This window comes from Schistocerca americana, chromosome 6, assembly GCF_021461395.2.
Source record: "Schistocerca americana isolate TAMUIC-IGC-003095 chromosome 6, iqSchAmer2.1, whole genome shotgun sequence".
NCBI classification, from domain to species: domain Eukaryota; kingdom Metazoa; phylum Arthropoda; class Insecta; order Orthoptera; family Acrididae; genus Schistocerca; species Schistocerca americana.
The window spans coordinates 610,059,478-610,576,131 of NC_060124.1; the positions used below are offsets into that span (position 1 = coordinate 610,059,478).

The 516,654-nt window shown below is 41.2% G+C and overlaps 1 protein-coding gene across 6 annotated transcripts; it reads right to left on the bottom strand.

Moving 5' to 3' along the window:
- Positions 1-180,161: 180,161 nt before the first annotated feature.
- LOC124619817 (TRAF3-interacting protein 1) lies at positions 180,162-424,511 on the bottom strand. 6 transcript variants are annotated; one of them, XM_047146415.1, is made up of 14 exons: positions 380,659-381,228; positions 372,651-372,670; positions 352,051-352,168; positions 338,872-338,984; positions 309,654-309,752; positions 277,309-277,487; positions 267,407-267,611; positions 257,837-257,897; positions 243,982-244,147; positions 239,873-240,052; positions 231,366-231,477; positions 213,425-213,571; positions 198,828-199,039; positions 180,162-180,437 (listed from the first exon to the last, which is right to left on the bottom strand). In XM_047146415.1, the coding sequence occupies exons 1-14, from the start codon at positions 380,714-380,716 to the stop codon at positions 180,296-180,298; spliced, it is 1,812 nt and encodes a 603-aa protein (XP_047002371.1). In that variant the 5' UTR covers positions 380,717-381,228; the 3' UTR covers positions 180,162-180,295. The 6 variants fall into 6 exon arrangements, with proteins under 6 accessions (XP_047002371.1, XP_047002372.1, XP_047002373.1 ...); XM_047146416.1 differs by lacking the exons at positions 372,651-372,670; positions 380,659-381,228 and adding an exon at positions 424,475-424,511; XM_047146417.1 differs by lacking the exons at positions 372,651-372,670; positions 380,659-381,228 and adding an exon at positions 424,404-424,507.
- Positions 424,512-516,654: the final 92,143 nt, after the last annotated feature.

The following is a 516,654-nucleotide window of genomic DNA, read 5'->3' on the forward strand; positions in this document are numbered from 1 at the left end:
AGATTCACGAAGATCCAGAATTTGTAAATTTCTATCATCTATCATAGAGACAAAAATAAAAGCAAATCAGTTTGGGATGTTATAAAAAAGGAAACAGGGAAATGCAAACAAACTCATTATAACATACTGCTAAGGGAGGGGAATAAAGTAATAAATGATCCACAGCACTTAGCAAACACCGGCCACAGTGGCCAAGCACTTCTAGGCGCTTCAGTCCGGAACTACGTGGCTGCTACAGTTGCAGGTTCGAATCCTGCCTCGAGCATGGGTGTGTGTGATGTCCTTAGGTTATTTAGGTTTAAGTAGTTCTAAGTTTAGGGGACTGATGACCTCAGATGTTAAGTCCCATAGTACTTAGAGCCATTTGATCCATTTTTTGAACTTAGCAAACTATGTAAACGAGCATTTTTCAAGTATTGCAGAGAAGCTACAGCAAAAATTCCCCCAAACAAATATAATACCTGTAAATAATGTTGCACTAAATACAATGATGCTACTTCCAACCACAGACAGTGAAGTCAGTGAAACAATTCAAAAACTAAAAGATAAAAAGTCAATAGGCCTGGATGAAGTACCAATGTGTATACTGAAACAATGTATAGAGATTATACAAAGCCGATTAACAAATATAATAAGTGAATCCTTCACATCAGGGACATTTCCAGAGCAGTTAAAACAGGCAAGAGTTGTGCCTTTGCTTAAGAAAGGTAATGAAGAAGACATAGAAATTTACCGGCTCACTTCCCTGCTGTCAGAATTCTCCAAAATAATAGAAGCAATTATGAAAGACAGATAAATGAATTACCTGAATAAATACAATCTTTACAATCTTTTAAGTGAATCACAGTTTTGTTTCCAAAGTGGCAAAAACATGGAGTCAGCCATAGTAGAATTTACAAAAGTTGTACTTGATGCTCTTGAGAAAGATGAGTGTGTCACTGGCATATTTTTGGATCTTTCTCTGGCGTTTGATACAGTTGACCACAAGGTTCTATTAAATAAAGTAGAAGCATTAGGAATAAGAGGGGTAGCTAATGACTGGTTTCGATCATACCTAACAGATGGGGTACAAAGAATAGAGATAACACATACTTCAAATAGATCTAAACATTTAGTAAAACACTTATCAGTACAAAAACACATTAAATTGGGGTTCCGCAAGTTCGCATATTAGGACCAATGCTGTTCCTGATATACATCAATGACTTTCCCAGTAGTGTTACTCATGGTGAAAAAAGTCCTCTTCGCTGATGACAGCAATATTATAGTCACCGAGAAAACAAGAGAACTCCTTGCTGAGAGATCAAATGAAACTCTCAAGGAAGTTCATGATTGGTCAATAAGTAATAAAGTGACATTGAACATAAAGAAAACTAATGCCATTAATTTCTGTTTGAAGAGGAAAATGACAATGTTAAATTAAATGTAGATGGCACCTCTATAGACTGTAACAAATGTAAAATTTCTAGGAATGAATATTGATTCTCAGTTGAAGTGGTGTGAACACATAAAGGTACTTGCAAACAATATGTCATCAGCATATTATGCCCTTAGAATCCTAACATCACTGTATAACATGCAGTGTCTTTTAGTTACATATTATTCATACGTACACTCAATTCTTAGCTATGGAATTCTTTTTTGGGGAACAAATGCACAAAATATGAACACAATTTGCAAACTCCAAAAACGATCCATAAGAATAATAATGAAAAATACTAGTCGAGCTCATTGTTAAGATCTGTTCAGAACAATGGGGATTTTAACTGCTCCATGTGAATACATTTACCACTCACTTGTACACATCAAAAATAACATTGGTAATTACTGCACAAACAGCTCTGTCCATGACCATGCAACAAGAGATAGACTCAACTTACATTTACCAAGAAAAACTAAACATAAAACTCAAAACAGCATTTTCTACCATGCAATAAAATTGCACAATAAATTACCATAAGAGATTAAAGAAATTGCTAAAATACACTTATTAGAAAAGGCAGCTAAAAAGTGCCAGTTATGCAATACATTTTATACATTGAAGGATTACTTAGCTAAAACAAAGTAGGGGTTTGATAAAAAAATGTATACAAATAAATAATAATAATGAATATTATAAAATATCGAACATTCTACGTAACACCTTCACTTTATGTTTCTTTCCTTCTTTTTTTCCTTTCTAGAAATACGTACCACCAAGCTATGCATAGCACAATACTAACACCTCTTCCTCTTTCTGAGCTCAACATCTCACTCATTATGGAAGGATGCTGACTTAGTTTTTCAGGATAGCAAATGGAAAGTTGCGGTACAGAAAATGACCCAGAGATCAACAGAGCGTACGCGTGTGTGTATGTGTGTGTATGTGTGTGTGTGTGGATGTGTGTGTGTGTGTGTGTGTGTGTGCATGTGTAGTGAGTGTAGTGCTATGATACAATGTGTGTATAGTGTGTGCAGTGACTGATAGTGAGATATGAGTGAACAATGTTGCATTACAGTAGTTAACAAGTTGTTGTTGTTGTGGTCTTCAGTCCTGAGACTGGTTGATGCAACTCTTCATGCTACTCTATCCTGTGCAAGCTGCTTCATCTCCCAGCACCTACTGCAGCCTACATCCTTCTGAATCTGCTTAGTATATTCATCCCTTGGTCTCCCTCTACGATTTTTACCCTCCACACTGCCCTCCAATACTAAATTCGTGATCCCTTGATGCCTCAGAACATGTCCTAGCAACCGATCCCTTCTTCTAGTCAAGTTGTACCACAAACTCCTCTTCTCCCCAGTTCTATTCAATACCTCCTCATTAGTTATGTGATCTACCCATCTAATCCTCAGCATTCTTCTGTAGCACCACATTACGAAAGCTTCTATTCTCTTCATGTCCAAACTATTTATCATCCATGTTTAACTTCCATACATGGCTACACTCCATACAAATACTTTCTGAAACGACTTCCTGACACTTAAATCTATACTCGATATTAACAAATTCCTCTTCTTCAGAAACGCTTTCCTTGCCATTGCCAGTCTACATATTATATGCTCTCTACATCGACCAGTTACTTTGCTCCCCAAATAGCAAAACTCCTTTACTACTTTAAATGTCTCATTTCCTATTCTAATTCCCTCAGCATCTCCCTAGTTAACTCAACTATATTCCATTATCCTCGTTTTGCTTTTGTTTATGTTCATCTTATATCCTCCTTTCAACACACTGTCCATTCCGTTCAACTGCTCTTCCAAATCCTTTGCTGTCGCTGATAGAATTACTATGTCATCGGCGAACCTTAAAGTTTTTATTTCTTCTGCATGGATTTTGATATCTACTCCGAATTCTTCTTTTATTTCCTTTACTGCTTGCTAAATATACAGATTGAATAACATCGGGAAGAGGCTACACCCCTGTCTCACTCCCTTCCCAACCACTGCTTCTCTTTCATGTCCCTCGACTCTTATAACTGCCGTCTGGTTTCTGTACAAATTGAAAATAGCCTTTCGCTCCCTGTATTTTACGCCTGCCACCTTCAGAATTTGAAAGAGAGTATTCCAGCCGACATTGTCAAAAGCTTTCTCTAAGTCTAAGTAGGTTTGCCTTTTCTTAATCTACCTTCTAAGACAAGCTGTAGGGTCAGTATTCCCTCACATGTTCCAACATCTCTATGGAATCCAATCTGATCTTCCCTGAGGTCGGCTTCTACCAGTTTTTCCATTCGTCTGTAAAGAATTCGCGTTAGTATTTTGCAGCTGTGACTTATTAAACTGATAGTTCGATAATTTTCACATCTTAGAATTTGGTATTACTTTTTGCCTGCTTCATTTACTGCATTTTAATATTTTCTCCTTTCATCAATTAAATTCAATATTTCTTCTGTTATCCAAGGATTTCTACTAGCCCTCGTCTTTTTACCTACTTGATCCTCTGCTGCCTTCACTACCTCATCCCTCAAAACTACCCATTCTTCTTCTACAGTATTTCTCACCCACATTCTTGTCAATTGTGCCCTTATGCTCTCCCTGAAACTCCGTACATCTAGCTTAGTCAGTTTATCCAGGTCCCATCTCCTTAAATTGCCACCTTTTTGCAGTTTCTTCAGTTTTAATCTACAGTTCATAACCAGTAGATTGTGGTCAGAGTCCACATCCGCCCCTGGAAATGTCTTACAATTTAAAACGTGGTTCCTAAATCACTGTCTTACCATTATATAATCTATCTGAAACCTGTCAATATCTAAAGGGTTTCTTCCATGTATACAACCTTCTTTTATAATTCTTGAACCAAGTGTTAGCTATGATTAAGTTATGCTCTGTGCAAAATTCTACTAGGCAGCTTCCTCTTTCATTTCATACCCCCAGTCCATATTAACCTACTACGTTTCCTTCTCTCTCTTTTACTACTACCGAATTCCAGTCAACCATGACTATTAAATTTTCGTCTCCCTTCACTACCTGAATAATTTCTTTTATCTCATCATACATTTCATCAATTTCTTCGTCATCTGCAGAGCTAGTTGGCATGTAAACCTGTACTGCGCTAGTACTCGTGGGCTTCGTGTCTATCTTGGCCACAATAAGGCATTCACCAGCTATTTGTAGTAGCTTACCCCCACTACCATTTTTTTTCATTATTAAACCTACTCCTGCATTACCTTTATTTGATTTTTTATTTATAACCCTATATTCACCTGATCAGAAGTCTTGTTCCTCCTGCCACCGAACTTCGCTAATTCCCACTATATCTAACTTTAACCTATCCATTTCCCTTTTTAAATTTTCTAACCTACCTGCCCGATTAATGAATCTGACATTCCACGGTATGATCCGTAGAACGCCAGTTTTCTTTCTCCTGATAACGACGTCCTCTTGAGTAGTCCCCGCCCGGAGATCTAAATGGGGGACTAATTTACCTCCAGAATATTTTACCCCAGAGGACGCCATCATCATTTAACCATACAGTAAAGCTGCATGCCCTTGGGATAAATTCCGGCCGTAGTCTCCCCTTGCTTTCAGCCATTCACAGTACCAGCACAGGAAGGCCGTTTTGGTTAGTGTTACAAGGCCAGATCAGTCAATCACCCAGACTGTTGCCCCTGCAACTACTGAAAAGGCTGCTGCCCCTCTTCAGGAACCACACGTTTCTCTGGCCTCTCAACAGATAACCCTCCGTTGTGGTTGCACCTATAGTACAGCTATCTGTATCACTGAGGTACGCAAGCCTCCCCACCAATGGCAAGGTCTATGGTTCAGGGGGGGGGATTAATAAGTTAGTTGTAAAAAAAGTATTGTATACCAGGAGTAAATCTAATGATTGTCTCTAACTAGAAGTCTGTAAATATATGTGTATACGAATTACCTTATTTTAAATTGACCTAAATTTGTAATTCTTTGACATGTCCTATATCCTTGTAAAAAGAGATCTACAGATGAATAAAGCTACTACTCCTACAACTACCTCTTATATATTCAACAACACGATACTACTACAGTTTCAGCTTAAAACATTCCATCTCAGTCTACAAAATAATAACCTTACTAGGTTATTTTGTCCCACCAGCAGCGTAAAATGGAGTTCACGTTTAAATAAATGAATAAGACTTGAAAACAAGAAAAATGTTTCATTCTACTGCAAAAAATACATGCAAACATTTAGACATCATTAGGAATATACCAAAGGGCGCCATGAATCTACTTTAAATACCAAAACAAATTTTTAGTAAAGAACCTCATATTTTTTAAAATATTACACTAACACATGCAAAGTTCTCAGTTGTTGTTGTTGTGGTCTTCAGTCCTGAGACTGGTTTGATGCAGCACTCCATGCTACTCTATCCTGTGCAAGCTTCTTCATCTCCCAGTACCTACTGCAACCTACATCCTTCTGAATCTGCTTAGTGTATTCATCTCTTGGTCTCCTTCTATGATTTTTACCCTCCACACTGCCCTCCAATACTAAATGGGTGATCCCTTGATGCCTCAGAACATGTCCTACCAACCGATCCCTTCTTCTAGTCTAGTTGTGCCGCAAACTTCTCTTCTCCCCAATCCTATTCAGTACCTCCTCATTAGTTATGTGATCTACCCATCTCACCTTCAGCATTCTTCTGTAGCACCATATTTCGAAAGCTTCTATTCTCTTCTTGTCCAAACTATTTATCATCCGTGTTTCACATCCATACATGGCTACACTTCATACAAATACTCAGTATTCGATCCTAATAAAAACGCACATACGCACTTGATTAAGAACAGAATACCCGGAGGAATAATTATGTTGTTTTGCTCTATTGGAACATTGCTCATGAGCCCAGCCATATTAAGATAGTGCCCGAAAAGAAGCACCAACACTAATAACACCACATCATAGATAACAGAAAAATGTGTGAGTGTGACAATTTTAGGAAAAGTGTCGTAAAGTAGCAAACCTTTTCCGAGGAACAGCTGTCAGAATTAATTTTTACACAACTAACAAAATAAAAGACAAAATCATCATAGTATTAAAAATAACAGCAAATCGTACAGCCAATCAGGAATATACAAACTTACTGCAATTCATGTTCGAAGATATTGTATAAATTGGCCAAACATGAAGAAATTTTAATATACGTATTCCAGAGCGCGAGGATGCTCTTCAAAACTTTAGCAAATCCACATTTGGCTTACACATAAGTGAAGGAGTATATCAAGTGACAAACATAGCTTACAATCTACAAATACTTCACCTGGCTAATAAAGGAGACAGAATAAACTTATTTGAAGAAACCGAAGTTTCAAAATGGTTCAAATGGCTCTGAGCACTATAGGGCTTAACATCGGAGGTCAGAGCGGTTAAAGGCGCTACAGTCTGGAGCCGCACGACCGCTACGGTCGCAAGTCCGAATCCTGCCTCGGGCATGGATGTTTGTGATGTCCTTAGGTTAGTTAGGTTTAAGTAGTTCTAAGTTCTAGGCGACTGACGACCTCAGCAGTTGAGTCCCATAGTGCTCAGAGCCATTTGAACCATTTGAACCATCGGAGGTCATCAGTTCCCTAGACTTAGAACTACTTAAACTTAACTAAAATAAGGACATCACACACGCCCATGACTGAGGCAGGATTCGAACCTGCGACTGAAGCAGCAGCACGGTTCCAGACTAGAAATGCTCGGCCACAGCGGCCGGCAAACTGAAATTTATTCTCACAAATTTGCATCAGCATATGAATCCTAAAGAACAAATAAGAGTCACCCAACAAAATTTTTCTAAGTACCACACTCTAATAAGCAGTCATGAAAAACCATAATCCAGTGTGATCCTAGCTTTCGTCTGTTGTTGTGTCTTTACTGTTTGTAAATGTCCAACTGTACTAAAGTATGAAATATTTATTCTTTTACATTATTTTTCTGTACTATTTTATAATATTCAGCATAGTCTAATTAATCAATCACTACAGCACTTACTTAGTGACGGTATTGAGTACAAAGCACACTCATGCTACACAATTCCAGCTTTTCTTTTGAGCCATACAGAATCTTAAACTAGAAACAGTACTTTCAGAGCCTGAAAGTAAAATGTGACTTTCACCATAGATATAATTCTCCGATGTTAACAAAGACGTCAGCCGGTAACGCTGTTTTTGAGGAAGATGCGAGCGAAAATGTGTGTCTGTACCACACCTATAAACGTGAAAATCGGAATAACGACAAGCAGAGTGGAAATTAAGTATATCAAACTGGCAATATATCGTAAATATACAACTCACAAAGGGTAGTAGTAGTCAAAATTGTTAATCGTGCACAGACCGGCCACAGCTTAGAAACTGCTGTCGATGTTTTAACGATGCACTTGCTGAAGGTCCAATTGGAGAAAGGTGAAAGCCCGAAACGCTTATTGGCGTAAATAATAAGTAAAAACACAAAAAAAGTGACGGGTTGCTGTATCTCTTAAACGGAAGAGTCTATGTCCAGTGAACATACCTCAGACATGAGGGTGCCGTAGTCAGCCAGCATGAGGAAGTTGACGAGGCTGCAGGTGTAGGGCATGAGCAGAGCCGCCCACATGGCCGGCCAGCTGTCCACGTGCCACATGTGCAGCGCCAGCAGCAGCGACACGCCCCCAGCGCTGGCCCCGAGCTGCACTGCCCACCGCCACCTGGCCAGCAGTGGTCCGTGAGGGCGCCGGCGCTGCACGGCCTCTACACACGTAATGAGTTTCCACGTGCCACGTGTACAGTGCTGACACTCCACTGCAAGCCCCACCGTCACCTGGCCAGCAGGAGTCTGCCGTTCCACCAACAGTGCATGTGCAACACTTGTCCATGTGCCACAAGTGTGCTGCAAGCAACGGTAATGCATAATGCTCACTCCGACTATATTCCACAACTCCAAGTATTGTAGTAGTAATGTGTGTGAATTCCTAGCCGGTCGTGGTGGCCGAGAGGTTCTAGGCGCTACAGTCTGGAACCGAACGACCACTACGGTCGCAGGTTCAAATCCTGCCTCGGGCATGGATGTGTGTGATGTCCTTAGGTTAGTTAGGTTTAAGTAGTTCTGAGTTCTAGGGGACTGATGACCACAGAAGTTAAGTTCCATAGTGCTCAGATCCATTTGAACCAGTTTTTTGAATTCCTAAGGGACCAAACTGCTGAGGTAATCGATCCCTAGGCTCACACACTACTTAAACTAACTCAGACTAATTTATGCTAAGAACAACACACAGCCATGCCCGAGGGAGGACTCGAACCTCCGGTGGGAGAGGCCGCGCAATCTGTGACGTGGCGCCTCAAACTTCGGTCCCCCTCTGCGCGGCCACCACCGAGTCTTCCACTGTTATCCGTTCTCAGAGAGCAGGAAGAAAAGGAAGACTCAACACTACTTTAAAATCAGTTGTCGTCAGTTGATCTATGCTGAGACCTGCTGTTCATCATTCACTACGTAAAGTTACATGTAGATGTTTTAATAGCTAGCTTTGCTGGATTCTAGGTTGGGTGGAAATTACATAGTGGTTAATTTTTCACGCCCGACACCGAACGCCACTTAAGTACTTCCACGACGGCCAATGATCAGATGTATAGAGTTAGGCACAGGTTAAATGGCGTGTTCAAAAAGCAAGGACCAATTTTGGAGCTTCCAACAAAGCTAGTTCACTTTTCCACATAATCGCGATTTTCGTGATGTATTAGCTTCTACAACCGCTGGTACATTGGAAACGTACATAGGAATTGAATAAGTTGAAAATGGCACTTTTGATTGTCATCTGCAGAACATTGATCTCCAAGTCATTGTTTTAAGTGCAAGATGAGGTAACAGTCGCCTGGTGGGACGCAAAGACTCACAGACAGATGAGCGAAATGTTCCCTACAGAAATTCTGGATCTTATCTGTAATTTGGGCAGCAATTTGTGGACGCTCATTTATCACATAGGAGGATTCACCGCGACTACTATTTTCATGTTGTCAATTTTGGATGGTATATAGCAGTGTAATAAGCATTTTACTGTATACATGTGCTGTAATTGTTGAAACAACTCCAAAGAAATCAAGTGTACGGTGTCTGCCATTTCATTGGTCTCTACACTGCGCGTACCAGTTCTCTCTGCATCATTTAAATGGACACGTTAAAAGCATCAACACCAGTGTCTAAGCTTTCCTTCACTCATTACTGTAGGGCCATACACAAGTCACAACTTTGGATGAATTTGAGTATATGCAGAGGAAGACAGAGTTTGGAATAAATCCAGCAAATAATTGAGGATGTAGGTTGCAAATGCTCCTCTGAGATGAAGAGGTGGGCTGCATCAGATCAGTCGAAAGACTGATGACAGAAAAAGATCTATTGCACACAAAAATGTCATTACAGCACCCAGTTAGCAAATGGCAGGAGCAACATGTTTTGAAGCTTTAATTGTTTTCTTTCGCCCACAGTCAAACGGCAGTGGTAGGATAAAGGGAGCGTCATCCCACTCTACACTTTATTCAAGATGGCGGATCTATGATGGTGGCCATAGAGGTGGCAACATCACACTGACATAATGGCAGGATATTCAAATTTTGAGGGGAAAATAGGTCAATCTGGCTACCTCCACTAATGTAACTCCATCCCTCAACCTGGAAAAGGTGAATTAAAAAATAGCATGAAATTCAACTTTATTGGCGGGGATATCAAGTTCTGTGTGCTCACCCTGAGGTCTGGAGACCAACTGACCTACATCATTACACCACCACCACCAGAGTGCGCTGTTGGCCCTTCCGCACACCCTCCCCCCCCCCCCCCCCCCATATGGAAATTGGTGGGAGCTTCGCTCGGACTGTGTTGAGCTGCTGGTCTGGGAGGGCCTCATGGCAGCAGGATAATATAGCGAGCATAAGGAATTGTTTAAGCAATTTGTTTAAGAATATTGTTTAGTTATACCTGAAATCACGACGTACCTCTAAATTGACGCCGGTGTTTAAACAATTTAGACAGTGTTAAAGAATTGCGGTACTTTTTTTATTCCAGTAGCGAAAGGAATCACATAATTACACTGTCACAGATCATGCTAAACTCTGCAAATGTTGCTTCAGAAGATGTTCCGCAGGAAATATTAATAAAACAATTCGCTCCACAAATTGTATAAACATCACAAGAGTACTCGAAATGCTCCTGCAAACAAACAACTGAGAGCCGTAACTGTAATATTTAAACAATTTGCAGTGATACTGATTTAAACAATGTGGGCATTGTGTGGCATATTTCGCAAATTTTATAAATTGAAGATGTCACACTAATTGTAACACTGCTGAAAGAGAGAGAGAGAGAGAGAGCTTTGCGGATGATGCAAGAATATTTAAACAATTAGCACTTTTTACTCAGATGAATACCGCCACATTTGAACACGGACTCTAAAAAGGTCGTGGGGGTGGTGGTGGGGGGTTGGTAGGGGGGTTCTGGCACACTTGTGAAACCTCGTAGTGTTCATCCATTTTTCCACCCTGAGACATCTCGCGCGCTTTTTTGGAAGTAAAACAGCCATCCCTTGTCTTTGAGGACAAGCTGCTTCAGGAGTTATTAAATGCAATAGAAAATGTCTTTACATACACTTTTGGAGAGAAACCTCGTAGTGTTCATCCATTTTTCCACCCTGAGACATCTCGAGCGCTTTTTTGGAAGTAAAACAGCCATCCCTTGTCTTTGAGGACGAGCTGCTTCAGGAGTTATTAAATGCAATAGAAAATGTCTTTAAATACTCTTTTGGAGAGATTGTTGCGCATTAGTTTGCTTCAAGGTGTGTCATAAATAAGTCGGTAAACAATTTTCTGTGATGAATTTCAGAAATTGAACAACCGCAGCTCAGTAGGAAATTTTAATCAAAACTACAGATTGATATCACTTTGGAATATTTACGCTCGTAAATAAATTATGTAAAATGTTTGACACCTCAAAACATATGCAGGTGTTGCTTTAAACAATTTGTTTCAAATACACCCATACACAAAACATTGCTCTGTCTTCCCATGTGCATGTGGAATGGAAATATATCACGTAAAATAAATGAAAGCAAAAACACTCAAAAATACATCCCGCGGACATATTGCTCATAAATTGAAACTAAAATAAATGAGGGGAAATACACCACATCGAAACTCTGAAGACGATCCTACATCACGTAAAAATATTGTTCAATATCCTATCACAGTAGTTTGCTACACGAGGCACGGCTGTAACCCAGGACCTGCGGAGCGGCGCGTCCGTCGGCGGTCACAGCTCGCCACTGTGTCGAACGGCGACTGGAAGCGGGCGCTCCAGCCGGATCCACGAACGTGCGCAGCACAAATGACGGACCAGTGGGACAAGTTTGTATTTCCAGAGTGCCCCAGAACTCACATTCAAAACCGCGCGAAATCCGTGGCCGGCAGACCAGCACCAACTCGACCTATGTGCTCAGCCACAGCTCGTGATCTAGTGGCTAGCGTCGCAATGTATGAATCACAGGGTCCCGGGTTCATTTCGCAAACAGGTTGGGGGTTTTCTCTACCCAGGGACTGGTTGTTTGTATTGTCCTCATCACTTCATCATCATCATAATCATCATCATTCGTGACAGTGGCTAGACTGGACTGTGTAAAAATAGGGACTTTGTACAGGAGCTGATGACTGTGCAGTTGAGCGCCCTACAAACCGAATATCATCATCATCATCAACAGGGGGTGGGAGGAATGCTGCACTCCTATTGGCTCCTGAAAATACTGTTCAGGACTTTCCATCAACCGAACTTCCGGTTGGCTCCCGCCAAATCAGTGTGCCTTTGTAAACCCTCCTTAGTTGTGTGGCTCTGTTTGTCGAAAATAAAGCATTCAGCAGCATCGACTAGCATCAGCGTCAGTGTCGAACGACTTAGAATTGTAGAAGAAGAATACGAAATACTACGTAAGTGAATAATGTATTTTTGTAAATATGTGATTATGGCGGAGAAGTCGGAAAAAAATTTAGCGTGTTAAAAAATTTTCGTCGGGACTTCAGTTTGTTTTCTTTGTTTTCCAGCACTTTATCCTGGGCCGCGGGGGCGAGCGGGAGCAGGCGCAAGACGCCAGACCACAGTGAACGCCCCCTGTCAAGGTCCAGGTTCCTGTGGGAAGCCCACAACTAGGAATGCTGTGTGAATATTAAACAATTTCGTGGTAGTTGTAGGTTAATTTGTTTTTTATCGTTGATTTACTTCTTATTTCATGCTTGTTCTTGTTACAGCTCACATGGTGAAAATGCATCTTGAGCTGGAAGCAATGCTGGAGGCAGAAGAAATACACCAGCCGTACACTCTGGAACCGCCTCCAGCAGCGAATACACGGGGCCAACAGTTGCGTAACTATAGAAAAAAAGAAATATCTACGTAGCAGTAATATGTAATTCCAAACAAAAACAATATGTTTCGCCGTGTTACAGCAACAATTCTAGACCTCATGGACAGCCAGCTGGAGACTATTCACCAAATGCAGCAGTCTCCAGCACCCAGTGAGACGGCAGAGCAGCCCCGAAAGTGGAAAAAAGAATTCTAATTTTTTGTTTGTTTGTTTGTGTCTGTGATATAGGAGGTTTTCTTTCTTCCCTAACAAAACGGTGTACATATCTTTTTGTGGTTGTACGTGAGATGGATCAGAAGCACCGTATCGATACTGACCAGGATGAGGTACTCGAATGGGTCAGGTAAATGGCACTAGACAAAGAGCTACAAAGGAAGTGTGACATGGCCCTTTTAGAGGAGGATGACATTCTTGAAATGTCTGACATTGTTGACGAAATGCTCACGCCACGGTCCCCGCGAGAGGTAATTACTCACTTTGATTATATAACAATATGATCGTTTGTATCATTTCTTTCCTTGCAGCAGCATCAAGCAATACCTGGAACATGGTACTTAATTATTTTTGTTATCCTCTCTGTCTTCTACAGTGGCCACAACACCACAGCCACAGCACATTGTGGGGTGGGTTCCGGTGGCAGCTAAACCTTTCTCGCCAACGTGGGATCTGGTGAGCCGTACTGCACTGGCAAAAGCTGGTGGTGCGAGAGGCCACAGCCGCGGCCGTCGGCGCCGCCGCTGCCGCCTCACCACTGCCCCGGCGTCTGTGCTAGCTGCCACCTCGCAGGCTAGCGGGTCAGCAGCAGCAGCAGCAGCATCAGGAGCTGCCACCACAGCCAGGCTCTTCCCGCCGGCTGCCCCTGCGCCCTCCTCCTCGGCCTCGTCAGAAACATAGCTAGCGACAAGAAGTGTGTGTGTGTGTGTGTGCGTGGGCGCACAGCGCGTGCACACCCCTGTGCAGCCAGCCCACTTCATCGACAGGACGGGCCTCGTCGCCCCCAGTAGCAGCGTTATTCGTGACAGAGGTGACCCTGTGGCTGTCAGCAGTTCTCTCTACCGGCCTTTTAGTGAAGGAGATCAGCTCAGTGACACCATTCTGCAGTTATAATACTCATTGACTGCTGCAGGATCAAGAATCCGGCAGGAGGATACCACGACACTGTCAGGTTTCTGAGGGCAGTCTTCCTGTCATGGAAACGAAGCTCCTCAAAGCAGTCAATGATCCACAGCATCCCACCATTAAACACAGAGTGCTTCTGTGTACTGAAATGTCGTACCCCCCCAAAGTTGCCTCTGGTGTTGAAGAGACAAGTCTTCATTACCGTTGGGGGGCGGGGGGGAGGGGGGGGGGGAATTTTGCGTATAACACAGAGTACATCAATTGCCGAGTGGTTACATGAATCCACTTCGAGAGCTATATTGGCCCGGTTTTCCGAGATAGAAGTTAGATCATCAGCTAAAGCACTCAGCCAAATACTATACCTTGACGTATGTCTATGATCAAGTAAACAGAGAGTCAACCCATATGAAGCTCTGTAAGGATATAGCTAATAAGAGGGCATGTATGAATGTCGAATATAAAGCCGATCAGTATTGTTTGGCATGGTCAATCCTGACTGGTGAGAGAAATTACAATTACAGAGATCATCTTGAGCGTCCTTGTACATACCATGTAGGTGATAATATTCATGTGCGTTATAACTTAGATGTTATCGATTTCCCTGTCAAGATCCGGAGCATACCTAAATTTGAGGTGCAGAATACTGGAATATCAGTCCATGTTTATGGCCTGGAGAAATGCAAGTCAGATGAGCAGGACAAGCATATAGTCGTTGGCCCCTCCATTCCTCAAAATTTGGAGGTGAGCGTAAGATGCACGTAAACATGCTGCTCTTCTCTGAAAGTGATAATCAGCATTACTTATGGATCAAGGACGCGTCCCAACTTCTGTTCTCTCAAATGAATAACCACAAGCATAAAAGTATGCTCGATTAAGGTGCCTCAGTGCGCTTTCCTCAGACAACTTATTAACAGCAAATCTAGTAGATCGCACTTCCAAGAACATGGTGTGTGATATTATGCCTACCGAGGAAAAAAAGTTCATAAAGTTTAAAAATGCTCATTATCAGAAGTAATGGTTGTTTGTAGTGTACACTGGCTTTGAATGCCTCCTTGCTCCTGTGACTCGTTGTGAAGCTGATCCTACGACCTCACATACCATCTTTACAGAGAAACAGATTATATCTGGCAGCATACCAAATTGTACCGTCCTGTGATTCCCGTCTTAACCGCTACAAATCTTATGTTGGGGATAACACTGTGGTTTGGCTGCTCCCTGACCTCGAAAAAGTTTCATGGGAGGTTGGTAAGCTTTACACTGACAACGTTCCCATGACCAGATTGAAGGAGAATGATGATTTGTACAACAACACGGTTGACTGTCATATTTGTGGGCTACTGTTATATATAGAAATGAAACTCTTCGTAGGGACCAAAGTCATCCTACGGGGAAGTACAATTTGAAGTACCAGCTATCAAGTCACATACCCGTTTCTTCCATAATGTAACATGGTATACACACTCACTTTCTGGTTGAACATTTTGGCTAATTTCAGCTGGGAAAAAATCAGATCAGTATCCTGCTTGAGAGTATTGAGAAATATATTTTATTCTGCAGACATGTGACGCCGAGAATAATGCTCCGCTTCCAGAATGAAATTTTCACTCTGCAGCGGAGTGTACGCTGGTTTTGAAATTTGCTGGCGGATTAAAACTGTGTGCGGGACCGAGACTCGAACTCGGGACCTTTGCCTTTCGCGTGCAAGTGCTCCACCAATTGAGCTACCCAAGCACGACTCACGACCCGTCCTCACAATTTTACTTCCGCCGGTACCTCGTCTCCTACCTTCCAAACCTCACAGAAATTCTTCTGTGAAACTTGCAGGACTAGCACTACTGGGAGAAAGGATATTGCGAAAGGCAAAGGTCCCGAGCTCGAGTCTCAGTCCAGCACACAGTTTTAATCTGCCAGGAAGTTTCAATGCTCCGCTCCCTTTACACGCTACGTTTTATGCAGATGCCACTCCAGAAAATCATTGAAGATCTACCTCAGAAGGTACTCGAACTCCATTTCCCGATGAGGAAATATTTCAACTTGTGAATAGGAAGTGTGTTTTTCCATACGAGTATGTGGATAGTATGGCAAAACTCAACGAAACCAGGCTACCCGACATAAATGCATTCTCCAGCAACTTTAAAGGCAATGCCATAACGGATGCAGTGGATGAGCATGCCATGAATGTCTGGTGGGAATTCAACATCTCTAGTTTAGGAGAATACACACGGACAAAGATGTGCATTTGCTTCTGGACGTTGTCGAGCAATTCCGGAGTTTATGCATGACGACATGTTGTTTGGACACCGTCTTTTATTACATGGCACCTGGGTTGTCTTGGGATGCTCAAGAAAACGAAATGCAGCATTGAATTATTGACCGATGCTGACGCTTCTTTCTCTGAGCGAGAGGTCTGTTGGGGATTTGCCAGTGCGTCTATACGCACGCGAAGGGAGGAGATAACCCACGGATGGGTGAAAGGTCCAAGACATCCCTTGATTCGAGTTACATAAATGTAAATAATACAGGCACGCCATCCAACAATCACTACCAGTTGCTGAGTTTCGATGGGTAGCCAAAGACGAATGCATGGGATTATGTGGAAAAATCAAGGGGGGGGGGGGGGGGAGATATGGCGGGCATGATGCACACGCCGATTTTTCCCTGTGTCCAGAGCAATTAGTTCCATGAGGAGGTCCCATCCAAAAACTGATGACAACATTGAGGAAAAAGCAGAGATACATTACTCATTATCCTAATCTCCAGCAGTGTCTCAATTTGAGGATGGAACTGGTTAGAATCACCCAGGCTATCTGCATCAACCAGTCCCCCTGGTTGAAGGAGTATATTGACAATGGAGAATTTGAGGGACCGGCGTGAAATTTTGATCTCATAACATGAAATTCAAATCAATATCAATTGGCATGATAATGTATTGTTCTAGTCAGTTTGCATATTCTTTATTTAATCAGTTTGCAGGAGGCAGACCTCCCCCTCTCCGCTCCCCAATTCCCATGATGTAATAACTGAAAGTACAAAGGAATAGAATGAAGTGCGATATATTAACCGGCGGTTTTGGTTGCTTGCATGTGTGGATGTTGTCCAGGTGTCGCAAGCACCAGGCAGAGTGCTGAGCATGTGCATCTACTTGCCACAGAGTTCTGCCCACTACTGAGACTCTAGTTCCACATGTCTCCACCAGTTGGCAGTAGCATTCCACTTGGTTCCTATCCCTAAATCATGGTCTGCGTTGAGCTGTCAGACAGAAAGAATCTCACTATGAAGTGCTCATGTGATAATGGAAAAAAGAGAGATGTTATGGCATAGTACACATTTTGACGGATATCTTAGCTGTTTGGAACTATGTTACTGCAGTGTTTCTGTATGTAGAGCATTCCTGGGAAAATACTGTCACAATGTGTTCAATTGAGAAGATGTTGAGATAGGACGTTAAGTGTATTACCTGTAAGGGCGCAGTTGAGGATTGGATCCATAGCCTCCTGTATGAGGAATGGCAGGAGGTGATAATAGATGAGCATGGTGTGAATACTTTTCAGTGAACAATGGCAATGCAGTGGGATGGGCTGAAGATGCATTTTGTCTCCTCATAGAGACTACTGCCTGTGCTGGGGCTGTTCATGTTTTTATTATTATTATTATTATTGCTACTCAATGTGCAGTGCAGGAGACAACTTCATCCTGCTCTACTACTACTCCAGACAGAATGAACCAGGGGTGTTCACCTTGATGTATGGGCCTCGACTGAAATAGTTTACAAACCTGCCACAGAGGGCATTTGAAATGGGCTTTCCCCCCATACTTCCCTTGGAAAAGAATAGGAAAACAGATTCACCCCCTCCCCACCTGAAAATTGGCGGGAACCATTAGGAGTGGAGGACCACCACAGCCAGTCAGATGATCATGACGTTAGGCAGATATAAGATGGATATGCTCTCAGTTGCAGTTAGTTTGTAGAAGAACCACAAAGCATCAACAGCAGCTGAGATCCTCATCTGCCTCTTCTCGCAGAAGAAGCATAAAAGTAAGTACACAGTGTTTAGTTTCATGTCCTTGTTCAACTCCATGTCTTTGTTTGGGGATTCTTACTGTTTATTCTTCTTCTCCTTCGTTCAGTGGCCTCCAGCAAATCCAGACCAACAGTGACCTCCAGCATGTTTGAGACAGCAGCAACCACTGTCTCCTTTGGACCTGCAGCAACCTCTGGCCTGTTGGGGCCAGCAATGACAGCAGCACCTCACCAGCATGCCACAGCAGGATTGTGAGCTGCTATTATCCATCTTTCTCACTAACAAAGACACCCAGCCAGTCCCTGACTCCCGGAGCAATTGTGCTGAGGGCCCTAAACTCCACAGTGCTGGTCAGTATGTCTCCAACATGTGCACCATCCCTGAACATTCCAGTGTTACTGCAAGGACAAAGTGTTGATGTGGTGGATGAAAATCTGCCATTTCCTCCCAGTGTTCTATTGCTTTTCAGTTCAACTCATAATTTAAAAGCTAGCAGTTCAGAGTGCTTCTATATTGGTATAGAAGCATCAGTGAACAGTGAATGGCGTGTTATGTTTGAGATTGGAAATGCATCAAGAAGTGTTAAAGTGTGGTTTACCGGGTTGGAATGGGATGAACTGTGTCATGCAGAACCCTACATCAGTTGACAGATGACCTTCGAATATTATCCATCTCATCCACCCCTGGACATTTACTGTGCTGACCTGACACTATCTATAACATCATTGCACAATGGTGTGGCACTCTTGATGAGATCTGGAGGCCATTCCATTTATTTGCAACATTCCACCCTTAAAAAATTTTTCAGCCAATGAATGGCTGTGTTGGAAAGACTGAACAGATGGCTGCCTTGTGTTCAAACTGTGTATAATGACATTTTGAACTACTTCTGTATGTGTAGAGTGCATGCAGATTATTTAGAACATTACATCAATATGATGTTCAGAAGAAGAAGGTCAGGGAACATCCACAAGTTTGAGAGAAATACATGCTGAATTCTGAGCATAAAAAAAGCTTTATTTGCTAAATTCTGTACAGATGTGAAGACAAAGACAGAATGCATTGATTTTTTTGATGTAGTGCACCCAATGTATGGTTGCTGAATAAAAGTATGTATATCACTACAAACTATGTTTTATTTTGTTCATACCTCTCATAATAATGTTACTGCTACCAGCATTTTCACTGCAATCTCTACAATTGCACACCAGCACCAAGCTATCTGAATCACCTTGTCACCAAAGTCAACGTCTTCAGTCATTGTTAAACTGAATGATAGACCAACTTTCATGTGAGTGTATATACTCATTTGGTGAAATGTATGTGTATTCTATAAAAACTATTGCACACCAAAACCGGATGCAGATGGTATTATGGCAGGTGGGTGAAGCATCCTCAACATAAAAACTATGTTGTAAGTGCCTGGTCCTGAGCTGGTGCGGAAGAAGAGCAGAAGAAGAAAAAGAATAAGATATTCCTACCAGATAATATATGAGCGATAATTGTGTGTTCATCCAGCGGCAGCAAGACATATGTTCTCAAGTATGGTAACACACTCAGATGGAGTGCGATTTGAGCATGGATGTTTACTTTCAAAAACGCTGCTTCAGCCCGATTACCAGTTACTGCAAAAGCTACTGCATGGTGTCAATGATGTAACATACATGACATTCAGCCAAAGCAGTCAGATCCATTCACCAGGAAAAGTAAATCCAAACACCGCATTCATATTTAACAGTGTTCCTGTGGAAAACCTGATGAAATTCTTCAATATTGCCATTTTTTTTGTCAGAATGGTGTTGACGTATTTTATTCCAGAATCCCGAAATTGTTGGTGCAGGATAAAGCAAATCTCATAACAGTTTTCAAAGAAGACAATCTGAATTTAAAACACATTGTCTAGGTACATGTAGGAACTGACATGTCTTTCAATGATTTTATAAAGATACGTGCAGATTGGTGGAATGTCACACAGTACAGATTTCTCGTTATTGATAAATCAAGAAAACTGAATGACAATAGGTACAGAATTCTTTATAACAGGTACTAAAAAAGTGACGAGTATGTTAGTTTTCATCACACCAGGACAAGTCTGCATGTATGTCGGCACTCAGCTCAAGAGAATAGGTATGTATAGAAAGAGAATGCGCCTATAAATAGATGGAGAATTTCAACCTCTCGAACGTAAAGTTAAGAACCTAGAGACGTATGCCAGACCCTTCTGAGACTGATCACTGACTCATAAGCCAAGGATAAAGAAATAGGGACATACATTCAGATAATTCTGATAATGAAAGTAGGTCATTTAGCGTAAAATTTGATGGAATTGAAACGAATGTACACGAGGTAACTGTAAAGGTTGAGAGCCCTGGACGGAACGTGTATAAGGTGCACCCAGCGAAGGAGTCCTTATATACTAACAAGATATCGACTAAGCATGAGGTCATCGCAGCACAGCAGGAGAAGTTACTACTGCTAAGGACACCTGGGTTGAGAGCAGACACTGAGAGAAATCTTTAAACCAGGTATTGAATCTCTCAATGAGGTCTCGGCGAAATTACACAACAATGATAATGTTGCTGATTTCATTAAGCATAATAGCACTGCTTCGACAGACAAAACATTTGATGTTAGTGGTGGAAAACCATACATGTTAGGCACACAGTCTGTATGTTTAGAAGAAAAAACAATTTCTTTTTAAGTCGCCAGTCTTCTGAATGGTTTGTTGCGGCCCTCTCTTCATCTCTGAGTGGCACTTACAACATACGTCCTCAATTATTTGCTGGATGTAGTCCGATCTCTGTCTTACTCTACAGTTTTTCCCCTCTGCAGCTCCCTGTAGTACCACGGAAGCCAGTCCCTGATGTCTTAACAGATGTCCTATCATCCTGCCCCTTCTCCTTGACAGTGTTTTTCACATATTCCTGTCCTCTCCGATTCTTTGCAGGGCCTCCTCATTCCTTGCCTTATCAGTCCACTTAATATTCAACATTCGTCTGTTGTACAACATATCAAATGCTTCGATTCTCTTCTGTTCTGGTTTTCCCACCACCCATGTTTCGCTATCATACAATTCTGTACTCCAGACTTACATTGTCAGAAATTTCTTCCTCAAATTAAGGCCTATGTTTGATACTAGCAGACTTCTCTTGGCAAGGAATGACCTTTTTGCCATTGCTAGTCTGCTTTTGATGTCCTCCTTGCTCTATCCGTCTTTGGTTATTTTACTGCCTAGGTAGCAGAATTCCTTAACTTCATTTACTTCGTAACTATCAATCCTGATGTTAGGGTTTCTCGCTGTTTTCATTTCTGCTACTTTCATCACTTTCGTCTTTCCTCGATTTACTTTCAATCCATACTGTGTACTCATTAGACTGTTCATTCCATTCAGAAATCCTGTAATTCTTCACCACTTTCACTGAGGATAGCAATGTCAGCAAATCATATCATTGATATCCTTTCACCTTGAATTTTAATTCCACTCTTGAACCTTTCTACTTCTTTACTGTCGATTCTGATAAGAACGACCCCATCACTGAACTATTCACAGTAACACACTCTCTGTCCTACCTTCCTATTCATAACAAATCGTACTCCTGTTATACAATTTTCTGCTGCTGTTGATATTACCATATACTTATCAGACCAGAAATTCTTGTCTTCTTTCCATTTCACTTCACTGACCCCTACTATATCTAGATTGAGCCTTTTCATTCCGCTTTTCAGATTTTCAAGTTTCCCTACCACGTCCAAGCTTTTGACATTCCACACTCCGACTCGTAAAACGTTATCTTTTCGTTGATTACTCAATGTTTTTCTCCTCATCATCTCCCCCTTGGCAGTCCGCTTCTGGATATCAGAATGGGAGACTATTCTGGAATATTTTGCCAATGTAGAGAGCATCATGATACTTTTTCAATTACAGGCCACATGTCCTGTGGATACATGTTATGTGTCTTTAATGCAGTGGTTTCAATTGCCTTCTACATCCTCATTCCGTTGATCATTGCTGATTCTTCCGCCTTTAGGCGCAGTTTCCCACAGCAACGACTCTTTCTGCGAATGGCGTTGTCAAAGAGGGTGGAGGAGTGGACAGAGAAAAATGCAGTACAGAAAGATGATAGAGAATTTCAAAGAACACCTGGTCTAATGAACCCCATTTTCCTAAATTCTATAGAAACTTTAAAATATCCACCCAAAGGTCTGGAGATGTATGGTGAAATACTGCAGTTGACTGGTGTACTAGGGGAAAGTTGGACACCGGCGCAGTGCAAAATACAGAACCATTATAGAAACTATATTATATGCTCAATATAGCACTGGTGATATATTGACATCCAGCATAAAAGAGTCAGCAATCAACCTCTACAATTCGGGGGAAACCACTACAATGTATATACTGTTGTGGACTGGCAAGACAGCCAATCCACAGTGACGGGTAGCCGAAAGGCACGCGTTTAAGCTCACGCAGGCTGGCGTGAGGTCTGGAACAGTTAAAGGAGTTGAGTCTAGTAAAAAAGGTACATAGTTGCTGGAATACTTAACTTTAATCCATAATTGGTGAACATCGGTCGGACGGTACATGCATCACAAGATAAATAGCAATTGATAATGGCGCCTTGCTAGGTCGTAGCAAATGACGTAGCGGAAGGCTATGCTAACTATCGTCTCGGCAAATGAGAGCGTAATTTGTCAGTGAACCATCTATAGCAAAGTCGGCTGTACAACTGGGGCGAGTGCTAGGAAGTCTCTCTAGACCTGCCGTGTGGCGGCGCTCGGTCTGCAATCACTGACAGTGGCGACACGCGGGTCCGACGTATACTAACGGACCGCGGTCGATTTAAAGGCTACCACCTAGCAAGTGTGGTGTCTGGCGGTGACATCACATATACTACAAAGGTCCAAACAAGGTAATAAATCGACTGAGGCTACTCATTGCATCAGCTGCTGTAGATAATACTGCTTATATGAATGAGGTTGTATCAATAATATCTGAGGTAAGGGAGAGAAGTATAATCGAATAAGTGTGGAGACAGTACTTCGAACAAATGTGCAAACCAGGTCGCAGACCATACCCTTGTAGGCATGTTACGATTAAAAGTTTGCATCACTTCTGGCACCGTGAATTTGTCGATATGTAGGAATATTTGCATGCGAATAATGAATTAAAATATATTTTAATGGTTATTGATACATACTACAAATTTGCCTGGGATTTAAAAGAAGATTTGTGGGGGATGTCGTGGAGGTGTCTTAGAATTAGTTGCTGACGGAAATGAATCGGTACCCAGACAACCTCAAAAACAATATGGAGGAGAGTCTTACAATAGCTATTTCCAGATTGTGATGCAATGGTATGGAATACATCACTAATCAACATTCATCCACCTGAAGGCGAGTATCATGGAACATGTATACAGAATTATAAATGGTCAAATCTGGATGCGTTTTAACCTTCACAGTTTATACAAGTGGATGCATATTCTTCCAAAAATAATCTATGTAAAAAGAAATTTAATATGAGTGATTTGCTACATATCTCAAAACATAAGATAGCATTTGAGAAGTCATACCTCCTAAACTGGTCGAACGAGATATCCACAATTTCCAAAGTGTAAAGAACAAATCCCAGAACTTACATCTCAAAGTATAGCAGGGGCACTGAAATTTTGGGATACTTTTACACAGGTGAATTGCAGAACAGCTCATAATCACATATGTTTCTCATAGAGCATGTCATAAAATGTCGAAGGAATAGAGCACTAGTTAAATGGCTTAGTTTTCCTGCAACACAAAAGAGATGGATTGACGCTGACGGCTTCCTATATAATTGGATGCACAGAGCACAGCCAGCACAATAACATAACATGCATGAGAGGAGACGGGAAACTTCCAGTTGAATTGCACTTTGTGGGGTATAACTACTGCGGATCTGGTATAAAGGTTCAAAAACGTTTGACTCGTGGTGATAAGAGGTTAACCTGTTTGACGAAGCGTGTTTGGAACACGACACTGCATGCGCAAAACGTTTGAATTCCCAGGACGTCACACTGCAGATCAAATGTTAGGTGATAAAGTCAAGGCTGTATGTTCCAGAAAGGATATTGCTATAGGGGACACAATCGCAGCATTAAAGGCACATGTGGTGAAGTTAAGATGGGCTTGGGTGAGAATTCCAAGTTACGAATGCCGCAAGTCATGCACTAAAGAAGAAGACAACGATGATGAAGACAGAGCTGGAGCTCGGGGTGTTTAAAAAACTGTATCCTGAGAGCGATATACATAGCTAGAAGCGACCTGAAGTGTAAAGGGGCGGTTAAATCACCCTGGGTTCTACCAATACCCAAGACATCAGGTGGAATTACCCCCTTCCTCATTCCTGCCTTGCTGCTCTCTCAATGATGGGTCTGTAGGCTCGTAGTGCTGCGGCTATTGCCAGAACAGTCAAGAACACACGGAATTCCTAGGAGCAGCTGGCGGAAGCAAGAAAACATAACTGCATGACTGAAGTAGCAGCCATCGGAATAGGGCTATACTTGAACTCATTCAAGAAAGTACTAGGTGTCTTTGTAAATAAAGACAACCCTGCTAGCTGTCCTACTGGAAAGACACCTTAGAAGAACAGATCTGCTCAAGGAAAAATTCAGTATTCCAAGATTCCATGGTGCGTTTGTCAAGGATACATTACTGAAGACCACGCGGAAATCCAGAGAATGTGGACCTGTAAATTTAGACATTTCTGGAGAACCTGGGGCACACTGAAGGCGTGTGTTAAGAAAAATACAAACAAGTGTACTATTTCGACTCATTTGCAACAGCCACAGCGAAAAGAAGGTATGTATCCTGCAATTTTCATCACTACCAAGACTTCAATACTTACTTGTGTGGGATCTCTGCATCATGTTCATCCTAACATTTACAAAGAAGGATATATAAGGAGGTACATTAAATATCCATTGAAGTTCAGATGCAATGTTGTATACCCTGAAGAATGATCGTCAGTATTATGTGCAAATTGCTTCCCAACGATTGATTTAAATAACATGGAGAGGCAAAGTGCGCTGTTTGTACTGGAGAAATACAATACCATTCCAAATACCAAAGAGGCTACCAATAAACTTCATCTGGAAAGTAATGGTGGAAAAAAAATACTGACGATTCAAACGTTATAAAACGGTCTGGAAAAGGGATTAAACTGCGTGAAAACATCAGTACACTTAAATCTGACATAAAGTCATCGAAAGCAGAGACACACTTTAACCAGAAAGGTTCAATAGGACGACTGAAGAGTTTCACAAAAGGACAAATTTTGAAGAAGGATCCTAAGAAATTTTACAGATCCGACAGCCAATGCATATGATTTCTGTCAGTAAAATCTGTATTGAGTGTAACATTGCAACAAGCTCTTAGTAGTAGGGCAATGAAGGCGTCACCCTGTCCTGCAATGCTGCCGAGCTTATTCAAGATGGCGGATAGAAGATGCGGGCCATAGATGTGGCAACATCACTCTGACGTAATGGGAGAAAATTCAAATTTTGGCGGGAAAACAGGTCAATTGAACTGCCTCCACTAAACTAACTGCACCCACCCCCACCCCTGCAAATGGCAATAAATTCAAAAGATAGTGGGATATTCAAAAAATTGCCGGAATTTCAAACTGGTTGGAATATCAAATTTTGTGTGTTCACCTCGAACTCCGGAAACCAACGCCACTACCAGAGGGTGCTGCGGCCCTCCGCCAGCCCAGTCACCCTCCCCTCCCCCATCTGGAAAATGGCGGGAAATTCGCTCAGTCTGTGTCGAGTGAGCTTCTGGATTGGAAGGACCTCACAACGATAAGGAAATACAGCGTGCATAAGACACTCTTCAAACAATTTGTTTAAGAATATCGTTTGTTACTTCTGAAATCGGAATATATGTCGAAATTGATGCTGGTGTTTAAATAATTTAGACAATGTCCAACAACTGCAGCACTTTTTCTTTTTTATTCTGATATTGAAAGGGACCACGTAACTACACAGTCACAGATCGCGCTAAACATGTTTGAAAAGCTTTCTCGCGCTCGCCCCATCCATCAGAGTGGCCATGCGCTGGGCCGCCCGCCCCTGGCAGCCACAGGACAACGCTGAGCACTCCCTGTTGAGCTGGAGACAGCCTCATCTTTCCTCTTCCTCCGTGGCGCACTTTCTTTCTCTGTGGCACACTGATACCCCTTGTTCTCGAACACAATCTGCATCAGGAGTTATTAAATCTGGTGTTTAAGCGATGTGCGGAATATTGTAACATACATATCATAGCGATGTCATAAAACTCTACAAATGCTGCTAATTCAGAAGATGTGTCACACGAAATGTTAATTACACAATTCGCTTCACGAATTGAGCATGTATCAAAAAACTACAACTCAACACAACACAAGCACCGTGGCAGCTGCAGTTGGAGCTGCGGCCATCTTCACACTCCTGAATTACGGGAACATTTACTTTCTAAGCTATGTCAGTGAGAAATGATTCGTTGATCGTGAATCAATGTACTGATCCTAAACTGATACCACACGCCAAAACTATGATATTTGGAAGTCGAAATAAATATCTCTCCACTTTTCGAGTGTTGTTTGAAGGCACTGCCAGGGAGAGAAAATTTTCTGAGTCCTACAGGTGCTGTGGCGTTCATCACCCTTCTGAAACGCTGAGTTTATATTTGCTGCTGGACTCAGGGTTGTTGTTAAGCTTTCCATTTTTCTATTTTCCCCACTTCACAAAGCACATTGGTGTCTAACCACAGGCTGGAAAATCAGAACAGATTTCGAAGGCCACAACAAATCGTGAAAAAACACACACATACACACACAAACGCGCGCGCGCGCGCGCAAACTCACACACACACAAAGAATTCAAAGCAATATCATACAAACGAGGAAAAGGGAGAAATTTTTGATGAATTTTCAATGTCCTACAACTTCTGGTCTGGAGATGCTCTGGAGCCACAATGGCGGGCAGTGGCAGTAGCCACATTTGCGTACCAGGAGACTGGTCTGCTTGGACTTGTCTCTGAACACTCGAACAAACATCACCATGGGACTCTCAGAGATCACCAATCTTTCCATAGATGCCTTGCCCCTGTCTTGTTCGAAGCAGTCTGCACAGGCTTTTGTGCCCTGCAGAAAGAACATCTTGTGACTCTGATGTCATGGCGATTCCTGTGAATGGAGCATTCTGATTCGTTCTTACTGAATTTGTCCACCAATTTGCTGCTGCCGGAGTGGGTGTACAGTCCACCACTTTATGCAGAAGGACAAATTACTAGAATTTCAGAGGCAAACTATTATGTACAGAACGAAAAACATACATGAGTCATATTGCACTGATAGTTAAATCGTGCACACGTCATCTAGAGATCATGAAATATGGTAAGTACTGCCAAAGACACTTCCTTAATTACACTGTTCTGCTACTGTCATGGGAAGCTTGAATTTTCGGCGTCAAACAGATCTTCAACCACGCTATATCACTACAAATGAAGGCACTACCACACCATATCGATGTAGTAAACACAATTCGTATCCCGCACCATACAAAATCATCACTTATTCACCCTGCACATAGCTATCGACCACAAGGCACTGGTACACATACTGCGAAGTCAGGCATATCCCAAAGAAACATAAGCATGTTTACCATATATAGTCTCACCACTAGATATTTCCTGCAAGTTCAATCGATCATCCACCACGGCCAAAGGTCACAACTCAACTGCCCCCTGCACACTCTGGCCTGATGGGCGACCAGAGCGCCTTCTGTGGACGGCGGTCACTTTTCGAACTAGTGTACAATGGCTCGGCTGGTTCCGCTGGCACAAAAGCGTCCGCTAACGGGAGTTTTTCCTGTCTGCCTGCTTCCTGCTGTGGTTTCTGCAACTAGTTGTGACCATCTGCAGACTCTCAGATTACAACAAGATTTACATTCTGAGCACTGTCGATGAGAAATTCTTTCTCAATCGCGAATTAATTTACCGGCCTCGAAACCTGCTATATCCGATTTTACACACCAGAAAACGACAGTCATGACTATTTTGTGCTGAAATCATCGAGTACCATCTGAAAATTTCTGGAATTTCATGTATTTTCAATTCATTTGCCAAAATATTACGCGATAGTTCTCGATGCCAACCACGTAGCAGTATGCTACTGATCGCTTGCACACTATAATTTCGAAGATAAAGGGCGGAAATTATATCTCTAGAAACCCAAAACATTAGTGAGGTCATTATGTGTGACGTGCTGAAAACCACTGAGTGAGATCTTTACGCGAGAACTCGAAACTAGAGGAAACTGCTAGTACCACTCGTATTTTTTTTATCGAATACCGATCTCAATGTTGTAACAGATTCCAGATCATCCTTACAATTTACAAAGTCAACTAAGGCTTTGATCGTTATAATCGTATGTGTTTCTCATGTCTAGAGAACCAGCAAACGTCCGTTCCACCTGTTTACCATCATCTAGATGCACACAACAAGCATCACAATAGATGGTCTCTCAACGAAATAAATACAGGAAATGTGCAAAATGACGGTACAAGCGGCCAACCAGTCAATTTAGAACCACTCGAACATATAAATCTTCTTCCATGTAGAATACTCGCAGCACACGTGATGTTGAAGGCCTCCCAACACATACTGAGAATTAGTTCGCTATTCACCCACCTAGAGGGCGACACGGTTAGATCAGCTGCATGCTTGATCCCTGCCTGCACAGTTTAGATGACTCAGCGACGGTTCCTGCCATAAACTGGAATGTCAGTTTGTTCTGGTCACCGGCTACCTCTTCCGTGCACCTGCAGGCCGAGGAAACTAACTACATACTTATCAGTGTAATTGCAATTAAATACTAGACGGTAGCGCCAATATGACGACATTTGACAATCAACGAAGTATTGGAAATACCTCTTTCTGACGACTGTGGCTCTGGAAATATTAATTATTGTATCATTCTTATGATTGGACTTCATTGTCTACATAAAATTTTTCGTAGCACTTCTGGCTATTTATGGGCTGAAATCGCAATTCGCCACATGAAATTCATACCTCACTTACAACTGGACAAAGCTATTTTCTTTGCACATGTTGGAACACTGACCACAGTAACTTTACACCCTGACACATTCTTTATAATCCTGCTGATAATAGCGAATCTGTCACATATGAAGGGCTTATTTAAATAGTGGTACAAGTCCATTTTTGTTCATTCTGAGATACAGAGTCCTAAAGTTAAATGAGCGCTGAAAAATCTGCAGTTGAGATACCAGAAATATTCAAGTATGGGACTCTGTATCTCAGAATGAACAAACATGGACTTGTACCACTATTGAAGTAAGTCCTTCATATATCCTCTGTGAGGTACTGGATGGATTAAACAAAAGGATTCGAACGCTAGGCAAATTTTTAGATTTAACTAAGGCATTTGATTGTGTTGATCACAAAATATTGTTCCAGACGTTGGACCATTATGGAATACCGGGAGTAGCCCACAATTGGTTCTCCTATTACTTCAGCAACAGACAGCTAAAGGTCATTATTCACAATGTTGAGAATGGCTGTGATATGGGGTCTGGGTGGGGTACGGTCAAGTGGGGGGGGGGGGGGGGGAGGAGGGGTGCCCCAGGGATCCGTGTTGGGGCCACTCCTGTTCCTTATTTATATAAATGATATGCCCTCTAGTATTACAGGTAACTCTAAAATATTTCTGTTCGCTGATGACACTAGCTTGGTAGTGAAGGATGTTGTGTATAACATTGTCTCAGTTTCAAATAGTGCAGTTCATGGCTTGTAGAAAATAAACTAATGCTAAATCACAGTAAGACTAAGTTGTTACAGTTTCTGACACACAATTCAACAAAACCTGACGTTTTAATTTCACAGAACGGGCATATGATTAGTGAAACTGAACAGTTCAAATTTCTAGGTGTTCAGATAGATAGTAAACTGTCGTGGAAAGCCCAAGTTCATGATCTTGCTCAAAGACTTAATGCTGCCACTTTTACTATTAAAACAGTATCTGAAGTGAGTGTTCGTTTGACACGAAAATTAGTCTGCTTTACTTATTTTCTTTCACTTATGTCGTATGGTGTTATATTGTGGGGTAGCTCTTCCCATTTTGAAAGGATATTTTTGGCTCAGAAACGGGCGGTTCGAGCAATAAGTGGTGTAAGTTCACAAACCTCTTGTCGTCCCCTGTTTACGAGTCTCGGTATTTTGACATTGGCCTCACAGTACATATATTCCTTACTGTCATTTCTTGGTAACACTATTAGCTCATTCCCAAGAATGAGCAGCTTTTGTTCAGTTAATACTCAGCAGAAAGAAAACCTGCATTTGGATCACACTTCCTTAATTCTTGCGCAGAAAGGTGTGCAGTACGCTGCTGCATCGATTTTCAATAAGTTACCTCAAGAATTTAAAAATGTAAGCAGTAATACAAGCGCTTTCAAATCGAAACTGAAGAGTTTCTCATGGTTCACTCCTTCTATTCTGTCGAGGAATTCCTTGAAAAATTAAGCTGATTCGTGTTGTATTGTTGATTGCGCTTACTTAAACTTATAGACTGACTTTTTTCGGGACGATAAACGTTTTATTTTTATCTGTTACCACTTTCATGTTGTAATTTCATGTACTAACACGTTCCATGACCTTGGAGATGTGCTCCTCAATTTGGTACTACGGAACTTGACGTGTAAATAAAATAAATAAATAAACTAAGTATATAATTCTCCAGTAACTGAACAGCGGTGACACCAAAAAATATTGAGCGAAAATCCGCGATGGATGGACATGTTTCACTTGTTTTTCTTACGAATGGTACCAGCGTGTCTTAGGAAGAGCGATATAATCGTCTTGTAAGTAATCCAATAAAAACTCAATTGGAATAACGCTGTCACCCTGCATGAAAAGCGGTCTTGGTTCTACAGGTACACACAAGTATCGTAACGATATCCATGTTAAAAACTATAAAAGCATTATAAGTCTAGATATGGTATTGCTTCCAAATGAGGTGGTCTTCCACACAAATACCGCAACCCTGAATATAGGCAGTGACGCTGGGGTGTGTATTAACAGGCCGAAAGCGTGGATGCACGTGGACGGCGGTGTAAGCTCGTAACAAAAATCACAATTCTCATCGAACTTAGAAAGTGATCCGACTAAGGAACGTGGTATTAAGCCGATATTTGCAACCACCTCATGCCACCCCTAGATATTTCTCACGCTAACACATAGTATTTGTAATGCATTTTATCTAGATGCCACATACACAGTGTAACAGATGTCTTGCGATATGTCCAATGGGTTATAGGCGAGGAAGGATGATGGTTGACAGAGAATGATCACACCCAGTAGATGGTATGCTATGTGAAGAATCACTTAAGAAATGCAACGCTAGATTAATGTCATAAGAAATTTACAAAATCCTATGACCAATACACCGGCTTTTTGAGAACTATAGCATTACGCTTTCTGGGAGATATGCTGTCTGCAATTTGGAATCAAGTCTCTCCATTCAACCACATACTTGTGTTGGATCCTATGGAGATGTCTTTTGATGATTACAGCCAATAGTGAGTCATATTCGTTTCACTCTCATATCTCGAAACGAATCACCTCTTTCGAATCTATCTGCTAAGAACTGTATACAGCAAAACTCCAAAACGGTTTTAGGCAGTCCTTCTGCATCTTGTACCTCAGTCTCTGCCTCGCCCTCTCTGCCACTCTGTCCTTGTGATCGATCTAATTTAAGTCAGAACTGAGCAGAAGTCGGAGAGCACTGTATCTATGAGGGTTTACCAATGAGCTACAGCTTCGAGGGAAGGTGCTAGGCCATATCTGTCAACAGTGATGTGCGCAGTGGTTCCCCCACTCTCGAGCCCGCCCGTCCGCAATTCGCTACGTCGCTCAATGTTGGCTTGTCAGCCGTCAGAGATGGAAGTGTTGATCGCCGATCCCGCCAAGTGCGAGGTTCGAGCAGTAATCCGGTTTCTCCACTCAAGGAAGTTACCGCCCATGGAGATTCATCGCCAACTGACTGTGGTTTATGGTGAACAGTGTATGTCTGTTCAGCACGTCCGCAAATGGTGCAGGGCTTTTGCTGAGGGTCGCACAGAAGTTCACGACGAAGAACGGAGTGGAAAACCGTGAGTTTCGGATTCGATTGTCCAGAAGATCAACATTGAGTTGCTCAAAGATGGGATGGTCACTGTCTGTGAACTTGTTGAACGCATTCCTGAAGCTTTACACAGCACAGTTCAAAGCACTTTAACATAAACGTTGGGTTATCACAAGGTGTGTGCTCGCTTGGTCCCCCAGATGCCGACTGATGGACACAAGGAGCAACACCTTGACTATGCTTGCAAGTTTCTTCAACAATGTGAGGGGGTAGGCAACAAGGAGAACATTTAGGATTCTATCGCCATTGGAGATGAAACATGGGTGTTTCATTACACCCCAAAAACAAAACAATAATCTCGTCAGTGGCGTCACTCCGGTCCACCACTACGGAAGAAATTCAAACAAACGCAGTCGGCGGGAAAGGTAATGGCGACTGTGTTTTGGGATCGGAATGGAGTACTCCTCATCGATTTCAAGCAACCTGGGACGACAATAAACTCAGACAGTTATTGTGAAACATTGACCACACTCCAGCGAGCAATCCAGAATCGCCGGAGAGGACGATTGAAGGGCGGAGCAGTGCTTCTCGCAACAACACTCGACCCCACGTTGCTCGTCAAACACAGGAACTTTTGAAAAAATTTGGGTGGACTGTTATGCCCTATCCCTCGTACAGCCTGAGCCCCCAACGATTATAACCTCTTCCCCAAGCTAAAGGAACACTTAGATGGCGAACACTTCAAAAGCGATGATGAAGTCCGAGCAGAGGTCACACGCTTCCTCAACGGGTTGGCAGGAGACTTCTTCGACACAGGAATACAAAAGCTGGAGCACTGCCTTCAAAAGTGCGTCGAAAAAATGGAGACTACGTTGAAAAATAGGCAAAAGTGTGAGCTTTTAAACGATGTGTAAATTAATGGCAATAAACAATGTTTTCTATTTCTAAAAAATACGGAAACCATACTTTTGGTTCAACCCTTATACCACCATCTGCAACCCGTGGAGAAACAGGATGAGCTGAGTTAATGTGACAGGACTGTGTTTTGATCACTCAGTGGAAACGGGAGCATGTTGTCACAACTCCACCAACCATGTACAATGTGTAAGGCGTGCGACAAATGAGATACTAGAAAAGACAGTACGTGCACTTATAGTTGTGTTTCTTTACAGGAAAATTACGGGAAGACTCGACAACACACGGGGTCTGGAAGAAGGACAAGGATTTTGCTGGCGCATTACACTGCTTATCCAAACTACATACAGGTATAGCAGTCTGCATTCCTCAGGGTGCATTCATGTCAGTCACCCAAACATTCTCTCTACCCTCATTATTTTGTACCATCCAACAGAGAAAAACTATGAACCATAAAAACTCTGCTAACGTCGCCAAGTAGAGAAATTGTTAAGATATTACCACATCTCTCTCGTCTGATACGTATCAGGAAACAAATTCCATCTGCATGTTGACATCCAGCATACATGGCGATCCCACAAAATATACAGATATTGGTCCATTGGAACAAGTGGCCAGTGAGCGGCGTTGCCTCCACAGACCAGTGTAAAGTTTCATTGCCCGTACTCTAGGAGCACCATATCCCACAGCCTATCAGCTGCGAGAGGGGCTTCCTTTGTCGTTGTTTGATACATTGTTTTTATGCTACAACACATCCAAGCACTGTATGACTACCGCTGAGTACACAGCCATACATTTTGTTTCTCTAACAAGACTTTAAGGTCTGTGTTAAGTGCTCAACCGAAGTCAACACGTTTCGATCCATTGGCTCTGAATGAAAGTTGAGCATCACATGGTGTAAATTATGCTGCTGCTGCTCTCACAGCAAATAGGATGGTTGAAATAAAAAACAAAGGCGGTGTTTCTTATTGGCAAAAATGTGGAAGACATCGCAACATATGGAAAATGCAAAAGTTTGCAGCACTGTGGAGCATTTCCAAACATCTAACCTCTACATTTAATCTGACCCACAGAGACGTAGCAGCAGATGTCTCATCGTTCCTCTTCGATTGATTCCTCACATTGCGATTATGTACATGATGACTGAATTGTGTGCTGGTCGTCCCCGTGCCATCTGCGGTGGGCGTCTCTGGAAGGTGTTGGTCGCATCAAGTCTCTCTCCATCTCAAACAAGCGGTGTCAGTCAGCCATTATGTGGTAATCAACAGGGAACCAATAGACGAATGGGATGGAAAAGTCACCGTCGATATGGGTCAAAGTACTGTAATAAGCGCCACAGTTGTGGCGTGATCAATTTGAGCAATTTTACCAGTTTTACTGGCTAGCGAGTATAGATAGATAACTGTGCAGTACGTCCATTCGTGCTTAATTCTTATACCGGAGTACACCAGACAGCGTCCTATACCAATACAGTTAGGTTATCAACACATTTCTAGTACTTCGATCACAGTGTGTAATTTATGATTACGACTAGTCATCTTTCCCTATGTGGATGACAGAACAGAGCCTTGTCGCATTCTTAGAATTAGGTTGGAGATAGAAAGATCGGTCCACATCCTCTTTGATCAGCCCTTCCTGCAACACTGTAACCGATTTAATTTGGACCTGAGTAGGAGCAGGATGCCGCTATACCCGCTGCATTCCACATCTTGTGAAAGAACAGAGCGCGCCAAGTCCGTAGCCGCTCTTCAGCAAAAGACAGTGCTGCACCAGTCGCACTCACGGCACCCCTGCAAGTGCACGAGGTCTCTCCAGGTGCACGCATGTCGTGTGGGTCAGCACCCCTCATCGATACACAGTACATATGAGAGTGTTGTGATTTTATAACAGACAGTTAAGAAGAGACATGTGGTTTATGCATGGTAAAGCTCCAGACAGAAGGAGTTTGAAGCATTTTACATAAATCAAGTGCGATATCATTTCTAAAGTATTGTTCCAGTGTCTGGGGTCAGTACTAAGAAGGTATTGTTAAGAGAGAAATGATCATGCACACCTAAAACTACACAGTTCGCACTTAAACATGCTACAATGTTAAAGGCAGGTGGTTTGTGAAATATTAGTCATGCAGAGTGCAACACTTTTAATACGCTAATGCAGGACATATATTTACAACACCTGACATAGATCCACCCTGTAAGTTTTCTATCCCACTCAACGGTGGCGACAAACTTTAGGATGATAAAACTACTTCCTTCTACACCAAAGAAGAAAAAAAAAAAAAAACATAGGCTTGTGGTACACGCACAATACAATTTTCCATAGGTGTGTAGCACGCGAAGTTCACATCAGATCGTGGTTCAGAAGTTTTGCTATGCTCCCATCAGTCCCATAAAATGATTGTGAGACTTGGAGAATACCTCATATGAGGAAACAGACAAACGTGTAGCAGCAGTGTTTGACATGTGAAATTATACGCCATGTTGCCACTAACTCTGTAAACAGGACATCTGTCAAGCAGCTATACACACAGGGATTGCAGTACCTCACAAACATCTCCCACTGACTCAGAATCTCCATAGCTATGAAATGGAATACTCGATTTATGCCGAAGATACGGCAGGGGCTGGAATACATGGCATAAACCTTCGTGCATCTAGAGGAGGGTGCCGAAACTGGTTTTCCATCAGTGGGCACGTTTCATCACTCGTGAGTTGGAAGTCATATAATAACTGTGGGTTGAAGAGACTTGCTGTTAATGATCTGAGATAGATGGTGCTCTGTATCACACACAGAACACGCAGTTGTATATGAGTCGAATGAGGTTATACCACACAACTGATACACCCCGAGAGAACAACGGGGAAAAATGGTTAAATGCGAGATAAATGACCTGCAGCAACATCTCCCTCTCTCTAAAAGGCATCATCAGTCCACCATTAAATCACAACTCGTTACAACCCCTGTCAGCCTATCGCTCCATCCACTTTCTATCATCCTTTAACGCAGATCCAAGTCAGTTTAGAAGCAGACGGTTCTCTTTTCCAGGAAAGCATCAAAGATAGCAGTCAGCTTGCACGTTTCACTACTACCTCAATAGACATACAGTAGAAAGATGTTACAAAAACCAGACAGCAATTTGTTGTAAGGTATTTGTCAGCTGACACCATACGGTTGTCATTAGTGGAGAGTGCAGAGAAGCACATTGTAAATATGTTTGTTAGGGCTTAAAACACATAAACAGTCACGCACAGGATCAAACACGCATTATACTCTGTAGCTGTACAGTGCAGTCGCACAGCTGGTAGTAGAACACTCTGTAGCTAAGGAAACTTTATAAAAATCTATAAGGTGGTAGCCGATAACTCTGGGCTCGTGATCCCAGCGTACTGATGTGTGGGTGATATCGAGAACTGTCGGGTAATATTCTGGCAAGCCAGGTGAAAATACACGAAATTCGACGATTTCACTATAAATGTGTCACGACTAAGTCGTTTTTTGGCGTGTAAAATTGGATATTGCGGGTGATATCGGTTTAGAGGTCGGTAAATTAATTCGCGATCGAGGAAGAATTTCTCATTGACAGTGCTCAGAAATTAATTTGTGAGCCCAGAGTCTGGAGACGGTTGCAACCCTTTGCAGAAAAAACGGCAGGGAGCGGGCCGGATCGGAGACAGCGGCGTCAGCGGGCGCTTTCCTGCCCAGCCTTTGTGCACCAGGTCAGAGAGTGACTGCCGGCTGCCGGCGGCGGGCCACAGTGTGCACGGCACGGGGCCGTCGGCCTGCGACCACCGGCCGTGGCGGACGACCGACCGGGCTCGCTGGAAATATCTGCTGCTGTGACTGTATACGGTGCACGTGCTTGCGTTCTTTTGAGATACGCCTGTGACCGCGGTCTGTGCAGGAGCGTCCCGTGGTAGGCAGCTGCGTGCAGGGCGGAGTCGGAAAGCAGGCGTCAGAGAAGGCGGTACCTGGCGCGGCGGCGGTGGTCGTGGAGCGCGCGCCGGCCCCCCAGCAGGAGGTGTGCGTGCTCCAGGGCGCGGCCGCCAGCCTCCAGCAGCCGCCGCCGCCGGCCGCAGCCGCTCACCAGCAGGTAGGCCTGCGACGTCGCCAGCACGCACCACACCTGCCGACCAGTCAGCTCGCCAGTACACTGGAGACACTGCTACACGAAACAAGTCCGTGGCGCGTGACGTCACAGCCGCTCAGGGGCAAGGCGTCAAATTACCATTTGTGTGCAATATAGAAATGTTGCAACACGTGAGGCAATACTGACCCTACGACTTATCTTAGAAGAAAGATTAAGGAAAGGTAAACCTACGTTTCTAGCATTTATAGATTCAGAGAAAGCTTTTGACAATGTTGACTGGAACACTCTCTTTCAAATTCTAAAGGTGGCAGGGGTAAAATACAGGGAGCGAAAGGCTATTTACAATTTGTACAGAAACTAGATGGCAGTTGGGAAGGGAATGAGACAGGGTTGTAGCCTCTCCCCGATGCTATCCAATCTGTGTATTGAACAAGCAGTAAAGCAAACGAAAGAAAAATTCGGAGTAGGTATTAAAATCCATGGAGAAGAAATAAAAACTTTGAGGTTCGCCGCCGACATTGTAATTCTGTCAGAAACAGCAAAGGACTTGGAAGAGCAGTTGAACGGAATGGAAAGTGTGTTGAAAGGAGGGTATAAGATGAACATCAATAAAAGCAAAACGAGGATAATGGAATGTAGTCGAATTAAGTCGGGTGATGCTGAGGGAATTAGATTAGGAAATGAGACACTTAAAGTAGTAAAGGAGTTTTGGGGAGAAAATAACTGATGATGGTCGAAGTAGAGAGGATATAAAATGTAGACTGGCAATGGCAAGGAAAGCGTTTCTGAAGAAGAGAAATTTGTTAATATCGAGTATAGATTTAAGTGTCAGGAAGTCGTTTCTGAAAGTATTTGTGTGGAGTGTAGCCATGTATGGAATTGAATCGTGGACGATAAATAGTTTAGACAAGAAGAGAATAGAAGCTTTCGAAATGAGGTGCTACAGAAGAATGCTGAAGATTAGATGGGTAGATCACACAACTAATGAGGAGGTATTGAATAGAATTGGGGAGAAGAGGAGTTTGTGGCACAACTTGACTAGACGAAGGGATCGGTTGGTAGGACATGTTCTGAGGCATCGAGGGATCACCAATTTAGTATTGGAGGGCAGCGTGGAGGGTTAAAATAGTAGAGGCAGTCCAAGAGATGAGTACACTAAACAGATTCAGAAGGATGTAGGCTGCAGTAGGTTGTGGGAGATGAAGAAGCTTGCACACGATAGAGTAGCATGGAGAGCTGCATCAAATCAGTCTCAGGATTGAAGACCACAACAACAACAACATATGACGCTGTGTGTGTTTACCGTACCCTGTTAGCTGTTGCCTTGTACCTTCTAACCTTCCCTGCAAGATCAATTTCGCAATTATTCTGCCGTATTTACGTACGTAATTTCCGTACTGTTGCTAAGGCTTCTGACTAATTATGTTTCTCAAAAATCTACCTCCGTGCAACAGATTTTTTTGCTTTCACTTTTCGCATACTAACACCTCAATGATGGAAGTATATAGCGATATAAAATGACCGAAACGTTGACATTAAAAATTTCCGATTGTAGTTACCTCGTCAGATATGTGGCGATCTTTCACCCAACAACACATTGACGCAAATTCTCTCTACACTTAACAGAGAAAGTTCTGCACCCATCATTAGGCAGCAAAACTGCTAAATCATTGCTTTGCTACTAATTTCAGCTGCTAACAGGGGCGAGATCTTTAACGTTAATATGAATCACTTTACATATCGTTGTGTTAACATTTTACAGGCAAGTATTTCGGAAAGGGAAGGATGTGGTGAAATTAGTAACACGTAAACAATGCCATTTGCCAAATATATTGGCTTGTTCACCAAACAAATAACAAGCCCGTCATAAGATTAGTCTATATCACTAGAGCAGAACGAAAGCTTTTTTCTGAATGCTGCTCTATTTTAAACACTGCTGCAGATGGGTGAAGCAAACCACCTATGTCAGCCTTCACAGCAAAGGCAATTGGCTTTTGCCACAGGAGTCTTGCAGTAAGTTTGATCATTTGGGCACATGTAGGGAACAGTAAAAACTTCTTTGCACTCACCACATGTTAACATGTCTGTGTTTGTGCGTCTGACTGAGAATACGTAAAACTGGAGAAAAAATACCACGAAATAAGTACTGACAGAATCAATAGAATTGCTTGTTCTGGAGGAAACTGGACTGATGCGACATATACACGCCTTAATAATGGAAAGAGGAGGCGCTGTAGAGACATGGTGTCAAAGCAAAACGGCAATATTATCTCGCAAATGAACAATACAGCCAAACATCGGACCATAATCCTGGTTGCAAGAGGAAGGTTACCAAGGGCGGTGGCAAACTGTGATAAGACTACTACATCTCCTCTGGCTACTGATCATGATGTTTATTTCCTCGTAAGATGCCGCTAGTTCTTCGTATGCATTTTCAGTTGCCAACAATCGTTTTATAGCACTGTATCATAATTTTCAAACGGCAACTTCGTAAACAGCAGGCAACATACACCTGTGGAAACCAATGTAGTCTTTGTGTTACAAAGAATCGATGTTTTCTTTTGTGTGCAAGGTAGTTGTTTTATCACCTTACGGTTTGTCACTATAGTTTATCGAAGAGAAACTTGCAGGGAGAATGTATGTCATGCGCTGAAAATATATTTCTTACATCATTGGAATATTAATAGCGTTGCATTCCATATAGGTAATGGGTCTGAAACCTCACAGCTCTAGCTTTACAGCATTTTTTAGTGGAGAACGACGTAGCACTTCGAAAGTGTGCTTATGTTCTAAGATCATTTCTCTCTTTCCAATACCTTCTTGGTACAGACTCCAGACAATAAACAATTCTCGGGAACTGTTTCAACTCCGTCCGTCTGGAGCCCAATCATGCATAAACCACACGTTTCTTCTTCTTCTTAACCGTCAGTTGTATCACCACAACACTGTCCAATGTTTCGGGCTCATGTCTGTCATACAGCAATAAGGAGTGCCAGCCTCCTCAGTAAGCACGCATCTAGAGAGTTCACTTGTACTCTGATGGGAGCAGTGAGTAAGGCCGGTACGGATCAGTCTTCGCTGAATGCCAGTTACAACACTGGGATGAGAACGCCTGTCTGAACCACTGGCGTCGCTCGGTTGTGCCAGTGTGGAGCACGTGTTACGCTCTTTCGAAAGCAGAATATCGGAGTGTACTGATTACGTCTTCCAGTTTCCATATGCTGCAATGTCTTCCACGTTTAGGCAATAAGAAACATCGCCTCTGTCTCATTTTTCTACCACCCTGCGTGTGTTGTGAGAGAAGCTTACCGTACGCTGTGTGCTGTCCAACTTTCTGTGATGGCCCATGGATTAAAATGTGTTAATGTCTGTTTAACACATGACACAGACCTCGAAGTCATGGCAGAAAAGAAAACAAAATGTATGGTGCGGTACACAGCTGTCGCCATACACTACTTGGCTGCATTATAGCGAAAAAACAATATATGATTTGCTTATGAAGCAATAACCCAAGAAAGCTCTGTTGTGAGTGATGACATGTGGTCTTCTTCCAGTACAGGCGACTGGAAGAAAGAGACACAGTAAAATGTTATCGAGTTCTATACCAGGCGACGCCAGAGAAGTGTTTTTAAAGTGCTTGGTATGGAACTTAAAAGTTTGGTTGCATGTACTATGTATTTTTTCTCTGTTGTGTAGTACAAAATAACGAGCAGAGAGAGAGAGATGTTTGGGTGACAGACGTGAACGCGTGCTGAGAGACGCAGATCTCCTTCAGACTGTAGTACCTGAATGTAGTTTGGAAATGTACCGCAGTGCTGTAGCAAAATCCTCGTCCTTCTTCCAGTTCCCATACGATGTTAACTCTTCCTAATTTTCCCAATAAGAAACACCACCATAGCTGCTCGTACTGTCTTTTCTACTGCCTCGTGTTGCAGGAGGAAGCTTCGTTTGGCGCCGACCTTCCACATTGTACACTATTGGTGGCCCTATGACAGTAAATCCCCATTTCCATCAAGTGGTCAAAATATGGCCCTGTCGCATTAACTCAATTCACGCTGTTTCTCCATTGTGTGCAGCAGGTCGTAGATGCAGCACTCTCCGAATTCTGATCTGTTCCGACTTAAATTGGAATGATCACATGGACAAAGCTACAGGGAAGACGGGGCAGAGACTGGGGAACAATTACAAGATACAGAGAGACTCTCCAAAACCTTGATGGAGGTTTCCGCCTTTGGGTTCTTAGCAGACGGGTTCGAAAAAGGTAATCGTTACAAGATATGAGAGCGCCATGAATATGATTCACTACTCGCAGTAATCATAAAACGGCATCTCCAACGCAAGTATGTGCTTGAAGGGAGAGACTTGATTCCAATTCGCAGAAAGTATTTCTGCCAGAAAGCGGTACACAAGAGATCTGGAAAGGCAGTGTATTTACTATAGGAATTTGTACATTTCTTACGACTTCAATCTAGCGTTGCATTTCTTAAGTGATTCCTCACATAGCACGGCGTCTACTGTATGTGATCATTCTCAATAAACCACCATCCTCCCTCGCCTGTAAGCCCGCGGATATATTGCAAAACCTCTTTTACACTGTCTACATAGCATCGCGAATGGGTTACAAATACTGTTTGTTAGCGTGAGAAATACCTAGCAGCGACATGAGGGAGTTGCAAATATCGGCTTAATACCTCGTTTCTGAGCCGAATAACTTTATAAATTTGGCGAGAAGGGTGACTTTATCACGAGCTTACACCAATGGCGATGTGTATCCTCACTTTCGGTCTCTTAATACACACCGTCTATATTCAATTTTGTGGTATTTGTATGGAAGGCCACTTCATTCAGAAGCAATACCACACTTCGATTTATACAGCGTGGATAGTTTTTAACATCGATATCGTTAGCGATACTTGTGTTTGCACATAAAACCAAGACCGCCTTTTACGCAGGGTGACAGTAACATAGTCGTTCCAATCGAGTTTCTAATGGCTGATCACTTATAAGACGATTATGCCTCTCTTCCTAATACACTCTAATACCAATCGCAAGAAAAACAAATGGAGCATGGCCATCCATCCCGGAATTTTCGCTCAATATTGTTCGGTATCACCAGCACTCAGTTACTGGCGAAGTATTTTACTCAGCAGGGGATGTGTGATAGATTCGCTGTGATCAAAAGGCTTGTAAAGTATGTTGAGGTGTAAAGTTACTGTGGTCAGTGTTCTGACATATGCAAACGAAATGACCATGTCCGGTCAAAAAGGAAGTATGAATCTGACGTCGAAAATCGAGTATTTCAGCGCAACAATAGGTGCAAGGGGGAAATGGATCATGTGGAAAGGTATGTCCAGTCATAAGAAGAATACAGACTTACGTGGGTAACTGATATTTCCAGAGCCTGATACTTCGCTTATTGTCGAATCTCACCAGATTCTGGCTGCAATCGCAATATTTAATTGTAATTACAATGATAAATATATGGCCGGTATCCTAGGAGGATTCTGCCGGCCATCCGGGTGCGTGGCAGAGGTAGCCACGAACTGACATTTCCAGCTTAAGGCGTTAGCCGTTGCTGAGTCTCCTGAACTGATCAGGCGGGGAACAGGTACACAGCTGACTTAACTGTGTCACCCTCTGGGCTGGTGAATAGCGAGCTAATACTCTGTATGTGTTGGGCAGACTTTGTGATCGCATATGTTGCGAATATGCACTGATTCTTAAGGGGCTCCGGAACGCCCTATACTTGCAATGTTAAAATAACGCTTATAAATTACATCTTTCCTCACAAAGTATTTGAGGTAGGAAGTTGAACTTTTTACAGATTATTTATTGGAATATGGGCTACAACTTAACACAGGGATTTTACAAAATTTTAGTTCAGTTATTAAAGATGATTTTTTTTCAATTGTAATGAAAATTCACAACATTTTTTTTGCAATTTTTTATTTATATATTCAAAAATATAAAATTTTTTGGAAAAAGGCTGTGTTAAATTATGCAGAAGGTACTGTGTAACATTTACTGAAAGTCTGAAACAAATATGTTTGAAAGATCCTTAGAAAACATGTAATTAGTATGAGAAAATAAAAGTTTTGGGAATCGAGCGACAAAGATTGGATTAACTTTTTAGTGCATTCCAGGTCCATAGGATGGATTATCTTCATCCTCTGCAAACTCCTCCTTCAGCTTCCTCTTGTTCCTCCTCCTGTTTACTCTTGCTTGTACTTCTAGACTCTTTACAGCCCTGTCTGCAGCCCGAAGGCGTTCCTTGTCTAAAGCAAGCATCGCTCGTTGTTGTGTTCGTAGATTTTGCTACCATTTTCTTCCGTTGCAGTTACTGCATCACTGTTCCAAAAGGTGGTCATGTATGAACACTTATCACATTTCAGTTGTATTTCACTAGCAAGTCCTACGTGCTTTATTATGGAGAGTTCCAGACCAACTTCACTACAGTGAATACATCTTACACAGTTTGAAAAAATTCCTTTGAGAACCGACATATCAAATATTTCATTCACATCCGATTCGCCCATAAAACATTCATAGTTTTCATTCATTGAACCAAGATTCTTCTGTGAAGTATTTTCTTTCCCACTTTGACTGCTATGGGCAGGTGTACTTGAGAGGTTAGGTTCACTCACTTGGTTATCGTCTTTATTGTTTACAGTAATAACACATACCTTTGGCTTTCCAACATTTCTCGTTTTCTTAAAAGCCTTCAGAGGATTTCTAATAACTTTACTTTTACTCATTATTATACTTCAACAAAACAGAGACTCAAGAAACAGAATTAATTACGAATATTTTCGAGATAACGACAGAGTAAATAAACATGAAACAATTGACAATCACACCAGCGATATATGTTGAACCATCGCAGGTTATCCACAACACATACTTTATCTCACATCACTAAAATGTACCTGATGAACACGGACGTTAATAATAACACCATTTGACAGCAGTTTAACAGCGCCACAGTGGGTCACGCCCATGTAGAACACATTTTAAAAAAAATTTAAAAATAGTTGTGGTCTTCGGAATTGAATAAATTATATATCTATTAAAAGGTAACAGTCTGCAGATTCAGAAAACGCAAAAAAGTAAAAATTGAACTTTTCATGATTTTGAGCCTTTCCGGAGCCCCTTAAGTGGATATTCGAGAAGATTCAGTATCGATCACTGACTAGTGCTGGCGCTGGACGTGTTTATAATACTCGAATTCCTGCCACTCTTGTTCTACTGGACACCCTCCAACAAAACGGATTTCCTACCAAATGACAAAACTGTGCCAGTATCCACAAATAGAAGGTAACGGGAAAAATCTAGAAGGGTTTGCAATCTGGGTGGTTGCAGGATCGAATCCTGCCAAATATACCAGTCCAAGTATCCACCAACAGGACGCAAGGAAAGCCTGCCCACACACAAATGTTCATTAATTAGTCAATCAGACTGATAGAGTGTGAGAGTATTTCCAGGACTTCCACATCCTTGCATTTTCGGAAGGTCTGGGGGTTCCCAGGCATCTGCTGCTTTGTTCAGGAAAAAGGAGGGGTTAGTGTGGCACATCATATTGTATTGTATCGTATCGTATTAAACCAGGAACCTAGAAACGACGAAGAGGCGTCGTACTGCAGTAGCCCTTGGTGGTACACAACCCCACAACAGGCCACAACAGTCCACCCACCCCACCGCCGCCCCAGGGTTATTGTGTGGTTCGGCACCCCATGCAACCCCCCGAGAACCGAGAACGTCTCATACCAGACGAGTGTGACCCCAAATGTTGCGCGGTAGAGTAATTACGGTGTACATGTACGTGGAAATTGTGTTTGTGCACCAATCGTTGTCACAGTGTAACTGAGGCGGAATGGGGGGAACCAGCCCTCATTCGACGAGGAAGATGGAAAAGCGCCTTAAAAACCATCCACAGGCTGGCCGGCACACCGGACCTCGACACTGATCCGCCCGGCGGATTCGCAGCGCGTTAGAGCGCGCGGCCAGCCGGGCGGGCCTAGTGTGGCACGTGACAGACGCCACCTGCTTCTCCTCGACTGTCTCTATTCCATCTGCTACAGGTCTACATAGCAGTCGAAGTGTGAAAACAATGGAATATATCAACTACCAGCGCCAGGTCTGCATGAGTGGCGAGGGGGAGAGGGGAGGGGGCTGGATGGGGGAGGGGTGCAGAATACATCGTGGTCTGTGTGTGTCGCATACGTTGGTTCGTGCACAAACAGGGAGAAACCACGTGACAGAGAGTGGAAGAAGTTGTTTTCGAGGTATCAAACATAAAAAAAAGTACATTGAGTTAGGTTGACGTCGATTACATCATGGCATTCCTCGCGTGACTGGAAAAAAAGGGATCTATTTACTTACTTCTTTTCGATGTATTTTATAAGACCTACATCTTTCAAAACAGCAGAGAATGAAGAGCTTCTTCCACCAAATAAAAGAGAGATCCAAACCCTGAAAAATGAATTTTATGTATAAACAGTACAGCATTTGCTACGTAACTGACAGTGACTTGAATTTGCTGTCTTGAGGTCCTCCCTGTCCAGCACATACTGAGTCGTTTTGCCGCCAATTTCCACGTGGCGGTGGGGAGCAATACGCTTGGATTTCTGAGAGGGATAGGGGTTGCTTTCCTCGGAAGGGTGGATTATCCCCAGGAGGTCTTAAATCAATTAACAGAACAATAGGTTAAGGAGAGGGGGAGGACTCATAAATCCCTGGATATATACAACCCACACAAACAAACGCCACAGACAGCCCTGTCATAGTACTCAGACTGTAGGGAGTGGAGAGGTATTTACAATTTGTACAGAGTGTTGAAGGATATGAGTGGGAATCAGTAGTTGGCGAGGTACTCAGACAAGGTTTTGGCTATCGCCATTGTTATTCAGTATCTGTAAATTCAGTATGCACAAAAGAAAAAGAAAAAATATCAGCAAGGTGTTTACAGTAAAGGTAGAAAAAGTAATAACTCTGAGTCTGCTAATGACATCGTAATTCTGTGAGAAATGACAATTGCTAGGCTAATGGTAGCGAAAGGAAATGAAGAGGACGAGACGTGTTAACTACACAACGTCTATACACGAATGCTCTGCATGCATTCGACAGTTCATGAAGTACGGTGTCTCACGAAGCTTGTTGTGGAACTGATTAATGCGTCATGTCGTGTAGTACAGCAACATGTGTGCAGGGCATCACTTGAGTGAAACTTCCTGGAAGATTAAAACTGTGTGCCGGACCGAGTTCGAGTCTCGGTCCGGCACTCAGTTTTAATCTGCCAGGAAGTTTCATATCAGCGCACACTCCGCTGCAGAGTGAAAATCTCATTCTGGCATCACTTGAGTGCTTACGATCATGGAGGAACAATTCGACAGCTTGAAGTTGGTCAAAGTGTCACTACTGTGACCATGTAATCGGTGTATCCAAAAACATCATCTCGCGATGTGTTTCCCAAAATTAGCTAGATTTTTCTTGATGTATGTTCCTTCATGTACACTAGTAGTATGTTACTCATGTCAGCTTTCGCTCCTATAGCTTTGAGATTTTGCAGCTTAGTGTTAATGTTGTTCAGCAGCCTGGAATCTCATTGACTGTTGTGCAATTGTCTTCAGCGATGAGTCCTGCTTCGAACAGAGCCCCGATGACCAGCAAAGACGTGGCTGGAGACACCCCAGAAAAGTGCTGGGCTACGAACCTGGCCGTCCGACAACCAGCAGTGACGGCCTGCGATGCCGTTTCGTTTCGTAGCCGGAGCCCTCTTTTGTCAATCGCGGCACCGTCACAGCACACCGGCATCTCCACCATATTTAATGTTCTGTTTTGTTGCCCTTGCCCTGGTCTTACGTTTCAGCAGGATAACGCCCGTCCACACAGACGAGAGTTTCTGCTGCGCGTGGTTGCCAAGCCCTACCTTGGCCATCGAGGTCGACGGATGGAGCATTATGTGCACGGCCCTCCAACCAGCTCGGAATTTTGTCGATCTAAAGTGCCAACTGAACAGAATTTGGCACTGCATGCCTCAGGAGGGCATCCAACACGATCAGTCGGTGCCAAGCCGAATAACTCCTTGCACAAAGGACAAAGACGGACAAACACGTTATTTACTTATTCAGTGTATGAAGCTCTTCCTCCTGAATAAATCATTCGATTTCTTTGAAATTGTAATCATCTGCCTATGTACGTACATCACACCTACCGATCTCCACGCCGTTTGGGAGTTTTTCCCCTTACAGTGTATTTTGGGTAAAGTACAAGACTCTTCAGAAATTCCAATATTTACTTTGCAGAACTGTTGTCCAAATCACAAGTAGAACGAAAATTTTAGAAATTTACAAATTGATTGTTGGCTTCTGTCTCAGACTCTTCAGCCGACGTTTGTGTGACGATTTTTCCGACGTTTCACTGGAACGAGTGGCCGGCATTGTGGAAGCTGCGTCCCCCATCGCTGGTGGCAAATTGGAGCCGAGCATTTACCTGGTCGCTACTACTGCGGTTCTCCGCTTGGTATTTCCCGCACGGGAATCGCGGATCCGTTCAACTTAAAGGGATTCCTCTTTCTTGTTGAAGCTATTGTCACATTTGTGAGTTTCTGTGGCGTCTTCGAGCAGGTGGGTGTGGCAGCTCTTCTCCATAGCAAGAAATTCCACGTCAAAGAGCTTTATTACGTGGTCGCTGCTCCGCCACGGCCGATTTCTCCACTTTTGCACACGTGCAGGAATATGATATATTCCCGACTGTGCAAATGGGTTCCTTTTGTCCTCGACGCTCTCCGGCCTTCTCTGCCGGTTAGTGAGCAGTGGTTGCGCTGTGAGCGTGCAGCGTGCGGCTGCTTCTGCCCCTCACCCAGGGGACGTGTGTCACAAAGGCTCACACAACGTCTCTTCTCCACGTGTGTCACTTCGAAGAGTCATTTCGTGACACTTCGCAACTGATGTAGGATCGTTCGATCTTCGGTATGAGTTCCAGATGTGTCTCGAGTCTGATGTGTTGCGGATCACACATTCGTCATGTGCCCATTACGAGCGTGTTAATCATCCCACTTTTCTGTCTTGATAGTTTGCTCAGGTACGGGTCCGTAAGTACCTGTCATCGATAGACGGTGTATCCTAGGTTGTCAACATCGCTCGTAACCAGCGCATTTAGAAAGGGTAGCTGTTGATCGTTTTAAAAATTAATAAAAAAAGCTGCTTGAGATGTTTCATTTGTAAGAGTATGTAAAGTGAATGCGAATAGAATAAACGTCTTGCAGCAAGAAATTAACTTCTAGCCAACTGAGTTATCGAGAAGAACGACTGCTGATGAAAAAATTGAGAAATTCAGAAAGAAGAAAGCTATTTACTGATCTTAATAAGAAGATGTTAAACTGTTCAAAGTGCCCCTCTCATTCAAATTCAATTATTAAATGCATGACAGTAGGGTCATGTTGCAATGAAACACGAGGAATACAAAGCAGCTAATCAGTAGGGATGGTGAGCAACCGAGTCCATGGGCATTTGCCACGGTCTGTTCTCCAGCTGTCTTTGATTGAATACAGGGAACAGTCCTCATGACGCAAATAACAACAGGGTGCTCGGAGTTTGCAACACAGCAGTCGTAGCGTGGATTGCAGAGGAGTAATTCTTTTCCCCTTGATTAAACGACGTGAGTACCAGTCGCCGTGGGTGATATGGCTGTTCGTTATTATATCACAACTCTTTCTTTGTAGTATACTCCATCTACGTTTGCTGGCCATTGTGCGCTGCAGAAACTTGGCCAGAAAGCAAGTGCCTCGTTTTGACAAGCTGCTGCCTATTGCACATGAGAGGACTCATACAATGACACAGTAATGAAGGAAGTACGACACGCTCGGTTTATGCTGTTTTATAGTGACTGTGTTGCTGCTGTCAGCCCTTCTTAATTTTTCCAGCTCGGCACCTCAGTGCGACCACAAAGTCCTCACTGGTTGTGTCCGGTACAACTGCTCTGACCCATGTGGCTATTCCCCCAGCACTATCCTTTCTGGCTAGCTTAAATCATAGCTCTTTCAACAATTAGGACGATACATACACATTTCTACAATAAAATTATATGCAAATCTACGCAAAACATATAAATTCAGAATTAAACATTTGTAGACGTCCCTTATTACGGTACGGAGCACCATGATCGTATAGACACATTTCCTTGTCGTATGCCTTAATAAGCAAGCTTATACTCTCTTCGTTCCGCTTCATTTCTACAGTAAGAAGCAATCAGTAGATATACCGCTTTTCTTAATGTCAAAACAAAAAAGGGAACTTTCATTTGTTCTATTACGGTATTTGTAAAAAATCACTCACTGAAAAACGTGTAAAGTATCGAGCACAGTACACAAATTGTCCTTAAGAGCTGATTTTTATCTCGTCTGCAACAACAAGCAGAAAGTCCAATCGAAGTGCTGAGTTCTGTGATTCCACGTATACACTTCCTCTGGTGTGCTTGTGCAGATCCAAAGGAGACTACAACGTGTTCCATTTCTCCCCAACAGATAAGCTGTCTGTGCAAATCTGAGCTTCACCCATTGTGGCACTAAGTGGCAGGCTGTTCACACCTGACTTGAGCAACTTAGGTGTGTGATGTTTTGCAGGCTTCAAGGAGCTTCCATGTGCATACGACATTGACTGTCGCTACACTTTTTGGAGGTGGGCTAGTTCCTTTCTTGTTCTTTTGCTTGTTACTATGCTGGGTATTTTACCTCATTTAGAACATGGAAGTGTTTCATTTCAGTTTGCGATTTACAATTTTGGTTTGGAACAGAATACGATGCTAAAAAGTAATTTGGACTGAGAATGTGAAGATACCATCAAAACTTTTATTTGGCATTTAAGAAGCTTTTAAAAGAGAAGACAGAGAAGACATGGAGAAAGAGGAGTACTGTATATTAGGGAGGCAGGTTTTGACACTAGGTATGTATAGTAGGAGAGCAGGAAGTGGTGGTAGGTACTCATAGTAGACAAGCAGGTACTGCCGGTAGGTATGTGTAGTAGGAGAGCAGGTAGTGGCAGTAGGTATGTATAGTAGGAGAGCAAGTATTGCTGGTAGGTATGTATAGTAGGAAAGCAGATAGGTATGTATAGCAGAAGAGCAGCTAGCAGCAGTAGGAATGCACAGCAAGGGAGCAGGTATTGCTCACAGGTATGTATAGTAGGAGAGCAGGTAGCGGCAGTGGGTATGGATAGTAAGGGATCAGGTATTGCCAACAGGTATGTATAGTAGGGTAGCAGGTAGTGGCGGTATGTATAGATACTTGGAGAGCAGTTAGTGACAGTAGGTATGTACAGTAGGAGAGTGGCTAGCAGCAATAGGTATATACAATAAGGGAGCAGTTATTGTCAGTATCTATGAATAGTAGGGGAGCAGGTAGTGATGGTAGGTATGGACAGTGGGGAAGCAGATATTGTCAATAGGTATGTATAGTAGGAGAGCATGTAGTGGTGGAAGGTGTGTACAGTTAGGAAGCAGGTACTGCCGATAGACACGTATAGTAGGAGAACAGGTAGCAGAGATAGGTACATACAGGAGCAGAACAGGTGTTGCTGGGAGTTATGAGTAGTAGGGAAGCAGGTATTGCAGTAAGTATGTATAGTTGGACAGCAGGTACTGGTGGTAGGTATGTGTACTAGGAGAGCAGTTAGTGGCAGAATGTTCGTATAGTAGGAGAGCAGGTAGCGGCAGTGGGAGTGTATGGTATGAGAGCAGGTCGTGGTGGGAGATACACTATCTGATCAAAAGTATCTGGACACCTGGATGAAAATGACTTACAACTTCGTGGGTCCCTCTATCGGTAATGCTGGAATTCAGTACGGTGTTCGCCCACCCTTATCCTTGTGACAGCTTCCACTCTCGCAGGCATACGTTCAATCAGGTGCTGGAAGATTTCTTGGGGAATGGCAGCCCATTCTTCACGAAAGCTGTCAGTCAGTGAGGCCTGGCACGATGCCGGCGTTCCAAAACATCCCAAAGGTGTTCTATAGGATTCAGGTCATGACTCTGTGCAGTCCAGTCCATTACAGGGATGTTATTGTCGTCTAACCACTCCGCCACAGGCCGTGCATTATGAACAAGTTCTCGATCGCTTTGAAAGATGCAATCGCCATCCCGGAATTGCTCTTCAAGAGTGGGAATCACGAAAGTGCTTAAAACATCAATGTAGGCCTGTGCTGTGAAAGTCCCATGCAAAACAATAAGGGTAGCAAGCCCCCTCCATGAAAAATACGACCACACCGTAACACCACCACCTCCGAATTTTACTGTTGGCACTACACACGCTGGCAGATGACATTCACTGGGCATTCGCCACACGCACACCCTGCCATAGAATCGCCACATTGTATACCGTGATTCGTCACTCCACAAAACGTTTTTCCACTGTTGAGTCGTCCAATATTTACGCTCCTTACACCAAGCGAGGCGTCGTTTGGGATTTTCTGGCGTGATGTATGGCTCATGAGCAGCCACTCAACCATGAAATCCAAGTTTTCTCACCTCCTCCCTAACTGTCATAATACTTGCAATGGATCCTGATGCAGCTTGGAATTCCTGTGTTATGGTCTGGATAGATGTCTGCCTATTACACATTACGACCCTCTTCAATTGTCGGCAGTCTCTGTCAGTCAACAGACCAGGTCAGCCTGTATGCTTTTGTGCTGTACGTGTACCTTCAGGTCTCCACTTCACTATCACATCGGAAACAGTGGACCTAGGGATGTTTAGGAGTGTGGAAATCTCGCGTACAGACGTAAGACACAAGAGAAACCCAACTACCTGACCACGTTGGAAGTCCACGAGTTCCACGGAACACCCCATTCTGCTCCCTCACGATGCCTAATAACTACTGAGGTCGCTGATATGAAGTACCTGGTAGTGGCTGGCAGCACACTGCACCTAATATGAAAAACGTATGTTTTTGGGGGTGTCCGGATACTTAGTGTAAGTTTATTAGGTGAGCAGGTAGTGGTGGCAGGATGTATAGTAGGGGAACAGGATTGCCAGTAGTTATGTATAGCAAGAGAGCAGGTAGTGACAATAGGTTTGTATTGTAGGATAGCAGATGACAATGTTAGGTATGTATAGTATGAGGACAGATGCTGGCAGTATAGTAAAAGAGCAGCTATTGCTGGAAGGTACATATAGTGGGAGAACAGGTAGTGGCAGTAGGTATGTATGGCAGGAGAGCATGTAGTGGTGGTAGGTATATACAGTAGGGGAGCAGGTATTGCTGGGAGGTTTCGATAGTAGGAGAGCAGGTACTGGCAGTAGCTATGTATAGTATGGCAGCAGGTATTACAGGTAGATATGTATAGTAGGGGAGCAGGTAGTGGTGGTAGGTATGAATAGTAGGGGAGTAGGTAGCGATGGTGGCCTTGTGTAGTAAAAAAAAAGAGAGCAGCTAGCAGCAATAAGTACATACAGTAAGGGAGGAGCTATTGCCAGTAGATACGAGCGGTAAGAGAGCAGGTAGCGGTGGTAGGTAAGTATAGCAGGAGAGCAGGTACTGCTGGTAGGTATGAATGGTAGCAGACAGGTAGCAATGGTAGGTATATATAGTAGGGTGGCAGGTATTGCCAGTAGGTACGTTTAGCAGGTCAGATGGTGACATCGGGTGTGTGTAGTAGGGGAGGAGGTATTGCCAGTAGGAATGTATAGTAGGAGAGCAGGTACTGGTAGTAGGTATATATAGTAGGACAACAGGTTGCGGTGGTAGGTATGTATAGTAATGGAGCAGGTGTAGTAGGGGATCAGGTATTGCCAATAGGTATGTATAGTAGGAGAGCTGGTAGCAGAGGTAGATACGTGTAGTAGGGGAGTGATAATTCTGGTAGGTAAGTATAGCAGGAGAGCGGGTAGCTGCTGTAGGTAAGTATAGCGCCAGAGCAGGTACGCTACCTCGAGGAAGTGAGCAGCTGCGACGACGGTGGGGTGGCCGCGGTAGAGGCGGGCAGAGGCCCACACCAGCGCCCAGCAGAACCACACAGCCAGCGCCGCCGCCAGGCAGCTGCGCCACACCAGGGGAGCAGCCATGCCGCTCTGCTGCTGCAGAGAGCGGTGCTCAGTGGCCAGCAACAGATAACTCCGTGGGCACTGCTTTTATGTATCACGGGGGGACGACACGGCAATCGGATTTGTTTTATTTTCACACTTGTGGCACATGAGGTGCAGAAATGAAATGTCAATATGCCAAAGCAACTCAATGAGTCTCTGAGATATTCTCGAGAAAATGGACTTTGAATTTTTTCCAGTGTCTTGAATACCCTAAAGCCAAGTCGTGAGACGCTGGAGAGGTCGTGTGGCTCTATACCACAGTCGGAGGAACTAGTCTATGGATTCATATTAGCACTGTGTTCGTAAATGACACGTATGGCATTCTTCGAGAGAGAACAAATTCTGCCAAAAAACTTTGACACGCCAATATAGAAACTCATACGTGTCACCCCCAATGCATGTGTCTATCTCAGAATCCCGCTTTCCATATTCCAGGCAGTATTACATCGATGTCTTTTATATTGGCGAGGACGGCATAAGCCTAATCTCTACAGTACTGCATAGAACAGTCTTTTAATCTCCTCTTGCAAATCCGACACAAATCGTCCATCCTACAATAGTGAATCTGGAGAAAGAATGTCGGGGGCAGAACGAGATGGAAAGACACTCTTTAGTGCAATGGAACGAGCTGGGCCACAAACTATAGTCGCGAACTAATCTTTGAGGAATCCGCCCACAAGAAACGCTGTAGCACGCGCCCCTCTGGAAAGCAGACTCGTTTTTGTTTGGCGGAGTGCTAAGAATGTAGGAGCGGAATTGGAAACTTTCTGAAAATCTTCCGAAAGGAGTACGAACTTCAGGTGACTGGCTGGCAGATTCGTGACCATGCAGTGGGAGGTAATGTTTTTGTAACGGCCGCTAGGATTCGTCGTCTGACTGCAAACACCGACGCTGCGTTCTAGGAGGAAACAGGGTGTGGCGCGGAGAGAAGCACTTCCCTCTGGGGATTGTTCGAGGGCACTTCCCTGCCGCGATCGATCGAAGTCAGTTCTCTCTGGGGATCGACACAGAGACTCCGCTGGCGATAGCCACAGCGGAGGATCTGGCCGTTAAATTTTGCAGTGCTGCTTGTGACACAGGAAGCGTGTGAAGTCGTTTCCATGTGACAGAGTTGTGATTCTGTTACTCGAGTGATGATTCTTTAGTTACGTCTGTGGAGTGTTACAGTCACTGAAGTGCTTGTTTATGGGAGAATACGTGACTCGAATTTCTGCTCCTGGCTAGTGAGCCAACAGAAATCTTGACTCGTATTCGGTCTTTTACGGGGATAGTTTCCGCCGTAGGAGTTTGCGGACGACAACTGTGTCCACTTCGTAGGCAGAGAATTGTCATCTGCACAACAGCCAACGTCTCAGCGAACCAATCGTCGGTGTAATACAACTGCTGTCCATATTTCAATAGGTGATATGCACACTTCAGTTTAAGGCAAAGCTACAACTGTGTGTCCACTGAACGTTTCCTAAAGGTGTACCACTTCTGCTCCTCACAACTAATCTATAGCAGCCAACTTGTGTCCGTCTAACAACGAGGGACAAGAGGGGGGGGGGGGGGGCAGTCTAAAGAAAAGTCAAATATATGTTCTGCCAATCTCTAAATTACACGTAGGGTAGGTTCTGACACTGTGTACTTCGTATTCGAACAAATGTTTGCACTGTACATGTTTTTTGAAAATAAATAATTTATGGTATCCACGTTGTGATTCATTCTAGCCGCATCATGATAGGAATGATTGTTTCATGTGCTAAATTGAAGTGAAGTAACACAATGACATGATACTTCCTTTTATGGAAATCCCTAGGTGCAGGTTGTCAATGGCACAGTCATTTTAATCATTTGTAGACTCACCACTTGCGCGGTTCCACCTGAGAACGAAGATATCGACCTCGCCTCGGCCAACTGCTGCCCGAGTACAATCCTCCAATGAGCGCACGACAACGGGCAGAAGCCTATTCGGTAGACAGAAGACAAGCTCTCGCCCACTTGGTCACAGATCATCGTCCAGGTCTGACTTAGACAGAGAACGTCGTTTAATGAACTCTTAGAATTGAATAGACAGTTGTTGTAATTGCATTTGCTACGTGCTGTGAAGTACATGGTTCAAATGGCTCTGAGCACTATGGGACTTAACTGCTGAGGTCATGAGTCCCCTAGAACTTAGAACTACTTAAACCTAACTAATCTAAGTACATCACACACATCCATGCCCGGGGCAGGATTCGAACCTGCGACCGTAGCGGTCGCGCGGTTCCAGACTGTAGCGCCTAGAACCGCTCGGCCACCCTGGCCGGCCGTTGTGAAGTTTACCTGCGATTATTTGCACTTGGCCATTGAGGGCCATTTTTGTGTTATATTACATGCAGCGTTGCAGACTTAATCATTCAACAAGTCACAAAGATAAGTAAACCTTTTAATTCGTGACTTTGTTACTAATTTGTTGGAGTGTTGTAGAACCTTCGTTCTCCTGCCCTGTTACCTGACCCTGCGGCATAACCGTGTAATAGTGGTAGGGAGAAACTGTCTTATCAGTGCAATGCTCCAGAAGCCGTTTCACGAACTCACTCGGCTTCCACAGCACTAGCGGCGAGGGCTTTACAAAAATGGCGACGAGGGTTTACAAATGTTATAAACGCCGTGGGGGCGTTTTGAATAGGAATGGCAGTGGACGCGTATTTCACTAAGCGTGCTCTGCAAGACAGCCTAGTACGGCGTTTCGTGAACACCGATCACAGCAAAATATGTTCATGGGTTCGTAAAAGACTGGACATTTTACCCATATGGCGCCTTCAGCAATACCCTCAGAAAACGTATTACAACCAGACTGGACCTTGTATCCACGTGAAGAGCAGAACAGCTATCTATGATACGTGGTTCATTTTTGTCTCTTATTTACCCTTGACTTCAACTCAAGAAAGAACGTAAGTTAGAGGTTATTTAATTCAGCAAGACTAGCTATTAAAAACTAACTATAACAGAAATATCAAAAATCCTTTTTCAGTTTTTTCGATGTCTCCCTTAGCCAAGTCTCCTGAAGTTCTCATAAAAGAATTTTTTTTCTTACTGGTTGCGGATAGTTTTATTGTTTCCTCTCAAGAAAAGTTCCACCATTTTCATAAAGTGTCTTTGCGCTATGTGTTTTTCCAGGGTGATTAATTGTTTCTTCAAGAGGAGTGGCTATTTGGTTATTTTTAAAAGAGCTTCCTTTCCTGTGTGTTTCACAGTAATTTCTCATAACATATATGATTCGCACAATGGCTTTTTTTAGTTTTCCAAGAGGAGAGTTATTTATGTATCCTCCCAAGAAGAGGTTATTTTATTTGTGTTCATGAAGAAGTTATTTATACGTTTTTGGTGAAGAAGCACATCCTGTACCGCGATGGGTTTCTTAAGGAGTCTCGAAGACGACTCAGGACAATTTCTCCGAGCAAATATAACTACGAGCTACAAGCTCACTCCGACTGAGGTGTTTCTTGTGACGAGCGTTAATGTGGGGCTAAAGGGGAGGATGGAGGCAAAAAATGTGGTAGAATTGTCGCATTCCATGTGGGTGGCTCTGTTTCGCTTACCAGTTGTGGTATATTTTTAATCAAACATATATCTTCTTTGAACACTTCTGTGAAACGTTAAACGTAAAGATGAAAAAAAATTATTCTGTATTTTTTAAAATTTAAACAATCTTTTGCATAAGATTAGCAATTAAGAATTTATGTTTGCTATGAAAAATGGATATTTGTGTGCAATATGTAATTAGAAATAAGAAGACATGCATTTTCATAAACATTACGATTAGGTAGGTGTTAACACACATATATTTGAAGAATTTTGTATGTAAATGATGCGGTATTCCAGCTAAACAGAAAGCAACATAACGAATGACTCGGGACTCGAACCAGTGATCCAGAAATAGTGTCGAGTGCTACCCATTTTCTCCATTTTTATATATTTTACACTTCAAGGAACGCTAATAGAACAAGCAAATATGTATGAAAATGTGAATCAGTAGGAAACCGACCCCAGGGCTCCCAATCTGGCAGGCGAGCATTCTCGCACATGGCCACACTCTCTGAAAAGTCTACCTAGCCTTACGATATCAAAGATGCTCGTAAGACATCAAAATCGATTTTCTCGAGAATTATTGAGAGTTACTTCGAACTGTTTTTAAAGAGTGATGTTTGAGTTTTGAGCTTTCTGTAGCACAAAAAAAAAAAAAAAAAAAAAAAAAAAAAAAAAAAAAAAAAAAAAAAATTGGAATTTTTAACATCGTGCAGCCCCGTCAGCAACTGTGATAATTAAACATGTAACACGCCAGCCTCAGTTGCAAATAGCAGGCGGCGCCACTTGCCGCTTCCCTTCAGCCAACTAACGTGGACTTATGGCTGGCTACTACGGTGCTACAGTTTTATACTTGACGTGGCCAAACTTTGCCATGAAATACTTCAGTGTCAATAGCTTCTGAAGAAGGCCACATTATTTTGGCTTAAACCAGGTAAAGACTGGTTGCTATTTGCAACCGACGCTGACGTGTTACATGTTTAGAATTAAAATAATTTAAGTAGCAGTGTGAGTGAACTATACTGACTATCAACTAGTAAAGTTAATAGTGGCAGTACCTGCAATACTCCAGCTGATAGTAACAATAACAATAATAATAGTAGTAGCACTAATAATAATAATTATGACATTAATAATAGTAATGATAATGGCATATATAAGAAGAATTTATAGGTGTACAAAATAGATGTTTTCTGATATAGCGATTTCTGGGAAAAGGAGACTACATTGGCTGGCAAATGAGGAGGATCGGGCTGGAGAGAGGGTTGCACTGTGGTAACAACTGCATACAGGGATGGTGGTAGTCCTTGTTGTTGCTTTAGTAGGTATGTCGTTACCTGTAGTCTGAATTTGGAGATGTTATTCAGTTCTCTAACGTAATGTGGGAGGTTCCTATTACTGAGAAGTATTTCAAGAAGGTAGCTGAGTGATGGGGTTGGACAAAAAAGATTTTACTCTGATGAGAATGGGTGTTTCTTCTGTGTTGTTCAGACAAGAGTGTTAAGGTGGAGGAGAGATGCAAGAGACAGTGTTCATTGATAAGACAGTGGAGAAGACAGAGGGTACAAATATATATGTACTTGTCTGCACGCAACCAGCACAGCTGTGAATGTGATAGTGAAATGTAATCGAACCATCAAACATCACAGATATAACGCACATACGCATTCGTAATCAGTTCCAGGTGCTACGAGCTTTCCTGACAAAGGCCTTGCTGGGTAACATCTCTCAAATCAACAATTGGCAGTGTAAGTGTTTTTACAAGTTTCTTTTTCAAGACAAGACGGAAGGACTTTTTATATTTTTGTAGAGAATGGAGAGATTCTGATGCCTTCATTCACACTGCAGTTGTGTGCTCAGTCAGCTTTATATTCACATCTATTCTTACTCCTAGACTTTTTGCTGAAGGAGGGAAGTTGAGATTTGTTCCCATTTAGGCTTAAAGACGGTAGGGATTTTCGACATTTCAGGCTAATGAGCCTACAATGACGAATCAGTACTGCTTGTGTTTCGAATGGTTTGAGCTTTAACCCTATAACCTGCGCCCATTTTGATAACGCACACAGGTTGGTATTGAGATTTTCGATAGCTGTCTTAAACTTTATTGATTTTGCACTTAAGTACAAGTGGAGGGCATCAGTGTTCTTCTGTTATTTCCAGTAGGCCAAAATGTACAATGAGACGAGTACAGAACCTAATGCCGAACCGTGGGGGACGCGTGATACTAGCTGCTTCCATTGTGGCTTTGCGCCGCTGGACATGACGCATTGCTGACGAGACGTCAGGTATGAGCGAAGCCATTGCACTGCACTTGGCGAGAAATTTAGGCTGCTAAGTTTAGCAAGTTAAATGTCATAGTCGACGGTGTCAGAAAAAAAAAAAATGGTTCAAATGGCTCTGAGCACTATGGGACTTAACATCTATGGTCATCAGTCCCCTAGAACTTAGAACTACTTAAACCTAACTAACCTAAGGACAGCACACAACACCCAGCCATCACGAGGCAGAGAAAATCCCTGACCCCGCCGGGAATCGAACCCGGGAACCCGGGCGTGGGAAGCGAGAACGCTACCGCACGACCACGAGATGCGGGCAGACGGTGTCAGAGGCTCTGCTAGTCTGAGATAGTCGCCTCTTGGGCAGGTTACCTGTTACCTTTATAAAAGCAAATGTTCTGCTGTGATGTTTACAGAAGCCTGATTGATGTTCATCTAGAAGGCTGTTCGCAGTTAGGTAGTCTGTAACTCTAGTAGGTTGTTTGTATGTTTGTATTGTTCTCGTGTCTCCAGCCGGGTGCAGTCGTTTTCAAACCACGATATTTCGACAGCGTTCCCTGCCGTCATCTTCAGGTGATACCTGCAGACTGAGGGTCTCCGCTGATCTCCCCCCCTTTATACTCTGATCGCTCCCCACCCCTTCCCCCGCGTTCTGCCACACGCGGCGCCGCGTGGAGCGGTGGCGGGGAGGGGCGGGCTGCTGGCTGCTGAATGCGAACTGTGGGCCATCAGACGTCCTGTCGCCTTCGTCGGGCGCGGAAGTCGCTTTGGGTCGGCGCCGTGCTTTTAGTTGGCTGAGTGCTGGGTCCCAGGCTTTGCTGAGGACGAACGCGGCGTCTCTGTTGATCAGCCCATCAGCTACACGTATTTCATTCGCCTCCTTCAGAACACAGTTTTACGTCAGGCCTCGTCCTTTTGGGACTTTAAACAGAATTTATTGTGGTTGCAGTCATTTACCCCCAGGAAGCAATCAATAACTCTCAGCTTCGTTCGTGGTTTAATTGTCGATGTAGGTACTGTGAAGTGCCAGCTCAGCTCATCAGTTGGGACAATGGGGTCAGCTGCAACGTTTTCTTCACCTATGCCAAGACCACGCGTGTCTCACCACAGTGCAGCTCGTCTATTTCTGCTGTCGGCCAAGTATGGCCATGTCTGAATTTTTGCGTGTCTCACAGCTTGACTTACTTTCTCCCGCTTCTGTTTATAAGCAATACGATTTTCAGGCATAGGGCGCTGTTTCTGTGTCTGGTGTAGACCATCTCTGAGATTCATGAGCTGCTTCAGTTCTTCAGGCTTCCTTCTTACTTTTCTGGTCTATAAGGGGCCATATTTGCCATATAGTTCAGGAAGTAGACTTTTGCCTCTACTGTTCAGTCTGTACACCGAAGAAGCAATGATGGAAATGAAAGAAAGATTCAGGAGTGGAATTAAAATTCAAGGTAAAAGGCTATCAATGATAAGATTTGCTGACGACATTGCTATGCTTAGTGAAAGTGAATGGAATGAACAGGAAGCCGAAAGCAATGACAAGTAGCAGGAATGAAAACAGCGAGAAACTTAACGTCAGGATTGATGGTCACGAAGTAGATGAATTTTAGGAATTATACTAAGTAGGCAGCAAAATAACCAATGACGGATGGGGCAAGGAGAACATCGAAAGCAGACTAGCAATGGCAAAAAGGCCATTCCTGGCCAAGAGAAGTCTACTTGTATCAAACATAGGCCTTAATTTGAGGAAGAAATTTCTGAGAATATACGTCTGGTGTACAGCATTGTAGGGTAGTGAAACATGGATTGTGGGAAAACCGGAACAGAAGAGAATAGAAGGATTTGAGCTGTGGTGCTACAGACGTATGTTGAAAATTAGGTGGACTGATAGAGAAGGAATGAGGAGATTTTGCACAGAACCATAGAGGAAAGGGATATATGGAAAACACTGACAAGGAGATGGGACAGGATGATAGGACATCTGTTAAGACACCAAGAATTGACTTCTATAGTACTAGACAGAGCTGTGGAGGGCAAAAACAGTAGAGGAAGGCAGAGACTGGAATACATCCAGCAAATAATTGAAGTTGTATGTTGCAAGTGGTACTCTGAGGTGAAGAGGTTGGCACAGCAGAGGAATTCGTTGTGGATCACATCAAACAAACTGATGACTCAAAAAAGAAGGGTCCAGATATGCACCTACTGGAGGAAACTTTTACCTCTTCCTTGGCTAAAAGAGATGGTACTACCAGGCTGGAAACTACTAAGAATAGATCGTGCGGTTGATCCCTGTGCAAGACCGTTTAAATATCTGCACGTTACTTCTACCTCTCTTTTCAACTACTCTGCTGTGGAGTATAATTACATTACTATGCAATGTCACAATGCAATGTTACAGTATCACACTTCATAATATTTACAGTTATTTTGTTTCAGCTTTGCTTGTTGGAACTCTGAACATGAGCAATGTAGTTCAGGACTTGATGTTAAGTGTATATATCAGCTATATCAGCATCAAGGGTTGGCAGAATCGCTTAGCAATATTTCTGGTAATGGCCTACTAAATTTTAGAACACAACTAATTCCACACCTACATCTACATATCTATACGTTATAGAGAATGGAATGTTATCCTTCCTTTAATGTTGATTTGAGCTTTACAGCGTTCTTTTTTCTCGTAGTTAACATCAACTACGTCCTAGGCAATTAATGTAAAGATCGCACTTTTCGCATTGCTGACGTATTTTGCAGACATTTTACATTATTGTGACATTATAGGTGTAGGATATATAGTGTATAACGCTTTTAGAGAGCAGTGGCACAATAGTTTTGTTGGAAAACCGCTGTTATTTGCGTAGAGTCCAGTAGGCCTGTGTCATTTGTAGTAGTAGCAATAATTGTCAGTCAGTATCATCGATTACATTTTTTTCTACCGACTATCGTGATTCATTATCTTTCTTCCTCCTAAACAGGTGCTTAAGAACAATTCAAATTCGGAAATGATTAGTTTGAGGGTGTACTGTGACTTACATCTAGAGTAGGCCTAATTACTTACATCCAGAGTGTCAATTTGCTTGTGTTGGTTGGGTTGTTTTGAGGGAGGAGCCCAGACAGCGATGTCATCGGTCTCATCTTATTAGGGAAGGACGGGGAAGGAGGTCGGCCGTGCCCTTTCGAAGGAACCATCCCGGCATATGCCTGGAGCGATTTAGGGAAATCACGGAAAACCTAAATCAGGATGGGCGGACGCGGGATTGAACCGTCGTCCTCCCGAATGCGAGTACAGTGTGCTTACAACTGCGCCGCCTCGCTCGGTACTTGTGTACTTGTCTGATATTTTAGCTAACACGTCTTTTTCTGAAGTTATCTAGTAAGTCTGGTCAGGTCAGATTTACGGTAATGACTCCGTCAAAAGTGTCATCTGTTATTAGACATGGAAACCCAGCATTGGAGTACATACTTTAGAATTTTGGACGCTAATCTGGCATAAATATGTATATGTGGAAATTACCTTGCGCTTTCTTTAACATTGCAGTTGTATGTGACATGACATTAATTGATTTGAACCTTACAGCGTTTCTTTCTTGTAGCATACCTCAACTAGGTCCTGGGCAATCAATGAAAACATTGCACTTTTCGTACTGCCGACGTATGTTGCAGACATTTTAGAATGTGAAAAAGAATTAATATATGGCACTGTTGCGTTTTTTACCCGTGCAGCAATCAACTGGTGGCTGTAAGAAATCCTGCTTCACAGATGAATTTCGCTCGTTTTACAGTGTAGCAATCTGCTTGTGGCGATAAACACTCGTTTTCTACAGTGCAGCCATCTGCTGATAACAGGAGCAAGTAGGATGTGAAACAGTACTTACTTTTATCTCACATTTCAGGGTTTATAGGATAGTACTGAAGGTAAAACTCATTTACAACAAATACGAATTCCTAGGTCGTTGTTTATATTTTATAAGCAAATGTCGATAAATAATTATAGAGAAATATGACGCCTACTCGTTCCAGCATTCCATGGGAATGATATTTAGCTTGAACTGAAATTTACCAATGTGGATAGGGAGCCAGTTCTTAAAGGAAACTTTGGAAGACAGCAACGCCAACGCAAACATAGTTGACAAAACTTTTGTCGTAGTTTAGCTTCCTAGCAGGGATGGAAGGAAGGGGGGGGGGCAGTTCTTTCTGCTCCACTCCCCTTCCCCTACATGCCTTTGGCACATGGCTGGGTGTGCTGCTGCTGAGTCATGATTTGTGGAGTGGCCTTGGCGATGAGGAAGTGCTGATGCTGATATGACATTATTTCTGGTCCCCTTCCCCTCCCCTCCTTGGCCTTTGCACATGGCTGGATGCCAATGATTCTCAGTAGGACTTGGAGATAAGGAAATTCTGATGCTGCTGTCAGCAAAGTATAACATCCGTGATTGTCTCAGCTATAATACAACACCACAGATAAGAAAGACCTGATGAGAACATCAGAGTCAAAGTTGGCTCGCTTGCTACTTGCCCTACTACTATGAAATTACCACTGTGAGAAAAACCAAGCGGTCTAAGGCGCTGCAGTCATGGACTGTGCGGCTGGTCCCGGCGGAGGTTCGAGTCCTCCTTCGGGCATGGGTGTGTGTGTGTGTGTTTGTCCTTAGGATAATTTAGATTAAGTAGTGTGTAAGCTCAGGGACTGATGACCTTAGCAGTTAAGTCCCGTAAGATTTCACACACATTTGAACATTTTTTGAAAAACCAAGCTGTGATAATGAGTTTTGATTACGTTAGTTCTCCTCTGCACAATCGCCTTTGAATACACTTTTTCCTAATAAGAAATGAGTTGTAGCAATCTGCATTTAGGCGTTTGGCAAATGTTCTACCTTGAAAATCACCTCGTTGTCATTTTATAAACGTCTGCAATGGTTTTTTCATGGAAGGAATGAGGAAGAAATTACTGCATGTCATATAGATAGGGCAGGTGAGATAAAATGTGACAGCCCAAAGAATCAGCATGTGTGACTATGACTTGGATGTTGTGGTGGACCGAAAACACACCCTTTGACAGATTCTCCCAATGCTTCATCTTGATACCTTCTTGCTGTCTAGACTGGAGATATAGGCAGAACATTCTTGTGACAGCTTGACATTGCGAGCATAATATGCTAGCACTACATCGTCACAGTCCGAAACAGATCTATACTTTGCCTGATGAGTGTGCATTCTTTGCCTTTTATGACTACTATTTAGTATCTACAGTTCTTTATTGACAACAACATCGCACAAATATACACAACGGTGGTGAGCCGAGCACTGCTATTACGCGAGCATAAGAGAACATTAACTGCAGAATACAAGTCAATGTCGAGTCTGATCACACGCAATGATTGCCCTACTATCACGACTGTCTAAGTCAGTGAGTAGAACCTTCACCTAGCATGACTGATGTACAATAGAGCAAGGCAATGCTGGCAGAGTGCCACCAGTAATGCTCGTCATTGAACGAAGGTGGAGAACCATCTGTGTGAGGTGCTGACGACAAACGGGCATGGCCAAGGAGTCCACAGGGCCCACCAAAGTGACCCAGTGCCAGTGGCTGCGGCCGTGATGGCATGTTGACAGTAGCTGGAGACCAAGGGCATGTGCGTCCATTGGCTCGTCTGATCCCAAATCAGAGTCACTGTCGTGAGGTTGTACAGCCAGCTTTCTGTGGCCTGGCAAGTCTTATGGCCAGAAGAGGCACAGACGTTGGAAAGTCAGGCGTGGTTACCATCCCAAAGGTGGCATGATGCAAAAAACACGCCGTCAGCGGCGGCGGACGGGGGCGTGATGATGGGAAGAGACCACCCTCTACTCCTGTGGAAGTGCAGCGTCTGTGGAGTGCTGCCAGATATTGGCAAAGGGTTGGGAGTGGCTGGCGGCTGCATCTCGACATCACCACCACTCAACATCACATCAGGTAGAGACACACACGTGATGCCAAGCTCCTGCAGTAGGGTGGCACTCACAGGGGGATGGGCGTGGACCATGGAGCGTAAGTCTGTGATGGAGCAGTCAGCTGGTTGGCGCACTGTTCGCACTCACAAACGACCTTCTCAGTTTGTGAATCAGTACCAGGGCAGTAGACAAATCACTGTGCAAGGATCTTTATGCGGGTCATGCCACAATGGCCACAGTGTAGAAGACCAAGCATGTGAGCTCGTATTATCCAAAAGACAATGGCACAGAGTTCATTGGAGTTGGTTCTAAGGAGGAGCATGCCACCGTCAGCCACATGGAGGAGGAAATAGAGCATACCAGACACCTTGGCACGCAAACGCTCAGGCCACCGCTTGCTGAAAACAATCTGAAAACAAATAACCTCATCTTTGTCAAAGGCCAGATCGTGTCCCATGGGCAACTGCGGCAAGGTGCCCACATTTGCATACTGTGCTGTCGATCTGTAGTGAATGTCATAGTCACACACACTCAAAAACAAAGCTCAACGCTGGTGTCATTGGGAAATCCTGTCAGAAAGACGCAAATGGGCGCTGAAAAGTGCCACAAGCGGCCTATGATTGGTGACGAGCTGGAGGTACTTACCAAAGAGGGAGACATGGGATTTCCGAACTGCATACGCAACGGCCAAAGCCTCCTTTTCGATTTGAGAATAACTGCATTGTGCCACTGTCAACAATTCGGAGACATATGCGAGAAGCTGTTTAGAACCATAAGCAGTTTTCTGAGCCATGACGTCCACAGCCCTGTTTTGGGAGACGCCGGTGGCAAGGACAGAATGTACCTGGCGGAAAAGTACTGGGGCACGGTGATGACTGTAGCAGCGATTTGATGCAGGCCAATGCTCTGTCACAGCCCACCGACCAAATAAAAGGAACTCCTTTTTTATGTAAGTTGCTAGGTGGATGAACGATATCCACAGTGTTGGGGAGAAATTTTTTAATAGTAACTGCCTTTACCCTGAAAGTACTAGAGTTCCTTCATATTTATTCCATGGTGGAAGTAGGCTGGATACACTGCCACCACGTGTCCCACAGGTGTGATGTCATCATTCGAACGTAGGTGATCCAGATATTCGATTTCCGTGGTAAAAAACGTAGACCTTTATAAACTGCAACCAAAGCAAGTTTGTGAACTGGGTACGAAGGTTAGTGAGATGATCCCACTGTGAGGCCCCGGTGACAATGATATCGTCAAGATATTTTGCACAGCACAGTACAATTTGCATTAATTGTTCCACAGATCTCTGGAAAATGGCGGAGGCGCTCTCTATGTCCAAAGGCTGTCGCATATATTGGTATTACCCTAAGAGAATGTTAACGATCATAATCTGTGTACAAGTGGAATAGAGGGGAATCTGCGGGTACTCTTCTGCCAAGTCAATTTTCGAAAAACACGCACCTCCCACCAACCGTGTCAGAACTGCATTGATACTTGGAATGGCGTATGGGGCAACAATCGACTATCGATTGGGCATTAATGGTGTACCTAAAATCCACACTTAAATGAAGGGACCCCGCAGGCTTACCAACAACCACCAGAGGCGTAACCCACTTGCTACAATGAACTGGTTCAATGGTGCCCAAGTGTTGTAATCAGACCAATTGTCGAAACTTGAAACTTCCTGGCAGATTAAAACTGTGTGCCGCACCGAGACTCGAACTCGGGACCTTTGCCTTTCGTAGGCAAGTGCTCTACCAACTGAGCTACCCAAGCATGACTCACGCCCCGTCCTCACAGCTTCATATCAGCGCAGTTTCATATCAGCGCACACTCCGCTGCAGAGTGAAAATCTCATTCTAGACCAATTGTCCCTCGACAGCCTGTCGCAGTGCAAAATGGGTAGGATCAGCATGACAAATCTGGGCCCTATTTCTAAGGTGAATGTGAACCTCGTAGTCCTTTGTAGCGCACAGACAAGCCGAAAACATAGGCCCGAACTCGTGGCAGAGCTCGTCCAATGCCTAGAACCGGATGCAGTCAGAAACAAGATGTACAAGGCCCTGAATGTGAAATCAACAAACTGTGAACGGTTCGAGACCAAGAATGTTTTCCGACGTCATATTGTCGACTGCCTAAAAATGTGTTCAGCGAACTGGCCGTGAACAGGGTCGGGCTGCTCGCTATAACTGACCAAGGAGAAAGCGGGGTGGCACAAGCAATGTGAGTTTCAAATTCGCGAGTTATGCAGTGGCCCCGATGTCGACCTGAAAATGGAGTGGCTGTAGCTGCGTAGTACACGAGGGGCGTTCGAAAAGTCTGTGCAAAAATAAAAACTAATTACGCGTTTAGGGTAAACCTTTCTTATTTTTCGACATAGTCTCCTTTTAGACTTATACACTTCATCCAACGCTGTTCTAATTTGTTGATCCCTTCTGAATAACACGAATTGTCCAAGTATGCAAAATAGCTATTAGTTGCTGCAATCACCTCCTCGTTTGAATAAAATCTTTGCCCTGCCCGCTATTTCTTCAAATTGGGGAACAAATAGTAATCCGAGGGAGCCAAGTCTGGAGAACATGAGGGATGTGAAACGAGTTGGAATCCTATTTCCATTAATTTTGCGACCACAACTGCTGAGGCGTGTGCTGGTGCATTGTCGTGATGGGAAAGGACTTTTTTGCGGTCCAATCGCTGCCGTTTTTCTTGCAGCTCGGTTTTCAGACGGTCCAATAACCATGAATAATATGCACCTGTTATAGTTTTACCCTTTACCAGATAGTCGATGAGGATTATCCCTTACGAATTCCAAACGACAGTCGTCATAACCTTTCCGGCCGAAGGAATTGTCTTCGCCTTTTTTGGTGCAGATTCTCCCTTGGTAACCCATTGTTTAGATTGTTCTTTGGTCTCAGGAGTATAGTAATGTAATCATATTTCATCCACAGTGACGAAACGATGCTTACAGTCCTGTGGATTCTTCCTGAACAGCTGCAAACCATCCTTGAAACACTTCACACGATTCCGTTTTTGCTCATGCGTGAGCAATCGCGGAATCCATCTTGCGGATAGCTTTCTCATGTCCAAATGTTTATGCAAAATATTATGTACCCGTTCATTCGAGATGCCCACAGCACTAGCAATCTCACGAACCTTAACTCCTCTGTCATCCTTCACCATATCATGGATTTTATCAATGATTTCTAGAGTCGTAACCTCCATAGGAGGTCCAGAACGCTCAGCTCCACTTGTGCCCATATGGCCACTCTGAAAATTTTGAAACCGCTTATAAACTGTTCTAATCGAAGGTGCAGAGTCACCGTAATGTTTTTCTCTTGAGCCTCCTGAATCGTTTTGCCTTTCATAAAGTAATATTTAATCACCACACAAAATTCTTTTTCGTCCATTTTTTGACAATCACTCGACTTCCTTGATTTACACGAATGCCAAACACAAATAAATAGACCAATGTGGCTGAAACATGGTATGCGTTCTTTCCAAAGATGCTACTAACTAAACATGACCTCGATACGCGCTGGTGGTGCCATCACTCGGACTTTGCACGGACTTTTCAAACGCCCCTCGTAGATCTCTCTGGTAGTGCCGAGCTCCTGGCCAAGCACTGACGTAGCACTACGGACTTCCGCAGATTCGACGTCCGTGACCGACGACTGACCGTGCTGGCAGCTATGGGAAACGGCTACCGCACGGCCTCGTGTGTGACAAGCCACGCCCCACGCCTGCCGGGGCATGAGGGGAATTTGCGTCGGCACCTGATGATCACAATGAGGGTGTCGCTGAACGACGCCTTTGCTGCAGAAACGCACGCACCAACGTGACGTCCATAACGTTCTCATACTGTTCCGTTGCAGTCTGAGACACCTCAAATACCTGAGTGATACCCAGAACCTCCTCTACTGCCGTATCATCTAAACGCAAGGCGCCCGATATGCCTCCCTGTCTGGACTAGAATGGACTGGATAGGACTGTTGACAATGAACACAGGTAAATTTGCCCTTTCTATCTGCAGTCCAAATAGAAAGTGTGAATTTATCTGTGTAACCAACGGACCAAACCGAGCGAGGTGGCGCAGTGGTTAGCACACTGGACTCGCTTTCGGGAGGACGACGGTTCAATCCCGCGTCCGGCCATCCTGATTTAGTTTTTCCGTGATTTCCCTAAATCGCTCCAGGCAAATGCCAGGATGGTTTCTTTGAAAGGGCACAGCCGACTTCCTTCCCCATCCTGTGTCATCCATCTGATGAGACCGATGACCTCGCAGTTTGGTCTCTTACCAGACACAACCCAACCAACCCAACCAACTGACCAAGCAAGTCTACTGTTGTTGTTGTTGTTCAAACTGCCTTTCCAATGCTGCTACTGTTGTTGTTGTAACAACTGAACCGAAGGCGACTCGATCACAGTCGTGGAACATTCACAGAGACAAAACAACCTCATCACCAAAAAGTGTCGTTATTGACAACAACACACAAATGTATACAATAGCGATGAGGTGAGCATTTGAATTACATAATCATTAGAGAACATTACAAAGGTAGCTAAATTACGATGGTAAAGCTGTAGCAGTAATATATGAAGAGTCCAGGGAGTCAAATCTGAAAAGTCAAAACTCTCATTTTTTTGGGGGACGAAATTTAAAGTTTCAAGACTCATAAAATTTTGAATTGACAACTAAATCAAGACCCCAATCTGTAGACCGTTGATATATATCAATGGGGAGAGTTGAAAATGTGTGCCACGACCGGGACTCGAACCCAGGGCTCCTGCTTACATGGCAGACGCTCTACTCTTTTTTTTACTTTGTTCGGTATTGTTCGTTGCGTTTGGCGTGGGAGGACGTCACAAAACATCCGTTCAAGTTGATCGTTGATTCCTTTACTCTGTTTTTTATTACAGAGGGCGAGCATCACGTTGACAGAACACGCTGAGCTACAGTTCCAGCGATCCATCTGAGCCACCAAGGGTACAGAGGATAGTGCGATTGCAACAATCTTACCGGGTCTCGTAAGAGTTTGGGCAATGCGTGTGCATCCAGTACAGAAGAAGAAAGTCAATGGCCGGTTAGCCTTAACTGTATGGAGATGGTTTCCGTTCTTTCGGACATGTCCGAAAGAACAGATACCATCTTCATATCATAAAATTTTGGCTTTTCAAGCTACAATCTTTCTTTTTGTTTAAGGTGATAATATATAGTCCAGAGAAATGGTACTGCTGAAATCATACACATGTGATAAGGTTAACAACTATACGATGCATAGTCCATTAAACCTCAGACATGCAGCTGCAGAAATAAAATTTCCTCGACTGATATTTAGGATGCATATCGTCTGGCCACCCTCAGAGTGAGTCACAAGACTGACAATAAGGTGCCAAGCCTTGTATGCGGGAACAGAAGCTGCAGGCGGCAAACAGATATGCCTACACACGCGCCGCCTGTAACGAAGACGTACAGACATTCGATTCGCTTATCGACGTATGTTCGGCGGTGATGACACCATAACGAGTTCTCTGCAGTTTAATTACCCCAAGAACGGATTCCATGCTTTGTCCAAATTAAAACCATTATCTCTATTTATTAATTATTAGCTAACCTAATCTATATAGCTTTCTTGAAGACAGAATCCGAAAAGGAAGAGGAGGATGATTGACTCTTCACATCACTGTAGTTCATGGAATGCCATGTATCAATATAATGTTCGGCCACAGCTGACTTGTCTGGCTGTGATAAGTGTGTGTATATTTGATGTTCCACACATCTCTCATGAACGGTGCGTATTGTTTGAACTATGTATGACTTTTCACAATATCTGCATGGGTGCATTTTTATCATAAATACAGATTGTACTGAGGAAAATATGTCAAGTCTATAACATATTGCCGGCTGGTGTGGCCGAGCAGTTCTAGGCGCTTCAGTCTGGAACCGCGTGACTGCTACGGTCGCAGGTTCGAATCCTGCCTCGGGCATGGATGTGTGTAATGTCCTTAGGTTAGTTAGGTTTAAGTAGTTCTAAGTTCTAGGGGACTTATGACCTCAGATATTGAGTCCCATATTACTCAGAGAGAGCCTATAACATATTGCATGGCATGTAGTTACAAGTTTTCTAAGACTTTACACGTATTTAAATTCTCATTATAACCAATTATCTAATGTAATATTCTAATATTACACTATGAAATATTCTGTTCTTTTTCAATGGGGGAACTAATGTTGAACACGATCATAATACACTTGCACTTCAGTATGGCAAAACAGTAGGACAAAAAGGCAGGGTCTGGCTTTCTTAGAAAGTAAGCCAGTTACCCAAAACCTGTCTTTTTGTTCTACTTTCCCCTCCTTCATTCAAAGATTCAAGTCTAGCTCACCCCATTTTCATTCATAAGAATATATCTTTTACAAAGGTGCATGTAAGAAAAATGAATTTTAATGTTTTTCTGATAGAAGGTGCACATAAGAAAATAGATGTTTGTTACTTTTTTTGTAAAATCTGAATGTAGGAAAATAATAATGAACAAGAGTAAATGACTCTTTTCCCTAGGTGAACGCTATTATTTGCTTTCTTCTTGAGCACCAATAAGATTTTTATGAGCAGTTGTTTGTAAATGCGTTTTAAGACTATTGTTGGTTACAGTTCTACCAGATATGCATGTAGCTTTAAATTTTTCAAGTCTCAATGTATATTCTTTGCATACATATCTATGTCCAATTGTTCGATATTTATCTTCATGAACTTCTTCAATAGTTTTTTCAATCACACATTCACTACACTGCCTTAACTGTGGCTTGGTGCTGTCCATTAAAGGATTACAAAATGTAATACAAAAAAATTTTCACATCATGAATTCAATATCATGAAATTCATTGACTCTATTTTTAAATTTCTTCATTCCTATATATTTCAGTTTCATTTGTCCTTCTCCAATTATTTCAAAATCCCAATAATTAATTATCTTAGAATATCTTTCTGGCAAAATAACATTATTAAGCTCCATACATATTTTTTCTCCATATCTAGTATTTAGATATTCACAGTCAGTAACATTTTATAAAACATTTGTCTCTAGCCCACTTATTCTTTTAATCTCTTTTGAGCCACTTACATTGTTGAGCTTCTTGATCAGTCTCCATTTAAATAGAAAAAATTTTATTAGATTTTTAATAACTTGTAATGTCCATATGGTAATGTATCTACTCGATTTTCCAGGACATGTCTTTTGTTGTCATGTGGGCTCAGCTCCTTCTTGTTTATTTCAACTGTGCAGATTTCGTGTCTTTCACTTCATATCATATTATCCTATCGTTGAACAGGCAGTCTATAATCTTCCAAGCTGATTCAATTTTTGATCACACAATTCTTAACTGCTTTTGATTTCTTCTCCACCTTGTCGCCAATGTTGTAGGCGTACATATTCGCCCTTTAGGCGCAGAACTCTTCCATAATTCTTCCATTGGACTCATCCTTCATTTTTCCTACAACTTTCTTGTTTACTTGAGGAATGCCATACATGTTGTCCTTTGAATAGCCGCTCACATCACTGCAACCAAGCATCTATTTCATGTCTTCGTAGAAGTCTTCAGTCTGAATGTTGTATATGTAGCTGTCCATATCTTGATAGCACAGCTCAATATTTTCTCCATACTTTGGTTTCATTATTCTGTAGTGAAAATCATACATCAGTTCTTTAGACAGATCGAGTATGCTCATTCCAACATAGATAGGCTTATTAAATGTGATTTTCGTCTTATTCATATGGATAGCAGCAAGATTTTCGTTAAATATAGTTCTACCTTTAAAGTTTGGCTTTGCTATAAATTTATCACATTTTTCTCCATCTGATACTAATTTTATGTCTTGTCTCTTTCTTATGTTTTCCATCAGCTTGCGAAAGACTGAGCTGTTCATCAGCTTGTATAAGTATTTCTCAAAGTCGTTTGTAGCCTTGGTCCTCATCTGTGTGTTCAAGTCTACATATTTCTTCAGCCAGTCAGATTGCTTAAATTTTAGAACTGTGTGTATTTTTGTAAGTTTCATCCTAAGAGAGAGGCACTGTTTGAGATTTCTATAGTGGATTACATATTTATGTTTGTCATTTGGCGTAGTCAACAACTTGCTCTCATTAATGCCAGGCACAGTCTTATTTTCAGTTGCAAGTGGCAAATCTCTATGTAAATCATGCATTTCCTTCAGATATTCAAGATCTACTTCAATATGTATCCCTCTTGAGAAGTGTTTGACATCTCGCTTATTTTAGCAGAATCAAAATTATTTGGTTCATCCCATTCATATCCACTATATGGTAAATATTGACTCATAGCGTAACCATATAAACTGTTTGCATCTAAATAATCTATGTAATTTGATGTCTTATTAGCATCAAAATCGCTCAGATATTTGTTGTTTGCCTTTACATATCTCTTGCTACGTTGTGGTATTCCTCCTCATATACCCTTTTCAACCATTAAAATGATATCAGAATCATGTAGTAAATCAAGCACTTGTTTAGTCATTTTCAACATTGCATCCCAAGATAAACCTGGTGCTGTAAAATACCAAGATGGATCCAAATCATAAGCTTTAATACAAGTTTTTCTAAAGTTTTCAAACACATCAGCCAATAACAAAACAGTTTTCAGATACAGATAATGATATTCACCGGTATTTTTCATATTGAATTTTTCCCAAACTTATTTTGCATGTTTGTAAACTTTGTCACTTATGTTGCAGTCATTCATTTTTTTGTAAAATTCTTCTTTTGCCAGTAACTGTGTCTTCTCACATTTCTTCCAAGAATCCATGCAATCATATGGATATACACCTTTTCTCATCACTACCTCAAACAACTCTGCTGAGAAAAATTTCCTAATGTTTGTCATTTGATTCTTTTTCAAACTTGATGAAAGTTTGTCAAGTGACAAAGCCATAAATTTAAATGTGTCAGTAAATCTCATTTCCAAACTTTCTGTTCTCTTACAAAAACTGATGTATCTATTTTCATTGTGTGGGATTAGGTCTATCTCCTTCTCATCATAGCCAAGTTCTTTCACAATGAGATGAGAATCATATACAGATAAATTATGTAAATAAATAGGTACAAAGTCGGGATGTTCTAGTTTCAAATTACAATTATTGCACAATGGGACAATGTACTTACCAATTATGTGATCATGATGTCAGACCTTATTGTTTCGGGAGTTAATGGTTTAATTTCTTCAATTTGAGAATAAAATCTTCCAATCTCTTCAACCTCTGTTTTCATGCATTCTACGAATTATTTATGGCAATTTGGCCTTCTGTACACGACGGGGTCTTTATCGAGTCCATTCATGTATTTAATATAGTAGCAGAATCCACTTGGCTCATGCTTTTGATATTTCATCATTTATGAGCTTTCAGGATTTGGCTGACAGTTGTCCATCTTTAAAAGTAAACTTTCAAAATCAGCATAAATGACAGATGGAACTTTCTTTGTGTGCTTATAATTTTTAAAATGTATGTATGATCCTTCCTTTGGCATTTCTACATTTAAGGCTTCTTAGTCAAACAAGTTGATGTTTACTCATCCAACCTCTGATTCCTGCTGAAGTGAAGCAGACACATGTCACAAATAAATTTTACAGCTTATAAATTTGACTCGAAACGAGCTTAGATAATTTTTTATGGCGCAATAATGTGAATTACCTTCTTTCTTGAAATAAAGGAGATTTACATGTTTCTCTCTCTTACTTTTCGTAATTTTTAATGGATACACTTGATATTCTGCATCAAATGAATAGGCGTTGATACATACATTAATTCTACTCTCTATTTTTAGAATATGATCAGCCACTACAGGAAACTCAATATTTTCAATTTCCTGATCAAGACCAACATTTTTGTATTTTGTTACTCTTTCAGCATTTTTATCCACTGGATACAAAGCTGATATTATAGCCCACAGGAAACATTTTTGATCATCATTTCTTATGTAGAGGCCAACTTTTTTTGTTTTTATAGCTGCAGGTAACTCAATGTAATATCATTCCCTCAGTGGAACATATCTGTTAGTTGGTAGCCGTAAACCAATAATTCTGTGTAATGTCCATCCTGATCCTTGTGTTTGAAAATTAGATATTTTCGCTAAAATATCTCACTTCCCATGCTCGAATTTTTTACTAAAATCCTTCTGTGTCATAATGGTGTAGTTTTGTGTCTGTTGTCCAAATTCCTGAACTGCAATTTGTACTCACAATATAAAATGAAATTTATCTTCAAACCACGATGTACTCTCAGGTTGTCTTTCACAATTTTCAGAATTTTCGTCTTCACTACAGTCAAGAAATGATCAGGCTGAAGTGAGTCTATACTGTTTTCAAAATCTATAGTTCGTAATCTGTTTGCAAATGCTTTATCAACTATATAATCTCTAACTGTTTTCCTGTCTCTTGTGCTCTCAAGTAAATCAGTGTAACAGGTTCTAGTTTTCCGTTTCACAAATACATCGGTAGAAAATGAAAACATTCTTTTCAATGGTTTATCTTCTTTAGTTTTGGCAAACACATCAGAAGAAAAGGGAAATATTTGTTTCAATAGTTTATCTGTCTTAGTTTCGAAAATCTCGTCATCGCCTACAATTTCAGAATATGGAAATTTGTTCCAAATTAGATCAGCCTTGTTCAATTTGCTGTAGCCACTCAAACCATGTCTCCTGCAACAGTCACAAAGTTGAACAACTCTGAAGTTCTCCATTTGGCCCTTCTATTTAAAGCAAATAAATTTCATTAGATTTGCAAAAAACAGTTTTTCACAAATCGAAGGATTCTCAAATCGATGGAAAGGATTAGTATTTAATAGATAATTAATCATTAATTACTTCTGATTACATTATGGGAGTGACAGTGATCAATATGTTACAAATATTTACTATTAAAAACAGGCTTGATCACAATTTATTTAGTACAGTGACCGGTTTCGACTACTACTGTGGTCATCTCCAGACCAATGAGTAAGAACCTCCTTCTGCTATAGAATCACTACTGATTTAGCAACACTTTTTCCACATACACAAGGAATTCGACTTTCATTTTAATTTTTACAGATATTTAATTATACATAGTCTGCACATTGTTCTGTAACCATCTTTTGTGTATTTCTGTAATGTAAAATCATCAATTGACTTCTCAGTATTGCAATATTTACAAAACCTAGATTTGATGCCTTCTGAAGACTGCTGCGACAGTTCCTATACACTCTCCATTTATATAGGGGAAAAAATTTATTAGATTTGTGAAAAAGTTAAATTCTCTAATTGTTGTACAGTGTCTTTCAATATATTTATTACTTTAGGAACTAATTTAGATGATTTATGACAATCAATACCAAATAAAGATAAATCAGTTATACCAGCTCTAACTACTTTTTTGTAAATTCATTGTATTCATAGAATGTATCAACCTTGAAAAATGCAACAAAGCATTTGTGTATCTAAATGCATAGTTCATTTTTGGGGGCAATCTTGGAAATTAACTAGTTATATTTCCCTGTGATTTGTATGTGAAATTGAATTCATCTAATTCTACATATAAACATTCGTTACAGAATAAAAATGTTCTGCCTGAATAAGTGTTTACTATGCTATTCAGTAAAATTTTTTAAAGTAATCCTATAGTAGTTATTGATTTTGGATACCCCAAAATTAATTGTACTGTGTGTAAATTTACCATATAAAACAAATTGTCAACAAATATTACAATTTCACCACTTGGTCTTTAATATATTCCATCTATTTTTTTGTAAATCTTGTAGTTAGAATGTTAACCAGTTTGTGATCAGTTGTCCTATTTCATTTATCCATACCAACTTCCGATAAAAAATGTATAAATCCTCATTCACAAATAATAAGTGATCATGCCTCACATTCAGTCCTCCAGGACGATTTTGCTTACCAATTTCACATAATGATTTGTTTCCCTTGGTTTAGAAGGAACAGTTGGTAGTGTTACTTTCGGTGTTGTTGGTTTTATTAGTGTTTTACTGTATAAACTCTGCATAGCATCAATGTCATCTTGATCAATATGTTACAAATATTTACTATTAAAAACAGTCTTGAACACAATTTATTTAGTACAGTGACCCGTTTCGACTACTACTGTGGTCATCTCCAAACCAATGAGTAAGAACCTCCTTCTGCTATTGTAATAATAACACATAATTGATCCAAAAACATCTAAGTGCTCTAAACCTAATGTATGACCGATTTCATGAACCAGAACTTCAAATAGATTTTTTTGATATTTCGGTGTATTTTTATCAATTTCCAAGTATCAGTTTTCATCTTTATCCATATGTATTTCTAGTGACATTATTCCTATTTGGAAAAAAGCATGAGCTAACACATCTCCTTTTCCATCTAACTCCTTTGGACATCGTTGACCAGTAAGTTCATTTAAACGTATTTGTCTTTTGCCTGTAATAAAAATATCAGGGTTATTGATATCATGAATAAACTGAATACCACTATATTTCTGCTATAAACTAAAAGCTGCATCTGTTAAGTCCAATACTTTTTATTTGCTCTTTTATAATTTCATTTTATACTCTTTTCATTCCTGTTATACATACTACCTACTGCTGTTTGTGAAAATAGTAGCAGCAGTGCCAGCTGAAACAGCAGCAGCTGAAGCAGCCTTTCTGGCTGTGCCAGGCTTAGGCCTGCAGCCTGATGAAAAGAACACAGCAGCTAAATATTTAATTTATTTTGGTTACTTGGATATTCCATCAACAACTTAAATAACCCAAGTAAGTTGTGAATTATTAAGAGAATCGATAATGTTATTTCAACTAACACACAATCTTGAGGTCACTGGTGAATTAAGTGAAGAAACTTTACGTTTTATGAACAGACCTAGATGTGGTGTAAAAGATTCTTTAAAATAATATAATTACTCTAAATCCATAGTCATTTACAATTTAATCTAATCATCATCAGGCTAATAATCCAATCTGAGTTTCAATAATTATTTTAATATTACTTCTACTCAATGTACAATTATTTCTTACCTTCAGCCAACCATCAATACATTCTTTGTGAAAAATATGATAACTTGTTGTTTTTACAAATCGATGATTTTTATCACTTAAACATATAGAACATAAATATCGACAGGTTGTTCAATTAGTTTATAAGGAAGAAATATTTCTAGCAAGCGTGAGTCTGATATGAATTTATATTGTAAAATGTAGTCCCAATTAACTTTATTTTTAAATTCAATAATGAAATTTTCAGATAAATTTTGTTCAATTGATATTTCATTCCAGTCTCATTTATCCTAAAATTCTCTGATACAATCTTCAGACAATATATGTGCAAATGATATACTTCACCAAATTACTTTATCACGAAACTCTCTAATGAATCCTTCAGACAATACTTGGTTAGATGATATACCATTCCAATCTAATCTATTGAAATTCTCTGATAAAAAGCTTCGTTCAGTTTTTGACAGCATGATATAATATCCCATTCTAATTTGTTTTGAAATTGTCTCATAAAATCTTCAGATTATTTACAATGTATTCCCAATCAATTTCATTATTTTCTTTTGCTCTAACTTCCAACTTGGAGACTTCCAGACTGTTGAGGCTCGCCATTTATAAGAAATAATTTTTTTCAGATTTGTAAAAAATGGTAATTGGGCCCATATTCCAGGGGACAAACATTTGTACCCTGTAAACAAACAAATCAAAATGCAGTATGTGCAATTTCTCAAAGATAACAAACCTTCATCTACTGTTTATTCATTTCAAAACTAAGAAAAAATATTCCTCTTAAGTGGAGTCGATTGTAGATCTAATCAACAAGAAGCAAGTTTTTGTGATTATTGATGAAAAGAATAATCCATGGTTTAAAGCAATAGATGTTACTGAGATTTTAGAATACAAACACAAAAATGATGCAATAATTAAACATGTTGGTTCAGAAGTTAGAGGAAATTTTTCCAATATTTCAGTACTCATGTTTTGCTAAACCCGATCAATAATTGACAAACAGACAATTTTCATCAACGAATCTGGTTTTTATGACTTAGCTACGAGTTCAAAATTACCAGTTGCAAAACAATTTAAAAGATGGGTTATTCATGAACTTTTACCATCCATTCGAAAACATGGAGAATATAAAATTAGAAAAGAAGTAACGATGTTTCATAAAGATCAAATTCAACATAAAAATTATTGCATAGAACAACTAGAAAAAATGAAGAAATTATCAAATTAGAGTAGGAACAACTACAAAAATTTAGGAGGAACAGTTAATATTGCTTCAGAAATAATAAATGAAATGAATGTACAAACAAACACATTATTGCCTCACCATGTTCCCCAAACAGTTGATGACAGTTTAAGACCAAATTTTTGTTCCTCTGAAGTTATTTGATGATGAATGTGATTATACTTACTATGTCATTAGAACACAACGAAAAAATCTGCAGACACAACTGTACAGAATCGAAGATAGTCATCCAAATTGTGAAGAAATGCTAAGACTGAATTATAATCCTAACTCAATAAATCTGTATCAGCGAATGAAAGAAAATTTGAGGATTGTCTGTCATCTGAACTATTTCAATATTTTGAATAACTATATGCAAGAACAATTGATTAATGATAATACTATGCTTCATCAGTCTGAACTTTTATAAAATGATGTTGTCTTTATTCACGCAACTATTATGTGAATTACCAAAGCCCAACCACTAAACATAAACTTTATCACCTTTGTTTCTCAGAATTTTTTCTACGAGATACACATCTGGATATTTCGTTTTCTGTAGCACTTGTTCATAAAAATTTCCTTTCACTTCTTTGCCATCTAGAGCCTTCAACTCAAATCTGATTGGATTAGAATGAAATACATCTAGAATTTCAAAAATTTGTGTTGACCAATTGGCAGTATATCGTTTTTCAAAAAGACCTTAAAGTTTACTAATTCTCACTTTATCTCCTTTCTTAAATTTCGGATTTTCATTAGATACAAAGTTGCCTATTTTAAAATTTTTCTCCCTAACTTCTTTTGGTTTCATTCTTATTGTAGAATGTTTTGTGTTGTTGTATTCATCAAACTAGATAAGTCCAATTATAATTTCCTTGTAAGTCAAATCTGTTCCACATCTTTTCTTTAAGTGTTCTGTTAAATCGTTCAACAACAGATGCTTTTCATTCTGAAAAAGTAGGATAATGATTGATGTTGTATTTCTTCATCAATTCTTGAAATTATTTGTTGTCTGTCTGTAAATATTTTTTAAAAACATCAGTTACATTTTTACATGTTTTATCCAAGAAAATTTCGGAAAGATATCAATAACAGTCAATAAATATTTGTAAAAATTGTTTATTTTTTAAATTCCTTTAAAATTACCGGAGTCCATTTTAACTAGATCAGCTAGCAATAAATCATCTATACCAAGAGATACGACCTGTCTTCTTTTAAAAATTTCTCATCAGTTTATGTAACTCATTAATTATTTCTTCATGAATATTATTCAGACCTTCATTGCCGACTGCTGAAGCTGTATTAGAACGTCGTTCGCCTACAAAATTTTTTTAAACGAATTTACGCTTTTTTGTTTTAGATATTGTACAAAGACCTACAATTCTTTGTCTTCCATTTTTTGTTGTGTGAATTATGTGTCTCAGTAAATTTTTTACACTTCAGGCAATTAATGTGATCGTCCTTAAGGACTAAATGCGAAGAGTGATCATCCATTTAAATAGATCTAAAAAAAATATAATTATATAACTTCAGCAGTCAGACTGTGTCCGCTTCAGCTGCCATGGTCAATTCAGCAAATATGATAAATTCAGCTGAAACATGGACAGTCTTAACAGATTCATTTAGAGATAAAAGTATTTTATCCTTCTTTTTCATTTCAAGTGATGGGTTATTGAAGTGTGTTGGATATAAAATTTGCAGTTCATCAGTGTTGAATCTTGTTCTCTCTATTTTAAAATCAATAGAGGACAGATCACGATTTACATTGGCTCCAAATAAAAAATTCTCTTGATTTTTACATCATACTCAAATGTGTATTTCAATATTTCTGTGACAGTATGAAAGTCAAATTTCAGTCTATGTTTGCCATACATTATTTTCTGGATATCGCTTATTTGACATAGATATGCCGTTAAATCTGCCTTTTGTAAAATAATCTTCAGAAGCTTATTCTACAAACTTTTTTTGTAAGGAAATGCTTTATAGTGTTGTAATTATCTTGATGAATCTGATTAATCTTTTCATTAAGCTGTGTATAGGTGACATAATTATTTAACTTCCTTAGAATACTTGCGTATTCAGGTTTTGTAACATATCCTTTCACTAAGTACTGTTTGGTGACAGCATCATAATCATTTACTGGATCTTTTATGCATACTAATCGTCTACCTCTAAAATCAACAAAAGTTTTACTTAGTTTAAAAATGTCCTGTAATTCTTTTTGGAATTGTTTGGTTAAATTCTCTATTTTTGGCCCTAATTCTCTTTTAATTTTTGATTCCAGTGACCTTAAATCATATGGTGGCTTCTCATCAGCATTGATTTTATTCCCAAAAATGTCCATTTACTAGATTCAAAATATCATTAAACTAATAATTCTCGCATAACAGTTTTAAAACAAATAGACACAAATGACCACATATTACTTCACGGAAGTTTTGTATTCTCTCAGCGTTGTAGTACAGATCAGTTTTTTGTAAATAGTTAAGTAGCTCTTTTGGTATATTACTACCAAATGAACCAAAAACAATTTTTATATCGTTATTCTTATAATAACAAATCCAATGAGTACCGACATGATCAGATGTATCTAAATTAACTATTCCACATTCATATTCTCTTGGATGACTCAGTAATTCATCAATCATGTGTTTCATTTTCAATTGTTCAGCAAGTTTTTCTATATCGAAGTTATTTAATGCATTAGGATATTTATCAATTACTTTTTGGAATTTTTTTTACAACAGTGCCAGCTGAAACAGGCTTAGGACTGCGTCCAGTGCCAGCTTTCTTCTCCATTGCTTGATTATGCCTTTTGTGTTCTTCTAATTCTTTGTCAGCTTTCTTCTTGTTTATGACTGCAGCACGTGAACCAATAGTTGCTAGATATGGTAATGCAACCAGAAGCAGTGGTAAAAATCAACCTTCGTGTTTTGTTAATCCGCCACCTTCTTTCTTTTTTGTTAGATATTCAATAATTTTTTTCACAACAGGAATAGCTAATGTAGCAAGTAAATTTCCTCCAGTTTTGTCTTTCTTGCGTTTTTGTGGTTCAGTCAAAAATGGCTCAATTGCATTTAATTGTTCATTATTCAGCTTTAATTTAATTGATTTTGGTTTAGTCTTGGCACTAGGCAGCAAAGTATAATCGATCACAAAGTTATTCATTAATATAGAATTAAAAAATTTATAAAGATTTTCATAATCTCCAACCATTTTCATAAAGATCTAAGCCCATTTTTGTTTCCCATGCATTATTCCTCAAACTGCTGTTGCTGCAACTTTTTCTCCTAATGAAGCATCACTGGAATGCATCCTTTCTTTAGCAGCTAACTGAAGTCCTTTATCAGCTTGGTGCCTAGATCTTTATGATCACGATAAGCAATATCATGTTTTTTACAAGCCTTGTCTAGTGGATTAATTCCTGGATCACCATGCGTTAGTTGCTCATCCAATTTAGTTCCTGGACCACAGTACAAGTAGCCTGGAAGATGCATTTCCAACGGTAATTTGTTGATCTGTGTGTTAACTAGGCCCTTCCCATGTTTTTCGCTTGTCCAAAACGTGTGTGGAAGATTGTTTAAAAATCTGATTAAGTTCAGAATTCCCTTAGGATTGTTGATGATGAAGTCGCTAAATTTGTTCATCAGCATTTGCGTTATGCCAACTTTTCATTGCGAAAATTTCTGTTTCCTCTTATGAGCTTCAAACTGTCAAAGTCACTGGCTTATCTGACAAGAATAATTTTGAACTCGATCACAAATTATTACAACTCGGTAGAATTCAACATGTCACATTTCAGACAAATCGAAAAAATAATCAGTTGGCTGACTCTTCATTATTCGATCACGTTAAACTATTCTGAAAAATAGTCAAAATGAAGTGTTTCCGCAGGAGATGTGGACCATGAAACCGCCAGATAACTTTCTCAAAGCATACGACGCATTTCTCGATTTAAAACGAGTTACTCTACTAAAATCGTTGGTTTTATAACGAATTATATGACTTATGTAATCAATATGACTCGCAGAAAGAATTTTGTAACTACACAGAAAACGACTATGAACCTTTGTGCCACTTTTAATGAGAAAATTCCTGCACACACTTTAGGATAATCGTTATGTATGGAAAGAAGAATCTTACATACGATGCACAACATAGAATACTTACTGAAAATTTTTAATTATATAAGTGCATAAAAAAGCAGAAAAAGTTACAGAAGTGTTAACTTCAAGTTTAAAATTCATTTTGAAATGTTTTCAGAAAGATAGAGAAAATAAATGAAATGAATTCAGGATAGTTCTTTTTATGTAGATTATTTGAGCATCTTGAATTTTTATAATCGGTTAACATATCGACCGCCGGTGGCTGCGGCGTGCACGAGAAATTGCTAACTCCAATGGCCGCTAGAGGAAAACTGCAGAGTGGCAGTCGCGGCCTTCAGATAACTAGCCCCGCCTCTTATCTCTTTCTCTGTCGCTCTCAATAGATGCCTCTGACTGCAGAAAATTAATGTTGCGATAATTTTGCTGTTTCTGAACCTTTGCTATTTATGATGACTTAAACTTTGAAATGAAGCTAATTCGTATAGCTTCTAAGTGATTAAAATCGATTTTAATGATAGTTATACAGTTCAAAACTTTTTGCTCTCGTACCAACTTTGACACTGAAACAACAACTATATATACAATCTTCGAGCTCTTTTACATCAGCTAAATTTCACACATTCATTGACTGAAGGGAGTCGCCATACTGGAGGTCAGTAAAACGATATGTGTTGGGAGAGCTAGCCATTTGGAAGAGATTTTCTATCCTTGCTTCTGTATGATTGTTTCAGCCTGAAATATGGAGCACTCTGTTAATTCAGAGGTAGGTCTCCATGATACACTGACGTACAGAAGTCAGAGGCCTGAAGCTCAATGAAGCCTGAGTGGAAGGTGTAAGATAAGGAATGTTTTGCACTTTGAAAATTTTGGTAGCACTGAAATGATGCTACCAAAATGTGTAGAGAAAAAAGGATATCAACGAATTTCATAAAGATAAATATCGAACAGGCGGACATAGATATGCATGCAAAGAATGTACATTGAGACTTCAAAAGACGCAAATGTGGTAGAACTGTAAACAAGAATAATCTCAAAAACATTTACAACTGCTCATAAAAATCTTATTGGTGCTCAGGAAGAAAGCAAATACTAACATTCACGTAGGGAAATGAGTCATTTACTCTCGTTCACCGTTATTTTCTTACATTCAACTTTTATAAAAAAAAAGTAATAAACACCTATTTTCTTATGTGCCCCTTTTATCCAAAAAATAAAATAAAATTAATCTTTATTATTTGTAAAAAATATATTCTTATGAATGAAAATGGGGTGAATTAGACTTGAATCTTTGAATGAAGGAGGGGGAAAGTAGAACAAAAAGGCGGGTTTTGGGTAACTGGCTTACTTTCTAAGAAAGTGAGCCAGTGAGCCAGAACCCGCCTTTTTGTTCTACTCAAAATCTTTTCAAGCCCTGCAAATCTCTGTGTTTATCAATAGATATTTTAAGATCACCAGTAAAATAATCAGAACACCTAAATTCTAACTGTCTTCTTTATTCATATGACATTGATAGAGCACAACACTAGGTCGAATTTCCTTCACTGTCTCCACAAAGCTAACAACAGTGATCAAATTACATAAAACAATGGCTGTGACAACAACGATAATATTAGCGGAAACAGAGCTACGCACTGCACTTCTTTTTCTCAATGCGAAACGTTACGTGTGTATTATTTGAAGTCTCCTGACTGAGCGCGCCATGTTTCCGTCACTTCCGACAGATAGTGTAGCTGCAGGACGGTTTCGAAATGGCGTCTGTAGGTGATGTACGTTACAAGCAACGTGCCGTCATTGTCGTCATTTCTTACGGCAGAGAAACAAACTGTGGGGAATATTCACAAACGCTTGTGCAGAGTCTACGGAGCATCTGCTGTCGACAGAAGTACAGTTAGTCGCTGGGCACGGAGGGTGAGGTCATCAGAAGGCGGTTGGGCGGAGCTCCACGATTTGCAGCGGTCGGGGAGACCATCCACGGCTGTCACATCTGACATGCTGCAGCGAGCTGATGTCGTCACTCGCGACAGACAGGACAAGGATTGGTACCAACAGGGCATACACGTCCTTGTTTGGCACTGGAGGAATACCATAGATTGGGATGAAGATTACGTGGAAAAATATGATGTGTAGATAAAACACCATTCTTTCGTCTGTAAAATTCTCATTATGTTGAACAAAGAATTGTTGAAGAAAAAATGCGGTGCATTACTATCTGGGCAACCCTCATACATATGCTAGGAGTCATTACATCACAACATTTCATCATTACATTCCCTGGACTTGTCTAAGTATTCCCCTGTTTTGCATGAACTTGTAAGGTTTTTCCCCTACACACATTTACAAGATATTGAAGTATCCCTCGACTTGTCAGATTTTTGACCAGTTGTGAAAAGCCATCTAAAACTACACTCGCTAAAATATTAAGTTATGAAAAAACCAGAATATTTGGAATTTTGGACTTACCAGGTTTTTTCTCTGGACTCTTCACATGTTTCGAAATTCTGTTTCACATAAGAGGTCAGACAAATCGTTCTGAGGCATATTGGGACTGTTCGGAGATAAATTTCAACATTTTTAGAAAATGTTGAATTCTATAGGTTGACTACAATGACTGGAAGAAATAACAGCTGAAAATCAGATATGTTTTTGCAGTCCTACATACATTATCTAATGAGAATTTTTTGAGTGTTGTGTTGATTGTTGGGAATATTTGTGATCCTCGGTTGTTCAATCAGTGATTGACGACTTCATGAAAGTGTTGTTGATGTTGTTGTGGTCTTCAGTCCTGAGACTGGTTTGATGCAGCTCTCCACGCTACTCTATCCTGTGCAAGCTTCTTCATCTCCCAGTACCTACTGCAACCTAGATCCTTCTGAGTCTGCTTAGTATATTCATCTCTTGGTCTCCCCCTACGATTTTTACCCTCCACACTGCCCTCCAATACTAAATTGGTGATCCCTTGATGCCTCAAAACATGTCCTACCAACCGATCCCTTCTACTGGTCAAGTTGTGCCACAAGCTTCTCTTCTCCCCAATCCTATTCAATACTTCCTCATTAGTTATGTGATCTACCCATCTAATCTTCAGCATTCTTCTGTAGCACCACATTTCGAAAGCTTCTATTCTCTTCTTGTCCAAACTATTTACCGTCCATGTTTCACTTCCATACATGGCTACACTTCATGAAACTACCTGAAATTAATTCTATGTAATAGATCAGTGGGCAAGTGGGTGGTGTAATTCAGTTCATTTCGAGACACGCAATTTGAAGTCATGGGTAATAATAAAGACATTTAACTTACGAAAGTTGCTATTATTAGGACGCTTTTGGCAGAAGGGCGCTGCACACAGCATCAAGTTGCTTCCAGACTCAGGATCTCTCAACAGACAGGCGGTAACCCGGAAAAACGTAGACCCAAAAACTTTGTTGATCAGCAGCAACGCACAGGCAGATGTGAAAGAAAATCAAAATTGAGTCCTAGAGCTCAGTGAAAATGGAAAATATGGTCATTTCCAGTGGTTAAGCTACAATTTCGAAACTTTCTGCGCAGCTGGAGGACTTTGGAGTGTGAGGAGAGTGCTGTGCAACGCAGGTCAGCTGGCGCCTCCACCCCGACCTAAGCTGAACGTCACCCCAGGAGTGGCCTTACAGTGCTTAAACTGGGGAAAATACCTAGAGGATTGGAGTGTTGATGACTAGGAAAAGACATTTACCAACAATTTACTCATTACCGCAAATTTCATTAAATAAACTCACATTTCCAAATGAGGATCTCGAATATTTGTGTGCTGGTCTACATAACTAACAAATGTGCCTGCGAATATTGCAAGTAGACAGTGTTTTGCGTACTAACGATCAGTTCTACCGACGCTTCTCGGCTGACGATCCAGAAAGTGCTGCAGATAGCACCAAAGACCAGCAATTATCTCGGTAAACCAAGTCCGCATAAAGGAAACGCCTGTTATCCTACTAGTTTTAATCGTAGCTGTAATCGCTAGCTCAAGGTGAAGGAATCGGTTGCAATCAATGTGAAAAGGTTCGCCTTACAACTCTAAAATGAGATTCATCTGGAAAGACATAATTTATTCAGTAAGACAATAAGTGAAATGATTTGCCAGCGAAACAAAAATCAATTAATGGTCATCTCCAGAAGAAAACCAGTACATTAAAGTTTATAAATTGAAAATTGCGTAAAAAATAAGAAAAAAAGAGGTCAAAGCCCACAGTTGGGATGGTATGGAAAAGAAGAACACCTACGTTTAACATCAATAACTCCACGGCTGTCCCCATCATTAATTAATAACACGACCCATTACCCTCACAAGAAGACAAATACACTGAAGGGCCAAAGAAACTGCTACAGCCATGAATATTCAAATATAGAGATATGTAAACAGGCAGAATATGGCGCTGCTGCCAGCAACGCCTATATAAGACAACAAGTGTCTGGTGCAGCTGTTAGATCGGTTACTACTGCCACAATCGCAGTTATCAACATTTCAGTGAGTTTGAACGTGGTGTTATAGTCGATGGAACACAGCATCACCGAGGTAGCGATAAAGTGGGGGTTTTCCGGTACGACGATTTGACGAGTGTACCGTGAATATCAGGAATCCGGTAAAACGTCAAATCTCCGACATCGCTGCGGCCAGAAAAAGATCTCGCAAGAACGGGACCAACGACGACTGAAGAGAATCGTTCAGTGCGACAGATGTGCAACCGTTCCGCAAATTGCTGCAGATTCCAATGCTGGGCCGTCAACGAGTGTTAGCGTGGGAGCCATTCAACGAAACGTCATCGATACGGGCTTTCGGAGCCGAAGGCCCACTCGTGTACTTTCGATGACTGCACGACACAAAGCTTTACGCCTCGCCAAGGTGCGTCAACGCCGACACTGGACTGTTGATAACTGGAAACATGTTGCCTGGTCGGATGAGTCTCGTTTCAAATTGTATCGAGCAGATGGACGTGTACGGGTATGGACTCAGAATGCCAGCAAGGGACTGTTCAAGTTTGTGGAGGTCTCTAATGGTGTGAGGCGTGTGCAATTGGAGTGATATGGGACCCCTAATAAGTCTACATTCGACTCTGACATGTGACACGTACGTAAGCATGCTGTCTGATGACCATTTATGTCCATTATGCATCCCGACGAACTTGGGTAATTCCAGCAGGACAATGGACACCTCACACGCCCAGAAATGCTACAGAGCGGCTCCAAGAACACTCTTCTGAGTTTAAACACATCCGCTGGCTACCATACTCCCGAGGTATTAACATTATTGAGCATATCTGGGATGCCTTCCAACGTGCTGTTCAGAAGAGATCTTTACCCCGTCGTACTCTTTGGGATTTTTGGACACCCCTGCAGGATACACGGTGTCACTTCCCTCTAGCGCTACTTCATACATTAGTTGAGACCATGCCAGATCGTTTTGCGGCACTTCTGCGAGCTCGCGGGGGCCCTATTAGGCAGATGTACCAGTTTCTTTGGCTCTTCAGTGTAGAATACGAATGCTTGTGTTGTCGTTCTGAACTTGCACACTGCACAGATACTATGAACCCCTGTGAATGTAGCCGCTCTAACAAAAAGACTGCTGTGCAAACTATTCCTAGCTCCTGCGCCGCCCCCCGCGTTGCAGCGCCGCCTACCACTGTCGGACTGCGGGCGTGGCGGCTCTGAACTCCGCCGGGGCGTCGCCCAAGACGTGGGCGTGGCCAGGGGCCGCGTGCGGCTGTGCCCGCAGAACCCCCGCTGCGCCGCTGCAGGCGCCATCCTGAACGAAAAGATGTGGTTCAAAACACTAGTGGCCGAATCATTATTTGTCGTCCCGGAATCAGACTACCCCATCGTCGCCTCTCTAAACTCTCCCTCCTGCACAATCGCAGGGCAGCCCTGGAATGCTGTTCCGGTTACAGCAGATTATAACGAACTTTCGCGTCCCACCAGAGTGGTAGCTGTGTACCAACCGATCGGCATCTTGCGCGCAGAGTGGCGGCTGCCTGGTCCGAGTCCCCCCACGCCACGCAATGGCAGTCGTTCGCCCTGCTCGTAATATATTTCAAAACAGGGACGGGAAATTTTATGGGCCTACATTTCCACGGAAGACTGTGGGTTGGTTCAAATGGCTCTGAGCACTATGGGACTTAACATCTGTGGTTATCAGTTCCCTAGAACTTAGAACTACTTAAACCTAACTAACCTAATGACATCACACACACCCGTGCCGGAGACAGGATTCGAACCTGCGACCATAGCCGTCACGCGGTTCCAGACTGACGCACCTAGAACCGCACGGCCACACTGGCCGGCCGAAGACTGTGGGGTCTACCTTTCCATAGAAGACACCAAGTTTGTATTCCGCAGGGTATTCTCGAGACTGTATTATTTTGAGTAGCGAGTGGCGTCACATTACCTTCCCGCGGGATATTTGCTGTTCAGTAGTCGGCAGTCACCCACTCCACCTTCGCTCTGGCTAACTGGGATGGCCTACCTCTCCCTAACCTCTTCCTTGTGTTCGCGTACCTATTGTGCGGACTGCGCTTCGTCGAAACTGGGACCTCAGGTCCACTTTTGTAGCTAAACCACAAGCCGGTCAGTGACAGACTGTTTGTGTCTTGCCCGGAGGTCGTCTCCCGAAAAGATGTTGTGAAGGTTAACCTTTGCCATACCTGTGAGAAACACGAGTTTAGAGGCCCGCTCGTGTAGTTACACAAACTGCTCCGATGCGCAGAAATGTTAGACAGAAAAAAATATAGTATTGTAAACAGGTTGCAGAAGGTTGTAATCAGGATAAAACTAACTATAGCACCCAATGAATCTCATAACCACATATGTTTCCTGTTCTCTTTAAAATTTGAGTGTAATATTGAAGTATTTACACGTGATGCGATTCTATGTTGATTAAAAAAGACGTGAGGAAAAGGCTAACATGAGGCTGACGCCTCATGGTATCACAAAACATTTTTAATAATTCAAAGTATGGTAGTAATAAAAGGTTTAATATCTTCTTCGAGGTGTGTTTCAGTGAAGAAGCAATGTTCTTTGTCACAGAGGAAAACAGCCAGTACGTGAGGACGATGGGAACGGAAGAGTTCATTGAGACTGTGTATGCCAAACGGTGAAGCATCCCACTTCAGTTATGTTCAGGTGTGTTTTTTCATGGAGGGATACAGGAAATCCGTACATTTTTAATGGCTCTATGAATCACGGACACTGTCTCAAAGTGTTAAAAGAGGATAGGGAATGGTTTGAGGGTGAAGATTATTTTTTATGTACGATGGAGCTTCATGCCATAAGGCAAACAGTGTAGGAAAGTTTTTGTATAAAAATGGTGCTACTGTGCTCATGTGACTTGGAAATAGCCCAGACATGAACCCAATTGAAAATCTATAGGCAATAGCTAAGAAGAAAATAAGAATACTGAAGGTCACAACAAAGGTTGGTTTGACAGAACTGCTGACAGTACCGTGGGTGGTTACATGACCTAGATATTTAGAAGAGTAGTAAAAAACTAGTAGAATGTACGCCTAATAGAGCAGAGCTACTAATAAAAGCTAAAGCAATGCAAACAAAGTATTAAAATAATTGGGAAGTTACACTGTTTTGCATTTGCCTTAATTTACAATAACAAATTGGGCTTAAAGCAGCTTTACCAAATAATCTGACCATGTCTGTACGTGCACATACAAGTCTAGGTAGAATCTGATCACATGCAATGTTCGTCCAACAATGATCCTTCCCCTTGATCGTGCATATTTAGCGTTATACCACAAATTAAAGTGCATTTGGTAATGGTTTACCTACATATTAGTTTCCAAAACATATTTAGTGTCCTTTTGCATCTGTATTTAATATATTATCGCTATCACTTAGTAAATCTCTTAACTAATTTCCAAACTACCATGGATACTAAGTGTGTGAGCTGTAGTAGGAAAGCTAGTTCAGGGGTTTTGTGCAGCTGTTGTGATAGGTGGTTTCGTTGGGGAAATTGTAGCGGCGTCGGAATTGGGGAAGCAAACGAGACTCTTCCATTCTTTTGCATGGTTTGCTCAAGAGATAGGATTATAGCTGAACAAGAGGAGAAAATTACAGCCCTTCAGGCTGATTTGGACAGAGCGAGAGAGGAACTGAAGAGGTTAAGTCGGAAGGAGAGTAAACTGCGGTGGGAAGTGGTAGCTGGGAACAGGGGCCACAGAAAGAGGACAGTTTCTGACAGTTTCCCAATTGGCACAACCAATAGATTTGCCTTGCTACCACAGTTAAGTAAGGAAGAGGCTCCAGTAGAAGTAGATGTAGTTAAGATGCAACAGAATCTCACTAGGAAACCAACTGTTTCAAAAAAAGTAGAAAGTAAGAAGAAAGTTCTGTTGATAGGTAGCAGCCAAGGAAGAGGTGTGGGCCAGATTTTGCAGGAAAAGTTAGGTGACAGGTACCAGGTTATAAACTTTTTCAAGCCAAGTGCGTGTCTTAGCCAGGTGGTAGAGGATATAGGTTTCTTGTGCAAGGGTTTCTCAAAGCAGGATCAAGTGATGACACTGGGTGGAGTGGGAAACAGTATTGATAGGGATCAGGGCTACAGTATTGAGAGTGACCTGGTGAAAATAGCCTCTGCAACGACTCATACCAATGTTGGGCTGGTGCCTGCTTTCGTGCAGCATGATCAACCCCAGTTGAACCACTTTGTCAGGAGGGTAAATATGGAGTTGGATCAGTTGCATAGGGTGGCCACGCTGTCAGACATTTGATTGGTTCCTGTCGAGGCTATTGATAGGGGGGATTTCACAAGGCATGGGCTACACCTCAATAGGAAAGGGAAGGGTAAACTGGCAGGGTCGTTAGCGAAATCCATAAGGGGGGCACTAGTACTCATGGATGTACCTCTTTCTTAGACTAATATCAGAGTCCAATGAGAAATTCAGACAGACAGGTGCTAAGGAGCTCCAAAACTCACAAGATTCTCACAACAGGAAAGTAAATAATAATGTTACCATATTTAACCAAAATATTGGTGGATTAAAGAAAAAAGTAGATTCTCACAAAAGTAAAGTAAAAAATAATGTTACCATTTTTCACAAAAATATTCCAGGATTCAAGAATAAAATAGAGAGCTCCTGGTTTGTTGAGATGACATTGAATCTGATAATGCAACAGATATACTACGCCTGTCTGAGCATCACATTGTGTCTGATATGGAAAAGGTAAATATCAGTGGTTGTAAACCTGCTGCACATATGAGTAGAGAGAATAAGGTGAAAAAAGGCGTTGCCATATATGTCAAAAGTTATCACTGTGTAGAAAGCTTAGATACAAAAAAGTTTTGTCTAGAGCAACATATAGAAGCATGTGCCGGTCACCTTAAACTGAAGGAGGGCTCTTTTATAATTGTAACAGTATAAAGGTCCCCTTCAGGAAACTTTCATTTATTCCTGGAAAACTTGTATGCCTTGTTGTTCTATCTTTCAGATAGGGGAAAGGAAATTATTATTTGTGGGGACTTCAATGTTGATTCACTGAAAGAGTGTAATAGGAAGAATGACCTGGAAGTGTTGCTCTGTTCTTTCAATTTGACATCTGCCATTAATTTTCCTATCCGGGTAGCAAAATACAGCAGCACTTTGATAGATAACACATTTATAGACCAAGATAGGTTTAAAAACATAAATTCTTGTCCTGTTGAGAATGGCCTTTCTGATCATGATGCTCTGCTAGTTACAATATATGACATAGCTCCATTCAGTAATTCAAAACTATCCTCCAAAGTTGTGCGTTCAATTAATGACTCAACAATTAGAAATTTCAGAGAAAATCTTCAGCAGTTAGACTGGGATGAGGCGTACAAGCAACACGATGCTAATTTAAAGTATAACTTATTTCATGATACACTTGCAAGAGAATTTGAAAACTGTTTCCCCAAGAAAGTAGTTAAATCTAATTATAAGAAACCATACAAAAAACCTAGACTTACTAAAGGAATAAAAATATCTTGTAACCACAAAAGGGAACTGTATCTAACAACAAGAAAGAGTAACGACCCAGAAACAGCCAAATATTATAAAAACTACTGTGCTACATTAAGAAAGGTTATTAAAAATTCCAGAAGCATGTGCGTCATGTCTGAGATTAGTACCTCTGATAACAAAATGAAAACAATTTGGAATATTATTACAAGGGAGAGAGGGCAAACAAGAGTACAGGATGATGGCATTACCATCAAAGCGAATGGAAGATCCTTACCCACACCATTTGATACAACTGAAATTCCACCCACCTCTCCTCCCGAAATTAAGAAGATAATAAACTCTCTCAAGAACAAAAGCTCACATGGATAATAAAAGCTTGATCCCAAGAGATAAGTGGGATTCTTAGACATATATGTAATAGCTCTCTGAAGTAGGGTATTTTCTCAGATAGACTGAAGTATGCCATTGTTAAACCACTGCATAAAAAAGGGGATACGTCTGATGTCAACAATTACCGCCCAATCTCTCTTCTGACTGCCTTATCCAAAATTCTTGAAAAAGTAATGTATTGTAGAGTAGCTTCACACCTTTATAAAAATAAAGTGTTAACAAAATGTCAGTTTGGTTTCCAGAAAGGTTTGGTTCAAATGGCTCTGAGCACTATGGGACTTAACATCTGTGGTCATCAGTCCCCTAGAACTTAGAACTACTTAAACCTAACTAACCTAAGGACATCACACACATCCATGCCCAAGGCAGGATTCGAACCTGCGACCAGAAAGGTTTTTCAACGGAAAATGCTATATATACTTTCGCTAATGAAATATTAAATGCTCTGAGTAACTGGAATTCACCTGTTGGGATTTTTTGTGATCTCTCAAAGGCTTTTGATTGTGTAAATCATGGAATACTTCTAGATAAGCTCAAGTACCGTGGTGTGAATGGGACAGCGCTCAAATGGTTTAAATCACACCTAACTGGAAGAGCGCAGAAAGTTGAAATAAGCAGTTCACATAATATGCAAAAAAACTGGTGATTTCTCAAACTGGGAAATAATCAAGAATGGGGTGCCGTAAGGTTCGGTCTTGGGTCCTCTGCTGTTATTAATACATATTAATGACTTGGCATTCAGTACTCACGAAGAGGCAAAGCTGGTACTTTTTGCTGATAATAAAGTATAGCTATCACACCCAACAGACAAGAATTAACTGGTGAAATTGTAAATGATGTTTTTCAGAAAATCATTAAGTGGTTCTCTGCAAATGGGCTGTCATTAAACTTTGACAAAACACAGTACATACAGTTCCACACAGTAAATGGAATGACAACATTAATAAATACAGACTCTGATCAGAAATCAGTAGCTAAGGCAGAATATTCAAAATTTCTAGGTGTATGTACTGATGAGGGGTTGAACTGGAAAAAACACACTGAAGATCTGCTGAAACAATTGAGTTCAGCTACTTATGCTATTAGGGTCATTGCAAATTTTGGCGATATACATCTCAGTAAATTAGCTTACCACGCCTATTTTCATTCTCTGCTTTCACATGGCATCATTCAAAGAGTGTTCATTGCACAAAAGCGTGTAATAAGAACAATTGCTGCAGGTCATCAAAGATCATCCTGCAGGCACTTATTTAAAGAGCTAGAGATCTTCACTGTAGCCTCACAATATATATATTCACTTATGAAATTTGTTATTAATAATCCGAACGAATTCAAGTGTAACCAATGTACATGGCTACAACACTATGAGAAAGTATGATTTTCACTACTCAAGGTTAAATCTAACATTGGCTCAGAAAGGGGTAAATTATGCTGCCACAAAAGTCTTTGGTCACTTACCTAATAGCATCAAAAGTCTGACAGATAGACGTATAGCATTTAAAAGGAAATTAAAAGAATTTCTTAATGGCAACTCGTTCTACTCATTAGATGAATTTTTTGATGTAGTTAGTGGGTAATTTCCCCAACCCCCACAAAAAAAGATTGAAAATATTAAGTGTCATGTAATATTTTGTGTAAAGTAATATTTTGTATAGACACGTTTTATTAACCTGACACGTTCCACATCATTATGAAGTGTCGTATTCATGATCTATGGAACAAGTACTAACCTAATCTAATCCAGCACAACAGACACACACGAGAGGGAGGCTGCTCTGGCGATGTGCAGAGTACCGTGTGTGCCGGAACACTCGTCCGGTGGCGGCGCTGCCGGCGAGCGAACGAGCGAGGCGGGCGACCCCGTACTGACTTCTCGCAGGCGCAGGCGCCGCACAGAGCGGTGAAAGCTATATGGGGGAAGAGGCAACAAGCCACATAGTTCCTTCCAGAGGCGCTAGGGGCCAAACGAAGCTGGTCCTTATGCGAAATCTGTGTTGCCGGCGGTAGAATCTTTCTGTGGTCAGTTTCAAATGCCGATTCTCAACAGTGTTCCTTCCAGTGATTTCTGTTTGAGCTACCTGCTGAGTGTAATCAGACTGGTGAAAAAAAAATACTCACAATGCAAAGCGACTCTCATGATCGATTTAATTAATTAGAATATCAATTTGATACCAATAGCAGATGTGAGTTTTGACTTGGAGCAGTAATTAGACTTTTTTGGCTGTGGCGGTATCTTTTAGTGAAATTCCTATCTCCCACCTGAACAAGGAGAGATGACTATCGCATAAAATCAGATATTACGGAATTTATAAAGTCGTGCATAGTACAAACCTGATATTTACAACTTGTCTGTGCTGTTACCTTAAGAGACTTCTTATGTGGTAAGGCATTAGATTACTTTAAGGGACTTCGAAAGTGAGATGGCGTCCTGTGACAGAGGTAGATTAGCTCAGCCTGCGACAGTCAGTTACATGCAAAGAATGTGCTAGCCCGTCTGCTCTTGTCTGTGGTAGCGGCGGCTACCGAAGTGACCAATGCGCTGGGTGAGCATGCGTAGAAGTGGATGTGTGTGTTGCATGAGAGGAGATTCAAGATGACAGGTGTTTGTGCTGGATGCATTGATAACATTCGAATATATACCACTTCAGTCACCTCCTGGTGAGGTGGTGTAATAAGTCACACACACACATCCGTGACTGCCACAGTGGTAGTTTTCACCAATCTCTGAGCATTGGCGCCAACAGTGTATGAGGTGAATGGCATGCTGTGTGTGGACATCGAGCCATAGCACATGAGATTTGTGAGTGTTACAATTATCTCTGATATCTAGCCATTACAACTACTGCTACAGACTGACATGTTGTTTACATATGTCATGTTTAGTGAACCTCAATACATTGCAACAGACTCTGTCTTGCATTGGTATTTGCTGATGTCTCTATCCTATCACGCAATAGACCCTTCCTCCATCTCCTCCAACCAAATGTACCAGACAGAACCAATTTAGGAATTCTATAGTGCTTTAAAACCAAACTGCGATGTCAAGTTCCCGACTGATAGCGATCTCTGACGTCTAGCCATGACAAATATTACTACTATTAATTGGATCGTGGCTTAAGTGTATGATGTTTAGTGCTTCTCAGTAAATTGTAGTGGGCTCTGTCTTGCATAGATATTTCTAGCTGTTGTTGCTGTTGTTGTCTAAATGGTTCAAATGACTCTGAGCACTATGGGACTTAACTTCTGTGGTCATCAGTCCCCTAGAACTTAGAACTACTTAAACCTAACTAACCTAAGGACATGACATACATCCATGCCCGAGGCAGGATTCGAACCTGCGACCGTAGCAGTCGCGCGGTTCCGGACTGAGCGCCTTAACCGCGAGACCACCGCGGCCGGCTGTTGTTGTCTCTCTACCCTATCAAGCACTATGCCCTTGCGAGCACACACACCAGTCCAACTCCTCCAAAGATTCTTTAAGGACACAGCATGCAACTGAGCTAAAATTTGAAATTTTCAGGTACCTCCAAAGTAATGGATTTCCTACCAAATGACCTAAGTGTGTCAGTATCCACCGATAGGCGGCAAGGAAAACAAATCCAGGTAACCAAGAGGTTGCAGGATCGAATGTCACCAAATATTCCAATCTTAGTATCTGCCATCAGGAAGTAAGGAGAAACTGTCCCACAGAAAGGGTATCGATTTATTTAATTAGCCAATCAGTCTGAAAGAGTAAGGGAATATTTCTAAAACATCCACAGGTGGGGGTTTAGCAAGTAAACACTGATTTGTGATTCGGTCGGAGCGCGATTGTTGACGTGTGCATGCCCAGCAGTGGCATGTGATACTGCATGTCCACTTGAGAGAGAGAGCATGTGTTTCGACAGAAATTTCGTAGGTATCAATACCAAAGGGTTGCTGCCATGTGACGTCTGGTATGTCAGTCGTGGGGTCCGAGTGGACGGAGTTTGGTCCCTTTGTAACTGGCGTATGGTGCAGCCTAGCGAAGCGGTCGGGCCGGTGCTCAGTGCTCTGCAGTCAGTGTGAAAGATTTTTAACAGTGTAATTACGTGCAGTGATTTATGCTGACAGTATTCCTTGCACGATCGGAATAAAAAAAGCGTCACAATTGTTTAAATGTTCCTTACTGCCTTGGCGCCCTCAAAGTCATTATACACACAGTATTCCATATACTGCAATCAATTTTCCACCAATTTCTTTAAATAAATAAACTATATTGCAAACACTGCCTTGTATCCTATAAATTGTTTAAATAAACAATTATCCACACATTGCCTTGTCTACCAGAAATTGTTTAAACAATATTCCATACAGTGCCATCGATTTCCCGCCAAATGGCCGATCAACTGAGTCTTTCTCCTGACAATTTCCAGGTGGGGGAGGGGAAGGGAAAGGCTGGGGCATCTCCCAGAGTGGGAGGGACTAAATAATTGTTCAATTTAATTAATTAGTCAATGAAATTGATATCAAAAGTGTGCTGTTATCAGCGAGCAGTGTTCCCAGAGGGGTGGGGGAGCAGGAGGGGGAGGGGGAGGAGTAGAGGGAGGGGTGGAGTTTTGTGAAAGGATGGATTGTCCCCAGGTGTTCATAATCCACTTAGCACAACAATATGTTAAGGACCAGTTAATCAAAAGAGGACAATAGGTTTGCCCCTGAATGTATACTTACCCCTGAATGTAGGTAACCTGCTATAACAAACTGGAATGATGCCAGCCTGGCTTTACTACTGTGGTTGAGCATATTTCCACTGTTGTGTTTTCATCAGATTGTGGTTTTGTGGCTGACGTATAAGAGCAGCGTGTCTGTATAAAGTACTGTTTTAAATTTGGGAAAATCATTGCAGAAACGCACCAAACATTGAAGCAAGCTTTTTGAAACAACGCTTGAACATGAGGACTGATGCGAAGCTTGTACCACTACTACTTCTAGGGAAGGAGAACAGGTGCTTCAAGAAGATGCAAACTTACTTGCAAAGGTTCACACTGTCGACGAAAGTTGGGTTTATTGCGATGACCCTGAGACTAAGCACAAATCGATATTTTGGGCACGAAAAGCTTGACAGGTCAAGAGTAACGTTTAGTTCTTACAGGGTGTTTCAAAAATGACCGGTATATTTGAAACGGCAATAAAAACTAAACGAGCAGCGATAGAAATACACCGTTTGTTGCAATATGCTTGGGACAACAGTACATTTTCAGGCAGACAAACTTTCGAAATTACAGTAGTTACAATTTTCAACAACAGATGGCGCTGCGGTCTGGGAAACTCTATAGTACGATATTTTCCACATATCCACCACGCGTAGCAATAATATGGCGTAGTCTCTGAATGAAATTACCCGAAAACTTTGACAACGTGTCTGGCGGAATGGCTTCACATGCAGATGAGATGTACTGCTTCAGCTGTTCAATTGTTTCTGGATTCTGGCGGTACACCTGGTCTTTCAAGTGTCCCCACAAAAAGAAGTCACAGGGGTTCATGTCTGGCGAATAGGGAGGCCAATCCACGCCGCCTCCTGTATGTTTCAGATAGCCCAAAGCAATCACACGATCACCGAAATACTCATTCAGGAAATTAAAGACGTCGGCCGTGCGATGTGGCCGGGCACCATCTTGCATAAACCACGAGGTGTTCGCAGTGTCGTCTAAGGCAGTTTGTACCGTCACAAATTCACGAAGAATGTCCAGATAGCGTGATGCAGTAATCGTTTCGGATCTGAAAAATGGGCCAATGATTCCTTTGGAAGAAATGGCGGCCCAGACCAGTACTTTTTGAGGATGCAGGGACGATGGGACTGCAACATGGGGCTTTTCGGTTCCCCATATGCGCCAGTTCTGTTTATTGACGAAGCCGTCCAGGTAAAAATAAGCTTCGTCAGTAAACCAAATGCTGCCCACATGCATATCGCCGTCATCAATCCTGTGCACTATATCATTAGCGAATGTCTCTCATGCAGCAATGGTAGCGGCGCTGAGGGGTTGCCGCGTTTGAATTTTGTATGGATAGAGGTGTAAACTCTGGCATATGAGACGATACGTGGACGTTTGCGTCATTTGGACCGCAGCTGCAACACGGCGAACGGAAACCCGAGGCCGCTGTTGGATCACCTGCTGCACTAGCTGCGCGTTGCCCTCTGTGGTTGCCGTACGCGGTCGCCCTACCTTTCTAGCGCGTTCATCCGTCACGTTCCCAGTCCGTTGAAATTTTTCAAACAGATCCTTTATTGTATCACTTTTCGGTCCTTTGGTTACATTAAACCTCTGCTGAAAACTTCGTCTTGTTGCAACAACACTGTGTTCTAGGCGGTGGAATTCCAACACCAGAAAAATCCTCTGTTCTAAGGAATAAACCATGTTGTCTACAGCACACTTGCACGTTGTGAACAGCACACGCTTACAGCAGAAAGACTACGTACAGAATGGCGCACCCACAGACTGCGTTGTCCTCTATATCTTTCACATCACTTGCAGCGCCATCTGTTGTTGAAAATTGTAACTACTGTAATTTCGAAAGTTTGTCTGCCTGAAAATGTACTGTTGTCCCAAGCATATTGCAACAAACGGTGTATTTCTATCGCTGCTCGTTTAGTTTTTATTGCCGTTTCAAATATACCGGTCATTTTTGAAACACCCTGTATATATATATATACACACACACACACAGGGATCTTTCTTAGGGGTCTTCAGGCATATTTTCTCTGGCATTTCGGCAGGTATTTTCAATTACATTTTCATTGTGCAGATGGCATCAGCCAAAACGAATTAAGCTTATCACGTCTTTCATGCAATGAACATGTCCACATAAAGCGTCTCTTTGTTTCCCATAGAGAACTAAACTATTTTCAACCGGAATATTACGTGGCCATTCGACGGAGCGATCCTATGGTCAATATGTATTAACAGGAGCAGTAAAACACGAAGAACAATCAGAACTCCATCAGCGGCCAGACAGCGGTGCTGCACGGTGATAGCAGTCAGCGTAGGCCAGGATCTTGCTGTAGCTGGTGTCGCCGAACAGATATCGATAAAGGGAATATCGCACTGGACTAATTTTGGAGCGCTTTATTACACTGGCACGTAAAATTCCGCCTTAAAAATCATTTTGTTCATAATGGAAAACAATCCGACCTTTCCGTCAGCGCTACATGTACAGTGTGCACCAGGAAGAATGGTCAGTATTCTCAGATATGAGATAAACGATCATTTGAAGCAAAAAAGTGTGATAAACATGGTCTCTAAAGTACATACGTTAAGAGCTACGGGCACTTCATCTTCCATAGTGCGAAACAAGTCTTTTCTACTGCACGCTCTTTGCTATCCATATTCTAGGAGGAGGTAGTACGAACCAAAACGAGAAAAAAGTTTTCCAGTAAATATGGGTTCTAAAAATGTATACCTTAAGATATGTTAGCACTTGTTCAGCAGAAGAGATGCATTTGACACTAGCGAAGATGAACAAGTATTCATAGCTCCTTAAGTATGCACTTCAAAGTCCATGTTTACTGGTCATTTTTTCCTTGCTTTGATCCATACTAAAACTTCTCACAGTACGGAAGGCAAAGATCTTGCAGCAGAAGAGATTTGTTCCACAGTATCAGAGATGAACAAGAGCTCATACTTCCTAAGGCGTGCAGTTTAGAGCCCGTGCTTCCTAGGCGGTTTTGTTTGAATGATCGTTTCTGTCGTATCCGTGAATAACGGCCATTCCTCCTGGGGCACCCTGCATATTGACTGGAATTTTCATAAAGAGTTCGATCTATAAGAGTCACATTTTTTTATGAAAACCAAGTTGACAGTTACTCCTCACCCACCATACTCATCAGACGTTGTTCTTTGTGATTTTTTCGTCTTCTCGAAGATCAAAATCAAGTTGAGTGGGTGAAAATTTTATGCAATGGAGGAGATTCAAGCGGAATCACAGAGGGTACTAAACACAAATAAGATTTTCAAGGCGCATTTCAAAGCAGCAGAAACGTTGTACTCGATAGGCTACATTCCCTCTCAAGTGGATTGCTTCAAAGGGGATGGTGCAGAATACGATCTACGTTAAGACGTAATAATGTTCTTTAACAATTTTCTGGAGCCCATGTGGCAGTGCGGCCTCTCGTAGACTACAAGGTGCTGTCGCTGACGTTCAAACCACTGTACAAACATCCAGTGTGAGTCGGCGACATTAGGTGGGCTGTCCAGCCGCCAGGAACCTCAGTAGTTTCGACTTCATAATCAGAACCATTCTCTGTTCAAAGGGCTGATTACCACGACAATTCGCATTTATTTTCCAACAATTTGCAGCAAAAGGCTTGCGAATTCACTTAGCGTGTCAGCTGATTTGACGATCAACTCAACTAACTCGTTAGAAAATATCTTCTGGATTGAATTATGCTTGACGAGCAACTGTACTAATTCACTAGAAAATATACATATTTATGTAAAAATGTGACGCAGATTCACCACTAAAATACCGATATGAAAGTGCGTTGTATGATCGTCCCCAAGTGCAAAGGATTATGACGTTAGAGCTTCTTGACACTGGTGTTTCCATTTCTTGATGACCTTATTACTTTCTTCTGACAAATCACGTAATCTCTGACAAGTTTCGACTTCATAATTAGAACCATTCTCTGTGTCATCTACAGACTCGAGAGCAGATGAAATTTCGATCGTCCGTGTTTACAGTTCTACTATCTTTTGACGTCGACGTAGTTCGAAGCAGTAAATTACAAGTGAAACAAAGGATATCGAGCACCGATGAAGAGGAAATGAGATATCGAAACGTGGCAAGTGCTACGAACAATATATGGTACATTGTCTGAGGTAAAAATGCGTTAAAATGTGTGTCAATTCTTAAGGGACCAAACTGCTGAGATCATCGGTCCTTAGACTTACACTCTACTTAAACTAACCTATGCTAAGAACAGCACACACACCCTTGCCAAGGGAGGACTCGAACCTCCGGCGGGAGCGGCCGCGATATCCCTGATATGACGCCTTTAACCGCGCGGTCACTCGGCGCGGCGTGTCTGAGGTAACAAATGAAATTTAGGCACAACTGTTCTACCAGTATGGTGCAAAAGAACACTTCCGTTAATAAAAGTCGAAACAGTGAACAATAGCGGTGAACACACGACCACAGGCACATACCTGACCCTTACTTTCCAGAAGCAGCACACAACTGAAATCGTGTACCAAGCTGGGATCTCTTACTTAACATTAACAGATGCCTCGTCAGTCGGTACTGCATCCTCGTAAAATAAGTTAAATTTCTGCGCTATGTTAAATGACGTTCAAAAATGGTTCAAATGGCTCTGAGCACTATGGGACTCATCATCTGAGGTCATCAGTCCCCTAGACTTAGAACTACTTAAACCTAAGGGAATCACACACATCCATGCCCGAGGCAGGATTCGAACCTGCGACCGTAGCAGCAGCGCGGTTCCGGACTGGAGCGCCTAGAACCGGTCGGCCACAGCGGCTGGCGTTAAATGATGTCTCGCCTCTTCAGTCTCAGGCAGGCAGTGTATGGCGGACGGTACAACGTGGTTCAAATGGCTCTGAGCACTATGGGACTCAACTTCTGAGGTCGTTAGTCCCCTAGAACTTAGAACTAGTTAAAACTAACTACCCTAAGGACATCACATACATCCATGCCCGAGGCAGGATTCGAACCTGCGACCGTAGCGGTCTCGCGGTTCCAGACTGCAGCGCCTAGAACCGCACGGCCACTTCGGCCGGCCTGACCAGTACAGTCAAGTACGATCTTAAGGATACGATTTAAGCTATGTGACACGTATATAGGCTCAACGATAATGCGGGACAACAGCTTTACCGGTGCATTTAACTTGGACAGCACTGGTCAGCCGGCGGTCCAACTAACCTACAGTGATGTGAGCAGCTGCATTTCAGACGTAAACAGAGACAAACAAATCAACACTATAGCTTTGAATGTCATTTAATTTTTAAAGAGAATGAAATAATATTCGGCAAAACTCTTTCACTACTGCGCGCTTCTGAGGTGACCAGACGGAAAGCATAAAATGCTCTCGTTCTCACCAGACATAGTATTCTATTTACAAACAAAAGTGATGAAAATTCCTAATTTAAACACAGGGTAATTTTCTGGGCAAGGTGTGTGTGATGCAAAAGCGTACTGCAGGGATTTCACCGTACTGTTGAATACTTAAGCCACTGAAGGTGTTAATTACAGTCAATCGTCTGGTAATCTCTTAGCTCCTTCCTTATCCGAATCCGAGAAATACATCTCAGTTCTGGAACTGTCCTCTGCTGTGTTGAAAAACTAGTCGATCAATAACAGAATCTACTAAGCCAACCACGCGCCGTATTTTCTCCTTTTATGACGTGCCGTTCTACTGTATATCTCGCCAGCGTTCGGCAATGACAATGAAATGCTGGGTGCGTTAATTCCAGTACGTCTGGCAGCTTAACAGTCTTGTTATTTCTCGGGCCAAATCCCTTAACTTGGCTCCATATCAGTTCTGTTGAGTCCGTATTGTAAACGACAGTGGCAAACATAAAAATGCAGCACTTGTATGGTGTGCTTGGTGCTGCGAAAATGATTGTTTCTCATGTTTCTACGTCACTTATGTACCTTTGTGGTATAAAACAATGGATGCAGCCCAAATAAAAAGTATTTGGTTTTTCGTTTTTGCCTTAAAAAATTAAATTGTTATGTGTTCTTAATTTAAGCAACCTTTATTAACAGTCTTGCATAAAATATCAACGATGAAGAATTTATAATTGGAATGAAATCAGGAATTTCACGTGCGATATGTAATTAGAAACAAGAATACGTGCTTTATTCATAAGAAATGATAGCGAATTTTACTACTACAGCGTGTATGTATTTCAAATTGAACGAGAAAAAAAAAACTCTGGTGAGACTCGAACAAGTGAACTACGAACTGCAATAATTAATCAACCTTCTACGCTACCGATATCGTTATACATCTCCCGTAAACGTGTATGTCTATTGTATGTGATACAGGCCCTCGGAAAGCTTCAAAGCCGGGCATTTCTGTAAATTTATGAAAAAAAATTAAGAACAACCTATTTCTTGGCACTTTTTAACTGTGCTCTACACGCGTGTTCCACTACGGAACAGGAAGCAGCCTCCGCCATTTACACGCTGCGTATTAACAGCGGGACGATCAGGGCAGAGACTGTGAGTGTACAGGAAATGTAAATGAAAACTACATAGCGGAAGCGTAATTAAGAAAAACGTTGATGGCTGTTAATACTTTTGGATATCTTAAAGTTTCATTTAACATAGCTTAGTAATAATGTACCTAATACATTCGTAGGACTTACTTCCGAGAGCGTAACAACACCAGTGTACGTGTGCTACGGCTTCTGACCAATCATCGCGCTTGTGTTTGTTTACATCGAGTGTATTCTTATAATGAACGGAATATAGCACCAGTTTGTGACAGATACGTTTTAAGTGCAATGAACAGGAAGGTTACTGTGGAAAGTATTTTTATGGAAGTTCCGCTAACGCTCTTCAGAATTGGCGTCCGTAATTCGGAAATGTTGGCCAATGTATATTGATCTGAAAGACTACCATACTATGACAGAGAAAAACAATACCTTTTTACCTAGAAACTAGACATCTTCTGTACCAGACCGAGAAACGTTTTTGCCGTTTTCGTACGCCGTGAGGCAGCAGCTGTTTCCGTTGACAAGAAGCTGCCGCCTCAAGTGTTTGCGAGAGCTGAGCGACGTGTGCGGCCCGGCGCGGCGCGGCGCTGGTCGGATGTGCGGCGACGAATCACGCGTGGCTCGGCCACGTGGTCTGGTCACGTGGTCTAGTGCGTGCCTCGTCAGGCACTCTTCGTGTCAACCGCCCCTCCCGCTGCCGCTGCCGCTGCGCTGCGTGTGACAGGCTGTCACAAACAGCCGACGGCGCGTCAGCAGCAAAGACACGACATTTACAACCTCACACTCGACACTCGCGTTTTACAGTTGATAAACATGTTGTGGCCGAAGGAAGCTACAGGCAGCAGAAAAAAAATTACGGTAACACCACGAAAACATCACATTATCGTGCCTAATACTGTCGCGGTAAACAGTTGGCGTTCAAAGCAACTTCCAGTCGTCTCGGGTCGTATAACTGCAGGACCTGTATAGTTTTCAACGGGATCTTATACCATTCTTCCTCCGAAATAGTGGGGTGGCTATGAGCAGGTGGATAGCGATCGAACCAACTTCTCCTCAAAGTAGACGGCAAAGGCTCAATAATATCGTCATCTGTTGACTGAGGTGGCCAGGGGACGTGCGACAATTCACACTCGTGCCCACAAAACAAGTAGTGGACGGTGTGAGCTGTGTGAACAGAGGTACGCAGCATAACCATTGGGGAACAAACATTGTACCACGGAATGTACCTGATCAGGCAAAATCGTCACATAATGGTCGCTAGCAACGCGACCTTGCAGAGCAACTGTGGGGCCCACGGAATACCACGGTACGGCTGTTCAAATCGTCACCCAACCCCGCCGCGTTTCATTCTCGGTACGTAAACTCGCCCAGAATTTGGAAACTGTGAAATGAGACTCGCCCGCCCGAACGACTCTCTTCCATTGTTCCATAGTCCAGTTTTATGGGTTCACAATGTTCAAATGTGTGTGAAGTCTTATGGGACTTAACTGCTATGGTCATCAGTCCCTAAACTTACACACTACTTAACCTAAATTATCCTAAGGACAAACACACACACCCATGCCCGAGGGAGGACTCGAACCTCCGCCGGGACCAGCCGCACAGTCCACGACTGCAGCGCCCTAGACCGCTCGGCTAATCCCTCGCGGCTTATGGGTTCAGAACCACATTTTCCTGTTATGGGCATCCACACCTCATTGCAAATGATTTCAAGACAGCTGCAGACATACTTACCGTCAAATGATTCGGCACGTCCTCGTGAAGTACCAGCGTAACTACCACGCTCCGGACTAGGGCTGTATTTAGGCAAGTGCAACATCTGCAGCTGCAGAGGGCAGCCAAATTTTGGGGGCGGCAAAATGTTGCCATCGAAGAAGAGTTTTAATCTCAGTTTTAATGTTCATTGAACAGGCATACAGGCCTTCAATAACTTATTGGTAAAGTGTCGACAGATATTTGTGCCTATTACTGAACTCGTATTTTACTATTAGTCCACTCGTACAGCATCGTTCAAGTACAAGCGCATTACGGCCCTGTCAGACACGGAGCAGGCACCCACTGCCGATGCGGCACCCATGTTGCATGCTGGTACGATGGCCGATGCGCAGCGGCCAATTTTCGTCCAAAGCGCTGGGCGAGTTCATTCGTTTCTTCACAAGGGGTGGCCGACAAGTGTTTCCATCTTTCGGTAGTCAGCTTTGACAGAATCGAGGTGCGCGCCCTGCAGTCTTTCTCAAACGATTTTACAGAAACTGTTCGATAAACATATTTCGTTTTTTACTTACAGGTTTATAAGTCATGATGATGTGCCCATCATTTCGTTAATGCTCACAGTTACTGTGGTATTTACGTCAAAGTAAGATACTGCGCAAAATTCGGAAAAGTGTGCAATGAAAAATAGAGATCGCTATGATTTTACGTTTAGTGTATATTACATACTGTCTTGTTGCATATGAAATTTAGCTAACATATTGACTTTTTCGTTAGGCTTGGATAGATGTATCTATGATCTAATGAAGCACACTCATTTTTCGGTCGCGCCGCGCCAGCGATAAAACCAGCCTGAAATATTCACAATATTTCATAAAGTTTCAGATATGGAAGTAAGATTTTGGCAAATGATAGCACACAAAGAGGAGAGTATTACACCATATTGATATTATGTAAAACTTCATTATCTACCGTGTTATTCAAATAATTACAGACTTTTTCCATGAAAGAATGTAATTTTTAAGGACCATCGATAGCTGCTGAAACGAGAAATGCCACGGGTTTTGGGATAACATAAGTGAAGACATTACACGTTTTATGTACTGAGGATGTGCTTTTTCATAAGCTACTGACTTTACTGTTCCTCAGTTCCTCACTTAATAAACTTAACAAACCACTGTTCCAGATTTCTCTCGCAATTGAGTCTGCCCAACATGTTAGTGAGGTGAGACAGCGTAAGCTCTTCTGTGTTTTGGCAATGGAAGTAAATCTTGACATGACAACCAGAGAAATGGGTAGGTTTTACTCAAAATTCGACACTTATGACGCTTTTCTGAAAGATAGAAATGGTTCACAAGCCAGGCGAAAATAAATCGCTTTATTTTCGACAGAATTCTTTCTAAACGAAAACAGAGGTGACAGTAGATCTTTCTGAATGGTCAGCGTGCAAGTGTGGGTGTGGAGAGCCCAACTTAATATTTACAGAGAATGTGAGTGTAGGCTTCAGTTTAGAACGGCACTTTCCCCACCAGTGTTCGGCATTTCCCCTACAGTGCTCTGAACGACCCCTACCACTGCCACTCTTCCCCAGCCGACTGTGCATCTAGCGGCCACGGCATATTGCGCGCTATATGCTCATAAAAAAGGCGCCAACAAGGAAGAAAATTGACACAAGTGTATATCGAACAGGTGTTTTCCTTGTTTATGAATGAATGCGCGGTTGCGTTCGTATAATACGTGTGTCAAGACCTGTATAACGTTTTACAACCACTGTTTTACCTTAACCAGCGGGAGAAATCTGGAAGAAAAATGAGATGGGATTGATGGAACGGTGGCAATTTCCTGACTGCACTAGCAGCATAGAAGGGAAGCATGTCAAAAACGTTGTGTCATAAAAACAGTGGCTCAAACTATTTATAGATTAAGATTAGAAAATATTTGTGAGGTAAGAGTACTCACTTGTTACAGCACATGACAGTACATTGGAATAGCTGAAGCCGAGTGGCTCTTGTCACACATTAAATTGACAAAAAGTCATGACATGGGGTAATTCTTGTTTTTGTCAATTTTATGTATGACAAGAGTCACTCACCTTCAGCTATTCAACTGTATCGTCATGTGATGTAACAAGTGAGTACTCTTACGCCACAAATACAGGGTGTCCCGCTCAAACCTCCCTGACTTCAAAGACCTAGGGAAAAAAAACAGTAGGTATGACAATGAAGAATGCACCACATTGTTTAGCATCTCAAAGAATTTATTTATCAACAATGCACCTCTACATGTGTATCATTTGTAGCATGAAGAATATCGAGTCTATATTCAATTTATTGCCTAGTTCTTTGTAACATTTCCTCTGTTATTGTTGCAATCCCATTAGTGATACGATGTCACGATGTAGGAATATCGTCCACTTTGGTCGCACACACATGGTCCTTCATGAATCCTCACATAAAGAAACAAGTGGCGTAATGTCAGGTGAATGTGGTGGCCAGGCAATGGGTCCTCTGCATCCAATCCAACGATTGGGATATTTCTTATCCAAGAACTTGCAAACAGCCGTTGACCAATGCAGTGGAGCTCCATCTTGTTGAAAAATAATGTGAGGTTGCACGTCTTGTATCTGAGGATACACAGACTGCTCCATCACGTCCAGGCACACTGACCCATTCACTGCGTGTTCCACAAAGAAGAACGGTCCAACAATCCTGTCGTGCATTAGTCCGCACCATATGTTTAGTTTAGGGCTATCAGAAACAGGTTCAATGACAACGAGCGGATTTTGCGTACCCCAAATCCGAACATTAGGCCTATTAACCCATCCTGATAGGTAAAAGGTTGTCTCATCTGTGAACAAACATCTTTCCTGGAAGTTGGCATCCATATCAATACACTGCAGCATATCCATGTTGTCGGCATGGTTTGTCGTTTGGTGTCAGATGTTCCAGAATTTCTCACTACGTGAGCACACACACAAAGATGCTGGTGAACTACATGATGCAATGTTGATCGAGGTTCATCAAGTTGCCTAGATGCTTGACGAATTGATTATGTGGGCTTTTGTGAAACGTTTATCTGATGTCCTCCACTGTCTCTTTTGAAACTCTGTAACGTGCACTTCCAGAATGTTTCAGAACACGTCCTGTTGCCAGAAACTTCCTATACCACTCCTTAATTTTTTCGCATCAGGTGGATCACATTCATACACGCGACGATAATTTCTTTGCGTAGTAGTCGGCTATTTTGTTTCTGCAAAGCACACTACTGCTTGCGTGTGCTGCTGTGAAGTCGCCATTTTCACTTCATGTGACCATGCTGCACTCTGGCGTCGGAACTTGGCACTTCTGACACAGGAATATAAATTCTTTGAAATGTTCTACAAAGTGGTACATTTTTCATTGTTGTATCTACTTGGTTTTTCTCTCCTGGGTCCTTGAAATCAGGGAGGTTTGAATGGGACCCTGTAGTTTTCTATTAATATTTTGTTTGTTTGTAAAAATAATTTTTTAAGCTGATTATATACCTTTTCAAGGCCCACACCTTCTGAAGAAGATATTTTTAGAAATATCGAATCCTAGGTTAAAGGCTAATAAACCTTTGTTTCGCAACTGGTTGACTGATTGTTACAACCTCTTCGTTATTATTTCAACTGAATTGTGCACTACAATACTCATCTGCAATACATATCATGCAACTGCACATTTATTCATAAACAAGAAAAACGCCTGTTTGATATACACTTCTGCCAATTTTCTTCCTTGTTGCAGCCTTCCTCGTAACATTTTTATAATCATAGTGTCGTATATCGCAGAAAACTGCATTTGCATGCACCAACTCAATCAGTCTTTCAGTTTCTGCCGCCATCTTGCACACATTTTCCCGCCAAGGAAGTTATAGAATATCATGACCTCCATAGCTGCAAGCCGCAGGCAAGGGCGGTCTACAAAGGTTTATTAGTCCTTGACTTAGGTTTCGATATTTGTAAAAAATATATTCTTCCTAAGGAGTGGGCCCTAAAAATGTATATAACCAGTCGCAAAAATTATTTTTACAGACGTAACAAAATATTAATAAGAATGTCACCGTGTTTATCGACATGGGCATCAATGGCCGACACTAGCAGCACAAATTTAGAAAACTCTGCAGTTTTCCGCGAATTCATACGAGGAAGAAAGTGAAAATACGAAATTAACGCTAAATAATAAGATGACGGGAAATTTCATCACTTTGCAATTAAGTGTGGTCTTGTGAAGACTGTTTCTTCAACTATTTTCGAATTGGAAGCTTTACACAAGCTCATTTAACCGAAAATCTCAAAAAATGAAACGAACTAGAAAAAACACATAGGTTCGGAGAAAAGACTTGGCAACCCGTTTCAAGCAAGAAAATTGTTTATGATGTTAACTGATTCTTCTGTTGCTGCTCGGTAGTTGAAGCTGAGCGGGTCTTGTCATGCAGAATTAAAAAGCAATGGTGTGGTGTGAATCAGCAGGCACCAACTATCTTGAACAAAATGCTCTACATGTTAGTAGAAAATGCATCATATGAAATAGAATGATTTGCATATGGCTTGACTGACAGGGGAGGCTGTCTGAGCAAAATGGAAGAATCTGCGAGACTCTCACAGCAAACACCTAAAATCTATAAAGCAAGGCACAGCCAAGAAATATCAGAATTGGCCAAGGGCAGGTCATTTATAATTTCTTCCTGATACACTGTCGCAACGTCATACAACATCAAATGTTGAATAGTCAGAAGAATCATTTTCCGACGATGCAGATCGAGAGAAAGAAGCATAATTGGAGCCGTGATTTATCTGGCGAAAAAGCCAAAACGAAAAGAAATGAAGATGCAGTTGCAGTCACAAATGTTAACACGCCAGAGACGGTAACAGGAGAAAGATGTGCCCACTAGACCGTATGGTAACTTATTTTTTAGTTACGCACACTGGTTCAAGACATTCCCAGTCTGAACACAAACTCCTTTAAAAATGCAGCTGGCACAGTATTTGGAAAGACAACTTGCGATAGTAAACGACAAAACACCACCACATTTTTACCCTGCAGTCCTTGCATTACCCAGTTCAGTGTTGTCAGAATATAGTGCTGATACCATATCATAAAACGAAGTCGCCATTGCAATTTTGGAACAAGGGGAATCTTCCAATGACCTTTATAGCGCCAGAGAAATGTATGAGAAGGCAAAAGTTTGCTTCAGTGCACACGATTGAGGATTGAGCTGTAGTTCACACTTCTTTATATACACTGTTGACAATATTTACAGTTAATATTTTATTTATATACTTCTATGTTTCATAATTATTCATATTTTTGAAAATATGTAGTTAAAGTAAATAATAAAATAAAATAAATGTTATCTAACATAAAGAATGTTCTATGAAGCAACGACAGAAGACTCTATTAACATTATAAATAATGTGCATTCGTCAAGCAAAATGCTAAGTCTTGTCTCTGAACCTATGAGCTTTCTCTAGTGAAATTCAATTTTTGAAATTTTCGGTTAAATGAGCTTGTGTGAAGTTTCCAATTCTTCCCAAAACATTCGAAAATAATCGAAGAAACAGTCTTCACAAGACCACATTTCTTTGCAAAGCGATGAAATTTCTCGTCATTTTGTTTAGTGTTAATTTCATATTTCCACTTTCTTCGTTCTCTCGAAGCGAGGGTGGAAATAGAGGCAACAGTTGATCGTCGTGAGAACTGCTGCTCACGGTTACTGGACAACAGCAGCTAACTCGCTGCTAACAAGCACCATTTGACAACTGGAACACCGCATCCTGTTCGGGCTCCATTTGACCACAGCAGACCGCAGGAGACAACGGGGCATCCTGAGCCGACCCACTGACGTAGCCTCACTTTCCACATAATCACGTAGCATACGAGGTCTTGAGTGTGGAGCGTTGTGCATACAATTCTTCATCTATTCATTTTTATGTTGCCATTGTACACAACACAACCTTTCACGTGGTTCTCAACTTAAAAATTAAGGCGCGTAAATCGAGTACCAACTGGTCATATTGAAATTGGTTCTGTTGCATTGGATACAATCAGATGAGAGTGAACTCTCGACTACCAGGCTTGTGACTGTCCAGCCTCCACACTATTCGACCTACTTAATTAATATCGTAATAATAATTCTCGGTAATAAAATGAGGGTTAATTTATTGTACATGATATACTTTCTCAAAGCTTTAGCAAGCAGACACCAGCTACAATACTGCATGCGCTTGCAAAATGATTTATACATCTTTCGTGCTCCTACCTCCTCTGGAGTCACAATTATAATATTTTATAGATTATAGGGAAGAACCACTTTTCAGAAAACGATACATGCAAGAGTATTGGAACAAAGTCTCTACTCGTACATGCTGCATTGTTGCCAGATGTATCCAAGATGGCGGCGATGACATGATCCAAGATGGCAACGTGTAGACTTGGCAACAGTGCATAACATCACGCAAGATGGCGGGCATGACGTCATTCAAGATGGCGGATTTTGGTGGCAAGTTTGAATTTTGGCACGAAGAAGGTCAGTTGGGCTACCTCCACTAACCTAACCCCTCTCTCCGAAAAGTTGCGGGAAGTTCACATCCCAAGAGGATAATGCATCACACCACGGTTATCTCCACTAAGCTAAGAAAATCGCTGGAAGGTAGGCCACTAGCGCTACCCACTCTAACCCAAGTCACGCGACCGCCACTTCCTCCTATGAACTGGGGCCAACTTTGAATTTCAGCGGTAAACAAAGGTCGGTTAACGTATCTCTACTAACTTAAGAAAATGGCGCGAAAGAAAGGAGACTTGGACTAACCCCAGTCACCCAACTGCCACCTCTTCCTAGGAACTGGCGCCAAGTTTGAATTTTGGCAGTAACAAAAGGTCACTTGGGGTATTGATACCAACCTAAGAACATTTCAGGAAGCAAAGATCATCTCCACTAACCTAAGTCACCTGGCCGCCACCTGTTCTTACGGGTTGGTGGGAAAAGGACTCAGTCTGCACTAGGCTGATGGAGAGAGGAAGGAGTGTACTTTATTTATTTTAGAGCAATTTATTTAGGGACGGAGTATATTTATCACAGTGATACAGAACACATGCTCTGACATGCCCCACACCATACAGCATACAGACCTGCAAACTACTCCTACATAACTCGTGTATAATGCACTACACATGCACTTGCTAATTGTAAACTGTCAAAAATAACACATTGCACAACCTACAGACATGCAAACCACTCGTAAATAATACACTATATTTACGACCAGAGAGCCAAACAACTCGTAAATTGTCGAATTAATAAGCCATCTAAAAGACTCTACAAACATGCTTGCTAACCTTCAGCTGTCGAAATCATGCAACAGTCTTTATTTAAACAATTAGAGGCAGCACTACCACTCAGTGTGTTCACCACGAGGTCGGCACTTCAACTGACTTAGTACACAATGCCACCACCAGAGGGCTCCGTCGTCCTAGATGGCGGCCATGGGACCAGGTGATGACGCAAGTACAGTTATCCAAGATGGTGTCAAACAGTGTGTTCACTGCAAGGTCTTTACCTAATACTCAGTACCACCACCCGAGAGCACTGTCGTCCATTTTGGGATGTAACCCAAATTGGTGGGGGTAAATGGCGGAACAATGACTCTGCCTGTGATGAAAACTAGTTTTTATTTTGCAGGCAGTGCCTCCACCACAAGATCTAGACTCCAACTGTCCTAGTACACAATACTGCCACCAGAGGGTGCTGTCATCCCTCCTGTGACATAATCCAAGATGGTGGGGGAAAATGGTGGGAAAACGACTCTGGACATTAGTCATTATTTTGCAGACAGTCTCTCCATCACGAGATGTAGAGTCAAACTGTCCAAGTACACAATACTGCCACCAGAGGGTGCTGTCATCCCTCCTGTGATGTAATCTGTGATGGTAGTCTGTAGGGGGAAAATGACGCGAAAATGACTCATCCTGCATTGGGCTGCTGGGGAGAGTAAGGAAAGAGTGTACTCCATTTATTTTAGAATATTTTATTTATGGATGGAGTGTATTTATCACACTGATAAGCCTGGGGTCACGCCACACAGCCCACAGTACGGTACACTACTCCTAAGTAATGCTCTCCAGACACGCTAACAAATCCTAATTTACCAAAATAATTTCAGTACAGACATGCAGACTCCTCCTAAATAATGCCACACAGTGATGTGTAGACACGCCCAGTACTCATAAACTGTCCAAATAGCACACAATGAAGCTTACAGAAGTGCTCGCAAAATAATGCAACAGACACGCAATCAATGCATGCAGACACCGTCCACAATCCCTATCCAGTAGAGCACACAGGAGGTTACCGGGAACCGCCGCGAAGTGACATGGCCGTCAGCTGTCAAACTACACACATGTGCCCTCAGGCATGAGACGGTGACATCTCTTTCATACTTGACACCACAGTAATTCCTATCCAAATATGTGCTCACCTAGACACAGATTCAGACGTGATCGGGCAGGAGTGCAGCCGTGAGCTGCCGCCGGACACAGGTCAAAGTTGCCTCTATTTGTGAGTATACAGTCACAGTTATGCTGACCTCACAGAACTCCAAGGCGCAACCCCCATATGCGAGATAGCTCTGGGCAGCACTTGTCTTTACCGTTTATGACAGAATAGCACGGGCAGCTTTCCCCCTAATGGAACATATGAGCTGCGTTCAGCCATGCGTACCCGCCCCAGCGTGACTGACACCTTGCCAGAAACTTCCCCGTCGCAACTCGCCATCTAAAAGGTTCTCAATGTTATTCTTATGTCACATGGCTTTGTGAAAAATAACAGCCAAGTCGCCTTCTCAGGAATTGTATATTGTCCCAAAAATAGTTAACGCTCGCTTTCTTGAAGTCTCAGCTCGTATGCATGGGAATTCTTGCCCTAGCAGAACCTGTTTACGATAAATAGCGCAGAATAACATCGAATGCACTCTTCTCAGCGCTCCTAACGTCTGCTCCCAACATATGCAAATGTTCTCATCGCTATGTAGAGGCCCCTATATGCCAACACAAAGGATGTGAATGAATCGAGCATTATGATTGGCTCTTATCGAATTTACCCGCCGAATTACTTATGTCGCCGTTATCAAAGCACCGTCCGTCTTTTTTTCCTTCTGCAGCGAGACTTTCAGCAGTTATTTTACACTGATCCCCATATTACACCGACAATTAAACCTCGCAAAGTGCCATACATGTCGTCAAATACGGAAGACTCTTACTCAATTACACTGCTCTCACACGGAGGACAGGAGCTTGAATACTGAACTACTACGGCTACACAACAGAATGAATTCCAAGTGGTATATTTCAAGGGAAGAGTGTCGCAAACATTAATGTACATAAACGTGTACTAACGTGCACTCCTTCCTTCTCAGCACTAACATGTGACTTCCTTGTTTGCTCGCTTTTCTACGCACATCTCCTGTCTCAGCGATTACAAGAGCACACGTATTTTCTCCATAATATTATACCATCTTCGCGGCACTTCTCGATATCAAGCACTAGGCGGCGTCCTACCGATCGCTAGCGCAACATAATTCCCAAGATAGACACTGGAAATTATTACTCTACAAAATCCAAACTTTAGCGAGGTGCAGCGTGCTGCAAAACACTAAGTAACTAGAAACAAATAGAGTAATCTGATATTTCCACTCTCGAATACCGAAGTCGGTGATGTAACAGATTCCAAATCATCCGTATAATTTACAAGCCAACTAAGCTCTTTCCCATGTCTAGAGAACAGGCAAATGTCTCTTCCACATGCCAGATGCACGCACCACAATCAATCTCCTCTCAACTAAATAAAGGCGCGAAATGTGCAGAAGCAGTCAACCAAACACTTTACATGGGACGGAATAACAGTCCAGCACAAACGCACTTCTGTACACAATCTTCTCAAATTTCCACTTGATCACGAAAGCCGCCGCCCAACACATTCGCTATTCGGTCGAATAGAGGACGACAAAGTTAACTCAGATGCATTTCTACACTCCAACAGGCCTCTGCATTCGGACACCTGCTATCGTTAATAAGAAATGTAAATCATTCCCACCACAGGCCATGCATACACGGAATCATCCCAGAAAACCGGCCACATATATGTTTTATCATTGTACTTACAATTAAATGTTACAATAGTGGTCTCAATTCAACAGCATTTGACAATGTGCGAATTATCGGAAATGCACCGTGTTGTCGGCAGTGGTTCTGGAAATAGAGGTATCACTACCTTTCTTATGACTTGACATACTCTTCCCTTTGATATCACAGTACTCCAAGTCAAATCCATACCCTCCTTATTGGACATAGTCATTTCCTTTCCACAAACACATACTTTATAAACCTGATGCTCAAACGTCAACACATCGCGCACCCATCACTACTACTAAGTATAATACTTCGTCAATAACTGACTGCCTACAATACGAAATAATACTGACCGAAAACACATACTTTATAAACCTGATGCTCAAACGTCAACACACCGCGCACCCATCACTACTACTAAGTATAATACTTCGTCAATAACTGACTGCCTACAATACGAAATAATACTGACCGAAAATCAACGATGGGTCAACCTGTCTCATATGTTTTTCCTGCCAGTGTTACCACTGTGTCTCACAAAGAGAGACGCAATCAGCCAACAACTATTGCATGTTACTGATACAGGCGACCTTAGTTCCACAGGTGCACACAAGTATCCATGTTAAGAGCTATATCCGCTTTACGAATGGAGGTATGACATTACCTCTGAATGAGGTGGTTTTTTCCTGGACAAATGCTGAGATGGTGATCGTAGGAATGTGTATTATGAGCCCGCGATGCGACCTCGTGATGAAATCATTGAACTTTGAAAGTGATTCGGCTAAGGAACGTGGTATGTAAGCGGTATTTGCGATTTCCCTCACACTGCCCCAGGTAGATAATTCTATGGTATTTGTAGTGCATTCTGTCTCGAGACCATATCAGAGGTTCCACGAAATATCCACTGAGTTATAGGCGATGACTGATTGAGAAGGAACGCAAGCAGTAATAGTAGATGATGTGCCGATTGAGTTCATAAGAAAATGTTCACTAGCTTCCCAGATCTCTAGCGTTACGCTATCCGCTAGAAATGATGTCCATGATTTGGAATTGGGTCTTTCCATTCAAGCACATACCTACTGTGGATCCTGTTGACAATTCTCTTAATGATTATAACAACTACTCAATGATATTTCTGGCACTCCTATATCTATAAATAAGTCACCTTTCCAGAACCTAGCTGCTACAGTAAAATTCCAATGTCGTTTTAGACACCCCCTACGCAACTTGCAACTGCTCCCAATTCTACAGCTTTCTGCGTGTGATCCTTGCAATTTAAGTCGGAACTGAACAGAAGTCAGAGAAATATATATCCACAACATTCTGCAACCCACGTAGAAACAGAACGACCTGAGTTAGTGCAATGGACCATGTTTTGACTATTCGGTGGAAATGTGTGCTGTGTGGTACGTCTCCAAACTAGATACAGATACTCCAGTCCGAAGCAGATCTGCATCCGTTCAAATCAATCAGCTCAACATGCTATCGTCATTGTTCTCTACCTCCCCCCCCCCCCCTCCCCCCCAACAGAGAAAAAAAATTACGAACTATAAAAGCTCATCCTATTTAGAAGTCACCTAGGCATCGATGCTGACACAATGACGCACAGCTGCGGTGCGGTCCAGGGTGGAGAAAGAGATTTCACGATGCTCCCCAGAATAGTGCAGCATGCAGCCATCCAAGCATTCCTAAAGGTATACCCAGCCCCTCACCGAATTACATCTCAAACTGCTGCTGCTACTGCCGGCTGTGTGGCACAATCCTATTAAATATACAGTCACCATAGGGGCAACTTTAAAATTTGATCGCCTTTACTGTAGGCCAGGGCTTCCCAACGTGTGGTCTGCGGACCAAATTGTGTAAAATAATGAGTAAAATTATTGAATGAAAATGTGAAAATAAATTCATCACTATTTTCTTTTTTTTTTTTTTTTTCGTGTGAAAAACGTGTACTTTTACTTCAGATCGTATTTTCAAGCAGCTTTTGTGGTTCCTAAATGAGAACTCATACACAGTTTAGTGCCGGAGAATGCCGCTTCTCTGATCGACTGTTTCGCAACAATACGGGGGTCGTTTGTGCGTTGGCTCACGGCGCTAGATGCGCTGAAACCTTTTACGCATGCGCGGAGCGAGCTTTGTCGACCAATCACAGCGCTCGCTGGCACGTATGCGGTCCCAGGCATCATTAAATGTTAAACCTGCTTTCTCAGTGCACTGCCTGATTCATAAGTCGATTTTTGACCAGTTTATTACTTCTAACATGGATCGGTGGCTGAAGTCAGGATCATTGAAGAAGGGTGCTGTTTCTCCATCGCCTTCACAAGAAGGAAAGTTTCTAGTTGGAATGAATGAGGAGGGAGGACGATCAAAGGAAGAACAATTACAAAAAGCTCCACAGTCGGATTTATTATGTGAAAACGCTGCAAGTACTCCATTGGTTGCGATATCCTGTGGAAGTGCAATAACCAAGAAGCGTTAAGTACAACGAGAGCTATTTAGAAATGGGCTTCATGGAGACAAAGGAGGGTAAATCTCAGTGTGTAATTTGTGCACGAGTCCTTCTGAACAGCTCAATGGTTCCAGTTAAATTGCTCCGTCGTTTTGAAGGTACTCACTCGGATTTCCAGGCTAAAGACATTGATTTTTTCAGAAGGAAGAGTGCTGAACTAGCTGCTTCGCAGCAGTACATGAAAACTCATACAAAAAAAAATAAAAATTCATTAGAGCTTCTTTCTTGGCTAGTTATCTAGTGGCAAAAACAGGCAAAGCACACACCATTGCAGAAAATCTCATAAACCCGTGTGTTAATGATATTGTTTCTTGCATGCAAGACGAAAATGCAGTAAAGCTTGTATCATCGGTGCCATTATCAAACAATACTGTCCAGAGACGCATTGTTGACATGTCAAATGATGTGAAAGACACTCTTGTTTCTCGCACCCAACTCAATTCATTTTCTCTGCAGATAGATGAATCCACTGATGTTTCAGGATTAGCGATTTTATTGGCTTTTGTCCGTTATGAATATTCAGGATGTTTTGAGGAGGACCTCTAGTAGAAGCCAACCCTGGGGAAGATCAGTTTGGATTCTGTAGAAATATTGGAACACGTGAGGCAATACTGACCTTATGACTTATCTTAGAAGATAGATTAAGGAAAGGCAAACCTACGTTTCAAGCATTTGTAGACTTAGAGAAAGCTTTTGACAATGTTGACTGGAATACTCTCTTTCAAAATCTAAAGGTGGCAGGGGTAAAAAAATTCCGGGAGCGAAACGCTATTTACAATTTGTACCGAAACCAGATGGCAGTTATAAGAGTCGAGGAACATGAAAGGGAAGCAGTGGTTGGGAAGGGAGTGAGACAGGGTTGTAGATAGTCCCCGATGCTATTCAATCCGTATATTGAGCAAGCAGTAAAGCAAACGAAAGAAAAATTCGGTGTAGGTATTAAAATCCATGGAGAAGAAATAAAAACTTTGAGGTTCCCGGATGACATTGTAATTCTGTCAGAGACATCAAAGGACTTGGAAGAGCAGTTGAATGGATTGGACAGTGTCTTGAAAGGAGGATATAAGATGAACATCAACAAAAGCAAAACGAGGATAATGGAATGTAGTCGAATTAAGTCGGGCGATGCTGAGGGAATTAGATTAGGAAATGAAACACTTAAAGTAGTAAAGGAGTTTTGCTATTTGGGGAGCAAAATAACTGATGATGGTCGAAGTAGAGAGGATATAAAATGTAGACTGGCAATGGCAAGGAAAGCGTTTCTGAAGAAGAGAAATTTGTTAACATCGAGTATAGATTTAAGTGTCAGGAAGTCGTTTCTGAAAGTATTTGTATTGAGTGTAGCCATGTATGGAAGTGGAACATGGACGATAAATAGTTTGGACAAGAAGAGAATAGAAGCTTTTGAAATGTGGCGCTACAGAAGAATACCGAAGATTAGATGGGTAGATCACATAACTAATGAGGGGGTATTGAATAGAATTGGGGAGAAGAGGAGTTTGTGGCACAACTTGACAAGAAGAAGGGACCGGTTGGTAGGACATGTTCTGAGGCATCAAGGGATCACAAATTTAGCATTGGAGGGCAGTGTGGAGGGTAAAAATCGTAGAGGGAGACCAAGAGATGAATACACTAAGCAGATTCAGAAGGATGTAGGTTGCAGTAAGTACCGGGAGATGAAGAAGCTTGCACAGGATAGAGTAGCATGGAGAGCTGCATCAAACCAGTCTCAGGACTGAAGACCACAACAACAACACTACCTGCCAACACAACAGGCGCTGAAACATTCCGTCTGTTGGATAGTTTTTTAAGGTCTAACGAAGTTTCATGGTCTAATTGCATAGATGTGTGCACAGATGGTGCAAAAGCTATGACGGGTTCTACAGTCGGAGCAATATCGAAAATAAAAGGAAGCGCCAAGAATTGCAGCAGTGGTCATTGTGCTCTCCACAGATACGCTTTAGCTACGAAACAAATGCCTGTTTCGTTCAAGAAAGTTTTAGACGAATCCATTCAAATCATTAACTACGTAAAATCAAGGCCGTTGAAGTCAAGACTTTTCACAATCCTCTGTGACGATATGGGAAACCTTCATCGTTCCCTGGTTCTCCACACAGAAGAGAGGCGGCACTCACGTGAGAATGCACTCTCTCGGTCTTAGCGTTCCTTTTGGAGCATAACACCAAATTAGCAGACCTTATTAATGACGAAAATTGGCAGTGTGTAGTTGCCTATTTGTCAGATATTTTATTCGAAATGAACGAAATGAATATTTCACTCCAAGGGCTAAGTGAAACAAAGGTCACTGCTATCGACAAAGTTCGAGCATTCAAGAGGAAAATAAATTTTTGGCCAGAGAGTGTCGAGGAGGGGGACGTCGAACGTTTTCCTCTTCTCAATGAGTTTTTGAAAAACAAAACATTGGCACTTGGGAAGAATTTGTTTCATCAAATCCTGGAACATCTCCAAAGCTTGATGTCATTGTTGGAGCATTATTTCCCAACAGCTGAAGATGAGAAGCTGCAGAAATACGAATGGGTGGTCAACCCATTCATTGTATCCAAAAAGCCGAACATTCTATTATCAAATGAATATGAGTTGTTGATAGAAATTGCCACAGACCCTACCTTGAATTCAAGTCTTGTCATTGACGATTATTCACCCAATTTGGATCCGTTTGGATAACAAGAAAAACTACCCCCTCGTTGAAAAGGCAAAACGTGTACTTCTTCAGTTTGCCACAACATACACTCCTGGAAATTGAAATAAGAACACCGTGAATTCATTGTCCCAGGAAGGGGAAACTTTATTGACACATTCCTGGGGTCAGATACATCACATGATCACACTGACAGAACCACAGGCACATAGACACAGGCAACAGAGCATGCACAATGTCGGCACTAGTACAGTGTATATCCACCTTTCGCAGCAATGCAGGCTGCTATTCTCCCATGGAGACGATCGTAGAGATGCTAGATGTAGTCCTGTGGAACGGCTTGCCATGCCATTTCCACCTGGCGCCTCAGTTGGACCAGCGTTCGTGCTGGACATGCAGACCGCGTGAGACGACGCTTCATCCAGTCCCAAACATGCTCAATGGGGGACAGATCCGGAGATCTTGCTGGCCAGGGTAGTTGACTTACACCTTCTAGAGCATGTTGGGTGGCACAGGATACATGCGGACGTGCATTGTCCTGTTAGAACAGTAAGTTCCCTTGCCGGTCTAGGAATGGTAGAACGATGGGTTCGATGACGGTTTGGATGTACCGTGCACTATTCAGTGTCCCCTCGATGATCACCAGTGTTGTACGGCCAGTGTAGGAGATCGCTCCCCACACCATGATGCCGGGTGTTGGCCCTGTGTGCCTCGGTCGTATGCAGTCCTGATTGTGGCGCTCACCTGCACGGCGCCAAACACGCATACGACCATCATTGGCACCAAGGCAGAAGCGACTCTCATTGCTGAAGACGACACATCTCCATTCGTCCCTCCATTCACGCCTGTCGCGACACCACTGGAGGCGGGCTGCACGATGTTGGGGCGTGAGCGGAAGATGGCCTAACGGTGTGCGGGACCGTAGCCCAGCTTCATGGAGACGGTTGCGAATGGTCCTCGCCGATACCCCAGGAGCAACAGTGTCCCTAATTTGCTGGGAAGTGGCGGTGCGGTCCCCTACGGCACTGCGTAGGATCCTACGGTCTTGGCGTGCATCTGTGCGTCGCTGCGGTCCGGTCCCAGGTCGACGGGCACGTGCACCTTCCGCCGACCACTGGCGACAACATCGATGTACTGTGGAGACCTCACGCCCCACGTGTTGAGCAATTCGGCGGTACTTCCACCCGGCCTCCCGCATGCCCACTATACGCCCTCGCTCAAAGTCCGTCAACTGCACATACGGTTCACGGTCCCAGGTCGACGCGCACGTGCACCTTCCGCCGACCACTGGCGACAACATCGATGTACTGTGGAGACCTCACGCCCCACGTGTTGAGCAATTCGGCGGTACTTCCACCCGGCCTTCCGCATGCCCACTATACGCCCTCGCTCAAAGTCCGTCAACTGCACATACGGTTCACGTCCACGCTGTCGCGGCATGCTACCAGTGTTAAAGACTGCGATGGAGCTCTGTATGCCACGGCAAACTGGCTGACACTGACGGCGGCAGTGCACAAATGCTGCGCAGCTAGCGCCATTCGGCGGCCAACACCGCGGTTCCTGGTGTGTCCGCTGTGCCGTGCGTGTGATCATTGCTTGTACAGCCCTCTCGCAGTGTCCGGAGCAAGTATGGTGGGTCTGACACACCGGTGTCAATGTGTTCTTTTTTCCATTTCCAGGAGTGTACATGTGTGAATTTGGATTCTCGATCTATGCTGCCCACAAAACTAAGCACCAAAGCCGTCTAGATCCAGAACCAGACATCCGTCTCCAGTTGTCAAGAACTGAACCCAACTTTTCAAAATTGTATCAGCAGAAGCACCCTCAACCATCACATTAGGATTCCATTATTATTCCTACAGATTCATCTATAGTAAAGAAGAAAGCATTTTTCTCCATAGATGCTCAGTGAACGTACCTGAACTATAACTCTGCAGGAATATTGTTTCTGTCTTCTATCATTTAAAAAATAATTGTTAATTGAATTCTGTTGGCATTGATATTTTTGTTAGGAAAATTAAAACGAACTCTAAAGCTAATTTCTTTTCTTTATAATATATTCCGTCCTCTCAGTTAAAAATATGGCCTGCCTATACTTCAATTACAATTACTTGCTATTAGTCAGACACTATATTGTGGCAACTGGCTGCGAGCGTAAACAAATGAGGACTTTTCACGTGCCACCTTGCAAAAGGTAAACCTCCTCTGCCAGAATTGTTTCCTTTGAGAAAAAAAAGCCTTACGTTCTGTGAAATGCTTTGTCTTCTTATGTAGAAATAAGAGAGTCTGTTTGTTTTCCTAATTCTTTAACACCCGAGGCTGACTGCCCCGATATAGTGTCCAAGTAGTAGCTGAAGTTGTCAGCTGTGGCTAAACTGTTGCCACGCCGCCTGCCAGTTGCCAGCTACCGACTGACAGTACACTGTTGCAACGCCGCCTGCTAGCTGCCGGCCACAGTCTAACATATCAGTCACGACACTTCACCTCGATTTTGTTGCCTACAGCGCCAGCAGCGCCCCAAGCGGCTGGTAGGTTGAACTGTGAGTTCGGCGCGATCGTGAAAGCGAATAGTGATTGAGTATTTTGATTTATACAATGGTTTATACCATCGGGAGCGTTTGTAGCGCAATAAATTGCAGCGACAACAGGAAGAAGACACCACAGCTGTCTCTTTTTAGGTTTCCTAAGGATCCTGAGACGTATATACCATCATGTTACTAAACTGTATCGTCAGGATTCACTTGCAAACTGTATGTGTATAGATGATGAATGTATCGTTTTAGGAGCAGAAAATGGCTTGTTAATAGCAGACAAGAAGACCTTATGAAGAAAGACCCAGTTTACCCGCATAATAATATTAGGTTTTGTCCGCTACATTTCGAAGAAAACCAGTTCATGAACGCAGACAATAACAAACTCGTGTGGAATGCAGTACCCACACTGTTTGACATCCTAAATAAGCCACCTCAACTGACGATGAAGAGGAAACTGCCACAAAGATTCGACAGTCAATCTAAAGCTGTAAAGCAGTCGTATGACACAGAAGCAGCCAGTTCAGCTCTCCATGTATCAGTGCCAGATTCGTGCGAATCGTCACCACAGACGTGCTTTGACGATAAAGTGGTTAGATTAAGTGCAGCTGGTCATGTCTTACAAAAGCGTGTGAAGTGTCAGAATGTGCAGATCGAGCGAAACTATTACGGGGCAAGGAAAGTGCCAACAGACAGATTGTTTGAAAATTATTCAAATATTTGGTTTTTCGTGAAATGTAATTTAATCAGCTCATTATAATGTTTTCAGCATATTTCTGCCACTATTTGGCAGTTGCTTTACCCACTTTGAATAATATAAAGATTAAGGTCGTACTTGTGGCAACAGGCAACAGTGACACACACAGTAGGCCTACAGAACGATAAACGAGCTGTCGATCGCTTTTGCATGTAGAGGTACATGTCTGTGCTTCTTACATGTGAATCTGTGTGTTTATATTCTTTTGATATCAATGTGGTAAGCTGCAATTCTGTCCAATGTCACAAGTGTTTCTTCACGAATGTGTTGTAGCTTGCCACTCTATTCATGGTTTTTGTCCATACTTGCGCTTATTTTAGAATCATTAATAGAAACATATATGCGTTCCGATACTAAACAAACTCTTGGAGGCAAGAAAATAACTCGAATAATTCGGAAATTACGTAGGAAATGGATGTAAACAAACATTATGCTTACAACGCGTCTGACGTTCACCTTACCTGCCGCTTGGAGCGCTAGTGTCGCTCCATCTGTCAAACGGCAACAACTTTTACAGCAGTGAGTGTCGCGACTGTTATGTTAGACTGTGCTGCCGGCTATGGACTGACAGCTGCCTACGTGAAAATAACTACACTTTCCGATCTATTTACATGGGCACGAAAATCGATTGTGGAACTGGAAAACGGCTTTATAAAATCACATTTCCAGAATCGATTTTGAAGTGTTTACCTGACCAACCAAAAGCGGAACTGGGACATTGGCTTACGAAATCCTGTTTTGGAAACGCATATAAACTGGTTGAATGTATTCCCAAACATTACACAACAAATGTCATAATAGTCCTTTAAAGGCAATTCCTTGGCCTCTTTTCTTTCGTGATGTGTTTTTATCCCGAATCATGGGTCTGCCTCTTTTCTTCACAGCCGCGCGGAATTGCCGCGGTCTAGGGCGCCATGTCGTCGTGGATTGCGCGGCCGCTCCTGCCGGAGGTTCGAGTCCTCCCTCGGGCGTGAGTGTGTGTGTGTGTGTGTGTGTGTGTGTGTGTGTGTGTGTGTGTGTGTGTTTTGTCCTTAGCGGAAGTTAAACTTAGGTTAATAGTATGTATGACAAGGGACTGATGACCTCAACAGTTAAGTCCCATAGTCTTTACATACATTTGAACATTTTTCTTCGGATTTCACGAAAAAAAAAAACCACACACACACACACACACACACACACACACACACACACACACATACGACTGTTACGAAATATGCATGCTCCTTACACAACAGTAGCCAAACAGTGCAAGTGAACAAACCACAAGCTGCAGCTTGTCAACAGCGAACAGTTTGGACATGACGTTGATTGCTCTTGGAGGAAGGCAGCTCCAACGCATGAGATGTCAGTTACCAAGTAAATTTAATCAGGCTATAGTGTGTCGAACAAAGGGAGTAAATCCACTAGTAAGTGTCTGGATACAGTGGGAATTCAAATTGGATCATTAAATTCAAGTTGTTTTCATTCATTTCTAAACCAAAGACTATTGATACTTGGGAGAGGGGGGGGGGGAGTGGGGGGGTTCATTGGGAACATAGCACTTGCATTAAGAAGCTTTCAGTTTCCATGGGTTTCGCTCTGAAATTTAAAGTTACTGTGGTCTTGACTGACTAGGGGTCCACCATGGATTTTCGACTGAAGAACGGGTCTGCCAACTGAAAAGGTTGGGAAGCCCTGCTCTAGGCAAACGATCGTATCCCACAGACTATACTAATTCGTATGAGACGCTCCCTCTGGCCCTGTTTAGTTGTTTCAAACACTGTTTTCTAACAATATTTTGTACAAAGCCAAACATTTCGTTTTTCTGCCACAACTTCAAGGCCTGTATCAGGTTCTAAATTGAAATTAACAAGTTCTTAACCACAGCCTTTCGCAAGAAACTAGACGTTGCATGATGTAGATCATATTCTTACCTTGGATAACGTAACACACCACACATCGGCTGATTTTAAATTAAAAACAGTTACAACGTAAGCAAAGTGGAAGAGTTTTATGCCGTAGGCATAGGTTTCCAAACTACAGTCCGAAGGTGATTCACGAGCTCTACATTTAGACTCGTCTCTCACACTGACGGAATAGCTGCGTTCCCTTTCGACTGTTTCCTCATATTGCACCCATGTACACGATCACTGTTTCGCTGCTGGCAACCCCCAAAAGTTGCCACACACGAACAAAACTCATTCCACAACTCAAATAAGCGTTGTCAGTCAGTCATTATGTGGTAACCAACAGCGCACCATTGCACAGATGGGATGGAAAGTTCAAAAATGGCTCTGAGCACTATGGGACTCAACTGCTGTGGTCATAAGTCCCCTAGAACTTAGAACTACTTAAACCTAACTAACCTAAGGACATCGCACACATCCATGCCCGAGGCAGGATTCGAACCTGCGACCGTAGCGGTCGTGCGGTTCCAGACTGTAGCGCCTTTAACCGCTCGGCCACTCCGGCCGGCCCGGGATGGAAAGGACACCGCCAATGTACTGTAATAATAAGCAACACTGTTGATAGCGCGAATAATTTTAGCAATTTTACAGCAACTCCAACACCGGCCAATGATGTGACAGCATATCTCCCCCAGTGTCAGCATCATAGCTAAACCACCCCTTCTCTACTTTTCCATTAAGAAGCTTTCAGTTCCCATGGATTTCGCTCTGAAATTTAAAGTTACTGTGGTCTTGACTGACTAGGGGTCAGTCTTCAGTGTATTAAAGTGTACTAATGTGCACTAATGAACCTGAAGATATGAAAGTACTTCCTCAATTTCCCTGCATTTCGGTGTATATTCGGTAAATTTATACCTATTCCCTAGTCATTTTTCGCAATTCTATCGATTTTATGTCAGATCTATCCATGCGATCCTGACATAACATTTCGTTCTATGTTCAGGCGAGGTATGCATATACACATACAGAAAACAGAGCAAGCGGTCTTCGAATGTGGAGGTGACTCGATGCAGTGGAGTAGAGTAGTATATTACGCCTCCCAATCAGTGCATTTGGGCTAGGTGTTGGCAGCTGTGGTACATTTACAAGCAATTTTGTAACATAGAACGAGATGTTATGTCATGATAGATCTGACATAAAATCTGCAGAGTTGCGAAAAATGACGAGGGAATAGGCATAAATTGACCGAATACACACAGAAATGCGGGGAAATTGAGGAAGTACTTGCATATCTTCAGGTTCGTTAGTGCACGTTGGTACACGTTAGTACACGTTTATGTACATTAATGTATGTGCCATTTTGTCTCGAGAAATAAAAACACAAACACAAATTTAAAATTGTAAATATATTTATTTATTCAGTGGGAATAGGTATTAATTGACCGAATATACACCCAAAGGGGGAAATTGAGGAAGTACTTGCTTATCTTCTGGTTCGTGCTGATCAATTTGTACATGGGAACAACTATGTCGCAACAAGATAAATCCGGGTAAACGTCGACATCGAAACAAAGGGAATCAGGGAGTTAGTCAATCTTTTTCCGTCGAGGCAGTATTACACTGTATGTCTATTGAGGTACCAGTGATACACGTGAGTTGACTATTGTATTTGATACTTTTCAGGAGGACAGAGAACCATTAACCTCTAAACTTACATACATCTGCGTTAAAGGATAACAGAGAGTGGACGGGGCGTTCAATTGAGATAGAGCTGTAACGAGGTACGATTTAATGGTTGGTTGATTCATTCTAGAGAAGGAGAAGTTCATGGTAGGTCAGTTTTTTTCCAGTGTTCTGTCCGGACGCATCAGTTGCGTGACATGCCCCGTGTTCTACTCGTATACAGCCTCGTGTTCTGTATGTGGTTTAAAGCATGTGTGCTTGCGATCGTTAATGGTAAACCTGTTGGTCATCACAGGACTTCCATCTCATGTATGATGAAATTTGACACATTCCTCTAAACAAACTTTGATTTATGCGACGTACTCCATCCCCCCTGTCGCATGTTGGGTGTAAAATAGAGACTTCCGCGTCATAACTAAGTTAGCGATAGGAGCTTGTGAGTCACTGCAATCCTCGTGTACACAATTGCCCGACAGACGTGCTGTTTACAGAGTTAGTGACGGAATGACTTGCAATTTTCACATGTCGGATGCTGCTGCTGTGCATTTATTTGTTTCCTTGTAGGATGTATCCCCTGCTACTAACGATCATTTTATATAGGCCTGATGCAGGCATCGTATAATTTCTGAACAGTGATCGGATGTGAACAGTGGACACCATACGTCTCTGGAAAGCTATGTTGAGCTCGTATCGCACAGAGCAAGTGTTTTACAGAATTAGTTTTTTTTTTTTTTTTTTTTTACGGTTGACAGCATAGTTTACCGTAGAGAAACCAGGAAGAAGGATGCGTGTCATGCGCTTGAAATTTATTTCTCACAATGGAATATTAACAACGCTACATTCCATACGTCTGATAGGTCGGAAATGCATGCGATCTAAAATTATAGGCCCATTTTAAGTGCAAAACATTGTGGCTTTATGAGTGCATGTGTTATGTTCTCTGTCTTACCAATACGTTCCAGGTACCGATCATAGACTCTAGAACAATACATTAGAGAAGATAATTGCTCCATTTACGCAAAAAATGCGTCTAACTCCAGCTGCCTGCAGCTCCACCACGTATAAAAATCAATCGTTTCGTATTCTTCTTAACTGTCTGCTATTACATCACGGCACTTTGAAATCTGTTACTATACATCGATAAGAGGTGCTATACTCCTCGACATGGTCGCATCTCGAGAAATCTCGTGCACTTGGACGGGTTAGAACACGGAAAGCTCCATTCATTCACGAGACGTGGAGTGTAGCTGTCTTCTTCTGATCGATTGCAGATTAATTCGGTAACGGTGCTGCAGGGCGGGTTGGTCAATGACAGTGTGAGGAGGGTCTTTCACTCTCTAATTTTACCCTAAGACAGCGAGAATGCTCTGTGACTCTCACACACAGAGAGGTAGATCCTAAATTAAGCACTATGCTCGAGGTGTTAGAAATCTGTAGAGCGGTGTCTGGTATTCTCTGATGATTTATGTGTTCTACAATTAACACTGAATGGTCGTACTGAGCAGTCATCTATCTACATTCGCAATGAGAGTCGCAAAGTAGAGAAGGGGTGGTTTAGCTATGATACTGAAACTGGGGTAGACATGCTGTCACATCATTGGCCGTGAATGGCCGTGAATGACAACGCTTGTTTGAGTTGCGGAGTGAGTTTTGTACATGGGTGGCAACTTTTGGGGATTGCTAGCAGCGAAACAGTGATCGTGTGCATGAGTGCAATGTGAGGAAACAGTCGAAAGGGAACGCAGAGTCATCAGCTATTCCGTCAGTGTGAGAGAGGAGTCTAAATGTAGAGCTCGTGAATCACCTTCGGGCTGTAGTTTGGAAACCTATGCCTACGGCATAAAACTATTCCACTTTGCTTATGTTGTAACTGTTTTTCATTTAAAATCAGCCGATGTGTGGTGTGTTACATTATCCACGTTAAGAATATGATTTACACTATGTAACGTCTAGTTTCAGCTTCTTAATGTCAATTTAGAACCTGATACAGGCCTCGAAGTCACGACAGAAAAACGAAATGTTTGGCCTTGTACAAAATCTTGTTAGAAAACTGTGTTTGAAACAACTAAATAGGACCACAGGGAGCGTCTCATGAGAATTAGTATAGTCTGTGGGATACCATCATTTGCCTACAGTAAAGGTGATCAAATTTTAAAGTTGCCCCTATGGTGACTGTATATTTAATAGGATTGTGCCACACAGCCGGCAGTAGCAGCAGCAGTTTGAGATGTAATTCGGTGAGGGGCTGGGTATACCTTTAGGAATGCTTGGATGGCTGCATGCTGCACTATTCTGGGGAGCATTGTGAAATCTCTTTCTCCACCCTGGACCGCACCGCAGCTGTGCGTCATTGTGTCAGCATCGATGCCTAGGTGACTTCTAAATAGGATGAGCTTTTATAGTTCGTAATTTTTTTTCTCTGTTGGGGAGGGGGGGGGGGGGTAGAGAACAATGACGATAGCATGTTGAGCTGATTGATTTGAACGGATGCAGATCTGCTTCGGACTGGAGTATCTGTATCTAGTTTGGAGACGTACCACACAGCACACATTTCCACCGAATAGTCAAAACATGGTCCATTGCACTAACTCAGGTCGTTCTGTTTCTACGTGGGTTGCAGAATGTGGTGGATATGTATTTCTCTGACTTCTGCTCAGTTCCGACTTAAATTGGAAGGATCACACGCAGAAAGCTGTAGAAATGGGAGCAGTTGCAAGTTGCGTAGGGGGTGTCTAAAACGACATTGGAATTTTACTGTAGCAGCTAGGTTCTGGAAAGGTGACTTATTTATAGATATAGGAGTGCCAGAAATATCATTGAGTAGTTGTTATAATCATTAAGAGAATTGTCAACAGGATCCACAGTAGGTATGTGCTTGAATGGAAAGACCCAATTCCAAATCATGGACATCATTTCTAGCGGATAGCGTAACGCTAGAGATCTGGGAAGCTAGTGAACATTTTCTTATGAACTCAATAGGCCCATCATCTACTATTACTGCTTGCGTTCCTTCTCAATCAGTCATCGCCTATAACTCAGTGGATATTTCGTGGAACCTCTGATGTGGTCTCGAGACAGAATGCACTACAAATACCATAGAATTATCTACCTGGGGCAGTGTGAGGGAGTCGCAAATACCGCTTACATACCACGTTCCTTAGCCAAATCACTTTCAAAGTTCAGTGATTTTATCATGAGGTTACATCGCGGGCTCATAATACACATTCCTACGATCACCAATACAGTATTTGTCCAGGATAAAACCACCTCATTCAGAGATAATGTCGTACCCCCATTCGTAAAGCGGGTATACCTTTTAACATGGATACTTGTGTGCACCTGTAGAACTAAGATCGTCTGTGTCAGTAACATGCAATAGTTGTTGAGATCGTTTTTTTTTTTTTTTTTTTTTTTTTTTTTTTTTTTTTTTTTTTTTTTTTTCTCCATCTGGCCGTTTACGTCCCTCTTTCAGACACTTCTCTGCCTCGTGATGACTGGGTGTTAAGTGATGTCCTTAGCTTACTTAGGTTTAAGTAGTTCTAAGTTCTAGGGGACTGATGACCATAGCTGTTAAGTCCCATAGTGCTCAGAGCCATTTGAACCACAGTGAAGACACAGTGCTAGCACTGGCAAGAAAAACATGAGATATGTTCAACCATCGTTGATTTTCGGTCAGTATTATTTCGTATTGTAGGCAGTCAGTTATTGACGAAGTATTATACTTAGTAGTAGTGATGGGTGCGCGATGTGTTGACATTTGAGCATCAGGTTTATAAAGTATGTGTTTGTGGAAAGGAAATGACTATGTCCAGTAAGGAGGGTATGGATTTGACTTGGAGTACTGTGATATCAAAGGGAAGAGTATGTCAAGTCATAAGAAAGGTAGTGATACTTCTATTTCCAGAACCACTGCCGACAACACGGTGCATTTCCGATAATTCGCACATTGTCAAATGCTGTTGAATTGAGACCACTATTGTAACATTTAATTGTAAGTACAATGATAAAACATATATCTGGCCGGTTTTCTGGGATGATTCCGTGTATGCATGGCCTGTGGTGGGAATGATTTACATTTCATATTAACGATAGCAGCTGTCCGAATGCAGAGGCCTGTTGGAGTGTAGGAATGCATCTGAGTTAACTTTGTCGTCCTCTATTCGACCGAATAGCGAATGTGTTGGGCGGCGGCTTTCGTGATCAAGTGGAAATTTGAGAAGATTGTGTACAGAAGTGCGTTTGTGCTGGACTGTTATTCCGTCCCATGTAAAGTGTTTGGTTGACTGCTTCTGCACATTTCGCGCCTTTATTTAGATGAGAGAAGATTGATTGTGGTGTGTGCATCTGGCATGTGGAAGAGACATTTGCCTGTTCTCTAGACATGGGAAAGAGCTTAGTTGGCTTGTAAATTATACGGATGATTTGGAATCTGTTACATCACCGACTTCGGTTTTCGAGAGTGGAAATATCAGATTACTCTATTTGTTTCTAGTTACTTAGTGTTTTGCAGCACGCTGCACCTCGCTAAAGTTTGGATTTTGTAGAGTAATAATTTCCAGTGTCTATCTTGGGAATTATGTTGCGCTAGCGATCGGTAGGACGCCGCCTAGTGCTTGATATCGAGAAGTGCCGCGAAGATGGTATAATATTATGGAGAAAATACGTGTGCTCTTGTAATCGCTGAGACAGGAGATGTGCGTAGAAAAGCGAGCAAACAAGGAAGTCACATGTTAGTGCTGAGAAGGAAGGAGTGCACGTTAGTACACGTTTATGTACATTAATGTTTGCGACACTCTTCCCTTGAAATATACCACTTGGAATTCATTCTGTTGTGTAGCCGTAGTAGTTCAGTATTCAAGCTCCTGTCCTCCGTGTGAGAGCAGTGTAATTGAATAAGAGTCTTCCGTATTTGACGACATGTATGGCACTTTGCGAGGTTTAATTGACGGTGTAATATGGGGATCAGTGTAAAATAACTGCTGAAAGTCTCGCTGCAGAAGGAAAAAAAGACGGACGGTGCTTTGATAACGGCGACATAAGTAATTCGGCGGGTAAATTCGATAAGAGCCAATCATAATGCTCGATTCATTCACATCCTTTGTGTTGGCATATAGGGGCCTCTACATAGCGATGAGAACATTTGCATATGTTGGGAGCAGACGTTAGGAGCGCTGAGAAGAGTGCATTCGATGTTATTCTGCGCTATTTATCGTAAACAGGTTCTGCTAGGGCAAGAATTCCCATGCATACGAGCTGAGACTTCAAGAAAGCGAGCGTTAACTATTTTTGGGACAATATACAATTCCTGAGAAGGCGACTTGGCTGTTATTTTTCACAAAGCCATGTGACATAAGAATAACATTGAGAACCTTTTAGATGGCGAGTTGCGACGGGGAAGTTTCTGGCAAGGTGTCAGTCACGCTGGGGCGGGTACGCATGGCTGAACGCAGCTCATATGTTCCATTAGGGGGAAAGCTGCCCGTGCTATTCTGTCATAAACGGTAAAGACAAGTGCTGCCCAGAGCTATCTCGCATATGGGGGTTGCGCCTTGGAGTTCTGTGAGGTCAGCATAACTGTGACTGTATACTCACAAATAGAGGCAACTTTGACCTGTGTCCAGCGGCAGCTCACGGCTGCACTCCTGCCCGATCACGTCTGAATCTGTGTCTAGGTGAGCACATATTTGGATAGGAATTACTGTGGTGTCAAGTATGAAAGAGATGTCACCGTCTCATGCCTGAGGGCACATGTGTGTAGTTTGACAGCTGACGGCCATGTCACTTCGCGGCGGTTCCCGGTAACCTCCTGTGTGCTCTACTGGATAGGGATTGTGGACGGTGTCTGCATGCATTGATTGCGTGTCTGTTGCATTATTTTGCGAGCACTTCTGTAAGCTTCATTGTGTGCTATTTGGACAGTTTATGAGTACTGGGCGTGTCTACACATCACTGTGTGGCATTATTTAGGAGGAGTCTGCATGTCTGTACTGAAATTATTTTGGTAAATTAGGATTTGTTAGCGTGTCTGGAGAGCATTACTTAGGAGTAGTGTACCGTACTGTGGGCTGTGTGGCGTGACCCCAGGCTTATCAGTGTGATAAATACACTCCATCCATAAATAAAATATTCTAAAATAAATGGAGTACACTCTTTCCTTACTCTCCCCAGCAGCCCAATGCAGAATGAGTCATTTTCGCGCCATTTTCTCCCTACAGACTACCATCACAGATTACATCACAGGAGGGATGACAGCACCCTCTGGTGGCAGTATTGTGTACTAGGACAGTTGGAGTCTAGATCTTGTGGTGGAGGCACTGCCTGCAAAATAAAAACTAGTTTTCATCACAGGCAGAGTCATTGTTTTGCCATTTACCCCCATCAATTTGGGTTACATCCCAAAACGGACGACAGTGCTCTCGGGTGGTGGTACTGAGTATTAGGTCCAGACCTTGTGGTGAACACACTGTTTGACACCATCTTGGATAACTGTACTTGCGTCATCACCTGGTGTCATGGCCGCCACCTTGGACAACAGCACCTCTGGTGGTGGCGCTGCATACTAAGTCACTTGGAGTGCCGACCTTGTGGCAAATACACTGAATGGTGGTGCTGCCTCTAATTGTTTAAATAAAGACTGGTGCATGATTTCGACAGCTGAAGGTTAGCAAGCATGTTTGAAGTCTTTTAGATGGATTATTATTTTGACAATTTACGAGTTGTTTGACTCTCTGGACGTAAATATTTATGTCCAGAGAGTGGTTTGCATGTCCGTAGGCTGTGCAATGCTTTTTTTTTTTTTTACCATTTACAATTGGCAAGCGTGTGTATAGAGCATTATACACGAGTTATGTAGGAGTAGTTTGCATGTCTGTATGCTGTGGGCATATCAGAGCGTGTGTTCTGTATCACTGTGGTAAATATACTCCATCCCTAAATAACTTGCTCCAAAATAAAGAAAGTACACTCCTTCCTCTCTCCATCAGCCTAGGGCAGGCTGATTCCTTTTCCCACCAACCCATAGGAACAGGTGGCGGCCAGGTGACTCAGGTTAGTGGAGGTGATCTTCGTTTCAGGAAATTTTCTTAGGTTGGTATCAATACCCCAAGTGACCTTTCTTTACTGCCAAAATTCAAACTTGGCGCCAGTTCCTAGGAAGAGGTGGCAGTTGGGTGACTGGGGTTAGTCCAAGTGTCCTTTCTTTCGCGCCATTTTCTTAGCTTAGTAGAGATACGCTAAATGACCTTTGTTTACCGCTGACATTTAATCTTGGCGCCAGTTCATAGGAGGAAGTGGTGGTCGCGTGACTTATTTTCTTAGCTTAGTAGAGATAACCGAGGTGTGATGCATTATCTTCTTGGGATTTGAACTTCCCGCCATTTTTCTGGGGGAGAGGGGTTAGGTTAGTGGAGGTAGCCCAACTAACCTTCTTCATGCCAAAATTCAAACTTGCCACCAAAATCCGCCATCTTGAATGACGTCATGGCTGCCATCTTGGGTGACGTCATCTCCGCCATCTTGGATACATCTGTCAACAATGCAGAGTGCACCAGGATAGGCTGTGTTGTAATACTTGCAAGGGCACACAAACAACAATGAGGACACACAGAGAGCCGCTCTTGTTGTTAAATTCTTACTTTGTGCTATTTTTTATATCTTAATTAGTGCCCAAAATGGGTGATAATCAACAAAAACTTGTAGTGATTAGAAATTGAAAGTGAACCATGTGGCTTTGAATATTCAGGTGAAGTTGTGATTCAAAACAGTAGCAATGAACAGTGTAACTCTGTAATGGTTGGTTGGCTGATTGGTGGGGAGTGGATCAAACAGCGAGGTCATCGGTCCTATCAGATTGGGAAAGGATGGGGAAGGAAGTCTGCCGTGCCCTTTTAAAGGATCCATATTGGAATTTGCCTGAAGCGATTTAGGGTAATCACTTAAAATGTACATCAGGATGACCTGACGCGGGTTTGAACTGTCGTCCACTTGAACGCGAGTCCAGTGTGATGCAGTACCTCGCTTGGAGCTCTGTAACATGGACGAAATGAGAGTTCTAAAAGGTAGTGGCTAACTACTGGCATCAAAATATCATGTAACAAAAAGAGAGATCTGTATGTACAGCAGAGGACTAGCACAGACCCAGCTGTAAAACTCTAACAAGTGTAATCAAGAAGGCCAAATAGTTGCACTATGCACAAAAAATTCGCAACTCAAACAATAAAATAAAAACCATATGGCACATCATAAACCATATGGCACACATAGGAACATAAAACCTGAGAATAATAAGCACAAAGTTGCAGCCTCAGATTTCAACAATATTTTTTCTTTCTAGAGCTGAAAAAACAGTGAACCAAAATAAACAGTCTCACACAGACGCTACTGAACTTCTTAACCACATGGAAGTAACATCTAAAGTAGCACTTCATTTCAGAAGTACAACCCCTAAATAAATTGAAAAACCCATAAAATTACTCAAAAACTCAGATTCCTGTGGATACGATGGCATATCAAGTAGGATTTTAAAATCATGTGCAGACTTAATCAGCTATATATTGTGCTATTTGAGTAAGCAATCTATGGAAACTGGTGTGTTGCCAGATAGATTAAAACATGCAGTACTGATGCCAATCCACAAAAGTGGAGCAAGGGATGAAATATCCAATTATCGGCCCATCTCCCTGCTGCCAATATTCTCAAAGATATTTGAGAGAATAGTGTATGATAGGATTTATAGTCACACTACACAAAATGGTTTACTGGCTCCTACACAGTTCGGCTTTTGTAAGGGCTCCTCCACAGACAGAGCTATATTTAACCTAACAGATGAAATTTTAGGTGAACTAAATTACAAAAGGTATCCAATGCGGATATTTTGTAACCTTGCCAAGGCATTTGATTGTGTAGATCACAACACACTCCTAAAAAAGCTTCCACATTATGGCATTAAAAACAAATCTTTGACTTGGTTAGAATCATACTTAGAGAACAGGAAGCAAAGGGTTGTCTTAAGGGGGACAGGTACAGCATTAAAATCAGACTGGGGAAATATAAAGTATGGAGTCCCGCAGGGATCAATTCTTGGGCCATTAATTTTCCTGATCTACATTAATGATCTACCAATCACAATTAACAACAGAGCAAAAACAGTAATGTTTGCCAAAGATACAATTATCCTCATAAAAGGATCCAACTCCACAATGCAGGATACAGCCATGACAGCCTCTACTCAAGCACACAAATGGTTCACTGTGAATAGCCTAACCTTAAATCTTTCAAAAACCAATATTACAGTTTCCGACAAAAAATTAAAAAAAATAAAGCTCCTGAAATACATGTTAACAATCACAAAATTAATGAAACCACACATACAAAATTCCTAGGTGTCCAGATAGACAGTCACCTAAGATGGAAAGAACAAATTGATCAGCTGGTCAAGTAACTTAGCTCATCATGCTTTGCATTAAGAGCTCTCCATCAGTTAGTAGACAGAGAAATAATGTTGTTGTCATATTTTGCATATTTCCATCCTGTTCTCTCCTATGGCATAATCTTCTGGGGAAATGCTGCAGGTGTTGAAAAAGTCTTCAGAATACAAAAACGAGCAGTGAGGCTAATATATGGGGTCTCTAATGGGACATCTTGCAGAGGTCTCTTCAAATCTCTCAGGATACTTACAATCACAGGTCAGTATATATACTCATTGATGTTATTTGTAGCCAACAACAGGGAATTGTTTCAGAAAAATTGTGACATCCACAACCATGATACAAGACAGGTGAAAAATTTTCACCAAGGCTCTGCAACTCTCACTAAAGTACATAGGGTAGTTACTGAGCCAGGTATAAAGATCTTCAATAAGCTCCCCAGCAATATAAAAGAGGAAATAAATAATGTACAGGTTTTAAAAAGGAAACTAAAATTATTCCCCATCGAACAAACTTTCTATAAAATGAATGAATACTTAGAGTTATGATGTACAAGAGTGGGGGAAACTGCCTAAGAAAAGCACTCCCTTAAAGATAAAGTGTGATATTGTTACTTGTAGTTTAACTGAAATTGTGGTGATAAAATGTAAATTTATCTGTTTCATTATGAGAAAATGTGAACTCTCATGCATCCCACTCTCTTGAGCATTCACTTAAACCGCTTCTTAAGGAATGCAGTTAAAATTTGTATTCAATTCAAACCATGACCATGAAGAAAATTTACTTGCTTATATATGTCAGTAGCATAAAAATATGCACTGTCACTTATTCTACTATTTTAAACAATCACTTAAAGTGTTTTTGGCATAATGCAGGCTTTAATACTGCAAGCAAGTAATTGTTCTTGTTAAATAAACCAATGTCTGTGCAATGTGATGTATAAATGTTCATGTACTACTGTAATTGCATCAGTTGACTTGTCCTATATTACTTGTACACTGGCTGTATAAAATGTAATCAACAGGACCAAATAAATAAATAAAATTAAAAAAAAGGTAAACGGACTCCAGGGGTTCTAACTTCAGGAGTACCAGAAGGATGTAAAGAATCAACACACTCCAATGAGGAGGATTTTCCTGTTACCAGTAATGACCAATTGTGTTAAAGAAAATAATGACCAGACATTAGTTTATTTGGTTAAACACAGTATTAACCAAAACAAAATTGCTGCTTTTTCTGTCTTCATGGCGGTATGCCGACGGATCTCAGCGATTTTGTAATAAAAAATTGTTTCAGAGGGTTTTGGTGAATGCGGAAATTATCAACTGTGAATATATTGCATTTTCTGCCAGCCAAGTATCATTGTTCTGAGCATAATTTGCTACATCTTGTTTCAGTAATTCGAGTCATGCTGAAATATGAATATCTGAACATGAAAATTCTAGCTCTCACGGAGACTGCTTGTTAAAATTGAAAAAGAGCGGAAGCAAGATGAATAGAATTGACAAACAGTTGCTCACCCAGCACAAACATAAGCTTACATATTGCAGAAACGTAGTTACATCTACATGATTACCCTGCAATTCACAATGAAATGCTATTTCTGTACAGTTCCACACTCTAAAAGTGTGCAGGAAAAACGAGCTCTTAAATATTTCTATGAGTGCTCTGATTTCTCTTATTTTATCATGATGATGATTTGTCGCGATGTAGGTGGCAGCTAATGGAATATTTTCGCGTTTGGAGGATAAGTTTCTGTAGTTAACACGCTAACTTGCAGGAGATCTCGCATTTCCCTGTAACAAAGAAGTGTTTGGCTCTGTGGAAATTGGTAATTTCATTATTTGTCTAGAATTAATTGCGGAGCATGATTCTTTTTTGTATGACCATATAGTAAAGTTTGGTGACCCTTACCAGCAAATTGTGAAGATTTAATACGTCTTACGTGGAGGTCACTGACCTAAAAACATGCAATGAAGTTATTTCTTCAAAATATTTTTCGGTCATAGTTGATTGTACCCGTGATCAATCCCATAATGACCAGTCAATTACAATAATTAGATATGTAAATGAAGATGGGTTCTCAGTTGAAAAATTCCTGTGTTTTCTAAAAAATGCCAGTCAAACTGGAGAGAAGCTTACTGAAGCAGTTTTGAATTCTTTCGAATTACATGGACTGAAATTTGAAACTCTAGAGGACAGTCACATGATAATGCAACCAACTTGCCTGGTGCATATTCAAGCTTGGAAGCAAGAGTCAAGGATCAAAACTCTCGATTTTCTTCCTTTCATGTTCGGCACATTGGCTGAATCTAGTAGGTTCAGGAGCTGCACAATACCACTGAAATACTTTTTATTTTTTATTTTTTTTAAAGAAGGAACCTTTTGGAAACAATTTTTAATTTTGTGACTATGGCACTGAATGCACTGTCTACAACATGATGGATGGTGTGCGCGTGAGGATGCTTGTAAGAGTTTGAATGCCAAGACTGAAAGGCCGTGTTTTCTGCACTAAGAACGATTTCAGAAAACGAGAGTGGTACAGCAGTTAGATGTAAAATTGAAGGTTGTCTTAGAAAGTTGAGTAGTATTCAGGTAGCTTCCATAACATCAGCGTGAAATTGTATTATGCAACAGCCTGGGGGAAAAAAAAACTACAAGCTGAAGATGCAAACATGTCTGCTTCTCTTGACATGTATGATTCCCATGCAATGTTTGTAGCTGTGTTTCAGACATCTTTTCCAATTCACAGGGATTCAGCAGAAAATAAACTTATGGAGATCAGGAATACAGAACCAGTTCCAACTCATTGAGCTGCTGAGAATCAAAAAAGGAAATTCAGATTAAACACTAGAAATTTTTTGGTTAATTATCTGACTCAGAAGACGAACACATATGTCCTGGAGAAGAAACAGGATCGGATTGGGTTGAGATCTGGAGAAGAATGAAAATGTATTCTCCTATTATACAGGGTGTACATAAAGTGCAGGAACACTTTCAATTATTTATTGCACAAGAACTAAACATTGTACAGATATAATTCATATTGCATTTTGAGAGAAACTCTGAAAGTTGGTTTGTTTATTTTTTATTTTTTAATTATTTATTTATTTTTTTATTTATTTATTTTTTTTTTTTTTTTTCAATATGCAGACCATGAGTGACCCAGCAGACGCCAAAGTTGTTTTTGTTGTTGTTGCCTTCAGTCCTGCAACTGGTTTGATGCAGCTCTCCATGTTACTCTATCCTGTGCAAGCTTCTTCATCTCCCAGTACTTACTGCAACCTACATCCTTCTGAATCTGCTTAGTGTATTCATCTCTTGGTCTCCCTCTACGATTTTTACCCTCCACACTGCCCTCCAATGCTAAATTTGTGATCCCTTGATGCCTCAGAACATGTCCTACCAACTGGTCCCTTCTTCTTGTCAAGTTGTGCCCCAAACTCCTCTTCTCCCCTATTCTATTCAATACCTCCTCATTAGTTATGTGATCTACCCATCTAATCTTCAGCATTCTTCTGTAGCACCACATTTCGAAAGCTTCTATTCTCTTCTTGTCCAAACTATTTATCGTCCATGTTGCACTTCCATACATGGCTACACTCAATACAAATCCTTTCAGAAACGACTTCCTAACACTTAAATCTATACTCGATGTTAGCAAATTTCTCTTCTTCAGAAACGCTTTTTCTTCCCATTGCCAGTCTACATTTTATATCCTCTCGACTCCTCCTTTCAAGACACTGTCCATTCCGTTCAAATGCGCATCCAAGTCCTTTGCTGTCTCTGACAGAAATACAATGTCATCGGCAAACCTCAACGTTTTTATTTCTTCTCCATGGACTTTAATACCTACTCTGAATTTTTCTTTTGTTCCTTTACTGCATGCTCAATATACAGATTGAATAACATTGGGGACAGGCTACAACCCTGTCTCACTCCCTTCCCAACCGCTGCTTCCCTTTCATGCCCCTCGACTTTTATAACTGCCATGTGGTTTCTGTACAAATTGTTAATAGCCTTTCACTCCCTGTATTTTACCCCTGCCACCTTTAGAATTTGAAATAGAGTATTCCAGTCAACATTGTCAAAAGCTTTCTCTAAGTCCACAAATGCTAGTAATGTAGGTTTGCCTTTCCTTAATCTATTTTCTAAGATAAGTCGTAGGGTCAGTATTGCCTCACATGTTCCAACATTTCTGCAGAATCCAAACTGATCTTTGCCGAGGTCGGCTTCTACCAGTTTTTCCATTTGTCTGTAAAGAATTCGCGTTAGTATTTTGCAGCTGTGACTTATTAAACTGATAGTTTGGTAATTTTCACATCTGTCAGCAGCTGCTTTCTTTGGGATTAGAATTATTATATTCTTCTTGAAGTCTGAGGGTATTTCACCTGTCTCATACATCTTTCTCACCAGATGGTAGAGTTTTGTCAGGACTGGCTCTCCCAAGGCCGTCAGTAGTTCCAATGGAATGTTGGAATGTTGTCTACTCACGGGGCCTTGTTTCGACTCAGGTATTTCAGTGCTCTGTCAAACTCTTCACGCAGTATCGTATCTCCATCTTCATCTACATCCTCTTCCACATCCATAATATTGTCCACAAGTACATCACCCTTGTATAGACCCTCTATATACTCCTTCCACCTTTCTGCTTTCCCTTCTTTGCTTAGAACTGGGTTTCCATCTGAGCTCTTGATATTAATACAAGTGGCTCTCTTTTGTCCAAAGGTCTCTTTAATTTTCCTGTAGTCAGTATCTATCTTACCCCTAGTGAGATAAGCCTCTGCATCCTTACGTTTGTCCTCTAGCCATCCCTGCTTAGCCATTTTGCACTTCCTGTCGATCTCATTTTTGAGACGTTTGTATTCCCTTTTGCCTGCTTCATTTACTGCAATTTTATATTTTCTCCTTTCATCAATTAAATTCAATATTTCTTCTGTTATCCAAGGATTTCTACTAGCCCTCGTCTTTTTACCTACTTGATCCTCTGCTGCCTTCACTACTTCATCCCTCAGAGCTACCCATTCTTCTTCTACTGTATTTCTTTCTCCCATTCCTGTCAATTGTTCCCTTATGCTCTCCCTGAAACACTGTACAACCTCTGGTTTAGTCAGTTTATCCAGGTCCCATCTCCTTAAATTCCCACCTTGTTGCAGTTTCTTCAGTTTTAATCTGCAGTTCATAACCAATAAATTGTGGTCAGAGTCCACATCTGCCCCTGGAAATGTCTTACAATTTAAAACCTGGTTCCAAAATCTCTGTATTACCATTATACAGGGTGATTCAAAAAGAATACCACAACTTTAAAAATGTGTATTTAATGAAAGAAACATAATATAACCTTCTGTTATACATCATTACAAAGAGTATTTAAAAAGGTTTTTTTTTCACTCAAAAACAAGTTCAGAGATGTCCAAATGGCCCCCTCCAGACACTCGAGCAATATCAACCCGATACTCCAACTCGTTCCACACTCTCTGTAGCATATCAGGCGTAACAGTTTGGATAGCTGCTGTTATTTCTCGTTTCAAATCATCAATGGTGGCTGGGAGAGGTGGCCGAAACACCATATCCTTAACATACCCCCATAAGAAAAAATCGCAGGGGGTAAGATCAGGGCTTCTTGGAGGCCAGTGATGAAGTGCTCTGTCACGGGCTGCCTGGCGGCCGATCCATCGCCTCGGGTAGTTAACATTCAGGTAGTTACGGACAGATAAGTGCCAATGTGGTGGCGCTCCATCCTGCTGAAATATGAATTGTTGTGCTTCTTGTTCAAGCTGAGGGAACAGCCAATTCTCTAACATCTCCAGAGAGTGTGGAACGAGTTGGAGTATCGGGTTGATATTGCTCGAGTGTCTGGAGGGGGCCATATTGAACATCTCTGAACTTGTTTTTGAGTGAAAAAAACCTTTTTAAATACTCTTTGTAATGATGTATAACAGAAGGTTATATTATGTTTCTTTCATTAAATACACATTTTTAAAGTTGTGGTATTCTTTTTCAATCACCCTGTATAATCTATCTGATACCTTCTAGCATCTCCAGGATTCTTCCATGTATACAACCTTCTCTTATGATTTTTGAACCAAGTGTTAGCTATGATTAAGTTATGCTCTGTGCAAAATTCTACCAGACGGCTTCCTCTTTCATTTCTCTCCCACAATCCATATTCACCCACTATGTTTCCTTCTCTCCCTTTTCCTACTCTCGAATTCCAGTCACCCATCACTATTAAATTTTCATCTCCCTTCACTACCTGAATAATTTCTTTTATCTCATCATACATTTCATCAATTTCTTCATCATCTGCAGAGCTAGTTGGCATATAAACTTGTACTACTGTAGTAGGCATGGGCTTCGTGTCTATCTTGGCCACAATAATGTGTTCACTATGCTGTTGGTAGTAGCTTACCTGCACTCCTATTTTTTTATTCATTATTAAACCTACTCCTGCATTACCCCTATTTGATTTTGTATTTATAACACTGTATTCACCTGACCAAAAGTCTTGTTCCTCCTGCCACCCAACTTCACTAATTCCCACTATATCTATCTTCAACCTATCCATTTCCCTTTTTAGATTTTCTAACCTACCTGCCCGATTAAGGGATCTGACATTCCACCCTCCAATCCGTAGAACGCCAGTTTTCTTTCACCTGATAACGACGTCCTCTTGAGTAGTCCCCGCCCGGAGAGCCAAATGGGGGGACTATTTTACCTCCAGAATATTTTACCCAAGAGGACGTCATCATCATTTAACCATACAGTAAAGCTGCATGCCCTTGGGAAAAATTACGGCTGTAGTTTCCCCTTGCTTTCAGCCGTTCGCAGTACCATCACAGCAAGGCCGTTTTGGTTAGTGTTGCAAGGCCAGATCAGTCAATAATCCAGACTGTTGCCCCTGCAACTACTGAAAAGGCTGCTGCCCCTCTTCAGGGACCACACGTTTGTCTGGCCTCTCAACAGATACGTCTCCATTGTGGTTGCACCTACAGTACGGCCATCTGTATCGCTGAAGCACGCAAGCCTCCCCACCAATGGCAAGGTCCAGGGTCATGGGCGCAGGCAGACGCCAATACGGTAATCAAATTCTTGCCATACCCATCCCAGCATGGCATTGTCGACTGTGGCAACTGTTTCCCGTATTCTCTCCTGGAGAAAAGTCACATGGAGTGAGATCTGGTGGTCAGGGAGTCCATTTCATGAAACAGTTGTCCCCTTCTGTAGCACAGCCGAACCCTCGATGCGGCAGCTCCTTGTTCAGGTACTCATGAACTTCATGATGAAAATGGGGTGGAGCCCCATCCTGCTGGAATATGAACGGAAAGTCAGATTGCATTTGAGTCATCAGCCATTTCTGCAACATGCCCAAGTAGGAATATCCACCGACAGTGCTCATGGCAAAGAAGAATGGTCCATACAGTTTTCAACGTGACAAGGCACAAAAACATTTACCTTTGGAGAATCACGCTCAAATTCAATGCATTCGTTTGGATGCTTTGTACCCCAGATTCGACAATTGTGCCTGTTCACTTTCCCATTAGTGTGAAAAGTGAGTTCGTCACTAAAAATTAAGTGATCATCAATGCCATCCCCATCCCTCATTCAATTGTTGCAACTTCGAATAAAACTCAAAACGCTTGTCTTTGTCATCATCATTGAGCTTCTGCACTAGCTCCAATTTGAATGGTTTCATAGACAGCTTCTGTTGCAGGACTTTCCTCACTGTCAATAGAGCCATTTTGAGGAGTTCATGGAATGTACAACATGCCGGTTTCTTTGGACTCCTTATGAAAGTCTCTCGTACACCTCCACATTCACTTCACTCACACTGGGATGTCCACTTCTCTCTGCCGGGCACAAACAACTCACCCTAACGAATTTGTTGTGCCAGTGGTAAATGGCCTTCCTTGCTGGTGCCTTCTTATCATACTTGGTTCTAAACATCCATTGAACAGCTGTAGCACACTTGTTTTTGACAACTCCAACACACACAAAGCTCGCTCCGCACCTGAACTCACCACGTTTGCAACTAGCGCTGACTATCGGCAAATAACCGAACTATGCTGTGGCAGTATACATGAACAAAAAAAAAACTTTCAGTGTTTCTCTTCAAAATGACATATGTATTATATCTGTACTATGTTTGGGTCTTGTGCTATAAATAATTGAAAGTGTTCCCGGACTTTATGTACACCCTGTACATACTCTTTAGGACAAGTTACAGAAGACAGTTAATGTCTACAGAGAATATAACTTAAGATTTTCATTTCTCTCAATTATCACCAGACTAGAAGCTGTTCAAATTTATGATGCTGGAGAGAAACTTAGAGCCATCCATAATTCTAACAAAGAGAACAACTTTGGTGAAGAATGTATACATTTTAAAGGCTATATATTGTCTATGATGAAAGAAAATAGTGACAAGTTGTCCTCTCTTCCATTTCTCTGTAGAATGGTGCTTTCAAAAAATATTGGTGATGCCTAACCAAGCGCATAGAAAGCACTCAAGATTTACATCTGTACTCCAGCAACAAACTGTTCAGCTTAGAGGTACTTTTCTGTTTTAAAACTGATTAAGAACTGCCGACTGACAACAGAAAGTCAAGAATAACAGGTCAATCGTGGCGTATTAGCCACAGAATCAGGCATGACAGTCAGCCTGATTTTTCAGAAAATGATAAATTCGCAAATACAAAAGTTCTTCATATTTTGGAAAAGGTCTGTTAAATGGTATTGTATCACATATTTGGAACTGACTAAATTTCACATTTAAGTGAAGTGATTTCAGTACAGAGTATTAAACTATAATGATTTCCTTTGTATTTTTAGCATATATTGTGTCTGAGTTCGATGTTTCTATGGTAATTTTTCAGTGAATGGTGCTATTGAAATGTAGTAGCTATTTTATTATTATTTAATATTTAACTTGCATATGTGCTTTGTGTTATATACTATTCAAATACTTCAGTAAAGTTAAGAATTGAAGGTAATGATCACGCAGCTTTATTGTCGGTTGTCCGCAAAAGAACAGTAATGCTGAAGTTTAGGAATGAGGGCGTTAAGTAAATTACTGCACAAGGGCATCACACGTCCTAAGTATGACTCTGCTCAGATCACAAATGTGTATGCTAATCATCATTACTTTCTCTGTCTGTTTTCAGAATGAGCTCCTACCTCAGATAACATTCACAAAACACTGGCAGCACTGTGGCCGAATCTATACAATGCAGCCTCCTGTACCACAAGGTCGCCCACACAACACCCACAAAATTTTTTAAAAAAATGTGTTTTAATACTGTGCCACAAGCCCTGTTATAACTGTACAGGACTTGGACATAATTATTTTGTACGGACTTATTCAGCTGAACTGTGCAGTACACAGCTAATATGAATGAAATCAGCATTTGCTTCTGAAACCTCACTTGAAATAGGCCTACTCAGCAGTGCCCGGTCTAGCGTGCAGCACTTGTGCTGGTAAAAATGAGTGAGACTTTTAAAAAGATGGCTAACAGAAGTGTGTAGCAGTTTTAAGTAAGTTCGTTTACCGACACAACGAACATGGCGACCAATCTTGCAGAGCCGAGTGAGTGGCATAACTTGTCACCTTGGGCACTTACATCCTTTGTGGCTTTCAGTATGGACATTGAATAGTTGATTCTATAACACAGACACTCCAAATACTATTCTGTGCCTAGACAATGCCATGAAAATAACAACGAAAGTCTCTCCCTGTGTGGTAATCACAGCAACTGTGCTAGTGAGGATGTTTACAGACAATAACATACAGGAGTTTGGACCGGTTCCAGAGACACGCCAGTTAGTCTCAGTGGTTGGTGTGACCGCTAATAATAAGTGGTAAATCGGGTTTCAAATCTGTGTCTGCACAAACTTCTTTTTTCACTAATCTATTGTGGAGCTGAAGTTTAATCATATGCGCAGTGGCGAATACATTTAATTCAGTTTCGTTTTCACACAACAGTCGTGGCACCCCGACTAGCAGTATCGTGTGATGATAAACCACAATCTTGATAGGCCACTGTCAGTCCCCCCCCCCCCCCCCCCACTCTTGTCGGCAGAGTTCTCTGTTTATGTTCAGTTCGTCACTAAATGCCACTGTCACGGTCATTTCAATCTTCTCCTCTTCCTTTATTCATTCTGCTTCTGATAATACTTAACATAGCTAAGTTAATGATATCAGTCTAACTACCCTTTATTATTATTATCATTATTTTTATTCATGTTATTTATTTATTTATTTATTTGAATAGCCATTTTGGATGGTACGATAAATCAACCTTGGTTTTGTGTCTTTGTGTTTAATATTCGTTGCTCCAGACTTCCTTCATCCTTCAAGAATGTCATTCCTTTTCTTCCTGGGCCCACTTTCTTCTTTCTGCGGACTTCTTTCTGTCTTTAAATCGTGCCTTTTGTATTCCATAAGGAGTATTTTGTTATCTATTATGCCCATTCTAATTCCTCTGTTTTCAATATCTTTGTCAATTTCAGCTGTTTAGTAAATTGAAGATCAACTTGTTCAGTCCATTATTATCTATTTGGTAGAAGTGACCACCTCATTACATCAGTTAGATTTTTCATTTTCAAATAGAGCTCTCTGTTTGCTCTTAATTTGTATTCACCATTACTATTACTTCTAGGTCCCAGTATTTTGCGAATACGTTTATCGAGTTTGCCGCAGGATCGTATTGTGTAACTCGCACATTATTTCTTCGATCAACTACTTGACATCATCAGGTGGTGATAGCTGCTGCTATCACAGCTGCAAGGTGCGACTTGCGCAGTGACAGCAGCAGCTACCACCACCTGATGACATCGAGCAGTTGCATCCAAGAAAATAATGTGCAAGTCACACAATATGAGCTGGCGGCAAACCCAAGAAGTGTATTTGCAATACAAAGGATGAAAAGTCACTCCCAGTATTTTCCTTACAATTCTTCTTTCAGCTTTTTCCAGTTTCTCAAGATCCCTGCATATTGTTAGTTTAAGTACTTCTGCTGCATTTAGAGGTTCAAGCCTTACTGTTTGATAGTGTCTTACTTTTGTGTCTCAGGACCAAGTTCTTTTGTTATATTTGATTTGGGGTTATTTATTATTTTATTATTATCTTTCCTTTCTCAGACGTTATGTCTGGTTAAAAATGGAAAGTGACGCGGACCTTGATCAAGTGTGACTTCCTTCTAACTGTACGGTATATGTTACATTGCATTTAGGAACTTTCGGGTAATTGAACATGTATCAATAATTACAGATTTCTGTAGTTCTATATATATACGTTTGGGTGTAGCTGTATTGCGTTGATGTACTGGTGGATATTGTGTGGTATGACTCCTGTAGTTGATAGTCCAGTTGGATGTATTTTTCAATTTTTTCTCCTGTTTTCTTCTGTATAATTGTTGTATTGGATATGGATATTTCGATTAGTTGTGTTAATTTCTTCTTTTTATTGGTGAGTATGATGTCAGGTTTGTTATTTGGTGTTGTTTTATCTGTTATAATGGTTCTGTTCCAGTATAATTTGTATTCATCATTCTCCAGTACATTTTGTGGTGCATACTTGTATGTGGGAACATGTTGTTTTATTAGTTTATGTTGTATGGCAAGTTGTTGATGTATTATTTTTGCTACATTGTCACGTTTTCTGAGGTATTCTGTATTTGCTAGTATTGTACATCCGCTTGTGATGTGATCTACTGTTTCTATTTGTTGTTTGCAAAGTCTGCATTTACCTGTTGTCGTATTGGGATCTTTAATAATATGCTTGCTGTAATATCTGGTGTTTATTGTTCGATCCTGTATTGCAATCATGAATCCTTCCATCTCACTGTATATATTGCCTTTTCTTAGCCATGTGTTGGATGCGTCTTGATCGATGTGTGGCTGCGTTAGATGATACGGGTGCTTGACATGTATTGTTTTCTTTTTCCAACCTACTTTCTTCATATCTGTTGATGTTATGTGATCTAAAGGACTGTAGCAGTGGTTATGAAATTGCAATGGCGTAGCCAATGTATTTATATGAGCGATTTCTTTGTGTATTTTGCTAGTTTCTGCTCGTTCTATAAAGAATTTTCTTAAATTGTCTACCTGTCCATAATGTACGATTTTTATGTCGATAAATCCCCTTCCTCCTTCCTTTCTGCTTAATGTGAATCTTTCTGTTGCTGAATGTATGTGATGTATTCTATATTTGTGGCATTGTGATTGTGTAAGTGTATTGAGTGCTTCTAGGTCTGTGTTACTCCATTTCGCTACTCCAAATGAGTAGGTCAATATTGGTATAGCATAAGTATTTATAGCTTTTGTCTTGTTTCTTGCTGTCAGTTCTGTTTTCAGTATTTTTGGTAGTCTTTGTCTATATTTTTCTTTTAGTTCTTCTTTAATATTTGTATTTAAAAAAATGGTTCAAATGGTTCTGAGCACTATGGGACTTAACATCTGCGGTCATCAGTCCCCTAGAACTTAGAACTACTTAAACCTAACTAACCTAAGGACATCACACACATCCATGCCCGAGGCAGGATTCGAACCTGCGACCGTAGCAGTCGCGCGGTTCCGGACTGCGCGCCTAGAACCGCTAGACCACCGCGGCCGGCAATATTTGTATTATCTATTCCTATTTTTTGTCTGTATCCTAGATATTTATAGGCATCTGTTTTTTCCATCGCTTCTATGTAGTCGCTGTGGTTATCCAATGTGTAATCTTTTTGTTTAGTGTGTTTTCCCTTGACTATGCTATTTTTCTTACATTTGTCTGTTCCAAAAGCCATATTTATATCATTGCTGAATACTTCTGTTATCTTTAGTAATTGGTTGAGTTGTTGATTTGTTGCTGCCAGTAGTTTTAGATCATCCATGTATAGCAAATGTGTGATTTTGCATTGGTATGTTCCAGTAATATTGTATCCATAATTTGTATTATTTAGCATGTTGGATAGTGGGTTCAGAGCAAGTCAGAACCAGAAAGGACTTAATGAGTCTCCTTGGTATATTCCATGCTTAATCTGTATTGGCTGTGATGTGATATTATTTGAATTTGTTTGGATTTTAACCCATTAAGTCCCAAATTATTTTTTTTTTTAAATTGAATTTTTTATTCCTTAATTATAATGTAGATAGTGTATGAACCACAATAAGTGCAAAAATAGCCAAAGAATATTTACACATGCTGATATAATGGGCATCCTCAAAATAGGACACTGGGATCTAACAGTCTTGTATAGCATACTAAACTGTATTCTAGTCTCAACTATTTATTTCTTGTGAAATGTTACAATCCACTTCACATACAGTGTTACACGGCATTTAACACAATATGTTTTTGGTTTCCCGTTGCATTTAGCTCTTACACATCTTCTTTGCGTGCTTCTTTTGTCAATCATATGACCAATTCCATCAAACCTGATGTCTGGTATCACTCTCAACTGACTTGATGAGTATTCCATTGGACGTCCAATATTCGGTCTTCCAGTGTCCAATTTCAGGTATGTAACTGTAACAGCTTGTCTGAAATCCAGTAAATCCTGTGTATTTTTCCCATGTACTATTCTGTAGAAGATTCAGGCATTTACGAGGGCCATTTCCAGCAAACGTGTAATAGGACCCAGTACCATTTTTTCCCTCTGATTACCATCGCTTATTTTCCAACACCTCCCATGTACGCATTATACGACTTCTTATTTGCTTGTCTACTGTACCGCGTAGCTGCTCCTAAAGGTTCAACTTGGTCAAAATTTCTATCAATTGTAACGCATCTGTTGTCGTGCCATCGAACAAATAAGACTTCACCATTCCTGTCGAACTGATAGTCATAGTTTCCTCGAACTGTCTTTTTCATTTCGTTGCTGCTCAGTAGTGGACAGTCACCGACTCTATTCTCTCTGACAGTCCCAGTTGCTCAAAAACCCAAATTTCTCAGATGAATCAGAAGATCTCTACTAGTGAAGAAATTGTCAAAGTACACACAATGATTCTCGGGTTTTTCAATGCAGTCCAATATGTTTAGGACTACTCTTGATCCTAATAGTAGGTCATCCCTTGCAGTATCTTCTGGATCCTTTCCACAGTATAAATCAAATTTGAAACAGTAGCCACTTGCTCCACAAAGAGACCACAACTTATAGCCAAGTCTAATAGGCTTGCCTCGGATAAACTGTCCATCTGGAACTGTATTATTTACTAATGGGTAAGATATTCATAAATATAGTTACATAATACACTATAAATTTCAAAGTAACTTCATATCCTGTAATTTACATATAAAAGAGGGGTCGTTACTTACCTCAGCAATAAAATCTGGTAAAATTACCACATTCTAAAAAGAAAATACATCAGCAGTAGCAGAGTTTCATATTGGGACGTGCAGCAATACAAATAACTGAAATGATAACACCAAGTCGCAGTGTCCTATTTCGAGTACACCAAACTGTATAACAATGGAAAACAATGAATATAACTCCAATTGAGCTAACAATGCAAGTAGTTTAAAAGGCACATTGTTGACTATAAATAATCGCAAAAAAATCTTTGCCACATATTTCAAATATTACTAAATTGTCGATAAAGTAAATACCTGTAATAACGAAAAGTGTGCCTCAGTATTCAATAATCAATTAATGGTAGGATTTATAGCTTTTAATTTCCTCTAAGCATACATTTGTTATAAAAAGCATCAACAAATGACATAGAACAGCAATAGATGCAAATTAATAATTTATTGTGTATTTATAAATAAATATGTCCTCTGTCCTCAAATAGAACACTGGTACTTAATGGGTTAAGTGTGGTTTTCCAATTTTTCATTACTATGTTTAGAAACTGTATCAATTTAGGATCTACTTTGTATATTTCCAATATTTGTAGTAACCATGAGTGGGGTACACTATCAAAAGCTTTTTGGTAATCAATGTATGAATACTGCAGCGACCTCTGTTTAGTTTTAGCTTGATATGCCATCCCTGCATCTATTATCAGTTGTTCTTTACATCCTCGTGCTCCTTTGCAACAGCCTTTTTGTTCTTCATTTATAATTTTGTTCTGTGTTGTATGTGTCATTAATTTCTGTGTAATGACTGAAGTTAATATTTTGTATACTGTTGGTAGGCATGTTATGGGGCGATATTTTGCTGGCTTTGCTGCGTCTGCTTGATCTTTAGGTTTCAGATAAGTTATTCCATGTGTAAGTGTATCAGGGAATGTGTATGGGTCTGCAATGTAACTGTTAATAATTTAGTTAGATGTGAATGTGTTGAGGTGAACTTCATTAGCCAGAAATTTGCTATTTTATCTTTTCCAGGGGCTTTCCAATTGTGCGTAGAATTAATTGCTTGGGTGACTTCATGTTGAAAAATTATCACTTCAGGCATTTGTGGTATCATCTTGTATGTGTCTGTTTCTGCTTGTATCCACCATGCATGCCTGTTATGTTGTACCAGGTTTGACCATATGTTGCTCCAGAAGTGTTCCATGTCTGTTATGTTTGGTGGATTATCTATTTTAATGTGTGTGTTATCTATTGTCTGGTAAAATTTCTTTTGGTTTGTGTTGAATGTTTGGTTTTGTTTCCTTCTATTTTCACTTTTTTTGTATCTTCAAAGTCGTTTGGCCAATGCTTATAATTTCTGCTTCTTTTCATCTAATTGCTCTATCGCTTCTTGTTGTGAGATTTTACCTAACCTTTTTCATTTTATGTCTGATATTTCATTTCTTATAAATTGTGTTAGCTGTCCGAAGTCTTTCTCAGTTTTTCTATTCTGATCTGTGGCCTGTGTTGCCATGCTGGTTTTGTGGGTTTATTCCGTGTGTTGGTTGGTTCTGATCTCTGCCTAGTGTGTATATTTAGTGTAGTGAGTGCTCCTATATAAACCAGTAGTTTTAACTCTTCCATAGTTGTATTTTCATTTATTTTGTTGTGTATGATTGTGTTGATAGTTGTTATTGTTGTTTCGACTTGTGGGTTATTTGGTGGTCTATACAAGAATGGTCTAATGTCTGTATTTGTGTCTATGTATTCTATACACGTCAGCTGATATTTTTCTTCTATATCTAACATGTGTGTCACTTCGTGTTCTATTTGTGCTTGTTCTGGTGGCTGTCTTAAGATTTCGTTTCCCTCTGATTGTTTAATTGATGTGTGTTGTTCTTTGTTTGTCTGCTCTGGGATGTTTGAGTTCATTACTGTATTTTCTTCTTCTTCTGATTACACATTATTTTGTTCCAGTATTTGTTGTACTTGTTGTTTGATGTTTTCTAATTCTGACTGGGGTATCCCGTTATTTTTTATTATTACACGGATCTGATCAGCTAGTTGTTGTTCTGTTAAAAATTTTAATTCTGGGTATCTGGTAATAAATGTTGCGTATACTTGTGATCTGTATCCAGTTGTGTTGGTTTCTAAGTTTGTTGCTTGGTAATAACAGAACATGAGGTGTTGGTTAACTTCATCTGACCATCTCATCATCTGTCTTTGTTTTCCTTGTAGGGTGGTTGCAGGAAGGATATCCTGCAAAACACCTCTATTTGGATTTAAATCATTTTCCGTGTGGCTAGCAGTGTCGTTACCATTGTGGATGGGCATAGGGTTCAAGCGCCATCCCCGACCATGACAGCGCTTGTCCGAGGCTTCATTAGTTCTGTCCTGAACCAACTAATCACACTAAAAGGGGGGTTAGCCCTATTAGTGGTCTGTTCTTTTCGTCACCCTTTACGACTGGCAGAACATACCAGAGGCCTATTCTTTTCCCGGGCCTCCAAGGGGGTTATTATTATTATTATTATTATTATTGGAAATGTTTTGTAATATCTTTTGCATGTCTTATTCCTGGTCGGATGTGAGAGAAAGCCTTAAGACCTTAATCTGGTCATGATAAATAAGAAATAAATAAATAATATAAATACAGATAACAAGTTGTTTAAAACAGAAAACAAATAATTATATAATGAGATCTGGCAACAAATTTCAAAAACATTAGATTTATAGGTGAATTCCTCAAGATGAATTCCTCAAGGTCATAATGCCTGACAAAGTTTTAAGTGCTATCACTGCAGTTATGAGCAGAAAGTATCTGACTGAAGCATTAGAGAGGTAAGCAGTGAAACTTCCAGGGTTAAAGTGCTTCAGAAGCTGGAGTGGTGATGGTAGCATACACAGTACCATCAGTTGTCGATGAGCTATAGCTTCATGGATGAATATGGAAATCCAGCCTCCCTACCACTCCAGTCATCACGAATTATGTGGTGTCCACACCTGATTTGACCCATGTCTCCACAATTTCCAGTGTTGACACATGAACAGTACACATCATGTAGAGCAGAGTTTCTACATGAGAGCTCATAAATCATGTGGAGGATTCGAAGTCTGATTCACCAAGTTAAACACATAGATCATTCTGTGTCACCATACATTGTCTTTTGATTGAGTCTAAAGTGAAGACAAAGTAGTGGTCTCCAGTGGAGATGTGTGGTAGCACAACATGTGGATGCAGTTTGTCTGCCATAACCTGTGTTATTTGGAGTCATAGTATTATCTTCAATGAGCTCCAAACTTGACCACAAAGTTTGGGCAGGTTGTGTCATTTCTTATGATATTCATGAATATAGTTTACATCAGACTTTTGCATTGTTGATATAAGTGTTGAGAATAGATGTAGCATCGTTATGGAGATAACTTCTGTGACACTTTATACATGATTTTTCTGTGATGAAATGCTTGCCATTACAGGTAGAATATTTAACAACAGGATTATTACTAGAATGAACTGGACAGTAACTGCTGCATTTACAGCAACTGGTTTGGCTGTTGTGTTGTTTGCTGATTCTGTCCACAGTGGAGACAATTAAAGTACTGGTCTACAGCAGAGATATGGTGACTCCTGTCATTGCATCACATTAATAACACTTGTCTGCATGGTATCAAATGATGGAAAACTAATGTGTGATACTACCTCTACCTTTTATGCTGATTCTAAATCTGTTTTCAGTTTTTTGCTGTCATGTACAGTTTTGACTTCAGAGATATATTGCTGTGTCAATACACTATGTGTATCATTGGCGGGAAATTTCTCAATAAGGCTCTGTATATTTCTAGGTTGTTACACCTGTTGATGCTAGTTGTTATCGTGTGATGCTGAAAGTGTTGCTCATCTCACAGGCTTGGATTAACAGTGCTATATTGTGATTATTCTGTATATTTAAGACAGCACCTACTGTTGATACATAATACAATTACGCAGTGGCTAAGCAGACTTTGTGTAAAAAGCTTACCATGCTTATTTTAAAATAAAACTTGGTACCAGGGCAAGGGATGGGCACCAGAGACAGTTTGCGGCTATTGTGTGGAAAGGTTAAGGTTGTGGACAAAGGGAAAGAAAGCATGCATGCATTTTGTGATTCCAACAGTGTGGAGGGAGCCTAAAAGTCACCTTAATGGATATTACTTCTGCTTAGTTTATGTACAGGGTTGCAGTTTGAAAAATAAGAGACAAATTATGTATCCAAGCATTGATTGGTGGGGACGCTTGTGTACCTCAACGATACAGATAGCCGTACCATAGGTGCAACCACAATGGAGGGATATCTGTTGAGAGGCCAGACAAACGTGTGGTTCCTGAAGAGGGGCAGCAGCCTTTTCAGTAGTTGCAGGGGCAACAGTCTGGATGATTGACTGATCTGGCCTTGTAACACTAACCAAAATGGCCTTGCTGTTCTAGTACTGCGAACCGCTGAAAGCAAGGGGAAACTACAGCTGTAATTTTTCCAGAGGGCATACAGCTTTACTGTATGATTAAATGATGATGGCGTCCTCTTGGGTAAAATATTCTGGAGGTAAAATAGTCTCCCATTCGGATCTCCGGGCGGGGACTACTCCGAAGGAGGTCATTATTAGGAGAAAGAAAACGCGTTCTACGGATCGGAGTGTGGAATGTCAGATCCCTTAATCGGGCAGGTAGGCTAGAAAATTTAAAAAGGGAACTGGATAGGTTAAAGGTAGATATAGTGGGAATTAGTGAAGTTTGGTGGCAGGAGGAACAAGACTTTTGGTCAGGTGAATACAGGGTTATAAATACAAAATCAAATAGGGGTAATGCAAGAGCAGGTTTAATAATGAATAAAAAAATAAGAGTGCGGGTAAGCTACTACCAACAGCACAGTGAACGCATTATTGTGGCCAAGATAGACACAAAGCCCATGCCTACTACAGTAGTACAAGTTTATATGCCAACTAGCTCTGCAGATGATGAAGAAATTGATGAAAAGTATGACGAGATAAAAGATATTATTCAGGTAGTGAAGGGAGACGAAAATTTAATAATCATGGGTGACTGGAATTCGAGAGTTGGAAAAGGGAGAGAAGGAAACATAGTAGGCGAATATGGATTGGGGCTAAGACATGAAAGAGGAAGCCGCCTGTAGCTAACACTTGGTTCAAGAGTCATGAAAGAAGGTTGTATACATGGAAGAACCCTGGAGATACTAAAAATTATCAGATAGATTATATAATGGTAAGACAGAGATTTAGGAACCAGGTTTTAAATTATAGGACATTTCCAGGGGCAGATGTGGACTCTGGCTACAATCTATTGGTTATGAACTGTAGATTAAAACTGAAGAAACTGCAACAAGGTGGGAATTTAAGGAGATGGGACCTGGATAAACAGACTAAACCAGAGGTTGTACACAGTTTCAGGGAGAGCATAAGGGAACAATAGACAGGAATGGGGGAAAGAAATACAGTAGAAGAAGAATGAGTAGCTCTGCGGGATGAAGTAGTGAAGGCAGCAGAGGATCAAGTAGGTAAAACGACGAGGGCTAGTAGAAACCCTTGGGTAACAGAAGAAATATTGAATTTAATTGATGAAATGAGAAAATATAAAAATGCAGTAAATGAAGAAGGCAGAAAGGAATACAAACGCCTCAAAAATGAGATTGACAGGAAGTGCAAAATGGCTAAGCAGGGATGGCTAGAGGACAAATGTAAGGATGTAGAGGCTTATCTCACTAGGTGTAAGATAGATACTGCCTACAAGAAAATTAAAGAGACCTTTGAAGAAAGGAGAACCACTTGCATGAATATCAAGAGCTTTGATGGAAACCCAGTTCTAAGCAAAGAAGGGAAAACAGAAAGGTGGAATGAGTATATAGAGGGTCTATACAAGGGTGATATTCTTGAGGACAATATTTTGGAAATGGATCAGGATATAGATGAAGATGAAATGGGAGATATGATACTGCGTGAAGTTTGACAGAGCACTGAAAGACCCGAGTCGAAACAAGGCCCCCGGAGTAGACAACATTCCATTAGAACTACTGACAGCCTTGGGAGAGCCAGTCCTGACAAAACTCTACCATCTGGTGAGCAAGATGTATGAGACAGGCAAAATACCCTCAGATTTCAAGAGGAATGTAATACTTTCAATCCCAAAGCAGGCGGGTGTTGACAGATGTGAAAATTACCGAACTATCAATTTAATAAGTCACAGTTGCAAAATACTAACGCGTATTCTTTACAGACGAATGGAAAAACTGATAGAAGCCGACCTCGGGGAAGATCAGTTTGGATTCCGTAGAAATGTTGGAACATGTGAGGCAATACTGACCCTACGACTTATCTTAGAAGAAAGATTAAGGAAAGGCAAACCTACATTTCTAGCATTTGTAGACTTAGAGACAGCTTTTGACAATGTTGATTGGAATACACTCTTTCAAATCCTGAAGGTGGCAGGGGTAAAATACAGGGAGCGAAAGGCTATTTACAGTTTGTACAGAAAGCAGATGGTAATTATAAGAGTCAAGGGGTGTGAAAGGGAAGCAATGGTTGGGAAGGGAGTGAGACAGGGTTGTAGCCTATCCCCAATGTTATTGAATCTGTATATTGAGCAAGCAATAAAGGAAACAAAAGAAAAGTTTGGAGTAGGTATCAAAATCCATGGAGAAGAAATAAAAACTTTGAGGTTCGCCGATGACATTGTAATTCTGTCAGAGACTGCAAAGGACTTGGAAAAGCAGTTGAACTGAATGGACAGTGTCTTGAAAGGAGGGTATAAGATGAACATCAACAAAAGCAAAATGAGGATAATGTAATGTAGTCGAATTAAGTCGGATGGTGCCGGGGGAATTGGATTAGGAAATGAGACACTTAAAGTAGTAAAGGAGTTTTGCTATTTGGGGAGCAAAATAATTGATGATGGTTGAAGTAGAGAGGATATAACATGTAGACTTGCAATGGCAAGGAAAGCGTGTCTGAAGAAGAAAAATTTGTTAACATCGAGTATAGATTTAAATGTAAGGAAGTCGTTTCTGAAAGTATTTGTATGAAGTATAGCCATGTATTGAAGTGAAATGTGGACGATAAATAGTTTACATAAGAAGAGAATAGAAGCTTTCGAAATGTGGTGCTACAGAAGAATGCTGAAGATTAGATGGGTAGATCACATAACTAATGAGGAGGTATTGAATAGAATTGGGGAGAAGAGGAGTTTGTGGCACAATTTGACTAGAAGAAGGGACCAGTTGGTAGGACATGTTCTGAGGCATCAAGGGATCACAAATTTAGCATTGGAGGGCAGCGTGGAGGGTAAAAATCATAGAGGGAGACCAAGAGATGAATCCACTAAGCAGATTCAAACCGATGTAGGCTGCAGTAGGTACTGGGAGATGTAGAAGCTAGCACAGGATAGAGTAGCATGGAGAGCTGCATTAAACCAGTCTCAGGACTGAAGACCACAACAACAATAACAACAACAACAGTGCGAAATGGTTTTGGAATATATTTGTGTGGTCATATTTGAAAATTGTCAAAATATTATTTCTTATTTTGTGTACATACCTGATGTGATAGACAAAAATGGCTATTATTTCTAGAATCAGCATAAAAAATTGATTCGAGAAAACGTACTTTCAACAAATCATCTGACAAAAAGTTTTAAAATGCAGCCTAGTGTAATGACATAAGTCGGTAAGTCTTGTGAATCAGATGTCAGCAACTTTCTCAGAAGTACAGTAACACGCGGCATTATCTTGAACTATCTTCATGATAAACCGTCTCATGCTAACAGGTACAGCAGATTGTACCACAGATTTAAATTTTCAAATAGTTATCCTATCGCAGGACTCTTCAGATGAGTCCTTAAGTATGAACCGTGTGTGTTGGAATACATGTAGTTAAATACTTTCTTACCATATGCTTGCATTCATTAAAGTGTAGAACCCTGCAGTTAATTTAGTCCTGTTCCCACAAGATATGAAAATGTTAAAACCATCACCCTTGAATGGTGTCTTCAGCCATAAGGACTTTAAATTGTGATACAGTGATGGCTTCGCATGTGACTAAAGTGATCAGCACAGCAGACAAACATTTACAGTAGTCTGGTGCATTATGCTCCCACTGCCACTGCCACATCAGCGAGGTTTCAATGCCTGACCGTAAATTGTGAGAGATATATGATGTCATGTGTTGAATATATCTCTGATATAGCTGACTGACAAATTGACAGAAATGATCCCCCTGGAACCACTCGATTAATGGAAGATATGAAGAAGATCCGACACAGTACGGTGTCTTTCATTGCAGGATCATTTATTGGCATGAGTATTATGAAGGTGCTTGTCAGACTCTGGTAGCAGATCCTATGAGAGATGCACTGTGCATCATCGAGAATGTTACTTTTGAAATTTTGAGAGTGTATGTTCCGAGAAAAGACATGCAAGTTTTGTCAATGGACACAATATCTTACATCCATTTAAAAGAGCATATCAGTTGATCTGAAGCATTGTACATGGTGCAGAACTGGTAACAGGCACTCATGCGACCATCAACTGGTTACGTCAGTCGTGGCAGCGAAGTCACATATATTTGACAGTCAACTGTATGGATGAGCTGACATGGACATTTGATGGAATGTTAGAACTGCTGCATGTGGAATAATTTATTCTGCTTTATTTCAGAGATTACAAGAAAGCAATGGAGTTGATATTAAGTTAGTGGTAGTAATCAGACACCAGCTTCATCAAATTGTTATCACTCAAAGTATACAAGACAATGTGTCTTCACCGCAGATGAAGAATATGAACTTTAGGATTTGATTACTAAAAATGAAAACAGTGAGCTATGGACTGTCTTACAAACGAATATGACAGCTTGCATAAATAGCTGGAGTTGACTGGGTCAAGGATTTTATGAGACAGTACCAACAGCTGACCTTACAGAAACCTGAAAATACGAGCTCAGCAAGAGCAATTGTGTTCGATGAAATTAATGTCACAGGACATTTTGGCTATTATGAGCCACCCATTCATTCGGAAGATTTCATAGGAACCTGAATACACAACCTGGATGTCATTGCTTCTTTGCATGCTGAAACGAACTACAAAAGTGAGCTGCAGCTGGCACAAGCAAACAAAACCCATTTGTGCTAAGCTGTTGTCCTTGGCCTACAACAGAAAACGGAAAGACTTGTAAGCAAGCACAAGTAAAGGACACCAGGAGATAAAAATGTCTGGCCTTTTGCAAAGACAACAGCAACAAAAAGTAAAACTAGGGGGAGAAAGAGATGAAACTCTTTAATATTAACTGAAGCTAAAAACAAAAACTGATTCACACTTTCAAAAGAATAGAAAAAGTTGAAAGTGAGTTTAAAGAAAATGAAATCTGAAAAACCAGAGAATCTTCTGATAGTGAGGATGTTGAAGCTCTTTTACAATATAACTCTAACTGTGAAGACGATGTTTTGAGGACTAATAAATAATTTTGTATCTGTGGAGTTTACTACTGGAAAGAAAAATGAAGTCCTCTTTGTAGGGCAACCAGAAGCGAAAGGAGACAAAAATTGCAACAAAAAATTTATGTGGTCAATTCTATTTTTATTTTTTGCATTCTCTATCAGTAATTTGGCTGCATTTGCAGCCATTCATATATTTTAGGCCTATTACATCAATAAATATATTTTTCAGTGTATTAACAATGAAAAGAGTTGTTACTTAGATATAGAAAGGTACCTTATCTTCTGTTGAAAAGTGTCCCATCACAGGACTACATTTCAACAACAGTATGTGCAACTGAAATTCAAAATTTGAGATTTTGTGTGTCACCTGGAACTGTGATAAATTTTACAAATTGCCAAACATATTACAGTAAACAACAGTAGTAATTACAAAAAGTTAAAGTTCATATTTCATAAGTAAAAACCGTAATGCAAAACTTGCTGAATTGTGACCCCACTCACTTACCAGTCACATCCACCTTAGTGAAGGCTAGCAGAATCTGTATAATCCTAGGAGGTAGCATGAGTTCAAACAAAATGACGTATCTCAAATAAAATAATGCTGTCCATGCCAATCAGCATGGACTCAGAAGACATTGCTCATCAACACCACACTTTTCTCATGTGGCACCCAGAAAGCCATGTATCAAAAAAATCAGGCAGGTGCAGTATGTCCTCAGTACCATACCAATGTTTATTAATGGAAGTATAATTGAATGATTTATTAAATTGAGGTGGATGTTCAGGTCAGTTACACCAAACAACACCTTATTAACAATAGTTCATTTATTCACCTCTTTACACAAGCAAGGCTTACAAAGAACTAGATATGGTGGAAGAGAGCAAAGATAATCTTAGCTTAGCATCCAAACAATGACAATGCTCAGAGTCTAGAGAAAAACATATATCGATGCTGGTGTCGACCTCGTCGGCGCCACATAGCCCCCCACAGTATGGAGTACTCTTGAGAGGCCGGGGGGGAGGGTGACCGGCAGGGGTGGTCCGCGGAAGCCGAACCAAGATCAGCTCGACAGCGTCCTCAGGGAGCTGCATGGGTAGATGACGTGAAGGAAGGTTCGGCCACCGAACCTGGAAGTCGTTGATGCATGCCGGGCATCGTACTGAGCGTACTGGTTGTGTGGCAACAGGTGGGCCGGCGGTTTGTGAGTCGAACAAAGTGAGAATTAAGATGTCTCCAGTGAGCATGGCCAACACACGAAGCACGTCCAGGTCGACATCGGGCGAGAGAGGAACACATTTCACCAGGTGGCAGGGAATGGCGGAGGTTGTGTCATGAGCACCGGATGAAGGGAAACACACGACGAACAGTGTATCATCGCGTAGTATTACAGAGATGTTGTGGATAATGTCCGGGGGAACAGGCACAAACACCTCAAGCGAGAGCACATTCAAGATGGGGGGGGGGGGGGGGGGGGGGGAGAGGGGGGCGTCAGAAACCTTGACAGGGCGAGGCAGGTGACGGAGGAGAGGTCAAAGGGACCGGCGAATGCGTGAGACCGGAGTAGGGGGCCAGATCGGAGGAGAGCTCGACGATTGGAGCTGGAAGTCACTCGATTGAGTGTGTAAGTCCGACCTGCAGGGAGTGGTCAGAGCGTCGTGAGCCACGAAAGTGAAAGGCGTGGTCGTGGCCTGAAGGAGGGTAGAAGAATGTTTGACATCAGCAGGTTTACGTCTGTTGATAGAGACTGTGACAGCTGAATCTTTCATCTGGATGTCATAGGTGTTGGCTGAGCGCCAGAGAACTCGGTACAGGCCGGTATATGGAGGTTGGAGGGGAGCACAGACAGTGTCATCTCAGAGCACGACGTACTCACAATTGTCCAGAGATTTCGAGACGTGAATCTTACGGTGGGAATGGCTGGTGGGCGGGCGGAGTGATGTGGAGGTTGATGAAGTGGCGTCTGAAACAGTCCATGAAGGAAGGTAAGTCAGACTGAGGGAGAGAAGCAGAAGGGTTCACGAGTTCGCCAGGGAGAGCAATGTTCTGGCCGTATACAAACTCAGCTATCGAGCTTTTGAGGTCTTCCTTATAGACCGCACGAATGCCGAGTAGCACAAGGGGAAGGGCCTCCATCCAAAGAGAGTCGTGGCATCGAAGAGCCGCCTTGAAAGTGCAGTGCCAGCACTCAACTAGCCCGTTACTTTGCGGGTGATATGCTGTGGTACGGATTCGCCGGATGCCGCAAATGTTGCGAATCTCATTGAACAGGGCCGACTCAAATTGTCTGCCCTGGTCAGTCGTGATGATAACTTGACATCCGAAACACGATACCCATGACTCGACGAAAGCTCGAGCAACAGTTTGTGCGGTAATATTAGGGAGGGGGACAGCCTCGACCCAGCGAGTTGTTCGGTCGATAGATGAGAGAACATAAAGATGGCCGTTACAGGGGGCTAGAGGGCCAACAATATCAAAATGAATATGCTGGTAACGCCCAGGAGGGATCGAAAAGGTGCCGAGGGGGGAGTGAAGTGTGCTTGTGTACTTTGCATCATTGGCATGCGATGCAGGAGTGTGGCCATAGCTGGCAATCCTTGTCGACATTTCTCCACACAAAGCGCTCCGCTACGAGGTGGGCGGACACATGAACAGCGGGGTGGGCTAAATTATGGAATGTGTTGAAGAAAGCTCAATGGAGCATGGTTGGGATGAGGGGGCGTAACGTGCCCATACTGTCGTCACACCAGATCTCACCAGAAATGCCAGGGAAGGTGGTGAGGATGAAGTGTAGTGAAGAGGTAGAGTCTGAGATCAAGTTTTGTGTGGCCTCATCGGCGGGTTGGAGGTTAGGCAGTTCAGAGAGGTCTAACAGCAAATGGACGGTGTCGACTCGTGAAAGGAAATTAGCAACTATATTGTCAGCACTTTATGTGTCTGACATCAGTAGTGAACTGAGGTATGAAGTCCATGTATCTGAATCGGCGAGGAGGCGGGTCAGCTGGCGGGTTTGTAATGGCCGCAGCCAAGGGTTTGTGGTCTGTTAAAACATAGAAAGGGCGTCCCTCAACATCAGTCTTAAAATGCTTGATCGCTTCGTAGACCGCGAGCAACTCCCTGTCAAATGCGGAACATTTCCGTTGTGCGTTGGTGAGCTTGTGCGAGAAGAACTGCAGAGGCGAAGTCTGGCCGTCGGATGTCTGGCTAAGGACAGTACCGATGGCAGTATCGCTCGCATCTGTGGTGGTGAAAAGCTGCGCATTAGGATGAGGATGTGCGATGGTGCAGGCCTCAGGAAGAAGACTTTTGAGGGCAGTGAAAGAGACAGTCATAGCAGGGGTCCATGGAACGGGCCAAGATCCAGAAGTGTGGGTCCCTGCCAAGGCGTCCGTCAGAGGAGCCTGAATCTCCGCAGCCCGAGGTAGATGTCGGCAACAATAATTAACCATCTCCAGAAAGTGCCGGAGCTCTTTGAATGACACAGGTCTGGGTAGGTTTAATATTGTTTGTACCTTCTCAGGGGGCAGTGAAATGCCGTCGGCAGAGACCCGAAAACCAAGAAAAGTGACAGCGGGTTGATGTAGCCACAATTTGTGTCCTGGTTGGTCTCGATGCCTGCTGCCGTGAGAGTATTCATAACAGTTTGCACGTGTTGAATGTTGTCCTCAACGGAGGATCTGAACACAAGACTGTCATCAAGATATGCAAAGCAGAATTTTAGGTCAAATAGCACTTTGTTGATGAAGCATTGCCAGGTCTGGGTTGCGTTTTTCAGACCGAAGGGCATGAATCGAAGCTGAAATAACCTGATTGGGGTGGTGATTGCTGTCTTCTCGATGTCTTCAGGTGCTATGGGGATCTGGTGGTACGCCCGTTTGCAATCAATGACAGAGAACGTGGTCGCACCTGGGAGGGAACTGGTAAAGGCGGCAATGTTGGGTATGGGGTAGGTGTCCATAATTGTTCGTGCGTTTAGTCAATGGTAGTCTCCGCACAAGTGCCAGGACCTGTCATTCTTAGGTGTCATATGAACGGGCGTAGACCAGCTACTGGCAGAGGGCTCAATGACGCCGGAGCTTAGAAGTTCAGAAATCTGCTTTTTAAGGTCGGAGAGGGGCTCAGGAAAAAGTTGATGTGGTTTACTGGAGATCAGGGGACCTGGCGTGAGGTGAAGCTTGTCAACCGTGCCGTTGGTGATGACAGAATGTTGCCGGCGGCACGGGAGGCGGTTTGTTTACAGTGTGTGGCGGGCGGGGCAGGCGAGTCATGGTCGTGGTTTTTGGAGCCACTCGGCGGATCCGACAGGAGCCAAGGTGGCGAAGTGTCCCAGGAGTCAACGTGACAAGATGGCCGCCGGTCCGAAGCAGTGGCACCGTGGTCGGGTGAGCTCGTGAAGTGTTAGTGAGTCCACTGTCTGAGGGCACGGCCTGTGGCAGCACGGTCGCGGGCGAAGCGCTAGGCGCGAGTGCACTGTTTGTGTTGTCAGTGGCGCGCAGGAGCCGAAGTTGCATAGTTTGAGGTGCTGTCCATGAGGGGAGGGGTAGGAGCTGTCAGTTCGGGAACACATGATGTTCGTCGCGCATGCGCACTCGTGTCCGGCCGAGTATCAAATGCTGCCATGTTACAGGGGTGTGGTCCTGTGGAACTGTCAGTACACGTTATGGCAGACTTGATAGCACAGTTGCGAGGTGTTACAGAGGTAAGCACACAGAGGCTCGATTGCTGGGACTACAAGTAAATTCGGTGCACTTACTGACCTCGCTTTGTCCTTGCTGCAGTGTCTGTAATTCCTTTGCTGCATCGGAGACCTGGAGCTGAGTTTCGTGGAGCCGGAGGGAGAGCTCAAAGTTTTCCTTGTGTAGGTGAGCGATGTTGTCACGCTCAACACGGCACTTGTGCGTTGTTTCTTGTAACGGTGTCAACAGAGAAGAGCATGTACGGATGAGATGAGCCCAGACTGATGTGTCACAGGGGGGGAGGGGGGGGGGGGTGGTTTGCTCAACGGAGCACAGGGGAAGTGAGTTTTGGATGAGTGATGAAACATGGTGTTTCGCACTAGGTCCAGTGAAAGTTTGTGGTGTTGCAAGAAGTGAATACCTAGTATAGGTTCCTCAATATCGCACACTAAAAAAGTCCACTTGAGTTTGCAGTTTGCGGAGAGTGAGATGACGTGGGACGTTGAACCCAAGCCTTGCAGTTTAGTTGAATGGCTTGCAATGAAGTATGATGAGGGCAGATGTTCAACGACACTAAGGACTTAGGCAGCAGTGAAGCATCGGCGCCTGTGTCCACTTGGAAAAGGTATCTCAATGAAATGTCTTTAATATAAAGTCGTCCATAATTATCCGGTTGTTCCCAGACAGAATGGAGCACTGGGGGTGCCTGCCATGTTGTACGCAGGAGGTGGCACCCGGACCTACCTGTGTCTGGCGTTTGGGAAGCAGCAGGGTGGTCTGTAGTTCTGTGCCGCCTCACCAAACCGTGTGTGGAAGTAACAGTATGGTTAGTGCGGTTGCATTTCCTGCAGAAAGTTCGCTGCCAGTGGCAGTGGCCGAGGTTCAGTGGCTGTAGCAGGTACAGTTGCAGGAGGGGGCGTGACTGTGGGTGGAGCCGGTGACATCCCAGCTGCTTGTTTACTGCTTCCCGGAGCGAGCAGAACAGTCGGTACAGTGCGGCCCCGGCTGCGGGATAAAGAGCCTGAACCTGAGACTTGCCAGGTAGGCAGTGGCTGGCGAAATAGAGCAGTGATGCATCATGTAGTTTGTCAGGAATTGTAATTCGTTGCTCGACAGGTTCGGGAGACCTCTGACCCAGAGCAAAGCGGATGTGAGGAGATAGTTTATCTGACCAGATGGCGAGGAGAGCTGTGTCAGAAAGTAGATTGGCGCTGACCAGGGCACGTAGCCGTCTCCAGAGTTGGGAAGGTTTGCCATTGCCTAGTTGCTCGATGTGGAGCACAAGCCATATTGCTGTCTCAGTAGAGCACGCAAGCCGACGTAGAACTGTCTTTTTGGCTAGAGTGTACCTGGTAGCTGAGTCTGGGGCATCGACCAGGTCAGTAATCAAGTCGTCCTGTTCATGCAGGTGGGTGATAAGGCACAGAAATATGGTTGACTCGTCGAGTTTTGTAATGGTCGAACACTTCGTCCACAATTTTGAACCAGGTTGTTGCCCTGTCGGGATTAAATGGCAGCAGCGTCAGTAAGGGTTGTAGAATGTTCGGAAGAACAGGTTGAGTTGAATTCGTTGGGGCACTGCCTGACACGAGCTGTTGCTGCTGCAGTATTCCAGGAGAGTGTGCCTGCAGAGGATGTGGTGACAAGGGCTGGTTGGGTGACAGCGTGAAGGTGACAAGTTGCGGTTGAGCGCAATCTGTCGCTATGCGGAAGGCCGATGCGGGTGAGGCACCGTAATGTGTTGATTGCGGTTGTGGAAGCTCAACACGTTGCGGGTGTGTTCAGATTGACGCGTCGCGGAAGACCGACGCGGATGAGGCACTGAGATGTGCCGAGAACAGTGGCAGAAGCTTGAATGGAGCCGGCGCGGGGGCGATAGGTGAGAAAAAGTTCAAAGCTTGAAAACACAGGCTAGTCAGCGGAAAGCTCAATGTACGATCAGAGCCGGAACCTCTGAACTTCCATGTTTATGGTTCCACTCATGCCTCCAGCAATGCGTCTGCTCACAGCCAAGTTGCTGCTGTTTTCAACCTCTTCCGCATGATACTATCTTGCCAGATAAGATAGTGTATTGGTGGCAACATACACTACTGGCCATTAAAATTGCTACACCACGAAGATGACGTGCTACAGACGCGAAATTTAACTGACAGAAAGAAGATGCTGTGATATGCAAATGATTAGCTTTTCAGAGCATTCACACAAGGTTGGCGCCGGTGGCGACACCTACAACGTGCTGACATGAGGAAAGTTTCCAGTCAATTTCTCATACACAAACAGCAGTTGACCGGCGTTGCCTGGTGAAACGTTGTTGTGATGCCTCGTGTAAGGAGGAGAAATGCGTACCATCACGTTTCCAACTTTGATAAAGGTTGGATTGCAGCCTATAGCGATTGCGGTTTATCGTATCGCAACATTGCTGCTCGCACTGGTCGAGATCCAATTACTGTTAGCAGAATATGGAATTGGTGGGTTCAGGAGGGTAATACGGAACGCTGTGCTGGATCCCAACGACCTCGTATCACTAGCAATCGAGATGACAGGTATCTTATCCGCACGGCTGTAACGGATCGTGCAGCCACGTCTCGATCCCTGACTCAACAGATGGGGCGTTTGCAAGACAACAACCATCTGCATGAACAGTTCGATGACATTTGCAGCAGCATGGGCTACCAGCTCGGAGACCATGGCAGCAGTTGCCCTTGACGCTGCATCACAGACAGGAGCACCTGCGATGGTATACTCGACGACAAACCTGGGTGCACGAATGGCAAAACGTCATTTTTTTGGATGAATCCAGGTTCTGTTCACAGCATCATGATGGTCGCATCCGTGTTTGGCGACATTGCCATGAACGCACATTGGAAGCATGTATTCGTCATCGCCATCCTGGCGTATCACCCAGCGTGATGGTATGGGGTGCCATAGGTTACACATCTCGGTCACCTCTCGTTCGCATTGACGGCACTTTGAACAGTGGACGTTACATTTCAGATGTGTTATGACCCGTGGCTCTACCCTTCATTCAATCCCTGTGAAACCCTACATTTCAGCAGGATAATGCACGACCGCATGTTGCAGATCCTGTACGGGCCTTTCTGGATACAGAAAATGTTCGACTGCTGCCCTGGCCAGCACATTCTCCAGGTCTCTCACCAATTGAAAACGTCTGGTCAATGGTGGCTGAGCAACTGGCTCGTCATAATACGCCAGTCACTACTCTTGATGAACTGTGGTATCGTGTTGAAGCTGCATGGGCAGCTGTACCTGTACACGCCATCCAAGCTCTGTTTGACTCAATGACCAGGCGTATCAAGACCGTTATTACGGCCAGATGTGGTTGTTCTGGGTGCTGATTTCTCAGGATCTATGCACCCAAATTATGTGAAAATGTAATCACATGTCAGTTCTAGCATAATATATTTGTCCAATGAATACCCGTTTATCATCTGCATTTCTTCTTGGTGTAGCAATTTTAATGGCCAGTAGTGTACATACCTACTGTGTGAACAGTGACAACATGGACCCAAAGTTTCTTACGTTGTGGAAACGGCAAATGGCAATGGAGAATAAACAGGTGCAGCAACAGACACAGTACCACAAGGAGCTGATAAAGCATCACGTGGAGCAACGACAGTGAGTAGCATTGGGAACTCTGTAGCTAGTGCCTTCTGCTACTTTTGAAGAGGCTATGAAATCTTGCAGCACTTACCTACATCGTTTTCCTGTTATATTTCAATGGAATATTCCCATTGCAGCTCAGCAAGGCTGGTGTTTTCAAGCAGGAAACTGTATGAACTTACTTAGAAATTGGGGTCTGGAGCTGATGCCAGCAAATTGTCTTTTCTTGAAGTTTGTAATTTGTTGTCTAAACAACTACAGATAACACACTCACATTATAGAATCTAGACTCATGTTTAAGCAGCTGATAAAACAGCCAGTTTGTCATATGCAGTTGGGTCACAGAACTGCAAGGCTTAACTAGACAGTGTAGCTTTCCATGCGCAGTCTGTACTGTTTCATATGCCCATTTGCTTATCTGTGGCATCATTGTGCACTTAACTAATGATAAGCAAGTTTGATCCAAAGCATTATCTACTTCAGATCCATCATTGAAAGAGGAGTAGTGTAAGCTTTTGAAGTTGCTGCATGTGCGCAGCAGACTTTCTAAACTGACTGCAGTTTGCATAATCTTTTGAGTAGTCAATGATTCTATTCAAATGATGACAAGTAAGACTCATTGTCCTTAATGTCTTCCACAGTTTGTTCATTTATATGATGTATAAACATCTGTCTCTACTTTGGTACAGGCTCAGATACAAGAAAGAGTATATGACTGTCAGGCCTTATCAAATACTGTTTGATGGGAGGTTAAACACTAAACAAGTACTGTCCATCGTAGCTGTCCCTCCACAATGGTGTCTTTGTTACACCCAAAGTTACAGATTATATAAATCATGCTCCAACTGTTTTATCAAGCATGAGTGTAAACATCTACAGTATGACATGGACTGTGGCACCTTTCACAAGCTGATTTGTCTTACCAGTGTTTATATGAGCAAGAGGCTGATAGCTTCATCACAATACAGCAGACAACTCCTTTCCAGACATCCTGATATGCCAATGAATGGGTCATCAACCAGACTGATGATCCAGTTTTGGATTAACCTGCAAGCAAGTGCCAACTGAACACAGGAGTGGTACACTTACCAACTCGATGCTTCCCAATTAGAACAAGCTCAAAAGAAAATTGTATCATACAATGGTCAATGGATTCCAGAAAGGGGCGAAATCAGAGTTAAAGTAATTTACAAGCAACTGTCTCATAGATTAGCACTGTTAGTAGCTAGCTCAGCTGTTGTGTCTAACATATTTGGCTTAGACATGTTCATGTCATTAAACAAGTACCTCTAGTGTCTACTGTCATTCCATTTTGTGATTAAGACATATTGTGCACTGAATATTAGCAATTGTTCGAACCTAGTCTACACTGCAGGCGAAATTTCCAAGCGAATATCTAATTAAGACAATCTGGCTGCACTTCCACTAAGAAGTCCGATACCCAGTCACTATATAGGGCACAGTTAAATTCAAACTCGATAGGCTGCAGGAAATAGTAATAACAAAACTATATCAGGCAGCTGATGGGCCATTTGAGTAGTACAGAAAAAATAATCAAATTGATCCATCGGCATACGTGGCAATCTCAAAGCTGCAATTAATGAAGCAGATATAACATATCTGCTTCCACACACACTCCAGAGATACTGGCCAAATTAGTTTGGGGGCCAGTACTTTTCAAAGATTAATCTTGCTGATGCCTGTCTGTCACTGCCACTTGATGAAGAATCTAAAAAAGTTCGAGTTCATAATGTGCTTTTCAATGTGTTAATATACTGCTGACTGACATCTAGGGTTGCAAGCACCCCAGAAATTTTTCAGCACTATCTTGACCAGGTAATATAGGCTGTGCTATACTCTCCAGATTATATTGATGGTATAGAAGTGTCCAGTGTAACATGCGAACAACATTTAACCAATCTGCAATTGTCATTCACATGACTACAAGAAAAGGGCTTGTGGTGCCATCTTGACAAATGTGAGGTTTCTTAAATCAAGCTTTAAGTATTTGGGTCACATTCTCAGTAAGAAAGTGCTTAAAGTAACAGCAGAATACAGAGCTGCCAGAAATAAAATACCTGCACCTATCGATCAAAACGTACAACAGTGCAAAGACGAAAGTAATGTATTATTTTTAACGGACAGTCACGGCAGAAAAATGACGAGACTATTCAAAGAAAAGACGAAATACGACGCAACAGGTTTTGTGAAGCCAGGAGCAACAGCAAAAAACATTATTGGTGTTGATTTACAAGACAAAATGTCGGGAAAAAATGACTATGTCGTGTGTATAGCGGGCGCAAATGATGTTGCGAAAAACGAAGCAAATAACTGTCTCACTGAACTAAAGAAATTCCTGGAACGCAGTAAACAAAAAAATACGATAGTTGCAACATTACCACACAGATATGATCTAATGTATCACTCGTGTGTAAATAAAGAAATTCGTAAAACTAACATTAAAATAAAACAGATGTGTTCTTTGTTTGGAAAATGTAGCGTCCTTGATATAGGCAAATTGGACAGATGCCAGCATACCAAACACGGAATGCATCTAAATTATGAAGGAAAAAACGTTGTATGTAAAATGATAAAAGAAATCATTGCGAACAGAGAGAGAGCGAACAGAAAAATTCCATGTACCGGTATGGGACCAGTCTCAGCAAAAGAAGAAGAAGCATCCTCAAAAGCAGCAGAATCGTCAGTGGCGGAACCAACAGCTAAAACAACATATTCAGCGGTAACTATTGCCCGTCCTACACGCAACAGAAAACAAACTCAGCGTTTTTTATGGTGAGTAACACGAGAGATGAGGATTCAAAGTTGCGTGAAGCATCTCTCTCGTGTGTTCAATATGAGTTTTCCACACCCCAAGCAATACTATCAACTAATGTACTGAAAAAAGCCATTCCTAGCAAACATCACGCAAATGCAGAGGTGAGGAAAAATCAAACTTTGTCTTTATTCCACCAAAATATATGTAGCCTCAAGAATAAAATAGACCAGTTGCTAATAAATTTAAAAGACGAGTGTGAAAGTGAGCCTGATATACTGTGTTTCTCAGAACATCACGTTAAGAATGGGATCCACATGATACAGATTGAGAACTTTAGTTTAGCTACTCATTACTGTAGATCTGTTATGGAAAAAGGTGGTGTTGCAATATTTATAAAAAATAATATAGTGTATAAATCCCTAGATTTAAGCAAATACTGTGATGAACAACATTTTGAGGTGTGTGGCATTGAGTTAACAGCAGATAGTGCAACTGTTATTGTTCTGGCTGTTTACAGGGCACCTGCTGGAAATCTAAATGTATTTCTAAGACAAACTGAATCACTTCTGGTCCACCTATGTAGGAAAACTAAATCTATCATTGTTATGGGTGACTTCAATGTGGACCTTTTAACAGAAAATAGAAACAAGACAGATTTTGAACATTTAATGTACTGTTACAATTTAGTACCACTTGTGAACACTCCAACTAGAGTAACTGCCAGCTCTAGCACTTTAATAGATAATGTATTTGTAGATAAGGATATTTGCAATAATTTAACCATGAAAAATATTATAAATGGTCTCTCTGATCATGAAGGGCAATTCCTCACTCTAAACCAAATGAATGTACGAAGAAAAGAAAATTTCATTTGGAAAACATTTAGGATTATAAACAGACACACCACTGAAACCTTTAATCAGCAATTACGGCTTGTGGACTGGTCTCCTGTATATGCTACAGTTGGTGTTAATTCAAAATTTAATATATTTATCAATGAAGTTACAAGCCTTTTTGAAGAAGCATTTCCTAAAAAATCAGTGAGAGAAAACCTGTGCAAATCTGGAAACAAGCCTTGGATTACTAAAGGCATCAAAATCTCTTGTAAAACAAGAAGAGAACTATATGCTGCAGCCAGGAGTTCAAATGATAACAGTAGGATTACACACTATAAAATCTACAGTAAAGTTCTGAATAAGACAATTCAGGCAGCAAAGAACATGTGCTTGAAGGCAGAAATTGACAACTCAAGCAATAAAGTAAAAACTATCTGGAAATTTGTAAAGAAGGAAACCGGGAAAAATGCAGTTTGTAGTGAAAATATCCAAATCAAAAGTGAGGGTAATCTTGTTAGCGATCCAAAAACAGTTGCAGACACATTCAACTACAATTTTTTAACAGTAACAGAAAAAATAGGTTTACAAGGGTCCATGAAGCAAGCCATCAATCTTTTGAAAGCTAGAGTACCTGGTTTAGTGCAACACATGAAGGTAAAAACAGTCACTGTTCAAGAAATTGAAAGAGTTATTAAATCCCTGAAAAGTAAAAACTCTGCTGGAATTGACAACATTTCTAACAAATTATTAAAATACTGCTCCAGCCATGTAAGTAAAGTCCTTTGCCACATTTTTGATGCATCACTTAAGCAAGGAATAGTTCCTGAGAGGCTTAAGTATGCAGTTGTAAAACCGCTGTATAAGAAGGGGGATAAGACGGATACTGCTAACTATAGGCCAATATCACTACTGACAAGCTTTTCGAAAGTTTTAGAGAAACTAATGCATGCCAGGATAGTTAAGCATCTCAGTGAACACAATAGCTTCAGCAAAAGTCAATTTGGGTTTCAGAAAGGTTTGTCAACAGAAGATGCAATATTTGCATTTACTGGCAAACTCTTGGAATCTATCAACAAAAAACTGAAAGTGATTGGCATATTTTGTGACCTAACAAAAGCATTTGACTGTGTAAATCACCAAATTCTTTTACAAAAAGCTGCACATCTCGGTATAAGTGGTGCAGCAGGGAAATGGCTCGACTCATATCTGTCAAACAGAAAACAAAAAGTTGTAGTAGATAGTCAAGTTGGTGTCCCTATATCTTCAGAATGGGGTACCATCTCATGTGGAGTGCCGCAGGGCTCAGTTCTGGGCCCCCTACTTTTTATTATATTTATAAATGATCTTCCTCTCTCTACGGAATATTGTAGATTCACCATTTTCGCGGATGACACTACACTACTTATTGATAATTCGGAAGATAAGCTTGAGGTAACGGCAAATAAGATTTTAAATGAAACGGTGAACTGGTTCAACATTAATGGTCTTATTTTAAATTACTGTAAAACAAACTACATTCAGTTCCACAAAACATCCAAAGATGAGGAAATATTTGTAAAGGTAGGTGAGCAGAAAATGAACAGGGTAGATTCCTCAAAATACCTAGGCTTGCATATTGATAGCAAACTGAATTGGTCCAGCCACATCGTGGATCTGTGCAAAAGACTAAGTTCAGCAACATATGCATTGCGCATTGTTTCTTCTTATAGAAATATGGAAACCATGAAGTCAGCATATTATGGTTACTTTCATGCAATTATGGCATTTGGAATTATATTTTGGGGAAATCAGCCACTGGCTAAAAAAGTACTGTGTGTACAAAAAAGAGCCATAAGGATCATGTGTGGAGTCAATCCTAGAGCCACATGCAGGAATCTTTTTAAGAAGCTTGAAATACTTACATCCACTGCGCAATATATATTCTCATTGATGTGCTTCATAAGGAAAGAAAAATCCATCTTTAAGCTGAATAGTGCATATCACAGTCACAATACTAGAAGGAAACATGATATCCACTATGAACAGCCAAATCTAAGTATGGTGCAGAAAGGAGTCCATTTCAGTGGCTGTAAGATTTTTAATGCCCTCCCTTCAAGAATTAAGTGTTTGATAGATGATGATCTCCTGTTCAAAAAAACCTTAAGGCAGTTCCTATTGCAAGGATCATTTTATACATTAGAAGAGTTCCTGAACTACAGTGTTTAACATCTCTTGTATTGTGAAATGCCCAAATTTGTGTTTGTAATACCGAATATTTTTATTGTGAACATATATTTTGCAATATTTATTTCTTTGTAACACTTATTATTTTGTAATCTTTATCTCTCTCTAAAATGTATTTTTGTAGTGGGACCTAAGTTACTGTTCACTGTTTTTTGTTTTGTAATCTCTATCTATATCTAAAATGTATTTTTTTGTAGTGGGACCTAAGTTACTGTTTACTGTTTTTGTTTTGTTTTATGTATTACCATAAATTCTGGCCAAAAGCTTGTAAAATTGACACGTTCCATATCCTGTGATACTGTCACAACATGGATCACCGGAACAAGAGATAAATAAATAAAATAAATAAATAAAAAGAATGACAATCGTTCCTAGGTAAAGTCAATCATTACAGCAAACTCTACTCAAGCAGCTCAAATAACATATGTACTAAATTGGTTATACTGTAATCACTTGAAGTTCATATGATCTGATAAGTGTCACTAAGATTTCATGAAATTAATAACTTACCTGTGATCTGGACCATTCACCCGCACAAGTATTTAACAATAATGAATGACACTTTGCAGTACAGGATTGGAGCCGAGCTCTCACACAAGCACACAAATGGTGTGGAGCAACCAATACCCTTTGTTTATAAAACACTTACAGCAGTGCAAGTAAATTACACTCAGATAAAAAAAATTGACACAAGCCATCATCTAAGGAATGGGGAAATTTCACTTTATCCAATACAGCAAAAAATTTTACCTCGACATGGATCACAAACCTCTGATTGCCCTGTTTGGTTTACATTTCTAAATACCAGACAAAAGAGGTCATTGACTGCATTGGTTGGCCTTATACCTCAACAATATATTTTACTGGTCCACCACTGGGGCAATGTGGCACTGAGCACATTATCTGAGCCTGCAAACCTTGTGACAAGAATAAACTGCCACCAGCACAGTGTCTTTCTCCCTTTCCAAAATATAAGCACCCTTGGGAGTGGGTGTACACTGATTTTGTGGGCCAGTTCCTCGGAGCGATGTGCCTCGTAACAGTGGATGCACTCTCGAACTTGCCTTACACCAAAATATGGCGCCCAGTTTTGCAGCAGCTACAATTGAGGTCCTACCAACAATCTTCACAATCGAGAGCACTCCCTGCATACTAGTTTCCAATAATGATCCCAATTTGTGGCCTCAGTATTTCAGCAATTATATGTCAGTGATAGCATTAACCATCCGATCAGAAGTTCCATTCTGTACAGTGTTTAACTAGCGGATGGAACAAATGGTAACACCTTCTGAGACTGAAATGCAGGATACCATGGTGAAGTCCCAATTCAGTGTGCATCTGACCAGCTCTTAGGAACATACCACTTCATCCCAATCAACAGATGCAGCCCATCCAAAATTCTGCACAGGCAAAGACTGTGAACCCTGTTCAACATTTTATGTCCAAAACAGCAAGCCCAGGACCCACAGCAATATACACCATATTACTGCATAGCCTGCCTAGTCTGGGCTCATTCCTTTGGCATTCACCACAGGAGCACCAGCTTTTCAATGTCGTGAACCCATAAGGGTCCATCACAGGCACCAGCAGAGAAAGCATCTCCATGTGGGCCATCCAGGGACTACAGTGCTGCAGCTCCATGGTAACAAATAGGCACACACCAGACCCACCCAGGTACATCCCGGTGCCCAGGCTGCAAAGGCATGCCAACCTATGAGGCCATGTGGCAGTGGCAGGCAGAGGTTCCAATGGACTTCAATAACTGCCCACCAACTGACTACAAGAACCCACACCAGAAAGTGCTGGTGCAACCAGTGCCACACACAATTCTAGCTAGCAGCTTGAGCAGACACAATTCCAGTGGCTGAGTCAGATGCCAAAATGCAAGAAGTCATCGAGGTGGTTACCAAGATCAACAGTTTCCTCCACCCCTGTCAATTGTGGCACTGTCCTGGCCATTTCTGACCCTTCGAACCATTAAAGGTGGGAGGGATGTAGTATCATGTGATGTAGATGTCAACTCAGATGATATACGAGAGATCTTAGGGGTTTCAGGTCATTAACTTACAATCCTCTCCATGCTTGGTGCTCGCACCACGTCAAATAGTTACATGAAGTCTCTCGGAAACCCCCTCAAGTACCTAAATGTTCCAGCTTGACACTTACTCTCTAGTATCATACACTACTGGAAATTGAAATAAGAACACCGTGAATTCATTGTCCCAGGAAGGGGAAACTTTATTGACACATTCCTGGGGTCAGATACATCACACGATCACACTGACAGGACCACAGGCACATAGACACAGGCAATAAAGCATCCACAATGTCGGCACTAGTACAGTGTATATCCACCTTTTGCAGCAATGCAGGCTGCTATTCTCCCATGGAGACGATCGTAGAGATGCTGGATGTAGTCCTGTGGAACGGCTTGCCATGCCATTTCCACCTGGCGCCTCAGTTGGACCAGCGTTCGTGCTGGACGTGCAGACCGCGTGAGACGACGCTTCATCCAGTCCCAAACATGCTCAATGGGGGACAGATCCGGAGATCTTGCTGGCCAGGGTAGTTGACTTACACCTTCTAGAGCACGTTGGGTGGCACGGGACACATGCGGACGTGCATTGTCCTGTTGGAACAGTAAGTTCCCTTGCCGGCCTAGGAATGGTAGAACGATGGGTTCGATGACGGTTTGGATGTACCGTGCACTATTCAGTGTCCCCTCGACGATCACCAGTGGTGTACGGCCAGTGTAGGAGATCGCTCCCCACACCATGATGCCGGGTGTTGGCCCTGTGTGCCTCGGTCGTATGCAGTCCTGATTGTGGCGCTCACCTGCACGGCGCCAAACACGCATACGACCATCATTGGCACCAAGGCAGAAGCGACTCTCATCGCTGAAGACGACACGTCTCCATTCGTCCCTCCATTCACGCCTGTCGCGACACCACTGGAGGCGGGCTGCACGATGTTGGGGCGTGAGCGGAAGACGGCCTAACGGTGTGCGGGACCGTAGCCCAGCTTCATGGAGACGGTTGCGAATGGTCCTTGCCGATACCCCAGGAGCAACAGTGTCCCTAATTTGCTGGGAAGTGGCGGTGCGGTCCCCTACGGCACTGCGTAGGATCCTACGGTCTTGGCGTGCATCTGTGCGTCGCTGCGGTCCGGTCCCAGGTCGACGGGCACGTGCACCTTCCGGCGACAACATCGATGTACTGTGGAGACCTCACGCCCCACGTGTTGAGCAATTCGGCGGTACGTCCACCCGGCCTCCCGCATGCCCACTATACGCCCTCGCTCAAAGTCCGTCAACTGCACATACGGTTCACGTCCACGCTGTCGCGGCATGCTACCAGTGTTAAAGACTGCGATGGAGCTCCGTATGCCACGGCAAACTGGCTGACACTGACGGCGGCGGTGCACAAATGCTGCGCAGCTAGCGCCATTCGACGGCCAACACCGCGGTTCCTGGTGTGTCCGCTGTGGCGTGCGTGTGATCATTGCTTGTACAGCCCTCTCGCAGTGTCCGGAGCAAGTATGGTGGGTCTGACACACCGGTGTCAATGTGTTCTTTTTTCCATTTCCAGGAGTGTATGAAGCTACATATCATGCACTGCTGACGCCAATTTGTGCTTTGAACTGGTTTGCAATGCCTGCGACCACTGTGAGCTCATTAGTAACCGCATTGCTCTGAATTTTCCCATTTACTGTTCCGGCGCTACCTATGCCTATCTGCGCACAGTCACATTGCTGCTGTTTCTGACCCCTTCCGCATGACACTACCTAACCAAACAAGTAGTTTATATGTTATATATCATTATTATTAAAGTTGGAAATAATTATCTTTTTTTTACTTCCTTCATGATCTAGAGGTTAGCATTATTCCTGACTGCTGATATGGGAACCTTGACAGTGATTCTCAGGGACTAGTTAAAATTTAGTGCTGGTGGGATGGTTGTGAAATAAGGTCCACTCAGCTGTGCAAAGCTAAAGCCAAATAAGAAGCTGATGGACTATATAAGCTGCAATTGGAAAGAATTCTGCAGCCTTAAAGTCACACATTTATTTGTTTTTAGCGTGAAATGTTTTGACACTTAGAACAAAGCTTGGGTACAGACATTTTCATAGCCACAGAATTTAACACAAAGAGCATGTCAGGAAAAAGAAAATCTTTACTAAGTTATTTTTCTAGCTGCAATATACATACATGTTAATGCGTAACAAATTCTTGTGAGAAATTTTCAAGCAGTTTAGATTCTTTCCTCCTCCCCCTCTTTTGCAGTGAGCCTCATGTCACTAGTTTGTGTATATATGCGTCATTTTGAAGTATTTTACTTTTTAAAGCAGTGATTAGCTCTTGCTGGTCTTCAGTAGCTTTTCCCAAGTGTTGCAGTTGTCTTCTCAATGGTTCAATTAGTTGGTATGTCTGGCTGAAATACAGAATGATAAGATTAAATAAGTATTTAATACATAATTAGTCTTCACTGCACTAATGGCTATAATAAATCAACTATCCTTTTATGCATATTCTTTACAGTAATTTTTGTACTCTCACTAATACTGCATGAAAGTTGAGAAGACCACTATTTTCCAATCTGTGAGTGCTATACATAATTAAATTTTGATTTCAGTTCTTTTAAACAGACTGTAGTTTTTAGAATGTACATGTTTAACTAGAAACAGAAGAAAAATATGCAGAGTTTTCAAGTATGGTTAAAAAGAGGTGGTACAGTTTTTAAGATGGTGTACATTGTGAGCAACCAGACTGAGACAGAAATCCGAGCATTGAGGAATTTTCCTTTTAAAATTTTATTGCACTTTATTTTACTATTCCAGTACTGAATTCTACAAAGAGACAGTAGCCGAAACTGCGCGAGTGTGTACTGGATTTTACTCGACGTGCCCCTGCCCACAACCAGCCGAAAGGCTTTGCTAACAGTGGGATACCTTAGTGTATCAGCCTGCCAGCCGATAAGAAGGTCGGAAACCATCGTGTCGGAGAGGTGGAGAGGGCCGGCAAGAAGCGCTTCAGACAGATGGTCGCTCTCTCGCCTACTGGCTTTCTTACCGGTACTGTGCCCTCAGTCTGATTCCAGCGGCCTCCCAGTGCTGTAGCTCAGCTCTTTTCTTATATTCCTTAGTAACAGGGCTTACAGCAATAAACACCAAACATAACACTGAAATTCTCATTACAATTCTCTTTTTGAGAAATTCTGTAGCACAACCAGGCGTCCACATCCCAGCTCTGTGCTAACTCTCTGCCAAAAAGTTATTACAGTTTATAAAATTTTGTTCAACCTGGGTCGACACGTCATTTCGTGGATAGTGGCCTCTTATTTTTGGAAGAGAGAGTTGGTACACTGCACCGTACTCGGTGCTCGACGTGCTCCGTAATGCTGTGCTGCACCTGTGAGCACACGGGTGATGTGAGCCACCAGCACTCCCGAGTGTTCGGCCTCATCGGGCCCTTTCTTGCCACAATGGCAGCTTTTGTGGCCTAGCAGTCACTGCCCGCACAGCACCTGCGGTACATGTTCTACTGCTGTGCCAACCGGCCTAGAACGGCCCTACCCACCTACACCAACATTGGGGGCATGTGCCACATTTCCTCATCACCACGCTGCCTGACGAGGGTCTGTGCTGATGTCGTTGCCACTGTCTCTGACAGTGAGCGTCTTGTTGCTGACCCACACCTGCTGCATCTCTTCACTTGACATTGAAAAGGTATACGTAAGTCCCACTGCTATGCCCACGTACTTCGTATTCATCTTATCGGTGAGCTGCTGCTCTGGATGTCACTCTCATGGGGTGTTTTTGTTAATTAAATGTTGTAGTTAAATGTTGAGACCTTCCTTTCATTTGTAACACCTTTTGTCTCTAGAAATTTGGCCTAAAATCTAGTAACTGTGCCCAACAAGCAGTCTGTGGCAAATTGGTCGAAGGAATGGCAAAAAGTCACTACTGCCGGTAATGCCAAGACTAGATAATGTCACTCTCATCTGAGAGCAGGTTAGTAAGTTGTTATTACAGAAAATACAGTTACAGGAGCAGATTGCTGACTTTTTACATTGACTCGAACGTGAAACTAGACAGACGGCAAGTCCAACTACTGCGAGCACCTCTGGGCTTCTGCAGTGGAAACTGAAACAAATGTACCAATATGGGTTATGCTTCCTGTGGTTTCATTTGTCCCTTCTTTGTTGGGAAAACTCTGTGAGAGTGTTATCACCTTTTTGCAGAATGTCTGTGATGTGGGGCATACTTGCTCCTGGAAGGACAGTTTTCTTCTGAATGTAACCAAGTCGCAATTTTCAGGTGATGCCTGTACTTTTGTGGATTCTGTTGATGCTGTACATGATGCAACAAGTTTGTATGTGCTGGCAAAGAGGTGCGCAGAACACGACTCTGATAAAAGTAGCTTCATCTGTTACTGAGAGCAGTTGTCCGTTTTGTACCACAAAAATGTCTGCAGGATCTCAAAGCTTTTGCAGATAGAATACTAAATGTATCTTGCCACACATATGCATTGGGCATAGATGATACATGAAATGAGGTTCTCATCAAGGAAACTGACCTGAGAGTTACTGATGTGTTTATTCCTGAAATAAAGTTACAATGGTGTCCCCCACCTCATTAGACAAAGCTGGGAGACTGACTCTGCTACATGAGGATGTGGGTCGATTTGTTTGAACTCCCCCGCATAGCAATGAGCCATGTTGTTCTTCTGTGCCGGCCGGGGTGGCCGAGTGGTTCTAGGCGCTACAGTCAGGAACCACGTGACTGCTACGGTTGCAGGTTCGAATCCTGCCTCGGGCATGGATGTGTGTGCTGTCCTTAGGTTAGTTAGGTTTAAGTAGTTCTAAGTTCTAGGGGACTGATGACCTTATAAGCTGAGTCCCATAGTGCTCAGAGCCATTTGAGGCATTTTTGTGCTTCTGTAAATGATACAAATTTTTATAAGCGTGAGGAACGGAACCACATAGCTGAGCACTGCTGCACTCCCTGTTGTACAAAATGTCATATGGTAGTGCATGCAACTGACAGCTGTCTGTAAAATCAGAGGTGGTTTCCCGCAGTGGTCACATCACAAAGTAATATGCAAAATGGGTGGGCACAATGGGGAAACACAAGTGTACTGTGGGAAAATGAGTGTGGAGCAGGTCCACTCGCCCCCTGCAAGAGCAATGAACCATTTGAGAAAGTGAGAAATCAGTAAAGTGGAAAATATAGTGTTAGAAGGCAAGCTCAGAGGAAGAACTGTCAAAATGTTAATAAAAAAAAGGAGGCCAGTTAGTGTTTTATTTGTGTCACAATGTGACAAGTATGTGCTAAAACTGCCATACAACAACATCAGAGGTTTAGGTGATGATAAAATCATTCCTGTAGGCACTGACAAGTAGACTTGCAGATTGATGGGAGAAGGTACAAGTTTGACAAGGAGCTGGTCAGGAAATGCAGATGAGATTTCGGTACTGTTTCTGGGAACGATTTCATGAGCCGTTTTCAGGCACTGATAGATTATAAGATGTGAACTGTTCAATTGAGTGAGGCAACTCACTGTTCTGGCAATAAGCACACCTCAGTCGCGAGGAACCTGTGGTGTGAGGCCTACTCCACGGGCTCCAATAAAACCATGTACATGGGCATCAAAAACGATCACCCCCCTAAGAATCAGCAGAGGAAAGGGAAAAGTTCTCTGAATTGATATCAAAACTCAGATACCACTGAGATTGGACTTTCTGGTTGATCTGTACAGACAGAATGACATTCTCAACTAGGTTCAATCCCATGTCAAAAGGAGCATAAGTAATGCAAAAGCAGTGAAAAAGAAGATATGAGTATCAGTATGTGTTTTGGTCAGAGAGATGTAAAGATTCCACTTGGAACTGTACTGGCCAGTGAAGAGGAAGTAACTGAAGAAGCAGTTCGATATGCAAAACACTTTAAGCAAAGTAGGAAAAAGCAGTTGCCAGAGAGAAAGGTTCATGCAATTATGCCTTTTCTAAGAAATCAGTTACATGAGAAATTGCATGTTTTTCTGATTCAGAGCAAAATCTTTTATGCCCAGTTCTGGAAGAATATGTGTGGCTATTGTAGGAATGGGAGTATTTGCCAGCAACTAACCCCTTACTGCACGAAATTCCCACAGAAGATGCTAGACTTATCACCCTGAAACCATATAGACTGCCATTTCACCTACAATCTGTTGTTGAGAAAACTATTCAGTTGCAGGTGGCTGTAGGGATAATTCAACCCTCTACAAGCCTAGGTCTTTGCCTATTGTCATGGTCTCTAAAAAGGCATTCAATGGAGAAAGTCCTATCGTCTGTGTGTTGATGAGAGAGTGTTACATCAGGTCACAACCCCTAACACATCCTCTACCGCATATTGATGAAACAATGGACAGATTAGGAAATTCGATTGCGCCACAGGATAGACCCAAAACTCTGGTACCGCGTGCCGTGGAATTTGAATCCCCGCCAGACGTCATGGACGTCGAAGACCCCTAGAGGTCTCTGCACCATCGCACCGTAAGCTGTGGTGGCGCACACATCCTGGCCCACATTTAGTGTGAGGGCGCCACAGTGGAACACATGGTTCCAGCGGCCAATAGTGGTGCCCCCGATAAAGTATTTAAGCACCCGCCTCTCGCTCAGCCAGCGAGTCTAATCTTGCGTTGCCATAGATAACCTATTTACTTTCTTGATCTGTGTACGAGTGGACATGGTTGTTAGGTTTTCTTGTGACTCCATTGTTTCAATCTTGTTGTTGTTTGTTCTGTCCTTCGTTGGTTGTGTCTGCCCTCTCCTGTTGTGTTGTTGTTCGCGGGCTGCTCCGCGGGTCCTGCCGCGCTTTCTGTCACTTCAACCTCGCAACTGTTCTGGTCGCCATTACAACAAAAACCACTTCTGGATTATTTGAGTTTCTTTGTATGCCTTTTGGTCTAAGGAATGTGCCTGCTACTTTTCAAATATTCACTGAATTACTATTGAGAGGCTTGAAGCCCACTATGTGTGTCTTATACTTGGATGATATAATAACTTTTTCAAGAACAGTTGAGGAACATGCAGAAAGGTTACAAAGTGTGTTGCCCAAGATGCGAAGTGCTCATTTAAGCTCAAAAATAGAGAAGTGTTTGCTTGCAAAGCCACAGGTCCAGTACCTGAGACATATTATTTGTGCAGACGTAGTTAAGCCACACCCAAGGTTGACAGAAGCAGTTGAGAATTATCCAGTTCCTACTAATTTTAAGAAGCTACAGTCACTCCTTGTTCTAGCTAATTACTGTCTCTGTTTTGTGAAGGATTATGCCATGGTGACTAAACCCTTGACAAAGTTATTGAAGAAAGGTGCTGTATTTGAGTGGACAGAAGAGTGTGAGATAGCCATGAGACAAGAATGCTTTAAGTAGTTCACTTTTGCTGGTCTCCCCAGAGTCTGAAAAACCCTTTATTCTTTCAACAGACACTTTGGATTATGCTCTCGGAGCTGTCTTTAGTCAGGAGTATAATGGAGAAAAAAAAAATCACATAGGTTGTGTTTCTAGACAGGTGTATTCAGAAGAAGTAAACTGTAGTGCTACTGAGAAAGAGTTACTGGCCCTTGTTTTGGGAGTAAACTATTTCAAATGCTATTTGTAGGGGTGGAAGTTCACTGTGATCACTGACCATGCTGGCCTGGTGTGAGCACTGAAACTTTTGTGATAAAATGATGTGCACCATAAAAGGGTTGTTTGTGCAAGGGTAATCCCAAAAGTAAGGTCTCCTACTTTTTATAAGTACATAGAACTTTTTATTTCTAAAATGGTTTACATCAGTTTACAGCTTGAGCATTTAGCTATATTTCGACATAATCACCATTTCTGTCAATGCATTTTTTAGATGCTGTGGCAGTTTTTGTATGCCTATGTCATACCAGCTCGCCGCCATGCTGTTCAGAAAGTTGTGAACTTCTTCTTTCACCTCATCGTCGGAGCTGAATCGCTGGGATCACAATTAATGCTGACAGGTACTGTGAGACTCTGAAAAAACTCAAACGGGCAATTCAGAACTGGAGAAGAGGAATGTTGAGCAAGGGCGTTTACATTCTCCATGACAACGTTCGCCCACACATTGCTTGGCAAACCGTTGCTCTCCTGCAACAGTTTCAGTGGAACATAATCACCAACCCACCCTACAGTCCTGACTTGGCACCCAGTGACTATCACCTGTTCCCTAGGTTAAAAGAACATTTGGCCGGAAAGCGATTCAGCTCTGACAACGAGGCGAAAGAAGAGGTTCATAACTTCCTGAACAGCAAGGCGGCGAGCTGGTATGACGGGCATACAAAAACTGCCACAGCGTCTACAAAAATGCATCAACAGAAATGGTGGTTATGTCAAAAAATAGCTAAATGTTCATTCAGTAAACTGATGTAAACCATTGTAGAAATAAACAGTTCTATGTACTTACAAAAAATAGGAGACCTTACTTTTGGGATTACCCTCGTATCAAAATGATGATGGCTTAAGTTGCAAAGTACAGGTTGTCCAGACTGACAATGTTCTCATAGAAGAGTTGAAATAAGCACAGGAAAGAGATGTAAAATCTTACTGGAATGGTTCTGACACAGATTTTGTCAGAGGGGTTGGTATCTTATACTGTAAGAACCACTTGGGTAACAGGGTAGTAGTGATACACAAAGAGCTGCACATGGCGCAATGTCATGACAGTTTACAGGCATGCCATAAAGGCCAACATGCCACAAATGCTATGATAGCCTTTTGGTGGAAGTATAGACGGATGGATGTTCGGAAATATGTAAAGAACTGACTTTTGCTCTAAGAGCACCTCTGTGTAGTCCTACAATGTCAACTGCACACCACCCAGCAGCTGGAAGGCACTGACTCTGTAAGAGTCACATGACAATACATATCACAGCTGTGGCACTGTCTGTTGGAACATGTGTATTGTGGGAAATTTCACCAAGAATTTTCTGACAAGAGAGAAAAGTGATTAATAAATAAAAATATAAGTGGCAAGAGAAGTTAGCAACAATGAAACACATCTACTTTAAATCCATATCAGGTTTGACTGTGTTTTGAATGATAAGTCAGAAATTGGTATTAAAAACAAAAAATAACATTTGAATAAAGTTGTATCAAAATGGATATTATTGGAAGCTATCAATGCGAGTTCAGACCAGGAAAGTCAACTGTAAGCCAGGTATTTACTCTCCGACAAATAGTAGAAAAAACCAATGAATTCAATGTTGGTGTACACCATCTTTTCATTGACTTTAAATCTACATATGACACAATAAACCAGGCCAAAATTTATGAGGCAATGCGGGAATTTCGAGTGCCTGGAAAATTGGTGCATTTAATAGGGGTCACCCTAAAGTACCCCAGTGTACCATGCAAGTTCAGTCAGGCTATCACCTCAGTTTCCCACTCAAACTGGGCTAAGGCAAGGAGATGGGCTTTCCTGCCTACTCTTCAACCCGGCCCTTGAAAAAGAGGTACGCAAATCAGATATTCATACAAGAGGAACTATCTGCTATAAGTCTGTACAATTGCCGGGATATGTAGAAGACTTATATTTAATGGGCAGTACACTTAGAGATCTACAAAGTGCATTTTCAGCTCTAAAACAGAGTGCAGAGAAGATGGGCCTGAGAATTAAAGAAGGAAAGGAGAAGTATATGTATAATGGCACTAACCAACCTTTACAGCCCACAATAACCCTTGATGGAATGACATTTGAGTGAGTGGAATGTTTCACCTACCTGGGCTCAAAGATAGAAACAAGTGGCACCACCTTTACTGAAATTATGGCTTGCACAAGTGCTTCTAACCGATGCTACTTTGGAATGTTGCGACATTTTAGATCCAAGCTTATATCACGAGGGACTAAGTGCCGACTTTACAAAATGCTGACATGTCCAGTACTTACTTATGGCTCAGAAACATGGAAAATTGTGAAGCAGGGTGAAAACAAACTGAGAGCACATGAAAGAAGTACACTGAGGACGATTTTTGGAGCTGTATACGAAAATGGGACCTGGAGAAGCTGAAGAAATGACAAACTTAATGACTGCTATAAGGAGGATAATGTGGTAAAGTTCATAAAGCTGTGTAGACTGAGACAGGCTGGACTTAATGAGACAGATCCCACAAGGAAAGCCTGCTGCAATGAAACTGGAGGAAGAAGAGCAAGAGGATGACCTAGGTTGAGATGGAGTGACGAGGTTGGAGAGGACGCTGTCAGAGTCAGTTGCTGTAACTGTAGGTCCACGGTGAAGTCCTGAGAGGAATGGCAGAAAATTATTGAGGAAGCCAAGTCCCATTCAGGGATGTAGTGCCAATGGAAGAAGTGTTGAAACGGAAGACATAAATACAGTAAGACAACTGACTAGTGAATGTGGATTCTGGCAATGTAACAGTCTAAGAAAAAAGTGTGGATTTTATAACAATTATGAAATCAAGAACATTTTGAATTTTGTGATAAATAATCTTAATGATAATCATTTAAATGTTAAATGTAAATGACCATTTGCAACCAAGTGTGGTTGGCTGCTGATGGAGTTTTGACTGAGTAGTGGTCTTGCGACTAACGGAGCTGAGAGCATGCAGAATTGTTTTTGGGATCTTTTGCTGCTGGATGTGGATTGGGTAAGATCTTTTATGCAGTGAAGTGCCACTCAAGTGTATGATCTGAGTATGCCATTTTGGAAGTATGTTTTGAATGAGGACTGAAATTTATTTCAGGGCTTCTGAAAAACTAGTAACCGGTTGTCTTATGAGCACTTTGTAACATTCTTTTTGGATTTGTGTACACATAATTGCCTGCAAACTTATTTCCATGCCCTGATAGACATGTGACCAATTCAATTTGTACTGGGCTTAATGTAGTTTGATTCACTCATAGTGGTGAACAAAATGCAATTTTTTGCATTTGCTACTTTTCAAAGCTCTCTTTGTAGGCTTGAAAACACATTTTGATGGGATCTGATTACAGGGGTGTGTAGAGCAGGTCATAAAATACACGATTTTGTATCAACCTCAATTTTGTTCTCCACTACACATTATGAGTTTTGAAAAGTTGCTCCTCATATGCTGTCTTATGTGCCATGTTAATTTGTTTATATTACACCAATGTTGTGTTGTATTGAGGATACCATAGGCTTTGCTCTCTAATGTCAATCCTATGTCTGAATATAGCACAAAAAACATGTCATCAGCATAGGCCATGACCCTGTTGGTGTGCTCGCCTCCTTCTGTGAGAAGCTGGAGGAGTTAAGTTGTGATATCCCAGAAGATGGGTCCACAAATTGAGCTTTGGGGCATCCCTTTGTATTCCTTTTGACTACTCTGTGGCTACCCACCTGCCAGTCTGCTACTTTGTTTTGGTACCAATCCAGGAAAATAATGCACAGGGACCCGGTTACCTGAAGTTCTCGGAATCGAGCAAACAGTGCAGGCAACCAGTGATTATCAAAGATGCCTACAATGTGTATTAAAATCTGAGATGCACATTTTTGAAGGGTGTGTCCTATAATTTGAAAATTTTGTTTCTTGCATTATCAGTTGATTTCCTTGCTCTGAATCCATATTGATGTTGGCAAAGGCTGTAGAGCTCTCTATGTTCCTTTAGGCTATAGCACAGGAGCCATTTCTACACTTTAGCTACAGAATTTAGAAGACTTACAGGTCAATATGATTCCAGTTCTGAAGGGTCTTTATTAGCTACTTTTTAAAATTACTACGGGATTAGCTGTCTTCCACAACTCAGGTATCCTTATGAGAAACAAGTATCATTTAATAAATCCATTAAATATGGTGTTATTTTTGGTGCAACCTGTTGTGTAGTTTCTGAGTGGATTTTGCCTAGGACTGGAACTTTGTTTTTCTTTACTCTCGCTATTGCTAATGTGACCTCCTATTTGAATGGGTCGCTGATGGTTACAGTTGTATCCCCCACTGTCTAGTTTGTTTCTTAGTCAGCATTACATTGCTGCGTCTGTTATAGGGTCATCATCTGGCAAGGGTGTATTCAGCAATAGTTGCACTGTATTCCTCCATCCTTTTGTCATTGTACTGTCATCCTGCTTTAGCACTCCCAGAATCAGAGGTGACTTAATTTTTCTGTATTATTTTGTCGCTGACTCCACATGCTAATTTGCAACTGTGTTGAGCCGTATTCCTCCCAGTGCTGTTTCTCAATCATCTATACTACATTTTTAAACAGAACATTGCATTTCTGTAGTCTTATTTGTCTATTGGTGATTTTTGTAAACAGTTTGGACACAGCAATGATTACAATGAACAGTAATGAAAAATTACACAGAACGGTCTCAATCACACAAAAACACTTTTATTCAAAAGTGGTGACTGGTTTCGCCACGATGTGGATCATCTTCAGACCGTACTCTAGTGGTGATGTGTAGAGGTGATGACAAGGAGCAGGGACTGATGTCAACTGCAGTCTCCACATGTCATCAAAGACATACAGTCCCAAGATGGTCCACATTGGGCCAAAACCAATCAGTACTTGAGAATAAAAGTGTTTTTATGCGATCGAGACTGCTCTATATAATATTTTTTTGTTATTATTTGTCTGTCTCTCGCTGTGACTGTCCTTTGATACAGTTTCCCTTCCTGCCTCATGTCCTGTCCCAATCTAGTTCAGTGCTCCAGGGTGTTTTTGTCCTCAGTCTGTTCGATAGTTGTGGTATAGTGATGCCATGTGCTGTCTGCAATATTTCAGTCAAATTGAGTGTCCTACATTTGATGCTACTGGTTATGTTATTGTCCAGTTCTTGATATTTGTGCATTTTGAGTTTGTTCCATTCAGCTTTGTTTATGATGAGTCAGTTGTCTGTATTATAGTGTGTCATTTTGTCATGAATGTCTATAATGGTGATAATATGGTCAATGGTTACAAAGTGCAGTGTAACTGTTGATATCCACATTTATCTTTATGGCACTGGTTAAAGTAATATTGATACTGTTCATCCCAGCAGCATGTCCCTTATATATGTGTGGTTGATCTTCCCTATTAAATATAAATACATTATTATTCGGTTTTATTTGGTTAACAATTTGTCCCTTATCATCAGTTCTACATGTATTGCAGAGTTTTAACTTACCACTCACGTGTACAGTTATCAGTAACTTTCAATCTCTAGAGAAATGTGCTACATAGTCTACCGTATCTCTGAAGGTATCTTGTGCACGAGAACACATAATGACAATCACCCAGGTTTGTCTGTCACTGTTTACTTCAATTTCTACTAAATTGCTATTGCATTGTTGAGTTATCCTAGTGATACTGAAGTTCCAGCTGAGAACAACAGTTGCCACCGTGGCACTGCTGTCTCCAATGATTTACGTGGCCTGTGGCACGAGGCAGGTTAGTTGTCCATTCCTGACATATAGGGTTCTGTAAACATAAGGTGTCACATTTATATTCATCAATAACCAACGAGAGTTCTGCAGCCACTGAAGTATTCCGCATCATATTTAGCTGCAGGAGCCTCAGAACAATTTTGCACAGACAAAGCACTTTGTACCAATTTGCTGTGGTCAAAAAAATACCATACTGTGGGCTCTGATCATATCTCAAAAACCTTTTTCTCTATCTAGACTTTCTGATCTCCACAAACATGTTTGTTGAAGAAGGTTATAGAGTTTGAGTGACTCTGTTGATAGTTTCCCCTTGTGTACTGTCATCCTATCTGTCTGCTCCATTGTCAGAAAACAAAATTAGCCTCCCTTTGGGTGAGACTGACGGATCAGAGCTGCAGTGCAGTCTGAAGCGTATCTCTATGCTGAAACCTACTTAATTTAAGGCTTGTTTCCAAAGTGTTTAGATCACCATGTTTTAAGTCTTACTTCTTCTGGTCCCTTCAGTGTGTTTTGCACCTTCATAACAGGGACAATTTTCCTCAAGTTCCAGGTCCTTGTTAAATCTGTTTACCCCCACGTTGTTTATCACCACTTTAATCTATGAGTTTGCCAGTATCTACGGAAATTATTTTCTTTCCCTCATTACTCGGTTCTGCCTGTCACTCCCTTGCTTATCATATGCTTGTTTGTCACAAGTTCATTTGCAACATTCTTGGTTGTCACATACATCAATCATTTCTCATTGTTTATCATATCTAGGCTGGTGTTGTCAGCTACCAATGTTTGTTTGACCTCTATGTTAGTAGTTTGGATTTGTGGTTAGATAGTTGTGTTTCGTTGTTCACATATGTTGATTGGACTAGAGCTGCCACCTGTACTTCTCTCTTCCTCACATTTTCAGGGATATTTTCATGTTTGCACTGTTGTTGCTCAAGTTGCTGTATTCTAAGCATAAGTGCGATCTGCACGGTGTCCTACTCGTAGAGGTGGTGTTTCAACTGCTGCACTACTCCTCATTCTGTCAGTCCTGCGCTATTAAGGAGACTAGGTTCAACCACCTTATTGTGGACTAGTGACGAAATTGTGACATTGTAAGCATTCAGTGTTTCCAGAAACAAACCATGCTGATGGCACCAGGAAATGACTCAATGCCAGCTTTTCATTCTAGTGGAAGTCAATTTGTGTGTTTGTATTGTACTTTGTATGAACCTTAGAACTAAGAATGTGGCTTGGGTAGTAATTACCTATTGTTGAATTATTTGCAGATCTAGCAGCTACTGCTATAGTCTATTTTTGTAAGCTGGCTTGCGTAAAGTAATTTGTAGATTTGACAGTCGTCATCATCATTTTTATTTCATGATTTTCCCCTGCCTCTACATGTGCAGCCAATGGCATTTTTCACATTTTGGCATTCTTTTCTTTCCTTCTATTTTATGGTCCTCTCCTCCACAACTGGCACAGACCACTTGCTTTCTTGTGCAGTGTTTGGTTGTATGGTCTAGGTCACAGCACTTAAAGTGGGAAGAACTGAGATCCTTAAAATACCTGGCTTTGACTGACAAGGATATTTCTCACATCAGGTCAGACTACAAGCACACTGGTCAAGAAGCTTTTTGCCTCTGAGACGTCTGTAATAAAAGCACATATTATAAAGTCAACATGACTTTAACACAGAAGAACATAGCATCCAACAAACAAATTTTGAACTCAAGATTTTCATTCTTCAAGACTAGAATATGTGCACTGAAGAGGGTCACACAGTAACTGAAATCATTCGCTGTAATAAATGATTTTAAATCTCCTACGACTGATGCTGCCAGTTTTCTTGTTTACAGTACCCTATATCTTGATTGAGTATTGGCTGTGAACTTATTCAACTCTGTTTAAGTGGCAGTAGATGCTTGCAGCTAGCATAAAATGTTAATTAAGTTAAACTTATGAACAAATAAACTGCTCTTGCAAATTTTCTAAATTTAATCTTTCATAAATAAATTTAATTCTCTCTCATAAATGAAGTTAATGATATTCACTATTGTCATAAGCAAAATTCATTATGCAGGGTATTTCAGCTTAAAGTTACATTTAAATTACGTAATAAAATTGTCAAAAAACAATTCCCCATAGTACCCCCCATATCCATGAGAATTGGATCCTGCATGGCTCTGTACAGAGTGTCCCTCTCTTTTTTAGTGGTCATCAATGGTTGGCAGAAGCTGTGGGGTCTTCAGTATGGCCCTCCTTGTATGTCGACGATTTTTGCTTCTACTATTGCTCCTCTAGTGTGGGTGTTGCTGAACACCGACTACAGGGCACCATTTGGAAAGTGCAGTCACCCACAGCTTTCAGTTTTCCACTGCCAAGACTCACATCCTGCACTTCTGTCACCATCGTACCGTTCAGCCACACCAAGAACTTTCCCTTGAGGTCCAATTACTCAATGTGGTGGAATCTTACTGCTTTTTGGGATGGGTTGCCCAGCTGACAGGGCTTCCCCATCTTCTCCAGCTTAAGCAAGGGTGCTTGCTACAGATTAATACACTCTGCTGCCACAGTAACACCAGCTGGGTTGCAGACTGCACTAACCTTCTGCAGCCTTACAAAGCCCAGATCCTGTCCCATCTTAATTACGGAAATCTCGCATATGGTTCGGCATGATCCTCAGCATTGTGGTCACTGGACCCGATACACCACTGCAGGGTCCGACTTGCAAAGGAGCCTTTCGAACTAACCCTATGAACAGCCTACTCACAAAAGCTGCAATCCTTCACTATAGATCAGGTATCAACAACAGCTACTCAATTATGCTATACATGTTCGCAGCTACCCTAAGCCTCCAAGCTACTGTGTCCTTTTCCCTAGTAGGGAGGTCCACCTCCCACAACAGAGACCCAGAACTGGGGTCACATTTGCAGTCTCTCTGTTCTGAACTGAAACTTCCCCCACTGTCACCTCTAGTCACAGGGAGGAATCACATAGGCCCTGATGACATGTACCCTGACCTTGAGTCTGTCTTGACTTATCCTTTGGACTAAAGGATTCGGTTGACCCCATTGTGTTTCACCAGCTATTCCTGGATGTCCTTGATGCATTTACAGGCTCAGAAATTGTATGCACTGACAATTCAAGGGTCAATGGATGAACCAATTTTGCAGAGAACTGTGCTCCTTGCTGAATGGATGCAGTGTCTTCACTGTTGAATTGGTGACCATTAAACAAGCCCTTAGATACGCTCATTTTTGCACTGGCAGGATGCTTCTAATCTCCAGTGATGCACTGAGCAGCCTTTAGGCGAAAGACCAGTGCTACCCTCATCACCCATTAGTAAGAACTATCCAGGATCTGCTTTCTGACCTCCATCAAGCTGGATGGGCAGTTGTCTTTGTTTGCATCCCTTGACATGTTGGGATCTCAGGGAATGAACATGCCGCCTGCTTGGCAAAGTTGACTACCGGGATGCCGATTTTGTAAATGGGGGTCCCAGAACTGGACCTTTGGTCAACTCTAAACCATCAGTTGTTGGGTGTCTGGAACTCAGAATGGTTTATCCTGGACTCCTCAAACAAACTAAGAGCAATAAAAGAGATCACAACCACGTGGCAGTCTTCCTTCGCACTTCTTGCAGGCAATCCACTACCCCTTATCGGCTATGCATTGGCCACACTTGGCTGACCCACAGCCACAATCTCCAATGTAATAACGCATCTTAGTGCAGCTGTGGTGCCCACCTGACAAGTGGTTCGCATCCTACCACACTGCCCAAATTTGGCTGCTTTGCGGCGATCTCTTAACCTTCCTTACAAGCACCTCTGTTGCTTGCGAATGACACCAAAGCGGCTGACCTGGTTTTATAATGGAAAATTCATCCCTCCCCCTCCCTGCCCCAGCGTTCTCCCTACCCCCACCACAAGGTTGCGTCTCCCATCATGCGCAGCTGCTCACACTGTGTGGCCTCAGCAGCCAGAGACTGCAGTCATGTATGTTTGAGTTTGTTTGTGTGTGTGTGTGTGTGTGTGTGTGTGTGTGTGTGTGTGTGTGTGTGTGTGTGTGTGTGTGTGTTTTTGATCTCCAACGAAGGCCTTGTTGGCCAAGAGTTCATTTTCCGAATGTCTTTTTGTTGTGCCTATCTGCAACTCAGCATCTCAGCTATATGGTGGGAGGGACACCCCTCGCCTGCTCTGGCCCAAGGAGCCCGTGGCAGCCTTTGCTCGGCAGTCTCACTTGGCTCCTACCCTTCACACCTTTTCATTCTCCTTATTCTTTTATGTTTGCCATTTTTAATGTTTTATCTTTCCTAAGCTTTTATCATCTTGTCTGTGGTGTTCATTTCCTTGGGGTAACAGATGGTGAGGTGGTGCTCATGGGATGCAGATGGTGTGGCCACCACTGCATACCTTGTACTGGCGACCTCCAACTACGTTCTGGGCAGAGCTGCTCGCTCACCATACCACTCCAGCCACTGTGTATCATAAACTTTGTGTCTATACCTTGCTGCTTTATGGGCTGTGACCTAGACGAAACAACCAAACACTGCACAAGAAAGCTAGTGGTCTGTGCCAGCTGTGGAGGAGAGGATCATAAAAAAAGAAAAAAAATTGAATGCTAAAATTTGAAAAATGTCACTGGCTGCAAATATAGAAGTAGGGGTAAATCACGAAATAAAAATGATGATGAGGACTGTCAAACCTACAAATTACTTTACACAAGACAGCTTGCAAAAATAACACTATAGCAGTAGCTGCTAAACCTGCAAATAATTCAACAACAGATAATGACTACCCGAGCCACAATCTTAGTTCTAAGGTTTCTCCCAACAAATTGACTTCCACAAAACTGAGAAGCTGGCATTGAGCCATTTCCTGGTACCACCAGCATGGTTTGTTTCTGGAAACACTAAATGCTTACAATGACATAGTTCCCTCACTAGTCCACAATGAGGTAGTTTAATCGAGTCTCCTTAATAGTACAGACTACAGAGAAGATACGTGTTCTGCAGGACCAATAGAGCGAGGAATGATGCAGCAGTTAAAACATCACCTATATAAGCACATATTACAACTTCAACATGGTGTCAGTAGAGAAGAACACAGCAGCTAACGAACAAATTTTCCGAACTGAATTGTGTATTGACGCCATGTTGAAGTTGTAATATGTGCTTTTACTACATGAGTCATCAAGAATATTCACACTAAAGATGGTCACACACTGATTGAAATGGATTTGCTCTAATAAATCATTTCATACCTGTTATGACCAATGCTGCCATTTTTTGTTTATAATACTAATGTTGCAGTTGTTGAACACATGGTTCCCGATGGAATCCAATCTCAAAAAGATAAAGGATAATAACTTGTCAGACTATATTCAACTAATAGCAACCAATAAATTAGTGAATGCTGGACTTATACAAAACCATTATTTGCACAAATTTACTTACATTTTCGTACAACTAAACACTAAAGCTTAGCCTTAATGCAAAATGGTGTTCTGGCACATATCCTCACTGTAACATGTATGGGCTGGTTATAATTAAACTATTTGAGTCAACTTTTCAGTTACATTTCTTGTGAGGACTGAAGTTGATGATATGTGGCCTTGGAACATTTTACCAAGTGAGGTAACACAACGGTTGGCACCTGGACTCACATTCGGAAGGACGACGATTCAAATCCGCATCTGGCCTTCATGATTTAGATTTTTACATGATTTCCCTAAATTGCTTATCACAAATGCTTTTTTTTTTGTTTTTTTGTTTTTTTTTTTTAAAAAAAAAAAAAAAGAAGGTCACAACCGATTTCCTTCCCCATCCTTCCCTAATATGAGCTTGTGCTCCGCCCCTAATGACTTCATTGTTGACGGAATGTTAAATACTAATCTCCTCCTCCTCCTGGAACATTTTGTGGAGTGATGAAACATACTTCATATCTTTATTTCTGTTCTGCATGTCCTCAAACACATTTCCAAAAAATTTCATTGTCCTACGATCAGTCATCTTTCTTGAAGGCCATGTCAAGCAGTGAAAGTTTAATTATAACCATCCTCTATTATCTCCAAAGTACAGATACGCTAATATTATTATAAACATGAATGCACAAAAATTTAACTTCTGTAACTGTGAAATTGTAAGCACCATCATCTAAATTATTGATCTAGCTAATTTGAGCAGTAATTCCATCCTGAAGTGCAACTAGATCCAAATTACTGCCTAATCCCAACATGGTTTCAGATTTCATTATTAACACATAAAATAAAAATTAGATCTTGCCAGTGTAGTACCCACGTCACTGTAATATATATTGACTTACTGTGGTCTAAAATTTTCTCTGGACATCTCAGACAAACATTTCCATCATCTATTGGTTTTATAACATTACTTGTGCCTAAAACACAAACAATGTGACCAGTCATCCCCTGCACATCCTTAGTCACAGCAGCTGGAACAGTGGCCCAACTTACAACAGTCACTTGGAGATAGATCACCAAATTTGTTTTTATCTGTGATTGTGCCTTATTTGTCAGCTCATATGGCCATTCTTGTGATGAAACAATGGAAAATCCAGGACAGAATGATGACAATATTATGAAAAGGATATACTACTACCCCAGCATATAGTGGTAATGTTCAGTTTCAGACAGGAACAACAAAAAAACTGCTAAACAAGTAAGCTTTCAGCCAAAAGGCCTCCTTCTGAATTACACTGCACACACCCACACAGACACACACGCGCACACACACACACACACACACACACACACACACACACACACACACACACACACGCGCGCAAATGACACTGTGTGTGTGTGTGTGTGTGTGTGTGTGTGTGTGTGTGAGAGAGAGAGAGAGAGAGAGAGAGAGAGAGAGAGAGAGATTATTTTCATGAATGTGTGTGTGTGCATATGTTTTCTAACTCAGAAAAAGGCCTTTTGCCCAAAAGCTTACTTGTTTAGCAGTATTTTTACTGTGATTGTCTGTGACTCAATGTCTCCACTATATGCTGTAACTTTTTGCACATGTAAAAGTCAAGCTTATCCTTCCTAATAGTCTAGTATTTCTCAATCACAAAAACAATATGTCTCTGCAATTCATGCACACACCAATGTATGAAGCAGCCATGTGATCCATAAGAATTATCACTCAGGTTGAGCGCACATAATATTTTCTGCAAGTGGCTTTCTTAATACCCATATTCACACTCTATAAACGAAACTAATGCATCAGTCACGCATAGTGCACCCCAACTGCAGTGATCACAGGCCTGTGGTGTGACACTGAGAGTCCAGTACAAACTGAGCACTCATATGCAGTGGTATAAGTAATGCAGTTTATATTCTTACAACTTGCTGATAGGAATCTTACAGGGTCAGTCTGCTATGACAGTTCTTCGATCACACTCATAATCACATACTAAATTTTCTATTATAAATTACATACTTTTGTTCTTGCACAAGCTGTAGCTTCAGTTCTTTGTTGGTTGTCCTCCACATCTCCAGTTCTCGCTGCATTGTGTCAACATCCTCTTGTAGAAAGTCCATCCACTTTCCGAGAGGATTGGCTGCTCGAGTCAGAGTCTGTATCGATGAGCGCAGTCGCTCAACTTCTCTAGTTGCTGAATCTCGCTCTCTTCTGAGTCCGTCCTCCCACTCCTGGATACCAAATAGTTAACATTATTTTTAGATTTTGAATAGAATAGCATTACAATATCTCATGAGAAATTACTGATGCTACTGATATGAAGATCTCAATTAGAGCTAAATATAATTCAGATAGTCTTCATCCAAGCCGATCGTGGGATACATTTTCCAAACAGCTATCATTATCTGATGTTCTGACAACAAGAACACACAGGTAAAGACAGCCACAACACTTCATTACTTCTAGAATACCTGTACAGGAAACCACTTGCCACGAAGTGACTGCACTGCTAGTCCGAAACACATAGGCCGAATGCCAACATATGACTGAAAGTGAGTGAGTGAGCTCGGCTCTGCACGCCCTCGGCCAGTCGGTATACTGCACTGCAGAGGTACTGTGTGCATATCTACAAGTGCAGGCCTCTGCCAGTGCCTGTATCTTCTGACTTTGTGGTGCACCATTGCAGTTGTGCTATGCAGGTCACAATAACCCTTCCCCAGTGTCCACATCTGTGGAGGCCTCGAAGGTGGAAGGGGAGAGCAACTCTCAGTCAGTGGTGACCTCAGAATATGGGCAAGAGTGGTTGGGGTGAGGAATATCCCGTTGAGCCCTGTTGGAGCACGAGATAACAGGACCAGTGATGGGCAGCCTAAGTGGGAATTCCCGGCAATGTCCAGCGGCAGTGTGGAGGTGGAGGTGTCTACGCTGCAGGCTGAGGCCGTGCAAGAGACATCAAACTGGTGAGGGGTATTGTCACCGGCTAGAGGGGCACCGGAGTTGCTGCTGGAGTCTGTGAAATTGTAGGCCCATTGGGCAGTGCTGAAGCAGGTCGAAAATGAGTCTGGAACACTGTCGGATAGGTGGCACCCAGAGGCTGGGGCACCAGCAAACGCAATAGTGTGGCCAAGATGCAGCGAGGGAAGGGGACACCCAGACTCTCAGCCAATTTTGATGGCACCAGACCTCCAGGTCTCCTGTTCAGAGGGTGTAGACAAAGTGACCGTTTTGACGCACGATTCTTGCTGGTAACCAGCAGGGGCACCGACCAAAACCGTACACCCAGACTGCCATCCCTGGCAGGAAATGTGGTACAGTGGAACATGACGGTGGATGAGATCCCTGATGGAGGAGGTGGATCAGCGTCTGCAGCTGACATCCATGGAGAAGCTCAGCAAGACTACAGGAACCAATAGGAGTCATCCACAAGGCAATCAGAAAAAAAAGTAATGCTTCCTTGGTGCGAAAGTCCTGCAGATATATTTTTCATTTGGGTATTAAACATGTAATCCATCTGCACAGCCTCCCTGTTAGATTGGGGAAACAAACATGGTGATGCCTCATCACATACAGAAATCAAGAAATGTCTGGGACAGGAACTGAGGTCCATTGTTAGAAATGAGAGTAACTGGGAGACCCTCTACAGGAAAACATTTTTAGAGACCCTGAACAGTTACTTCGGTAGTGGCCAAGGAGCACTGAATCATATATGAAAAATGCAAAAATGCTTCAATGACAACCAGCCAAAACACATTCAAAAACAGACCAGTAAAATTGACATGGATGTGCTCCGAGAACTTTGTTCCTGGACTTCATGAAGAAGATGAAGCCTTGGGAGCTGCTGGTGACTAGCGCAGTGGGGACACATAATAATCAATCAAATGCTCCAGCTACCGGTCAATGTCAGGCCTGTACATACGTCTGGGAGCTAAGGCTTTGGCTCAGGAAACACCCCGGTGATCCTCATGCAACAGCTGTAACATCTCCCACTGTAAACTTCAAGGGATAACCACCCTGGGGGTTGTGTTGTCCATGGAGAGAATGAGGGCTCCATCTAAGACTAAGACATGATGGTGCAAGACAGTAGAGTTTGAAGCAGATTGGAAGTGCGGCCCGGAGGAAAAGATGATCAACCCAGCTGAAAGAAATTGGGCAACCTGCTTGAGGACTGTGTCAGACACTGTGGCCTTGGAACCCGGGTACTAGTGATTGGAAACATGTCTATCGCTTGGTGGGAGATGATAACCAACTGGAAAAACATGAGCTCCTCTCAATGAAACTTAGGGTCTGCACCAATGGGCAACTGATATAAGATGATCGCATTGGCGTGGTACCCAGTGGGGCAAACATGGATGTCATAGTGGTATTTGGAGAGGAAAAAAGCCCACCGCTGCAACGTGTGGCCCCTCCTTATCATGGACCCAGACGAGTGGACTGAATAACAAATATAACAGCTTGTAGTCCATAATGAGTTGGAATTTGGTGTCATACAAGAACATGTGAAGTCTGGTGGCAGCATACACAACGGCCAAAGCCTCTTTCTCAGCTTGAGAGTAGTGGACAGAGTTTGGGATGGAAACACCAGTGGCTGCCCTGAGTTGTCTGCATTCTGATGGGCGAGGGCTGCCTCCTGCCGCACTGGGAAGCATCCACAGCCAAAACCAGTGGTTTACTGGGATCAAAAATAGCTAGACATGGTCACACGCCAGAGACTACACAAAGGTCGCACCCATGTGGAGAAGAAGACAGAGACTGTGTGCAATGGTGGATGGCCTGGGAATGAACCAGCAGTAATGGGCAATTTTACACAGGAAAGACTGCAGTCCTCGCAACAATGAGGGTTATGGCTGGTCCGTAATGGCCCTGACTAGACTCACGAGGGGTTGGGTGCTCTGTTGTGATACAATGTGGCCCAGATACTCAAGAGAGAGTTGGAAAAATTTGTACTTCTGCAGACTGCAACAGAGACCCATGACCTGGAATTTTTGAAAAAAGGCCCTGAGATTGTGCAGGAGGTTGCTCGTAGTATGTCCAGGTCATCCAGGTAGTTGAAACACTGCAGAATAGTGGACGTGACCTGTTCCAGATAGCACTGAAAAATTGGGGGCGAGAGGGTGGGGGTGGGAACACTTGCCACGACAGATGTCAACCACTAATATCGATACAGGCCAAGAGGTGTATGAAAAACCACAATATGGTTAGACTGGCCATCCAAGGGTAACTGGTGATATAGTTTGGAAAGATCAAGTTTGGAGAATTGATCCACAGTTAAGGATGTGAACAGCTCATTTATGTGTCGACTACAGACTGTGAATTCAAGGTAGCCTTAAAATTGCCACAAAGTCACAAATTACCAGAGGGTTTCATCATCATAACAAAGGGTGTGGCCAATTCCCTAGAGAAAATGGTAACCACAAATCCGAGAGATGCAAGCTGGTTCATTTCCACTTTGACTTGGAAGCATATGCTACAGAGATCTGGCTAGCACGAAACAACGTAGGGCAAGCCAGTTGCTTCAAGGTTACGTGGGGTCGAAAGTCTGTGGCGCATCCTAGGCCTTCCGCAAAGACAGCCTGAAATAATGAGCACAAATATTCCAACGATTGGTAGGGGAATTTGGCAGATACCAACTGTATGGTGTCTGTGACTGAAATGCAAAAGGCCTGGAAGGCGTCAAACCCTAAAAGGTTTACTGACTTAGCATCAAGGATGATAATGAAGGTAATGGGCTGAGTTACTGATCTATAGGTAACATCAGCCATAAATTGGCCAAGCAAGGAGATTTGCTCTTTACCATATCCCATAGGCGCCTGTTTATCAGCAACAGCAGTGAAGAGCCAAGGTCTGAACATTTTTGGGCATTAATCACAAGAGCTGTCATACCAGTACCTATCTGCAAGTATAGCTGTTGCAAGAGAGCCAAAATGTCAATAAAAAGCTTTTTGGAATCCCGATTGGCAGCTGGCCCTGGCAATGATGCTTCCCGTACATCCGTATCTGTTTTCACAGATGTTGCATTCTGTGCAGTCGAGTGGCAGACTATCACAATGTAGACTTATTAATGACACTTACAACAGATGGCCCAACACTGGGGACACAATGATGTATCATGTTGTGAGTAACAAGACACACACAATGGCAACCAGGAATTGCAGCCAGAACTCTGTTTATGTGCTGCACGGAAGTCACCGAAATGGACAGATTTTATTGCCATGACTTCGACCTCTCTAGAAACAGTGGATGTAGTAGGCCATCCTATATCGTCATGACATTGTACCGTGTTTTCAGTTGTCAAACAGCAGAATGTGAGACCTCATAAGACTGGGCAATGAATAAAACCTCTTTCAGGGAGGGGTTTTCTAATTGGAGGGCCTCCTGATCCACTTCCTTATCCAGGGAAGAGTGGATGACAACCTCAGGAACCGTGACATCTTCATATGACTCTTTTGACCTGGCCATAACAAAATGGCTAAGAACAGGGAGTGGCCCAGGCATGATAAGACTGATGGAGCTGATTCTTGCATTGGCAAAATTAAACCCTAGCAGTAACAACATGCATGTGACAGGAATAGTAGGAAGACAAAAAGGAGCATAAATTCTCAAACGACAAAGGGGAATGTTCCTGCAAGGGGGCCAGCTGCCACAATGCCTGATATGACGTGGGAGAAATCCTGTGCAACATACCACTGCATCTGTAACATGGAAGGCACAGAAATGATGTAGTAGGCTATGTTTGTGTGCTACCCAACCTTTCATTGCCTCATCAAATGGCTGGATCATAGGAGAAAACATAGCCAGAGATGAAAGGGGAGTGATTGACACTGGCAGAGTGAGTCACATTACTGTAAGAAGTTCTGTCTGTTGCTGCATCAATATTTGAAGCAGAGATTCCACGTCACAACAATATGCGAAAAGAACCATACAACAAAACACGTGAAAGACATCTCTACTCCTCGCCAGTGTCTTCTGACTACAAGAATACACAGACAATGACAGACACAGTGCTTCATCACTTCCAAAATACTTGTACAGGAAACCACTTGCTATTGAAGGTCTGCACTACTAGTTCAATACAGATTGGCTGAATGTCAATATATGACTGAGAGTGAGGCTGGCTGGGCCCAACTCTGTAAGCCACGATCCAGCCAATAGAGAGCACAGCAGAGGGGCTGCACATGCATCCACGAGTGGATGCCTCTGCTAGTGCTAGTGTCTTCACATCTGTGCTGCGCTTAAAATCTGCGCACCCGGATCGAGGGTGTGGAATCTACACAGGTCACTAAATTCTGTTACTTGCTTCATCCAATGTAAACCCACTGATTTGTACTTCTGGTGCCTGTTCATCAGTTTGTAACTGCATAGTGTGAGTCTTTGTAAGATTAAGGATGAAACTATTTGCTGTGAACTAACATTAATCCTGTTCCATTATTCTCCTTACTGTGGCTGGTATGGCTGTGTTTGGGCGCTTTATCAATATGTTTGTGTCATCTGAAAATATTACACATTTCCAAGAGCCATCCAGTGTCCCGTTCATGCTGATCTGAAACAGGAATGTGCCAAACATTGAACCTTACAGGTCACCAATGTTTCCCTTTTCTGAATTTAATCTTATTCCTATAATACCATGTGTCAATGTGACCCCTCTGTTTTCTATTCCTAACACTTTGCTGTCTGCACATTTCATACAAATTTATTCACTTGCCACTGGCAGCACTGATTTGGATTATTTGGTTTGTCACCGGCCGTTCTTGACATTATCCCCGATTATAAGTTATTACATTTTACTAATCTCATCGTTAGTTCTCATAAGTTGTCAACCCTGTTCCCCTACTTTCATGAAATTTTGAAGATATACATACATAAATAAATACAAAATTTGTTTTGTTTCACGTATTTGTTTATTTTCATTACCTTTGGTACTTAGTACTTCTCTTTCATATGATATGCAGCAAAACAGTCTCCAATATGTAACACAACTCCATAAGACTTGCACATTAAGTTTGTTGTTGTTCTTCTGTTGTTTTTGGAACATACATGGCAGTTTATTCATTTCCATTTATTCGTTTCGGAAATTAGTATTAGTTAACGTTGCTTTATGTGACCGGATTTTTTCGATTTTTTTTTATTGAGTAATTGGTTTTTCCTCATTTTCTTTGAGTGTCAGTCAAAGTGGCATTATATACTGTAGAGATCATTCGTATTGTTTTAGTTTTCGAAGCTCTCCATACCTGTGCAAGTCCTTCACCTTCCCATTGATGACCATCTTCTTCAAACACATTGACTTTTGCATGCTTTAATTTTTCTGGAAATCCTCTATTTTGCTGTATTGTTCCACAAACTCAAATTTTCTTTTCAAGTAATTTCTCTGCAAATTCTACATTGTTATAATAATTATCCATGTAGAGGTGATGCCATTTTCCATAAGACGGTGTCAATAGTTCCATTACTGTTTTTGCTAAAGGTTCTCCAGCGCTGGAATAAATGTATCCCGTACTCTAATCACACAGCATCCAAATGAGTATGCCATATTTCATAATTTTCGACAGATTATAAACTTTAAAATTTCCTTCATCGATTGAGGTGCTTTGACTTAGATGAAATGTTTCTTTAAGCTTTTTGGAAAAATAGCCAGTTATGAATTGCACTTTGAAAAGCCAGTGGGCATTATCCGGTTTATTGTTGTTGTTGGAAAAATGTAAAAATGATAACATTTGTCTGAATCAGTTGTAGGCTATGGTTTTGGGAAATATCAGTGTGTCTATCAATGGATTCGTTGACCAGTAATCATCAATCCTTGCTTCCTTTTTTTTACAATTCCCATAAGGATAACAAGCCCAAACAATTTTCTAAGTTCGGGTCCCATGTTGTTGTTGTTGTTGTTGTGGTCTTCAGTCCTGAGACTGGTTTGATGCAGCTCTCTATGCTACTCTATCCTGTGCAAGCTTCTTCATCTCCCAGTACTTACTGCAACCCACATCCTTCTGAATCTGCTAAGTGTATTCATCTCTTGGACTCCCTCTACGATTTTTACCCTCCACACTGCCCTCCAATGCTAAATTTGTGATCCCCTGATGCCTCAGAACATGTCCTACCAACCGATCCCTTCTTCTAGTCAAGTTGTACCGCAAACTCCTCTTCTCCCCAATTCTGTTCAATACCTCCTCATTAGTTATGTGATCTACCCATCTAATCTTCAGCATTCTTCCGAAAGCTTCTATTCTCTTCTTGTCCAAACTATTTATTGGCCATGTTTCACCTCCATACATGGCTACACTCCATACAAATACTTTCAGAAACGATTTCCTGGCATTTAAATCTATACTCGATGTTAACAATTTTTTCTTCTTAAGAAACGCTTTTCTTGCTATTGCCAGTCTACCTTTTATATCCTCTCTACTTCGACCATCATCAGTTATTTTGCTCCCCAAATAGCAAAACACATTTACTACTTTAAGTGTCTCATTTCCTAATCTAATTCCCTCAGCATCACCTGACTTAATTCGACTACATTCCATTATCCTTGTTTTGCTTTTGTTGATGTTCATCTTATATCCTCCTTTCAAGGCACTGTCCATTCTGTTCAACTGCTCTTCCAAGTCCTTTGCTGTCTCTGACAGAATTACAATGTCATCGGCAAACCTCAAAGTTTTTGTCCCATAACATCGACAAATCTGATTCTTTCTTCTTTTTTTTTTTTTTCCTTTTTTTTTTCCAGTTTCCTTTTATTGCAATTTTGACTGTAATACTTGTTGGTTTCACTAATATATTCAAACAGATCGTTCCCAATATATAATTCTATGATATCCATGACACTCTGTGTATCTTTGGGAAATATGTTTGGATCCATAGATCATTCAGATTTATTATTGGTCCTCGGTAAATCAAAGTTTGACCACTGTGCACTATCTTCTTCGTCTGATTCATCTGAATCATATGGTAACTGTAGCATTCACCGAATTCTTCTTGGACGTATTTCACTATCTTCCAACAATTCTGCTTCACTTTCATTTTTTTGATATCCAATGTCTTCTTCCCAACTGGCCAAGTCGTCCGGAACGTCAGACAAGACGTCCATGCATTCATCATAAATAATCATATTGTCTCCTTCGTCTGCCATGATGAAAGGGCACAAGTACTTATAAAAACAAAAAACTTGTTGGCATGTGTACCTTTTTGGTACCTAAACAAGACACCAACAAAATGTAAAAGATACTAAAGTGCTGTCGCAGGCCAATGCGCGATACTATGCTCATGACACCACTGTGGTGTCCCCGGCCACTGAGAGATACTATGCACATGACACCACTGTGATGACACTGGACATTGATTGCTATTTCACACACGACACCACTTTGGCGTCGGCGGCCATTGACCACTATTTCGTGCATGACACCACTGTGATGTCACCAGGCGTCGACTGCTATTTCACAGCACGACACCACTGTAGTGTCGCTGGATGGCGTAGTGTTAAGATATCACTCCATCCATCCGAGGTCAATTCCTTTAAAAATATACCACTTTAGTTTCCCTAGTTTTTTTTGTATCATCTAAACAACTGAAAGCCTCGGCAAGATGCCAAGAGGATAATTTTTCTTGTTTAATTCTACCAGAATTAAGTTTATGAGATAACATAATGCTTTTTCAACAGACACCAATACATGCTATTTGTAAAATGTTATTGTCAAATACAACGTTCAATATTCTATTTACAGCTAACCTCTCAAAATAAAACAAAAATTGAGACCAAAGAAAGGGAGTGGATGGGTCCATAATTAGAGGCCATGTACTTCTTTCTAATTTTATAAATGTATAGTAGAACCACATAGTTAGTATTTCACAAAATACACCTCAACTGTCGACCAGTTATAGAGGGAGCTCAAGAGGAGAGCAACCAGTCAGCACACAATTTGTACTCTGGTTGAAATACCAAGGTAGTCAGTGGAGTTACTGCTTTCTCAATGACCTAATGATTTGTCTGATATGTTTTACATTTGATCTGGCAAAACTGATACCTGTTGTTGGAGTATTCAATTCCAGTCTCAATAAGGCAAATGAATCTCCTTTAAATGGTTTCATTTTTGTAGCTATTTTTCCAGCTATTGTTGTGAAAAAGTCATTGAATTAAGTTGGCAATGACTTGAATTTATTATATTTTATCTCACGGTTACTATCAACAAAGGCTCTCAAAATAATTTGCCTTACTGAGTTTATTCATTTCATGTTTATAATGCTCAAAATTGTATAAGCACAGCTGCAAGAGCACAAAAGACTAATAGCCACGCCCCATCCAAGTTGCTGTTTGTGGGTAATGTGTGAAGGCTTGTAGTCACAACTGTGAAGGATGCTTAGATATCCACACCAATACTCTACAAATCAGTGTGGAGTTCTTCCCATTGTACCAGTTATTATGGCTTCTTCCCATTCCACTAACTTATGGAACACAGGTAGAATGATGGTTTAGACACACCGGTGCACTCTATAATTAGTCTAATCGTGTCCTCACTAGTATGAAAGGAGATGTCGTCTATTCCTAAATTCATAATTTAAGCCAGTTCTTGGAACTTTGTATGTAGGTTTTCTTGGGATAGTTTGTTTCTATCTTAAAGCAACTGCCAGTTCAGTTTTTTCAGCATCTCAGTGACTCTCTCCCATGGGCCAGATGGCCCGTGTCGGATCCTCTCCTCTGCCACCAGCTTTTCTGAACCGCGTACATGGGAGTTATTCTTACAACATATTCTCCACCGTAATCAGCCTGGCCTCAGCCTATGGTAACTTATTGTCCCTACACCCTCCACTCATCAGTTTCCACCCACTACGTCCTATCATCTCCTGACTATTCACATCCACTCACCTTCGCTAAATGTCACCGTCTGCCAATGCACCTGACCATCTTTCCCCTTCCCTGCTCCTCTCTTCTCCTCCTCTCCCCACCTCCCTGCCCATAGTCTGCCGATGCTGTTCCTGGCAGTCTTGTCGAGTCTCGTCTAGTCACTGCTCACTCCACCAAACAGTGCTCTTCTCTGCCCCACCAGTACCCTGCTATCCCTCCCCATTCCCTGGCCCACACCAGATAGTCACTCAACATTATAGTCACATTCGGTGACGGCAGTCGTGTATGCACAAAGTGTGCTCACTTGTGTGAATTTGTATTTTTGTTTTCTTTTGTGAAGAAAGCTAAATGTCTAAAATTCTTTTCATTGTGCCTGTCTGAAACTCAGTGTCACCTTCGTGGCAAGTAGTAATCTATCCTTTTCCTAGTATTATCAACTTAAAGCAAATTTCATGCTGATTGCAAAACTTATCTTAAATTTTGCAAGTCTAATATTTTCAAACTAATTGGATTATGAGTTATATTTTACTAATATTAATTCAGCTGGTGAATTTTCATTATAGATGTATGTGTAAAACATGATATTTTATTCTCCAGCATCATTTGAAGAAATGCTACTTTTTAAAACAGTCATTGAAATGAATTCTGAAATTACACAACAGCTTCCTTTGTTAACATATGACACAATTTTGGAACTAGGCAAATGAAACCTATTATATTATGATTTTTGTTGTTACAGCTCCTCTCAGTTCATGGTAGCAAAATATGGGGTGATGAATTAAACTGGTTTCAACATCCAAAATATGGATTTCTTACAGGAATCCTAAAATAAAATTTCAGAAGGATTGTATAGTATCTACGGAATAAGCAAACAATCAACAGTGTTGTTCTGTTGTTATCAATATATCTAACGTATTCGCCAGATAATAAATTTAGGTTACAGTTAAAGAATTTGTTCTTGGTGCCACAATTGAATTTTTTGGTAACTGATACTCAATTATGAAATGACATCACACTCTCCAGTCAAGATAACAAGTTGTGTCCTCCCTATGAAGAAATCCTCAATGCAGTCACAAATTTTGCTTGCCATCCCCACACTTTTGATAATAACTGTACATTTGGTACTGAGTAAAATGCTTTTCAGAAATCATGAAATACTGCATCTATTCAACTGCATTGATCCACCACTTTCAGAATTCATGTAGGAAAACTATGAAGTGGGTTTCACATGATCAATGCTTTTTGAACCCATGCTAGTTGGCATGGCAGAGGTAATTCGGCTTGAGATACTTCACTGTGTTTAAGCTCAGAATATGTTCTAAGATTTTTTGTATGACAGAATTTTTGATCACACAGCTATCCCCACTGTCTGAGCATTGTAAGTTATAAGACACTGTTCAAAAGAACAAGGTAAATGTGTATCAAAGTCCTGTATGTTAAATCTATTTTGGGCAGTACCTGCAGTCTTATTGCATGGCTTGAGATCTTTGCTTTCAATATAGGCAACAATTAAAACTATTCACCATCTACTGGCTGTGTTATACGTTACAGTGTCAGGTGACACTTCAGAAGGAAATAAGAAAGTATCAGTGTCCCAGTGTTTTCTTGTGAGGCACAGAGACTGAAATTGTCATTTGCAGACATTGTATTCAATCAAGCTCATTTAATGCAACAGCTTAATGCAGTGCAACTTGCAAGGGCAGTCTGTTTGATCCAAAAAGGATGGACTTTGAGTCTTGTTGCTGCAGACGGCGATGTCTGTCCACAAGTCATCCATAGGCTGTGGACATGCTACAGGGAGACAGGTCAGTACAACATCAGTTGGACAAGATTACTAACACATTACAACCCCACATGAAGACCGTGCATTGCAGTGGATATGAATACAGCCAGAGCACTACAACACAATCTCAGGAGGCCCAGTGGAGCCACTGTGTTTGATCAGACTGTAATGAATGAGTTACTAGACCGAGATATCCTGTTTGAGTAAACTGCTTGATACAACATCTTGCTGCTTGCCTTCAGTTCTATCGTTCCTATGTCAACTGGCAACTTCGTCACTAGCAGAACATGTCATTAGCAAATAAGTCCAGAAATCCTCTGGGGCCAGATGATGGCCATATTCATGTGCATGGAGAGTAGTACCTGTGAAATGTTGTTCTGGAAACTGACAGGTTTCCAATGTCCTGTGATATTTTGGGGAGACTTCAGTGTTGATCTTGTCATCGTACATGGTCGCATTACCACCAGGCAGTACATCAAACATTTCCTGTTGGACATTTGGTGGCTGCCAAATATGGTGGTGGCCCTGAATTCCTTCTAATGCCAAGGCCTATGTGGCAGGTGTCAGCAGGGATGTCTTGAGAAGCCTGGATACTGAAGTAATGGAATGGCTGGCAGTGAGTCCTGACCTAAAATCCATAGCGCATATGCAGGACATGTTTGACAGGTGTGTTCATGGTTGTCCTGTTTCACCACAGACTCTCAAATATCTGTATGGGCTCTCATCAAAGTATGGAAACGGATATCACACGGCGACCTCCGTAGACTTACATGGAGCATGCCACGTTGGCGTCAGGCAGTGATAAATGCTCATGGAGGTAGACAGTGGCTCCACTGGGCCTCCTGAGATTGTGTTGTAGTGCTCTGGCTGTATTCATATGCCACCACAATGCACGATCAGAAAATGAAAGAGATAGAAAACTAAAAGGGAATAGTCACAGTGAAGAAATTTTGAGGCCAAAGAAATTATCATGAATTAAGGCCAGGTGAGTGAACTAAGGTCACATTGTAACACCATTGCCAACTGTGGAGTTCTGAGAAACTGGTGTCTGGAGGAAGAATCCAGATGGTATGTGTGGTGAAACAGGCACCAAGGTCACGACTGTCATGTTGTGCTTCGAAGCCAGCAACTACAGGAGGGCCACAGCAATTGTGTTTACTAATAATGGTAAGAACAAATATTCCAGCAAGAACCTGCAAACAAAGAGAGATTACATCTCTAAACGGATATGCCACTTAATATATGTACAAGACAAATGTTCACAGTACTCCCAGCACTCAGTCACATAAAAAAGGGTTATCATGACAAATCCTGAAGCAAATGGATGTTACAGATATTGGATGGTATTCTTGTGGCTCACTTCTGCTATCTTCTTCATAAACTGGAATGGCCTGTACTTTCTTACAACTACTGGGCACATATTTTTGTTCAAGGACTCTACAATAGATTATAGCTAAAAGAGGGCCTAACATAGCCATAAATATGGTACAGAACCTGGTAGGAATACTGTTGGGCCCAGGAGATTTTTTAGGTTTACTGATTTCAGCTGTTTCTCAACACCACTGACACTAATATGCACATAACTCATTTTTGCAGTGGTGAAAGAATTAAATTAGGGCAGTAATTCTGGATTTTCCTTTGTGAAAAGGAACATTTGAAAACAGAGATCATTATTTCTGCTTTTGCTTTTCTACTCACAATTTCAGTTACTGTATCGTCAGTTAGTCTGGACACACACTTTGGCATCACCAACAGCCTCTACATTATGAACAGAATTTCTTCAGGTTTTGAAAGAGATCTTTTGATAATATTCTGCTACGTAATCATTGGCTGCTATGTAATCATTGAAAGCTTCACACATTGCCTTCTTGACAGCCAAGGGCATTTCATTCATCATCACAGCATCACTCTGTCTATAGTCCTATGCCCTGTTTTGTACCCGTTATGCAGCAGTTTCTGCTTCTTTAGAAGTTTCTATGCAATGACTGTAAGTTATTGAGGGTCATTCTCATTGGTTCATAGTCGTGTCACAGTTCTTTCACACGCTCCTGTCAAGAGCTAAGTGTTTTGATTCTCTTTTTACCTCTTTATCTAGTTTGCTAAACATATAAATTATTCTATTTGTTTTAGTTGCCCTTTGTAGTTTGGCAACAAAACTGCATTATCATCATTAATAGCAGTTTCAGTGCAGACACTCTCAAAGATGTCAGGTCTGTTTGTTGCCATTAGATCCAATCTATTTCCATCATGAGTGGGCTTCCAAACTATTTGTTCAAGGTAATTCTGAAAGAAAGCATTTAACAATGTTTCACAGGATATTTTGTCACATTCATCACTCACAAAACTGAAATTTTCTCCAATTCATTATTAGATGATTAAAATATACCACAATCATGGAAGTATGACTGGGGAACTTCCATACTAATGAACTTTGGTTTTTTCTAAAGATTTTGGTCACACCTGGAGGTGAATCTGGTGTTTGGTAAAAGGATACTATTATAAATATGTACCCATTTGTGACACTGAGTCTTCACAAAACAATCTCACATGCAGCTTCAATTTCTATCTCCCTGTCGGTGGATTTGAGTTTCTTGTCTACTGAAACAAACACATTGCCTCCATTCACCATTAACCTATGCTTTTGATTTTCCCCAAAAATATCACTGCTATCAGTTTCAGGACTCAACAAGCTTTCTGTATGTAGCAGTAAGTCAGCTCCACTGCTTTTGAGGAGCCTTCCAACTCTGGCTCTCGACTGTGAACGCTTTGGCCTACTTTTTAGGAGCGCTTCCAACTCTGGCACATTATTGGAAATGCTTCAGTAGTTAACCACTAGGGTTTTAATTATCTCAGAATACTGACACTTTATATTGACACTTTCAGGTCTCCTACAGCTATCGTTATCAGGAGTGGATGAAGAAAAACTTTTCGTGCATCCCACAAGCAATCAGTTATCTTGGTAGTAGCCTCCACAGTGCTTAATCAACCACTCAGTCATATACTTACAATATCAACTCTCTTCAGGTGTTTGTTGTGGCCATCGGCACTTGGTGGCCTCTTCTCTTCCAGCTCTTTCTGGGTTTCCAATATCTGTGATACGAGATGCCCATGTTGTGCATCAGGAACTGGGCCATCTGCTGGCACTGGAGATTGCTGTCAAAAACAGTGCACCAACTTTATTTTACATCTGACAGTAACATATTTTCTGTGCAATGAAAAAATTAAACATTAAAACGTTATAATGTACACAATTTCAAGGAGAGGGTGTGAAGTTATGCTTATTATTAAACTGAGTACTTAAGTATAATATTTTCAAAGGTCTACTTGAAAAATAATATTTGTGGAATTAATAAACACCTGTGGTTGACATGGACTGCACAGAGCTATGGCCCTTTTTCTAACTTAAGTATACACAACCCTAGAAGCATGAATGACACTGCAATCTCTCTTTGATGTGGTTATGGTAATTCTGATGTGGTTCCTCAAGAAGAGCAGCAATCTTTTCAGTAGTTGCAAGAGGTCAACAGTTTGGATGACTGACAAATCTAGCCTTGTAACATCAACTGTGTTGATACATCTAACAGCTGAAAGCACGGAGAAACTACAGCCCTAATTTTTCCTGAGGGCAGGCAGCTAAATGCAGTTAAATGATGATGGCGTCCTCTTGGGTAAAATATTATGGAGATAAAACAGCCCCGAATTTGGATCTCCAGGCGGAGAAGCATATCATCATTAGGAGGGGGTAAAAAAAAACTGTTACTCTATGAATAGCAGCATGGAATGTTAGACCCCTCAATCGGGCATGTAGGTTAGAAAATTTAAAAAGGGGAAATGGATAGGGTGAAGTTAGATATAGTGGGAATTAGTGAAGTTCAGTGGCAGGAGGAACAGAACTTCTGGTCAGATACATATATGGTTATAAATACAAAGTCAAACAGAGGTAATGCAGGAGTGAGTTTCATAATGAATAAGAAAAAAAGAATGCAGGTAAGCTATTGTGAACAGCATAGTGGACACATTATCATTGGTAAGATAGGCTAGAAGCCCACATCCACCACAGTAGTACAAGTTTATATCCCAGCTAGCTCTACAGATGACGAGTAGACTAAAAGAATGTATGATGAGATAAAATAAATTATTCAAATAGTTAAGGAAGACGAAAATGTAATAGTACTGGGGGACTGGAAGTCAATAGTGGGAAGAGGAAGAGAAGGAAAAAAAGTTGTTAAATATGGACTGGGAGGAGGGGGGGGGGGAGGGGGGGGAGGAATTAAAGAGGAAGCTGCCTGGTAGAATTTTGCACAGAGCATAATTTATCATTGCTAACACTTGGTTTAAGAATTGTGAAGAAGAATCTACGCATGGAAGTGACCTGGAGGTTTCAGACTGATTATACTGTATTATGGTAACACAGAGATTTTAGTACCAGATTTTAAATTGTAAGATATTTCCAGGAGAAGATATGGACTCTGACCACAATTTATTGGTTATGAACTATAGATTAAAACTGAAGAACTTGCAAAAAGGTAAGAAATTAAGGAGGAGGATATTATAATATCCCTTCCCCAGGTTAATTAAAATAATGTACTAATTCTCTCTTGAATGAATGTGTACTGTACTGGGCAACAGTGCATATAAAAAAGTAGAGAGAGAGAGAGAGAGAGAGAGAGAGAGAGAGAGAGAGAGAGAATATTACGAATGTTTGTAAGGTTCATTGCATGACTTTTCCTAACAAAAATCCTGAAGATTCTCTGAAATTATCATTATTATTTCTCTTTCCTGTCTCAGACGTTATGTCTGGTTAAAAATGGAAAGTGACACAGACCTTGAGCAAGCGTGACTTCCTTTTAACTGTACAGTATATGTTACATTGCATTTAGGAACTTTCGGGTAATTGAACATGTATCAATAATTACAGATTTCTGTAGTTGTATATACACGTTTGGATGTAGCTGTATTGCGTTGATGTACTGGTGGATATTGTGTGGTATGACTCCTGTAGTTGATAGTATAATTGTTATGATGTCAACTTTATCCTGATGCCACATGTCTTTGACTTCCTCAGCCAGTTGGACGTATTTTTCAATTTTTTCTCCTGTTTTCTTCTGCATATTTCTTGTATTGGGTATGGATATTTCGATTAGTTGTGTTAATTTCTTCTTTTTATTGGTGAGTATGATGTCAGGTTTGTTATGTGGTGTTGTTTTATCTGTTATAATGGTTCTGTTCCAGTGTAATAATAATAATAATTATTATTATTATCATCCCCCCCATGAACCATGGACCTTGCCGTTGGTGGGGAGGCTTGCGTGCCTCAACGATATAGATAGCCGTACCGTACGTGCAACCACAACGGAGTTGTATCTGTTGAGAGGCCAGACAAATGTGTGGTTCCTGAAGAGGGGCAGCAGCCTTTTCAGTAGTTGCAGGGGGCAACAGTCTGGATGATTGACTGATCTGGCCTTGTAACACTAACCAAAATGGCCTTACTGTTCTGGTACTGCAAGCGGCTGAAAGCAAGGGGAAACTACAGCCGTAATTTTTCCCGAGGGCATGCAGCTTTACTGTATGCTTAAATGATGATGGCGTCCTCTTGGGTAAAATATTCCGGAGATAAAATAGTCCCCCATTCGGATCTCCGGGCGCAGACTACTCAAGAGGACGTTGTTATCAGGAAAAAGAAAACTGGCGTTCTACGGATTGGAGCGTGGAATGTCAGATCCCTTAATCAGGCAGGTAGGTTAGAAAATTTAAAAAGGGAAATGGATAGGTTAAAGTTAGATATAGTGGGAATTAGTGATGTTCGGTGGCAGGAGGAACAAGACTTTTGGTCAGGTGAATACAGGGTTATAAATACAAAATCAAATAGTGGTAATGCAGGAGTAGGTTTAATAATAAATAAAAAAAAATAGGAGTACGGGTAAGCTACTACAAACAGCATAGTGAATGCATTATTGTGGCCAAGATAGACACAAAGCCCACGCCTACTACAGTAGTACAAGTTTATATGCCAACTAGCTCTACAGATGACGAAGAAATTGATGAAATGTATGATGAGATAAAAGAAATTATTCAGGTAGTGAAGGGAGACGAAAATTCAATAGTCATGGGTGACGGGAATTCAAGAGTAGGAAAAGGGAGTGAAGGAAACGTAGTAGGTGAATATGGATTAAGGCTAAGAAATGAAAGAGGAAGCTGCCTGGTAGAATTATGTGCAGAGCATAACTTAATCATAGCTAACACTTGGTTTAAGAATCATAAAAGTAGGTTGTATACATGGAAGAACCCTGGAGATACTAAAAGGTATCAGATACATTATATAATGGTAAGACAGAGATTTAGGAACCAGGTTTAAATTGCAAGACATTTCCAGGGGCAGATGTGGACTCTGACCACAATCTATTTGTTATGAACTGTAGATTAACACTGAAGAAACTGCAAAAAGGTGGGAATTTAAGGAGATGGGACCTGGATAAACTGAAAGAACCAGAGGTTCTACAGAGTTTCAGGGAGAGCATAAGGGAACAATTGACAGGAATGGGGGACAGAAATACAGTAGAAGAAGAATGGGTAGCTTTGAAGGATGAAATAGTGAAGGCAGCAGAGGATCAAATAGGTAAAAAGACGAGGGCTAGTAGAAACCCTTGGGTAACAGAAGAAATATTGAATTTAATTGATGAAAGGAGAAAATATAAAAATGCAGTAAATGAAGCAGGCAAAAAGGAATACAAATGTCTCAAAAATGATATCAACAGGAAGTGAAAAATGGCTAAGCAGGGATGGCTAGAGGACAAATGTAAGGATGTAGAGGCTTATCTCACTAGGGGTAAGATAGATACTGCCTACAGGAAAATTAGAGAGACGTTTCGAGAAAGGAGAACCACTTGCATGAATATCAAGAGCTTTGATGGAAACCCAGTTCTAAGCAAAGAAGGGAAAGCAGAAAGGTGTAAGGAGTATACAGAGGGTCTATACAAGGGCGATGTACTTGAAGACAATACTATGGAAATGGAAGAGAATGTAGATGAAGATGAAATGGCAGATATGACATTGCGTGAAGAGTTTGACAGAGCACTGAAAGACCTGAGTCCAAACAAGGCCCCGGGAGCAGACAACATTCCATTAGAACTACTGACGGCCTTGGGAGAGCCAGTCCTGACAAAACTCTACCATCTAGTGAGCAAGATGTGTGAGACAGGTTAAATACCCTCAGACTTCAAGAAGAATATAATAATTCCAATCCCAAAGAAAGCAGGTGTTGACAGATGTGAAAATTACCAAACTATCAGCTTAATAAGTCACAGCTGCAAAATACTAACACGAATTCTTTACAGACGAATGGAAAAACTAGTAGAAGCCAACCTCGGGGAAGATCAGTTTGGATTCCGTAGAAACACTGGAACACGTGAGGCAATACTGACCTTACGACTTATCTTAGAAGAAAGATTAAGGAAAGACAAACCTACGTTTCTAGCATTTGTAGACTTAGAGAAAGCTTTTGACAATGTTGACTGGAATACTCTCTTTCAAATTCTAAAGGTGGCAGGGGTAAAATACAGGGAGCGAAAGGCTATTTACAATTTGTACAGAAACCAGATGGCAGTTATAAGAGTCGAGGGACATGAAAGGGAAGCAGTGGTTGGGAAAGGATTGAGACAGGGTTGTAGCCTATCCCCCATGTTGTTCAATGTGTATATTGAGCAAGGAGTAAAGGAAACAAAAGAAAAATTCGGAGTAGGTATTAAAATTCATGGAGAAGAAATAAAAACTTTGAGGTTCGCCGATGACATTGTAATTCTGTCAGAGACAGCAAAGGACTTGGAAGAGCAGTTGAATGGAATGGACAGTGTCTTGAAAGGAGGATATAAGATGAACATCAACAAAAGCAAAACAAGGATAATGGAATGTAGTCTAATTAAGTCGGGTGATGCTGAGGGAATTAGATTAGGAAATGAGGCACTTAAAGTAGTAAAGGAGTTTTGCTATTTGTGGAGCAAAATAACTGATGATGGTCGAAGTAGAGAGGATATAAAATGTAGGCTGGCAATGGCAAGGAAAGCGTTTCTGAAGAAGAGGAATTTGTTAACATCCAGTATTGATTTACGTGTCAGGAAGTCATTTCTGAAAGTATTCGTATGGAGTGTAGCCATGTATGGAAGTGAAACATGGACGATAAATAGTTTGGACAAGAAGAAAATAGAAGCTTTCGAAATGTGGTGCTACAGAAGAATGCTGAAGATTAGATGGGTAGATCACATAACTAATGAGGAAGTATTGAATAGGATTGGGGAGAAGAGAAGTTTGTGGCACAACTTGACCAGAAGAAGGGATCGGTTGGTAGGACATGTTCTGAGGCATCAAGGGATCACCAATTTAGTATTGAAGGGCAGCGTGGAGGGTAAAAATCGTAGAGGGAGACCAAGAGATGAATACACTAAGCAGATTCAGAAGGATGTAGGTTGCAGTAGGTACTGGGAGATGAAAAAGCTTGCACAGGATAGAGTAGCATGGAGAGCTGCATCAAACCAGTCTCAGGACTGAAGACCACAACAACAACAACATCAGTTTAATAAGTCACAGCTCAAAATACTAACGCGAATTCTTTACAGACGAATGGAAAAACTGATAGAAGCCGACCTCGGGGAAGATCAGTTTGGATTCCGTAAAAATGTTGGAACACGTGAGGCAATACTGACCCTTAGAATAAAGAGAAGAGGAGCTTGTGGCACAACTTGACTAGAAGATGGGATCGATTGGTAGGACATGTTCTGAGACATCGAGGGATCACCAATTTAGTGTTGGAGGGCAGCGTCGAGGATAAAAATCGTAGAGGGAGACCAAGAGATAAATACACTAAGCAGATTCAGAAGGATGTAGTCTGCAGAGGTACTGGGAGATGAAGAAGCTTGCACAGGATAAAGTAGCATGGAGAGCTGCACCAAACCAGTCTCAGGACTGAAGACCACAACACAACAACAACAACACATTATTATTATTATTATTATTATTTTATTTCCTGTCTCAGACGTTATGTCTGGTTAAAAATGGAAAGTGACGCAGACCTTGAGCAAGCGTGACTTCCTTTTAACTGTACAGTATATGTTACATTGCATTTAGGAACTTTCGGGTAATTGAGGATGTATCAATAATTACAGATTATTGTAGTTGTTTGGATGTAGCTGTACTGCGTTGATGTACTGGTGGATGTTGTGTGGTATGACTTCTGTAGTTGATAGTATAATTGGTATAATGTCAACTTTATCCTGATGCCACATGCCCTTGACTTCCTCAGCCAGTTGGATGTATTTTTCAATTTTTTCTCCTGTTTTCTTCTGTATATTTGTTGTATTGGGTATGGATATTTTGATTAGTTGTGTTAATTTCTTCTTTTTATTGGTGAGTATGATGTCAGGTTTGTTATGTGGTGGTGTTTTATGTGTTATAATGGTTCTGTTCCAGTATAATTTGTATTCATCATTCTCCAGTACATTTTGTGGTGCATACTTGTATGTGGGAACGTGTTGTTTTATTAGTTTATGTTGTATGGCAAGTTGTTGATGTATTATTTTTGCTACATTGTCATGTCTTCTGGGGTATTCTGTATTTGCTAGTATTGTATATCCGCTTGTGATGTGATCTACTGTTTCTATTTGTTGTTTGCAAAGTCTGCATTTATCTGTTGTGGTATTGGGATCTTTAATAATATGCTTGCTGTAATATCTGGTGCTTATTGTTTGATCCTGTATTGCAATCATGAATCCTTCCGTCTCACTGTATATATTGCCTTTTCTTAGCCATGTGTTGGATGCGTCTTGATCGATGTGTGGCTGTGTTAGATGATACGGGTGCTTGCCATGAATTGTTTTCTTTTTCCAATTTACTTTCTTTGTATCTGTTGATGTTATGTGATTAAACGGTTGTAGAAGTGGTTATGAAATTGCAATGGTGTAGCCAATGTATTTATATGAGTGATTGCTTTGTGTATTTTGCTAGTTTCTGCTCGTTGTGTAAAGAATTTTCTTAAATTGTCTACCTGTCCATAACGTAGGTTTTTTATGTTGATAAATCCCCTTCCTCCTTCCTTTCTGCTTAATGTGAATCTTTCTGTTGCTAAATGTATGTGATGTGTTCTATATTTGTGGCATTGTGATCACGTAAGTGCTTCTAGGTCTGTGTTACTCCATTTCACTACTCCAAATGAGTAGGTCAATATTAGTATAGCATAGGTATTTATAGCTTTTGTCTTGTTTCTTGCTGTCAATTCTGTTTTCAGTATTTTTGTTAGTCTTTGTCTATATTTTTCTCATAGTTCTTCTGTAATATTTGTATTGTATATTCCTATTTTTTGTCTGTATCCTACATATTTATAGGCATCTGTTTTTTCCATCGCTTCTATGCCCTCACTGTGGTTATCCAATATGTAATCTTCTTGTTTAGTGTGTTTTCCCTTAACTATGCTATTTTTCTTACATTTGTCTGTTCCAAAAGCCATATTTATATCACTGCTGAATATTCTGTTATCTTTAGTAATTGGTTGAGTTGTTGATTTGTTGCTGTCAGTAGTTTATTATTATTATTATTATTATTATTATTATTATTATTATTATTATTTTCGATTATTCCCATTTAAGAGAGCGTTTGAACTTGAATTCCTTTATGATGATTGTTTATGTTTATTATTATTGTTTATTATTGTTTATTATTATTGTTTATGTTTATTATTATTATTATTATAACTGTTACTACTATTATTTTTGTATCTCCAGCAATGAGAATTCTTCTTCTGAATCTTGGCGATGTCGATCCTGTGACTCCACAGCTGCAGCGATCAACAATCTAGTATTGATGGGTCTGCACAATATCAAAGAAAAATGGGAGGGGAAGCAAAATGGCAGCAGATCCTTAATCATTGAAGCAATAATAAATCCACATCCTGGTTACTGAACATTACTTTTGAGAAACAATGGCAATATCGCTCGTCACTGGTTTTGATCGGTGTTATAAATTTGATGCAGGCTCTTGAAATTATTTTCAGCACAGGATGTAAATCTTGCTGGTAAAACTTTAACATATTTAATGCCCAATGTGAAGTGTCGGGTTTTTAAAAGAATGAATTACCTTTTCCTGTTTTGTTGTCTTTGACGACAATTATATTTGCCGGTTTTTCATCAAGATAAGTTCTTTCGAATTACAATTGTTTTTAATCCTTCCACTTTTTCTATACAGACATCATACATTAAAGTCGCAATTCTGATTGCAATGGCAGACTATCCCTTTCATACAACAATATATATCTCTTTCTCCTACTGCTAGGAAGTCAACACCAAAAACAAAAAAATAGAAATTACATCCAAGTCGGCTAACAAAGCCAGAGATACAATGTACAACAGTCTCATTTTAGCATCGCTGCAGCCACTGTATCTTTGAGTGTCAATATTACCATCGTAGTTTTTAACATATAAAACAATGTATAGCTTTTTTTAGTCTGTCCAGATTGGATGTAAAAAAAATGCATTACATTTCAAAACATATGCAAAGTAGACGTTTTGCCACTACCAGCTTTTAACAAAGATAAAAAAATTCCACCACATTGACACTTTCATCACTTTCGTACTCGCATTGTAAGGGCTGCTTACTGTCACAAAATGTTTCTCTTTTTCCTCTACAAACTGTGCTCTCATATCATATGGTTTCACAGCATCCTGGATCTGACAGAGATAGTAACCATTCTTCCTGAAACCCTCTTGTAGGTGCTGCAGTTCCACTGCTATACTCTCTCAGTTGGAAATTTTGGGATCCATATGCACTAGTGCGGTAAGGTCGCCTACTCATTGCGGGGAGAGTGTCAGGTGAAGTCATTGGAGTATAAATCTGTATGCACTGTTTTACAGTAAACACTGAGTCCTAGTAAGCTGTCCAGTCCTCGCTTGACTAGCACACTGAGGAATGAAAGTCAGTTGTTCTCTTCTATCTACAATGTTAATGTGATTATTTTAACAGCAAGTTGCAAAATGCACACATATGCTGTCATCACTGTGGCCAGATTATGAGACCTCGCCAAGCACACACACCTTCTCCACACCAGCAGTGACCTGGCCACCCTCCGAGACTGGGGGCTACTGCCACTGGTGCCTGCACCCCACACTTTCCCCTTCTCCTCACCAGTGAAACTGCACAATGTATAGGGTCATGTGATTGGCAGCACACAGGACAGGCTATATAACATGGCACTTGGAGCCACACAGTTGGCCACTGTGGCCACTTGAAGATGCTAACAGATTAGCTAGCTGACATATCACACTATTGGGATGATCCCATCTGACTGAATATCTGAGAACATTATAAACCAGATGAGCCTGCTTGGCCCTGGTTAAGGAACAAATATATTACATATGATGTAGGCTCAGCAAGATCACAAGATGACTCTTCTTCTTCAACTGCAGATAACGTCGACACTCTTCCCTGACTCTGTGGTGGATAGACAAAGTCATCTGGTATCAAGCCAATAGATTAGGATAGTCGGCAACATGCAGATAATCTGAAAATACTAACATCTTGTAGCTAAAGGACTGCAAGAACTGTAATCAATTGTACTGAGGAAAAAAGTTGACTATGCAACATTATCTCTACCCAGAAAAGTAGACACAACACCACTGACGCTACCTGTGGCTTATTTTACCAGTGCAGAGGAAAAGGTTGCCCTCATTCCTCCATTGTGTGCAGCAGATGAATTACTGCATGAAACACGCAGTATTACACGCACGAGGCCTCTCCAGGGGACACTGCCTTATCATAGCACAGACTGTGTGGGTTGAGAGGTTTGCATGTTTGTAGGAAGCTTTTTCCATAGTCCTTCCTCCAACCCAATGTGAGATATGATCTGTGTTGAGGGTTACATGGCACATGGGAAAAAGTTTTGTGAATGGATCCTTGGGGATATCGAGAGATCTCCCTCAGTAAGTAGCCCTAAACTGGCATTGGACTCCACTACTGTTTGGTGTTGACCTAATAGATCCCCAATTCTCAGGATGAAAATGGACAATGCAGAAACAAATTTAAAAACATAGGGACTTGATGACACACTGAACACCCAAACGTCAGATGTTCAATTAATAGAAGCTGTTTCCGCAACTTAATCGGGAACAGACAAGTTTGAGAAGTGGAAAATGTCACTGAGAAGTTGGACTGTATGAACATCAAAGACTTGTCTGGAGACCTCCAAGACCTCCAAAAAAAGACTGTCTTGGCGTGAAAGAAGTAAACACGCCTCTCCCACTTCCATGACAAGGAATAAGAGAATGAAAGAGGAGTCACTTACTGCCATTTCCCAACAAGATAACAAGATCCAGTAACAGCTGGGGTTTTTGGGATGGCAGTAATATATGAGGGTTATCCACTTGTTAAATCACTTTGCAGCAGAAGGAGCTAGCTCAAATGGCTCACTTTGAAAAGACTGGGGAAGACTCATGTCAAGAACACAAATTCAGGAGTATTCTGAACAAAGGTGCTCTAATCTTAGGATGGGAACAATAGGTTGGCTGAAGGAGATGGTTCCAAGATATCTCCAGGGAAGGAGGTGAAGTTGCTGGTTAAGACAGCAGAGAAACTCTTCAAGACCACAAAGGGTGCCTAAACAACTTAAGGACGTTGCTCCAAAGACTCTGTCTTAGGAAGTGCAGGTGCTTGACAGATGACTAGACGACAATTAAACAGGAGGTGGCATCTGATGGCCAAACCCTTGTAGCAGGAGTAGGTGAGAAAGTCCTAAAGGCAGTGTGAGAGCAGCACCTATCCTACTGTGAGATAAAAAAACTTCATGGAAAAATATTTGCAGTTGCGTGAAGAACTACAACTGCACCTATGTGTCCACATCTTCATTCAAAGCAAATCAACAGCCACAAATATTTTTCTTCAGGGATCCAAAAATATGGAAATCATGTGGGGTGAGATCGGGACTTTATAGAGGATGTGTAAGGGCTTCCCAGAAAACTTCTTCACTGTAGCTGAAACAGCCTTGGCAACACGTGGGGCTGCTCACATGTTAATAAAGTTGTTTTGAGTACACTACAGATGTTGCACAGGGAAGCCCTTACTTATTACTGTCCGAACCTCTCCCCGTGCAACTTCCATGCATTTGGAGCCCTGAAGGAAAACATTCGTGGCAGTCGACTTGCTTCGAACGAAGGTGTGGACACCTAGGTACAATCATGGTTAAATAGGCAACTGTAAATGTTTTTCCATGAAGGCATTGACCATCTTGTCTCACAGTGGGATAAATGTAGTAACAGTTATGACAATTACTTTGAAGTTGTAAACAGGTTACTTAATTTTTTTCCACCTGTCTCATTTTGATTTGACTGCCTCTTATAAATTAAGTTCAAGGAGGAAACTGGTTTGAAACAGACTATGGCCTATAGAAATCCAAGGAAACTGACTGGGATTCCTATAGCAAAGACCTAAATTCACACTTACCTGAAGTTAGTACTTTGAAATAAATTAAGGAGTTTTAGGGGAAATGGAATATGAAGTGATGTCTTTCATCATGATCTGGTACTTAGAAAACTGTCCAATCAGCAAAATGTACACAAACAGGAATGTACTTTTGTGAACAATAATTCTGAACTGCAATGGAAGCAGGTAAGAAATCTCTTCAACTTTTTAAGAAGAAAAGGACGGTGGGCAAAATATCAGGAAGCATTTGCCAAATACATTCTTTCTATTAAGCAATTAAACAATCACCCTGGAAGGTATTCTATGTCGAAGTGGCAGGTACAGTATCAGGGCTCAACTTCAAAACGTCCTCACAAGAATATAAAAAATATAGGAGGATGGTGAGTATACAAGGGCAGCTAATAACACACTGGATTTGCTCCTCGATACTTACCCTTCCTCAGAGCACTCTGGCATACAGTACTGGCCAGAATTCAGTCCCTGTGAGGTACTGGTTTATTAGTAACCAGTGGGAACACTAGGAATCTGTCACAGAATGTATTGATTTCGAGAAAATACAGTGGGCAGCGGAGACATTTCAATTGCTCAAGCCACCAGACCCAAATGGAGTTCTTCTGGCTCTATTGCAACAAGCAGAAAGATTTATCAGGCTCCTACGTAGAATGTTTTAGAGTCAGTCTACCAGCAGGCATCATTCCTCATGCTTGGAAAACAGTGAAGGTTGCTTTTATTCCAAAGCCAGGGAAGACTGATCATACCAAGGGTAAGGACATGAGACCAACCAAGTCTGTCCTCCTTTCTTTTTTTAAGACATTAGAAAAAATGTACAAGTTAGGGAAACAAGGTTTACCGAGATTCCTCTAAATTAAACCCAACAGGCATATCACAAGATAAATTATGTGAAACAGTACTTCACCAACTTTTTGTGGAGTTAAAAAAAGCTCTAAACTATCAGGAAATTGATTTCTATATCTTCCTGGTTATAGACCAGACTGAACAAGGCAGCATAGTGGTCAGCACACTGGACTCCCATTTGCTTCAGGCAAATGCCAGGATGGTTCCTTTGAAACGGCATGACCAATTTCCTTCCCCATCCTTGCATAATCCGATGGGACCAATTACCTCCATGTTTGGTCCCCTCCCTCAAATCAACCAACCAACCAATATTGAACAGAAGGTGGCTGCTAAGACCCATGGGAAGGTGCAGAGATAAGTTTGCCTAGGCATGACACATGAAATTAGCAGCAGCACATCTCCTCTGGGATGGAGACCATGTTGGACATGCCTCCATTACACCATTGGATTACAATGGAGGCAGCATCGGAGGCATAAAGGTTAAGAATCCGAAACCTACAGGATATCCAGTTCCCACATCAATAAAATGAATGTGATAAATATAGAAATTGTCAGGGAAATGCTGGCTGACTATAGAATAAGTTCCATCTGCTTCAACAAATCTTTCAGTGTAACAATTGGAAGTAGGGAGTAATAGAAGAATGAACCATGATGTTGTTCAGGACACACAGTCTGGTTTACTGATGGGTCAAAAACAGATGAGAACACAATCTCTCTAGGGAAACTGGCTCTGGTATTCCACGCAGAGATATTCATCATCAGAGTGTGTGCAAAGAAGAATCTATGCAGGTGTTACAAGAACTGCAGCAGAATGCCACAAATCCCTAGTGATGCTAGGGGAAGCCAACAAGATAAACCTGCTGTAAGTCCCTGGTAACTCAGGAATTAGGGGTAATAAGTTAGGAGACCACATAGAAAAACAAGGTGGGGTGTTTTTATTTTGGTCAGCTCAATAAAGTTTACAAAAAACATTTCCAGTTCATATTTTCCCTCACACTACTCTTTAGCAGTTCTGTCTGGCTTTACTAAACTGTCAGAGAAAAATAACCACACAATAAACTTAATTTCAATGGGTGCAATGTGGAGGAGGGGTGTGAGGGGTGGGTGACGGGTGGGGGGTGGGGGGAGGAAGGGGGGTAGGGGGGATGGGTAGTTAAGGCTACTGCTGTTTTGTCTTCTTGGTTACACAAACTCAGTTCAAAATGTTCACAAGGGCCATTCCACCAGAGCCAAACCTCTGCAAAGAGGAGAGGGAAGCATTTAAATGTTCCTGAAAAGATTCTGAGTCATCTTTCCAGTAGACAAAAAAAAAAAAGTATAATCCTGTTACTGTTTGAAGTATATAAGCAGAAAATGTACAGTTAGTGATTGTTGCCTACAGGAGAGCAGAAGATGGTCCAACCACCCATGTGAAGAGAAATACCATCGAACTTCTCAGGACACTTTCCAAGAAAGAATGGTGATTAGACTTTGGCATGAGCATATGCACCTCTGAAACTTTAACAATTACCCAATGTCCATAAAGAAGGGGCCTCATTTCATCTCATCATTAGCAACATCAGCACATACGAGAGCTACCAAACAGCTGGCAGTGATGTTCAGCTGTTTTGTTGACAAATACCATCAGCATGTATTGAATTTGGTGCATTTTGTCCAACAGCATCAGAACTTTGAACAAGGCCAGGAAGGCCTCATGGTGAGCTCCAATTTCGTTTCCCTGTTTACTGGGGAATATGTAAGAAACTCTTCTAGTCTCAAGGGGAGAAGATCAGTTGTGCTGACGAAAATCTTTGAATTTATTTTCATGTCGACCTACTTCCTGCTTGATGGAAATTACCATGAAGAGTCCAGTAGAGAGCTGATGGGCTGCCCACTGTCACCAGGGGTAGCTAACTAGTTTATGATGGCATTTCAAGAAGTCTAGAGTCAAAGCAGTCTACAAACACTCATCACTTTTTTATAATATTTAAATGATACATTCATGATACGGGTACATTGACAACCACACATACAAGCATTTTGCAACATCTGAACTTGCTGCAGCAAAACATCAGGTTCATGAAGGAGATGAAGAAAACAATCAACTTCTATTACTGGATGTGCTAACCAAGAGAACACCGGATGCCGTGCTAGCACACAGTATTGACTGTAACCAATGCGTACCTCCAACTCGTGCCCCCTCACAATCAGCAAGCATACTCAGCACACTAGTGTGCAGGGCTTATCTCCAACCAAGAGTGTTTATCATTGGAGTTGACACACAGACAAACTGTTCTCAGGCTGAATGTTTAAAATCACTGCCAGATCCACAATGTCATGAAACCAAAGGGCCGCGTGGTTAGAGGTTTGAGTCCTCCCTTGGGTATGGGTGTGTGTGTTGTTCTTAGCAAAAGTTAGTTTAATAGTGTGCAAGACCAATTTGGTCCCTTAGGAATTCAAACACATTTGAACATCTAAAACCAAAGGATCTGAGGCCACAGCTAGCAGAGGAAGAAGAGAAACTAATTGCAACAACATTTTTCCTTTATGTTGCTAACACATCAGAAAAAATTGGAAGAATATCATAAGTAGTATTTCATGAAAACATCTTAATACAATGACTGCACTAGCAGCTTCAAATGTTGTGCACTTTGGGTGATGTGAGTGACTAGGAAGAGAGAATAATCTAGAAACCAGGATTGAGTGTTATCAATTTTTGCATTTAAAGGTTTCAGCTACATTTTAGATGGAATGTTTCAGTATAGGCATTGAGAATACTAATGACAAGTTCCCAAAACTGACAATACTTGCCATGACTATATCTATGTCCATACTCTGCAAACCACTGTGAAATCCATGGCTGAGGTTACTTTTCATTATATCACATATTTAGAAACTGTCAGTTTCATTCCTGGAGATACACAGTTGCTTATAAATAATAATGAAGTCACCAATAGCAAATTTGCTATCCAAATATATATTTATAGTTGAACGGCATCTCATAAAGCTGACAGTAATGTGAGACATAAATGAGAACTAATGTATAGTAAATTACCTGACAATTTAAAGGCAGCTCAGAAGAGATTGAGAAAGAGACTAAAAACTGCAACAGATTAAATGGAAGCCCAATTAGTCTAACTAGTATAGGACAGTCTGTAAGTCTTTATACTTTCACTGATAAAAGATTATTAGTAATCAGTAAACACAATTTCCCTTGTGGATATTTCCATTTTTATATTTTGTGTGATTTAACACCAATGTATGAAATTAGGGAGTCATCACATTATTCACATACATATATAAAAACAAAGATGAGGTGACTTACCGAACGAAAGTGCTGGCAGGTCGATAGACACACAAACAAACACAAATATACATACTGTATGTGTGGATGGATATGTGCGTGTGTGCGAGTGTATACCTGTCCTTTTTTCCCCCTAAGGTAAGTCTTTCCGCTCCCGGGATTGGAATGACTCCTTACCCTCTCCCTTAAAACCCACTTCCTTTCGTCTTTCCCTCTCCTTCCCTCTTTCCTGATGAGGCAACAGTTTGTTGCGAAAGCTTGAATTTTGTGTGTATGTTTGTGTTTGTTTGTGTGTCTATCGACCTGCCAGCGCTTTCGTTCGGTAAGTCACCTCATCTTTGTTTTTATATATAATTTTTCCCACGTGGAATGTTTCCTTCTATCATATTGATATTCACATACATAGCTTCTTTACCTATTCCATGCATGAAATACAACTTTTCATGCCCTATGTTGGCATGTGGACACACACAGAACCACTTTATGGGACAAATAAATAATAATGCATTTTACTATTCAGTTCCTTATTTGAAATATGTCAGTAATGTACCAAATGTTCAAAAGACTGTAATAATTTATAACTTTTCTTTTGTCTATGATATTTGGCTCTTTATGACTCTGCACATTCAGTGTCATTCAAATATTTCCATAACTGTGTGCCAGGTAGTTGCTGTTATTTGGAGGGGACAGCATTTTCACTGACTTCCCAATAAATCTATTTTGTGTCGGTCCTACACACTTAATATTCTGGAATGACTAACACTGTATTTTCCCAGTACTGTACCAATGAATGGATGTCTGATCCTACATAATCATTCCATCTCTTACCCCCACGCACATTGTTACACCAAGGCATTTGTATGAGTTAGCTGATTCCCACTGTGCCATAATGATATTGTACTCAAAGGATAATGTGTTTTTGCATTCTTCCTTCCCTCTACACTATTTTGTGTGTGTAATCTAGTTCAAAAAAGGATGTGACCAAAATCCAAGGTTTTCATTCTTTTTTTGTGTGCTGTCGATGACTCAATGCTTCTATTATTCGGTGAGCTACTTTCTTTACTCCTTGTGTTGTAATAAAAGTAATAAAACATTATTAAATACATATACATACAAAAAACATTTAAAAGGATAATACAATTGCATTATTAGATATGTTCTGTGCGTGTAGGAATTTTTAGGCTATCGGACTACCTCTCTTACATTTCAATTGCAGATGCAGGCAGCAGACTTCAATTACACTAGTGTGTGACATAAATAAGAAAATTCTCCTTACTTGGTTTCATTTCACTTGTATAAAAAAATACTTTCCTCCTTACTTGGTTTCACTTCACTTGAATAAAAAATACTTAATACTGGTATCAAATTTTTTGTAATTTCGAAACATGTATGATACAAAACACTCGTAGCCTGTCATATTCCAAACGGCACTTCTTAACAGACCTACCACATACGAGAGAGTGTGAGTAACAAAATCATGTACAAAAAAGTGAATTATGGTTTTCTCATCTGTCTGTGCCTTACCGCGCATTCATAATTAACGTCTTTGCAAATGCTTATGGTCGATCGGCGTTTCATTTTTTGTTTTTAATGAATTTTAACTTTACGATATCCTGGGGGGTCTTTCATCATACATTACTTACATTTTCCAGAACTTTCCATACCATGTTATGTTAATACAAGTGTGGAGTGTGATTTTAAACAACTCTGTTAAGTTTTTTTATTCTCTGTTGGTTTGGGAATAAACTACTGAGGAAACTGACCAGTACTAACTGAATGCTTAAATCAGCTATTCAACATTAAATGTAATATCAACATTTGTTTAGAGTAATCCTGAAGGAAGGTATCTTCATCTAATATTTCAGGATAAACAGGGACTATTGTAGTGCATCTGCACTCTCAAAAATAATAAAAGAGCATCAAATGATGCAACTGCAGATTACATTTAGAAATAAGAAGGACTATGAATGACTGGTGGAAAATACTAAACCACGATTAGTATTAGAAATCAAAGACACAGAAGAATACAATACACAAAAATTATGACATAATGAATGTACGAAAGCTATACAGGCACTTGTATCCCAGCAACAGTTATTGCAATATTTTCAAAGTCTTTCCAGTCTCAATCAAAGGACTGTTCTAGGTACCAGAGTGAGGATTGTAGGAGAGTATTTAGTAATGAATGAGCAAATACTGAGTAAATCTGTAACTCAAGACACATAAGTGTACACAGTTAATAAGGTTGTAGTAGTTAATATAAATTAAATGAGAAATAGAATTTTGCAGACAGATATATGTTCTTTGACATCTTAATAGATTTTGATTTGAATCATAAAACTTTATTTTACTATTTACCAATATTTCAATTGCTGGTTGATCCTGGGACTCAACAATGTAATTCTCATTTTCATCTTGCTCTGCCATCTGATCACCTTCTGTTATGATGTTCACTTTGGCAACAACTGGTCTAAAACCAAAAAGAAAAAAGTGACACACTGAAGTAAGGCTTACAGAAGTATCTTTTAGTTGCTGTGCAAAACGCTTTATTTATACATTGCCTTTTGCTTCAGTTTTTCTTTTTGGACTAAAAATGTGTATCGGAATTACTGGTCACTTCATCTGCCTCATGCTTGGAAGGTACACATAGATTACTTAGCAAATAAACTGAACAACTAAGCATTTGCAATGTGTATTTTGTCAGGTGCCACAAACATGGATACTAGAAAGATAGTTTATCACTGCTACTTTGAGTCAGTTATTCGTTATGGCATAATCTTCTGGGGAAATTCAGCAAATGTCACTAGGCCCCTAGTATTACAAAATAAAGTAATTAGAAACATGTGCTGCAAAAAAACAGGAATCTTGTCGATCACTGTTAAAAAAATTTAAAAATACTATCTATCCCCTCACTTTACATATATGAGATGGTGGTGTTCCTATATAAAAATCAACACACACTAGACACTTCCCATTTTGACCACAAATACAGCACTCGCCAAAGATATAACTTCAAACTTCCAACACATCATTTAAAACTTTATGCCCAAATGTCAGAGAATATGGCGTTAAAAATTTTCAATAAAATAAAAGGTGGTAATATATTTAAGATGGAGCTTGGTTCACTGAAAAGATTGCCCTTTACTCTTCTGGTGGAAAAGTGTTGTTATTCTGTCGAATTCATTGAGGACAGCTTCACAGTCTGAACACAGGGATTGTATTACATGTATTATTTTATGTACATGTGTAGCTGTAACTTAGAAATGTAAAATATAATGTAAACTTTTGTATTTCTCTTAAAAAAGTTTCTTTTGTAAACCTTGACATGTCTCCTGTATATCAAATCAAATGATTTGAAAATTGTACGTAATGAGATGAATAAATAACATATCACATATCACGTGCATAGTGAGCAACTAGATTCCAGACAACCGCCAAGCAGGGTGTAGCACTCCCCTTTTGTTGTGAAGTGTCATGGTCTGTCGTGAAAAGCATTCCACAAGATACCATAAGTTTGAGCAGTTGCTCTGATTTACGACTTCACAACAAATGACAACAATTCGAAGAGATTCATTGGAGCTGGGTCCAAGGTCCACATGTCTTTCTCAATGGCAGCCCAAATGTGTTCAGTAAGCCATGAACTCTGAGGTGACAAACAGGCAGACATATATTCTTGTGCTGTTCCTCAAAGCATTATGAAATAGCTTGGGTACAATGGACTGATGAATTGTCTTGCTGAAGATATTAAGATTAGGACAAGATGGCATCTAAGGTAAAGGTTTGAAATGTGTTTCTCATACAAATTTTTCTACAAAAAAGATAAAATTGTGAAAACTGCAATGTTGAAACTACGAAGCTAAATGAATGCATTAGTAGTTTACAGTATGAAATTAGTACCCTGGAAATGAATATCATAAAACTTCAAGAAAGAAAAAGTGAAGTGAACATTTAAAGTTTTCAGCAGAATAATTCAATTATTTCAGAAAAGTGGGAAAAATTGGGGATCAGTTGCAACAAACAGAAAGTGCAAAATCAAGAAAATTGTGACATAAGTGTAAGATCTATGCATACAACAACTCATTTCATGTACTTTCTCAGCAGATGATGGAAATGCAATATGTAGTTATCGTGAGCTGTGTGAGAAGCAAAAGGTAAATGTGAATACAGTAGGACCCAAAACTTTGTTGCTTCAGAAAAATGTGAAATCCAACGTGAATGTGGTAAATACAAATCACCAACTTTTAAGTTGTTCTAATGACTTACTCAACTGTGCAATAAAAACAAGTGATGAAATAAACAACATAAAACAAGATGCTGTGCACAGTAAAGGTAGGCCTAGGTTTTGTAGCTCCAATTCAACTACCAGTATTAAAATTGAAACATATGCAGACAGCCACAAGTGGAACATAGCTAATGATTTTTGCAATAAAAGCAATTGAATCTAACTTCCATAGGGAAACCAGGTGTGAAATTCTGTACAGAAACATTAATAAGTCACAAAAAATCTCCACATTAAGCTACAAAGACTTTTAGTTCTCCTGGCAACAGCAAGTGATGTTGCAAGAAACAATAAAAAAGATTTAGCTCTCTTGCTTAAAAGAGAACTATGTGAACCAAGAAGTACAAATGTCATCATACTTTCATTTCCACGTTGTTTCAACCCAGTGGAATGGTCCTGTGTAAACAAAGAAGTAGAAAGTGCAAATAATGAGATAAAACTGTATAAAGGCATTTGAAAATGCGACTTTTGTAGATATAAGAAAATATGGAAAGAGATAGACACAGCTCCCATCTAAATAGAGAAAAACTTTGTAATAACAAATATTTTAAAAATAGTAGCTACAAAAACAAAAGTCAAGTGTGAAGCTTCAAAGATCATTCCCCTCACAGAAAAGAACTATACATTATAAGGAAAAGCTTGTGTGGAATCCATTGACAATGAACTATTACCACTATAAGATCAATTACATAATGTTGCATCAACAGAAGGAAACACCCCAAATGCTACCAGTTCCCAAGGGAGCACAGCAGTAGCTGCAAAACCAAAACCTGAAGTATTTGAAACAATATCACTATCAACAACAACAACAACAGAAACATTAGCAACAAAAACATTAGCAGTAGCACCAACAGTAACAGAAAGCATCTCACCACAGCCCGGTTAATGACCCATGAAATGCTGAAAACATGTCCTTTTTAAGGATTTTAGGCACCTTGCCAGAACACAGGAAGGAACACAACATCACAAAATGTAAACACAACTGCAAGCAGTTCCCATCCTAATCATCTGCAGATTTCAACACTAAACATTCAGTGCCTTAAAAATAAATCATTAGAATGTGACACAGTAGTGAACATTGAGTGCATGTGCATTATTGAACATAGGCGAAGAAGTTTACAACTAAACAGCACTAACATTAATCTATATAAGATGGCATGCCAATGCTGTAGAAAAAAATGCCAAAAATGAAGTGTATATACATCTTTACCAAATCAAGTACTGGGTATAAAAGAAGGTGTGAAGCTGAATCATTAAGTGTGGAAAATCATTTTGAAGCAGCAGCTGTACAGTTGTATGGAATACAGGGAAAAGTCAATGTCATAGCAATATACAGACAACCTACTGGCGATACAGACATTCTCATTAATCAATTAGAAACATTGCTTAACATTATATTTACTGGAAGAGCCACTGTGATTGTTTGTGACAACTTAAATGCAAGTCGTATGAATGTAAGTAGGTCAAAAGATCAGTTCTTAAACCTATTATGTAATTTCAACCTATTTACATACACACACAAACCAACAGACTAACGTATAATACAAACAGTCTTACAGACAATATATTTTGGAATGTAGGATCTACAGAAGTAGTAGTAACAAATACTGATTTGGGATTATCAGACCACAATGCTCTTGCCCTCAAAATTTCTTCAGTGCCACTGGAAAAAAAAGAATACTTAATGTATAAAATAAATTTTCTACGCAAAATTATGTAAAATTTATAAATATCCTACTAAGGAGTTCCAAGCAGAAGTATTGTCTCTATATCATTGTTACGGTCTCTGATCCAAAGACTGGTTTGATGCAGCTCTCTATGCTAATCTACCCTGTGCAAGCCTTTTCATCTCTCAATTACTACCTATATCCTTCTAAATCTGCTTACTGTATTCCTCTCTTAATCTACCTCCATGATTTTTACCCACACTTGCCTCCAATACTAAATTGGTGATTCCTTGAAGTCACAGAATGTGTCCTACAACCGATCCTTTCTTGTAGTCAGATTGTGTCCCAAATTTCTTTTCTCGTCAATTCTGTTCAGTGCCTCCTCTTTAGATACACAATCTACTTACCTAATATTTCGGCCATTACAAATTATTTTGCTGCCCAAACAACAAACTCATCTACTACTTTTAGTGTTTTGTTTCCTCATCTTAATTCTCTCAGCATCGTCTGATTTAATTTGACTACATTCCATTATCTTCTTCTTCTTCCTCTTCTTTTTTTAATAACCTTCTTTCAAGACACTGCCCACTCCATTCACATGCCCTTCAAAGTCCTTTGCTGTCTCTGACAGAATTACTCTGTCATTGGCAAACCTCGAAGTTTTTATTTCTTCTCCCCAAACATTAAGTCCTACTACACATTTTTATTTGGCTTTCTTTACTGCTTGTTCAAATTGCAGATTGAATAACATCAAGGATAAGCTACAATCCTGTCTCACTCTATTCTCAAATACTGATCCCCTTCTGGCCCATCAACTCTTATAACTGCCATCTGGTTTCCATCAAGTTGCAAATAGCCTTTCACTCTCTCTATTTGACCCCACTATCTCTTGAAAGAAAGTCAACATTGTCAAAAGCTTTCTGTAAGTCTATAAATGCTATAAATGTAGATTGGCCTTTCCTTAAACTTTCTTCTAGGATAAATTGTGGGGCCAGCACCTGCTTTCTTTACAATTGGATTTATTAGACTCTTTTTGAAGTTCAATGATGCACTGCCTGTCTCATATATATTGCACACCAGATGGAATAGTTTTGTCATGGCTGGCTCTCCCAAGCCTATCAGTAGTTCTGACAGAACGTCACCTATTCCTGGGACCTTGCTTTGATTTAAGTCTTTCACTGTTCTGTCACGTTCTTTTCCCAGTATCAGATATTTGTTCAGCTGCATCTCTTGTCTGAGAAGGCCTCTTTAATTTTCCTGTAGGCAGTATCTGTCTTTCTTAGAGGGATATAATCTTCTAAATCCTTACACTGTTCTTCAGCCATTCCTCCTCAGTTATTTTTCACTTCCTATCAATCTCGTTTTTTAGACATTTGCATTCCATTTCACTTACTTCATTTGCTGCATTTTTAGACTCATTTCATCAATCAAATCCTGTATTACTTGTTTTATCAAAGAATTTCCACTACACCATGTCTTTTTACCTATTTGATCACCTGCTGCCTTCACTTTCTCATCTCTCAAAGCTCCCCGTTCATCTTCTATTGTATTCCTTTCTATTGTATTTCTAATAATCCCTCTGAAACTCTTCACAACCTCCGATTCTTTCAGTTTATCCTGGTCCTATCTCCTTAAATTCTTACTTTTTTGCAATTTCTTCAGTTTTAATCTACAGTTCATAAACAACAAATTGTGCTCAGAGTCCACACCTGCAGCTACAGTTCATAACCAACAAATTGTGCTCAGAGTCCACACCTGCCTCTGGAAATGTCAGACAATTTAAAATCTGGTTCCAAAATCTCTACCTTGACATTACACACTGAAGTGCCAAAAAAAATGGTGTAGGCATGCGTATTCGAATACAGAGACATGTGAACAGGCAGAATACAACGCTGCAGTCAGCATCGCCTGTGTAAGACAACAACTGTCTGGCACAGTTGATAGATTGGTTACTGTTGCTACAATGGCAAGTTATCAAGATTTAAGTGAGTCTGAACGTGGTGTTATAGTCGGTGCACGAGTGATAGGACATAGCATCTTCGAGGTAGCGTTGAAGTGGGGATTTTCCCGTACAACCACTTCATGAGTGTACCGTGAATATCAGGAATCCAGTAAAATATCAAATCTATGAAATTTCTGCAGCTAAAAAAAGATCCTGCAAGAACAGGACCAATGACGACTGAAGAGAATCATTCAACGTGACAGAAGTGCAACCACAAATTATTGCACATTTCAATTCTGGGCCATCAGCAAGTGTCAACCTGTGAACTATCCAACAAAACATCATTGATATGGGCTTTCGGAGCCAAAGGACCACTCATATACCCTCGATGACTGCGTAACACAAAGCGTTATAACTTGCATCCAGTCGTTAGCACCAACATTGGACTGTTGATGACTAGAAACATGTTGCCTGTTTGGATCAGTCTAATTTCAAATTGTATTGAGCAGATGGATGTGATAGGTATGGAGACAACGACATGAACCCGTGGACCCTGCATGTCAGCAGGGGACTGTTCAAGCTGGTGGAGGCTCTATAATGGTTTGGGTTGTGTGAGGCAGGAGTGATATGTAACCCCTGATACGTCTAGATATGACTCTGACAGGTATGTAAGCATCCTGTCTGATCACCTGCACCCTTTCATGTCCACTGTGCATTTCGATGGACTTGGGCAATTCCAGCAGGACAACGTGACATCTTAGTTGTCCAGAATTTCTACAGAGTGGCTCCAGTAACACTCTTCTGAGTTTAAGCACTTCAGGTGGCCACCAAACTCCTCATATATGAACATTATTGAGTATATCTGGGATGCCTTGCAATGTGCTGTTAAGAAAAGACCTCCACCCCCTCATACTCTTACAGATTTATGGACAGCATTGCAAGATTCATTATGTCAATTCCCTCAAGCGCTACCTCAGACATTAGTTGAGTCCATTCCACATCATGTAATGGCACTTCTACGTGCTCGCAGGGGCTCTACACGATATTAGGCAGGTGTGCCAGTTTCTTTGGCTCTTCAGTGTATAATCAATCTGAAACTTGCTGGTGTCTCCAGGTCTCTTCCACGAGTACAGCCTTCTTTCATGAGTCTTAAACCACGTGGTAGTGATGATTAAATTATGCTCTGTGCACAATTCTACCAGGCAGCTTTCTCTTTCATACCTTTTCCAGGTCCATATTCATCTACTATTTTTCCTGTTCTTCCTTTTCATACTACTGAATTCCAGTCGCACATCACTATTAAAATTTCATCTCTCTTAACTACCTGAATAATTTTTTTCATCTCATCATAAATTTCTTCTACCTCTTCATCACCTGTGGAGCAAGCTGGCATAAAATCTTGTACTACTGTGGTGGTTGTAGGTTTCATGTCTATCTTGGCTCCAATATGCATTCACTACAGTACTCATAGAAGCTTACTCATATTCCTACTTTCTCACTCATTATTAAACCTATTCCTGCATTATCCCTCTTTCATTTTGTATATATAAGCCTGCATTTACCTAGCCAGAAGTTCTGTTCCTCCTGTCACCAAACTTCACACATTCCCGCTATATCTAACTTGAAATGATCCATTTCCACTTTCTAAATTTTCTAACCTAAATGCTCGATTAAGGTATCTAACAGCCCATGCTCCATAGTGCATAATGGCAGTTCAGTTTTGTTTCTCTTGATGATGACATCCTCCTAAGTAGTTCCTGCTCGGAGATCCAAATAGGGGACCAGTTTACATGCAAAATGTTTTACCCAAAAGGCTGCCATCATATTTAAACACACAGTAGGGCTTCATGCCCATGGGAAAAATTACAGCTGTTGTTTCCCCTAGCTTTCAGTTGTTCACAGTACCAGTACAGCCATACCATTTTGGTTGATGCTACAAGGCCAGATCAGTCAATCAGCCAGACTGTTGCCCCTGCAACTACTCAAAAGGCTGCTGTCTCTCCTTGGGAACAAAATGTTTGCTTGTCTTTATGAGATACAAATGATGCATATAACACAACAACGGAAAATCCAGTATGGAATGTAACACTATTATGAAAATAGTAGTTTATACTCACTATACAGTGGAGATACTTAGTTGCAGATAGGCACAACAAAAAAGATTGTCAGAAAGCGAACTTCTGGCCAACAAGGCCTTCATAAGAGATAGAACACACACACACACACACACACACACACACACACACACACACACACACACACACTCTCTCTCTCTCTCTCTCTCTCTCTGTGGTCTCGTGTGTGTGTGTGTGTGTGTGTGTGTGTGTGTGTGTGTGTGTGTGCGTGTGTGTGTGTTCCATCTCCGATGAAGGCCTTGTTAACAATAAGCTCATTTTCTGACAGCCTTTTTTGTTGTGCCTATCTGCAATTCAGCATCTCCGGTATATGGTGAGTAGCAACTATTCTTTTCATGATGCATGTAACTCATTTCCTCCAGTTTTCGTGGGATATGTTGAAATTTGCTTCCCAAAGAAGCTGTCAAGAACCAGATCACATGGTAATATTTTACAGTGATGGACTAGTTAGAGTTTAGGGTTACAGTTCAAAGAGCTTGCGGGAGTTTGAGGTAAGTTGGTGGTGGTGGTGGTTGTTGGGATGTTTAAGGGGGACTAAACAACGAAGGTCATCAGTCCCCCAGGGTAAGTTGCATATTTTAAAAAAAGTGGGAATACATTTGTGTGCCAAATTTTTGGGAAAATACATAAAGGCGCTGAGGAAGGTAGAATGAGGCAGCTGGTACCCCACTTTTCAGTCAGTCCTTTAAATAAACCGTAACATATTCACATTTTTGTGCCCTGGTAGGAGCATTTTTCCACTGGTTACATTATACTTTTAGAATTGATTATTTTTGTTGATATATTCTCTCTTTAGATTTGAACGGATGAAGTTTTCAATGGGTACTCTTGCAGGTACTCACTGGACTTCTGCAGGCACCACCACCTCGCCACGATCTCTTATCCGTGGAGCAGCTGGCCTGGCACTCATAGGCCTGGCACTTCCCAGACGAGCTGTCTTCGGTCTGATTACATTCACTTTTGGCGCCGCAACACTTCCTTCTCCATTGTGAACATTGTTGTTGGTAATATTATTGCTGCTGCTGTAAGGAGAACAAACATAATATCTGAAAATCATAGTAACCATTCCAAAACACATAATAGTTGTTAGAGAGTAACTGCAAAACAAGAAAAAAGGTGCCTAATAATGTGTCCTGTTCACCAATATCCAGCTTAGGCCAGTGTGCCTTTGCTACTGAGATGGGAGATCACTGACCTGCTGCTTGTGGCATTATAGTGTGCTACTATAATGAAACCTGATGATTGGGAATGTGTGCAATTATTTATTTTCTGCAGGTAAAAAACCAAAAATTGTAGAGATTCACCATAAAATTTGTGCACTTTATGGAGAGAATGTTATGAGTGGTAAATTCTGTTAAGTACAACGTTAAATACATGGTCCACTCACCTAATCTTCAGCATTTATCTGTAGCACCATATTTCAAAAGCTTCTATTCTCTTCTTTTCTAAACTGTTTATCGTCCACGTTTCACTTCCACATGTAGCTATACTCCACAAACACTTTCGGAAAAGACTTCCTGACATCTAAATCTATACTCAATATCAACAAATTTCTCTTCTTCAGAAATGCTTTTCTTGTCATTACTAGTCTATATTTTATATCCTCTCTGCTTCGACCATCACCAGTTACTTTGCTGCCCAAATAGCAAAACTCATATACTACTTTCAGTGTCTCATTTCCTAATCTAATACCATCAGCATCATCTGATTTAATTCGACTACATTCCATTATTCTCATTTAGCTTTTGTTGATGTTCATCTTATAACCTCCTCTCAAGAAACTGTCCATTCTGTTAAACTGCTCTTCCAAGTCCACGGTTGTGTCTGACAGATTACTGTGTCATTGGCAAACCTCAAAGTTTTTATTTCTTTTCCCTGAACATTAAGTCCTACTAAACACTTTTCTTTGAGTTTCTTTACTGTTTGTTCAAATTACAGATTGAATAACATCGAGGACAGGCTACAACCCTGTGTCACTCCCTTCTCTAACACTGCTTCCCATCCAGGCCCATCAACTCTTATAACTGCCGTCTAGTTTCTCTCAAGTAGTAAATAGCCTTTCACTCCCTGTATTTTACCCTGCTACCTTTAGAATTTCAAATAAAATACTCCAGTCAATACTGTCAAAAGCTTTCTGTAAGTCCAAAAATGCTATAAATGTACGTTGGCCTTTCCTTAACCTATTTTCCAGATAAGTTGTAGGGTCAGGATTATCTTTCATGTCCCTACATTTCTCTGTAATCCAAACTCACCTTCAATGATGTTGGCTTCTACCAGTTTTGCCATTCTTTTGTACTGGATTCAAGTTAGCATTTGTCAAACATTACTTATTAAACTGATAGTTTGGTAATATTCACACCTTTCAGCACCTGATTTCTTTGGAATTGGAACTATTACATTCTTTTTGGGGTCTGAGGCTAACTTGCCTGTCTCATACATATTGTATAACTTCTGGCTCAGCTCGCTCTCCCAAGCCTATCAGTAATTCTGGCAGAATGTCTTCTATTCCCGGGGCCTTGTTTTGATTTAGGCTTTTCTCTGTTCTATCAGGTTCTTCTCCCACTATCATATCTCCCATCTCACATTCATCTATGTCTTCTGTGGTGTCACCGCCAGACACCACACTTGCTAGGTGGTAGTTTTAAATCGGCCGCGGTCCATTAGTACATGTCGGACCCGCGTGTCGCCACTGTGTGATCGCAGACCGAGCGCCACCACAAGGCAGGTCTTGAGATACGGACTAGCACTCGCCCCAGTTGTACGGACAACGTAGCTAGCGATGCACACTGACGAAGCCTCGCCCATTTGGAGAGCAGATAGTTAGAATAGCCTTCAGCTAAGTCCATGGCTACCACCTAGCAAGGCGCCATTAGTAACATTGCATGTATCTAAAGAGTCTCACTTGTATTGCCACAATCTCCAGATGTACCAAAAGGATGGATTAAAGTTAAGTATTCCAGAAGCTACGTACTTTTCTTTTTAGCATTCATTACGTATCCTGTTTCAGACCTCTCGCCATCCAGCTTTAGCTTAGCGCGTGCCTTTCGGCTTCCTCTCATTGTGTCTAGGCTGTCTTGTCTAGACACAACATCTTCATCCAGTTCTATAATTTTGCCTCCAAATCCATCTCCCTCGTATAGATGCTCTACATACTCCTTCCACATTTCAGCTTTCCATTCTTTGCTTAGAACTGGTTTTTTATTTGAGCTCTTGATATTTGTATAGCTGCTTCTCTTTTTTGACAAGGCCTCTTCAATTATACTGTATGCAGTATCTGTCTTTCTTATAGGGATATATTCTTCTAAATCCTTACATTTGTCCTCCAGGCATTCCTGCTCAACCATTTTGCACTTCCTATCAATCTCATTTTTAGACATTTGTATTCCATTTCACATGATTCATTTGCTGCATTTTTAGATTCTCATTTCATCAGTTAAATTCGGTATCACTAGTTTTATCCAAGAATTTCCACTATGACATGTCTTTTTACCTATTTGATCCTCCGCTGTCTCCACTTTCTCATCTCCCAATGCTACCCCTTCATCTTCTATTATATCCCTTTCCAATGCTCTACTCAATGATTTACTGAATGTTCTACTCTGAAACCCTCCACACCTCTGATGAAGACATCCTCCTAAGTAGTTTCTGGCCAGACATCCAAATGGGGGACCATTTTACATGTGAAATATTTTACCCAAAAGGATGCCATCGTATTTAATCACACAGTAGGTCTGCATGCACTTGAGAAAATTATGGCTGTAGTTTCCCCTTGGTTTCAGTCATTCACAGTACCACACCATTTTGGTTGATGCTACAAGGCCAGATCAGTCAATCATCCAGACCACTGCCCTGCATCAACTCAGAAGGCTGCTGCCTCTCTTCAGGAACCACACATTTGTCTGGCCTCTCAAAAGATACCCCTCCATTGTGTTTGCACCTACAGTACGGCTACCTGTATCGCTGAGGCAAGCAAGCCTCCCCACCAATGGCAAGATCCACGGTTTCTAAGAGAAAACAGAAAGTGTTACTTGTTTGTGATAATAATATAGAATGTATGATATTCCTCATAACTGTTGGTTGTGTTTCTGGGCTCACCATGTTCTGTTCTGTACCTCGGGAGCTGGGAATGGGCTCTGGATGTTCAGAGTAATTGAAAGATTGGCTATCACAAGGTTTGTGCTCAGTAGGTGCACAAAATTCTTTGAGGTGACCTTAGAACACACAGAATTGGTTTGACTCTCATATTCTTACAACAACAAGTAGTGAAAGATGACTATTTTCTTAGTCGCAATGAACTGCTGATGACACACAGATTCTGTAAGTGAACGCTGTGAGAATGTCAAAGTCTCAAACCAGTTCACCACAAAAATCTGGAAAATGCCACCCGATGTTTTCTCCAAAGAAAGATATGATCATTGTCTTTCAGCACAAGGAAGACATACTGTTAAATCAGATTACTGAATGAAGATTTTCAAGATCTTGTCAAATCATGGTTAATGTTGCTGGCACTTCTGCAATGAAGGTACACAGAAGTTTGTCACACTTTGACAGATCAGTCCACAGAGGTCCTTTATATCTATTGCAAGTAACCTTGTCATGTAAAATATACCTGTAGATGGTTACACGCAGCTGAAACCAGTCACTGTGATCAACATTTTACACTGTGTCATTAACTGTTTTTAAATAAGGAATGTATGGTTGTAGCTTGAGTATTTAATCAATAAAATTTCATTAAATGGATCAGTATTTTATTAATAGTCAGCCAGAAGTTACTTTCCAAGCAGCCATTGCACTCTCCATGTGATTTTAAATACATTGTATAGAAAGATATAGATTCATTATATCTTTCTATACAATGTATTATGTTTATGAGTCTGTTATAATGGCAAGATTGCAAGCACTTCTAAAAGAAAACAGAAAATGTTACTCATTTGTAATAATAATACACTACCTAGTGATATTCTTCATATCTGTTGACTTTGTTTCTGGATTCACTATGTTTTGTTCTGTTCCTTGGGAGCTGGGAACAGGCTCTGGATGTTCATTTTCTTCTTTCATTTTGTCATCATCCGCAGTCAATTTATCCCTTTCACTTATCTGATTTACTAGTGTCTGTCCTGTTTAGCAATAACAATCACAAATTACCAATATGAAAATAGTTTATATTTTGGCACCAGTCAAAGCTCTTTTGTAAATTTCTGTTGGCTCAGTTAGGTACAAGAATATAAAACAAAGTTGTGTGTTTCCAGATTACACCAAATACTTACTTAGCACTGAACCACTGATAGGAAAACACATTTGTGTTTTATCATTCAAGACTGACACATCTGAATATGCAACAGGGATGGCCTCTCAGGTAGTGCCACTGTCCCATGGCACCACTTGTATAAAAAAGAAAGAAAGAGAAATCATTGTGAACTGCACATAAAACATTGTTTCAGAGTATGTATTTTCTGACTTGAAGAGGCGCGTTTCACTGCATGCGCTCTCGCGGTAGTTTTCTGAAGCTTGGAGCCAATTGCAGATTGGCACCGTCTACCCTCATAACCACTGACTGAAAGGCTGAGCCATTGGTTTCTACACGCTTCTTATGGTGGAGGTGGAGCCGCAGGTAGTCTGACTCAGGGCTTTATGTTCCTTCTGCCACAGAGCAGTAAAATGCAGGGCCTATACAAGCACGATCTGCCATCTAGGGATCATGTTAGAATACATCAGACTGCAGATTTCTTGTAATCCAAGTTTACAATCTTCATGCAAGTTAATGCTAATGTATTCCTAAATGCTAGTTAATGCTGAATTAAATTGAACACAGAAATAACACACTTAAATATCATTATAAATAGCTATATATAATTTGAATATATTTATGCCTTTAGATTTTGAAACTAAGAGGCATTATTTCAATATTGGTATGTTTCACAACAGCAGGGATATTGCTACAGAACAAAAAACGAATGTATTCACCATCTGTTGAGCATCTGTTTTCCAAACAAAGGTGTATTATTTCTGTTTATACTCGTTATATTTGTGTGATACAATTCTGTACAAAGACGTATGTTGTAATGGTGACCGGAACACTTGCGGGGTTGTAGTGACTGAAACATGGCAGAACCCGCGGAGTGGCCTGCGAACAACAGCACAATGGGAGAGGACGGACACGACCAATGAAGGACCTTACGACAACAACAACAAGACTTAAACAACAGAGTCAAGAAAACCTACTAGACAACCACATCCACTCACAAAGAAAACACGAAAGTCAATACGCTGTCTAATGCAAAGCGATATGTCTTGAGACGCACGCGAGGTTAGACTGGCAGGCTGAGCGACAGGCAGGTGCTTTAGTACTCGACCGGGGACACTGCTATTGACTGCTGAAACCATGTGTTCCACTGTGGCGCCCTCACTGTAAATGTGGGCCAGGAGGCATGCGCCTCCACAGCTTACGGCGCGATGGTACAGAGACCTCTAGGGGTCTTCGACGTCCATGATGTCTGGCGGGGATTCAAATTCCACAGTGCACGGTACCAGATCCCTCCCCCTCTGAACTTGTGCGTAGGGGCAGAAACACCCCGGACGGTGCCAAGGCGGGCGGCAGTGGGAAGAGGGGCTGGGCTCATCAACCGCTATTGGCGAGGAGGGAGGGATGCCAGAGGTATCCATGACAGCCGATCCAGAGTCCAGGGCGGGGGAGGGAGCCGCCGATCCACCCGGAGCAGAGAGGGCTGGCGGCAGGCCCTCGGGCAGATGGCGACCGGGGGCAGGGATGGTGACTCCAGGACCACTTGACCTGAAGGAGGTAGGGACAGAGGTGGTGGGACGAGTCCCGGTGGCAGCATGCGGGCGGAGCTGATTATGATGACGGCGCCCCAAGCCTTTCGATGTCTGCACCAACGTCACATGCCACCCATGGGCTGCGACGACTGTGGCGGGTGTCCAACCTGCCTTGCACCCGTACTCGCGGGCCCACACGGCCGTGCCAGGGGCCTACTGCTGTGAGGGCCGGGAGTGGAGGCGGGAGGAGGATGGCATCAGCAAATGGAGCAGGGTCCGCGGCAGTCGCCCATGAAGGAGCTCTGCTGGACTGCATCCGTCAATGGACGTAGTGCGATGGGTGCTCAAAAACAGGGTGAGGGCTGATGTGGTTGGAGATGTGTCGACTGCCTTAGTCAACTGTTGTTTAAAAGTGCGGACAAGCCTCTCTGTTGCACCATTGGAAGAAGGGAGGAAAGGTGGGCTACGGATATGTTTGATACCGTTGGCCTGACAAAAGTCGTGGAAGGAGGACGGCGTGAATTGGGGACCATTATCGGAGACCGATGTATGTGGCAGACCCTCGATGGCGAGAACCTGGGCCAGGGCCATAAGTGTAGCCTCTGTGGTGGTGGAATGCATTCGGAGAACATATGGGTATTTGGAGTAGGTGTTAACGATGAGTAACCACATGGACCCAAAAAACGGGCCCGCAAAATCAATATGGATGCGATCCCAGGGCTGGCAAGGCACAGGCCAGGGTGCAAATGACTGAGGGGGACTCGCCTGGTGACACGCACAGACAGCGCACCCACGGACCAGGCGCTCAATATCGCCATCGATGCCTGGCCAATACATATGCCGGCAAGCAAAAACTTTCATACGGGACATACCCCAGTGCCCGCGGGGTAGCAAACTGAGCACACGAAGCTGCAATGCCAGAGGGATGACCACCCGATGGGCATCTGACTCCATGGCCAACAGAAGGACATCATCGACCATGGAGAGCCTGTGGCACAGGTGGCGCCAAGGGCTGAAATTGGACTGCATCCGACGAGTGATGTAGGATGCCACCCGTGGACCACGTAGTTGAGAACCTGCAGCAAGACAGGGTCGTGGAGGGTAGTTGCAGCAATGTGAACAGCCATAGGAGGCAGACTGTCCAGCGCATCCCGGCAGGCATAATCAATGTGAAAGCAGAGGACCTCCTGTTGGTCAAAGGCAGGATCGGGGCCCGCTGCGAAACGTGACAAAGCGTCCGCGTTAGCATGGTGGGCGGTAGGCTTATACCAGATGGTGTAAGCGTTGTTGTTGTTGTTGTCTTCAGTCTTGAGACTGGTTTGATGCAGCTCTCCATGCTACTCTATCCTGTGCAAGCTTCTTCATCTCCCAGTACTTACTGCAACCTACATCCTTCTGAATCTGCTTAGTGTATTCATCTCTTTGGCTCCCTCTACGATTTTTACCCTCCACGCTGCCCTCCAATGCTAAATTTGTGATCCCTTGATGCCTCAGAACATGTCCTACCAACCGGTCCCTTCTTCTTGTCAAGTTGTGCCACAAGCTCCTCTTCTCCCCAATTCTATTCAATACCTCCTCATTAGCTATGTGATCTACCCATCTAATCTTCAGCATTCTTCTGTAGCACCACATTTCGGAAGCTTCTATTCTCTTCTTGTCCAAACTATTTATCGTCCATGTTTCACTTCCATACATGGCTACACTCCATACAAATACTTTCAGAAACGACTTCCTGACACTTAAATCTATACTCGATGTTAACAAATTTCTGTTCTTGAGAAATGCTTTCCTTGCCATTGCCAGTCTACATTTTATATCCTCTCTACTTCGACCATCATCAGTTATTTTGCTCCAGCATCACCCGACTTAATTCGACTACATTCCATTATCCTCGTTTTGCTTTCATTGATGTTCATCTTATATCCTCCTTTCAAAACACTGTCCATTCCGTTCAACTGCTCTTCCAAGTCCTTTGCTGTCTCTGACAGAATTACAAAGTCATCGGTGAACCTCAATGTTTTTATTTCTTCTCCATGGATTGAAATACCTACTCCGAACTTTTCTTTTGTTTCCTTTATTGCTTGCTCAGTATACGGTTTGAATAACATCGGGGACAGGCTACAACCCTGTCTCACTCCCTTCCCAACCGCTGCTTCCCTTTCATGCCCCTCGACTCTTATAACTGCCATCTGGTTTCTGTACAAATTGTAAATAGCCTTTCGCTTCCTGTATTTTACCCCTGCCACCCTCAGAATTTGAGAGAGAGTATTTCAGTCAACATTGTCAAAAGCTTTCTCTAAGTCTAAAAATGCTAGAAATGTAGGTTTGCCTTTCCCTAATCTATTTTCTAAGATAAGTCATAGGGTCAGTATTGCCTCACGTGTTCCAACATTTCTGCGGAATCCAAACTGATCTTCGCCGAGGTCGGCTTCTACCAGTTTTTCCATTCGTCTGTAAAGAATACGCGTTAGTATTTTGCAGCCGTGGCTTATTAAATTGATTGTTCGGTAATTTTCACATCTGTCAACACCTGCTTTCTTTGGGATTGGAATTATTATATTCTTCTTGAAGTCTGAGGGTATTTCACCTGTCTCATACATCTTGCTCACTACATGGTAGAGTTTTGTCAGGACTGGCTCTCCCAAGGCCATCAGTAGTTCCAATGGAATGTTGTCTACTCCCGGGGCCTTGTTTCAACTCAGGTCTTTCACTGCTCTGTCAAACTCTTCACGCAGTATCGTACCTCCCATTTCATCTTCTTCTACATCCTCTTCCATTTCCATAATATTGTCCTCAAGTACATCGCCTTGTATAGACCCTCTATATACTCCTTCCACCTTTCTGCTTTCCCTTCTTTGCTTAGAACTGGGTTTCCATCTGAGCTCTTGATATTCATACAAGTGGCTCTCTTTTCTCCAAAGGTCTCTTTAATTTTCCTGTAGGCAGTATCTATCTTACCCCTAGTGAGATAAGCCTCTACATCCTTACATCCTTAAGCGTAATTATGAAAAAATAATGCCCAGGGCTGGAGACGTTGAGCCGTCCGCTTCAGAAGGTGAGAGTGAGGTCCAAAAAGTGTAACCAAGGGTTTACGGTCTGTCAGAAAGGTGAACTTTGCCCCAAAGAGATAGAAGTGAAATTTTTGGACAGCGAACACGATCACCAGAGCCTCCTTTTCAATCTGTGAGTAGTTCCGTTGTGCTGGGGTCAACGTCTTAGAGGCATAAGCAAAGGGCTGTTCAGAGCCATCGGATTCCCAGTGCACAAGAACGGCCCCAATGCCATACGCCGACGCATCAGCCGCCACAACCAATGGGCGGTCTGGAGAAAAGGGAGTAACATAAGGGGCGGATTTCAGCATTGCCTTTAAATGAAGAAAAGCCAGGTCACAGGCAGGGGTCCACTCAAAAGGTACCCCTTTGCAACACAAGTGATTGAGGGGTTGAGCAATGAAGGCAGAACTTAAAGTAATAAGTAACCTTGCCCAAAAACATGTGGAGTTCAGATAAGTGTTTGGGACGAGGAAGGGCCTCAATGGCCACGACATTACAATCCGCAGGGCTAATGCCATCTTTGCTAAGTCAGTGGTCCAAGTATTCCATTCCGGTTGAAAAAACAACACTTGTCCAGCCTTCAGCGTAAACCAGCAGACTGCAGAGTGTGAAATAAAGCGCTGGGGTTTTGCAAATGTTCCTGGCGGGAATGCCCAGTGACCAAGATGTCATCCAGATAATTCACACAGGCAGGGATAGGCTGTGTGTGCTGCTCCAGGAATCGCTGGAAAATGGCCGGCGCTGAAGAGTCACCAAAGGGAAGGCACTTGTACTTATACAATCCAAAAGGCGTGTTGACAACCATGAATTTCTGAGATTCGGCATCCAAGGGCAATTAGTGTTATGTACCAGCCAGGTTGATCTTGGAAAAATAATTCCGCCTGGAAAGCTTGGCAAAAAGGTCTTTCTGTCAGGGAATGGGGTAAGTCAATGATGGATTGAGCATTGACTGTAGTGCCGAAGTCCCCACACAGCCGATGGGACCCATTGGGTTTCCGTATGACCACCAGTGGTGTCGCCCATACGCTGTAAGTGACAGGCTCCAGCACGCCAGCGGCCTGGAGCCGATCCAAGTTCCTGCTTGACCACGGGCCGCAAGGCCAGCGGAAGGGGCCGGGCCCAGAAAAAAAAAAAGGCTGTGCATCCGGCCGTAGGGTGATGTGCGCCTGAAAGCTGGAAGCACATCCGAGATCCGGTTAAAACAACGGTACAAAAGCGGAGTACAGATCGTCCAAGTCCTAAAAGGGAACAGCCGTCTCAACGACCTTAACTTCATTGGAAATTGAAAAGCCAAACAGTTGAAACACATCCAGGCCAAATATATTCAAAGCCAACGGATTGTTGATGACAAAGAGGGTAACGAGCCGGTGAACACACTTGTACGTCGCCTGGACAACAAACTGCCCACTATGGGGAATGGAACTGTCTCCGTAGGCGACCAAACGGCAAGAGGGAGATGACAATGCAGGAGAGAGGAGAGCCCAGCCAGGAATATGTTGCCATATTAATCAGGGAGACGGTGGCCCCAGTGTCAACCTGAAAACTGACATCCTCAGTGAAAATGCAGAGCATGAGGAAAAGCTTCCGTGCTGATGGGTCATCCTGTGGGACGACCGGGTGCAGAGCGTGGACGGTATCTTGAGGCCCAGGAGGTGCAGGACTGGAGCAAGTTGAGCAACTACGGCAAACCATTCGGATGTGGCCCTCCTTGTTACACAGCATGCACGTTTTCCAGCAGTGGGGACAATCAGCCCGCGAACGGGCAGTAAAGCACTGTGGGCAAGGCAGAAGTGGGCCGTGCGACCGGCGGACAGGGGTGACCGAAGGCGCCGACGCCACAGAGACGTCGGAACACGGGGGAGTCCCGACGGCGCTGGCCCCTGTCGGCCGGGCCACGTCAACGTCGCGAGGGCGGAACCCACCGTGACTCCGCCGCCACCTGCAGTCGCGCCATAAGACGCTCGTTAGTCGCTTGAGCAATTTCAAAGGAGTGGGCAATGTGGAGAATGTCTTACAAGGAGGAGTTGTCGAGTTTCAACGCCGCAGTACGGCCCTCAGGGTCGGGAGCCAGCTGAACCACCACATCCCGGATCAGGGAGTCCGCATACGAAGCCTTACACTGCTGATTGATGCACGCAAAATCGAATCGACGGCTGAGACCCTGCAAGTCCGTGACCCAGGAACGATACGATTGACCAGGCTGTTTATGGTACTGGTGGAACTCCAGCCGTGAGGCGACTACGTGGTAGCGTTGGGAATAATAGTTCGTCAGCAAAAGGCAGATCACCTGGAAAGAGAGAGCCACAGGATCTGACAATGGTGCCAACTTGCGGAGAAGAAAGAACGTGTCTGGAGAGGCCCAAGACAAAAACAACGACCGCTGCAAGGAGTCGTCCGTGACTTGAAAAACCGTGAAATGCTGTTTCAGCCTATGTAAGTAGGTTTCCCAGTCCTCTTTAGCGTCATGAAATGGTGGAAACGACGGCAGACGCGGGAAAGCATCGGACACACGAGGACCCTGAAGCTGGTGCGGTAACGCGTCCCAGGCATCGACTTTGTCCGCTAGCAACTGCAGCGACTTTTGTAAGATGTCTCACTGGAGCTGCTGCTGCTGCTGCTGCATGGGCTGCTGCTGTTGCTCCAGCAGACAGACCAACTTCGCCTCCATACCAAGAACGACCACCGTTTACCTCGTCGCCAAAATGTTGTAACTGTGACCAGGACGGTCGCGGGGTTGTAGTGACAAAAACGCAGCAGGAGCTGCGGAGCGGCCCACAAACATCAACACGACAGGAGAGCATGGACGCAACCAACTAAGGACCTTACGACACAACAAGAACAGACAACAGAGTCACAAACCAAACAAGACAACCACGTCCACTCGTAAAGAAAACACGAAAGTCAATACACTGTCTAATGCGAGGCAATATGTCCTGAGAAACACGCGAGGTTAGATTGGCAGGCTGAGCGACAGGCAGGCACTTAAGTACTCAATCGGAAATGCCGCAATTGGTCGCTGCAACCACATGTTCCACTGTGGCACCCTCACTGTAAATGCGGGCCAGGAGGTGCACACCACCACAGCTTACGGCGCGATAGTACAGAGACCTCTATGGGTCTTCAACATCCATGACGTCTGGCGGGGATTCGAATTCCGCAGCGTGCAGTACCAGATTGTAGTTATTGTGAGGTCAGGTAACTGATCGTCTATTGCTGTCTGCACAGTGTTATCTGTAAGGGAAAATTCAGTTGACTGTGAAGATAGCAAACATGAACAAAGTAAATGAGTTATTAAATATGACATTTAGCAACAGGACTCTCAGATGATAAACACTAGGTAGGCCACTCTGAATCTGAATCTGTAGCAGCAAACAAAAAACCGATGCCATGAGTTCAGTGCAGAAATTAACCAAAAGAAGAACTGGATTTGTGGTTGTGAAGAAAGCAATGCTGTTTTTGTTTCCCTTGTGTGTTATTTTGGGGAGACGTTCATTGACCTAAGTACAGAGTAACTAATATTAGGCATCAATGGTCTAAAATAAAAGTACATGAAATGTCAAAGCAACATATGAATAATGAGCTTAGCCTTTGATTTCTAAGCAAAATCAACATTCAGCAGAAATTAGATTCACAAAATAGACATACAACTGACAGCCATAACAAAAGTGTAGAAAAGAATAGGTATATACCGAATTTTATTGTAACTGTATTTGGTTCTGTGGTGCCTTGAACTGGCTCTCGGGAGCCATGATGAATCTGATGCCTCTCAAAATAAGGGGGGCTTTTCATGAGCTAATTCAGTGCATGTTGCAAGTGTACCATGATGAAGTTCGTAAAGAAATAAAACGTGCTCATTATGTTGCAATAATCGTGGATGAAAGCACACATGCGTGTTGTGAATTTCAACTGGTTATTGTACTGGGTTACATTGTTGAGGGAAAACCTGTTGAAAGATTTTGGAACATTGTTAATCCAGAAAGTCAGAATGCTCATACTATAGCTGAGAGTATTCTGAAAGAAACTGAACCATTAATTGGCGATGACTGAGCAAAACTAACAGCTCACGGTTATGATGGAGCAAACGTTTGTTGTTGTTGTTGTTGTTCTTGTTGTTGTGGTCTTCAGTCCTAAGACTGGTTTGATGCAGCTCTCCATGCTACTCTACCTGTGCAAGCTTCTTCATCTCCCAGTACCTACTGCAACCTACATCCTTCTGAATCTGCTCAGTGTATTCATCTCTTGGTCTCCCTCTACGAATTTTACCCTCCACGCTGCCCTCCAATACTAAATTGGTGATCCCTTGATGCCTCTGAACATGTCCTACCAACCGATCCCTTCTTCTAGTCAAGTTGCACCACAAACTCCTCTTCTCCCCAATCCTATTCAATACCTCCTCATTAGTTATGTGATCTACCCATCTAATCTTCAGCATTCTTCTGTAGCACCACATTTTCTCTTCTTGTCTAAACTATTTATCATCCATGTTTCACTTCCATACATGGCTACACTCCACACAAATACTTTCAGAAACAACTTCCTGACACTTAAATCTATACTCGATGTTAACAAATTTTTCTTCTTCAGAAACGCTTTCCTTGCCATTGACAGTCAACATTTTATATCCTCTCTACTTCGACCATCATCAGTTATTTTGCTCCACAAATAGCAAAACTCCTTTACTACTTTAAGTGTCTCATTTCCTAATGTAATTCCCTCAGCATCACCCGATTTAATTCAACTACATTCCATTATCCTCGTTTTGCTTTTGTTGATGTTCATCTTACGTCCTCCTTTCAAGACACTGTCCATTCCATTCAACTGCTCTTCCAAGTCCTTCTTACAATGTCATCGGCGAACCTCAAAGTTTTTATTTCTTCTCCATGGATTTTAATACCTAATCCGAATTTTTCTTTTGTTTCCTTTACTGCTTGCGCAATATACAGATTGAATAACATTGGGGAGAGGCTACAGACCTATCTCACTCCCTTCCCAACCATGTGCAAACGTGATGAGTTGCAATTCAAACAGGGCCCAGAAATTAATTAAAGACAAATATCCAAATGCAAACTGCATCCATTGTTATGCGCATCAGTTCAACCTTATGTTGGGGAGCCTCTCTTAATTGCAAAATGTTTTGCACACCTTTAGGGTAATTCTTTTTTCTTTTCTAACTAACCACAGAGATCAAAGGTGTTGCATAGCACTATTTAAAAAAGCTTTCCCCATGTGTGTGACGAGATGGAATTACCATTTGCGAATAGTAAAAGAAGTTTTCGAAAACAGCAAAAAATCTTATTACTGGTATGGAAGTCACTGAAACAAGTGAGAGCATAAAACTATCTGCTACTATTGAAAAAGCTGGCTCATTCAAACAAAGACTGCAAGATAACGAATTGATTTTCTGGCTATCATTTTTCTACAATATAATGTCTCATGCAGGCATACTTTTTAATCAGCTTCAGAAGAAGATAACCGAACTGACCACAGCAATGCAAGACAACCAGAACTTTGAAGCAGTAATGCAAAAGATCAGAGATCACAAAACGATGCCTGCTAAGAAGCCATGGATTCTTGATGGCATAAATGCATAGATGATTTGGAAGTGTGTGATGCCATCATTTCTGAAATAAAATTATGTTTTCAGTTCACTGGACACCTCATTCCAGCACACTTATTTGATACAAATCAGTTTGACAAATACATCACTGATTCTCCAGACAAATACCTCGAAATTAAAGACACACATACATTTCTGGAAAAAAAGAAATTTGAAGGGTGAGTTTCAAGTCTTCTAAGCTAGGCCTGAGTTGAGAACAGTTGCTGACGCAGTTTCATTTCTTTTGCTGATTCTAGAAAATGAACTTCATGACACATTTGACGAAACTGTTAAAGTTTTGAAACTGCTAATCACGACGCCTATCTCAACATCAGAAGCTGAGCAGTGCTTTTCAATGCTCAAGAGATTCAAAACGTTTCTACAAAATATTATGAAAGAAGAATGACTGAGTGCCTTAGGGATGCTATCCTGTGAAAAGTCATTTGTGTATAAAATTGAACATTTCAATCTGAGACCACATATTTATTTCCCAAAAAGAAGGAAAGATGAATCATTTTAAAATACCATTCCTACTAATTATTCTGAAAATGTCTTCTCAAAGTCATCGAGTTGCTGCTTTAGGTGAGTACAATGCTTTTAGCTTTAAATGTTGGAAATTTGATTAAATTTGCCTTCTTAAAATCAAGATTTCAAGTGTGAATAATTTATGCACGCTCTATTATTTCTTGTACTGGCACTCACGTTGTAGCACACACTTTTCTGGCAGTTGGCCATGAACATAAAACAAACAAGGAGTTTTGGCTGTTGAGGGGAGAAAAGCGGACTGGGGAGGATGAGTCATGCCTTCCTCTCACAGACCTGACAGCCTACATTTGTGTTCTGTGCTCCTGGGAAGGCAGAACCGGTGTAATAATGTACATATGGATCACTGATTCCATCTGGTGTTATGAAAGTCATATTCAAACTCTTTGACAAAGAAAGATTGCTCTCTGCCTTCATCTCAAAATTAGAAAAGGAAACAACCAGCAAGCACAACTCGAAGCAAGATGGAGCACATAAATCATTTTGTAATGGCTAGAGCAGCTGCCTCTGATATGCAATAAATAGTATTTGCACCAAATAAAACTGAAACAGCAGCAGCTGAGTGGCAGACAAACCAATGAAGAGATTAAATTGGAACTTATAGTATTGCAGTCCCTTCACTGGGAACCAGAGACAAATTACAGAAAGGGACAATATCTGGAAGGATTTAAAAGCAGCAAGGAATGAAAACTCCACAAAATTCTGTATCAAGATACCATAAAAAAGTGGGGAAGTAAGTAACATGTTCAGTTACAACAACTTAAGTCTTTGCACAAATCTCACATATAAACTGGTGGAATGTAAATACTTTAGGAGTAAAGGAGCCCACTCAACAAAAAGCAGAAGTGTTGAGTTACCGACAGAAAAAAACCCTTTTTTGTGTTTCTGTGTCGATGATTCACCCTTCTGTTTTTTACTGACTGGTCTCCTATTCTCCTAAAGTATATAAAACCAGACTGATATTAATATTCATTGATGAGAATAGCTTTGTCTATTATACTGTTAAAATATTTTTACACGGACACATAAGTGATATATATGAAGGAAGGAAAAACTGTCATGGCCTAGCAACAAATAACTGATTTCAGCTCAAAAATGCACTTTATATTTCGGGATTGCAGCCACACAAACTCCATTTCTTGAACTTTTACTTTGGCCACACACCTTTCAGCCATCTCCTGAGTGAGCTGACAAACTGAAGGCAATAGAGAAATTAGTTGAGTCCTTCACAGTAGTAAGAAACTCAGCATTGATGCCAATGTTTTTCAGCCACAGATATCAATATGATCTCTGGTAGCACATGGACATTCTGTGGCTTTGCAATGTGTCCACGGCATAATTTGGCAAACTAAATGAAGTACCTACTGCCCTACTGAAATCTTATGATGATAATGATGATGACGATGAAAGAGGAAACATCAAAAGTTTGAGATTCAATACAAATCTGACAGGGAAAGAACTCCCTGCAGCATTTACCCAATTTAAGTTGTTCATATTTGTAATCCCTTGGATTTAGTTGGCTTGATAACCTCCTTTAAATTTGTATGATTTATTGTGCAACTGAACTTTAGTGGATTTTTTGGAACTCAAGTGAGGGACCTCACATTTTTCAGTGTTTAGGGTTAATTGCCACTTTTTGCACCATACAGATATGTGACCTGTGATCTGATTTTTCTGAAAGTCACACAATTCAGATCTTACTCCATAGGCATGCAACTGAATTAGAAGCCACTTGTGAGTAAAAGTGTTGAAAGCCTTGTGGATTTCTAGATATATTGAGTCAACATGGATCCCCTGTCGACAGTACTCGTTACTCTGTGCAAATAAAAGAGGCAGTTTTGTTTCACAAAAATGATATTTTCTGTATCCGTGCTGCATATGTGTCAATAGATTATTTTCTTCAAGGTTATGCCACTATGTTGAAACATATTATATGTTCCAGAATGTAATACACATTCATGTACAAAATATGGGTCTATAATTCAGTGGTTTACTCTTATTTCGTTTTTGTGAATTGGTGTGACCTGAGCAACTATCCAGTTTCTAAGTGTAGATATGATTGCTACAAATGGAGATATTTCATCGGCATACCTCCAAATGGAAACCTAATTGGTACACACTGTGGACAGGAAGACATGCTTTGTTGCACAAATGGTTTATACTTCTCAATTATTCATGTTGACAGCAGTTGATGATTCAAAATCTGAAATATTTACTGCATCTTTGATGAAGAAATTTCATCAGGAGACAGTGTTTGGAACTCCACTAAAGTGGCATTATCCTCGGTAGCATTACCATCATTACTGCACAGTAAAGGGATTGTGTCTTGCCACTGATATACAATACAAACAACCAGAATCTCTTTGGACATTCTCCCATATTTTGACATTGGATGTCATTGTAGAAACTATTAAAAGCATCTATCAATGAAGTCCGTGCAGAGTTCTGAGTGCCTGTAAAACATCCCAAATTTTGGATTTTTGTGTTCTTTTAAATCTGGTATGCCTTTTTCACTGCTTGCAGCAGTGTACTGAGATGTTTTGTGTACCATGGGGGATCTGTTCCATCTATTAATAATTTATATGGTATAAATCTATCAATTGCCATCAACGCTATTTCTTTGAACTTAAGCCACATCTGGCCAATACTTACACAGTCAGTTTATACCTTATGTTCACAGAGACACAAAAACTAACTACAGCTTGCTTTTGCAATGTCTGCCAATCCTACCAATAATGACATCTACTGACAGTTTTATTTCAGTTTTTGATGTTAACTCAACAACTGTTAACATCAATAGCTCTCGAATCAAACTAATAATCATGTTATGTAATACTTACGAGCAGACCTTTTTCCTTTCTTTGTTGCTGTGTCCAGTTCTGCAGAAAGCTCTTGCTTTTCCTAAGACAAAGACAAAACTATATATCTACTCAGTATCAAACACAATACAGTAAAAGCACATACAATAATGACAATATGATAAAGTCCAGACTGCATAGTACTCCAAAGCACATGCTTAGGTGTGCAAAGAAATGTTATTTCTAATAGCTGTGGACTGTTTCATGCCAAAAAGCTCTTAACACACTGATTTTTTAATAAGCCAAACCCCTACTCTGGGGATACCCTTCACATGATTAGCCTCTCCACTTGTTATGAGCTTAACTATCTGAAGACTAACACAAATAAGACCCAAAGAGTATACATTTCACTTTTGAAGCAAAGGGACATGGGAATGTTTAAATTTTGAACAGAGAATTGCCATTTTAGATGATTGTGACCACCCAAAATACACAGGGCTGAAGTTTGCTCATATTCTAGAAATTAACATGCACTGTGAGGAACTGAAATGGAAATTAAGTGTAAGAAATAGCTACACATGAAAAATGACTGTTTCTAATTGACTTGAGACAGAAAAGTGGGGAGGAGAGCAGGCGGGCAATTGCAGAGTATTATGCTGCTGCACCAGCCAATGAACCAACTACCAACACAAAATAGGATGAAGTGACTCAAATGAATCATCCAGAATCATTACAGAGTCATTAAATTTCACAAGCTTCACCTAACAAGATGCACAGCAGTACCTCCCAACACTAGGTGCCAATAAGCAGCAGAGATTGAGGAAAGAAACTGAATGAGAGTTATTCAGAATCCCAGCCCCAAGACCTAGGCTTCATACAACAAACTATTGCACTCCATACACAGTCAAGATATTGTCTCATCACTCAGCAGATAACTGCAGACTGAACAAACAGTTCATCACAGCTCAACAGCTGCCATTTGGTGCATGGAAAGCCTTGAATTGACTAAGGACAAAAATATCAAGACATAGGAGCAACCCTGTGAAGTGGCACTAAAAAAGTGATGTTAGCCGTGAATGGGAAGAACAATTCAAGTGGACAATGTCATTTAAATTTAGTGTTTCTGAACTCAAAAAGTAAAGCAAGAACAAATTATATCTGCTGTCTGTGGGCACTGCATGTGTAATGGCACAATATTCCTTTTGTGGCGAACAAGAATTTTCATAAACATTAATGGCACTCTTGACATGATGATACTTACTAAGAGTTTGGTACATTACAGAGATCAAATGAACAGACCAGCACTGAAATCTCGATGTGCTGAATCACAAACAAGTGCACAAAGTACAGATGACTGACTGTTTTAGTTAATAATTAGTATTCATTTCCTGAGCTGGAAGATTAAGCATATCAGTGTACACACACTTCTGTGTGATTAATACACAGAACAGAAGAAGCAGCCTTACAGTAAGTGCTGGGAAAAAGAGACTGCATGACTGACTGATGTCACTTTGTAACACGACCATGCTATGCTGCTACTGCATCACGACTGAAAGTAAATGGAAACTACAACTGTTATATTTTCCAGAAACGTGCAAATGTACTATATGGTGCAATGATGATGGTATTCTCCCAGGTAAAATATTTCAAAGGAATATCCCCAATTGGATCTCCAGGTGGGAACAACTCATGGAGATTTTGTCATCAGAAAAAAGAAACGAAAGCCTTGTTCTACAGCTATGCATCTACATCTACATACATATAATGTAAATGACTTTGGGGGCATGGCAGATGACACTTAGCATTCTACCACAAATTAATGTTTCTTTCTATTCCAATTTAATATGGAGTGCAGGAAGAATGATGGCTTCACAAACTGTATTGTAATTCGTCTATCTTGGCTTTGTAGTCCCTATGGGAATGATACATAGGAGGCTGAAGATATTCCTAGATCCTTCACTTAATACTGGTTCTTTAAACTTCATGAACGGCTTTTGTGAGATAGCTGTCACCTGCCAAGTCAACTTTTTCATCTTATCTACGATGGTCTCCCATCAAACCTGTGATCATTCATGCCACTCTTCTCTGTATACATTCAATATCTCCTGTTAATTTGATTTGGTGTGGGTCCTGTACAGTGCAATATTCTAATATGATATGCATAAGTGTTTCATAAGTAGTCTCCTTTGTAGACTGACAGCATTTTCCTAGTGTCCTACCAATGAACCAAAGTTGCCATATGATTCCCCTGTGACTGAGAATAAATGAATATTCCATTTTATATCCACACAAGCTGTTACACCCAGGCATTTATATGAGTAGACAGATTTAAACTGTAATTCTTTGACGATGTAGTCAGAAGATACTACTATTCTGCAGTTTGTAAAATGTACAGTTTTATATTTCTCTTCATTTACAGGAAGCTTTCAATACTAGCACCAGTTTGAAACTACAACCCACTACGTATAGCTCACATAGGGATCATGAGGATAAAATTAGAATAATTACTGCATGCACATAAGCATTCAAACAATCATTCTTCCCACAATCCATATGTAAATAAAACAAGAAGAAACCCTAATAACTGGTACAATTTGTTGTACATACTGCCATGCATCTCATGATGATTTGCAGAGTGAAGCTGTAGACATTTGCACAGCTTTTTCCAGATAATACATTACAAGTAACTGCATCATATGCAAAAGTTTGGGTGTTATTTTAATACTGTCAGCCAAATCATTAGCAGACAACATAAACAACTAGGCTTCCAATGCTATTCCTTGAAGTTACTTCCACTTCTGTTAATGACACTCCAGCCATGATAATATCCCAAGTCTTCCATACCAAGAAATACTCAAACCAGTCACAAATTTTATTTTATATCTCCTACAATCTTACTTTTGTTAATAAACATTTGTGTGGTAGCAGCTCAAACTCTTTTCGAAAGACACGAAATACTGCATCTGCCTGAACCTCAACACATGTTATTCAGAATGTCTTGAGAAAAGCACAAGTTGGGCTTACATGATCAGTGCTTTTGGAATCCATGTTGATTAGCAAGGAGGAGATCATCAAGTTCAAGACATGTCATTATGTGATATCTTAGGTTTCTCTGCAAGATTAGTTAATGGTGTATACCTGGTAGAACAACATTAATATATCATTATGTTTGAGTGCAAAAAATGTTCTAAGATTCTACAACAGATGGAAGTAAATGAGAATGGACATTAGTTTTGTGGATCACTTTTGCTATTCTTCTTGTAGATGGCTATGATTGTGCTTTCTTCCAATGACTGGTCAGAATGTTTTGTTCAAGGGATCCATGGTATATTATGGTTACAATGTGAGTTGCCTCTATTGTAAATTCTGTACAGGATCTATCAGGGAGCCTTGTTTAATTTTAGCAATTTCAGTTGTTTCTCAGTGTCACTGACACCAATATCTATATCACTCATCTTTGTGTAGGTGCAAGAACTAAACTGATGCAAATCTCATTGATTTGCCTTTGTAAAAGAACATTTGAAAAGACTAGTTCATAATTTTTGATTTTGCTTTACTACCCTCAATTTCAGTTACCATGACATCCATGAGTATATACAGACACTAACTTTGGTGCCACTAACAGTCTTTTCTTATGACCAAAATTTCTTTGGATTTTGTGAGAAATCATTCAATAAGGTTTTGCAATGGTATTCATTAATGCCTTCATGCAATGTCCTTTTGACATCAAAAAAATGTTTCATTCAGTATCTCTATTTTTGTTTTTACATCTATTAGTGATTGGTGTTTCTTTAGAAATTTGTTTACAGTGACTGTATAGTTTGTAGGATCTCTTCCATCAGGAAATTTTCATCTGAGTGCTTATCTATCCAGTGCGTAGTGCGTAGTCAACTGCTCTTCTAATCTTCAGCCACAGTTACTCTACATGCTCCTGTACCGATCAGTTCCTCTTCATCTACCTTACTGAATATGTAAATCTTTCTACTTGCTTTACTTGCCACTTATACAATGGTAATCATGGCCTTATGTTCACTGACACATATGGACATCCAGAAAGGTCAGGTCTATTTGTTCCACCACGAGTGGGTCCTCTAACCATCTATTCTGGGTAATTTTCAAAGAAGGCATTTAATAATGTTTCACAGGACATCGTATCACATGCACCTCTTAGAAAACTGTAACCATCTCAACTGACTGCTGGATGATTAAAGTCTCGTCCAATAATGATCGTATGAATGAAGGGTGAGTAGGGGCTGAACATCCTGCTAACAGTACGATTATTTAGGATATAAGATCTGTTGCATCCAATGGAAATCTCAATATAAGGAAATGTGGAAATCTAAATCTGAGTTTAGCCTGCATCCTCCAAGAGTAATCACAGTATCTTACCAATTCATCATTTTGCTCATCTATATGATCTATGTCCATTTCAAATTGTTCTGAAAAATTGACATCTTTTGTGCAAATAACTGCAAAATAAAACATACAGGGTGCATCAAAAAAATGTATACACACTTTGAACTGTCATAGACAATTTATTTCCCATTCTACAAGGTTAAATATCTGTGAGAAAGTGATGTTATGTTTCTTAAACAGGTGGCAGCAATGGCAAGGAAGTAACTGCAACATGAAGGACATGCGTTTGAGCTTTGAAGCGCGGAAGCAGATAATTAGGTGGTACTGGAAGTTTGAGAATATAGCTGTGGTTTGAAGACAGTGGGGAAGTGAGTATGGTACAGAACCACTTTCAAGATTAACAATTACACGTCTATGACACAAATTCGAAATTCATGGAACAGTGTGTGATGTGCATAAAGGTCGATCAGGGTGACCTCGTACAGCTATAAGTGATGATTCCACAACTGCAGTCTTGGAACTGTTTCAGCGTTCCCCTCAAAAATCTTCAAGGCAAGCGGCACGTGAGAGTAATGTGCTAGTAGTGGGCTACGCATTCTGAAGAAAGGCAAGTTTCGTGTGTACATTCCAAGGCTGGTGCAACAGCTAAGTGACGACGATCCAGATCAAAGGTTAGAATTTTGTGAATGGATTCAGGAGATGGTGAGACGTGAACCGGGATTTATGGGTAGCATAATTTGGTCAGATGAAGCCCAATTCATACTCAATGGAACTGTCAATAGGCACTATTGTGTGTACTGGGCTGAAGATAATCCTCACATCACAGTTGAGAAGGCTGTGAAGTTGCCTGGTGTAAATGTGTGGTGTGGTTTGTCTGCAAGGAGACTCATTGGGCCTTTCCGCTTTGAAGGTACTGTTACTGGAGAAACGTACTTAACAATGCTTGCTGACTCCATATTCCCTGCCATTCATGCATTATATGGTAATGATGAGTTTTATTTCCAACAAGATGGTGCCCCGCTGGACTATCATAGGGATGTACGAGCATACCTGGATCACAATGTGCCAGGCCAGTGGATAGGACGCAGGCGACCAATCGAGTTTCCTGCACACTCTCCAGACCTCACGCCGCAGGATATCTTCTTATGGGGCACAGTAAAAGATGAGGTGTACAAATGTAGCCTGGACACACTCTGGAATGAGATTCAGGCGGTGTGCACAGAAATCTCATTGGACACTTTGGTACAATGTACGGAATCAGTGGTGACTCATACTCGGAAATGTATTGATGCTGAAGGCCACATTTGCAAAGTACATTTATTTTTCCAATTGGACTTTAAGGTTTCCATTTCCAGACATTTAACATTGCATTGTAGAGCGAGAAATAAATTTTCTATGATGCTTCAAAGTGTGTATACATTTTTTTGACGCACCCTGTATATGTAACATTGGAAGTCCAGTGTCGAATAACAACAATATGGCCTGGGTTGATTGCTACTCAGCACAAAGAGGCGGCACTGAGTTACAGACAGCCAACAGAAGATGCCCTTGGAAACTGGAAATGTAGCTTATCAATATTATGAAAAGGATAGCTGCTGCTCGTCATATAACAGAGATGTTGAGTCACAGCTAGACACAACAAAAAGATTGTAGGTAAGTGATCTTTTGGCCAACATGACCTTCATTGAAAGAAATTAAGGTCTTGTTGGTCAAAAGCTTACTTTCCGGCAGTCTTTTTGTTGTGCCTATCCGTGACTAAGCATCTCCTCTATATGGTGAGCAGCAGCTACCTTTTTCATAATACTGTTACATTCCATCCTGGATTTTCCATTGTTTGACTCTGGAAACATAGTTTAGGTAGTAATAAAGAGTGTAACATCCCACTGTGCATGCACTGGTTTGCCATATGTGCAGACTGGGAGCAAAATATGTCAGCTCAGAAGAACGAAAAGGCACGACAGTGAGCTCACATCTCCATCTGCCGTGAAGGCCTGTTTATTCTTCAGTGTTGTAGCAAAATCAATACTTGTTGTTATCTATTTTGAGGGATGAGATAAGGGAGAGCTGTGTCATTCACAACTGAATCAATGACTGCAGAAACCACTTCAGTCACAAAAATGTGAAAAATCGTTTTCAATGAAAAGATGCTTAGAAAGGCAAGATGCATGTTGAGTGCAAGAACCATGTTAGTCTGTTGAGTAGATCCGTAGATACACAGTGTCTTTTTCGAACGCTGAGTGCAGAAATAACATGAGTCAGTGACTGACATGGTTTCTGCTCCCACCGCTAGATCGCATGACCAGTCTTGCCCCTTTTACTGAGCATGCACCATGTGTTTACCAGCCTAAACAGCTGCTCTTATCAAAGTCTATGTTTTGTTGATTATTTTCAACGTGCTCCAAGTTCATGCTTAACGTTTCCTGTTCTACGTTCAATATGTCTGTGAGTACCAAAAGCAGTGAAGGCGATCATGAAACAGCTCCTAAGAAGACAAGGAGAAATGAAGAAAAACATTGAAGAAATGTCATTAGAATCTCTAAAGTCCGTGGGGTGGACAGAGTGTCTCATTCCATCTGCAACAACAGGTGCTGCTTGTAATTGTAAATTACAATGCTTTACTAAGTTTAGTGATGATGAAAAATCTGAATTTGTTGCTAATTTGAATCAGTTGAAATCAAAAGACGAGCAAGATATTTTCTTATAACAACTGATTGAAAAACAAACCATTAAGCATTGTAGTCCTCGTTCTGAACAGCCAAGAGAAACAGCAGTCAGTTTCGAATAGTTCTTATCATACAGAGAAGAAAGGAAAAGGGTATGTAAGAAAGTGTCTATTTCATTCTACAGCATTACTGAGGGCAGGGTTCACAGGCTTACTGATCTCCTAATACAGGGTAAATCACCTCAAGATAAACAAGGTAAAAATCTCAAGAAGAACATGATTTCTGCTGAAGTTTGTTCTAAAATACATGAGCATATTTCATCATTCCCCACCAAGATTACCCACTATGGCACCAAAGATGTCAGTTATCTTGAGGCTGTTAAGTATGAGTTTTATCTCGCAAACTTTCATGACAACTTTTCATGACGGTTTGGACATCTGCAGATAGATACCTGCATAACATGTGAAGAACTTGATGTAAAAATCAAGAGCTCCTCTATCAATGATGCAGCTAAAAGGGCTGCTCTTGCTGAACTTACTATCCACAATAGACGAGCCAAGAAATTTTACAATAAACTTCAAAGCGTCACCGAGTTATGTGCGGAATGTGAAGACACAGTCACACTTTCATCTGTTTTTACACAAAATCCGCCCCTTCCAGCGATCCCAGTTCAGGATATATTTTACTTGAGGCAACTCTGCGTGAGTTGTTTTGGGATAAAAAAACCTAAAAACTATGAAATCTAAAATATTCCCATACCATGAAGGAGCAGCCCACAAAGGAGCCAATGAGATATGCAGCATGCTATTGAAATACATTGACACTAATATTCCATCAAATCTGTATTTCTTTTCCGATGGCACCTGCATACAGAACTGGAATCACACCACGATAAGATTCTGCCTTGCTCTTGCAGATACAGGCCGTTTTGAACAAATTTTTCATTACTTTCTGGTTCGAGGGCATTCATATCTCCCAAACGACTGAGATTTTGGTACTATTAAGAGGTTGATACATAATAATGATCAACAACACCTGATGAATATGAAGAGTTGTGTGCTCAGTCGAGTGACAACCTTCCCATCGTCAAGCTACACACCACTGATGTAAAAGATTTTGGTAGTTGGTGAAAGGAATATTACACAAAAAAAAAAACATTATCCAGAGAATGCTGAGGGAGGAGTGTGACAATAGAAGAAAAATTCAAGTTTGCTCCAACCCGATTTACAGAGTTGCCCTATAACTCTAAAGAAAAACGAGTAATCACAGCATACCCTTCCACTGATGGATTACAAAAGCACAGCCATCAGCTGCTGAAACCTGCTTCCCAGAACGTAGACATCAATTTTCCTTCAAGTATTGCAGCCTACCAGTCAGGGAAAGTTCCAATCAACATCAAGAAAATGGAAGACATCAAGAAGATGATAATTCATATTCCTGAAAACTTCTAAGTTTCCTATGATGAAATGTTTACCAGGCCAACTAATGCACATGACAATGATACGATGGTTGAGAATGATCTATTTTAAGAGCGTTTTACTTTGTTATATTCATGTTTTCTGATAACTTTGCAATGCTGTAAATTCATTCTTGATATAATATGGAAAAATATAAACTTTAAATGAATGATTACCTTTTTCCAAGTTTTCAGCTGTCTGTAAAAACCAGTTGAGTGCAGAAACAGGATCAGTCCAGATCAAATTTTAAATTTTCCTGAGCCTGTTGAAATTAGGAAATTTTTGCATGACAGCAACATAAATGCACGTTATGAAAGAGGGAAAAAACGTTAAAATATTTGATAATTTGGAGAGTTATGACTTTTTTCTCTCTCCTGAAAAATTTGTAATTTGTGACTGAAGTGGTTTCTGCACTCACTGATTCAATTGTAAATTAAGTTGTACAGTGGAAACATTGTGCTTATAATACAGTAGAGTCATTGTAAAAGTGATTACATTATTTCAGTAGCTTGAACAGATTGGAGCTCTCTTTCAGCACCCAAATCTGCAGAAGGTGCACAAGTCTACATCTACATCAACATCAAGATGATACGTTATGGTCTAGTGGCACTACACAGCAGGTCCATCACAGCAAATAACTTCAAGAATGACAGCTGCAAGATATTTGCAAGGTAAAAGCCGGCACACATATCATCTGGGTGACACGTCATTGATGGAGTGGAACACATAATACCAAAACCCCATCAATTAAACTCCAGGACAAAGCCCTTCTTTTGCAGTAGAAACCACACACACATTCACAAAACAATAACACACATAAATATGGCCACTGTTTCAATGCACCAAAGGCTGACTTGGCATCCAGAGACAGTGGTCATGCATGTGAGAGTTGTGTGAATGTGTGTGTGTGTGTGTGTGTGTGTGTGTGTGTGTGTGTGTGTGTGTTTTCTACTTCTGGTTGAGAACTCTGTCCAGAAACTGAAATATTTCTAGCATTGTTTTCCACTGTATCTGTCTGTGATTCAGCATCTCATATTTGTGGAAGTAGAAATCTGCCCTTTCTGTATTGTATGTATGTATGTAACAGTTCATGTAATAAAATGGTAAACTGCATGCTAATCAGTAAAAAGTCAAACCTTTTCTGTATTCATGCTGGTTTCTATTATGGAAGATGGTAACTCCAACATTTTAGTTTCATGTTGTTTTGTAGTTGGTTTAACATTTTCTCCCTCTGCTGGTAAAATATTTTCATGCTCCTGTGCTTCTGCAGTGTCAGATCTCACATCCATTTTCTTTTTCTTGTGTACTTCAGTCATGCCTTTCTTATGCTTTGCTTCTGAACTGTAATGAATACATAACAACATGCTTATAAATTCCTTGATTAGGGCATTCACTGTTAATAAAATAATTAGCTGTTTTCTTCACTGCTATATACTGAATAGCAGAAGTGTTGAGTCTATCACCAGGTACACAGAAAATGGAAACTTAGCTAGCTTTCAGACGAATTCCTTAATGAGCTAGGTTACACACACACACACACACACACACACACACACACACACACACACAATCCCGGGACAGCAGTTTAACAGGTAGGCTGCCTCCACAGAGGTTGTGTCAGGTGGTGGTGAGCAGAGGGACGGAAGAGGCAAGAAGTGGGAGGTAGGGTTGGGACATTGACACAAGGACATTGAAGTCAGAGAGATGGTGTAAAGCACGATGACTATGATGTCGTGGAACGGTTTAGGAGTGGTTGACATGACGGAGGAAAAGGGCCAACAGTTGAGCAGCAGATGTGGGTACAGTGTGTTAGCACAAGCTGAGGCCAAGAGAATTAGAGGAACAAAGAATGTGTTGCAAGGACAGGTCCCATCTATTTAGATATAAAAGTCAGTTTTGTGTGAAGGATCCAGATCGGATGGGTCGTGAAGCAGCTGTTGAACTTGAGCAAGTTGTGCTCAGCAGTGTGTTCCACCAAAGGTGATCAATTTACTTCTTAGGAGGGCGGATTCATTCTGCTGAACAGCAGGCTTATGGTTATACTCACATAAAATGCTCTGCAGAAATCACAGCAGAGCGAGTGTATGACATAGCTACTTTCAGAGATGACCCCGCCTTTGATGAGATAAGATAAGCCAGTGACAGGACTAGAGTAATCTGTACTTAGGGTGTGCCTTGCACCTGAGTCTTCCACATGGATATGACTCACATTGTAAGGTGTTGGGAGTGGGAGTGGCATAGGAATGGACCAGGATTTAGTATGGTTGGGAAGTTGGTGGAAACCCAGAGTAAGAGGGGTTGGAAGGATTATAGGTAGGGTGTTCTCCTTTTTTGGATACAATGACAGACAGTTGATGCTCTGGTTTAGTTGCTCCAGCCTGAGATGATGATGGGAGACAAGGGGGGTGCCACCTTAGCTGCTCGTTCCTGTAGACCGTGGGAGCATAAGGGGTGTGTGAGGATATGGTACAGGAAATCTGTTGCAGACTAAATTTGAGGGCTATTGCATGTCTGTGAAGGCCTCAGACACTGGAGAGGGAAATTTTCATCACTGCAGATATGACATCCATGAATGACCATGCTGTATGGGAGAAATTTTTGGACTTGCAAAGGGTGAAGCTGTCAAAATGCAGGAGCTGTCGGTGACTATTGGGCTTGATATAGACAGAGGAATGAATGGAGGCATCAGAGAGGTGGAGGTCAATGTCACAGAAGGTGGCATATTGGGCTGAGGAGGAGCAGGTGAAGTGAATAGGCAGAAGATGTTGAGGCTCTGAGGAATGGGATAGGGTGTCTTGGCTGTGGATCCACATGATGAAGGTATCATCAATGAACATAAACCAAACTGTGGATTTGAGGTTTGTGAGGTTAGAAAGGTTTCCTCTAGATGGCCTATGAACAGACTGGCATGGAAAGGTGCCATGTGGTTCCCCATGGCTGTACCATGAATTTGTTTATATATTTTCCCCTCAAAGGAGCAGTAATTATGTTTGAGGCTGTAATTGGTTAGGTGTATATGGAATGAGGTAATGGATTTGGATTGAGAAGGATGTTGGGAGAGAGTGTGTTTGGTAGCAGCAAGGTCATGGGCACTGGAGACATTAGGTGCAGGGAGATGTGAGAGGCTACACTATGAGTGACTGGTTGGAGATGTTGGATGTTTCCTAGCAACATACCATACCTAATAGACCCCTGCAGCATCTGTCTGCAACAGTTCAAAAAAGTATCCCTATCCCTAGCTAGAATCCAGTCTCTCATCTTGCTCCTTCAGTGCTGCCTAACACACATGGAATACTGTCCAATGGCCTATCCACAAAAATTCCATTCTCCAGACCCCACCCTCCTTTCACAGGATTTTCAAATTCTACTAGTTCCTATCCCTCAAAATCTTTGTATCACAAAAATAAATCTCCACAGCATAGGCAGCCCTGAACCACCTCTGCTCTCTCTGTGAAATACTGTTACTGTGCATCTCCAACTGCCTGATCAGCATAACATTACAGGCTATGAGATTGTGACTGTCATTTTTAGTGATCCTGTAACTTACGTTTTATACACCTATTCACTCTTAATGTTATGTTACGTTTAGAAACTGCCTACAAAGTACACACAAAATTCTACCAAAAAGTACAGAAATGCCATCTGCAGTAACTGTGGATAGTTTTTAGGTAAAAATTCTTTTCCCAGGGTTTTCTTTTCCTTTTACCAGTGGTTTAGTCTGTAATTAATGACAAAGATTTTAAGTTGATTGGAAGATTCTTTGGAAACTGCCATTACCTAGAACACACAGCTATGTGCTTATTTCAGAATAAGCAACCACAACAGAGATTTCTCGATTCATGTTGGTGACATACAGCTGGTACATACAAAAAAAGGTTTGCCGAAGTCTTCAACAGCATTTTTTAGTAAGAGCAGATAATTTCCAGATGAAAAAAATGGGGAAGGTTCTCCCCTTTCCCCCCCCCCCCCCCTCCCCCCAGCGATTTAGTCAGTATTTCATGGCAAAGATTATATGTTTATTGGTACATTATTTGGAAACTCCCATTATCTAGAACTGTATCTCGAACTGAGGCTCCTGGTGAATTTATCCATGTACTGATTCCATTTTAACTTGTTATCCAAGTGGACCCCCACAAATTTTACACATTGTTCTTCATCCTGTGTATGACCATTAAAAAAATGTCTTCATATGGTAATAACAGGTCACTAGGCTTGCTTGAAATTGACTAACATGAGTCTTTGTAAGCTTAAGGATTGAACTCTTAAGTATGAGCTTCTTGTAGGTCTGTTTAGCTATCATCTCAGTTGTGTCTGCTAAGGTTGATTTCGGAACCTGGGTCAATCCATACCAAGTGGTCCAGCACTGGATGCTTGACCATCTCAGAAAAATTTTATATTTGCTGGGTGAATTCCCCAATGTTTAAACGTCACAAAAATATTTTTTTGAAAAAATTATTGTTTATTATTTTGAAATGGTGGCCATATTTCTTCCAGGCCGCATGAGTTTTTTCGTATTTGCAAGCATCTACATTTTTTACAATTATTCAGTAGGGGATTGTCCTAAGTCTTTCAGTTAAAATGCATTTAGTTCAACACACTCTGGGCTGCAAATTAACATCATTATCACTTAGCTGAAGATATTCTTTAATATATTTTCAAAGTTATCAGCCACAAATTAAAAAAACTCAATTTTTGAACAGTAGTTTTCCAAAGAAAGATTAATTCCTCAGCTTTAATATTTTTTCTGCTATTACACTGTATAGTATAGTTACTTTTTCTAGAGAGTGACAATTGGTGACTGTTCCATGCTTTGTCCAAGCTGCAGAAACTTTATTTCAGACTTAGAAATATTCCACTGCTTGCCCAGCAGAATATAACATTGCATTGGATTTCGAAATATTTTGTTGCTTGCTCACCAGGACTGCACTCCATAATCCAAAGGAACTAATATTGCCAAGTTCTGGAATGAAATTTAAAAGTTACTTTTCAGAAGTTTATTTTTTCTTTTTTCAGTTAAGTCAAGTGAAGAAGAAACCTTATGTTGTGTAATTCATTTCTGTGATTCTCCATAGAACTTTTACCATGTTTCTGATGTTATAAAATTACTTCATGTTCATGAGACTGAGAATAAATGTGTTAATGGCTACCTGACTTTCCATGTTGGTTATTTCCACAATACCAGATACAACTGGCAGCACAATGGCAACACCACTCCCCACTACGGTAACCTATCAATCACACACAATGGCAACACCACTCCCCACCATGGTACTCCATCAACCACACACAATGGCAACACCACTCCCCACCACGGTAATCCATCAACCACAAAGTAATTTTGATTGGCATATACTACAGTAGATTACAGACTGTCAGAAATATGCTCGGACTTATTCTTTGGTTAAAAAGATAGTTTATGGATAATTCTATCAAGTCAGCACAAGATTTTAACATTCTGCTAGGAATGTCATCCTAACCAGCAGAATGAATTATTACTTTTTAGTGATCTGATCAGTTCTGTACTAGTCTTTGGGGGTGTAATTTTGAAACTGTCTGTTCATAGCTTCAAAGGAAGGAGAGAGGCAGTGGATAAGGTAAAGCTATGAAGGCAGATCATGCCTTGACAGCTCAGCCGATAAGGGTACTGTTTGCAAAAGGCAAGATTCCGGGTTTGGGTCCTGGTCCAGCACACGATTTTAATCTGTCAGGAAATTCCAAAACAGTGCAAAACCCACTGTAGAGTGAATAACTGATTCTGTTTACAAATAAAGTGAATGAGACTGAACCCATTACAGATCATTTATAATTTTAACCTGAACTGTACAAATTTCAGTAGTTACACACTGTATCTCAGAAATGAGAATCAAAGTACATAAAGTTATCTAAAACTGCTCCATGCATACAAATGCCATATCAGTATTTCCTAGCACTGTGAAAAAGACTATTTGATTAACTGTGTAAAAAATATTGCCAAGGAAAACTCATGACTTGCACAATGAATTCTATTAAACCTTCAGTTACTGTTTCTGTTATTTCTTTTTCAGAATCCACACTGTGCAAGACTAGCTATAATCTAGCAAGCAATTAGTCCATTGAGCACAAGAATTTGTAATGCACCACTGGCCATTAAATTTGCAGCACCATAAAGAATCTTGCAACAAAAGTCAAATCGATGTGCACAACATGCTTGAATATGCATGCAATTAGTATTTCAGCACTATCACACAAAGTAAATAAGAGTAATGCCATTAACATTGTGTGTACAAAGAAAGAGTGCACAATAGTCTTTTCACTGAAACATTGCATTTTAATGCTGTTTGCTTTTGAAAAACTCATGTTATGCCTCACATAAGGAGGAGAAGTGTCTGCTGGCACATTTTGGGATCCAGCAGTGGCACAAGTTTGGCCTACTGAGACTGTTTTTCGTTACACTGTGATATTGCTGCTTGCATTGATTGAGATTTCACAACTCTCATGTGAATATGGAATATGGTTCACAATAGTATAATACTTTTAGAGATAGGGCAGCTCATTATGTTAAGTACCAGTTCCTTCATTTGTCAACCGGGAAGTGGTACCATTCAATACATTTTTGTCCTTTTTATACACAGAGTTCATTTAACAGTGTAACATAACAGACTGAGATTCATGTATTGTAGTACACAATAGTGCAAATGCCCTTGCTGCAATGGTAACACCGGTTCCCACCAGATACCAAAGTTAAGCGCTGTCAGGCTGGGATAGCACTTGGATGGGTGACCATCCAGTCTGTTGAGAGTTGTTAGCAAGCAGTGTGCACTCAGCCCCTGTAAGGCAAAACTGAGGAGCTACTTGATTGAGAAGTAGCGGCTCTGGTCTTGGAAATTGACATATGGCAGGGAGAGCGGTGTGCTGACCACATGCCCTTCCATATCCACATCAAGTGATGCCTATCGGCTGAGGGTGACACAGTGGTTGGTCAGTACCGCTTGGCCTTCATGGCCTGTTTGGGAGGAGTTTTAGTTTTTAGTATACAATAAATATCCTTGATAAAGATCTCAATAAACTGTAATTTTTATGTAAACTCTCATTAGTGTTCAAGTCTGAACTTACACCCATCATTGTATAACTACATTAGAAACAATATTTAACAATGGAAACCACAGGTAGGAGTTAATCTATACAAGAGACTACTTTATGAGGATGCTATAAAATGATGAAATTATGTGATTAAGATTTAAACAGTTCTCACATTATTAGTCTTCAGTATTTTATTTTATTTATTTATTTTTTTATTTTTTTTTTTGCATAAAATAATAAAGTTTTGGGATTTAAGTTAGCATTAATATAGAAATTTGGAACCTCAATATATTTTAGTAAAAATTTACATATTTTAATCTTAATTACTAATGATATTATGAAAAGAATAGTTGCTACTCACCATGTAGTGGAGATGCTGCATTGCAGATAGGCACAACAAAAAGACTGACACAAAATAAACTTTCACCCAACAAGGAGTTTGTCAAAAACAGACAAAAAACACACACAAAGGCACATGTGCACAAACGCAAGTCACACACACATGACCACAGTATCTGTCAGCTGAAGCCAGGCTACGAGCAGCAGCTGTGGGGGAGGCAGCTGTGTGGGGGTAAGTAGAAGACTGGGGCAGGGAGGGGGGGAGGGGATAGTAGGGTAAATGTAGGGGTAAAGTGTTGCTGGGGACCATGCAGGGAGAGAGGGTAGGACACCTAGGTGCAGTTGGCAGGATGCTAGGTTGGGGGCGGGGGAGAGATCAGGACAGCAGGAAAAGAGAGAAGAAAAAGACTGGGTCCATTGATGGAATAGAGGGCTGTGTTGTGCTGGAGTGGAAACAGGGAAGGACTAGATAGACCAGGACAATGACTAACGAAGCTTGAGGCCAGGAGGGTCATGGGAACATAGGATACATTACAGGAAGAGTTCCCACCTGCACAGTTCTGAAAAATTGGTGTTGTTGGGAAGATCTAGACGGCACAGACTGTGAAGCAACCACTGAAATCAAGAAAGTCGTGTTGAGTGGTGTGCTCAGCAACAGGGTGGTCCAGTTGTTTTTTGGCCACAGTTTGGTTGGTCACTATACATGTGGACAGACAGCATGTTGGTTGTAACACCCATGTAGAATGCAGCGCAGTGTTTGCAACTGAGCTTGTAAATCACATGACTGGTTTCACAGGTAGCCCTGCCTTCAATGGGGTAGGTAAGTTCGTGTTCGGACTGGAGTAGGTGGTGGTGGGAGGATGTATGGTACAGGTCTTGCATCTAGGTCTATTACAGGGATCTGATCCATGAGGCAAGGTGTTTGGAGCAGGGGTTGAGTAGGGATGGGCAAGGATATTGTGCAGGTTCGGTGGACAGCAGAATACCACGGTAGGGGATGGGGTGCAGGGGGGAGGGGGGGGGGGGGAGGCTGAGAAGGATAGTGGGCAGGACATTTCTCATTTCAGGACAGGATGAGAGGTAGTCAAAATCCTGGTGGAGAATGTAATTCAGTTGCTCCAATACTGGGTGGTACAGCGTTATAAGGGGAATGCTCTTCTGTGGCTGGACTGAGGAACCTTTGGAGGTGGAGGGTGACTGAGAAGGTAAGGCATGGGAGATTTGTTTTTGTACCAGGTTGGGGGGGGGGGGGGTAATTACTGTTGGTAAAGGCCTCAGTAAGACTTCGGTAAATTTAGAGAGGAACCACTCGTTACTGCAGATACAAAAACCACACTGGGCTGTATGGAAGGGACTTCTTGGTATGGAATGGGTAGCAACTGTTGAAGTGGAGGTATTGCTGGTGGTTGGTATGTTTGATATGGACAGAGGTAATGATGTGGCCATCGTTGAGTTGGAGGTCAACATCTAGGAATGTAGCATGTTGGGCTGAGTAGGACCAGGTGAAGCAAATGAGGGAGAAGCTTTTGAGGTTCTGTAGGAATGTGGATAAGTACCCTAACCCTCAATCCAGATTACGAATATATCATCAATGAATCTACATCAGGTGAGGGATTTAGGATTCTGGGTGTTTTGGAAGGATTCCTTTAGACAACCCATGAACAGGTTGGTATAGGTGGTGCCATTCATGTGGTTATAGCTGTACCCCAGATTTGACTGTAGGTAATGCCTTCCAAGGAGAAGTAGTTGTGGCTGTGGATACAGTTGGTCACGACGACAAGGAAGGACGTTCTTGGTTTGTTCCCTGTCGGGCACTGGGGAAGGTGGTGTTCAATAGCGGTAAGACCATGTGCATTAGGGATGCTAGTGTAAAGCGACGTGGCATCAATAGTGACGAGCAGAACACCATGTGGTAAAGGGACAGGAACTGTGGAGAGTTGGTGGAGGAAATGGTTGGTGTCTTTTATATGGAGGGTAGGTCCTGGGTAATAGGCTGAAGGTGTCGGATATGAGAGCAGAGATTCTCTCAGTGGTGGAACAGTAACCAGCCACAATGGGGCGTCCTGGGTGGTTGGGTTTATGGATTTTACGAGGCTTGCAGAAGGTAGGAGTGTGAGGAGTGGTAGGGGTGAGGAGAGAGATGGACTCTGGGGAGAGGTTTTGGGATGGGACTAAGGATTTGAGGAGAGACTGAAGACCCTGCTGGATTTCTGTTATGGGGTCACTGGGTCAGGGCTTGAAGGTGGATGTATCTAACAGTTGGCAGAGTCCTTCTGCCAGGTAATCCTTGTCCTTCAAAACAACAGTGGTGGAGCCTTCGTTAGCAGGTCGTCAGGATCAGTTTTTAGGTGGTAGACTGTGATTCTCTCTGCGGATGTAAGGTTAGTTTGCATGTTGAGGGATTTGGAGAATGATGGTGAGGGGAGATTCAAGGTTAAGAAATTCTGGAAAGTTAATGGGGTGATTTGGGGGCAGTGAGGTTGGTTCACAGATGGATGGAGGAGTGAACTAAGTCAGCCAGGATCCAACATTGGTCTTTAGTTGAGTCTTATTTTCTTTACTCACTTTCCCCAGTCCTAGTGTATAGCCCTTTTACTCATAACTTTTTGTTATTATGCTTGGTATTGTGTGGATATGAAGTTCTATCTTATATGTGTACATTGATATTGTTGTGTTTATCATTTTAAGCCTAACTACGCTTTTTACAATAAGATGCTTTTGGTCTGCAAGGATGAGTTTATATATAGGTACAAATCCAAGCAATTTGCATCATTCTCCTACAACACCTCACTTCTCATTGTTTTACTGCTCAATTTTTAGATATATTTTCATATATCATCTGTAAACTTTGTTTTAATTGAATTTTTATCTTATGTCTCCTTAGTCTGTCACACTCACTTTTAGGTATTTTTACCAGTTCCCCAGATCTACATGTTATTTTATTACTCTAGTACATATTGATCTTGTGAACCACACTTACATAAGTGGGCAGACCAGTCAACCCTCATTTCCTACTATTTTGCAGCTATTTACTTTGGTCCCCTACCTCACTGGCTCCTACATCAGTTGCTTTCACCATTGTGGTCAGCTGGCTTCTGGGCCACGTGCACTAATCACATCTATGTCGTGCTGTCCAAGTGGGTGCTGTAGTTGCTGGTCCTATGTGTGAGTTTTGTTACTTATTTATTTACAGTATTATTGAGTTCCTTTCTGTCCAGAATCCTCCCCAAAGCTTGTATTTTTGTTCCAGTTCCATGTGTGTGTTTGATATGGGTGTGACCCCTATGACTCACTGGCCTAACCACCACACATCTGCGTCTTCATAATTACTCGTATGTGAGCATACCACTTTCTGCAGCTGTAGCCTTCATTTTTTAGTATATCAAGCGCACAGTACTTGTACGTTAGGTGGCCCCTCCTATTGTTTGCGGTTGTTGGCACCTGAAGATGACACTTTAAGCTTCAAAACCAGTCATGGAAAAATATTTAGAAAATTGCTGGTAACTGAAGTGGATTTTTATTCTATAAATATGTTCCTCAGTTCCAGATGTTCGAATGATTAGATATTCTGATACTAGATATTCTGGTCTGGAAGTGTTAACGTTTTCCACTTACTGGTCAGTGATAAGTTTCAACTTACCTCTCTACTGTGTGACCTTCTGATCTCTTACTCCCACTTGTTTTCGAATGTTTTGATTCTACATTTTGTGAGGATGATTTCTTCATAGAAGGCTCTTTGCTCTCTCGAATCTTGTGTTCCCGGGAAGATGTCTTTGATTGTGTTCCTTTCTTATCACTTGGTTTCTTTTTTCCTTCATCCTGGAAAGATATAAATTGCTGTTAATCTAACGTACTACAGGAACTACAAAGAAACAAATTACCATAAACAAGAATGACAACTTGTGCACAGTACAAACAGGCTATGCAGGCCTCACACACACACACACACACACACACACACACACACACACACACAACTAACCAAAAAAGCAAAAAATATAAAGGTGTACTACCACTTATTGTAGATGAAAGATGCCACACTTCTACACCTTATTCATGACTGCAGGTACTCCATTTGTCCTCTTAAATATGTCCTCCTCATCCCAGGGTCTGGGAGACTGATCCATCTCTAACCTCCCCCAACACACCTCCCTTTCCTACCACATGAAGGCATTAAGAGTTCTGAAAGCTAGGATAGCTTTTTGTACTTTTATACCTGTCTATTGGCACAACTGGGATTTCATCTCCTGAAAGTAAGTACTAGCCAACTTTGCACTTTCAGCTCCCTCAGGTGCAATCTCAGAAATATCAAAAAATCTTTAAAATTTATTTTTTCTCCTTGATTTTCATTTCATGTGAATTAAAGACAAAACACAAATATATGAAATAAACACATGTGGATTTACACATTAAAATTCTGGCTTTTTCTAACCTCTCCTCAGCCTCTCAGTGATAGTTCTAACCAAAGAGCAAATATTTTAGGGCTGGAAGAGCAATGTAAAGGTGAAAATTGCCAACGAAGAATCAATTAGCTGCATTCCTTATTGACTACTATAAAGTACAGATGGCAATAATGTAAATATTGGTTTAGAGGACACGAGTCTCTCATTGACATTAGTCTGAGACAGTTTCAGTGACTTGGTACAACAAAGATTGGCAGAAAAAAACATGCAGGAATGACAAAATAATTTTAGAAACATTGTTCACAAGTCTTTGCTACAATGTTGTTTTTCCAACAAGTATTGTAAGAATTCTTGAGAGGAAAAAATGTGTTTTCAGCATAAGAAGTGAGTTACATGTTTACTTCAAGCAGTGTCTGAGTGTTATTGGTAAATGCTATCTTGTGAATCCCCTACAAAATTAAACATTACGCCATATTGATCAGACGAAAAGGCTGAGTTGTATAAGACCAACTGAAGAAAATATAATAATCACCAGCCTGTATTGGTCGCCAAATGGAGATATAAATGTATTTTTTGAACTTTTTGTATTAGTGGTTATGAAACTTTTGAAGTTTAAAACAAAGTTTATTGCCTGTGGAGATTTTAATACTGCAATGGGAGATTCAAAGCAACAAGACTCCAGAACATTTTTTAATATTTTAAGATCTTTAAACTTAGATTGCACAAACAAGTGTCCTACTTGTAATGATGCATGTCTAGAAACTATTATTGTTAAGTTTCAAAGAGAGGAATATGTAACGATCCTGGCTGATGGAGTAATTTCAGATCATACTCCATTGTTTTCAACACTTTACCATAAGCAACCAACATAGTCAAATGAATCTAGTGTGGCACAGATAAGAGGTCAAAGAGAGGACCACAATGCATTATTTATTGAAAAGTTAAAGAAAAAAAACTGGGACTCTGTTTATCAGTGTCAAACAAACAAAATTGGAGCTGAATATGATTTTTTTTGACTTTTTAAATTAAATAGAGAGACTCGTGGCTTTCATGTTCCTATTAGAAAAATTATCTCCTCAAATAAATGTAAAAATACAAAAATTGACTGGTATACAAGAGAAATGTCAGAAATTAGAGAAAACATACTCATACAGTATTAAATATATAAAAGCAGGAATAACTGGGGGACTGAACAGAGGGATCTGGATTACAGTGCTTACCTTAGAAGTAGAAAGTATTACAAAATTAGGCTCATACAACAACAACAAAATGTGAAAGGTATACAGAAGGTGCTCCAAATAAGTGTAAGGCAATATGAGAAGTTATCAGACAAGATAATTCTTCCAGCCAGAAACCTCAAACTCAACTTCATCCAGGAGAATTGAATGACTGCTCTGTCACATCAGCCAGATAATCAAGAGGCAAGATTAAGGCCACAGAACATTTGCATGGGATATGATTGGTCCCCAGCTGTCTGAAGGGCCTTTGTTTGTAAAATTTAAAATTTTCCCAGCAAATCAACTGTTCAAAAAGATGTCGGGCTTGCAGCTGGTTGTCAACCGGCTGCAAGCCCGAAATCTTTTTGAACGGGCCTTTGTTTCATTGGCATAAAACCACAGCCAAGAAGGTGTGTGAAACTTTTCCACATTACCTAATTCCAAAAGCGTGGAATCTTATTGGATGTCTAATTATGTTATTACATGAGTGGTTCACTTGATAAGTAAGCCACTGAGTTTCATTTTTAATAACTGTTTAGAGTATGGAGTTTTTCCAGATTGACTCAAAACCTCAAAAGTTATCACTATATTCAAAACAGGTGATAAACAACTCCCCACAGAACTACCTGTCAGCTTCTATAGGGCCAATATTTTCCAACATATTTGACTCACTCATGTTCATTCAATTAAGAAATTATTTTGAAAAGCATGTCCATCTTTGCAACCATCAGTGTGGATTTCAGCCAGGGAAAAATACCACTGTAGATGTTCTGGAAATTGTTGATCAGCTTTCGAAAATAAAAAGACAGTGTCACTTGTATAATGTGATCAAATAAAGCAGTTGACTGCATTCCTTTTAACATATAAATAACAAAATTATAATTTATGGTGTACAAAAATCTACAACAGCAGTAATTTCTTCCTATTTGAAGTCTGTCTCAATTAGAAATAGACACTTCCCTCTTAGTAGCAATTGATACACATGTTCTACAAAGATCTGTCATTGGCCACTTCATTTTCACAGTGGCTGTCAATCACACAGGACTCCCAAACTGCATCAGGATCCATTGCAAATACAATGACAGTTCGGTGGGAGGTGAGAAAACTTGAATTTCATGAATGAGCGGCTGCTCATAAGCCACACATCATGCCGGTAAATGCCAAACGACGCCTCGTTTGGTGTAACAAGGCTAAACATTTGATGATTGAATAGTGTAAAAACATTGTGTGGAGTGACAAATCACGATACACAATGTGTTGATCCGATGGCAGCGTGCGGGTATGGCGAATGCCTGGTGAACATCATCTGTCACCGTTTGTAGTGTCAACAGCAAAATTCGGAGGAGGTGGTGATATGGTGTGGTCGTGTTTCTCACGGAGGGGGCTTGCACCCCTTGTTGTTTTGTGTGGCACTATCACAGAACAGGCCTACATTGGTGTTTTAAGCACCTTCTTGCTTCCCACTGTTGAAGAGCAATTCGGGGATGGCGACTGCATCTTTCAACATGATCGAGCACCAATTCATAACACAACAATAATATCGCTATAATGTATCGACCTGCACAGAGTCCTGATCTGAATCCTATAGAACACCTTTGCGGTGTTTTGGAATGCCGATTTCATGCCAGGCCTTACCAACTGACATCAATACCTCTCCTCAGTGCAGCACTCCATGAAGAATGGGCAGCCAGTCCCCAAGAAACCTTCCAGCACCTGACTGAAAGTATGCCTGCGAGAGTGTAAGCTGTCATCAAGGCTAAGGGTGGGCCAACACCATACTGAATTCCAGCATTACTGATGGAGGGCATCACGAACTTGTAAGTCATTTATAGCCAGGTGTTCGGATACTTTTGATCACATAGTGTATTTAAGATTATATATACATATAAGATACTCAATTTGTACACACAATACAAACATTAATTTTAATACTTGGATCGCAACTGAAACTTGCTATGACTGGAGAAGCCTATTCTACCGCATGTGGTCAATGTCAAATAAACAATCTGAATTTATACTGCAAGAACAACTATCAATGACAAGACACATCACCTAGAATTTGTCATTTTCACTGAAAGGAGTCATGACTGTTATGTAATGTATGTAATGAGTTGCAAATACATAGAAAGAAGGACCCTTTATTGTATGATTATATGATAGCGGAACAAACACTGGTAGCAGTTACTTCTGTAAAATATCTGGGAGTATGCGTGCGGAACGATTTGAAGTGGAATGATCATATAAAATTAATTGTTGGTAAGGCGGGTACCAGGTTGAGAGTCATTGGGAGAGTCCTTAGAAAATGTAGTCCATCAACAAAGGAGGTGGCTTACAAAACACTCATTCGACCTATACTTGAGTATTGCTCATCAGTGTGGGATCCATATCAGATCAGGTTGACGGGGGAGATAGAGAAGATCCAAAGAAGAGCAGCGCGTTTCGTCACAGGGTTATTTGGTAACCGTGATAGCGTTACGGAGATGTTTTGCAAACTCAAGTGGCAGGCTCTGCAAGAGAGGCGCTCTGCAACGCGGTGTAGCTTGCTCGCCAGGTTTCGAGAGGGTGCGTTTCTGGATGAGGTATTGAATATATTGCTTCCCCCTACTTATATCTCACGAGGAGATCACAAATGTAAAATTAGAGAGATTCGAGCGCACACAGAGGCTTTCAGACAGTCGTTCTTCACGCGAACCATACGCGACTGGAACAGAAAAGGGAGGTAATGACAGTGGCACATAAAATGCCCTCCGCCACACACCGTTGGGTGGCCTGCGGAGTATAAATGTAGATGTAGATGTAGATTATTATTACTATTATTATTATTATTATTATTATTATTGCTGTCTTGTCTCAGACATTATGTCTGGTTAAAAATGGAAGGTGACGCGGACCTTGATCAAGCGTGACTTCCTTTTAACTGTACGGTATATGTTACATTGCATTTAGGAACTTTCGGGTAATTGAACAAGTGTCAATAATTACAGATTTCTGTAGTTGTATATATAAGTTTGGATGTAGCTGTATTGCATTGATGTACTGGTGGATATTGTGTGGTATGACTCCTGTAGTTGATAGTATAATTGGTATAATGTCAACTTTATCCTGATGCCACATGTGCTTGACTTCCTCAGCCAGTTGGATGTATTTTTCAATTTTTTCTCCTGTTTTCTTTTGTATATTTGTTGTATTGGGTATGGATATTTCGATTAGTTGTGTTAATTTCTTCTTTTTATTGGTGAGTATGATGTCAGGTTTGTTATGTGGTGTTGTTTTATCTGTTATAATGGTTCTGTTCCAGTATAATTTGTATTCATCGTTCTCCAGTACATTTTGTGGTGCATACTTGTATGTGGGAACATGTTGTTTTATAAGTTTATGTTGTAAGGCAAGGTGTTGATGTATTATTTTTGCTACATTTTCATGTCTTCTGGGGTATTCTGTATTTGCTAGTATTGTACATCCACTTGTGATGTGATCTGCTGTTTCTATTTGTTGTTTGCAAAGTCTGCATTTATCTGTTGTGGTATTGGGATCTTTAATAATATGCTTGCTGTAATATCTGGTGTTTACTGTTTGATCCTGTATTGCAATCATGAATCCTTCCGTCTCACTGTATATATTGCCTTTTCTTAGCCATGTGTTGGATGCGTCTTGATCGATGTGTGGCTGTGTTAGATGATACGGGTGCTTGCCATGTAGTGTTTTCTTTTTCCAATTTACTTTCTTCATATCTGTTGATGTTATGTGATTAAACAGTTGTAGAAGTGGTTATGAAATTGCAATGGTGTAGCCAATGTATTTATATGAGTGATTGCATTGTGTATTTTGCTAGTTTCTGCTCGTGGTATAAAGAATTTTCTTAAATTGTCTACCTGTCCATAATGTAGGTTTTTTATGTTGATAAGTCCCCTTCCTCCTTCCTTTCTGCTTAATGTGAATCTTTCTGTTGCTGAATATATGTGATGTAGTCTATATTTGTGGCGTTGTGATCGTGTAAGTGTATTGAGTGCTTCTAGGTCTGTGTTACTCCATTTCACTACTCCAAATGAGTAGGTCAATATTGGTATAGCATAAGTATTTATAGCTTTTCTCTTGTTTCTTGCTGTCAATTCTGTTTTCAGTATTTTTGGTAGTCTTTGTCTATATTTTTCTTTTAGTTCTTTTTTAATATTTGTATTATCTATTCCTATTTTTTGTCTGTATCCTACATATTTATAGGCATCTGTTTTTTCCATCGCTTCTATGCAGTCGCTGTGGTTATCCAATATGTAATCTTCTTGTTTAGTGTGTTTTCCCTTGACTATGTGTAATCTCCCCACGGAAAATTACCCTCTACCACGCAATAATTAATAATGGTCAACCAAATCATCCACATGTATTTACGTTTGAAAAGTATCTGATCAGATTTTCTAGTAATATATGCGCCGACAGCTCGTCCACGCCAAGGTATTTTTCTAGTACGTTTATTCTTTGGAACAACAGAGGTACAGAAATGTATGCTCCATGGTTATTATAGAGAGAGAGAGGAACAGCTTCGGAAGTATCGGTTGGAAGATTGTCGGATTGCTAAAGGAGATTTATTTACTCTTCTTCGCGCTAAAGCGAGCTAGGAAAGTTTGTGCCGCTAGCGTGATAGATAAAGAGAAAGAAAAACCTGTAAAAGAAAATTACATGAGACTTGGAACAAACAGAAAACGGAACATGTACGGAAATGGATCCAATATACAATTTTCCTCAGAAATAAGGTTTGTGACCATTTTATTCTAGAGTGAATGACGAATGAGTTCTCTGTCTGAACCATTGATGATTGTCTGGGCCCTGTAATTCATTGGGAAGTTTCAGCTGTGACGAAGAGAGCCTGCAATCTCCGAGTTTTTTGAAATCGTCCAAAAAGGCTTCGTCCACACCTGAAATTTTAGATCTGTCGTAAACTGAACGAATTGTTCAAATGATCGATTTTCCCAACTGAATGCAGCGCTTAATAATAATAACAAATGTAAAGATCTTTTCTAGCAAGCCAGCCGCTGAATATTAAGACGAAGGGCGCCACCAGAGATTCTACTAGGCTGATTTCACGTAAATAATATATTTAAACTGTACACAGATAAAGGACAGAGAGAGAGAGAGAGAGAGAGAGAGAGAGAGAGAGAATGCTCCATTAGCATAATTGTTTCTCTGTCTTTTCACGGATCAGCCTAACTAGAAAACACGAAGCCCTGACTTTATTGTACCGATTTATGTGTGAGAGGGAAAGAGCGATAAAGGCGACAGATACACTTCTGTACAGACAAAACATTACACAAAGTTAGCGGCAAGCTGCATTCACATAGACTTTCATCATTTACAAAAGCAGAGTAGAATTCATTATAATGGCCAATCCGTGACAGGACACGTTTTTGGACGTTATTAAAATAATTTTGTTCTCTGTTTCATGTGAACTACGACGAGACAACTTAACTTGGAAAAGAGAAGAAATACTCGCAGGCAAATTAAGTGGATCTACAAATAAAAGCAGCACACTGGGCGCAGAAAAAAGGCCAGATCTATAATTTTTTATTAAAGCTTGCTAGTATTGAGGAAGTAGACGTAGATTTTAACATTTACTAATTGTGTTCATGCCAGACGTAGTTTGATTGACCTGCCCTAGTTGCATTTACCTGTATAAGTACTATAAGAAAGTAGCCACAGAAGTATTCTTGTGTGAAGGGAGATATATACATATTAACTGTAGAACATTTATATGGTTTTAACTAGGGCAATGTTTAAGATGAGTCAAACAGAGCAGAGAAACACGCAACAGCCTTCAGCTGTGAGCATGGATAATAGTGATGTAGTAAGAAGTGTTGTAGAACCGATCGCTACAGATAGTGCAATAGAACGCCCGGTAGACACGGCTGGAGATGTAACAGCAAGTATGCAACATGGATTAGATCCATTAGTAATTATCATGAGACAGATGCAGATGATAACCGAGAGCATGAATAATATGAAAACCGACATTAATGCGAAGTTAGCCTCAGTTACTGAGGGGCAAAATGATTTGAATGCGAAATTAGCCTCAGTTACTGAGGGGCAGGAAAATCTGAAAGCTGAGATTAAGCAGCAGTTACATGACAGTTTTTCCGAATTAGAGCAGGGGATAGAGGCGAAGACAAAGGAACTTAAAGATCAGGCCGAAGAGACGGAACGAAAATTAACTGCACAAATAGAATTGGTTAAAGCTCAATGTGAGGAATCTACTCAACGCGTACGTGTAGAAATGAAGGAGTATGTGGCTATTAAGATAGATACCGTACGGGAACAGGTGGAAATGGTTCCGCAATTAGTACAAAAGCAAGATGCCATGTCATGTGCAATTGTGCAACTTCCTGAATTGGCACGTACGCAGACGAACCTAAAGGAAAGTGTTGAACATCTGACCGAATGTCAAGACGTTATAGACCACCAAATTAATGTATTAACGGGTAAATTATCCGAAATCACATTAGAAAACAAAAGGCTAATGTGTGAAAACGTTGAGCAAAATGTTAAAGCAGCATTCCAGAGTCTATGCGGCAAACAGGAAGAGAATTTGTTTGCGAAAGGACTTGAGGAAGTGCGACAGCAGTTAGGTGCTGATTTCGAGCATTGGAAACAAACGATAGAAGAGTCGATACGCGTTCCACAACAAGGCTCAGAACAAATGAATACCGGCCAGCAGCAGAAGTTGGCAGCGTCTGTAGAGCCAGTTACTGCACATTCGCACACGATACCGACTTGTGTGAGTAACTCGAATATTAAATTGCCACGAGCTAGTTGTTCGCGTGAAGTTTTATCTGACGAAGATTACGAAAGCCTTTGCCATGCCGAAGAAAAAATGATAAAGCATTGGCAATTCCAGATTTTTAACACTGACAAAAGGGGGGTCCATCCGATTGTTTTTATCTGAAGTTTTAGAGGAGTGCTACCCAGAAATTGGTCGGGGTGGCAGAAAATCAGTTTCGTGACTGGGTATATACAAGGTTCGGGGGCGATCTGGGCCTCGGACATGACTTCTGTTTGCTCGACATATGACGATTTTGAGAAAGCGTTTTTAGCAAAATTCTGGTCAGAAGGGGTACAGGAACGCCTAAGGCAGGAGGTGCTCTACCCAGAGCCTTTCTCTTTTTCAAAAGGAAGCCTTAGGAAGTATTTTGAAAAATATATAAACAAAACTAGATATTGGGACAGACCTATGCCTTTGCCAGACATAATAAACATACTTAAGGCAAGATTACCAACTAACATCCAGAATCAATTAATTTACAGGAACGATAAAGACTTGGAGTCGTTCCTCACGATGTTAGATCATATAGACATTATAGAAGAGAGCAACCAGAAAGCCCGTAACAACAGATTCCAATATAGGGAGATAGAACCTCCGCCAAATGGTAGGCAAGGGAACGCACAGAGATTGATAAATAGTGGAGAAACCCCTCAAAATCTCAATAATAATACCGGCAATAGTCTTGCGAGGGGCTATCCAAGGAACAACAGGAATGGGAAACGATACAATCCCGTATGGGGGAACGAAAGGAATTTCAGACCGCAAGCCTGGAACAATTACAGTAATAGAAAGTGGAATCAACCGGGGGGAATAGATTCAAATAACCAACATCAGTGGGGACGGACATCTACGAATCAACCGGTAATTACCGAAGTGACGGACGATGTCAACCACCAGGCGAATCAAAATCCAACAAACTTGTAAGGACCCACTCGTGCCTCGGAGGAGCGGTCAACAATTGGTTGAGGGGCAACAGGATATGTGTACCCATGCTAACGTATAATGATGGACGATTACTGGCAGATGAATTGACCGATGACTTAGAACTCCAAGATGAGGATAAGGAACAGGTGGCAGTAGCCGAAGTGCAAGTCATTTTGGAGACTGTACCTATAGTGGCGGTTTTGGACACAGCTGCAACCACGAATGTTATTTCGGAGGCTCTATTCAACAAGATCAGAAATATAAGACGAGTACCAATTTTTCCAGTTCAAAATTGCAGAATAATAGGCGCCGTTGGGGCTAGATCGGCTAATGTAAAAGTGCAGTCACTACTTAGTGTAGAAGTCGGAAATGTAGCAATATTAAGCACATTCCTTGTTGTAAAAAATTTGGTGGTAGACTGCATTATAGGAGTCGACAGACTACGTCAATACGGATGCAGAATAGATTTTAAAACAGGAAAAATTTGGTTAAATGTAAATAAACAAGAAATTGAGTTGGACTTGTTGAAAAAGGAAAGCCTTACCAGAAAATATAATAGTGGGATCAGTGTGCAAGAAATAATGAGTTCCAAGTCAAAGGAGACTTTGGTCAATTAGTGTATGAGAAGTTAAAGGAATCCGACTGCATTATTGAAGAGCAGAAGAAGCAGCTCAAAGAATTATTATTAGTGTATGAAAACGTGTTTGACGAAAGGCCAGGAGTTATTAAGGGATACATATGCCATCTCTACGTTAAGCCACACGAAACGTATTGTAGAACTTTGTATCCTGTTCCCCGGAGGTTAAAGGCTCAAGTTCAAAAAGAAATAGATCGCATGTTGAAATGGGGCTTGATCGAACCCTCTACAAGCCCATACTGCTCCCCATTGTTGGTCGTGCCAATAGCAAATGGAACTGTGAGACTGGTACTCGGATATACAATAACGTGCCCCACTCCTCAACTGGATATACACCTTGTGAATTGATGTTCGGAGCAAAAGAGGAAAACTTCTGGACTGACCATATCCCCAAAACTCAGGAAACTGAGATGCCTTGGGAAGAAAAAATAAGACAAGCTATCATAAATATGATGAAAAAGGCTGATCAAAGAAAACAACGATATGACAAATTAATCAAAAGGATACAGACATACCATGTCGGAGAGAAGGTACTAGTTAAACGACATACCAAATCATCCGTAATAAAGAAAAGTATAAAGAAATGGGAGTTACTATATACTGGACCATACATTATCCTATAAATTCCGAATCCGGGGGCTTATCTGTTAGCATACCCGGGATCGAACAAAATAAAAGGGTTATTTTCTCATAACGACTTAAAAAAGTATAATGAAGATTAGAAGATAGGGAGGAATGGTGTTCCGAGTGACAGAAATGAACGCTCGTAAAAAACATAACAATAAACTGTGTGTGTAGTGATAGAAACCTTTAAATTGAAATAGTTAATCAGTGACATAGAGTATAGAAATAGTGACTAACTGTTATTATCGAGTGTTGTAAAGAAGATAGTGGAGATAGGCTTCACCTGCGGTTTGGGTGAACATAGAACTTTAGCATTGCTAATGTCATCAAGAATGATTAAGGATCTAACTGACCTTCAAGAGAAATGAAATGTTTCCCGCAAATGACGCGGAATAATCAAAAGAGGTTCCGAGTGAATATTCATATATAATCTCATGTGAACGCTTACATGTGTAAACGTGTGAAGGGATGTGTTGTGGCAGTGAATCGTGAGTGACGGTTAACGCCGCAAAGGTAATTTCCCGCACAAAACAGTTGACGTCGGCGCGAGAATTAAAATTGATATAGACGATACAGATATGCTTTGTAAGAGACTCGCACCAAACGCGAGGATAAACTGATTCATGTTGAACTCTAAAAGGAATAGGTGTTATAATTAGAAGTTAAGAGTTTTTAATTTATTAATGAATGATTAAAGAAAGTAATATTCATAGATTCAGTAGTAATTTAATGGTTCGTGTTCGTTTGGGAATTTTGTGTGAAAAATCCATTTCCATATATGAGCATGGATGAACACCGTATGAATCAGAGAGTAATTGAAAGAAGCAAATCCACATTCCTCAATGCTAATAACTTTTACATTTCAGCACTCAAGCGAAGAAATATATGTATTTAGAATAAAAAGTTTTGAGTATAGCTAAATTATATGACTTATCAAGGAAATATGGATGATGTCTTGGTATAAAATGAACTACACTTTCCATTATTCGATGATCTGAATCCAAAATCTATAGTAAGTTACATGAATCCTTTAAATTATGAAGAACAAATCAGTGATAGAAAATGTGTTAGAACTTTTGGACTTATAAGCACAAGTGGGGAGGCAAAGTCAAAAGGAGTATTCAAAAGGGAGTAAATCGGATGATGCTTTTGGCAACATCATTAGTTAATGGTTGAATTCCTTGAAGTACGTCGTAACAAAAAGGATCCATGAAGCCATAAGGATTTTGCTTTCAAAAAGGAGAATCTTGGACGGTGCAACCTAATCAGTTCTCTTACAGGAAGAGTTTTCCTTTTGGTCATTGCTAATTCTTTTGGAATGAATGTTGCATGTGAATTCGAGTATCCCTGTTCCTTCTACTCTTCCCATTGTGGGCCGCGTAGAAGGTCAACTACAGAGGGGGCCGCGTAGAAGACCGACTACAAATGTGGACGTTGGGGACATGCAAGACCCGGGGGAGTTTAGCACCGCAAGATATTGTACCAGGAGCAAGATTGTAAAACGAGAATTCACGTTATTTATTGTAAAACGTTTTTTTTGCTAGAGGCACAAACCACTCTTCTCCAAATCGTGATACAAATTGATCCCTGTCTTTCCTTTAGAGATCTATTTCAAAATTATATTTTTTTTTCTTCTATGGGCTTTCCTATCTTCTATGTACCGTAGGCTGGGGGGTCTAGGCTTAAGAGGTTTTCCAAGGTTTCGTTGCTTAAGAAAGTTCCCGAATGGGTAGACCCTGACATCAGTTCATGAAAGATCATCTTCCTTGGTTGTGCACAGCAAATATAACACCTTGATGCATGTAAAAGCAATACAGCCGCGGTACCGGTCTTTTCATTTCTTCTGTCTTCAACATTTCTTTTCTTCGTCTGTCTCAAATATAATATTCTTTTTCAGTCGGAGGACTGACAATCATCACTTCCGGGTTATCCACGCTAATAGATAGCTCGCGAAGTGTGTTCGGTGAATCAAAATTGAGCTCACAAACTTCGCTCGCTGCGAGGGGCATTGTAATCTCCCCACGGAAAATTACCCTCTACCACGCAATAATTAATAATGGTCAACCAAATCATCCACATGTATTTACGTTTGAAAAGTATCTGATCAGATTTTCTAGTAATATATGCGCCGACAGCTCGTCCACGCCAAGGTATTTTTCTAGTACGTTTATTCTTTGGAACAACAGAGGTACAGAAATGTATGCTCCATGGTTATTATAGAGAGAGAGAGGAACAGCTTCGGAAGTATCGGTTGGAAGATTGTCGGATTGCTAAAGGAGATTTATTTACTCTTCTTCGCGCTAAAGCGAGCTAGGAAAGTTTGTGCCGCTAGCGTGATAGATAAAGAGAAAGAAAAACCTGTAAAAGAAAATTACATGAGACTTGGAACCAACAGAAAACGGAACATGTACGGAAATGGATTCAATATACAATTTTCCTCAGAAATAAGGTTTGTGACCATTTTATTCTAGAGTGAATGACGAATGAGTTCTCTGTCTGAACCATTGATGATTGTCTGGGCCCTGTAATTCATTGGGAAGTTTCAGCTGTGACGAAGAGAGCCTGCAATCTCTGAGTTTTTTGAAATCGTCCAAAAAGGCTTCGTCCACACCTGAAATTTTAGATCTGTCGTAAACTGAACGAATTGTTCAAATGATCGATTTTCCCAACTGAATGCAGCGCTTAATAATAATAACAAATGTAAAGATCTTTTCTAGCAAGCCAGCCGCTGAATATTAAGACGAAGGGCGCCACCAGAGATTCTACTAGGCTGATTTCACGTAAATAATATATTTAAACTGTACACAGATAAAGGACAGAGAGAGAGAGAGAGAGAGTGAGAGAGAGAATGCTCCATTAGCACAATTGTTTCTCTGTCTTTTCACGGATCAGCCTAACTAGAAAACACGAAGCCCTGACTTTATTGTACCGATTTATGTGTGAGAGGGAAAGAGCGAAAAAGGCGACAGATACACTTCTGTACAGACAAAACATTACACCAAGTTAGCGGCAAGCTGCATTCACATAGACTTTCATCATTTACAAAAGCAGAGTAGAATTCATTATATATGCTATTTTTCCTACATTTGTCTTTGATCTTTAGGTTTAAGATAAGTTATTCCATGTGTAAGTGTATCAGGGAATGTGTATGGGTCTGCAATGTAACTGTTAAATAATTTAGTTAGATGTGAATGTGTTGAGGTGAATTTCTTTAGCCAGAAATTTGCTATTTTATCTTTTCCAGGGGCTTTCCAATTGTGAGTAGAATTAATTGCTTGGGTGACTTCATGTTGCAAAATTATCACTTCAGGCATTTGTGGTATCATCTTGTACGTATCTGTTTCTGCTTGTATCCACCGTGCATGCCTGTTATGTTGTACCGGGTTTGACCATATGTTGCTCCAGAAGTGTTCCATGTCTGTTATGTTTGGTGGATTGTCTATTTTAATGTGTGTGTTATCTATTGTCTGGTAAAATTTCTTTTGGTTTGTGTTGAATGTTTGGTTTTGTTTCCTTCTATTTTCACTTTTTTTGTATCTTCTAAGTCGTTTGGCCAATGCTTGTAATTTCTGCTTCTTTTCATCTAATTGCTCTATCACTTCTTGTTGTGAGATTTTACCTAACCTTTTTAGTTTTTTTTCTGACATTTCATTTCTTATAAATTGTGTTAGCTGTCCGATGTCTTTTCTCAGTTTTTCTATTCTGATCTGTAGCCTGTGTTGCCATGCTAGTTTTGTGGGTTTCTTCTGTGTGTTGGTTGGTTCTGATCTCTGCCTAGTGTGTATATTTAGTGTAGTGAGTGCTCCTATATAAACCAGTAGTTGTAACTCTTCCATAGTTGTGTTTTCTTTTATTTTGTTGTATATGATTGTGTTGATAGTTTTATTGTTGTTTCGACTTGTGGGTTATTTGGCGGTCTATGCAAGAATGGTCTAATGTCTGTATTTGTGTCTTTGTATTCTATAAATGTCAGCTGAAAATTTTCTTCTATATCTAACATGTGTGTCACTTCGTGTTCTATTTGTGCTTGTTCTGGTTCTTATTATTATTATTATTATTATTTCTCTTTCTTGTCTCAGACGTTATGTCTGGTTAAAAATGGAAAGTGACGCAGACCTTGAGCAAGTGTGACTTCCTTTTAACTGTACGGTATATGTTACATTGCATTTAGGAACTTTCGGGTAATTGAACATGTATCAATAATTGCAGATTTCTGTAGTTGTATATATAAGTTTGGATGTAGCTGTATTGCATTGATGTACTGGTGGATATTGTGTGGTATGACTCCTGTACTTGATAGTATAATTGGTATAATGTCAACTTTATCCTGATGCCACATGTCCTTGACTTCCTCAGCCAGTTGGATGTATTTTTCAATTTTTTTCTCCTGTTTTCTTCTGTATATTTGTTGTATTGGGTATGGATATTTTGATTAGTTGTGTTAATTTCTTCTTTTTATTGGTGAGTATGATGTCAGGTTTGTTATGTGGTATTGTTTTATCTGTTGTAACAGTTCTGTTCCAGTATAATTTGTATTCATCATTCTCCAGTACATTTTGTGGTGCATACTTGTATGTGGGAATGTGCTGTTTTATTAGTTTATGTTGTATGGCAAGTTGTTGATGTATTATTTTTCCTACATTGTCATGTCTTCTGGGGTATTCTGTATTTGCTAGTATTGTACATCCGCTTGTGATGTGATCTACTGTTTCTATTTGTTGTTTGCAAAGTCTGCATTTATCTGTTGTGGTATGGGGATCTTTAATAATATGCTTGCTGTAATATCTGGTGTTTATTGTTTGATCCTGTATTGCAATCATGAATCCTTCCATCTCACTGTATATGTTGCCTTTTCTTAGCCACGTATTCGATGCGTCTTGATCGATGTGTGGCTGTGTTAGATGATACGGGTGCTTGCCATGTAGTGTTTTCTTTTTCCAATTTACTTTCTTCGTATCTGTTGATATTATGTGATCTAAAGGGTTGTAGAAGTGGTTATGAAATTGCAATGTTGTAGGTGATGTATTTATGTGGGTGATTGCTTTGTGTATTTTGCTAGTTTCTGCTAGTTGTATAAAGAATTTTCTTAAATTGTCTACCTGTCCATAATGTAGGTTTTATATGTTGATAAATCCCCTTCCTCCTTCCTTTCTGCTTAATGTGAATCTTTCTGTTGCTGAATATATGTGATGTATTCTATATTTGTGGCGTTGTGATCATGTAAGTGTATTGAGTGCTTCTAGGTCTGTGTTACTCCATTTCACTACTCCAAATGAGTAGGTCAATATTGGTATAGCATAAGTATTTATAGCTTTTCTCTTGTTTCTTGCTGTCAATTCTGTTTTCAGTATTTTTGGTAGTCTTTGTCTATATTTTTCTTTTAGTTCTTCTTTAATATTTGTATTATCTATTCCTATTTTTTGTCTGTATCCTACATATTTATAGGCATCTGTTTTTTCCATCGCTCCTATGCAGTCACTGTGGTTATCCAATATGTAATCTTCTTGTTTAGTGTGTTTTCCCTTGACTATGCTATTTTTCTTACATTTGTCTGTTCCAAAAGCCATATTTATATCATTGCTGAATACTTCTGTTATCTTTAGTAATTGGGTGAGTTGTTGATTTGTTGCTGCCAGTAGTTTTAGATCATCCATGTATAGCAAATGTGTGATATTGTGTTGGTATGTTCCAGTAATAGTGTATGCATAATTTGTATTATTTAGCATGTTGGACAGTGGGTTCACAGCAAGGCAGAACCAGAAAGGACTTAATGAGTCTCCTTGGTATATTCCATGCTTAATCTGTATTGGCTGTGATGTGATATTATTTGAATTTGTTTGGATATTAAGTGTGGTTTTCCAATTTTTCATTACTATGTTTAGGAACTGCATCAATTTAGGATCTACTTTGTATATTTCCAATATTTGTAGTAACCATGAGTGGGGTACACTATCAAAAGCTTTTCGGTAATCAATGTATGCGTAGTGTAGGGACCTTTGTTTAGTTTTAGCTTTATATGTCACCTCTGCATCTGTTATCAGTTGCTCTTTACATCCTCGTGCTCCTTTGCAACAGCCTTTTTGTTCTTCATTTATAATTTTGTTCTGTGTTGTATGTGTCATTAATTTCTTTGTAATGACTGAAGTTAATATTTTGTATATTGTTGGTAGGCATGTTATGGGGCAATATTTAGCTGGGTTTGCTGTGTCTGCTTGATCTTTAGGTTTCAGATAAGTTATTCCATGTGTAAGTGTATCAGGGAATGTGTATGGGTCTGCAATGTAAATGTTAAATAATTGAGTTAAATGTGAATGTGTTGAGGTGAATTTCTTTAGCCAGAAATTTGCTATTTTATCTTTTCCAGGGGCTTTCCAATTGTGAGTAGAATTAATTGCTTGGGTGACTTCATGTTGCAAAATTATCACTTCAGGCATTTGTGGTATCATCTTGTATGCGTCTGTTTCTGCTTGTATCCACTGTGCATGCCTGTTATGCTGTACCGGGTTTGACCATATGTTGCTCCAGAAGTGTTCCATGTCTGTTATGTTTGGTGGATTGTCTATGTTAATGTGTGTGTTATCTATTGTCTGGTAAAATTTCTTTTGGTTTGTGTTGAATGTTTAGTTTTGTTTCCTTCTGTTTTCAATTTTTTCGTATCTTCTAAGTCATTTGGTCAATGCTTGTAATTTCTGCTTCTTTTCATCTAATTGCTCTATCGCTTCTTGTTGTGAGATTTTACCTAACCTTTTTCGTTTTTTTTTTCTGACATTTCATTTCTTATAAATTGTGTTAGTTGTCCGATGTCTTTTCTCAGTTTTTCTATTCTGGTCTGTAGCCTGTGTTGCCATGCTGGTTTTGTGGGTTTCTTCTGTGTGTTGGTTGGTTCTGATCTCTGCCTAGTGTGTATATTTAGTGTAGTGAGTGCTCCTATACAAACCAGTAGTTGTAACTCTTCCATAGTTGTATTTTCATTTATTTTGTTGTGTATGATTGTGTTGACAGTTGTTATTGTTGTTTCGACTTGTGGGTTATTTTGTGGTCTATGCAAGAATGGTCTACTGTCTGTATTTGTGTCTTTGTATTCTATACACGTCAGCTGATATTTTTCTTCTATATCTAACATGTGTGTCACTTCGTGTTCTATTATAGCTTGTTCTGGTGGCTGTCTTAAAATTTCGTTTTCCTCTGATTGTTTAATTGATGCGTGTTGTTCTTTGTTTGTTTGCTCTGGGATGTTTGAGTCCATTACTGTATTTTCTTCTTCTTCTGATTGCACATTATTTTGTTCCAGTATTTGTTGTACTTGTTTGAGGTTTTCTAATTCTGACTGGGGTATCCTGTTATTTTTTATTATTACACGGATCTGATCAGCGAGTCGTTGTTCTGTCAAAAATTTTAATTTGGGTATCTGGTAATAAATGTTGTGTATACTTGTGATCTGTATCCAGTTGTGTTGGTTTCTAAGTTTGTTGCTTGGTAATAACAGAACATGAGGTGTCGGTTAACTTCATCTGACCATCTCATCCTCTGTCTTTGTTTTCCCTCTAGAGTGGTTGCAGGAAGCATATCCTGCAAAACACCTCTATTTGGATTTAAACCATTTCCAGGTGGCTAGCAGTGTCATTACCATTGTGGACGGGCATAGGGTTCAAGCGTTGTCCCCGACCATGACAGCACTTGTCTGAGGCTTCATTAGTTCTGTCCTGAACCAACTAATCACACTAAAAGGGGGGTTAGCCCTATTAGTGGTTTGTTCTTTTCGTCGCCCTTTACGACTGGCAGAACATATCAGAGGCCTATTCTTTTCCCGGGCCTCCACGGATTTTATTATTATTATTATTATTATTAATATTATTATTATTATTATTGTTTTTGTTGATGTTGTTGTTGTTGTCTTCAGTCTGAAGACTGGTTGATGCAGCTTTCCATGTTACTCTATCCTGTGCAAGCCCTTTCATCTCCGATTAACTTTTGCAACCTGCATCCTTCTGAACCTGCTTACTGTATTCATCTCTTGGTCTCCCTCTATGATTTTTTACCCCCCACCCCACCCCCAACGCAATCCTCCAATACTAAAATGATAATCCTTTGATGTCTCAGAATGCGGCCTACCTCTAATCACGTTGTGCCACATATTTCTTTTCTACTCAATTTGATTGAATGTCTCCTTATTAGTTATGTGATCTACCCATCTAATCTTAAGCATTCTTCTGTAGCACATGTGTTGAATCATTTTTTTTTTCTTTCTTTTCTTTTTATACATGTAAGTTACATGTAAACTGAATGGGATACACACAATGCCAAAGGTAAATTAATGAACTGTTTTGTGTCAGGGATAATGTTTTGATTCACCTGCATGAAACGAAAGAAGAAATATGCTCTTTGATTAATTAATTCCTGTATCTTCACCTATTTGTTTCTATAAGTGGTAACGTGTGGACATATGCTTTGATCCGCCGTACCAGCGTTGTTGAAAAATGTTATCTCAACTGTACATTAAAATTTTTATAAAAAGTTATTAGAAAGGTAAAATTAATTCACATATGTGAGACATACATTCCTGTCTGTTCATCATTTCACCTGCCACCGAGATCTTGCATTAGGAGGTTCAGAGCAGACAAGAGGAATTTGGGTAGGCAGCAGAGGAGCGATCCTGTATTGGCATTGTTATAATCAATACTACGCACAATTTAATTAATTTGAAGCAGGATGTAATGCAGATTATGAATATTGACCTTGAATGTATTGATACTGAAGATCTGTTGATATTGGTATCAGTTAAAGTCACCCAGGATTGTGTATGGATTCATAAATTACATTCCAATCTCTCTCAACTATTCTTTCCAATCAATTTTTTCCAATTATTCAAGCAGCAATTATTAATCAGTTTACATTATCTCCCCCCCACACACATATATGCCACTATTCACACCATATTTCAAAAGCTTCTCTTCTCTTCTTGTCTAAACTGATATCATCCATGTTTCACTTCCATACATGGCTATACAAGCACTTTCAGGAAACAATCTATAGTCAATGTTAACAAACTTCTCTTCTTCAGAAATGCTTTTCTTGCCATTGTCAGGCCATATTTTATATTGTCTCTACTTTTCACCATCATCTGTTATTTTATTGCCCAAATAGCAAAACCCATATATGACTAACTGTCTCATTTCCTAATCTAATTCCCTCAGCATCACCTAATTTATTCAGCTACATTCCATTATCCTTGTTTTGCTTTTGTTGATGTTCATCTTATACCCTCCTTTCAAGACACTGTCCGTTCTGCTCAGCTGCTCTTCCAAGTGATTTAGTATCACATGGGATTTCTTGTGGTCATCACAAGCCGTGCCCAGTTCTTCGAAAAAAAAAGTACAGGTGACTCCTGTCTATCCAAGGGTAGTAGAAGCGATCCACAAAATTGCCATCCTTGACATCAATATGCTGCAGAATCTTAGAACATATTTTGAGCTCAAACATCATGAGGTATCTTGAACAGAATGACCTCCTTAATGCCAACCAGCATGAATTCTGGAAACATCCATCATCTGAAACCCAACTTGCACCACTTTTCTCATATGACATACTGAAAGCTTTAGATCAAGGCAGTCATATAGATGCAGTATTTTTTATTTCTGTATACAATTTGACACAGTACCACATTTATTCTTATTCTCAGAAGTTCAGTCATATGGGAAATTTGTGACTGAATTGAGGAGTGTGTCACAGAGATACTGAAGGAGCTGAACTAAAAGACTCTTGAAGATACGATGTAAACTATCCTGAGAAAGTCTATTAACAAAGTTTCAACAACCGTCTTTAAATTATTACTCTAGGAATATGCTACAACCTCCTACATATTGCCCACACAGGGACTGTGAGGACAAAATCAGAATAATTACTGCATGCACAGAGGCATTGAAACAATCAGTTTTCTTATGCTCAACTGGTACAATGGCACATACCCACTGCCATGCACCTCAGAGTGGTGCAGATTATAGATGTTGATGTACTTGTAGATGTAGACTTTTTGGTACGGAGGACGCAACATGTTATCTTGGATGGAGAGTCATCGTCAGATGTAGAAGTAACTTCAGATGTGTCCCAGGGAGGCGTGTTGCAGCCCTTGGTGTTCATGCTGTATATTAATGACCTTGCAGACAATATTAATAGATGATGCAGTAATCTATGATGTAGTACTGTCTGAAAGAAGCTGCATAAATATTCAGTCAGATCTTGATAAGATTTCAAAGTGGTGCAAACATTGACAACTTGCATTAAATATTCAGAAGTTCAAAACTGTGCACTTTACAAAATGAAAAAGCATAGTATCCTATGACTATAATATCACTGAATCACTGTTGGAACAGGCCAGCTCATACAAATACCTGGGTATAACTCTTTGTAGGGATATGAAATGTAATGATAATATAGGCTCAGCTGTGGATAAAATAGATGATAGACTTCAGTTTATTGGTAGAATACAGGGGAACTGAAATCAGTCTTCAAAGGAGACTGCTTAAAAATCACTCGTGCAACTGATTCTAGAATATTGCTCAAGTGTGTGGGGCCCATACCAAATAGGACGAATGGGGAATGTTGAACATATACAGAGAAGGGTAGCACAAATGGTCACAGGTTTGTTTGTACTGTGGGAGAGTGCCAGAGAGATACTTAAGAAACTGAACTGGAAGACTCTTGAAGATAGACGTAAACAATACCGAGAAAGTCTATTAACAAATTTCAAGAACTGGCTTTAAATGACAACTTCAGGAATATGCTACAACCCCCTACATATCGCTCACACAGAGATCATGAGAATAAGATTAGAATAATTACTGCACACACAAATCCATTCAAACAATCATTCTTTCCATGCTCCATATGTGAATGGAAAGGGAAGAAACCCTAATAACTAGTACAATGGAACGTACCCTCTGCCATACACCTCACGGTAGTTGCAGAGAATGTATGTAGAAGTGGGAGAGATGCTACAAGATGACAACATTGAATCTTCAAGCAGTGTTTGGTCCTCTCCTGTGGTTCTTGTGAAGATGAAGTATGATACATGGCATTGACAGCACATTCTCAATCTGGGCTCCAGCAAAAAGATACATTTTCGCTTAACAAGGCAAAAGTGGCCACCCCCAGCAGGAATTTATGGTATTCAGCTATCTTCCCTAGGAAGGCCTGAAGCTCCATCATGGATGAGGGATGAGGCACTGATGCAAAAGCAAAAAAGGGGTCCGGCAGAAGATGAACCCCATACGCAAGACCTCAAAGCCCAATTAACCAATAGGAGGTCGAAAGTGTCAGATTTTGCAAGGTTACATGATAAGCCTGCACACTGAAAAGCAGAAACAAAGTGCACAATTTTTGTAAGTGATCAGCCGTGGAGCAGCTTGTGACAACAATATCATCCAGATAATTAATGTAACCCTGGACAGGCATAGTCAACTGCTTCAAAAATGTTGGAGTTGCTGGTCATGTGTGTGTGTGTGTGTGTGTGTGTGTGTGTGTGTGTGTGTGTGTGTGTGTGTGTTTACTGATGAAAGGTGTGGCACTGATGCAAAAGCAAAAAAGGGGTCCGGCAGAAGATGAACCCCATACGCAAGACCTCAAAGCCCAATTAACCAATAGGAGGTCGAAAGTGTCAGATTTTGCAAGGTTACATGATAAGCCTGCACACTGAAAAGCAGAAACAAAGTGCACAATTTTTGTAAGTGATCAGCCGTGGAGCAGCTTGTGACAACAATATCATCCAGATAATTAATGTAACCCTGGACAGGCATAGTCAACTGCTTCAAAAATGTTGGAGTTGCTGGTCATGTATGTGTGTGTGTGTGTGTGTGTGTGTGTGTGTGTGTGTGTGTGTGTGTTTACTGATGAAAGGTGTGGCTGAAAGCTACACGTGAGTGTCTTTTAATTGAGCCTGTCTGCAACATGACAAGTCTTCTTCAAAGTGAGTAGCAATCTATCTTTTCCTACACTGTTAGCACAAGTTCAAAAACTTTGAGACAAGCAGATTTTCTTGTGATCAGCACATAGAAGTGTATGCTTGTGAATTAATGCTGAAAAATAGTTCACTTTTAATTGTAACAGTATACAGATCCCCACTGGGAAATTTTGAACTATTTATGAGGAATCTGGATTCCTTATTGTGCTATCTGTCAGACAGCAGCAAACAATTAATAGTCTGTGGTGACTTCAATGTAGATTTTCTAAAGGAGTCTGATAGGAAAAACAAACCTTATTTGGCTCCTACAATTTGATCTCAGTAATTAACTTTCCAACAAGTGTGGATAAAGACAATAGGACCCTAATTGGTAATGCTTTATTTGATGAAGCACGAATTAAGAAAATAACTGTCTACCTAGTAACAAATGCTCTCTCTGATAATGATGCACAGTTAGTTAATACAAATAACACAGTATCTTACAGTATGGATATTCATCATTGGAAATCAGTTAGGATAATTATTGAGTGCAGGGCAAATGTTTTTAAGAATAGTTTACAGAGGATGACATGGGATGTACTTTATAATGAACCAAATACGAACAAGAAATTTAATCTATTCCATGATAAATTTGTATCATTATTTGAAAATAGCTTTCTGCATAAGCTATTCAGAAAGGACACTAAACAGCCAGGTAAGAAACCATGGATCACTAGAGTGATTAAAGTATCTTGTGCAAGGCAAAGGGAAATATATCTTTTGGCAAGAACAAGCAGGGACCCTGCAGTAGTTGCATGCTACAAAAAATTACTAAGAAAGATTACTCCAAAATCGAAGAACATGCACATGTCAGAAATCAGTACTTCTGACAACAGAGTTAAGGCAATACGGAATATGTTGAAGTGAGAGACAGGACACCCAGCCACAGAACAACACAAGTGCACTACTGAACTACATGAAAGGGCTATAAATGATGAGGCACAGGTAGCAAATGCATTTAATAATTATTTTTTAAATGTAGCAGGGCATGGAAACAAAAAGTTCAAAAGCAAAATCACAGCAGTACGTTAAAAATGTAGCTTTCATAAAATTAAATCGTATGAATGGATCACCAACTTCTCCTTCTGAAATTAAGAAAATTATACATTCTCTCAAAAATAAAAGCTCATCTGGTTTCGATGGTGCTTCCAAAAGAGTACTAAAAATATGTTCCCTTGTAATACATCAAGTCCTGTCTGAAATACATAAGGCATCATTAACTCGAGATATTTTTCAGTGTGACTGAAACATGCCATTGTTAAACACTTTAAGAAGGGTGATAAGAGAGATGTGCCCCCCGATAAACCATGGACCTTGCTGTTGGCGGGGAGCCTTGCGTGCCTCAGTGATACAGATAGTCAAACCATAGGTGCAACCACAACAAAGGGGTAACCGTTGGGAGGCCAGACAAACGTGTGGTTCCTAAAAAGGGGCAGCAGCCTTTTCAGTAGTTGCAGGGGCAGCAGTCGGGATGATTGACTGATCTGGCCTTGTAACACTAACCAAAAGCCTTGCTGTGCTGATACTGCATATGGCTGAAAGCAAGGCGAAACTACAGCCTTAATTTCTCCCGAGGGCATGCAGCTTTACTGTATGGTTAAATGATGATGGTGTCCTCTTGGGTAAAATATTCCGGAGGTAAACTAGTGCCCCATTCGGATCTCCGGGCAGGGACTACTCAAGAGGACATCATTATCAGGAGAAAGAAAACTGGTGTCCTACGGATCAGAGCATGGAATGTCAGATCCCTTAATCGGGCAGGTAGGTTAGAAAATTTAAAAAGGGAAATGGATAGGTTAAAGTTAGATATACTGAGAATTAGTGAAGTTCAGTGGCAGGAGGAACAAGACTTCTGGTCATGTGAATACAGGGTTATAAATACAAAATCAAATAGGGGTAATGCAGGAGTAGGTTTAATAATGAATAGGAAAATAGGAATGTGGGTAAGCTACTACAAACAGCATAGTTAACGCATTATTGTGGCCAAGATAGACACAAAGCCCACGCCTACCACAGTAGTACAAGTTTATATGCGAACTAGCTCCACAGATGATGAAGAGATTGATGAAATGTATGATGAGATAAAAGAAATTATTCAGATAGTGAAGGGAGACGAAAATTTAATAGCCATGGGTGACTGGAACTTGATAGTAAGAAAAGGAAGAGAAGGAAACATAGTAGGTGAATATGGAATGGGAGTAAGGAATGAACAGGAAGCCGCCTGGTAGAACTTTGCACAGAGCATATCTTAATCATAGCTAACACTTCGTTCAAGAATCATAAAAGAAGGTTGTATACATGGAAGAAGCCTGGAGATATTGGAAGGTCTCAGACAGATTATATAATGGTAAGACAACAGATTCAGGAACCAGGTTTTAAATTGTAAGACATTCCCAGGGGCAGATGTGGACTCTAACCACAGTCTATTGTTTATGAACTGTACATTAAAACTGAAGAAACAGCAAAAAGGTGGGAATTTGAGGAGATGGGACTTGGATAAACTGAAAGAACCAAAGGTTGTAGAGAGCTTCAGTGAGAGCATTAGGGAACGATTGACAAGAATAGGGGAAACAAATACAGGAGAACAAGAATGGATAGCTTTGAGAGATGAAATAGTGAAGGTAGCAGAGGATCAAGTAGGTAAAAAGACGAGGGCTAATAGAAATCCTTGGGTAACAGAAGAGATATTGACTTTAATTGATGAAAGGAGAAAATATAAAAATGCAGTAAATGAAGCAGACAAAAAGGAATACAAACATCTCAAAAATGAGATCGACAGGAAGTGAAAAATGGCTAAGCAGGGATGGCTAGAGGACAAATATAAGGATGTAGAGGCGCGTATCACTAGGGGTAAAATAGATACTGCTTACAGGAAAATTAAAGAGACCTTTGGAGAAAAGAGAACCATTTGCATGAATATCAAGAGCTCAAATGGAAACCCAGTTCTAAGCAAAGAAGGGAAAGCAGAAAGGTAGGAGTATATAGAGGGTCTATACAAGGCCGATGTTCTTGAGGATAATATTATGGAAATGGAAGAGAATGTAGATGAAGATGAAGTAGGAGATATGATACTGTGTGAAGAGTTTGAGAGAGCACTGAAAGACCTAAGTCAAAACAAGGCCCCGGGAGTGGACAACATTCTATTAGAGCTACTGACAGCCTTGGGAGAGCCAGGTCTAACAAAACTCTACCATCTAGTGAGCAAGATGTATGAGACAGGCAAAATACCCTCAGACTTCAAGAAGAACATAATAATTCCAATCCCAAAGAAAGCAGGTGTTGACAGATGTGAAAATTACCAAACTATCAGTTTAATAAGCCACGGCTGCAAAATACTCACACGAATTCTTTACAGACAAATGGAAAAACTGGTAGAAGCCAACCTCGGGGAAGATCAGTTTGGATTCCGTAGAAATGTTGGAACACATGAGGCAATACTGACCCTAAGTCTTATCTTAGAAAATAGATTAAGGAAAGGCAAACCTACATTTCTAGCATTTGTAGACTCAGAGAAAGCTTTTGACAATGTTGACTGGAATATTCTCTTTCAAATTCTGAAGGTGGCAGCGGTAAAATACAGGGAGCGAATGGCTATTTACAATTTGTACAGAAACCAGATGGCAGTTATAAGAGCCAAGGGGCATGAAAGGGAAGCAATGGTTGGGAAGGGAGTGAGACAGGGTTGTAGCTTATCCCCAATGTTATTCAATCTGTGTAATGAACAAGCAGTAAAGGAAACAAAAGAAAAATTTGGAGTAGGTATTAAAATCCATGGACAAGAAATAAAAACTTTGAGGTTTGCTGATGACATTGTAATTCTGTCAGAGACAGCAAAGGTCCAGGAAGAGCAGCTGAACAGAATGGACAGTGCCTTGAAAGGAGGATATAAGATGAACATCAACAAAAGCAAAATGAGGATAATGGAAAGTAGTCAAATTAAATCGGGTGATGCTGTGGGAATTAGATTAGGAAATAAGACACTTAAAGTAGTAAAGGAGTTTTACTCTGTGGGGAGCAAAATAACTGATGATGGTCAAAGTAGAGAGGTTATAAAATGTAGCTTGGCAATGGCAAGGAAAGTGTTTATGAAGAAGAGAAATTTGTTAACATCAAGTATAGATTTAAGTGACAGGAAGTCGTTTCTGAAAGTATTTGTATGGAGTGTAGCCATGTATGGAAGTGAAACGTGGACGATAAATAGTTTAGACAAGAAGAGAATAGAAGCTTTCAAAATGTCGTGTTACAGAAGAATGCTGAAGATTAGATGGGTAGATCACATAACTAATGAGGAGATATTGAATAGAACTGGAGAGAAGAGAAATTTGTGGCACAACTTGACTAGAAGAAGGGATCGGATGGTAGGGCATATTCTGAGGCATCAATGAATCACCAATTTAGTATTGGAGGGCAGTGTGGAGGGTAAAAATCATAGAGGAAGACCAAGAGATGAATACACTAAGCAGATTCAGAAGGATACCTCCATTAATCGTAAATCTTAGAGGGAGACCAAGAGATGAATACACTAAGCAGATTCAGAAGGATGTAGGTTGCAGTAGGTACTGGGAGATGAAGAAGCTTGCACAGGATAGAGTAGCATGGAAAGCTGCATCAAACCAGTCTCAGAACTGAAGACTACAACAACAACAACCTCCATTAAAAGGGAACATAGGCACACACAGAGTATAATGTGGGGGGGGGGGGGGGGGGGGGACAAATGTAATATCTCTTACTTGTCTTCCTCATTCATAAAATCATCCACACTGTAGTGGCATTTGCTTTTTAAATATTTTTCAGTGTTTGCATCTGTGGGTTCTAGCTTGCAGTCCTTCAACACATTTATGCTAAGCTTCAAAGCCATGTAATATGGAGTATTTTCAAATAATGTTAGTCTGTGGCAAGGTAACATGTAATCTTGATTGTGCCTTGTTTCATAAGCTCTCTAGTCAAGTACAGGAAATAGTGACAAGTGAGAAGTAAGTTCAATTACTTTTGAACACAATGAGGATAGAGTCTCATTTCCAGTACCAGCTCCAAACAGAAATAAAAGATAATGAAGGCACTCCAAAACTCCCTTGGTATGTAAGAAATTACTATCGTGAATCAGATAAGAAAAATGTAAACAAGAATCTTGTGTGTTCTTTTTGTAACGATGATTTATGATGTTCTGTATTAAAGTGTTTATATACATATAATGCACAGAAAAATAAACAGGTGAGTATTATGTGTATATGTACCATAACAAAAAAAGTCTACCTTTATCTTTTATGTATATTATGTACCTGTAACATGAAAAACCAAAGTTATTTAATCAATGATTTAAACAGATTTTTCTATGAAGCTGTAAAGCACAGTGAAAAATGAAACACTTGGTATTCCAGCCCAACATGCAGGAGTCGGCAGTCGCGTGTGTGTGCGAGATGTGCTGGTTTGTGTGTGTGAATGGTGTATGTCTCTCTTTTACTCATGAAGGCTGTGGCTGAAATCTTTATGTAAGTGTCTTTTAATTCTGCCTGTGTGCAACATGACAGGTCTTCCTTACAGTAAGTAGCAATCTATCTTTTCCTACAATGTTAAACACTGTTTTATATTGATGTTTATATGTGTGCAAAAGTGCAGTTAAAAATGAACTTCAGGAAGCAAAATGTAAAACAAACTAAAGTGAATAGTCAAGAATGTATATAATGTCATTTTTAGAACTAAGATGTTTATCACAACAGAAGGCAGGTTACAAATACAAATTTGTCAAGTGACTGACAACAAATTTTTCCCATGGGGCAGGTGTCAAATATTGATGATGCAAGGACTAACACATTGTTAAACTTAGGGCTACTGGAAACCAGCAAGGGCACTCCAAGACAGGAAATCAGACACACAATGAAAACAGCAGGCAAAATTGGTAGCATTTATATTACTGGAAGCCACCAGTAATGCTGGAGCCCTGCGAATCGCAGATGCTCTGGGTGGGTGTCCCACTGGGAAAAGTTTCACTTCAGAGAATTAACGAGTAACTCCATCAACCACCTAGACACTGTTGGAAGGCATCACAGTAGAAAATGGTCACAAAATGGCACATCTTTATCAGATGCAGCAAGCCTCATACTTGCCCCTGAGAAACACAACATCAGTCAGTTTACACTGGTCAGAGTGCTACAAGAAGGTCCCTACTGACAAAAGGCCTCTGGGGGAGGCCAAGTGACATAAAAAACTGTTTTGTTGCTAAGAGGAAGAGCAATGACATTTAGCTTTCAGCTGAATGCTGTTGCTACCAAACCTGGAGTTTGTAAATGTAAAGTCCAGATAACTCCCTACCTATGGAGTAGGAAGAGGGGAGAGATCTGAATGTGGTTGGCCAGAGGTGTCCTGGAGGTGCAGAGCAATTCATCACATTGGTTGAAGCATGTTAAGTGCCAGTGGGTTGGTGGGCTGACTACAGGAAGGAAGAAATAGTGTGCCGCCACAATCCTTTAAAAACCCATGTCTTTGTATTCAGAGGAAGTTCTCAGTCACATCACTGGGATGCCAACTCTACGTCACTCCCTGTTGCCAGCCTCATTAAGCTCTGACAAGTCTGTTTCTCTCACTTTGTATGCTGCTCTCAAAGTTTGTACTTAAAATACTGCTAGTGTTCACTCCTCCTGTTAGTGCTCACTCCACGGGCTCAGTCACTGACCTCTGTTGTGCAATCAACAATAGTGTAAAAGAAGAATATGGAAAGAATAGATTGCTACTGACCATACAGAGGAGGCACTGTGTCACAGGCAGGCAGAATTAGAATGCCTACACATTCACAGAATAACAACACATATACACATGGCCAATGACTCCGCATGATAAGAACTGATTGCGACTGTGTTTGACTTGAGCAGCAATTTAGCTGAGGTGGGGAGTGGGGTTAAGGAGGCAGGGCAGGGATGGGGCAGGAAAGCAAGTCAGGTGTGTGGGAAAATGCTACTGCTGCCTATGGGAGCAGTGTGGAGAGAGATGGGTGTTGGAGCATAAGGCTGCTAAGTGCAGTGTTGGGGGTTGTGGTTGGAGGAGGGAGTAGGGGAGGGGGGGGGGGGGGGGGGGGAGGGGAACAGAGAGGAAATAAGTAGAGAAGAGGAAAGGACTTATAGGTGTGCTGGCAGAATACGAGGCACGTGTTGTAAGGGATCAGTGATCCCACAAACATAGATGCTAGTATCAGACACCCATGTCAATACTAGGCAGGAGTCAATTGTCAAGCGCTGCAGGAGGCAGTGAGATTAGCATTGAGTGAGCAGTAGTACTGGAGAGACAGGACAAGAATGATGATCAAGTGAGTAGTAAATGGTAAATTCACCGGAGTATGACAAATGAGTGCATCCCCCAGATCGTCGTGGGGTTGACCCGCATCGGTACTGATTCGCGAGTGATATAAAACCAAAAGTGACAAGTGCCGAATTACGTGTTTCGCGTCAACCGCGTCGGCCAGCAGCAACTGTGGATTGCAGTGAGGACTGTTGCGAATGTTAACCATCACCATTGCGTGTGACAAAGTACTTAAAATCAGCAATCAATAAAAGATATAACTATAATTAAACGTGTAAGGCGAAGGTAGAACCTGACTCAGAATTTGTGTGTTGGTAGAAAATACATATCAGTTTGTACATCACAACCTTTATGGTCTTTAATAATAGACAAGCTTTCAATCATTAACTATTCCGTCTCAGAACAGCCTCACTCGGTTGAAATACCCCCAAAACCACAGCAGAAAAACTGACAGCCTTTCATCCATTAAGCACACAGTCATATAATTATAATAATTAATTGTTTGGCAGCTTTGGTAATCACACAAATACCAATAAAGGATATAACAGGGGTGTTACAGAGTGTAATGGAATGGGAGCAGCAACATTGACACCAATCCAACTGAAGCTGATGTATCACTTTACATAAAAGCTTTATTTTTCGTGTAATGTTCAGTTCGAACCTGTTTCTCACATGTGTGTGCTTCATTTTCTTTGAATACATGAAGGTTTTGTGTAAATATTCCTACATCAACGGCCATCTAATATAAAAGTAATCTAATGGTATATTCCAGAAAATCAACAATATAAAATCAGCCTGAGACAAACCAAATGTATGTTTTTCTCTTGTCTTTTGGTAAGTGTGTGGCTCTGCATATTTTTCATGTCTTCTTCCTCAGTCTGCTTAGAGAGTAGATACATATTGTAAGTGTATAGATGTTTGCTGGTTTTGTTCTTAGAATTAAATATGAAAGAAATGTAAAAAAATCTACTGTTATTATTCTTATCATAAGTTTTCTTAGTGTGGATACTTACATGATTGTGTATTAACTGACAATTTTTCAGATTGCTTTGGCTGAGACAGCAAAGTCAGTAGATCATCATGAAGAGACATAATGGCGGAACATGCACTACATTCAGTCATTAATTTGTCACTGCTCACAATAAATTGTGGTTCTAAGATTAGATGCTGATCACTTTAATATGTCTAGCACTTATAATGTATAAGAAACTACTGCAAATGATTCAGTCATTCATCTCTGATCAATGATGCTGTCAGGCTTCAATTTTGTAAGATACAGCACCCACTTAATAATATCGATTGAAGGAGGTTGATGTTAGTAAATATCTATACTTTTACCGAGCATACTCTGCGGTCAACCCACACAAAATAGAGGTGCGTTATTAAGACCATATTCCCACCATCTAAATGATACGTCACTCTATCTGATGATGACTGCCTTTTTGCTGAAGAGTTTTAGTGCTGTCAGTTTCCATTAAATTAAACTGATAGCCTCACTTGAGAACTTTACACTAAAGCAAAGCTACTTATCTAGGGAGATACAGGAGTAACAACTCAAGACCTAAGTTATACCCAGGAATTGATAAAAACAATCAGTCAAATTCCATGCCGACCTACCCAGCAGCTTATTCTGAAAGACTTTTCCTCGTGTTTAATTTCATTACTATCTTCTTTTCATCCCAAAGTGTCCACCAACATAAACATTATCAATTAATGACATTTATTGGTATGTAACTCAGTTGTAGTTGAGATCCTAAATAGAGATTATGACCTGATTTCAGAGAAGAAGATAGAGAGATGTTTTAAAAATCTCATAACATGTTATGTAAATCACCTAAATTTGGTTTATGTATGTAAAATAAATTGACAAAGCAGCAGAAGCGTAACATGTCTGTATACCTCTATGAAGCAGTGAAATTCAATAAAAAAAAAAAGTCTGGTTGAAGTTATCTATTTGGAAGCAGGTTAGAACAGCATTATTCATGCAGACAATAAGCAGCAATGCAGAATAAAGGAATAGCATTTCATTACCCTCATCATGAGAATTCATCCCAATAAAATGAGAGAATGAATACTAACATTTTACTTACCACATTCTTGGAAGATGCTTTGCTGTGTGACTCCTTATCCTTCTTTGCAGCCTTCGGAGGGCCAGCATGCTGCTGGGACCCTGTTTCCTCCCCAGAAAACTGTAATGATTGCAATGGAGTTAAAGACAAGCAATTTCTTTCAGCTAGTACAAAGTCCCAATCAGACTTCTAATTCATGGATAAATAAAAATTCCTCTACAGAAATAATCATGAGAAAAGTCAAAAACACACCTACATATCACTGATATGTAGCACACAGTAACAAAGAACAGAAGATAAACTTTTACCAATTTTTCTGCAAATGTTGGGTCTTTTTCCAGTTTATGTAAACTGACAAGCACTCCAGCTAGAAAAATGTGTCGTGTGTGTGTGTGTGTGTGTGGGGGGGGGGGGGGGGGGGGGGGGGGGGGGGGGAGAGAGAGAGAGAGAGAGAGAAAGAGAGAGAGACTCAGTCACAAACAAATGCTGCACAGGACACAGGATTCTAGTTGTCATCGTGTCATCGGTGTGACAGTAGAGTGCAGGAACGGGAAGGCACATTTTAATGGTACATTTGACTGTGGCCCAATTATGGTTTCTATAAACACAGTAAAGTATTGCTGTTTATCAATAACACTATCAGTGCAGTGACTTATGTGGATTAAAAAGATTAACGGGGGTGAGGAACTATTCAGAAAACTATATGACATTATTCTGCCTGTTTGAAATATACGAGTGCATACTGAAAAGTAATGCCTTCGAATTTTTAATTCTGGGAGGAGGAGCAGATTAGTGTTTAACGTCCCGTCGACAACGAGGTCATTAGAGACGGAGCACAAGCTCGGGTGAGGGAAGGATGGGAAAGGAAATCAGCCGTGCCCTTTCAAAGGAACCATCCCGGCATTTGCCTGAAGCGATTTAGGGAAATCACGGAAAACCTAAATCAGGATGGCCGGAGACGGGATTGAACTGTCGTCCTCCCGAATGCGAGTCCAGTGTGCTAACCACTGCGCCACCTCGCTCGGCCTTATAATTCTGTTCTCAATATCAGTTGAGGTATTACATATCATGCATATTACTCAGTCAGCTTTACTACTTCACTGGCACAAGTTGCAATTCTTTATTGCCGGAGCGCTCCAGATTGTAGTTTTTAACATGCCAGTATGTAATGTAACTATGTCAGTGCATGAGAAATAGTTCAGAAAACTGGAAGCACGAATTCGAAGAGTTCATCAACCCGCGGGAGCACCCTCTCCTTCAGCATGACAATGCCAGGCCACCCACAAGTGTTGCAACATCAGCAACAATCCCACGCCCTGGGCTCACTGTCAATGATAGTGCTCCATCCGATTTTCATCTGTTTCCTAAACTTGAGGAACACCTTAAAGGGCTTCATTTTGGTAGTGATGAAGGGTGCATGCTGAGCTGAGGCTGTGGCTCCATCTGGTCTCTCATTGGCAGAAATGTGTTCATCATCAGGGTGACAATGCTGAGGAATGCAAGTTATTTAGAACTAAAGGAGACGACTCACTGAAAACCAGAAATACTGTATCATTGATAGGCACACAAGCAAAAGGTAGGGGTACAGGCTTGTGCATGCAAGAGAGAGAGAGAGAGAGAGAGAGAGAGAGAGAGAGTGTGTGTGTGTGTGTGTGTGTGTGTGTGTGTGTGTGTGGTGTTTTCTTACAGCTCGAAAAAAGCAGTGTGTTCGGAAAACTAGCCAAGTTCCTTACCTTCTGTTTGTGTGCCTGTCTGCCTTTCAGTGAGTCATCTTCTTTATTCCTAAATAATTCATAATTTTCGACCAGACCTTTCCGTACATTATTATGACGATTAGATTAGATTAGATTTACTTTCAATCCAATTCAAATAAATATGAAGACACAAAGAATTAAGATGTAGAGCATTAATAAAGTTTGTTATATTTAAAAAGCTTCAAGAGTTTTCACATAAAATATGCAGAGGCGTTACTTTTTAACATGCCCTCATAATAATGTTAGTGAATAGTACTACCACACTGACAGTGTCAGTCGACTGTCAACATGTAAAAGAGCTACATTACAAAATGTTAAACTGTGAACACAGCAGTTCCAATTATGTACCTTACTCATAGAATATAGAAGCAGTCTTTAACAGAACATGGCAACCTGGTTTAGTAAGACCAGAGAAAACCTTGTAGAACCCAACCAACTTCAGAGGTCAAGGAACATTGTGGACAGCATTGATTTGCATGAAGAATAACTCTGTGACACATCAAATTACGCAATGCACAAGCATGTACTCATCAGGCTTTTTATATATATATATATATATATATATATATATATATAAAAAAAACAAAGATGAGGTGACTTACCGAACAAAAGCCCTGGCAGGTCGATAGACACACAAACAAACACAAACACACACACAAAATTCAAGCTTTCGCAACAAACTGTTGCCTCATCAGGAAAGAGGGAAGGAGAGGGGAAGACGAAAGGAAGTGGGTTTTAAGGGAGAGGGTAAGGAGTCATTCCAATCCCGGGAGCAGGAAGACTTACCTTAGGGGGAAAAAAGGACAGGTATACACTCGCACACACGCACATATCCATCCACACATACAGACACAAGCAGACATATTTAAAGACAAAGAGTTTGGGCAGAGATGTCAGTCGAGGCAGAAGTGTAGAGGCAAAGAAGTTGTTGAAAGACAGGTGAGGTATGAGTGGCGGCAACTTGAAATTAGCGGAGATTGAGGCCTGGCGGATGACGAGAAGAGAGGATATACTGAAGGGCAAGTTCCCATCTCCGGAGTTCGGATAGGTTGGTGTTGGTGGGAAGTATCCAGATAACCCGGACGGTGTAACACTGTGCCAAGATGTGCTGGCTGTGCACCAAGGCATGTTTAGCCACAGGGTGATCCTCATTACCAACAAACACTGTCTGCCTGTGTCCATTCATGCGAATGGACAGTTTGTTGCTGGTCATTCCCACATAGAATGCATCACAGTGTAGGCAGGTCAGTTGGTAAATCACGTGGGTGCTTTCACACGTGGCTCTGCCTCTGATCGCGTACACCTTCCGGGTTACAGGACTGGAGTAGGTGGTGGTGGGAGGGTGCATGGGACAGGTTTTGCATCAGGGGCGGTTACAAGGATAGGAGCCAGAGGGTAGGGAAGGTGGTTTGGGCATTTCATAGGGATGAACTAACAGGTTACGAAGGTTAGGTGGACGGCGGAAAGACACTCTTGGCGGAGTGGGGAGGATTTCATGAAGGATGGATCTCATTTCAGGGCAGGATTTGAGGAAGTCGTATCCCTGCTGGAGAGCCACATTCAGAGTCTGGTCCAGTCCCGGAAAGTATCCTGTCACAAGTGGGGCACTTTTGTGGTTCTTCTGTGGGGGATTCTGGGTTTGAGGGGACGAGGAAGTGGCTCTGGTTATTTGCTTCTGTACCAGGTCGGGAGGGTAGTTGCGGGATGCGAAAGCTGTTTTCAGGTTGTTGGTGTAATGATTCAGGGATACCGGACTGGAGCAGATTCGTTTGCCACGAAGACCCAGGATGTAGGGAAGGGACCGTTTGATGTGGAATGGGTGGCAGCTGTCATAATGGAGGTACTGTTGCTTGTTGGTGGGTTTGATGTGGACGGACGTGTGAAGTTGGCCATTGGACAGGTGGAGGTCAACGTCAAGGAAAGTGGCATGGGATTTGGAGTAGGACCAGGTGAAACTGATGGAACCAAAGGAGTTGAGGTTGGAGAGGAAATTCTGGAGTTCTTCTTCACTGTGAGTCCAGATCATGAAGATGTCATCAATAAATCTGTACCAAACTTTGGGTTGGCAGACTTGGGTAACCAAGAAGGCTTCCTCTAAGCGACCCATGAATAGGTTGGCGTACGAGGGGGCCATCCTGGTGCCCATGGCTGTTCCCTTTAATTGTTGGTATGTCTGGCCCTCAAAAGTGAAGAAGTTGTGGGTCAGGATGAAGCTGGCTAAGGTGATGAAGAAAGAGGTTTTAGGTAGGGTGGCAGGTGATCGGCGTGAAAGGAAATGCTCCATCGCAGCGAGGCCCTGGACGTGCGGAATATTTGTGTATAAGGACGTGGCATCAATGGTTACAAGGATGGTTTCCGGGGGTAACAGATTGGGTAAGGATTCCAGGCGTTCAAGGAAGTGGTTGGTGTCCTTGATGAAGGATGGGAGACTGCATGTAATGGGTTGAAGGTGTTGATCTACGTAGGCGGAGATACGTTCTGTGGGGGCTTGGTAACCAGCTACAATGGGGCGGCCGGGATGATTGGGTTTGTGGATTTTAGGAAGAAGGTAGAAGGTAGGGGTGCGGGGTGTCGGTGGGGTCAGGAGGTTGATGGAGTCAGGTGAAAGGTTTTGCAGGGGGCCTAAGGTTCTGAGAATTCCTTGAAGCTCCGCCTGGACATCGGGAATGGGGTTACCTTGGCAAACTTTGTATGTGGTGTTGTCTGAAAGCTGACGCAGTCCCTCAGCCACATACTCCCGACGATCAAGTACCACGGTCGTGGAACCCTTGTCCGCCGGAAGAATGACGATGGATCGGTCAGCCTTCAGATCACGGATAGCCTGGGCTTCAGCAGTGGTGATGTTGGGTGTAGGATTAAGGTTTTTTAAGAAGGATTGAGATGCAAGGCTGGAAGTCAGAAATTCCTGGAAGGTTTGGAGAGGGTGATTTTGAGGAAGAGGAGGTGGGTCCCGCTGTGACGGAGGACGGAACTGTTCCAGGCAGGGTTCAATTTGGATGGTGTCTTGAGGAGTCGGATCATTAGGAGTAGGATTAGGATCATTTTTCTTCGTGGCAAAGTGATACTTCCAGCAGAGAGTACGGGTGTAGGACAGTAAATCTTTGACGAGGGCTGTTTGGTTGAATCTGGGAGTGGGGCTGAAGGTGAGGCCTTTGGATAGGACAGAGGTTTCGGATTGGGAGAGAGGTTTGGAGGAAAGGTTTCCATTATATTGATATCATTAATTTGAATCCAACAATTACGTTTGTTATTGTCACTGTTCCATTTCGAAATCTTTTCTGTCGTCTTATTTTCCTCTTTCTGTTTTTGCCAGTAGTTTCACTTTGCATTCACCTTCTCCTTTTTACCGTAATCTGCTATACTATTTTATCCCGCCTATATATATACTCAACAATACGTAACCCACTTCCAAACTACAACCAAAAAATTTTTTTGCCGCTTTCAGCACTACCGCCGCTATAATATCCACCGTTTCTAGTTCACAAACAGCTCCTTTCACCTTTTAAACAACCATTTCGGCCAGTTCTAATAACTTTCGCTTTATTTCCATTTCCGTTTTTCCCACATCACCGATCATTTTTAGCCGCTTCCCACAGGTTTTAACGCCATTATTTCTTCGTCAGACAATTGTTAGCCTCATTTTCATAATCTGCCACCACAATACCACTCCTTTTAATATACTACACGCAGTTTTTTCGAAATTTTCCCGAATTTCTCCGTCCTTTAACGTGTTTTGGCAGCAACACAACCACCTAACCTTTATGCACATCGTTGTCTACCAACCCAAGTCCAACATAGCCCAGCTGTAACCAACACCTTTTCGCCTTTTTTCATTCCAGATCTCCAGTTTCTTTCCGTAGTTAACCTTTCCTCCAAACCTCTCTCCCAATCCGAAACCTCTGTCCTATCCAAAGGCCTCACCTTCAGCCCCACTCCCAGATTCAACCAAACAGCCCTCGTCAAAGATTTACTGTCCTACACCCGTACTCTCTGCTGGAAGTATCACTTTGCCACGAAGAAAAATGATCCTAATCCTACTCCTAATGATCCGACTCCTCAAGACACCATCCAAATTGAACCCTGCCTGGAACAGTTCCGTCCTCCGTCACAGCGGGACCCACCTCCTCTTCCTCAAAATCACCCTCTCCAAACCTTCCAGGAATTTCTGACTTCCAGCCTTGCATCTCAATCCTTCTTAAAAAACCTTAATCCTACACCCAACATCACCACTGCTGAAGCCCAGGCTATCCGTGATCTGAAGGCTGACCGATCCATCGTCATTCTTCCGGCGGACAAGGGTTCCACGACCGTGGTACTTGATCGTCGGGAGTATGTGGCTGAGGGACTGCGTCAGCTTTCAGACAACACCACATACAAAGTTTGCCAAGGTAACCCCATTCCCGATGTCCAGGCGGAGCTTCAAGGAATTCTCAGAACCTTAGGCCCCCTGCAAAACCTTTCACCTGACTCCATCAACCTCCTGACCCCACCGACACCCCGCACCCCTACCTTCTACCTTCTTCCTAAAATCCACAAACCCAATCATCCCGGCCGCCCCATTGTAGCTGGTTACCAAGCCCCCACAGAACGTATCTCCGCCTACGTAGATCAACACCTTCAACCCATTACATGCAGTCTCCCATCCTTCATCAAGGACACCAACCACTTCCTTGAACGCCTGGAATCCTTACCCAATCTGTTACCCCCGGAAACCATCCTTGTAACCATTGATGCCACGTCCTTATACACAAATATTCCGCACGTCCAGGGCCTCGCTGCGATGGAGCATTTCCTTTCACGCCGATCACCTGCCACCCTACCTAAAACCTCTTTCTTCATCACCTTAGCCAGCTTCATCCTGACCCACAACTTCTTCACTTTTGAGGGCCAGACATACCAACAATTAAAGGGAACAGCCATGGGCACCAGGATGGCCCCCTCGTAAGCCAACCTATTCATGGGTCGCTTAGAGGAAGCCTTCTTGGTTACCCAAGTCTGCCAACCCAAAGTTTGGTACAGATTTATTGATGACATCTTCATGATCTGGACTCACAGTGAAGAAGAACTCCAGAATTTCCTCTCCAACCTCAACTCCTTTGGTTCCATCAGTTTCACCTGGTCCTACTCCAAATCCCATGCCACTTTCCTTGACGTTGACCTCCACCTGTCCAATGGCCAACTTCACACGTCCGTCCACATCAAACCCACCAACAAGAAACAGTACCTCCATTATGACAGCTGCCACCCATTCCACATCAAACGGTCCCTTCCCTACAGCCTGGGTCTTCGTGGCAAACGAATCTGCTCCAGTCCGGAATCCCTGAATCATTACACCAACAACCTGAAAACAGCTTTCGCATCCCGCAACTACCCTCCCGACCTGGTACAGAAGCAAATAACCAGAGCCACTTCCTCGTCCCCTCAAACCCAGAATCCCCCACAGAAGAACCACAAAAGTGCCCCACTTGTGACAGGATACTTTCCGGGACTGGACCAGACTCTGAATGTGGCTCTCCAGCAGGGATACGACTTCCTCAAATCCTGCCCTGAAATGAGATCCATCCTTCATGAAATCCTCCCCACTCCGCCAAGAGTGTCTTTCCGCCGTCCACCTAACCTTCGTAACCTGTTAGTTCATCCCTATGAAATCCCCAAACCACCTTCCCTACCTTCTGGCTCCTATCCTTGTAACCGCCCCCGATGCAAAACCTGTCCCATGCACCCTCCCACCACCACCTACTCCAGTCCTGTAACCCGGAAGGTGTACACGATCAGAGACAGAGCCACGTGTGAAAGCACCCACGTGATTTACCAACTGACCTGCCTACACTGTGATGCATTCTATGTGGGAATGACCAGCAACAAACTGTCCATTCGCATGAATGGACACAGGCAGACAGTGTTTGTTGGTAATGAGGATCACCCTGTGGCTAAACATGCCTTGGTGCACAGCCAGCACATCTTGCCACAGTGTTACACCGTCCGGGTTATCTGGATACTTCCCACCAACACCAACCTATCCGAACTCCGGAGATGGGAACTTGCCCTTCAGTATATCCTCTCTTCTCGTCATCCGCCAGGCCTCAATCTCCGCTAATTTCAAGTTGCCGCCACTCATACCTCACCTGTCTTTCAACAACTTCTTTGCCTCTACACTTCTGCCTCGACTGACATCTCTGCCCAAACTCTTTGTCTTTAAATATGTCTGCTTGTGTCTGTATGTGTGGATGGATATGTGCATGTGTGCGAGTGTATACCTGTCCTTTTTTCCCCCTAAGGTAAGTCTTTCCGCTCCCGGGATTGGAATGACTCCTTACCCTCTCCCTTAAAACCCACTTCCTTTCGTCTTCCCCTCTCCTTCCCTCTTTCCTGATGAGGCAACAGTTTGTTGCGAAAGCTTGAATTTTGTGTGTGTGTTTGTGTTTGTTTGTGTGTCTATCGACCTGCCAGCACTTTTGTTCGGTAAGTCACCTCATCTTTGTTTTTATATATATTTTTTCCCACGTGGAATGTTTCCTTCCATTATATATATATATATATATATATATATATATATATATATATATATATATATATATATACATAAAAAAAACAAAGATGAGGTGACTTACCGAACAAAAGCGCTGGCAGGTCGATACACACACAAACAAACACAAACATACACACAAAATTCAAGCTTTCGCAACAAACTGTTGCCTCATCAGGAAAGAGGGAAGGAGAGGGGAAGACGAAAGGAAGTGGGTTTTAAGGGAGAGGGTAAGGAGTCATTCCATTCCCGGGAGCGGAAAGACTTACCTTAGGGGGAAAAAAGGACAGGTATACACTCGCACACACGCACATATCCATCCACACATACAGACACAAGCAGACATATTTAAAGACAAAGAGTTTGGGCAGAGATGTCAGTCGAGGCAGAAGTGTAGAGGCAAAGAAGTTGTTGAAAGACAGGTGAGGTATGAGTGGCGGCAACTTGAAATTAGCGGAGATTGAGGCCTGGCGGATGACGAGAAGAGAGGATATACTGAAGGGCAAGTTCCCATCTCCGGAGTTCGGATAGGTTGGTGTTGGTGGGAAGTATCCAGATAACCCGGACGGTGTAACACTGTGGCAAGATGTGCTGGCTGTGCACCAAGGCATGTTTAGCCACAGGGTGATCCTCATTACCAACAAACACTGTCTGCCTGTGTCCATTCATGCGAATGGACAGTTTGTTGCTGGTCATTCCCACATAGAAGGCTTCACAGTGTAGGCAGCTCAGCTGGTAAATCACGTGGGTGCTTTCACACTTGGCTCTGCCTTTGATCACGTAGACCTTCCGGGTTACAGGACTGGAGTAGGTGGTGGTGGGAGGGTGCATGGGACAGGTTTTGCATCGGGGGCGGTTACAAGGATAGGAGCCAGAGGGTAGGGAAGGTGGTTTGGGGATTTCATAGGGATGGACTAACAGGTTACGAAGGTTAGGTGGACGGCGGAAAGACACTCTAGGCGGAGTGGGGAGGATTTCATGAAGGATGGATCTCATTTCAGGGCAGGATTTGAGGAAGTCGTATCCCTGCTGGAGAGCCACATTCAGAGTCTGGTCCAGTCCCGGAAAGTATCCTGTCACAAGTGGGGCACTTTTGTGGTTCTTCTGTGGGGGATTCTGGGTTCGAGGGGACGAGGAAGTGGCCCTGGTTATTTGCTTCTGTACCAGGTCGGGAGGGTAGATGCGGGATGCGAAAGCTGTTTTCAGGTTGTTGGTGTAATGATTCAGGGATTCCGGACTGGAGCAGATTCGTTTGCCACGAAGACCTAGGCTGTAGGGAAGGGACCGTTTGATGTGGAATGGGTGGCAGCTGTCATAATGGAGGTTCTGTTGCTTGTTGGTGGGTTTGATGTGGACAGACGTGTGAAGTTGGCCATTGGACAGGTGGAGGTCAACGTCAAGGAAAGTGGCATGGGATTTGGAGTAGGACCAGGTGAATCTGATGGAACCAAAGGAGTTGAGGTTGGAGAGGAAATTCTGGAGTTCTTCTTCACTGTGAGTCCAGATCATGAAGGTGTCATCAATAAATCTGTACCAAACTTTGGGTTGGCAGACTTGGGTAACCAAGAAGGCTTCCTCTAAGCGACCCATGAATAGGTTGGCGTACGAGGGGGCCATCCTGGTACCCATGGCTGTTCCCTTTAATTGTTGGTATGTCTGGCCTTCAAAAGTGAAGAAGTTGTGGGTCAGGATGAAGCTGGCTAAGGTAATGAGGAAAGAGGTTTTAGGTAGGGTGGCAGGTGATCGGCGTGAAAGGAAATGCTCCATCGCAGCGAGGCCCTGGACGTGCGGAATACTTGTGTATAAGGACGTGGCATCAATGGTTACAAGGATGGTTTCCGGGGGTAACAGATTGGGTAAGGATTCCAGGCGTTCAAGGAAGTGGTTGGTGTCTTTGATGAAGGATGGGAGACTGCATGTAATGGGTTGAAGGTGTTGATCTATGTAGGCAGAGATACGTTCTGTGGGGGCTTGGTAACCAGCTACAATGAGGCGGCCGGGATGATTGGGTTTGTGGATTTTAGGGAGAAGGTAGAAGGTAGGGGTGCGGGGTGTCGGTGGGGTCAGGAGGTTGATGGAGTCAGGTGAAAGGTTTTGCAGGGGGCCTAAGGTTCTAAGGATTCCTTGAAGCTCCGCCTGGACATCGGGAATGGGGTTACCTTGGCAAACTTTGTATGTGGTGTTGTCTGAAAGCTAACGCAGTCCCTCAGCCACATACTCCCGACGATCAAGTACCACGGTCGTGGAACCCTTGTCCACCGGAAGAATGACGATGGATCGGTCAGCCTTCAGATCACGGATAGCCTGGGCTTCAGCAGTGGTGATGTTGGGTGTAGGATTAAGGTTTTTTAAGAAGGATTGAGATGCAAGGCTGGAAGTCAGAAATTCCTGGAAGGTTTGGAGAGGGTGATTTTGAGGAAGAGGAGGTGGGTCCCGCTGTGACGGAGGACGGAACTGTTCCAGGCAGGGTTCAATTTGGATGGTGTCTTGAGGAGTCGGATCATTAGGAGTAGGATTAGGATCATTTTTCTTCGTGGCAAAGTGATACTTCCAGCAGAGAGTACGGGTGTAGGACAGTAAATCTTTGACGAGGGCTGTTTGGTTGAATCTGGGAGTGGGGCTGAAGGTGAGGCCTTTGGATAGGACAGAGGTTTCGGATTGGGAGAGAGGTTTGGAGGAAAGGTTAACTACTGAATTAGGGTGTTGTGGTCCCAGATTGTGTTGCTCGGAATTTTGAGGTTTTGGAGGGAGTGGAGCTGGAAGTGGGAGATTGAGTAGATGGGAGAGACTGGGTTTGTGTGCAATGAGAGGAGGTTGAGGTTTGCTGGAAAGGTTGTGAAGGGTGAGTGAGTTGCCTTTCCGGAGGTGGGAAACCAGGAGATTGGATAGTTTTTTGAGGTGGAGGGTGGCATGCTGTTCTAATTTACGGTTGGCCTGTAGGAGGATGCTCTGAACAGTCAGTGTGGATGTGGGAGAGGAAAGATTAAGGACTTTTATTAAGGATAGGAGTTGACGGGTGTGTTCATTGGCTGAGTTGATGTGTAGGTGAAGGATTAGGTGGGTGAGGGCAATGGATTGTTCAGTTTGGAACTGGTATAGGGACTGATGGAAGGAAGGGTTGCAGCCAGAGATGGGAACTTTAAGTGTGAGGCCTTTGGGGGTGATGCCAAATGTCAGACAAGCCTGAGAAAATAGAATATGGGAGCGTAATCTGGCTAGGGCGAAGGCATGTTTGCGGAGGGAATGTAAATAAAACTTAATGGGGTCGTTGTGGGGGTGTTGTGAGGGTGACATGGTATTAGAAGGTGGAAAGTGTAACATGAGGTGAAATGAAAATGAAAATAAAAATATATGGGGAGAGATAAAGGTGAACCGGAAAGTAACTGGAGATCTGGAATGAAAAAAGGCGAAAGGTGTTGGTTACAGCTGGGCTATGTTGGACTTGGGTTGGTAGACAGCGATGTGCATAAAGGTTAGGTGGTTGTGTTGCCGCCAAAACACGTTAAAGGACGGAGAAATTCGGGAAAATTTCGAAAAAACTGCGTGTAGTATATTAAAAGGAGTGAGATTGTGGTGGCAGATTATGAAAATGTGGCTAACAATTGTCTGACGAAGAAATAATGGCGTTAAAACCTGTGGGAAGCGGCTAAAAATAATCAGTGATGTGGGAAAAACGGAAATGGAAATAAAGCGAAAGTTATTAGAACTGGCCGAAATGGTTGTTTAAAAGGTGAAAGGAGCTGTTTGTGAACTATAAACGGTGGATATTATAGCGGCGGTAGTGCTGAAAGCGGCAAAAAAATTTTTTTGGTTATGGTTTGGAAGTGGGTTACGTATTATTGAGTATATATATAGGCGGGATAAAATAGTATAGCAGATTACGGTAAAAAGGAGAAGGTGAATACAAAGTGAAACTACTGGCAAAAACAGAAAGAGGAAAATAAGACGACAGAAAAGATTTCGAAATGCAACAGTGACAATAACAAACGTAATTGTTGGATTCAAATTAATGATATCAATATAATAGAAGGAAACATTCCACGTGGGAAAAAATTATATATAAAAAACAAAGATGAGGTGACTTACCGAACGAAAGCGCTGGCAGGTCGATACACACACAAACAAACACAAACATACACACAAAATTCAAGCTTTCGCAACACACTGTTGCCTCATCAGGAAAGAGGGAAGGAGAGGGGAAGACGAAAGGAAGTGGGTTTCAAGGGAGAGGGTAAGGAGTCATTCCAATGCCGGGAGCGGAAAGACTTACCTTTGGGGGAAAAAAGGACAGGTATACACTCGCACACACGCACATATCCATCCACACATACAGACACAAGCAGACATATTTAAAGACAAAGAGTTTGGGCAGAGATGTCAGTCGAGGCAGAAGTGTAGAGGCAAAGAAGTTGTTGAAAGACAGGTGAGGTATGAGTGGCGGCAACTTGAAATTAGCGGAGATTGAGGCCTGGCGGATGACGAGAAGAGAGGATATACTGAAGGGCAAGTTCCCATCTCCGGAGTTCGGATAGGTTGGTGTTGGTGTGAAGTATCCAGATAACCCGGACGGTGTAACACTGTGCCAAGATGTGCTGGCTGTGCACCAAGCCATGTTTGGCCACAGGGTGATCCTCATTACCAACAAACACTGTCTGCCTGTGTCCATTCATGCGAATGGACAGTTTGTTGCTGGTCATTCCCACATAGAATGCATCACAGTGTAGGCAGGTCAGTTGGTAAATCACGTGGGTGCTTTCACATGTGGCTCTGCCTTTGATCGCGTACACCTTCCGGGTTACAGGACTGGAGTAGGTGGTGGTGGGAGGGTGCATGGGACAGGTTTTGCATCGGGGGCGGTTACAAGGATAGGAGCCAGAGGGTAGGGAAGGTGGTTTGGGGATTTCATAGGGATGGACTAACAGGTTACGAAGGTTAGGTGGACGGCGGAAAGACACTCTTGGCGGAGTGGGGAGGATTTCATGAAGGATGGATCTCATTTCAGGGCAGGATTTGAGGAAGTCGTATCCCTGCTGGAGAGCCACATTCAGAGTCTGGTCCAGTCCCGGAAAGTATCCTGTCACAAGCGGGGCACTTTTGTGGTTCTTCTGTGGGGGATTCTGGGTTCGAGGGGACGAGGAAGTGGCCCTGGTTATTTGCTTCTGTACCAGGTCGGGAGGGTAGTTGCGGGATGCGAAAGCTGTTTTCAGGTTGTTGGTGTAATGATTCAGGGATTCCGGACTGGAGCAGATTCGTTTGCCACGAAGACCTAGGCTGTAGGGAAGGGACCGTTTGATGTGGAATGGGTGGCAGCTGTCATAATGGAGGTACTGTTGCTTGTTGGTGGGTTTGATGTGGACGGACGTGTGAAGTTGGCCATTGGACAGGTGGAGGTCAACGTCAAGGAAAGTGGCATGGGATTTGGAGTAGGACCAGGTGAATCTGATGGAACCAAAGGAGTTGAGGTTGGAGAGGAAATTCTGGAGTTCTTCTTCACTGTGAGTCCAGATCATGAAGATGTCATCAATAAATCTGTACCAAACTTTGGGTTGGCAGACTTGGGTAACCAAGAAGGCTTCCTCTAAGCGACCCATGAATAGGTTGGCGTACGAGGGGGCCATCCTGGTACCCATGGCTGTTCCCTTTAATTGTTGGTATGTCTGGCCTTCAAAAGTGAAGAAGTTGTGGGTCAGGATGAAGCTGGCTAAGGTAATGAGGAAAGAGGTTTTAGGTAGGGTGGCAGGTGATCGGCGTGAAAGGAAATGCTCCATCGCAGCGAGGCCCTGGACGTGCGGAATATTTGTGTATAAGGACGTGGCATCAATGGTTACAAGGATGGTTTCCGGGGGTAACAGATTGGGTAAGGATTCCAGGCGTTCAAGGAAGTGGTTGGTGTCTTTGATGAAGGATGGGAGACTGCATGTAATGGGTTGAAGGTGTTGATCTATGTAGGCAGAGATACGTTCTGTGGGGGCTTGCTAACCAGCTACAATGGGGCGGCCGGGATGATTGGGTTTGTGGATTTTAGGGCGAAGGTAGAAGGTAGGGGTGCGGGGTGTCGGTGGGGTCAGGAGGTTGATGGAGTCAGGTGAAAGGTTTTGCAGGGGGCCTAAGGTTCTAAGGATTCCTTGAAGCTCCGCCTGGACATCGGGAATGGGGTTACCTTGGCAAACTTTGTATGTGGTGTTGTCTGAAAGCTGACGCAGTCCCTCAGCCACATACTCCCGACGATCAAGTACCACGGTCGTGGAACCCTTGTCCGCCGGAAGAATGACGATGGATCGGTCAGCCTTCAGATCACGGATAGCCTGGGCTTCAGCAGTGGTGATGTTGGGTGTAGGATTAAGGTTTTTTAAGAAGGATTGAGATGCAAGGCTGGAAGTCAGAAATTCCTGGAAGGTTTGGAGAGGGTGATTTTGAGGAAGAGGAGGTGGGTCCCGCTGTGACGGAGGACGGAACTGTTCCAGGCAGGGTTCAATTTGGATGGTGTCTTGAGGAGTCGGATCATTAGGAGTAGGATTAGGATCATTTTTCTTCGTGGCAAAGTGATACTTCCAGCAGAGAGTACGAGTGTAGGACAGTAAATCTTTGACGAGGGCTGTTTGGTTGAATCTGGGAGTGGGGCTGAAGGTGAGGCCTTTGGATAGGACAGAGGTTTCGGATTGGGAGAGAGGTTTGGAGGAAAGGTTAACTACTGAATTAGGGTGTTGTGGTCCCAGATTGTGTTGCTCGGAATTTTGAGGTTTTGGAGGGAGTGGAGCTGGAAGTGGGAGATTGAGTAGATGGGAGAGACTGGGTTTGTGTGCAATGAGAGGAGGTTGAGGTTTGCTGGAAAGGTTGTGAAGGGTGAGTGAGTTGCCTTTCCGGAGGTGGGAAACCAGGAGATTGGATAGTTTTTTGAGGTGGAGGGTGGCATGCTGTTCTAATTTACGGTTGGCCTGTAGGAGGATGCTCTGAACAGTCAGTGTGGATGTGGGAGAGGAAAGATTAAGGACTTTTATTAAGGATAGGAGTTGACGGGTGTGTTCATTGGCTGAGTTGATGTGTAGGTGAAGGATTAGGTGAGTGAGGGCAATGGATTGTTCAGTTTGGAACTGGTATAGGGACTGATGGAAGGAAGGGTTGCAGCCAGAGATGGGAACTTTAAGTGTGAGGCCTTTGGGGGTGATGCCAAATGTCAGACAAGCCTGAGAAAATAGAATATGAGAGCGTAATCTGGCTAGGGCGAAGGCATGTTTGCGGAGGGAATGTAAATAAAACTTAATGGGGTCGTTGTGGGGGTGTTGTGAGGGTGACATGGTATTAGAAGGTGGAAAGTGTAACATGAGGTGAAATGAAAATGAAAATAAAAATATATGGGGAGAGATAAAGGTGAACCGGAAAGTAACTGGAGATCGGGAATGAAAAAAGGCGAAAGGTGTTGGTTACAGCTGGGCTATGTTGGACTTGGGTTGGTAGACAGCGATGTGCATAAAGGTTAGGTGGTTGTGTTGCCGCCAAAACACGTTAAAGGACGGAGAAATTCGGGAAAATTTCGAAAAAACTGCGTGTAGTATATTAAAAGGAGTGGTATTGTGGTGGCAGATTATGAAAATGTGGCTAACAATTGTCTGACGAAGAAATAATGGCGTTAAAACCTGTGGGAAGCGGCTAAAAATAATCAGTGATGTGGGAAAAACGGAAATGGAAATAAAGCGAAAGTTATTAGAACTGGCCGAAATGGTTGTTTAAAAGGTGAAAGGAGCTGTTTGTGAACTATAAACGGTGGATATTATAGCGGCGGTAGTGCTGAAAGCGGCAAAAAAAATTTTTTGGTTATGGTTTGGAAGTGGGTTACGTATTATTGAGTATATATATAGGCGGGATAAAATAGTATAGCAGATTACGGTAAAAAGGAGAAGGTGAATACAAAGTGAAACTACTGGCAAAAACAGAAAGAGGAAAATAAGACGACAGAAAAGATTTCGAAATGCAACAGTGACGATAACAAACGTAATTGTTGGATTCAAATTAATGATATCAATATAATAGAAGGAAACATTCCACGTGGGAAAAAATTATATATAAAAACAAAGATGAGGTGACTTACCGAACGAAAGCGCTGGCAGGTCGATAGACACACAAACAAACACAAACATACACACAAAATTCAAGCTTTCGCAACACACTGTTGCCTCATCAGGAAAGAGGGAAGGAGAGGGGAAGACGAAAGGAAGTGGGTTTCAAGGGAGAGGGTAAGGAGTCATTCCAATCCCGGGAGCGGAAAGACTTACCCTTGGGGGAAAAAAGGACAGGTATACACTCGCACACACGCACATATCCATCGACACATACAGACACAAGCAGACATATTTAAAGACAAAGAGTTTGGGCAGAGATGTCAGTCGAGGCAGAAGTGTAGAGGCAAAGAAGTGCTGGCCGTGCACCAAGGCATGTTTAGCCACAGGGTGATCCTCATTACCAACAAACACTGTCTGCCTGTGTCCATTCATGCAAATGAACAGTTTGTTGCTGGTCATTCCCACATAGAAAGCTTCACAGCGTAGGCAGGTCAGTTGGTAAATCACGTGGGTGCTTTCACACATGGCTCTTTCAACAACATCTTTGCCTCTTTACTTCCGCCTCGACTGACATTTCTGCCCAATCTCTTTGCCTTTACAAATGTCTGCTTGTGTCTGTGTATGTGCGGATGGATATATGTGTGTGTGTGTGTGTGTGTGTGTGTGTGTGTGTGTGTGTGTGCGCGCGAGTGTATACCTGTCCTTTTTTCCCCCTAAGGTAAGTCTTTCCGCTCCCGGGATTGGAATGACTCCTTACCCTCTCCCTTAAAACCCACATCCTTTCGTCTTTGCCTCTTCTTCCCTCTTTCCTGATGAAGCAACCGTTTGTTGCGAAAGCTTGAATTTTGTGTGTACGTTTGTGTTTGTTTGTGTGTCTATCAACCTGCCAGCGCATATGCTCGGGAAATTAAGTTCCATATTTCTAACCACCTATGATGAACTGGTCACCGACAGCCAGAGAAAACCCGTATTGTTCAGACCTGCTACGTCACTGTAAGGCACAGGGTACAACAGGAGGCAAAGCACCAGCCCCCCCCCCCCCCTGCCCCCCCGTGTCACCATGTATCTCTAGTCTCTGTATACTGTAGAGCACAGAGGTGATTGTGAACCTACGAGACTCAGCCACATGGCAAATGTTGTGCTGCATCAGTGACTCAGTGAAACTAGAAGTGTCTGTGCAATGCATACAATGGTGGAAAAGGAGCTACAGGTTACAGAACAAAAGGCATCTGTATTCAATAAAACCATTATAGTGACAGAGACAGAAGTTTATTAGTTGGGTGAAAGGCTGAAATGCCTATTGGCTTTATAATGTTATATAAAATATCGCTGGTTTCTGCATTTTTCAAGTAATTAAACTTCACACAGTATTTCTCTACAACACATAGTCATTATACAGTTTATAACAATAAAATCTCTAAATGTACTTTGAAGTTTTAAGCAGTTAATAAGAAGTTCTTAAATATCTATGAGGGGAATTAATGCACATTGTATAAGTGGTCAATGAAATATGCCTTTGTATTGACTCTGAAACTTGGTAAGATACCTATTAACTTAATTTCATGAAACAAGCAGTTATATTTTTCCCCCCAGAATGTGATGAATGTAAGTGCTGGAGGCTCAGTCACCTCCTCTACATATTAGAAGGGGAGGCACTGAGGCAGGGGAGAGGGAGGAAGAGTGTGAGGTCTGTTGTGCTGGAGACTGACAAATTAAGAGTCTGCTGGCCACAAATTTATTGGCATATTTGGACAGCTCTCGCTTCCCACCGCCCCGGAAATGCACACAGGTGGCAAGACTACAGGGCAGGGACTTTCCGACATGGAGTATGTGACAGCTGTCAACATTGTGGTACTGTTACTGTACTGGTACTGATGTGAACATTTGATTTATGGACCAATAAAATGCAACAAAGGGAGAAATTTAATCCAACAGTATGTTCATTGTAAAATATTGTGTCAATTATATGTGTATTTATTAAAGATATGTTGGTAACTGATGACAAATCTTGTTGCTAACTAAATATGAGTATTTTTGCTGTTTAGTTATATTATCAGTTTTCACGAGTTAAGCTAAATGTATTAATGATTCCCCCCCCCCCAGCCTCACGGTCTGGGGCGTCCTGTCACGGTTTGTGCGACTCCTCCTGTCAAGCATGGGTGTGTGTCTTGTCCCATAGCATAAGTTAGTTTAAGTTAGATTAAGTAGTGTGTAAGCTTACGGACCGATGATCTCAGCAGTTTGGTCCCATAAGATCTTACCACAAATTTCCAAAATAGTTTTTGTTATTCAAAACGAATTTTTACTCTGCATTGGAGTGTGTGCTGATCTGAAACTTTGTGGCAGATTACAATTGCTTGCCAGACCACAACTCCAATCTCAGACCTGGCCAGGTTCTGTACCAAGTAAACTATCTGAACATGATTTGGGACCTGCCTCACAGCTTAACTTCCACCTGTACCTCCCCTCCTACCTTCCAAATTTCACAGAATTTCTCTTGCATACCATGTGGCACTAGTATTCCTGGAGGAAGGGATATTGTGGAGAAATGCCCTCTACAGCTTAGGGGATTGTTTCCAGAATGAATTTTCACTTTGCAGCACAGTGTACACTGATTTGAAATTTCCTGTGCCAGAAAAGGTACGGTGAGCCTTTCACTGTCTATAAACACTGTAAGTAGAATGATACAGCATACGCAGAATAGTGTATTTACCCGAATCTAAGCTGCATGCAAATCTAAGCCACACCTGAAAAATGAGACCCTAAACTCAAGGGGAAAAAAGTTATAAACACACTTCAAAATCAAAACAAAGTTGGTTCATTTTAACATGAGATACAAATTAGGTAGAATGGATGAAGATATGCAGCTACAGTGGTTGGGTTCGAGTCATAAGCTTAGCAGTCAAGCTTAAGCAAGGTTATTTTGTAGATTAATTTACTCTTTCAAACAATTAGAACCACATGACATATCTGGACAGAATTTATAGCTGTAGAAGATTTAAAAATCAATGCTAGAAATCTGTTCTGTGCTTCATTTCTCACTGTATCACTATTCAGCACAACAATTATATGAATATAAACATTACACGATATGTATAATCTTCCGCATATGCCTTTGTCTCACTCGAGTTTGTTTGATGGGTAGGATTTACATGAGGCAGCAGCTAACATGGAAAAATACATGGTGTAATGTTTACATTTGTATTATTATTATGGCAAAGAGAGTATGTAATTCACGCTTCATAGCAACTCTCTCTCATCACTGGTAGGAAAACATCCAGGATGTAGTGTCAGCCATACTGACGTAAATTCTAAACACAGGCTTACTAATCAGCTTTTTATAGTAGATTTTTAGTGAAGTCTTCAAATGTATGAGTAGCAACACTTACAAAATAGAACGAAAATCAGTCAGAAATTAAAAGAAGAAATATAAAACAAAATGTTATTAGATTCATAATACAAATTTTATGAAATGTTTAAAATATCAATTATTTATTTATTTATTTCTTGTTCTGCAGATCCAGTTAGTGAGTCAATCACAAGGATATGGAACGTGTCAAATTGTACAGGTTCCAATTTAAACTTACAATAAATACAAGGGCAATTCAATGGCAAATTGTACGTATTTTAAGTAAGACATACTATAAATACAGTAACAGATACAATGTCAGCTAGATAACATAACAACCATTTAACAGAAAAAGTAGTTTCAAATAAAGGTTAAAGATAAGAGCACAAAGTTAAATCAGATATTAGGCCTACAAGAGTAAATACATGTACAGCCAATCTGTTGTTACAAAAAGTGTGCTAATGCCCAAATGCACAATAAAATCAATTGAAGTACTTCTAGACACAATAAGTTTAGTGATGGTATACATTTTCTTTCAGATATTCATCCACAGTATAATAAGATTTCTCTGTCAGGTAATCTTTGAGAACTTGTTTAAATTTTGGCAGTTCTGTGTGAACACATTTGATATGTAGTGGTAGAGCATTGAACAGCTTAATGCTGGAGTAGTAAACTCCTTTTTGTACCAGAGTGAGACATTTCATTTCAAAATGTAGATTGTCTTTGTTTCTGGTGTTATAACCACAGAATTTACTGTTGTCTTGGTAGATGGAATAATTTTTGCACACAAAGGTCAGCAAGGAAAAAATATACTGTGAGGCAGTTGTTAGGATACCTATCTTCCGAAACAAGTGCCTGCAAGAGTGTCTTTGATGGACCCCACACATTATTCTGATTGCTTTTTTTTGGATGGTGAAAACTTTTTTTGCAAGTGGTTGGTTCCCCTAGAATATGATAGCATATGACATCAATGAGTGGGAGTACCCAAAGTAGGCAACCTTAATAGTGTCAACTTCAGCCACTGAAGAAATTACCCGTAATGCAAAAATTCTGAATCACTATCACTAGATTCCTTGTTGCTCGGTTCTTCATACAGCGCTGCCTGTTGCACAGTCTGATTAGGAACACACTTCCCTGTACCATCAACTCATTGGCACTTGCAGACTTCTGTGTTTTATATGTCATGTTGGTGTCAGCTGTCTGTCAGTTTTTGAAAGCCAGTCTGTATACATGCATTTAAGCTTGACCTTGAATGGTTTATTCAGACAAACATCAAGTGGTTGAAGAATTGATGCCATCCCACCTGGAATTAGTGCCAAGCACATTCCGCTTTCTAATTGTTGTATGACCTGTGTTTTCATCTAACACCAGCAACCTGCGTAAACTGAGCATTGGGCCAGGATGACTATCAAATGCAAGCCTAATCCATTCCAGCATAACTTCCTCTGAAAACCACCCACTTTCATTTGCTCATAAAATTTGGAAACATTTCCGATTCTGATACAGTCTTTCACTTGAAAAATATAAATAGCGTAATTTATGTCCACTTGTATGTAGTGCACGTAAGCATGATGACCACCTGCTGTTCTTCACCCCCTAATGTAAGAATACTTTTATCTTTCTTTCCTTTGGCATCAAGCACATAATTCAATGGCATGTCAAAATATGTGGGTCAGTATTCCCTATCTGGCCAAGAAGGTATTAGTTTTCAGTGTGCCACCTGAAAATGAAGCACTGAAATTTCATAACTTTTTCTTTGTAATTTTTTGTCAGCTTCTGCACAATTGAAGTTCACCTCCGAAGTGAAAAACCTCAGAGCTTCAAAAAAAGAAAAATCCAGTTGTGACTAGCCTTAAAATTTTCAATTTTTTTGCACTTGACCAATTTCGTATAACTTAATTTTTTAAATTTCGCTGCTCTCAGGCTACCATTTCTGATACTGTTCCTTAACAAACAAGTTTAAAATTACTTCAAGATAATGATATTGGCCATATTTTGGCCCACTAAAGGCTTTCCTGCTACTGGAACATTCAAATAATTTGTCTCTTCGCAGTTGCCATAATGTGAATTGCTCTTTTCAATCCCGTATCACAGACCTACAGCAAAAAGAATTAACTTCCTTCCTGATTTGGCACTTAAATGAAAACATTTCATTATGGTACAATTTAAGTGTTCAGGGGAACCTGCATCCTGAGAAAGTTCGGCAGAGTGACATCTATCAGATTCCAAGTTAACTGTTCTGTCATTTATGTTTCTGTTTTCTGTGGAACAATTTCTTCACTCTTTTTTTGTCCTATAATCTTTTGAAAAAATTTCTCTCTCACTATCCTATTCTAGAATTACGTATATGGAACAGCACGTATCATATGAATATACATGTAGTATATGAGAGTACACATAGTTACTCAAATACTGATACGGTGTCTAGAAGTGACTGGCATTTATAATAGTAAAAACATATGACTCATTTTGAATCTATCTTTTGTATATTTTGTATGAATATTGTATTATTTTGGTACTTATGTGCAATATTTTGAATGTATAGGTATGATAATCAGTTATCTTTTAAATGCATGAGAAGAAGAGTGCTAAGCACCTCTTAGCATGTATAGCATGTTGGCTGAGAAGGTGACAGATGAACATGTGCATATCAATTAATTTGGTGTCTGAGAAACAGAATCAATAAAACAGAATGCTCCTGTCATAGAGAGAGTATTCTAATGTGGAAATAAAATCACTAATATGAAAAATTCAACTATATTTATTAGAGTATGAGGTTAAAAATTAAGATACATGAAAACTGATGAGTAATCAAGTAAATATACTTTGTAGTATAAATATTATAAGGATTAGGAGACACTTATAGGTACCACTTAGTATTCATCTTGATAGGTACCTATAAGATGGCCAACAATTTATAGTATATTAAGAATAGGGAGAGGATAAAAAAGAAATTCAATACATTGATCACAGAATAAGCTAAACATACTTATAACAAAGCAGAGCAGGTAGAATAAAGCTGAAATATATGAAAATGATTAATATACACAATTTAGGTGTAATATCGGCACAGAACTGTTAAATAGGTGTAGATACTAATTTAAGACCCGAGGAAGGTGGGAGTATACACAAGGTAATGATCACCAGAGTCAAACATAGAAGACGTAATTCCTTCTACTGATGAGACTATAAGCAAGGTAAGATACTTCATACAGGAATTTTAAAAAACCATGTTGCAGTGTACCGGAAGGCAACATGTTAGGAGGATAAAGAGTAAGCTGACCTGTGGAAGGGATAACTTACACCTTAGGTTGGGTGGATTCTTGAAAGGATGGACCTTTACCACTTTCATGAAGGGAGAGTTGTTAAGGGACACTGGCGTCTCAGCTGGAAATGTAACTGAAAAGTATCTGCTCAGAGAATAATGTGTAAATGTGCACAGGAATTATGTTCACATTAAAGAAGCATTCTCCAGACTAGAATAATGTGGTCTGGATCTGGCTAATTAGGTGTCATAAATTTTGAGTATGCTTCCACCACGGTTTAAGGATGCAAGTATCTGAGATTGGAAATGGGTAAATGGACGGTTGGTTCCAATGTCAGAAGTATCTCCATAGCTAAATGAATTAAGTGAAATAGTTTAATTTGCAAATACACATAACACAGATACCTTCACCAAGACCAGAAGTGAGGAGACAATGATAGTAAACCAAGTCATCTACATGCAGAAAATAAAACAAGATAATTGGTTATGTGTGATATCTCGAGAAACCTACAAAAACGTTTATGCTTATAGGAATACCCAAAGCTAAATGAAGACGAGATCATGTAATCCAGATAATAGGAACAGAAGGAGAATACTGAAGTATAAACTCAAAATTAAAATGTCTGAATTAAGGAGTGAAGTTTAAATCATCCCCATGATAGGCAAAGACTGCAATGAAAGAAACTATATGCGAATACCATATGGGCCTGGACTGTAAATAGATTTTGTGTTTGGTAAACATATGACATGAAGTAGTGGTGAAATATGAACTGAACTGAATGAAACTTTAGTAGCCCCAGAGGGACATGAAGTGCAAACAGCAGAAGTATTTTGTAAAGTAATAACATTGCATAACTAAAAAATGATGTTTATTTTCAATACAGTAAACCTTGTAGAACTAAGTTTATGAGCACAAAATCTCGTCTCAGGTAGAATGAGATGTTTCACTTCATTGATCTTTAGTGGCCAGTGAAAGATGTTTCCAGGTTAAGGTAGTTAGTAAGTAGGAAGCACCCCACTTTCAGGAGGTTTTTGATGCCTTGAGCAGATCCGAGTTGTGCCAATCCCGTGTTATCAGCAAAGAGGGACACAGACAGTTGCTTCTACCTGCTGGGTGGAGTTGTATACTCTATGAGGCCATGAGTGAAGGGCATGGAGCACATGTGACCTCCATGACTTTAAACAAATCATCACCGAAAAGACAACTGATGTTTAGATTTTATTGTAAAAATTTGTTCAGAGTCTCTTGTGAGACGCACTCGTGAAAATATCCAGCCAAAATTTTTCGCCTATGTAGCCTAACAATTAGAAGAGATTAGGATGGTATGTTATAGGAAATAACTATGTAATCAAAAGTATCTGGACACCTGGCTGAAAATGACTCACAAGTATGTGGGACCCTCCATCGGTAATGCTGAAATTCAGTATGGCGTTGGCCCACCCTCAGCCTGAATGACAGCTTCCACTCTCACAGGTATATGTTCAATCAGGTGATGGAAGGTTTCCTGGGGAATGGCAGCCCATTCTTCACAGAGTGCTGCGCTGAGAGGAGGTATGAACGTTGGTCGCTGAGTGCTGGCACGAAGTTGGTGTTCTATAGGATTCAGTTCAAGACTCTGTGCAGGCCAGCCCATTACAGGGATGTTACTGTCATGTAACCACTCCGCCACAAACCATGCATTATGAACAAGTGCTCGATCATGTTAAAAGATGCAACTGCCATTCCTGAATTGCTCTTCAGCAGTGGGAAGCAAGAAGGTGCTTCAAACATCAATGTAGGCCTGTGCTGTGATAGTGCCATGCAAAACAACAAGGGGTGGAAGCACCGTCCATGAAAAACGTGACCACATCACAACACCACCACCACCAAATTTTACTGTTGGCACTACACATGCTGGCAGATGCCATTCACTGGGCATTTGCCTTACCCACACCTTACCATCAGATCATCACTTGCATATCGTGATTCGTCACTCCACACAACATTTTTCCACTGTTCAATTGTCCAATGTTTACATTCCTTACACCAAGCGAGGCATCGTTTGGGATTTACCAGCGTGATGTGTGGCTTATGAGCAGCTGCTCGACCATGAAATCCAAGTTTTCTCACCTCTCATCTAAATGTCATAGTACTTGCAGTGAATCCTGAGGCAGTTTGGAATTCCTGTGTGATGGTCTGGATAAATGTCTGCCTATTACAAATTACAACCCTCGTCAACTGTCGGCGGTTTCTGTCAGTCAACAGACAAGCTCAACCTGTACACTTTTGTGCTGTACGTGTCCCTCCATGTTTCCACTTCACTATCACATCAGAAACAGTCGATATAGGTATGTTTAGGAGTGTGGAAATCTCACATAAAGACATATGACACAAGTGACATCTGACCACATTCGAAGTCCGTGAGTTCCGCAGAGTGCCCCATTCTGCTCTCTCATTATGTCTAGTGACTACTGAGGTTGCTGATATGCAGTACCTGGCAGTCAGTGGCAGCACAATGTACCTAATATGAAAAACATATGTTTCTGAGGGTGTCTGGATACTTTTGATCACACAGTGTACATTGAATTCAACTTCTTTGGGCATGTTATTTGACTAGAAAAAAGAAAAAGTCTTTTTCACCATCATTGATGCTGCAGATCAAAGTCCATGGGGGAGAAGCTACCTCATGGTTCAAAGACACCACATAGCAGGATCCTCGCAGCATTGATATTGTACGGCGACCAGCAGAAAACATAAGAGAATTGGAAACTCCAGTAAAATATGAGAGCTGCAGATCGACTACTGGACTGTTCCAACAACCCTTTCCTATCAACCCTACTACAAAAATAAGCCATGCAACATTCCACAAGGGTTTCAACACACTTCCCTGAGACATGCATGAACTTACTTCCACGTCCATCAATGATTCTCTATCCATGATAACATGTGTCTACTCTAGCAAGAAACACTCAATTATTTCATAAATCTCATTTTTTCCTCCTGCAATCAAATTTTCATAAGTAAGCAAACTGTCTTGATCAAAATCCTTCTGGATGTCCCATGAGCGAAATGCAAGTTAGATTTTTTGTAGGCTAGCTGATATGGATAAAGTCATTCTGCTTGAGATATGTCATTACATTTGAGGTCAGATATTTTCTGACAAGGAGAGGTTCCCAAGGGTGGACTGACTTTTCAAAACCCTCTATATGGTGATGTATGTAAGAGTCCCAGATGTCTCACCCAGCAGCCAATGACTGTAGTAGACTCTCATTTGCGAATCATTGACAAAAAGTAATTTTGTGTGATGTTCTAGAGCTCTAAAAATGACAGTAGTACATATAGCAGAACAGTAGCAAACTGGTTGATGTAGAAGCCTGATGTGCAGAATTTGTGGATTCAAGTCTGGTCATGTGCTTAATTTTTATTTTTTTATTTTTAAAGTTATTGTAAGGACTTTGATCATTATTTTTATTCAGTTAATTGGTGTAAGTGTAATTCATGAAATATCTAGTCCTTTGTTATGTAATGTTAATCATCATATTAACTTTTTCATTTGCCCTTATTTTTTCTTCCTATCATTCTGAATCTTTGTTCATATGATTTTAATCATCTTTATTCATGTATCACAATATTTAAATGTTTATAAATGCCAATCTAGTAGTTAAAAAACAAAAGATAAAATAAAATACAGGGCGATTCAAAAAGAATACCACAACTTTAAAAATGTGTATTTAATGAAAGAAACATAATATAACCTTCTGTTATACATCATTACAAAGAGAATTTAAAAAGGTTTTTTTCACTCAAAAACAAGTTCAGAGCTGTTCAATATGGCCCCCTCCAGACACACAAGCAATATCAACCCGATACTCCAACTCGTTCCACACTCTCTGTAGCATATCAGGCGTAACAGTTTGGATAGCTGCTGTTATTTCTCGTTTCAAATCATCAATGGTGGCTGGGAGAGGTGGCTGAAACACCATATCCTTAACATACCCCCATAAGAAAAAATCGCAGGGGGTAAGATCAGGGCTTCTTGGAGGCCAGTGATGACGTGCTCTGTCACGGACTGCCTGGCGGCCGATCCATCGCCTCGGGTAGTTGACGTTCAGGTAGTTACGGACAGATAAGTGCCAATGTGGTGGCGCTCCATCCTGCTGAAATATGAATTGTTGTGCTTCTTGTTCGAGCTCAGGGAACAGCCAATTCTCTAACATCTCCAGATACTGTAGTCCAGTTACAGTAGCACCTTCGAAGAAAAAGGGACCAAAAACTTTATTAGCTGAAATGGCGAACAAATGTACAACTAAATGAAACTTTATAGCTCCCTTAATTTGCCGACAGATAGTGCTTAGCTCTGCCTTTTGTCATTGCAGAGTTTTAAATTCCTAAAGTTGTGGTATTCTTTTTGAATCACCCTGTATATCTAAACACAAAGATGATGTGACTTAGCAAACAAAAGCGCTGGCACGTCGATAGACACACAAACAAACACAAACATACACACAAAATTCTAGCTTTCACAACCAACGGTTGCCTCGTCAGGAAAGAGGGAAGGAGAGGGAAAGACGAAAGGATTTGGGTTTTAAGGGAGAGGGTAAGGAGTCATTCCAATCCCGGGAGCGGAAAGACTTACCTTAGGAGGAAACAAGGACGGGTATACACTCGCACACACACACATATCTATCCACACATATACAGACACAAGCAGACATGTCTGCTTGTGTCTGCTGTATATGTCTGCTTGTGTCTGTATATGTGTGGATAGATATGTGTGTGTGTGTGCGCGAGTGTATACCCGTCCTTTTTTCCTCCTAAGATAAGTCTTTCCGCTCCCGGGATTGGAATGACTCCTTACCCTCTCCCTTAAAACCCAAATCCTTTCGTCTTTCCCTCTCCTTCCCTCTTTCCTGACGAGGCAACCGTTGGTTGCGAAAGCTAGAATTTTGTGTGTATGTTTGTGTTTGTTTGTGTGTCTATCGACGTGCCAGCGCTTTCGTTTGGTAAGTCACATCATCTTTGTGTTTAGATATATTTTGTTTTTCCCCACGTGGAATGTTTCCTTCTATTATATTCATATCATTAAAAGATAAGATAATCTGTATATACTGGCTGTGTAATGGTATCATAAATGTATTTTTCATTACACGCAAGATGTACATTTTTTGGATGGTAAACATCACATAAACATTTAAAACACAAATTCCCATTGCACTATGGACAACAAAATAGAGATGAAGATTTAAATGAATGAAGAGCTTATAACCAAATACACAAAATATGGAAAAGCATTAATGAGTGCCATAACATGGATGAAAATATAAGATGATCAAGCGGATAAAAAAAAAAAAAAAAAAAAAAAAAAAAAAAAAAAAAAAAAAAAAAAAAAAAAAATAAATGGAAATCACATGCACAAAGATTAAACATGAAACACAGGAAGAAGAAAAAAGAGTAAATGTAAAAGTTAATACATTGATTAAAATGGCGTGACAATGGGCCAGAAATTAAAATAAATAAATCTTAACTAATTTATTGAATTGAAGTTATGACCAAAGTCATTTCAACAATTAATTAAAAAGAGAAAATTGTGACATACCTGGTGAGATTCAAACCAACAGCCTTCTGAATGTCAGGTTCCTATGCTAAACAATAGCTACAGATATCAATTTTCAAGCAAAAGTACGAATTTTTATTTTATTTTATTATTTTATTTTATTTTTGTTGGTCACTCCTTAATGAGGACCCACCTGGATAAATGGCTACAGAGTGAGATACCTGGACCCACAACTTAAATAAACGTACAAACGGTTTCAAAAGCTTGATGCCACCATTGTGGACCTCTCCCTGCAAGATTCTACAGCTGATGGGTGTCAAGGATACTGGATGGTAGTTCTGTGGGCCACTGCTGCTACTCTTCTTGTGCCTAACTCGGAAGAAAATTCTGTATAGAATCTTTTAGTGAATCCACCCTGGGGCCTTGATCAATTTTAGTGATTTTAGCTGTGATTATCACACACTAGATCTAAAATAAAGCACAGGGCTACACTAGACAGGTGCTGAAAGAAACACATTTGGCTGTCAAATGGGAAATGCAGGAAGCATTCAATGACTACCACAGCAGAATCTTATCAAAAGATCTCTCACAAAACCCAAAGAAATTCTGGTCGTATATAAAGTCTATTAGTGGCACCAAATTATGTTTCCAGACACTCAGGGGTAGTGCAGAAACTGAAAGTGAGGGTAACAAAGCAAAAGGAGAAATTCTGAATTCTAAAAGAGAAAGAAAGAAAGAAAAGAAAGATTGATACCTTTTTATCCAATGCCTTTGCAATGCCTTGCAATAGTTCATTTGTCTTTGTAGGTTCATGTCCGGCAACAATCTTCGAAGGTCGAGCTGTTATGTTACTGTCAGATGTTGCCTCTAAATAGAAAAAATGTTTAATAATTTGAAATAAGAAAAGAACTACATTTACTAAAACAATGCAAAAATGGACTCTAACTAGTTTATTACTGAGATAAAACTAGTACACACTAGAAAACTTTTGAATAAAAAAGTGGACCCTTAAATAACAACAAACATTGTGCCTTAATCACATCCTAGCTGTGTTAATCATCAATGCCCAGCATTACCAGCATCAACAGCTATTCTGAGCAGGTCCTACAACACTTATCTCCTCTACATGCTTCTCTGGTTAATGTAAACAGCATCTAGCTTCCATTGTATGCATTACTTTAGTGCTTCTTTTTTTCCTGTTTTAACTTCCTTATTTCTTTCCGAAAGTGATCAATGCATTTAATTTATTTGCTTTTCTCCTGAATAGGATATCAGTAGGGTCCTTCTTATGGACTGTTCCTTGGTTTTGTACAGTTCTTGACTCTTACTACTCAGCTTTAGACCTTTTAATTCTTTTATAAACTTAAAGACATATTTCAGAATGTGAAATGTATTTGTTGGAGGGAGGCCAGATTTCTTAAGGGTGCTATTTAAAAATTTTCAAATATATGAATGGAAATAGCAAAATAAAATAATAAAACTGATAGGATGAAATTGGATGAATAAATATCTGTTTAGTTTTACACTGTATAACTGATACCGAAACATATTAGACTGGAATAGGCAGGAAACAATCTTAAAGGGATCTGGACCTATGACAGGTGGTGAGTAGGATGCAATAGGTTTCTTGCCCTCTAGCACAAGCTTGCATTTCGTTGAGGTGTTGTGGACTTATCATCAACAATATATTTATGGTACTGTGATGCAGATAATTCAAGCCTGTGGATGGCAATGTCACAGCTAACTCTGAACATGTCATACTGATACAAATTGAGTTTCACGAGGCAGGGGCCTACACCTCAAAAGGTATAGATACGGAAGATTGGCTGAACTGATTAGTGAAAGCACAGGGGTGTGCTTTGGGCCACAAATATCTAATGTCATGGGTAGGAGAACAAAGCCTTATTTATGATAAGTCCCTGCATAAGCAATGTCTGCATCACTGTAAGCTGAAAAGCAAGCTTCAATGTGCCTGAAGGCAAAAACAGTCAAAATGACAAGTAACATTGGAATATTATTATGTCTAAATCACAAGCAAGCCCAAATCCAAAGGCAGGGTCATCAACACTTAGTACTGCAAAGAACAGAATTGACCTTTATGGAAAGTGTAGTTATTCATACAAACATGGAATGTTCCAGAATGCTATTATTTATACAGACATCTAATATTACAGACTATACAAACATGGCAAATGTATAATATTTCATGAACTTTCCAGAAACAACAAATTCTAAATAAAAAGCAATTGTTGGTGGCCAGGTCTCAACTAGCGAGTCACAGAATGCCGGCTAGTGATGCTAGCCACTACACCACACTTAATGCACCACAGCTCAGACAATTGTTCTGACTCCTGGAGATAAAGTGACCTGCTGTTCCAGAAGTTGTCACTGATGCCAGCTGCAACACCCTCGATCTAGCTCCCATCAATGGTCTTGCGTATAGCGGCACTGGCAGATCTTCACACTCTGGCCGTGTTGTTATAACCTCTTCAATATGATGATAGTGGAAGGAAGCTCCTCCCACCAAAGCTTTGGGACTGTCAAGTGGGTCTTCTGTTTCATTTAACCTCTCATCATCAATCTGTATCTCTGGACCATAGTAGGGCTCCTTACAGACAATGGGGGTGACATTTCGGTACTTCTGTCTCCTTGATAAAGTATCATAACTCTCAACATCTTAAGTGATGTCTGACAATCAACAAAGGAAACAATACGACACAAAGCTGTACTTCAGTAACATTTCTGGTAGTCACACTTCCTGCACAGGTGTAAAAATACATACCAAGTCTCACCGGTCACTTGGCATTTTAGCACTCTCAGTCTTTCTCCTGTGCATCCACGATCTGAATGTAAGCCAGCTTCCTTACTTCTTCGGTCCTGGTGATGAGGCGTTTCACAGAGTCATCCTGAGTATCTACCTGTGCATCAAGAGCAATGTCTTATTAAAGTGTTCTGTGAGACCATTCATCTGTAGATGACAGGAAGTTGTCATCCTGTGGCGATATCAGAATCTAAAATTATCTTCAGTACCATCCACAATTGAAAACTTTTCAATAATCAGAGATCATCACACTGGGTGCTCTGGGCTTCAAAATGATGTCTTCCACAAGAAACTCTGCATTTTCTGGAGCTTCTGCAGTTAGTACTGACTCGATGACAGCATAATTGCAGAGCTAGTCAGTGTAGAGTGCTATCCATTGAATCTTGTTTGCTGACTTCGGGAACCTCTCCAAAAGGTAGAATTCAAATCAGTGTTTGGCACTGTTGCAGGCAGGACTGGCAATAGATGTCCCAGAGGTAACTGCACCTTGTGCTTCTGTCATCAGTATTCCTTACAGTGGCTCACATGTGTCTTAACAGTAGGGAACTGGTCAAATATCCATTGTATGATTCTCTCTAGAGTCTTCCCGAATCCCAGGTGACCAGATGTTGGAGCACCAGTGAAAACTTAAGGATAGCTGGCCACAGGTAAGCTGAGATGATGAGCAACTATTTCTGCCCCAATGGATCATAGTTCCTCTTATACAATGCTCTGTTAATTAATTGGAATGCTCCTTTGGTCTGTTCCTCCTCCTCCAAGGCTTCTATGGTTTTCAGCAGTGTTGGATTTACCCTGTGTTCAGCAGTAATGTCATTCAGTGCAGCAATCAATGAGATTTCAGGCTTGCTGTTGTGTTCTCCAAGGGTCTCCCTGAAAGGCAGTCTGTGTCCTTGGGTTTTGATCCACTATTGTACACAACTGTTGTCACACTCTTAAAGCCTCAGTTCTCTCGGATTCTTGAGGCTAGTCAAACAGCAGAGGGCATGATGGTCTATCACCACCCGTAAATGGTTTGACAAATAAATACAGCCAGAACTGGTTGGTGACCAAAACAACTGCAAGGCACTCTGTCATCAGAGTAACCTGACATCTTTTCAGCACCTTCCTAAACTTGTATTGGAACCGCCCTTATCCAAAATTGTTAGCATCAATGTGAAATTCCATGTCAGCATTCTCATCATACAATGCTAGAACCAGAGAGGTCAGCATCTGCTTAAGGACAGTGAAAGATCTTTCTTGCACCTTGTTCCGGGAAAATTTGATATCTCCCTGCAATAGTTATTGCAAGGGACACGTCTTGGTACAAAAGTCCTTTATTAATCGCTGTTAGTATGAACACATCCCGAGAAAACCTCTCACATCAGGGATGTGCCAAGGGGTCGGGAAATCTGTGGTTGCTCTTATTTTCTCTGGATTTGGATCAACTCCATCACCATTCACCATGATTCAAAAGATTTTAATTCTTGGGTGACAAAAAAGTCTTGTTCTGGATTCAAGAAGAAACCTCCAGTTTGAACACACTTCAACACATTTGTCAGGCAGATTAGATGTTCTTCAAATGTCTTTTAAAAAATAAAAATGTCATCCAGCCATCAAAGACGTCATTCGTTTAAGGTGTCAAAGCAGATTGTCAATCATATGTTTGAAGGTGGTTGGAGCATTTCACAGCTCAAAACGCATAACTTTAAACACACACAGGCCATCAGGAGTTATGGAGGCAGTCTTTTCCCAATCAGCTTCATCAACCTTGATATACCAATAGCCTGTCCGTAGTTGAGAAATACTCTGCTCCTTTCAAGCAATCTTGGGTGTCGTCCATGCAAATTAATGGATAGACATCTTTCTACATTATTTTTTTGAGTCGTCAGCACCTCACGCAGAAACACCATGTGCCAACCTCCATCTTCGCAAGGACCACAGTAGAGGAGAAAAGGCTCTCTAATGGTTCAATGGTGTCATCTTGCACCATATTCTCCATTTCTGAACAGATCATCTGTTGTTCAGCCAGCAACATCCTATATGAGCCCTAGCTAATTGGTGGATGATCACCACTGTTGATACTGTGTTTTACAATGCACCTTTCACTCTGTCCTTTTGCCAGTCCTGATTTGAAGGCATCCACAAACTGATGTAGAATGGCTATCACTCGCCAACATTGTTCTTTGGTCAGGTCAGATCACATTGGCAGCTAGATAGTAGCTTCTTCCCTTGTATTTTCTATAGTGATAGCAGAGCACAATTCTTCCACAATAATACTAAGTTGCCCCTACACACTTACCTTTAGGGAGGAGCTATAGCTCCTTGTGATGATTAATGATCCAAAGTTCTCCATTACGAACTGCACCCTTTATGATTGTCACTGGTGTGTAGGTTCCTTTTGCAAGCATGAGCAACTTTTAGCAGTTGATAAAATTTTGACAGCTCAATTGAGCTTCTTGACTGACAACTAGAACTTGTCTCATTGGTGATGGTGGGATAGCAATGTTTCAATGGCAACAATTCCCTACAGCAAACTTTGTTATGTGTGCTTGCTGGAATAGTTTCAATTGTCCAGAGTTCTCACCTTCCACAATCTAAAACTGCTTGTGATGCCTGCAAGAAGTCACATCCGAGAATAATGTTATGACTGCATTCTGTTAAAACGGCAAATTCAAATGGCAGAGTTCTGCCATTGATAGATAGTCTTGTAATACATGTTTCTGTTTGCTAGAGATATTTCCCATTTGTGACCTTCAGCAAATCACTTTCATATTGCAAAACATAATCTTTTTAAATTGACGACAATAAACAACCAACAGTATAGAGTAGCAAGTCCTCGAGTTGACTAGCACTGGACAGGTTGGCCAACGACGATGATGTCAATGGGATTTCCTGACATCTTGATGGCTGACACATACATGCAATATTTGCTTCTGTGGAGGCCTTACCTCAATGGATGGTCACCTCACTTCATTTTCCTGAAGCTTGTGGCTAGGTGACTGACTTGTGCCTCTGTAAGGCGATAAGTACTGCGTACGGTGTGTTGGGGAGCAACCCTGTCTAGAGTGCGGCAATCAGCTTCAGCCCACAGGTTGCCTACAATTGTCAGCAGCTGACTGGCATGAACAGTACCGTTGTTATGGTTGAAGTCTTGCAGCACAATAGCCATCAAATATTCATCTTTCTCTGCACTAGCATACAACATGCCCACGGCATCCACAATGGAAACACAACAACAAATTGTCCTCCCAAGGTCCGTCCTTCTCTGAGGCATCTACTTGGCATAGGAGTTGGTTGCACCCACATTGGACAGGTGCTGAGTTGTCATTTGATGGCGGTGGTATAAGTCAGTTGAGTCCATTGTTCTTGACATGTTCAGTTGGTGGTGGAGACTTGTACTAAAGATCAATACACCTCTTCTTCAACATTTGTATTACCTCCTGACATACTGGGTCAACAATGAAGGATGCTATCTTTTGTATACTCAGTACATCTGTGGCTGCCATAAAGTTCTGTATCTCTTCTCTTACTAACTGGCAACCGAGCGAGGTGGCGCAGTGGTTAGCACCCTGGACTCGCATTCGGGAGGACAATGGTTCAATCCCGTGTCCGGCCATCCTGATTTAAGTTTTCTGTGATTTCCCTAAATCGTTCCAGGAAACGCCGGGATGGTTCCTTTGAAAGGGCATGGCCAACTTCCTTCCCTAATCCAATGAGACCGATGACCTCGCTGTCTGTCTCCTCCCACAAAACAACCCAACCAAACTACCTGGCGTACGAGAGAGGTGAGCGTGTGGTGGTCTTCCACAACTGCCATAGGGATCACATTTGGCAGTCGGTCATATATCTTTCATTCGACTCTTTTTTTTTCTGTTAATTTCCTCAATTTGATGGCACCACTTGAAGAATTCCTCTGTTGTGACACCTTTTAGCAGAAGAACTTAGTACATGTCCTGTACGACTCCTTTCATCAAATGTGAGATTTTTTGGCTTCTGTCATGTTAAGATTCATAATGTGGCACACAGCCAAAACATTCTGTATGTTCAAATGTGTCATTTATCCAAGATGCCTGGCCCTGTTCTTCAATTGTTCTACCAGTAAGTGAACTTGCAATTGTCCCCAAATGTTTTCTTCAGTTCAGCCTGGAATTTGTCCCAGTTATTGAGCTTCTCTTCTTTGTACTCAAACCACTGTTGGGTTGTGCCATTCACATAAAAATACACATTTCTTCCAGAAATGATAGTATCTTCCAACACGATATCATTCCACCTCTGCTCACAGCCATTTTATTAGGTCCTGACCAGCTTATCTGGAAAATACTAATTGATGCCTGATGTGCAGCTGATTTACTGATGTTTTGGAATCCAAATGTCTCCTGACTATATGGATCTTAGGAACAGTGTAATGCTTGGGTTCTGGTTCCTGTTCATACAGGAAATTCTTACACTGATGAATTAGAGCCATGGTGATGCAGATGTTTTGAAGTACCCAGCATCTCCACCAAACATCACATATAATCACAATCAAGTATAAATCTGAAGGCAGGGTCATCAATAAATTTCAATACTTAGTACTGGAAGCACGTTTGCTACTGACACCAACGTACACACTTGGGGAATATTTAAATGGTGTACATAACTTCCCATTATTACTGACAATAATATAAAACTATAATGCCAAAATGCAATAACAGATTGTTTTATCTTAACAAAAATGCTACAAATACACTACTGCTGAAATATGGTAATAAATATACGATTAAACATCAATGATTACATATTTAAATGCCGGAATTAGCCACTGGTCCCCCCTTCATTTTTAAACATTGTTAATGCTCTAAAACACTGTTCATATTCTGAAATACTGCAGAACAATTTTTACAGAAAACTTAATTAATTCAATTTTTGAAACTGCATATTTTGCTGTAAATCATACTTTGCATTTAAATGTTTAATAACTGTCTCAGTACGAACAAATCAAATCAATATACACATGCTACTCACCATATAGTGGAGATGCTGAGTGGTAGATAGGCACAATAAAAAGCCTGTCACAAAATAAGCTTTCAGACATTAAGGCTTTCGTCAACTATAGATGACACACACACACACACACACACACACACACACACACACACACACACACACGACTGCAGTCTCAGGCAACTGAAATCACACTGTGAGCAGCACCACCAGTGCATGATGAGAGTGGCGAATGGGTGGGTGTAAGGAGGAGGCTGGGGCAGGTACGGGAAGGGATAGTAGGATAGGGGCAGGGATGAGGTGGAGAGACAGTAGGACAGCTAGGTGCAGTTAGGAGGCTAGACAGAGGGCAGGGGGTGGGGGTGGGGGGGGGGGGGGCTAGCAGAAAAGGAGAGAAGTAAAAAGACTGGTCGAGTAGGTGGAATAGAGGGCTGTATATTGCAGGAATAGGAATAGGGAAGGGGCTATATGGGAGAGGACAATGACTAATGAAGGTTGAGGCCAGGAGAGTTACAGGAATGTAGGATATATTCCAGGGAGAGTGCCCACTTGCGCAGTTCAGAAAAGCTGCTGTTGTTGGGAACGATCCATATGGCGCAGGCTGTGAAGCGGTCACTGAAATGAAGAATGTCATGTTGGGCGGCATGCTCAGCAACAGAATGGTCCCCTTGTTTCTTGGCCACAGTTTGTCGGTGGCCATTCATGTGGACAGACAGCTTTTTGGTTGTCATGTCCACATAGACTGCAGCACAGTGGTTGCAGCGTAGCTTGTAGATAACATGACTGGTTTCACAGGTAGCTCTGCTTCTGATGAGATAGGTGATGTTTGTGGCCAGACTGGAGTAGGCGGTGTTGGGGGGATGTGTGCGACAGGTCTTGTATCTAGGTCTATTACAGCTATATGAACCATGAGGTAAGGGGCTGCATAGACATAGACGAGGAAATTGTGTAGGTTCAGTGGACGGTGGAATACCACTGTAGGACGGGTGGGAAGGATAGTGGGCAGGACAATTTTCATCTCATGGCATGACAAGACGAAACCCTGGTGGAGAATGTATTTCAGTTGCTCCAGTACTCAGTAGTACTAAGTTACGAGTGGAATGCTCCTCTGCGGTTGAACAGTGGGATTTTGGAAGGTGGTGAGTGATTGAAAAATAAGGCACAGGAGATTTGTTTTTGTACAAGGTTGGGGGAATAATTATGGTCTGCAAAAGCCTCAGAGAAGCCCTCGGTGTACTTAAAGAGGGACCGCTCATCACTGCAAATGTAATCACAATGGGTGGCTAGATTGTATGGAAGGGATTTCTTGATATGAAATGGGTGGCAGCTCTTGAAGTGGAGGTATTGCTGGTGGTTAGTCCACTATGTGATCAAAAGTATCCGGACACCCCCAAAAACATACTGATTTCATATTAGGTGCATCATGCTGACACCTACTGCCAGGTACTCCATATCAGTGACCTCAGTAGTCAATAGATATTGTGCGAGAGCAGAATGGGGCACTCCGCAGAACTCACAGACTTCGAACGTGGTCAGATGATTGGGTGTCACTTGTGTCATAGGTCTGTACGCGAGATTTCCACACTCCTAAACATGCCTAGATCCACTGTTTCTGATGTGATAGCGAAGTGAAAACGTGAATGGGCATGTACAGCACAAAAGTGTATAGGCCAACCTTGTCTGTTGACCGACAGAGACCGCCGACAGTTGAAGAGGGTCAAAATGTGTAATAGGCAGACATCTATACAGATAATCACACAAGAATTCCAAACTGCTTCAGGATCCACCCCAAGTACTATGACAGTTAGGCAGGAGGTGAGAAAACTTGGATTTCATGGTCAAGCGGCTGCTCATAAGCTCATCATGCCGGTAAATGCCAAACGATGCCTTGCTTTTATGTAAGGAGCATAAACATTGGACAACTGAACAGTGGAGAAATGTCGTGTGGGGTGACAAATCACAGAAGACAATATGGCGATCTAATGTCAGGTTGTGGGTATGGCGAGTGCCCAGTGAACATGATCTACCAGCGTGTGTAGTGCCAACAGTAAAATTCTGAGACAATGTTGTGTTGTGGTCGTGTTTTTCATGGAGGGGGTTGCACCCCTTGTTTTGCATGGCACTATCACAGCATAGGCCTACATTGATATTTCAAGCACCTTCTTGCTTCCCACTGTTGAAGAGCAATTTGGGGATGGCGATTGGATCTTTCAACACAATCAAGCACCTGTTCGTAATCCACGGTGTGTGGTGAAGTGGTTACACGCCAATGACATCCCTGTAATAGACTGACCTGCACAGAGTCGTGAACTGAATCCTACAGAACACCTTTGTGATGTTTTGGCACATTGACTGCATGCCAGACCTCACTGACTGCCATCGATACCTCTCCTCAGTGCAGCACTCTGTGAAGAATGGGCTGCCATTCCCCAAGAAAGTTTCCGGTACCTGATTGAACGTATGCCTGCAAGAGTGGAAACTGTCATCAAGGCCAAGGGTGGGCCATCACCATACCGAATTCCAGCATTTTCAGCCAGGTGTTCGGATACTTTTGACACACAGTGTAGATTTGATATGGACAGAGATACTGATGTAGCCATCTTTGAGGTGGAGGTCAACATATAGGATTGTGGCTTATTGGCTTGAGCAGTACCAGGTGAAGCAAATGGGGGAGAAGTAGTTGAGGTTCTGGAAGAATGTGGATGGGGTGTCCTGACCCTCGATCCAGATCGCAAAGAAGTTATCAATGAATCTGAACCAGGTGAGGGGTTTAGGAATCTGGGTGTTTAGGAAGGTTTCCTCTAGATGACCCATGAATAGTCTGGCGTACAATGGTGCCAGACAGGTGCCCCTAACTGTACATTGGATTTGTTTGCAGGTAATGCCTTCAAAGGAGAAGTAATTGTGGGTGTAGATATAGTTAATGATGGTGACTAGGAAGAAGGTTGGTGGTTTTGAATCTGTCAGGCATTGGGCAAGGTAGTATCCAATAGTGCTAAGGTCATGGGCATTAGGTTAGAATGAAGGGAGGTGGCTTCAATAGTGATGAGCAAGGCACCATGTGGTAAAGGGACAGGAACTGTGGAGTTTGGTGGAGGAAATAGTTGGTGTCTTTTATATAGGAGGGTAGGTTCCAGGTAATAGGCTGGACATGTTGGTTTATGAGAGCAGACATTCTCTCAGTGGGGGCACAGTAACCGACCAAAATGGGGTATCCTGGGTGGTTGGGTATATGAACTTACAAAGCATGTCAAAGGTAAGAGTGTGGGGAGTGGTAGGTGTGAGGAGATAGAGGACTCTGGGGAGAGGTGTGGGATGGGCCTAAGGATTTGAGGAGAGACTGAAGATCATGCTGGATTTCTGGAATGACATTACTGTGACAAGGTTTGTAGGTAGATGTATCTAACAGCTGGCAGAGTCCTTCTGCCAGGTAATCCATGCGGTTCAAAACAAAAGTGGTGGAGCCTTTGTCTGCAAGTAGAATTATAAGGTCGGGATCAGTTTTTAGAAGATGGATTGCAGTTCTTTCTGTGGATGTAAGGTTAGTTTGCATGTTAAGGGGTTTGGGGAATGATGGTGAGGCAAGAAATTCTGGAAAGTTAACAGGGGCTGATTTGGAGGCAGTGGGGGTGGATCACAGTTGGATGCAGGAGTGAACTGATTCAGGCAGGGTTCAACTTTGGTCTCTGGTTGAGTCTTACGGGTAATGTAGTCGGCAAAAAAGTGTTTCCACTGTATGCACTAGGAGAAGGAGAGAAGGTCTTTAACCAGCCCAGCATGACTGAATTTGGGAGTGGGGCAAAAGGTGATGCCTTTCAAAAGGACAGATGTTACTGCGGGGCTAAGGCTTTTGGAGGAAAGGTTCATGATTTTGTTTTGGGTCTGTTTAGGTTTTGGATTCTGTGTGGTAGTGGGAGTTTTTGAGAGTGGGGTAAATGTAGCAGGTCTGCGAGACAGAGTTTGTCAGTTATGAGGGAACGGGAGGGGGGGGTGGAGGTTGTTGTAGAGGTAGTGGACAATGGTACTCCTTGGCGGGAGTAGGAAGTGAGCAGGGTGTCCCACCATCTCCCAAGGTGTCACAGTCTGGCCACAGAGGAGCATTCCTCTTGTAACTCAGTACCACCTGGATTAGAGCAACTGAATTACATCTTTGCCAGGGTTTCGACTACCTGTCAGCGTGCCATGAGATAAGAAATATCCTGCCCACTAACCTCCCCACCCCTCCGAGAGTGGTATTCCACTGTCCACTGAACATACACAATATATTTTTCTATCCCTACACAATACCTGCACCCAAACCGTTACCTCACGGCTCATATCCCAGTAATAGACCTAAATGTAACACCTGTTTCATACATCCTCCTACCACCACCTACTCAACTCTCGTCAGAAACATCACCTATCCCGTCAAAGGCAGGAATACCTGTGAAACCAGTCATGTGATCTACAAGCTAAGCTGCAACCACTGCGCTGCTTTCTATCTGAGCATGACAACCAACAGTCTGTCCGCATGAATGGCCAACTTTTCTGAACTGTGCAGGTGGGAACTCTCCCTGCAGTATATCCTACATTCCCGTAACCCTCCTGGCCTCAGCCTCCATTAGTCATTGTCCTCACTCATCTTTCCCCTTCCCCCATTCCCATTACAGTGCTACACAGCCCTCTATTCCACCAACGCACCCAGTCTTTTTTACTTATTTTCCGATAGCGGCCCCTCCCCCTCCCCTCTCCCACTTTTCCCCCACCCTACGCCTACCCTCTCAACTGCACCTAGCTGCCCTGCCCTCTCTCTACCTCGTCCTTGCACTCTGCCTGGCAGCACTTAACCACTCCCCCACCCCTACCCTGCAATCCCTCCTCCTCCCTGCCCCAGCCTCCTCCTTACGCCACCCAGTTGCGCTGCTGGTGCTATTTGTAGTGTGGCTTCAGCTGCCGAGAGAGAGAGAGAGAGAGAGAGAGAGAGAGAGAGAGAGAGAGAGAAAGAGAGAGAGTTGTGTGTGTGTGTGTGTGTGTGTGTGTGTGTGTGTGTGTGTGTGACATCTAGTTTTGACAAAGGCCTTGTTGGCCGAAAGCTTCTTTTCTGACAAAACATTCATTTTCTTAAAACGCATTTTTTTGTGTTTCATTGAGTATTTTTTTAAATGGGTGGTCCACTTATTTTTCAAGACTAAACAAATCTCAAATCAGGTACCTCAATGACATTTCATTAACTTAGTCCATCAGTCCAAAAAGTTTCGAGATTGGACTAATAAAAAATTAGAGAAAAGTTAAGGTGGTGGTCTTAACATTTAAGGTGCTCTACTGGCTCCACCTCCCCCCCCCCTCCCTCCCCCTTTTTTGAATACAATGCCCAGAATTTTCATACACTCATGTGCAGCTATAACAAAAGCCCTTCCTTGGGATGTTGTTCAACCTTGTCACATTTGCTTGAACGTCAATTATGTGGTGAAAGTGTTGACCTTTTATGTTGATTTCTGCACTCTGTCATTTAGTGGTAGGTCATATTGATAACAAGAAGTATTGTCAACTGTGATATTTCTCACAGAAGAATTGTTCACATTTTAAATTTCAATCCCATAGCAGTGTGCATCCATATGTCGTCATTTTTGTTTGGGAATCAATGTGTGCGGGCAAACTTCGAACACACTTCTCTAATCTTCAAAAGTCATGTGATTTAGACATGTTGCTCTATTTTGATTTGGAGCACAACATCGACACACTAAGGCCACATGTCCACTACTTAAAACCGGCTGCTCAAAACTTGTTGAACGCACATCTGTTGTTTACAGTTGTTAGTTCAAGTTGCAACTGTAATTACTGCACAGACATTACTTATTCACTGGGAATTAAATCAGCCTTGGAATTTTTTGGATGGACGATGCTTGACTAAATGGTAAGGTGCAAAGTAGGTAATTTTTATCTATGCTACACTATAGTTGATGTTTATGGGCCTAATAGAAAATCAAACATTACTAAAAGTCACTTTTTTGCTAAATGACATATATTAAACTTGAAGGACACACTTTGCTGTTCATTCTATTAGTTCTGGCTTAGGAGTATTAACAACCAAATTGATATCATCTATATAAAGCATGTTGCATGAACAGTGTGTGCAAATAAAACTGATATGAACAGAACCTTCATACTTACTCACTGTCTCAATTAATTTCTGCAAAAAGGCTATTTTGCTTTCCTTGTCCTTTATATTTTCATGATTAAGTTCATCCGGAGAGAAAACTCCATTCATGAACCCAGTTTCTCGAATGACCTTAAACAAAATAGATAACATTTGTAATAGTCTCAGTGAAAACAGCAGTGAACTGTGCTGAGATAGAAAAGAAAAACCAAAGTGCCTCAAGCAGGCTGACAGGAACAAAATTAAAAATTTGCAACAACAGCTTGTTCTACAAGAATATTTATACAAATTATTCATTAGGAGAAATCCAGTTTATATTGAAATATGACCAAAAATTATGATCACAGATGCACCTTCGTAGAGACAAAGTGAAGTGCAAAAAAACTGAGGAATGAAAATACAGGACACACAGCAGCTGAAGAATTGGGGTGATGAGTTCCATGAAGGGGGTTTCTGTACATCCCATTGTAAAGGAGAACATTGAGGGCTGTAAAACTTCAAAATTAATGTCATGGAGAAAAAAGATCAAGAGAAGAAAACAATAAACAGTATGTTTGTTGTGAAAGCTGTAACAGTTTCATACTGAGGGTGGAACTGCAATCGCAATACGTAGTGCCTAAAAATACTACTATGAAGCCAAGAGCGATCAATCCCCAGTCGTGGAGGTTAATGTACCAAAGAAAGAAGTGAAATCATATATTCCATTGAATAACATGTGTTTCTGGTAGTGGAATATCATAGGTTAGAACACAATATTATGGCAATATGGTGCAATATTAATACACAATTTGATGTTCTAAAAGGACCCAAGGCATTCAAAAGCTCTTTGCCAAATTCAAATGGAAATGTAGCGCGGCTGATCTAGCTGAGAATATTGACCCCATGCCAATTGTAGTTACTCCTGAAAATGTTTCTACAGTATCTGGACTTACTCAGCAACATATGAGAAAATCCGTCTGAAGAATTCCGGCAGAGACTGATTTGAAGTGTTCCAGCATACATACAATAGTGAGAAATGGTCTACACATTTCTATTCAAAACCTAATGTCACTATATCATACCTGTAGCTGCTGGGTGACAAAGACCTGACTTTGAAACAACGTTCTCACAATTACAGATAACGAAAAATTTTATGTTGGCCACATCTGGTTCACAAATGAAGCACATGTCCAGTGTATAGGACTACACCAAATTTACAGGCACAGGTGTGAATTGGCTGCCACATTCACATGATCTGACTCCTTGTGGCTACTTTTTGTAGGTTACATTGAAAGACACAATCTACTGGGACCATCCCACCATGCTGGATGAGCTCAAGTCATCGGGATGTGCGGTGACTGAATTCATTTCCACCGAGACACAAGATGTGACATCAAATTTCACTGTTCATTTGCACCGTGCCCCTACTGTGAGTGATGAACATTTTAAAAAAGATTGTGATGTGATTGCAAAGACTGCCTATTTATGCACACTGACATGGTGGACAGAGTACAACACCATCTGTTACCAGCTTTTGTATAAAATTCTTTGTTGCACTCTTCCAATGATCTGTGGATCACTGTTATTTAATTTAAAAATCAGGGAGAATTATTGCCTACCTCAATAGTTGTTTCTATTTTACTTTTGGCCTAAATTTTTGACTCCCAAAAACAAACATTCAATCATAATATTTTTTCTATTAATATTTCCATCAATTTAGCTCATCTTGTTACCGATTCAGTGACTGTTAAGTAGATATTTAAGTTTTGTCATAAACAGTGTTATTACATTACTTTTGTATTCCATTCTCACTAGAAAGTTCATTTTTATGAGGGAGCTGTATGATTCAATAAATGTAATAAATGCATTGACATGTAAAACATTTCTCTACTGGAAACATGGTAGCTTTTTTCATATTATCAGCTTTTTCATACATATAACAAGGTATTTATTTAAAGCCAAAAGTGGCTAAACTGAGTAGCTTCACTAACATCACAAACACAACACTAAGATTACAGGTAATACATAGCAATTCAAGTCAAATAAAGTTAAGAAACTTCTGTGTAGTACAAAGTTTAAGATGTACACATGGGCAGTCCAAAAGTGATACTTATCCTATGTATTCCTTAACATGGCAAAATGAAGAGATCAGAATGAGAAGGAAACCAACAATGAAAATCCCACTGATATATCTCAATACTGATGACATCATCATCATCATCATCCTAACAGCTACATGACAAGTGTATGTCTCTAGAGCAGCCCTCTGACACTTATTTCCATCTGATCAGCCCTGAGATCTGAATAGACAATCCTAAAATACTAGCATTCATTTAAAAGCAAGACATTTGAATCCATAAGACTTCTTATATTGCTTACTCCATGTACCGGGTGATCAAAAAGTCAGTATAAATTTGAAAACTTAATAAACCATGGAATAATGTAGATAGAGAGGTAAAAATTGACACACATGCTTGGAATGACATGGGGTTTTATTAGAACAAAAAAAAAAACAAAGTTCACAAAAGTCCGACAGATGCGCGTCTTTTCCTGATGATCGTGTGCTCAGCCGCCACTTTCATCATGCTTGGCGTCCCAGGTCCCCAGACCTCAGTCCGTGCAATTATTGGCTTTGGGGTTACCTGAAGTCGCAAGTGTATCGTGATCGACCGACATCTCTAGGGATGCTGAAAGACGACATCCGATGCCAATGCCTCACCATAGCTCCGGACATACTTTACAATGCTATTCACAACATTATTCCTCGACTACAGCTATTGTTGAGGAATTATGGTGGACATATTGAGCATTTCCTGTAAAGAACATCATCTTTGCTTTGTCTTACTTTGTTATGCTAATTATTGCTATTCTGATCAGATGAAGTGCCATCTGTCTGACATTTTTTGAACTTTTGTAATTTTTTGGTTCTGATAAAACCCCATGTCATTCCAAGCATGTGTGTCAACTTGTACTCTCTAACTACATTATTCTGTGATTTATTCAGTTTTCAAATTTATACTGACTTTTTGATCACCCGGTATTTATATTAATCATACGCAAATATAAACAAATCCTTTCTGCATTATATAAGGTGGGCCCTATGAAGCAGCAGTTTTATTTCCCTAATAACAACAGTAAACATAAGTGTCAATGTTTTTATGTAATAAAGTGCCATTAGCATATTACAACCAGTGACATTTGTTATTCACCTATTAAATGTTCCCTACAAATTTTACTAGAGCCTTCAAATCTTCCACAGAGATTAAACACCATTGCTTGAACCATTCTGGGCAATATAGCTGGATTTCTCTCACAAACTGCAGTCTTCAGCTGCATAATGTTCTGAGGTTTGTTAATGTGATACGCAACATAAGATAGCCCCACAGGAATAAGTCAGATACGCTTAAACTGGGTAAATGTGGAGAACATGCTATATACCCTCCTCTAGAGATCATGAGCCCTTGAAACAATTTATGAGCCCCACTCATATATATCCTAGTAATACATACAGCCTCACCATCTTGCTGAAACCTTGTTGTCCAGCAAGAGATTCCACCGTACCACAGCTCTAGAGTGAGGAAATTCTGTAACCTCTCCGATATCTGACAAGTATTAACAGTGTGTGTGTGTGTGTGTGTGTGTGTGTGTGTGTGTGTGTGTGTGTGTGTGTCTCTTCTACTGAAGGCTGGAGCCGAAAGCTACATGTGAGTGACTTAATTGTGCCTGTCTGCAACCGGACATTTCTTCTTTATGGTAAGTACGAATCTGTCTTTCCTTACATTGTTGCAAATATTAACAGTTATACCTCTCCCAGCCTCATTACATATATATGGGCCAATTACTTCAAAGTAGGATACAGTGTAACCAGACGCTGATATGTGGAGTGTGAAGAAACATATTTGCAACTGCTGAGTGAATCAGTGACAAAACTTCGTGTTTTTACCGAAAACAATACACATGTAAGAACTTTGTTACTCGGTGTTATCGTACAGACTCACAAAACACAGTGTGATTGGTTTTGTTGGTAATTGAGTTCTTGCACTATAAGCATTTTAACATATGAAAGTTCCTTTACCTCATTCTGCAAACATTGCTGCACATTAACTTAAAGGTGGATATTAGCTAGACTTGTACACTCTTCATGGGAGCATGTTATATCTTCTTACAAGTAAATACAACTTTTGAAAGTTTGAAATCCACAGGATTATCATACTGAAGTTAGGGATACACCAAGATTTGTGATACTGAAATGGCAGCAGAATAATCCCTATCTCTGAAGAAGAGTGTTATATATTTTTTAATACTTCTGCTATAAATTTAACTTTTATATTGTTCACCGCTCTATCATTACCAGAAAACACATTCCATCTAAAAGCACACAATGTGTGCACACTGTGCCAAAGTAGCTGTGTCAGCAATCTGAAGGTCGACTGCCTAGGGTCCAATCTGCAGTTTCTGGTTTCAGAGAAGGGACTGAACATCTGTATCTTGACAATTGTGATAACTGTGACAAACTTCCCCTAAGTGTTGTTCTTGTGCTGGAGTCACTAACCATGTCCCACTGCCATGTACACCTGCTAGTTAGCAGACACAGTTCCTTCCTCTGCACCAACTTTACATAGGTGCACTTCCTATCCATGGTGCACATACATTGAATGCAAGCCTGCCCCCAATTTATGATCTTCTTTCAGCCTACAACTGATTATTTCACCTTTATGGAGTTGCCATTCATTCAGATTAACAGATCTGGATATGACTACCAGGTTCAGGCAGTCTTTTAATGAGTCACTTAAGAGAGGATATTTCACAGTTTAGAAACAGTCAGTCTCTCACGGGTTCGAATTCATAAATGATATTGGCAGCATATGGGCTCTAGCTGTCCTGCTTCATAGTATGTAACATCTGATTTTCACATTAATGTATGAAATGGGTTTAAAAAGTTGCATACACCCAAATTTACATCGAGGTCTACCACACTGATGCCTGTCTCTAAAATTCAGTACAATTCAAATGCACCACCAAATAGTAGTGGTTATACAAGATAAACTGAACTGAAAAAGAGGACGAGCAGTAATTTCTGCATTTCTAGAGAGTTGCTTCCACAGTTTTTTTGCATGCTAGCTTCCTCCCGTGCAAAATGGCTAAGCAGGGATGGCTAGAGGACAAATTTATTTATTTATTTATTTATTTATTTTATTTATTTATTTTGTTTATTTATTTATTTTGATCCAACATCAACTGATTACAAAAAAGGTTTTTTTTTTTTGTTCCAGTCTTCTGGATAAGTCAGAGCCTTACTTACTACAGTTACATATTATTGGCTGGCACTTTTATCTACGCAACTTTTTCTAAATTTAGTTGAGAGAACAGAGTTACATATATGGACTATACATTTAAAAATTGTTATTGCCATACTTAGATTAAGGAATCTACAGTTTTTGACACAGTATTCATATCTTACATTAAAATATTTACAGTTTGTGACACAGTCTAAGATCTGAGATTACATATATTTTTAGATAGATGGTCTTCCATCATACAAGTGTACTAAATCTAGAAACTCATCTACTGAATATACAGGATTGTTTAGGAGCCATAATTTTAATTTTGTTTTTTAGTTTTGTAATGGGCAATTTGGAGATATTAGGATGGAAGCAATTCAGTAGTTTTATGTCTGCATAGTGAGGGCTTTTATGATAAAGTCCTGTTCTATGGGAGATGATGTGGGGTCTCTCTCTACCTCTAGTGTTGTGATTGTGTATTTCTTTATTAAGTGTTTTGTTACTGTTTACTGCCATAATGATTATCTTCAGCACATATAGGTTATGAACAGTTAGTATTTTAAATTCTTTATACAAATTTCTGCAGGACTCCCTGGCACATTTCTTTCCCATAATTCTAAGTGCCTTCTTTTGTAAGATAAGTACACTTTTCATATTACCTATACTGCTGGATCTCCATACCTCTATCCCATAGCTTAGATGGGATTCAAATAGAGCAAAATATATTTGCCTCAGAGTGGTGATGTTACAAACAGGTGTCAGTTTTCTTAGGACATATATGGTAGTACATAGTTTTTTGCAAATATCATTCACACGATCAGACCAGTTTAACTCCGCATCAACTGTCAGGCCAAGAAATTTGGTCGAGTATGGTTTTTTAATGTATTCGTCACCCATTAAGATTTGGTTTTCATGAGTTTTTTGCCTCCCAAGATCAAATTCAATATAGGCAGATTTATTTGTGTTTAATTTTAGTTTGTTTTCATTAAAATATTGCAGAATTAAGCCTGCTGCAGTATTGGATTCCACTTTGAGCTGCGAATAGCTTGGATTGCAGCATATTAATGTGGTATCGTCTGCATATAATATAGCTGTTGCATAGTTTGTTATGGACTGAATATCATTAACAAAAATAATAAAAAAAAGTGGTACTAATATTGACCCCTGTGGCATACCAAAATTTATGTCAGTGGTGTTTGATTTGTATGCTCCCTCTGTAGTTCTAATAGACACAAACTGCTTCCTATTTATCAAGTAGGACCTCATCAGATTATGGGCTGTGCCTCGAATGCCATAGTTCCACAGTTTGTCCAGCAATATGGTCGTATCAACACAGTCAAATGCTTTTTGTAAGGCCAGAAAGATGGCACATACATGTTCTTTATTATCTATTGCTTGAGTGACACCTTTGATTAAGTTGGATGCTGCTGTAATGGTGGACGACCCCTTGACAAACCCATACTGCCCCTTCGGAATCACTTTTTTGCATACCAGGAAGTTCCAGATTCTTATGTATATTACTTTCCCAAAGATTTTGGATGTAAGGATGTAGGGGGTTATCTCACTAGGGGTAAGATAGATACTGCCTACAGGAAATTAAAGAGACCTTTGGAGAAAAGAGAAGCACTTGTATGAATATCAAGAGCTCAGATGGAAACCCAGTTCTAAGCAAAGAAGGGAAAGCAGAAAGGTGGAAGGACTATATAGAGGATCTATACAAGGGCGATGTACTTGAGGACAATATTATGGAAATGGAAGACGTTGCAGATGAAGATGAAATGGGAGATATGATACTGTGTGAAGAGTTCGACAGAGCACTGAAAGACCTGAGTCGAAAGAAATAAGGCCCCGGGAGTAGACAACATTCCATTAGAACTACTGATGGCCTTGGAAGAGCCAGTCCTGACAAAACTCTACCATCTGGTGAGCAAGATGTATGAGACATGTGAAATACCCTCAGACTTCAAGAAGAATATAATAATTCCAATCCCAAAGAAAGCAGGTGTTGACAGATGTGAAAATTACCGAACTATCAGTTTAATAAATCACGGCTGCAAAATACTAACGCAAATTCTTTACAGACGAATGGAAAAACTAGTAGAAGCCGACCTTGGGGAAGATCAGTTTGGATTCCAAAGAAATATTGGAACACGTGAGGCAATACTGACCTTATGACTTATCTTAGAAGAAAGATTAAGGAAAGGCAAACCTACGTTTCTAGCATTTGTAGACTTTGAGGTTTGCCGATGACACTGTAATTATATCAGAGACAGCAAAGGACTTGGAAGAGCAATTGAACGGAATGGACAGTGTCTTGAAAGGAGGCTATAAGATGAACATCAATGAAAGCAAAACGAGGATAATGGAATTTAGTCGAATAAAGTCGCGTGATGCTGAGGGAATTAGATTAGGAAATGAGACACTTAAAGTAGTAAAGGAGTTTTGCTATTTGTGGAGCAAAATAACTGATGATGGTCGAAGTAGAGAACATATAAAATGTAGACTTGCAATGGCAAGGAAAGCGTTTCTGAAGAAGAGAAATTTGTTAACATCGAGTATAGATTTAAGTGCTAGGAAGTCGTTTCTGAAAGTATTTGTATGGAGTGTAGCCATGTATGGAAGTGAAACATGGATGATAAATAGTTTGGACAAGAAGAGAATAGAAGCTTTTGAAATGTGGTGCTACAGAAGAATGCTGAAGATTAGATGGGTAGATCACATAACTAATGATGAAGTATTGAATAGAATTGGGGAAAAGAGGAGTTTGTGGCACAACTTGACAAGAAGAAGGGACCGGTTGGTAGGACATGTTCTGAGGCATCAAGGGATCACAAATTTAGCATTGGAGGGCAGTGTGGAGGGTAAAAATCGTAGAGGGAGACCAAGAGATGAATACACTAAGCAGATTCAGAAGGATGTAGGTTGCAGTAAGTACCGGGAGATGAAGAAGCTTGCACAGGATAGAGTAGCATGGAGAGCTGCATCAAACCAGTCTCAGGACTGAAGACCACAACAAAAACAATAACAATAACAACAACAACAACAAAAACAACAACAGCTTCCTCCCCATCAGGACAAAGAGTGGTTATTAAATTTCTTTGCTCAGAAGGGGAGCATTACTCACAAACTTACCACAAGACGGATGAGGTGAACTGAGCACAGTGTACAATATCCCAATGATGTCGGCATTATGAGGGATGTGTGGCCAAGACCATCCTCAAGCTCTTTCAAAAAATATCTCCCCATGTGACTTGCAGATCTTTAGCACTTTAAAACAATCTCTGAAACATCAGAAGTTGACCTGTGACCAGAAAGTGTAGTAAACTGTGGAAAACTGGATCCATCAGCACCTCAGCAATTTCCATAATGAAGCCACGCACTCCCTTCCTATGTGCTAGAATCAGTGTATCAATAACAATGGCAATTATGTATAGTGGTACAGCCCCACATGAAATGTAATTATAATACTATTACTAAAATTTCATTACACGCAATTATAGTTCCCTTTTCATGTGGCCCATATACTTTGAAAGCTGCTACCTCCTCTAAAGCCTTGACGTTCAGATAAATTTTGTGTTTTGATTAAATATAAACACACAGCAAGTTTCACAACTGCCTTCACTTCTTGCAATTACCCAATAGCTGGCTGACAAATGGGGTCTTGTATCATCATGACCAGCTCTATACAGTTCACTCATCGCAAAAACAACAAAAAAATGGTGTGTAAGAACCTCATTTGTCTCCATAAAATTTCATTGGCCTGTATACCACATTGCACACCCCACGCGCCATTGTCGATGTTTTCTTTTGGCTATGTATTAAGCAAGCGGCAAAGTATATGTCATTTAATAAGTATCGGAACACTGTGTGGGGAAAAAGCTGCAATATAAACATGCCCATACCAAAAATAGATATGTGCAAAATGATAGGTGAGCATATATCTGTATTCTAATGTTTCCTTAAGCTCACACACACACACACACACACACACACACACACACACACACACACACACACACACACTTTTGCATATTTTTTTTACAATATATCTTCTGGAAAAGGAGGCAGTTTCTTTCATTTCTAAATTGCTCATTCTGAAATCTGGATACACTGTAGCTAGCAGTCTTTGGATATAACAGCGAGATAATTTATGACTGTATTATACTGTACTGCATTCTTTATCACAGAGGTGGCAGCACATCCTTTTCTTTGTGGAAGAATAGGTGTATATCACTCTGTTCAAAGGAGAGTTAATATATCCATCAATTTAGACTGTTACAGTAGTAATTGTAGCGAGAGACTGTAGAGGCGTGAACTTACGACGCATGAATTGCTGTTAGTGAAAGTATCTGCCAGCCACACACCTCAACATAATACACATTATCTGCACCTTCTTACAGTGCCAGTACTTAAATACTAGTATAACTAGCGACTGTGACAGGACAGAGCCAGGTACAGATAACTTAAGTGGACAAAATACATAAAACATATTCTAAAAATTTTCCGTTACATTAATTACCCAGGCCAACAATGGAAAAAACTTTTTTGCTGAAAATACCTTGTTCTTATGTTTTTTAGGGTGGGAAATCAAAATATGATACTTAAAAAACTGTATCACACACCATTTCTTCATATTTTACAGTTAAATTTATTAAATTGGGCGAATTTATAAAGAATTTAATGGCTTTTATATGGTCAAAATAATTTAAAAAGGAGGTGTAATGAATGTAAACTACGTTGGTAGCATTGCTGAAAAACATTTGCTGGCAAAAAAGGCCGATTCTATTTTTGTGTAAACAGATGGTGTTTTGTTTACTGTCAACCTAACCTCACTTTCCCATTTCCTGTATATGTGCTCAGTACTATGTCTAATCATTGTTGTAAAATTTCTGCTGACAGTTTTTGCTATATTTGTGGTGAATTTGTGATTAAAAAACACCAAAGAAACATTACAGACTTTGTGAAAAAGGTTTATGTGTCATACTTTGGATCTAAACTTGGTGACGAAGATAAATCTTGGGTGCTGCATAAGGTTTTGATTTGATTTGATTGTTATGTGTGTGTTGAAGATCAGAGAAAATGGTCCAAAAACGAGAAAAAGCCTTTAGATTTGCTGTTCCTATGATATGGAGGGAGCTAAGAAATCATTCCGATGATTGCAGCTTTTGCAGTATTGATATTACTGGTCATAATTTGAAAAACAAGACGGCAATAAGCTACCCTAACTTTCCGTCCGCCATCCAACCAGTAGAGCACCTGAACCACCAGATGATTTAAATTCTACTCCAACAGAAGTGTTTTCTGATGTACAATGCGATTTAGATGAACCAGATGATGATGAATTCCACTGTAATACAAAAGTCTGCAGCCCAAATTGTTTACTCAGACCAAGTTTAATTATTTGGTTATGGATCTGGGTTTAATGAAACAAACGCTGAATTGCTTGGCTCTAGATTAAAAGAAACGAGCTTATTGGCAGTTGGAACCAGCATATACATTATAGAAAAAGAGAGAGAGAGAGAGCAGCAATTTTCCCAAGGTTTTTCGAGAAGAAGGTGATTTAGTGTGACATTCCCGGTCTGCTGAAAGAGTTTGATATTGAATACAAAAAGGAAGACTGGGGGCTGTTTACTGAAGGAACAACACCACCAAGGCCACTGGAATACCAACATGATGGGGGACTACTGTTGGTCACTTCACCGAGAAGTTCAGCAAGCAACTCATTGTAGAAAAAGCTACACAAGAAGCTACAAATAAAAAAGAGAAAGAAAATACACACCAATTCCAGCTGACAAGTGAAACCTCTATCAACATATATTATTGCTTTAAGTAGATTACTGCAAAATACAAACCATGCTTATGTTGTAACATAGCATTTCATTAATTACCCCATCTACCATATAGCATAGGATTTTTATACTATATAATAAAAAGCATATTGATCAAAAACTATGGGTGATACTAAAAAAACTAAGGCTAGATTTGGATTCAGCTCATAAAAATCTATAAAGATCAGCTATCAAAGTAAAAAAAGTTATTCAAAAAAAATTTTTCGTTGGCCTGTGTTATCTTTCATTTTCTATGTTACATGGAACGAACAATACTGCCAAGAGACAGAGAGGAAGGGTTGTGAGAGAAGGATGCACATGGACAGAATAAAATTTGTATGGAAACTATCAGAAAAAAATTGTGAAACCCATTGAAAAGGCAGGAAAATTCCGGCTTAAAGCTCGCATGGCTGTGCTTGGTAGAATTCACTCATCCTCATAAATTAAGGATAATTGGAGAATGTGGTGCCACACAATGTGGCACTACACAAAACTGGCACTAGTAGCATAGGCACATAGGGAACACAAACGACGCAGATCTGTAAGTCCACGATATTGGTGATAAGTTGATAAAACTGTCCCAAAACACATGTGCTACAAAATGCCACTGTTTTCTGTGCACATACCCCGACATCAATATGGGATATGATCACCATGCACATGAACACAGGCTGCACAATGGGATGGCATAATCTGGATCAGGTGGTCGAGCAGCTGCTGGGGTACAGCCTCCCATTCTTGCACCAGTGCCTGTCGGAGCTCCTGAAGTGTCGTAGGGGTTTGAAGACGTGCAGCGATATGTCGACCAAGAGCATCCCAGACGTGCTCGATGGGGTTTCGGTCTGGAGAACAGACAGGCCACTCCATTTGCCTGATATCTTCTTTTTCAAGGTACTCCTTCATGATGGCAGCTCGGTTGGGCCGTGCGTTATCATCCATCAGGGGGAAGATGGGACCCACTGCATCCCTGAAAATGCGGACATACTGGTGCAAATGACGTCCCGATACACCTCACCTGTTACAGTTCCTCTGTCAAAGACATGCAGGGGTGTACGTGCACCAATCATAATCCCACCCCACACCATCAAACCACGACCTCCATACAGGTCCCTTTCAAGGACATTAAGGGGTTGGTATCTGGTTTCTGGTTCACGCCAGATGAAAACACGGTGAGAATCACTGTTCAGACTATACCTGGACTCGTATGTGAACATAGCCTGGGACCACTGTACCAATGACCATGTACTGTGTTCTTGACACCAGGCTTTACAGGCTCTCCTGTGACCAGGGTTCACTGGAATACACCTTGCAGGTCTCCGGGCAAATGAACCATGTCTGTTCAGTAGTCCGTAGACTGTGTGTCTGGAGACAACTGTTCCAGTGGCTGCAGTAAGGTCCCGAGCAAGGCTACTTGTAGCACTGTTTGGCCATCTGCGGGCGCTGATGGTGAGATATTGATCATCTTGTGGTGTTGTACACTGTGGACGTGTCGTACTGTGGTGCCTGGAGACTTTTCCTGTCCGCTGTCGTTGCCATAGTGTTGAGATCACACTTTGTGGCACAAGGAGGGCCCATGCTACAGCCTGCTGTGTTTAACCAGCCTCCAATTGCCCTAGTATTCTGCCCCTCCTAACATCATCAATATGTGTTCTTTGAGCCATTTTCAACACGTGGTCACCATTAGAATGTCTGAAAACGTCTGCATACTTACTCACTGCACCATACTCTGACATGCACCAACACACCACTGTGTATGTGGCCTGCTGCCAGCACCACCATGTGACGACCACAGGTCAAATGCGAAGCATGGTCATTCCCTTAAGTGATTTAAAACTGCAAACCACCCACCAGAGCATTGTTTCACCATGTATCAGCATTATCCTTAATTTATGAGCATGAATGTAGTAGTTGTAGTAGTAGTAGTAGTAGTAGTACCCCTCACCTCCCATCCTAAAAATTGGAGCATTTTGAATTGTAGTAAAATAGTGTACTTATTAAAAATCATTTTTTGGCTGACAATTTTGAGTAAATGTAAGTGCAATAAGAATGAGTTGCAGTATATCTTCACAACATGTCACAGGATAATTTAGAAAATTTTATCAGAGTACTTAAGAAAGGGATATTCATTTTACAATTTTGCAATTAGTAAATCACAAGAACAGAAATGGATACAACAGGTAAAATCGTTGTTGCCAATATAGTAATTAATGTACAAGCACAAAATGTTGCCGCAAATAATGCAATGACAAATGATTGATAGACTGAACATGTCAGGAAGTCAAATGACACTATGACCAAGGTTGGCAATGTTGTGATTAATGACAGCATGACTTTACTTATGTATGGTACATGAAATAAATTCACAAATATCATTGGGAAGCATTTTTCCTATGTGGCTAGTGGAAGGCAGGGTTGCAAAGATTCTAGTAGATATAAAATTTCTGCCTTGGGTGAAACAGATCCAAATGTAAACAGATACAACTCAGTAGGTGTTCGTAATGATACCCTAACATTGATACAACTTATGCAAAGGTAATAAAAACTCAATGATTTTAGGAATGAACCAACAAAAAACTTTAACGATCTAACACAAAAAATGTAATAAATTAACACATAAAGTCGAAGATTCCTCAAAATAACAAACACAGATATTTCGTGATTTTTGGAATCACTTGACACTAAAATCTGAGGAATTATCAAATGAACAAATCAAAAATCTGAAGATAAAAAGTTGCACACTGACCTGTCAAATGATTTAACATTTTAGTTGACCAAAAGGGGAGAAAGAATTAAAAGTGGAGTTATTCACAGATCTGTCTCAGGAAATAGATAAAAGGTATCAGATGTTGACAAGGCACAGGAGGGAATGGTAGATAAGCTGCAAAACATGAGCAACACATAGATTAAAATGCAGGTGACTCATCAGAAACTAATAACTTGAGGAAGTACAGCAGCTCTCTGTAGAATTGAGTAATTTAAAATTGAGCAGTAAGTTTGTTAATAAGACCCAAGAAAGAACTGAAAAGGACATAAAGAACTTAATGGAGAGAGCCCAATCAGGATTACTAAATAAGGGTACAATGCTAGCACAGAAGGTAGTGCAAGATCACAAGAGCTATGTACAAGAGGTTGAAGAGGTAGCCAAGGAAAAGGAATTAATTGCCAGATTGAATCACATTTAAAGGGAGTGGAAGAAAAATTGCGGGACAATGTAACTAGCAGTACTGATAACACAATGGAGCCATTAATCACTAGCAATCAGGTACAGTCAGGCAGAATAGAGAGCTGCAAAATCTATCCACGACTTACCACTAGTCCTTCAGGAGGAGAGAAAGGGCAGTATAAAATGCAACAGGCACTGTCAATGTCAATACCATTTGTAGTTGCATAAGCATATACAGAGTATACTGTACACAGCTGAACAATGCAACAGCTGCAGCAGATGGTAGCTCCTGCCTGTCTATTTTTCTAGCTGATGAAGGGCTACTCTGGCAAAGGTAGTTCCTAATTTTTACTTCAGAAAATAAAAGAACAAACCCCATGGTATTCATCAGAGCCTTCTGTAATGTGTTACCGTGCAATTGGACTGAGGCACACAAGTTCAGCTTCATTGTGGGGTGCACCCAAGGTGATGCTCTTTTATGGGCAACCGATATCGTCGAGTGGTGCCATACTTATGAGCAGTCTGAGCATGCCTCCTTGGACAAATTCCGATGCACAGCAGTCCAAGAAAGTCTAATGTGAGAATTATTTAACACGGCATCATTCGATAGTAAACATGGTGGAATATGGAAATTTTCTAAAAAACACCTAAACAAAACAAGGTACTGGACAAATTCAGTCTCTCTCACATAGATGTACTAAAAATACTCAACAGTAGCTGACCACAACACATCGAGGAAAAATTAATCACGATACCCGAGTGTGATGTATAATACTGTTTATCTGTTCTGGACTCTATTTATGAAGAGGTGCAGTCATTATTGTTGTTGTTGTGGTCTTCAGTCCTGAGACTGGTATGATACAGCTCTCCATGCTACTCTATCCTGTGCAAGCTTCTTCATCTCCCAGTACCTACTGCAACCTACATACTTCTGAATCTGCTTAGTGTATTCTTCTCTTGGTCTCCCTCTACAATTTTTACCCTCCACGCTGCCCTCCAACACTAAATTGGTGATCCCTTGATGCCTCAGGACATGTCCTACCAACCGATCCCTTCTTCTAGTCAAGTTGTTCCACAAACTACTCTTCTCCCCAATCCTATTCAACACCTCCTCATTAGTTATGTGATCTACCCACCTTATCTTCAGCATTCTTCTGTAGCACCACATTTCGAAAGCTTCTATTCTCTTCTTGTCTAAACTATTTATCATCCATGTTTCACTTCCATACATGGCTACACTCCATACAAATACTTTCAGAAACGACTTCCTCACACTTAACTCAATACTCGATGTTAACAAATTTTTCTTCTTCAGAAACACTTTCCTTCCCATTGCCAGTCTACATTTTATATCCTCTCTACTTCGACCATCATCAGTTATTTTGCTCCCCAAATAGCAAAACTCCTTTACTACTTTAAGTGTCTCATTTCCTAATCTAATTCCCTCAGCATCACGTGACTTTATTCGACTACATTCCATTATCCTCGTTTTGCTATCGTTGATGTTCATCTTATATCCTCCCTTCAAGACACCATCCATTCCGTTCAACTGCTCTTCCAAGTCCTTTGCTGTCTCTGACAGAATTACAATGTCATCAGCGAACCTCACAGTTTTTATTTCCTCTCCATGGATTTTAATACCTACTCTGAATTTTTCTTTTGTTTCCTTCACTGCGCCGGCTGCGGTGGTCTCGCGGCTATAGGCGCTCAGTCCGGAACCGCGCGACTGCTACGGTCACAGGTTCGAATCCTGCCTCGGGATGTGTGTGATGTCCTTAGGTTAGTTAGGTTTAAGTAGTTCTAAGTTCTAGGGGCCTGATGACCACAGATGTTAAGTCCCATAGTGCTCAGAGCCATTTGAACCATTTCCTTCACTGCATGCTCAATATACAGATTGAATAACATCGGGGAGAGGCTACAATCCTGTCTCACTCCCTTCCCAACCACTGCTTCCCTTTCATGCCACTCAACTCTTATAAGTGCCATTTGGTTTCTATACAAATTGTAAATAGCCTTTTGCTCCCTATATTTTACCCCTCCCACCTTCAGAATTTGAAAGAGAGTATTCCAGTCAACATTGTCAAAAGCTTTCTCTAAGTCTACAAATGCTAGAAATGTAGGTTTGCCTTTCCTTAATCATTCTTCTAAGATAAGCCGTAGGGTCAGTATTGCTTCACATGTTCCAATATTTCTACGGAATCCAAACTGATCTTCCCCACGGTCGGCTTCTACTAGTATTTCCATTCGTCTGTAAAGAATTTGCGTTAGTATTTTGCAGCCGTGATTTAGTAAACTGATAGTTCGTTAATTTTCACATCTGTCAACATCTGCTTTCTTTGGGATTGGGATTATTATATTCTTCTTGAAGTCTGAGGGTATTTCGCCTGTCTCATACATCTTGCTCACCAGATGGTAGAGTTTTTCAGGACTGGCTCTCCCAAGGCCGTCAGTAGTTCTAATGGAATGTTGTCTACTCCGGGGGCCTTGTTTCGACTCAGGTCTTTCAGTGCTCTGTCGAACTCTTCTCCCATTTCATCTTCATCTACATCCTCTTCCAGTTCCATAATATTGTCCTCAAGTACATCGCCCTTGTATAGACCCTCTATATACTCCTTCCACCGTTCTGCTTTCCCTTCTTTGCTTAGAACTGGGTTTCCATATGAGCTCTTGATATTCATACAAGTGGCTCTCTTTTCTCCAAAGGTCTCTTTAATTTTCCTGTAGGCAGTATCTATCTTACCCCTAGTGAGATAAGCCTCTACATCCTTACATTTATCCTCTAGCCATCCCTGCTTAGCCGTTTTGCACTTCCTGTCGATCTCATTTTTGTGACGTTTGTATTCCTTTTTTCCTGCTTCATTTACTGCATTTTTATATTTTCTCCTTTCATCAATTAAATTCAATATTTCTTCTGTTACCCAAGGATTTCTACTAGCCCTCGTCTTTTTACCTACTTGATCCTCTGCTGCCTTCACTACTTCATCCCTCAAAGCTACCCATTCTTCTTCTACTGTATTTTCCCCCATTCCTGCCATTTGTTCCCTTACCCTCTCCCTGAAACTCTGTACAACCTCTGGTTTAGTCAGTTTATCCAGGTACCATCTCCTTAAATTCCCACCTTTTTGCAGTTTCTTCAGTTTTAATCTACAGTTCATAACCAATAGATTGTGGTCAGAGTCCACATCTGCCCCTGGAAATGTCTTACAATTTAAAACCTGGTTCCTAAATTTCTGTCTTACCATTATATAATCTATCTGATACCTTTTAGTATCTCCAGGCTTCTTCCATGTATACAACCTTCTTTTATGATTCTTGAACCAAGTGTTAGCTATGATTAAGTTGTGCTCTGTGCAAAATTCTACCAGGCGGCTTCCTCTTTCATTTCTTACCCCCAATCCATATTCACCTACTATGTTTCCTTCTCTCCCTTTTCCTACTACCGAATTCCAGTCACCCGTGACTATTAAATTTTCATCTCCCTTCACTATCTGAATAATTTCTTTTACTTATGATATGTAAAGTAGTAATAGTGAAAATAACCAACACGGTGGGCACCCCTACCACTTGCACAATAATAATCACATAAGAAGCACCAGGGAAACCAAGGACACAAACAGGGTTTTGAAGGAAACCACATCCCTAATTACAATGGACTAGCATATAGTGAACAGACTGGTTTCAGACAACAGATCCAACATGTAGCCCTGGTGGATGGTAATAACCAATATAATAATTGGCACGGGCAGACCAGTGGTACATGGCCAGGCAGTCCTCCTCCTCCTCCTCGTAGCTACAAACAGCAGAGCAACAATTATGTACCGGGAGGAGGTCAAGGTCAAACAGAAATTAATTCATGGGTATTGCAAGATACAAATTGTCAAAGTCAAGACCATACTATGCCTATGAGACATGACAAAGAAGTTGATATCAAGGAGGCCTTGCATCACGAAAATGTGGACAATTTGGAAGAGAGCAGAAGGAGTCTGTACAGGCCTTAATAAATGGTATGATAGTTGATTTAGATATGCACATTGTGCTGGATACAAATGCACTGACAAACGTAATCTCACAAATTTCATTTAATGAGTTACAAAATCAAACACACATACCAACCTCTCCTGTGCAGCACAGTCAAATCTTGACTGCAGTACAAAGCAAATCTAAAGGGGATCAAACTTCAAGCATTAATACCCAATACTATTGAAAAATTTTCTTTAAAATGCATTTTTCTAGTGGTAGAAAAACTTTAGGTTAATTATTTTATTGGTATGGATACCTCTCAACAGTGCAAGGTACAGATACACATAGGACATGGAAAGTATTCCTTCACAATTAATGAACCAATGTTCAGTACATTTAATCAGAACCAGTACAATAATAAACAAACTTATGTTAAATTATATGTTAAATTATATAAATACGTGGAATGTTTCCTTCCATTATATTGAAACTTATGTTAAATATAGATAATACAGTATAATTGTATTATTCAGATGTACTGTTCCACAATGCACAAAAAGACGAACAGTTACATGAAAGAAATATGGATGCAACAAGAGTACAAGCAATGATAGGTGAATCAATTTGTTTGTTGGAAGACCAGAAACAGGAGCTACATGAATTAATACTTCAGTATGCAGATGTATTTGAAAATCACTCATGAGTAATAAAAGGTTATACATATAAAATGGACATTTAACTACAAAAAAGGTTCTGTTTTTCATCATATCCCATACCCTGGTCCAAGGAGAAGGCACTAAAGAAGGAAACTGAGAGGATAATAGATTCACTATATTGTAGCCCTAGTTTAGATCTCACAAGACCTGATGGTAGTGCCAGAATATAAAAAAGATCTGTATGTGGGGGAAGAGCTATGAATTTTGTCTCTTGCCTTCTGGCTTAAATGTGAGTGCAGGTGTCTTCATTTCCATGCTAGACCAAGTTTTAGATCCAGACCTACTTAAAGTCACTGTCTATGTGGATAACTTGCTGATAGCAACACCCAACTGGAAAGAGCATTTGCGACTTTTGGGATAAGTACTACCTGTTAAAGCAAATTTAAAGAAGTCTGAATTTGGAAAGGAAAATGTCAAATTCCTAAGACACATTATATCACCCCAAGGTATTCTGCCAGATCCAGGGAAACATTTTCCTTCATCTCAGAACAAAAAACAACTCAAAGCTTATCTGGGCTTGTTGTCTTCCTCTAGAAAATTTATTCCAATAAGTTTCTGGACAACAATGCCCACTTAAATTTGTTACAGAATAATAAGCCATGAATATGGACCAACCAATGTCAAACCAACATAAAAGAAGCTCTACCCAATGCAAATATACTGCATCACCCAGACTTGTCACAAGAACTTTGTTTAAGCAGTGATGCATCTTCGCAGGATCTGGGTGCACAGCTATTCAAAATCACCAAGACAGACTGATAAGAAACACCCTAGACAATTAGTTCTGCAAGCAGAACTCTTACTTAATGTGAGCAATCTTTTTCAGTAATGGAGCTCGAAATTCTCTAAAGTGTGGGCTTTTAAGAAATTCGAACACTTTTTCTGGGGAAAACACACTAAAATCTACTGTGACCACCAAGCATTTTCTTTTCCCTTGATCTACATCTACATGGATACTCTGCTAATCACACTTAAGTGCCTGACAGAGGGTTCATTGAACCACCTTCACAATAAGTCTCTATTATTTCAATCTTGTACAGTGCACAGAAAGAACGAACACCTCGATATTTCCGTACAAACTCTCATTTCCTTATTTTATTGTGGTGATCATTTCTTTCTATATTAGGTCGGTGTCAACAAAATATTTTTATATTCGGAGGAGAAAGTTGGTGATTGGAATTTCATGAGAAGATTTTTGATGTGCAAATTTCTGCACAAAAGAACAGCCAAATGGTATCTTTACTTACAGGAATTCAGTTTCGAGGTTGTGTACATCAAAGGTAACCAAAATATAATTGCTGATGCCTTGTTGAGGCTACCCCATAGGTTAAGTGAATTTTTAGATCTCACTGAACAGAACTCTGAAATCTGCATCCTACTTATGCAAGACAAAAAACACCAACCATATTATGTAAAAATGTTTAACAGCCTGTATCAATTGCAAGAAGGAGATCCACACTGGAAAAGGTAAGACTCAAACTATGTGTAGGAGATGATGATAAGTTTAAAAAAATTATACAGTTTATACAGGAGTACTGTTTCACCAATGTATACCTAACAAAGAATGGTGGTGCATATATTTACCTGAAAAGCTTATACACGAATTCATTCTTTACACTCATAATGTATGGATTCATTATTGTGTTTATAAAAGCATCAAAAGTATAAACATGTACTGCTACTTACCCGACATGTGGTGCCAAATTCTCGACGTAATTAGAAAGTGTATTACTTGGCAGAAGATCAAACACTTCAAAAAATCAAAATTAACTGAACTGCATCCAATAGTTCCCACAAAAGCTTTAGAATTAGTATCATTGGACACTGCCGGTCCTTCCCCAAAAGGAAAAGTGGGTGTCAAGTATGCAATTGCCTTATATGAAGTTTTTTTCCAAGCATGTTAAGTTGTATGCAGTGAGGTCAGTGGCCACTGGTTCTATTATTAGGATAATTACATATGACTATCTCCCAAGAGTGGGAAAACTGGTAATGCATCATACTTGACAGGTAACAGATGGAAGGAATGCATAACCACAAATAAAATAAAACACATACTGGTATCACAGTTCCACCTCAAAGCATGCCACATAAAAACGTGTTCAAGGAAGTATATAGATTTAAACACTACTACACACCACAAAAACATACAAAATGGATGAAGTCCACCTTGCCATTTCAGCAAATCATTACTAACTTGCCACAGACACTTCGACAGGTTTTACACCAACTGAATTAATGTTTAAGAAACGAGAAATGAATGAGTGAGAAAAAACCACTGCCTAGTGTATCCAATGCAGATTTGTCATTTTTATGACAAAAAGAGGGTGGCACACTGTACAATTCCATATAGGACATGAAGTATTGCTGCGAATGCGGTCTGTCTACCACACATGGAAAACTTAACTACAAATGGTAACTCCTATACACTGGCCCATTTGTAATTAAACAAGTTCATCATCCAGGATCATACAGACTAGCTTACCCTGTAAGTGGTAAGGACAAAGGCCTTTATCCACATAAGGATCTAACGGAATTTGTACGCTGAATGTATTTGATGAAATGTTACACCAACTCATGAAGTTATTGTGCCAAAGTGTAGAGAAAATATTTCACTACAAATTACGAAAGATGTTCACTTAGTTTTATGATAAATTTCTCTCTTGTTAGTTATACATGTGCAAACAGAAGAAAGGTAAGTCATTAGTTATTTAAGATTTTGTTCATGACAAAAGGATGTTGTGAAATAAGTTGAATTTAATTGTCATGATGTGAATTCACTACTAAAATACATATGCCTTCCAACCGAAAACTGATGACTGTGGTAGGGAGAAATAAATGATGTAGCATTGCAATGAGAAGCATAGCACAGGCACAGCAGAAATTTGCACTGCAGGACAGTGACCTCAGTGCATGCGTGAAGACAAAATGAGTCCAATACACGGCTTAAAACGCCGGATGTTCAGCTAACATTTGTAGAACATATGCAAAACATTATGAATATAATTGATTACTATAATAAATATTGAGGTCTACACTATAAGAATATAATTAATATAACAAAAGAGAACTAAGATGAGGAAAGAAAATGAACTAAAAAAAAGTGTCCACAGAGAATTTTCTGTATTATTGTGTGCTGTGTAAACAATGTATTTCAGCAGGAGATGATAAATGCTTCTTTCCATTCGTCATTGTTATTCCCTTTAGATTTGTAGACTACATCCTGGTAGATCTGAGAGAAGCATGACTAGGTGTCGTCATGTTTCCTTGCACTGGAAACATGAGTAAGTCCTTTATTTCTTTCGTTAGCAATATGGAATTACAAACGCTTGGCTAAAGTAGTTCATGCATATCATCCAATTGCATATATGTATATTGTTTCTTCAGGCCTGACATATAACATGTTTTGCAAGTTATTTGTGTAAACAATCATTGTCATGAGTTTAAAGGTTGAAGGGAATACTAGGTCATTATAAAAGTTGTAAACATAAGTGATTTATTAATGACGAAGATTAATATGAAATAACTTCTCACAGAAATGTTGCCTTATGAATTTTGAAGGCAGAAACAACTTCTTAAATGTTATTCACTTGTATTTAACCCTTAGTTGGTAACATGTGAAAATTTGGGAGACTAAGATTATCAAATTTTTCAAAGAATTTCCACTGTAGTGAATATCGAAAATAAATAACAAGTTAAAAGCTTGACGAAAAATTAATACTAAATTTTTGTTCTCTTTCAATCACATTTTGCAATACAGTACAAAAAATTATAAAATTAAGTACTAGTTTTTACATGAAATAGTTTATAAATTATATTATTCCTTTACAAAATATGCAACATTTAATGTTACTGTTTCAAATGAAACAGTTCCTAAACTTGACGTGTTTTCTCAAATATCTTTATATACATGCAAAGAAATGGAAAAAAAAATTACAAACTATCTACACACATCTTGAAGTTTTCCCGGCGTATTGATTGGTCCATCATATTTCGCGCTTGCAGCCGGATCACGTTGACATCTTGGCATGATATTTCGGCTATGCAGCTCTCTGGTATGGACAACCTCCTCTGAGGTGGTCTACAATATTGGAGTCTGTTGTCAATTGACATTTACTCCACAAGTATAAAGGTAAAATTGGCTGGGATAAAAAAAGGTTTGCTAAAACTTGTCTGAGCTCGACAGGATAAAATACAAAGAGTGCTAGAAAACTAGCGGCGAGGGGAAGAGGAATGTTTATTCTTCTTCTGCCTAACTCTCGGAATAGCAGCGATTATACGCTGCCAGTCATAATCGGTAAAAATAGGGAAGCGGTTTATAAGGTACAAGTCCCTCTTAGGAATGACGGCGGTCAGATTTGCAATTGCCCATCCGAAATCATAAGGCTTATGGGGTAGAGGTGGTTTAGGAACATTGGAGGCGGTAAAAGGGTACGGGGTATTGTGATGCGCGAACGTCTTGTTACGCAATGATTTTGCGACCATCTTTAGCAGTTCAGGCGCAGTGATCTCTGTCTCTGCAGGCTACCTCTTCTGTGTCCAGGTCTTGGATGGGCGCAGCTGTTGTGACTCCTTCTCCCAGCAGCGGTAATCCCGCCTTGTCCGAGGAAGGGCAGGCGGGCATTTCGATGCCTTTGGTCACGTCATCTCGTATCACTGGTGGAGCTGATTCGGAATCTTGCTTCCGCTGGGCCTCCTCCTTCGAGGAGGGGGCAGACATCTTGGTTGCCACCACCATGGGCACCCCCATAGTGCCCTGCGTTACCGCAGGAGCCGGGGGAGCGTCCGTCTGCGTGGCGATGGTGGCAGTCATAACTTCTCGCCCCCTGCGAGACTTACAGGCCAGCAACTCGCGAAGCTGTGCGAGCTGGAAGTGTACCTCGTCCACCTCGGCCCGAAGTGCAGCCCTCTCACCTGCCATGGCAGATTTGAGAGTAGCAACTGCATTGGCGACAGCATCGTCGATCTTGTGAATGCTGTTGGGATTGCAGCAGCACAGCTCTCCACCCGCGCCAGCACCGGCAAAAGTGCCAGTGGCGTGATGCACGGGCAGAGAATTTGCCGCTTCTTGATTCCTTGTCACCTCTTCTTGCGCAGTGGTTCGCCGTCGGTGTGTGTTCCGCTCCCTCCCGCGGCCACGGCTTTTAAGATAACTGCAGCCACGGTGGTTGGCGGCGTGGGAACCGCCGCAATTACAACATGTAGCAGCGGCTTCCCTGGGCTTCTTACAGTCGCGAGTGAGGTGCGGCTATGCACACTTCAAACACGCGACTACTCCTGTGCAATCCGCGGCGAAGTGCCCCAACTTCTGACAGCGGAAGCACTGTAAAGGTTTCTTCCTCTTCTGCTTGCTGTCCAGTCCAAGCGCTTGGCCCAGGAGGCTGACGATTGCGGCAGCTTGTTCTCCTCGTCTTCCATGGCATCCAGACATGTTGGCGCGGCGAGCGAGAATGTATTTCGGCTAACAAACATGCAGCCATCTTCAGGTGAGTACGAGACTGAAGATTACTGGTGCGCGTCGTTCTATATATACCAAAAATTGGCGTGGCGGCGCCTGCGCAGTGGAGAAGGCTAATACCGCGCCCCCTATCTAATTTGGCGCGCACATGCGTAGTGGTGTACCTACATTTGCGCTATCTGTCGTAAAGCGCCCTCGCGCAGCTGAGGTGCGGTAGTCGAAAGAATAAAATCAATTTTCGTCAGCCGTCGCACTAGATGCAGACCCATGTCTCTGTGAAGCGATGAAAGAAATTACAGGATCCCATGCTTTATCCATCTGAAAGCCGCCATCCCTATTAATAAGATCTTTTGCCAATCGTATCTCCACGGACTCCTTGATAATGGATTCCCAAAAAGATCTAGTTGTCGCTAAAATTTTTGTTCCACAAAAATCCATGGAGTGTCCCGTCGAAATGCAGTGCTCTGCTATGGCCGATTTGTTGGGCTGTAGTAGACATGTATGTCGCTCATGCTCCACGCATCTTTCCCGTACTATGCGAGTAGAACGGCCAATGTAGGATTTGCCACATTGACAAGGGATCTTATAAATACCCGCCTTCCTCAGACCCAGATCGTCCTTCACAGAGCCAAGCAAAGCCGATATTTTCGTAGGTGGTCGGAAGATCACTTTAACACAATGCTTCTTTAAAATCCTTCCTATTTTAGAGGAGAGGTTACCCACATACGGAAGAAACGCCCTGGACCTGACCACCTCTTTGTCTTCTTCTTCTTGTTTCTCTTTACATTTCTTCCTTGTTACAGCTGCGCGGATTTGGCGTGTAGAATATCCATTCTCCCTGAAGACGGATTGCAAATGTTCTAATTGTTTAGGAAGGCTGTCCTTATCAGATTTTAAAAAAGCATTGTGTTAAAGTGATCTTCCGACCACCTACGAAAATATCGGCTTTGCTTGGCTCTGTGAAGGACGATCTGGGTCTGAGGAAGGCGGGTATTTATAAGATCCCTTGTCAATGTGGCAAATCCTACATTGGCCATTCTACTCGCATAGTACGGGAAAGATGCGTGGAGCATGAGCGCCACACATGTCTACTACAGCCCAACAAATCGGCCATAGCAGAGCACTGCATTTCGACGGGACACTCCATGGATTTTTGCGGAACAAAAATTTTAGCGACAACTAGATCTTTTTGGGAATCCATTATCAAGGAGTCCGTGGAGATACGATTGGCAAAAGATCTTATTAATAGGGATGGCGGCTTTCAGATGGATAAAGCATGGGATCCTGTAATTTCTTTCATCGCTTCACAGAGACATGGGTCTGCATCTAGTGCGACGGCTGACGAAAATTGATTTTATACTTTCGACTACCGCACCTCAGCTGCGCGAAGGCACTTTACGACAGATAGCGCAAATGTAGGTACACCACTACGCATGCGCGGCCCGCTTCTGCTGCAGAGCGCGCCAAATTAGATAGGGGGCGCGGTATTAGCCTTCTCCACTGCGCAGGCGCCGCCGCGCCAATTTTTGGTATATATAGAACGACGCGCACCAGTAATCTTCAGTCTTGTACTCACCTGAAGATGGCTGCATGTTTGTTAGCCAAAATATCGTGCCAAGATGTCAACGTGATCCGGCTGCAAGCCCGAAATATGATGGACCTATCTACGCACATTTTACATATTTTCTTGGAGCACTGTAAGCAATTGGGTTTATCACATTTCACACACTTGTATGCCATCATTCTGTTAAATGTGTAGGGACAATAACGACAGTTTTTTCTCTTTTCTAGCTTGCCACTGATTTTTCTTTTTGTTGGATTCTCATCTCTTTGCTTTTCACCCAAAATACCTGAAATAATTTTCCTGAGATCATCCGCTTTGGAAGTTGGAACCTTCGTTCGAAGTCTGATTAAGTTCATTCCTATGCTCTTCATGAAATCAAAATCTTGACATCGTACCTTTATGGAGATGTATGGCATAGGCATTTGCGCAGCTCACAGATATTAGAAAGTAAAATACTGCCAGTGGCCATCTCCTTGTTCTCCGGTTAGCTAAGTAGTTGCTGTACTTCATATCTAGAGCGTCTACATCAGATTTTGTGGCATTATAGAAACTGATAATTTCTGGTTTGTTGCTACTTTCACCAGTATATGCAGTGTGGTGCATTGAAGAAAGCGCTAAAACTGCCTTAGATATTTTTGGAACAAAAGACAATAGTGTAAGATCCTTAGTAAAGCCATAAATACTGGAGCCCACTTCTTTCTTTTAGTTGGGAAGAAACTCTTTTGGAACTTCTCTTTTTCGGATTTTAGAGTTCCAACATATGTCAACCTGGTTTTCAGCAGCTCCTTTCACAATTCAATGGATGAAAACCAATTGTCTGCTGTTATTTTCCTGTTTGTCCTTTGTATACTTTTGGAAAGACAATTCACAGGCTGTGTTGGCTTTTGGAACTTTTTCTCTTCCTCACATAGTGTTGCTCCATCACTAACTTCCCCCACATAAATGAAACAGATACGAAGAATGTGCATCTGTGAGGCACATGACGTTTACGCCATATTTAGCAGATTTCTTGGGCATAGATCTAAATGGGATTACACGCTCATCAAAACATGCCTGAGCCCCAATCCAATATACCTTCTGACAATTAGAAATAAAGATTTTAAAAATATTGGCCACAGCTGCTGCAGGGTCATCTCTTTTCCTTTGTACACAAGTAGATGCATCATCAAATCTGAGAGCCACCAGTAAAACTTCACATCATTTTAGAGACCTGGTTGCATGAAAAATAAGATGTCCAGTACAATCATTTGCGAAAAGTGATGTCAAGTTTTTACGTCCAGACTTGAAAATGGAACATAGAACCATCAAACCAGTCACTGCCACAATTTCAGTTTTGTCTGTATCTTTATAACTGGAAGACGAAGGATTTTGTAATTTATTCCTTATCACTTGTAACTTTGAGTTGGAATGTACTACTATCTTACGCAATATCTCAGCGTTAAAAAATAAACGCCATATTTCTTCTGGGTCCGGATCATTACCTAACAGATTGGCAGGGCCTACTACTGCATGTACTACTATCTTATGCAATATCTCAGTGTTAAAAAATAAACGCCATATTTCTTCTGGGTCCGGATCATTACCTAACTGATTGGCAGGGCCTAACCACGATGACAATATAATTTTTATTACATTTTTGTTTGGTGTCTTAGTATCACAGTTGCCATGACAAATTGTGTCAGTTTTTGTGTCATCATTTTCCCCATTCTGAAGAGAGCCAACACCACCTTGTTCATTCTCGGACATGCAGAGAATCTCATTCACATCTATTTCAGAATCACTCTCATAGTCTGAATCTGTTACTTGACCTTCCTCAGGGACATAAGAAATGTCAGAATGATAATCATCATCGCATTCTTCAAACTGCTATAAAGCCATCTTCTCCATTTTTTTGCTTCTTTGTGACATGCAAGGCATCCCTCCACTAGTAGCCATCTACAAGTAAACAGATATTTGAAAAGTAAGGAGTATAACACAAAAAAACTCACTCACTTAGAATAATATCCGTCTGTCTGACAGAGTAAAAATCTTATCTCTACCACCTGCAAGATGATGTGACTGACGGTTATGTGCTAGTAAAACAAGACAATGAAACAATGACGTCCACACAGTAGCAAGTTCAACTCACGGATGAAGCATAGCTGAAATATCAGATCCAAGTAACAATGCACATCTATCAACAATACATTGAGAGCTTTTATACTAGCCTAAGAGATGGATGTTACCAACTGAGGGTTAAATATCGTTATGCAAACGTCAAAAATGTGACAAATTCATACACTGGTATAAACTTCTATATGAGTAAAATGTATTAGACCTCACATGTCAACTAATATTAAAACGACATTTATGTGCAGTTTTAAGGAGCAAATTTAAATCATGTCTTAATTTCCGTATGTAAGTCATGTAAAATTTTACACACTTGTACAAAGACATGTAAGGAAAACTGTATATGAAAAGGGTGTTTAAGGTATGTGAAATGAAAAGAGACTTCAAGAACAAATGTCCACAAATATGTTTAGCATATGTTGGATGAGGAACACATTCATGTGATGCAGCAATCAAACTTGAATGTGCCTACAACAATAAAAACATTCTAAGTGCCCTTTGTAATGGCACTAGATGTTGAACTTTACGAGAAAGGAGGAATTAAAGCAAGCAATTTATGGACTTACTTGGAATATGGTGAGCTCTCAACGTGATGCTGAAATATGTGATTGACGATATAACCATTGTCAGAACCTTATTGCTTCTCGGTCACAGCATTGAACCCTTTAACCAAACATACGTCAACATACTCTTATTCTATGGAGTTACGCTCTGGACACTGTAATGATATGCAGTTTGTCATTGCCTACAAAGTTGTAGACTCGAGACTGAACTGTTCATGTGCACAACGAACACTGCTTAATGTGTGGAGATATGGCTGCATAAAATTTGGATGGCAGTTACAGCTCAATAATGGAGCAAATGTAACTCGAACATCCCCTTTTGTCAATTCATGATCTCTCAAGAAACTGAACTTCTTTTAAGTTTTGTACATTTCATGCAAATTAATTGAAATGTAAATAAAGCTGACATGTGCAGGGGATAAATAAGATATAAACCTGGACACAAATAAAAATGTAGTTTAAGTGGTATTTCCATATGAAGTTTGAAAACTTATGTATGTTTATAAAATGCACCACTACTGTGTATTGCCTTCCAGTAGTCATGGACAACCCCAGTCTACCATAGAGATTCAGTTGTGATGATCTTATTTTGATTTAGCGACAAAGTATATGTCATTTAATAATTATCAGAACCCCATGTGGGGCAAAGTTGCAATATAAACCGTCTGCACCAAAAAGAGATGCAGTAGAGTCCCACTATTCCAAATATACACCTATTACAAAAAGAAAAAAATACCAATATTTTAAGCTTAAAAAAACGTATATTTATTATTATATGTAAAGAAGCAGAACAATTAATGCAACCTTATTTTCCAGTCGCTAATTGATGCTTTTCCGGCACCAAATTCGAGTGATAAACTTTCTCCCTTGTCCAGTCTTTTTAACACTTCAAGTTTTTGTTTTAAAGTACACAAACAATGACTTTGTTTACTTTCCATGTTTAATGTTTAACAGTTGATGTCAAGGACTACGAACATAAATAAAAAAGGCACAGTGAATTAGTAAAGTAATTCTACACTCACGGAAAAAAGTCCCAAATTTGCACGCTGAGGTCAAGAGCTATTGCCGCATACGAGTTCAGTTTGAGCTTTCACCTCCTCCTCATTCTCCTCTGAACTGATCTGAGCTGATGAGCCGTGCATCATTGCCACGATGTTTCCATCTCCGTTCTCCTGGTGGCCAGTCATCAGCAGCAGTCCTCTCAACAACACAGCTTTCTTGTGCAGACAGTTTATATTGCAACTTTGCCACACATGGGGTTCTGATAATTACTAAATGACATATACTTTGTCACTAAACCAAATTAAGATCATCACAACTGACTTGCAATATGTATTTCGAAATGGGTGAGAGATGAACAGGTAGGGCATCTGTGCTAAGTCATTGAAGGTCACTAGCAGATATCCCCACACTTAATTTATGCCTTCACAACTCAATATGTTGATACCATTCATGAAATATGCCTATTCATAATTCCTGCTAAACCAAACAGTGTTCAATCCCAATTAGTTTGGAATAGTGGGACACTACAGTATGTACGGACAGAAAGATGAACATATACAGGGTGATTCACAAAGATATGCATATATTTTAATATGATATTCTACAAGTAAAACTAAAGAAAAAAGTTCATATAGACAAAGGTCTGCAAATGTTTAGTTACGCCCAATAAAAGATTTTGCCTGAAATTTAGCAACTTTGCTAATATGAAGCCATCACAAAACTGTACGAGGTTAAAAGTAAAGCACAATTTCCATTTATTTTGTCGTTATTGATCTGATGAATCTAATTAAAAATGTTCCGGAAATGTATCGGCAGTAGTTTTCCAGAACATCCAGATAAGCAAGGAAGTAATTTCGTAAAATTTTTAATTTACTAACTACTTGGCCCAATTTGTTTTTTTAATTCCAGACAATTGCACAAAGTTTTCAAACAGAAGTTTTAGTGAATTTGATTTTGAAAAAATGGTGGTAATAACGTTAACTGGAACTGTATGAATGTGTCAGATAATATGCTTTTATTAATACCACAGCACACGGGAATTCGTGTTAAACTGTAAAAAACAAAGCTCAGTGTTAAGGAAGTTGTACAATGTACATAATAAATGTTCAGAAATGTCTCCAACAAGTTCAATGCATTTAGCTGCAAGTGTATGAACGCATTTTGTTGCTTGTTTCAGTTTCATGGGGTTATTCTTAATTTCGTCTACAGCATTCATAATGCGAGCAAGTAATGCTTCACCTGTATTGACTTTGTCCTCATAGTCTGTCTTTCATACATCCCCATACACAAAAATACATTGGTGTTAAATTCGGCAATCTGGGTGGCCACCGACGTGTAGCACCACGACCAATCCATTTCTGGGGAAAATATTCATTTAAATGTGTAGTAACGGCGTTAGTAAAATGTGGGGACGCCATCATGTTGAAAATACATTTGCAATCGCGTAGCAAGTGGAACATGTTTGAGCAAGAGGGGCATTTCTTCTTGAAGGAATTGTAAGTACGTCTCGCCGGTTAGACGTCCTGGGAAAATGAATGGCCCAATAAAGTGTGTGTTGACTATGCCACACCACACATTTATGCCAAATCGCTGCTGAACATCGCATTTCGCTGTTGCGTGTTGGTCTGCTTCAGACCATACAAGCTCGTTACGTAAATGGTTTATACCATCTTGAGTAAACTGTTCCTCACCAGTAAGTATTTAACCAGTTGCACAACTCCAAGCGAAGCGGCAAGATCTCCCGGACGTAAATAATGCACTTTTTGTTTATGGTAAGGATACAGATTATTGTACTTCAGAGTACGTCATACCTTGGATTGTGAAATGCCTAATCGTTGAGAGATACGTAGTGTACTGGTACTCGGGCTACATTGAACAGCATCCATAATATCCTCATCATCGTCTTCACGTGCCGAGCGTTCCTACTGATTATGAACGCTAAGTAGAGAACCTGTCTCCTGTAACGTTCGAAATACTCCACTAATGGTTCGTGCACTCGGAATTGGACAATGTACACGATACTCGTTAACTGCAGCCGTAAGCCGCGTACACACTGAGGCTGAAACATGTTTCCAGCTACTTGATGTGGACACCACTTGGAAACATGTTTCGAAACACGGAAACATTTGTCCATAGCAATGTTTCAGGCCAGCTACCACTTCTCACTGCTGCACGGCGGAAGTGGTGTTGTGTTTACTATTGTGTCGTTTTCGATTTATTTTTCTCGAATAATGGAGTGGTCAAGGCAGCAAACTGCTAATTTAATTGCCATGCACCACGGGGAGGATAGCTTATGGAATGTCCGGAGCAAGGAATATAAAAACAGTGTTAAAGACACAAAGCACTTTCAAAAATTGCAACAGTTTTGACACGGACAAGGAAAGTGTAGAGAAAAAAAAATACCATCACTCGTGGTTGCTTACAGGCGTGAGAAAAGTAAAATTATTTCCTGCAGATCATGTGGTAGTGGTGCAGACACTGCATATGACTCCAACTGGTTCGGCAATCGACTGCTGGAGTTCTTGGGCGATGTTCATGAGCCGATGGAGACAACAGATACCGTGGAAAATGAGGTACGAAAATTATGCTTGTTTGTCTATTTGTATTTCATGGTATACAGTCACATTCACCCATAGTACACTTCCTTGTGGGCTCAAAAATAGTTGGCAAACTCGTCTCGAATTTGCTTATTCGTGGAAGCAGCTTTCCTTGGTATTTCTGTGCTGCAATGAAAACTGATGCAGTGTCATCTCGCCTCCATGTGTCTGGAACCATCTCACCTGTTTGTAAATCGTAGGAATCGAAGCTTCCATGTGGGGTGTATTGGTTTCTTGCCTCAGTATTTCACCTTAAAAATTGTGGAGACATACAGCTGTAAGTGTGACAGTTTTGCCTGCTCCGGTTGTAGGAACATAGGTTTTCTGAACACACGAAAATCTGAATCCATAATGCCGAAAGTGTTCTAAACAACCATTCTGGCCCTAGAAAGTCTGTAGTTTATAACTCTTTCTTTTGAACCTTTAACATGTTTTCCTGTAAAGGAAAAGCATCGTCTGCTACAAAGGCATATGGTAGGGCCTTTGTGCCACATGGTAAGCATTCAGCTTGTGGCGGCAAGTTGTTTCTTTTTGTTAATTAACTCACTTACGCTCACGTTTTTGAACACACCACCATCTGATATTCTGCCTTGGCAGCCGATATCTGCGTACAAAAAGTTGTAGCTGGCATCGACGACAGTAAGCAGCATAATGCTGAATGAACCTTTATAATAATAATATTCACTTCCACTACCAACAGGGCACTGTAGCACGATATGTTTCCCGGCAATTGCTCCGACACAATGGGGGAACTGAAGAATATGTGAGAACAAAAATGGTGTTTCACGCCAGTCGTTTTCAGTTGCAGGTATCTGGAAGAAACAAATTTGATTTCAGGTTTGCGTACTTTCACCAGAGGGCATAAATAAAGATGAAGCTGTTGCGGCTGGACCTTCCAGTCCCCCACCACGAAAAATTACAAGGATGGGAGAGAAAAAGATATGCAGCAACCCTACAAGATTGCGTCTCAATTATTAACTAAAGTGCTGCAAAAACAAGACGATAACAAGAACGATGACTGTAATACTGTGTTACGGAAATTGTCAGAGTTACAAAGAGCAAAAACAATGGCTTTGCTTAATGAAATTTTAACGAAACAGCATGTAGCATATTTGGAAAATCAGCAGTCGACAGTGGGTATGAATGTGGCAGGGCCATCATCATCAAGTAATAATTCCCCCGTTACATTTACGAGTTATGAAGACAGTGATAACACAATTGAAGAAGTTGTGTTTGATGAGACCTGTAATGTAATAGATAAATAACATTTGGAAAAGATGCTTATTTAACGATGTTTTTCGTTTACTTACCTTTACATAATCCTTCAGTACTTACACCAGAGTTCCACATACTTCAGGTACTATTGGAGATATTGCTTGCTTCGGAATGTGAAACAAATACGCAAGGCTATGGCACGAATCTACGCAAGGCTTGCCAGAAAACGAAGAGTAACTGCAAGCCTTTCGTTGATTGAAATCGCTTTCATGAAATTTGTATCCCTTTTTTTAACAAATGGTGATATCGTATTTGCCATATATTCAAAACCGGCAGATCTTCCATACTCAGCTCACGTAGCGAGTTATTCCCACCAGTTCTTCTATAGACTGTTTTCCTCCATCAATGATGAGGGCGGCTTTCATTTTGTTTGTGTAAACCTTCTAGTATTAATAATGCAGCACCACATCTCATTATTGTTTCTTCGACATCAGACATAATGCAACAGCAGACGATACGAACACAATAATAGAAGGAGCACTGCAGACGGCGCGAACACACAACAAGAAATGTTTGCCGCCAGTGTGGACGGAAAATCGCAGTCTAATATATACAGTCGCGACACTCGCTGGTTTTTGTTATACACCGCGACAACAGCACCCCAAGGGGTGGAGAAGCTACGCTGTCGAATACGGTATTCAGTAAATGTAAACAGTATCGTTTATATTCATGTTTAACGTGGTTTTTACGAACGGCAACGTATGTAGCGCAATCAATTGCAGTAATAATAGGAAGAAGACACCACATTTGCCATTCTTCAGGTTTTCTAAGGACCCTGAGAGGTATGAAACATCACATTAGAGCGCTCTTTATTTACGATTTTTTTCTAAACTGTATTGAATTACTGAATTTGTTTTTCTTTTTTAGGAGCAAGAAATGGTTAATAAATAATAGAAGACAGGACCTGCTGCAAAAAGATGTCCTTTATTTGCACAATAACGTGAAGTTTTGTGCTTTACATTTCGAATCAAACCAGTTCATGAGCGCGGAAAAGAAGACATTGGTATGGAATGCAGTTCCTACGTTATTTGACGTGCCAAATAAGCTGCAACTAGTGACAATGAAGAGAAAATTGCCATACAAACGTGAAAGTGTTGCTGCAAAAACAATAAAACTGTCTCCTGACACAGAAGAAACAGCTACCACAAGTGTTCCTACACGAGAGACGTATATAAAATCACTAACAACGGAATCTGCAACACAGACATCTTTTGAAGATGAAATGCTTAGATTACGTGATATTATTCGCGCGTTGGAAAATCGTGTGAAATGTAAAAACGTGCAAATCATTAGACTTCGTACAAAATTACTATCTGACAAGGAAAGTGCCCATCGTAAGAATAAACTGTAACCGCAACGTCACAGGACAAGTGCAAAAGGACAAGCTCATTTTATAAAAAGTATTGGTTCCAAGTACTTGAAAAAGTTGCTCTCGATTTATTGATAAGCCAAATCAGTATACCACTGAACAGGGCCGGCGCAGGGCACGTGCGAAACTTGCGGCCGCACGGGGCGGCACTTTCCGGGGGGCGGCAAATCTGCCGCCCCGGAGAGAGCGGCTTCGGGAACTGTGGCATGGCGCCTCGACTACCTGCCGGCCGCCCCTGTTGAACAAGGGAGGGAGGAGTACTAATTTCTTCCTCGCCACTGTCGTGTTTACGCCCGAGGAACAGAGAGGGGGTAGCAATTTGGCGCACACGCCAGTATTCTTAAGAGTGGGGCGCTGCCAGCCTGTTACGCGCCGTGCGTTTACTCACAACTAATTTTGCAGAAGACGAAATCTAATTTGGAAATTCGAATGCAATGTTCGATACTGCGGTTACATGTTAAGCCTCAAGCAATTTTGCTAAGCCCTTCAATGGCAGTTTCCGAGAGTTTTATTCTTCCCACATTATGGAAAAAAATGGTTGAACATTACTACAGTCAAACATGTCCAACACCTACAATGGCTAGAAGTGTTCCAAATGGGTAAATACTCTGCGAGTAATTGCAAGGGACAAAGACATTGCTAATAAGCCTGGCATAAGTTGGGTTTCGACGTATTTTTGAAAATTTTTGCTATCCGTTTCTGAGTGATAGTCAGACGTTTTGGTTTTTCAGCCACGAAACACCTGTCGCCACCTGCATGAACAAAAATTAAACTCTGACGGGCACTTGTGTCTGACGATACTACTAGCACACTATCACTTTGCCAACATTTATTTACTGTATAATGCGTGCGAATCCATGTTTTATCTTTGTTAAATACTGGTTGCTTCTGAAGAAAACCTGAGAAAGTATGGTTTTTTAGCAACAATGCCCTCTCGTCCGCACATAACAAAACGTTAATTTTGACATCTTCTAAAACGAAAATCCATAGACAAAACATTGTTTCTAAGGGTTCCCTTGTCAGCTTTGAAGCTCATTTCTGTTTGACACAAGTTCGCATTTCTTTCTATTGTTCGTAATGCCACAGAAATTGCTGCCTGATAATACATTTATCCATATCATCGGACACATACTTGTTGTAAGCACCTTGCTTCTTCTTCTTGGGCGCTAGTTTAACCCTAGTCTCGCTGTACCTCGTCACGTGACCTAGTTCCTGGCACTGCCGCGTCACCACTTCGCCTTTCCAAGCAATAGGTATTGTTGCGTTCTCTACAATGAAAACTACAGAATACATTTCGATAGTTGGCTGAGAGAGTCAAGATTTGTCAGAAGTACTTTCATTGCGTTTCGTAAGAACAGAAGAATTGGTGCGTCCGAATTTCTTGCAACTTGGGATGTAATAGGTAGGTGCTTTTCAGATAACACAATTAGTATTGCGCATGCACGTTACTGGTAAGTTAGAATTTTTCTCTTTCGAGATTGCAGGATAGGAAAATTTATTTTTCTTATGATCTGTTACTTCAAAAATTGGCAAGTCGTCCCAATAGCTAGAATGAAAATAAAGCGAAGAAAAGTGAAGTGATAAGGCGATGACTAATTTGTTACCCCTTATTCCATAATCAGACACGAAAGAAGTGACACATGGAAATTAAAACAGATGTCGAGTGTCATTTCTTTGAAATGAACAACCGCAGTGCAGTGAGTTAATATATTTCGACTAGCATTAGTACCCGTCGATGCCAAGGTGTGTATTTATTGCATTATTTCGTTACTCCATCTCCTTCTGCTACCCCTCTCCGTTGTCTTTTGCCTGATTCTTTGACCGTTTCACCTATGTCTGTAGTGAAATTCTGCCTGAAATTCAATTTCACGCAGCTCAATTCTTATGACTTCTTCTCCTGAACAGTGTATCCTACAGTAATACAATTTTACGTTTACGTGCAGTGGAATGCCTGGAAATTGGAAAATGGATGAAATCACGAGGGAGGAGGTAGGCACTGCGTTTATTCCATATACAGGCGCACTCTCGCGGAAAATCGCCCGCATTTTGAAGAAACACTGGGTCGGAACTGTGTTTTGTCCTCCGAATAAAATTCGTGCACTGGTGGGGAGTGCCAAAGATGACCTCGGTTTGAGGAAGGCCGGCGTGTACCAGATTCCGTGTCAATGTGGCAAGTCGTATATTTGTCAGACGATGCGTACCGTCGAGGATCGATGCCGTGAACACCAGAGGCACACTCGACTGATGTATCCGAGCAAGTCGGCGGTCGCTGAACATTGTTTGTCGGAAAATCACGTTATGGAGTATGAACGCACGAGGATTCTGGTACAGACGTCGAGATACTGGGACAGCGTTGTTAGAGAGGCCATCGAAATTCGCACCAATGACGACCTCATAAACTGTGACTGTGGCTATAATCTTAGCAAGGCTTGGGAACCAGCGCTTGGGTTAATCAAGAGTAAATCGAGCAAACGTATAGTTGTGACGACCACGGCGGACAGAGCCATCACACCGATGTAAACACAGACGCCGTCGCAATCTGTTCCACCGCGCGACCGTGGCGCGGACGGCGGAGGGAGTGCACCGCAGGCGGAGGGTATTTAAATCGGCTGCCGCCGCGACCGAACCCAGTTCCCCCTGAGCAGCCGTAACGTACGGATCTCCGTACCGGCACGTTCACAGGAGCTCAGACCGTCAGTTAACCTGATGATGGCGACATGTATGATCGCCGAAATATTGTGCCCGTTGGATACTGTAGACCGGCAGTACACCCGTGGATATTTTGACTATCAAATACGCCGGGAGAAACTCAAGAATCATATCTGGAAATTGTGTGCGAAGTGTGTTGCAAATAAAGTTAGTACACTGACAACAGTTAGTTTCACGTAATCGCTCTTTTTGCAGGCTGGATAGAAACATGGCCAACGGTAGAAAAAGACTGTCTGACAGTGAATATAGGAAAAGACGGGTGCTGAAGGAATATGAGTGCTGAAGGAATATGACGATAAGAAGCAAAAGGATGCGCTACAACGATATTTCAAGTCAAAGAGAGTACGGTCTAGCAGCGGCGAGGGTGGAAAAATAGATCCTGAAAGTACAGAAACTACTGGAGCTACTGCAGCTACATCTTTATCTTCAGGACACGACAAGAAAGTTGACGAACACAGTACTGCGACCACCGCATACAGTAGCAATGCTGACGGTGGGCCATCCACAACATGTTCAACAGACCTCGTCTGGACTCAAGACCTGCTTTGTGACGAAAGCCCCGAGATTGAAACATCAGGCAGAACTGAAATTGGGCGACCCGATTTGGAAAATACCGGAGGAACATCAGCCGAGATACACACCCCTGGAGAAGGGATTGAAGGTGAACTTAAACTGGAAGACACAATTGACTCAGATTCCGGAAGATGGCCGGAAATTATTACCGACTGCATTCGAACGACTTTCGTCATGCGAGGTCCTCCCGAGCACATTAAGGAAGCTGAAGAATGTGCTAAAACCGCGGACAACCGGCGTTTCAGCCCTGTACACTACAGCTATCCTTTGAAGAATTTAGAAGAAGCAGATAGACATTGGTTGGTGTGCTCAAAGGGCAAGGATGCTGTGTTCTGCTTTTGTTGCAAACGTTTTTCGTCATCTACAGTAAAAATTGCAAAGAACGGTATAAGCGACTGGCGGCAACTTGCTTCGCATCTCGAAAGTCACGGTAAGTCTACCGAGGATTCACATAAAAAGTAGATCGTGTTTCCTGAGGGACTGAAAAAGTCACAAACTGTCGACGCCCATCATCAAAGGCTTCTGAATACTGAAAGCGGACGTTGGAAAAATGTTCTTGAGCACTTAATAGCAATAATTCATTTCCTAGGTTGGCAATGTCTGCCTTTGAGAGGAAGTACAGATACACTCTTTCAGCCCGACAACGGGAACTTCTTGAAACTCGTTGAATTAATCAGAAAGTTCGACACTATGATGATGGAGCACCAGCACAGAACAAAGCAAGGTGAGAACAAGGGTCATCATTATCTTGGAAAAGAAACACAGAATTGAATAATTCATCTTATTGGATCATCTATAACCAACAACATTCTATTAATGATGAAATCTGCAAAGTACTACAGTATAATTCTGGACTGCACACCAGATATTTCAAAAGTTGAGCGGATGACAGTTGTGGTACGTTTCGTCCAGGAGACAAGACTCGACGGGGTGTACGATGTCCGAAATCGGGAGCATTTCCTGGGATTCCTTCCAGTGGCTGATTCTTCAAGCTCCACTTTGACGCAGGTGATTCTCAAGTTCTTGGAAGATAAAAAAATCCTACTGTGTAATATGAGAGGGCAAGGATATGACAACAGGGCAAACATGAAAGGAAAGAAGTCTGGTCTCCAGAAGAATTTCAGATATGAACAAGAGAGCATTTTATATACCATGTAGCAGTCACTCATTGAATGTTGTTGTAAACGATGCCGCTATGTCTTCTAGATATGCTGTTTCCATGTTTTCGACAGTGAAAAGCTTGTATGACTACTTCTCGTCCTCCGTTCGACGTTGAGATGTCTTGAAGTATCTGCCTAACCTGTCGCTGAAGCCACTGAGCAATAGTAGGTGGGAAAGTCGCGTCGATGCACTTACTCCCCTGAGGTTTCAAACTGGAGGCGTTTATGATGCACTGGTTCAGATATCAGAAGAATTCGATGGCATGACCGCTCACGAAGCAACGTCACTTGCGAATCAAATAAAAAATTACACCTTTCTCACTTCTCTGGTAATCTGGTACGACATTCTGCTTTACATCAGTGTAGTCAGTACGACCCTCCAGACCATTGACACAAATGTTCCTGACGGGGGTGGAAATGCTTGAAAAAACGAAAGCATATTTTGAGACCTGCAGAACAGAAGAAAAGTTTGTGCCTTTCTTGACGGATTCGAAAGAATTGGCTACTGAATTAAGAGCTAGAAGATCTAACGTTACCACGGATAAGTGTTTCCGGCGACAAAGTAAGAAGCCAATAATACACTTTACCTATGAAGGAAGGGATGAGACAATAGATGACCCAACAAAACGTTATAAGAGTAAATTCTACTATTATCTTTTAGATATAGTAACCACATATTTGGATGAGAAATTCAATCAACTGAAATCCCATTGTGATTATTTTGATTTTCTCTACAACATTGGTGACCTGAAGAATGCACCTCCTGACAGCCTGGACACAAAGTGTAGAAACCTCGCAGCGATTTTGCAAGATCATGAGTCAAGCGACATTGATGCTCTGGGGTTGAGGGAAGAACTAAAAGTGCTTTCAACATTGTTGAAACCAGGAATAGGTCCAAAAGAGACTCTGAAGTTTATAGGAAGACATAATTTTTGCCCTAATGTTAACATTGCTCTGAGAATTCTCCTTAAACACTCCCAGTAACAGTTGCGAGTGGAGAGAGGAGTTTCTTCAAACTGAAACTGATAAAGACATACATCTGATCAATGATAGCCAAACTCGTTTGGATGATCTTGCAACAGTATCGATTGAGCACGAACTTGCAGAGGACTTAAATGACACAGATCGTGAAAAAGAGTTTGCACAAGCAAAAGCCAGGAAGGTTCGATTTGTCTAGTATTTTTTTTTAAATTTTTATATTATGATCAGTGTCTTGGTTATTTACTGTGTTGTTTCTTATTTTGTTCAACATTAAACAGTTATTGTAAATATTATTGTTCAAACCAAGTTATCGTTAAATTGTAAATATATTTTGTTTTCCGTTGAATACATTATCTGTTCACAACCATTGACAAATGTTTATTTTCGTTAACTGTAAGTTCATGCCGCGCGGGATTAGCTGAGCGGTCTCAGGCGCTGCAGTTGTGGACTGTGCGGCTGGTCCCGGTGGAGGTTCGAGTCCTCCCTCGGGCATGGATGTGTGTGTTTGTCCTTAGGATAATTTAGGTTAAGTCCCATCAGATTTCACACACATTTGAACATTTTTGTAAATTCACAAGGCTTATTAAAATTAGCTAGATTTCTTCAATCAAGTTTGACTCCATTTTTGAGCTGGTGCCTAGCGACTGTTTTGCACTAATCTGTAGAGAATGTCACCAATCAGTCGCAATTTTTGTTTTTATTTTCCAGATCTACATAGATTTTGGGCACAGTATGGCTGTTCTCAATGCTTTGAGTTATGTTTACATCTATACCGCCATGCTGAACATAACTGTCAACATGACGGTTTAGATGTAAGCACATATTAAAAGCTTTGAGACTGGCCACTCTGTGGCCGAAACCTAGGTAGATCTGAAAAGTAAAAACAAAAATTGCGATTGATTGCTGACATTTCCTACAGATTTGTTTAAATAAAATTCCACATACGTTTTGTTGTAAAAAAAAAGGTGGGGGGGGGGGCGGCAATTTAGCTTGCGCCGTAATATATTTCATCTTTTAAAGCAGAAAGTGCAGCAGTTACCAGAAACTGATAGCATTGTTAATTTGTCTATGGATGAGATGTCACTAATGGAAAATTTGATATATTACAGCTCTAGGGATTATGTTATTGGATTTGAAGACATAGGTTTCATACGTACATCTGTGGTTGCCAATACTGCATTCGTTATAATGATTAACGGCATCATCTCAAATTTTGAATAGCCATTAGTATATTATTTCTCCAAAGGATCAGTAGGAGCCACCCGTCTGATGCGCATATTTTTTGAAGTTGTCAAAAAACACACAGAGATTGGTTTGGTTGTAAAAACGTGTGAGACTGACCAAGGCTCGAATTTTGCGGAGTGGAGGCACAGACTGGGTATCACATCAGTTAATCCATGCTTAGTGCACGAAGGGAGTAAGATCTACTTATTTTTATGACACCCCACACTTGATAAAAAGCATATGTAATAATTTATTCAGGTATAACATTATCCACACAACAGATGAAGGATGGATTGTCAGTGCTTCATGGAAGGACATTTGTCAGTTGTACTCAAGTGATTGTGAAAGGAAGTACAAGTTGGCCCCCAAGCTCACTAAAAGAGCTGTCCAACTGCCAGCATTTTCAAAAATGAAGGTAAGTACTGCAGTTCGTGTGTCGAGTCATACAGTAGCAGCAGACATTGAGATACTTGTTACTTGTGGCACTGGTACTGCAGATTTTTGCCAAAAAGTAAACGATATTTTTGACATATTTAATGCATATAGTGTTAAAGGGCCTGTATCCTCAAGGAACTGCATCACAAGTGCCTCAAGACATTTGGAAATATTAAAGACACTGAAGCCATGGATACAGTCATGGAAATTTGTAGATGTTGATGGGAAAGATTATTCATCTAGGATTAGGTGTGTTAAAGACTTTTGGGTAACATAAGTGCTTTTAACATGTTTGTTGATGATGTTTTGGATGGAACCAAGCTATATTTATTAACACACAAAATTAATCAAGATCCACTGGAAAACGTTTTCTCAGTGATAAGGCATAAAGGCGGTTTTTGTAGCAACCCATCACCACGACAGTTTTGTACTGCATTCAATAATTGTGCTTTAAGCAAATTAATGAACACACACAGTGTAGCTACCTCCAATTGTGAGGGGATCAACTGGGGTCAGATAATAGTGGATATGAAAGCAGCGCCCAAATTACTTGTTTCACCACTGCTGGACACCAGTGACACATCAGACTACCAAATGTGAAGTCCAAACAGACCTCAGAGAGGCAAACAGCATGAGATACGTGTGTTTGTTTATGTATTAAAGAAACTGCTAACAATTCATGACTGTTATAAATGTAGGACAGTACTTGTAGATGGCAGCCAAGACATATGCATATGGCAAAGTTTATTGTCATTTTAAATGTTATGAAGGCAACTTTGGAAGCCTATTTATTAGTACAGAAGATGTCAAAGAATTTTTAACTCATTGTGAGACTAAGAGGACTTCTACTTTTGATGAATATGACCACATAAGTAATTGTGGTGCTTTCTTTGTGGAAATGTCGATGGACATCCCAATTTTCCACTTGGGTGCTGTGCTGAAACCAGGCTGCTGTTAATAAGAAAGACTTAGTCTGTAGGAGCAAGAGAAGAAATAAAAAAGTGATGAACCTGGCACATTTTGGTTGCTAAAGTGTTAGGACTGACTCAATCATTAAATTTTATTTTCGTTAAATGTATCAATGGGATATAATAAAGTTTTAAAACAGTCATGCTTTTTATTGAGATAACCTGATACCACAAAGAAGAAGAAGGAAATTATATTTTTGGAAGCAGGCTTCCTGCAAAGCAGAACGTAATGAAAAGTGATGTGTCGCTTCATTTTTACACAAGGAAGAGCATTTATACACTTCATATGTGGGATATGCAGTGTGTATTCTCTTGCTATGGAATAAGTGCGATTGTATGCTACTTCTTAATTATTTCTTCAAGAATATGTTGCAGTTTATGTCACTTCATTCAATAGCTCGTGCTCTGTTTACTTATACACTCCTGGAAATTGAAATAAGAACACCGTGAATTCATTGTCCCAGGAAGGGGAAACTTTATTGACACATTCCTGGGGTCAGATACATCACATGATCACACTGACAGAACCACAGGCACATAGACACAGGCAACAGAGCATGCACAATGTCGGCACTAGTACAGTGTATATCCACCATTCGCAGCAATCCAGGCTGCTATTCTCCCATGGAGACGATCGTAGAGATGCTGGATGTAGTCCTGTGGAACGGCTTGCCATGCCATTTCCACCTGGCGCCTCAGTTGGACCAGCGTTCGTGCTGGACGTGCAGACCGCGTGAGACGACGCTTCATCCAGTCCCAAACATGCTCAATGGGGGACAGATCCGGAGATCTTGCTGGCCAGGGTAGTTGACTTACACCTTCTAGAGCACGTTGGGTGGCACGGGATGCATGCGGACGTGCATTGTCCTGTTGGAACAGCAAGTTCCCTTGCCGGTCTAGGAATGGTAGAACGATGGGTTCGATGACGGTTTGGATGTACCGTGCACTATTCAGTGTCCCCTCAACGATCACCAGTGGTGTACGGCCAGTGTAGGAGATCGCTCCCCACACCATGATGCCGGGTGTTGGCCCTGTGTGCCTCGGTCGTATGCAGTCCTGATTGTGGCGCTCACCTGCACGGCGCCAAACACGCATACGACCATCATTGGCACCAAGGCAGAAGCGACTCTCATCCCTGAGGACGACACGTCTCCATTCGTCCACGCTGTCGCGGCATGCTACCAGTGTTAAAGACTGCGATGGAGCTCCGTATGCCACGGCAAACTGGCTGACACTGCAGTGCACAAATGCTGCACAGCTAGCGCCATTCGACGGCCAACACCGCGGTTCCTGGTGTGTCCGCTGTGCCGTGCGTGTGATCATTGCTTGTACAGCCCTCTCGCAGTGTCCGGAGCAAGTATGGTGGGTCTGACACACCGGTGTCAATGTGTTCTTTTTTCCATTTCCAGGAGTGTATTTCACGATCATTTATGTCTCTCGCTGTTTTCCTAACACTTATGACGCAAAAATATACTAACTATTTTGTAAATTACGTACAAAACGAATAAAAAAAAAACATTATTTTTACGTCGCATCTGCCGTCAGAGGAAGGCAAGCTTTCTGGCCGTTAGGGGCGCTAGTGTCACGTGAACTGTCAAATGGTAACAACTTTCACAGCAGTGAGTGTCGCGACTGTATACATTAGACTGTGGGAAAATAGAGACCAGACACAATGTCGGAAACATTTGCGAAACATCACAGAAAACAATGTTTCCAGTGCCAGTGTGCACGCGGCTGTAGCATTACACACTTGCCATAAACAAACACCGTATTGGAGTATTCCTCTGCTGTAAATTTGAAAAGCATCCCTATTTCATAAATAATCTACAAACTACAACAGTTCCTATGTGGTTTCACTTAAATACACTACTGTTGTTATGTTCTTTCGCTGAGCAATACAGAAAACTGACTCGTTTCAAGGTAAAGAAACAACTGAAACAACTCACTAACGGTTGCTAACAATGACAAACGTTTCTACATTCTTAATGGAAAGTAAACAAAATTACTTGTATAATAATCTTTGTTTCTCTGGATGTTCTGGAAAACTACTGCAGCTACACTCCTGGGGCATGTTTTATTAGATTCAGCAGATCAATAACAACAAAATAAACCGAAATCGTGCTTTACTTTAACCTCGTACAGTTTTGCAATAGCTTCATATTAGTGAAGTTGTTAAGTTTCAGATAAAATCTTTTATCAGCCATAACTCTTAACTACACATTTGCGGACCTATGTTTGTATGAACTTTTTACTCAAATTTTAATTGTAGAACAACTTATTAAAATATTTGCATGTCTTCCTGAATCTATCACAGTTCTCAAAGGAGAGCTAATATATCAATCAATTTAGATTGATACAATGGTAATTGGAGCTAATATATCAATGAATTGTAGCAAGAGACTATGGAAGGTGCAAACTTCGATGTGTGAATTGTTGTGGGTGCCTACTTAAAATAAGACACGTTTTCTGTGAATTGTTCAGCAACTGTATCATCTGAGTAAGAGGGTTGGTAAAACGGACCAATTATTAATTTATTCGGATTGTCGAGTATAACCACTACCCACACTAACCTCTTACAGGAACTATCTACTTCGATTTCACTACAAGGTAAGCTACTACTGTCAGTAATAAACACTCCATCAACAACTGTATTTAACCTATCCTTTCTGAATATGATTAGGTCAAAAAAAAGTTGGAAGAATTTATTTTGGGATTGGTTTCAATACCATTTTTTAAAAAATATTTGTTATTTTGAATGGGTCTTTGATGTATGTTGACTGGATGCCCACTGCCTGCACGTCTCCACAACTTTGGACATCCTGGGAATTTAGATGTCCAGCTATGACACACTTACTTATAGAAGGCAGATACGTCAAGCTATGATACATGCTTGCTGGACGTTTTGTTGCTGTATTTACATCTGTTTATCCTTAATCTAAGAGCATGCTATGACCCGCTTTGAAAGGATTACAGGACTTTGGACCACGAAACCCTCTTTTTTGTTGAATGTAATCTTTGTACTCATTTTACTACACATGTTTATGCTGTATTTTTTATGTAGTTGTTATATGCCTTCCTTTCCCTCTTATGTGTAAAAAAACTATTTTCATTTTATATTTTCTACTCCAGCTAATGAGTATAGATATTTGGTTACAATTTACCCCCAATGATGCACAGACTCCAGGCAATGACACTTTTGATGGAATGTTTCTTGCATTATTTCTCACAAACATTTTCTGGTACATAATTCCTACAAAACCTGACCCCTCCATTTTGTTCTAGCCATATACATACTATAGTTTATTAAATTATTACCTATCCATTTCATTTGCAGGCACATATTGTTTAAAATATCATTTGCACTTTGAAATTTACTTCATTTATTGCATTTCTCTGGTTACATTTATTTACTCTTTTAACATCTACTCAACACACCTGGCAATCTGCTTTCCTGTTAGCATGAGCACACACACTGCCCGTTAGTCTGCTTATTGCTCAGAATTCGACACTTAGTATTTGTATTTCCTTATTGGTCCGGTAAATTGTGTTTAGGTATATATTTTGCACAATCGATGTAGGACAAGTCAGGTTGGTACAGTATATACACCATCATACATAGTGTTATTTTGAAAAGGTAAATAATTAAAAAGTATTCAAGACATGTTGAATATTGATGACAAAATTAATATAATGAAATAAAATGATAGATTGGTTAAGAATATTTGAGCAGTTACACTATACTTTTCTAGTACTCTAAAAACTCGGAAACAGAATAGAAGCAGTGGTCAAGCAAGTACTCTTTCAGCTTCACTTTAAACTTTTGTATTACTTTAAACTTTTGTATTACTTTAAACTTTTGTATTACTTTAAACTTTTGTAAATTTTGCATCTGTTTCAAATATGATGGTATGTGAGTGTACAGCATTATGCCAGTACAATACACTGCTCCCTTACAAATATTTGTACTTACTGTATTTACATGCAAATAATGCTTCTGCCTAGTATCATGAGGGTGGTAATCACAGTTATACTTGAAGATATTTCCATCTTTTAAAATACTTCCTTTTGTGAAATTTAGTATTTCATACATATATAAGTAAGGAAGACACAGTATATCGAGATTTTTAAATATTGGTCTACAGGAGTGTCTGTACTTGGCATAGCAATCACTGATGCATGGCTTGTATTTTGTGAGAAGATTCTTACTGCATACATGTGTTTAACTTTTTATTTATATGATTAAGATGTGTCTCCCATTTTAGGTTTTGCTGAAAATGTATACCTAAAAATTTGTCGCTCACAGATGAAGTTTTTCCATCAATTTTAAAAATTGGTTTTGCAGGATGTAGTTTCTGTGAATTGAGGAAATTGACTGTCACTGTTTTCTTCATTATTTATTATTAGCTTGCTTGTTCTGAACCATTGTGCTAAATTTTGTATTATACCTGTAGCTATTTTTTGTAGGCTTTCCTCATCACATGATTTGATTAGGATACTTGTGTCATCTGCAAAAAGTAGTGTTGTCCCTTTAGTTATTTTTTCTGACAAATTGTTAATGTAAAGAATGAAAAGAATTGGTCCAAGGACTGACCCTTGAGAAACTCCATATGTAATGTTTTGTGCATTACTGTAAAAATTACAAATTTTTGTGTTTTTTTGTCTTTGTATTTTATTTGAGTGATCTGTTGACTGTCATGAAGGTAGAAATGTATCCACTTGTTTGGCAGGCCTCACATACTCACAACGGACTGGTTGCATTTTTTGCCATGTTTTATATTGCTTTCACTGTTAATGTTTTTAGGCTTCACATGCATAACATTTCATGTAATGGCACATGCTATTATTGCATTGTGGCTAATCTTATATACAAGCTGTTGCCATGTTGATGTGATGACAATGTATCTTTATCTAATTCTATGATCAAACACTGCACTCAAAATTGAAACTAACCCCCCGCCCCCCTCTTTTATTTTACTACATTATAAAAATTTCCTTTGAGACCTCAAAAATATATGCTTTCCTTCTCTGCAGTACAGTTTCTCACACTCTGAAAGTAAATGAGAGACATTAGATTATCTACGTACAGATATTGACACTATAATAATAACATTTCTTCCACTTATTCTGGGTTGATTGTCCATCAGTAGGCCTCCTCACTGTTGAGTCCTGCTTGCAAAAAGCATGTCGAAGTTCCAATTAATTTCACACACATTACTAAATGAAATGTCACAGGCCATTAGTCTGAATCTTTTACCTTTTTTTTTGTTTTATACTCTTCCACATTATCCCAGTACCACATTAATACATATAAATGACAAAAAGTCTAAACTTCCACTGATGATCATCCAATAATATCAATGAAAACATTTTAGCAAAAACAACAGAATATGACTGATGTTACAGATTTTTGTAATATCTTTTCTAAATTTTTCAGTAATCAGTAATATTGATTACAAATTTATTAGCCTATAATAAAGAATATTTTCAAAGACTGAAATATATAAAGAAATATCCTTGATAGATGTGTGTACTTAACATAAATTACTAACAAAATGGACTCAACAAATAGCAGGTGAAACAATGTAACATATGGTTTACTAAAATGGAGTATCATGTTGCTTACTAAAATGAGTGAGAGCCATTGACTAGTTTCATTACAATGTCTACACTGGTTGAGTTTCTGCCAACAGTTTCAGCAGTCACCAAACTGTCAGTACTAAAATTCACTGATATAAACGCTGGGGACTATAGCAACAGTTGGTGAATGAAAATGCAGCAGAATTTAACCCAGACTTGTGAGGATGGGGGTTTGCATCCTCACAGATGATATCTTCTATTTCCAGCAATCTTCTTTTATTTGTTTGGCCTACTAAGAACAACGTGAACAAACTTATGTCTTCTTTCTTTCTTTTCTTTCTGTAGATTTCTTCATTCTTTCCCAACATTTTTTCTCTTCGTTCTTCTATCAATATTTTGTCTGTATTTTTCTCTGTTTTCTTCTGGGAGACCTAGAAACTACCTTACCACAAATTTCCATTTGTCTCAGGTCTGTTTTAACTTCTTTGATCTCTGTCAGTGGAATTTTTGGATTTCTGTCAGAAAAGTTAATTATTTTTGTTGTTCTTTTTCCATCTGGCATCTTTGTGTGTCCACAGAATGCAACTCTTCTCTTCCTCATTGTGTCTAATATTGGTACTATACTTTCATAAATCTCTATTTCTTCGTAATTTCCATTGCCCATGGACATATTTTGATTCCAATATTTTCCTGATTCTTTTCTATTTCACCTAATCATTAAGTTGTATTTAGCAAAACCCATTCTGAAGCATAAAAGCAGTCTGGTTTAATGACAGTGTCCTAGTGCAGGAGTTTTACATTTAAGGAAATAAATTTCTTATTAACTAGAGAGCCACTTCCATTTTCCTCACCCTTACTATGTTAGCATCTAGGTTGTAAAGCATTTGGTTTATAATAATGTTGTTCTACCAAGAACCGACAGAAGATTCTGTTAACATTTGGTATATTATTTCACCTAGTTTTTATTTAATTTTGGTAGCCTTTTTTATTCTTCCATAATTAGTTTCCACCTATTTCAGTGTCTCCTTCACATGTCACACACCTTTTTCTGAAAAGATATACAAAGGGCTATTTTTGAAGTTGTCTGTTACACAAGATTTATCAGCATTGTTGCATCTCCCACACATTCAGCTAAAATGGCAAGGTGACTTGCAAAAGACAAATAGTCGACTCTCAGGTTATCCCCTTTCCTCCCAATTATTATTTTTTTTTTAAATTCTCTCCTCTTCTGTTCTTTTTCTCCATTCCCTGATTAGCATTTCTAGTACACAACTGAACAGCAGTGGGGACAGTTATTATACCTCTTTACCATAGCCACTGATTTGTTCTCAGATACAGACTCTTGTAAGATGTTGAAAAACATTTCCCTGTCAACCGAATCACCTTATTTTTTGAAGTCTACAAATGTTAACTAAATGCCTTTGGCTTCCAGTATTCTTCAAGTGGTTATAAATTTCAAATTTACAATTTGTTCCACACAGGATCATTCTTTTCTAAATCCTCTTTGATACTCTCCTAAATGCTGGTCCAGTTGGCTTCCCAGCCTATTCTGTAAGGGAATTTTGTAAGGAGGAGGTAAATTCCTCTATAGTTTCTTCAGGATAAATTACAGTGATCATTTGCATCAAGTTGTAGGGTCATGATGTTGAGGACGTTGGGGAGAAGCATGGAACAGTGGCAATGGGCAGGGGAAATGCATAAGGAGTGCCAAGCATTGAAGTCACAGCCTCATCTTGTTATTCATGAGGGTTTGTTGTGTAAAACAACATGTGGACCACATTTGGTGTTCCAGCAGTTTTTCAGAAGGTAGTTTTGCAGAAAGCTCATGACCATATGTTGTTAGGTCATGGAGGACGACGTGCGACAGATAAGACATGAAGCAGGCAGTTCTGCTGGTAGAACAGGAAATGTGACATGTTGTTGTTGTGGTCTTCAGTCCTGAGACTGGTTTGATCCACCTCTCCATGCTACTCTATCCTGTGCAAGCTTCTTCATCTCCCAGTACCTACTGCAACCTGCATCCTTCTGACTCTGCTTGGTGTATTCATCTCTTGGTCTCCCTCTACGATTTTTACCCTCCATGTTGCCCTCCAATACTAAATTGGTGATCCCTTGATGCCTCAGAACATGTCCTACCAACCAATCCCTTCTCCTAGTCAAGTTGTGCCACAAACTTCTCTTCTCACCAATCCTATTCAACACCACCTCATTAGTTATGTGATCTACCCATCTAATCTTCAGCATTCTTCTGTAGCACCACATTTCGAAAGCTTCTATTCTCTTCTTGTCTAAACTATTTATTGTCCATGTTTCACTTCCATACATGGCTACACTCCATACAAATACTTTCAGAAACTACTTCCTGACACTTAAATCTATATTCGATGTTAACAAATTTTTCTTCTTCAGAAACACTTTCCTTGCCATTGCCAGTCTACATTTCATATCCTCTCTACTTCGACCATCATCAGTTATTTTGCTCCCCAAATAACAAAACTCCTTTACTACTTTAAGTGTCTCATTTCCTAATCTAATACCCTCAGTATCACCTGGCTTAATTCACTACATTCCATTATCCTCGTCTTGCTTTTGTTGATGTTCATCTTATATCCTCCTTTCAAGACACTATCCATTCCGTTCAACTGCTCTTCCAGAATTACAATGTCATCGGCGAACCTCAAAGTTTTTATTTCTTCTCCATGGATTTTAATACCTACTCCGAACTTTTCTTTTGTTTCCTTTACTGCTTGCTCAATATACAGATTGAACAGCACTCCCTTCCCAACCACTGCTTCCCTTTCATGCCCCTCAACTCTTATAACTGCCATTTGGTTTCTATACAAATTGTAAATAGCCTTTCGCTACCCTATATTTTACCCCTGCCACCTTCAGAATTTGAAAGTGTATTCCAGTCAACATTGTCAAAAGCTTTCTCTAAGTCTACAAATGCTAGCAACGTAGGTTTACCTTTCCTTAATCTAGCTTCTAAGGTAAGTCGTAGGGTCGGTATTGCCTCACGTGTTCCAATATTTCTGCAGAATCCAAACTGATCTTCCCCAAGGTTGGCTTCTACGAGCTTTTCCATTCGTCTGTAAAGAATTCGCGTTAGTATTTTGCAGCTGTGAGTTATTAAACTGATAGTTCGGTAATTTTCACATCTGTCAACACCTGCTTTCTTTGGGATTGGAATTATTATGTTCTTCTTGAAGTCTGAGGGTATTTCGCCTGTCTCGTACATCTTGCTCACCAGATGGTAGAGTTTTGTCAGGATTGGCTCTCCCAAGGCCGTCAGTAGTTCTAATGGAATGTTGTCTACTCCCGGGGCCTTGTTTCGATTCAGGTCTTTCAGTGCTCTGTCAAACTCTTCACGCAGTATCATATCTCCCATTTCATCTTCATCTACATCCTTTCCCATTTCCTCAATATTGTCCTCAAGTACATCGCCCTTGTATAGACCGTCTATATACTCCTTCCACCATTCTGCTTTCCCTTCTTTGCTTAGAACTGGGTTTCCATATGAGCTCTTGATATTCATACAAGTGGCTCTCTTTTCTCCAAAGGTCTCTTTAATTTTCCTGTAGGCAGTATCTATCTTACCCCTAGTGAGATAAGCCTCTACATCCTTACATTTATCCTCTAGCCATCTCTGCTAAGCCAATTTGCACTTCCTGTCAATCTCATTCTTGCGACATTTGTATTCCTTTTTGCCTGCTTCATTTACTGCATTTTTATATTGTCTCCTTTCATCAATTAAATTCAATATTTCTTCTGTTACCCAAGGATTTCTACTAGCCCTCGTCTTTTTACCTACTTGATCCTCAGCCTTCACTAATACATATCTCAGAGCTACCCATTCTTCTTCTACTGTATTTCTGTCCCCCATTCCTGCCTTTGTTCCCTTACGCTCTCCCTGAAAGTCTGTACAACCTCTGGTTTAGTCAGTTTATCCAGGTCCCATCCTCTTAAATTCCCTCCTTTTTGCAGTTTCTTCAGTTTTAATCTACAGTTCATAACCAATAGATTGTGGTCAGAGTCCACATCTGCCCCTGGAAATGTCTTGCAATTTAAAACCTTGTTCCTAAATCTGTCTTACCATTATATAATCTATCTGATACCTTTTAGTATCTCCAGGGTTCTTCCATGTATACAACCTTCTTTCATGATTCTTGAACGAAGTGTTAGCTATGATTAAGCTGTGCTCTGTCCAAAATTCTACCAGGCGGCTTCCTCTTTCATTTCTTACCCCCAATCCATATTCACCTACTACGTTTCCTTCTCTCCCTTTTCCTACTACCGAATTCCAGTCACCCATGACTATTAAATTTTCGTCTCCCTTCACTATCTGAATAATTTCTTTTATTTCATCATACATTTCTTCAATTTCTTCTTCATCTGCAGAGCTAGTTGGCATATAAACTTGCACTACTGTAGTAGGCGTGGGCTTCGTGTCTATCTCAGCCACAATAATGCGTTCACTATGCTGTTTGTAGCAACTTACCCGCATTCCTACCTTTTTTTTCATTATTAAACCTACTCCTGCATTACCCCTATTTGACTTTGTATTTATAACCCTGTATTCGCCTGACCAAACGTCTTGTTCCTCCTGCCACCGAACTTCACTAATTCCCACTATATCTAACTTTAACCTATCCATTTCCCTTTTTAAATTTTCTAACCTACCTGCCCGATTAAGGGATCTGACATTCCTCGCTCCGATCCGTAGAACGCCAGTTTTCTTTCTCCTGATAACGACGTCCTCCTGATTAGCCCCCGCCCGGAGATCCGAATGGAGGACTATTTTATCTCCGGAATATTTTACCCAAGAGGACGCCATCATCATTAACCATACAGTAAAGCTGCATGCCCTCGGGAAAAATTACGGCTGTAGTTTCCCCTTGCTTTCAACCGTTCGCAGTACCAGCACAGCAAGGCCGTTTTGGTTAGTGTTACAAGGCCAGATCAGTCAATCATGCAGACTGTTGCCCCTGCAACTACTGAAAAGGCTGCTGCCCCTCTTCAGGAACCACGCGTTTGTCTGGCCTCTCAATAAATAACCCTCCGTTGTGGTTGCACCTACGGTATGGCTATCTGTATCGCTGGGGCACGCAAGCCTCCCTGGCAAGGTCCATGGTTCGTGGGGGGGAATGTGACATAGAGCAGTATATTAGGGACTGTGTGCCATGCACACAAAGGACCAACATTACACATCAGAAAGTGAGGTAGTAAAGATTACCAGAGGTGTCCAATCCGTTTTCTATTTTGGGGCTGGATAAGCTTAGACCATTTAAGAAACACCTGCAAGGAATAGGTATGATCTCATGATAATTATCATTTTTTCTCAATTTTTGGCAATGTTACTGATGCCAGACTAATGGGCTAGTACTGTGGCACAGGAGTTTGTAAACAACTGTATATTGAAATCTGGGGTACCTAATACTATAGCTATGGATCATTGTATGGACTTTGCCTGGGATTTAATGAAACAAGAATGCCACATGTTGTGTATAAGGAAGTTATGTTAGGGACAAGTCTGTTCCATCCACAGAGCAAGACAATACATGCACAAGACAATTGCAAAAATGTTGAGTTGTTATGTTAATTTCATGCAGGATGACTGGGACACCTATCTTCCCTATGTCCTGTAGCCCATAATTTGAAGGTCCACACTCCAATGGGCTTGTCACCATTTGCTGTGATGTATTGCAGGAAGATGCTGTCTCCCTTTGACATTTTGACTCCTAAATTGAGGTCAGTTGGCAAGGCAGTAAGGAAGTTCACCAGAAGAATATGGAAGTTTGGAGGAATGCACAGAAGGCAAACACGAAGACACAATAATGGCAGGAACTGTGAACAGACACACAGACAAGCTGCCTCAGCACTGGGTGCGATAGTGGATAGTGGTCACAAATCCCTATACGCCAAAGGAGAAAACAAAGGAATTTTTAATTATGTACCATGGACCTCACTGGTCAGCACGAAAATACAGTTCCTCACAGAAGCGTGTTACACATATCAGTCGCAGAAAGCCTCTTAAAAGAATCGGCAGGGGGAAACTGCAGTTATCAGCAACTGACCAAGAAGGAAAAGTGACAAGGGGGGTGAGAAAAAGGGACCTGGAATTGGTGAGCAATATAAGATGCATGATGTGCCATATAGGTTAAGGTCACATAAGTAAGTTGTATGTTTACAATTTGTTGTGGGTTTTATCTGGCTAGTGTATCGGTGTGACTGTATTGATATTGCCATAGGGACGATCGTCCTGCCGTTGCTGTGCTCTGTCAAGGGTGAGGCAGGGCATGAACCGCCATTTAGCCTCTAGAATCAAGTGTGGTGTTCTTTAGACAACTAGATGTGTGGCTTACTAGTCATAAATGGACACTGAAAACAGTGGATATCTGGGAGATTAGGAATGAGGTATGTAGGTTAGAAGATGCGTTCTCAGAACTATATATGGAGCCACAGAGGAATAGTTTGTGTAGAGAGATAAAGGGAGAATACCAGGAGTTGCAGCTCACTTACAGCAAATTACGGTCACAGTTGGTGGATGTTGTTCCACAAGACAGGAGTTGGCAGAAAAGGAGCTGGGTAAACGCAGGAGGAAAATTGTTAAAAAAATATTTGGAAGAGCAAGTAAAGTGGATGTGTACGAGTTAAATAGCACAAATGTTAATGTTCAGCAGATAACAAGTTCTATGAAAGATGTGTCGAGTGGCACAAAAAACAGTTATCAAACTTGGAAGCAGGGTGTTGAATAACACGAGACAAGTATGGGAATTGGCAGCAGTGCTAACCCGATGTGCTAGTGATACGAGGTTAGAGCTGAGTAATGATTTGGAGAGAATCCAGAAACAATTAAGTGCACTGGAGGACAATCTGAATTTAGCAAGATTGCTATGTGGGCTAGCGGACCAATTGGGGGATGCTAGAAGTGAAGTGGCAATGTTACAAGAGGTGATGTTTCATGCAGTAAACGGGCAACTTAGTCACATGTTGATTACAACTAGGGAATTGATTGGACTGGAGAAGGAACAAAACTATACGGTTATCAGTCCCTCCGGCCTTGGAATAACTAAAACCGATAAAACCTCACACTACAAGAGGGAACTACAGTGGCCATACTATTACTAACGATTGACAGAAAAGGAAGGAAGAAGGCAGAAGAAGAGTGGAGGGGAGAAAGCAACAAATGACAGGAGCATGAAGGAAGAAGCACAGGTAGAAAAGATAGACACTCAAGATAAAACAGACCCCATAAGGGAAGGAGTGGGAATTCAGAGGGGGGAGGGGGGGGGGGGGAGGAGGGTAGGGTGAAAACCACCAAGCCCAGTTGAAGCCAGTCCAATTGGGGTGAAAGGGGGGGGGGGGGGGGGGGGGAGCAAGGCCGACTGCCATCCTCTCCACCCACTGATAAGGTTGAAGATCTCACCCTTAAATAAAGCTCAATAAAAACCTCCATCATGAAGAAACTGTAAAATGAGATCAGCTGCTAAGGCATTGTAACCTAACACCAGAAGTAGCGAGTCAGGAAAGCCAAGAGTTCGTTGCAGGGCAGTTAAGTTGGGACAGTCCAGTAAGAGGCAAGTCGTACCCCACATTTGTAGATGGGGTCTAGTATCGGCAATGTCGAAGGTGGCGCAGAACCATAAAGAGGACTCCCATAGTCTAAACAAGACTGGACCAGCGCTTTGTACAGCCACAGCAGAATGGAGCGGTTTGCACCCCAGTGGGGGGGGGGGGGGGGCTGAGAAAGAGTATATGGCTGAAACAGCTGTGGAAAGAATGGCGGCAGTCAAAGTATGTGTAGACTCATCAATACTGCTGTGTGGTAGTACAGGGGAGATGGCATCCCAGTCAGCTTTAGAGGCTAGAGGCCCACCTGGGAGGTTCAAAATGGCTCTGAGCACTATGGGACTTAACACCTACGGTCATCAGTCCCCTAGAACTTAGAACTACTTAAACCTTAGTAACCTAAGGACAGCACACACATCCATGCCCGAGGCAGCATTCGAACCTGCGACCGGAGCGGTCGCGCGGTTCCAGACTGAAGCGCCTAGACCACACGGCCACACCGGCCGGCCCCACCTGGGAGGGTGACGGAGTTAGGTACACTGAAGGAAGGTCAAAACAATCGGGTAATTATCGCTGTCACACAAGTCATTGTGGACCCCCCACTGAATGGAGGGAAGAAGGCCAGGACTGCAGGTGGAGAGGTCAATGGCAGAGAAAGTGCCATGTGCCACACTTAAGTGTGTGGGAGCGCCGGTGTTTAGTAGACAGAGGTCAAGCCCCACCAGAACATCTTCAACTGTCCTGCCCAGGGCAGTAGTCGTGTGACTACCCCAAAGAGTGTTGTGGGCATTAAAGTCCCCTAGAAGCAGGAAGGAAGAATGGAGTAGTTGAAGAAGGATGGTTATGCCAAAGGGATGTGGATGGCCTGTTAGGGGGATTCTGATTGGAGTGGCCAGATGGGCCCTAACAGCAATTGCTTCCAGAGTGGTACGGAGGTGAATCCATTTACTAACAATGTCCTTGTGGACCGAGGTGCAAACACCACCAGAAGCCTGCAAGGGGCCAATTCAGTTTGGACAGAAAGCATTGAACCCATGAAGGGTGGGTGAGTAAGAATTCATAAAATGGATCTCCTGGAGAGCAATGCCAGCAGCTGAGGAGGAGGAAAGAAGGGGCTGCAACTCTGGGAGGTGACGCAAATATCCATTACAATTCCACTGGAGGATTCTCAAGCTGGAGTCCAAATGGGAAACAAATGGACCAGAGCCAGTCACGCCGCCGAGTCGCCATTCGTCACCGATAAGGATGGAGTAATGTCCATATAGGTGCGGTCAGACTCTGTTGGTTCATTGGCTGGAGGAGGGGAAGGCGACACCTTAGGGGTACCGGAGGGGCCTTGCCCTTGTTCTTGTGTTTCTGCTTCTTCACTTGTGAAGGAAGAGAAGGGCAGACTGCAGCTAGGTCGGGCACGGAATTACACCTGGCAATCTTACCGCCCACTGGCTGCAGATCATGCCGCCGATGTGGAGCTGCAGATCACCTTTCAGGGGGGGGTGCCGGGAAGAGGAGTCCTGAGAGGGAGCTCCAGCACCGGCAGCTTCCGAAGAAGGGGAGTGCTTCTCCAGCGTGGAAGGGGTGGGTATGGGTACTGATGGGGAGGGGGAAGGGGAGTGGGAGAGTGAGGAGGAAGATGTGGGGTGAATGGTTGGTTGGTTGATTGGGGTTGAAGGGATCAAACAGCAAGGTCATCAGACCCTTGTTTCGAAAGTGGTCTATTCGGACAGATTTACATCTCAGAAGAGTCATAACGATAGAAAGTAAAAGGCTAAAAAAACGTAAAAGTGCAGTCATATTGTCAATGGTGAAAATAAAAGGAGGGAAGTCACCAAGTGGGCAAATAGTGTAAAATCGCGTAGTCTCCTTCCGCCGCCGAGCAGTGTGTCAGCAGTGCGCAAGTAGCAGCATTACTGCATTTACTAGGGAATCTTGTATTTTAATAACCGTTTAAATTTTGTGTCGATTTGTTTGCGCTCTCTGTAGATTATTTCAGACGTTCTTTGCACACCAGTTTTTAGCATGGATAGGGACTGCAACTGCCGTGTTCGGATGCAGGCTGAGTTGGCATCCCTTCGCTCCCAGCTTCAGGCAGCGTTGGCTTCGGTCACACAGCTTGAGGCTGTTGCCAATGGGCATCACTGTGGGGTTCCGGATGGGGGTTTGTCGGGGACGGCCAGCTCGTCCCACGTATCCCCCGATTGGACTACGACTGTGGTTGCCCGGGATACTGCCCGCATTGAGGCTGATCCCTCACCTGTGGTAGAGTGGGAGGTCGTCTCAAGGTGTGGCAGAGGGCGAAAGACATTCCGGAGGGCTGAACGGAAGGCCTCTCCAGTTTGTCTGACGAACCAGTTTCAGGCTCTGTCTCAGGCTGATACTGATCTTCGGCCTGACATGGCTGCTTGTCCTGTTCCAGAGGTTGCCCCTCAGTCTGCAAGATCCGGGTGGTCGCAGAGGGTGAGCTTACTGGTAGTTGGGAGCTCCAACGTCAAGCGCGTAATGGGGCCCCTTAGGGATATGGCAGCAAGAGAGGGGAAGAAAACCAATGTGCACTCCGTGTGCATACCAGGGGGAGTCATTCCAGATGTGGAAAGGGTCCTTCCGGATGCCATGAAGGGTACAAGGTGCACCCATCTGCAGGTGGTCGCTCATGTCGGCACCAATGATGTGTGTCGCTATGGATTCGAGGAAATCCTCTCTGATTTGGTGAAGACTGCCAGTCTCGCTAGCGGGATGAAAGCAGAGCTCACCATCTGCAGCATCGTCGACAGGACTGACTGCGGACCTTTGGTACAGAGCCGAGTGGAGGGTCTGAATCAGAGGCTGAGACGGTTCTGCGACTGTGTGGGCTGCAGATTCCTCGACTTGCGCCATAGGGTGGTGGGGTTTCGGGTTCCGGTGGATAGGTCAGGAGTCCACTACACGCAACAAGCGGCTACACAGGTAGCAGGGGTTGTGTGGCGTGGGCTGGGCGGTTTTTTAGGTTAGATGGCCTTGGGCAAGTACAGAAAGGGCAACAGCCTCAACAGGTGCAGGGCAAAGTCAGGACATGCGGGGACCAAGCAGCAATCGGTATTGTAATTGTAAACTGTCGAAGCTGCGTTGGTAAAGTACCGGAACTTCAAGCGCTGATAGAAAGCACCGAAGCTGAAATCGTTATAGGTACAGAAAGCTGGCTGAAGCCAGAGATAAATTCTGCCGAAATTTTTACAGGGGTACAGATGGTGTTTAGAAAGGATAGATTGCATGCAACCGGTGGTGGAGTGTTCGTCGCTGTTAGTAGTAATTTATCCTGTAGTGAAGTAGAAGTGGATAGTTCCTGTGAATTATTATGGGTGGAGGTTACACTCAACAACCGAGCTAGGTTAATATTTGGCTCCTTTTACCGACCTCCCGACTCAGCAGCATTAGTGGCAGAACAACTGAGAGAAAATTTGGAATACATTTCACATAAATTTTCTCAGCATGTTATAGTCTTAGGTGGAGATTTCAATTTACCAGATATAGACTGGGACACTCAGATGTTTAGGACGGGTGGTAGGGACAGAGCATCGAGTGACATTATACTGAGTGCACTATCTGAAAATTACCTCGAGCAATTAAACAGAGAACCGACTCGTGGAGATAACATCTTGGACCTACTGATAACAAACAGACCCGAACTTTTCGACTCTGTATGTACAGAACAGGGAATCAGTGATCATAAGGCCATTGCAGCATCCCTGAATATGGAAGTTAGTAGGAATATAAAAAAGGGAGGAAGGTTTATCCGTTTAGCAAGAGTAATAGAAGGCAGATTTCAGACTACCTAACAGATCAAAACGAAAATTTCTGTTCCAACACTGACAATGTTGAGTGTTTATGGAAAAAGTTCAAGGCAATCGTAAAATGGGTTTTAGACAGGTACGTGCCGAGTAAAACTGTGAGGGATGGGAAAAACCCACCGTGGTACAACAACAAAGTTAGGAAACTACTGCGAAAGCAAAGAGAGCTTCACTCTATAAGTTTAAATGCAGCCAAAACCTCTCAGACAAACAGAAGCTAAACGATGTCAAAGTTAGCGTAAGGAGGGCTATGCGTCAAGCGTTCAGTGAATTCGAAAGTAAAATTCTATGTACCGACTTGACAGAAAATCCTAGGAAGTTCTGGTCTTACGTTAAATCAGTAAGTGGCTCAAAACAGCATATCCAGACACTCCGGGATGATGATGGCATTGAAACAGAGGATGACATGCGTAAAGCTGAAATACTAAACACCTTTTTCCAAAGCTGTTTCACAGAGGAAGACCGCACTGCAGTTCCTTCTCTAAATCCTCGCACAAACGAAAAATGGCTGACATCGAAATAAGTGTCCAAGGAATAGAAAAGCAACTGGAATCACTCAACAGAGGAAAGTCCACTGGACCTGACGGGATACCAATTCGATTCTACACAGAGTACGCAAAAGAACTTGCCCCCCTTCTAATAGCCGTGTACCGCAAGTCTCTAGAGGAACGGAAGGTTCCAAATGATTGGAAAAGAGCACAGGTAGTCCCAGTCTACAAGAAGGGTCGTCGAGCAGATGCGCAAAACTATAGACCTATATCTCTGACGTCGATCTGTTGTAGAATTTTAGAACATGGTTTTTGCTAGAGTATCATGTTGTTTTTGGAAACCCAGAATCTACTATGTAGGAATCAACATGGATTCTGGAAACAGCGATCGTGTGAGACCCAACTCGCTTTATTTGATCATGAGACCCAGAAAATATTAGATACAGGTTCCCAGGTAGATGCTATTTTTCTTGACTTCCGGAAGGCGTTCGATACAGTTCCGCACTGTCGCCTGATAAACAAAGTAAGAGCCTACGAAATATCAGACCAGCTGTGTGGCTGGATTGAAGAGTTTTTAGCAAACAGAACACAGCATGTTGTTATCAATGGAGAGACGTCTACAGACGTTAAAGTAACCTCTGGCTTGCCACAGGGGAGTGTTATGGGACCATTGCTTTTCACAATATATATAAATGACCTAGTAGATAGTGTCGGAAGTCCCATGCGGCTTTTCGCGGATGATGCTGTAGTATACAGAGAAGTTGCAGCATTAGAAAATTGTAGCGAAATGCAGGAAGATCTGCAGCGGATAGGCACTTGGTGCAGGGAGTGGCAACTGACCCTTAACATAGACAAATGTAATGTATTGTGAATACATAGAAAGAAGGATCCTTTATTGTATGATTATATGATAGCGGAACAAACACTGGTAGCAGTTACTTCTGTAAAATATCTGGGAGTATGCGTGCAGAACGATTTGAAGTGGAATGACCATATAAAATTAATTGTTGGTAAGGCGGTTACCAGGTTGAGATTCATTGGGAGAGTCCTTAGAAAATGTAGACCATCAACAAAGGAGGTGGCTTACAAAACACTTGTTCGACCTATACTTGAGTATTGCTCATCAGTGTGGGATCCATACCAGATCGGGTTGACGGAGGAGATAGAGAAGATCCAAAGAAGAGCGGCGCGTTTCGTCACAGGGTTATTTGGTAACCGTGATAGCATTACGGAGATGTTTAACAAACTCAAGTGTCAGACTCTGCAAGAGAGGCGCTCTGCATCGCGGTGTAGCTTGCTCGCCAGGTTTCGAGAGGATGCGTTTCTGGATGAGGTATCGAATATATTGCTTCCCCCTACTTATACCTCCCGAGGAGATCACGAATGTAAAATTAGAGAGATTAGATCGCGCATGGAGGCTTTCAGACAGTCATTCTTCCCGCGAACCATACGCGACTGGAACAGGAAAGGAAGGTAATGACAGTGGCACGTAAAGTGCCCTCCGCCACACACCGTTGGGTGGCTTGCGGAGTATAAATGTAGATGAACCCCAAGGCTATGCTAGAGGCAGGGAATATCCCTCCTCTGATGCAGTACAGGCAAGACCACCTGCTATTTAATAGCATTCAACCACTAGAATATAAAAGCGTGTATCATAAAAGGAGACTAACAACATCGAAAAAGTGATAACAACAGAGTAAAAGGAAGAGACAAGAGGATCTTGCCCAGGGAGGGGAACCAGGAATCTCCAAACCCTCACCGCCCTGCCCCTACTCCAGAGGGACATTATAAACCTTGGAACTGAAAATAAAAACCACTTTCACGGAGGAAACTGAGAACAAGTTCAACCATCCGGGAATCATCTGCCAATATTAAAGGTAAAGTGCGGGGAAGTTTGTACTTAGTATGCAGAGCCAAAAGAAGGGGGCATTCCACCAAAATGTGGGCTACTGACACGAAGGCTCCACAATCACGAAGTGGGGGTGGCTCATTAGGCAAAAGAAAACTATGGGTCAGCCTAGTATTGGCGATGCAGAGCCGACACAGGGTGGTCGAGTCCTTTTTTCGAGAGGCGGTAGGAAGAAGGCCATGGGACAGGTGTCACTGTAAATTCACAGAGTTTATTATGCAGGGAGTTGGCACATGATTGTACTAAGTGGGATTTGATATGAAGCTGTAAATCTGCTGCAGGAGGGGTAACAAAGAAAGGGGGAGGGGAGAGGGGGTAAGTGACTGCTTCCCCAGCCAAACGAGTAGCAAGCTCTTTACCTGGGATACCCACATGGCCAGGGACCCAAAGGAAGTCTACGGAACAAGCAGCATGGTGAAGATCAGCGAGATGGTCATGGATGGCAGAGACCAATGGATGGTGAGAAAAACACCGGTCAATAGCCTGAAGGCCACTCATTGAGTCCGTACATAACAAAATTCGGTCGAGTTGGGACTGTTTAATAAAGATAAGGGCCTCAGAAATTGCCAGCAATTCCGCAGTAAACACCCCACATGCAGTTGGCAGGAGATGATTTTCCATGCCAACAGAGGACGTGAAGGCATATCCCACACGATTAGCAGATTTACAGCCATCAGTGTAAAAAACAACAGCATCCTGCAAGTCCCATGAATTCAGCGGTAAAAACAACAGAACACCATCGGGGGAACAAAATCTTTTGGACCTCGACAGAGATCCATCCGAATCCAGGGCTGAGGAACTAACCAAGGGTGCGGGGGCGGGGGTGTGGGGAGGGAACGTGGGAGACAGGAAAAAGGCGGAGCCCAAACGGTAAAGCCGCCCAAGGGGGGGAAATCAGGTGGGCGACGTCCTTGGTCTTCGAACAGGATACAATAGGAAGGATGAGTGGGAGAGGAACAGGCAGCGATTGCATAAGAAAACAGAAGTTGGGACCGTAGAACAGAATGGGGGGCGATCCCAGCTTCAACCAGGAGACTATCAGCAGGGCTAATAGGGAAGGCACTGGTGGCGAAATGGAAACCATGATGGTGGACCAGATCCAGGAGGTGCAGTGTGGAAGGAGCAGCTGAACCATAAACTTGACAACCATAGTCCAAGCAAGACAGCACTAAAGCCTGATAAAGACGGACAAGAGTGGAACGATCTGCACCCCAAGAGGTGTGGACAAGGAAGCAAAGGACATTGAGTTTATGGAAACATTCTATCTTCAGAAGTCTGATATGAGGCAGCCAAGTGAGCTTATTGTCAAAAAGAAGATGCGGGAAACGAAACTGTGGGACCACAGGTAATCGTTGTGCATTGAGGTAGAGCTCCGGATCAGGGTGGACCGTAGTACGGCGACAGAAGTGGATCACTCACGATTTTAAAGCAGAGAATTGAAACCCGTGTGAGAGGGTCCTTGAAGAGGCATGCCGTATAGCACCCTGAAGCTGCCGCTCTGCAGTGGCCATCAAAGAGGAACTAACACAAATGCGGAAATCATCCACATACAGAGCAGGGGTGACCAAAGGACCAACAGAGGCCACAATCAATCTATAGCAATGAAGAAAAGAAGTACACTCAATACGGAACCCTGTAGGATGCCAGTCTCCTGGGTCCACAGAGAACTAAAAACAGTACCAACCCGAACCCTGAATGACCGATGGAACAGGAACTGGAGGATAAAAATCGGGAGTGGGCCCAAAGCACCCCATTCGTAAAGTGTAAGAAAGATATGATGGCACCAAGCCGTGTCATAGGCCTTGCAAAGGTCAAAAAATGCTGCAACCAAATGACAGCGTTGGGGAAAAAGCCTGCCAAGCTACGAATTCCACACGAAGTAAATGATCGATCAGAGACCATCCCTCACGGAAGCCACACTAGTAAGGGAACAATAGATCCTGAGATTCGAGGACCCAATGGAGCCGACGGGCTACCATCCATTCAAGTAACTTGCAAACAAAGTTTGTCAGACTAATTGGCCCATAGCTATCGACAAACAGTGGGTTCTTACGAGGCTTAAGGACGGGAACCATGATGCTATCCCTCCATTGAGAAGGGAAGTCACCCTGGAGCCAAATACGGTTAAGCACCCGGAGAAGATGTTGTCATTGTGGAGTCTGGGCCAGGGGCCGTATCATGAGAAGAAGAAAGTGCGGAAAGAAGTTCCCATTCAGTAAAAGGTTCGATGTAAGATTCTGACTGACAAGGATTAAAAGATAAGGCGGAAGCTTGTTTCAAATGGGGGATGAACAGGCTAAAGCCAGTCATGCTGCCGGGTCACCATCCGTCACCGACAAGGAGGGGGAGACATCCATCAGCAGCAAGTCAGAGTCAGGTTGCGAAGGTGGGGACGGGACCTCTGGCGACACCGATGGCTCCTTGTCCCGGGAGTTATGTTTCTTCTTCTTTGCTGTTTGAAATCGAGGGGGGCTGTGCTACAAAAGGGAGCCAGCCATAGAAAGATCTGGAACAGAAAGTGAGCGGGCAACCTGGGGACCCACAGACCGCGGTTCTTGTGGTCATTGTGTGGCAGCAAACCTTTGGCCTGGAAGGTGCCGGGTAGGGGGGTGCTGGGAGGGGCACCCTCGACCAGCAGACGTCGAAGAAGTGGGAACTGCAGGGGACAGGGGGGGGGGGGACGGGGGGGGGGGGCAGAGGGGTTTGGGACAGGGGTAAGGGGGATCATGGATGCAGCAGGAAAACGTGTCGAAACTGTAAGCATTTAAAGCATCTCATCGGTGGTAGAACGTAAGGTTTTACATCACACCGATACACCATCACCTTGCCCTTCTCTGGGAGGGTATCTCCTTGGAAGGTCAGGATAAAGGCGCCTGTACCGGTGCGATTGATTTCAGGGTCGCGTTGTACAGGGCGGTTAAATCAAACTCGTCGCCACTCGAGGTTTGTACAGAGCTCCTCATCAGTCTGGAGTAGACGGTATCGAGTTCAAAGATTGGTGGGGTGTGACGGAGACTGGGATGTCACCAAGATGGTCACAAGCACACAGGCTTCAGATTGAGCAGCAGAAGATGTCTTTATGAGCAAAGAATCGGATCGCATTTTACTCAAGGATTCCACTTCACCATACTTACCTTCAATCTTCTCCACGAAAAACAAAGTCTTGGTTGTGGCAAAACTTTCGCTACCTGTCCTGGTACAAACCACGTACCGAGGGAAAGGTTTCAACCCAAGCCGGCGAGCTTGACCCTCTTCCCAGAGGGTGGCCAAGGGTCAGAAGGAGTGTCATGCCTTCTATCACTATTAGAGATGGCCACAGAATGGCCAGGATGTTGACGCTTTTGTCGCTTCATGTGCAAGGTGACCGCCCTAGTACCACCCACTCCGACCAGGGGCTCGCTCCGTGGGCCCACCCATCCACAGCGAGGGCTGTCTGGCACGGCAGCCATCGCCAGGAATTCTGATGCCCTAAAGTGATGAGCATCAACTCCTAGGCATACACGAGGCATTAACAGCTCAGGTACTAGCAGTGTGATCCCTGTGTTGTCAGGGGGCTCAGCCAAGTGGGTACTTAACAGGCCCACCACACGGACTGGCTACCGTGCTGGTAACCTAGCAGGAAGGGGGCCAGGGTGCAAGGGGAAAAGGGAGGGGAGAGGGAGAGGAGCCTGCACTATGGAAACTAGGTTGGTAGTTCATTCCCAAATGGCTCACACTGAGCGGAAAATGTTGGAAATGGAGGTTGAACCTCAAGGGGGCCAAAAATGCTGAAAAGGAAACAGCAAACTAAACAATAGCACACACCAAAAGCAAAGCTGAGAGGATAGCCAGGTTGATATAAAGAAGTCCACCAAGAGGACAGGGAGAAAGGAGCAAGGACAGGGAAGGAGAGGAACAGGGATGGTAATGTAGTCTCAAAACAGGAAGGAGACTGCAATAGCTCGGGGCCCCATGCACGCCACAGACATACCCACAAAAGGGACTGTGGACCCCCTGAGCAGACAACTAGGGAATTCATTATGAGACTGCGTCACGCAGAATAGCAGTTTTCCACAGAGTTACATCTTATAGCCAAAGTGTCACAAGAAAATCTGGCAGTGTTCTTCCCTATGGCTACGGTAGAGGTAGAAACAGATACAGTCAGGGCGCACATAGTGATCGTGTACCTATTGTGGGGATATAGCAGAAGTGGGTGCAGGTGAGGACACAGGATGTATTCTAGTCTCCAAGGATGGACAGGCTAACGTAGTAATGTCACAGGTAGTGTTGGAAAGATGGACACGGGACGGTTGTGACCTGTCCAGATGCCCAGGTATGGACTGATATGCACCCATGTGAAGCGAGTTTGTTTCTGTGGGAAGTAAATGGGACGAGTTGTGAGAAGGAGCTTCTGCCACCGTGAACTTACGTCAAGAGACTGGGAACACATTGGTTATACCAAATATTCACAATGGAAACTGTATGGTTGAATTGTTACAAAGAAGGAAGATTGGTAGCGTTCGGAAAATTCATGCTTTAGGAAAGCAGAATGATTACTGATGGAACAACTAGTAAGGTAATTTGGACAGACTTTCAGCTGCTGGTACCACTCACAGGATCAACTCTTATGACACTATCATGGCATACGCTGTATTGACTGAAAGGACCTCTGAGGGTATTACTCGTTCAAAATTCAACCTACTTAAATAACACACTTCACCCAGAACTTACAGTCCTTGGACAAATTAAGTGTCCCAGCAAGGGGACATTTCAATGGAATGAAAGTGGCAGCATATATGCTAATTCCGGGAATGACAGCATTGTGAGGCCTGTTTCTAGCAGACTTTTGTATACTGTATTTCTGGGTAAACTGCAAGCAAGCACAGGCTGTAGATGTGTCAACACACCAAACACCAATAGAATGGTTAACTGACGCTGCCCATAGAAGCAATTAGTACTAAGGACTTAATCAGTATAGAAGAGTATAATAGGTTACATGGTAGTTAGTTAGGGGGACAATACAAGTGCGAGGAAAAGTTCTGCGTGGAGACACTTCATTGTGAATTCTGAAGGGGGGAGGGTGCCCTCAATATATTGGAGTTCAGATAATGTACTGGGAGCTCGATACTAAAGTAGGGAGAACATATGCGACGCCATGAGTAACTATAGGCTTGGATTTATGGAATTCTTAATAACTTCGTGTAGCTATGGCTGGAAGGTACAAGTTAAGGGACCAATGGACATATCAGGTAGTGGCCACTGGTAACATTGTTATTAAGCAAACAGTTTAGCAAGGCAGGTTAACGAAGCCATTTGCAGGCAAGAAAACACAGCCTGGAGGACATCGTAAACAGAAGTGGCATAATCAGGCAGAACATAGGGCACTGACGTGCTACAAAAAACCTGTACGTTGCACTTACAACAGTGCCTAGCAACCTGCACTTGGGGCTGAAGTGGGTTGGAAAAAGCTGATGTTATAATTATTAAGGACACTCCAATTGTCCCCTCCAGAGGGACTAAGTCAGAATCATAGGGAAAGGAGTATAAATACGGCGGTCCAGACACTTGGGGGCAGGCAGTTGTGTTGCCATTCTGTCCGCGTCCGGAAGCGGAGAGAATGATGATTGTTTAAATTGCTGGCCAACCACAATGACTGTCCGGTGACTAATTCTGGCAGCCAACTGCCCCCTGAATCAACCTCAAAGCTCTGTGGCACATACACACCACAGCAATGATGAAGTGTGTCTGAAGCTCAGTGCTGCATGGGTGTGGGGAGGAGGGGAGCGGCCAGCCTCCACCTTCTGGGTGATGTCGTCGAACGTACTGCGAGCTGCCTTCTGCAAGGGTGGAGCTGGGGTGCAATCTCGTGGCATCCTAGGTTCAAAGCTGTCCTCAATCACTGACCAAGCTGCCCTGATTGGCAACTGGAGCTGCTAACGCTCTACTACATCGACAGCTGCTGGCTGTTAACCTTCGGCACTCTACATGGTGACCAAGAACAGCACTTCATGGAATAGCCAGCTGTGCTCCGGAGGGCAGGTGGGGCTTCCAATTCAGCCAAACAGTCTGCTCAGGATACGACAGGCTGGTACATCATGCACACAAAGTGGCTGGGTGCTGTAGTGGCAGACTCTGTCACTGGCATTTGCAATGACATGTGGACACATGCAGTGCTTCTGACATCCGGATCGGCTGAGGCACTGTGTATTCTTCGGCAGAATAAAAGTCGATGCCAAACTCTTCTCTCTATCTCTGCACACACTGGTAGGATTCACCCTCTCCCTCAAATCATACCTCTGTCTTCCTGGTGTGTTATGGCACCAGTGGCCAGGGGCCATAACAAAATGAACACACAGGAGAATTGCCCTAATTTAATCCTCACACCACTGAGATGATGAGTGAAATACATGTTAGTGTAAATGGTGCTGAGAAACACATGAAATTGTTAAAACTGAACAAAGCTCCTGAGCCCAAACGAATCCCTATCAGATTTGATACTGAATCTGTAGCTGAGTTAGCACCTCTTCTAACCATAATGTACTGTAGATACTTGAACAAAAAACCATGCCTGGTAGTTGGAAGGAAGTGCAGGTCACACATGTCTACAAGAGGGGTAATAGGGCCTACAATGACCTACAAAACTACTATCCAATATCTTTAACATCCATTTGTTGTGGAATTTTAGAACAATTTCTGAGCTCAAACATAATGAGGTATCTTGAACAGAATGTCCTTTACCATGCCAACTAGCATGGATTCTGAAAACATCGATCATGTGAAACCTGACTCACGCTTCTCTCACATGACATACTGAAAGCTTCGGATCAGGACAGTCTACTAGATGCAGTATTTCTTGATTTCCATAAAGCATTTGTCTCAGAACCACATCTACACTTATTGTTAAAATGGGATATTAAGTGAAATTTTTGAGTGGACCTTTTAGTAGGGATAATGCAGCACGTTAACTTGGATGGAGAGTCATCGTCAGATGTAGAAATAACTATGGGAGTGCACCGAGGAAGTACGTTGGGACCCTTGTTGCTTATGTTGCATACTAATGAGTTTGTGGACGATATTAATAGTAACCTCAGACTTTTTGCGGATGACACAGTTATCTACAATGAAGCTGTACAAATATTAAGTAACACTAAATTTCTTCATGTCTATGATCACAAACTTGTTAGGTCCTCAGAGTAACGGTTTTGGTCAGCAATAATCTCCTTCAGATCTGTTTTAAAATATGTCTTAATATAATGGTGCAGCACGTGAAATTAAAAAAGACCTCGATAAGATTTCAATGTTGTGCTATGATCTTTAGCTTGTTTTAAACGTTCAAAAATGTAAAATTGTGCACTTCAGAGAAATAAAAATACCACACACACACACACACACACACACACACACACACACACACACACACGCGCACGCACACACACCGTATCGTATGACTGTAACGTCAAGTAACACTTTGTAGGGGGTAAGAAATGGAATTCACACATAGGCTCATTCGTGGGTAAGCAGGTGGCAGACTTGAGATGCTGAAGAATCTTAACTGGGAGACTCTTTGAAGATACAATGTAAACTATCCCAATAAACCCTAATTACAAAGTTTCAAGAACCGGTTTTAAATGCTGACTCTAGGAAATATTAGAACCCCTTACGTATTGCTCTAATTATAGCATACATTTAAACAATCTTCTTCCCGTGCTCCCTACGACAGTAAACGGAGCAGGAAGACACCCTAATAACACGTACAATGGGATGTACCCCCCTGCCATGCATTTCACAGTGGTTTGCAGATGTGGATAACAGAGGCATGGCACTATGGCCACGGCTTCAAAATCAATTACATACATGGGTGGGTGCTGTGGCAGCGAGAACTATTGAGACTAAGTAGACACCATGGATATCATGACTTAGGTGTTCAATTACTTCAGGCAAAATACTGGAATGGGCGCTTCAATAAAACAGCAACCTTGTAGTACTCTTTTTAAGGAGCTTGCATACTGAAATGTCACTATATGAGGCCTATGTTTTTCCATGTATTAAGCTGACAAATCCTAAAGGTATATCACTGTGACACCTGTGCCTAATACCCAAGACTGGAAAAAAAATACACATGTTTACAAGAAGGGTAACAGAAGTTATTGATAAAATAACTCTCCACTTTCATTAACTTCCATCTACAGCAAAACCGTAGAACATATTCGAACTTACACGTAATGAAGTATCTTTAACAGAATGACCTTTTCCATGCAGACAACATGAATGCCCAAAACATTAATCATGTAAAACTCCCAATTCATGATTTTCTCAAATGATACCCTGAAAGCCACTGATCAAGGAAACCATGTAAATGCAATATTTCTTGACTTCTGAACAACAATTGTTAACCAAGGTAAGATTATATGGGTTATCAAACAAAATTTATTGCTGCTCTGAGTATTTCCTGGTGGGGAGGACAAAGTATAACATCTTGGATGGAGAATCACTCACAAAAGCAGACGTAACTTCAGGTATGCCTAACCAGTGCATGCTGGTACACTTGCTGTTCGTGTTCTGTATTGATGACCTTGCACACAATATTAACAGCAACTTCATAAGCTCAATCATAGGCAAATCATATGGTAAACTCCAATTCATTGACAGGACTCTACAAAACCGCAGGCAGTTGACAAAGGAAACTGCTTGCATACAAATCACTTGGTCATTTCATAATACTGTGAGCAAGTGTGCCCATACGAAATAGGATAACAGGGGATATTAAATACATGTGGCTGAATGACCATGGGCTCCTGCGATCATCATGGTAACGTTGAGAAATCTGAATAGGAAGACTTTTGAAGAGATATGCAAATTATCCCACGAAAGCTTACAAAATTTCAAATGCCAATATTAAGTGAAGAATCTAGAGATATTACTCATCATCCAATTCCTCACTTCAATAAGAGCCATGGAAACAAAAGTAGGCATTAGGCACTCACAAAGACATTTAAGCAGTCCCTATTCCTATGCTCCATATGCAACTGGGGGAGAAATCTCAATATATGGTTTCATGCAAGCGACAGTATTTTGCGGAGTATATAGATGTAGAGGTAGAAAATTGTCAGCGACGAATAAATCGTAATACTGTTGGACGCCAACTTTTTTCTTTCTTTAATATGAGTTTTCCATCATTTCCTATGTTCAAAGGCATTTTGAAACTTTACTTTGACGAACTAAAACCTAATTACACTGAGTCGTTGTGAACCAATTTCAGTACGTAAAATTCGAAATATAAACAAGTATTAACATATGCTTGGTAATCCCCCTTCAATATGTTTGTAACTTATATGGCCGTAAATGATCTCCACTTATATAACGTCTTGGTTAATCTGCAATATTATTGTGATTTGGTACTAGATCTTTACGAACAATGCACATACAACAAAATTTAAAATGTAAACAGTACCAATACCACCCTTACTTGTGTTCGTTATCAATAACTTTAAGACATAACGCAACATAACTTAAAAAAAAAAAATAAAAAAACAAAGTTTGAGAGCATCATACGCGTGTAAATAACCTTAAATATAGAAAAACAGTTACACGCCCGTGACTTTGCAGTGCCTCGGAAGCATCAACATGCGCGTGTTCCCAGATCATCAAAATGAATACAACATTGTGCTGTCAAAACCAGGTTTCTACAGTGCGACTACCAGGTGCCTTCATCCAATACAAACTGAACGTAAACAACTTACACACGTTACTATGTCATGCAGAAACCGAAACGGTGGCTTTCTAAGCAACTTTTCGGTCAAAGGTGGCCTTTTGACGTATTTTCCTAAGGATTCCTGCGTTTTCTTAATAACATCGGGTTTTACTTCTTCTGTCATACTGCCAAAACACTATAACAACCACCTTACGATTAATATACACAACAGCAGAAAAGAATGTGGTTATAATAATTTCTGTGCAAACAGGTGTGACATCACACGGGATGAGTTAACTTCGATCAAATAACTTAACTTCACACACTGATCACAAAAACTTCAGTAAAGGGCAATTAATGCTGCTAATATTTTTCCAGTACCTCGTCTGACTAAATACTTATTCTGTATGTAGCTACATACATGTCAATATCAGCATCAATGACACATTCAGGTCGCGCTGTTGGTATTACGCAAGGATGTTAGAAACTCACGGCAAAGCATGGAGGTACCTCCACAGTCATAAGGCCCGTCCACACTCAACGATCTGTCTGCGCAAATGTCTGCGCACATCACATCTGCGCAGACAGATCGTTGCGTGTGGACAGGAGTTTTGCACCAACCTAAGGTGTGTGCAAAAATGGAAGTTGGAGTTGGAGGTTTGAGCGAAACCTCTCAAATCTGTGGGTTCAAACATCTGCGCAGACAAGTTGGAGTGTGTGGACAGCAGATCGCCGCAAATCTGGCGCGAAACAGCTGTTTGCTCAGTCTAGTGTTTGTATTTGTACGCACAGGGCATTAAAATGGCTGATACTCGTCAGTGTTCTCGAGAGTTTGTAAGTGAATTCATTGAAATATATATAAACCACCCATGTTTGTGGAAGATTAAAAGTAAAGAATATAGTGACGGAGACAAAAAGACAGCAGCATACAATGCTGTAATTGAAAAATTGCCGGCAGTTGCCGCCACGGCAAACTGAGAAACAGTAATAAAAAAATAAAAAAATTCGTTGCGAACTCTGTCTAGAATTCAGAGTGGAGTTTTGCATCCTGTAACAAAAGTTTGTAACAGGTTGCTTCTACACAGTAGCGAACTGAAAATGCCTACTCAGAAACAAAGTAAACCATAGCTCATTGGTCATGTAGGTATATAATCTCTAATAATATAGGCCTACCGTGTTTCAAACACGTCTACAACATTAAAAATATTATCTGTAACTTGGCAGACTTAATTTACTTGACTTGCCTTCATGAACTCATCCTACAGGACAGCGTAAATAGCTTCACATGTGTTGGGTATTATTTCACTCAACACTTGTTTCGATATTGCCGTTGAAAATTCCAAATCCTTGTAGCTCCTTCCTGTTGCTACAAATCTTAACGTTACTGCCAGCCGTTCATGAGGAGAAATTGCCATTCTCATGAAGTATTTTTTCTCATAATATGAGGGGTTACAAACTTTAAGAGATAATTATAAGTTTCGACATCCATCCGCAAATAATTTCGACAGTCGTTAGGTTCGCCCTGCAACTCTCGCAGTAAATTTACGTGAGAAAACTGCTTTCGCTTTAGCAGCCACTGTCTATACCATTTTTACCGCTTTCTCTGTTTCCTGCGGTTGGTCTGAATGTTTTTTGCAACACAAGTTGCGAACACAGACCACAACAAAACTTCCTCCATTTCTATATTTCAAAATAACTGAATTAAATTTTTGACGTTTACGGAGAGCGTAGTCGCTTGCCACTGATATTTCTTTTCTACACCGACAGATGGCGGGCGAGTAGTAGATTGGGGTTTGTGTCGTGTGAACACACCACATTTGCAGCGATCTTTTGCATGTACGGACATCTGCGCCGATGTCTGCGCAGACAGATCGTTGTGTGTGGACCGGGCTTAACATGTAAAAAATTTGATGTATATCATGATGATATGTGTATCGCGTGTTTTATTATTAAAAAAGTTTCGGAAGGAAGACATGGGGAGGCCCAAAATTGCGAAACTGAAATCGCACATGGAGCTAGTACCTCGTCTGACGAATCGCGAGACGAAATACAAAGACTTTGCTACTGCAAATCGCTCGCCGTGAAGGGCATAACGTGCATAAACTGTAAAACTGTAGACCATTTCGCGTGTGTAAAGGCAGATGCAAGATGAAAACTATGGTGTTTGCAGAAGGTATAATGAATATGGCCTAGACAAAGCACTACAGAAGAGCGACTGCAAAGTTGAAATTATTGCTATGCTGTTAAAACAGGTACACGCCCTGAAATGCAAATATACCAATAATAATTAATGTGAGTATAAAACAAACAGTGATCTTGTAATTGATAATGATATTAGAACAAATATGATACCAACTGTAAAAAATGCGGGAAAACCGCTAAAAGTGGTACAATATGTGTAAAATGTGAAACAAAATTCCACTTTCGATGCGCAAAGGTGGACAGCTCACTACCGAGATACTAAGCAGGGCCGCAAATATCCCGCGAACAAACAGATTTGAAGTGCTCGATGAAGACAGTAACGATGATGCTCTTGAAGCTCATACAGAACATTCTCAATCATCGAATGCTGCAGTAATTCTTCCTGGAAGTACTACCGCTTCTGAACTTCAACAAGGAGATCTTCAAGTTCCGTGTGATGCTGCTGTTCCTGTCCCGAAAACCATCTGTCAACATAAATCGCATTATGGTATTCCGAGGAAGCTTGTGATTCTTGCCGATAGTCACGGTCGAGAGATTGCTTCTCGTATAAATGAAACTGCTGAAACTGTGAAGGCAACAGGATTTGTCAAGCCTGGAGCATCTCTCTCTCAAATATGTATGTATATACATTCAGAAGAAATCGGTAAGTTGTCATCCAAGGATTTCATTGTACTACTCGGCGGCTCTAATGACGTGTACCGCAATGAAACATCAGTAGCTTGCCAAGAACTATTGAAGTGCTTGTGTTATCTAGGACACACAAATGTAATACATGTAAACATTCCACAGAGGTACGACTTACATCAGTCGTCTTGTGTGAACAGAGAGATCAAACTTACAAATGAACAGCTGTCAAACGTATGTAACCAGTTTAAAAATGTAAATGTTCTAGATGTAAGTGGTGTTGGTCAAAAATTCCATACCTCACATGGGCTTCATTTGAACAGTCTTGGGAAAACGTTCCTAGCACAAAAACTAATTGAAGGAAGCACAGGTAACAGTTTTACTACAAATTCAACAGTAATGACAAAATTTGTTTCATCGCAAACCACAGAAAAGAAAAATAGTGATTTTTTTTCCACAGCAACACATTCCAGTAATAGTCAACAGTCAAATAAGATCTTTTTTAGGCTAAAGAACAGACGAGAGCACAGTGTAAATGTTGTACCTTTTGATAATTTAACTTGTGTGAAAACTAACATTAAGGAACCAGTTAAAAATACAACTGATAAACTATATTGTTTCAAAATATTTCATCAGAATATAAGAAGTCTTTTGAATAAAAAAGAAGAGCTGATGCTTTCACTGCAAGAAACAGCTGACACAGACGGAATTATTCCTGATGTGCTCTGCTTAACTGAACATCACTTGGAAGCCGCCACAGAAATTAATCAGCTACATTTAAATGGTTATAAAATTCATTTTTCCTACTGTCGGAGCAATTTAAGACAAGGCGGAGTGGCAATTTACACACACAATACTATTAGGTGTTGGTTATATGCTATAGATGTATCTAAATATTGTACTGAACAACACTTTGAATGTTGTGCCGTCAAATTAGAGCTTGAAACACAGTTCCTGATCATAGTGACAGATTACAGGTCACTTATGGGAGACATTCAAAAATTTCTATCTCAGCTAGAAACAGTTGTTACTAAACTTTAGAGAAACAATAGTTATGTCATCGTATGTGGTGACTTTAACATAAACTTACTCACACAAAATAACAACCAGAAACTATTAGAATCACTACTGTTAACCTTCAATCTGCTCCCCATGATCTAGTTCCCAACAAGAGTATATGGGCACAGCAAGACCCTGATTGATAATCTGTTCCTAGATCCCACAAATTACAATGAAGTGATGACACGGGCAGTTACAAATGGTCTGTCTGATCACGATGGTCAAATGACAACCCTAAAACCTGCCAGCAGAAAAACAACACATGACCATTGTAACCAAGTTAAACATGTTACATCAATAAATGCTGAATCTACTTGCTTGTTCAGAAATAGTTTATGCCATGAACAATGGGAGGAAGTATACCAGGCTGACACCATGAATGAGAAGTTCAACTAATTCCTGAACTGATTCCTTAAACATTTTGGAGCTTCTTTCCCCCAAAGACAGATTAAAATCAAACCAACCTGTGGTAAAAGGAAAGAGTGGCTAACTACTGGCATGAAAATACCATGTAACAAAAAGAAAGATCTGTATGTATAACAGAGGACTAGTACAGACCCAGCAGTAAAGTTACATTACAAGAAATACTATAAAATTGTAACAAGTGTAATCAAAAAGGCCAAACAGTTGCACTATGCACAAAAAATTAGCAATTCAAACAATAAAATAAAAACCATATGGCACATCATAAAAAGTGAGACAAATAGAAACATAAAACCTGACAAATATAAACACAAAGCTGCAGCCTCAGATTTCAACAATTTTTTTTCTCTTTGTAGCTGAAAAAACAGTGAACCGTAATAAACAGGCTCACACAGAAGCTATTAAACTACTTAACCACATGCAAATAACATCTAAAGTAGCACTTCATTTCAGAAGTACAACCCCTAAAGAAATTGAAAAAAAAACAATAAATTTACTAAAAAAACTCAGATTCCTGTGGATATGATGGCATATCAAGTAGGACTCTAAAATCATGTGCAGACTTTATCAGTTATATATTGTGCTATTTGTGTAACCAATCTATGGAAACTCGTGTGTTCCCAGATAGATTAAAACATACAGTAGTGATGCCTATCCACAAAAGTGGAGCAAGCGATGAAATATCCAACTATCGGCCCATGTCCCTCTTGCCAGTATTCTCAAAGGTATTTGAGAGAATGGGGTATGATAGGATTTATAGTCACACTACACAAAATGGCTTACTGGCTCCTACACAGTTCGGCTTTCATAAGGGCTCCTCCACAGACAGAGCTATATTTAACCTAACAGATGAAATTTTGGGTGAACTAAATTACAAAAGGTATCCAGTGGGGCTATGTTGTGACTTTGCCAAGGCCTTTCATTGTGTAGATCACAACACACTCTTAAAAAAGCTTCCACATTATGGCATTAAAGACAGATCTCTGACTTGGTTAGAATCATACTTACAGAACAGGAAGCAAAGGGTTGTCTTAAGGGGGACAGAAACAGCATTAACATCACACTGGGGAAATATAAAGTATGGAGTCCCACAGGGCTCAATTCTTGGGCCCTTAATTTTCCTGATCTGCATTAATGATCTACCAATCACAATTAACAACAGAGCAAAAATAGTAATGTCTGCCGATGATACAAGTATCCTCATAAAAGGACCCAACTCAACAATGCAGGATACATCCATGACAGTCTCTACTCAAGTACACAAATGGTTCACTGCGAATAGCCTAACCTTAAATATTTAAAAAACCAATATGATACAGTTTCTGACAAAAAATAAAAAAATTAAAGCTCCTGAAATACATGTTAACAATCACAAAATTAATGAAACCACACATACAAAATTCCTAGGTATCCAGATAGACAGTCACCTAAAATGGAATGAACAAATTGATCAGCTGGTCAAGAAACTTAGCTCATCATGCTTTGCACTAAGAGCTCTCCATCAGTTAGTAGACAGAGAAATATTGTTGTTGTCATACTTTGCATATTTCCATCTGTTCTCTCCTATGGCATAATCTTCTGGGGAAATGGTGCAGGTGTTGAAAAAGTCTTCGGAATACAAAAACGAGCAGTGAGGCTAATATGTGGGGTCCCTAATGAGACATCTTGCAGAGGTCTCTTCAAATATCTCAGGATACTTACCAGCACAGGACAGTATATATACTCACTGATGTTATTTGTAGCCAACAACAGGGAACTTTTTCAGAAAAATTGTGACATCCACAACCATGACACAAGACAGGTGAAAAATTTTCATCCCTTAAAGATAAAGTGTGATGTTGTTACTTGTAGTTTAACTGAAATTGCGGTGATAAAATGTAAATTTATCTGTTTCATTATGAGAAAATGTGAACTCCCATGTATCCCACTCTCTGGAGCATTCACTTAAACCTCTGCTTAAGGAATGCAGTTAAAACTTGTATTCATTCAAACCATGACCATGAAGAAAATTTACTTCCTTATATATGTCAGTAGCATAAAAATATGCACTGTCACTTATTCTACTATTTTAAACAATCACTTAAACTTTTTTATCATAATGCAGGTTTTAATACTGCATGCAAGTAATTGTTCTTGTAAAATAAACCAATGTATGTGCAATATGACGTATAAATGTTAATGTACTACTGTAATTGCATCAATTGACTTGTCCTATATTACTTGTACACTGGCTGTATAATATGTAATCAACAGGACCAAATAAATAAATAAATAAACTTCCTGCCCTTGTTGTTGTGCATTGTTGAGCCCTTTATAGTATGTGCGGTCAGTGAATTGCCAGTTGGCTCGCAAAGCGCTTGGTTATGTTAGTTATCGATCGCTGGCACACGTAACAGTTGTATTCTATTCGTTCAGGTGTACTGGTTTAAGAATTTTCGTCATGAGTAAACGGAAACATACAACATTAACTCTCAAAGAAAAAATGAATGATTTGAAGCCGATAGACAATGGTGAAACTGCATCTAAACTGGTAACGTTACTGGGTGTTGCTAAGGCAGCCATTTTTGATTGGAAGAAGAACCGAGTGAAGCTTGAAAAGTACTGTGCAATGTCTTCAGGAAAAACACTCGAAATTTTGCAGAATTTGAAACAGTCCCAGTACGAACAAGTGAATGAAGCTGTTTTCCTTCAGTTTACCTAGGAAAGAGGAAGAGGAATTTTGAGTGGAGCACTGGTTCAGGAGAACGCTGTTTACCTGAAGAAGTTAATGAATGGTGATGAGTCTTTTAGTGCGAGTACGGGTTGGTTGGACAGATTCAAAAAATGTCATGGAATCCGTCAGCTAACAATTACTGGAGAGAAGCTTTCTTCTGACCGTGATGTAGCGAAGGAATACTTTGGTGAATTTGAAAAAATGATAAGAGAGGGAAAGTATTCTCCCCAACAAATTTATAACGCGAGACTGGCCTTAATTTAAGGTCATAGCCAACAAAAAGCCTAGCATCAAAAGCAGAACATACCCTTGGTTATAAAATGTGCAAAGTTCGTGTGACTTAATTAGCATGCAGCAACACTGCTGGTAATCACAAGCTGCCTTTAATGCTGATCAGCAAATCTGCTAGGCCCAGAGCTTTTAAAAACTGCAACATGAAATCCCTGCCAGTATATTATCGCAACCAGAAGAAAGTATGGATGAATGGTAAGCTGTTCAAAGAATGGATTCACAGTCAGTTTGTTCCCTCTGTTCGACGGTTTTCTAAGGAAAATCATTTGTCTTCCCATGCAATCTTTTTGATTGATAACGCGTCATCTCACTCCAGCACTGCGGAATTATGTGATGGAGAAATTGTGGTGACGTTTTCGCTGCCGAATGATACACCACTTCTACAGACGATGTAGGTGAGTGGATGGCAGGGAATGGGGTGTGTGTGGAGAACCTTACTGACACTGATTTAGTTGCTGCTGTGACTCAAGACCAGGAAGAAGTGGACTGCTGTGACAAGAGTGACAATGAGCCTGGAAGCGACAAAGGAGAGCTGGTGCCACACAGTGTCGCAGCAGAAGCCCTTGACCTCGTTTTACGTTATTTTGAGCAACAACCCACTGCTAAACCTGCTCATTTCTTGTTTATGAGATGATGGCGCAACTATGCGTCATATAACAGACTGTCTTCATTATGCCAAAAAACAATGACTGAGTTTTTGTCATCTAAAAAGTAGAGATGAAATGTCTGCTGTATTTTAGTAAGTTTGACAGTTTTTCTTTCATGGTTATGCATTGTTTAAACCTAATGTCTTCTTACCAGTTTTTCTAATACATGTTTACTGTATTGTGTGAATTAAAATACTGTGTATGTACAGCAGTTTGCCGCACAGTTTTGCAAACTTAGATTAACATTTTTCGTGTTTGAAATAACTGAACATTCAGATAACCAGGGTTCGGATTAATGGGACTCAGCTGTACTAACAAATTGTCAATTTGGTTTTCAGAAAGGTTTTTCAACAGAAAATGCTATTTATGCTTTTGCTGATCAAATATTAAATGCATTGAATAACCGAACATGTCTCATTGGGATATTTTGTGATCTCTCAAAGGCTTTTGATTGTAAATAATGAAATTCTTCTAGATAAGCGTAAGTATTGTGGCATGAGTGGGACAGTGCACAAATGGTTTAATTCATACGTAACTGGAAAAATGCAGAAGGGTAAAATTAACAGTACAGATAGTCTGCAAAAACCAGCAGAATCCTGTAACTGGGGAGGTATCAAGAATGGTGTCCCACTGGGTTCAGTCTTGAGTCCCTCATTGATCTTAATGTATATTAACGACTTGCCACTCTATATTTCATGAAGATGCAAAGCTAGTTCTTTTTGCTGATGATACAAGTGTAGTAATCACACACAACAAGCAAGAATCAGCTGAGGAGATTGCAAATAATGTCGTTCAGAAAAGTATTAAGTGGTTCTCTGCAAATGGACTCTCATTAAATTTTCAGAAAACACAGTTTATACAGTTCTGTATAGTAAATGGCATAAGACCATTGATAAATATAGACTATAAACAGAAGTCTCTTGCTAAGGCAGAATACTCAAAATTTCTGGGTGTGTGCATTGGTGAAAAATTGAATTGGAGGATACACATTGATGATCTGCTGAAACAGTCAGGTTCAGCTACTTATGCTATTAGGGTTATTGCAAATTTTGGTGATAAACAAATCAGTAAATTAGCCTACTATGCCTATTTCAATTCCCTGCTTTCATATGGCGTCATATTTTGGGACAATTCGTCATTAAGAGAGAAAGTATTCATTGCACAACAGTGTGTAATCAGAATAATTGCAGGAGCTCACCCAAGATCACCTTGCAGGCATTTATTTAAGAAACTCGGGATATTCATAGTACCTTCGCAATACAGACATTCACTTATGAAATTTGTCATTAATAACACATCCCAGTTCAAAAATAACAGTGTAATGCATAGCTACAACACTAGAAGAAAGGATGATCTTCACTATTCTGGATTAAATCTCACTTTGGCACAGAAAGGGGTGAATTACGCTGCCACAGAAATCTTTGGTCATTTTCCAAATAGTATTAAAAGTCAACAGCTAGCTAACCAACATTTAAAAGCAAATTAAAAGAATTTCTGAATGACAACTCCCTCTACTCAGTAGATGAATTCTTAGATATGAAGTAGCAACTGTAATAAAATTACTCGTTTAATTTGTGTAAAGAAAACTTATGTTAAAGTGACTCGTTCTACATCATTACAAAATGTTCTCTTCACGATCTTTGGAACAAGGATTAATGTATGTATGTCATGTGGAAATGGACCAATTGGAAAAACTGATTGTAAAGATAAGTTGAAAAAAATTTGAAGGTAATTTATGAAATGTGCACAAGCTTGGGTGAACTTTTAACTGATACAGACCTTTAATATCATTACATTCAGGGTCAATAAAAGTAATTTGCATTACATACTGCTGCTTCCAGTAGTGTGCAGTACCAAATAATCACCGCAACCAATGAAACTGTCGCACGAAGCACAATATCTTAAGTATAGGTAAACCAAGTTCAATAGGTGCCTATCAAGTCTGAGTCATTACCTTCGCATAAATTCCATTGCGTTTAGCCTTGATTGTGGGAATATACTCTTTCATATACTAATGTGAATTATTCTTGTCTGCACCGAACCTTTTGATGCAGGATCTCAGCAGCGAGTTAAGTGATTAACAGACAGGATTTGAACTTTAACAGCGCTAATAAATATTCATTTTCTAATAACTTTTTCTAATACTTTTAATGGATGGTTAATATACACATTTTTAACTGTGCTGGTACAATGGGTCCAAGCATATGTCTGTATGTTTCAACTGCCCGAAACAAAATGGTGACACACATGATTAAAAAACTGAAGAGCGTATTTCTAGCCTTGTTTCATACAGATATTTAACGATGCTGGCATTATCTGAACAATATATCTTGTGTAAGGCGGCAAAGTGCATCATGTGGAATATAATAGACCTCTCTGGTGCTATTGTACACTCTGAGTTTTATATGTGTAATAATAATCTTCCTTAGTTGTTGTGTTCGATGTCCTTTACCTGGAAGTGCACTAAATGTTTTTTACTCACTATCATTTATTCAACTGTGTCGACTCTAGTAGGTTATGGGTCCAGCGAGGCATTTGGAGTAGGTAGGGTAAACCTTGGTAAGTTCGTGACATTGCTTCTTTCGTGATACTTCGTGGATTCCACTTCACACATTTATCAACCACACTAGAAGTGCAGTCGCTGACCCACAAGTAGCAGCACATGTCCCCTACGTGCAGCGGCATTTCACGCCACGCTACGAGTGGTCTTGGCAGCACAGTGAGTTGTTTTCTTCCGTTGGGGGTAGTTGTCTTTCGCTTTCGCGCTGCAGAATCCCATGTGTTTTTAAAGAGCTGATTACTCCTCATATTAACAAGATAATATTTTTTGATTTTGCATAGTTGTTTATGTGATATAAATAAATTTTTCTGATTAAGGTTTGTGTTTTTGAGTTCGTTAGTTTAGACGTAATAGCTTTAGCTGCGCTAGTAAAAATTTTAGCTTTTTAACTACCATCTTACGCCACCCTAGACAGTCTTCGCAAATACTGGCTAATAAAAGTATTTAGAAGCGGATATTTAATTATTTGTAGTAGCATGCCCGTGGTATAGATAGAGCACTTCATTTTAAACCAGGCAATATATTACATTTACATATCATGAATTAACCAAGCTATCACGAACTTAACCAGTTTTTTTTTCTTCTGCATGCTAGATGCCTCCAAAATATCGCAAACATGCCACCCCAAAAATTATTACAGCAGCAAGGTTGGTAAAAGAGGAGAAGTACTCAATTTACAAGGCATCAAAGCACTGTGAAGTGCCATGGTCTACCCTGAAAGACTTTCTTAGCAGGAATGAAAGTGAATGTGTATGCCTACCTAAATTAGAGAAACTGTTTGCTTTACCTGTACAAATGGTACAAAGAATATGCAATTACATGCTTTCCATGCAGGAATTAGGATTCAGATTGACTGTAGTTCAAATTCGAAAACTGGCTACAGCAACTGGTAGGAAACATCCCTTCAATGAAGACGAACAAGATGCAGGGGACAGGTGGGGGAAAGATTTTAAAACACATAATGCTCTTACCTTAAAAGTGCCTGAAAATATTGCTGCTTATAGGCCTTCTATGGGTTCAAAAATGGCTCTGAGCACTATGGGACTTAACTTCTGTGGTCATCAGTCCCCTAGAACATAGAACTACTTAAACCTAAGTAACCTAAGGACATCACACACATCCATGCCCGAGGCAGGATTCGAACGTGCGACTGCAGTGGTCACGTGGTTCCAGACTGTAGCGCCTAGAACCGCTCGGCCACCCCGGACGACTTTTCTATGGGAAATAGGTCAATAATTACTGACTTTTATCAAAAATTAGAATCATTAGTCACAGATCTAGGAGTTCAAGATCGTCCAGATCTAGTATGGAATTGAGATGAAACAGGGCTCTCATATGTGGTGAAAGCATCCAAGATCGTTACAGCAGGTGGCAAAAAGTATGTATATAGCAGAACGTTTGCTGATCGAGGTGAACATCACACATTGCCCGCCTGTGTCAATGCTAGTGGTCACTGGATACCACCTATGGTGATTTTTAAGGGTATTCGAATGTCAGAAGATCATCTGAAAGATGTAATTCCTGGTACCATTGTGAAACTATCACCTAAAGGGTGGATAAATGGAGAACTTTTTCTGGAATGGTTCAATCATTTCATACGATGTATACCTCCTGCAAGACCTATAATTTTAGTAATGGATTCCCATGGATACCATATTTCAGAGGAGGTCATTGACCTGGCCAAGAAGAACCAGATCTTTCTACTGACATTTCCTTCTCACACTACTCACATTCTGCAACCATTGGATGTGGGGTATATAGGCAACTTAAAAGATCATGGGGAAAATCTTTAAATAGCTACATGGTCAAGAATCCAGGTCTTAGACTCAACAAATATGATTTCCACAAATTGTTGAAACCTGCTTACTATAGTGCTTTCAGTCCTGAGACCATCATATCAGCTTTTAGAAAGACTGTGATACATCCATTTAATCCTGCTGCTGAGACTCATGAGGCAATAGCAACATCAAAGCTGACAGACAAACCTGCAGAAGACAATCTGGAACCAGCATTAGACGATTCAGAATGTCATTCAGAGGTGAATGAGAACTTTTTGCTCTGCCTGTCTTAATAGATGATGGGAACAAAAGCAAGCGGAGGAGAAAGACAGATAGCAAGGCAAAATGTCTGACTCCAATTCAAGAAGCAGCTCCCGAAAGAACTGGAGGTAGGCCTGTGCATTTTCTAAAATATTGTCTCACATGCTTCATTAACAGAGTTGACAGTTGTTTCTTTGAGTTGTTGTTTATTTATTTTAATGAAATTTATTGATTTACAGGTAGGCCATGAAAGGAAGATACATTAAATCCACAACCCAGCACCTCTGGTGTGACAAAGAAGAGGACGAAGGATGACAATAAATGTGGATCCCGTGGCCACAGTTATTTAGAAGACGTGAGGAAAAATCGGAGGCACTATGGATTCAATGTAGTTTTTATTTAATGTGGTACTGTTCGAAGTGTCAACACACTTTTGAAGAGAGTGAGAACGTTTTTATGTGCAACAAGTGTCAAAACCTTTCTGATAAAGACTAAAATGAGGCTTCCATTTAATCAGTAAATTCAGTTCAGTGGTTTTGCTCATAACTTCGTCAGTGCTTTATCATTATTGTTACAAATAATCCTCAATGTCCTAAAATGTCAAAATAAAATCTTTTATATAATTACAATGCTTCCATTATTTAATTATTGCATTATCACGAAATTACCCAAGTAATGTCACGAACTTACCAAGGGGTATCAAGAAATAACCTACAAAATTCTTACTTGATGAAATCATAAGGGAGAGAATGAAGAATCAACTAATCATAATATTGTGCATATTGAGTAATGCATTTCAGGACAGGTTTACATATGTAATTCAGCAGGCTTTCAAAATATTTTGTATGTACTTTAAATTAACTTAATACAGAAACCCTCACGGAATTACCAAGTTTTACCCTACATCCATAATATTGTAGTGAGAAAGTATTGGAAAGGTTCCAAGCAGTGCACTTGGGTGAAGTACGAGTTGTCCTTACAAGACGAACGCAACTCTTTTGTATTATTCATCAGTATTATTCTTTACGTTAAGAAAGATCAAAGTTACCATTAAAATGAGAGCAGCACAAGTTCTGCAGGTCTGAAAGACTTGTGAGTCACGAAAACTATGCAACGTCGAAATTTGCAGTAGAAGTGTATTTATGTTTGGACAACCTGTGGGATGTGGTGGTGGAACAATGAAATCCACACATCAGCAAAATCAAAGTTGATATTACTAGTTGACCCAGTGAATTATGTTCACGTTGAAAGAGCTGCGACAGCAAAAGAAGACTGGGACAAATTACGAAGTGTATTTGATGACGAAGGTCTTACAAGGAAAGTAGGATTATACCATGAGTTAATTACCACTCAGCTGGACAAATGCAAGAGTGTAGACGAATACATCAACAAAATAATAGCCATGTCAAACCGACTGAGGAACATTGGGTTAGAGATTGCTGATGAATGAACAGGTACACTACTGTTGGCATGACTGTGGCCTAGGTATGCGCCTATGATTATGGGGCTGGAAGGCTCAGGTATACCAGTCATGGGCGACAGCGTTAAAGCGAAAATCCTACAAGACGTAAGAGTACTGCAAGCTGTCCTGTATTAGAGAAAAAAACTGCATGTGTTCTTTATTCAAAAAACAAAAGAAAGAAATCAGTGAGGTGCTATAGGTGTCAGAAGAAGGGGCATGTTGCATCTCAGTGCAGAGAAAAAGTAAACCCAATGTCAGACATGCAGCAGAAGGGGTATGTCGCTGATAGCCCAGAGAAAGGGAGCAATAATAAAGGTAATGCACTCTCACATTTTTATTCTTTTGAAGATGGGGGTAACCATCAAGTGGACTGGGTTTTAGACTCAGGTGCATCTGCACATATTGTTAAAGACAAATCTCTTCTTTATGATGTTAAAGATAAAACCATATGGAAATATCTGCTGTTGATGGCAGGAAGCTCCAATGTCATTGGGCAGGGAAAGTAGGCCTACATGTAAGTGTAAATGATGAACCTGATATAGTTACAGCACATGATGTTCACTATGTAAAAAAGTTGCGATTAACCTACTGTCTGTAGGGGAAATTGTCAAGACGGGAAATACAACTATTTTTGACATGAACAGAGCAAGAGTAATCAACAAAGATGGTGAAGTTATAAGTACAGCAAGTAACAAAAAGGGGTATTTTTAAGTTGGATACCTACATGGTTACAGCACATGTTGTTCATTACATGAAAAATGTTGCGACTAAGCTACTGTCTGTAGGGGAAATTGTCAAGAAGGGAAATACAGTCATTTTTGACGTGCAGTCAAAAGTAATCAATAAAGATGATGAAGCTATAACTACAGCAAGTGACAAAAGGGGTATTTTTAATTTGGATACCATTGACAGTAAACACAGAAATGTTAAGCATTCAGTATATTCAGCAGAAGGTTTTTTATGGCACTGCAGACTTTGACATCTAAATAGAAAGAGTATGTCTTTAATAAGAGATATGGTGAGGGCGATACAGATTTATAGTGTATCCAAGGACCCTTGTGAGATATGCATAAAAGAAAAACAAGCGAAACTAGCTTTCCAGACTAGTAAAAGTAGACCTACAGAGGTCTTACAGTTAATCCATACAGATGTATGTGGCCCGATGGAGTGTGAATCTGTAAGTCGGAGTTATTATTTTCTTACATTTATTGATGATTATTCACGATCTACTCATGTTAATTTTCTTAGTTCCAAAGACCAAGTGAGTAACAATTTTGAGGAATATCGTAATATGGTCGAAAGGTGGACAGGAAACAAGCCTAAGATCATCAGGTCTGATAACAGGAGAGAATATGTTAACCAGAAATTGAAGACAATCCTAGCAAAAACGGGAATCAGGCATCAAACTACCATAAGGCAGAGCCCACCTCAAAATGGGGTTGATCAGAGGACTAGTAGGACCATTGCTGAAAAGGCAAGGAGCATAATAACTGAGGCTGGAGTATCAAAAGATTTTTGGGCAGATGCAGTAACAATGGCTGTATTTTTTAACAACAAATCACCTACAAAATCATTAAGGTACATAGCTCCCTATGAAAAATTGGTAGGAAGGAAACCTGGTCTAAGCAATGTAAGGATTTTTGGGTGTGATGCAATGGTGCACATTCCAAAACAGCTAAGAGGAAAATGGGACCCAAAAGCTAAAAAATATGTTTTTGTAGGCCATTGTGAGAATTCAAAGGGCTACCGATTAATGAATTCATTGAATAAAATGATATTTACAAGCAGAGATGCGGTAATCTCTGAAAATGGAAAGGACTCTGAAGAGGACAAGACTACTAAGTTAACTGCACCTAGTTCTGGGAGTGAAATCTTAAGTGAAGAAAGAGAAAGTGAAGAACAGGAAGAGGACAGTCAATGGCAAATGGAAATGACAATGAGTTTGGGGGCAAACAAAATGAAGAGAACAATGTGAAGTGTTCTTCTCGCATACCAAAAGTGAAAGAATATCCGGATTTTGAGATGTGTGCAGCCCAGTCGTTTCGTGATGAGCCAGCAACAGCAGAAGAAGCAATGAACGGCCCAAACTCTCACGAATGAAGAGAAGTGATAGAGAGGGAATTGGAATCTTCATCTCAGAACGAAACCTGTGAATGGGTAAATATACCAGCAGATAAGAAACCACTGCAGATAAGATAGGTATTCACCTTGAAGAGCCTCAAAAATTCATCACCAAGATATAAAGCACAATTTGTAATAAAAGGATATTCGCAAAAAACAAGGGGTAAATTACAAGGAAACTTTTCACCTGTAGTCAAGTATGCGTCTTTGAGATATCTTTTAGCCTTGGCAGCAAAACGAAATTTAACAATTCATCATTGTTGTTGTTGTGGTCTTCAGTCCTGAGACTGGTTCGATGCAGCTCTCCATGCTACTCTATCCTGTGCAAGCTTCTTCATCACCCACTACCTACTGTTGCCTACATCCTTCTGAACCTGTTTACTGTATTCATCTCTTGGTCTCCCTCTTCGATTTCTACCCTCCACATGGCCCTCCAATACTAAATTGGTGAACCCTCGATGTCTCAGAGCATGTCCTACCAACCGATCCTTTCTTCTAGTCAAGTTGTGCCACAAGCTCCTCTTCTCCCCAATTCTATTCAATACCTCCTCATTAATTACGTGATCTACCCATATAATCTTCAGCATTCTTCTGTAACACCACATTTCGTAAGCTTCTATTCTTTTTTTGTTTAAACTATTTATCGTCCACGTTTCACTTCCATACACGGCTACACTCCATACAAATACTTTCAGAAATGACTTCCTGACACTTAAATCTATACTCGATGTTAGCAAATTTCTCTTCTTCAGAAACGCTTTCCTTGCCATTGCCAGTCTTCATTTTATATGTTCTCTACTTCGACCATCATCAGTTATTTTGCTCCCCAAATAGCAAAACTCCTTTACCACTTTAAGTGTCTCATTTCCTAATCTAATTCCCTCACCATCACCCGACTTTATTTGACTAAATTACATTATCCTCGTTTTGCTTTTGTTGATGTTCATTTTATACCCTCCTTTCAAGACACTGTCCATTCCGTTCAACTGCTCTTCCAAGTCCTTTGCTGTCTCTGACAGAATTACAATGTCATTGGCAAACCTCAAAGTTTTTATTTCTTCTCCATGGATTTTAATACCTACTCTGAACTTTTCTTTTATTTCCGTTACTGCTTGCTCAATATACAGATTGAATAGCATCGGGGAGAGGCTACAACCCTGTCTCACTCCCTTCCCAACCACTGCTTCCCTTTCATGCCCCTCGACTCTTATAACTGCCATCTGGTTTCTGTACAAATTGTAAATAGCCTTTCGCTCCCTGTATTTTACCCCTGCCAGCTTCAGAATTTGAAAGAGAGTATTCCAGTCAACATTGTCAAAAGCTTTCTCTAAGTCTACAAATGCTAGAAACATAGGTTTGCCTGTCCTTAATCTTTCCTCTCAGAGAAGTCATAAAGTCAGTATTGCGTCATGTGTTTCAACATTTCTACGGAATCCAAAGTGATCTTCACCGAGGTCGGCTTCTATCAGTTTTTCCATTCGTCTGTAAAGAATTCGCGCTAGTATTTTGCAGCTGTGACTTATTAAACTGATAGTTCGGTAATTTTCACATCTGTCAACACCTGCTTTCTTTGGGATTGGAATTATTATATTCTTCTTGAAGTCTGACGATATTTCGCCTGTCTCATACATCTTGCTCACCAGATGGTAGAGTTTTGTCAGGACTGGCTCTCCCAAGGCTGTCAGTAGTTCTAATGGAATGTTGTCTAATCCTGGGGCCTTGTTTCAACTCAGGTCTTTCAGTGCTCTGTCAAACTGTTCACGCAGTATCATATCTCACATTTCATCTTCATACAGCCTCTTCCATTCCCATAATATTGTCTTCAAGTACATCGCCCTTGTATAGACCCTCTATATACTCCTTCCACCTTTCTGCTTTCCCTTCTTTGGTTAGAACTGGGTTTCCATCAAAGCTCTCGATATTCATGCAAGTGGTTCTCCTTTCTCCAAAGGTCTCTTTAATTTTCCTGCAGGCAGTATCTATCTTACCACTAGTGAGATAAGCCTCTACATCCTTACATTTGTCCTCTAGCTATCCCTGCTTAGCCATTTTGCACTTCCTGTCGATCTCATTTTTGAGACGTTTGTATTCCTTTTTGCCTGCTTCATTTACTGAATTTTTATATTTTCTCCTTTCATCAATTAAATTCAATATTTCTTCTGTTACCCAAGGGTATCTACTAGCCCTCGTCTTTTTACCTACTTGATCCTCTGCCTTCACTACTTCATCTCTCAAAGCTACCCATTCTTCTTCTACTGTATTTCTGTCCCCCACTCCTGCCTTTGTCCCCTTACGCTCTCCCTGAAACTCTGTACAACCTCTGGTTTAGTCAGTTTATCCAGGTCCCATCTCCTTAAATTCCCACCTTTTCGCAGTTTCTTCAGTTTTAATCTACAGTTCATAACCAATAGATTGTGGTCAGAGTCGACATCTGCCCCTGGAAATGTCTTACAATTCAAAACCTGGTTCCTAAAGCTCTGTCTTATGATTATGTAATCTGATATCTTCCAGTATCTCCAGGGTTCTTCCATGTATACAACCTTCTTTCATGATTCTTGAACCAAGTGTTAGCTATAATTAAGTTATGCTCTGCGCAAAATTTTACCAGGCGGCATCCTCTTTCATTTCTTAGCCCCAATCCATATTCACCTACTATGTTTCCTTCTCTCCCTTTCCCTACTCTCGAATTCAAGTCACCCATGACTATTAAATTTTCGTCTCCCTTCACTACCTGAATAATTTCTTTATCTCATCATACATTTCATAAATTTCTTCGTCATCTGCAGAGCTAGTTGGCATATAAACTTGTACTACTGTAGTAGGTGTGGGCTTCGTGTCTCTCTTGGACACAATAATGCGTTCACTATGCTGTTTGTAGTAGCTTACCCGTACACCTATTTTTTATTCATTATATGGATGTAAAAACAGCATATTTAAATGGGAAATTGGTAGATACATGTCATTCCACCAAGGGAAGCCATGAAAAACAACTCGGAAAGAGAAAAGAATTGGCATTTGCGAAAAAGTATTGTAAAGCCACAACTATTCCAACGGAAGTAGGAGTGAAGTTAAATATAAATGAGACGGATGTGGAATGTTATAAGAATGTTCCATATTCAGAATCAGTAGCGAGTCTGTTATATTTATCTCAAACATAACAACCCGACATTGTCTTTACCACAAATGCAGTGATCAGAAATCACAGAGACCCAAAGGAACAGCACTGGAAAGCTGTGAAAAGGATATTCTGATAGCTAAGCGGAACTTCAAAACACGAATTAAGATACTGTAGAGAAGGTAATGCGAAACTAGAAGACTACAGCAATGCGGACTGGGGAAGTGGCCGGCCGGTGTGTCCGAGCGGTTCTACAGTCTGGAACCCCGCAATCGCTACGGTCGCAGGTTCGAATCCTGCCTTGGGCATGGATGTGTGTGATGTCCTTAGGTTAGTTAGGTTTAAGTAGTTCTAAGTTGTAGGGGACTGATGCCCTCAGCAGTTAAGTCCCATAGTGCTCAGAGCCATTTTTGAACTGGGGGAGTGAATTGGGAGATAGGCACTCCAGTACTGGCTGCTGCTTTAAATTAATAGTGGGCCTCATTTCATGTTCCTGTCAAAAGAAAAAAACTGTTGCATTGAGTACCGTAGAGGCCGAGTACATGGCGTTATCTTACACCACACAGGAAACATTCTGGCTAAGAACATTAATTTGTGAAATAGAACCCAGTTTAATAATGGAACCTATAACGATCTTATGTGACAATAAAGGAGTCATCAACCTAGCTAACACTAGTGCTAGGACAAAAATTGATTTAAGGCACCATTTTTTTCGGGACCACATAGAGCGACAGAACATAGCCGAGGACTATCTGCGCTCAGAGGATATGTTGGCTGACGTTCTGACAAAACCCTCGGACAAGATTGTGGAGCTCTTTGATTTATCTTGTGAAGCCATAAAATATATGTTCAAAGGAAGGTGTTGGAATTGTGTGAACAATATATTTTGTGTGGGATGGCAGGAAAGTGCATCATGTGGAGTATAATAGACCTCTCTGTTGTTATTGTCCTCTCTGAGCTTTATGGGCATAAAATAATGTACCTTAGTTGTACTGTTCAATGTATTTTACATGGAAGTTCAAATATAGATACTGGCACTAAATGTCTTTTACTCACTATTATTTATTCAACCATGTCAACTCTAATAATCCTTGTCACAAAACCACTCGTTAATTTATCTTTGATGGTGTCTTTGGTTTATAGCTCATTCAGTTTATATATATCTTATATGTAAGAAAAGAAAGAAAAATAATACGATTCAATATAGTTGACACCCCATTCCCCCCCCCCCCCCCCCCAGCCAGAGTGTCTGTGCCATGCATTTACAGTTGCTTTCACTTCTCAAATTCGTGAAGCTCGTGTCCAGCGGCGTCATCGTTTGTGAAATCTGACAGTGACAACTCGTGTCCATATCACTGGCCCGATAAATTTATTTCACCTCATCGCTCTCACTTATTCAGAGAAGAGACCAGCTGTACATCCGACATCTGTCAACAAGTTAAGTTCCTTGGTGCTTTTACGATGTTGTCGAGCACAGAAAATTCATGTTACACAAAGTATTGCCATTTTTAGTTAACCATGCGCACATTCACATACTGTTTTAACACACATACTCTTAACACTTTGGAGCCAGGTTTCATATGTTTTTCGCTTTGTTTTTGAGCGTCTTCCACACGGTTTCTGCAGTGTCCTTTCCATGTACTGTACACATAACATAAAATACAAACACAATTACAAATACGCTTTTCCTATTCATTTGCTGACATGCCATTTTCGTCGCTCATATACATTATAGCCTGTAACATGTTCTCTCCCCTTTTTATATATAGGGTCATTAATTATCATTTGGTTTCAATACATTTTATTAGATTTCATTTTCGTGAAATTATTCGATTCCAATTATTTGAGTTCACATTTTATTCTCATTTGGATATACATACTTCATATAACATTTATATTAATAAATTCTGTTTTTATTTATAGCATAAATTCACATATATTTTATGTCAGTTTACAGACCTCTTGATGGAGCATATTTATTAGTTCAAAAAGAATCAAAGAAGTAAACAATAGTCGTAATAATAGAGCCACTCAGATAACTAAGCAAGGCCATGCTTCTCTAGCATTCTCCAGGAAGGATCTACAGACTACAGGTTTGTGGAAACTCCACGGAAATGCATTCATGTGGTCAGTTACATCTAGTTGATAGACTTAACTGCGACCCCAAGAACAAAATAGTTTGTTGTTCCTAAGTGCATTTAAATCTGACGATACCAATTATATTAAATCCTTATTCAGTGTTTAAAAGTGCAGCTCAATATTTACTTGTTATGTTCATTTCATATGCTGAGGTTTACAGAGTTGTATCATCAATACAATATGGTACGTGTAATGAGTGTAAAATAATTTTTCATTAGTAACAAACGTGCATAATAATTGAAATGTTACTCAGATGTTTGAGGCTTTCATGGGTGATCGACCCTCACAGTAGTTAGGTTTCGACCCCTTGATTATCTGGTAGTACTCAACCATAGTTTAGCATCATGATATGTGATGTACTGCAACTGTTTTCTTCTTCACATATTTTCACACTATCACATTCATATGTATCATTAATTTACAACTATATTTACTTCTGGTGTGGTTATTTCTTATGTTTTATGGTACCTAACACTCTACAAACATTTATCTTTCTTCACTTTATTATGTATTGATGCATTGTTCCCTGGAAGAAAAACTGTAATACTAATTTAAAACTAAATCTTCATAGATAAGTGTATGGTGCCTCGATAGCTACTAATAATTTCTTCACATATTCAAACATGTATTCATTCACTTGAGTGTGCAGTCATGTTATCGCAAAACTTATTTCATGTCGTATGTGCGTCTCTACTTACCTTATAAATTTGAAAGATAAAGTGTATTAGAGGCATGGTGCGACCTCTTATTCAGTTTGGCACTTATACTGCACTCGCTTATTTACCTTCAGCAAGACTTTTCTCGCATATCAAGTATGATTAGTGCATACACTTTCAATGCTTAAATTTGCAAATATTGTACATATACAGGGTGTTACAAAAAGGTACGGCCAAATTTTCAGGAAACATTCCTCACACACAAATAAAGAAAAGATATTATGTGGACATGTGTCCAGAAACGCTTAATTTCCATGTTAGAGCTCATTTTAGTTTCGTCCACCTACGCTCAATGGAGCACGTTATCATGATTTCATACGGGATACTCTACCTGTGCTGCTAGAACATGTGCCTTTACAAGTACGACACAACATGTGGTTCATGCTCGATGGAGCTCCCGCACATTTCAGTCGAAGTGTTCGTACGCTTCTCAACAACAGATTCGGTGACTGATGGATTGGTAGAGGTGGACCAATTCCATGGCCTCCATGCTCTCCTGACCTCAACCCTCTTGACTTTCATTTATGGCGGCATTTGAAAGCTCTTGTCTACGCAATCCCGGCACCAAATGTAGAGACTCTTCGTGCTCGTATTGTGGACGGCTGTGTTACAATACGCCATTCTCCAGGGCTACATCAGCGCATCAGGGATTCCATGTGACGGAGGGTGGATGCATGTATCCTCGCTAACGGAGGACATTTTGAACATTTCCTGTAACAAAGTGTTTGAAGTCACGCTGGTACGTTCTGTTGCAGTGTGTTTCCATTCCATGATTAATGTGATTTGAAGAGAAGTAATAAAATGAGCTCTAACATGGAAAGTAAGCATTTCCGGACATATGTCCACATAACATATTTTCTTTCTTTGTGTGTAAGGAATGTTTCCTGAAAGTTTGGCCGTACCTTTTTGTAACACCCTGTATAAATATAATCATATAGTAGCATACCTTAAGTATATATATCGTAGTTTAGCGTCCCTTTCCCCTATATACAATCCCTTAGCTTATCTTTGTATGTGTGTATTGTGTAGATAGTCGTAGTTGTAGTATAGATTCTTCCTTAATTTTCTATGTCTCTGTTTATTCGGTAAGCATTACAAATCCTAGTGCAGGCTGTAGCTTATCAGGTTGGTTTGTTTTGGGCACTTCATCACTTCTAGTTGCGCCTGCCTGTTGCGCACGGACTGATGACCATAGCTGTTAAGTCCCATAATGCTCAGAGCCATTTTTTTGTTGCGCACAAGCTTGCGGTTTATTGACCAGCTTGCTTCCCAATGCACATCCACTGTGTCGTTCTGACGTCACTGGCATTGTGGCAAGCTGTATATTGAATCGCACGCTAATGTGCGTTTCACAAGTTCATTTATTAGTTTAAAACTGACTTACATGAACGGCAAAGCGTTGTATATAGAGTACCATCGTCTCAAGAGACATAAAAGTAAAATACTTCCTGTTACAACCACTCATCTTGCCGTTTACATGTTTTAAATATAAGAAAAAACACAAGCAAAACTTTTGCTTAACGACTAACAACATAAATTCTGGAATGTGACTTTCCAGCAGCCTAAATCTAATATTATTACACATATACAGGATGGTCCATCGATCGTGACCAGGCCAAATATCTCACAAAATAAGCGTCAAACGAAAAAACTACAAAGCACGAAACTTGTCTAGCTTGAAGGGGGAAACCAGATGGCGCTATGGTTGGCTCAATAGATGGCGCTGCCATAGGTCAAACGGATATCAACTGCGTTTCTTTAAATATGAGCCCCCATTTTTATTACATATTCGTGTAGTACGTAAAGAAATATGAATGTTTCAGTTGGACCACTATCAATGGACCACCCTGTATATAACTTAGAGGGTATACGGGTCTTCTCTCAATATATAAACTTTTCAAGGCTTCTGTAAGCTTCCAGGTAGGGGATTTTAGTAATTATGTATGGTCTGGTGTATAGTAGTTGCCACTTACAGCTCAGTTTTCCAATTTTTGTGGATTTGGGGTATGTTCTAAGTAACACCTTTTGTCCTATATAAAATTGTGTTGTACATTTCAGCTTTCTGTCATTAACTCCTTTCCTTATTTAGCCCAGATTTCGAGGTTCATTACTGCTTGTAGTATTTTATCATCCAGTGATAATTTCTGCATCGGTATCTTGGGCAAAGGTTTCTACCACTCATCTACTCGTTTCCAATTCAACATCAGCTCATTTGGTGTAAATACGGTTCATGTATGGGGTAGGTTGTTAACAGCTTGTAAGAGAGGGGTGGCATATTCAATTCACTTGGTATGTTTACGAGCTATTCCTTAAATACCCTTTCTATGGGGGTGTTTCCAGATGAAATTTGGATAATAAAATGTGTTTGATCTGGTTGTAACACAAACTCTTCCCATTTACATCCAACAAAATATGAGGCATTGTTAATATAGCTTCTGGTTTTCCTACTCTTGCAAAATAATCCTCTTTGATTCGTCTTATAATTGAAATGGCTGTAGTGTTCTGCACAGCATACACTTTTTCATATTTGGTGAAAATATCATAAAAACCAACCTTATAGTTTATGCCACCCTTACCTCTGGGAAAGGGTCTTACCACATACAAAGATACCTTTTGTATGTAATGTATGCATCCGATTTTGCAGCAGAATGAATCCTAAATCAGATACAAGATGACGAAAAAAGAATCGATCGGTTTACCTCTCATTAAATCAATAAGGCTGAAATTAATTACAGTACAGAGGAGAAAGAATTATTAAATTTGATTTTGGAGTTAATTATTTTAAATGCTGTTGAATGGCACGAAGTTGACAATGGTAACCAATCATGCTACTCTTTTGTGGCTGCTGTTTCTGAAAGACCCCTGCAGTCATTTAACAAGATGAGCATTGAAGCTGAGTGAGTGTGATTACTACATGCATGATAAACTCCATAAACGTCATCAAAATGTAGATGCACTACTTAGGAAGTTCTGTGTAGTGCAAGAAGATGGCATGTTTATCATAGAGTTGGAAGAGGCATGAACAGGAAACTGTCAGCAGTACACCAGTCTCCTAGATTTTGTACCTGAAGACAATATACTGTAGCATAAAACTCAACCCAGGAATCAGTTAATGATATCTATGGCACTGCAGCAGTATAATAGTACCCAACGCCATAACTGGATTCAGTCTTGCTGTAGTAGAAGATGTGTCACTAATACTCGAATTAATGGTGAAATTGGGAGTGTGAAATTAGAAGACATATACATGCTCATCTTTTGTGCAAAAAAAGGGTGTAGAAAAACATTACTGCAGATTGATTTGCAACCTTGAGAGAGTCTGCCAGACCTTTTGAATTAATTTGTAGTACTGGATATTATGGGACCATTTCCCCAAATATAGCAGGAGAATAAATACGTTCTGTCACAGATCACTGTCTTTGTGAAGTTGCAAGATGATGGAGTGTAGGACCAGCTACTTGGGTATGAAATATTTCTATTTTTTCAATATTTGACGCAGTTGCAATAACAGCCATCTCTTTGTGGTGAGTAGTATCAGACTATCAAGTGCATTTTCAAACCATAGCCTTAAATGTAAGTGTAATCATATCATCTACCAATGGACACTGGTGAACTATGTGATTACACTTACATAAAGGTTACAGTTTGGAAATGAATGTAAAGAGTAACAAACTTTTATATTCATCATTAAAAACGCTTACATGATACAAAATGTTAGACATTATATGAAAATGTAATGTGGTGTCCTTCCAGTTCTTCTTTGCTACATTCGCCTGCAAGGAAAACAATTATGTATTTGTATGAAGTGTAACATTTTGTGTTCATGTAATGGTATCCAACGATAAATATGAACATTTGTTGCTCGTTTTTAGATTGGTGGACTGTATGATTACAGTTACGTTTAGGGCTATGGTTTGAAAATGCATGTGATGGTCTGAAAATAGTTGGTACAAACAGATGACTAATATCGCAACTGTGATGGATATTGGACAAAGTACAAAACAAGAACTGGTCTTTGTCATTGATCACTTTTCTCAGTAACTGGTTTGGATACCAATTACAGATATTCCATTGGAGACAAAGACCTTTGTAAGTCACTTAGTATTACCATTCAAAAGTCCTCCGGCCATTTTGACACACTATGGAAGTAATTTCATGTCCAATTTATTTGTGCAGATGTCTAAACTACAAAGGATTAACAAATGGAGGAGTACCCCCTTCCAACCTAAGGCTAATGCCATTTCGAATATGTTCATAAAACTATTGTTTGAATGTTGTCTTATTATGTAAATAAGACATCTAACGACTGGGATCATTATTTGCCTTATTTTTGTCTGCTTACAATAGTAGGGTCCACAAATCTTCAGTATGAACAACTAAATGGGTACCCCATGAGCTCCCCCTTAGAATTAGATTAATTGCTGTTGGGTGTTGATCTGATGAAATAAAAATATTTAGCACACCAACTTCAAATTGTTTGGCGAAAACGCTCAATTTCAAGGTGTCAAAGCAGGTTAAGAGGGCTAATAAAGGAGCAATGATACTTCCATGGCGATCAGGTGACTGCGTCTTGTTACAGAATTTAGTGATTAAGAAAGGGAAAGCTAAAAAAGTTTCCTCCACTCCACGAGGAGCTATATGGAAATGTATGTTTTACATTGTCCATCAGTGTTGAAATACAACGGGCAGATCGTTCTGCAATCATCCAGTTTGTTAGAATGAAGCCTTATCATGGACAAACAGCACAACTTCATTACTCATGTGGACTGATCCCACTATTGCACTGTTTGTAGTTGAGGTAAGAAGGACTCACCTTCACAATGTTATCGTTTCTATATTAGATTACAAATTCATTTTTAAACACGGACAACACAATGCACTTCCACTGCGACCCCTAGAGTTGTATGACAGTTGTTCCACTCCTTTTTTTGTTTCTTCCCTGTAGCTGACATTCCTTCATCAGGCACATATTCCAAATGAACCTACTAGCTGCTGATTGCTGGCATGTACCGCTGTGCATTGTTAGAACAATAAGCAATACCTACTGGTGGGGTTAATATTACATTTGGAAATGCAAAGTCATACTTCCATATACTTCCTGGACCAGAAAACTCAACTATGTTTACAGCCAGTAAAAGTTATGATTTCATTATCTAATTACACAAACTTGATGACATACTACCACACTTTTATACGCATGACACCCAATGCTTTTAATATATCCTTGTCTATCGCCCCAGTGGTAAGTTACATGCTATCAATTTATTGCTTGCACGTCACACTGGATAACTGTATCGGCTTTCTCTGTAGATGCATGCTACTTTTTGGATTAGGGAATTTGTATGGGTCAAATTATTGACCTGTGGTGTAGTTGACATTTGCAACTAGCACGCTGCCCTTGGCAGCATGGTAACTATCACGATTTTAGCCATGGCATATTTTATACACTCCTGGAAATGGAAAAAAGAACACATTGACATCGGTGTGTCAGACCCACCATACTTGCTCCGGACACTGCGAGAGGGCTGTACAAGCAATGATCACACGCACGGCACAGCGGACACACCAGGAACCGCGGTGTTGGCCGTCGAATGGCGCTAGCTGCGCAGCATTTGTGCACCGCCGCCGTCAGTGTCAGCCAGTTTGCCGTGGCATACGGAGCTCCATCGCAGTCTTTAACACTGGTAGCATGCCGCGACAGCGTGGACGTGAACCGTATGTGCAGTTGACGGACTTTGAGCAAGGGTGTATAGTGGGCATGCGGGAGGCCGGGCGGACGTACCACCGAATTGCTCAACACGTGGGGCGTGAGGTCTCCACAGTACATCGATGTTGTCGCCAGTGGTCGGCGGAAGGTGCACGTGCCCGTCGACCTGGGACCGGACCGCAGCGACGCACGGATGCACGCCAAGACCGTAGGATCCTACGCAGTGCCGTAGGGGACCGCACCGCCACTTCCCAGCAAATTAGGGACACTGTTGCTCCTGAGGTATCGGCGAGGACCATTCGCAACCGTCTCCATGAAGCTGGGCTACGGTCCCGCACACCGTTAGGCCGTCCTCCGCTCACGCCCCAACATCGTGCAGCCCGCCTCCAGTGGTGTCGCGACAGGCGTGAATGGAGGGACGAATGGAGACGTGTCGTCCTCAGCGATGAGAGTCGCTTCTGCCTTGGTGCCAATGATGGTCGTATGCGTGTTTGGCGCCGTGCAGGTGAGCGCCACAATCAGGACTGCATACGACCGAGGCACACAGGGCCAACACCCGGCATCATGGTGTGGGGAGCGATCTCCTACACTGGCCGTACACCACTGGTGATCGTCGAGGGGACACTGAATAGTGCACGGTACATCCAAACCGTCATCAAACCCATCGTTCTACCATTCCTAGACCGGCAAGGGAACTTGCTGTTCCAACAGGACAATGCACGTCCGCATGCATCCCGTGCCACCCAACGTGCTCTAGAAGGTGTAAGTCAACTACCCTGGCCAGCAAGATCTCCGGATCTGTCCCCCATTGAGCATGTTTGGGACTGGATGAAGCGTCGTCTCACGCGGTCTGCACGTCCAGCACGAACGCTGGTCCAACTGTGGCGCCAGGTGGAAATGGCATGGCAAGCCGTTCCACAGGACTACATCCAGCATCTCTACGATCGTCTCCATGGGAGAATAGCAGCCTGCATTGCTGCGAAAGGTGGATATACACTGTACTAGTGCCGACATTGTGCATGCTCTGTTGCCTGTGTCTATGTGCCTGTGGTTCTGTCAGTGTGATCATGTGATGTATCTGACCCCAGGAATGTGTCAATAAAGTTTCCCCTTCCTGGGACAATGAATTCACGGTGTTCTTATTTCAATTTCCAGGAGTGTAGATGTGCCTTGAACTTTTTACATGTGGTTGCCTATAGTCAATTCGACACCACACCCCACATAATGGGTAAACAGAAGAATAATAAACAGAAACAGACTCACATCAGCCTACCGGTCACATCCACAGTTCCACTAATTTGCCCATGTTCCCCATATGCTACACAATATATCGACATTATTGCTGAGGTAGTTGATTGTTTGGCTTTCACAACTACTTTCTTTCGAAAACTCTTGACACCATTGAGCTGAGACTGTAAGGCAACAAAAATGCACATTTAGCACCCCAGCTGCTTCATTGTGTTCGATTGTTCACAGTCTAATTGTAAATGGAGAGAAAGTATTGAGAAAGTCACTCTATGATGCACACAGTCTTTTATAGTGCACATAGTCGAATCACACTTCACACAGTTACATATGACACACACTTAAATTTGCAACACACCCTTTTCACATACCTCTTGTGCCATTGATTCTTGACATCCCATGGATGCCAATACACAGAAGCTAGCTAAAAAAAAAGGTAAACATGCAGATAAAGAAATTAAATACGTGTTAATAAAATGGACACATAGTAAAGTCGCATATCTAAAGAAGGAACCATCTCAATCCTAAAAGTACTTGTTTATTTGATGAACTTCACAACTTGACAATAGCACTGGGTATAATCTCTTTCGTCGATAGTAATAATGTATTGTTGTAGCACAGCAAGGTTAACACATGTGATGTTATGTCTGACACCAAGGTTACGTAGTTGCCCCACAGAGGATGACAGCAGATTGCAAGCAACAGTACATCATCATATAAACCCTTACTTTCATGTACGAGGGCACATTCCCCTTATGTTTGTTGAGCCCCAGTTTGCATTAGTTACGGTTGACCTCTGTGGTGTGCAGGACCCAGAAGCCTCTGGGCTGGGAACGCTTAACACAGAGGAGGCTGGCAGACCAGTCATTAGTACAGGCATTAGCGTGGGAGGCCTTATGTATGCAGAAGGAAAAATATAGCCGTGAACCTGATAAGGACAGAAACTGTGCTAGTTTTTCCCAGCCAATCCCCTTGTCAGAATTTCAGATCCTCCCACATGTTGACATGTTGAATGTATCTGTGGGTTCTACACATATTTCATTATACTATTGTGGCTACTCTACATTTACACTTACACTCTCTGCCCCTGTACTTTTGTAACCATTTTTACTAGCTTATTCCGATAGTCCGCAGCTCGTGGTCGTGCGGTAGCGTTCTCGCTTCCCACGCCCGGGTTCCCGGGTTCGATTCCCGGCGGGGTCAGGGATTTTCTCTGCCTCGTGATGACTGGGTGTTGTGTGATGTCCTTAGGTTAGTTAGGTTTAAGTAGTTCTAAGTTCTAGGGGACTGATGACCATAGATGTTAAGTCCCATAGTGCTCAGAGCCATTTGAACCATTTCCATAGCTTATTCCGACACAAATAATACTATACTACCAGTTACACTGAACGCTACAAGGATGAAGCTTTATTGTACCACAATCAACTGCATGAACGTGTGCTGCTTCCTGCGACTGGCTCGTGCACGCACCTTGCTCGCACATGGAGACATGTGAGAAGACACGACTCAGTTGAGGTATCACTGTTGTGTCACTGACTTGCTGTATGTTTTAGAGAACCTCTATCACACACCACACACTTTCCTTTTATAACCTGAAACTGAATGAGTTAGAGGATGTAAAGAAGCAGTAAAACAAGTGATACACAAATTATTTTGCACTCTTCCTTGTAGCTCATATATTAAGCTAAGTGTTTATATCTTGGCGTTTTGAAGCACAATGGTTTTATACAAATTTTGTGCGTAAATCTACGCTAGTTTTGGCAATATTGCTGATTTGGTTTGTATGCAGGATGTAACTGTTACTGGAATTGCCTTGTCCCCAAAGTGCCTTTACGATTCTTACTTTTTCAGTCAATTTTCACTGCCCACTATTTCTGCTTTTCTACATTTTTTGTGGGTACTGCTATCCAATCGTCTATGCTGTCACTTGGGATTTGCCAGTTATGAAGTCTTTTACGATTTGAGATTTTATAGTTTATTGTATGCAAATCCAAATGGTGAAAGCGTCAAGGATATCGCCCTGCCGTTGTTTACATTCTACTTGTTACCTTCTCCACTTGTGTACACATCAATCGCCTCCCTGCATGGGGACTTTTTAAGGTGTTCAGGAAAGGTGTCAGCCAAGCTGCAGTACCAGCCTCCAAACTCCCACAGGGTGAAATGAGTATGAGTCTTGCCTACCCCCAAATGACATAAGTAAGCGTGTTTGCGACCAAAACAACAGCAAGAAAAGGCCGTTTCCATTACCACCCAGAATTTTGTTTGGGACAAGTGCCCCAACTCACCACTCTTCTACCTCACTATTACGCTGGACCCCCACTGAATGTCAACACGGATATGATAGCAAGCAACCCACTTGCTGTGAATCTTTTCTGGGTACAGAGTTTTCTTGCACTTGTATACAATCCAACTTTTCACCAGTATATTTTTGTGCAATACCTTTATTTCTTTCATGTTTCCATTTTGGACTTAAGGATGCTTCCTTGAATGTTAATTTGACAGAACATGTACTCATTGGTGTCTTCTCCCTTCAATTCCCATTGGCAGAAATTAGACAGTTAACTTTCTGGTGTATTGCAATACTACTCTTATTACACAGTTCATATCACCAACCCTAAATGCTTGTAGCATGTGATGGTATGCTCTTCCGACACCTGAGGTCTCACGTTAGATTCACACAAGTTACAAAACCCAACCACAATCCATATTTGAGTCAAATATGTATTCAGATCAAAGAAGTGGGTCATCACACTTGAATGTTCGGAATTGCCTATGAGCATGTATATGAACAGAGCAAACCTGATGCATTCCCTCACTGTCAATGAGACATATATTGCAAATGAAAAATCTAAAGAACGACCTTCCTCGACACAGTGAAATATCTGGTAATGTGTATGCTATGACAAACAAATGCAATGAACATCAATAAACTGGCCTTGGATAAACTATCGCCTCTTTCCAAAGAGACAACGTGACCTCACATCTGCAGATCATTAGCCACCTACTTTTCTTTTGATGTCCCATTTTGTCTTTATTAGAAACTGCTACTGATAGAGAATGTAGAAGGGAATCTGTAATGGGACTGCATATACAATTGTGCACAAAATGGTGCGCATGTTCCAAGACATTGTTTCAGGAAGGTTGTTTTTGAGGATTGTGTTGTGAAAATGCCTTAATATTGCACCTCTCTATATGAAGCCTTTGGGAAATTATTATTGGTGAATTGGGGAGACTGCTTGCATGAATTCAGACCCACAATTTGCTACAACAATTTCTATGAAAATGACTTCAGAAATTCAAGTGACATACATACAGTTCATTGAAGCTCACAAAGGTCTAATCTCGACAGGGAACCATTCTGTAAATGAGCATCGTGCCTCTCGTAATTAATTTCCGTTTAGTGGAGATCGATCCAGATATTGCTGTATTCGTTACTGCCAGCTTTCCCAGCACTGACAGTACTCACCAGCTAAGGTGGAGATATTCTCCTTCACAACTCAAAGTTTCCTTGTAACATCAGCCATGGTTGTGTCATATGTTTAAATATGCACATCCCTTATACACTTGAACTTTCCGCTCCCACCACTGAGAAAATGTATATTGATGTGATCCTGGTTACCAGAGAGGGACTTGTACTGTGTCCATGTTCGCTCAAATGTGTGGTACTAGTATAACTGCTGAGCATATACTCCTTGGCCTGGCACTTTCCATTCAGTACATCTGACTGTGTGTGTGCTTGTAATGAATATTGATCAATTTCCAGCTCTGAAACATAAACACTGCTCATTGTCATTCTCTCAATACAAATGAACATTAAAAACATGTACACTACTATGACGCTTATTTATTTCCTCCTTTTTTATCCTGAATCGATTTTTCTTCCTTACTGACAGTTCAGGGTGATAATCCAGACTTTATATAAATTGTGCAGAAGCAGGTAATGGAGTTAGTACAACATATACACACCAATATATACTTCGGTGGTGCCCTGGTACAGTTCTGTGCTGAGTTACGACGACCACAAGAATTATTCTCTTGTCAAAGGTCGTTCTCCAAGATTAATCAGGCTCCAAAGAAGAAAATGCGCTTCACTGAATTACGAAGTGTGATGTGAAGCCAGCGATGTATCAGTGCAACGGGTACAAAGGGGAGTGAGTGTGCTGAGGCTTATCCCAGTTCACTGCTACTAGTGTGCCTGAGCTTAGCATACAAAGGATTGCACCATAATCTAAGCATGAAATTACAAATTAAAATAACTTTTCCAAACTACATTAGTGTATACTTAAATGGTTTAATGTTAATGTGGTGAAATCTCATAAAAATAAAATGAATACGTTTCACTTAGTATATTACTTTAAGAAAAAATAAGTGGTGCAAATTTCTGAAGCTAGAGAGCTAAAAACTGTTCAGAATATGCAAATATATGTCACAATTAAAAGTTACAAGTCTCAACTTGATCAGAGAAACATTTTTGGTCAAAATCAGCATTCTTACAAAAAACTGAAGGCGCTAAATGTTGGACAGAAAAAGACGTAAGTTCGTATGTAGCCTCAGTTTGATCTAAAAACCTTATATCTGTGACACCAATAACCTATCGCTGTTAGTTTTCAAGATATTTACTGAAAACTAAATTTGGAACAAAAACATACTTATTCATAATAGATTAAGTACCATTTACATTTTTATAGAAATTTATAATTATAGCACTCAATGACATTGATGAAATAATACAGGTGCACCAAGTTTGAAGACTTTATTGTAAATAACAGTTAAAACAAGGAATCTGAAAGGGGCAATTAAGAGGTCATGTTCTACTTTTGATTCCATTCTAAAAATGTTGGTCGGCAAAGTTTAAATGCAGCTGAGCTAAAAGTTTTTCAGTAACTAAATCAAACTTAACTTTACCTGTGCAAAAATTAAGAAGATTGAAAATTATTAAGCCACAGAGGTATTAATTAATATGAGCCTAAGAAAATGACCATTTAGGCGTTGTTATCTGTGCCTAAAGCGGTTGACAGCAGAAGTTCCGTTCGTCGGTCCGCTGCGCCCATATATAAATACTGTCAGAGAGGCAGTAGCGAGAGACACTTCGCTTCGAGATATCAATATTTTCCCATCAGTCAAACGCCAGCGTTTGCTGTGCCACAGATCTGTAATTGTTTATGTGCTGTCCATAATTCCGACAAAACTGCGGGTAAGTGACGAGATATTTCCCATTTTTGAGGTGATCAATTAACTTTTAGTGATTAGAAGTCAGAGTGATAGACCATATTATCTGGAACTTTTCACATAGGTCGCCTCTGAACTGTTAGTAGTGCAGTTTCCAATAGGGACATTATTATTATGATGAGGAATATTATTATATTTTGGGAGTGTGGACTTTTACTTAATATATCAATCAGTTAAAACTCAAAACTTTTATTTATGCTGGTTGTTCCTGATCACGTTGTGTAAATAGTAAGTAGGAACATTTTCTTTCAGTGAACACAATGAGTAATGTGGACTTGCAAACTGGAAATTATAATCAGTAAGTTCTCCATGCCCCTAAAAGCGAAATAAGCAGTAATGATCAGCGGCATGAGGATGCAGAAGGCAATGGAAACCACTCCATTAAAGACACATAATATGCAACCACAGGACCTGTGGCCCATAATTGAAAAAGTGTCACAATGATCTATCGATTTGCAAAAGATTCTGGAATAGTCCCCCATTCGGATCTATGGGAGGGGACTGCGAAGGGACTGGTATTGATGAGGAAAAGATTGCATAACAAACGAACGGATAACGTTCTACGATTCAGGGCCTGAAATGTCAGAGGTTTGAACGTGGTAGGGAAGCAAGAGAACCTGAAAACGTAAATGTAAAGGCTCTGTTTAGACATAGTAGGGCTCAGTGAGGTGAACTGGAAAGACGACAAGGATTTCTGTTCAGATGAGTGTAGGGTAATATCAACAGTGGTAGAAAATGGTATAATGGGAGTAGGATTCATTATGGATACGAAGGTACGGCAGAGAGTGTGTTACTGTGAACAGTTCAGTGATAGGGTTGCTCTTATCGGAATCGACAGCAAACCAACATCGACAACGATATTTCAGGTATACATGCCGACATCGCAAGCAGAAGATGAAGAGATAGAGAAAATAAATGTGAGGATATTGGAAGCCTAATACAGTGTGTAGATGAAAATGTAATGGTCATGGGGGGCTGGAATGCAGTTGAAGGGGAAGGAGTAGTAGAATAGATATCAGGAGAATATGGGCTTGGGATAAGGAATGAGAGAGGAGGAAGACTAATTGAGTCTATAAAATATTTCAGCTAGTAATAGCGAATATTCTGTTCAATAATCTCAAGAGGAGGAGCTATACTTGGGAAGGACCGGGTGATACGGAAAGATATCAATTAGATTACATCGTGGTCAGACAGAGATTCTGAAATCAGATACTGGATTGTAAGGCATACCCAGGAGCAATTATAGACTCACATCACAATGTAATAATGATGAAGAATAGACTGAAATTTTAACAGATTGGTCAGGAAGAATCAATACACAAAGAAGTGGGATACAGAAGAACTAAGGAAGGATGAGATAGGCTTGAAGTTGAAGAGGAATTGACATCCCTAAAGAGAGCAATCACAGAAGTTGTAAAGAGAAACATAGGTACAAAGAAAGTAACTGTGAAGAAACCATGAGTAACAGAAGGAACACTCCAGTTAATCGATGAAAGAAGGAAGTACGAAAATGTTCAGGGAAGTTCAGCAATACAGAAATACAAGTCGCTGAGGAATGAAATAAATACGAAGTGCAGGGAATCTAAGACGAAATGGCTGCATGTAAAATGTGAAGAAATAGAAAAAGAAATGATTGTCGGAAAGATTGACTCAGCATATACGAAAGTAACACAACCTTCAGTGAAATTAACAGCAAAGGTGGTAACATTAAGAGAGCAACGGGAATTCCACTGGTAAATCCAGATGGGAGACTGGATAGGTGGAAAGAGTATATTGACGGCCTCTGTGAGGGCAAAGATTTGTCTGATGTGATAGAAGTAACAGGAGTCGATTTAGAGGAGATAGGGATCCAACATTAGAATCAGAACGTAAGAGAGCTTTGGAAGCCTTAAGATCAAACATGGTAGAAGTGATCGATAATATTCCATCAGAATTTCTAAAATCATTGGGAAAAGTGGCAAAAAAACGACTATTCATGTTGGTGTGTAGAATGTATGAGTCTGTCGACATACCATCTGCCTTTCAGAAAAATATCATCCACACAATTCCAAAGACTGCAAGAGCTGACAAGTGCGAGAATTATCGCACAATCAGCTTAGCAGCTCATGCATCCAAGATGCTGACAAGAACAAAACACAAAAGAATGGAAAAGAAAATTGAGGATGTATTAGATGATGATCAGTTTGGGTTTAGGAATGGTAAAGGAACCAGAGAGGCAATTCTGACGTTATGGTTGACAATGGAAGCAAGACTAAAGAATAATCAAGACAAGTTCATAGGCACTATCGACTGGAAAAAGCACTCGCTAATGTAAAATGGTGCAAGATGTTCGGAATGCTGAGAAAAATAGGGGTGAGCTATAGTAAGAGAGATGAGTAATATACAATACATATAAGTGCCAAGAGAGAATAATAAAAGTGAACTACCAAGAACGAAGTGCTCAGATTAAAAAGGGTGTAAGACAGGGACGTAGGCTTTTGCCCCTCTCATTGAATCTGTACATCAAAGAAGGAATGAAGGAAATGAAAGGAAGGTTCAGGAGTGGAATTAAAATTCAAGGTGAAAAGATATCAGTGATATGATTCGCTGATGAGATTGCTATCCTGAGTGAAAGTGAAGAAGAATTACATGATCTGCTGAATGGAATGAGCAGTCTGGTAAGTATAGAATATGGACTGAGTGTAATTCGAAGAACGACATAAGTAATGAGAACTAGCAGAAACTTAATGTCAGAATTGATGGTCACGAAGTGGATGAAATTAAGTAATTCTACTACCTAGCAGCAAAATAACCAATGACGGGTGGAGGAAGGAGGACGTTAAAAGCTGATTAGCACTGGCATAAAGGGCATTCCTGATGAAGAGAAGTCTACTAGTATCAAACAAAGGTCTTAATTTGAGAAGAAATTTCTGATAATGTATGCTTGGAGCACAGTGTTGTACGTTAGTGAAACATTGGAGTGTGCTAAAACTGGAACAGAAGAAAATCGAAGCACTCGAGATATGGTGGCACAAGCGAATGTTGAAAATTAGTGGGACTAATAAGGTAAGGAATGATGAGGTTCTCCACAGAATCGGAGTGGACAGGAATATTTGGAAAACACTAAGAAGGAGAAGGGACAGGATGATAGGACATCTGTTAAGGCATCAGCGAATGACTTCCATGGTACTACAGGAACCTGTAGAGGGCAAAAACTATAAAGGAAGACAGATATTGGAATACATTCAGCAAATAATTAAGGTTGTAGCTGACAAGGGCTACTATGAGATGAAGAGGTTAGCACAGGAGAGGAATTAGTGGCAGGTCGCATCAAAGCATTCAGATGACTGATGACTCAAAAAAAATCGCAAAGATAGTTTTTAGGCTCCTGTAAACGGACAACCTGCATTGTGAAATTATGGAATTTTGGAATTAGATGCATTGGCTATCGTTTGGTACGCAAACGTTTGTTAGCTGATAATATATAGTGATCATTAGGCACTCGTATTTTTAAAAACTTACAAACTGAGACATCCAAGACTAACCAGGTGTGCAATGTACCTTCAGCAGTTTGTACTTGATATTAAATACATACAAAGGAAGAACAATCTGGTAGGAGACAGGCTATCAAGAAACGCTGAGTTATTCAGAGAATCAAAAATTCCGTTAGCAGATAAGAATGAAGTGAGAATCTTGGCCATAAGTGAGGTCGAGGAGTAAAGTTGTAACCTCCTCCTTCCTAATCGCTCTGTTGGATTGCGATATAACTGCATATGCCTAATGAAATCTTACAGTGAATAAGGCTATATTTACCGAAGGAAAGTAAAACCAGTTAGTTGGGGAAAATTGGACAACAGACTCATCTGAAAGAAAAATCTATTCTAAATTTAAGCTAAAAACTGATGATAATTCTGTAATGGGTGGGATATAGTGCGAATACTCACGAGCCACAAAAGGGAGAAAATGGTACCACATAATATTTACTACAAAAGTTACTGATAACACAAAGAAAACACTGATTACCTAAAAATGAGATAATTGAACTGTCGCCAGTCCACTAGGGCAATAAATTTCCAGAATCTTAAGAAAGGCAATGGCAAAGAAATTTAAGCAATAATCACTGGTGTGCCATCAGAAGGTTGTCGCGCTTTTCCCCAACACAACTGTTTATGAGAAAATAAATGAATCAGAAAGCACTGAGTTTGCACTTACTTATTCAGAAGTACTAAATTTTGAAAGTAAAGTAAATGAAGCTACTGGTTAAATAAATGACTGGCATAACTTAAGCTTTGTCATGTGGAAAACTGACTTTTAGTAACCTCAGTGTAGCGTCATGCAAAATTTAGAAAAAGGCAAACAATTTCCTTTTGTTTATAGAAAAATTGAATTAAATTTACTTTAATCAAATGAGCAGCTGATTTTACTTTTAATATAACAACAATAAGATACATACCAAGTCAGCAGAAGTCACTTGCTAAGCTAAATGCAGAACAAATGAAATGTGCACCCTTTATTTGTGCTGTACCTTTAGTTATTAGTGATGCAAGTGAAATTTTATGTTACTTTAAGTGGATGAAGTTAATATCCAAAATTGCAAACTAGTTAAGCCTCTGTTATGCAATACAAGAATGAAGATTTACTGAGGGAGAAAATGTATACCGAAACTGGTCATTAGCAAAAACCAAAAATTAGCTGTAAGTAATTAATCTATTTTTATATTCTTACAATACTCAGTGATTGCATGGAAAGGAAAGGGACCCTGCTTGGTAATAATGTCTGAGGGCAATGACACCACATATGTCCTTCTAGTTTTAACTATTGCTGGTTATTATTCAAGTTAGTCATACTTTGTGAAAGAAATGTCACTGGGTAATGACTACATAAGTTTTCAATTTTTTCACATAACAGCTCTATGATGTTGTAGCTGTGCGGACTATGAAGAATGTAGCTGATGACAGCGCTGAGCTGCTGCTGCTGGATGAGGACCCCGAGTCATCTCCAGAGCCAAGGATAATTTTGAGACAGGCAATAATTAGAACTGCAGCTTCCCTCATCTGTCCACTCCTACCATGCTCTAATAGTCGATGGTTAACGAATTAGGTGCGCCTACACTGGTGAAGTCGCAGTTGCATCCCGCATTTGTAGGAGCACCCAACAAATAATTCCACACTTTTTCATGACTCAAGCTGCTCTGCTTCCTTTCTCCTCACAACTTGACAGAGACTCTCCATATGCAAAGATAAACAATGGCACAGCTACTACAATTTGTCGATGATATCGATATGTTTAAATAAAGTTCCCTTGGGTATGACCCAGCAAATTACAATATTTTCATTATCATTACACTCAGTTATATACAGTCTGAAGTAATACACTGTTACATCGATTACATATTAAATATAAATTCTACGATAGAGCTTATAGATTCAGCATCAGAAATACAATACAAGTTATCAACAGATATTAAACAGCGATAAATTTTAGATAGTGCAGAAGTTATTTTATCTATGTTTTCGTTGTTACAAAGTGCCTTGAAGAAAGGATGTAACGACTCAAGAAGGGAGCAGAATGATGATGATGAGTTGAGGTTAGTCAAAAGCCATTTAGGGGTCCCTAATTATCCAAAAGTAGCACAGTACTACTGTCTACATAAAGGAACTTTACTGCGAACAAGGATGTTAGTTTCTGCAGAATGGAATGCATGTTTTCCATCACAACATGTGGTGTCCCCCACGAACCATGGACCTTGCTGTTGGTGGGGAGGCTTGTGTGCCTCAACGATACAGATAGCCGTACCATAGGTGCAACCACAACAGGGGGGTATCTGTTGATAGGCCAGACAAACATGTGGTTCCTGAAGAGGGGCAGCAGCCTTTTCAGTAGTTGCAGTTGCAAAAGTCTGGATGATTGACTGATCTGGCCTTGTAACATTAACCAAAACGGCCTTGCTGTTGTGGTACTGCGAACGGCTGAAAGCAAGGGGAAACTACAGCCGTAATTTTTCCCGAGGGCATACAGCTCTACTGTACGGTTAAATGATGATGGTATCCTCTTGGGTAAAATATTCAGCAGGTAAAATAGTCCCCCACTCGGATCTCTGGGCGGGGACTACTCAAGAGGACGTCATTATCAGAAGAGAGAAAACTGACATTCTACAGATCGGAGCGTGGAATGTCAGATCCCTTAATCGGGCAGGTAGGTTAGAAAATTTAAAAAGGGAAATGGATAGATTAAAGTTAGATATAGTGGGAATTAGTGAAGTTCGGTGGCAGGAGGAACAAGACTTCTGGTCAGGTGAATACAGGGTTATAAATACAAAATCAAATAGGGGTAATGCAGGAGTAGGTTTAATAATGAATAAAAAAAATAGGGATGTGGGTAAGCTACTATAAACAGCATAGTGAACGTATTATAGTGGCCAAGATAGACACGAAGCCCACGCCAACTACAGTAGTACAAGTTTATATGCCAACTAGCTCTGCAGATGATGAAGAAATTGAAGAAATGTATGATGAGATAAAAGAAATTATTCAGGTAGTGAAGGGAGACGAAAATTAGTCATGGGTGACTGGAATTCGAGAGTAGGAAAAGGGAGAGAAGGAAACATAGTAGGTGAATACGGATTGGGGCTAAGAAATGAAAGAGGATGCCGCCAGGTAGAATTTTGTACAGAGCATAACCTAAGCTTAGCTAAGACTTGGTTCAAGAATCATAAAAGAAGGTTGTATACATGGAAGAACCCTGGACATACTAAAAGGTATCAGATAGATTATATAATGGTAAGACAGAGATTTGAGAACCAGGTTTTAAATTGTAGGACACTTCCAGGGGCAGATGTGGACTCTGACCACAATCTATTGCTTATGAACTGTAGAAACTGAAGAAATTGCAAAAAGGTGGGAATTTTAGGAGATGGGACCTGGATAAACTGACTAAACCAGAGGTTGTACAGAGTTTCAGGAAGAGCGTAAGGGAACAATTGACAGGAATGGGGGAAAGAAATACAGTAGAAGACGAATGGGTAGCTCTGAGGGATGAAGTAGTGAAGGCAGCAGAGGATCAAGTAGGTAAAAAGACGAGGGCTAGTAGAAATCCTTGGGTAACAGAAGAAATATTGAATTTAATTGATGATAGAAGAAAATATAAAAATGCAGTACATGAAGCAGGCAAAAAGGAATACAAACGTCTCAAAAATGAGATCGACAGGAAGTGCAAACTGGCTAAGCAGGGATAGCTAGAGGACAAATGTAAGGATGTAGAGGCTTATCTCACTAAGGGTAAGATACATACAGCCTACAGGAAAATTAAAGATACCTTTAGAGAAAAGAGAGCACCTTGTATCAATATCAAGAGCTCAGATGGAAACCCAGTTCTAAGCAAAGAGGGGAAAGCAGAAAGGTGGAAGGAGTATATAGAGGGTCTATACAATGGCGATGTACTTGAGGACAATATTCTGGAAATGGAATAGGATGTGGATGAAGATGAAATGGGAGATACGATACTGCGTGAAGAGTTTGACAGAGCACTGAAAGACCTGAGTCGACACAAGGCCCCGGGAGTAGACAACATTCCATTAGAACTACTGACAGCCTTGGGAGAGCCAGTCCCGACAAAACTCTACCATCTGGTGAGCAAGATGTACGAGACAGGCGAAATACCCTCAGACTTCAAGAAGAATATAATAATTCCAATCCCAAAGAAGGCAGGTGTTGACAGATGTGAAAATTACCGAACTATCAGTTTAATAAGTCACAGCTGCAAAATACTAATGCGAATTATTTGCAGATGAATGGAAAAACTGGTAGAAGCCGACCTCGTAGAAGATCAGTTTGGATTCCGTAGAAATGTTGAAACTCGTGAGGCAATACTCACCTTACGACTTATCTTAGAAAATAGATTAAGGAAAGGCAAAATTACGTTTCTAGCATTTGTACACTTACAGAAAGCTTTTGACAATGTTGACTGGAATACTCTCTTTCAAATTCTAAATGTGGCAGGAGTAAAATACAGGGAGTGAAAGGCTATTTACAATTTGTACAGAAACCAGATGGCAGTTATAAGAGTCGAGGGGCATAAAAGGGAAGCAGTGGTTGGGAAGGGAGTGAGACAGGGTTGTAGCCTCTCCCCAATGTTATTCAATCTGTATATTGAGCAAGCAGTAAAGGAAACAAAAGAAAAGTTTGGAGTAGGTATTAAAATCCAGGGAGAGGAAATAAAAACTTCGAGGTTCGCCGATGACATTGTAATTCTGTCACAGACAGCAAAGGACTTGGAAGAGCAGTTGAATGGAATGGTCAGTGTCTTGAAAGGAGGACATAAGATGAACATTAACAAAAGCAAAACGAGTATAATGGAATGTAGTCGAATTAAGTCGGGTGATACTGAGGGAATTAGATTAGGAAATGAGACACTTAAAGTAGTAAAGGAGTTTTGCTATTTGGGGAGAAAAATAACTGATGATGGTCGAAGTAGAGAGGATATAACATATAGACTGGCAATGGCAAGGAAAGCGTTTCTGAAGAATAGAAATTTGTTAACTTCGAGTATAGACTTTAGTGTCAGGAAGTCGTTTCTGAAAGTATTTGTATGGAGTGTAGCCGTGTATGGAAGTGAAACATGGACAATAAATAGTTTGGACAAGAAGAGAATAGAAGCTTTCGAAATGTGGTGCTACAGAAGAATGTTGAAGATTAGGTGGATTGATCACGTAACTAATGAGGAGGTATTGAATAGGATTGGGGAGAAGAGAAGTTTGTGGCACAACTTGACTAGAAGAAGGGATCGGTTGGTAGGACATGTCCTGAGGCATCAAGGGATCACAAATTTAGCATTGGAGGGCAGCGTGGAGGGTAAAAATCGTAGAGGGAGACCAAGAGGTGAATACACGAAGCAGATTCAGAAGGATGTAGGTTGTAGTAGGTACTGGGAGATGAAGGAGCTTGTACAGGATAGATTAGCATGGAGAGCTGCATCAAACTAGTCTCAGGACTGATGACCACAACAACAACAATGTGGTCCTGCTGACAGATTACATACATCTACGATATGGCCATTATGGTGCCAATAAGTGCATTTCTAAGTTAAGTGAGAAGGTGATTTTCGAAAACATGGATTTTAGAGTAACAACATCCTGTATTGTGTGGCATTGGATACATGCAGTAAATAGTATACTGGAGGGAGACATGCACAAAATAGAACCAAGTGAACCCCTGGAATTATAGCAGCCCATCTTTTTGGACCCCTACAATCAACTAAAGAAGGATGTATACATACATTCTTGGTGATTGATGGTCTTAGAAATTATGTGAAACTACATCCAATACAGAAAGCACATGTCAAAACGCTGGTAGACAAGTTCGAAGAGGACTTCTTTGTAAAGATTGACAAACTTAAGAGTCCTGATTGGGCAATGACCTGCAATTTGTATCTGGAAAATTTAAAGCGTGTGTAGATGGAATTCGCCATATAAGGATTTCAGCATATTTTCCATACAGACATATGAATGAGAGGATTATGCACGAGCTCAACATATTATGTAGAACTTATTGAGCCAGAAAACATTCAACTTGGGCGAATCATATCAAAGGTTTGAAGAACTCATCAACAACTTTATACATGATGCAGCAGACTTCGCTCCTTGTGAACTAATGTTTAATCAGGGACCTCATAACATCTTCTCAAACTTGGTAGATTTTTCCAGTCCTATCTCAGAGCTCATTAGGTGAAAAGAATGCGCAGGCTAGGCCACACATAAGTAAAAGAGCCTTGGACAGGCAAAGAAGACATGATACATCCTCTTCTCCATCTAGTTTTAATATTGTTGAAATACTATTAGTCAAAACTAAAGAAAATTCTAAGACGTTTCAGTGGAAACAAAGAAGTTTATGCACGTTTATCAAGGACCATTCAGGATAAGAAGCACGCCTCATGCAAATGCATGCTGACTGGAATACCAAAAAAGGAAGAGAGCTAAGCCCATGAAGCGTTGTAGATCTGCAGCCTTTCAAAAGTGGTAGTAATTAGATTCTGTATGGAGTCTGCCATTCTTTGGTGGATACACAATTTGGTATACTGTGTAGTCCCAGGTGGATGAAACTTTGTTTCCCTTCCACGTTTTATTTTCTTCTTCTGTTCCATCTATAGTATGTAAGGAATATATGCCTTCATGTTATACATATGCTATTAGATTGTATTATGTTCCTAGCCAGTAAGAATGATTCCGAAAAATGACTATGCCCAAATGATGACTTACAAGAGAATATGAGAGATAGTTTCCAATACTAACTTATAATTGTTAAAATAATAATGTTTAACTTACAAGTATCATTGATAAAAAATAATGGCTAAAATAATTAAATAGTAAATGAGATCCACAAAAATGATTAGTGAAAACCAAATATGGATACTCTGCATTAAGAGAAGTAATTGAATTTGAAAATTACTAAAATCTGATAATAATCTCTGAATAAATTAATAATTTTCATTTTGGAGGTAAGTTTGTTTGTAGGTAAGAGGGATTAATAATATGGTGCAAATAGAGAAAAATTTATTATGTGTAAATAAAGAGGTCGGTAGGCTGACGAAGAAAAAAGGGAACAAGAAGCATCGGAATATGTGTAAAAGTGAAATTTATGGATAAATGAATAAAGGGAGAAATAGGAGAAATGAAGGCAGTAGTCTGACATATGTCGTAAAATGGTGAAAAATTGAGTCCCTCACATCTGGTAAATAGGGTAGAGAAATGTGTAATCTTGCTTAAGGCGTATGATCAATCAACAGACATTGACATATACAGATAAACAAATGTGTTACAGAATGCAGATAGTAGGGTGTTTGTAAGTTATAATAAAACAGCTTTTTAATGGTGATTGTAACAAAATACTAGCCCATCTGCACTAGTTTGATTTTATGGAAGTTCAAGTATTGTTAATAAGAGTTGGTGTGTTACTTCAGAATAATTCGTATAGTACCCATTTGGCAAATATTAGGTGTTTTTAATACTTAGTCATCACAAGTGACATTCAAGATGTCGCCACAGCATAACTTTTTTCCTCCAACTTATGCTGTAGCTAAAATGTGAAAAACTCTTTTCTTGGATTATTTGGTAAGTTTACACTATTCATCTTCTCCACTATTGCGCGCATATTTTCCGCGTCTCAGTTACGAAATTCAAACTTTTTCGTGACAGGAATATGCAGTTCTTCTCATTCGAGAGAATAAATAAAGCATATATCTAAACAAATTACTCCTGACCCACAGGGTCCTAAATGCATCGTGTACTGAATAAAACACGAAAAATTATGACTGAAGGCGTTTTATAATTCATACCTCGAAAATATAAGAGGTATTAGAGATGAAGTTAGCGAACTGCCTATAGGCTTAGCACTTAAATAATTTGACAATTCTGAGGCTTCCTTTACCAGGATACAGATTAGCTGACGGTTTTTCAAGGAGTTCTTTATGAAGCTGGGGAGTGACCATGCACATAAAAAACAGTATTCATTGAGTCCATCGAAATACCACGGCACTTCACTGAACAGGTATTTGAATGTTGTGCATGGGCAGTTGAATTTAATAAAATTAAACTTCTAATTGTTGTTATTTATTGGACCCCTAACTTTGACTTGAGAGCATTTCTGTTCAAGCTAGAGAGGGTTCTTGGATCACTTTATAGAAAGTGCCAAAAATTAGTTATATGTGGTGACTTCAATATTAATTTTGCTATGTAATTGTGCAAGAAAAAGGATGTGGAAGCGCTCCTAAACTCATATGATACGATGCAGCCTTTTTTTCTATCAATGTTCAAGCTTCTTTATTCATTCTCCATCACTAGATGGGCATGCTATTAGTAAAATGGTGAATGGCCTTTCAGACCATGATGCACAAACTTGAAAACTAAAAGGTTTTTTTGACTCAAACAAATGTTATACGTAATTACAAACTATGTGGAAAGCTAACCCAATGGCAATATAGAGTTTTTTAAACCTCATTAAGGAACACCGAGTCTCAGGACGCTTATAGTGCTGATAACATACATGACATACATAACGCTTCGCTTAACGCGTTTCGTATGCTGTTTGAAAGTTGCTTTCCATTAGAACGTTCTAAATAGGATACTAGCAGTAAAAGGCAGCCTGGTTTGCTGACTAGTTGGATAAGGATATCATGTAGCACGAAGTGGGAATTGTATCAAAATGTTAGAAGAAGTCACAATCTGGCTACAGTAGCCCATTACAAACAGTATGGTAAGGTGCTTAAAATGTTATTAGGAAGGTAAAAGTATGTTGTACACAAACAGAATAGCTAATTCATAAGATAATACTAAAACCGTATGGTCAGTTGTGAAGGAAGTGTTGTCTAGTCAGCAGCACAAGGTCGAGCATATAAAGCCAGTTCGTAGCAAAAATGTTTCTGTTGCTGCTAAGTCAGATATACATACAGTATTTAACAACCATTTTATGAGCATTTCTGGTGAATTAATTAAAACCTTTCTTTATCAGGGAACCATATAGCCCTCTTGGAAAATGCCTTTCTGAGATTGATGTCTGAAATATTCCTCTGTGATACTTACAAGAGAGAGATTGAGTCAATAATTAAATCACTGAAGACTAAGGACCCTGTTGATATGATGTAGTGCCTAGCAGAATATTTAAGCACTGTGCTGCACATGTTAGTCCTGTGCCTTTCCATATTTGTAGTTTTTCCTTTCAGGGTGGTTAGTTTCCTGATTGATTAAAGTACTCAGTATAAAAGCTTCTTTATAAAAAGGGTGAAAGGGACAATGCAGACAATCTTAGACATATTTCTATGCCACTAGTCTTTGCTAAAGTCATTGAAAAGGCTGTGTATGTAAGAATTAGCGATCATTTTATTTTACATAATGTGCTATCAAATGTACAGTTCTGCTTTACAAGTGGTTTAACAACTGAAAATGCTATATTCTCTTTTCTTTCCGAGGTACTGGATGGATTAAACAAAAGGTTTCGAGCGCTAGGCATCTTTTTTGTTCTAACTAAGTAGTTTGATTGTCTTGATCACAAAATATTGCTCCAGAAATCGGACTATTATGGAAATGGGCTGTGTCCCAGGGATCAGTGTTCGGGCCACTCCTGTTCCTTATTTATGTAAACGATATACTCTCTAGTATTGTAGGTAATTCTAAAATATTTGTTTTTGCTGATGACACTAGTTTGGTATTAAAGGATGTTGTGTGCAACATTGGGTCTGTTTCCAATAGTGCAGTTCATGACATAAGTTCATGGCTTGTTGAAAATAAACTAACGGTAAATCACAGTAAGACTCAGTGTTTACAGTTTCTAACACACAAATCAACAAAACCCGACGTTTTAATTTCACAGACTGGGCATATGATTAGTGAAACTGAACAGTTCAAATTTCTAGGTGTTCAGGTAGATAGTAAACTTTCGTTCAAAGACTTAATGCTGCCGTTTTTGCTATTTTAACAGCATCTGAATTAAGGTATAGTTTGACATGAAAAGTACTCTACTTTGCTTATTTCCATTCAGTATGTCATATGGTATTATATTTTGGAGTAACTCTTCCACTTCTCAAAGGATATTTTTGGCACAGAAATGAGCAGTTTGGGCAATAAGTGCTGTAAGTTCACAAACTTCTTATCGACACCTATTCATTAGTCTATGTATTCTAACATTGGCCTCTCAATATACATATTCTTTTCTGTCGTTTCTTGTTAACAATATCAGTTTATTTCCAAGAATTAGCAGTTTTCAATCAGTTAATACTATGCAGAAATCCAATCTGCAGTTTGATTGTACTTCTTTGACTCTCGTGCAGTAAGCAGTGCAGTATGCTGCTGCATCCATTTTCAATAACCTACCATCAGAATTCAAAAGTCTTAGCAGTAATCCACGCTCTTTCAAATCAAAACTGAGGAGTTTCCTCATGGGTCACTCCTTCTATTCTGTCGAGGAGTTCCTTGAAAAATTAAGACGATTCCTATGTTATATTGTTAATTAGGTTTATATAAACTTAGGGTTGGTCTTTTTTGGATTCATAAACATTTTATTTTATCTGTTATTACTTTTATATTGTAATTTTATGCACTGATACGATCCACAACCTTGGAGATTTATTTTATTTAATAAAATTGCAGCCAAACCAGTTACTTTGCTTATCATTTTGCATTTACATTTACATTTTTGCATGTTCATTTATAGATTTCACTCATTTACTGCACAGTTCTATGTGATATCGTTCATAGGCTTTGTTACACAGTTCACACACACATGTTGTAGTTGGGTTGTGATAAGTTTTGTTTTTGCAAATTAGATGATGAAAGCCATGAATAGATAATCTAGTTATGACGTGTCGTAGTTCGAAGTTTGGTGCTGTACATGAATGGTTCGTCATTGCTTCGGTACCATAGAACACCGGCCATACTTTTTCTCGTTTATCCTCCATGATCTTTAGTTAATTTCTCGAAGCCCTGGTGTGTGGCATCATATATCGAAGTTTGATGTCTTCAATTAGGAATGTCTCTCTCGCTATCAGGTACACTAGTCTAGATCTTGTTGTCTTTGAGAGACCTAGTGCTCTTTTTAAATAAGTCGATTTTACCTTTTCTAGTGATTCTAGATTTTTTTCTGTCAGGTGGTCCTATATAGCCTCCATCCCATACGCCAGGATTGGCAAGATTTTTGTGTTGAATAATTTCATGCTCGTTTCTAGACTGAGTAGGCGGATGTTTTTGATGTCCTGTGTTGCTATTATTGCTTGGGCTGCACGTTCTGTTGTATGTTTTGTGAAGCATTAGGCTGTTGGTTGCAATGTCACCCCTATGTATTTAAAGTCTGATGAGATTTTTGTTTTTTGTCCTCTGATGTTGATTTCTGCATTCTTGGGTGTTTTGCTTCCTTTTCTGAAAATCACCATTTCTGTCTTTGAAACTTCCTGGCAGATTAAAACTGTGTGCCCGACCGAGACTCGAACTCGGTCGGGCACACAGTTTTAATCTGCCAGGAAGTTTCATATCAGCGCACACTCCGCTGCAGAGTGAAAATCTCATTCTGGATTTCTGTCTTTGTTATGTTTATGTTTGGTTTATGTTCACTGCACCATTTATCTATTTTCTCAATGATTATCTGCAGCTTCTGTATATCTGTTGAACCTAAGCCTATGTCATCAGCGTATGCATATATTTATACATCTTCTTTATTTCCTCCAATTCGCAGTACATCTTCAGTGGCAAGATTGTACAGCAAAGGGCTTATTAGGTCACCTGTAAGACTCCGTTCGACTGCAGAATGAGGTTCGAAAAATAGAGGTTGTCTGATATTGTGATTAGTTATATTTGTGGATTGACTTGATTATTCTTGCCCATGTGCTATCTTCTCCCATTGTGTTTTCCAGTTTTCGGACTATGAGATCTCTTTCCAGTAGGTCAAAGGCTTTGGTAAAGTCTATGAACACTGTGTAGACCATTTGTTTCTTTTGTAGCGCTTCGTCGATGTTGCTTAGAAGAACCTGACTGCCGTAAGTGTCGATCTTCCAGTTCTGAGGCCCATTTGTCGTTCTGGGAGGTGATTGTCCACACAGGCTTTGATTTTTTGTCTAATTATCTATGAAAACATCTTGAAATGAGTATTTTCCAGGGCTGTGCCTCTGTACTTGTTTGTGTCCGTTGGGTCTCCTCTACCTTTGTAGAGAACTTTTATTATCGAGTGTCTCCATTGCGTTGGAATTCTCCCAAGTTCCAGGCATTTGTTGATAGTTTGATCCATTTGTATTGGAGTGCCTCTTTTGTGTCTTTTATATGTTCGTCCTGCTGCTTCCTTGTTCTTCAGTGTTTACATTACTTCTGTTACATCTTCTTCATTTAGAGGTTCTCATACATTGTCTTTTTCCTTTGTCTGATGTTGTTTCGCTTTCTTTGGGGGTGTTTTGATTCCTTGTTTGTTCAGCATCTTACTGAACTGGTCCTCCCGTTCCTTCATGTCTATGTTTGGTGTATGAGCCAGTCTTCTTGGTCTTGCCGCTATGTATGGGTCTTTCTCTGCTTCATCCACTTCTCTTTTTGCCTCTCTTTCTGTGAATCCCTTTTTCTTCTCTTCTATTGGTTTATTGTAGATTTTCCTCTCTTCTACGTATAGTATGCATGTTTCCTCGTCGTGCTGGTTTCTTAATCTGTGGAGCGTTCTTAGGACACTGTTCCTTTTGCTGTAGCATTCAGCATCGAACCATCTTTTTGCTGTCCTTGTTTTTGGGTTTGTTTGTATCACTGAATTTTTTAGGAGGTCTTCTATTTTGTATGTTGATTTTTCAAGGTCTCCTTCCTCTATTAAAGTTTCCATTTGTGTTATTTGTTCTTGCTGGTTTGTTAATTTTTCTTTGTCTGTTTTTCTTTGTGTGATTTGGTGGGTCTTTCTTGCTGGTGATGACGTGACATTATTTATTTTTATCTGCATTGGAATATGCTTTCATATAGGAGTGATGGAGTCATGACATATTGGTTGAATACTTCCTTTTATTTCTCCTCTTGTTAATGCGACATCAATGGTGCTTTTCCCATTGTGGCATATGTGTGTACATATCAGCCTATCGTTCGGTAGGGTGAAATCATATTCTTTTAGGGTTTCAATGACTAGTCTTGTTTCATAGTTCTCTGTGTCTATTCTGCAGTTGAGATCACATGCAATAATGGTGGGTTTGCTGTCGCATTGTTTGATGTATGTGACTATGTCGTCAATTATTTGTGTGCAGTTGGAAATAGGCTGCAATTATATTTTTGTTTGCCGTTTCTACTAGCATACAATTTTCTTGTTTTATAATTTTTTTGGTGGGGGGCATCCAGGGTTTCAGTAGGATAGACATTCCTCCCATGAGTTGTCCTCTTTCTCCCTTCTTTGCGATTAGGTGAATATCGTAGAAATCTTTATGTTGTCAGTTGTCTATCAGGAAGGTTTCTGTTAGAATTGCAAGATCCGAGTTTTGCAGAATGTCTGTTGGTGTTAGGTTAAGAGCACTTTTTATTCCCTCTGTATTCCACAAGACTGCTTTTATTTCTTGTTCTTCTAGTTTTCTTGTTAGTTTAGTTCAGCTCTGCTCCCTCTTCCATTGATCGTCTTGGGAAACGAAATCGATGCACTTTTATGTTTTCAGGCCCTAATTCTGGTTCTTGTACGATTTGTAGATCTTCAAACGGAATGCATACTTTGAAAACTTTTGTGTGCGCAGTTCTTCACATTCTAGTTGTCCCAGTATTCCGTTCTTGTTGAGGTATTTCACTACTGTATCAGTTGTGGTGGTTCTCTTGAAGTTAGCGATATATAGCCACGCTGCTGTTTCTGCTGCTTGGATTTCTTTATCTTTTTTGTACCCATTATCTGGTTTCTTCTCCTGTACCAGCTCCTCCCTACTGCAGTACTCCAAGTTGGTTCCTCTAGTTCATTCACCTGATTTCGGTTTTTATTATGTTGCTCATGCGCATTGATTTGGACTTGTGGCTGATTTTGTTGCTGGAGCAGAGGTTTCTGTGTATTGTCATTAATTTTGTTGTTGTACTTAGTTTGAATGTTGTTTCTGTCAGTTTGGTTTTCTCTGGTTCTAGGTGGCAAGCCTCTTCTAGATTTTTCTTTATTTGCTCCTGTATGAATATCTCTAGTTGGTTTTTTAGGAAATCAGTTATCTCCTCCCCTTTATGCTTCAATCCTCCCATTGCTGTGTTATTTTCGTCTTTTTTTCTTTTTCCAGAGAGTGACCCACTCCAAAGATGTTTCTGTTGAAGTTCTTCTCAGATCCCGTAGGTGTCTCTTCAGTCTGCCTCTGTCCGTTATGTGCTGTTTCCTGCGTTTCCCCAGTAGATGTCGCTAGGAGTTCAGCAGTCCACTATCCGTTATGTGCTGTTTCCTGAGTTTCTTTAATAGATGTCGCTAGTTCTCCAGCAGTGCAGCTGTCTTCTTCCTCATTCGTCTCCTCGTTTTGAATGTTCCTAACCTCTCTCGTAGTACTCATATTATCCTCCTTTGCTTTTGTTTCGTTTTTGAAAGATTCTAAGCATTTTCTTATTTCACTCACCGCCTCTTGTAATTCATTCTTCATTTCCTTCTTCATGTATCATCCTTCTTCTGCCACTTTTCCGATCTTCTTAAGAGCAGTCCCTATACCTTGCAATGCACTGTCCGCCATCGCGTTTTACCCAACCTTGGAGATTTTCTTATCAATTTGGTCCTATGGAACTAGACATGTAAAATAAAATAAAATAAAATAAAATATAAGGTGTCATCTTACCCTGGATTGTACCAGCTGCTGCTCTTGCATCCTCCATAATCCATTGTATGACTAGGCACTAAACACAACTGTTCTTCCAGAATTTTTGGATCCCTTACACGCTATTCAAAGAAATGCAATTTTATTGAACCAGGAATCTTTGTGCTGAGAGTGAACACCACGTATAGCTCTCAAAATTCATGCAGACCTCACATGTTAGGGCAAGAGCATATGGCTTTCCAGTCAAAACACTGCCTAAAAGATGCCGAAGGTTGGATATATTGAACGTGATATTGTACAACAGAATATTTTATTGTACATATTGTACTGAAGTTCGAACAGGCGAGCTGTGAACATAGTAGGTTAGCAATGAGATAATGGTATGTAATTCCACACCTATGCATCACTAAAAAATAAAACTTAGACAGAAAAGAACTCAGCTCATCGACCCAGAGTGATTATTGAATTACCAGAGGGAGGCAAGGAGTGCTGGCGGGTCAGGTAAATGAGGACAGATGTGCTCATATACTCAGAGCCACCACATCACAGGTGCGGACACAGCTCGTTATATAGGGAGGGATGTGGTGCTCGAGGAAGCGTTCTCTCGTGCTGCTATTCTGTCTACATTGCTAGAACCAGAGAGAATGACAGTTCTTTGAGTTCCGATGAGACCACAACAAACTTGTTCTCTTCAACACAGGGATGCAGCCAACCTGATGCATACCACTGTCACTGTCTTCCTGGGCTGACTACTGAGTTAGCATAGATGATCTATCAACAGAAGTCAGAGTGATGTGGTACACGGTAGTAAATGGGGAAATACTGATGAATGCCAAACTCCACACCATCAATCTCACAGACTCACCCATGTGCACAACATGCATGTTAACTGATAATGAAGATGACACATTTGTCTATTCCAATGTGAAAGGAATTTGGCACTTATCAAAGAGAAGTTGGCACGCAACAACAGAAATTCTCCCTGTGTCTTCAACCCAACAGATTTACTGACGCAAAAGGTAGTTCCAAACCCAACAACAAAATAGGATGTGACCAACTAGATCAAAAGGCGCACCGTGCATTACATCCTCAGAAGAGGACACAAGAGCAAAGAAGACAATTGGGAGTACCTTTCCACACAACATCACGACCTTACTAAAACTAAAAACTACAGTAAAAATTAGCAAATTTCCTAAATAGAACTATCACATAACATGTGCAATGGGCCTTTGTACACTAAGAAGGGAAAATTCTGATTCTGTAAAAGCAAACTCTATATCTGATGGATCGATGAACATTTCTTTTTCATATCATGATGATGAAGTCCCATACTCCATGACATAGCGTAGGGGATCTTATATATGAAATACAGAGGCACAAGTTTACATGCTTTTTGATAGAGAAAACTTTTCTTTACTAGCTTCCTTATGTATACAAGGAAGATTAATAATGTTTCCCTTTTTCTACAGCTTCCGTTTCTTATCACAGAGACAAAAACTAACAAATGCAGAAAACATGGTTCCTTTGAAAGGGAACGGCTGATTTCCTTCCGCATCCTTCCCTAACCCCGAGCTTGCGCTACGTCTCTAATGAGCTCGTTGTCGACGGGACGTTAAAAAACACTAACCTAACCTAACCTAGTCCTGATGCACGCGTGGTGAGTTCTGTATGGTTGACTGAAGCATGTACTAACATAAAATATTATAACTTATGCTTTTGCTGATCAGTATACTGTATTTAGCTGTTAAGAGAAGATTTAACATTCGTCTTTCCCCCTATAAATGATGTACACATAAATATTTCACAAAGATTAACATATGCGACCACTAGTAGATGGTGAAATGTTTATGCAAATTACATTTTTAAGTATTTTATAAGAGAGATGTTAAGTGCAACGCTCCGTGTTCCACATTTTTGAGGGCATTACATTAGTACTCATAATATAAAGAAGAAGAACTAGCGATATGAATTCTCGTAGTTACAAGAATAAATAAAAGTGGGCAAACGTGTTTTGCTATACAAAAGATAGCATGACCATTACAATGAGGATCATACAGTCCACATACTGAAGATTTTCTTGTTGAGAGAGTCAAACAATACCAGTAGTGGATGAAAACATTTTTTTGGTGGAACAATACGAGTTAACTCTGTCGCTTCGTATTTGAGCCACATATATTAAACTTGTACTTAGTATGAATAGGAATTAGATAAGTGTTAGAGTGCATTTCAGTACAAATTTTAATGTACATCTACACTGGCATATTTCCATAGTACTTTAACAAAGGTCTTTTTCTAGTAGTAAACTATGTATCTATCTTATGTTGATTTTGTCTCGTCCTTGTAATACTGAAGAACAATTTAGAAGTAGATTTTGTAACAAATTCTTCTGTAGGCGTTTTTGAATCTAAGTATCAGTATCTTATATCGGTTATCGCTTTAACAACACCATAAATTTAGTGAAACCAGGGTACTCACTTGCCAAAAAAAGAAACACAATTCACCAATCTCTTCAAAGTACCATAAATCGTGCCTTAATATTATGTCCAATGTAAACTGAAGAACATTTTTTTAAAAATATTTAATTGTGGTAGTGGCGGTGGTGGATGTACAGGGCGATCAACAGCGTGTTCATCAGCGCCTGTACTCAACTAGAATAGTGCAAGTGTGGTTATCAGTTGTAAGAAGCATGCACCAAAATTAAATTAAAAAAGGAAACTGAAGGCATCCTGGGACTCAGTCACTCACACTGTCACATGAAACAGCAAAACACAGATGTCTCAGGCAGTGGGTGAGTAAAATACACAGACGATAACCATGCAACATCTAAAATAGTGGAAGAGACTAATGTGCTTACATGATCAATTGTAAAATGAACAATGAAGCAACCACCCTAGGAACACTTCAAAATCTTATACCTAAGACGCTACTGAGAACGCCAGACATCACACAGAATCTTAAAAAATTATGAATCACATTCGATTCATCATAACCTAAAGAGAGGGCAGTGGTAAGTGCGTTTTGGCCATCAAGGATTTGGTATAAACTACATACACTTAAAATGTGGCATACAGAAATCCATAGACCTCAAGCACTTCATGCCTGTGGGTCTACCTGTGAGTCTTCCATGCATCAGACAGCAGTATCCTTTCTGGAGGTGCATGAAAAGTAGTTGCTGCCTGCACAGCGGCCAGAATGAGGAACACCACGGTTATGTCAGTTCCACAGGCCTCATCTTGTCGGTCTCCAACCCTAACCACTCCTCCTCCCACAGATGCGTGGTGTTCCTCAATAACGAGGCAACTGTGTGGACAGGGCAGCACATTTCGAAAATGTAACTTCCAAACAGGCATCCTTGCTGCTGTATCTGCTGCTTCATTATCCTGAATGTTCATGTGCCCTGGTACCCAGCAGAATGACACATCCTAACCTGTCTCTGTGAGTGGGAAAGCGTATCATGAATCAGCTGAAGATACTTTTCAGCTGGCTGATAGATAGCCTGAAAGGCACTTAAAGAGTCAGTGCAGATAAGAAACTTGGTAGCAGGAAAGCATCACATCTTCTCCAGTGCTTTAAGATCGCATATAGTTCAGCGTCATACACTGTAAATGTACCAGGTAAGCGAATCTTGACTACAAAGTCTGGAAATAGCACGTCTGATGGAATTATCCTGCTTAGAACCAACAGTCTATTTGACCACACAGTCACAGTGCTTGGCTAAAATTTTGTAAAACATAGATTTAGAAACACTAGCCAGATACTGTTTGCACAAAGAGCCACTAAGTCCTGCCACAGGTGAATGCCATTTGGCTTTGTTGCTCATGGCCTATTTCGAGATAGTTGGGCTACAGGAGGGCTAGCAATAGTATGAAATGCCAGTGATTGTGACGTGAGTGTTTGCTGCACACATCACGCATCTTGAGGACCAGCCACCAGATAACAAGTAGTGGTTCACCAGCCTCGACACAGAGACTAGGAATTGGATTGGTCATATATACTCCTGTTGCCAACAGACTCCCCTCATTAAATTTAATGCACGATAAGAGCTTATCGTAACATGAATGTGTAAAGCAAATCAATGTTTATGTTGTTATTGTTGTGGTCTTCAGTCCAAAGAAGGTTTGATGCAGCTCTTCATGCTACCCTATCCTGTGCAAGCCTCTTCATCTCTGACTAACTACTGGAACCTATATATCTATGAATCTGCTTAATGTATTCATCTCTTGGTCTCCCTCTACGATTTTTACTCCTCCTCCCACCCTTCCATGCTTCCCTACAGTACTAAATTTGGGATCTCTGGGTGCCTCAGAATGTGTCTTAGAAAATGAGCCCTTCTTTTAGTCAGGTTGTGCCACAAACTTCTCTTCTCCCCAATTTTATTCAGTAGCTCCTCATTTGTTATGTGATCTACCCACCTGATCTTCAGCATTCCTCTGTAGCACCACATTTCAAAAGCTTCTCTTTTTGTCTAAACTGTTTATCATCCATGTTTCACTTCCATATGTGGCTACACTGCATACAAATACTTTCAGAAAGGACTTCTTGTCTCTTAAATCTATACTCAATGTTAAGAAATTTCTCTTCTTCAGAAACACTTTTCTTACCGTTGCTAGTGTACATTTTATATCCTCTGTTCTTCGACCACCATCAGTTATTTTGCTTCCCTTATATCAAAACTCATCTGGTACTTTAAGTGTCTCATTTCCTAATCTAGTTGAAAGACGTGCACTTCATTCACCATTCATATTTCTAATCCACGCATTCTGGTACTCGGTAAACTAATAATTCAGGTAATATTAATAATTTCTATGGGTTGCCTGATTTATTTGACGATTTTTACAGCTTGTCTCACGCTTATCTGTGAGAGGAGCTTGGCGCCAGGAATTTTCTTTATTTATGGGTGAGGGCAGCAGTCTTCCTGGCAGCCATGATGGCTCCCCGTTTCCTTTCCTTTTCCGATCGCCGGGGTAGCACGTGGTGGCGTTTGAAAGTTCAGTAGTGGCCAAAGTTTCTCCTGCTCTCAGTTCCCCAACCTGCCTTACCAGCCTTGTAACTGATATTTCTTCTCAACTTTAACGTCGCGAGGTCGCCTCCCTGTGAAATTCCGGCCATATGATTGGCCAGTTCAGGTGCGCACCCGTTTTTCGCGGGCGGGCGCCAACCGCCCTCCGCGGATGGAGAGTGGACAAAGGGGCAGTAGTGCAGTTCTGGAGTGACCGTGCCTGAGGTCGGAGGCGCTGCTTCCAGGAGATGAAGCTCGGTAAGCATGAGCGCCGACGAGCACTGTAGATTCGCGCCCTGCGGCCCAGAGGGGACCTTATAGGTCATTGTACTGATGTGCGCTCCTTGAATTACGGTTTATGCAATGTTTTCCGTGTTATAAGACTGTAGGGTTTTCTTTATACAGTCGGGCATAATGTGCGAGACGTGTTGGTTAGTCACAGAAGCTTGCAGTAGGGCACTAAAGTGCATACATTCATGCTCAATTTTCCACTTCGTCCGACAGTAGCTCTTTCAGTCCTCCTGTGTAAAATTCGACTCAGAATTTATGTCTACCTAGCTTGATAACTTGCGCCCCTTGTCCTACGCCACGTGGTGAGTGTCTGGCGCCCCTTCATGTTTCGTTAACGTAGTCGGACCGAGAGCCAAAGTTATACGAATAGTTTCGCGTCTTGCTGGTTGTATTCCTTTAGTACAGGAGACTACCTAGCGACTCACCCACAGTAGCATCTTTCTTAGTGTTTGGCTGACTCATGGTGGTGGTCGCTGCATGCCTGCAACCCCTTCCTTTAGTAGATTGGACCCCATTTGATAATACGGCAATGGTCCCTAAAATTCCTTGTCTCCTGCTATCGTGGCTTATTATGAACGAGCGTTGGGGCAAGCTGCTGAACTCAATTCTTTCTTCCCCCCACCCCCATTTGATTGTATAATTGTTCAGTATTCAACTGTTAAATAAATGAGTCCTTTAATCTGTACATTCTCCCTTTCATTGCGAGAAACCATCCTTAGTGTCACAGTAGAATAATGAAGAACTATAACGGTTGCTACAAGGTCGAGCAGGTCTCGCGCCGTTAATGACAGGATAAAGATTCAATATCGCGCTCCTCGCACGACCATTGCACGCATGGCACCGATAATAGTAATAATAATTTTCAATTATCCCCCATTGATAAACTGGGAAGAGTTCACTGCTCAGTGTTAGTACGTGAGCACTAAATCCACTTGATGTGGTGGAAGTTATGGCCTCTGTTTTACCTTGCTGGTTAAAAAAAAAATACAGTCTCTACACAGAGGGATAGTAACCTGTAAAATAAAACGAGCCACCGCTTTTATAGTCTCCTCAGCATCGCCTGATTTAATTTGACTGCATTACATTATCATCGTTTTACTTTTGTTGATGTTCATCTTATACCCTCCTTTCAAGACACTGTCCATTTCGTTCAACTGCTCTTCCAAGTCCTTTGCTGTCCCTGACAGAATTACATTGTCATCATAGCTGCCATCTGGTTTCTGTACAAATTGTAAATAGCGTTTCGCTCTCTATATTTTACTCCTGCCACCTTCACAATTTGAAAGAGAGTATTCCAGTCAACACTGTCAAAAGCTTTCTGTAAGTCTACAAATGCTATAAATGTAGGTTTGCCTTTACGTAACCTATCTTCTACGAGAAGTCGTAGGGATAGTATTGCTTCGTGTGTTCTTACATTTCTCCATAATCCAAACTGATCTCCCCCAAGGTCAGCTTCTACCAATTTTTCCATTCTTCTGTAAATGATTCGTATTAGTATTTTATCGAACTGACAGTTCGCTAATTTTCACATCTGTCGACCTCTGCTTTCTTTGGAATTGGGCTTATTATATTCTTCGTGAAGTCTGAGGGTATCTCGCCTGTCTCATACATTTTGCTCACCAGATGGAAGAGCTTTGTCATGGCTGGCTCTCCCAAGGCTATCAGTAGCTCTAACGGAATGTTGTCCACTCCCAGGCATTTTTAAAAATGCTTTATCAAATTATTCACCCAGTATCATATCTCCCTTCGCATCTTCCTCTACATCCTCTTCCATTTCCATAACATTGCTCACAAGTACATCTCCCTTGTATACTCTATATACTCCTTCCACCTTTCTGTTTTCCCATCTCTGCTTAGGACTGGTTTTTCAGCGAGTTCTTGATATTCATGCAGGTGTTTCTGTTTTCTCCAATGGTATCTTTAATTTTCCTGTAGGTAGTAGAAATCCTACCCTAGATCTACATCCTTCAAAAATGGTTCAAATGGCTCTGAGCACTATGGGACTCAACTGCTGAGGTCATCAGTCCCCTAGAACTTAGAACTACTTAAACCTAACTAACCTAAGGACATCACAAACATCCATGCCCGAGGCAGGATTCGAACCTGCGACCGTAGCGGTCTTGCGGTTCCAGACTGCAGCGCCTTTAACCGCACGGCCACTTCGGCCGGCTCTACATCCTTCATTTGTCCTCTAGCCACTCCTGCTTAGCCATTTTACACTTCCTGTAGATCTCATTTTGTGAACGTTTGTATTCCCTTTCGCCTGTTTCATTTATTGCATTTCCTCCTTTCCTCTATTAAATTCAATATCACTTGTGCTACCCAAGGATTTCTACTAGCGCCGTCTTTTTATCTACTTGATCATCTGCTCCCTTCACTATTTCGTCTCTCAAAGCTACACATTCTTCTTCTATTGCATTCCTTTCCCCTGTTCTTGTCAATCATTCCCTAATGCTCCCTCTGAAAACCTCTACAGCTTCTGGTTCTTTGAGTTTTCCAGGTCCCATCTCCTTAATTTCCTGTCTTTTTTCAGTTTCCTTAGTTTTAATCTTCAGATCATAACCAATAAATTGTGGTCAGAGTCCACATCTGGAAATGCCTTACAATTAAAAATCTGGTTCCTGAATCTCTGTTTAATCGTTATACAACCAATCTGAAACCATTTGGTGTTTCCAGGTCTCTTCTATGTGTACAGCCTTGTCCCATGATTCTTAAACCAAATGTTAGCTATTATTAATTTATGCTCTGTGCAAAATTCTCTTTTCATTCCTTTCCCAAGTCCATATTCCTATACATCCTTTACTTCTGTTCCTTTTCCTACTATCGAATTCCAGTCCCCCATGACTATTAAATTTTTGGCTCCCTTAAACATATGAATAATTTCTTTTATCTCATCATATATTTCCTCAGTCACCAACTCATCTGCGGAGCTAGTTAGCATATAAACTTGTACTACTGTGGTGGGTGTTGGCTTCATTTCTATCTTTACTACAATAATGCTTTCACTATGCTGGTCATAGTAGCTAATCCACGATCCTATGTTTTTACTCATTATTAAATCTACTGCTGCAGTTCCCCATTTTTTGATTTTGTATTTATAGCTCTGTATTCACCTTACCAGAGTTCCCATTCCTCCTGCTATCAAACTTCACTAATTCCCACTATATCTAACCTTAACCTATCCAATTCCCATTTAAAATTTTCTAACTTTCCTGGACGATTAAGAGATCTGACATTCCACACACTGAGCCATAGAACCCCAGTTTTGTTTCTCCTGATAACGACGTCCTCCTGAGCAGTTACCGCCTGGAGATACAAATAAGAAACTATTTTACCTACAGAATATTTTACCCAAGAGGATGCCATCATGTTTTAACCATACAGTAGAGCTGCATGCCTTTAGGAAGAGTTATGGCTGTAGTTTCCCCTCGCTTTCGGCCATTCGCAGTGCCAGCACTGCATAGAAAGGCCATTTCGTTGATGTTACAAGTCCAGATCAGTCAATTATCCAGGCAGTTATCCCTGCAACTACTGAAGAGGCTACTGTCCATCTTCAGGAAACACACGTTTGTCTGGCCTCTCAACAGTTACACCTCTGTTTTGGTTGCACCTACGGTAGGGCTATCTGTATTGCTGAGGCATGCAAGTCTCCCCACCAATGACAAGATCCATGTTTATGGGGTGGGGGGGGGGGGGATCAATTTGGTTATATATGAATATATATATATAGATAGATGTATGTATAAAAAACAGTCTAAACCTGTGTATCAGCAAACAAACTTACCTGTTACTGATACGAAGATAAGGATGGGATGATGTAAGCACCAGGAAACTCATAAGAAAAGTGAAAGTGTGACAGTTATGACGAATATTTATGAACAAATTTAAAGACATTTTATTCGTGTAATAAAAGTAAAATTCTGAGGAGGTGTAAGAAGAGGCAACTGAGACTGACTATGTGTGGTGTATCAAAAGCACAATGGTGAATGCTATAAGGTGAACAATTTCTGAGCGAATTCCAAACGTTGGTGCACTTACCAAACTGATGTCTTGCTTAGAAACACCAAGGTTTGCTTCATCTACAGTTTCCACTCTGCCACAACTGAACCGTTGTGGTATCTTGGGGATGTGATTTATAGATTCAAGGCAAAAATTGGGTTCTGGCTTGAAATAACTGCAGCACACATTCACTTGCACCTGACGGAGAATCAACAACAACCCCATAGCTAGCGCAAACATTGTGGCGACGTGAAAATTGACCTTGGGAACAATGCGGCTCAATGTCTTGGTAATAAACAGGTCAGCCTCCTAATGTACTTTACATATTTCCACTCAATAATGTCTTATGGAATAGTTTTCTGGGTAGCTCACCACTTAGACATAAAGTATTGATTGCACAAAAGAGAGCAGTGAGAATAATTAGTGGTGTTCACCGAAGGATGTCATGTAGGCACCTTTTCAACTAGTTAGGTATTTTAACTACACCATCAGAGTACATATATTTGCTAATGAAATTTGTTACAAATAATCCATCTCAATTCGCAAAGAACAGTGATGTTCATATGTACAACACTAGAGGGAAAAATGACCTTTCCTATCTGTTATTGAAGCTTTCAGTTGCTAAAAAAGGAGTACATTATTTAGAAACAAAAATCTTTGACCATTTGGCCAACAACATAAAGTGACTGCCAGGTAGCAGATCAAGTTTTAAATCCAGCTTAAAATCATTTCTTTTGGACAACTCCTTCTACTCCATGGACGAGTTTCTGTTTCAGAAATGGTAAAACAAATTGTACCTCTAAATGTAGTTGCATGTGTAGAACTAAAAATTTCAGTAATATTAATATTAACACTATTCATGTGCATATATATGTCTTGTAATCTGACTTGTTCCACATCATATCGATAAAATAATCGGGAAAATGATCTACAGAACATGACGTAACTAAAACTAAACTAAAACTAAAACTAGAATATCGTAACTGAGGTACAAGTGACGCCAACTGATCAGGACTTGAATAAGCCTAATTCGTCATTTGTGACAAAGAGCACTCAACAATAGAAACAGTGCTTGGTATAAACTTAAATAAATGTAAAATCAAATATGAGCAATTAGTATCAAGTATTTTCTTTCACTGTATGCAATTCTTGTATAAAATTATATGTATAAATTGCAAGTTTTAGTTTTCAATTGGGCAACACACAACTCTCAAGAGAAGAAAAGTATAGTAAATACCTTACACCCTCTCCTATACTCTCATCACATAGTAAAAGGTACTTCCTTGGACCATATACATGCGTTACCCATGGCTGCAAACCTGTTACTTTTAAAATCTTATAGTCAATCTGTAAATTATATAATCACTGTAACAATTACAACTGCCTGCTGTCAGAAGGACGAACTGAAGTTCGCCCTTACAGCAGAAAGTGGGGCAGATGTGATATTACTTAGCAGTTGATAAAAATTTTGTAAAAGGAAAGAAGGTCATTCTAAACATTTGTAAAGGGAAGTAAGTATCTACTGGAGAAACGTAACAGCAATCACTGAAGTTGCCAGAGAGCCGTTAATATAAAAGAAAAAGGTGAAGTTTTACGATCCTGTTTTGTTACTCCCTTCTTGGAGGTCATTTCTTGCTTTGCTTCGAAAAGTATGAACAGTACAATCCACATACTAATATATAAGGTAAAACATGTAAGTGTTTATCGGTTTATTAATCACCTAATACTACATCAAGCCAGTTTTAAGTCAAGATCCTTAACAGTATTGATGCCTGGTTCGCCTCCATTGTGGCTAACATGACAGTGATTGTGAAAGGAGTGGTGATATAATAAAGCACACAAGGAAAGACAAGAAGATAAAAGATAAAGGTCGAACTTTATAATATTTACGAACACTGGATTGTGTGAAAGCGTCAACTTAGCTTTATAAATAATTCTCTAATGACAAAACATCCTAAAGCTTGCATGATTCATTTCATCATCTATTGTGACAGCAACAGCACTTGTGCAACTTCATTAATCTTAAATGTTACATAGACATTGACAAAGGTTACTTTTTGTATTTCATTAATCTACCTGGTATAGTGTTTCTTTATGCATACACACATAATTGTAAGAATATTCTTGTAGTTAACAGCTATTATATAATGTTCTTTCTAATTCAATGCCTAAGCATTTAATTTTCGAGTGTGTCATTAGCTGGCAGTGATCCTTTATTCATAATTCCAGACTTATTCCTCTTCACGTTTAATCTTGAGGCAAGTTCATATTTATTAACGATTCGTAGAGCTTCCCTAACTCCATGATCATCCATGATTAGAAAGCCTATATTATCTGCATACACATTCAATATTTTGCTACAAATTATGGTAAATCCTCGTAAATGCTGGGTCAGTGTTACAAGCAAAGATTTAATGGCGATGGAAATAGAGCCATTGAGACGACCCTGTCTCAGAGAGCTGTTTGTTTTAATTTATTTAGTCAGGTGGCTACGCATCATCGCACTTGTAACATTTTTACTGAGAAGTTCACGAGTAAGGTTAGTAAAATTTATTGGATATTCCATTGTCTACATGGTGTTTACGAAACGCTGGTGATTTAATGTGTCTAAAACTTTTGAGAAATACTACCTCTACAGTACCTCTATAGAAGTAGCTACAGCTCTGTATTCACATAAGTTGTGGAGGATAACCCTGTTCATGCCTAGACTCACCATGGTACCGATCAGTTATCGTATTCATTTATACATAAGTCTGCAGCAAATCCTGCGTGCCATGATTTTAGGGTTACTGTTCAGTAACGTAATTGGTTTAAAATCCTCAATTAATCTGACTTCCTGATGTTTAAGAATTAATGCAGTGATTCCCTCCACAAGCACTTTAATTCGTTATACATAAATAGTAACTTAGACTGCATTTGTTGTTGAAATACATGGTAAAATTTCGGATCAAGCCCATGGGCTCCTGGAGATTTGCTTCAGACTTCGTGATATTGCTTATTCCAGTTCCTCTTCCCCGATTTCCTTAATGAGGGTTTCAGCTGTGCTTAATTTTCCTTGCAGTTTATGTGGTACTTCTTAGTGTACTCCTTTTCCAGTATGTGTCGCTGCCAGTAGCTCATCCAGGTCCGTTTCCCTGTGCAAGTCACTTGCCTTTAGCGTCATCACTTAGTTTTAGATGTGTTATTATTCTCCTTTCCCCACTCTTATTTTTATGGATTACGTAGAATGTGGATGGTTCTTCATCATCTATCACGTTCTGCGATCTGGGCCTATTTTATAGCCTTCTGATTGCTGTTGTTTAAGTTTTAAATATTCCGATTTGAACTTTTAACTGTTATTATTATTGTCTGTTACCGATGAGTATAATTTGTGCAAGTCTCTGAGACAAGTAAAACAATATTCGGTTGTTTTCTTTTGGCATGAATACTTTTCCCTTGCGTTAATTTTAAACATTTTCGTCAATTTTTGTTTTGCATGTTTAAGCCACCATTCCGTTGCCAAGTTGTAATGTCTGCACTTGCTTCTGCATTCCATTTTTGTTCCTTCCAAGGCATGCTTACAGGCACCATCTTGGAGACGAGTGTTGTTGAGTCGTCACGCTCCTTTGGCGCGAAATTTTCCTTGATTGCTCACTCTAACAGGACATATACAGAGCGTCCCAAAACAACACTGGCAATACTTAATAAGTTGGGTGGGAAGGCAAACTGCGATTTTCAAGAATGAATGCATATGTGGAAATTCCCAGCTTCGGCGTTGGAGAGCGTTTGCTCCAATTCGTTTTGGTGTCTGAGTACAGAAGGCATGCAGCCTAATAACACACCTGCGCATACACTACATTCCTCCATGCAGCCATTGTGTGAGTGCTACCGCAGACTTTTCATGGTCTGTTAGTGCAGTAACGCTGTTTACAACAGTGTGACATGCACCATTACACAGCTGTGGAAATTACTCGAATATTGCTTGCATACAGGAAAGCGGATTGCAGTGGGAGAAATGCTGCTGGAATACTATACACATACCCCCACATCATTCCAGATTCGCAGCCATTGATAGAAGCCTCAGAGAAGCCAGAAAGTTGCATGTAGATATTTTCTGCCTGAGGCGTGTCTATTGCACAGTAAAGTTATATCCCTTCTATTTTTACAAATACTATCCCCATCCATACCATCTGCAGAACGTCCAGGCGCTACAGGAGGAGGACTACCCACGATGATTACAGTTCTCGCAGTGGTATTTACAACAAAACATACTCCAGCCTCAATTCCTAAGCTTGCTGCTATTCATGAAAAATGCACATTTACTAGAGATGGTATTTTAAACTTGCCTAATAAGCAGGTTGGGGCAGATGAAAAACAGTGTGCACAGGTGATTCATAATCACTAACACAGTGTTGGTATTAACATCTGGACTGGAATAATTGCTGATCGTATCATTGGCCCATATCCACAGCCAAACACACGAATAAGACCGAACTACCTCACATTTATTAGAGATGTTTTCGCTACCCTATTGAATGTAGTGCCACTAAATTTGTGGATGGACATGTGGTTCCAGCACACTTTGATGTCGATGTGGTAAACACTTCAACATCGCATATCAATGGATTGGGAGGGGTGGATCAGTTCCACAGCATAACGGTTCCCATATATGATATCGCTTGACTATTTTCTGTGGGGTAGTGTGAAGAGTATGGTGCATGTCGCACCTGTAACAACAGAGGAGGACCTTATTACTCGATTCTGCAGAGTGACTGAAATACGTCAGTCACACGTATTGGCTCATGTGGGTGAGGCTCAGCACTGCTTATGCAAGCCTTGCAGTGGCGTACAGGGTACACAGTTCGAAACCCATTTGTAGTGTAGACAGCACCAAGTGCTACCCATGTTGGTTTATTGACATAATGCAAAATGCACACCATGTCAGACTTCGAAAGTGGGTTTCTTCTCGAAAACCAATCAGTTTGCCTTCTCGTACAACATATTAAGCCTTTCCAGTGCTTTTTGGGGACATGCTGCATATGAGCATATCAGAGAAAATTATCAGTCAAACATCATAGTGTAGACTTGAGTTGTTAAATGAATAAAAGATGTATTCTGACGACTTTGCCCTGAGGGGTTCAGCATTGATTTGCTGGGTATGGGCTTGGCGACCTCAGGGTACTTGAGCTGAGGACGGTACGTGCCGCCAGTCCTCTCTCACTGTAAGCTTTGGACATACTTCAGCGACCACACATTGTGTGTCACAGGGAATGGGGAACTTGGGTTGACCACCTCAATTGCAAGGATGGAAAAACCTCTAAAAAAACACTTCAACCTCAGCGTGTGCTGCGCACTGATGAGGTACATGGCTGTTGAATCGGAACAGTCGTTACCAGCCAACGTCTGGGAAACCTGCCGCATCTGATTTGTATAAGACTTACCTAGGCATGTGGGGCTCTCTCTAGCTGCACTTTATTTCCCTAGTTGTTAGTGAGACCAAGATGGATCATTCGAAATTTTCTTTTCCCTTTTCCAGTGAAAAGGGCGGGCCGCTGGAGGTTACCAACATCCAGTCTAACAAGAGGGCTCGTGTAGTCATCCCTCCTGGCTCAGTTCTCCAGTATACAGTAACAGAAAGCATGTTGCTAGTCATAATGTGTTTTTGATTGTGAACCGAAAAGAGGGCAAGTTTGAGAAGGTTTCGCCTTTTTGTATTCAAAAAGGTTTAGAGTCATTCTAGGTGCACTCATATCAGTCAAGAGATTGCGAGGTGCTGGGATGGAGAGGAGTTTGTACCTCTTTAATTCCGGCGAATTTTGCATGAGAACTAGACATGCACTCGATCCCCTCCTCACCTACCACCTAATTGATTATGTGCACAACGGTAACGAAAGGAATTGATGGTGGACCCTGCTAGTTGGTAAAATAAGGAGTGCACACTCGCAATAATTTAATAAAAATCAAAATCCACTCAGTAAAGAAAGGGAATTTTATCTAAATAAACGACAGGAAATGGATTCTCCATTTATCTACCAAATGGTATGCTGATTATATGAGATTTATTATAAGTCAGGACATAAAGGTACCTCATTCTCGATACAAACAGTAGGCTAAAGGATAGGGTATACTGAACTATTATGAGAATAAAAGTTGGCTCGAGAACGAGGGGCTCCTACTTTCTATGATGCAGTAGATTGACAATAATGACTGGAGGTCCTAGTGAATGAAATGTTACTCCCCCAACTATTATGTAGTGAGAGCTCAAATGGGAACACGTGGAGAAACAAACAAGGTGGACTTGTAGCAAAGCGAGTGCGCGTGCTACTGAGGACTTCAGTGTAAAAATAATGTGCCGTACAATGTCAGAGCCGCAAAATCCTTTACCAGTCCTGAAACCTGCAGCACGTCGTGGGTAGGCAGCGTTGTGATGATGTAGGCACCGACTCCTGCTGTGCAGCAGCTCTGTTTCAATCCCTGCCAAAAGCAGGGACACTCCTGGGTGCACGAGGATGTATTTCTATGAAGAGACACAGCTACACCACCTAAACTCGCCCTGTCGGCAACAGGAGCGAAAACACAGAGTAGGAATATGGGTCTTATGTCACAGAGTGAAACTGGAGTATGACAGAAGTCATGCTCGTCAATGGTTTCGAAAAAGTGCGACCAAGTCGCAAGACAACAAACTCTGAAGTACGCTACCCATAATCCTCAACTGCTACATGTAATCCCAACTGTAGCCTACCTGCCACTGGAGCATGCTCACAACTACTGATGACGTTTTAACTTGGCTAACTATGCTACCTACAGGCGCCACTGCACATCCCTCGCCGTCTCAGATCCCAGAAGCCTCGATGGATCCCTGAAACTGCTCAAGACACGGCGTCCGCACAAAAATACACAACGAACACATATTAGACGTGATAAAATTAGCTGCAATTGCCTTAGCAATCGAAATGAATGAAAATATTATATGTAACTTACCAGCTACACCTGTTTACGATACATATGTACATGTCCTGCCTCGTTGAGACAACTCAATGGATACTGTTGTCTCTGGCGTGGCCGATATGTTGAGTCGGTCGCCGCTCATCTGAGATGGAACTGACACTTACAGGTGCAAAATTTACACGAAAAACACTGCAGACTTCGCTAGTTACAATGCAAAGACTCTATCTCTGTAAATAAGTTCTTCTAAATATCATCCATTTGGACTGCTCTTGCGTGCTAGGTGTGACACTAAGACACCAATTACCAGACTTGTTGAGGAATTCCATACCTTCTGCATTACGCCGCTCGTACGATAAATCCTGACGACTCCACACGTTCAGAGGTGTGACGTACCATCGTACGAGAAACTCGCCACACTTCAGAAAGGTTACACCTAAGAGCAGTTGCATGTTTGGGCACAACGGTCACTTTTATATATCCCCCTCCAAACCTTAAGAGTATGGTGCAACGCACTGTGGTGTGCCCAGCGCGCCAACGAAAGAAAACATCACTGAAAATAGGCGCAACACTGCAATAGTGTGCCCATAACACCAGTAACACATACCGCGAAAACAAACAAATGCTGCAACGCTGTAAGGCGTGCCAAGAATACTGTCGATATGTATCCAGTAGCTCTTCCTCAACAAAGAAACAGTAATAGGTATGGTGTAAAGACAAAAACACATGGAGACCAAGTTTGTGTTGCCGTTGACTCAGAAGAATTGTGGCTACTCCATGTAACTAAAAGTCCAGAAAAGTAGGTTAGACAACACAACTGCTATCTTCACTTTCAGAAATAACCAAGATCGCGGAACAGTGTATGTCGCTTAGTAGCCCCTACAAGTTAAACATGTACATGTTAAAGAATATAAATAAAAAGAGATTACCACAGCTTAATGTCTAATACGTACACAACAGAAATATGTGATTCTTGAGTTTCTCCCGTATTTGATAATCAAAATATCCAGGGTGTACTGCGGGTCTACAGTGTCCAACGGGCACAATATTTCGGCGATCATGCATGTCGCCATCATCAGGTGAACTGACGGACTGAGCTCCAGTGAACGTGCCAGTACGGAGATCCGTACTCTATGGCTGCTCAGGGGGAATACCCTCCGCCAGCGGCGGACTCCCTCCGCCGTCCGCGTCCCGCGCCACGGTCGCGCGGTGGAACAGATTGCGACGGGGTCTGAGATGACGTCGGTGTGATGGCTCTGTCCGCCGTGGTCGTCACAATTGGGTACTCAGAATGGCAGATTCAACGTGCTCTCCCCCCAACCACTACAGCACAACCTGTGGAGATGGATGAAGTCACGAGGGAGGAGGTAGGCACTGCGTTTATTCCATATACAGGCGCACTCTCGGGGAAAATCGCCCGCATTTTGAAGAAACACCGGATCGTAACTGTGTTTTGTCCTCCGATTAAAACTCGTGCACTGGTGGGGAGCGCCAAAGATGACCTCGGTTTGAGGAAGGCCGGCGTGTACCAAATTCCGTGTCAATGTGGCAAGTCGTATATTGGTCAGACGATGCGTACCGTCGAGGCTCGATGCTGTGAACACCAGAGGCACACTCGACTGATGTACCCGAGCAAGTCGGCGGTCGCTGAACATTGTTTGTCGTAAAATCACGCTATGGAGCATGAACGCACGAGGATTCTGGTACAGACGTCGAGATACTGGGACAGCGTTGTTAGAGAGGCCATCGAAATTCGCACCAATGACGACCTCATAAACCGTGACTGTGGCTATAATCTTAGCAAGGCTTGGGAACCAGCGCTTGGGTTAATCAAGAGTAAATCAAGCAAACGTATGTTGTGACGACCACGGCGGACAGAGCCATCACACCGACGTCATCTCAGACGCCGTCGCAATCTGTTCCACCGTGCGACCGTGGCGCGGGGCAGACGGCGGAAGCAGCGCGCCGCGGGCGGAGGGTATTTAAATCGGCCGCCGCCGAGAGCGAACCCGATTCCGAGCTGGGATGCCGCGGGAGAAGGACGTGCGCTCCGATGCGACGGGTGTGGCGGACGGCTGTCCGGCGGAGCTTGCTCCGTCGGCGACCCCATCCGGCCCCCCACCTATGACGACCAGGCACACGGCAACGGACGTGATTGGATCTGCTAAACGGACGAAGCCAGCTGCAACCGGCGACGCAGTTGCGTTGCCGATGCCCATCATATGCACCTCCACCATCACCACCACAACCATCACATCCACTGTCATCTGCCCCTCCCCTGCTACTCTCGGTCGCAGCTTCATTGATGCAGCCATCAATGAGGCTGCACCTAGGGCCAGGAATAGGGAACTTTGCGCATCAGGCCCCCCTTCACGTGGGACAAGCCCGCGTGCGCCGCGCTCTAGGTCACGCTCCCCCCCCCCCCCCCCCTCCACCAGACCTGCCCTTGACATGCCGGACATACAGGACGCCGTCTGCGTCCCGCAACCGCTTCCGGCACCAGAAGAAGAGCTTGCGTCGTCGCTGATGACCGCCGCTGATATTCAGGAGGGCCTGCAAGAGCAATTAATTGCCCTCCGTGACGCTGCAGAGGAGGGGGGCCAGCAGGTCGACAGCGTTCGGCTGCAGGCCCTCCTCTATCCCAACATGACTGCCGCGGCCGACGACAGCGATGACGGGAACGTGATGGAGTTTGATGACGACCATCGGCGCCCGGTCGCTGAGCGTCAGAAGCAGCAGTCAGCCTCCTCCTCCGACTCTGAGGCCACTCAGCCTACTGAACGCGGGCAGTCTAAAAAGAAGAAAGCCATTGTTGACGCGGAAGGCTTCCAGGTGCCGCGTAAAACGGCACCCCGCCGTCAGTTCACCACGTCAGTTACGGATGTGCCCGTCCGCAACACATTTGCGGCCATTGATGGTGCCGCAGATACCCCACAATCATATCCCCATCCCCCCCCCACCCTCAGTCACCCCCCTACCCCCCCACCCATCCTCATACAACACAAGAGGCCCTACAAAGAGCTCGAAGATATTCTCATTGCTCACACCGAATACCCCTTCCGCATAAAACGGTCAGGCAATGATAATACCGCCTGTTTGTCCAGTCCCCCACTGACCTCACTAAGACCCTTCACATCCTCAGCAAGCTCAATATAGGTTTCTCTACCCCCCCCCCCCCCAAAAGATCTACCGTCTCCGGGTCGTCGTCAGAGGGCTTCCCGTGGAGTACTCTGATGTTGACCTGAGGACGGCCCTAACGTCATTGAACATCACCCCTACAGTTATATCCAGAATCATTTCCCCTCGAACCCGTCGCCCCACCCCACTCTTCTTCGTCTCCGCCCCTGACGCGCCGGAGAACCGTCCCCTCCCTACCCTCCCCCTCCTTGATCACGTCAGCATCATGATGGAGAAGCCCCGCTCCAAGAGGATGACCCTGGTATGCTATCGCTGTCAGGGACTGGCGCATTTTGCGGGTGACTGCTCCCGTGAAATGTGTTGCGTGAAGTGTGCCGGTGGTCACACCTCCTCGGAGTGCCCCAAACCCCGAGACGCCCCCCCCCCCCCACCTGCGCCCGCTGTGGCGGAAATCACATGGGCAGCTACATGGGCTGCCCAAAAATCAAGTCGTTTAGGGCAAATCAGAAATTTGCAGGGCCCTCGGCTGCGGCCCGTCCGGGCACCAGTTACTCTGGTGCCCTGTGGGGGTCGGCGCAGTGGGCTTGCCCCCATCGTGCGTCTCGCTCCCATCCCGCCCCTCTGGGCTCCTACCCACCCACCCTCCTCTCCATCCCAACCCTCCCCCCCCCAACAGCCTTCCCTTGTCTCCCCACCCAGCAGGCGTCATGCACTGCTTCCCCCTCCCCACAGTGGATGTCACGCTCTGCTGTCCCTTCCCTCCCCTCCAGCAGGCGCTAAGCCCTGCTGCCCCCTCTTCCACCCCGGTGCAATCTCAGCAACACCCTCTCCCCACCCCATCCTCCATTCCCACCTGCTTTGGTAACCTCATCACCAATGTTGTCGAGGCCTTGATCTTGGCAATCTCCTCCACATTCAACTCCCTCCTCCAAACCATTCCACTCCAACTTGCCTCTGCCCTCTCCCAATCCATGTTCCCCACCACCACCACCCCTGTTCCAACCAGTCATGGCTGTTAGACACCACGGACTGACAGCCATGATCTGGAATGCCAATGGCCTCTACAAACAACAGGGCGAGCTCCGACAGTTCCTTTTTGATGAGGGGGTCGACATTTGCCTTGTTGCTGAGACGCACCTCAAACCTGGTGTTTTTGTCCGTGTAGCGAACTACTCCTGCTACAGGACAGACAGGCCCACCGCCTTTGGTGGCACAGCGGTGTACGTGCGTAGTTCCCTCCGCCACCTCCCCATCCCCCTCCCCCAACTTAACACCATGGAAGCCACTGGCGTTGTAGTCCACATGGTGAGGGGTCCCATCACGTTCGTGGCTCTTTATAGACCACCACGAGGCCTTCTTGAAACACCAGACTATGAGGCATTGCTGTCGCTCGGCAACGACGTCTTCGTTGGCGGTGACTTCAATGCCAAACGTGCTGCCTGGAACAGTAGATTAACCAACACATCTGGTTGTCGACTCCTCCAGGTCGCTGAGCGGCAGCATGCCCGCACCGTTGGCCCGCACGACCCCACCATATTCCCTACTGGAGGTCGTCCCCCAGATGTCCTAGACATCGCAGTGGTGAAAGGTCTACCCCACCCCATCACTGTCGGCCGGTCATCTGTTCCATCGATCTCGTTGGAATCACGACCGCGCTGAGTGAAGGCCTGAACATTCACAGTATTGACTGGCAGTCCTACCAGCGAAGGGTTGAAGCAGCCCTACCCACTATCCCTGCTGCCGAACAGACGGACGCAGATCGCACCCTCATACACCTCACTACCATCGCCCTAGATGCTGCAGTGGCAGCGACCCCTCACCGTCCACATCAATCCCCAGACCATCTGTGTCCACTCCTCCCCCCCCCCCCCCACATCCTTGCTCTCATCACTGAGAAAAACTGGATCATACGAGAATGGCAGCTCACTCGGAACCCGGAAACCAAGCGTCTCATCAATAGACTACAGCGCCAAATCAAGGCTGTGGTACAAAACCACCCCAATCAGGCATGGGAGGACAAAATCTCTGCCATTGACCTGAGTGACCCGTCTGCTTGGCAGCTCACAAAAAGCCTTCTGAGATGAGAGCAACGGATCTCCCCCCTCCAGGTCGGCAATGCCTTTGTGTCTGAACCAGATGCCTTGGCCGATGTCTTCACGCACTACTTCACCCCGGTCGATGACCCCGTTGACCTCGACCATATCCGCCTGGTAACGGCACGCCTCCCTCAACTCCTTGCCGTGCAGGACCCTGAGGATGAAATCACCCCTATCAATGAAGAAGAGGTTGAACTGCAATTGCGGCACCTCAAATCCAAGAAAGCTGGCGGCCCCGATAAGCTGACAAACGCCCTCCTCAAGCAGCTTCCCCCAGCTCCTATTCCCATCCTGATGGCCACCTTTAATAACATCCTCACAACCAGGCAATACCTCACTGCCTGGAAACATGCCAAAGTGGTCGCCATCCCCAAGGCTGGGAAGGATCTTCGTTCCCCTGCCAGCTACCGTCCCATCGGCCTCTTGCCCGCTACCTCCAAGGTGTTCGAGAGGCTATACCTTAAACGACTGCTCATCCACATTGCCTGAGAACGTGTCCTCCCTGATGAGCAGTTTGGATTCAGGCAGGGACATGCAACCACCCACCAACTCCTGCACCTTGTAGAAGAGGCACTGGACGCCATAGAACGTAGGGACAACACTTTTTCCCCCATACAAAAACAACGTTCTTGGGCTCCTTTATCCACATGGGTTTTTCTGTCTTTAGCTGCAGCCTTTATTCTACTTAATGCCTATTATGCTATGGCCTGGTGTTGTCCAGAGGTCCTTGGTGGAAGATCCACCAGTTTTCGGATAAGATCCTGAAGCTGTCTGTTCTTTGGTACGGTGACAGGTACCAACTTAGTAATGCCATGGGGTGTCTCATTGATGACATTTAGGAAATGCTGCTTGTCACAGTACAACTGACATAAGTTTCTAAGATCTTTTCTGACCCGTTCTGGTAAGTTGGAGGTTGGGTGGTGTGACGAGATGACGATCGGCTCAATTTTGTGCCTTCTCAAAATCTCCTTCCACTTACTCGACTTGTACTGTGGACCATTGTCAAAGATAATCTTTTCCATGTGTCCGACCTGTGTCAGAAAGTCCAGAGCTATGGCGTGGGACACTGTTAAGTGCAGTAGCCGTTTTGAGTGGGGGGGGGGGGGGGGGGGGGGGGAGTAAACGTTACAAATTGCGATGTCAGTTCGACAAACACTAATATATAACTATACCCCCTTCGTGTCCTTGGCAAAGGTCCCATCAGGCCGCTCGCCACTACTGTCTCAGTTTCGTTGGCACTATCGAGAACAGCAGTACCTGCAGGCAGACAGTGGTGTGTTTTGCTTTCTGGCAATCTTTACACAGCGATAGCACTCGCCGGATCCTTCACTCCATGTTTCCGAAGTGACACAGTGTTCTGAGCTTCAGGAAGCATTTCCGTGGTCCAAAATATCCGGGTGTGCAACACTGCCTTATTGATTAAACGTTCTGGAAGACACAGGCACCATTCGACGACTCCCACACCACTCCGATGCACAGCAATCAATTGAAAAGTAATTTGAGCTCTCAGTACAAATACTCTAATCAGAATAACCTTATTCGGCCCGTTTCCACTGTGAAATGACATAAAACATTAAGAAAATTGATTAAAATTAGAGGCAACATGCAGGAAAAGGCATGGAACCTATCAAGATTTCGTTACAGAGCACTGTTGTTTGAAGCTGCCAGTTCCCAACAAGCCACCAACCTCTAGAAAGTTAAGTGCCTTGAGGAATACTCCACAGAAACAGAGCGCAACAACACCTTGAACTGTAGCAATGGTGTTGTGACACATAGAGATCTGTTTGACATCCCAAAGAGGAAGTGAAAGATAAGTGAACTCAGGAAGGGATCGTGCAAAGTGTATTGAAAAGTGTGGATGGGGACCTCATAAAATCTGACTCATTCATCCTTGTCTTCAATAGCACGAAACACCCACAGCATATCAAGGCCACTTTCCTTTGCCTAAACATATGGAAATATGTCCCCAAACCAACGCACTGTTTTAAATACCAGCACTTTGGGCACACCACCTTAGGCTCTAAGGGAGAAGCCACTTGGGGCAAATGTCATAAGGCCACCCATGACAGAATCCGTAGCTTCTTCCCTGCTAAGTGTGTCAATTGTTCTGGCATCCCCCCATTGGGAATAGGTACTGCAGTGTCTTCCTAGAAGAAAGGAACATACAGGAGATTAAAACATCGAAACGCATCCCATGTGGCTAGACCAAGAAGATCTATAAGGCAGCCTCCCACACTCACTATACCTTTTGCTTCAGCCCTTAAAAATCCTATATCGACCGCCAAGAATTCTACACATGAGTACGTATGTTTGTCAGTGCACCTGTCAAGCTGCAGTTATTTCAGAGGCCATAGCCCTCCCTAGAAGGTCAGATAAAGCTACAGTTGCTAGCATTACGGAGCTCATGGTACCACCAAAGGCACAGCCTGCTAAAAAATCCGGCACTACCTCTACCGCTGCTGCTGTACCTCCTACAAAGCCCTTCCAGATCAAAAAAACAAATGGGAAGCTTCCACAGCAGCCAGAAACACGCTGTAAACCGTCATACCATATCGATGTCATTCGGCTTGACACTTCTACTGTGTCTACTTCAGAACTAATGGACTGCAAATGCTGCATGGCAACCAACTTTCTCTAATGCTGAACCTCCACGTTTTGGGAGCTCTTCACCCCAGTAGAAAGACAAAGTGAAAATGCAACCCCATGGCAAATACGTGGGTTCAGGACACTTGTGAAGGAACTGAAACTCGTGTCATAGGCAAACCCCCTATGCTTGTGTTTACAGAGCCACTGATTCCCCTGTGCTAAGAGGCTATACCCTCCACCGAAAGGATGAAATGACTGGGGAAAAAGCCAAGCGAAGGGTTGCTCTGTTTGTCAATAACATACACTATTTCTCTGACTTACAAGCAGTGGCTGTTGCTGTTCATGTGGATCAGAAGATCACTATTTGCTCCCTGTATTTACCTCCACAGGACACAATAGACTCTGAGGCTTTCACAGACCTTACTGAAAAACTTCCCCGCCTGTTTCTCCTACTGGGTGATTTCACTGCCCATCATATGTTATGACTTTCGACCTATACTGGCCCCTGGGGTAAAGCATTGGAGAACCTCATCATGTGACAGGAGCTGTGCATCCTCAATACAGCCAGACCCATTCATTTCTCAGCTTCTACTGCGTCGTCCTCAACAATCGACCTCCCTTCCTGCTCTACAGCACAAGCAGACTCAGCACAGTGGGAAGCAACTGATGACCTTCATTTCAGGGACAACTTACCACTGTGGATCCACCTTCTGGTTGGAGGATTGCTTGAACAGAAGCCACCGAAATGAAGTCAGCAGCTAACTGGACGCTGCTCAGGCAACTGGCTGTGTTTGAACACCGCAGCATCATCCAAGAACAGGTGCACCACATCACACGAGTGATCCATCATGCCGCTGACTTGTCCATCCTAAAGTCTTCAGAGCATTTTAGGAGGTGACCTGTACGTGGTGGACTGATGAGTGACGTTCAACATCGCGGTACAGGCGCGTAGTTCATCAACAGTTTAAATACATCACGTTAAATATCGCCTGACAGCAGACAACCTCACAGCCATTCGAGTCGCGAGAGCCAAGGTTTGATGTGTAATTAGGGAGAGCAGGATATAGTCATGGCAAGCGTTCCTGGACTCCATCAACCGTTCCACTTGTTCTACAGAATTCTACAGAATTCTGGTACTGAAGGATTTTCAGTAAAAACAGCCGTTTACAAACAGTAGCAGAGGTGTCTCCAAATATCTCCTGGAGACATTACTCGGACGATGGCAGAGCATTTTGCAATGACTACTGCCGATGCCAGCCAGGATCTGGTGTTTCATCGCTGCTGTGTGACTGCAGATAGGGGCAAGAGGTAAACTTCCGATCTCGCAGTTCTGAGTCTTACAACTGCCCTTACTCCATGTGGGAGCTGGAATCGGCACTGTCTGAGACTCGTGATACTGCATGTGGTCGCAGCCAGATCTGGTACTTCCCGGTTCGACATTTTCCAGCAGCATCAAATGAGTAAACCAGATGCAAAAGCCACTAAACCCATTTTTCGTAGATTTTTAGTTTGGCACACTGTCGTATAGATTTTTTCGGTGCCTACACGATGGAATAGTTTCAGGGTGCAAAACCCGCTATAAACCGTTGGAAAATGGCTGTAGAAAATCGTGTTCCGTTGCAAAAGCCGGTAACTGCCCGTTGTCTTTGGGTGCAAAGCCCGCTAAATGTCCAACGATTGCAAAAGCCAGCAAGTTTAACAGGCGTGGCGGTCGCCATGCCATGTCTGGATGCAAAGCACGTCAACTGACATCAGACTTACCAATCTAGACATTCAAAGCTACTTTTCGATTTGTTACGATTAGAAGGGATATTTTTCTTATTCAGAGTTAGGTTTGTTGCGCTGTACAGAACGCGTAGGCAACAATGAAGCTCTCACTGCATATGCGTTGTCCAAATATACGCCAGTAAGCGCAGCTGATCAGCTGGGCGTTTCTTAACGTGCTTGTGTGAGTGTTTTGAAGAAAATTAGGCCGAACTCGTCGCAGTAGTAACAAATGATCAGAATGAGACAGAAGGAAAAGGAAGAGGCGTTCTGATCAGTGGAAAATAAATGTTTCCAAAACAGAAAGGTAAGAACATGAGAAGTATTATTAAAGCAGTGGTATGCAATGGGAACTGTTCAAATGGTTCAAATGGCTCTGAGCACTATGGGACTTAACTTCTGAGGTCATCAGTCCCCTAGAACTTAGAACTACTTAAACCTAACTAACCTGAGGACATCACACACATCCATGCCCGAGGCAGGATTCGAACCTGCGACCGTAGCGGTCGCGCGGTTCCAGACTGAAGCGCCTAGACCCGCTCGGCCACATCGGCCGGCTAATGGGAACTGTGCTGACACTATTTGATACGACATAACTTCAACAATTTCTTGGTATGATCTGTGCTCTGCTCTACATAGTGACGTAGTTTGACCAATTTATTGGACAATTCCTGCAAAACTGAAACTGGTAGCTATCTGGCAACAAAATAAGTGTAGTGCGTAGCAAAACTAAAGAAAATTTGAGTTAAATTCAGTAGATCTCGCAGGGAGCAGCAAGTAGTGTATGCGATCAGTGTAGTTGTGCACGCACTACACTTACACTGTTGCCAGATTGCGCCCACTTTCAGTTTCGGAGGAGTTGTCCATTAGGGAAGCTTTTAAGCAATTACTGGGTGAGGGGGTTATGGCAGTAAAAATTAAATTTTCTACCAAGAATATGGTTTAATCCCACCTTTTTTATATGCTACTTGATTTTTAACTTAGCTCGTCGTGCTCACTATCTCATTGATTTTACCTGCATGTACAGACTTTTCAAGAGCCGTGATGTGGTCGCCTCTATCCCCTTCGTCACCATTTACTGCTTCTACGTACTTAAGCATGGAACTTTGTTCCAGACACAAACCAAGGCCTTCTCAAAGATGCCTGATTGTCACATCCCTTCGGAAAACATAGATGTAACGAGCTTACTGTGCAAGGCGTAAGAAAACGTTTTACTAGAAGAGAACCCGAGAGTGGCATGGCAACTACATAGCTCAACATGTCTCCCAAAAGAAGATCCGACAAGGATGAAAAAAGGAAATGAAAGATCACCACCCATTTTTGTTTATCGGGTAAGAGCGACTAGGAGAACGAAAATATTGCTGTTTTCAAAATGACTTTTTTTTCAATTTAACAGATTAAGAAAGATAGAGATACTGGGTTGTGTCACCAAATCTTAGACCAAGACTAGAGGAGGCGACATAAGAACCAAGTTGTACGAAGCGAGAAAAGAGTGTGTGAAAAATCACACTAAGAAGTTCATCCCCTTAGAACGTCACTACTCTGTAGGAACCAACACCCAAAGATTCTATTTAAGTAGCGAACTGAGCATAATTAAGATTTGGACCATGTATTATGAAGAGAATCACAGAAATGTTCTCAAACACGATTACTACAGGAACATATTTTGCCAAGACTTCAATATTGGCTTTGGAGCCCCATTGGTTGATACCTGCCCGACATTCTCATAGCTGGAAAGTCGTATACTCCAAAAAAGGAGATCCTGAAAACCCAGTTCAGAGTTCATAAAATGAGGGCTGAAGTGTTTTACACAAAGCTGAAAGAAAATATCGCGGGTGAAATAACTCTCAGATACGATTGTCAAAATAATCTAGTACTAACAAAGATGTAGGACCAAGCGGCCTATTCTTCACGTCAAATGTACCTTTACATTTGATTGGAACAGGAATATGCCACAGGATCAAACGAAGTAGCTTCGATGGTTCACCACAGACTAACTCACCGAAACTTCAAAGAAGCGAAAAAATTTCGGTTGTTTTCCGACGGATTGGGGGAGGTCAGAATAAAAAACAGGACGATTATCAGCATGCTATGTCCTATGTAACTGGTTTTTTCTTGAAACTCCCAACAATCTTGAAGAAACAGAGCCGTTGTTCCCAATACCACTTGTCCATTCCACCTCACAGGATTTTTTGTAACATCGAAAGTCAACTTCGCAAGTTGAGCGTCGTTGAAAACTAGGCTGTATACATTCAGGCACATTGAGAAATTTGCGACGGTAGTATGTCCAACACAGAATGATTCAACAATCCAAAAAAATCGACTTCACAAAAAGCAAAAGCAAGAAAATTTTCTAGTTCGTGGAAAGCCCTTCTAGTTTTGAAACTGGAAAGGAGAAGAGGATCCTGAAGAGGAGAAAACATTTCAGCAAATCAAATGGCCCAACATCAATCGTAGCAGGTGTAGAACTTTCAGAAGCCAAACCCGGAAACGTCAGAAAGGCTTTGGAGCTCCACTTTGTTGAAGACTAGGCGACCAACAACAAATGCAAATTCTACACCGAGGTTCCGACGAGCTGGAAGGCACTCATAGAGTCTCTCCTGCTGCTGCCAAACCCCAGAACAAGGGCAAAGCCGGAAGCGATTTTGAGTTGACGAACAGTGCTGAGGTCGACGTCATTTAAAAGCAATTTTCAGTCAATTTCATTTTCTAGAACTTTTTGTAACTGTTTTAATTAAGAAACAACTTTCTGCCAATTTTTTAATTCCTAAAATTTTGACGATGTTTTACTATGATGCATTTTTGCACTTATTTTATTTTCTACAATATCTTGTGATGTCGAAAGGCCGAAGGTGTATTCTTTTTTTTTAAAAAAAAAGCTAATGTTGAACATTAACTTTTGTTCTCTTTTTGACGTCAAATAAGTCAGATTTCCCTGAGAAAATAATGTCACTTTCGTGTTTTTATATGACAGTTTTGTAGAATTTTCGGACTTCTCTTTGAAGTAAAACGTATTTCGTTTATATTTGCAGCAATTAAATTCCATCACAGAATTGCGGGTTCTACAACCGAACGTTTGTTTCGTAATTTCATCGACACATTTGTAAAAGCCGCTAACTGCATAAATCGGATGCAAAAACCGCTAAGACAATATTTCAGTTAAGATTTTAACGTATAAAACATAATCCAAGATGTCAATCATTAATACGGAGTAATTGTCTGTCCCCGGTAGCTGAGTGGTCAGCACTACAGAATGTCAATGCTAACGGCCCGGGTTCGACTCCCGGCTGGGTTGGAGATTTTCTCCGCACAGGGACTGGGTGTTGTGTTGACGTAACGTTAGCAGAGCCCCGGACGGAGCACAAGTCCCGCGCAATCACCCCCCTCCACACCAATCCATATCCTAAGCTCCGCGCATGGTGTGCCGCATGCTCCAAAATCAACGTTGCTCGTATCACAGATATTCAAGCCATAAAAAGGGAGAAAATCAGTAGTTAGTACGAAATACAGTTTTTCCAGTACCATTGTGAAAAGCATTGGAAATATGTTCATTGAACATGCGAGTTGAAAAATCATCAATAAGAATGAAATATAAAAATGGCATACACACTGTCTTTATTTATTTCATTAGCTTTCATCTGCACTATATCAAAATATCTGATATTTGTTAATTGCAGTGAGCGCAAATTTCCGTCACCTCACGTAATGTAAGAAATTCTGTTGGGAAATATTAATTGGTAGTATCGCCAAGGATGCTGTCCATTATCTCGATTGTCTAAAGTCAATGTTCTGCATAAACAAGACAAAGTCGATGTCTTGGTTTGTTTCTGATGACGTCATTAAGACTAAAGAATATAAGAGTGGGATAATTTAGAAATGCGTAATGCAAGCAGTCAGATATTTATACAGTGACATTCTTCATTAATATTTGCCTGTGTAATGGGTGAATTTTTGCTTGTGATCTCTTATGACTATTTGCTTATAGCAGACACGAGAATACTTTGAGTTCTTCTTCAGTGTTTCAGAGCTTTAGAGTTGCCTATTGTTAAACATACGTACATAATTTCATCAGTGTCATTCCAACACATCTTACCGCACTTTAATGTCTGCTAGATATCAGTTTTGACAGCAGTTGGCCACAACAGTCAAGATTAGGTACCTCGTGTATGATAACGCTAAACAAAAAACGACGAACAGAAACACGACAGCGACGAGGACTACCAAAGATCATATTGTTGCACTCTTGGTTGGTGTGCGGGGGGGGGGGGGGTAGGTGTGGAGGGGGATAAATGGGCGGGGCTTCTGCAAATGTCCGGGGCTGTCGCTAACGTTTCCTGTTGTGTTGTCCTAATCATCATCATTCCATCCCCATCGACGCGCAAGTCGCTAAAGTGGCGTCAAATCGGAAGTCTTGCACCCTGCGAACGGTATAACCCAACGAGAGGCCCTAGTCACACGACATTCATTCACCTAGTAATTAATTATTTTTATTTATTTTTAAAAAAGAAATTAAGTCTTTAACTTTAACAGTTTGGATGGAACGAGTTTTTTGCGATTATCTCAGTTTCGCTTATCATGCAATTAGCGGCTTTTACGTCTGGGCTACTCAAATGAAATCTTCCTCACATGCATTAATCTTAATTAATGGCAAAAGGGAAAACTTTATTCACTCATGGAGAGAGGCAATTCTGACACTTCCCCTCAAACCACACCGAAAGGTCCAGTCTCAGCAGTTACGAGAGCATCGCCTTAACGAGCTGTGTTGCAAATACCCTCGAGTGAATGGTTAACCATCGTCTGGTGTGGTTGTTAGAGACCAGGCAGCTCCTTAGCCGCTCTCAGTGTGGATTCCGGTGATTTCGGTCCACTGTCGACAACCTGACCTTACTAGACGTGGCTATACAGCAGGCACTTCTGCGTAAACATCACCGTCTTGGTGAATTCTTTGATATCAGCAAGGCACATGACACTACATCAACAGAGCTTTCGTGGACCCTCCCTATCTTCATATGGTCTGTCCTGTCTAAGTGCTTTATTGGGAACCGAGTTGGTGACCTGCTGTCGGATTGTTTTGAGCACGAGAATGGTGTTGTTCGGGCACAGTTGTAAGTGTTACCCTCCTTGCCATAGCCATAAACAGTATCATAGCTATGGAAAGGAGTCCTGTACAGTGCTCCTTATTTATGGACGAGTTTGCTGTTTTCTGCTCCTCCTCCAGCGTTCCACCAGTACCCCATGAGTTGCAACATACAGGGCAGAAGTGAGAGAAATGGGCTGCAAAGACAGGTTTTCAGTGTTCTGCAGATAAGAGTGTGTGTGTTCATTTTAATCTTTCTCGTCGTATTTTTAGTTTACCTGACTTGCATGTGAGGGGCACCATTCTACATTTTAAAGACTTGGTGAGGTTTCTGGGCCTCATTTTTGACTCCATATTGCTGTAGTACCACACCTGAGAGACCTGAAAGCCACAACTCAGAAGCCACTGAGTGTCACAAAGTGCCTTAGCCACTGGTCTTTGGGAGCAGACAGGATGCGTCTGCTCCAGTTTTATAAGGCCCTTGTGCATCCATAGCTAGACTATGGATGCACAGCATATGAGTCAGTGACGCTATATTATTAGAAAATTAACGATACCACCCACCATCAGACGATTAGGCTAACTACTATTGCTTACAATACTAGTCCTATACCCAGTCTCTCTGCTGAGGCTAGGGAACCACCACTCCCCATCTGGCAGCAGCTCCTCATGGTGAGTCAGGCATGTAAATTCCTCAAAGCTCTGACCTCACCTGCATACCATACTGTTGGTTAGCCATCTCTGGACTACCTTTCCGCCAATCGTCATGAGTAACAGTGCTGTTTGAGAGCTGCATGCAGTGTGTGCTGGGGCACATACAATCCTAAATCCAGGGTATTAACTGCCTGCCGCCAAGGTTACCGCAGAGACCCAGGATAATCTTAGAGTTAGTGCAGTACAGGAAAGATTCCACTTCAGTATATGTTTTAATACTTTATTTTCTGCCCTTTTAACTGTGCATCACAATTCTACAACTGTCTTTACAAATGGGTCGAAACAGAGGGACTCCGTTGGCTGCCCTGTTGTTTTCCCTTAGTTTGTCCTCAAGGTCCAACTTTACTGTATTCGTTGTAGAACTGTATGAAATCTTGTGGGCACTGGAGTAGACAAGGTGTGCTATGAGTGCTTAACTCTTTGTCTGTAACGATTCTCTGGGTGCCCTTCACTATCTACAACGTTTTTACCCAGCAGATAAAGTAGTCCAGAACAACCAGGACGCAATTCTCCAACTACAAAGGCTGAGAAGGAGCTGTCTTTCTGCTGGGTACCAGGGCACATAGGTATCGAAGGGAATGAAAAGACAGATGTAGCAGCCACGGAGGCATGTAGCGATCCTCGATTATTTCAGTGTGCTATCACCCTGCATGCTGTCTCCTCGTTGTTGAGGTGCAGAGTCATGAGTCATGAGTGGCTGGAAGTGACTGATAATAAGCTGCATCTAGTAAAGTGTATTATGTGACTGTGGCATACTTCCTTTCAGCCACGATAACGGGATGATGTCCTCCTTACCCATTTTCGCATAGGCCACAACCCAATGACACATGTCTTCTTGCTATGGTGGGAGGTCCCCCCAATGTGTGGTGCTTGTGGCGTATAGATCACTGTGTACCACATTTTACAAGGCTGTGTTTTATTTTCAGACCAGAGGGTAGCGGCAGATTTGCCAACAGATCTGTTCCCTATTTTAAGTGACACTGAAACGAAGGTAGTGTGACTTTTAAGGGTTTGTGATCTGTCCACCTTTTTTCCCCAATTTCTGGGGAGATGTTCTTAAGGGGCTCCGGAACGCCCTATACTTGCAATGTTAAAATAATGCTTATAAATTACATCTTTCCTCACAAAGTATTTGAGGTAGGAAGTTGAACTTTTTACAGATTATTTATTGGAATATGGGCTACAACTTAACACAGGGATTTTACAAAATTTTAGTTCAGTTATTAAAGATGATTTTTTTTCAATTGTAATGAAAATTCACAACATTTTTTTGCAATTTTTTATTTATATATTCAAAAATATACAGTTTTTTTGGAAAAAGGCTGTGTTAAATTATGCAGAAGGTACTGTGTAACTTTTACTGAAAGCTTGAAACAAATATGTTTGGAAGATCCTTAGAAAACATGTAATTAGTATGAGAAAATAAAAGTTTTGGGAATCGAGCGACAAAGATTGGATTAACTTTTTAGTGCTTTCCAGGTCCATAGGATGGATTATCTTCATCCTCTGCAAACTCCTCCTCCAGCTTCCTCTTGTTCCTCCTCCTGTTTACTCTTGCCTGTATTTCTAGACTCTTTACAACCCTGTCTGCAGCTCGAAGGCGTTCCTTGTCTAAAGCAAGCATCGCTCGTTGTTGTGTTCATAGATTTTGCTACCATTTTCTTCAGTTGAAGTTACTGCAACACTGTTCCAAAAGGTGGTCATGTATGAACACTTATCACATTTCAGTTGTATTTCACTAGCAAGTCCTATGTGCTTTATTATGGAGAGTTCCAGACCAACTTCACTACAATGAATATATCTTACACAGTTTGAAAAAATTCCTTTGAGAACCGACATATCAAATATTTCATTCACATCCGATTCGCCCATAAAACATTCATAGTTTTCACTCATTGAACCAAGCTTCTTCTGTGAAGTATTTTCTTTCCCACTTTGACTGCTATGGGCAGGTGTACTTGAGAGGTTAGGTTCACTCACTTGGTTATCGTCTTTATTGTTTACAGTAATTACACATACCTTTGGCTTTCCAACATTTCTCCTTTTCTTAAAAGCCTTCAGAGGATTTCTAATAACTTTACTTTTACTCATTATTGTACTTCAACAAAACAGAGACTCAAGAAACAGAATTAATTACGAATATTTTCGAGATAACGACAGAGTAAATAAACATGAAACAATCGACAATCACACCAGCGATATATATTGAACCATCACAGGTTAGCCACAACACATACTTTATCTCACGTCACTAAAATGTACCTGATGAACACGGACGTTAATAATAACACCATTTGACAGCGGTTTAACAGTGCCACAGTGGGTCACGCCCATGTAGAACACATTTCAAAAAAAATTTAAAAATAGTTGTAGTCTTCGGAATTGAATAAATTATATATCTATTAAAAGGTAATAGTCCGCAGATTCAGAAAACGCAAAAAAGTAAAAATTGAACTTTTCATGATTTTGAGCCTTTCCGGAGCCCCTTAATGTGTTAACTGTGTTACTGGCTCAGCCGTACTTTTTTTTATAAAGGGGTCAGCCAGCCACAGTCCACTGTGCTGTTGTTTTAGCTCCTCTGTCGTTTTACTTCTGTTTTCACCCCAGGTGTAGCACCTTCCACCATATCGCCTTTGCGAAAATGAAAAAAATGAGCATATGGCATCGTTGGCTGGGAGGCCCCATCTGGGCAAGTTCGGACGCCAAGTGCAAGTCTTGTTTCAGACGCCACATTGGGGGAGGATGAACTGATGAGGAGAACAACACAACATCCAGTCCCTCAGTGATAGAATCTCCAACCAGGCCGGGAATTGAACCGAGTCCACTTGCATGGGAGGCAAGCACATTAGCAGCCAGCTATTCAAGCCACTCTCTCCGTCCTACCTTACTCGTGTTGTCCCACGTAATAACTCCAACGACAATTTTTTACAGAATGTGATATGGAGTTATTGTGTGGGACAACGTGAGTGAGGTAGGAGGGAGAGATTGAGTGAGTGTGCGAACTCTTGTAGCCCTTACCAATATTTGGTACTTTTAATATTAGTTAGGATGCTGATAACCTCGCTGTTAAGCTCTTGTAGTTCCAAATACAACAAGATAATGGTCCTTGCTTGTGAGGTAATCCAACACAAGTCGCCATACCAAAATCAGTTCTTTCAGGAATTCTCTGTTGTTGATATGTGTTTCTCTTTATGGGATGACAATGATTTTTTCAACAGTTTTCGGGATCCCAGTCATGTTATTATTCATAACCGTTTATTCCGCTCAGTTCCCTGTTTGTGTGTTCTGGTACAAAGTGTCTTCTGCTTTTTAGGTCCATGGTGATCTGGCCTAGGGTGTTGACATGATCTTGTGATAGTGTTCTCAAGCACCACTTGGTATATTCTCATTGTGAGGGAGTTCGTTGCATCTACATCCATCGGGCCTGATGCAGATTGGCTCAGGTCAGAATTTTCAGAACTTTTCTGGGTCAGTTGCCTACTAATCGTTTTTGCTTTTTCGGAAGTAGTGGTGCTGCTTCATTAGCATCCTAACATGGCAGTCTCTGCTTATTTTTAGAGTAGCTTCCTTTGCGATTTTGTTTCATTTTGGCGTTCGATTTAGACTGTTTTACCAGAGTTTGTTCCTCTGTAACTACAGTGTCTGATTCGTCCTCATTACTGAATGCCTGGACTTCACGAAGAATTTCAGTTTTCTCTGGTTTGTCATTGTTATCTGATCATCATCACTAACACTTTTGGAGTAACACCTACAGTTTGACTTACAGGTTTCAATCTGGTTGATTATAGTTGAGAAAATAAATTGTGTAGTATTGCCTTATGGCGAGATGCTCAGTAATGTTGGACGAAGGTGGTCTAACGTTCATAAATTCCTAGTGCTTTAATGGATAAGGCAGGTGTAGAGATGCACACTCCTGGAAATGGAAAAAAGAACACATTGACACCGGTGTGTCAGACCCACCATACTTGCTCCGGACACTGCGAGAGGGCTGTACAAGCAATGATCACACGCACGGCACAGCGGACACACCAGGAACCGCGGTGTTGGCCGTCGAATGGCGCTAGCTGCGCCGCATTTGTGCACCGCCGCCGTCAGTGTCAGCCAGTTTGCCGTGGCATACGGAGCTCCATCGCAGTCTTTAACACTGGTAGCATGCCGCGACAGCGTGGACGTGAACCGTATGTGCAGTTGACGGACTTTGAGCGAGGGCGTATAGTGGGCATGTGGGAGGCCGGGTGGACGTACCGCCGAATTGCTCAACACGTGGGGCGTGAGGTCTCCACAGTACATCGATGTTGTCGCCAGTGGTCGGCGGAAGGTGCACGTGCCTGTCGACCTGGGACCGGACCGCAGCGACGCACGGATGCACGCCAAGACCGTAGGATCCTACGCAGTGCCGTAGGGGACCGCACCGCCACTTCCCAGCAAATTAGGGACACTGTTGCTCCTGGGGTATCGGCGAGGACCATTCGCAACCGTCTCCATGAAGCTGGGCTACGGTCCTGCACACCGTTAGGCCGTCTTCCGCTCACGCCCCAACATCGTGCAGCCCACCTCCAGTGGTGTCGCGACAGGCGTGAATGGAGGGACGAATGGAGACGTGTCGTCTTCAGCGATGAGAGTCGCTTCTGCCTTGGTGCCAATGATGGTCGTATGCGTGTTTGGCGCCGTGCAGGTGAGCGCCACAATCAGGACTGCATACGACCGAGGCACACAGGGCCAACACCCGGCATCATGGTGTGGGGAGAGATCTCCTACACTGGCCGTACACCACTGGTGATCGTCGAGGGGACATTGAGTAGTGCACGGTACATCCAAACCGTCATCGAACCCATCGTTCTACCATTCCTAGACCGGCAAGGGAACTTGCTGTTCCAACAGGACAATGCACGTCCGCATGTATCCCGTGCCACCCAACGTGCTCTAGAAGGTGTAAGTCAACTACCCTGGCCAGCAAGATCTCCGGATCTGTCCCCCATTGAGCATGTTTGGGACTGGATGAAGCGTCGTCTCACGCGGTCTGCACGTCCAGCACGAACGCTGGTCCAACTGAGGCGCCAGGTGGAAATGGCATGGCAAGCCGTTCCACAGGACTACATCCAGCATCTCTACGATCGTCTCCATGGGAGAATAGCAGCCTGCATTGCTGCGAAAGGTGGATATACACTGTACTAGTGCCGACATTGTGCATGCTCTGTTGCCTGTGTCTATGTGCCTGTGGTTCTGTCAGTGTGATCATGTGATGTATCTGACCCCAGGAATGTGTCAATAAAGTTTCCCCTTCCTGGGACAATGAATTCACGGTGTTCTTATTTCAATTTCCAGGAGTTTATATATCAGGGACAGAACGGTTGTCACAGGGGGGCTTATGGCTTTACTTGCAGGTATCTGGCCACTCTTCAATGTATGCACTGTGTGTGAACATGTGAACATGGCCAGGCTAGCTACAGCCAGCACATGTGCATGATTGTCCATCATATATTAGTATAGCATGGTCTCCACTACTGTAATATGCGAAGGTATGTGCTACTGAATGTCTATGTTAACCTTCCTTATCCATTACATCACCAGGAATTTATGAACATTAGACCAACTTTTTCCAAAATTACAGAACACCTTGCCCTAACGTGGTACTACAGAATTTATCTTCTAGGCTGCAATTCGCATGATCGTGGAGGTGGAGCAGAGCACACAACTTGCGTATTATATGACAGGCCATGTTGGTGTCTTAGAACAACCTTGAACTTCTCACACGCACAGTAGCTCTCAACATGCTCTCTGCCACAGTTCTTGCCCTGTTGAGCTGTTTGATTGCAGTGAGTATCCGTGACAAGCTGCGCCTCTCGCTATCACCTCATTTACCTTATTACAATTGTAGTGGTTCGTATTTCGTCGTTAGCCGCATAGTGACCAGCGTGAGAGTTACAACAGTTGGGTGGAACCACTCACCGCATCCAGTCACCTTGATGGAGGGGTACGAGCGCTGTCAGCGAAATCAAACATGCATATGGTGGGGGGACTCATCACAATTAAACCCGTAGGAAAACTTCCAGACACGTTAATGTGCAGCCATTTTATTTGTACTGTAAAATCACATTTTCAACACTCCAGTAACGCTTAAACGTCAATATCAGCCGTTAGAACACAAAAATGTGCATTTACGTTGTAAATGAAATGTAGAATCAAATATGTCGGTCTTAATTGCAAAAACAGGCACAATTGATATTTGTCCTTTACAGCATCATCTACCACGAATGAGAAATGACTGTTAGATGAATCCATATATATTTTTTGGCATTGAATCCGACGATGCAAGAAAAGTTTGGGTTCCCATTTGAAAATACAAAGTTGATCCCACCCACACAAGAGGGGTGGTTAGGAGGTAGCCAGTTGAAGGGGAAACATTGTTACAAAAATCTCGAAAAGTTCTTGACCGATTTCCTTTAAGTTTTTACATCTTATCGTTATAAATATTTGGACAGACACAGGCTACATATATATATATATATATATATATATATATATACTATAAATGTATATATAATAGGGGTGGCTCACATGAATACTCACAAGCTTAATGCGTGTCAGAGGACTGACTTTCCACATGTCACAACCCTGGGCAACAGAAGCGCTAACATGGTCCTTTCTTGTGTATGAGTAGTTCAGTTGTCACCACAGTGTTGGCACCTCATAGCTTCGAACACTTCAGTTGTCCTTGAACACTATTTTTATGGTCTGCTGTGGAGTGGTACCCTGTATGTAGAAAAACAGCGTGTGTGTGGCCATCTCGCTCATTCTCTCCAGTAGTTTTTCATGTTGTAAAGCTGCCCTTTCACGAAGTCTGTTGGCATAGATCTTATAGTGTAGACCGCAATCGTTCATTATTGGAGGTCCTGCAACAAAGCTTGTACTCATCCTTGACGTAGAGGACGATTATCAGTGGTCTGTGCTCAGATCGACTGGGATTTAATATGCATTGTGGAATGTTTTGTTTTTTCATTCTGTTCTGAACCTTTGCACTCAATCAGTCATGAATAAATCTTTATGCTGACGATTCTAGCTGGAAGTGTCGACCTCTTTCTCCATGCTCTAAGAAATTTCTTGAAAAATTTGTTAGATTGATTTGCTCAATTTTTGCTCATAACACGTAATTTTATACACATGTGCGTTTCCTTTAAATATAAAGTTTTTACAGTTACATTGGTTTAGTTTATACTATTTCTTATTACATTATAAGTCATGATAAATTTAAGTTATAAGGACATTTTTGGATAAGCCAGTGCTTGACTCACTTTTTAAAAGCATTCACTATCAATATCTTAACTTTATAGGATAACAAGTTACTAAAAAGAGCTTCTTTGACATAGGGGCTTTTCGCTGTTAAAGTTAATCTTCTGTTAACCATATGAAAGACTTTTCTATACTTTGTTTCATAGTTGTGAATATCCATGTTTCTTTTTGTGATCTTAGTATCTTCTTTCACTAGCATTGTAGTTTATAGTATATACATGGCAGAAACTGAGATTATTGTGTCTAACGGACAGGGGTTTGCAAGAAGTTCCTGGTTTTACTTTTGCTATCATCTGAAAGGCTCCCTTCTGTAGTATGAAAACAGTTTCCATATTAGTTTGGCATGTTACACCCCACAGTACTGTTCTACAAGACAAGAATTGGTACACTAATCCATAATATACAGTACTTAGGGTTTTAGAATTAGGATATGGTGATAATCTTCTTAATACATGTAGACTGGGTGTTATTATTTACAGATATAATCAGCTTGCTGCTTCCATGAAAGTCGATCATCTATGCATAAACCCAAAACTTTACAATATGTACAGGCTTTTGGTAGAATTTCATCAATGACAATATTTTGTCTGTTGTGATCACTTGGTTTAAAGTAAATAATATTACTTTTTTCTATGTTTACTTTTAGGTTGTCTCTTTCAAAGTGATCTCTTGCCTTTTCAGTAAAATTTTGTATCCCTTAAACTATATTGAGCTCACTGTCTGCATAGTAGACAGCAGATGTATCGTCTGTGTACGTAGTGATCGATTGCTTATTGTCAAGAGAACTTGAGAAATCATTTACATAGCATATGAATAGGACTGGATCTGAAACGGAGCTATGAAGGACACCAAAATGTGTATTTCTTATACTTGACCTTCTCCTTTCCAGTATTTCTCCATTAGACTATATAATCTCCGTGCATTGCCATCTACCCTTTAAACATGTTTCTAGCAATTGCGTGAGTTTTCTAGTGCCACCACTCTTAGAAATTTTTGATAAGAGCACTTTTCGATGTACTCCATCAACAGCACTTGACAGGTCCAGGAATACATAGCATATGAATAGGACTGGATTTGAAACGGAGCTCTGAGGGACACCAAAATGTTTATTTCTTACACTTGACCTTCTCCTCTCCAGTATTTCTCAATTAGACTATATAATCTCCGTGCACTGCTGTCTACCCTTTAAATATGTTTCTAGCAATTGCATGAGTTTTCTAGTGACACCACTCTCAGAATTTTTTGATGTTCTCCATCAAAAGCACTTGACAGGTCCG

Excerpts from the sequence above, each read along its gene's own strand:
- LOC124619817 (XM_047146414.1), bottom strand. The coding sequence starts at position 424,166 with ATGACAGAAGAAGTAAAACCCGATGTTATTAAGAAAACGCAGGAATCC. Across the intron at positions 277,488-309,653 it reads AAGCATCTTCCAAGAATGTG|GATGAAGGAAAAAAGAAACC; the intron begins GTAAGTAAAATG and ends ATATCTTTCCAG. Across the intron at positions 267,612-277,308 it reads GAAGGTCACACAGTAGAGAG|TTCAGAAGCAAAGCATAAGA; the intron begins GTAAGTTGAAAC and ends TATTCATTACAG.